The following is a 519,397-nucleotide window of genomic DNA, read 5'->3' as shown; positions in this document are numbered from 1 at the left end:
ATATTAGTTCTAGTTATTATTCTTCTAGTTATTAACCTATAAAGGCTAATGAATTATTTTCCAGGTTGAAAAGTAAAGTGGTAGGCATGTGAGAAAACATAGGTCTTAAAGGGACAGTTCACCCCTGAAAATATTATCATTGACTCACTTTCATTTCATTCCAAACCTGCATGACATTCTCTATTCTGTGGAACAAAAGAAGATAAAAGTAGAAAAAAGGTTTTGACTGTTTATGCCCTCTCAGTTGTTAGCACTGTCGCCTGAAAGCAGGCAGGTTCCTGGATTGAGTCCAGGCTGAGCCAGGAGGCCTTTCTGTGTGTAGTTTGCATGTTCTCCCTGTATCTGCGTGGGTTTCCACTCTGAACAGGGAGCCCACACTGCAACACGAATGGGGCCCCAGGCAGTGCCGAAAAGGGGCGGGCTCTCACTGCTATTTGAATGGGAGGCCTCGACCAGTGCAATACAGGGGCTTCACGTCGTGGCCCATGAGCAGGGAACTCATGCAGTGTTTGAACTGGGGAGCTGGCAGTTATCATAGTGATAATATGGTGTGATTGGCTGAGTACGTTGGAATTGGGAGCATGGTTGGACCTGATGTAACTCTAGAAGGCTTCTGACGACCAGCGACCGAGCGCTGGATTTGAAACCAGAATCTTGTGGTTGGTTGGAGTCATCGACGAAAGCAGGTTGAATAGGTATTTATGCTGCCTTCACATGCTGTCACAACATAATGGTGACAATCATCAAACATGCACATTTTTGGACTGCTCCCTGTTTTTACAAACTTCTGTCCTCACCTGTGTTGCTGTTGTTCGTGAGGTTCAAGCGGTCATGGGCTTGCATTTCATCAAACAGTGGAGGGGACAATAAACCAAAAAATTCTCAAGAGCAATTTTTGAAGGGGACACTAATTGTACAGCCAAAATTGTACTTGTAGCTTACGGGATAGTTTTATGTCCTCCACATACTGTAGTATTTTAGGTTTCGTCTGGGAAAGACAAGCCCACTGATCTGCCATTTAACATCATATTGAGCAAATCCCAACACAACGGTAGATCTACAGTATTAGCCTAAAATCAGTTCACACATAGGCTTATCGCTGTGTTAGTTGTAGTGCGTGACTTAAGATCCAACAAGCTACTGTATTAAACAAGCTAGGTAACATTATAATCGCTGACATAGCGGACTCATGGAAAAATAGATTGGATATCCATTTTTGTCATGACTAATTTATTAATGACACAGCATCATCTGTATTAATGAGAAAATAATCACTTCATCCGATGATTAAAGTGAATAAGATAGCCTTGACAGACGACTTACTGGAGTTCCACAACTACTGAAGAACTTGTTCTCTCCCACCGGAATTGTGTGTGTAGGTGGGGGGACGTAAGTGTTTCTGAACGTAAATCGTTTGTATTGTTTTACTACATTCACAACTATTTTAAGTACATAATTTACAATACACAGCATGGTTTTTAATATTTTAGGGGGGACAACCCTCACCCCACGATTTCCACCTCTGACTGCAAGCGACTCACTTTTCTAATCCCCGCGAGCCCTCTGCCTATGTGCACTGGTTTAACACTACCAAGTCTCCCCTTTCCTCACAATCCACAACAAGCGTCCTCTCTGCAACAATGCAACTCATATTCTCACACCTCTGGCAAGAGTTGTGACTTACTCAGTGCAGTGAATCGCATATGCCCCTTAGATATTACTTTGCTCTCAGTTACACTGATGATACAAATCTATTTTACTGCGCAGCACAATTCTGTTTTTCATCCCCCTTCCTTAACATCTTGCTTACACGTGTCAGCGTTGGTTGCAGCAGAGACGAAACAGGACCTAAGTGCAGCAGTCTTTATTTAGAAAAACTAAAATCTCCACAAAACAAACTCTCAGGATCAGAAACAGAACACCCAACATAACACGACGTAGAAACTAGCGCGCTGACCATGAATAGAAGGACAAACACGGCTTAAAGGACAAGTTCGGTATTTTACACTTAAAGCCCTGATTACAGATCGTATCTGATGAAATATAACGGTTAAGATTAAAATTTGGACACATGCTCCTGTCCCGAGAATTTTAGTTTTATTTAGCTTTCCCCCCCCCCACCCCCACAATGGTTGTCTATGTGCACTGGCAGATTCCTTCCTAAAACACATTAAACTTTCGTTTACAAAGACGTGAAACTCACCGAGTGGTCAGGGGTGTTCACTGATACGGTCCCAAAAAAAAAACGCTGAAAAAGATGCTTTCCAACAGGTTTTATCGTAGTGTTTGTCCAACTCCATTGATTGTATTGAATGTGCTGTGTGAGGTACGTTATTCCTCCGCCGCTTCTTCTTCTGCTTCTTCTGTGTATTAAATAAAATGCCAGCGGTTTGCTTGCAATCGGCAAAGGTGCATTATCGCCACCAACTGGTGTCTATTATTCAAGCTCTCAACGGAAGAATCTGGGTGTGACGCGTTTGGCAAAATAGGTCCACAAACGCTAAATAAAACTAAAATTCTCGGGACAGGAGCATGTGTCCAAATTTTAATCTTAACCGTTCTATTTCATCATATACGATCTGTAAACAGGGCTTTAAGTGTAAAATACCGAACTTGTCCTTTAAGTACACTGCAAACAGAGGAACTAATGAGACTAATTAACTAGACACACCTGAACTCAATCAAATCAGACACCATAGTGACAAATTGATAGGGGACCAAACTAATTAACAGAACAAGAAAACCAACATGCGCTGCGTTCCAGTCCACTTTTAGACACGCACTTGCGAGCTTCAAGCACTTCCCCTCGGAGGAATCCCTGCCGCCATTCTGAAGTGTGTTCCACTTCGTGAAGTGGACGAGGGAAGTTTATATGGACAGACATGTAATTAACATATCTAAAATATATATTTAACTCTTTACTCTTATTATCCTCGTAGTAACATTACATTAAACACAGGTAAGACTCACCCTATTTAGGTAGGTCGAGCAACTTTTTGCTGTCCTAAACGGAAATTCCCTTTTTGTCTTTATATCCCAAGTACACTTGAAATAGTGCCAAATATTAACCGGAACTCTAAAATCGCAGTTGGTGGGCCCTATGCTTTACTCAAAACTGGATGTTAGTCCGTTACTAATCTGATGCAGTTTTGCGGTAACAATGGATACAACGTAGTCTACTAAAGTTAATAATTTCAGAGTAAGTCAGAATAAGTCCAATTGTAACAATGTATTACGTCAGGTAAATGTATAATGCTAATTACATAATCAGTTCAAAGATAATAACTACAAGAATAGAATAGAATAGAATAGAATAGAATAGAATAGAATAGAATAGAATGAGGCATTTATAGCACTTTCATATGTACTACTGTACACCCAAAGCACTTTACAATCATATCAGGGGGTCTCTCCTCAACCACCACCAGTGTGCGGCATCCACTTGGATGATGCGACGGCAGCCACAGTACAAAACATAAAATGCTCTGGAATGAAGAGAAAAGATGCAAACCTGACATTAGAAAATATACATGATGCTGAGTGTCTTGAGCATACTCAGCATCATAGGCTGATTTGAGCTACAAATCACTCTCTGAACCCTCTTCAGCATCTCCCAAAATACTCATACCAATGCGCAGAAAACTCTTTTCAAATGTAAACATGAGTTCACAATGGGAATTTGCATTAATCACCGTCGCAGACTTACTGGGGACAGAAGTTGATTTACATGGCGGCACACCCACAGCTGTTAACAAGATATATATCTCCACACCTTATTACCTTTTTGGTTTAGAATGATATGATATGAATGTCGCACTGAGACATTTCAAATGATACCAAACATGTATAATACTGTATGATAATTGTTCACATTAAACCATATAGATTTTTAAGTTAATTCAGGTAATATCAGCATGAGAGAGAGAAGGAACGGTAGAAGTGAGGGTCAAGTGAAAGAGATGTAGATTAGGATACTGAGGTGAGACATGCGTCTCGAATGGTGATGCTAAGTGCACAAGAGTGAGTTCAAATGTTAATACCTGAAACGTCCTTTGTCTTCTCCTCAACCAGTGGTCGTTCCTCAACCAGACTGCCTGGCATTTTATAATTTATCAAGTCTTACAGTCCCATGTAAAACTTTAATGGTCATTTTATTGGTACAGTAAAATGAGCCAAAGGTTTTTCACAAGATCAATACATCCTTTTTTAAACCACTTTGTCGGATTTAATGAATCCTTACAGGTAGCAGAGAAATCCTGAATTTCTTTAGCCTATTCAATCAGAGGGCTTAAGGAAGCGTTGGGTCATTTAAAGGGGTTTACATGTCAAAATCAAGTCTAAAATGAATAAGCAGCTTGCTTTTAGTGTGAAAAAGTCAGAACAGCGTGTGAATAAAAAGATGAACTGACAAGGCTTTAAAACGCAGGCAAATAGCCTAATTAACTTTAGTCATGACGAAGAACCACAAGCATAACCATACTGCTCTCTAAAAGGGGGATGTGAATGTATGTCAGGTTGCCTGTATGTTGGGACGGGGGCGTCAGCCTAGAATTACACCTGCAAAAATGTGCACTGTAGCACAAATCTCTTTTCAAAGACAGATCGTGGAGATCGAATGGATCACATATCCGTAGCCTAGTTGGAACTGAACTCTACAGGTAGGTATCTTTTCCATGAACTTGATTGGGCACTCACTATCTGGGCACCTGAAATTCTGTTTTAAATGTCTGTGTGATTTGAGACCTGGTAAGATTTGTATGTTTAAAAAAAATTGTTCTGACAATTGTATTTACACTGCAAAAAAATAAAGCCTATTTGTTTCCATTGAAAATACACAACAGCCTTTAAACATCCCAAAAACACATGTTTACCGTATAGGTAAAATTGGCCAAACGGTTCTTTATAAAAGTCTACATTGTTATTGCAGATGAAATATAACACGGATAACATTAAATCAATATTTTTTATCAGATTAAACTTTGATTAGTCACTCAAACCTTTATATAAACCTCTCACTGTTGATCGCACATATCCGCCATGTTTTGTAGTTTTTTTAACACTTTTTAATTGTGTTTGTAGTTCCTCCTCCAAAGCGCAATATTAGCCTTTAAACTGTGCACGGATCCACACTTCGAAAATCTACTGGAAATAGTAGACCATCCGGGGACTTTTGACATACTCTTTTCAACATACTATGCTTTGGGACACACTTATTATCAAGTCAAGTCAAGTAATTTGTATAGCGCTTTTTACAATACAGATTGTACAGTATCAAAGCAGCTTCACAGTGATAACATGAAAATAATACAACAAAGTTTGTTTCTAGAAGAAAATTGCGTCATCGTCCACAATAAGTAAGGCAGATCAATAATATTGTTGAATATTAAATGTCTCCAACCAAGCAAGCCAAAGCCAAGGTAACAGTGGCAAGGAACCAAAACTCCATCAGTGACAGAATTGAGAAGAAAACCTTGGGAGAAACCAGGCTCAGTCGGAGGGCCAGTTGTCCTCTGGCCAACGAACGAACAGTGTATGAATATGATTCGGGCAGCATTACAAGTCATATTGGATCAGAACATTTAGAGTATTTATCCATTTCCATCTGTTTGGAAGTTAAAGTCATCACGCCGGTATGGAGACGAGTTTGTTTGATGAGGCCTTCACAGGGCTGATGAGGCTGGCACTTCAGGATGCGTTGGGATGGGTCCAGGCGCAGATCCACCATATAGAAGAGACTAGTTGACACTTCAGGACTGCGTTGTCGCCGTGTCCAGGTGGAGGTCCTTCATCAGATCTGGATACTGGATTATAATCTCACATACTATTTAGGATGGATAGTATGGACATTGGGATGCAGGAATAGTCTTTTATTTTGTATTCATGGCCTGCATCACAATGTCCATATCCATCCTAAATAGTATGTGAGATTAGAATAAGTGTGTCCCAGTTTATAAAGTTTAACCTGATAAAAAAATTTGGTAACACTTTACAATAAGGTTCATTAGTTAACTACATTAGTTAACGTTAACTAATAATGAACTGCACTTATAGAGCATTTATTCATCTTTGTTTATGTTAATTTCAACATTTACTAATACTTTATTAAAATCTTGTTAACATGAGTTAATGCACTGTGAAGTAACATGAACAAACAATGAACAGCTTTATTCATATTAACTAACATTAACAAAGATTAATAAATACTGTAACAAATGTATTGCTCATTGTTAGTTCATGTTAGTTAATACATTAACTAATGTTTAATAAATGAACCTTATTGTAAAGTGTTACCAAAAATTTATATATATATTTAGATTTCATCTGCAATATCAATGTGGACTTTTATAAAGATCTGTTTGACCATTAACTTTTAAATGCATCATTATGTATTAATATGAGGAGAGTCTCCGCATGAAAGACCTGCGACTACAGATCCTCGTTACTGCATTTCTCTCTGATACAGTAGGAAATTAAATTAAATGTGGAGGATTTTAACTGTGACAAGATGATTGACAGGCCAGTTTACTGTGACAGGATGCGACAGAGAGCAACTGTTAAAGACGCAATTGTATGACTTGACAGTATGTCCCAAAGCTTTTGTACTCTTTTGCTACACACTCAAAAGTTTCTACTTTTTCTTCACAAAAAGAGTACATACTTTTATGGAGTTGTATTGTGAACTTCCCTAAGCACTTCCCCTCGGGGGAATCCCTGCCGCCATTTTGAAGTGCGTTCGGTAACGGTGACGTTAACATCAACACTGATATTTAAAGTGATAGTGCCACAACTCTACATCCCCTTTCTTCCAGATAGGATGTAAATAAACTTAACACAGCCCACATAACAAACTGGAACAAAACACGTACAGAAATGATCTTATTATCAGCCCGCCTACCACAGAACAAAAGGTGGCACAAAACATTAAAAGTATGGTGAAAGTATGGTGAGTATAAACAAACAAACAAAGTTAGTTCAGTTAACGAAGGGACACCTAGTTATCATTTCATGTCCTGATTTTAGTTTATTTTTTTAGCCCAGTACTGACATAGTCCTGATAACGCCGATTGGGTTGGCTAACTCTGCCTGCTCGAGTCACCACCAACTGTCTCTCAGATGAGTCAGCAGTTTTGACCACTAGTTTGATACTAGGAGGTGTGGGTGGTGGGTTGGCATTTTGGGCAGTCTCTCTATCAGGTACTGGTGAGGTGGACCTCAATGGCACATCCTCTTCAAAGCTTGCAGTTGGGTTTTCATCAACCCGGAGGAGATGTCGCCTGTTCCTGATATTTCTTTCCTTGTGATGCTATTACGTAGCTATTAGGCTGCTGAGCTGGGCCTTCTACTCTTGCCACTTGATCAAAACCACGTTCAGTGTGTACTCTGACTGTCTAACCTGGTCCTAGTGCAGAGAGGCGATGAGCACTGCGGTCATGATACACTTTCCCCCTTATTCTGTGTTTGGAGATGGCAGCAGCCACATTGATTTGGCCTGAGCATGTCTGTGGTTGCTGGCAGGAAGGTCCTGGTTTGCCTGGACATGAGGCGCTGAGCAGAGGAAGGGAGCCCATCACGGGAATGTTGCGAGTGTGGAGAATGGCTGCTTGGATGTCTGTGCCATCACAGTGGTACTTCTCCAGCAGGTGCTTCGCCGATATCACTGCACGCTCGGCAAGACCGTTAGATTGTGGGTAATAAGGACTGCTGCGGATGTGTTTGAAGTCCCATGCTTGTGAAAAGTCTGCAAAGTCCCTTCCAGTGAACTGGGTCCCATTATCAGTCATGAGGGTGTGGGACACACCATGCGTTGCAAAGTGTCGCTTCAGCTTCGCAATGACCGTGTTGCTGGTCATGTTGGGGAGGTAATCCAGCTTGAACCACTCTGAGTAGGAGTCCACCAGGACTAGATGCATTTTGGCACGCCACTCAAATATATCGGCTGATTCATGATTCTGAATGTGATTCTAAAAAAAGTTTACCAGATGATCGCTATTTCCCATCTAGATCACAGCATCCCTGTCGGGAACTCCCGTTTTTTCCCGATCTCCACACTGAGGTGTCGAAATCGTGGAATAAACCAGTATCTTTCAGAATTTTTAATCCCCAAACATCTATTTATAGCAATGTTAAAGGTATTAAAGATTTTGGTTATGTGACAATGCCTCAGGCTGAAGAGAAGTGCGTCAACACTGAAAGCCCCGACATTACCCACTAAACCATTAAAAGCTACATCATCGTTTGTGGGTAAAGTGTATTCGGCAGCAGGTCAGGCAGCAGCGTGGTTGCATACTATGTCTATTTTGCAAGCTTATCAAGCCGACCTGCTAAGGGATATCGATCAAAGTGAGCAAGTTAGTGCTGACGCAATTCTCGAATTGCGCCGCGCGACAGATTTATCTCTCCGTGCCACCAAGGAGACGGCCAAATCAGTGGGCCGGTCTATGGCAGCCCTGGTGGCCACGGAGCACCAATTATGGTTAAATCTTTCTGAAATCAATGATAAAGATAGATCTGTTCTTCTGGATGCCCCGCTTTCTCCTTCAAGTCTGTTCGGCGATGCTATAAATTGTGTCGTTGATAGGTTTCAAGAAACAAAAAAGCAATCTGCAGCGTTCCAGAAGTTTCTTCCTCGCCGATCTGATGCCCCCGAGACTGCTGTTCGTAAAATCATTAAATCAGAGCAGCCTCGGCCGTCCACGAGCTCCTCACAGCACAGAGTGCAACAGAAACGTAGCGTCACCACTCGAGCTCCTCCACAACCTGGGGGGTCTTGGTGTCGGTCGCAGGCCAGGCCATCTGGTGATAGGCAAGATCTGAGGACTGTCATATCTAAGAAGGCTTGGTCTAAGAAGAAGAAGTCCTGACGCCTATGGTGTCAAACTTCTGTAGGTGGTCCCCTCCTTTCTGAGGAAAGTCGCAGCGCTGCCACAACGGTTGTTCCCTGCCGGGTCGCCGTTACAGGGCACCGTGGTGTCAGCGTCCCCATACGATCCTCCGAGGAGGGTCGTGGAGTGGTCAGTTCGGTTGTTCCCTGCCGGTTCGCCGTTTTAGGGCGCCGAAGTGACTGTTCAACCAAATCCAGAGGCCAGTCTCGAGAGACTGGTTCCCTTAGTGGAATTTTGGAATTCTTCGTGGAATTGTGGAAACTTCTGCCAAATATTTCTCAGTGGGTCCTGCGTATGGTAGAAAAGGGTTACAGAATTCAGTTCGGTTCTTGTCCACCCAGATTTCTAGGGGTCCTCTCCACAGTAGTGGACCCAGAGCAGGCTCTGGTCATGGAGCAGGAAGTACTGACGCTTCTTCAAAAGGGAGCTATAGAGGTTTCTCCTACCACCAGAGAGTCAGGTTTTTACAGCCATTACGTCATCGTTCTGAAGAAGGATGGAGGGTTGCGTCCGATTCTAGACCTGTGTCATTTAAACAGCAGAGTTCAGAAACTCAAGTTCAAAATGCTTACGCTAAAACAGATTGTGTCACAGATTCAGTCCGAGGACTGGTTTGTCACATTAGGCTTGAAGGACGCGTACTTCCATGTGTCTATCCATCCTCATCACAGGAAGTTCCTGAGGTTTGCTTTCCAATATCGGGTTCTTCCGTTCGGCCTAGGATTATCACCCCGCACATTTACAAAATGCATGGATGCAGCTCTGGCTCCTCTGAGACTCCAGGGCATTCACGTATTAAATTACATCGAAGACTGGTTGATTCTAGCTCAATCCGAGCAGTTGGCAGTTTGGCATCGAGATGTCGTTCTGTCTCATATAAAGTTGTTGGGGTTACGGTTAAACACCAAGAAAAGTGTGCTCCTCCCAGCTCAGAGGACCACTTATCTAGGAGTGTTGTGGGATTCGACAACGATGCAAGCACGATTGTCTCCAGCACGTATTTCTGCGACTCTCACAACCGTAAAAAGAGTAAAACTAGGCCAGTCACACACTGTGAAACAGTTTCAGAGACTGTTGGGTCTCATGGCAGCTGCGTCCAACGTGATAACTTTTGGCCTTCTGTACATGAGACCCCTGCAGTGGTGGCTCAGGACCAAGAGGTTTTCTCCGAGGGGAAATCCTTTCCGCATGATCAAGGTCACGCGACGCTGCCTACGTGCCTTGGTCATGTGGAAGAAGCCTTGGTTCCTCGCCCAGGGCCCAGTGTTGGGGGCTTCTCGTCGACGCTTAACGCTATCGACGGATGCATCCCTCACAGGATGGGGGGCGGTCATGAGTGGCCGCTCGGCGACAGGTCTTTGGCTGGACCATTAGCTTTCTTGGCACATAAATCGGCTAGAAATGATGGTGGTATTTCATGCAATTAAATACTTCCTGCCAGACCTCAGAGGCCACCATGTGCTTGTCCGATCAGACAACATGTCGGTGGTCTTTTACATCAACCATCAGGGGGGTCTGAGGTCTCGTATACTGTGCAAACCGGCTCATCAGATCCTCCTATGGGCCCAGGGGAAATTGCTGTCTCTCAGGGCAGTTTATATTTCAGGGCATCTGAATGTGGGAGCAGATATCCTTTCGAGGCAGGGGCTGAGGCCCGGGGAGTGGAGACTTCACCCCGAGTTGGTGGAGTTCCTATGGGAGAACTTTGGTCGAGCACAGATCGATCTTTTCGCGTCGTACGATACAACCCATTGTCCTCTGTGGTTCTCCCTCACTCATTCAGCTCCTCTCGGACTGGATGCCATGGTACAGGTGTGGCCGAGGTCACACCTTTACGCCTTCCCCCCAGGTATCAATGCTCCCGAGAGTTCTGGAGAGGGTTCCCCGGGAAGGGGCTCATCTATTGTTAGTAGCCCCGTATTGGCCGGCCCGAGTATGGTTCTCGGACCTAGTATCTCTTCTGGACGGCTCTCCGTTGGAGATTCCTGTCAGGATGGACCTGCTGTCCCAAGCAAGGGGCACGATATTTCACCCTAGTAGTCGAGGCTATCTCACTTGCTTATGAAGCGGTCCGTGCTCAAGGTGAAGGCTGTCCGTGCCAAAGGTGAAGGCTGTCCGTGCTCATTCTATGAGTATGGCTGCCTCTACGGCTTTGATTTCGGGAGTTTCCCTTCATGATGTTTGTAATGCGGCAGGCTGGTCCTCACTGCATACATTTGTCAAATTTTATGATTTAGACCTCTCCACTCCGGGGGCGAGGTTGCTCGGTTCATAGTGTGCGCAGGACTCACACAGAACGGGCACTTGTCATTATGGCGTAGTGGGTATGGGGTTCCCACAGCGTAAACGCAGCGGGAGTTCCCTTGATAGGGAACATCTCTGGTTACGTATGTAACCTTAGTTCCCTGAGAGGAACTAAGGTTCCTGCCATACTTCCTGCATGCCCTGATCGACTTGCTTCAGGCTTATCAGAAGCTGTCACGCTCTGCGTTCAGGGGTGATTTATAGTTTCCTGGTCTATGACGTCACCTGACGTCCCGCTCATTCATTGGACTGATTATACATGTGCTTCATGACGAAACACTCGGAAGTGTTCCCAAAGCGTAAAAGCAGCGTTCCGTTCCCTCTCAGGGAACTAGGGTTACACCAGAGACGTTTGCATTTTAAATACCATGGCGAGCAGGAAAAAAAGACACAGTTTGAAACTTATCCATAATGTATTTTCTAACATTCTTCCATCATTCAATTCATCTAGCATTAGTTTCACTTGCTCTTTATTTGTTCAATTCATGAAAACTGACTCACTGTTGAAGGTGAAAAAGCACAGATTTAGTTATTTTCGTCATATTGTTAATTGGTGTGGGATGGCACTGTTTTTTAAGGTTATCTATATAAACTGTCCTTTCAATTCGCCGTGGGTGGGGGCAGATATTAGCATTTATCCAGTAGCCGTCACAGACTTATATGACTCAGATTTATTGATTTATCTCCTCCCCGGGAATTTCTTTTTGTTCATCCAAACCTGCTAACCTCAGTGCGTTGACAGGAAATGTGTTCACATGTCACCTTCGCCTCACAAGATACAGTTATGAAGAAAAGCACACTCACATGCACATGTTTCAGTTTACAGGAAATTTGCTGAAGGCAAATGTACAGAAAGAGGGTGAAAATTATCACTTCCACATAAGTCTCAACATCTCAACAACAAGAGTGAGAGCAATTTGTCAAAATGACGGAATCATATAACGACAGGTAAACAGATTTTTTCTTAATTTATTGGATTTTCATCATGTGTTTACATCCATCATTAACTAAATGACACATTTCGATAAATTACAGAGATTGGCACTAAAATGTAACCCGTGTCTCTTGAAAACAAATATATGATATTACATTCAATGTTGTTTATGCAATTATTATCCCATTCAGTTGATTACTAATCAGTATTGGGAGGTTTTTTTAATTATTTGTCTTATACTGTTATTAACAAAAATAATAGAGACACTATAGAGAGATCACAGACACTTGATTGTGTGATAGTGGGATTGTGGTGGGATGTTTCAAAGCATGTGGTTAAAGAGCATACTGCGACCTCCTGTTTCTATGTACTAACTTTTGAGAGAAAATAGGTCGGCATGTGACAGTTTTGAGGTTTGGGTTAGTCAACCCAAATCGTTTTTACTGTCAAATTTTGTATTACAAATATTAGAAGAATTTCTTAAATGCCTACCTCATGTAGTATGTCAGTGTATCGCTGTCAGCCATTATAATGCAATTATACCATGATGAAACTTTGTCTGATGTACAGCCAATGGTAACACTTTATTTCAAAGGTCCACCTTAGAACTTCCACTAACTATATAACTTTGCAAATACAGGTCAACTACCTGTCATTAGACTAGACTGTCTGCTTAATATCTGCTAACACTTTATTTAGATATACGTTCTATTGACTCTAAGTAACTTTGCAGCTACATGTCAATTAACCCTAACAGTCTGCTAGTACTCTATTGAGAATTAGTTGACTTGTACAAAAGTTACTTATAATTAGTAGAATGTCTAAAATGGACCATCGAAATAAAGTGTAACCACAGCGGCTAAGCATAGAGCAATTGAATATAGTTACTCTCTACAAATTATTATGCATATTTTATGTAAAAAGTATATAGAAGTTAAATGGCACATGTTTTCTGACTCAGTTTCCAGATTTACAAAAGTCCCCATCATGGAGATTTGCTAATGAATGCATTAGAACTCGCTGACACCTAGCTACTTTCACACCATGACATTATCGCACGTTTCCACTCCCAGTGTCATTGTTCTCTGTGGTTTCAAAAAACAGTAAACCATGATACTGTCAAATGAGTGGTCTCGGTCCACAAAAGTTTCATGTTACTAGTTGTATTAATTGTGCTCAAGAACAACATAAACTTTGTTTTCAAACTACTTTTAACTAATTTTAAAAAAGGTGCTCATATAGTGATATTGAGTAAAAACAGCATTAAACCAATTAATTATTATAAATCAAATGGTATCATAATAAATACATATAATCAAAACAAAGTATAACAAATTAATAATTAAAGTAAAATATTACAATTTAAAACAATACATAGACAAGCCACTTTTTTCTATATTTTTTTCTCAGCAAATATTGATACTGTCAGGTTTGGTGCAGGATGCCGAAGATGAGGACACGGGTACTTGAATGCATTTAGTTTATTAATTAAATGAACTCTCAGGAACAAAGGAAAACACTCAAGGACTTCAAAACACACTACCTTACAACGACGACGACCAACAAACACTGAGGGAAAACACAGGGCTTAAAAGAACTGGGGTTAATGGGAAAATAAACAAGACACAGGTGTCGGGAATTTCTAATTAAACAGACAGGGAAAAACTAACAAGACTAAACCAAAAATCACAAAGACAGGGGGAAACAAGATCACAACACAGAACAAAACACATTAACAATGTGACAGATACATTGTTAGTCAGCATGTACTGTATAAGCATTGTTGTTTTTATTTACTGACATTCATATTTCACTAAATAACATTTACTGTTTGTTACAGGATGGATACAGCATCATACTATGACTATAACTATAACTATACTTCCGGAACCATGTGCGATAATGCAAAATCACACCTAAATTCAAATCTCAAGGCAGCCATTTTCTACATAGTTTTTGTGATTGGCCTTCTTGGCAACATCACGGTCTTATGGGTCCTCTTGAAAAAAATGCATGTGAAAAATATGACAAATCTCTGCCTGTTAAATCTGGCCCTGTCCGACCTACTAATGGTCCTCTCACTGCCTTCCTGGGCTCTCTATGCTCAGGGCCACTCCTTAAAAGCCAATGCATTCTGTAAGGCTATGGCAGGTACATACCAAGTGGGATTTTACAGTGGGATCTTATTCGTGACCCTGATGAGCGTGGATCGCTATCTGGTCATCGTACATGCCGTTGCGGTGCTGGGAGCGAAGATGCTGCGTTATGGAATTGTGGCGAGTCTTATTACATGGATGGTTTCGATCTGTGCCGCCCTTCCAGAGGCCATCTTTGCAGCAATGGTCGAAGAGGACAACAACACCAGCTGTCAGCGAGTTTATCCTGCTGGGTCGTCTCAGAAGTGGAAGCTTTTCCGTAACTTTGGTGAAAATGCAGTAGGACTGTTCATATCTTTGCCCATTATTGCCTACTGCTACTTCATGGTCCTAATGGTTGTGAAGAAGACAAAAAACTCAAAAAAGGACCGGGCAATAAAGCTCATCTTAGGCATTGTCATCGTGTTTGTGGTTTTCTGGGTGCCCTACAATGTGGTGGTGTTTCTGAAAACCTTGCAGGAGTTTGACATTCTAAGTAGCTGTGAGGCTCAAAGTAATATCAACATAGCCATGGAGTGGACAGAGATGATCGCACTCACACACTGCTCTGTAAATCCGGTGATTTATGCTTTTGTTGGAGAAAAGTTCAGGAAATGTCTTATAAGTGTGTTTTCAAGACATCTTAAATGTTTGAAGACCTACCAGTCAACATCTACACAATCAAAAGTTTCAGAGAACGAAACTTCCAATACAGCATTTTTTTTTACATCTCCCACCAAAAGTACACAAGTTTAAAGTTTTTTTTTTTTCTAATGCTGTGAGAAAACCGATATTGTTTCAGAATATTTGGGTGCTGTTTCTTTGTTTTTGTAAATATTGTGCTCATCATTTAATCTTTGTTTTTGTAAATATAAAGATTTTAATCTTTATTCATGCATTGCACTATATAATGCAATCTAACATTTGTTGATTTAATGATGGTAATATCATATCAATTATTCTACCTCAATTAGTGAAAACAATCATCACTGTAAAAAAAAAACAAAGAAGTTACGCTGTAATGCAGCTTTCTCCATTCGAATGTTTGTGAGTAAACTTGTGCCTGTAGAGTATTTCGCACTGGCTTAAAAATTAACCGATGCATTAAATTAAATGTAATATTTTCATATTTGCCAAAGTATTTGTCACCTACACACATCTGTTCCTCAATATTTCTCTCAATAAGCTCTCACGTCATGACCTGCTAAAAAAATGTAATCACTGGTTCTGTACAGCAGTCAATAACCACACAAAGAAAAGAAAAAACACCCTCAACCACACACATACACACGCACGTACGCACGAACGCATGCACACACCTCAAGGGCAAAACCAAACACAATAAAAAAAAAATGTTCCCTCACATTGGCTAAAAGAGGATATGAGAGGAGAATTGATGCATTTTATTTTGAGTGCAGTCTATACTGGACCTTTGTCTGTAAATGTTGTGTGTTCATAATGTCTGTGCTAAACTACTTATTTGAAACACAGTGATAAATATATGAAGATGTTCATCAATAAAAAAATAAATAAACACCTGTATCAAATGTATATTGTAATGCTACCTCTTACCACAAGAGCCCTCCCTTACACTTATGGCACATAGTTATTGAACAGCTTAAAAATAATTAACATAAAACATTTACCATCACTATCTCAAAACTAACTATTTTTTCTCACAGTATACTGAGATACAATTCTGACCATGTCTCCATAGCAGAACTTAACCTTTTCATATATTTGCACCATGGAATTGATTTTTTCAGGGACATTTTATTACCTTTATGCGGACATATTTTGAAACCATGTCATTACTATTTATAGTACATACACAGTGTGTCATTGTTTTCAACAAAATCTAATCCACTCAATAATAATTATTATCAAATATTCTAATAAATTCGAATACATTTCTGATAAAATATATTTTAAATAATTCAATGTTTTATATTATAACGTTTGCTCTGTTTTTTTTTTTACTTATTTCCCTGTTAGTTGACATTCTTATATATAAAACTTCACAAAGTTATTGAAAAAAGCTTATTGTAAAATGGAGATAATAAATGCGATGCTTCGGGGAAGTAACTTCACCCTAACCTTTGTCTTTACCTTAAAAGCTACAGCGGAAAGCCACAGAGATATGCTCTGCAGAGCGAGGCTGATTTCCTGTGTTCTTTGGCTCTGATGCAAACACACATTAAGACTGCTGACATGACACTGTTACTTCAAGTACCTAAACACCTAAGCAACAAAAAACTTAATCAAACAGTAACTTTTATAAAAACTGTCCCAAAACTGTTGTGACATATAGTAATGTAACATTAATGAAATTATTTTATAGTAAAATACCACTTATTTTTAGTAATATAATGCCTATTCTAACACAATCAAATTTAAATGCTAGTTGTTTAATTTAAAGCAATATTTGATGTGTCAAAAAAACATGGTCAAGAACTATATCTACTTTAATTTCTGTCTATGAAATTCAATACTTATCAAAATCCATCAAAACCATATATATTGAATATCTGATTAAACGCATTATGTAAGCTCATTCATTGATTGGACTTTGTGATCACACACAACCACTTCCTTATTGTGAGGTACATGTGATTGTATCTACATGCAAATATTTTGGTTAAGACCACATTCTGGAATGATCAACTCAAAAAAAAAAAAAAAACTGTTTAATGAAACACAATGCCAGCTATGCTGCTTCCTGAGAAGTCAAAAAGGAAATGTGCAAAATATTGATACAAAATGCATGATAAACCAATTCACCTCTTTTACAGTGATACAGTAGAAGTCACCAATAGACTTTACATAAAAAGTTTAGGTTACACTTATTTTTAAGGTGACAGTTATATTGTACTTATGCATTTTCACAATTATGCATGCTTTTATTCATATAGAAAGTACTTGTAGTAATGTGTAGCTATGTCAAAGCTTGTTCCAGGCCTCTAATATGACTGGCAAAGTGGCGCTGAAATTGTCATGACTAGTTGTTGTAGAGAGCGCACGACAAAAGTAGTAGATAACAAAAACAGTCTCAATCCATAAGGAATACTCAGGAGATCCACGACCAAGGCTAGCCACAACGATGAGCATCCGAGGTGGAGCTAGGGTGCCTGGGTACTGAGGCGGAGCCAGTGTGACTGAGGACCAAGGCGAAGCTGAAAGGAAGGCGTAGCCTGACGGATCCAAAGAGATGGAGGGATGAAGTAAGTGTGTGGCAAAGGCAGAGGGACAAGTGAGCCCGTTGGAGCCATAAGGACGATGGTCCCAGGTGGAGCTAAGGGAGGGACGAGCCAAGGTAAAGTCGACAGGTCAACGAGCCGAGATGGAGTGATGGACTCAATGGCAGGAGGCAGAGACACAACAATATAGGAAAATCAAAACAAAAGATTGATATAATGAATAAGGTTTATTACATATCTCTATGGGTTTCACAAAGTGCAATAATAATATTTATGCCATATGAAATGTCCCAAAATGCCAACAGACGCTAGACCCCAAAAACTCTCACATGGGCCACGAGATAAGGCATCAGACATTTGCCACACCCCGTACGTGTACGTACGTGTCGAATCTCCAAAGGATAGGGTTGCAAAAAGAGAGACCATCAAATAAGTTGCTGGTTTGGGCTCTGCAAAGATTGAAGTGGATTGTGGTCTGAAAATACCACAATTGGAAAAATACCACTTGTTACATAGACTTAAAAAACTGCAAAGCCCAAATCAATGCCAATGCCTCCTTTTCAATAGTGGAATAATGCAACTGGTGAGACTTAAACTTTCTAAACCTTTTTTTGTCCCAAGCTTTCTATACCCTGTTCATCAGTTTGCAACAGTACAGCTCCAGACCCAACTTGTCAAGCGTCCACCTGGATCTGAAAAGGCTGTCCAATGCGTGGGGCAACCAGCACAGGGACAGTGCTAAGCAACAACTTCACATTGTCAAAAGCTTGTTTAAACTGCAAGGTCCACTCAAATGTTATATTTTTCTTCAATAAATCAGTCAAAGGAGCTACCACTGAAGAAATATTTGGGCAAAAGTTTCTGTAATAGTCCCCCATAACCCAGAAACTGCATTAGCTCTCGTTTCGTGTTAGGTGGAGGAAAATGATCAATGCGCACTGGACGCACTTAACCCTGCCCAACTACCTTCCCCAAATTGGTCACAGTCGCCTTGGCAAATTCACTCTTTGCCAAGTTGACCTTGAGCCTAGCTTCTGCCAAACGCTCAAAAAGTGCAAACCACATCATCTAAATAAACAGCACAACCATTCAACCCATAAGTTACATGGTTCATTGCAGAATTGCAGAATAAGATAATAACCCAGAAGGAGTAACGAATGAGGAAACGTGCTGGTTTTAGACCCTGGTTCGGCTTTCCTGTAAGCTGACAGGTTGTACATGTTTTACAGTTTTTCTCGATTGCTTAAACACTATAACCAGGCTTTTGAACTAAAATTTCAAAACCATAATGCCATTTATCAAAAAGCACACCCATTTCACTAAACTATAAACACAAATCCCTTCATTTCTCATTGCCTACACCATGTGGCCATTTAGAAAGCACTAGTATTCATTATTGTTTTCTCAAGTCAGCACAGCTTCAGCTCAGTTAGCACACAATTCCCTAGGTGAAAACACTAAGAGTCAAAATTTAACAAACGTCACTCAGATCCTTTAATAGATAGATAAAAGGGCCCGAATCAGTTTATTGAGTTTTGGAACAATGGATCCAGAAAGACATGAAGAAAGAGGTCGAGGAGGAAGAGGAGGAGGAAGGGCAAAGGGAAGGGCAAGAAGACAAGCATTCTCGGATGAAATTCAAGCCACTTCAGGTGACCATGTCCCAAAGTATATCCATGGTATGACTATGAGGGAGGCTGGTCTTCGAGTAAGGCCAAAGTTGAGTTGCTTCACCGTCGCCTCCATCATCAGAACCTTCAGGAGGTGTGGTGGCAAACAAAATTCTATCACTGAATAAGAGACAAGCATTTCCGATTGTCTTTGATGAGGTTTATTTTCTTGCAAGAAAAGGCCAGCAGTCGTACAGTCACACAGAGTGTGAGCACAAGCAACATATCTTACCAGTTTTGAAAATGTTGTTTTGAATTTATTGCACCAGTGTGTAAGACTATGTTGTTGTGTGTGTTATTTTGAGGGCTTGTGTGTCCTGTCTGAAGGCAAAGTTTGTTTTTTCAGCAAGAGTGAATGGTTTTGAGTGTAAAGCTTCATTTTGACCTGAAAATAGGAAGTTTGGAGAATTGGGTGAGACGTTATGGATTTGTGTTTACTGTTTTGAGAATACGAGGCATAGTTTCAAGAAATCTGTTTAAGCAATCGAGAAAAACTGTAATATACTCCCTTGCATCTTTTTTTTTTATATGAGGCCAATATAAATAATGCGACAGATGATTATAAGTCTTGTTGACACCAAAATGACCCACGATGTCTCCATGTGCAGTACGTAAAACAGTATCTCGAAGAGACACTGGCACAACCACCTGAATACAGGCCTCACCCAAGGGTACTTCACTACCAGATAGCCATTTCCTTAGCAGGATCCCATCCTCAATAAAACAGCCAGTTTCTGCACTCGCTACCCCTTCAATGGACAATGTGGCAGAAAATATTTCCTTCAGGGTGAAATCGTCCCGTGGCGCCACCACCAACGCCTGGTGAGAAACAGAAGTGAATAGATACGAAAGACCAGGAATCATTTTCTTTTTTCCACAAACAGACTTAAGCTCTATGCTCTGAATTTCAGACACTTTTTTACTCTTTGCACAAGTAACAGCACAAGTCACAACCACATCAGGAAACTGTTTATCAACATCAGCTTGTTCTGGTAAGGAAGGAGAATATGGGAAGGGGTGACACTTCCCTACAAACACGCCCTCCAGCCAAAATATTACCCAGAATAACAGAGATGCCCTCCACTGGCAGAGAAGGTCTCACGCCTACAGTAACCCGACCAGTGACCAAGTATGATTCAAGTATGACATTGTGTAATGGAACAGGCATAACTTGTAACCCAATTCCTTTTATTAACATCTCATTTCCAGTACTGGAACTCTCAGAAAAAGGTTAAAACGCACTCTAAAATAAAGGTCTCTGAAGCTCCAGTATCTCTGAGAATTTTAACTGGGACTTTTTCACCACTTCCAACAAGAGACACAACACCCTCGGTGAAAAGAGAATCAAAATCACCCACTTGTGAAACAGAGCACCAATGATCAAACTGAATCCTTAGCTCTCTTGCAAGCTTAGTAAAAAACTGCTGCATACCTTTTCGTGAAGTCCGAAACCGTTGCCTGTAAGCTTCCGGAACTAACTCGTATGCCTTCAGCACCACGTATTTTACCTTACTTTAAACTTGACTGTCCCGGACACTTAGATTAGGCTTTTTGAGCTTTACCATAAAGCACACACTGCAAAAGTAGCGTCTGCTCACAATCTACCCACCCCATAAGATCAGCCAACCGCTCAAACAAAGTAGGCTAAAGAAAGTATCCAAATCGTCTTCAACAAATTTTGACATGAGGTTACGAGAATGAGCAACATCAAAAACCCTTGGAGCTGGACTAACTATTTGGGCCTGTAAACTCTCAGAGTGGTATCCCAACTTCCCATCTAGAGCAAACCTTTGACCTTCAATATCCAACTTGCGCAACTCAACTTCTTGATTTATTCTACTCTTCTCCATTTCCAAGAGCAACACTTCCTTCTGCTCTTCAAACGACAGGGATAAAGGAATACGAACAGGAACATTACTTTCTCCAGTAACACTTAAAGGTCTCTATGATTCAGATACAAGAATACCCAAATCAATAAGAGCAGCTATACGAACAAATCCCACTCCCTCCTTTAAACTATTTTCTTTAGTGGTAAGGCAGATTTCACACTTTTCTGCTACTTCCAATAACTGTTTTTTAGAAAGCTTATCAAACATCTCCTGAGTAGGATACTCAAAAAACGAATTGAATAATGTAGATGTAATGTCATCTTAAAAAGCACAATTACCAACCTCCAAAGCATCATTTTTTTTTTTTTTTTTTTTTCAAACTTCACATTTAGTGACCTTCCCCACTGCCTACACACAACACTACCTCAACTTTCTGCTTCCACCAAGGGCTAAGTGACTTTAAGCACTCTGATACCGATAGTACAGACCCCTCTCGGACAAACCAGAGAGAGACAGTACAACGGCAATGCCCTCAACCCAGCATCAGCACAAAAACAACAAACTAAAATAAAAAAGAGTCAACGCAAGCGTTCTCCTCTCTCTACCTGTAGCTGGTGTGTGGTGAGCGCACTGGCGCCGTTGTACTGTGGCTGCCGTCGCATCATCCAAGTGGTTTAGGAGAGACCCCCTGATATGATTGTAAAGCGCTTTGGATGTACAGTAGTACATAAGAAAGCGCTATAAAAATGCCTCATTCTATATAAATGCCTCATTCTAACAAGAGAAACATCACCAATCACATCAATTTGACCTCACAATAATCTAAAGCAAATTTAACAGAGACTAACAAACAACGTAGCCTACATATGCCACGCAAAAAAAGAAACCTACGTTTACCTCAACAGCATTTCTTTATCACTTTCCCAATGTAGGTCAATTTAAAGTTTAACTCACCAACCTCACTTTCCACTCATATCACATGGATAAGTGACAAACATTTCTGATCAACTACTGAAAAAAAAAACCCAGTGACAATCTAACTTGCACATCGATCTGTCGGCACATACAACTGCAAACAGCTGAGCTGTTAAAAACACCAACAGGTGTTTCTAATCACCCACGTGAATATTTGATCCTGTCAAACTCGTGGCCGCAACAATGTAGGAAAATCAAAAACAAGGTTTATTATAAAATTCTAGGAGTTTCACAAAGTGCAATAATACATTTTATGCCATCTGAAATTTCCCAAATGCCGACAGACGCTAAATCCTGTTTTAGCGGGGAAACAAGAGGCCAGCCGTAGTTGATGTCACCTCTCCGTACGCCGCCCTCCATGCACGCAACCGAGACACATATATCTCCACCTCCTAATTTGAATCAGGTGTTCCTCACATCCGCTGCGACCTACAAAACCAAGAGAAATTAAAGCTGCAAGCAGCGATTGCGGGCCCAAGCCGGTGGCACCGCCACCCGGTGGCTATAATGAACATTCTGCGATGTCAAGATAGCAATGCTGGAATGCTGTGTGTGTGTGTGTGTGTGTGTGAGGCTCGATCGAACTACTCATAAAAACTCCGTCATTTTGTTCATACAGACCATCATTCAAAATGCAAAGTGTTTCCTTATATTTGTGTACACTCGCAATGAAACACAACATTGTGCTTTTGTTAAACTATAAACTCTTGTCAAACTGTAACCTACAACTGTCACCCAACCAAAAACACACACACACACACACACTAGAGGATGGATACCCGACCCGAGCCCGACGGGACCCGCCGGTACCCGACGGGCCGGGCCGGGTTCGGACAGATATTTAGAAATGATGTTCGGGTTCGGGTCGGGCTCGGTCACATCAGCGCGATAAGGCATTGAACATTTTAAATTTAAAACAGCTTATGTAGGTAGCCGATGTGCCTGATGCTTTCACTTGATGCAAACGTTCGTTTTTGTGATTAAAATACATGTAAAATATTACCATCGGTCTTCCTGTGTGCGGACATTTGTTTATGTAGCCGTGACAACGAAACGCGTGCATAATGTGCGCGCGCCAGGTGTTGAGAGCGCTTGTTGCTCCGCGCGCTGATGCGCTTGTCCTGTTGACATTTCCGATTGCCTTCCTACAGTTGCCTAATAAAAGCGGGCTTTCCACACAAACAAACGTACAATTGTCATTAGTATGAGAAAAAAATGGGATTTTAACTGTCGGGCTCGGGTCGGGCTCGAACATAAATATCTTGATGCCTGTCGGGCTCGGGTCGGGTTCGGTTACTGCTCTGTCGGACGCGGGCCGGGCTCGGACTGAAAAATTCGGCCCTATCCGCACTCTAACACACACACACACACACACAAGCTTTCATTTCTATCCTTGTGAGGACATTCCATAGGCGTAATGGGTTTTATACTGTACAAACTGTATATTCTATCCCCTTACACTGCCCCTATCCCTAAACCTACCCATCACAGGAGACATTCTGCATTTTTACATTTTCAAAAATATATAATTTAGTATGTTTATTAACCCATTCCCCTCATGGGGACCGCTGGCTGGACCACATTGGAGGTGATCTCAGGTTTTACTATCCTTGTGGGGACATTCGGTTCCCACAATGTAATGTATACCAAGTACACATCCCCCCTCCCCTCCCCTCCCCACACAGACAGACACACACACACACACATAATGGCAGAGAGACAGAGAGAGAGAAAATACACATTCAAACCACAATATCTGACTTCCTGTTGGTCGGAGCTAATGACTGTAAATTAGAAAGTTGTCCGGATCGAAGAGAAGAATATACGTACCGAGTTTGGTTACTGTAGGTAAAACTATAACTAAGTTATAACACACTTTATGCATCCTTTTTTAATCATAAATTTGTTTCCTCGCCACGGCCAAACCGTTCGAGATATCAAAAATCCCCTGGCAATTTATCATCTTCCATGTCTTGACTTCATGCTGACCGAGTTTCGTGGTCATCGGATGAATTCTCTAGGAGAAGTGTTTCAAATGCGAGAGCAAGCGTTCTCCAATCAACCCGTAATAGCCGACTTCCTGTTGGGCTGGCGTAAAACTTGACCCAGGGAAAGTTGTTCGGCCCGATTAAATCTATATGTGTACCGAGTTTCATATTAATTCATGCAAGCGTGTTTGATATACGGACAAGTGTTCGAATCCCATTCCAGGGGGCGCTGTCGAGCCCCCCTGCCACGCCCGGGTACCAGCTTCAGCCTGGCCCTGATGGCCGCGGGTTCTGACCAGTGTGCAAAATTTCAAGAGTTTTCGAGCACGTTAAGGCCCTCAAAAGTGCCAGAGATTTTGCACACAGCAGATAAATGGTTAAACTAAAAAACTAGCCCCCCCCCACCCCTCCTCACACACACACACACGCACAGAGGGGCAGAGGGAAAATGCTCCAAACAGTACACATTCAAACCAAAATATATGACTTCCTGTTGGTCGGAGCTAATGACTGTAAATTAGAAAGTTGTCCGGATCGAAGAGAAGAATATACGTACCGAGTTTGGTTACTGTAGGTAAAACTAATACCCCATTTTTGACTAAAGGTGGCGCTAATGAGCCCCTTACCACGCCCGTTTCTGAAACTTCGCACAAGTGTACTAGGCAATAAATGTGATATGCATGTTGAGGTTCATGCAATTTGAAGCATGTTAAGAGCCTCAAATGCATCCAAAAAGAATATAAAAGTTTAAAGCGTTGCCATGGCGACAGTATTAAAGATATCAATAATCCTTTCACAGGTCTACATCTGTCGTGTGTTTACATTATACAGATGAAGTTTGAAGCAAATCGGGTAAAAATAAGAGGGTGATTTCAAAGCATTTTGAAAGTGACACACTTCCTGCTGCCAGTTGGTGGCGCTATAACTTTGACTCACAATAGTCACATCCATGTGATTGGCCTCTTACAACAAACACACTGCTGAAGTTTCATCAAGATCAATTAATGTATGCAGAAGTTATAACACACTTCCTGTTTCCAATATTCGCCATAAATTCGTTTCCCCGCCACGGCCAAACCGTTCGAGATATCAAAAATCCCCTCGCAACTTTTCATCCTCAATGTCTTGACTTCATGCACACCGAGTTTCGTGGTGATTGTTTGAATCGTCTAGGAGGAGTATTTTAAATTCCATTGCATGTGTTTTTTAAACTACGCCAAATAGCCGACTTCCTGTTGGGCTGGGGTAAAAAGTCAGAGCATGAAGGATATATGAACCGATGAGATCTATAAGTGTACCGAGTTTCATATTATTTCATGCAAGCGTGTTTGATTTATGGACCAAGTTTTCGGACCCCGTTCCAGGGGGCGCTGTCGAGCCCCCCTGCCACGCCCGGGTACCAGCTTCAGTCTGGCTCTAATGGCCGCGGGTTCTGACCCGTGTGCAAAGTTTCAAGAGTTTTTGAGCACGTTAAGGCCCCCAAAAGTAGCAAAAACCTTGAAAAAAAAATATTATAAAGAAGAATAACAAAAAACCCTTAGAAGAACAATAGGGCTCTGCGCCCTTTCAGGGCTTGGGCCCTAACTAAGAAAAAAACACACACAAACATTTACAGTATTACATGTGGAAGTGATGGCTAATGAAAAGTAAATGTAAACAATACATGTGTCAAACGTTTGCATACATGACAAGATTCACATCTGAATTATTCCCAAATAATATATACAAATTATTATTCCCTCCCTTTTCTGCTGTTTATCCAGGACCAGGCCTGGGTGACATAGCCTAAGCAAAGCAGCCCATGTGTCCTTTTCCTTGGCCACTTCCTACAACTCCTCAAGGGGGGCCCCAGGGTGTTTTTAACCAGCTGAGAGATATAATCCCTCTATTTTGTCATGGGTCTACTCTGTGGTGTGGTCCCAGATCCGGCCCACATCAGGGTCATGTGGAATCCACCTGTACCAGATGTGGGCCGGATCTGGGCAGACATATAGTCCCTTTCACACAGCGCGTTGATCCTGGGAAATTGCCGGGAAATTGCCAGAACGCCTTCTGTGTGAATGCAAACATGACCCGGGATTAATGCCAGAATTGATGCCGGGATGGGGACCTAGAAACATTGCCGGTATCAATCCCGGAACGCGCTCTGTGTGAACAAAAGCAGTGAAGCCGGGATCGTTCGCCAGCTAGTGAAACGGTACGTAATGCGCTAGTTTATGATCGAATCAGAGAAAAAAATGCACAAAAGTGGTTTCAAGAAAAAAGAGAAATCGCAGCTCATAAGAAAACTTAAGACACTGCTGCTGCTGAGACATTACATGTCACATCGATGTGACGTGTCTTTACGGGATTTTTACGGATTGTGTGTGAACGCACTCTCTGATTCCGGAAAATCACTGGCAGTGTGAATGAACCAAAATCAAACGAACCCGTTATGTTGCTGTCGGGGTTTAGAGCATAAATGCATTAAAAGGGTCTCTAAACAGTATTATTAACACAGTCTCACCCCAAAACGTCACATACTGACGGGTCTTGACCATACAGCAACATATGACGAAAAGGGTACCCTTTAACGTCCATGTGTGACGATTCGGGTTATGGGTAGGTTTAGGTATGCGTTAGGGTACCGCTAGGAGGCGCTGCTGGGGCGCTTATGTCTGCGTCTCATATTGACGTTATAGGGGAACCCTTTTCGTCGTATGTTGACGTATGGTCAAGACCCGTCAGTATGTGACGTTTTGGGGTGAGACCGGGCTGGTATTATAGAAATGTGATTAGCCAATAGGTACCAAGATCTCAATAAAAATTTTAAAAGTTGAATTAATCATTTTGATGTTGTTTTATTGCCTGGGAAGAATATTCTCAATTGTCTTGAATCTTTCAGTGTGTGTTTGTTTCAGCTTTTTAGTCAGTCTAGTTTGTTGGTTGTTTTTAGTCTATCTGTCTGTTGGTTGGGCTTGTTCTTAGATATGAACTATGCCTTGCAGTTCCACAAGCCCTTCAGCAGACAATACTTTTGACCAATGTTGTTTCTGTGTTTCTAGTTTTGCAATTGTTCAAGTCAGACCACTACGAGCCTTTCTGTGGACTGTAAAAATCTTTCTCTAAACCTGTCGATTTCTGTGGATGTCAGGTCATGGTCAGGTCATGTCATGGTGCAACTTTGCCTTAGGTGACCTGAGTTCGAGTCCCTTGGGTTCTATGCCAGTCCTGTCTGCCCGCTCCATCCTTTCCGCAGACCAGATGCAGAGCAAATTTATTTTGGTGCCCATGTTACCAGATTAGAGCATTCACACTGCATAGGCGGCACAAATGATTGCCTGGAGTTTTTTGCCCAAACCAAAAAGCCTGTTTAAATGATTAAAACTAGAGGTTTATCTTAACTTTAAGTTTACTTTTATCATGTAAGGTTAAACTATACGTATGTTATGCAAATAGTAGCCTGTGTGTGGGAGGGGAACACGGTTGCATCACAGCAGAGTAAGCTGCCCACAGTAGTCAGACGAGAAGACAAAAGGTGACATAATGGACAGTACTCATCTGTATTTGCAGTAAACAAGGCACAGTTCAGTAAAAGTACAGTGGACACGTGCTACTTCCACTCTATATACGCACAGATTCTGCTTTGCAGAAAGAGTACATGTGAAAGTATTTTTTTTTTTTTTCAATTTTAAATTTGTAGCCTTAAAGTTGCCATAAAATAAAGTTGTGATTGTATTTTTTTCCCTATTTAGTCTTACTTTATATTTGAGTGAAACGGCTTCTCGGCGTGCGGGACTTTATTTTGTCCATCGGGAATTGATTGGATTGTTGATCATTGTCATTTGCTATTGCTGTGATCTCATGTGAGTGACAGCTTCCTCCCTTGTGCCATCAGAGAAGAGAAGAGATGTCGCTGTAAGAGGGAGGGGAAGTTATTTTGAGATTACGAGGGCCCATTAATTAAAAAAAAAAAAACGTGATGTGCACATACAAATCATTTATAATAAATCCTGCAATATTAAATACTTCCATTAAAAAAAAGAATTGTAATTTTTGATTTTTAATACCGATTTACATTTTATTTTGACATTTCTTTTTTATTGTAAAAATTCAGAAATCTATTACAATGTCAAGTGCTCAAGACTCAACAAATTAGCTTCTTTTGATTTTTTATTTGATTTAATAAAATAAAAAAAATATTTTTGACTGCATTTTTTTCTTGTGTTTTTTTCTCCCCTAATCTTTTGTTTGTTTGTTTGTTTGTTTTTGTCTTTAAACAAAAATAGACAAACTGCATTACAATGATCGAAAAAAGGGAAGGTCGGATCACACAGGAACTTAAATGTTTCCTGTGCAACAGCTAGTTGCACTAAATTGTTAGATACACAGAAATGTTCAAGTTCTTGAGACAGTTGAACATTTATATCACTATCCTATTACTAGTGCTCATACTTGGGGCTAGTGATAAAGAAAACCCTTGCCCTAAGTTTTACTGAAGACTTACAATCTCATCTTTTGATATTGTTTTTAGTATTATTCTTTTTTTTATTAATATTCATAATCAGAGGTATTATGTATCTGTTTTATACTTTTTATATACATTCATAATCATTTGTAATAATTGTGTTTTATGAATCATACTGTTCACATACTGTTGAGACTTTGGGAGATTTTGAGTGTATGTTACTGGAATGTATGCAGTGTTTTTCCACCAAGCACAGTAAACTGTCGTGAAAATATTTAATGTGAATATAACCAACTAAATCTGACTTCTTAATACAATACTTCCCTGAAGTAAGGTGACGGCGTCCCGTCGATGAGCTACTATCACTACCTCAATCACACATAGATGTTCTGTTGTTGTCTTTTGAGTGTAGAATCTTTTTCTCAGCTGCGCAGCATATACCTGACACGACTCCCAAGTTGCTCTTTGTAGAAATGAAGTTTTATTCACGGCCGGGAGATCACTGGTCACAACAACCAAGTGAGTCTCCAGAATAGAAAAATACATGAACATTTTTATCATACAGTTGTTAGTTCTACTGTGGTAAGCACTTTTTGGTTAAGTATATATGGACTTTGACCTAAGCATCCTTAGTCTGCATTTCTCTGTACATTTAATGTTGAAAATACCCATTACATAAAATATTTCTATCACAATATATACACATCCTATGTTGATGGGAACCACATGTTTCTCTGTAATGCAGCATATAAGAACTGAAGCTCTTTGTCTAGGCAGAGAGAGAAATGACTGAGATGCAGGAATGAAGATCTTTGCTGATCCTCTCCCTTATGTCTTATATAAAATGGTTAAATAAATAAGATATCTTGGCAGAATAACTGGTGTCTGTTTCCATGAAATTAATTAACAAGGGGAAGCAATATTTTTAAATCTACATTACATTTTGGCATGTAATATTACATCATTGTGCTATAAACTTAAATCCTGTGGACGGTTGAGAAGAGCCAACCAAAGGATTTTTTTTTAGAAGTTTAGAGAAACTGGCTCACAAATGAAGAAAGCCAAATGGTCTTCTCCATCCCCCACTGTTAGATAGAAGCCACCATTTGAGGAGTCACCTGGTCAAGGAGGATAAATAGGATTCGAAGGGGATTGCATATATATTTTGAGTGAGTCTAGGGTGAGTTCTTTTGAACCTAAAGAAGCAACCGACAAGGACACCCTAGCATCATGCCAATGAATTATGTACATACGAGCAAGCACCATTTCTATTTTTAACATTTCTTCAGAAAATGAAAAAATCTACTTGCTTTTTTTACATATGCTACTATTGAGTTTATAAGCACACATTCTGTCTCACAGTGAAAAGACTGTAGACCCAGAGTTAAACTCGTGCCAGGTAAACAAGAACCCGCAAAAGAGTTTCATTCCCTCCTTCGGTTTCATATTTTCTGTTTTAGTGTGTTACTTATTCAGATGGTGTAGATCACAATCTTTATGTTATATAATGATAAATCACTTGAAGAACACCAGAGGCCATCATAATGTAGAAGTTAAAATGCATCAGTTAATATTTGGGCATCTCTTTTAACAGCACTTTTAAGTGGTTGGAGTGTGTGAGTGTGTAAAACCACATGCTAACACTATTGCTCAGCTTTCCTGGCTACCTGAGCAATGCTGAGTATGGTTTTTACTGGCTGTTTATCGACATAGGATTTTTTTTTTTTGTAATAATTTTCTTTCTTTTTTTGACTAATTAAAACACTATGAAGTTTATATTGTAGTGATGCACCACTGTTTTCAAATAGAAAAGACAACATAGATGTGTAGTGATGTAATTTCCTCTAGACTATACGAAACATGGTGGGAGCCAATCGGGTCATTGCCATTTCAGTCAATATGAAACTAGCAATCTGCAATCTGCAAAGCCCCTATACCCCAGTTTACCTATACATAGGAAGTGTCACAAACCAATACCCTGAGAAAAAAAAAACTATAACAGATCATGTTATTTTGACCGATCTCATATGATACGATCTTATCTCTCATCTCAACTTCCCTTCTTTGCTCGGAAGGTCAGAGGGCAACACCAATTATCACATTTGTGAGTATTCCTGGCAGCACATTTTTCCTTTGACCTCTTTTTAAAATAATATGCTCAAACACACACTGTGTGTTGATTTATTGGTATGCTAAGAGAGCCTTAACCCCTACTTTCATTGCAAACACCTGTTGTATCAGTTTGAAATGGAAGAAATGGTTATGGTTTCACACTTTTTTATGGTTGGTAAACCAGCTTTTGGCAACATTCAGTGTCACAGAATAAGCCTGAATATGGTTTGCACTACAGCTTGATGCTCATAATGCTCATAGGTATGTGAAATTTTCTGTTACGATAATAAATCATTCATACTTTATTCATTAAAGTGGTTGGTATTTCAATTGCTCTGCACAAACGGGCATGCTTTTATGTAGAATGTAAAATAACAATACAAATATGAAATATATATATATATATAAAATAAAAATAAAAAGTAATATTAAATATTAAATACAAATTATAAAATATTCTTATTTAATTAAACAACAAATTAGTCTATATCATCCATTATCATTAATACTATGTGGTTCAAATTAACAATAATCTATGCTTTGTATATATTTGTCTGAAGAGGTGGACTTGCCACTGCACTTGTCTCCTTTAGTTGCTCACTGGGGGTTTTAAGGTATATTGTTTAAGGTATATATATATATATGTAAATAACAATAAAATGTTACCGTGTATTGTATATTTAAGCGCAATAAATATTTAAGTGCTGTACAAATAAATTTAATTTAATAAATTGTGCCCTTATCAAAGAAAGATGACAGAAAGTAAATTATGTTCTTTTTCATGTTCTTCTTTGATGATTATGAACATAATTAGTACATTTACATTTATGCATTTGGCAGACGCTTTTATCCAAAGCGACTTACATTGCATTATCCTATACATTTATACATAGGTATGTGCAATCCCCTGGGATCGAACCCACAACCTTGCATTGTTAACACAATGCTCTTACCACTGAGCTACAGGAATGCTTAGTAGTACACCAATACTACTGTTAACAGTGAAGTGTAAAGTTGTATAAGTAACAATTCAATTTTTTCATGGCATTTAGGCTATTAAACTAGGATAATATTAATTCATGTACTATTGTTCATTGCTAAAAAGAAACCAGCATAAAAATGTATCATTGTTATTTCATGTTAGCTTTATTATAACCAATTTTACCATATAAAATTTCATTAAGTGTTACCCGGTAATTACTACTTATTTATATTTACTTCTACTGTGACATAAGTCCTCATATCATCATCCAAGATTGTCCATAATAATAATAAAATAAATCATGTAAACAATGAAGATATATTTATTCCATATTGTCTATTAAAGCTAGTGCAGCAAAACACTGTTTGCTAATATTGTTGTACTAATGTCTTAAAGATTATCTATTTGCAGACTTACTATGCTAACTTCTGTCTTCCTGTTTTTCTAATACAGCAAGAACGCCTCTGGTTCTCTGATTATGAGTTATACAGCTGCCTTACTGAGGTAAGACCAAACATTATCTCCGAATGTAGTTCAGACAACAGAAAAAGAACTTTGAAATCAGTCATATATATATCATATATATATACACACACACACACACACACAACTTAGCTCTAACAAAAATTTATACAGTAAATTAGATTTTATGAATTCATACGAATTAGCCACCAATTCACCAAAATGTAAAATAGTTATGAATTGCCATGTCATTGTATTGGGGAAGCACAGGACGGAAGGCATGACTGAGGGCACATGCATTATACCTGATGAGTGTTGTTCTGATGAAGTCAAGTCACATTTATATAGCAGTTTATACTAAACTGATTGTTTCAAAGCAGATTCACAGTAATAAATAAAGAAAACAACAGTATTAATAGTGAAGTTATTCAGTTATGAAATGGATACAATTTCAAAGCGGGTCTAAAAAGACAAAAGTGTCATTATTCAGCTCAGTTTAGTTCACATTTAGTTGTGAACTTGGCTTCCTGCATATTCCTATATATATGATTGATTTTAAAGTATTACTACTAGTATATAAATCATTCAATGGTCTAGGACCTCAATACATTGCAGATATGCTCACTGAATATAAACCCAACAGATCACTCAGATCATTAGGATCACATTAGGTAGAAATACCAAGGGTTCACTCTCAGCATGGTGAGTCCGCTTTTAGCTATTATGCCAGCCGCAGCTGGAACCAGCTTCCAGAGGAGATCAGGTGTGCTCCTACAGGAGTCACATAAATCCAGACTCAAAACACATCTGTTTAGCTGTGCATTTACTGAATGAGTACTGTGCCACTTTGCGTCCGACTGATTACACTATATTTTATTTCTGCATTCTCTGTTTGATTCTAAACTAATGTATTCTTCCTTTTGATTCTAATCTGAACTCAAATGGCACTGATTGATATGATGAACCAGTGTTTTGCACTAAATCCTGTGGTGGAGTTTGAGGGGGATTGACTCATGACAGTCAAGGGACACTGTGGTGACTAGTACAGATTACTAGTCAGGTACGGATTATCAAGAGAACACTGAGGTGAATGGTACAGATAACTGGTCTGGATTGGTACAGATTACTAATCTGGTGGGCTCAGATATATTTCACGGTACTACTGAAAATCCACAGAAGAATACTGACCGTAATGGGGAAATCTCAGAGTCAAAATATTATACACCGGCATTTTTCTAGATGAGAAGTTAATTCTTTGTATTATCTTTTTACTATTTTAATAAATTTTTACTCTTTTTCATTTTAGAACTGTATTTAGAACTGGGATTATTATATTTCCTCTCTATGCAAAGCACTTTGAATTGCCATAGTATATGAAATGTGCTATATAAATAAACTTGCCTGGCCTTGCCTTGCCTTGTTAAGTAATGGTATGAATGAAATGAAATACAATTTGGATGCTATTTTTTTTTTTGTTCAGTGTTGATTCAATTGGTGATAGTAGTATGTTCATTGAAGATCTATTTTGCACTGAATTATAAGTGTCTCTGTCTTTTTGTCATGAACAGGACCACTGCACAGCCTCCATGGACAGGGATGGTAACCAACAGCACCCTTGTTCTAAATTATCAAGCATTGTCCAGGTGAATTCATATCACATTAATTAGTCAGAATTCTTCTAATCATACTTCAAGGATAAATAACATCTTTAAAATTAATGTCATGGGTTTAATTATCCCACTTATTGTGACTGGATTTTGTTATTCATTGATTCTGAAGAGACTCCTGACAGTTCGCTCTTCCAGGAGGCAGGTCATGCGTCTAGTCATTGTGGTGATGGTGGTCTTCTTCTGCTGTTGGGCTCCATACAATGTTGCAATTTTTTGTGAAAGCTTAGATTTTACGAATTCATATGAATTAGCCAATTCACCAAAATGTAAAATAGTTATGAATTGCCATGACATTGCATTGGGGCAGCACAAGGACGGAAGCCATGACTAAGGCCACATGCATTATATATACCTGATGAGTGTTGTTCAAGTCAAATCACATTTATTTATATAGCACTTTATACAACACAGATAGTTTTAAAGCATATTTGTAGTAAAAGAAAAAAAAACATTATTAATGTTGCAACGTTCTTTAGTTATGAAATGGATAAAATTTCAGCTGTGAAGCAGCTCTAAAAAGACAAAAGTGTCATTATTCAGCTCAGTTTAGTTCACATTTAGTTAAGTAATAGTGTGAATGTTTCAAAGTTCACTAGTTATTAAGCAAACTCAGTTCAAAACTGAGTTTGCCATAGAAGATAATAGTGTCATTATTCAGCTCAAGTCAATTCAGTGTTGTAAGGCTCCAGCTTGTAATGACTCTCCCTGCCTCTAGTTGGCACTGAGCTGTAATGACTCTCCCAGCCACTAAGGCTCCAGCTTCTGTAAAATTCATTTTTTGCCACTTTTGATTTCTCCCACCTGTGGGGTTCATTAGCTTGTTTGTGTTGGCCTATTTTGAGCAACCCGAGAGGGAATGATGCACAAGGGAGAAGTGCTGCTTGTACTGTGGAAAGCCAGACCACTTCAGGTCCAACTGTCCCGAGTTGTTGGGAAAAGACAACTCTCGTCTAAGAAGAGGGGGGCTGGGACGAGAGTAATCACCTTTCCCCAACCAGCAGCTTCTGGGGTTTCACTCAATGTTTCACTGCATTGTGGTAACCAGCATCACAAGCTTCTGGCCTTCCTTGATTCAGGGGCTGCTGGAAATATTATGGACTTTACTTTGGCCAGACACCTGAGAGTTCAGTCCATCTCTCTTCAAGAACCCCTGACCATAATCGCATTGGATGGGAGACCCCTGGGATCTGGTCAGGTAAGCCAGTGCACTACACCCCTTCATCTACAAATTGGTTGTCCTAATGAGAAGATCCATTCACCAGAGTTCCCTTTAAATCTTGGCTTCCCATGGTTATCCATTCACAATCCACATATAGATTAGACCGCTAGGGTAGTAACTGCTTGGGGCGCTAATTGTGGAATTTCAGGTGTGTCTCTCTGTTATGTTTCCGAGTTGCTGAAGACACCTACTGATTCATGATCAACCACCTCCAAGATTCCGCCCATTCCTCTCAAGCCTCCAGCCCAATCCACAGAGTTACTAACTATTCCCAAGATTAAACCTGTGGCCTCCAGAGTCCTGGTGCATCCTCCTAAGCTGTCTCTAGTCCCCTCAGAATATGCAGACCTCTGTGTAGTCTTCAGCAAGACCCGCACAGCCTCTCTGCCACCCCATAGGCCGTATGACTGTGCAATAGATCTGCTCTCGGGAACCTGCCCTCCTCGAGGGAGACTTTTTTCCCTCTCTGCCCCAGAAAGAGCTGTAATATATCAATGATGCTCTTAACAGCATATTAATTCGTCCATCTACGTCGCCGGCAGGGGCTAGCTTCTTTTTCACGGGGAAGAAGGACGGCGGTCTTCGGCCTTGCATTGATTACCGGGGTCTTAATCGTATCACGGTAAAGAAATGCTACCCACAGCCACTAATGACCTTGGCCTTCGAACTCTTACAAGGGGCGACCATTTTTTACAAAGTTAGACCCTCCGAAATGCCTACCACCTTGTTAGGATACGAGAAGGACATGAGTGGAAGAAGGCTTTTAACACTCCAAATGGCCACTCTGAGTATCAGGTAATGCCCTTTAGGCTAGTCAATGCTCCAGATGTTTTTCTGGCACTTATTAATGAGGTGGTACGTTATATGCTAAACAAGTTTGTATTTGTTTATCTTGATGACATTATCATTCTTCTCTTGTTGTTATAAAGAGCATGTCCAACATGTCCGACTCGTCCTATCTCAACTGCTGAGGAATGGACTATTTCTCAAACTAGAGAAGAGTGAATTTCATGTCCCCACTGTCTCTTTTCTTGGATTCATTGTCTCTAGTGGCAATGTTCAGATGGATCCTGGCAAGATTCAGACGGTTCTGAACTGGCCCCAACCAGGCTCCGTCAAAGAGGTCCAACGTTTTCTGGGATTTGCCAATTTTTATAGAAGGCTCATTAGGAACTTCAGTGCTATTGCAGAACCCCTGACCTCTCTTACCGAGAAGACATCAAGGCCATTTAAGTTAACCGAAAGGGCTGATCAGGCATTCAACCAACTCAAGCAGCTCTTTACTTCCGCACCCATTCTGACTTTTCCAGATCCCGAGTAGCCCTTTGTAGTGGAGGTGGATGCTTCAGACATCGGGGTAGGAGCAGTATTGCCGCAGAGAGCAAGGAATGACCACAAACTTCAACCTTGCGCTTACTTCTCTCGTCGACTTTCCCCAGCCAAGAAGAATTATGACATTGCTAACCAGGAGCTGTTGGCGGTGAAGTTGGCACTTGAAGAGTGGAGACAGTGGCTGAAAGGTGCCAAACACCCATTCCTTATCCGGACGGACTACAGGAACCTCACCTAAATCCGGGAGGCCAAGAGATTGAACTCACGTCGGGCTTGTTGGGCCCTCTTCTTTAACCACTTTGAGTTTACCCTCTCATGGAGAGCACAATCACAAGCATGACGGAGAGCACAAGCAGCCCCGCTAAGAGCCACTCAACAGCAGCAGAGGTATGCAAACCGGCACTGTAGAATTGGACCATCACTTAGACCAGGACAGAGAGTGTGGCTGTCTACTAGGGATCTCCCTCTGCACGTTGAGTCACGGAAACTAGCACCCCGCTTCATCGGGCCCGTCAAAGTCCTCAAAAGGATCAACCCAGTGTCCTATCGTCTTCTACCTAGGTCCATGCGTATTCATCCCCATTGTCTGTTCTCCTTTGTCCCCAGCCAGGAAACCAGGTCCGTGGGAAGACCCAGTATCTTGTGGATTGGGAGGGTTATGGCCCGGAGGAGTGGTCTTGGGTGCCAGCTCGAGATTATCTAGACCCAAATCTCATCAGGGAGTTCCACCGCCATAAACAACGCAGCTAGGAGAACGTCGGGAGCTGTTCCTGGAGGAAGGGCTCCTGTAAGGCTCCAGCTTGTAATGCCTCTCCCTGCCTCTAGTTGGCGCTGAGCTTTAATGACTTTACCAACCACTAGGTGGCCCCAGCTTCTGTATAATGAATTGTTGCCCCTCATTAGTATTTGATTTCTCCCACCTGTTGGGTTCATTAGCTTTTTTGTGTTGGCCTGTTTAAGCATGCCTCTTTCTTTCAGTTGTGGTCAGTCTTGAGCCTACTATGCTTGTATTTTCCTTGCCAAGAAAGCTAAGTCTGTGTATTTTTGGATTTGCCTTTTGGTCACCTTTTTTTTTCTCTGGAAGCTCGGCTTCCTTTTTGTTGTACATTTAAACTTAATAATAATAATAATAATAATGCGTACACTATTTTTTTCTCTGGAACCTCGGCTTCCTTTTTGTTGTACTTTTAAACTTGGACTCTTCAGCAAAGACACCTTTTGTTCATTCATCTAAGTCTGCAAGTTGTTCTTGTGCCCTTGGGTCCATCTGCTGCTTGTCATCCACAATACTGTAGCTCAGTGGTAAAGGAGCAATTCAGTTGACTTGAAGACCAGAGTTCAATCTCAGCCTCAGACACCTATTACAAGTGTTGATTCAGTTGATGATAGTACAGTATTGTGCATTGAAGATCCATTTGTACTGAATACGTTTCTTTGCCTCTTCTCTTTGTCATGAACAGGACCACTGCACAGCCTCCATGGACAGGGATGATAACCAACAGCACCCTTGATCTAAATGATCAAGCATTGTCCAGGTGAGGTCATATCACATGTATCAATCACAATTCAAGGAGAAACTCTGCTTTGCTTATAGTATTTTTTTCCCCCCTGTTCAAGTGTGGATGGGCGACATACTGATGATCCATATACTCCTTCACAATACGACTATTCTGACTTCTACTCTGGAGATTTAGATTCATCTGCGTATTCTTGTGTTTATGGAGATCATGCAGATATCTTCCTCCCTGTGTTATACTTCCTGTTTTTTGTGGTGGGATTTCTGGGTAACATACTGGTGGTCTGGGTGGTCTTGATGGGTGTGAAGCTGAGAAGCATGACTGACATCTGTCTCCTGAACCTGGCCATAGCTGACCTGCTGCTGGTCTCCTCTCTTCCCTTCCTGGCACACTCTGCAATAGACCAGTGGATCTTTGGAGATGTTATGTGCGTTATGGTCCTCAGTGTCTACCACATTGGATTCTACAGTGGAATATTCTTCATTGTACTGATGAGTGTTGATCGATACTTAGCTGTAGTTCATGCTGTGTTTGCATTGAGAGTCAGAACAAGAACATATGGGATCTTAGCCAGTTTGGTCATATGGATCATTGCTTTATTTGCATCCTTTCCTGAGTTGACGTACCTCAAAACCTCAAAAAATAATAATAAAACTTATTGTACATATTATCCAACCAATGATCAAACGTCTAATCATACTTCAAGGATAAATGGTATCTTTAAAATGAATGTCATGGGTTTAATTCTCCCACTTATTGTGATTGGATTTTGTTACTCATTGATTCTGAAGAGACTCCTGACAGTTCGCTCTTCCAGGAGGCAGGTCATGCGTCTAGTCATTGTGGTGATGGTGGTCTTCTTCTGTTGTTGGGCTCCGTACAATGTTGCAGCTTTTGTGAAAGCTTTAGAACTAAAAGAATGGATACCTAATTCCTGTATCAGCAGTAAGGCAATTCGTCTAAGTCTTCAGATCACAGAAGCTTTGGCTTACTCGCACAGCTGCCTCAATCCAATGCTCTATGTGTTTGTGGGAGAGAAATTTCGGAAGCATCTTTTTAGACTCCTGTACAAGACACCCTTCGGTAGATTGAAATTCATGAAGAGTTATATCATACAGGCAACAGGATCTGTTTATTCACAGACCACTAGTGTGGATGAGAGATCCACTGCAGTGTGAACAGAACATAAATTGGAGTAGGGAATACATGCCAAAAAAAAAAAAAAAAAAAATCTAATAAGGATTTACTTGGATGATAAAAATGTTTCCCTTCCAGTACATGTACTATATTGACAGACACAATTTTTTTTTGTTATTTCCAAAATTGTTCAGTATATAAAAGACTGCTTACATCAAAATGATAATACAATGTCATACACAAGCCTCATAATGTTATCTGTGCATATTTTGTAAATGTGTTATATTTTTGTAATATTTTTTTTCTTTAGAATTTTTAGTGGTTTTCTAGCAACTTGTATATTTTACATGTATACATTCATATATTTTACTGTTACTGTTTTTGTTTACTAAGACTGTAATTATATTAACTATATTTTGTAAGAATAAATACCTTCAATAAAGATGTATGTAAGTGTGTGAATCTCATTGCAGAGTTATACACTGGTGGGAACAGGAACAAGGTAAATTAGTAACACTTTACAATAAGGTTCCATTAGTTAAAATCAACAATACATTACATGATAACAAATTAAACCTTATTATAAAGTGTTACCAGTGAGTTACTGTAATTAGCATAAAAAAAAGAGTTATCAATATGAATTTTGCCATAATATAAATTATGCCTGAGGGGACAACAAAAGACCTGTAACTTAAACTGTTCAAAATCTAAATATCTAACAGTCATAAGACTTGTATAGAACTGGAATCTGTTGAACTTAAATGGATGTTATGTGGAATTGGAAAATATTTTACTTTTTGAATAAATGTTGTTTAAATAAATAATAAAATTAACCAGTTTTAAATGTTTGATCCAACTATTTATGATCATGAGAAAGAAAATTAAAATAATATCTTCTGTAAATGTACTTGCTAGAGTAAATGTCAAAACAATTGCTTTGGGACATTCAGACATTTATGTTTAAAGTGGAATCTGTACAACTTGGACAACCAATAGTCACGAGAAAGAACATGTAAGTTTTGTGATGAGTAATTAAAAATAATGTGATGAGTGATTGTGATGAAATGGCCAACTTTGTGAAGCAAAATAACTGCACTCAATGTACTTGCACTCTTCACAAAACAGATAAATTGTGTCATCTATAAAAGACATCTAGAGCTGGGTCGTATGAAACTGGGTCATAGACGTAACCACAGACCCCAGCCACTTCTCCTCCACAAATGCATGATTCAAGTTGTGCTCAGCTATGATGAGCAGATTTAACGTATAGACTACACAGATTGTCATCACAGCGGCCATTATGATTCAGTCTAATATCCCCAGTGCGACCCTTCTAATGAAATTATGTGCAGCATTCTCATATCTGACCAGTTCGAGTGATTAGGCCTTCACTAGCCAGTCAAAACATCATGTGATAGACATCACTCCTTCCCAGTACATTCATAATAACACACTGACACCTTCTGAGGGACTATCCCCACTACCATAATGAAACCCGAACTTAGTGTTTTTGCTCTTTGCAAGTTTGGAAAGTTTTCTCACAAGAGTTAAGGACACGACAGGTAAAACTGAACACACAAGTAGTACTCAAACACAACGGCTATGACATTTACATTGGAAATTACAAATAGTTTATATGAGAGATTTAGAAACTCTTGAGCTGATGAAGCCTTCATGAATACATACACCTCTATAATTTTTAAGACAACATATGTTGAGGTTCATCTAATTCAACCCACCATTAGTTAGATATCTATTTGTGATGTGTGAATGTGAGGAAAACGGGGGACAGTTGTATCTTTACATTTTAATTAGGGTGTGGCTAGACCTTTAACTTCCACTCATTACATCCAAAGAGAAGGAGCTGGCTGTCAAGCTCAACCCATTGGCTCTTCTGTGAGCAGCCTCTCATTCAGGGACTTGAAGACCGAGGCTGCGTTCCAGTCCACTTTTAGACGCGCACTTGTGAGCTTTCCTAAGCACTTCCCCTCGGGGAAATTTTGAAGTGCGTTACACTTTGTGACGTGGACGAGGGAAGTTTATATGGACAGCCCCTTGTTCCTTCGATTTTGGAGAAGGCTACTTCAGTCTACTGAGACTACTTCATATGTACAGTTCAGGCAGCTCCATATACCACAATGCAACACGATTGTGACATCACCGAAGATCTCGTCTAATCACCACCACAAACAACTATGATATAATTTTTTTCAATATAAAACAACCCAAACACACCTATATACATTTGGATGCTCCATTAAACAAATTCTTAAAGGAGCACTTCACCCATTTGCATTAAGCTTTGTATCGTTAGAAACCCAGTCATATTTTTGAATGGTCGTGCATTATTCCCTCATTTTCCCCTGAGACGGGAGAAATACGGATTTCAGTGTTGCAGTTCCTGCTTATAATGATGTAAAAATTGCCATTTTGCGTCATTCTAAAGTGTGGCGGTTACACAAGGGCAAAAAGGGGTTTTCCTAATGAATTATAATAGGACAAGATTGTACAATTCGAACTCTGACTATGCCACTCTGGGAATTTCACCCAAAGAATTAGAATGAGCCCCTACAAAAGGCATACACAGGTTCGTATCACCGAAGAGAGTCAGAGACATGGGTCATCATACAAAAATAAACTTTATTGACAATTCATAAAAGAGAACAGTATTAAAAAAGGATATGGAGCACTTTGTTCCAATTCAGCCAACCACTAAGGGTTTAGTACAAGGACGAGAGCTTACCCACAGAGGCAGAAAGTCATAAGCCAACCCGCAGATGCAGGATCACTGCACTTCACTGTGCGCACACACTCACACACACACACACACGTGTTAATACCAATCACAGCACATGGTGAGGAAGATACCGCCACCCAAATAAGCCAGTCCTCTGCCCCTGGTGCTCAGGCCCTGCTAACACACACACACACACACACACACACACGCACGCACACACACACAATCAAATAAAAAAGTCACTTTGAGAGCTGGGTGGATTATAAAGCTCAAAATAACCAAAATAATAAAATATTAAAGAAACCCCAAGAAATAATCAGAATTTAGTAGTAACAGACAATTCAAACTTTAAAAACAAAAATCAAATACAAATGAAGAGAGCAAGTATAAACAATTAAAGAATCAAAATAAATTAGAATGAGAGAAGAGCAAAAATCGCAATTCAGATTTTAGCACCAATCTTGTAATATCAAATCAAAGAGAAATGGAAACTATGTAAAAGCCAAAAATAACTAAAATAATTAACTGAAGCCCCAAGTTGAAACAGTTGAAACAGTTGAAACAGGAGCACGGCGACCGTAAACGAACACTGAGCACCCCAACTGGAATGCAGTTAACTACGGGGGAGCTAGGGGGAGCTCGGCTCCCCTTAATAAGACATGGGCTCCCCTGAAAACGTGATTTGAGAAATTTTGGGGGGTCTCAAAAAATATTGACAATGTGTTATTTTGACGTGCAATTTCAGTTTTGTGTTAAGTGATCATCGTGGATTATTATGTGTAAAATAGCAAAAATATAATTAATTCATGCATGACGGCGATTTAAACCTACCGGTAATTCACTTTAATAAAGATACTGTCACATGTCTGTCCTGTCTGGTGATGCACATGGGTGTTTTGTTATTTTGGGGCCATGTGCTCTTGTCATTGTCTGGTCCCTCCCCCTTGTTATCTGATTATTGGTTTAGTTGTCCCACCTGTCCTGCTCGTTACCCTCCTTGTTTGCCTCCCTATTTAGTCTTCCTGTGTTTGCTGTCCTGTGCTGGTTCGTTGTACATGTTACGTGTTTCGTGTGTACCTTCCCGTTGTTTCCCCAGTGTTGGAGTTGTACCTTACCTTTTTGTCGTCTTATTAAATCACTCTGCAAATGAATCCACGTCTCTCGTCTCCCACCCGTGACAGAACGAACCAGCCCATGTGGATTCAGCGGAGCGAACTTTGTCCGGCGGAGAGGGAGAATGGGATCTCCTTGTTCAAATATTTTTCGATGTGCGCCCAAAGGAATCTGGAGAGGAATTCATCATCACTGGATCCATCCAGCGTTGGGACGTCATCGGTGGTTTTGGCCAGCCTCGAGTCTTCAGGCGTCCGTCGGGGAGGACGGAGGAGGAGGAGATCTGCGCCGGCCCAGTCAGAGACCGTTCGCGTCCCGTCTGCCCAGCCAGAGACCGTTCGCGTCCCGTCTGCCCAGTGTGAGACAGATTTAGAGATGACCATTTGTGGGGCCGCCCAGGCAATGATGGACTATTTGGAGCGTCTGGCTCGGATCCTAGACATGCCAGTGTCGGCTGTTCCTGAGTCGGAGCCAGTGTCTGCTGTTCCTGAGTCGGAGCCAGTGTCTGCTGTTCCTGAGTCGGAGCCAGTGTCTGCTGTTCCTGAGTCGGAGCCAGTGTCTGCTGTTCCTGAGTCGGAGCCAGTGTCTGCTGTTCCTGAGTCGGAGCCAGTGTCTGCTGTTCCTGAGTCGGAGCCAGTGTCTGCTGTTCCTGAGTCGGAGCCAGTGTCTGCTGTTCCTGAGTCGGAGCCAGTGTCTGCTGTTCCTGAGTCGGAGCCAGTGTCTGCTGTTCCTGAGTCGGAGCCAGTGTCTGCTGTTCCTGAGTCGGAGCCAGTGTCTGCTGTTCCTGAGTCGGAGCCAGTGTCTGCTGTTCCTGAGTCGGAGCCAGTGTCTGCTGTTCCTGAGTCGGAGCCAGTGTCTGCTGTTCCTGAGTCGGAGCCAGTGTCTGCTGTTCCTGAGTCGGAGCCAGTGTCTGCTGTTCCTGAGTCGGAGCCAGTGTCTGCTGTTCCTGAGTCGGGTCTGGTGGTTCCGATTTCGGTGGTCCGGAGACGGAGGAGGAGAAGGAGAAGAGCCTCTTCATCGGGTCGTCTGGTGGTTTCTAACCCAGAGACCAGCCCGGAGGTAACTGCCATCCCTGCCGCGTTGCCCGAGCTGCTCGCCCTGCCGGCCCCGCCCGAGCTGCTCGCCCTGCCGGCCCCGCCCGAGCTGCTCGCCCTGCCGGCCCCGCCCGAGCTGCTCGCCCTGCCGGCCCCGCCCGAGCTGCTCGCCCTGCCGGCCCCGCCCGAGCTGCTCGCCCTGCCGGCCCCGCCCGAGCTGCTCGCCCTGGTTCCTGAGCCGGTGGAGCCGGTGTCTGTTGCTGTTCCTGAGCCGGTGTCTGTTGCTGTTCCTGAGCCGGTGTCTGTTGCTGTTCCTGAGCCGGTGTCTGTCCCAGTTCCTGAGCCGGTGGTGTCTGTCCCAGTTCCTGAGCCGGTGGTGTCTGTCCCAGTTCCTGAGCCGGTGGTGTCTGTCCCAGTTCCTGAGCCGGTGGTGTCTGTCCCAGTTCCTGAGCCGGTGGTGTCTGTCCCAGTTCCTGAGCCGGTGGTGTCTGTCCCAGTTCCTGAGCCGGTGGTGTCTGTCGCAGTTCCTGAGCCGGTGGTGTCTGTCCAAGTTCCTGAGCCGGTGGTGTCTGTCCAAGTTCCTGAGCCGGTGGTGTCTGTCCCAGTTCCTGAGCCGGTGGTGTCTGTCGCAGTTCCTGAGCCGGTGGTGTCTGTCGCAGTTCCTGAGCCGGTGGTGTCTGTCGCAGTTCCTGAGCCGGTGGTGTCTGTCGCAGTTCCTGAGCCGGTGGTGTCTGTCGCAGTTCCTGAGCCGGTGGTGTCTGTCGCAGTTCCTGAGCCGGTGGTGTCTGTCGCAGTTCCTGAGCCGGTGGTGTCTGTCGCAGTTCCTGAGCCGGTGGTGTCTGTCGCAGTTCCTGAGCCGGTGGTGTCTGTCGCAGTTCCTGAGCCGGTGGTGTCTGTCGCAGTTCCTGAGCCGGTGGTGTCTGTCGCAGTTCCTGAGCCGGTGGTGTCTGTCGCAGTTCCTGAGCCGGTGGTGTCTGTCGCAGTTCCTGAGCCGGTGGTGTCTGTCGCAGTTCCGGAGCCGGTGGTGTCTGTCGCAGTTCCGGAGCCGGTGGTGTCTGTTGCTGTTGCAGTTCCGGAGCCGGTGGTGTCTGTTGCTGTTGCAATTCCTGAGCCGGTGGTGTCCGTTGCTGTTCCAGTTCCGGTGGTGTCCGTTGCAGTTCCAGTTCCTGAGCCGGTGGTGTCCGTTGCAGTTCCAGTTCCTGAGCCGGTGGTGTCCGTTGCTGTTGCAGTTCCTGAGCCGGTGGTATCTGTGACTGTTCCTGAGCAAGGGTCTGTTCCTGTTCCGCTTTGGTCTTCACCGCCATGGCTGCCCGAGTGGTCGTCTTCACCCTGTTCGTCTCCGCCCTGGCCGCCAGATGGACTGTCGTCTTCGCCCTGGCCGCCCGAGGGGTCTTCACCGCCCTGGCCGCCCGAGGGGTCTTCACCGCCCTGGCCGCCCGAGGGGTCTTCACCGCCCTGGCCACCTGATGAACTGTCCGCTTCGCCCTGGCCGCCTGATGAACTGTCCGCTTCGCCTGTCCCTCCCGTCCCGCCCTGGTCTGTCCCTCCCGTCCCGCCCTGGTCTTATGGAGCGTCTGGTAGCCGCTCCGTAGGGAGGGGGTAATGTCACATGTCTGTCCTGTCTGGTGATGCACATGGGTGTTTTGTTATTTTGGGGCCATGTGCTCTTGTCATTGTCTGGTCCCTCCCCCTTGTTATCTGATTATTGGTTTAGTTGTCCCACCTGTCCTGCTCGTTACCCTCCTTGTTTGCCTCCCTATTTAGTCTTCCTGTGTTTGCTGTCCTGTGCTGGTTCGTTGTACATGTTACGTGTTTCGTGTGTACCTTCCCGTTGTTTCCCCAGTGTTGGAGTTGTACCTTACCTTTTTGTCGTCTTATTAAATCATTCTGCAAATGAATCCACGTCTCTCGTCTCCCACCCGTGACAGATACATGCTATTCTTGTCATGAGCATCAAGGTGTGGTGGCGCTGCGGTGCAAATTCCACTCAAGTTAACTCAAAGATTTGTAGAAAAAAATATAAACGAGGCCATTGTTCTGCGCGCAAAGTCCTTGAAGTCCATTCTGGGTTAAGGAAAGGCATGTTATTCCCAAAATGTTTTGTGGCTGGGTTGTTATAGGTCTGTGTGACTCTCGATGTTAGGCCTAATTGAACGGAGGAATTATGGTATTCTTCTTTACCCCGACGAGTAATTTAACCGTTGTTCACGTGAACTCAAAAACTTGTGGGTGGATGTTTGCTGTTTGACCTATTAATTTGTGTCGATAAAGTATAATAGGGTAAATCCTGTATAGCGATTTATCCAACCCGATCTCACGGCAATTCGTACGAATTTTACGAGGTGGTTTTTTGCTAAATCGTACATATTTTACGATTTGCCAAAATTGTATGAATTCATACGAATGACCTACCCCTGACCCTGCCCCTAAACCTACCCATCACGTGGGTTTAGACAAATCGTACAAATTCGTACGAGTGAGAACGTATGAATTGGTACAAATTAGTCACCTCGTAAAATTCGTACAAATTCGTACGAATTGGTCGTGAGATAGCGTTGGATTTATCCTATATAGTGCTTGCATAAAACAAGTAGTGCATACACTTGTAGCTGAACATGCATGAACTTCAGACGTCTGTCATAGTTCATTGCGTCTGTCACGTGACAAAGGAACGAAAGACTCGGAAGGTAAAGTAATTATTTATGTTCCTTCTAAATTATTTTTGACTGCATTATAATGATTTCTTAATTCAGAATATGATCAAGATTGCGTAGGTGCATGTGTTCGGGGAATTTGCCTGTTAAAATTATAAAATTTAAAGCCCCTTAAATGAACGAAATGGCTCGAAAAAAGATTTGTTCATTTTGATGAACGAGATTGAACAAGAGAGTCAGTAAAATGATCCGAACTTCACACATTTTTCTCATTCTGAGAAAGGGAATAGATTAGGCAACGTTCTTAAATACAGACCAGCGCCTCAAAAACGCACACCTCATACCACTAAGAACGACAAGCGAGAGATTAAAAACAAATTATCCCTACCGTCTCATGTTCACATCCAGTTCGTACAACCAACGATAACAGTAACAAACTCGTACAGCGGAAGGCGGAAACGCGCTCTCCAACTAAAATCAGGGTCTCTAAAATGTACATTTAGACAGAACGCACTTCTCGTAACAGTACATTTCATAACCTACAAACAACCAGCAGTATCTTCTCCTTACCGGTTCGGGTGCTCTCATCCGGTTTCCAGGAAGCGGTGACAGAAGCGCGTGAACTACACAGTGGTTCACAAGAACTGACGCATAACAGGCAGCACATACGTTACGGTTTTTATAGTCCAGGGGCACAGATAATAGGCTGGAATATCAAATGATGATGACGAAAGCAAAATTGGCCTTCCTGCTACATAAGCAGGAAGTCCCATATCTTTGTAGAGAGGTTGAGACTACAAACATTCCTTCCTTATTTATCCAGTGGGTGGGACCCAATCATGCTACAGACCTATTACAGATCAGTGGGTGGGACTTCACTTGCAGAAACTAAAAGCAATATCCGCAATCGTCTTAGCGGTCCCTAATTTAATAACAAATGATCACTTCGACGGAAGTGAATCAATCAAAACTAACTTTAGCTGGAAAATATCTTTATTCAAGAACCGCTTTAAAGCCAAAACAATCTGTTACCTTAAATTAAACGTTTATCTCTTTAAAGCTAATCTACATTGTTAAAAGCGCTATATAAATGAAGATGACTTGACTTGACTTGTTTGGAAGCTAAGACAACAGCGAAGAGCATCTGAGGCTGATGGAGGAACAGGAGGCGGCTTCTGCAGCCGAGGCAGAGGACCTGCCTGTCGCGGACGAGGAGCCCGGACTGGCTCGAGCCTGTGCTCTCACTGTGCGCCTACGGAAACACAGGGATAGAGTCCGTCTACTACAAAGAATTTCAATGATGCCAATTTCTCCTGTACGAAATCTCTGAATCAGACGAGGACACGGGCATTTGTGTTGTGAATCGTACTAGTTTTGCGGTGTTCTGGATTAGTCAATGTCAATGTCAATTTTATTTATATAGCACCATTAATCACAACCTAGGTTGTCCAAAGACATAAGACAATATAATTAATAAATAGAAAAACAATGCAATAAAACTTCCTCATTGATTATATGCCAATTCGCAAAAATGAGTTTTTAGCTTAGATTTAAAAACAGACAGTGATAATGCAGAGCGAATACAGAGAGGCAGATAATTCCACAGTCTGGGGGCAGCTACTGAAAAGGCGCAGTCACCCCTGCATCTCAGCTTCGACTTCGGAATGCATAACAATCTCTGGTTGGACGACCAGAGAGACAGACCTGGATGATATTCAGTTAATAAATCTGAGAGGTAAGGAGGGGTCAGACCGTTTCTTTCTTCTTTAATCCTCTTGGCCCCCTTGGATTATAGTCCAGAGCTTGTCTTGCTATGTTCCTCGGATCCTTTCTAAGTGTGTGACCGATCCATCCCCACTTTCTAGATTTTATTTCAATGTGGATTTGCTCCTGGTTCATGCGTCTCCACAGGTCTACATTTGATATTTTGTTAGACCATGTTTCTGAGACAATTGTTAATGAACACTCGTATTTTATCAATGATTGATTTGGTGGTTTTCCAGGTTTCACAGTCATATAGCAGGACTAATTTTACGTTTGAATTGAATATTCTGATGTTGGTGTTTCTAGAGAGCTGGGAAGAAAGCCATACAGGTCTGAGTGTTCTAAAGGCATATCTTGCTTTGCTGATGCGCAGCTCGATATCTTTATCAGCTCCTCCATCTGTGCTGATGTTGCTTCCGAGGTATACAAACTCGACCACATCTTCCAGGGATTTCTCCTCAATTGTGATAGGTTGGTAGGTTTTGGTGTTAAGTCTCATGACCTTGGTTTTCCCAACGTTTATCCTGAGGCCTATCTGTTTACTGTGTTCATGTAATCTTGTGGTCTTGCATTGAATGTGTGTATGTATTTCTAAGATTAGAGCCAGGTCATCAGCAAAATCAAGATCTTCTAGTTGCTCAAAACCTGTCCTTTGACCATCCACTGACATTTTCATTGTCCAGTCGATGGCGATGAGGAAGAGGAGGGGAGACAGTAGGCAGCCTTGACGTACTCCTGTTTTTATAAGGATGATGTCCGAGAGCTTACCATTTGAGGTGACTTGACCTGTGAATCCATCATACATGCATTTAAGGCTGCTCCTCTCAGTCCCCATCAAAATCCTCTGCCGAATAATCCTAGACAGAATACAAGAAGAACCACTAGACAAGATTTTCAGGAGAGAACAAGCAGGTTTCCGTAAAAACAACTCGTGTACAGATCACATTGCAACACATTGAATAATTGTCGAACAATGCATCGAATGGCAGTCATCATTATTCCTAAACTTTGTCGACTTCGAAAAAGCCTTTGACAGCCTAGACAGAAACATTCTGTGGAAGCTGCTCCGACATTATGGAATACCCATATAACTGGTCAACATAATTAAATGCAGGGCCAGACCGTTTAAGGATTTAAACACCAAAAGAAGAATTTTAGAATTCACTCGATAACGCACGGGTAACCAGTGCTGTGCAGAGAACGTAAAACCGGCGTAATGTGGTCCCGTTTTTTAGTACTGGTTAAAAGTCTTGCAGCTGCATTTTGAACTATCTGCAACCGGGATAAAGCAGACTGGCTAATCCCAGTTGCAGTAATCCAATCTAGAAGTAATAAAAGTATGAATTCATTTCCCAAAGTTTTTTCTTGACAGAATAGGTTTTAATTTTACTAGTAATCGAAGTTGAAAGAAGCATGATTTGGCCACTGTATTTATGTGTTTGTCAAATTTCAGCATATCATCGAAGACGACCTCTAGATTTTTAACCCAAGGCTTCACAGACGAGGATAACTCATCAAAATTGATCTTTGGTGTGTGTGGCAAGCAGAACGAGGTCGAGGGATGTGATTAATAATGAACGACACCGGCCTCACGCCGTTCTCTCACGTCCCTCGACCTCGTCCTGTTCGCCACAGTGTACTAACAGAATCTGAAGAACCAAACACTATTATTTCAGTTTTACTTTCATTAAAATTATGAAAATTTAAAAACAGCCAGGCCTTCACATCAGTGAAACAGGTCATAAGTGCCTCCAGACCATTCAAGCTCTGTTTTAATGACAGACAGATTTGAGTATCATCTGCATAGCAATGGAACGACAGACCATGCTTCCTAAAAATAAAACCCAATGGGAGCATATATAAAGAAAAAAGAATAGGAGCTAAGATGGAACCCTGAGGAACACCACATGATAGAGGAGCTGCCTCAGATGAATGTTCACCCATGTAAACTTCTATTAGAAAGATATGATTTAAACCATTCAAGAGCACTTCCTTTTATGCCAACACAGTGCTCCAAGCGAGAAAGAAAGACAGTGTCGTCCAAAGTGTCAAAAGCAGCACTCAAGTCTAGGAACACCAGCACAGCATAGTCCCCAGAGTCGCCAATAAGTACACTATAATTTAAAACCGTTAAAAGTGCAGTCTCTGTCGAGTGATGTTTTCTAAAACCTGATTGAAAGACCTCAAATATCTTATTTTCATCTAAGAAACTCTACAATTGTTGAAGAACTATTTTCTCTAGAATCTTTGTAATAAAAGACAAATTAGAAATGGTCCTAAAATTATCTAAAACAGTAGGGTCTGGATTCGGTCTCTTAAGCAAAGGATAAACTGTGGCATGTTTTAGCACATCTGGTACAGTACTAGTTTCAAAACATTGGTTTATCATATTCACGAAGTAGGGACCCACTGTATCAAAAAATTGTTTCAGGAAAAATGGAGGCATGAGTCATGACATCAATAGAGGAGCCTGACGCCTTTAACTGACACTATTTCTTGAATGGATGGATCAGAAGCAGGGGGAGATATCCCCAATCTGATATCATTAATCTTATTAACAAAAAAATCTAAGAAAATCCTAAGAACAGGGTACTCAAAGACAGTTAGTTAATGAGTCCATTGAGCAACATGAATGTTAAAATCACCAATAATTAACAGTTTATCATATTTGATTATAAATTCCCCTAAGAAGTCTGCAAACTCATTTAAAAAGTTTGTATTGTGCTTCGGAGGGCGGTATATCAGAGTAAGCAAGAGTGGGCCATTCAGATCTAATGTAAACAACTGCAGCTCAAAACTCCGATAGTCATGAAGCATAGTTTGGCGGCAAGAGATTTGTCTTTGAAAAACCTTTACCGTGGCCCGTTGTACAAACAAACAATTTTGAGGTAAAAAAACGTTCACAGTAGTAAGCCAACTTTCAGTAATGAATAAAAAATTATTACGGCAGCACAGTTCCTTAATTATTACGCAGGAATGAGAGTATAGTTCCTAGCCATATTGGCCTAGAAAATCGCAACTATTTATTTTCTGTCGTTCTTAGAACACAATGTAACTTCAGAAGAGGCAAGTTTTAAATAAGAAAAATATCGAAACTCTTTGGTCATCTTTTTGAGAGAGATGCTGACGGTCTAATCAGATTCAATGATCTATGCTAAGCTATGCTAAAAGTGCTACCGCCAGACCCGGAGATCGACTGAATGGATTCGAAACGGCATACGGAAATGGATTCCTTTAACGGCAAAGCCACCCCGTCTTCTGCATTTTCTCCTACGCCTCCTCACCGGAAGAGAACACGGCCAGCAGCACAAGTAAGCAGGTTTCGACATCAGAAAATGAGATGAGCCATTTTGCGCTTGATATAGCAGATCGTTTGCACCCTAGAGTTAATTTGTCATATTCCAATATATCGACGAAGCGCATTGTATTAAAAAAGAGATAAAACAGAGTAAAACAAACAAACTAGAGACTGGACCATGAGTCCGACGGCAAGCCAAACACAACGGCGCCATCATGACATCACATAAAAATTATCAGCTAGAAATTTCAGTGCACTGACAGTAGGAGTGGCTTGCAGAGCTGTGCAATGTGGTGCATTGTGGGAGTTGTTGTTTCCATACAAATGCGCCCTAAAGTTACTTTCTGTCTTTTCTTCGGTCAAGAAGGCCCCAAATTAGAAATTTATGTTACATTTTGACTACATATATGACCCACTTTCAATAAAGATTAATGTTCCCACGGGTGAAATGCTATAAAAATAAATAATGCGAATGCGAAAAATTAAATAATAAATCAACTCCAAAGCTGATTCCAAGTGATCAAGGGCTTAGGACGTTCCAATTCAGCCCATTGCAGTTTCCGCCTGTAGTGGGCACTCATGCAACATAAGCAATGACGTACATCCGAGTGAACCAGACGGAGGAACGTTAGCGAGCGAAGGGCATGACAATTTTGGAAATTGTCCAAATCTCTTCAAACGACATGGAGCAAAAAGATCCATGCTGTGTCTGAAGGATGAATTTTTACTGTTTTCATAAAGAAATATCTATCAATTTCAGTATAGTATTATTAAAGACATTGTTTGTTTATTTTCATTGGTACATGTTGCCTTATTCACTTCTTGTCATGGATGACAGAGTTTACTATCCAGGCAGATATCATGGACTCTGAGATGGTTGACTTTTCCAAGTACAACATGTCTGGGTACATAGTATGAAGCAAGTCAAATGAGGCAATTATAGGATGTTCAATGATTTCATACTGATGTGGTAACTGTGGCGGTGAATACACCACACACACAGCAACAGCACATACAGTATAGTGGAAGTCTCAAAGATCTCACCTTCACCCACAGACATTCTAGATGGTCTGGAACAGGTTAAACGATATGATGGAACATTGTCTCGGATGTAAAATACAACACCTCCACCACATGTTGTTTAACCTCCACCACAACAAGTTGTTCAACATTTGGAAAACAAAGTGTTTCCATTCATCCCAGACAGCTACATAGTGTCGACCCAGATCCGGCCCACATCTGGTAAATGTGGATTCCACACGGCCCAGATGTGGGCCGGATCTGGGCCGACACTATGTTGCTGTCTGGGATACCCCATAAATCCTCAGACATGTGGAGAGTAAACCAAGTCTCTGAAATTGCAGCCATATCCATATGATTTTTCATCACGATGGCCTGGAACTCAGTCTTATTTAGGAGAGATCTGGGATTTAACATAAAAAAAGTTGGCAACGAGATATCTAGACCCGTTCATTATTAGTTTCACTTTCATGGATTTTTAGGCCCCGTTTACTCGTACATGGTTATTTTGAAAAACGGAGACATTACCCTTCGGTTGTGCCCCTCGTTTACACGCAAACGGAGAATTCTCCTCTGAAAACGATTCTTTCTAAAAACTCCGGCCAGAGTGGAGATTTTGGAAAACTCCGTTTGCATGTAAACTGAGAAAAACTGAATTTTAGGCAGTCGACGTCACAGTATGCGACAGAACTTGCACTGCGTCAAAAGTGCGACCTATATTTTCGGGATTCTGATTGGCTGACGTGAACTTCTCGTTACACTGCCACCTATAGGTTTGGCATGCTCTTGACGGCATATACACGGGTTTGTGTAAACGAACACTTTTCTGAAAACGGAGAGGGTGAAATGTCCAGTTATGAAAATAACCGGCCACGTGTAAACGTAGTCTTAGTTTGTATTCATCGATTGCACGTGTTCTTTGTCTCTTTTCTAAATATTACTGATTACTTGCAAAGCACTAAATAGTTTAGCTCCCCAGCACTTGAGCGAGCTCTTAACGCATTATAGTCCTTCACGTCTATTGCGATCTCAAAACTCTGGCCAGTTGATGATACCTAGAATATCAAAATCAACTGCTGGCGGTAGATCCTTTTCCTATTTAGCACCTAAACTTTGGAACAGTCTCCCTAACATTGTCCGGGAAGCAGACACTCTGTCAGTTTAAATCTAGACTAAAAACGCATCTCTTTTACCTGGCATTCATATAGAACATAATACATTTCTATTATTCAAATCAGTTAAATGATTATTAGGCTGCATAGATTAGGTCAGTCGGAACCGGGAACACTTCCTATAACACCTGTAATAAAGTACTCATTAGTCTTTCTGTTTATTCCGAGGTTTACTGAAGTAAGCCAGATCCAGATCAGATGGTGGATCTGCGCCTGGACCCACCCACAACGAGATGAGAACTGGCCCTCCGACTGAGCCTGGGTTTCTCCCAAGGTTTTCTTCTCCATTCTGTCACTGATGGAGTTCCCTTTCGAAGGGAACTCAACAATACGTCATCGACGCTATGGGGAACGCCTCAGGCGTGACAGGTGTCTGAAATCACAATCAAATCACGGCAATCACATTGACCGGCGACAGCCCGTGAATCATTAACGTGAATGATTAACGTGCGACCTGGAAGTATATAAGGGCGCCTTGCAAACATGACAAATCATCTTTTCGTCTTCAGGGACTGTTTTGTCTGTAACCGCTTTTGAAAATCAGGTATTTATGAAATGCACTGAGAAGGCTGAGTGTTTTCAACTGTGCTTTTTCTGTCTGGGAAGGAAGAGCGCGCACAGGCAGTTCTTGAGGGAACTGCCTGTACAATTGCGAGCGTTTTTCTTTGAGAACGCTCCGATCTCGTCTGACCCTCTCCTTGAGAGAAGAGGGCTCAGCGTCTGGGTGTAAAAAAAAAAAAAAAAAGGGATCCCAGATGAAGCCCGCCGATCGCCTTGAGAGGGGTATAATCCTCTCAGACGATGTGGCGGCTGACGAGATTAAGCAGTGAGTGCTTTTCCGGACAAACAGGAGATGGCTGATGAGGGTGGTGATAATCAATCTTCTCAGCCACCCTGCCCCGTGTATGCTGAACTGGTGGTTTTATGGTAACGTTAGGGGAAAAATCGCTCACTATGAGAGCGTTTTTTCCCCAGTCATAAAACCACTAGCTTAGGTGAGCCTTTCATTTCTTCCCGATCTCATACTGAGATCAAGAGGACATGGAAGAACCCATACTCTGCCCGTGTCCACCGAAATCAGCGGGCTAGTCTCACTGATGTTGAGGTGATAGGAGAGCATGGGTATGTGTCGATGCCGCCCATTGACGAGACGTTTGCAACTATCTCGTGTCTGGACAGGCGTCTACACTGAGAGCTCAAACCCTGCCAGTTGAATGGCAGAGCATACACGCCAGCGGGTCAGGCCGGTGCTACCCTGCACATCATGGCGGTGTTGCAGGTACACCAGGCCAATCTGCTGGGGGATCTCGTCCAGGGGGTGGGGCCCCTGAGGCGGTTACTGAGCTGCGCCACGGAGTGAACCTGGCCGACATCGGGGAGAAGAGAGAAAGTCTTTCTCCTCGATTCGCTGCTTTCGCCCTCTGAGCTTTTTGGCACCTCCGTGTAGGCGGTGGCTGGAAAGTTCAGAGAGGCGAGGGCGCGCTCAGCTGTATTAGGACAAATACATACCGCTGAGATCCGTATCCACACCCAGACAGACGGGAGGGCCTGGCCCATCATGGTCCGGGGACCTTAGACAGGGCCAGAGAGCCAGTGTCGCCTCTCGTGCGCCTCCTCCGTGGAGGAGTAGATCGCTGTAGAGGTGCAACTCCCGCAAGAAGAGGGATCTGAGGGAGGTGATCCAGCACGATTGCACACAGCATCGGCATGGATCACCTCCCCCTGAGGGCGTGATTATATCTTAGCCCTCTCCTCTCTTCCCCGACTCCCCAGACGCTTTCTACATCAGGCCTGAGGCTGGGCTCATGGTTAGAACAATGTTCTGTTGGCCTGCCTCTGCTTGGTTAGGAGAGTGCCTCTTTCAGGCATGTAAAGGTGGTAGACCCCATGTTCATAAAGAACTGTCTGGTAAGTCTTCACTTCGCACGCCGCAGGTGAGCTGAGTGGTCTTCTTTAAGAGTAATTTTGTGTGCAACTAACACTAAAATTTATCTCTCTACAGACCTCGTTCCCTGTATAGAGCTATGGGGTCATGTAAGGTACATTTTTGGATTATTAGGGCCCTGAAGTCCCCCTTTAGGTGGCTAGAACGACTATCTTAGCCCTCGGGCTGTTAGCCACCTCAGGGTAGAGTAGTTGGTCTCCCTCCCCTAGGATTTTCATCTTGGAGTATAGACTGACGCTAGTGCTTCAGATAGATCTTATGTCCGGTCCATGGGACCGTCTGACTTCCTTCCTGAGTACATCGCCCCCTTGAGCTCTGTTTGGGTTTTCAGTGGGCTGAGCGATTCTGCAGCCAGTTGTATGAAATAATAACTATTTTTCTAGTAAGGCTGTGGCTCCTCCGAGCCCTCAGGTAGATCTATGCTTGCAGGCTGGCCCTCACCAGGGCCGCCTCTGTAGCTGGCCTAGGCTGTGCCAGGGATAGTGGAGGCGCTCTGCTTAAGCATTTCTGCCTCTGAACCTTCACTGTGTGAATATAGGTTCCTAGCATCCCTGTATGACAGCCTCCTCCAATGGGAGTCGTTAGGCCAAGGCCCGCCCCCTTCTCTGCATTCTGGGGCGACAAGTGTAATGCAGCGTGGTGCAGAGGCATGGTTTATAAAGATCCTGGGTTAGGCCTCAAATAGGCCTCCCCGGTACAATGTGTCTTTATTGAGCAGGGTTAGGCCGCCTTTCGCCTCACGAAGAGGCTGGGTCTGTCTGCCCGACCCTGCCGTGCAGAACTAGCATACGGATATGGGCTGCCAGTATAGGCTTTACTCACCTCGCTGAGCTACTGCTCAAGCGTCGGGTTGTAGGTGGTTGGCTCACAAACAAGCCCCACTCCCCTAGGTTGGGCACAGATACTTTTTCTGTCACCCCTAGAGCCACTGGCGGGCCCGCACCCTGGTAAACCTCAGGGTGAGGTGGAGAGTATTCCCCTGTGATACAGGGCAGGTCTGAGTCCTTCACTTTCAGTTCTGTATTATCCTACCTCGCACCACTATGGCTCGGGTTGAGCGGAAAGTTCTAGCCTTCACTTCTTTTTTGGTCGAAGTACGCTCCCCTGAAGCCAGAGCATTGCCATGAGCTGACGCCCATGCTTACAGATGGTAGGCCCCTGGCTCTGGGGCCTCCATTGAGGCAGAGTGGCGTATGTTGTACTCCCCTTGCTCAAAGGGTGCTAGCGCTTTTGCTGAGTACACTGCCATGGGCAATGTGATTAGGTACCAGAATGCTGTAGGCGCTGTGTAAACAGCTTATCTGCCAACGAAGGCTGCGCCATTAGGTAGTAGGCCTCAGCAGGCCTCCTGTATGGGCAGCCCCCAAGTGGGCGCTGTAGGCCAGCTCACTTCAAAAAAGTGTTGCTGGCCTTGGTGGTTCGGGCAGTTGACTCACTGATGGGTAGTAGGCCCTAAACAGGCCTCCTCGGAAGTGAGTCCCAACATTGTGGGACTTACTTGTTGGTGTGGTATGATTCCCAACAGTGTACCTTTGGAGCAGATTGACTTGCTGTCAGCTAGTAGGCCCAACCAGGCCTCCCTGATAGGCGAGTCCCCAGTGGGCTGGCCTTAGCAGGCCGCCTTCGAACCGTCACCCAGATTCAGGGCTCATAGCTACCAGTTGTTTAAGATTACTTTCAGGTAGTAGGCCTCCTCAGGCCTCCCTGAAGGTGAATTCCCACTTACGGTGGCTATCAGGTAGTAGGCCTTACCAGGCCTCCCTGTAGGCAAGCCCAAAGGACAGGCAACTGGACAGCTAGCCTGACCTACTATCAGGTAGTAGGCCTCACCGGGCCTCCCTGAAGGCATGTTCTCACGTAATGTGATTATCAGGTGGTAGGCCGCTAACCGGGCCTCCCTGAATGTGAGCTCCCAAGTATTGTGGCTGTCAGGTAGTAGGCCTCACCAGGCCTCCCTGAAGGTAGTTCCCACATACTGTGGTTATCAGGTTACAGGCCTCACCAGGCCTTCCTGGTCATGAGCTCCCACATGCTGGGGTTATCAGGTAGTAGGCCTCACCAGGCCTCCCTGAAGGTGAGTTCCCTCATACTGTGGTTATCAGGTTACAGGCCTCACCAGGCCTTCCTGGTTATGAGTCTCCACATGTCAGGTTACGGGCCTCACCCGGCCTTCCTGAATGTGGGCTCCCACATATTGTGGTTATTAGGTTACAGGCCTCATCCGGCCTTCCTGGTTTTGAGCTCCCACACACTGTGGTCGCTAGGTTACAGGCCTCACCAGGCCTTCCTGGTCATGAGAGCTCCCACATACTGGGGTTATCAGGTGACAGGCCTCACCAGGCCTTCCTGGTTATGAGCTCCCACATACTGTGGTTATCAGGTTACAGGCCTCACCAGGCCTTCCTGGTCATGAGCTCCCACATACTGGGGTTATCAGGTTACAGGCCTCACCAGGCCTTCCTGAATATGAGCTCCCACATACTGTGGTTATCAGGTAGTAGGCCTCGCCAGGCCTCCCTGTGAGTGGTTCCCCAACGATGCTGGGTTCTGGAAGCTAGTGGCCGCCTGCTATCAGTTTAGCTGGCCTTATTAGGCTGTTGCTAAAAGCGAGCTCGTGCCCTGGCTCAACTAAAGTGTTCATCCTCTGCTTCTGGTTCCCTCCCGGAACTTCTTACTCTGCCTACAGCCTGGTTTCCTACCAGTCGGTCCATTGCTCCCCTCACTGAGGGTCACTATGAGTGTTGGACTTTTGAGTCTGGTCAGACGGTTGTAGGCCTCTCGTGAGGCCTCCCAGTTAGATCAGCCCCTAGGCCTTCACAGGCCTCCTCAGTGTTTCAAACACAAACACTGGGTAGATCCGTGGATCGAGTAGAGAAACTCCCCTCTCTAGCAAGGGTTTAAAGCACTATGCTGAGTCATACTCTCCGGGATATCCCGTCTCTGAGATCCGGCCTGAGGTTCACTGCCAGCTTCGCAGTCCCTCGGGTTGGATGCTTTACCTAAGGCAAATGTCCAGAGGCTCTGTCTCCGGACAGACAGGAATTTGGCCAGACTGAAGTGTCCGACGTAGTGACACCAGGTCAGGCCGTCCTGGTGGCATTTCGGGTGGTATATTCCCCCGTATAGTGACTGGCTGGGGTTCCCTCGGGTTCCCTAGCCACATTCCCTAGAAGGGACCCCTTCTAATTTGAAGTTGTGGTCCTAGGCCTTTGAGCAGGCCCAGGTAGGCCTTCGGATTACATATTTGGAGTTCCTCCTGCTAGGCTTATAGCTTGGGCTATGACCGTAGGGAATGCTGTCACTGACAGCCCAGTGTGACCTGAGGGTGAGTGGTTCTTGCATTTCATTTGAACTTGCTGGTTCTGACAGTTGTCACTGCCTCCTGGCATGCACTCCCCTCAGCATGGCGGAGTGGGTATATCGTTCCCCATAGCGTCGATGACGTATTGTTGAGTTCCCTTCGAAAGGGAACGTCTCAGGTTACAACTGTAACCTATGTTCCCTGAGAACAGGGAACGAGACAATACGTCTCCCTGCCATGCCTCGGGGCCTGCCTACCAAACAGTCCCTTCAGACGAAGGATGATTTGTCATGTTTGCAAGGCGCCCTTATATACTTCCAGGTCGCACGTTAATCATTCACGTTAATGATTCACGGGCTGTCGCCGGTCAATGTGATTGCCGTGATTTGATTGTGATTTCAGACACCTGTCACGCCTGAGGCGTTCCCCATAGCGTCGATGACGTATTGTCTCGTTCCCTGTTCTCAGGGAACATAGGTTACAGTTGTAACCTGAGACGTTTTGGTTCCTTGCTGCTGTTGCCTTGGCTTTGGCTTGCTTAGTTGGGGACATTTAATATTCAACAATATTATCGATCTGCCTTACTTAAGGTGGACGATGACACAATTTTCTTTTAGAATCAAACTTTGTTGTATCATTTTCATGTTATCACGGTGAAGCTGATTTGATACAATCTGTATTGTAAAAAGACTATATAAATAAAGGTGACTTGACTTGACCCTGAAAGTTACCTCAGTTTTTGTAACCGGAAGTTGAGGTTATCTGACCCGTAAACATATTTTATAACCTGCTTTCTGGAACAGCTCTAGAACTGCATGGATTTGACACAACCAGCTTACACGTAAGCACACGCACAAGGGTGGCAACATCAATGACGCACAAACAAATGGTAAATGGACTGCATTTATATAGCACTTTCACAGACCCAATGGGCACCAAAGCGCTTTATATATTGCCTCACATTCACCCATTCACTCATTCATACACCGACGGCGGTGTCAGCCATGCAAGCCGCCATCCAGCTCGCCGGGAACAGCTGGGGTTAGGTGTCTTGCTCATGGACACCTGGACACTTGGTCAATTATTACATTCTCCTCCCAGTCTAGGGGTCAGGAGGAGAGTTAACAAAGGAAAAGCAAATATGATAATATTTCTTGCATATAAAAAAAGAGGTTAACAAAAGATAGGAATTAGACTTCAGGAGAGTGCATGGCCTAAAATAATAAACAAAACAAAAGCTAACTGAGGTTTAAGCAAGCTACTTACCCTGCACAAACACAAAGATGAAAAAACAACAACACAAACTTCCATCAGCTTCCTCTTCCTCTCAAACAGTGCTAAGGAGGGGGTTAAGCTACGCTACAAAATTTTGCTATTTGCAGAATTATTTCCCTGTTTGTCTAATACAGTAAGAACGCCTCTGGTTCTCTGATTATGAATTATGCATTATACATGAATTATATATCCTACTGAGGTAAGACCAAACATTATCTCCAAATTTAGTTCAGACAAGTCAAGTCACCTTTATTTGTATAGCGCTTTTTACTATACAGATTGTATCAAAGCAGCTTCACAGTGATAACATGAAAATAATTATATTTCTATAATAAAATGGTGTCATCGTCCACCATAGGGCAGATCAATAATATTGTTGAATATTAAATGTCCCCAACTAAGCAAGCCAAAAGCCAAGGCAACAGAAAATAAACACTGAGACTGACAACAGTACAGTATACACAAGTTATTCTGTTTTCAAACCTATAGATTTCTTTACGAAAGGCTCACGTTAATCAGTCAAGACATACGACGTATCTTTCATTTCTTTCTAGTGTTGAGCAGCACAGGACGGAAGCCATGACAGAGCGATTAATACCTGATGAGTGTTGTTCTGATTAAGTCAAGTCACATTTATTTATATAGCACTTTATACAATAGATTGTTTCAATGCAGATTCATAGTCAATAATTCCCGTCCTTCGGATGAGACGTTAAACCGAGGTCCTGACTCTCTGTGGTCATTAAAAAAACCAGGATGTCCTTCGAAAAAGAGTAGGGGTGTAATCCCGGCATCCTGGCCAAAATATGCCCAGTGGCCTCTGTCCATCATGGCCTCTTAATCATCTCCTCTCCACCAGTAAGCTGGTGTGTGGTGGGCGTTCTGGCGCAATATGGCTGCCGTCGCATCATCCAGGTGGATGCTGCACATTGGTGGTGTGGTTGAGGAGATTCCCCCCCCCCCTTCTATGTAAAGCGCCTTGAGGTCTCAGAAAAAGCGCTATATAAATGTAACAAATTATTATTATTATTATCACAGTAATACCGAAAAATCAGTAGGCCCACTGATGTTGCAATGTACGTTAATTATGAAACAAATACAATTTCAGCTATAAAGCCGCTCTAAAAGTGTCATTATTAAGCTCAAATGAGTTGCATGTTGATTCAATTTAGTTCAGGAACAGTGTGAATGTTGTCATTATAATCCACCTATATTAGGTATAGCCAGCTATTAATTTCCACAATCTATACAATGTTTCCATTTAACTTTTTCTTGGTCTAAAAGTAACCTATTGACAGCCTTAATATTTTAAAAGTGGCAAGAATTAAGGACTGAGGAAGCTTACCCTCAGTCCTTAATTCTTGCAACTTTTAACTGTCAAGCAACTTTTAACTTGTCAACTGTCAAGTGCATGAACCGAGGATGCGGAAGTCTTTTTTGTTGAAACACCTAGAAACACACCTAAAAACTTACATTTTAGATGCAAAATTGCAAGCTATTTTGTAATTTTTTGTCTTGGGAACTAAAATAGTTCTAAATAATAGATCATACATAATTAGCCTATATGATTTGCACATAAAAACATAAAGACACTGCATAATCTGCATTCGGAAACTGTGGAAAAACATTGTATCTGTTAGAAGTCGAATATACATTTCTTAACATAACAGAATGTTGATATTCAATGAAAATCAAGATCTGTTCAAAGGTCAAAGCTGTAACTATATTTTGGATTTTAGCAATACAGCATTGACAAATCAACACCCAGAACCAGGATTATCTGTTTCAAAAATACATGTATGTGTACAAATACTATGTATTTTAAGACATAGGAACTATAGGGTCATGTTTTGCTTTCTGAATAGGCTACTCCTAACTAAATGATTTGTGCTACAAAGTTTTTTTTTTTTTCTGCAAGTCAGTCTATGTTCAGTCACAAAGCTCCATAGTGTGTTCATGATTATGCAGGTGTCGCCTCCTTTAGGTCTTCTATGATAAAGCAGGTTGGAAGTTGATGAAGCCAACACTTAAGTTAAAATAATTTTAATTTCATTGTCAATTTCACAATACACACATAGTATTTGAGCAAAGCGCTTTCCCACATTGAATATATACAGTTTTGAGCCAGTGAAATAAATATATAATTTTTTTTTTTTTTTAGTTGACAATGAACACAATGAACAATCATCAGTTGATCTATGTTCCTCAAATATTTGCATTTTGATTTTTGATCTACTGTTTTGGTTTGGAAGACTGTATATTGAATGCAATAATAAAAAAATAATTCTACGCTATAATGTTTCAAAAGATTTCAGTACGTTTTTGGCATTGTCATTTTTACGAATTTATGTTTAGACATAAAAATTGGTTTGCTTTCTACAGTTAATTTGACAGTTATAAACTGTTCTGATTATTGTTATATTTATACATTTAAATTAACGTTGTATTTAAATAATTTAAACTATAAAATAAAATATTAACAAAACACTAGGCTAAATAATATAAAATATTACAATAGTGAACCATATTTGAAGTGTACTAATAACATCTGGAACTAATTTTACATTTGCTATAATTACTATGCAATAATATTATATGAACATGCTTTTGCAAATACACTCTCTTGAGGAATGAGATTTTTTATTATTTCAGTACAAGACAAAATCAGGAAGTTTGCTTGAGTGATTTGTCATTTTATTTAAATGACACAGACGAGTCTGAATTATTTCCACTTGATAACATTTTGATATTGAAACTTCATAAAGTCCAAATATTGCAAAAACATGCATTTTTGTTTGCATGTTCAGCCAGCTGTTTGCTTGATGTTTTAGTTTAGAAGTCCAATGTAAGTCAAACAAATGATTATTTTAATTTGTGTTAAGGAAAAAGTAAAAAAAAATTTAAAGTACATTGTTGTCCCTTTATTTTGCGCAAAAATAAAACGCATCAAGTTGACAAAAAACACTTACCTTTCAAACACTGACTGAATAGAGGTAGGCCTATTTGAAGAATTCTATCTACGCTAAAAAATGAGCCCATTTGCCCTTACGTTTCCATGCGCATCAAAGGCTGCAGTTACAGAGAAGAACCGAGAACTTTGTACATTATCTAAGGTAGGCCTAATATATCAGTGATTCAGTAAGATATCTGATCAAATCACGACCACAGTCACAAACCACAAATATATATTTATCATAATGTTTTTTTAAACACTAACAACGTCATATTGGGTTCCAGATAAACAGATACAGCTCAGACATCTTGGTAGTCAAAGGTCGCCTCCTGGTGGTATAAAATCGAAGCCCTTCTTTTAACTGACACGCATCTAAAAAAAACACCAGTGTGTCAAGACATCTTATTTCATAAATGACAATTATGAAAAGACAAAAATGAGTCACGGAAACTATGTTCATGATTTCTTAGAAAGCTGCGTGAGAGGGGGGTTTCTTCTTCAAAGCCTATAGCCTACTTAAGTTTGGATTTGAAATTGTATTTTCAATAAAAAGTGAATAAAGATAATTTCATTTTATTCGCCTGGTTATCTTACAGCTTAAAGCCTGGGCTGGGGCATCAAAGTCAAAGTCAAGAGTTTGAAAACAGTTTGAGGCACTTTGCGTTTCATAAAAGGAAAAGACCGTAATGTGTGGGTGCCTGCAGAGCAACATTGGCCACTTTTTTTTTTTTTAGCCACAGTTTATACTTGACATCAAACTTCTGCTCACACCTCTTAAAAAACAAAGCAGTTATAGTCACACAATCAGACAAACAACCACACGGCAAGTGTCAAAAAACCGCCGTGGAAAAAAGTCACGAACGTTTAATGGAGAACCCTTACGAAAAATAAGTATACTTCAAGTTAATTTTATGAAGTATAGGCTACTTAAGTAATGTTCAAGTATATTTTAAGTATACATTATGCATACTAATGTCAATATGCACTAGTAGTAAACTTGTAAGTGTTCTATTTTAATACCGCTTATTGGGACTAAATTGGCCCACTTTTAGTAGCCTATATAAAAGTATCTATGTTTAAGTGTACTATAAGTGTAACAGTAGTAAACTTTAAGTGCACAACTAGTTCATAATTACGTTTCTCATTTGTAGCCTACTGCAAGTGAACTTATGGGTATACTAGTAGTTTACTATTTTAATACTTGTAGCAAATTTTTAGTTTATGAAAGTATACACTTTGAAGTATCTCAGTAAACTACTAGTTTAGTAGTTTTATACTACAAGTTTTCTTTAAGTGAACTTAACATCATACTTGTAGTTTACTAATTATATATTCTTATAGTATTATATATTTTATACTTATACTTCTCTGTCAGTATAAATCACGTAGCCTGTACATAAAGTATATTTCTGAGAAGTACATAAAAAGTAGACTGAATTATACTTTCTTATTTTTAGTTTTAAAAAAGTATCTTAATAGCACACTTAAATAAACTTATTTTTCGTAAGGGAAGGCACATGCCTGCATACTTAGAAAGAGACACATTAATATCCTAACTTATATATTATTATTTTTTACATTGAGAACAAATGTTCCTGTGAATAATTGAGTTTTAAAAGTAGGCCTAGGCTATACCTACAAGCATTCCATGCAATTTCTTAATTAGCCATAGGCTTAGCCTCTAAACAAAAACCATGCACACAACAATTGCAGAAAAAAAGTGACAGTGGAAATATATTTTGTAGGTGTCTGTTTAAATGTAATGAAATCAATGTGCGTGCATGGATTTTTGATTCTCGTTCTGAATAAATTTTGATTTTCGTTCTACAAAAACATGATACACTTTATTATGATGTGTGCATGGTTGCCTGCACACGCTGAGATCTCCGCGATAAGATCAGGGGAGGTTTAATTAGTCATTTATCTGTGGGATCTCACCAAGATCTCAGCACCTGCAGATGCAGCTTTCACACCTGCTGCCACTATGGATGGTTTTCACATGATCTGGGTGAGGCCTCAAGAGAGATAGGCAGGAAATATGTAAAAAAAAGAAAAGAAAAAAGAATCCTTAGTTTATACGCGACTTCTTACTCTGTTGTGTAACCCCCCCAACCCCCACCCCCCACACACACACACACACAAACGAGCAGCCTGATATAAACGAAGACATTTGAGACTAGTCGTACGAATAAAATGTTTCAGATGTTTAATCTAAAAAATAACTGAGGGTAAAGTAACTTATGTACAGCACAGAATGTGCAAACATGAATGGTTTCTGTACAAAGAAATGTACATGCAAAATTAACATTGAGTCAAAAACATTCAAACTGACGTTATGTAAAAAACAGGGTGTCGCTACGTCCAGGTTTTTATGGTGTCTGTACATCTATACATTATGAGAAACTAACTTAAATAAAACATGAAAAGTCATACTAACATTACTGTCCCAGCATTATTATTATTTTTTACCTCCTTTATATTCAGCAATAAAATAACTGCAAATAGGTTTTAGTGACAAGAGTTAACAGTTGCTATGTGGAGTAATTATTCCACTGCAATTTGCCTCTTAAACTTTAAACCACAATTTGGAGGCAATTAACTTGGTACTTTCTCCCTGTACAACAGATATTGTACACGGGAACAAATCATCTCATCGTATTTAAAACAAAGTGAACTGAAAACAAATAATAATTATTATTATCGTTTAGTCATGCAACCTTATATTAACAGACTACTGCTGCATTGAGCAGATATGGAAATAAAAAAATCCTAATAATCTGACCATATGAAGCACTACTAACTTAAATTCGATTAACAAAAACCGAACAAGACACAATAAATAAATCAACAATCAATACATGTAAACTCCTGCTCTAGGAGTCAGAATTGCATTCATAACTTATTGTTACAAATCATAACCACCAAACAGGGAGAAGAAGCATTTTAGGTACATGAGGATTAACTTTGGTATAACGATGAAAAATAATGACATTCATAACAAAAAGCGTGACAAAGACACAAATGATTTTCACCAATGAGGCTTAAGCTTACAAAATAATACTGAACACAGAGAACTCCGCAAAAGAGCCACAGAAACATGTCTCAACTCGCAGCGGCCGATACATGTCGATTTAACACGAATCTTTATAAATAGCTGCAAAATGTAAAAGCCCCAACATTGCACATTTCAACAAATTACAAAGAGTGCACATTTGCTCTGCTTTCCAGCTTGTATTCTAACTGGTCAGTTGAAGGTCATGATCAGCCAATGAGAACGCATTTTAAACACAGCAAATAAACATGAATGAAGGCAGGTCCAGTTTATTTACAACATAAGGCTGATAGACAGATGCGAATCGAAACGAAAAGCTTATCTTTTACTCCCCTTGTCTGAAAGAGTTGCAGCTGTTAAAAGGCGTTTCGTTTGTTCTTGTTGATTTCCAAAAATGACTGTATGCTTATCAAACATGAAACTTGAGATGAACACCATAATTTAACCGATTTTATTTCCCTTTATATAAGCATTTTGTTTTTTTTCTCCAAAACGTTCAGGATAAAGATATCATCTTTACTGTGCTTCTTTACATGGTTTATACAAAATGCAATCTTTCCTGAATGTAGCCATTGGAATTACAGTACTCCTCTGAAACAACCAGATGGAAATACTGTCCGAACACAAGGCTAAACCTTTCTGGCTCAGGGAACAACCTTTAAAAAAATCATGCCCCCTTCTTAAATCACTTTTTCTCTCTCTTGTGAGTGTCGTTCATACAAAGAGAGAACGAACATGAGGCTGAAATGAATTTTTGAACTGTGGGAAAGGGGACTTCAGAGATTTGTCAGCAGCAGTTACAGTAACAGAGACCCAGAACCATTTCAGAATGACTCTAAAACGAGGATGAGATTACAGCATATTTCCTATTTATGATCTACATTTTTAACAGACGTCCTCCATATTGTATTCCCCCTCTACGTTTCTCTCAGTAGGCGGCTACGCAGGAATGCTCGGAAACTGGCGACGGGTCGCAGGTCGTTCTGATGTTTCCTCCGCTCTATGAACGAGACGAGTCTGGAAGTGTCGAGGCGAGTTGCGGCGGAGGCCATGTTGGGCTTCAGCCAGGGCTCCTCGCGTAGACAAACCTGTGCGGTGGGACGTCTGCAAGGCTCTCCTTGGAGTAAAACGCATAGGAAGTCCCGCGCCGCCTGACTCACGCCGCGGAAGTATTCCTCCGGGAAGCTGAAGTCGAGGCGGCAAATGTTGAGGCAGGTCTCCTCAACGCTCTCGTCCAGGAACGGGGACGCCCCGCTGAGCATGACGTACGCCAGCACTCCTAGACTCCAGAGGTCAGAGGTCAGAGCCGCTGGCTCGCCTAACACCAGCTCGGGGGACGAGAATTCGGGGCTGCCCAGCAGAGGGTGGATGTGAGGGATGTTGGAGAGATGTGCCGCGTCACCGAAGTCCGTCAGTTTGACTAGAGGCTGGGTTGACGTTTGCTCCATTAATACGTTCTCTGGCTGGAAGACACAAAAGTATGGCATAATGAAAAGAAACGGATGCCTGACAGGGTCAAAACACAAGTACCAAAGTAGTAAAATATTTAACAAGATTGAATTATTCAATAGATTTACAGTATAGGATAAGATGACCCCCCACCCTTTTTTTCTTAACCATAGATAGCACACATATCATGGTTGTACATTTTAACATATATAGAGAAAAAAGGGGGGAGATTAGAAGACAGGCATTATTCAATAATTTTAATGAATTGTATTAAGACCTAAAGGCTATTGGTTTGAAATCATTCTTGAATTCATAGTGATGTCAGTATGACATACAGTATCATCAATTCAAATATGGGCAATTAAATGTGTATATATTCATTTTTCTGTATTTAAGTCATACTGTAGAATAAATGTACCCTTCAGATGAATCTCTTTTACTGGGATTATCTTTGTCTGTCATCTGTTATTGAATGATTAACTAAATTTATGCTACTCTTTCTTATTTGTATTTTTCCTCCTAATGCATTTGTTTGTGATTAGACTAATAGCTGTCACCAGGAAGAAGTTATTTGCATTTGAAATGCTTGTGAAATGTTTAGTGTTTAAGTGATAAACTTTCTATTTAATTTGAGACATTTGCGAAAGGGTTTTGTTCTGTAAGCACTTTACTGCATCCTGTTGACTCATTCAACTTCTTCTTCTATGCTTTCATTATTGCTTAAATTCCTCCCTGTTCTAGTCGTTATTATTTATGACAATGGATGGAGCTTTTTATTGTTAGCACTACTCTTGTTATTAAGGCGATTGTAAATGTAAAATAATTATAAGCAATAAAAATAACTAAATTTAAGGATGGAATGTTCTTCAGGGTTCACACTTTTTATGACTAATGAATCTACATGTTGTTTCCAGTAATTTTGATAAGGATAAGGTATTTATAGGTTGATTTTATAGGTTGTTGTGTCTTCATTTAAATCATTGTAAGCCATCTTGCAGCTCTCTTGGAAATGTGCTGAGGCCCTCCACTTGCTTCCCCAAATGATCTACACATTTATAAAGAATACTTCAACGGGAAGGCCCACCTTCAAGTCAAGATGAGCAATCCTGCATGCGTGAAGGTAGTGTAAAGCTTCTAGGACATCCCGTAGGTAAAGAGACACCTTTTCTTCAGTCAAGTTCCCCCAGCTAACAATATAGTCCAGGAGACGACCTTGATCAGCGCTGACATGCAAACAAGAGGAAATGCGTTTCAACAAAACATTCTCACTTTCCTAAATCTACTATCATTAGCGTGTGAGAAGATTATATTGTTACAGATAAAGAAAAGAAGTCCACATACATCTCCAGGATGAGAACATAACTGGCTGGGGTCTCGAAGGTGTCCAGCAGGCCCACCAGATGAGGATGCTGAAGACACTGGAGGACGCCCAGCTCTTGAACCACCTGCTCTCGACGCATTAGCTTCTTATTTACTAGCTTAGCGGCCACTGATAGCCTGCTTCCTCTCTGCTCACACCACTTAGTGACGGCAAACCTGCCTCTACAGACGGACGGGAAACAAACGTTAAAGATAAATACGTATAGTTTATTTGATATCTTAATTTAGCTAATGCAGCATGTGAGGATATTTCATTTGTACGGTACCTCCCCAGTTCCATGACTTCAGTGTAGAGGGACTCAAAGTTATCCTTCCAGAGGATACCGTCACAGGAAGTGCCTACGATAAAACCAACACCGTCAGTGACTCTGCTGGTACAGTTAAACTTTTTGTTTTTGAGCACTGTGGACGAAAGCCGACTGACCGATCACTCTGAGGTAGGCGGATGAGGTCACTGAGCCCACGTCATTGGAGGCGATGCAGGTGTACGTGCCACTGTCGTCCAGAGCGGCAGGTGAGATACGGAGGGTCACTTCCCCTGTCTCACTGAACAAAAAGTTAATTATTAGGACATAAAAAACAAACAAACAAAAAAACTGTATATTCAAAACATGCTTCTCTGGATTACTAGATTCTGATTGGTCAATCACGTCATTCATTGGTCAAATATTTAGTGCTGGGCAATGATTAATCACATCCAAAATAAAAGTTTGTGTTTACGTAATATATATGTGTGTGCTGTGTATAATTATTTTGTATATATACACACATATATAAATACACACATATGCATATATTTAAGAAATATTTTCTATATTATATATAAATAACAATTTTTTTTAATTAAATACATGCATATGTGTGTATTAATATATACAAAATAATTATACACAGTACACACACACATATATTGTGTAAACACAAACTTTCATTTTGGAAGCGATTATTGATTATTGTACACTTACATTACAATTTTGTTTTTTTTACTCTTTACTTTTTTTAACCAAGCTTTTTTTGATAACCAATGTAATTTTTTATTAAAGGGATAGTTCACCCAAAAATTAAAATGACCCCATAATTCCCATAAGATCCCAAACACAATCGGAGTTATATTAAATAATATCCTGGCTCTTCCAAGCTTTACAATGGGAGTGAATAGAGTAGGCATTGGAGTTGTATGAATTCTGATGAATGGATGCGCTTTTTGGAGCTTCAAAATCTCGGGCACTAGACAGGATAGAGCCAGGTTATTTATTAATATAACTCCAATTGTGTTCGGCTGCAAGAAGAAAGTAATTTACACCTTGAGGCTCGAGGGTGAGTAAATTATGGAATAATTTTTTGGTGAACTATTCCTTAAAGATTTTATATTTAGTGCACTTACATTTCGACCACATTTTAATTATACAATTTTAAAATTGTAATCAGGAATTTTGCTCACAAAGGAAATAATCTACGTTCCAAGACGAGAGATTCATTTTGTCGGTAACACTTTACAATAAGGTTCACTGGCTCACATTAGTTAACTACCTTGAATTAAAATCAACTACAAATGAACAATACTTCTACAGCATTTATTAATCTTAGTTATACTACAGGGCCGTTGAATGACTGAATCTGATTGGTTGACTAACGTTCTACGGTGTGCAATTATTTTCAGGGAACCGCACGGCTAAAGTAGTTCCGGCAGGTCTTGACCGCATTACAGTTCCATATCACTTCGCATAGTTAACTGTAATAACGGAAAATAGGATACAATTCATAACAAGAAAAGCCATGCAGCCCCATGCGCATGATCTGCGATTTTCAATGTCTAGCTTCACAATCAATGGAAACGTGCAGTTTAATTTTAATAAATAAAGTATATAGTCCTATATATAATCAATAGAAAATTAAACTGAATATTTAAATAAATTGATAGTCCTGCTGCACGGGTTTTCGTAATTATTGCAGCAGATAATATAATAAATAAATTATTATTGATAGGCCTATACTTGTTAAAAGGGCTTTGTGTTTCATTTATTAGGCTAGTCTACTGTCACTAATAGAAAAAAGAATGAACGAATGAATTAAAACTAATTGAATGAATTAATAAATAATAATATTGACGCACATGCTTCTCTCTATCTCTCTCATAACTGCATCAATAACTGCATAAAGCCGGGGACACACTTACTGTAAGGCCGGTTATGAATGTAATTTAATACTTATGACTGATCATGCACGTGTTTTCAGCGCGTCCAGTCTGTGTTCACAGTGGTGTTTAAAATCTGCTGTATTTTCTATTAACTAACATTAACAAAGATGAACTAATACAGTAAGAAATGTATTGCTCATTGTTAGTTAATACATTAACTAATGAACCTTATTGTAAAGTACGTAAAGTACGTTCAATTTTGTCTAACCGACATCAATGACAAATTATAAGAAAAGTAAAGAAAGAAAAAACACTGTCCAAATTGTCAAAATGACCAAATGCAGTCAATGAACAACACAAAGACAACTATGGGAATATTATGCACGTACCAAGTTTCTTTCAGTAAACAGTTCAAATGAAAGTAGCAAAATGACTGTTCATCTCTCACAATACATTCCATCAGAAAACAGAGCAAAAGCGCCACCTGCAGCCTGTGCAACAGCATGACACGCACGATGATGTCTGTGCACTGCTTTTACCTGTGTGTGAGTGTGTATCTTCCACCACCGCTGAGAGTGCTCTGGTCAGGCCCTCTCCAGCAGACCGAGGCTTTGGGCTGCCCACAGATCTTACAGCGGAGAGTAACACTGTCACCCCTGTCACACACCACCTCACACAGGGGGACCGTGAACTCTGGGGGAACTGCTGCCAGCAATTCAGAAACACAGTCATACGGCTGTTTCATTATGACATGAACTGATTTAATATATTCAGAGAGATTTCCAAGAACGAAAGAGCAATATACTTACTTACCATCATAAATGTAGTTGGGATTCAAAAGCTGAAAGAAAAAAAAGCAACAATGTAATGTTTCATAAGTAGAATTTGTCAAAACCATGAAATGAATTACATAATGAATCATCAGACTGTTAAAGCAGTACCTTTACAGAAACCTTATTGGCGGGTCCATCTCTAGACTTGCGAAAGCCATTCTCTGGTTTGTTCTCTTTTCTGCCCTCTTTGTCTCTCTTTTCGGACTTTCGTCTGATGCGGAGAGCTGTGTGCCATGATGAAGACTTCCTGTATGACAAAAATAGCACCGTTCTTGAGACAACTAATTCACACATAGACTATAATTATTAGTCAACAAACAAGACGTCAATGTCCTTTTACAAATTGTGGTCTCTTCTAAGTAAGTCATGAGCGGATGTTTTCGCACTTACAGCATTTGTAGTAAATTAAAGGTCAACATGAACTCAAAATAAACCTGTTTACATGCTTAATACACATTCTTTGTTTTATTGTGACAATTCATCAGTGCACATTACTCAAAAGCATCATCATTTTAATCAAAATAACTTAATCCTATTTTATTTCCATTTCGAAGTGGAACTCGCGATGCAGTGGTTTCACTTCTGAGGGAAGCGTGGTTACAAAACCTAGACGTTTTAATTTTTTTTCCAATCAATTCCTTATGTATAAAATCAAGTCCTATTCAACATTTATGTTGAGTACCCTGTTAAATTTTGAAATATATTATAAAAGGATGATGGATTTTGAGGATTTGTTGCAAGTTTGCAACAAGACCCATTATTTTTAAATGTAACTGTTATAATATAATATAATAAAATAATAAAATATAATACTTTATATTAAGGTGACGTAGTTACACGTTACATGTACTTACTATAGTAATAACAGTAAATTATGCATAATTACAAGCAACTAACCCTAAATCAAACCCTAACCGTAAGTACGTAATACATTTTAATACATTTGTGTAATTAAACTGTAACAACTTCACATTAAAAATAACGTGTACTATAATATAATATAATACAATATAATATAATATAATATAATATAATATAATATAATATAATATAATATAATATAATATAATATAATAATAGTAGTAAGAAAGGCAAATTATTGGTAACCTCTAGGAGATATGTTAGTTCATATTGTTTATTTGTATGGGAGTAAATGACAAGATATTTCTGATGCATTTACTAACTTCTCAAAAGAAAAACATTGTTTACATTTAATATAAAGCAAATATCCATAGAAGCTTGTTTCCGCCACAGAATAAAACATAAAAAAATGTAATTGAGACTTTTTATCTCACAGTTCTGACTTTTTTTCTCAGAATTGCATGATAAAGTCGCAATTGCGAGTCATAAAGTCAGAATTGCGTGAATTATCTTTTAAAATGTTTTATTCTGTGGCTGAAACAAGCTTCCACAAATATCCATTAATGAATCCCTGAATACCCTTAATGAATGAATACCCCTTATGAATAAAAACTGTTATTATACAAATTGCACTACACTCAATCAGTTTAGTAACAACATGACAAAACGCTGTGAAGCTGAAGGTACCCTAAACCTAACCACAAAGATAGATGTTTGGCAGATGTGAATTACTTTAGAACTTCTAGAATAAACTAAATAATTATTGCACCCATTTTATTTTATTTTTTTGCTTTTATTGCTTACGTGCCAGTGATTACGCCTCCGTGTGCCAATAGTATCACACATGGCTAAGCAAACATTACATTCCTGACATTGTGCATAAAAAAAACAAAAAAAAACAAAAAAACAAAAAAAAACAATAACCAATCCTCACTTGAGGGTTCCGTCGGGGTAGTCGGGAATGATGGTGGAGGTGTGACCCAAAACGTAACCGGGGATCCAGCCCTCGGCTGCTGGGCCTTGTTCTGTCGAGGCACGGAAAACTAGAAACATGTTCTGCTGGTTAGAGGCCAATATCTGCACAACCTCTCCTTGATATACACTGATCTCATCCTCCTTTAGAGCCACATAGTCCTGGGTCACCAACATGGTCGACACACTGCTGCTGCTGCTGCTTTCACTCTGAGAGCAGAAACATAAGCAAAACGTCAGCGCACATTTTACATGATTTACATTTTATTCACAATGTTTATATGAGAAATATGTTGAAACATTTAGTAAGCTGGACATTTATAAGAGCATGAATGAAGCAAGTGAGAGCAGGTCAAGGAAAATATGATTTATAAAGCAAAATCATTCAAAGATCCTCTTTCAAGTTACACTAAAGAGTCCTTCACACACTGACAGTTCACACTTAAAATTGCTGCCCAGATGCTGTACTGTTGGTTACAATATCTATGCTCCTACTGATTGTTGGAACATGTTGAACATTTTTGCATCGCCAACAATATTTTTCGCTCATGTTGCTTCTAATCGCCTAATCATTAAAAATTAATAACTTCTGGCTTCTTTGTTGCAGCAAATTACTGTCAATGTGATTACCCTTGAAGTTCTGTTGGTTATGAGAGGAAATCTATCCCTTCAAGACAATATGAAATCAATATCGGAGTTTTGTGGCTTTTAGTCAATGTTTTATAACTTCAAGACCATCTATTTGCTAGTGGACTGCTAAAAGTTGACAAAATATATTCAAAAAGATATACTCATTTAAAAGGTACACTCTTTCTCTTTCAGGAAACAGACAAAATATATTAATGACTGCACTTTGGGAGTACCTACATTTGTTTGTCAAAAAAAAGAAAACTTTGTAGAATGAGAACATAATCTCTACCTCAAAAGCTGCCTGCTTCTGACTTGCAAGTAGTAGTGATGTAACTAAAGCCTATTTGCTATTTTAAAAAAGAACAAACCTTTTGATATGTTCTTGTTTCAATAGGAAATAAGTCTGCAGGGGATTTTATGGGGATATTCATTTTACTTTTTTTTTTATCTGTCTAAAAAGCCGTAAGCAGGTTAAAAAGAAAAACAGTGTTAGTAATTGTTAGTTGGCTGGTTTACGTGCTCCCAATGCTTGCATGTTAGGTCTTCACGGACTGTTAAGGAAAACACAATCCTGCCAGTTAAAAGCAGATAGAATCAGCAGAGACAGTCAATGGATGCATAGAGTTTCTGAGAAACTCTTGAGAAGTTATCCTGCTTAACAGTGTACATTGTTAGTTGCTCAGCACAGTCAAACCAGGCCAGTTAATATCCACAACAGCCTGTGAGAATCCTCTTTTAGTTCCAGGTCAAGGCACAATTACACACCCCAGCGGGTTAGTATGAAGCTGGAGGTGGAGGTGAAGCAGGACTAGGCCTCACTGAAGCCAGGAGCTAGAGTTTGGCTCTTACCCCATTGCTGTGAGTGGAGTGCAGGGACTGCTCACTGGTGGAGGAGCAAGTACTGATGCGGTCCAACTCCTTACTGTGGGCTGAGTGCCTGCGAGTCTGACACTGGTTGCGACTTAACGTGTCACTCTGCTCTGTGTAAGAGCCAGGCCTGCCAGTGGGAGAAGCTGGCATCGAGACCCAAAAAGGGGAACCCTTCTGGGCTTGGATGCCTGGTGTGAAAGGTGTAAAGTTCTGAGGGTTCAAGGGGGAGAGAATGGGTGACGGGACTCTTAGACGAGGCTTCGTTAGGGTGAGAGACTGGGACGCAACTGGAGTTCTTGGAATAGGTGTCCCTGATTGGGCTTCCTCGCGTAGCTCCTTCAAGGGGCTCTCCAGGACCCGCATCCTAGGGACCTCACCGTTAAGGTCCTGGTCAGGAAGAGGGCACGTACCTGAAGTGCGGTCATCTGGGGTGGGGGCGTGGTGGTGCTGCACAGGCTGAGGGAGACGAGAGGAAGGTTGAGGGATTCGGGAAGCTCGGGATCGGGAGCCACAGCCGGGACCCATGGAAGAGCTGCTGCTACCCCCTGGAAGTCCACTGCTGCTGGGTCCTCCAAGACCACTTGCCCCAACATGGTTCCGTTGGTATTCAATGGGTGAAGTCAGTGCTGAGTGGACAACAAGAGACAAGTTAGGTTAAATACTATAACTCAATCATCAAAGATACTTTCAAGTCTGAATGTTCTCAACAATGTTCTATCCTGTCCCATCCTGCTCACAGAGGTCCACTATTATACAGGGTTTAGCTCCAGTCCTATTTAAACACACCTGAAACAGCGAATCAATGTGTTTTGAGGCAGCTTTGAGCTAAACTCTGCAGGACATTGGCACACCAGGAGCAGGATTGGATACCCCTGGTCTAAAGCAACATATAGTAAACATATTACAGGAACAATCCCACAGGACCAACTTGAGGTTTACAGATATTTAACCAATACCCTCTTTTGTTGGAAACTCTAAAATTGCATTACCATTGAGGAAGTTTCTCTGGTTTTCCAGGATGCTGCTGATCTGCTGGATCCAGGCCTGGGAAACCATCCGGTTGGAGGAATGGAGGACATAGTGTTCTGTACTGCCAGTCGATGACCTTGAGGTCAAAATAAACTTACATGGGTCATTGTCAGGACTGTCCTCTAGACCCAGCCAACTGACCTGCAGAGTAGAGAGAGAAAGAGAGAGAGAGAGAGAGATAGAGAGAGAGAAAGAGAGAGAGAGAGAGAAAGAGAGAGAGAGAGAGAGATAACAGGAGAAGAATGGTATGAATTATATGTCTTTAGTTGCTACTCTATGTTGTGTCTTGAGCACAGTGTTTTCAACAGCAGTGGTTCTGTCTACACACCTTTATGCTGTTCTTAAACAGATAACCTGGCATAGAGAAGCCCTTCTTTTTATCCAGAGGTTCACTGAAGATAACTATTTGCTCAAAGAGGAAGACGCGCCTCTCCTTCATGCGAGAAAGGAGACCACCGTCCTGGTCTGAGACCATAAAGGTGTCCTGGAGAATCAGTCGGCCCTGGGCTACAATTTTACCCTGAACACAAACATAAAATAAACAATGTTCAGTCCACAGAAGAGTTAAAACTCTCTAGCATGTGCAAACATTACACTAAAAAATACAAAACTGTAATAAAAAGTATTAAACAAAATGAGACTCTTAGTAATCCATCCCAGGGTAAAGGCTTATTTACATTCAAGGTGCGGTCACATTTACCATTGTTGTTGTTTTGGCAAATTTTCACATGTGAAATTCAGTCATTTCAATAGGAATCAACATGATGTGGAATTTTGAGTGAGGGCAACATTTTTTCCCTATAAAGATTTCACAACAGGTTCAAGTTAGCCATGCGGATTTGCCGCGTTAACAAAAAGAAAGCTGCTTTGTTTGAAAATTACTATTGTGTGAGATCTGCTTCAAACATCTCAACAACAGTATAAAAACAATTTACACACAACATTTCAATGAAATGTGACTGTGCCTTAGGTTAAAAAAAAGTATACTAAACATTAACAATAAGACTCTCTATACAGTCTATTTCGAAATATTGTGTGATTCTCCCATGTTTTTTATTTGGAGACATTCACTGCAATTCTTGGTTTCATTTGTTGCCTTTTAGCTGAATCAGAATTAAAGGAATTACTGCTAATATATGTACATACAATTGTTAATGGCTGTGCTTTTAACTTCCCACCTACACGCTCATCATTTTTTATAAAAAAGGTTATTCATCTTACATCAAATCCTTGGAGGCGTCCAACATTCATCATGTCATTGCAGCGTTTAGGAACAACACACATCACCTCTACCGCTTTCTGTGAGAGAGCATACAGCAATGTTAGCAACTACATTTTAAAAAGATTTCTGAAGAAAAACATGATTGGTGCTTGCTTGTGCTTTGTGTAAAATTTGCCAGTGTATTACTAAGGTGTAGTGGGTCATTGCTAGGGTGTTGCTAGGTGTTTTTTTTTTTTTTTCAAGTTAAATACTAACCCATATCTTAACAAATACACTTACCTCTAATTCTACAGTGTCCAAACCAGCCTTTTTGGAGAACTTAAGGAAATCCTAAAATGATGCAATCAGAACAAGGATGTCAGAATAAAACAAGAAAAATATCTATTCTCAAAGATCATCCATGCTTCACATAAGTATGGGTCAGTACTACTAGAAAGAATGGCTACATTGCTTCTGCAATTTCCCTGCCTGACCTTCAGCAGAAGCTGGTATTTCATGATCCGCTGCACTGGTTTAATCAGTAGATCCGTGATCTGTAGCCTGTGGCCTAACCTCTGCTTTAACTCCTGATGAAGATACAAAGAAAAGATGAGTGTGGTTATGAATCTGTCTCACTTTTCATGACTCATGTTTAAAATGTCAGGCAGGATGCAGACAGTGACTTGAGTCTTACCTCAAAATATGTGTCGATGTACTCGGAAACAATGTGCTCTGATTTGGGCTTGTTTTGGCAGTACACAATGTACATGTGGAGTCTTCGTTCCTGTAGTCAAAACAAAATGTCAGACACAGAAGTCAGAATCATTATCATTAATCATCATACTAAATAAACTATTAGTAACTATAGAAACAAACTAGCAATGGAAACTAAATGAACAAAGAAAACAGGAACTTACACACTGAGAGTACAGGAAATAAAACCAACACAGAACATGACAATCAGATTTGTTTATTTTCAGAACAAAAAAAAAAGCTGTTCATTTTATATATAAACAAGCCGTCTTATTTATGTACAGGTGAAACTCGAAAAATTTGAATATCATGCAAAAGTTAATTTATTTCAGTAATTACAACTTAAAAAGTGAAACTAATATATTATATAGACTCATTACATGCAAAGTGAGATATTTCAAGCCTTTATTTGTTATAATTTTGATTATGGCTTACAGCTTATAAAAACTTTTCAAAATATTCTAATTTTGAATTTGGGGTTTTCATAAACTGTAAGCCATAATCATCAAAATTATAACAAACAAATATCTCACTTTGCATGTAATGAGTCAATATAATATATTAGTTTCACCTTTTAATTTGAATTACTGAAATAAATGAACTTTTGCAAGATATTCTAATTTTTCGAGTTTCACCTGTATGTATCAAAACCTGTGATTGTTGACAGTTAAAATATATGGATTGAAACAAGTCGAGAGCTGTTGCCCCCCAAAATGACTCGGCAACATTGGCTCAACCACTTATGTAAGTTAGGGATGGGACTATCAGTTTAGCTGACCAATAGTAGATGGAAGAAGTGTTTAAGAAAATATTTTGTGTAGTAGAACAGAAAATACACACTTCACCTTTGAATTTAACACAGATGCACCTTGCAATTGTAGTTGTCTTAAGCCCTATTCGGACGGGACTAGTTTTCCAGGGGGACGTAGAGATATTTGTGTTTCACAGTACTTTGCGATTTTAATCCCCTCTGAATCTTCTGTGTTTATCTCACACAATCTTTTTCAAATATCCAGAGAAAATACAAATTATTTTCAGTAAACTCAACGGTCCTCTGACTGAGAGATCTAATCCCGCCCGAATGTGAATGTCTGTGATTGCTGATATTGCATTATCCTAATGCTTCTCCACCTGCATTTTTTTGACCTACCTGAGCTATCGTTTGGCAATATTAGTTTCAATATGGATGGTCTATAAATAAATAACCTTTAAATAAATAACATTACAAAATTAATAAATAGAGACAAATCGCAGAAACTTGCTAAGACTGCCCATTTTAATATCTGTCAGGTACGACTAAGATATATTTCTCTCACTTTTGCAAATTTATTATAAACAGCCACTGCTATACACCTGTGCATTTTACTTAGGTTTTTTTATAATAAATACAATTATATCAACAAATAATAAATTAAAGTGATAATAATTGTAATTCAAACATCGTTTAGAAAACCCGTCTGAATAGGGCTTTAGTTAGAGAGAAATCACATCATACCTGTCTGATAAACAGGGGTGCGAGCCTATCAGGGTCCTCCAAGCACTTCTCCAGTTCACTAAGAAATAAGCTACAAAAAGCAGAGGTTTACATTAACATTAATGGCAGAAAATCAAACTAGGGTCTTAATATGGAAGCTAAGTGCATAATTTTCACATACTCTTTATGCCAGTCATAAATCTGGTGAATGTTCCCAAAGACAATCTTATCTTTGCCCTTCATGTCGTCGGGTACACCCTCTTCCTTCATCCTGCTTATGTAGCCCTGCAGGTGCCGGGACACACGAGTACAGTTACCATGTAGACAGTGACAGATAACACATGTGATCAACACTGGGTTATCATTCTGAATTAGAAGCAAATCCAAACCAATCTTTCAGAGAGACAGTCAAACAGATCATGTGATCAATTCACAACAAGTTGTGTAAGCCCTTAATATATATAGACTACTGAACAAACAGAAGTTAACCCTGACAGCAGCTGCCGATTGTGTTTACTTGAATTAATGTGTTTGGTTACAAGTGGTCACCATAGTGATCTCAGAGCGGTGTTTGTTAAAAGAACTGAATATAATCCCACCTCCACGACTGCACCAAGGTCTCTCACGTAGTCCCTCTCTGTCTCGACCAGTTCCAGCAGAACATAACTGGAGAAAAAAAAAGACATTAGGACATTTAGATTTAAACCAAAAACAAACCAAGATGAAAAAAAGATGAAATCTCAGTGGAAAAAAAACACATTTAGTTTCTGTAAAAATATTTCTAATTTAAAAATCTTATTAAAATGTACCCAATATTTGAGTGTGCTATGTATTTTGTGATGCTAATTATAGTACTCTACAGGAATCAATGCTGCCTATGCACCCTTTCACATGACATTTATATCATGTCATGCTATGTTCAAAGGAACAAGCTGTTCGCTGTCAGTCAGTAACTTGTGTGTGCGTGATGCGCAGTGGTCGCGCTAATGTATGTATAAATGTATGCTTTTAATAGTATGTATAAATCCAACCTTAAAGGTACACTGTGTCATTTTTTAAGTTGATTCTTAGCAAAAATCACTTTGTTCTTTCAAAATGATATGTGCTCATTAATGTATAATTACTTCTACCAACTAATCAAGTATTCTCTTAAGCGTAGAATCTGCCATTTATAATACATACGGGTGAGCTGCTCGAATGGCGGAAGCCATGTTGCGCCTCCATCTTGAAAATACATTAGCCAAAGAGGGACATAACTGGAAATTCAAGGTTCGTATACAGGTAAGAGGTACTTTTTCTAAAAAAAAAACATACATCTATCTCACTTTTGCTCACGTGCCAGTGATTAACCCTCAGCATGCCATAGGTTGCTGACCCCTACCTTAACCCATGCAGTTACCTTATATTGCCCAGTACTTTCTAAGGTACATACAGTACACTGTAAGTACACGTAGTTCAACCTTGATTTTTGGTGAGAGTTTATCAGAAAGCGTCAATTTTGATCTCTTCGACTCACTGTGCTTTATTCACAAATGTTTTATGTGATTTTATGTGACTTAAATAGTTAAACTTTGGATGGATACATACGGTAGCTAATGTTCCTCAATGTATTGAACTCTATGAAATAAATCTTGAAGCTACAGCTAACTCAACCCAATGTAAAGCATTATAATGTGATGCTCAAAGTTCAGACTATAGTTTGCCACTGACCTTTAAAAGCAAACACAATAATTAGAGGCAATTCGCATGATATATCGTAATGTACAATCAATATTCTAAATGATCCCTATTGAACTAATTTACATTAAACAAGAGCATACCAAGATAGTATGGAGTCATAAAACGAGTCCCTCATGTCTAAAGAGTTATTTTTACTTTCTATGATGTGTCAAGTCTTAAACTCGTTTATCTTCTTTTGCTCTTTTTGCCATTTATTTAAGTACCAGTCCTGCTTTTTTAAAACTTCTATGCTACTATCTGCAAAACTTTTCGTGCAGAGGTTAAAGTGTCAACATTCGTATTGAGAGATGAAGCCCTGATGTGATTTATATTCCAAGTCAGTGGAATATTACAAGGTTCCACACAAGAGATTCGATTTTGGTGCTGTCTTAAGGCCCGTTTACACCAAGAACAATAACTATAAAATGGAAATATCTGAGGAAAATAAGAGAGGGACTCACTGTCGCCTCTTGAGGAAGCCAGTCTTGCGTTCATCCATCTCATCGATGGGAGAGGAGGAAGACAGGAAGGAGTTATCCGATGGGATGCAGGAAGGGCTACTGCTATCTCTTTTCTCAACAGGGAGAGAACTGGGCCTGTCCTCCAGACTCTGAGGGAGAGAAAAGAATTCAGTGGACAATACAAAAATATTCAATGTGAAAAGATGGACTATGATCTCCCACCATTTTGCTCTTGACGAGTTCCTCAATAGCGCTGACCAGTTCAGCTGCACTCGGTGTCTCTGAACTGCTGGGACGTCCGGACAGACGGGAGTTAGCCTACGCAAAAAGAAAACAAGTAACAATATTTAGAATCTCACAAAGGTAGGACTATCATAAATATGATTAAAAATAAATAAATAAAAATATTGGTCAGGTTGGAAACCAGCAAGACTACCACCTTAGGCTTGTTTCCACAGTTTATTTCTTGTTTCAAAAGGGATATACCGCTTACTCATCAATTGATTATTTATTGGTGGTTAACTAAGTGGTCTAATTTGCATGTTAAATGCCCTACCTGTCCTTTCCCCCATGAGGACTAGTTTATTAAGTGGAGTGGCTTCCCTTTTGGGTTACAGTTACATAATTGACTAGACTTCAATATTAAATTATTATGTGAATCTGCAACGATGCTCACCATTGTAGTGTTCTGACACTGAAGGCGGAAACATTCCCTTCCAAATATGGTAATGAGTGTGGTTTCTGGATTCGCCAGCCAATCGGGGGCTGATTTCAGAGTGGTAGGGGCTAATATGGGGGGAACGGAAGTAGGAACTTTGGTTTGGAAGATTTGGGTTGTTTTGGGTAAAGAGTAGGTGCATACATGGCCCACCACATGTTATTGTACACACAAATACTCCATTAAAAAGCACATAGAGGTCACGGACAGAAGGGCGTTCACAGGCTAACAGTCAGAAGTCAGAATGCTACTGAATCTGTGCCTCAAGTTCTGGCAAAGCACAACTGAGGACGTGTGGAGTATTCAAACAAAGAAGGAAAATATGCAAGGATGAGGTATAAAAGTAGAAAAAAGACTGAATAGAAGGAAAGAACAGGAGACGGCTGGAGGAGAGAAGACTACATAGAGAGATAAGGAAACTGAGACAAAACAGAGGCAGAACAGAAATCAACATAATGCTGGAGAACATTAAGAAACAAAGAGAAAACAGACAGCAGTTAGAGATGCCTGACAGAGACCTCACTGGTCTTCTTCTAAACTATCATTACCATAGGTTAAAGTCAATATGAAATGGCATTTGCAACACATTCTACTTCGCAATGTGAAATATTTCAATGCGAAATAAGAAATGAACCCTCAACCTCAATGCATCTCACTGTATCCCAATAGTAATATAGTTTTTATAATAATATATTAGGTAATTAATCTATAATTCATTAGATTATTTTATAGTAATATAGATTAGGGTGTGGTTTAGGTAGTCTTCATGTAATTCAGCACAATTTATAGTAATTATAATAGTAACTACATGTAATGTGCAACAACAGGACAATATATTTTTGGTTGTACGGCAACATTTTTTTTAATTGTTCAGCTGAAGTCAGTTCAGTCAGATCATCAATTATAACATTTAGTTAATTTCATCTATAAAGCAGGTCTGCAGAACAAATGATGTCATCGTCGTCGTTCAGTTCTCAACCAATAGTGTCTGTGCAGGCAAATCAATAATATTGTGGATTTGACCGCACCGACACTAGGTGACATCAGCCAAAACGCAATGTCCTATTGAATCTGGTGTGGTGGAGCAAGTTACATTTACATTTAATTTTGAGCTAAAGACATTTTTGGTTACACTTTATTTTAAGGTGTCATTGTTACAGTGTAATTATATATTTAAGTACTGAGTAATATTAAGCAACTACATGTACTTACTATAGGATTAGGGTTTGGTTTAGGGTTAGTTGCATGTAATTATGCATAATTTACTGTTACTATTATGGTAAGTACATGTAACATATGTAACAAAGACACTGTAAAATAAAGTGTTACCACACATATATATATATAAAACATGCACTGACGAATCTTGCATGATAAGACCAAGAAGACCGTGTTTTAATTATGTAACAGAGCCAAATAAGATTTCATGTTGACTTTATGAAAAAACGATTTTACTTTGTTTAGTCTAAAATAGCAGGTTTCAAAAAAGTAATGTAATCTCAAATCAAAATGGATATCAAAACCCATCCATGTTGATTTGGCGACGCTTCAGCAGTTACCTTGTCCTCCTGGGAGTCCTGATGCAGAAGACTGTGCTGTTGGATGGCCATAGGGGGCGGCAGGGGAACCGAGTCTGGCCCTTCCTCTCCCTCCTCCTCACCACAGCTCTGCATCCCTGAGGAGGAAGACTTGGACAGAGTGCCACTGCTCAAGCCCTCATTTCTCATCCTCTGTGAGGACAGAAGAGAGAGAAACAGAAAGAAAGAAAGAAAGAGAGATAAACATTGTTAAGCTATGAAACAGCTCGGCAGCTGCGGCACATTTTCATACCAAAATATCACTAGCGGAAGCGCTGCACTGTATTTATAACTGCTCTACACTGGAAACCACAAGACATAAATAACACTTAGACAGTTACAAATCATACAGTGCAACACTTAAAAACAGACAACGTGCTACATTTACTTCTGCTTTCATTGACGTTTCAAATGCATTCTCCAGGATAGGAGTGGCAACTAACAAACTACCATAGACATTTACTTGTCTGGAAACTGTTTCAACCCTTTTTCACTGTTGCAAACTTAAATTTTTTTTTATATAGATATATAATAGAATAGACCAATCAAAAGAGTGGGGTCTATAAGCCTGCACTTATTTGATGAAAATAACAGTGGAATATCATTACAATTTACTATTTTATTTTATTGGATTTTAAAATGTGATGGCAAAGCTAAAAAATGTTTAGCAGCCATTACATCAGTCTTCAGTCACATGACCCTTAAAAAAAAATCATTTGAAAATGCTGATTTGGTGCCTGATTAACATTTCTTATTATTTTCACAATTGAAACCGGTTGTGCTGCTATATATATTTTTGGAGATCATAATACTTTTTCAGGATTCTTTTTCAAGAAAAAAAATCTAATTTATTTATTTGAAATATTTTTTAACAATATCAAATGTACTGTAACTTTTGATTAATTAATTTGTCCTTGCTGAATAAAAGTATCAATGTCTTAAATACAAATAAATGATTGTACCGACCCAAAACTTTCGAATGAATGCATGCAAACAATTGTACTAATACATTAATTGATACACAATTCAATGCAGATTTTTTTTTTACTGATTGCACTGGTAAAGTTAATACACCAGATAAAAGTAATGGGTTTGTGCGTGCGCTATAACATTGGTTTGGTCACCAACCTCCTCTATGGTCTCATCCTGTGGTGTGGCGGCACTGTCATCCGAGTCTTTCTGTGAGCCGGGGTCTGCGTTCTTGCGAACATCTCGACTCTTCTTGTGCTTGTGTGCGAGTTTCTTTACGTGGCCGTCTGCTTTGCCGCTGCTGAGTCGTCTGACGGGACTGGTCAGCCACTTGCGCAGAGTATTTCCGGGCCGTTTGGGTCCAGGAGAGCTCTGCAAATGACCCGGCTGCAGCGTGGCACTGCCCGAAATTCCTCCTTCATTACTGGACACTGAGAGCGTGTCTTTAAAGAAAGAGAGAGAGATAGAGAAGTGTTTACATGTCTTACTGGGTCTAGTCAGTGTTATTGTTTTACTAAACTGCTGAAAAAAACTTTGATCACAACTAACATGAGTTTATAGCTGTGTAGTCATATAATAATGAACCAATAATGTCAATCAAAATGAAGAATTCAACAACTGCATGGTATACCATATTGTTAAGTGTTATTAATAACACAAGCTCTTAAATTTCTCTTAAATTGTTTACATAATTTACAAAATAATCTGCATGTAAATAAACATATGATGCAGACATGCAGCACACGTATGAATGGGCAAACATATTTGGATACTTTTACATTTTAATTATGACTTTGGTCACAAATAAAATGTCTAAATGACAGAATTAAATCAAGTGGCATCACCGAAACAAATGCTACATCATAGATTCTTTTAGAACTTAAAACTTTCTTTTTGTGAAATTTAGCTCGAAAAAGCATACTTTCTGTATTTATTTATTTTAAATAAATGCCATTTATTTTGTGGTATAACACAAAGACATTTGAATATGGTTTCAATTGCCTAAATATTTGTGGGGCAACTTCATTTCTCAAAACAGAATTACTGCAATGTCATTGTACCACAGTTTACTGTATTATTTATAACTATAATAACTACATATAACTAATACAATTGATACACTTAACTAAAATTATATAAAGTATATTTTACCAGTTGTTAATTATTCTGGGGGTTTATTGTGAGGTCCAAGAGTGTGAGTGTTTTTTTCTTTTCTTTTCACCACAAGGTGATGCAAATCATAGCTCTACTTTTCACTTCAGAGCGGTTTCTGTTTTCAGCCCTCTTCAAAACTGAAACAGCAGAACACTCTTAAAAGACCTTGCTCTGCTCCTCAGAGAGTATGTCCTTACATAAAGCTTGCATAATATATTCTTTTCAAGTCTATTGATGTGCAGAATAAAAGCATCCAAGGCCTCTGATGAACGGTCTTCAGGGGAGGAGTGGAAAAATCAAGAGCAGATAAATAAATCTTTATTGACCGTTACTATAAAAATACATATACAGTCTATAACTTCCAACTGAGGATGAATAACGACACTATTTCCTTGTGTAGAGCTGCTTATAGCTGAATTGAACTCGTTTCATAATTGATGAACTTCACAGTTACTGAACTGAATCAACACTGAACTGACATGAGCTGAAAAATGACACTATATTGTCTTTGTAGAGCTGCTTTACAGCAGAATGTGACTTTGTCTTATATTTGATGAAATTTGCATCACTGACTATTTTCCTGTTTATCCCTCTAAAGCTGCTTTGAAACAATCTGTGTTGTATAAAGTGCTATATAATTAAAGATGACCTAACTTGACTCTTTCATATGTTTTATATGTGAATTCTCAGCTGTCAGTAGTTTGTCCCCTCACTGTGGACAGTGTACACACACACACACACACACACACACACACACACGCACACACGCACGCACGCACAGCCACACCTGGTAAACAAAATCCAAAATCTTTCAATTTTGAGTGATGAACACTTCTATATCAGCAAAGAATTGTGAACAAATTAATTGCAATGTCTCATTTGAACTAATTCACAAAGGATTTGAATAAACGCTCATTGTTGCTTATTTTGCCCAATAATAGACGAGAACCGTCTGACTGACATGTAAAGTGACCAATCACAGTTAGTTATTTTTTTTGCACCGGTTTTTGGGCGGTTTATCTAAAACAGATAACATCTGAGTAACAGACCGCTGTGGATAATTTAGCGAGTGCGTGTTTGTTACCGTCTTAATTTATAATCTTCACAGCAGGATATAAACCTTAAATAAGTCAGTTTAACACAGACATGTTGGTTTTTACAAAGTCAACAACATAACTTTTCTGAAAAATTCTTCTGACTGGAAAAGCTTGTGACTTTACTTGTACATAACAGCTGTCAAGATTGCAGTGAATAAGAAGAAGATCAGATGAAGATTCATTCAAAAATAAAAGTATTTAATTGAACAAACTCAAATAATCTACAAGTAACGTAACAGCGTTTGAGACACAAACAATATCCGACAAACTAAAAAACGATGAAACTAAACGAGCAAAATGACTGAATATCCCTGACAATAGCATCATTTAATACAATTTTCCTATATGATGTTAGATATATCAGTTGTGGTTTGTGGTGTTTTTCTGGTTCTGTTATAAATCCATTCCTCCTGAACGGTGTCGTTAAATTCACACCTGAACAACCCGAGCCTTCAGTGCCACAGAAATGAGCCGTGTGTCGCCTGTAGAGGACACAACCAGTCTCCTCATAGGAACCTTACAGTGACTTGTACATTATTCAAAGATATAAATCATATATAAACATTGAACGCTGAAATCTTAAAGGAAACTTGTTGAAAAACAATTTTTAAAGAAACATTCCATCCCAACTGAGGTAATGTTCATTAACTAAGAATGCTTGAGGTGTGACAGATTGATGCTTTCTCATACTTTGAGCCTCTCACTTCATTGACTGCTGGGTATTATTTAGAAAGATCTAGTCTGTTTATCTGAGAGCCTCTTATGTCCGGATAAATAAAAAAGACTCACTCAAAAACACATGCACAGGTTCCACAATGTTTTGCTACATATGCCTGACAATCTTTATAAATGGGATATATAATTATAATATAAAATTGTGTAATAATTTACTCACCCTCAAGTTGTTCCAAACCTTTATATCTTTCTTCTGCTAAACACACACACAGATAATAATATGGGTAACCATACAGTTGATGGGACCCCCTTTTTTTCATACTATGGGTCCCATCAACAGTTTGGTTACCTGTGTTCTTTTTTGTGTTTAGTAGAAGAAAGAAATTCATACAGGTTTGGAACAACTTGATGGTGTGTAAATGATGACACAATTTTCATTTTTGTGTGAACTGTTCAAGCAGAGCCCTGACCAAGAGCACCTGTAAACACCAACATACTGTAACATCTAAATCAGACAGCCTATGAACAAAAGCCAAATATAAACACCATCATGAATTTCTATTCCTATGATATTCAGGCCAATGACAAATGACAGTGTCCAAGATAAAAAGAAAGAAGGAAAAATCTATGTTCTATGTTGGTTTCATACTGTATGGTAAAAAAAAAGAAGGAAAACGTCTATACTATTTTTTATGAAAAGTTAAATTTTGAATTCTGAATTTATGTTAAGTAAAAAGTAATAACCCATTGAATACATTTGAGCATATACATTGTGGCAATTATCCCGATAAAGATCTGAGGTATACTTCATTTAATTTGACAAAAATCATGAATTATTCAGTCATAAAAATTATTAATCATCAACCTTATGTAAAAAGGTCAAATAAAAAGTCTCGTTGTTGTTGACACCAAGTTATTTTACCTGCATAGTCAAACCATGATTTTTCAAATAATAATAATTTTGTAAAAATACAATTTTACGATAAACTACTCAATAATTAAAATTTTTCTGTCATTCTTTTAGGAATTTAATACCGGTAATAACTTTCCTCATTGTGAAAACAGGACAGTTTGATAACTCCGATATTTTTGATTATGCTCAAAAATGTCTAAATTAATTTCAAGTCAAAAAATAAAAAAACATCATAGAAGAGCCCCCCCCCCCCCCCCCTTCATTTCAGTGTATTGCATTTTAATGCAAAAAAGTACTACAATTTAGATACAAATAAAGCAAAAAAAGCAAAAAAAATTACTTTGACTGTCTGCTTTTATGTTTGCAGATCCAGAGACAACTTTTAAAAGCTGACCGGAGCCTCAAAAATCAACCGTGTCGGTGTAAAATTTCCACTGAAGTGACATTGTAACCAAACTAATATGAAGAATATGTCAATAAATTAACTAATGTGAATTAATATGAAGAATATTCTACAGACACAGGGACATCTATAGAAGACGTCTGTAACAGAGAAAGTCCAGCTAAATAAATCAACAACCAAGCTTTGTCCTTATCAGATGCTGAGTAATACATTATTGACCAATAAATTCACTTTACTGTAAATCACATCTACTTTGAATTTAATAAAAACAGACACAAATAAAAATGACTATTTCTTCATGTAGTTTCTGTACCTTAAAATAAATCTGCATATCAACATACCCTACGCTTAACTTTCTTCAATATCTTCTTAAATAAACAAGCTGCATTATATTAAGCTTCGTTACGATGACTGCATTCAGTTCTGACAGTGTTGTTGTCCTGTGAGGAACGTACCCAAATCCAGCAGCCAATACTTGCAGTTCTCTGAGCGTCCTGAAGCTGAACCCATGTGACAGAGTGACCTGACTGATAAAAATGAGTGTATTCCATGTGCCATACCCCAGGAGATGATATGAACGGAGGAGGACACCTACACTAACTCCTCTAAACTGAAAAGAATTTACCACATAATGCTGAGAAGAGAGTGATGGACTATGAAAGAAAGGGAGGGAGAGAGGAAGGGGGATGGAGAAAGAGGGAGGTTTGGTTGTTCCATGCACAGCTGTGACTAAGTTATGCTCAGAATGAGAGAGGGAGGAAGGGAAAACCGGATGAGAAGACTCAAAGAGAGGAAAGAGGTGTAACCTGCAATCCTTTAATATGAAAGACGTGATCCCAAAAGAGTCTCAATTTTCTCAAATTGAGACTCTTTCAGCTATTTTTACTCATTTTCTAATAGGGGGAATCTCAAAAATGTTATGGTCTGTTATGGACATAATGTAAAAAGATAGAAACTAAGTTTCATATAAAAAATATATGACTTTTGGTTTATGAATCTTGACAGGATTGTGAGATTCACTCAATTAGATTAAAATAGCTAACCATTATTTTCATTAAGATTTTAGTCAAGTATTTAATGTGAGGATTCCTGAAATGTCAAGTGGATGACTGCATTCTGCAAAACAACATCAGTCAAGCTTTGACCTGTTCGAACATTTTAAGCATTTTGTATTGGGAGCACAGTAATAATACATCCCAGAAGTAAATGACAGTTTGAAATTGTACAGTGCGGCTGACAATATCAGGTCACAGCATGAAAATGAAGTTAACTATACAAACAACTGCCTCTATATCACCTACACAAATGGCTGCCTCTCTTAAAGGCTGCACCGGAGCGGGCGGCTACAAAGATCTCCCTGTTTAAGCGTCTTTGGCTGCTTAACAGTAGCTGGTCTGTGGCCAGTCAAACTGCTTCCTTTGCTCCACGCACACACACGCAGATCCGTAACTGCTTATGCCAGAACTAATCAAAATTCTGCTGAGGATTCTGCTCTGGTCTCATAATATAAAAGTTGGATTTTTTCAGCCCCTCTGGACACGTTGCATCAGCTGCCTTAAAATATACCTTGAACATTTCAGCTAACGAAATAGCCAGGACAGCAATTTGAAGAGGTAGAATACACTGGTCATCATGAGTTATGACGGTTCCTATTTCGCATTCTATAAATACTAATTGTCCTTGCTGTAAGAGAACCGGCTGTTTGACATTTCCCATGACCTCTTCAAAAGGAAAGGTGCTTGCCTACTTATGATGTCATAAAATGGACTTAAAATATGACAGGTATGAGACTTATAATGTAGTTACGGTACAAAGATTGAAATTAAATGCATCTAACTGATTAGTTCCAATATGACTTTTATAATACGTTAAAGTGTTTCATTAACTATCTCCTCGACATTCATTGTTGATGGATAGATAGATAGATAGATAGATAGATAGATAGATAGATAGATAGATAGATAGATAGATAGATAGATAGATAGATAGATAGATAGATAGATAGATAGATGGATAGATGGATATTTGAGTAGATTTCTAACTACATCAAGAGTTAAAAATAAGTCAGTTTCAGTAACTTCCCAGATTTCTCCAAACTGAACACCACACCCTGCACACACTAATGATCTTCTCTCAGATGCTGCCCAGTCATCCTTGTGGGGGTGACCTCAAAAATATGTGCCTGGTGACCCTCTTAGTTTTACCACATGCTCTTCCTTTGTAGTCATTTCTTTGTCACAAATCATGGCCAATTCAGAGTTTTCAAAAGCAGTGACTAACCACCATGAATTTCATGTTACACGTCTTTGATCATGAGGAACTGACGAACTGCAGCTGAAGTACTTACTATAGCTGAGTTAATTCCTTAAAAACCTATCAACAATAAGATTGCTCCAAAATTAATTTATGCCGACTCATCATAAATGTTTTCATATGCAAAACTGTATTTCACCACAAAGCTCGAATAACCTTGAATACAACAGATTTTTTTAAATGGACCACATGATCTTAATAAATGTGACCGGTCACGGAAAGTAAGGACACATGTCGGTTCTGGGGCATTTTGAGTTATTCACAGATTCTGAAAGTGTAGTCTCCAAGCTTTCTAACGATGTGTAACACATGGAAATCTGATAATATTTGGAGAAGTTGTGGCCATTTGAAGGTAGGCACTCAAAAAAATTAAAAGTGGAGAAATCTGCCTCTAAAGATTGAGCAGTTCTCGCCTCTCTCTGCTGCTGGGAGTGACAATAGGGCTCATTTACATCTCATTTAGATAAGCCATACCCCCTGTAAAGCACATGGGGGAGCAAAAAGGTCAGGAAAATGTGCCATCAAAGAAATAAAAAAAGTTTGCAAACAGGTAATATATAAATAAATGTCTCTTAGCATCTACCGATAAAACTGTATAGGCAACTCTTTTGATATCAGATAGAGCCGCTAGAGCGCTGCATAAAAAGTAACCACGCTGTAGGGCTGGGCGATATGGACCAAAAGTCTTATCCCGATATATTTAGGCTGAATAATCGATATATGATATATATATACCGATATTTTTTACTCAAAGTGAGAGCAAATGTACAGTGAAAGTCAAAGCCAAATATGGACTTCACTGTATAAATTATACATTGATTCTTATTAAAGTTACTATTAAAGTTCTCAGTCAAGAGCAGTGTGTGATGTTGTTTTATTAACATTAAATGGATAGTTCTCCCCAAATGTTTAATTGTCATCATTTACTCTCTCAAGTTGTTTTAAACCTGAATAAGTTTCTTTCTTCTGTTGAAGTTATTTGGAAGAATGTGGGTAACCAAACAGTTGATGTTCCCCAGTGACTTCTATATTTATTTCCTATGGTAGTCAATGGGGACCAGCAACTGTCTGGTTACCCACATTCTTCCAAATATCTTCTTTTAAATAAATACAGGTTTGGAACAACATTAGAGTGAGTAAAGAATGACAAAAAGTTTATTTTTGGGTGAACAATCCCTTTAAGGACAAGCGGCAGCGTGTTACTATTAGGGCTACTGTCTCTTTAAGACCTGAAAGCAACGCGTCTAATATGTACGCATAATATGACACGCAGATTTCTCTCAATTTTCTCGGTTTGCTTTCAGTTTAGACATAACCAACTTTCTTTATGTAAACCTTGAATGTATTTGACAGTATTAGCTCAAAAAGACTCGAAAGATAACTTAGTCCAGTATCCAGGCACTGTTAGAAAGGCTTTTAGTGCACGCGCGCGTCGGCTGTTTGTGCTCAGAAAAGCACATTAGAACAGCGCTTCAGCAGCGAATGACATGTTTAACCGGCAAGGCTTTAAAGCACATGCAAATAATGAACTTTTGAGAACTGCAGTGTCCTGTTCCTCTGCGTAAACATTTAATGTGAATATTTGTCGCGTTGTACACTGGGCTGTTGAGACGCAGACTGCTACAAAAGCACGCAGCAGACTGCTTGCAGCAAGAATCACAGCGCAACTTTGAACTATATCGATGCGATATGGTCTAATTCCATATCCCATTTAAAAAATATATCAATATATCGCCCAGTCCTAACACGCTGTTCCCTTGGAGGGCGGGGGCAATAACAAAAGAAACAAAAGCCGGCTTATCCAGTATGGAAATACACACAGACAATGACACGCCCCTACTGCGAGCTAGAATCTCACAAAACAAGCCGATTTCAACCTAAAAATGTACGATTTTAAATATACCAATATTGATATCTAAAACATGGAGAGGCTTCTTCGTGATCTCAACTAACAGATTCTGCAAAAAAGCGAAAATCACCAGTTTTGAAAAAAAACGCTTCTTTCTCATTTTGCTCGTAAGTTGTGCTGCCGACTTGTGTCCCTGGTTTCCGTGGCGGGTCACAAATGTCCTAGATCTCACAGGTAAGAAAAAAACTGATAGAAAAATAACATTTCCATTGTTTCTATTGTTACCAATGCCACAAGGGGCAGGAAAAAACAAGACGAGCCGTCACCTGCCTATGACGTCTCGTCAGTCCATTGGACTGATTATACACATGCTTCACGACGCAATCACGCAGGGTGTTCCCACCGTGTCTCGACGCAGCTCGAATCTCTCTGAGGAGGGTCGCAGCGCTGCCAGTGCGGGTGTATTCCTGCTGGTGGCCACCAGTGATGCGCGGGTCAATGTATAAACAACCCGCACCCGACCGACGTTTTCATCCAACTTGACGCAACTCGGACCGCAAAAAAAAGAACTAAAATATTGTACCCGACCCGCTTCCTGACCCGCATTTTTTAAAAGTAGCTAGTAAATGCTCATAATAGCGTCATTGGGCCATAGACGTAGGAACTAGGGGTGCGGGCGCAGCATTATTGTGAATGCTGTATGATATAGCCTAGTGTTTTGTAATAAAGGCTTGATTTATTCATTTATTTCGTTTCATTTTCTTAACAATTAAGACGCTGCATGTGTTTATCCAGTCTAATCGAAGTGTGCGTCTCACCCCCGACTTTCCCAACAAAAATCCCGCCCCCTCTCAGAAAATACATAAAACTGACATTACTGAGCTATATGCGTTTAAAAGTAGCCTATTAAAATGGCACAATGGCATTGCTCAGTTCAACGTGTTGGGAAATCGGCCATTTTGTCCCGCGTCAGCTTTTATACAAAAGTTAATAACGCGCTCAACATTCAAAAGTTAAATAAGGATTTCCCACTTTCATCTCTGCCTGCAGACTGAGCTCGTGCGTCATCTTCGCGCCAGTTATTCAGACAATAAAGCATAGGCCTATGTATTTCATAGAAAATTGTGTCTAGTACTATATAAATTACAAAAGTTGAATTGGCATCTTTATTTCAAACGACCCGACAGACCGCGACCCGAATATCCTTAAAAATATTTTTGGATGACTCGTAACCGCGGGTGACCGCAGGCACCCGCTCATTTTGGATCAACCCGCGCATCACTGGTGGCCACGGAGTGATATAACTATATAGTTTTTCTGATGTAAAGAAAAATAAAGATAGAATATATCTGTTCTTCTGGACGCTCTGCTTAAAAAAATACAAAAATAAAATGAAGAAATAAACTATTCAGCGGCGTTCCAGAGGTTTCTTCCTCACCGATCTATTGTTCAGCAGTCTCAGCCTACTAAAGCTCCTCACAGCATAGAGTGCAGCAAAACAGAGCATCGCCATTCGGGCTCATCCACAATCGAGGGGGACCTGGGTGGCGGTCACAGTTTAGCCAGTTATAGATATGCAAGATCTGAGGACTGTTTTATCTCTAAAATAGCTTGGAAGAAGAAGCCCTGACACCGAGGCTGCAGGCTTCTGAGGGTGGTCCCCTCCGGGGAAGGGACGGTTTTGAGAAATCGTTTCTCCTCAGCGGCCTCTGGGGTGAGACTCTCTGAGGTGGGGCAACGCTGCCAGTTCGGTTTTCCTGCCGGTTCACCATTTCAGGACATCGAGGTGTCAGCGTTCCCAAAACGATCCTCCGAGGAGGGTCGTAGAGCAGTCAGTTCGGTTTCCCTGTCGGTTTGCCGTTTCAGGGCGCAGAGGTGCCTGCTTTTTCCAACAATCCTCCGAAGAGGAGGGTCGTAGGAACTAAGCTAGTATGAGGTAAGCAAGATCTGAGGACTGTTGTTATCTATAATAAAACTTAGACAAGTCCTGGCGCTGAGGCTATCAGGTTTCTGAAGGTTTCTCCAGCCGTTACTTCATTCTTCCAAAAAAGGATGGGGGGTTGTGTCCTATTCTAGATCTGCGCCAACTAAACCGCAGGGTTCAGAAACTCAAGTTCAAGATGCTTACACTCAAACAGATCGTGTCACAGATTCAGTCGGATGACTGGTTTGTCACCATAGACTTGAAGGACGCTTACTTCCATGTATCCATCCTTTTGGGTGCGAAGTGTACCATTATCGGGTTCTTCCGTTCGGCCTAGGTTTATCACCCCGCACCTTCACAGAATGCGTGGATGCAGCTCTGGCTCCCATGAGACTCCAGGGCATCCGTGTGTTGAATTATATCGACGAATGGTTGATTTTAGCTCAGTCTGAGCAGATGGCAGTCGTTCTGTCTCACATTAAGATGCTGGGGTTGAGGCTCAACGCCAAGAAGAGTGTGCTCCTCCCATCTCAGTGGACCACTTTTCTAGGTGTGGTATGGGATTCGACAACGATGCAGGAACAATTTATTATGTAATAATAACACTTATTACTTCGATTCTCTCAGCCGTAAATGGGGTAAAAATAGGCCAGTCACTCACTGTGAAACAGTTTCAGAGACTGTTGGGTCTCATGGCAGCTGCGTTCAATGTAATAACTTTTGTCCTCCTGTACATTAGACCCCTGCAGTGGTGGCTCAGGACCAAGGGGTTTTCTCCGAGGGGAAATCTGTTTAGCATGATCAAGGTCATGCGGCGATGCCTACGTGCCTTAGTCATGTGGCCCAGTGCTGGGGGGTTCTTGTCGACGCGTAACGCTATCAACGGATACTTTCCTCACAGGTTGGGGGGGGGGGGGGGGGTTACTGTCTCTCAGGGCAGTATATATTCCGGAGCGGATATCCTGTCGAGACTGAGGCTGAGGCCCGGGGAATGGAGACTTCACCCCGATGTGGTGAAGCTCCTTTGGGAGAATTTTGGTCAAGCTCAAGCCGACCTTTTTGCATCGTCAGATACAACTCATTGTCCCATGTGGTTCTCCCTCACGCACCCAGCTCCTCTCAGGCTGGATGCGATGGTTCAGGTGTGGCCAAGGCTACACCTGTATGCTTCCCCCCCGATATCTATACTTCCGGGAGTTCTGGACAGGGTTCGCCGCGACGGGGCCCGTCTATTGTTAGTAGCCCCGTACTGGCCGGCCCGAGTGTGGTTCTCGGACCTGGTGTCCCTTCTAGACGGCTCTCCGATGGAGATTTCCGATCAGGAAGGACCTGCTGTCCCAAGCAGGGGGCACGATTTAATCAACCTCGCCCGGAGTTGAGGCCCAGCTCATAGAATCAGGTATCTCGACCGAGGTTGTGGAGACCATACTCCTATCAAGAGCTACCTCCACGAGAAGACTGTATGCATTGAAATGGAAACTGTTCTCTGCCTGGGGCCCTGTTGGTACATTACTTTATTATCTGCAAGAACGTTTCTCTGCGAGGTTATCTCCTTCCACCTTGAAAGTGTATGTGGCGGCTATATCTGCTTACCACATTCCTCTGGGTAGTGCATCATTGGGGAGAGATCCTCTCATTACTCGTTTTCTTCGTGGCACCCTAAGGCTGAGGCCTGCACTGCGCAATAGAGCACAGGATTGGGATTTGGCTGTTGTACTGGAGGGCCTGGCTTTGGCTCCCTTCGAGCCCATTGAAGAGGTTCCAGAAAAGTTCCTTACACTAAAAACTTTATTTCTCATTGCTATTTCTTCTATCAAGAGAATTGGAGATTTGCAAGCCTTGTCGGTTACTTATTCGTGCCTGGAATTTGCACCTGGTATGGTGAAAGCCTTTCTTCACCCTAGGCCGGGTTTTGTTTTGGGCCCAATCGTGCTGCAGGCCTTCTGTCCTCCACCTTTTATTACACCAGATCAGGAAAAACTTAATCTGCTGTGCCCTGTTCGGGCTTTGGATGCTTATGTTCATAGAGCTGCCCTGTGGCGTAATTCGGATTTGTCAACTATTTGTCTGTTTCGAGTCACCAATAAAAGGTTACCCTGCTTCCAAGCAGATAATGAGCAAGTGGGTAGTCGAGGCTATCTCATTGCTTATGAAGCGGCTGGTCAGCCTTCACCTTTGGCTGTCTGGGCCCATTCTACTAGGAGTATGGCTGCCTCTAAGGCTTTATTATCGGGGATTTCCCTCCATGACATCTGTGATGCGGCAGGCTGGTCCTCACCACATACATTTGTTAGATTTTATGATTTGGATCTTTGCTCCACTCCAGCGTCTAGGGTGCTTGCTTCTTAGTGTACGCAATGACTTCACACAGAACAGGCATTTGCTATTATGGCGTCGTGGGTATGGTGTTCCCATGCATCTTGACGCAGCTCAAGTTCCCTTGAAAGGGAACGTTTCAGGTTATGTATGTAACCCTGGTTTCCTGAGAGGGAACGAGACGCTGCGTCACCCTGCCACACTACCTGCATGCATGTGATCGACTTGCTTCGGCCTTTCAGAAGCTAGTCTCAGCCTCAGACGTCACACCCACGGAACGTTTGCTAAACGTCTGATGCATATGGTACACTTAACTGGAAACACTTCAGGAATGTCGAAGTCGACATCTGATTGGTTGAATTTTATCGGATTTCCGGGGGGTGCGAGTGTCGCGTTTATTTTCGGTCCGCCGGGAAACAAAGTGCAGACGTGTGATTGCGGAAGAAAAACTGTTGTGTTTACATGAGTGACAATGAGCATTTATCAAGATCAGCTAAACGTAGGATTCTCAAAAGTATGCAAGGTTCACGGCATAGACTCTTTAAGAGATGTCCAGGAGTTTTGTTTGAGGCACTTAGTGGAGACAAAAAGAGATATTTTAGCCTGTTTGCCGACAGGATTTGGGAAGAGTATTATTTTCCAAGCCTGGCCGACCCTTTGTCAGCATTTAGAAGGATTCCCAGCAGATCCAATTTTACTAGTTGTGTGTCCCCTCCTATCTATCATGGAAGATCAAGTGAAGTACCTAACTGCGAAGGGGATATCAGCCGCGTTTGCGGGCAAACATGAAACAACAGACGCAGCTGGCATCGCAGCTGGCCGATTCAGTATTGTTTTCTACTCCTTCTTTGATTTTCTATGCTGACTGACTTGTTGCACGCCGGTCTGTTGTTGTGGGGACATTTCCACGCCCCGAAACGTGACGCTGAACGAAACGAACTGTAATTGGTTGTTTGACATGCCGTTCAAACGGCCTTATGGGCGGCCTTGGCCAAAGAAAGCTGCTATGAATTCCAGACCTTCAGCCGTCAGTCTGAAGGTCTGGCTACGCGAGACTATTCAGAAGCTAACACGGTCTGTTTTCAGGTGTGCTTTATAGTTTCCTGGTCGATGATGTCACCCGCCTATGACGTCTCGTCTTTCCATTGGACTGATTATACACGTGCTTCACGACGCAATCACACAGGGGCGTTCCCACCACGTCTCGACGCAGCATCTCGTGCCCCAAATTTTTTTATTTATTATTAGCAATGTTTAAAGCAGTTGTGTGACTAATATTTTTGTGGAATCTATGATACATTGGGATTCTTTGATGAAAAGAAAGATTTCTTTAGAAACTGAAACAGTATTTATTTGAAAATTATTTTTTTTTGTAATATTATAAATGCCTGTACTGTCACTTTTGATCAAATGAATGTGTCCTTGCTGAACAAAAGTATTAGTTTCTTTAAAAACACAACTTTTGAAACGTAATCCATGTATTATTGTTTACAAAATGGCTGCTTTTAAAGGCATGATCAAAATCACAAGATCACATTAACTGTCCTGTGTACATGGATACGGTACTAGCAGGGAAATCCCCTACAGCCTGGCAACCCTGTTTATCACCTGACACAACCCATCACCATGGTTACTGCATGCACAACACACTTCAACCCTAATAAGAAAGAGCAAAGCTGGACTGCAATTAAAATTGTATTTGGGTTCGGGGTGAATCGAGAGCAGACACTCACACCTGTACAGCTTTGATCCTTCTCTCCTGAGGGAAATCACACAATATCTAGAACCTACATTAGGATAATCAGATCTAATTGTGGTTTGTTATATTTAAATGTTAATCTTGCACACAGATAGAAATCTGTATGCATTATTTAAATAAATCACAGATATACAATTAATCTGATAAGGTAAATTAGTTTGTTTTTTTTTTACTATACATCCTTTTATTCTACCAAACAGAAAAACTGAGATTCCTATCGAGTGAAAGGTGATTACCTAACAACTCTTACACAAAATACCAGCTGGATGTGTGTGTTGATGTGTCTTCAAGTAATCCCTCAAGCATTTACACAGAAGCTCTTCCCATGACTGGAGAGGAACACCAAACACTATCCCAGAGTTGCCACAAATTCAAAACACTGACAAATTCAAGTAGTGCAGCGTCTATGAAGTGTAAACCTAAATAAACCCCATTATAAGTCCTGATGCCATCCTGATCTGACCACATATCTAAGCAAACCAAGACTGCTTAGATATTTGTTTCCCAAAAGCAAGTCTCAAAAGCAAGTTAGTCAACTACAGTATGTAAGCAAGTTCCGGTGTTACCAACATAGTTCAATGTTTCAGTTTTCCCGAAACCATAGTTCCAACGAACATTCGCAAACTTACGAGGTTGGAACTACAGCTCTCGACTTGTCGTTAGAAGCATAGTTTCTTGTTATTATGACATGTGTACTGAAATAGATCATGCTCTTGTACACAAGTATATAGTATATAAAGTATATACTGTAGATTGAAACGTATAAATATATATATATATATATATATATATATATATATATATATATATATATATATATACTGTATATTAGGGCCGGGACTCGATTAAAAAAATTAATCAAATTAATTAGAGGCTTTGTAATTAATTAATCAAAATTAATCGCATTTTAATTGCATATAAATATTTGACCTGAGAACAGTGAGAAGTAATTTTTTTCACATGGATTTTTAGTATACCATTGAATAATGACTGAATACATAAGCTTGAGCAACAAAATATAGTTTATTTTTGTTCAACCAAGTCCAGCAGACCAGTGCTATTTTTGCCATTAAGTGTAGCAATAGCCGTTCCGAATTCCTTGTTGCATAGCTTGCACACAAGCATGCTCTTATCGACGCTTCCATCCGTTCGTTTTTTATAACAAAATGTCCCATTCACGGGGCCAACCAAAGCGGTCTCGTCAGCTTCTTTGTTCATGTTCACTGTGGTTTGTTGTTGTCTGAAGTTATCGTTTATATACTGTCTATGGAAGTTATGAACACTAGTTGGTGCTCCAGTATAATCGGTCCGCCTAAACTCATCCAGTGAGAAACGTTCCGCGGTGCAAAAATAAGTGCGATTAAAATGCGTTAAAAATGTTTAGCGCGTTATTTTTTGTGTAATTAATTAATCTTAATTAACGCGTTAAAGTCCCGGCTCTAATATATATATATATATATATATATATATATATATATATATATATACATACATATATACATTCTTTAGCCTGTCAACAATTAGTAGTACCATTTTTGAAGAATGTGCATGTGCGTAAGGGAACCTGTGCGTATGATGTAAGAGGGAACTCACAATAAATCAAACATCAAATAAAGCCAAATGACATGAAACAAAAATAGTGCAGTAGTCCTCAAATGACAGACGTGCGACAGGTTACAGTTGTGACTAGTTCAATTATTTGACAATGCATCATACTACAGTATGATAGTTAAAGGGATAGTTCACCCAAAAATGTGTCATTACTTACTTACCCTCATGTTGTTCCAAACCTGTATGAGTTTCTTTTTTCTGCTAAACAAAAAATAATATATTTTGAAGAACGTTGGTAACTAAACAATTGACGGTAGCCTACAGTCAACTGTTTGGTTACCAAGATTCATTAAAATATCTTATTTTCTGATCAACAGAAGAAAGAAACTCATACAGGTTTGGAACAACATGAGGTTGAGTAAATGATACTATCCCTTTAGGCAGCAAACTTTGGCCAGCATGAACATCCAAAAAACCCAAACACATTTACAGTCCAATCAAATCTAACCCAACCCAATCTGCAGAAAACAGGAAAGCCATCTTACCTTTATGATTGAAAATGCCCTCCATCTCCATACTGCTGCGGGAATGTGCGATGCAAAGCATGGAACTGGGAACCAGGCCCTCCTGGGCAGGTGAGCGGTCAGTGGTGCGAACCAGACACCAGTCGGGCTTGTCCTGGGGCCGTTCTAACAGCTCCACCGTCTGACCTCTACGCACAGTCAACTCCGATCCGTTACTTGCCATGAAATCGTGGATGACCACCGTCAACTCTGAGCCACCGGACAACTGTGGAGAAAAGAATAAGCGTCACAATAAAAAAATAAAAAAACTGTGATAAAGAAAACAAAAGTGTCCTAACTAAGAAAATAGACAAGTCTAAAGTCAGAACGAACATACCCACTGGTAATGTGGCATCGCCAATGAGCTCAAAAGGTGAGCCACTGATCCTGAACCTTTATACGCCATGTTTCTACAAAAACACCTCCTCCTAGTAAGTCCTCATGCCTCAAACATCACACAGGATGAGTCGAAAACCCCGAAAACTCTGACAATGCCATATCCTTCAATCTGGAAGACGGAATGACTTTGCGTTCCTTTTTTCTGATCAAAATGAACCTGGTCTACAGTTCATCTACAGCTCAAGCATTCAGGACTCCAGTGAGGTAAAGTGGCAGGCGTTTGAAGGCTGCTGACACATCCTCGCATTGCCACGGAGATGGAATCAGTCTGAAGGAGTGACGCCTGGCAGGAGGAAGGGAGAGGAGGCAGAGACGGACACAATGTGCCAAGATTTAAAGGAGCAGGAGGCAAATTAATGCTTATTAGAAGTGACGTGCAGGAACTCGTATGCTTCTGGGAGCCTCACCTTTTCACCTCGCCACGAACTAAGAGGGCTCTGTGTGCGTCGGTTAAAACAGTGAGCCTTTGTGAGGGGTCGTCAGGGTACATGAGTCAATTTGGTGACAGCGAGACTCTTTACGTGTCACAGAGACAGGGAAGATACCGACATGGAAATGGAGATAAAGATGGTGCATCCAAGTGTGTTTTGATTCAAGACAGTATCAGCATGTAATGTGTGTTCTTGTAGGAGGCTCGCAATACATATCAGTGACAAAAACATGCACATGTGTGAGGGCGAGTGAGAGGAGAGCTCTGACTGTGAGTGGGAAGATGAGCGTCTGTGCTGCTAAATCCAAAGCAACCAAAGCAACCAAAGCAACGTTCCCCATTGAGGAACCTTCATTACGTCTGTTGATAATCAGGTTAAAGGAATGTCGGAATACTGGACGCAACTGTCTCCGAACTTCTAGTATGGTTGATTCTTCAATTAGGAGAAATTTTCTGCAAGTTTTTTTTGTATAAAAAGTGCTTTTACTTGAAAGAAGTTGAAAATGTATGTTTTCAGTTTCAAGATTTCAAGTAGTAAAAGTGGCCCTATTTGAAGAATCACCCATATGTGGCCATTGTCACTAAAATCTAATTCCTGGAATAAACTATTCTTTGCAAGGTTTAACTATTTTATTGTACACGAGCCAGTGTATTGCAGCCTGTTGTCTAAGATAGCCTTGTCAGTCAGAGATGAATAAAGCAATTTTTTTTTGTTTTTTTGTTTGTTGCTCAGATACATTTCACAGAATTTCCAGCAGCTCAGTATTATCTCTGAAGAAGAGCATAAATTCAGGAGAGCAAAAACAAAATCATGTTCTTTAAATCTTTGGATCAGATCAAGATGTAGCAATAAAAATAAAAAAACTTAAACGTAATGTTTATCCAGCAAAAGATGAAGCTGAAAAATGATCATAGTGTTCCACAAGATCTCAGAAATTAATTAAAGAGCTAGTTTACCCAAAAAGGGTAAACTCACTCACCCTCATGCTGTTTCAATTTCAAGACTTCCATTTATCTTCAGAACACAGTTGGAAGACAATGTTTATATTCTCTTATTATTTTTTTCCATCCATTCTAAGTCCATGCAACCAAAAATCCCCCACTACTTCAACACCATATGAATCGAGCGGTTTAATCCAAATCTTCTGAGACATGATCACTTTATAATGAACAATTTAATTTAACGTATTATTCACATAAACATTGATAAGTCCACATACATAGAGCTCATCAAATATAGTAAACCCACTTTTACAATGTCTACAACTTTTTTCAAGAAAATTTGGGTTGCATAGACTTTCAATTGATGGACAAAAATAATCTTTCTTTGTGTTCCGAAGATGACCGGAAGTCTCATTAGTTTGGAACGACATGAGGGTGAGTAAAATTAAAAATTTTGGGTGAACTACCCCTTTAAGAACTTGATTTTAGACTTGATTTAGAAGAGATTATAAGGTTCATTACCTTGGTCTTTGAATGTGATGCGACAAAACACGTCTTTGAACCACATCAGCAAGTTTAAGTCGGTAAAACCCATCAAATCTGTTTTTTTAGGGTGAGGCTAAAACACTCAGTACAGACATTAAACCATTTTCCTTGTCTGAAAACTCCACAGGTCTAAACACGCCACCAAAACACCAGAGCTGAACAGCAGGTGTAGCATGGCACTTTTAGACTAAGGTCAACAGATTTTCACACTCACCTTGTCGCTATCCAGTGTGTTCTGGGAGGTGCGGGAGGCGATGGAGATGGTGTCTGGTTGACTGCTTGCGTCACCCTGACTGTCTAGGTCCTCTACATCCCTGCTATTCAATACGATAGACATCAGTTAAATAGACATCCGTTAAAAGTGCCAATTTACCAAAGAAAAGCTTTTTTACCCTGGTTTGACAGCTACTGTCAAAGACAAAATACTGATATGCATAAAATGTGTTTCTTCAGCTGGAGCTTATTCTAAGTTCCAGAGATCCATACTCTTATTATCAGGCTATGGATTGATGTGATTGGTTGACATACCGTTTGCCCTTGTGTTTGCTTGCAGTGGCTTTGGGAATGTGAATTGGCTCCTTGAGTGCCCCCCGTAAATGGATGGTGCGCTCCTGGATAACTTCACGTACATGTTTGATCCAATCCTGTTTGTTTTCAATACAGGAAGCCTGGGGGGGTGCATTGAATACAACCAAACATTAACAAACCTCTCTTTACAAAACAGACATAAATAGCTATTATAATTGTCAAAGCAGGCAATCAGAGTTGAAATTATGTCAAACCCTGTTTAATTCGTTATAATCTTTTATCAAAATACAATAACTTGCTCTGCTTCTAAATGTTTTTTCCTTTTAGATTACAAATCCCTCTTATTTTTCAACTCATGGCCTTTAACCACCTGTCAATTAAACTCAATCACGATTCAATTCGTTCTCAAGGGATAAAATCAATTCCCATCCATCCTACATTTCACTTGGGAATACGCCAGATTACCCAAGTAAAATAAGATGGGAGCAATGTTTAGTGATTTCAATTGTAAACCAGGCTAAAATTGTGAACATGAGAGCATCCATGTGTGTATCTACTGTACATGTGAGAACACATGGAGTGACACGTGATTCATTCCATGATTCAATGATGTCTGCAGAGATGAAGGGCAACCATTCAGAAACACAAGTTACATAAGGGATTACTTAAAGTACTTAGAAGTCTAACAAAATGATTTTATACAATGGTATGACTCAAGCCAGAGCTACAGTAGATGTTTGAGAAATCTGTGGTCTAAAAAACAAAAACACAATACAGTACATGAACATTCAAAACTTGAAAACATATCAACCTATCCAATCTATCAATCTAAGGACCCTAGGATGAGTGGTACTCTTTATTTTATAACAAATGGCGCTTTTCCACTGCATGGTACGGCTCGGTTCGGCTCGGTACGGTTCGTCTCGGCGCGGAACGGTTCGGCTCGCTTCGCTTTTCCACTGCGTGGTACGACTCGACTCGGTACGGCACGGTTCGGTTTGCTTTAGATCGGTTGCTTTTCCACTGCAGTTAGTACCGCTTCAAAGTGGGTGGGACTGATCGTTAATAGTTGTCGCCTCTAATTTGTCCCTACACTGTTTGTAGGTCCGGCGGCAATCAACGAGAGGAACGTCTGCACCTCGTCCACTGACCACGATTCAGCCATTTCTTTTTTGATTTTTTTTTAACTTATTTTGTCAAGTAAATACTCTAAAAACAGGTGCTACTGCGTTGGCTGTTGTCTGGCTATTTAAATCTAGCGGGTTTAGTGTCTCGTATCGCAAATACAATGACGCTGAAGTGACTGACCAATCAGTGATCTGCAGTGTTTTCACGTCACGTTTAGTATCGTTACGGTACGCTTGGAACCTCAACAGAGGTGGTACCATTTAAAGCGAGCCGAAGCGAGCCGTACCGTACCGTACTATGCAGTGGAAATGCGCCATAAGTGAGCCGTACCGAACCGAGCCGTACCGTACCATGCAGTGGAAAAGCGCCAAAGCGTGCCGTGCCGGACCGAACCGTACCGTACCATGCAGTGGAAAAGCGCCAAAAGATTATTGGAAAGATCCATTTGATTTGAGATAAGGGAAAACTTTTTCAATAATGAAACATGCGTATATGCTGAGCAAGTTAGTAATGTTTGGATGTGAATAAACTTGATAAGCAAAGAACACATTTATTGTGCAAAGAATTAGTGATAGTTCTACTGAAACAACTGAAAACATCTTAGATGAAGTATCAATTTTGAATGCAAATCATACCTTTAGGACAATTTTGTTGTCTGAGGTAGGTGTCCGTCCAACCCAGAGTGCAAATTTACATGGATCTCCTTCCACATGTTCAGTAACTCCTAGTTCTGAGGTCTAGGCAGAGCAAAAAAATAAAAATAATAAGTATGTATGGCCATCCTTAATCTGTAATCAGGCAAGCATTTTTTGTTAAAGTCCCCCTGTGGTGAAAATCCAGCTTTTAATGTCTATGTGGTGTTGTTAATATGCTATGTGCAAATTCATAAGTCAACTCAACACCATTGCTGTGTATTTTCTCTTTAAAACTGCAGTGAACCAAAAACTCAGTTTGAAATAGCTGGTGTTTCTATTGTCACAAACTACCTTGTAACCAATCACGTCAACGAGTGGATCTCTGAGCTGAGTGGAGGTGGGGCTAATTTGCATATACATAGAACCGCATATACTAAATGAAGCAAGGGTGTAGAGTTACATTTGGGTGATCAAATATGGGTTTTAAGGGATAAAACTATTGACTACAGGGGGACTTTAAGTAATTGATAACAAAATTAAAAGAAAACCCATACCATAAGCTTGCTCTTGTAGAGGTACTTGCTTCTGCCATTGGAGTCTTTGACGTCCTTGCTGAAGATGAGGGACATCTCAAAGAGGAAGAGGTGCCGCTCTCTGCCCTTACGGATCAGAGTTTTTGGATCCCAAACCTGGAATGATTCTTGCAGAATCAACTCACCCTGAGACTCAATGTTCTCATCAAAACCTGAGAGGACAGGAGGCAGAGTAAGAGACAGTGATGAGAGAGAGTTGTTGAACAATGATATACGGTAAAAATTATGGTTTGGGTTTGGTTTAACAAGCTGTGTGTGTTTATGTCTGTGTTACTCACCATCAAGCATGCTGAGGTGCATGGCATCATTCGCTCTCTTGGGCACACTGAGCATGACCTCCAGACCATCTTTAATTTCTCCTTTACCTTCCTCACAGCATGTCAATAGTTCCTGTGTACAAACATAACAATTGTACTTGTACATTTGAAGATAAACATTAAAGAGTTTGTGCTTTAATGTGGATTTTGTAATAAGACATTATTTTTAACATGCGGTGGAGCATCCCTTTCTTTTCTTTTTTCTTTTGTAAATATATTTACTGAATAATTCCATGCTGGCCCAGGCCAGTTAGTGCTGGTATACTGGACTAGCTGGTGGACCAGCATAGTCATGCTGTTCTAAAGCAAAACGGAGCTGGTGAAGCTGGTTCACTAGCATGGTCTTGTGGGGTTGAGTGTGTGTAAGCCAGATGTCTGTCTGCAAGCAGCGTTTTGGGACAAGCATTGTTTTTGCTTGTATACTTCTATATTCAACACATTAATAAAGTAAAGTAAAGGAAAAACAATATAATATTAAAACATTACAACTTTGTAATTTATTTTGTTCCATCTGTTAAAAGCTTTATTTTGATGGTCCCTTTAACACATTCTATGGACTATAAGTAACATTGCACCTACATGTCAACTAATTCTCATTAGTAGAGTATTAATAGGCTGGTAGGGTTAGGGTTAGAATAAGTTGACAAGTACTTGCAAAGTTACTTCTAGTCAGTAGAATGTCTGTTGGGGAGCAACACAATAAAGAGTTTGGTTCAAGTCTGTGCTCAACTTCTTTGCTTTGTTTGTGTAGAATCTGTATTTCATCTTTGCTGAGATTGTTTCAATTATAGTAGAAACACACCTTTAGCAGCAGCTGATACTTGGTGATCCTCTGAACCGGTTTAATAAGGTATGATGAGATGGAATTGGCCAGCCTGTGCCTTTGTTGGATTTCCTGCACACATACAAACACAAAAAGACTTTTAATTAAAACGACAAACATCTTACACATCCTGGAAAACAATCATGATGAAACCATTTATCTTTTAGTCTTTCTATTATTATATAGCTTCTTGATAGCAATTTTACAAAAGCAGAGCTCAAGGCTAAAACCATTCATCAGAGTGAAAGAAGAGTCCGTCTGTTCTGATCGCCTGGCAACAGTTTAACAGTGAGGCATCATAACCCCGCCAAACACACAGGACACACACCCCCTCTCTCTAAGACCTCCACCTACCAGATCAAGAACAGAACTGCTCAACAGACCACAGAAACCTTACACACACACTCAAATACATACACACATTAATGGAGACACACGATAATACTATGGCAAATACACAATGTCACATACATATTCATATAAACACCCACATTCTCTGTGAAATACACACAAAAAGTGTTGTATAATCTGAATAAATAAACGGAACTTCCTTGATTCAAGTGTATAAAGGGGATACTTACACAGAATCATATGCCCTTTAATAATATTTATGTAAAGTATTGTATGATTAGTTTTGCTTGGTACTCACATCAAAATAGGGCCCTGCGTGTTCCAGAATCAGCTGAGTGGAGTCAGGCTTGTTCTTACAGTAATTCACGTACATCTGAAACTTATCCGCCTGAAAATCATCAACAGCAAATCATTTAAACATATAAAACATCATTTTTTAAAACATTTTGAACCCAAATATGTTCACCCCGCCCCCCCCCCATTTATAATAACTGGAGTCTCTTTTAAAGTAATAACTATTATCAGAACGTTTTAAATAAATGCTGATTCAAGAGACACTTCAAGAGATTAGTGAAATAAATATTTGTGTGAAGCAATTAGCTGTGATAGTTTCAAAGATGCGATCAATAATTGCTTATATTGATGAGAACCTGTTATTTTCCCTTACTGTACCACTGTACCAATAATATAAGGGAATCAGTTACAATCAGTTACAGTTACAATAGTCCATAAGCTGCTTTTGACAGTTACAGATATTGGTGGCACTTTGTTTTACAGTACTGAGTGAGTTTAAATATCAGCAAGGTTTCTATTTAATAATTTAATATTTGCATTTATTCAAGCAAATACAGTTAAGATATATTAATACATATTATTCCTGTGATGGCAAAGGGCAAAGCTGAATTTTCAGCAGCCATTACTCCAGCTTTCAGTGTCACATGATCCTTCAGAAATCATTCTAATATGCTGATTTGGTGCTCAAGCAAAAAGTGTTTAATACAATTGAATGCATCCTTTCTAAATTAAAGTATTCATTTCTTTAAAAGCAATCTACTGACCCTACTTTTGAAAGGTAGTGTAAGTAGTATGTACTTAGTATAATAACTAGGTACTAACCCTAAACACTAAACCAAAATTTAACCAATTTTGAAGTCCAAAAAGTTACCTTACTGTACTGTATATTACTCAGTATTATTCTTTCTATGTAAACTGTAAGTGTATGTGCTGTAAAATACAGTGCAACCCAGATACGTGTTTTGATAATCTGATTTAATGTCAACATAATGTTACACTAGACTAGTCTAGTGCACTTCTTGATCAGATTATCTCTAGCACAGAGACACACTCACCCATGTGACGAAACAGTGACCCACATCCTCTGGAAGCTGCTCATATTTTTCCAAATCTTTAAGGAAAATGCTGAGGAAAGGACAAAGTATGGCATAGGGAAATGGTAAGTAAAGAAAATTACAATTCAATAATTCTGCAGTTTTTCAATAAAAATTTCAATAAAACTGCAGTTCATTGGTTCACTGACTTGTGATGGAACTCTAATAGGTCTTGCATGTTGCCAAAGATGATGTGCTCTTTGTTGACAATCCCTGGGGGAATCTCTTCCACACCACTGCTCATCTCCCACAGATAAGTCTGAAACACACACACACACACACACACACACACTTAGAATTTAGAATTCTTTACAACAATGTGATAAACTAATGCTATTAAACAATGAAAGACACCTTCTATAATTCAGTTTGCATAGTTCTGAAATGGGAAATATGGAAATATGGACTTTTCTTTATAGGAATAGTTGGCTCTGATATTAATACAAATTTCCGGTTAAACTTTATTTTAAGGTGTCATTGTTACAGTGTAATTATATATTTAAGCACTGAGTAATATTAAGCAACTACATTTATTTACTATAGGGTTAGGGTAGGATTCAAATAAAGTGTTACCAATTTTTCGTACCTGCACAGCCTTAATTATGTCAACAGAAAATAAAAGTAATTCCTGAAGTGGAGAACATTCTCCCAGTATAATAATTGTCATCAAATTTACTTTAATTTGATGAAAATTATTACGAAAACAACACTGATTATGCTTTTGTCTTCAAATTAATGTGTCCCAAAAACTAAATAAAGCAGGCCATTTATTAAGAAATTAAAAATTGACCATGTTGAGCATGTTTTACAGTTTTGCTATTTATTTTATAGGGTTAGTTCACCCAAATATTTTGTCATTAATTACTTACCCTCATGTCGTTCTAAACTCGGACCACAAATTAATCTTTTTAATGAAATCTGAGAGCTTCATTGACAGCCTAAGCAACTGCCACTTTTAAGCACCAGAAAGGTAGTAAAGACATCATTAAAGTAATCCATGTGACCCAAGTGGTTTAACCTCAGTTTTATGAAGCGACACGAGTGTTTTGTTCACGCAGAAACAACACGCATGCGTCGTGGGGCTTTCGTGAAAGCGTTCTCGTGAGCGTTCTCATGTTGCTTCATAAAATTGAGGATAAACCACTGGAGTCACATGGATTACTTGTATGATGTCTTTGTCTTTTTAGGGTTTGAAAGCTGTAGTTGCATAGGCTGTCAATGCAGGGACAGAAAGCTCTGAGACAACATGAGGGTGAGAAATTAATGATATAATTTTTTTTGGGGTGAACATACCTGTATTAATCAGAATTCTGGGTCATAAACACAATATTATCCAAAATATACAAAGTAACTGAATATTAACGTAATAAAAGTAATTCTGGGTGCTATAATAGAACAAGAAATTAAAGGAACATACGATATACATAAATCAATAAACAGATGGGTTAAAGCACCCTTGGAGATGAACTTCAGATTTTGCTTTTGCATGTTGCTGTCCTAGACGTGAATGAGAATAAATGAGCTGATTAAATTACTGTGCAGAATTACTAAAATGCATCATAACAAATGAATCACTGACAGTCTTTCCCTGAAAATAATAGAGGAAAAACAATGCACATGTATTATTTTCAGGAATATGATTACATGTGTATTCCAAAGCGCATGAATATTCCCATTTGGATTAAAAAATGATGCATATAAACATGGTCAGTGTTTTAATGACACTCAATCTTTTTATGAGATCAAACAGTAGCGGTTCTTGGACAAACTGGATTGTTTTTTGGGCTGAACTGCAGTGAATACATTTATAGCACAGGGCTTTTGTGATCTGTCCAAAGTGGACATTGGTGTACCACGCCCTCGAAATGTCGGTCCGTACGGAGCAGATCGTGACAAAAACACTTACATCCATACACTCCCGCAGGTCTCTCACGTATGTCTTCTCGGTCTGAATGAGCTCCGCCATTATAAACCTGAAAGAGGGCAATGCAACAGAGACCTATTGTCAACATTAGTTTGAAAGCACAATGCATCTGGGAGGGGTTTCAATCTGGTATAAAACATTGAGATGTTTATTTTAGTATGAATATTCAAGGGCGTTTCCACACAAAACAAAATAACTAAAAGTTGGACTTTGCCATTGGCTTGTTATCATATAATCAGGTTTAAAAGACGTACTCTTTTCTCCGGGCCGATTTGCGTTTCTCTTCATTGAGTTCATGGTTGACGTCTCTGAGTTTGACCTCTGCACCAGGAGCACTGGCTGGGATGATGTCCAACTGCAGATCTTTACTCTGAAACCCCCAAAGAGATGTTTTAATGGTCAGAAATCACCGTTCTTTCATAGATTAACATGGTTAATGACTCTTACAGCGAAGATATGGTTCATCCACACTCAACACACTCACAGCCCTCTCTCACCGCTTTGTTGGAGTCAGTGGACAGGCCGAGAGCTTTCTCCAGACAGGAACGGTACTTGTCCATGCGGAGGGAAAAGTCACGGTAGCGTTTGTCCACCGAGGCGACCCATTTCTGAATCTCGCTCGCATGGGCGTGGCCTTTCTCACAAAAACCATCAGCCAGCTGGATCAACAACTTTACCCGCTCTTTGGTTTGCTGGGAGAGAGAGAGAGAGAGAGAGAGAGAGAGAGAGAGAGAGAGAGAGAGAGAGAGAGAGAGAGAGAGAGAGAGAGAGAGAGAGAGAGAGAGAGAGAGAGAGAGAGAGAGAGAGAGCGCTGCAGTGATTCCACAGATCAAGTCACCTTTATTTCAATAGCGCTTTTTACAATACAGATTGTTTCAAAGCAGCTATACAGAGACAACAGGAAATAATGCAACAAAGTTTGTTTCTAGAAGAAAATAGCGTCATAGTCCAGCTTAAGTAAGCTCACTGATGTTTAATTTTTGTTGTAAAAAGTTATAAATATAGTTAATTTATATATATATATATATATATATATATATATATATATATAGCCACTCTGGAGAAAACCGTGATGTCATTGTTCAGCACAGTTCAGTTCTCATATAATGGTGTAAATGCAGTCAGATCAATAATATTGTTGAATATTAAATTAAATGTCCCCAGTCAGAGTGTAAACATCATCTGGGAGGTGTATTGTGAGTTTTATAAACCTGTAACATGCTAAGAATCACAGTTTTAGGATGAACTTTGGATGAAGGTGTAGGAATAGTTCAGAAGCTATAGTTGAGAAGCCATTTCACTTGTATATATATCCGTTAAAACAGGGAATAAAAATACTATCACAACTTCCTTTTCATGGAAGTTTCTACTTAAAATTCGGTTTGATATAATAAAAACATGACCACATGGTCACGGGATCCTATGAGGGAACGTCATCCATAGAGTCATAGAGTAAAAGCTTTAATGCCATGATTGTTGGGCATTTTCAGTATTAACTAAACAGCTTTGCTCTCTATTACGTAAAATAGCACTCTATAGACATTAAAGGGATAGTTCACTTAAAAATGTAAATTCTGTCATCATTTACTAACCCTCAAGTTGTTTCAAACCTGTATGAACTTTGGATGAAGGTGTAGGAATAGTTCACCCAAAATGAAAATGTTGTAATTTTTTACTCATTTTTTTATTTTTACCTGTATTATCACCTGACAAATCTTTTTTTTTATTTTTTTTATGTAATATTGCAAAATGTATTATAATGATTTATCCATTACCCTCTTAATCTTTCATCTTTAATCAAAATAGCTTCCACTCCCTCTGGCAGCGACATCTCTTCTCTTCTCTTGATGACATTTTTACTTGCACGAATGCGGGTCGACCAATAGAAAACCACAACGATCCCACGATTCAATCAAGTCCTGATGGACGTAAATCAAGTCCCGCCCAATATATTTTTTTCTAGTTTGAGAAGCCATTTCACATATCCGTTAAAACAGGGAATAAAAATACTATCACAACTTCCTTTTCATGGAAGTTCCTACTTAAAATTCGGTTTGATATAATAAAAACATGACCACATGGTCACGGGATCCTATGAGGGAACGTCATCCATAGAGTCATAGAGTAAAAGCTTTAATGCCATGATTGTTGGGCATTTTCAGTATTAACAAAACAGCTTTGCTCTCTATTACGTAAAATAGCACTCTATAGACATTAAAGGGATAGTTCACTTAAAAATGTAAATTCTGTCATCATTTACTAACCCTCAAGTTGTTTCAAACCTGTATGAATTTCTTTCCTCTGCTGAACACAAAAGAAGATATTTTGAAGAATGTCGGTTACATACAGTTGATGGACCCCATTGACTTTCATAGTATATATATTTTCTTCTATGGAAGTCAATGGGGTCCATCAACTGTCTGGTTACAGACATTTTTCAAAACATATTTTTTTCAATTCAGAAATTCAAACAGATTTGAAACAGCTTGAGGGTGAGTAAATACATTTTAATTTCTGGGTGAAACGAATACACCGCCCTTATACACCATCTTATCATATATATATTTGAGACATACCTTGGCTGTAATCTGGAATTCCTCATGTTCTTTCAGCAGTTCCTGTGTGTGGTGTATAGTGGAGCCTGTAGAGGTGTGTGTGGATAGGTAAAACTCTCCTGTGTCATGGATCCACTCCAAAGCCTACAGAAAACAGTAAAAAAAGATGTGAATATGTGCATGTGTGTTGGCTTCACGGCTTCAAAAGAATACCAGTAAAGGGACAAAACAAGTTGTCTTCAAGTTGTATTTCAGGGTTAGGTTTAGTTCATCGAACCTATAATTAGCTTTTATTAACAATAGATGTCAAAGGGAAGTCCGGGCGGACACGGATATCTAAATAAGCCAGTGTATAGACCCGTGTGTATATGTTATACTCTCATTTGTCCACAAGAGGGAGGGAGATCTTTAAAAGTGCTCTTGCTCATTTTGAAACACACATTTTCATGTCTTTTTAAAAGTAACCAATTTCAGAATAGTTTTGTGAATGGTTCAGAATGGTTTGATTGTTTGGGTTGCATTGTGTGCAACCTCAAAGTAATACTAATATTCAAAGAGAAAAAAAAAAAGACAACTACAGAAGAAAACCGCATGGTCCGTCCTGAATGCTTAAATGTGAAAACGAAGAGAGAAACTCCATCCAGTACCACAGACTTCCACTCTGTAATTATGCAACTTGATACCATTTCGGTTATTTTATAGACAGAACGTTTTTGAAGGTTGTGATACATGACAGTTGACTTCTGTCAAGTTTATATAGCAGTCACGCAAACCACTGAACACTTGACCTGACGTGCTTCTGTTATTTGAGACTCCAGAAATACTTGTTGTGGTCTGCGGCAGCTTCTAGTCAATTCTGTATGACATCAAATAATGTGATCTCGAATAGACGGTAGGGTTGAACTGAATTTCTTGAGAATGAATTTATGTCTGTGGAGCTGATGTTTGAAGAAAGACGAGAGTTTCTTACACTATTCAAATTTTAAATCTATTAAATGTTCATAATGCTAGTGTCAGCCTAAGATTACATTAATGACGCATAAAAGCTTTTCAAAATTACAAGCTCTACTTTGTTTGGCTGAATTTGTGCAAGATTCTGAAGTCAGGGTGCACGGGTCTGAGACATTTAATTGAAAAATGACATGTAAGCATGTTGCAGACACTAACACGACGTATGACGCATTAAAAATCATAATGTCTGGTTCCTGGGAATTGAACCCATGACCTTGGTGTCTAGCACCATGCTTTCCCAGTATGTCAGATCTTTTTACTTTCAGAAGAACGTAAGTGCAACACTATGATTAATGATATGTGGGTGGATTACATCTGTCTATGTATATACGTATGAGTTTATAAAAAAAAATATTGTTGAAATCTGTTTAAGTACCTGCCAAGCTGAGGTTATGCTACAAATGATCATTGTCTGTCACTTTTATGCACTAGGATTGTCAAATATATATTGTAAAATGTAAAATATTGCAACTGTAATTTAGCTTTTGAAAAGGAAACAATAATAACTACTACTAAAAATGATAACAACAAAAAATATATAAAAAATTCTAAATGGACATAATTGGCATAAGTCGATGTTACGACATAAAAAGTCATGAGTTACAGTCGGAATAATGAGATACTAAGTCATAATTATGATAAAACAGTATTTTTTTTTTATAATAATAAATAGCAATATCCTGTACTATTCATTTTTCCTTTCCCCCTGTTTTTGGGACGGCATGACAACAGTACTTTACTATTAATAGATCTTAATTTTGATTAGTTGCCCAAATCAATGGTCAGCGTACAGTAAGCCTTTGTAAGGAAATATTTATTTCCCTTATGATTTGTTCTTCTTTATTTTCTGTAAAGCAATACTTTTACAGAAATTCAGAAATTGCATTTTTCACTTTAATTTTCGTTATATCTGTACAAGCAAGAGAGTGTTGTGACATTGACAACTTCACACTCATGCCGGGTTTAGACTACACGATATCAGCCGATTTTGGCACAACCTGTTTGACCTAGAGTCGTGGACATCAGGACGCAACAATCGATCGTTTTATCTCATATAGTGTGTGTGATAGTGAATGACAACTGACGCCAACATTTCAGGGCATAACAACAGACATAGTACCTTACTATGGGACAGGACATAACAACAGAAAAACTAGCAAGTGTTTTTTTTTTTTTTTTCAGTCCTCCACAAATAGTTCCATCACATCTGTGACATTGACCAATAGGAGCACAGAAGCTCTTCCATATACAGCTTCAAACATGGTGAAACGAAAGAGAGAAACAATGGTATTGGTGCTTTTATGCAACGGAGGCAAGATTCATGGATATTTTAGCTAAAGTTCTCCTTGGATGATTGTACAGGTGAAACTCGAAAAATGTGAATATTGTTCAAAATTTAATTTATTTCAGTAATTCAACTTAAAAGGTGAAACTAATATATTATATAGACTCATTACATGCAAAGTGAGATATTTCAAGCCTTTATTTGTTATAATTTTGATGATTATGGCTCACAGTTTATGAAAACCTTTTCACAATATTATAATTTTGAATTTGTGGTTTTCATAAACTGTAAGCCATAATCATCAAAATGATAACAAATAAAGGCTTGAAATATCTCACTTTGCATGCAATGAGTCAATATAATATATTAGTTTCACCTTTTAAGTTGAATTACTGAAATAAATGAACTTTTGCACAATATTCAAATATTTAGAGTTTCACCTGTACAGTCCTCTCCATGCTATCCAGGAACGTGTCCACTGCCAGGTTTTCGTTCTATTTTTGGGGCTTTACTGGTGACAAGACAGCCAGTAGAAAACACGCCGCATCGGTAGCCATTGTTTGTTTACGCTCCACGATGATTGGTTGAAAGCAAGGTGTAGTCTTGTCCACGACACAAGAATTGTCAAAATCACATAATCTGAAATGTCGTTTGGTCTGAGCCCGGCATTAGATGCGCCTCCTCACAAACCTAACCTCTGTCTAAGTTGGTGGGTGTTGTAGTACTTGACCACAGTTTGGACCTGACTATATGCTGAGCTAAAAGGCAGATTCTTTTGGATCACACTGGCACTGACCTGTTTGGTGCTGCGTTCAAACACCACATACTGCTGACACTGGTCAAGCCTCCTCTTCCTCATGGTCCAGAAGTGCAGAACCCGGTTCTCCCGCTGCAGCAACTCATTTAGGATGTCTGTAGGACACAAGGACAGAATCAGAAACACAGAAAATACCTGAACCCTGGATTCATGACAATAAATCATGTAAATCAAAAAGCAAATAATGGTTCAACTTCAGTCCTAATTGTGGCCCTTTAAACCAATCACAAAATGAGGATGTGGTCTTACTCTTGACTTGTTGTTCAGGGGCTTTGACATGTGCGAGCATTCCCGGCATGTTCACGCTGTTTCTGTGCAAGTACTTGAGGAAGACATCGGCGTTGCGTCTGGCTAGTGTGCATGCCTTCAGAGAGAGAGAGAGAGAGAGAGAGAGAAGAAAAGAGTCAGTTATGTGTAAATTCGCACAAAAAGTTTGATCAGAACGCTACTTGAGAACCTGAGTGCGTGTGTGTGTGCGCTCGGTACCTTGAGGAAGGCCTCTTTCTGCTCCAGGTGTTTACTGATCATGGGAGTCACGTGATCAGACTCCGAGTTTGGTCCCAGTTTATCAGTCCCTCCACACCAGTCTTCCTCTCGTTTGTATTCCTGCTCCAAACTTTCCAGCACACTACACACCTGCAGAACACACACATGTAGGTAAAAATAGACAGTATTATTCAGATATTTAAAGGCAAAATCACATTTCCGCCACATTTCACATTTGGCAAATCATGATTATGACATAAGCAAACATTATGAGACAAAAAGTGGAAATTATACATGACTAAATCATAGTTATGAGATAAAAACGAACTTTGTCATAATTTTGACTTTTTATCTTATAATTATATCATAATTATGAATTTTTCATTTATAAATTCAAATTAAACATATCATAATTATAAGACAGTAGAACTTATTGTCATAATTTTGACTTGTTGACTTGGCTTTGGCTTGCTTGGTTGGAGACATTTAATATTCAACAATATTATTATTATCTGCCTTACTTAAGGTGGACGATGACGCAATTTTCTTCTAGAAACAAACTTTGTTGTATTATTTTCATTTTGTCACTGTGAAGCTGCTTTGATACAATCTGTATTGTAAAAAGCGCTATATAAATAAAGGTGACTTGACTTGACTTGTCTTATAATCATAACATCATTTTGATTTATATCATAATTATGAATTCTAAATGTGTAAATTAAATTAAACATGTCATAATTATAACACAGTATGTCTTAATATTAGCTTTTTATCGCATAACTATTAAAGTATTTCACAATTTAACATTTTATGTAATTCACATGATTTACTGTACCTTTATACATTCCCACTACACTACAAGTAGGATTTAGCTAAATTCTATGAATATGCTTTTTTTTATGTCCACAATGTTGAGTTAACTTAGAAAACGTTTTTTAATGTTTTAAAAAAAAACATTAAACAAACAAAATTTTAAACATTGGACATACTATAGACATAAGCGCTAAAATAAATGAGAGACTGAGGTCAAACCATCACAGGATCACTATCAAGACAAGCTCACTGACCTGCTCTGATGTCTTGTAGAAAGCCACCGAGGCATTGACCAGTTTGAGGCGGTCTTCCATCTTAAGCATGAGCTGCTGCCAGTGAGACGCCACCTTCTCCGCGCAGTCACGGATCATGTCCATGTCGTAGTGATTGGCCTGTAGCAGAGCCTCTGCCTTCTGCTGCACCTGCAGTGCACTCTGATGGGTTTTCTGCGGAGAAGGACAATGAAAGAGAAAGTGAAAACAAGAAGAGAAAGCAAAAATGACCAAAATTGAAAGAAAATGACAATTGTTTTTAGTGCAAGACACGCTGACTAGCATAAGTTACAGCAAAACAAAACAAGACAAAAAACAAGACGAAAGAAAACATCAAAACGAAAAAAAAAAAAAAATCTAAACAAAACAAATAATAATAAAAAGAAAAAAAATGTATCATATCATATCATAACATAACATAAAACACAACAAAACAACAAAGCAAAGCAAAACAAAAACAGTATGTCTACAGGTGAAACTCGAAAAATGTTAATATCGTGCAAACGTTCATTTATTTCAGTAATTCAACTTAAAAGGTGAAACAAATATATTATACAGTCTCATTACATGCAAAGTGAGATATTTTAAGCCTTATTTGTTATAATTTTGATGATTATGGCTATGAAAACCTTTTCACAATATTCTAATTTAGAATTTGGGGTTTTCATAAACTGTAAGCCATAATCAACAAAATTATACAACAAATAAAGGCTTGAAATATCTCACTTTGCATGCAATGAGTCTATATAATATATTAGTTTCACCTTTTAAGTTGAATTACTGAAATAAATGAATTTGTGCACGATATTCTAATTTTTCGAGTTTCACCTGTATGTGTACGTGTTGTTTTTTGGTACCTCAATAGCATGCTGAAACTGCTCATGTTCTCGCTGTAACTGTTCCGCCTCCTGCAGGGAACTGGCTGTGATGAGACCTGCATTGAGCATCGACTCCCCATTTCGGATCCAGCCCAGCACCTGAAACACACATAACCAAAGGATTTAAAGGGGGCATGCCATGGACTATAAGTTTAGTCGGCCAATCAGAGCGTTCTGCACTTTTTGGAAGGACGGTCTTCATAGAGACAGGACCGTTATGAGCGTTACTGAAAGACTGGGAAGAGAGGTGCTGCAATAATGTAATATATATATATATATATATATAAAATAATTTTTTTTTTTTTTAACATTCAAGCATGAAAACCTATTCTTCTAGACCAGATTTTTTTTTAAAAGGACATAATACGACCCCTTTAACACTTGACCAGGCCCAGACAGAATCTACAGACTTCAGGGTTCTGTAGAATGGATTTGTAACGTCGTCAAGTATGTCAAAGACTGAAGAGCCTTGGAACGCGCAGCTTTGTATGATGCTTTGATGTCATTTCCTCTGAAACAGGAAGCTAAGGCAAGACATATTTTATTATTCCTCCCCCTTTTCAAATAGCCAATGGCGTTTAGTTTACCTCACAGACTGCAAGTCATACTTGACAGGACCATGGAAGCGAATCCGAGCGCTGATGATACGTTGTATTCAATAGAAGAAGTGTGAATAAACTCTAGCCATTTCATTCTCAACCAACGTACAGTTGGAAAACGGAATACAACATGAGCGTTTGATCAATCGAACACACATCTCCTGCCCCTATTGCTCTGTGACGTGTCAAAGGTCGCTTTGGCCAAGTGGTATTATTCATAGCATAGGGGGCGGAGCTTTAGATTCTAGAGAGCATTTGATTGGACAGAAGATGTGATGAGAAGCTGATGTCTGCGGTTGTAAAAATCTGTGATCCATTTTAGCGGAAGTGAGACATTAAGTTTTGAAAGCTTATAATGTATCTCCTAAATGCGAATTTTGTCATTGTGTTGGAACACACCAGCTTATTCATAACCTTAAGGCTAACATATTTATACTAAAAGATATATGTTTTATACTAAAACAACAACGTTATTTTAAAAGATAAATAACTATATTTTAGGGGGCCTTTAGATAGAGTTAACTCTGTGTACTACACTTGGCTGAAAGAAATGTTTGAAGTCTACACATAATCAATGCCTATTCAGAATTAAGTGACAGTATTCAGAAGTTAAGGTCACTGGTACTCATTTCATTTGTAAAAAGGTTAGCCAAATAAAAAAGAGGTCAATTACATATTGAAATATTAAGGGCACTATTAAAAAAAAAAACACAGCTTGTTTCATTTTAAAGGTCAGTTAGAGGGAGAAGTTAATTCTTGGTTTTGTGCGGGAAACCGTGACTAAAATGGGCAGAAGAGGGAAAATGGTGTACAATGTCTTTTACAGTAACTCAAAAAGTGCTGTTTTCTGAAATGAGTTGAGGCAACGTCTAGTGTGCTGTAAACAGAGAGATTGCATCAGTGGGAAAGTGAGAAATATTTGGTACTGACAGATGTGTTCTCTGACTCCACCTTCAGGTCTAAATTCCAAGCTGTCTCCTGACACACTGACTCACACTCTACACACCTGCTTTAGCGCTGATACACCGACAGTGACAGATAACACAACTATGTTTCTTGCATAAACGTAAATAAACACACTGAAAACTGCCACACAGGCGCAAATTTTTCCTGTAAAGTCAAAAAACATGATTACATGTCTACTAACCACCACACACCCACTAAAATACTCCTAAAACCACACGGCTCCTCCACATCTCTAATCAGTCCTTTCCTCTAGAGCAGTCCAGACAAAAATAAATATAGAATAATAAAATAAATAAATAAAAGGATGAAATGAGATTACCAGCTGCTCCTTCTGGCCTAGTTTTTCCGTTAGCTCCTGTATGAAATCAGATCCGCCACTCAAAACGGACCAACTATTAACACTGATATTTAAATATTAAAATGGCAGTATTAACAAGTTGTTAACAAACATTAAATAATGCTTAAAGGATCGGTAGTTAGTAGTTCAAACACTAATACATATGCAAATATATAAATCAAGCGTCTAGCAATTGAATATTATTATATATATATATATTATAATTATATTATTTATATATTATATAATAATAAACTGACATCTTCATTTCTTGACTTGACATGGTTAGATTCAAATGGTCAATATCATTTATTAGGTTAGCTGTCCACCTTAGAGGTAATCACCACGTTTATAACGAAATCATCATACTTAAAAATATGACATTAATCATATAAAATACAATTTATTGTTAATGTGAAGCCATTTTGAAATATGATGCGATGTCTTTAAAGCAGTCTAAGAATCTTTCAGAATATTAAAAATAAATCTGTAATTTTAAAATCTGATTTTTTTTATTTATTTTTTTATAAACAGAATATGGTACAATATTTGTTGGAGAGATTGCTTTGAACAACTATTAGCTATGTTATAAATGTCAATGTTCAATTAAAAATATTAATTCAATAATACACTATGCGAGTGGTGAAAAACACGTTTTTCTTTAACCCCCGATGAATCATGTATCTTTGTTAGTGAAAGAAATGACACTGCCTAAAATATTATGAGCTTAATATCATTGTTTACTGGAAGGAGACACCGCCTATCAGTTACATCACACAAAAAAGAAACGTACATTGCGAGACAATGTAACAAACCTAAGATATGTAACAAGGTGTACAAGGCAATGTCAGATTTTCAGCCTCGGTTTAGCCTACATTCATTACCCATGAGTCACTGCACAGGTACAGACAGAGGAAATTCCCACCTCAAAAATAAAAAACCTCTATTGGATAATTAACCATGACATATTAATTATGGCAGTATCAAATCATACAGTGGTTGTTCTGTTCTCAGCTGAGAAAGCTGCATCATGATCTGAAATGTAAATGTAAGTGCCTGAGTGAGTTCTTGAGTGTGTGGACAGTGAGATGTTACCTGTTTGACCTCGGCCTGTAAGTGTCGGAGCTGCACACACTGCTCCAGGTGTCTTCTGTGTTGCTCTGCGGCTGCGTCCAGCTCCTGTTGTTTCTCATGCAGGAAATCTAACAGATCCTGAACCCGCGTCGCCATGTCAACGTCGCGGTCGCACAACAACTCCACACCTTCACAGAGAGAGAGAGAGAGAGAGAGAGAGAGAGAGAGAGAGAGAGAGAGAGAGAGAGAGAGAGAGAGAGAGAGAGAGAGAGAGAGAGAGAGAGAGAGAGAGAGAGAGAGAGAGAGAGAGAGAGAGAGAGAGAGAGAGAGAGAGAGAGAGAGAGAGAGAGAGAGAGAGAGAGAGAGAGAGAAATAAATTGAGCTTTTGTCAAAATGGATTTGGTTGTTTTCCTTTATGTGACGCTTTCAAAAACCTGACACAAACATATTTAGGTCATATAATTTCATACAGTAAAAAATCTGTCTGTCTGTCTTCTAAAATTCTAAATATTACCAACAACTATAATAGCATATCATGACACTAAAATAACACTGATATACATTCATTCAGAATCATCACTGAGACTGAATAATGACAATTAAAAACGCAAAAATAATACAAAATATGCATAAAATAAAAATTTATATTTTCTTCTCTTCTTCTTCTTTTTTTATTTAATGGCATATGACCAGTGTTGTGGGGAAATGCATTACAAGAAACTTGAGTTACGTAATCAGATTACTTTTTCAAGTAACTAGTAAAGTAATGTATTACTTTTAAAATGTACATCAAAATATATGAGTTACTTTTTCAAATAAGTAACGCAAGCTACTTTGTTTTCCCATTTATTGACTGACAGCTCTCCTGTCCTCTTGTTGAGACAAATCAAAGTGCAGAGGCGTTGTGTGTGTGTGTTTATTGTAGTTCTAGAGTAAATGTGAGCATTTACTCATCTCACTTGCACACTCAAAAAAATATTCAATATTCCTCAAAATTAATACAATCTGTGAAATTCAGAATCAGAATACTATGCAAACCTCCAATAACTAAATATGTTAAATAAAACATAAATTTGTATGCATTTAATCTCAATTTATTGACTAATGTACTTGCTTCTGACCTTCGATGATTCAGTTAAATAAGCAAAAGTAATTTCCTCTACTGTACACATTTCCTTCAGCCTGAGGATTATTATTTCACTTTTGGTGTGAAAGGGTCTTTACATTTGCCTAAAAAATAGAACTTTTGTGTTATAAAAAAAACAAGCCCAGCCCAGGTGGGAAAACAATTAACGTAACGCATTACTTTTCTAAAAAAGTAACTAAGTAATGCAATTGGTTACTTTTTAAGGGAGTAACACAATATTGTAATGCATTACTTTTAAAATTAACTTTCACCAACACTGCATATGACATGGGCAGGTTTTCCGAGTTTCACCCTAAAAGTTTGACTTATAAATGCTGGGATCTTTCACACATTAATGAAAAGAGAATCAACTGAATAAATAAGAAATGGCACCACATGCAAAGGCAGGAGATGTTGGTAATCCATATGAAGACTTTAGTATGAGGACCTTATCAAGCCTGAGAGTGCCGGTAAGTTTTGGCCAAGACATCAATTGGACAAGACAAAGACCCGATTAAAGAACACAGGCATTAGAGAGGCCACAATAAACATTGAGGAGAGAGGTGGAGGATCACGCATATTTGATTTATTATAACTTAACCCTAATTAATTTATGTGAATTTCACAAGGAATCAGGTGAATTATTATCCTAATTGTTCTTTCTCCAATCCTAAAAATGAAACTTCTGGCATCATTTACTCACCATCATGTCATTTCAAACCTGTATGACTTTCTTCTGCAGAACACAAAAGCAAATATTTGAAAGAATGTTGAAAACCGAACAGTTCTGGTTGACGACTTCCATTGTACATTTCCTAAAAAGTCTCATTTATTTTTGTTCCAATACAGGGTTGAAATGACATGAGGGTGAGTAAATGATAACAAAATTGTAATCTTTTGGTGAACTAAAATATGCAAGGACAACTTTACAATTAAGTCGCACTTTAGCTCTTTGGCGCCATCAAAATTGCTCAGTTTGTTTGAGCATCCCGACAAGGCAGGCACAGGAGGCGGATGCAGAAATGACACACTTCAGCTTCAAGGGCATCAAAATGACATTTGCCTTCTGTAATGGGACATTGTGAATATTCAGCTGGAATATTTGATTTTATGTACAGTATAGGGATTTGATTGGGTTGCAGATAGACAGCTATGATATTATCAGTTTCATTTGACACATTTACAAAGTTATTACTATTTTAGAAAAATGTGCACTGAAAATTCGCACACAATACAACCTGGAACATTTATGCAGGAAGTAAATGCATGGGGTCAATTTTGATTTTGTGCTGTCTTTAATAAAGTCCAATTTTCCAGTAGAATGCCATGAGCATAAGCTAAATCATCAAAACTGATAACTGACCTATAAAACAATCAGCATACAGAAGTGCAGACACCTGGGTCTTAGCACACACATTATCACACACACAGACATACTCACATTTTACACCCGTAGCCCAGACCTGCAATGGTCTAAAACTCTGAGAGTACTCCAGCTTTGCGTTTGTATATGTGCCTCCGCAAAAGGATGCTAGTGAAAAGAGGATTCGTTTTTGCTCTCTGCTATCTGTGCGTGCTGTCAGATGTCAAATCTTGTGAGTGTGTGCGACCAGTGATTTTGCTAGGCAGTGTGAGTCTATAGGATTACAGGGCCGGGTGGGAGGAAGGGAGGGAGGGTTGCTGGGTGTCTGGTTGGACCTGCTGTGTTTGGCTTTAGAGTTTAGCGTTTAGCTGCGTCCTGTCCTCCCCCTTAAGCCTGCTCTGGACTGACATACTAACACACACACACACACATCTCTGATGCCTCACGTGATCCTGTGACCGCAGAGGTTCACAAAGACATTATACAAAGACGGCTGGACAGATATCAAATGCATACACTACGGCTCAAAAGATTGGAATAGTTAAGATTTTTTTTCATCTTTTTGAAAGAAATCTCTTATGCTCACCAATGTTGCGTTTATTTGATCAAACAGTAATATTGTGAAATATTATAACTATTTAAAATAACTGTTTTCTATTTGAATATTATTATAATGTAATTTATTCATGTGATGGCAACATTTTCAGCATAATTACTCCATTATTTAGTATTTCAGTCATTCAGTCATTTCGATTTCAAAACTTGCTGTTCTTTTAAACTTTCTAATCATCATCATCATCATCATCATCATCATCATCATCATCATCATAAAATAAATAAATAATAATAATAATAATAATATCATATTTTCCACAAAAATAGTTTTCACAATTTAAAATAATTCAGCTTTGCCACCACAGGGACAAATTAAATTTTTAAATATATTCAAATACTGTTATTTTAAATTCGAACAATATTTGACAATATAACCGTTTTACTTCATTTTGTATTAAATACATTATTTTAGTGTTATTTAGATACTACTATAGTTTTCCATGAGTGCTTATGTGTGCTCACCTGAGGCCTGAACTTCTGTGACGTACTGCAGGAGTTCCTGGCCCTGGTGTATGACATGGAAAGTGAGGTTGTTCATGGTGAGAGCTTTATCGGCGTGATGTTGCAGTCTCTGCTCAGCTAGCGTTAGATCCTCAGTGTCAAACTCATTCATCTGCTGAGACAGCTCCTCATTCCACGACTCCAGGTCTGAGATCACCTACACAACAACACCATAATGAAGCATGCATAAGGTATCAGTAATCATATCCTTGAACAAACACGCTTTTTCATTCAATTCATTAGTCTGAAAATGCTGTATTTGGAATACTGGAAGCAGTATTTAATATTTAAAAATATATCAAATAAAGTATTCGAAAAATGTATTATTCATGTACTGTAAATTGACCATATTATAATTAATTAAGATTAAGATAAAACTAAGAATGTAAGGCTGAGGTATACATGGGTTGAACTTTTATGTAATCTGCTGTGAAGGCATATTCGCTATTAAAAATAAAACATTCCCAGAAATGATGTTGAACATGCAAGAGAAATGAACAACTTAATAGGCTATAAAGAGTTGCCCTGACAACAGGTGAGTAAAAACAGGAGCAACATGAATCAGGGAACAAGCGCTTGGCAAACAGTTCACTTCAGCCAATAAATGAGCAAATATCCACACCAACATCACTTCATAAAGAGCATATTCAAAACCTTTACAATGCAACTCACTAAATTATTCCTCAATAACAATACAGAAGTGAAAACACAGTGCTTAAGTTCCTAAAAACACAACAGTTGTCATTGATACAGCGATTTGGTAAAGTTTAAAGACATGACAACTTATTCTCCCGCATTCCTCCTGTCAAAAGTCACTCACTCTGCACTGCTGTGTGATTGAGAAATCCTCCTTCTCTAATCAAAATGAGCATTTTCCCCAGTTGTTCTGAGTGAAGCGTTGATGACGACTAGAGCAGGAACACAACCATTTTCTTTAAGGAGTAAATGTGTTCTTCAACGTGTGGGAGCAGCGTTTGGGAAATCACACACCCACAGCTGAACCTTCTGGCACCCTGCCGCCTTGACTGACATTTCCAACCCGCCCTGCTCTGAGTAACAACATTAAGTGTAACAAGAAGGACTTCATCAACAATCGTCAACTACCGTCCCATACATACTGGAAGTTATACTTGACATCCACCTATGCTGTCTTTGTACAGATTTCAGGCTGTGAAGACATCAATATTTACATGCTCTTTGTCTTGGTTTTACCTAATCTATCAGCAAAGTATCAGTGGCACGTGAGCACCTTCAAAAGTGGAATGTGATACTCCTTGATCTGTTTTGGATTATGTTACAGTGAGCGATATCAATTTTACTACAGAAGCAAACTCGTTTTGTGGACTCTGATTACATCATATAGGGTTTCCTATGAACAAAACATTCACAACACAGCCACCAAAGGTCAATCGCAAAGAATGATGGGCTTACTGTGTCTTGCTGTGGTAGCAATTCAACACGCACCCCTCAGATAATCAATGGAAATTGTTTTTAATCCAACAAACAGAAGACACAGCTCACCTCATATAAACTAAGACGATAACCAGTAGCAAATAGAACAAAACAGGGAGAATAAATACATGGTGAATAAAACGACACACAGATGGGACTAATACATACAGTAATTTTAGAAACGAACGAGGACATAACCAAGGAAACCGAAATTAAACAGAGCAGGGAAACAGGAACTAAAGGAAAAACAACAGAATGTCAAAATAAAAGTCCACATGACAGAACATAAATGTGACTTTACTCCCCCCTCCCAGAAGGTGTGTCCTCGCGCCGTAACTGAAAGTACAACAGTGGAGGGCAAGAGGGGGTTTAGAAAGTGAGCGAGGAGCTGGTGACAGACAGGGACCTGGAGGAGCCGGTAGAGGGAGACACCACAGCGGAGCCGACGGAGGGAGGAGCCAGGGTGGAGCATTGTTTAACAGTCGCAGCAGAACCTGGGTACCGACCGACGGAGGCAGATTCGGGAGATGTGGAAACCCAGGTGGAGCAGAGAGGACGACGGACCAGAGCGACATTGATGGCTTGGAAGCTCAAGGTGGAGCCGCTGGCTCGCGGGACCGAGGTATCGGTCGACGGGGGGATCAGCAGACCAGAGCAACGCCGGAGGGAGTGAGGGCCAAGGTGACCAAGGAGGGAAGGAGGAGCCTGGTGAAGCCGGAGAGTTGGACGGAGCTTGATTGGAAAGTGGAGCCGAGGAGCTGGATGACAACAGCGGAGATAGTGAACTGGGCAGAGCCAGTGAAGTGGAGTTGGGCGGGACCGAGTGGGATGCAGGACCTTGAAGACTTGGCGGGAACATTGGAGGAAGAAGGACTCCAGACAGAACTGGACCATCTAAACAGCTGGACAGGACTGTCAGAGGAGTGAGTTCAAGGGTGGGGACAAGGGTATGACCTGGATCATCTAAACAGCTGGACAGTACTGTCAGAGGAGTGTGTTCAAGGGTATGACCTGGATCATCTAAACAGCTGGACAGTACTGTCAGAGGAGTGTTGACTGTCAAGGGTATGACCTGGATCTTTGGACCATAAATATATCAGCCAATGGTCTGCTCATGGCTCTAGGATGGACAGGACAGGATACACACACTCTGGTGACAAGCTCTGGCCTCGGAGTGTAGCCGAGGGGACATAGTAGTATGTTGGGACAACTTTGGCTTCGGGACGGACAGACATGTTGGCTGGCTCTGGCTCCATAGTGGGAGTGGGCTCTAGCGTGGGTTCCATGCGGGCGTACGTACTTCACAAACTCGAGAGGCAGGTATGCCTTGAATTTCTCGTTGAGGCTTCTGCGATAACGCATGCAGATAGAGCAGTCCAGGTAGTGAGTAGTAAGCCATGTCAAGAAAATCTCTCATGTGATCCCAGAGAGAACATTCCTCCTGTTCCAGGAGGAGGATGAGCAGCCAGTAGTACGTTTTTTTTTCATTGTGAGGGCAAGTTATTCTGTCATGCTGTGGTAGCAATCCAACATGCCAGGCTCAGATAATCAATGAAATCAGGTAGAATATATACATGGTGAACAAAACGTATAATATGTAATACGTATATAGAAACAAATGATGACATACTGTAATCAGTAACTAAGGAAACTGAAACTAAACAGAACAGGGAAATATAAACTAAAGGAAACCGAACAGAATTTGACAATAAGAGTCCACATAGTTTGCTAGAGAAGGGCAGGGAAAGATATAGCCTGTTCCTACCAGACTCTCGTACATTTAATTTGTACAGAGAGTCAGGCCGGTCTCCATTGACAAGCATTAGCTTCCTTGGCCATCAACGGAGAAACATTTTGCCTGAATACTAATGTAGTTACAACATCATACCAGCAGGGACAAAAAGCCCATCATATCTAATCCTTAAACACTTAGTCGTATTACAAAAATGGTCCAGCTTTATATTAGGTGCCTTTAACTTTACGTTAGAAAAAAAATGCAAAATAAATAATTAATTGTTATAAATGTATACTTATTGTGTTCATGTTTTTTTGCAAAACACTTCCTCCGCTACTGAGGTGGAATATGGTTAGGGTTATGGACTGGTTTTGTAGTATGGTTATGTTTAAGCATAGGTTAAGGGGTAAGGTTAGGGTCAACAGTAGAGATCAGCTCTAATGTCACCCGAATCCGCTGTAAAAAATAAATGATCCACCCGCCACCCACTAGAGATGGACGCGGTCAATGTGTGTCACATATCATATATGTCACATATATAACTATTCAGTGTTTTTAACCACATAATATTTATTTTAGATTTCAGAGATTTAGATACACATAAGTACTAGCAAAAACATACATTTAAACTTTGTTAAATACACACTGATGTCTATGGAATTAACAATAATAATCTGTTCAATTATAATTTGAGGATGTGTTTTATTCATATCAGATATACATTGTAAATGTAACTATACAGTTTAACTCTAATCTTCTCCCAGTCCACCCGTCCATTACTTCCATGTATTTCGGGAAAAGTGGGTGAATTTACGTGATGTAAATCTAACAGATCTGAATTTCTATATTGCGGTGCAAACTAACATATCAGCGGCAATTGTGCATAAGATCAACTAATATGATCTTTATAAAGCCCAAGCAAATCTGGATATAGGCTTTATTAGTTTATTGTCATATACATACAGAGCTTCTCAAACACTCCCACCTACTTTTCTTTATTTCCTTCCTTCTGTTTTGTTTTTAATTCTCCTCTTTGAAATTTCTCTCGGATCTGTTTTGCCTCTATTGCTACAAGTGGAGCCCGCAACTGTGTAGCTTAATGAGAGTCTGCGAATTAGTGCCGGATTAAAAAGTATGCTTTTTACATGTTAATATTTCCATCATTAATGATATTACTTGGCCCGCCCGACCCAGGGATTATCCACATTGTCCATAGATATATCCGCGAGCCACACATCACTAGTCAAAAGTGTAATTATAGATGTAATTACAGATATGAATTACAGATGCAATTGAATGCCATTACTTACATATAAGTAGTGTAAAAGCATGTACACAATAAGTGTATTGTATTAAATGACTATTTAAAATGTTAGTACATAGTAGCCAAAATTATTAAATAGGTTGTTTCATGTTGACTCTAAGAGCTTTGATATAGAGCTACTGTGAAAGTGATATTGATTAGATAAAGCTGTCGGTTTCTTAAACACCCTTTTGACAAAAGTGTGACTCATTTTCACATATCCAGAGACACAAACCTCCATGACTCACGGTGCAGGCTGTGAGAAGAGCAGACATGATGGCTTCGTCTTTGCTCAAGGCTTCCGCTCAGATTCTCTGAGATTCCTGGATTTTGTCTTTTAGCACTTTCTTCCTTTGATCAGATCAAAACGGATGAGAAAGCACGTGGTATATAGCCTTCTACCTCACAATTGACGCAGTACTGAAAACTTAAACTTATGTAATCATGGAGGGATGACTGTTGGATGTGAGGAAAATTTGATATTCTATATTCTAAAAAAAAGTTCACAAAAAACACTAATGTGTTAACATAATTATAAACTGCACTGGTCAAGTAATATACAAAAATATGAACATGACATAGGATAATTAGAAAAAGCTTAAAAACTTTCTGTGACTATACAAACTAATGAATTTTGCAACAAAACAGAAAGTGTCACATGTATGTTCTGTTTTATTCGGTTTTCTATGTGTTGTGTACCTTGGTAGCTTCTAAGTTGTTAATTAGTCCTGTCTTCCTCTGTCCCCTCTCCGTTTGTCACCATGGTTACATTTTGATTTCAGTATTCAGTTCAGGTGTGTTACGTTAATTATCTTGTTAGCTCCCTTGTATTTAAGCCATGTGTTTAGTCCTGTTCAGTTGTCTGTCATTAGCCCTATTCACATGGGATTAGTATTACCCCAAAATACAGAGGTCTTGTGATAATTTTAGTCCCGTGTGAATCGGCATCTCTGTGATTTGGCCAGGATTTGGTCGTTTATAATTTTTTTCAAGGTTTTTGTTTCCTGTGTGCCTTTTTGGAGTGTTTTGATAGTATTTTAGGTGCTGGGTCATATCTTATATATATATCATACTAATCTTGTGCGTATAGGTCTATTTTTGCCGCTTGACTTAACTGCTAAGATCCATTCTTTACAACACAATCAGTGGGTTGTCGAACTGTCAGATATGTTGTAAAGTGTGGACTCACGTCAATGGCATCTCGTTCAAAGATCCTGAGCTGGAGGAAAAGCTCTAGTTTGATCTTCCGTTCCTGAAACAGCTCCTCCATCTGAGCCTGGGCCTCGTCCAGCTGCTGCAGGACACTCTCAATGTGAGCCATAGAGCTGTTGTGAGGAGTCTTATTGCTGGAGATCGCAGAGTCTCTGCAGTCAGAAAGAAGAGCATGTACGAGACAAGAGACAAGATCTGATCTTAAGTGAGGTATACCATTTAACTTCAATGAAGTGTATTAGGAATTGAATCAATTAAAGGGGTGGCACAAGATGTAAAATAAGTCGTTGATGTCCCCAGAGTGTGTGTGTGAAGTTTTAGCTCAAAATACCCCACAGATATGTTTATATAGCATGTTAAAGTTGTCACTTTTTGAGGGTGGGCAAAAATGCACTATTTTTGTGTCTGTCCCTTTAAATGCAAATGAGCTGCTGCTCACGTCACAGGGGGCGGAGCTTCAAGAGCTTGTGTCCTTGGCTTTTACCTCACACAGACACACTAAAAATTGTTCAAACCGAAGTCAAAAAGATGGAGAGACTCAAGAAAAAGTGACAACATTTCTGAATGGTTAGTTGGTTAATTTATGTAGCTTTTGTGTAGTTATCTTCTAGTCATTGATTAGCATATTCTGTCTTGATAATCTATCAATCGTATTCCCGGGGTTTATATTTATGTAAATTTTAGGGTTTAGTATTTCTTTAAAATAAAATATCTCCCTTTGCTTTGAACTTTGAGCGTCATAACTTTGCAGATATTGTTTATGCTCAAACAGCAACATTACACACTAACTAAAGTTAGAAAAGTGAAATCATATTCAATGATGTGTGTGGTTTACAGCAGGTGTTGTAGCTCTATGTTCTCATATTAACGTCTAAGTCTAATTAAGTCTAATTTAGTGTTATTTAACAGTGTATGTGCCCCTGTGTCAATTAAAAAATGTAATTGGTATATTTAATAAACTATAGTATATAGAAAATCAGCTTGAATGTTTATATTATTGCAAAATATAAATCGTATTATTGCACATCTCTCTATATTAAGTTGGATATGTAGGTATTTCCAACTTTACGTGCATACATGCAATATGCTCATGCGAAGAGATATATACTGTATACCATATAGAACATTTGAACTGCTTTTTTATATTATCACATAATCACATAATACGACTACAGTATAAGGCATGAATATAAATCTATTATAAACATTAAGTTCATGATTTTCTGTAAAGCTGCTTCGAATCAATGTGTATTATGAAAAGCATTATACAAGTATTGACTGAAATGGATAAACTGTAAATGTAATTTTGTGTGTACACCAGTAGGTAAGGTGTTTTTTTTTTTTACTATACCAGCTGTCATGTGACCAACCTTCAGCACTAAAATATGGTTGAAATAATGTTAGGTGGCTCACTAATAATAAATAAATAATAATAAATGAAACAATGTTGTAAATAGGTTTATAATTAAAACGATAAACAAAATACTTGGTGTTGGTATGGTGTTGCAACATCAACATTGATTCGTTTTGCAAATATTCTACAGTGAATTTGGGCAGATTGTGAAATCTCAGTATATAGAACTGAATAATGGACGTGTTAGAGTAAGTAACAGATCTACTGGAGTTTCACCACACTTCCTTCAAAATAAGATAAGTTGTAATCACAGATTTGTAAGTTGTTAGTGTTTGTGATCTGCATGGTTTTGTAGCCTGCTAAATTTGCTCTATTAATAAAACCTGAAAAACCTGCATTGTTTTTCGGTCCCAACAAGGTCACTAGTTTTATAAAGTGACCAAATAATCGAACAAAAATTCACAAAAATGGAAAAAGCATCTGTGGGGTTAGAGTTTAGTAATTATAATTAATACAACAGACGTCAAAGGGATGCCGTGGCCATTACGTGATGTGCATGTGTGTTTGTGTTTGTCAGATTTCTCATGACAACAAGTGAACGTCGCTTTTTTCCACGTAACTAATGTTTCCTCACTGGTCAGTACCTGAGCTGCTGGATGAGATCCTCTCCTTCTTTAATAACATTGACGGTGACCTGCAGGGTGGTTTGCTGTTGCTGACCAAACCGTTTGATCAGCTCCTGCACCGCCTCGACTGACTCAGCATAAACATCATCCAGCAACTCCTTCTGAAGTTCCTCCAACCACGTCCACAGCTGCAGAAGAATGACACCATCACCAGCCAATCAGATTAGCAACTTCACAGTGTTATGATCTGTGTAGATCCATGGGTCTCTTCAAACTAATAACAACTGCTCTAAAAATTAAATATCCAACATGACGAGACAAACAGCCAGACGCACTTAGGCTGCCACTGAACGGCTGGTGTTGTCATTTCCTGTGAAAGGCCTTCGTCTTGTGATAGCTCACAGGATTAGCCATCTGCCTGTGTTGGCATGTCAAAGAGTGTATCTCTTGCCACAGCAGGCCACGCTCAGTCCTTCCACACCTCCCCATTGTCTTTTTCCATCTCCAGCTTTCTCTTTTTTCCAAGACTCCAGCCTTCAACCCTTTATCATTACTCACCCCGTTATGAAACACACTCTCAGAAACAAAGATGTCTGCATAAACCAGCCTGATACAGATAGCAGATGGCTAACATTACGCCATATGGAGAGCATTAAAGAGAGCATTGTTTGTTCGTATTAAGTATGTCATGAATGTACACAACCTGTCCTGTATTTTCCGAGTACATCTTCAAATACTGTGCCTATAAATAATACCTGTTACATAATATTCAGGAAAACAATTATACTTTCATCTTTGAAAGTGAACACATTACAATTTTTTTTAAAAATAAGATAAATTAATGAATGAAAAGGATTAGTTCACTTCAAAATGAACATTTCCCGATGATTTACTCACCCCCACGTCACCCAAGATGTTTGTGTCTTTCTTTCAGTCGAAAATAAATTACTTTTTTGGATGAAAACATTGCAGGATTTTTGTCCGTATAGTGGACTTCAACAGGGACCAACGGTTTGAAGGACCAAATTGCAGTTTAAATGCAGCTTCAAAGGGCTCTACACGATCCCAGCCGAGGAATCGGGTCTTATCAAGCCAAACGATCCGTCATAAAAAAAAAATATATATATATATATATATATATATATACTTTCAACCACAAATGCTCGTCTTGCACGTCCACGACATCACGCATCACGTAATCACGTTGGAAAGGTCAAGCGTGACCTAGGCGGGGAATGTAGGGCAAGGCAAAAAACATCTCATTTTCTCCTCCAACTTCAAAATCGTCTAACATCGTTGCTTTACCTTTTATTTAAAAAAAATTGTTTTGGAAAGGCCGTTTGACTTAGTCTTTGCACATTCGCTTTGTAAAAACTAGGTCTGTACTTCCGCATTCGTGATTACATGTACGTAATGTGTGGCGCATTGCAGCTAGTGCAAGACGAGCATTTGTGGTTAAAAATAAAAAGTATATGTTTATTTATTTTAGAAAATGATTGATCATTTTGCTAGATAAGACTCTTATTCCTCGGCTGGGGTCGTGAAGAGCACTTTCAAGCTGCATTGAAACTGCTATTTGGACCTTCAACCCGTTGATAACCGTTGAAGTCCACTGTATGGAGAAAGATCCTGGAATGTTTTCCTCAAAAACCTTAATTTCTTTTCGACTGAAGAAAGACATGAATATCTTGGATGATGTGGGGGTGAGTAAATTATCAGGAAATGTTTCATTCTGAAGTGAACTAATCCTTTAAATGATTAATTAATACAATAATATTGTGGGTCAAGTTCAAACACATGAGTACTGTCCCAGCCAGCAAAAAGTTGTCTATTAGACGTTGAATAGACGTAATTTTTACGGTCTAATTACGGTCCACTGAAGGTTGAAAATGAAAATTGAAAAGACGTCAAATTTGTCCGACTTTTCAACGTTTAAATTTTTTTTATAACTTTGACGGAATATGTAAAACTCTTTACATTTATTTGAGATAATAATGAACATGGTTTGGTAGTTTGTTTTCTCTGTTGTTTTAGCATGTATAACAGACTTATCCTAGCTGTCTTAGATTATCAGTTGAAAACATTTTAGATGATCAGTTGAAAACACGTAGTCAAACAGTCCGGCCAAAACTACTTAGTTGAAATCACGTCGTAAACCAGTCCAAGGCGGACCGACATATTTTCAACCATATTTCAACGTTGAAAGACGGTAATTGTTTACTGGGGTGGCTCAATGTGTCCAGGGCATGTGTGATAACCACTATACCATGGCTCCAAATTATTAAAACTTTCTAAACTTATCCTGTATTTATTTATTTAATTTGTTTAAGGAAACTGTCCAAGACTGTGAATCTTGAATCATGTTCTGGAACACATTTCTGTCTAGTAAAATACAGGCGCAACCCACACATATCAACACCCACCAACACCAACTCTTACTCTCTTCCGAGACTTACCTCTTTGCTGTGAGTGTGGAAGGCCACAGACATGTCGAGCAGGACTTTACGCTGTTCAACGCGTCTTACGAAATCCTGGATCCGGTCCTCCAGCTGGTGTGCGGCCTGGTAGATCTCCTCAGGGTCACACTCGCCTGTCTGAGCCAGCTGCTCGGCCGCCTCCAGGAGTTTGTCTGCATTCGTGTAGGTGTTCTGAGAAACACACAGCGCTTTGGAAGTTAATATGCATTTGACTAATTTCTGAGTTGGCCTAAATAGTTTCGAATCTGGGAGGAGAACAGTAAATATTCAGATGGACAGCAGCCAAAGCGATGCTCTTACATCTGTTCCTCCTTACCTGAGCCACTTCTTCAAAGTCCTCGTGACGTTTCTGCAAAGCTCGAGCCCTGTGCAGAGACTTCCCCACTCCTGTGTGCTTACTCAAGAACGCCTCGCCATGGTTTTCAATCCAGTCTAGAACCTGCGAGAAGAAGAACATAACCATATGTTGCTGAGAGCGTCAGAAGAACCACCACCTGCCTCATAAAAAAGTAATCCGAAATGAGTCATGATAGTATATATTTCATCTGAGGATTATACACAAAACAACATTTATTTGTTACTACCGTAAAATGTAATTTAAGTGTAGTGTATACATTTAGGACCTAATATTTTGAAATAAATTAAAGGTACACTATGTAACTGTTGTGGTTAAAAAACAAAACTGCATGCATTTTGTGGAAGAACATTGTTTTGGTTGTGCTTCGGCTCTGCGTGACTGAGCGAATGAATATGACCCTTCACAACAGATAATACTTTACAATGAACTCTGTTAGAGAGTTACATATGGGAATTTATCTGTTCAATAAAATACCTTACTCGCCTGTTGAGCAATAAAGGCACCATATCTGTGTCGCTTTTACAACATTTCAAATCCCTCAGTTCTCGCGAGTGACGTATATGCACTTTCCCATGAATACCATCCCGACGGGTCTAAAATATAAACTCTTTAATAGGCTTACTATAGTGAATCAGGGTAAGACAAAAAAAGAAGGATTGATGATGCATTGACTCCATATTTAAAAAAAAAATTTTGATTTTTTTTTTAATAAAAAATAAATAACATACCAACTCTATCCAAGGCTTCCACACCGTTTGACCACCTTTTGAGATCAATCATGATTATAGGATGTGGATTTTTCAAATTCATTGCATAAAGATCCCACAAAGAGCAATTTATGTATGATGAAAATATTTACAGAAATGTCTATGATTTCTAAAGGTTTTATACATTTCCATAACATTTCAATGCCTTTTAAAATTCCCTAGTATTCCCAGGTTTCATGTAACTGTTAAAACTAAATAAAATAAAACCATTAAGTTATAGCATTCCCTGAACTTTTCCAGGTTTTCTGTGACTTTGGGAACCCTGAAAATAAATGTTCCATTCTTTTCTAGCACTTTCTAGAATAAAACATTCAGAGGAGAGTGAAACATTTCTCAGGAATCAGTCGTAGTTTAATTGCTTTTATAAGGACAGTGGATGCTAATTTGCCACTGTTTTACTGTAGGGGTTTTGTAAGGGTTCCTATGACTTGTATAGCATGATGCTAGTAGTACCAACATCATGGGTTAGACTCCCTTCATGGAAATACACGATATGATAAAACATAAAAAAAATAATAGATAAAATATAAATTATATTTTTAAATGCACTGTTTGTTGCTTTGGCTAAACGCATCTATCAAATTCATAAAACTGTAAAAGAGTTGAACTGCATTTGTAGTGTAGAACCAGCAGGGGGCAGCAGGAGTCACTGCGACAGCTCAACACCTCTATAAACATCAGCACTACACACGCAGTGAGGTCATCCTGCAGATTAGGCAAGCAAGACTCTGATGCTGTTGTCAGAGTTCAATAATGGTGTCTTTTACAGAAATTGGGCATTGTGTATTTCCTGTTGTTTATCACATATTTGTATGAGCATCTGAATGCATATGCAATAGGCTATTTTACTAATAAAACATATTACAAACGCGTTTAGGTTAGTATGTTTTATGAAACATTTGAAATCTGCAAGATGGAGCAGTCTGCGAGTGAGAGCTTTCTACCCGTCTCAAAAAAGACGCCACGGCACACTGCGAAACACACACAGTCCTCTGCTCATGCATATTTCATTATGCCACCTTTGATCTGGCTCAATGTGCCACATTCAGAGCTGTGTGTGTGTGTGTGTGTGTGTGTGTGTGTGTGTGTGTGTGTGTGTGTGTGTGTGTGTGTGTGTGTGTGTGTGTGCGTGTGTGTGGTGGCATCTGTCAGCACATGTGTGCGCACGTGTGATTAAAAGAAATCATTTGTCGTGCAGATGTTGAGTCTCCTGCTCACGTGGCTTTTTTTTCTTTTTTTCAGATGTCTGGAAGGTTTAGAGGTCCCCTATGCCTGCATCATTTTATGGGGCAAACCCTCAACATAATGTGCCTGCTGAACACGGTTACCATGACAACTGATACCGAATGCGTCTGAGAGAAAAAAAAAAGACAAAGGCTGCGTTCAGACTGTCAGTCCTTATCCGATTTTTGTGCATATCCGATTGAAATCAGATCAGATTTAGCAAGTGTGAACGGCAAAGATTCGCATGAAGTGGGATTTTTACAAATCCGTTTCAAGCTACATTCATATGAATATATCAATAGCATTTCTCATGCCACGTAAAATGTAAACATCAGACGTTGTTGTGGGAAACATGCTGGAAGTCGCTGCCGGAACGAGGGAGGCTGTGTTGTTGTTGCAAAGTGAAAGAGATAGAGAGACACAATTGGATGTTGTTGTAAAAGATATGACAGACTTTTTCTGAAGCATCTATCCATTTAAAATGTCTTACTTGAAAAAAGAAACATGGAAATATTTCATCCCCCCCAAAAATACTTACAAATCCTCATGTTGTTCAAAACCCATATGCTGTTATTTTTCTCTGAAACCTAAATTAAACATCTTTGTATAGATCCTTACCATAAAACCCCCGTTCACAGTAACCATAGGCTGTGTCAGACACCAAAAATGATAAAAAGCACAATAAAAGAACCATAAACATAGTCTATACAATTGGAATAGAGTGCACATGCTATATGGACTACTTTTATGGTGCTTTTTATCCTTTTTGTATGAGGAGATTCTTATAAAAAAATCTCTTTTTATTTATTTCACAGTAAAAATAAAAGCATAGAGGTTCGCGACGACATGAAGGTGAATAAGTAATGGTAGTTTTCGTTTTTGTCAAACTATCCCTTTAACACTTTAATGCAGTGGTGCCTAAAATCTCCCTTTCAAATTTATATTCTATTCTCAACTGAGCAGTGAAATCCTATTTCAAACAGACACGAACTCACTTTATATTCAACATAACGATGCCTCACAGGCATTCAGATGCTGCCATTTTTCAATAAAGATAATCGGAAAAAGAGAAGAAGAGATTCAACCAGATGCACCTCATGAGCTGGACTCATTTTAATGCTACATTGTCATATATATTATATTCACACACAAACTCGATAATCAGTTAGTGTTTTATCCATTACATTAAGGATGTTTTTTGTTGTTGTTTTACAATCGCCCACACTGTGACATTTCATTTGGTAACACTTTACAATAAGGTTTCATTAGTTAACTATTTTAGTTAACATGAACTAACAATTAACAATACTTCTATAGCATTTATTAATCTTAGTTAATGTTAATTTCAACATTTACTAATACATTATTTAAATCAAAAGCTGTATTTGTTCATATTAGTTCATGCACTGTGAACTAACATGAAAAAACAATGATTTACATTTTTATTAACTAACATTAACAAAGTTTAATAAATACTGTAACAAATGTATTGCTCATTGTTAGTTAGTGGCAGTTAATACATTAACTAATGTAAACAAATGAGACCTTATTGATAAGGGTTACCATTCATTTATATGACTAAGCATAAATTAAATGTTAAACTGGCTTATCATTAACTTTTGCATTAATAAATGTTTTAAGGATTAGTTCATGATATTTTTTAAATATTTAATGCTCCTAAAGGCTGTATTTATTTTATTAAAAGTATAGGTAATATTGTAAAATATTATTATAATGCAATAATAACTTTTCTACTTTAATATATCTTAAAAGCTGATTTTTCAGCAGCCGTTAGTCTTCAGTGTCCTTCGGACATTATTCTAATATGCTATTATGGTGCTCAAGAAACATTTAGATAAACAGTATTTAGATACAAATAGTGTGTTACATTATACATGTGAATGTCTTTACTGTCACTTTTGATAAATGCAGTGCATATATATTGACATGACTGGGGAAAAGCAACCTGAATTCACATCTATTTGGTTCGATGGGTAAAGTGATGTGCGACTGTGGGAATCTGACCTAAATTAAGCAAGAGAAGGCAGAACAAAATCACTGCAAGTAAGAAGTAAAATTCAGCGGGAACAGGCATGTGGGGGATGAAACTTGTGGGTGAGTGTGAAAAAAATAATAATAATTCCACACAGATGTCTAGTGAAGCGCTCTGACACCTCATGCAATCTGTACATCTCTCACTTCCCAAATAAGAATGATTAAATAAGTCCAACTGAATCCGTACCAACAGTATTCGCAGTAGTACGTGTATAAAGTATAGTTAGTTACGAATAAGTGTCTGACCTGCTGGACATCCTGTTGGAAGACGCAGAGCTGTAGCCGTTGGTGAAGACGGAGTTTGCGGTGTTGCCAGATGTTCTCCAACTGCCTCTGGTGGTGCAGAACCTCATGAATGATATCCAGGACGTGGTGCACCGCCTTAGAGTAGTTGGCCGAGGCCGTCAGCGAATCCGCACTGCCTGGGGTCAAAGGGCGCTGGAGCTTATCTAGTAGGGCTTTGCCATCCTGGCTTACCTGAGGATGTACAGGTAATATACATCAACACCTAAACATCTTACATACAGAAGAAAATCCTAGCTTTTATTGAATATCTAGTCATGAAACATAGATGATCGGTCCTTCTCATGCAATCACATAATCACAGAATGATTCTGCAGCCAATGAGATTGCTTGCTCAACATTTAAACAGTCTGGTTCAGTGTTCGCGGTGAGCCGTTTCTGCAGCACACTGTCAGAGTTCATCTTAGACCCTCCACCTCCCCCAGCCTAGATCTGCAACCGAATGTATTTATTACAACTCATTGGAGATCAGAGATTCATACCTCAGAATAGGCTGTGGTGATGTGTTCATAGAGACCCTGGTGGTGGTGGATGGTGTCTTCCAGGTCCTGTAGCTCAGAAGGAAGATCTCCTTCTCCACAGGCCTTACACCATGAGTCCATGTTGCTCATATACTAGAAAATAGATATATTGAGTTATTGGTGATATGAAAATGATATACAGTACATCTGTGATCTGTTAACACAGACAGGAATGATTACTATACTGATAGTCCTAATAAAGTAAAACAAAACAAAACAAAACATTCATTAAAATTAGTCTGTACACATATTTATCCAGTCTACTTTCGTCATGTCTCATTGGGAGCACATTTAAAGCTGAATGAATGGCATGTCAGTCTAAAATTGATGCTGACAGGAGATAATAAACGCTCAAAGAGAAGATAAAGGACAGAAAGATGAAAGGAATGGATTTCATGTATCCTTTATATAGCACACAGACATATATGTGGTATTCAAGTGTTCAATTCTCTGAACAATCACCAGTGATTCCATCATAAAACACAAGATGAACATCCAAGTTGTAAATACACCAATACAGATTTAATACTTGACAAAAAAAACGAAAGAGCAATTGTGGCTTGTTGTGCTTTCAAAACATTTGTCAACACAAATCTCCTCCAACTTGTTTGTCTGAATAAAAGGAGAGGGATTAGAGGGGTGGTATGAGGTTTTGTAAAATCGTGTTCGGAATCATAATTTTTGCAGTTTCATTGCATTCCATTTTAAAAGTGAAGTATTACCAACACATCATTCTCTAAAATTTAGAAGCCCTTTCTAGCATACAAACATACTCTAGTTAACCCTGTCCACCCCAGACAATATCTGGACAATAAATCAAGGTTTTTTTTTTGTTTGTTTTTTACATATATACACACCGATATGTAAATGTAAATGTAAAAAAAAAAACCTATATCTGTGTGCAACTGTGATCATTATGCATTCGTTTGTTTGTATACTCAATGAATCTGTAGGAGTGAGTGAGTGAGTGAGTGAGTGAGTGAGTGAGTGCGTGAGTGAGTGAGTGAGTGAGTGAGTGAGTGAGTGAGTGAGTGAGTGAGTGAGTGAGTGAGTGAGTGAGTGAGTGAGTGAGTTAGTGTATATAGTATATAGCGCATTTCCTATGTACTCCTGTAAACCCAAAGTGCTTTACAACCCTGTCAGGCGAATCTCTCCTCAACCACCACCACCTGGATGATGTGACGGCAGCCACAGTACATGTGCGCTCACCACACACCAGCTATAGTGTGTCTACACGTGTGTCTAATGTGTCGGCACGTTTAGGCCTCACCTGGTCAGTTTTCTGGTGGAAGTTAGCGGACATCTCCAGCAGTGCGCTCCTTTCGTCCAGCGCGGCGGCGAACGCTTTCCATTCCTGCTCCAGCTGACCTGAGATCTGCTGAATCTGCTGCGTCGCATAGTGACCCGACTCCAGCAGCCTGTTCCCCACGGACATGATCCGACTGATGTTCACATACACATTCTGCAAGAGACCACAAGAATCACTGAGTGCTGTCTACCCCGCATCGCTTCCTGAATGTGTTTTTTTTTTAAGATGACACATTTATTCTAATCACAACTGGGGTATGTGGTATTGGCACAGCTACCGGTAAATCAAATCAAAACAGTGCATTTTGTCTTTGAAGGCTGAAATCATAAAATGTTACTTTTCTTTTAATATTGTCATTCAAAACAAATGATGGATGGCTGTGACCGATGTGTACGGACTCAGTATAAACAGCAGTCCACTCAAAGGGAGGAGTAGCTCTCGCCACACACACACACACACACACACACACACACACACGCACATACGTCTACAGCTTCAGCCACAGCTCTGGAATGTGTGTGGATGACAATTTAAGCCAAGAGGAAGAATCATGGTCAGAATTCAGGACTACCCATTTCAGACATGATGTTTTGCTATATGCTCTACCAACTGAAAATACAATATACCAACATAAATTGGAAACAAAAGTTTAGTATGCGAAACTGACATAACATATCTTAATAGAAAAAATTACCCTGAGCTTTAAATGTGAACAGTCAGCTTGTGGTAGCACCATGAGCTTGTGGAACCACCAAGTAAAGATACTTTATATATGGATAACATGAAATCAAAACTGACCCTATTTGCTTAAGAAAGAAGTTGCTGGGCCCATTACTGTAATACGATATGTTTTACCATTGTCACAATGCTGACATGGAAGCAGACGAGGATGATGGTCAAGAGAAACCAAGTGCAGATTATTTACATAAGTGATGATCCAAAACGTGAAACATAAACCTTAAATTAAATCCACAACATGAAACCAAACAAACATGAGTGAGTGAGTGAGTGAGTGAGTGAGTGAGTGAGTGAGTGAGTGAGTGAACTACAAACCGACTTGAAACAATGAACTTGAACAAGGAACCATTGAACATGGAACATAAACAATGGAACGCATTATATTACAGCATTACATACTTCAATCTCAACTACAAGACATACACGAGGCTTAAACACATGATTCAGGGGAACACATAATTATGATAACCAATGGGAACATGACCAATAAAAATAAGACACATGAAACAAGAGAACCAATCAGAACATGACAGGATCACACTAGGGGAACAGGGAATCACATGACATACATGATACATGAGTCATGACTATGAGAACTACAACATAAAAGACATGAAAACATACATTTGAAACAAAATAGTGCGTAATTAAATTGAAAAAACGTATTAAAAAATCGTAATCTTTTGAACAGTACTGTATTTCCAATAAAAAAATGTAGAACAATTATAATTCAATAATAATAAAGCATTTGTTCAATCAAAATCTGTTTTCATTCTTTTAAGCACCATTGTAACTGATGGTATTGCCATTGGATATAAAACATTATTGATTGGTTTGTAGTTTTTGACATATTCTTACTGATGCTTCCAAGACTCAGAAGTGAGTTTTGTAATTGCACTTCATGTTGCCAGATAGCATCATCTTTTTGACAAAGAAATCAGTACAATTTGCAGTAAAAACAAATCACAGAAAAACGATTTTTTTACTTTGTAATGCATGTACAAGATCAATAAATATAAAATGTTCAGTGGCCGGGGAAAAACAATGCCTAAACATAAAATTAAACATAACTTTTAACCAATGAAACCATAGCCTAATTGTAAACTATCCAATCAAATGCCTATTGATCGAAACAAGCTCCACCAAACATTATTTCCACCTAAATGTTCTGTTCCACTTGGAAATATGTCACATAATCAGAGAAAGCGCTATGATCACCACGATCAGAACTGTATGGGTCGGAATCTGATTCTAGATTAGCACTTTCATACTAATACGCTTTACGAGTGTGTGCTCTCTGATGTAATGGGAGTGTCTGAATTATGTACGTTCTTTAGGGAGAACTAAAGTCTAGTGCATGAGTGCTGGAGGAACGCAGCGCTCTGGTTACCAGGCTGTTTCCTCACATGGGACTAATTACACAGCCCAGAGGCATTCAAAAGGGTACAGGATCAATACACAGAGAGCTGTCAGATGAAAACCGTATGGGGGTTTGGTATCTGCCTGCGTGCAACAATAAACTGCAGCAGTCATGTCTGTGCACGTGAAAACCTGGAGCAATAATACAGTCACATGCACATACGAAAACACACACACACACACAAACTTTTCAACCCTTAGCTTTAAATCAAGTCCTAATAAATTGCGACATGCAATGGATGCACAATACAATGGTGACTATATCAGTCATTTTCTCTTTTGTTTGTCTTCGAGTTTTGTCTCGATGTGAATTAGCCATTATTAGAAGCATACAAGCATGTAGACCTTTTGGGAGCAGACACAGTTACGCCACTGCAGTTGTGTGCACATTGTGGTGGCAGAAAAAACAACGGTTAGTCGTAACCTGAGACGTGTATATCTCCCAATTCAGACTTTAGAGCTCGCAACGAGTTTATATCACAATTCTGAAGGGAAAAATACAGAATAACGCGAAAAAAGTCTTGCAGTTACCTTTTTAATTAGTGCTGGGCAACGATTAATCGCATCCAAAATAAAAGTTTGTGTTTACGTAATATATGTAAGTCTGTCACTAGAACTGTCATTTTCTGCCACCAGGTAGGCTCCACCCACAAAAAACACGTACAGTCATGGTCAGAATTAATGGCACCCCTGGTAAATATGATCAAAACTGGCTGTAAAAAAATAATCTGCATTGTTTATCCTTTTGATCTTTCATTAAAAAAAATGCCAAAAATCTAACCTTTCATTGAAGTAAAATAATTAAAAGTGGGGGAAAATCACAACGTGTTTTCTCCAAAACACGTTGGCCACAATTATTGGTACCCTATATTTTTTTTACGAGTAAAATATATCTGAAGTATATTCCCATTAATATTTACCTTTTTTAGCACACCAGGGTGACTAGGAACATGACATTGTCCAGCCATGACTTCTTGTTTCACAGGAGTTTAAATATGAGGAAAAACAAATGCCAAATTCCCTTAATCATCCATCACAATGAGTAAAAGTAAAACCAAAGAATATAGTTCTGATGTGCATCAAAAGATTGTTGAGCATCACAAAATAGAAAGTGGCTGTAAGAAAATAGCTAAAGAATTGAAAATCCCCATTTTGACCACCAGGGCAATAATTAAGAAGTTCCAATCAACTAGAGATGTTACGAATCTGCCAGGAAGAGGACGTGTGTCTATATTGCCTTAATGGACGGTGAGGATGAAAGTTTGAGTGGCCAAAGACTCTTCAAGGATCACAGATGGAGAATTGCAGAGATTAGTTGAGTCTTGGGGTCAGAAAGCCTATAAAAAAATCTAACAACCCCTACATCACCACATGTTGTTTGGGAGGGTTTCAAGAAAAATCCTCCTCGCTCATCCAAAAACAAACTCCAGCAAATTCAGCTGTCAGACACGACTGGAACTTGTAACAGCACAGGGATCTGTGGTCAGATGAAACTAAAAAAAGAGCTTTGTATATACTGTATAAGTGTATATACTGTATATATCAGGACTGAAATTGTTTTACTGGTGTACACCCATATGTAATAAATAAGCATATAACACATAAATATACACTTGACTGTGAAGAATTCTATGATCTTTGGAAGAAGTGCGCACCAGCTAAATCAGTTGTGAATTTTATCAAAAATGTTCATTTAAAGATGACCATTTCTAAATAATGCAGCCTGCATGTGTAGATAAGACAATCCAAAGTCACTGGTGCCCACATGCACAAATTAAACGTATTTCTACCAGACAAAGTCAGGGTGTAAAATAATAGTTATTAACTTTGTATAGCCTCACTCCAATCCTGGTTTCAGAGCTGCTCGGAGAAGATAGACATGCACCAGTAAACACAAATTCATCAAATCCCTCTGTTGTGTATCACAGACCTTGTGGATTGCATCATGAAAACAATTAAGAGCTTCTGGTATCTCATTTTCATGTAAATCTAAAGCAGCTTAAAGTAACTTCTGGCTTAACATATGCTAAATATAATGGGTGCTATTGTCATGTTAATGGCCAGCATGTGGTTTATTAGCAAAATTGACTTTCATATGGAGGGCACATCAAAGAAATCAGTTTGTACGATTTACATAAATTTACTGACCTCAAGGATAAAAAGCAACGGATTCACGTTAGAGGCAGAAATGACACTAAACAAAGTGTAAAAGTGTTGGGTTTTCATGTTTTCACAGTCACCGTCGAAAACAGCTGTGCAGCTTAATAACTTTGTAAGGAAAGTGATACGTTCTTTGATTAATAGAACATTCAAAACAATGGTATTTATTTGAAAACAAATTTTTTAAATGTAAGTATTTTCTGATCAATTTAATGTATCTGAGCTAAATAAATGTTTACATTTATTTATAACAGAAAAATGTTAACAGTCCCCAAATTTGTGTACAGTAGTGTATGTCTACATATATAGGTAATATTTTTGTTTCATTAGTCTTACACACATTCCATTTTAAATTTGTATTGTTTACTTTCTTCACCTTTTCTGTTTGCAATACCTACCATATAATACCCCCCCCCCCCCCCCTTTAGTGTTTTTTTTTTCTTTTTCATTAGTATTCTTGTAAACTCCTGCATTAACTATACTTGGATAGAAAAAAGTGAATTATCTGACCCCTAAAACAGAAAATCAAGAAAAAAGACACATCAAATCAAGTGTCATGTCACTTGAGCACAAAATGAGAGTGCAGACCGAGGAAGCGCTCTACCTACATTTACTCATATCACATTTCAGGACCTGAACACAGCCAAGACACACATACCGTAGAACAAAAGCCTTCCTCACACGAAAAAAAAAAAAAAAAGTCACTTTATAACAGGACACTGAAGTCTACTTAAACAGAGAGAGTCACACAAGGACAGTTTACCCTTCACTCTTACAGACAGACATAAAACCCAGGTTTAATATTATTATGCAAAACCTTTTTTCTCTTACACAGTCTGGGTGAATAGAGGAGTGCCTGGAACATTATATCTCCCACTGGATGTCTCCGGGACTGATCAATACGCCAGCATGATGGGAGATTACCCAGCCATGAGTAAAATGCCTTTAGCTGGAGGAGTGTTTTCTACATGTTGTCCTCCAGATTGTCTTTCATAAGAGAGTGGGGCTGAGTTCATTTACAACTCGACAAGCATAACGCTCCGCTCAGGTGACATTACCCCCGGAACTCAATGACACGGCTGCTTAAGCATGTCTATTACCAAAGGTTACAACCAGGCTCCCAGTGTGCCATGCGATGGACATTAACGTCTCCATAAATCGCCTATTGAATTACTGTCAATATATGTTGCAAATGCCACAGTACGTGCAGGTTATTAAACTGTAGTGACCATTGAGTCCTCTAGGGGGCAGGCTATCAGCATATAGTGTTATTGATTGTAAAAAACATTTTTTTGCAGTTTATTACAAATAATCTGTGCACATAGTTATTGTTTTAAAATTCCCATGGCCTCGTAATATTTTATCAAAAACATTATCTGTTCTCTTCATGACGTGTGATTCGGGCAGAGGTTGGGACTAAATATCTTCCACAACTGACTGCAAATGGGGAACTTTCTATGATCCAATAAAATCCCAAGGACGAAATCAAGTCCCGTCCTACTTTTTTTTTTCACATACCAGAAGCCGTTTCACCCGTATATACGTCGCAATAGGGAAGACCTATCACAACGTCCGTTTCATGTCGACTTTAAAAAACTAAAAGAAGTCTGTTGCAGTATCATAAACTCCAGAGATCAGACATTAGTATTCCATTTGTGTGAAATAAGAAAGAATACGATAAACACAAAACGCGCATTAATCAAGTGATACAAGCCGAATAACCATCTGACACTGTTTTGGTCCGTTCATGCTTCATATCAGGCAGGGAAGTAAGGCTCCAGGGACTTCCTGAGGTGGTGCCCGACAGTCAGGCTGACCCAAAGCAAACAGTTGACAAAGCGTTTCATCCGTTCAGTTCTGCACAGTTGTAGCAACGTGAGAGGGGGTAGACAGTTCTCACAGCTGAGGCAGGACATGTGATTAAGCACACTCAGCCAAACCTAGCACACTAACAAAGGAGCAACAAAGAGCCCGATAACAACCTATAAAAACCTATAACTTTAAAAGTTATGTCAATATTTAAGGGTGGAGGCAACAAATGCATAAAAATATATAGCTGCATTTAATTTCCATCTCTATATTGTTTGTTTTCATATGTTTTTCAAGAATTTTTTTCTTTTCATTACTCATGTTTCTTCATTGTTTATCAAGATCAGTTTTATTTCTATATTTCGATAGTTTTTTCTTAATTATTTATCTAATTTTTTTCATACCTATAAAACAAAACAAACAAAAATGTATAAATGTATTTAAAAAATTACACAAATCAATAGCACAATGTGATAAAATGGCTTAATTCGTGAAACTTCTTGTAAAGTAAAGTCCAACCCGATCTCACGGCAATTCGTGAGTATTTTACGACGTAGAGAATTCGTACAAATTCATACGACCTCATTCAAACGAATTCGTAAAATGTATTTATTCTACTAATATTTTACGAGTTGCGCAATTCGTACGAATGACTTAGCCCTGACCCCGCCCCTAAACCTACCGATCACTGGGGTTTAGACAAATCGTACGAATTGGTCGTGAGACAATTAATAGGGTGCACGTGCAACATCGTTACAACCGCTCATGAATTACGCCCAGGCTTTCCTGCCAGTCATTTCTACCAGGTTTGTAAAGGACTAATGTAGCAGGACAGTGATATTAAAAGACTAAATTAAATTCTATGTACAGACAAGCAGATCGACTCAAAATACGAATGCAATCGTTAAGCATTTCTATAAAAAAACAAAGAAAATGCTTAACCATTTAGCGCGCTGCATTCATACGCTGGGCTCATCTGCTCATCCGTATACAGTGTGCATCATCAATAAAGTGTATGAATTTGATCTTTTAATATCACTGTTGTATATTAAGGCATTTGAGTGCTACAGTATATGAGGTCCTGCATTTAAATTTTCTGCCAAAAATGTTGAAATCTAGTTAGAAGCCATTAAACTTAATGACTTAAAATATGAATCTCTTTTATATATCAATATATTCAATGCATATCACCTACTGGTCTATTAAGCATTATTACCGTTTAATGACTTATTCATGAAAGATATGTGTTACCACATTTATATCCTTCAAATTTGAGAAAAAAATCATTCTCTATGAATTTCCAACCTGTGAAAGCATCTAAAACTGCATTGGTCATTTGCACGAGTCCACACTGCATGCAGACACATGCTGTGGACTTTTCCTATTGGCTGAACAGCAGTAACATTTAGATGTGGATGGACAGATGGCAGATGAGACCATAGAGATGGAAAATCAGTGATTGATGCCACGGCGTTTTCTTGTGAAACTCTCTCCCTTTGAAATCTACTGGGGGTGATTAACGAATGTGCCCAGGGTCACACGCACGCACACACACACACACACACACACACACACACACACACACACACACACACACACACACACACACACACACACACACACACACACACACACACACACACACACACACACACACACACACACACACACGCATGCACGCACACACACACGCACACATACACAGGCATGATGTATCAACGTGTGACTGTTCTCCAGTGGCATTACATACCCTTCAAGCATATATTGACATGACTATTATATGACAACAGAAAATTCAGTCTTGCATGACTAAGTGAGTCAGGACACGTGTACAAGCGCACATTATTTTCCTGATGTAACACTCATCAAGCCGCACTGTTATAATGCCTCAGGTGGTGACAGATATTACTGCTGGACCACTGGACACAGTCTTACCATGCAGTTCATTGCAAAGTGGTTGTGTTGGGTCTGCAGCTCCAGCACGTGCTGATGTTTGGCTCCTATCTCTGTGTAGGTTGTCAGGAACAGGCCTTTATTATGGACAATCCAATCGAACATCTGTTGAAAGGAAAAAAATGGAATGCATGGACTGTGAAATATACTGGAATATTGTTTTATGTTATACTTCAATACACTCTCATTACAGTAAGAAACACTCACAATCAATGTTTATCTGTGCATCCTCAAAACATGACTTTGCTCATTCAGATTCTATACAATCTTGCTTATCTTTGGATTTATTTGTCGATAACCATTCAAATGATTTGGTTTTATTTGTTGTTTTCTTTAGTATATATGTTTAATATAAATTATTAGTTTATATAAATATAAAACTAAAATATATATAAAATTTAGTTTAATAGTTTTCTATATTTTTCAGAGAAAATTCGGATTATTAAATTGTCATTGTTATTTTTGCTCGTAACGCTTTTATTTGACTGTATATAGACTGGTATAACACACAGTGGTCAACATTTTAAGTGGATCAAAACCTTTCGTCAATATTATACATCAGTTTTGAACAATACCCGTTCTTGTCTTAGGACTTTTTTGATACACTTCAGATGACTACTGTATTTAACTATGCTTACTTCTCATACACTACCAATAAAGTGTTTGGGATCAATATTATAATTTTTTAAAAGTAAATTAGTACTTCTAAATTGATTAAAATACATTTTATGAATTTAAATGAAATGCTGTACTTTTGAATTTTCTATTCATCAAAGAATCCTGAAAAAAGGGAAGAATATTAGAATGATTTCTGAAGGATCATGTGACACTGACGACTGGAATACAATATTTTGCTGTATTTTTGATCAAATAAATGCAGCCTTGGTGAACATAAGATACTTTTTTTGAAAACACTAAAAACTCTTCAAAAAGTTCCTTAATAACTTGGTATTATGCAGTTACAATGCGTGAACACTGGTTCCATTTCTTATCTTTACTGTACCATGGTACTGGCGAAGTGAATTTTTAATAAAGTGCCCCTATTATGCTTTTACAGTATATTCCCTTTCATGCAGTATGTAATATGGTTGTTTGTGGGTGTAAAAGGTCTGCAAAGTGCATGACAAAACGAGTCGTCAGCAATTCCAGTCTCATTTCCTGTTACATACCTACGTAACAATGTAACATTTGCATAATGGCAGCCTATTGTCTTTATTGGCTGCTTGCAAACTATGTATATTTTGACCCGCCTTCAAACAATGTTGTAGTTGAGGCTGGAAGAGTTTGGTTTGTATTGTCCACATCTTGAGAAGATGCTGTTTTCAGAGCTGCAAATCCACTTTAAGTGCACTTCAAAAGAATGAGGACTTGCGCTGCAATATATATATGAAAAAAAAACGATATTCATATTACTGTTATTATCTGATATTCAGATTACATATTACTGTTCATATTACTGTGTATGCAAGCACTGAGGAAGCCTCCGGAAAGGAAATTTAGTTATGGTAATGGGGGTTCTCTTACGTAGAGTTCTCTCGTACTGCGTCGAAGAACGCAACGGGAAAGTATTTCTTTGTCGAGATTGAAGCCTAAAAATTAATCCTTAATTTTGTAAATATTGTAAAACGCTTTTCTGTAGCATACAACCCTAGGCGGAGCAATATCGCTCACCCATTGGCTGCTCCGCCAGAAAAGCACAGCCTATGCGAGGCCAGAGACGCTGACCAATGAGGGCGCTTCGCGCCCTTCTGCGTCACCTCCCGCCAAAACAGGCATGGCCTAGGCCTATAAATACGCATAGCTGTCTAACACACTGATTTTCTAAAATTCACGAAGCTGCACGCATCGTTGGATTGGATTCGAGCCGCCACAGCCGTCTGAAACAAGCACCTCAGCAGGACGCGCCTCTCTTACCTGAAGCCGCTGGTCATCGCCGCCTTCAGCCGCCGTTCCCTGCTGCGCTTCTCCGGCGTGGAATATCCTTTACATTATGTGTGTGTGTTTTGTGTGTGTGTTCGCCGTCGCGACACACAGTTTTTCCACCACTAAAAGAGCCGAGCGTCTTTTTCAAGATGCCTCGCACCTCCTGTGGCTCGTGTAGAGCCCCGCTCAGCGATGGGGACCACGTGCTTGTGTTTCCTGCCTGTAAGGATCACGCAGCTTCAGCTCTCGTCGATGGCTGCCATCACTGTGATTTGATGCCTACGGTGACTCTGCGGACTCGCCTGGGGTTCATTTACTGAAGCTGCATCTTTCCGCCCGCTGTAGTGCCGCGCCGTGAAAAGCGCCGTGCTCAGCGGAGCCCGGAACCTCCCTCCACCACGAGGTGCTCGCCGCTGCTGCCGCCAGCTTCTCCGCCCGCTTCGCTGGACTCTCTGACCGACGGACAAGGGCCGCTGTGTGCCGCCGCGTCCGTCATGGACGAGGGTGAAGCCGCGTCTGTGGAGGACGACTGCTATTCTCTCCTCGCTTCGGGTAGCAAGGGATGGGCGAGCTCCGAGGATCTCCCCTCCCCCGCCGCTCGTGAGCGTCGACGGAGAAAGACCAGCATCGATGCGCTTACCGGCTGGATGGCTACTTTTCTGCAGAGGAACGTACGTTACCGTCCTCACGACCCGCGCCTTTTTCTTCCTGAATTCACGAAGAAATCGCGGAGTCCCGGAAAGCCCCGTTTTCAGCCAGGATGCGCACTTCTGCTTCGAGGAAAGCTAACGTTATAGTGTTAAAATCCCGCCGCGGCCGGATTTCACTAAAATGTCTCGCTCGCACAGTCCCAACATACGCGACCGTGCCAGTGTATTTTGCAGTCACCAAATCGGCATCAATGCCCGTTTGCCTGCACACAAACGCCGTTTTCACGACGCCCCAGGTAAATCTGAAAATGTATTTTCTGGTGTCCCGGCCACGGCCGATGGTGTAATGTGTGTATCCGTAATGCCCACGACCCAGTGCCCATTCGAACACACAAGCAGGACACAACAGGGCTTGCACACATAAAATCGACTCTGTCGATTGTGCGTCACATGTAAGTTAGTGAACGTGCCCGCTTTTCAGTGCCCACAATCACTACACACTGTATGTCCCGTGGTTTCTGTAAAAACGAAACGAATGCACGGTCAGTCGGTTCTGATAGACAGTACTCTCTGTGCTACACGGTGTCCCGGCCACAGCCGATGATGTAATGTGTGTAACTGTATGCCCACGACCCAGTGCCCATTCGTACACACAATACAGGGCTTGCACACATAAAATCGACTCTGTCGATTGTGCATCATATGTAGTGAGCGTGCCCGCTTTCAAGTGCCCACAATCACTACAAGCTACATGTCACACGTTTTCTATGAAACGAAACCGATGCACGGTCAGTCAGTTCTAATAGACAGTACTCCCCAGTGCTATAAATGTACCCGCGTTCACGCACCCACATTTATTCTCAAACATGCCGAGCCGTACGGGGCTCGCACCGCGCGCTCTCTCTCTCAGCTGAGAGAGCTGAGCGCGCGCGGGCTGCCCGCTCGATTAAGCACGCCCCCCGCATCATACGCTGCAATGGCGCCCATGTTACAGCACACGACTGCTCTCGTGTCGCCGCCATTTCGCGACCAGAGCCCGGTTTTTCAACCCGTGCAAGCACAGCCCCGTACAACACAGGGTCTGCACGCATAAAATCGACTCATGTCGATTGTGCTTTACATGTAGTGAGCGTGCCCACTGTCCAGTGCCCACAACCACTACACACTGCACGTTCCGCGGTTTCTGTAAAAACGAAACTAACGAACGGTCAGTCAGTACACAAACACAGTGTCCCCGGTGTTATAAATGTGCCCGCCACCAAGCGCCCACGCTTATTCACAAATATAACGAGCCCTACGGGGCTCGCCCCGCGCGCTCTCTCTCAACTCAGAGAGACGAGCGCGCGCGGGATGCATACTGTGTTAAACATGCCCCCCGCCTCACACGCCACGGCGTCCATGTTACAGCACACGGTTGCTCTCGTGTCGCCACCATTTCGCGACCAGGGCCCAGATTACATTCAACCCCTAGTCACACGTGCAGATGCATGGTAAAGACTTCCCGGGGTCTCAGAATGGGTGCTAGAGACTATAAAAAGAGGCTATTCGCTACAGTTTCATCGACGCCCTCCCCGTTTCACGGAGAAAGTCGAAACCACGGTAAAAACAGAAGTAGCACACCTACTTCGAGCCGAAATAGCGAAGCTATTGAGCAAAGGGGCCATAGAGCCTTTATCTCAAGCTCAAAGCGAAGGGGGTTGGTACAGCAGATATTTCCTGGTACCCAAGAAAGACGGGGGTCTCAGACCCATTTTGGATCTAAGACGTTTGAACAAAGCGCTAGCAAGGCGAAAGTTCAGAATGCTCACGACCAGAAAAATCCTCGCGCAGATTCGCAGAGGAGACTGGTTTATGGCGATAGATCTGAAAGACGCGTATTTTCACATACAAATTGCGTCACGTCACAGGCGATTTTTGAGATTCGCCTTCGAGGGCCGGGCATATCAGTACACAGTCCTGCCATTCGGCCTATCCCTAGCACCTCGTACATTTACAGTGTGCATGGACGCGGCGCTGGCACCCCTGAGACTCCGAGGCATTCGAATTCTGAACTATTTGGACAATTGGCTGATTCTGGCTCAATCGCCTTCAGAACTCGCTCACCACAAGACACTAATACTCGATCACCTCGAGTGCTTAGGTCTGAGAGTCAATTGGGAGAAAAGTTCACTGTTTCCCAGTCAAAGGGTCTCCTTTTTAGGACTGGAACTGAACTCGCTGTCTATGACAGCACAGCTGTCATCACAGCGCAGGCAAGACACCCTGCAAATGGCGAAATCCTTCTGCAGCGGCCATTTAGTGCCGCTCAAGAGATTTCAGAAAATGCTAGGCCTCATGGCCTCAGCCTCAGCGGTACTGCAGCTGGGCCTGCTGCGCATGCGCCCACTGCAGTTCTGGTTGAAAGCGCACGTACCGCGCCGAGCATGGTTGCACGGTCGTTATCGCCTCAAGGTCAATCAGGAATGCATTTCAGCCCTGACACCATGGAGAGCGTCAGACTGGTACCGGTCAGGAGTAAGCCTGGGGACTTCCTCGAGCCTGAAGGTGGTGTCCACGGACGCGTCCACCTCAGGCTGGGGAGCACTGCTCGACGGCAGACCGTTCTTTGGCCAGTGGCCAGAACGAGCCAAACTACCGCACATAAACTGCCTGGAAATGATGGCGGTGGACTTTGCGCTGAGGCGTTTTTGTCCCCGGATAAAAGGGCACCACGTCCTGGTCCGTTCGGACAACATGTCGGTAGTAGCCTACATAAACCGCCAGGGGGGCGTGAAATCCCGAAACCTATTCAGGTTAGCGGAACGCATACTGGTATGGGCCCAGCACAACCTGCGCTCGTTGAGAGCAATGCATGTGCCAGGCCACTTGAATGTAGGCCCAGACAGACTCTCACGGAACAAAGTTCCGACGGGAGAGTGGTCTCTACACACACAGACAGTGCGTCTGCTGTGGAAAACGTTCGGCAGAGCGGAAATAGACCTGTTTGCAAACCAGGAAAACGCTCACTGCCCAGAATTCTTTTCGAAGAGCACGAACGCGCTGGCCAGTGTCTGGCTCCGCCGTCCGCTCTATGCTTTTCCTCCTGTCTCACTCCTGCCTCAAGTGCTGGAGCGTATCGAGGAAAGCGGATGCGCGGTGCTACTAGTCGCTCCGTACTGGACGAATCAACCCTGGTTCCCAGTTTTGATGCGACTGAAGAGTACTGCCCCGTGGCCGATTCCAGTGAGGAGAGACCTCCTCTCGCAGGCCAAGGGCTCGATTTTGCATCCTCGCCCGGAGCTCTGGTCCCTACACGTATGGGCCATAAACGGGTACCCGCTAATCTCCCAAAGGGAGTGTTAGACACGATCGAACAGGCTAGGGCTCCGTCTACTAGACGGCTCTACGCTTCCAAATGGTCGGTGTTCTCTGGTTGGTGTTCAGACCAAGGTCTGTCACCACTTCAGTGCGGGGAAACGGAGATTCTCTCCTTCCTCCAAGAGCTATTGGATAAGGGAAGAACCCCATCCACGCTCAAAGTCTATGTGGCTGCCATATCTGCGTTCGTTAATCCAACGCTTGGCCATTCACTGAGCAGAAACGACCTAGTGGTCCGTTTCCTTAGAGGAGCCAGGAGGTTAAACCCTCCAAGGCCTCCTTCAGTCCCCGTTTGGGACCTTTCTACAGTGTTGAACGCTATGAAAGGGGCCCCTTTCGAGCCTATTCACTCAGTTGACATGAAACACCTGTATTTCAAGACCGTGTTTCTTTTGGCTCTCGCTTCAGTGAAGCGCGTGGGGGATTTGCAAGCGCTCTCAGTTAGAGCTTCTTGTATGGAGTTCGGGCCAAACGACTCTGTAGTCGTGTTGAAACCGAAGCATGGGTATGTACCTAAGTCCCTCAACACACCGTTCAGGGCTCAGGTCATTTCCCTGTCGGCCCTGCCGGCCTCGGAGGACGGAAATAGCTCCCTTTGCCCGGTCAGGGCATTAAGAGCTTATGTGTCCCGCTCCGCTGTTTTTCGACAGACGGAGCAGCTCTTTGTTTCGTTCAGTGGGCGCTCTAAAGGGCGAGCCGCGACGAAACAGAGTCTATCTCGATGGGTAGTGGATGCCATTGCGCTAGCCTACGCATCTAGAGGTTTGGAATGCCCCCTGGGCATCAGAGCACATTCTACGAGAGGCATGGCCTCTTCGTGGGCTTGGTATAGCGGAATCTCGTTACAAGATATCTGTATGGCGGCAGGCTGGGCCTCCCCGTCTACATTTATACGGTTCTATAACCTAGAGGTTCCTGCGTTGCAGGCTAAACTGCTCTCGGTCTAGAGGACTATGTTTAGTGTTCCTGCCCCGCGTTGCGGCCCAGGTCACTTCAATGTTTAAGCATCACTCACTGACAATGTGTCCCATGAGCATGCTATTACCCCTCATATATATATAATATTCATATATATGTTATTATGCCCTTAGAGGCACTACTATAAAGGGATGATGCTATTTTTAGCCGCTCTCCCTATACTTCTTGGGGTAGGCACTTGTATGCCAGGGCGCGCGCGCCCTTAGGTGTCTGTGTCGGTCCAAGAACACGCATGGCGGGTTACATAGGGTTCCCGTAGCGTTCTTCGACGCAGTACGAGAGAACTCTACGTAAGAGAACGTACTCGGTTACTAACGTAACCTCGGTTCTCTCTAGGAGGGGAACGAGTACTGCGTCTCATGCCATGCGTGTCCACGCTGCGTCGCTTTCGTGACGAAAATCAGTGTGTTAGACAGCTATGCGTATTTATAGGCCTAGGCCACGCCTGTTTTGGCGGGAGGTGACGCAGAAGGGCGCGAAGCGCCCTCATTGGTCAGCGTCTCTGGCCTCGCATAGGCTGTGCTTTTCTGGCGGAGCAGCCAATGGGTGAGCGATATTGCTCCGCCTAGGGTTGTATGCTACAGAAAAGCGTTTTACAATATTTACAAAATTAAGGATTAATTTTTAGGCTTCAATCTCGACAAAGAAATACTTTCCCGTAGCGTTCTTCGACGCAGTACTCGTTCCTCTCCTAGAGAGAACCGAGGTTACGTTAGTAACCGAGTACGTTTTGTTTTCAAAATGCGCTGTAAGCGGCAGACCAATCACTACAGACTGGGCCATCTGACCAATCAGAGCAGAGTAGGATTGCGGTATACGAGGGGTTTAGAGAGGGCACGTAGAGAGACTGAATCTTCAAACAAATCATTTTCAGAAATTAGGTGATGTGCAATGTATATGATAAAATTAAAGTGTATTTTGACCTTTGACACATGTATTACTATTGTAGGAGACAAAATTAGGAACCTATAAAATAGCACAATAGAGGCACTTAAAGAATATAGCATATAGAACTCTTGAAATATCACATGAAATGATATAGAGTACAAATAGTATGTATAAAACGCTCTTTGTATGTTGTATCGTAACTTATGTTATTGTTCTAACCTTATATGATATGTAAACCTGCCAAATTCTCTCCTTGTTAAACCTCACACATATATTGTAGTAGTACATGTTCATACCTTCTCTGCGTCTTGCTGAAAGAGTCTTAGCTGGAAGCATTGATCCAGTTTGACTTTGCGCATGTGCCAGGCTTGGTGGAGATGTTGGCGCGTGCCGTGGAGTTTATCCAGAAGTGCCTGGACTTTTGGAGCTAATCCCTGGATATCTCCTCTGCCTTTCTCCCCACACTGGATTAGTTGAAGCAGGCGTTGACCATCAGTATCTAACTCCTCCACAGGAGCTTTAGTGACCTTTTTCTTCAGAGACGCGTGCTCCTCCATAGCACGCCGAGACCCGTCCAGGTCTGACGGCAGGTCCCGCAGGGACACCATGTCCTGGAGCTCGTCCAAACGGGCTAAGATGCGAGCCGCATTGCTAGTGAAGTCTTCAAAGGCCACTCGAACTTCGATCCACTCCTCGTGGTCGTAATCCAGACTGCCCTCGAAGTCTGGAGTCAGCTGGGAAGGATCAACGACTTTGGTCAAACCCTCGAGGGACACCATGATGGTCTGAAAGGATGAAAGTAGGACACTTGGGTTCATATTCTCAATGCATCAGACTTTGAATACAATAACTGAAATAAAAAAAATAAAAAACTTTTTTTTCATCAAAATTGTACATTTTCATTTAGTACTAAAAAACAAAAACTGAAATAAAAATAAAAATTATACAGTCATTTACTAGGTTTTGAAATGATGTTTAATATCTGTTGAATTCGGATTGATATATTCTTGATATTTTACAATTAATGTTTGATATCTCTGTATTGTTTCTACAAGTTTTGACATATTTTGAATACATTTTTGGCCACATTTTTGCAATTTAATATCAAAATGTATTATTTTACATGCAAGTCTGCTTTTTGGCGTGACATCTTTACAACATTCAAAACCGATCACTGCAACTTATGATAATAATTTGGCAGCTCTGGGTCCTGAATGGATCACTTTTGTCAGTGGGAGGTTTCCAAGAAGCTGCAATTGTTATTTAAAAAAACAGTGCAATTAAACACTGATTGGATGATGAATGCAAACCCTATTGGATCAGTTACGTTGAACACTTTACTTAAAGGAGCCAGGAAAACATTCCAGACATTGCAGCTCAGGTCATGTTATTAGAGACAACAGCAGAGACATGAGGGGATCGTGGACACTTGAGACTTGCTGGATAGAGAGCAGAACTTCAAGAAAGTCTGCTCTGCATTACACCGATGCAATTAAAGGTATGTTCCAGTGTTTAGGTATAAACAGCTTCAAATCATATTTGTGATGCAGTTATAAACACCTATTATCTATCAATTACATATATATTACAATGCAATAACACTTTTTAAGCTTGTGCTGCATTAGATGTGTTAATTTAAGAAACCTCCATTGGGAGATCAAGCCTTCAGATTAAATATATCACTACCGCATGTGTCTTCCTCTCAGCTGTTTGATGAAATAGGTCAGAAGTAATTTCGAAAGCTCTACTTTCACACCAGCAAGATGGGATGTTCTAGTAAAACATACTTTACGCATATTGTGTTATCTTTTTTTTGTATTCCACTGAAAAATGCTGTACTCTCGCATAACATATTTGAGAAACATTCAAAACAACATCTTATTGAAAATACCATAAACAGAACTCCTAATTTGCTGTCACTTTCTTTAACGTACATTCACAGGTTTAAAGTGCTTACCTCAAATTCAAACTTGGAACTGCCGAAATTCGTCCTCTGTTTCTGCCAGAAGTTGTCAGGTTTGATGATGAGCGCGACGTGGATGCAGGAAGGAAACGATTCCTGTAGGATCTTCAGCAGAGGTTTGATAGAGTCCCATTTAGATCCACGCATATCCACGATGACCGTGAAGCCATGTCTGCTCACCTCCTCACTACGCAAACAAATGAAAACACAGCATCAGCTCTTCTGCAAACCGCTGACACTCACGTCATTAGGGAGAGGTAAATGAGAGCCACTGCTTTCAGAGATATCGACAAATCCCTCTCGGATTAAATACAATTTAGTGCATCAGATATAATGTGAAGGGACCCCTGCGTGAAAAATAACACTTACCCAAAAGGTAAAGAAACCCTTTTTTGCAAAATTTAAAGAAAACAGCTATAGGACAGAAACAAACAAATAAAATGCTAACTAAACAGCTCTCTAGCTTGAAAAACAGCCTGTTAACTCAAGAGTGTTTTCATATCCACAGCTGCACTTCTCTGGTCTGACTCTTAAACAGGAATGAGCACTGAACAACTCTAAATCATTCTGACCTCCCTCTCTGTGAGAGAGTGTGTGAGAGAGAGATAGAGATAAGGGGGAGGACGAGTGAAAGAACACAGAATGAAGAGAGGGATGAGAGTGAGACAGAGAGAAAACAAGAGAAAGGGTTTGATACTTTTATTCAGCAAGGGTGTATTCAAATAAATCAAAAGTGGCCGTAAAGAAATTCACAATGTTACAAAATATTTCCATTTCAATCTAATGCTGTTCTTCAAACTTTATGTTAATCAAAGAATCATGAAAAAACATTGTTTTCACAAAAATATTTAGTAGCACAACTGGAGTAATGGATGCTTAAAATTCAATAAGAGACTTGTTTCAAAAACAGTTAAAAATCGTACACACACATACACAATTAGCAAGAAAGCATGCCTGTAATTTTAAGTGCTTAAATAAATAGTTTAAATTAATTGATGTAATGTTCTTTAAGTCATCATCTTAGAGGAGGTACTACTTTTCTCTGCGGATTAATGTTACGTGTTATCGTTGTGATTCCCGTGGATGAATGTCTGGTATCATTGCATGATTCATATGAAAATTACTGGTTTTACCTGCTTTATATGGTAATAAGAGTTAACAAGTGATTTTATTATAGTAGTCTATATCAACACATACAATGTAAAAGTCCTGTGGGTGTACATTCAAAACAGTGAGTGTTTAGACGTTTATCCTGCACAATTCCTTGCCCTATAGACTTCCATTGTAAGTGCATTTCTACACACACATTTTGGGTTTGATCTCACTGATTGATAGGCAAGTTATAATTATTTTGTGTTGTGATTGATGGCATGAAGCTTAACTTGTATCAAGTCAGGAATATTCCTTCACAGTGTGAAATAATGAGAATGGAAGAGTAGGAAGAGAGAATATTCTTAGGAGTGAAAAAAATGGATGGAGGAAATAAATGGAAGAGGGATGGAGGATAACCAGTGCGGCCTACAATCTTCAGTTTCAGGCCAAAGAACATATCTACACCCCTGGCTAACCGATACACACCAGACACCAAAACCAACAACCGTAAGCGTCTATACACTCCCTCACTAAAGCGTTGTTTTCCTAACCAGGGGCCACATCTGGGTCTCCAACATAATACTGAATATCTGCACTTCCAAGCAAAGGGTTAGAAGTAAGTCTCCCAACTAAATTATATGTCCTTTGAAGTATGTTATTTATTTTCAAACTGTCATGGACAGTGCAAAAGTGGAGAATGTGTTTATAGTCGTCGAGAAGTTGAGGTTTAATTTCTGTGGCTCAAACAGAGTGATCATGGACAACAGAACAGAAGTAAAGTTTTGGAGAACCCTGAGGCAGACGATAACCTACATAAAGTTTTGAACTGTGCAGAGCTGAAACCCTCTGGCTGAAAGCAGAGATTCACGTGGAGCTGGTTGAGTTTCACTGAGTCGAATCAATGCTAACTACAGAAGGACACAGCAGGGAAAAGACAAATTGGCCATGTGATGTCTAAACAAACCAGAGAACAGGGAGCTTCAAAACCGAAAATTAAAAACAAAATTAGGATTTCACAAAAAAATACATTAACTAGACTCGAACGTCTTCTCAAGAAAATGCAAAGATACTTACCTCACCACAGCAGTGCTAAGGTGTTCTGTGTGGTTGCCAGAGAACTGCTACTGTATGCAGTGTTAGAGTGTGTAATAAGACTGGGAAAAGCTTAGCCATGGGGATGACGTGTGTATTTGAATATATATATGAAAATAAATTCAATAAAACTAAATTAAATGAAAACGTAGGTTCAAGAAGTAAAGGTGCGTCCTTGAGCTGTAGTTTTCATTTAATAAGAAACACACCACTAACCCTCCAGAGCACACAAGCAACTGCTTCAATGCCAAATCAACCACCCAGAACACCCTAGCAAATACAGAGAACACCATAGCAACCACTTATCAATGCCATAGCAACAATCAAGTGACACATTAAGCAAGCCTCTAAAACAAAAACCCTAGCGACCACCTAGCAACGCTCTAGCAATCCTCTAAGACACCCTTGCAGCAACGCCCCTCGGAACACATCAATGCCATAGGAGCCACTCAGAACACCCTAGCAACATCCTAGCAATTACAGAGAACACCATGACAACCACCTAGCATCAGCACAGAAAAAAACATTCAGCAATGCCCTAGCAACCACACATAATATCCAAACAAAGACCTAGCAACACCACTCAGAACATATGCCATAGCATCCACTCAAAACACCCTAACAGCTGCCTAGCAACATCATAGCAATTACAGAGAACACCCTGGCAACCACCTAGCATCAGCACAGCAAACAATCCAGCAATGCCCTGGTAACCACACATAATATTCAAACAAAGACCTAGCAATAATACCACTCAGAACATATCAATGCCATCACAACTGCTCAGACCACTCTAGAAGACACCTAGCAATGCCTTAGCAACCACCCAGAACACACTAGCAACAGCCCTAGTAACCACCAAACACCCTAGTGAGCACAACCGCCTAACAGCAAAAAAAGTCAATTATCTATTGAGTAGATGTATGAAGCACCACTCACACAAAAGTCACTTTCAAACCAAGCAGCTGTCTGTTTGCCAACGTAGTGAATTCGCACCACTTACTGAACTAAATTCCTTATCGCATGGATTCCTATAAAAATAACTTGATTTCAATTTTGAAAATTTAACGGGCAATGGTAAATATGACAAAAAAATTATTGAAAGGGCAATTTTAAATAATTAATAAAAAATTATTTATAAAACGCATGTCTATCTTTCCTTGAGCAGCTGTCCACATGATTCAGTGTCGCATGATCCATCAGAAATCATGGAATTTGGAAATCTGGTGAATTTAATCTTTGTTAAATCACCAATTATCAGCCAAAAATATATAAAATGCTAGACTATTTTTCCTTGAGCTGTAAAAGGCTCCCACACACTACAAGATAATCGGGTCGATGTTGGGCCAAACTCTCCCCTTCCGACAATCCTAGATAAAGTCCCGATTATCTTGATGGTTCTACAGATTATCTTATCAGATTTTCTTGTGGTGTGTTAAAAGTGATTGAATCTGCTCGGGAGAACACCGGGGCTGCACCAAATTTTAAATCATAAATATTTACGATCAGAAATCTTGTTTCTTTTCTGTCAAGTTTGACCCCTAATGTAATTACTCGACATAACGTCTCCGTTCCCTCCATCAGGGAGTGAGGGTTAAGTCAGTAACCGAGGCGTTGTGTGGGGGAACCCTGAGGACAAAAGTGCACGCACTCTGCAGATTGTCACGTGGAACGGAATAATACCCAATCAGAAAACGAGCTGACAGAAGACGGAAGCATGACATGTCTTCATCCAAACCTTTTTCTTTTTTTCCCCTGTGAATTTTCGGTAAAAAGCAGTCCAAACACAATTATCGCAATTTCTTCTTGCCTGTTGTCCGCCATGTTTTGTTTACTCTGAAGTCACGTTTGACCCCGAGAAATTTTGCGAGATTTTCCGTGTTCAGAGTCGGGACTTAGTAAGATGAACCCAATGGTGACTCAACTTAAACTTTACAAACTGTACAAGACTTTACAGCTGCTGGCTGGCTTCCATGCCTGTGCTGCCTGGGAATCAATTCCTCGACGTTTCTACTGTCTGCACCTGATCTATTATGACTTTGAATTTTGTTGCATAATAATGTTCACACTGACACAAAGACAAAGATGTATACACACACAAGTAGTACCTGGGGATGCCTGCGAGGTACGCAATAAGTCGTCTAAGGTCCTCCTGTCGTATTCTGTCATGGTTACTCCTGGCTGGAAATGTAAGGACTGGCCCTCCTCGACGGTCTCGTCCACCTGCGGGTCAAATAAACACACTATTTGGTTAGTTGGAACAACAACATTTCTATCACACAAGCATTAGTAAAACAGGGAAATGTCTAATCTCAAGAAACGAGTCCAACTAGCATACCTACTGTATACAGTGATACTTTGCAACACCATGGCCTACTTATCATAGTTGACCACACCAAGACATTTCCGAGTACAACTCTTTGGCTATCTGCAGTTTTTGTCTAATACAGAATATGATGCCTCATTTCATTGCTAGAGTAATACTATTGGTTCATATCGTTATTGCATATCAACTTCCATTAAAATCTCTTTTAAGTGCAGAGGTGGAAGAAGGGCAAAATTGGAAATGAGTTTTATCTCTACTTAGGCAAGCTGAGCTGACGATAAGCAAGTTGGCCTGCCAAAGATTAAGATGTTCGTAAGCTATCTGGGTCAGCAGCCAGCTAAACACTCACTGCATTCCCCAGTGATGCTGCTCTCTGCCTTTGAGCTCACATATCTGAGAGTGTTAATGACTGTCACTGCAAATAAGTTTCCTCTTGTTAATATTCATAGGAATCCGGGCCTTTGGATAAGAAGCAAACACTTCTAAATAGGTTGCTTAGATTGTAGTTGTAATGGTCTTGTTCTGTTTTGTTTTGTTTTGTTTTCATTTATTGGCATGTTTTGTTTCGAGTTCTCTGTGATTGTTAGTTTGCATGGGTATTCATTAGCTCCTCGCCTGTTCGTAATTACTTTGATTACACTGTATGTGTACATAAACCCTTAGTTTTCTATTTTAAATGTATTTTCACAGTAATTTATTTCTGTACATTTTCAGCAGCATTTACTCCAATTGTTAGTGTCCCATTAACAGAAGTTATTCAGCAAAAAGCTGATTTTGCACTCAAGTAAATTTTTTATTAGGGGTGTAAGGGTACATCTATTCGTCCCGAACCGTCACGGTACGGACGTAATGGTTTGGTGCATACAGTCAGAAGATGAATACAGTCAGTCACAGGCATTACTCACTCCAATCCAGAAGGGGACGCGTGCGGTAATGCAACACTGTTTACTAACCGCCACAAAAGGAAAAAGAGCAGATGAAGAGACGATCTATGCACCAACCCAAAACAATGCACTGTCCCAATTCGCCTACTTATACTGTGCCCTAAAAGTATGCACTTTTCTGTGAAGAAAAAGTACATAATTTTGAGTGTGTAGCAAAAAAGTAGGCAAGCTTTGGGACATACTACTTTGTCATCTTTAACGGACAGCTCTGTCACTTAGTAACGTGCATCCTGTCACCTTTCAAACTGCCCTGTCAATCATCTTGTCACAGTTCAAATTCTCCACATACAATTTTTTTTAATTTCCTACTGTTTTGGAGAGAAATGTACTAGTACTGTAGCACGTTGATCTACCAGTTGTGGGTCTTTCATGTCGAGATTCTCCTCATGTGTTTGCAATTTTCATAATGATGCATTTAAAAGTTAATGACCAACCGTATGATTACAAAAGGTCAAAGATGAAATGTGGATAACATTGAATAAATATAATTTCCACAGTTTAGACACTGACAATTAATCACTTAAACCCCTTTATCTAAACCTCTCTCCTCAACCGTCAGAGTCGCACATACGCCATATTTGTAGTTTTTTAACACTTTGTATTCGTGTTTTGTAGTTCTAATTGAATCCTCGTCCAACGTGCAATGGGTTGTGGGCAATATTAGCCGTTAGAGTGTGGATGGATCTGCACTTTGGATTCTAATCTGGAAAAAGTAGGCCATCCGGGTATCTTTGGAATACTCATTTCAACATACTACAATTTGGGACATACTCATTTTCATTTCGAATACCATTTAGGATGGATAGTAAGCGAATTGGGATGCAGCACAAGAGTTCATGTAACTGTACCGAATTCGTACTGTAGGACATTCGTATCAAATCATGACCCCAAAACCGAAGTACATACCGAACCGTGACTTCAGTGTACCGTTACACCCCTAGTTTTTAGCATAAAATGCTTAACATTTTTGTGTAAACCGTACATGTTTTTAACAAATGTAAAATTCAAAACAACAGCATCTATTATAAATAGAAACCTTTTGTAACATTAATTCTGACAACTCTCATAGAGTTTGGCATAGGTAGTGAATATGACTATATTTATGTGTCTGGTCTTGATGAGCAGCGAGCTCACTGGCTACTGATACAGTGGTAACCAATCAGCTCTGCCCTATAGATAATGATGTGATTGGAAGCAGATTTTGTTAAGGACTTATCAGCCCGCAAGATCTAGGGTTTCATGCCAGAACTTTATATAAATGTTTTACTGTTATTGTTTTAATATATATATATATATACTGGATCCGTTTCTAAATTCTCAACTGGCTCACCTGATAGGAATGCCACCTTTTCTTTAAGGATGGGAAGAACTTCAATGGCCTTCATGTCTTCATTTCTATGGAACCCTGGAAGGAATCAAAAGCAGGTCAGTCTCCAAAACACATGATGACAGACACATTCATTCACACAACTTGTACACAGGAAAAACAACACATGATTTAATTTATTCATAGTTTGATGAGACTACATTTACGAGTCAGCAATCTGACAGGGTATGAATGACAGGGTAATAGCTGAAAGATGCCAGTAATATTCCGGTCGGATTTTTATTTCAATGCGTTTAAATGTCTTTAATTATATAGTGTGCCATCAATAACATATAATAACATATCTAGTGCTCCATGTCATGGCCTCCCCAGTCAGAGATAAACGCCCTCTCCTCCCCAAGACTGATCTCCATTCTCTCTCTCTCCCCCGCCTACTCACCAGATGGCAAGATCTTAATTCACCCACGGCTTTGCCAATGCATGTGCAAATATAACATGCTAATGTGCTCTCATTGACACCAATCTCCCTCAATATAAAGTGTCAAAGTCTTGCATTAAAAAAACGAATGAAAACGGCAAACATATCTGTCTAAACCAGAATGACTGGGACACAAGTAATCTGGAAAGCACTGTAATGCTTGTATATGTGTGTGTGTGTGTGTGTGTGTGTGTGTGTGTGTGTGTGTGTGTGTGTGTGTGTGTGTGTGTGTGTGTGTGTGTGTGTGTGTGTGTGTGTGTGTGTGTGTGTGTGTGTGTGTGTGTGTGTGTGTGTGTGTGTGTGTGAGAGAGAGAGAACAGAGACTCAAGACGGGGATAAAATCAGTAGCTTCTTTATTTAACACAGATGAGCAATAAGCAATACAGGTGAATATGATAGATATGGCAGTTTGCAGATGAATAATGGAATGATACTGACAGTCTCTTTATTGCAGGTGGAGTGGAGATCGTGGATGGATGAACGGATGACTGAGCACACACCTCGAGGAGGAACAGGTAAGTATCCAATTTGACACAACACTGAACAGGAGATGCTGGAGACAACAAGGAACAGGAAGACGATGGATACTGGATAGAGGTAATGCATACTTCGGGAACTTGGAGTCAACAGGAAAGTTAGTCCTTTGCTCAAACGAGACCAGTCGAACTGACTGTGCTCACATGCAGAGGGAGATTATGAAATGTGAAGCAGGTGCGGGTGATCAGTCCTTTTTTCTTTTATAAAACACTCCCACTTCAGGCCAATCTGGTATTTTTATATATTTACCAATGTCAATGATCTAAAAATGGTCAATATTGACTGGTTAATTGGCCTGGTCTGATAGATCTAAAAGTTGTTTTATTTTTTATTATTAGGCATATTATATTTTTTTAAGAAGCAGAAAAAACACCAATGCATAAATAAATAGGCTATGTATGTACAACTCAATTGTGTGTTATCCACTGTAAAAATAGCTATGTTTGTAATAGAGAATGGAGGTTGGGTTTCCACAGGGAAATAAAATTACCATATCAATTCCAGCACAGTCCAAATCCACACTCAATACAATGGTACAGTTCACAGTAGGACAACAGACTGTAAACCACACCGTAACATATGATCTTATCTGAGATTTTAAAAAAAAGGTTAAAAAAAAATATATATATATATATGTGCAGATTAACATATATTTGATGCTGTATTCCGAGGACGCTAACAAGACCTGTATAATGACTGTGCTCTTCTTGAACCAAAAAGAAGTAAACAAGACTAAAGCCTGGTAAATATAAGCATGGTATCTGGGTCAACATATTGCTATGCAGCTATAAAGGCCAAGCGTATGCAGTGTTTGTCTGAATTTATTTATTTATATGAAGTCAACTGTCACATCCAAATATAGAAAGTCATCATTATAAATCCTGTTCCTAGTTCAGTCATCTAGTAGTTAAGTTACTCTTTTTGAATTGCTAGTTGTTTATGTTTAGACAAATACATAAACTGCGTTAAAATATTATTCTGTATCAGCGATCCAACTGAAAGGCATAAAGGTGCAGTGCACATTTCCACACTGCTATTGATTTCATTAGCTTTATGAGGGAGTCAGCAGAAGTCAGGCTTGATTGCCCATCATAACGCATTATGTCACTGGGCTAAATTGGCCACTGCTTCCTGGCGTAAGGTTAAGGTTGTCTGCAGGGAGAAATAATGGCTGGGGCTTGTAGATCCGGGGACTTCATGGAGTGTGTTGTATACAGTATGTGTGTGTGTTTTGACCCCCACGTCAATGACCTCATCACAATCCAATATTCGCATAACACTTACACTGTGTGCATGTGGGCTTGTGTTTGAGGGTGACACGACTTGAGGGTGAGTATATGATGACATAATTTTAATTTTAAAGTGAACTATCCCTTTAAGTGGAGCTTCCGTCCACACCTAGACAGCATTCTTGTTAAGTAAAAAAAATTCTGTTTGTTCAATTTACCAAAATAAAATGAGCTAAAGCAACACAATTGGTGAACATTTTATTATATCCTTATTTCATTGCTCAGCCCACTTAGATATGCAAAACGGAAGGTTACTTAATTAATTTGTGTTGGGACTACATCAATCTTTTTTTTTTGCATTAATTTAGTGGATTTTAGTTTCCAGCATGCTTTGCATAGGACTGAACTGGGAAAGTAAATGTTGAAATTTAGTGTTATTTTATGCATTTTTGAGTAGTTATTATAAAGACCTGTTGTTGTTGTTTTTTACAATTAATTAATCTGTTGTTGATGTTTTTGTGGTTACCATTGTGCATGTCAGTATAGTGATGAATTAAAATTTATGTATAAAATTAAATTGCATTAAATTGCCTTAACACGTGCCTTAAAAAAGTTGAGTGAAATACAATGTGTGAAATTTACTTACTTTAAAGTAAAAATGTAGTAAATTTCACACAAAAAATGTCTAACACAGTCATGTGATCCATTCATAACAACCAAGAAGGGTTCATTGTTGTGCATGCTATCTACTTTCCAGTCTCTTCAGAATTGGGCAGTCTTGTGTGCACAATAATTCATGCAAATTCAATTAATTGCGGCAATATTTGCGGCAGCTGAAGGGGAGAAAGCAGCTAACAATACATTTTTAGAAAACCCTATGGACAGAGACAACTTTTAAATTTATCAGAATGAATGTGTACACAGACATGTTCTTCACAGACGAATCACATTTTAAAGACACCTTTACCATAACCAGCTTAACACGCTTCAACATAACAAATTAACAAAAGATTAAGCTACCTCTTCCTTTTATAAGTGTAATATGTTATTCTATACATAATTGTTTTTGTTATGCTAGTTGAAATTCTCCTCATATTCTGATAGCAATCAGCATGTTAAGTGGTCCAAATATATTTTTATAAATATATATTGTCTGTGGAAGGCGTATAACCATACAATGTTTGTTCAATTGTTCAATTGACGAGATTCCCCCTTCTATGTAAAGCGCTTTTGAGTACCCAGAAAAGCGCTAAACAAATGTAATGAAATATTATAATTATTATTATTCAATCATCGCATTCGGTCCAAATGAGTCAACGTGTGTTTGCGTACCGCTGCGCAGCCTGTTCACGCAGACATCATATGTGATCAGCGCATTCACATACGCCGTGCAGACATCCTGCTACAGAAATTTATATAAATTATCAAATATGTTCAAGTCAGATGTGATGTGTCACAATTACAAACTATTCTTGGCCCAGAATTCTCAGCACAGTTGACACATTTGTATTACATTACAAAGATCTCTGTTATCAATCCCAAAGTGGAAAATTAAACCATATCCAGCCCGGAACGGGACGGTTAAGCAATGAGAACGGTTTGACCCAATGGTGGAAAAGCGGCTTTAGATGGTTACGTTTATAACAGCCAAATGGTAGAGCACCAAAAACCTCCGCCGCTCAAACAACATTGCTATGGAAGAATTATCCAACCAAAAAACACTTCCTCTTGCTCTTCCAGCGTCAGCATTCATTATTTACACTATTCACAGGGACGTTACAAAAAGTGCTGATCAGTAATAGGAGACACCACAAGCGGAGCACAATCATAATATTTAGTTGTGGCCAATGTTCATAGCTAAAAGAGCACAATCTGAAAGAAATATCTAATTCTGCGGAAAAGCTGTGCCAAATCCAGTGAAGCTTGTGTGGCTCAAAGAACCTTAAGCATTTCCCGCTGTTGTAATATCCTACAACAACAGGACCATGGGATTAACATCATATCACTCAGCAGGCGAGCTGATTTAATGACACTTAGTGTCTGATGTTTCCAAAAACACCTAACTCTCTTTTGACTGTCTGGGACAGAGTAAAAATAATAATAAGCTTTGCTAATGCTTCCTAAATTAACTGGTCTGCCAAGCGTGAAATGCAAGTTATCAATCAACCCTGGGGTCCTGTAATCCATATTAATGACAAAACCGAATTTGAACACTATGGATGCATCCGAAATCGCATACTTTCTTGAGTATACTTATTTTAAATAAGTAATTACTTCACGATCGCTAAAAGAGTGCGTTCTATAGTATGAATGTGTGTAGTAAGAATGTAATCTGGACGTACTACATTCGCCATGTATTATCATGTGACCTTTCAGCATCAGTTGTGTCGCTTTTCACCATTCATCCCGTGGCCTCATGGGATAGTAAAGTGTTCATCGTATGCACACTTAAGAGTCTCAATGGAAGACTTTTTGCCTACACTTTTATGAGTACTGTGAATTCAGACTTACTTATTTTGTCACATACCGTTTTTCACCAACTATATAGTAGAGACGTATGCGATTCGGATGCAACCTATCACTGTATAGCTCAACAAAGGAAGCAATACTGGAGCTACATGCAGGGAAGTGTCACGCCGTTCTCCTGAGTAAAACAAAAGGTGTTTTACGATGCCCAGAGCTAGTCATTCAGCCAGTCAATAGTCATTGAAAATAGCCATGCATTTTGACGGGTTCGATCACTCAGACAGCCGTGCCCAGAGTAAATGAGGCTGTTAATATTCAGTTCACAGGCAAAATTCCCAATTGTGAACAGATGATGTCCTGGTGCTGGACAAGTGTGTGAACTTGACAAGCATTTAATGACATGACTACACAGAGCGCATGCAATGAATAGAATTGTGGTGCAGCCTAGCGGTTAATTATCTAGATTGGTAACCAAAAGGTTGCAGGTTTGAATCCCACAAAGGGATTCGAGTGGCTGTCAAAGGGTATCAAACTAACTTCAATTTACAGCCAGTAAATTGATACAATAAGTTGATTGTCTCTTCGAAGACATAATCACATTCAGAGAAAAAAATTTTTTTATTACATAGACAGATATACAGTATGATGTTCTATTCACTGTTCCCGCACGCTATCAGATGGAGTATACTTAGTTTAAAAAAGTATATGTGATCATCTAAGTTTACTGTATACTTGTTGTAAGGCATGAAACAGATCAGACACAAAATAATTTGTTATATTTATTAAATAATCCAACCCCTCACCCAACAAGTAAACTATGAGTTAGAGAGTTTCTGTGGAACTACTCAAAACTGCAACTAACACCCAGATGCAAAACCAGGCACTGGCTCCCATAGCAGCACAAAACACATCAGCAAAATAAAACTGTTTTACAACCCAAAATCATTTTAAAGAGAGTTTCTCACTCACTTCATTCACAACAGACTAATAAACCCAGTCATCCCTTAAATGTATCCAATTTTCCCATCTTATGATTTTCCTATAGGCATACATTGTTTTGCCCACTGTGTATTCAATCAAACTATTTGAATTCATGTTTTAGAATTGCATACCAAGGTTAACCAACATCACATGTATGTAATATCTCAAAAACAACACAATCATTTATCCAACCTTGATTGATCCCTCCCTTTAGTTTTGACTAAGGCCCTGTCCCAAATGTCACACTTCATATGGACTTTCGGTCTTGTGGACTTACAATGACTGCCGCGTGCGCGTGTCAGTTAAGTCCGTGAGACCGTAGGGTGTCCCATTTGTCATTTTAGCGCTCAAAAAGGTGCTCTGCGGTCGATTTGCACCCTCGATGCGCACTTTTGCCGAGCCCGCACTGATGGAAGTGTTCGAGCGGCCATCTTACTTTTCCCTACCGACAGGGGGCATCATTGATTTACAACCAAAACATTGACCTAAAATCATCCGATTTTCAGCGTCTCAGTCTCACACGATTAGTTTTACGATATATGTAAATTAATTGTTACTTCAGATGTTATCTGTAGCCTATGTTTATGGTATTTTCGGAGAGGATAAGCCATATATTGAAATCTTTAATGTGGGTGTGTCTACTACACACTTCCGACAAAGGTAACCAACCTAACACAAAAATGTATTTCTTTATGTACGTAATTATGAAGGAAATATTAAACATGAACATATATCTGTGTTTAGTTGCAGAAATTGATTCGAAAAGCCTATACAATAAATATTAATACAAGCCACAGTTACTATATTGCACAATTTTGTATTAAAATTCAAAGATTACCATGCATCATCTTGGACATAAAGCAGTCAGTGGTATTCACCTGAATACTGTAAGTTATGATGATACGTGTATTTCCTGATATAGCAACATATTTCAGACTCTTAAAGCCAGAGCAAATTATATGGCGTTTTACTAGAATTACAGTTTCCATATGAGTAAAGTGTTATTGAATGTTGTTGAATTAGTTATTAATTTAACCATAGTTTAATACTGCTTCAAAATGCATGTCAACAAAATCATTGAAACAGCCAACTGTATGAATAAAAAAATATTACAACACAACATAAATACATAAACACAACAATACAAGGCATAAATCTTAATTTTTATTTCAGAATGCGCACTTTGACATTTGTAATACATCTGAAATGTCTTGTCCGCCCGCTGATCTGATATTCACTACTGTAATGATTATGAACATAACTTTTTAATAAGCAGGGGAAATTCCCGACTTTAGACAAATAACTTATTTACATGTTTAGGACATTTGTGTTGTAAGAATGTAAAGAACTCGCCATTTGTCACGGAACACACACAGGAGAGAGAGGATCCAAGCGCAGTATTTATTTGGGGAAATCCGTACTCACAACCAGTCCAGGCAAGGGTCAAAATCCAAAATGGCAATCCAAAAACATGAAACACAAACACTAGAAAACAGGATTGAAAGCACAACGGAAGTGTGGGGACAATATACAAGGACTCCGTGACAAACACTGAAACAGACAGGGTATATATACACACAAGTGCAAACAAGGTGACGAGAAACAGCTGAAGGAAATTAACAATCAGTGACAGACAGGATTATGGGAAATGTAGTGAAAATGCCTAGACACCGTGAAAACTGAGACCTCTAATGTTAAACCCAGGGAACCACCAGACACTGTGACACCATTGCACTATTCTTTGAAACGACAGGGGGTGACTCCGAGAAATTGTTCCCAAAATGATCAGGAAGCAGAAGAAGTAAGGTACACACGTGGCAATGTTTGTCTTATTACACTTCACCAAAACCAGGCTACAAAAGAACCAAATAATCAAGTAAAATTACCCTTGAGATTACTACTTGCAACATTAGACAAAAATATATGGATATGATACCATATTTATAAAACTAAATTAAACAACAATTTCTTAAATATTTTCTATTTTTAATTTAGGGCTGAACCGATTAGTCAGCATTATCGACAATGTCGGCAATAAAAAATTGTCGACACATTTTTTGTTTTCGAATAGTCTTTTGATCTCATATGACCTGTTTGAAGGTCCTGCAATAACGCGCTTTGACCAGTGGGGCGCTATAGCACAATACTGTAATCCAATAGAACAAGACACAGCGCTTTGAAATTGCAAACGAAGCTAAACCTGTAGAATGTGGGAAAGTTTAACATAACTACAAATAAATGCTCTTCATCAGGTGGGTCCCAGGACGTCCACGCGCAGCCCAATTTATGTGTCCGCGCGGATGATGTGCGTAGAACAGCACATGTGCGGATGACTTGAATGCTTGAAAACAGTTCCCTAGTCTTCCCGTACCAAATGCAATGAATGGACAAACTTTGTTTTTGCTCCAGAGACTTCTACAGAAGATATATGTACATGTTTTAATATTTAGACCACTTCTATTATTGATTGCTATCAGGATGTGAAGAGAGTTTTAACCACTACAATGAAAAGTTAATTAAAAAAAGCCTAACCCTTGAAGTGGCAATTAAAAAGGTTCTAATCGATAAGTTAATTGATTTTGCACAGACAGTTCAATGTAAACTTTATATAATTTATTTTATATTATATTATTTTGTTGTCAGTAAGCAATATTGGCAGTGTGACCAATTACTTAGTCATTCTGTCCAGTTTAGGCAGCTTTAAAAAATAGATTGAAGGACACAATCCACTGTAGATTGATACAATGTAGCAAAATAAACACTAGCCGTTACAGCTCAAATTACAAAACTGTGGGACTGATTCAAATGATTCTGCCAATTTAAGCCACAATGAAAACAAAACGATTGAATAGTGTATATTGCCTGAAACTGGCAGACGTGGTCGGAGAGCTTCGATGTGAAACTTCTCATGCTCTGTGAGGTTCTGGCAAAACAAGGTAGGCAATATGGGCCTCCACTCTAATCATGTATGGATGGAAACTTCTGGCTGTGTGTATGTCTGTGTGTATGTTGGCTGGTGCTAGGCTACATTTCCTTTTTTTGGCTCCTGTCTAAATATAGGCCAGCCTCAGAGGTAAGGATGTGCCACTTTCTCAGCTTTGGGGATTGTGATTAAGCAGGCCAGTCCTCGGCCATGCCTCTACGCACCAAGCCCAGTTCACATCTCATTCTGTCAGTCCACATCAATCATGTCAAGTCAGAGACATAGACCTGATGGAATGAGGTGAGAGGTATTAGCAGGCATTTATCCTGAGGTCTATATGACCAAAATGGAGTTGGAGGTGAAGAGTCAATACCCAGATCTGTAGTTCTAGAAACACCTTCAAGAGAATAGGGCTCAACAGATTCAAATGTATCCAATGTCTATCAACCAGCTGCTTATTTACCAAATTATTTATCAGCCTATGAGATATAGACCACCCATTTACAATTAATTTCTGCTACTAGACATACAGTATGTAGCCATATAAACCCATAACAACATTTCTCTTTATGGAACTACTTAAGCAAACCCAGCAGCCACGTTCCAAACCTGTAGTTTTGTGGCTAATGTCATATTTGGATGATCTTCCTGATGACAAGACCATCATATGTTGATCCTGGATCCTCCCTAGAGGTCAACCGATATATTGTCTTTACCAATGAAAGGTGCAGTCTGTAAGAATGACAACTAGTGGTCAAAATAGGTACTGCAGTCCAATTCAAAATATCGGAGATCGTCCTTTCTCCCTCCACCTGCTCCTCAGACTGGACGGCACTCACACGGGTTGCCAGTTTGAGCACACCAAACAGGAACAAGCGCAATGGACAATGGAAATTGGCCAATTGGCAATGTTCAGTATCACAGACCAAAACAAAAACAAACATTCAAACATTCAACATTCAACATACTGTACAACATACAACATTCAAACATTCCAGCCTGGAAACGCACATTTCAAAGTAAAATAACTGGCTGTAAAAGTGTTTTTCAGATAAACGAGTATGTGAACTTAGCATGTTTCCTCAATAAATGCAAACATATTATGGTATTTTTATGCTTTAGTAAAGTGAAAAAGTTACATACAGCACATTTGAACATCTGATCGCTTGTCATCAGTATTGTTCATTTCCTAATAAAGTACACTACTATGATACATCAAGAGAAAACATTCATTAACGTTTTGGTTCATATTATTATTCAGTTATCACACATATTTTCAAATTTTTGTAATCAGTATCGTTTGCTCGACCTCTAATTCTTAACAGGGTAATTAGTTCTCAGGGTAAAAGTAAGGCCAGCTAGACCATCACCAAACCAACACAGTCCAACCTGGATCAGAATATAATCTTTTTCTAGCGATGGAATACACATAATTATTTTACAACTAGAATGTACCTCTTTTGACAGTAAAACTGTCAGTTGTACTTAATCAGAATGATTTGAGCTGTTGCAAAGCAACCATTTCCGACATACTGTTCAGGAGCATTTGCCTGACATTAAAAATACTGTTTCAAAACATTGTGCAACTTTCGCTTAAATCTTGATTTACTGGCATTAATATTTGCAGTGGGTTAACCACACCTTCAGAAATACGGTATTATCTGACATCCGAGGAAAGAGAAACCAAGTCATTTTTCATTCTAGATGCAACCACAATGTTCTAGTCACACTATAAAGACTTCCCAGACTTCATCAGCAATTCAGCGTAGAGTTCAATCTGCCATAATGCAAGCCAACGGAGTTGTCTGCCAACAATTAATTATACTTAGCATTTATATTTTGGATTTTTCTGTGGTTGTGAGAGATGGCTAAGAAGGTATCCGAGCTAACGCCAGCTCATTTTTCACACATCAGCGCCTCCCAACACAGTCCCCACCTCACATGACTTATGGATCCCTCGCCCAATTCTCCCGTTTATGGGCTGCATTTCTCCCCCTCTCCTCTGCTTCTCCATTGGCAACCTTTGCTGACCAATTCCCATCCTCGCTTTATGGTCCTTGTTCACAAGTCTTGATTGCTTGTTGTTTTACAACCAGTGAGACTCTGCAATGGCTCACAGTCTCAACAGGCATGTTGAGACAGGGTTGCACAATCACATGTCCCTTAGATATGACAGAAGCATTGAGGGAAAAAATCCCCCGACATGAATTCATTTCACACTGCCATCCTTATGATGAATGGACTTCATTTCCCAGAGCTAGGCAGTCATTGAGAAGCTGGTATAATATAAAACTGATGATATCTGATTAGCATGGAAAGCCAGACTTGCTGCAAAAACAAGTCACAAAAATCGTATATTTTGATTTACTTTCGTTGATTGAAAATAAATCAATTGAAGTGGTGTGAAGTAATGTTAATGTGTCAAAGTCAGAGTCAAACCAAACATATTGGAAAAACTACAAGAGAGCTCCACATGGGTTTGCAAATAAATCAGTCACCTTTTACTTGTGCAACAACACAGTCTAGCTGCTCTTCTACACTAATTCCTGCTTAGGCTTCAATGATTTTACAATAAACAACTGCAATATTCAGTCTCTACACATATCACATTTCCTAAAGCCCTTAAATCTGATGACTGGTAAACAGCAAGGAGTCAGAATTTTGTTTCTGCCCCATTATACAGTACATTGGCAGAATTTTTAATTTATAGTCATTAAAACAGATATTGCATTTGCTTACTGGGATTTAGGGAGCCAACAGGAAATGAGATTAAACAGATATTTATACTTGTATTTATTTAAAGTAATTAACCAGATTGGTCTCATTGAGACTTTAATCTATTTTACTAGCAAAAACTGTCCAAGAAAGGCAGCAACCAAATCCAGAAAGTATCAAATAAAATACTACATTAGACTACATATACATAGGTAAATAAAACAGGTAAATAAATTGTTCCAAGAAAATGGTGCATTAAACTTAAATGCCTTTTTACCCATTTAAGACAAAACTAGGAACAGTATCATGAGACTTTGGTAAACCACATTTGTGCATCATAAAAACAGACAAATAACTGTTTAACATCCTAAAATAGTATTATAAATTGTTACAACAATTGTTACATATATAGGCAATACTCTGAGTGGGAAAGGGTTGTGAATTAGTAATGAACCGTAATGCCCCATTGAGAGCATCTAGCATATGAAAATGATAAGATGATGCATTCTTATACAACAGATCACTGCAGTAAAAACATGAGTGCAAGGAATAAACAAAACAAGTGTGTCGACCTACTTCATCAATACAGTCATTGAAAGAAAACAATTACCACAACAGTTGTTGAATGATTTAGGGAAGCAACTGTCATTCTTCAATCTCTACTCTAAAGAATCATCTGTATCGAAGCCTCTAAAATCAGACAATTTTTAAGAAGAAGAATACCTGAGAGTGGGATGAGTCTCAATCCCGTTTGAGCATATTGCCAAGAGTGGCTATTCACAAACGTTCCCATTTTACAGGTAAAAGAATAGCCATCAAACTACAGATATTGCATCGGTTCCCTGAGTTTCTGGGAAAGAGGAGTCGACTTTAGGAAAGTAAGCTTTTAAACTAATGGCCAAAACAACACAAGAGGGCGTTGCCAGTCTTATTCACTGCAGCCATTCACTTTGTGTCCCCTACAGCAGACAAGATTTACTGGTGTTCCTGTGTGTGTTCGAAAGCTCTGGGGCTCTGAAGCCTGGCAAGCACTCAGAGTGTGCAGATTTATGATGGAATAGGTTTTGCTGATGGATTCTAATCCACCTGTTAACTCCCAAACCCCCTGTGCACACACTTGCCAAACATCTTGCAGCAGTGCTGCTTATGTAGAAGATTTATGCACAAATATGTATTTGCCTTGAACTTTGATTAGCTAAATAAAAACTTAAAAATAACTTAAACTCCTTATTATTAGAGTGCATTTTATCATCCACAGGGGCCTGCAGGTTTTATACATCATGGAGATTTTAGGTTACCAAATTTAAAGTTTTGAAAAAGGGATGGCGAGGAAATCCAGCAATACCAGTACTAGGAGAGAAAGGACATAAAGGTTTATTGTTAAGATCAGGTAAGATTTAATATTTCTTGACTACAGATGGTAAAAATCTCAAAAACACATTTATTGAATGGTTATGCTCTTTTTAATATCGACGCTTTATCTGAACATCAATTTTTAATTTATTTACCTTAACTGAACAGTTTTGAGGTTAAATTATCATTATTTGATAGTATAGTTATCAATGTATGTTTTACTACATGCTAATCAGGTATTTGTGGAACCAGTAATTTGCAGGATAAAGATTTTTAATGTTTTAATTGTATTTTTAATTTGTTTTAATTATATTGGCATTATATATTTTAAACAGTAATATCCTATACTAAACCAAAACCAATCTTGACAAACTATATGTCATTTGAAAGCTTAAAATCTCAATTTATCAATTTGCAACAAGAATATTTTCATACTCCTAAGGCGTGTTCAGACCTTTATTTTGAAATAGTGATGAACATGAAAAATCATGAAAGAATGGTAGAAACCTCAGTTTGTTTTCATGCCAAGAGTTCAAAAGATAGCATCCATTCAATTGTTTTAGAAAAAAAGGTCTGAAAATGTTTTAAATATAAATAAAAAAAATTATAGATTTACCATTTGTGATTCACCATTCGTGGCAGCGAGCTATAATGCACATACGTGTTCTTTTTGTGTTTCTTAGCGGTTGAATTCATTTAAAAATCTGCCAAACTTCCAACACTACTTCTGAATAGGATTTCTACTTCATAAATTGTATGAAAATTGTAAAAATAATGGTTCAGATCCCTCAAACAACATATGAAAATGGAGGCGCCCTTATATGGGCAGTAATGTCAACTAGTGAAAAAGTTTGGTACTGCGCCCAAACAAAATCTCACTGAAAGCTTTTTTTTGAGATATCAACCTAAAATTTTAAACACAACTTGTTCAGATTTTTGCCTTAGATTTTTTTTGCATTTTTAGAGTCCTCCAGGTTTTGAAAATATATATTTTATATAAAATATGAATAATTAAATTTTTAACGTTGTACATTTTCATAAACTCAAACTTCTATAACTTTTTTTTCTGTTTAACTTTCTTAATTTATTTCTCTTCTACAAAAATCTGCCAAATGTCTTCTTAAAAACAAGACCAATCTTACATCTATACTCCAAAGCATTCTTGAATTACAACCATTTAAGTTCGGAATATGCATGTATATTCAAAAAAAGGGGTGCACTTGATAAGGAGTTAAAAGTATAAACTAAATGCTGCTTGAGCAGAATCCTTCAAAGTGAATTATGACATCTCTTCCATAAAAAAAAAATATATATTTTGTTTTGTCCTACCCCTTTTTATCTTTTATTTATTTATTTTGAGCTATAAGAACTAAATTAACAAATTTCCATTTATGTCTGTTAATAATACAGGTGAAACTCGAAAAATTTGAAAATCGTGCAAAACTTCATTTATTTCAGTAATTCAACTTAAAAGATGAAATTAATATATTATATAGACTCATTACATGCAAAGTGAGATATTTCAAGCCTTTATTTGTTATCATTTTGATGATTATGTCTTACAGCTTATGAAAACCCCAAATTAAAAATTAGAATATTGTGAAAATGTTTTCATAGCTGTAAGCCCACATACAGTACTCCCATACTGTATGTACACAAGCTTGTTGTAACAAAGCTCTGACCTACCTTTATCAAATGCTGGAGACAACTCAGTGAGACGTCCTTGCCTGTTTCTCACAAAGCCCACATAGAGAACGCGAAACAACACTGTAAGGCTCGCCATGACTCAAATCACCCTATAAGTAATATAATTTATTCAACATGATAGTGTTTTTCTCTCAAGGTACAAGTAGTGAAGTTTGGCACACAGATATGTGGGTGTCTTCATAACAGTCCAGTGCAGCCTGAGATCACAAGTGCTGTGTCCAAAATAACCAGAGAATGTTGCCAGTCACAGGCTGAATCAACTGCCCGTCAAAGAAAGAGGGAGGGAAAGGACGACTGTTGAGCTAAGGGTAATGTAAGGGTTACAATGTGGTTACAGCAGAATGGGCATAAGAACACAGCTGCACTATTCCATACTCGGAGGTGTTACTCATCTGGCCTTTGGTTCTAATCCCCAAAACGCCCCTAGTCCACTTTAGTGCCACTTTAAACATAACACCCCCCCCCCCCCTCCCCCCTCCCCCGTTGAGCAGGTGACCAAGTGTAAAACCCACTGTTGTTTAATTATAACCACTATGATGCCACAATGGGATTAGTTTGTCCTTTTGCACCCATGTACCCCATCATATGATGATACGGTTACAGACTTTCTAAGAAGAGGTCAATGAGTTGCCACAGTGACAAGAGGCTCAATATCAGAAAACACTGACCCAAATGAAACATCTTCCCTGCTAAAAAACATCTGACATCTGTGTGTATCAGTAAACTTTTCAAACAAGGGCAAACAACTCGATATTGACTTCCTACAAGGGGGGTTCCACAAGGCTCTGTGTTAGGAATCTTTGTGAAATCTCTAATTGTCAAACAACAACAACAACAGCATCAAGACTCTAAAATATCTGTTGCACTGACAGAAAAAAAAGCTCATTCTAAGATAAATACCAGCACAGCATAAATTTTACAGTAGAATACAAGGCCACTGACATTACAGAATTACTTTTATTTTCACAAACTGCCAGCTGCACGCAAAGGAATACATTTAAACAACAAGCTCTTGTGGCATACACTTATTTCTCACAGTTCTTCTCAAGATGGGCAAAGTACTCCAGTCAAAAGTAATGTATTTTTCTTGCCTTGGCTACTGCATTTGTTGATGTATTTGTGTTGTTTCTGCAGTGCACAATTAATTGTATTTTAATCGTGATAACGATTTAATCTTCTCTCGATTAATTAAAAATAATCGTCACAATATTTGCCCCACTGATTATTTGTCCTGAAAAAGTTATTTTTTTTGTTACATTTATGTTATCTTGCATTGGTAACAAGCCTCCAATAGCTTTCCCACTTAGGGTTGCCAAAGGCCAATAGAATAAATCCACCAAATGGGGCTTTTCTCTTAAAAACACATTTGCTGCCAGTGTTTTACTTAATCTTCTCAATCTGGCAACCTGCGCTGCACGAAAGCGTTGAAGATCTTACAACACCATCAAACATGTGTGTTGGAGTTTAGCAATGTTTATTGCGAAATTCTGTTAGAACGAAAGTGTCATATTGCCAGTCTGCGTTCCTGCGTTCCATTTACCAATTACTAAAATTGTATTTTAATTGTCAATAATGGCTGTCCGAATGATGATTTCTGTCATAAAAACACCCTTGTATGCCATTTCAGAGCAAACACATAAATATTGATACATCATGAGGCTGTAGCTGAACAATATAATTTATCATAAGATAGACATCTTGCTCACTTTAATGTCACCTTCTCTCCAAACTCATTCTGTGATTTGTATTTGTCCATCCCATCTCAAATAGCATGACATCACCCTGCATTCCAGTATGACAGGATCTGCTATTATTCTTTCAGGACATACAAAACAATACCACAGCACAGAACTCCATTAGAACATATAGTAGCATATTTCTGTTTACATCTCTCACATGACAGGCATGTATGTAACATTACCCTGGGGTCATGTCAGCCAGTAAGAGTAGTGATGGTGTTGAGCATGCTGATGCCCTGGGACAAGGAACACATTACACTGGCCTGGCTGAGCTGCTTGTCATTTGTTGAGCTGTCCTGTCATTGCAGTCCAGCCAGAGAGGGCAAAGAATATATTGCTATACAGTCAAAAGAGAATCACAGGACTCGCTCTATCCATTATCACTGTTGCAGTGTTGCTCTATGCTCAATATTCCGGCCAAGCGCATCCAGAATTTTCCGTTTCGACCAGAAATGTCCTGTCCCTACACAGGACAGGGGTGACCACTTTGACGTCAAGAGAACAAAGTAAACAGAATGAAACTCAAGAAAAAAGACAGAAATGGGAGCAGAGATGATGGAAAGACAAAAACAATGCAGATTGTGACTTCTACTAAAACTAAAATATGTACTTTTGAGTATGAAGTAAACCATTGTTAAAACATATTATTATTATTATTACCGGTAATAATAGTTATTATATAAAAATAAAACCAATAAAAAAATATAATATTATAGTCCTATTCTATTGTAGTGTAAAAAAAGTAATAAGTAATAATAATTATTTTATTTTTACAGAACGGGAGTAAAATTATACAATAATATTTATGGCTCTTAATGTTTTCAAGTTGTTGAATTTATTTTGGTGGAAAAGCAAAGGGAGACCTTCAACCTTCTTATTTGCTGACAAGAGATTTACAATTTTCAAAAAGTTTTTTTTTTTCAAAAAGTTGAAACGGCCAAAAAATGTCCTTGTGTCACAAAAACCTGAAATAGCATGCATGAATATACAATTCAAATATCCACCAAAATCGCACACCAACCGGACATTTTGCACAAACTTGGTATCTACTAATCGCTATTTTGCATATAATATAGTATGGATAGTATGAGTAATTGATTGTCAGCCTATGGACAAGGGAAAAGAAAAACAGTGTACCTGAATGAACAAAAGTTTCTCAGGGTATACACATTTTACCAACCACTACTGTCAATGAATTCAGTTTCATCAGAAGTGTCAGTCTTTGCATTTCGGTTCCACATCTCAGTCTACACGTGGGTGCAAACACTGCACAAGTGTGTGCTCTCAATCTCAGCACATATACACCTCATAAATAAAGAGGATACCTTTCATAGTCCTGAAGGAGCCTTGAGGCTCAGTTCAGTTCAAATCAATGACAAAGCATCTCAATAAAGTATGGGCTGACTTAAGGGGGCTCTGTAAACTCACAACCATAAATATCATAAAGACCCGTACAGTGGTTTCTGCCATGATGCCAGCCTAGGGGCATTCTTAGTGGGTGCCAGGGTGCTGCTTTGCAGTTGTTCCAAATAAGTTTTAATATGTTTCTGTGCAGTTAAGTTGTTCTGGGTGATTGAGTCAAAAGAGTGCAAGACTATGTATTTATGATATTCCTGCTTCTAGATTTGACCCAGGTTCGTACTTCAATACGCTACCATTAGAAAAATTTGGGGTAATTTATTTTTTTATATATAGAAATTAATACTTAAACTGACAATAAATACATTTAAAGTGTTACAAAAATATGTATTTTAAATTAAGAAATGTTTCTCGAGCACCAAATGACTTCTGGAGGGTCATGTGACACTGAAGACTGGAGTAATTATGCTGAAAATTTGCCATCAAAGAAATACATTTAATTTCTCAGTACCAATTTCAGTAACGGGATTGTAACAATGATTGTAACAATTTTATTTGACTAGTTTTTCATTTAACTATTTGGGGGAAAAAATGAAATGAATGCTATTAGTAATTATAAGTAAATAATACATTAAAGCATTAGCATGCAGTTTAAATATTGTTCAATGAAGCAAGAATTTCATTAAAATGATCAAACGAAAAGTGATAAAAACAAAGAAACGATACACAGGACAAGTGGCATTGCACACACCTATTTTGACATCGGATTGTATTTGTCCTGTCCATTGCTATGGCTATTAAAATGCCAAACATTGCAATTTCAGATTCAGTTCCAAGGATCTGGTGAATTAATGCCTCTGATTGGCCATCGTGCGTGAAAGCAGCCGCCTATCAGCAGGTACCGTATTGACCCAGATCAGAAAGCGTTTAATTTTCTTAACTTAAGTATAGACTATTATAAAAACGGTAGCGTCATGCGCATGCGTATTGCATGTTCAATCTATAGGTGTGTTTCTTTACAAAGTGACATCGCCAACTACTGGCCTGGCAGCATATTACAACGTTTTTAGTTGTTTTCGCAGATCCGTGTGAACGGAGATCTTTTTGACAACGTTGTCTTCTGTACGGAAAAAACACAAAGGAAAACCTTTTCTGTTTTTAGTACATCGTTGTCGTGTAAATGGACCCTCAGTTGTCAATCAAGTAATTTCACTCAATCTCTAATGCAGCTGGTGTTAAACTCAATTCTCAATGGACTTGAGGTAGACAACACATCTATCCAAAGCCTTCAGGAGCCTCATCTCATTTTCACCAAGCAGGGGGTCCATGGTGTTCCATTTCCCTTTAGTCTGTGTCTTGTCTGTGTGTAAATAGATTCACATGCATGGAGAGCACGATGAGAGAATTGGTAGCAGTAATTATATTCATAAATCCATTAGTCCTTAGGCTGTGCATGAGATGTTCTCTCAAGTGACACTGGGAACAGACTGTCGACAAGTGTGTCTCTCACACTCACACTATGGAGGTGGTATGTGGTCCCAATATGCACATTAATTCACACTGACCCATACTGTTTTTCACAACTATATATTGTAGTTATTGGATAGACACCTTATATGTGCAAATACTCTACTTTTCAGCAAATTAAATAAATAAATAATAATGAAACAGCTTCTCAAACTTGGTATTGTGGCTTTATATATGTTCATACACGTGTTATTATTATATATTAATAACATTTTACCAAATTCAAGCTCAAATTAGTATTTTTTTTTCACATTTGAAATTGCACTTTATAAAAATTGTGCTTCTCTGCTCCTCAAGATACATTAAAACATTAGCCCATGTAGACATAGTATTTCTTGAGTTATGAAAATTATGAACTTATTCAAACCACCAGTTTTATATTTACCCTTTCATTGCAAACAAGCAGAGACTGCCTAAACTGTGTGGCACTTCGGTCAAGATTGAGGTGAATTATGAAGTTTTGCAGACAGTTTGATGATTATAAGGTTAGTCACATGCTCTTAACAGACAGACGTCAAAAGTGACCACATAAGACAGAAAATATGGAGATAATATCTAGACAACAATTGACAACAAAAACTGCATTGTCTGCATTTCTACATGAATTCTATGAAAGGCCTCCTCATAATGCCCATTCAATATTGTGATGTTGATATCATTATTATCTAGCTATGCTACACTGAGCTGAAGTGTAGGCTGAACAAGTGTTTTCCAGACACTACATCCAAAGTATGTTGTTTTCAAAAACATTTATTGCAATCAAAATGAGTCAAACATTACATTTCCAGGATTGTTCAAGCTCTAAATCATTAATGAGCTCAGCAATCCTTTAATCTTCAGCAATCTCAATCAGCATGATCATCAATGAGCAAAAGTTTCTTTATTTCACAAAAAATTCTTGAAAGTCTCTGAAAAAAATAGGACAAGAGAGAGAGGAGTGTGGCTTCTGCTCCTAATTTTGGACGCACTGCTCTTATTTTTTGCTAATTGCAGGTCTTCTAAACTGGGTTTCCATGCAGGCATTCAGCACACTACCACAACTGCACAAACTCCACCTAAAAAACCCTCCAAAATATAGACTTCAGGCAGAAGAAACTCCTTTAAAACCTACTCTAATGCAAACACCACAGTATGTTTGAACACTGCTCATATTCCAGATTCATATTTAAATATCACATGATATTTATCACTTTGCCAACTATTGATATCATTTCATTGTGCACAAACATATTGCCTATGCACGCATACAGTGGAGTGCTGTGCAACATTCTTATATGACATTTAAAAATCTCATGTTGAGAAAGAAACTCTAGTATTCCCTCCAGTAGGTGTCAGCATGTACTGTATTATTGCTCCATATTTTGAACTACGCTACCCACAAGCCTCTTCTGTTGCATGCCGGGCCATAATAAAAACATGGATCCAATAAGCAAAGGCTCTTGGGTGGTGAGTTGCAATTGCAAAACACACTATGTTCCAAGAGCAAAAAAATCATTCTTTCAAAAAAACAACGGTGTAATTGAAGCGGTAACTCACATCGAAAGCTTTATTGTGACTTGCCAGATATTGCATGGAGAGCTCATGAATAATCAAAACATGTTGTTGTAAAAACCGTTAGGAGGGTAGAGGGTAATGTGTGGGGCTAGGTGTCCATGTAAATAAAATAAAATAAAATAAAATAAAATAAAATAAAATAAAATAAAATAAAATAAAATAAAATAAAATAAAATAAAATAAAATAAAATAAAATAAAATAAAATAAAATAAAATAAAATTGCATTACATGTGGGATTTAAATGGTGGCTAGCAGACAAAAACAATCTAGCATTTAATTTGATTATGGCTTAAAAAAGAAAACTAGAGAAAAAAAAAAAACACAGACGTGTGTATGGAGCAAGTGCTGTTTTTTTGTTGTCTCACTAATTGCGTCATTAGGTTCTGCGCTCCTATTGGTTTTTGATTTGGTCCTTGTCAGAGGATAGGACACACACTGTGCCTCAAAACTTCTGACTCAGTCAGAATTTAATCTGAGGTAAAAATTTGATAGAAAAGGTCATTATCGGCTATCGGCGAATGTGTCAAACTTGTGATCAAAGACTGGCCTATAGGATCAGATTTTGTCTCAGACGGCAAAATCTTGGCAAAAAAAGAATTTACAGTGTGAACCCAGCTTTAGTCACCTACATGACTAATGATATCTGACTGCTTGACAGCTTCTACAGAGTAGACAACACTTCTTCGAGCATGGTGATAAAGCCGGAAAGCTTTCCAGTGCTTCCAGGTGGATCCCATGTAGATTAGATCTGTCAGGGGATATCTGATCATGCAGGTATTAACACTGCCTTCGACTTCATCATGGAACTCCTCTGACAATCAGGAAAATTTTAATATCATGAATACACTGAAGTACCCAATAGTTGAGGCAAATCTTACTGAAAATCTGCGTGGCCCCATTACAGAATTAGAAACATTGGAAGAAATTGGCTCCATGCAATCCAATAAATCACCAGGCCCGGATTGCTTTATTACAGAGTTCTAGAGATTTTAAATCTTCCCTATCTTCTATATTAGCAACATTATACAATGATTCCTTTAAAGTAGGCCATCTCCCATCAACTCATACTGAGGCTTCCATTTCCCTCATCCTTAAAAAAAGATAAGGACCCATTATGTGGAAGTTCGCGACCAATTTCCCTGTTAAATATTGACTTTAAAATTCTATCCAAAATCCTGAGCCTCCCCGAACTATATTCTGTAAACCCTGTTGCCAGGGAACTTTCATTTTCCCAGATTCCCTTCAAATGATTCACGGTGGGTTTTAAATATTTAGGGACATTTTTCTTTTCAGACTCATTTGGTTATCACTTCCCAGCTTTCTTTTGGTAGTAAAGAAAATCACATCAAATCCAGTTTTTTTCGAATACACTTCAAATATGGATTCAGTTTAGAAAGTATTTTGGACTACAAAGCTTCAATACATATGCCTACTTTAAATAACCAGGCTTTTTCACCATCTAGTTTGGAAGCTGAATACAGAACTTGGGCATGTAATGGTTTACTGTCATTTAAGGACCCGTATGAAGAGGGGGTGTTTTCATCTTTCTTATCTCTGTCTAACAAAAGTCACGTATTTAGATTTTTTCAGATCATACATTTTGTGCAGAAATTTCCCAAATCGTCCCCCAGAATACGCATTGGACAACTTTTTCAATCTTAAACCCAGTGATAAACATCTTATCTCAGTCATTTATAACCTAATTAATACTTTGATTCCAGATCCGTCAAAGCGTTTGAAGGAGACTTGGGGACAAGACCTTTCTATTCTCATTTCGGTTGACCAATGGTTATATCTTTATTTTATTTTTATTTTTTTAGACAAGGATGATGCTTGTATTGGGTGTAGACAAGCTCTGGCAGATCACGTACACATGTTCTGGCCATGCCCTCGATTGTTAACCTTTTGGTCCAATGTATTTGATACACTGGGAAAAGCACTTATTGTTGAACTCAGCCCCAATCCATTGCCGGCTCTTTTTCATTGATGGTCGCTTTTACCACTTTATTAGCCAGAATAAAGATTCTCCTTACATTGAGGTGTGCTGTGCTACTTCCCCTACTCACAATAGATGGATACAAGACATTTTTTTTCCAGTGATAATTTATGTTGTCCTGAAAAAAGGAAACCACAAAATAAAAAAAAACTAAGATTAAAAAAACGTTATTTGATTTAAAAAAATAATAAGGCAATGCTTTGTTGTTGTACAGCGATATGAACAGTTTTATACTTGATTTATGATGGTTACAAATGTAATAATTAAAAATAAAATGACCTTTTATGAATGTATTTGAATATAGCAGCATTCACGAGTTCACACTTATATATAATTTGAAGGGGTAAAGTTTAATGCGTATTTGGCGTGCTGTCCGGAGGGAGTGCTCCGAGCTCGGAGTTCGGCCCGAACCCAGAGTACTCCCCCCTATGTAAGTGCTTAGGACTAGAAGCGTGGAGAAGGGGTGGTGGAGGGATGCTGCAAAACTGTCAATGGAATGAGGTGAGACTGCTGAGTGTATATATACCGCTTACCATTGATTTCTGAGTGCTCTCCACTTGTGTTAAATATCTGTGTTAATTATCTGAACGTGCTCCTCCCGAACCTTGTTAATAAAACATCATATAAAATGTATTTTAGATGACAAAATTTGATTAAACCAAAAAACAGAATTTTGGATGGGGGAGGAAAAATGGTATTTCAAATCAATACAATTTCAAAAAGTCAAAACAAATGTATTTGTATAGCACTGTTCACAAAATAGTTTCAAATAAGCCTTACAGAAAACCAAGATTTTAATGTTTATATCTTAATATCTATGCATTTAGCATATTAGAGCTAGGTGATGATATTGTTTAAAGTTTGTGACGATTCAAGCAATCAAGCCAAGGTTATTGCAATACTACCGCAATCAAAGGAGAGCATCTTAGAAACATCCAACCCTATTCTTATTGGCCTGTTCTAAGCTCCATCGTCTCCTAAGTGATATTGTCAAACAGTAATTACACCATAGAGACACAAGCACCTATGGGTTTTCTTTGTTTGTTAAGAGAAAGAAGATGGAGGACGTACAATAATCTTACAGAATGAGTTTCCAAAAGTGTTACCCGAGAAGGTCTGGTTTGGCATTTATTCTCAGTGATTTGTACCATTTTCTTTAAAAGATGGATGAATATTGACAACGTCATAAAATATTTAGAGCATGTGAGGTTGTGGGATTTCCTGAGATGAGAATTCAAAATTGACCCACAGTTTCCTGAAGCATTCAATCCTTTTTCACTCATGGAAACCACATGACAATAGTGACTCCTCCTTCGGATAAGACGTTAAACCGAGGTCCTGACTCTCTGCGGTCATTAAAAATCTCAGGATGTCCTTCGAAAAAGAGTAGGGGTGTAACCACGGCATCCTGGCCAAATTTGCCCCTTGGCCTCTGTCTATCATGGCCTCCTAATCATCCCCATATACTGATTGGCTTCATCACTCTGTCTCCTCTACCAGTAAGCTGGTGTGTGGTGGGCGTTCTGGCGCAATATGGCTGCCGTCGCATCATCCAGGTGGATGCTGCACATTGATGAAATTAGTGAACTTTCTGACCCCTCCATAGACAGCAACAAAACGTATTCTCATCGCTTCAATACATTAAGATTGAACCACTGTAGTCACATGGACTGTTTTAACAATGTCTTTATACCTTTCTGGGCCTTGGAGGTGGCAGCTGTCATTCAGGGGTCAGAAATTTCATCAAAAATATCTTAATTTATGTTCCGAAGATGAACGAAGGTCTTATTTGACCATTGGTTTGGAACGACATGAGGGTGAGTAATTAATGACTGCAATATTATTTTTGGGTGAACTAACTCTTTAACTGTATATACAATATCTGAAATATAATTGTATATCAACCGAATTTCTTTCTTTTAATAAGATGTATCATTGCATTTTCACACATATAACATGCGACAGTCTGTGCAGATGGATGTGCTGTGTTTTGAACCGATTTGCTCTCTAGGGTATCTCAAGATTTGCCAAGACTTCGGTGCTGTTGAAAGGGAGTTGGAGTGTCTCCAAAGAAGCACCTTGATGAACAGATGCCAAGAAAAGGTTTTATTTATAAAAAAAAATTAAAATAAAAAAGCATTCTGTCTAAACTACAAGGGGGAAAAAAATGTATAGGCTCCGTTACTGTTTTTTAAAGAAGTTGCAGAGTTTATAACATCCATCCATTCATACATCCATCTTATCTGTCAGTCTGTCTGTCTGTCTGTCTGTAAGTTGCTACATAAGGACTACAACAACTTCCACAAATATCTAAAGGTAGGGTAGGCAATTTTTTTATGTTATTTCTTCGGTCCAAAAGCAATGATACCAGCTTTGGAGACGCTCTGAAGAGAGGGTGGGATCTCATGCTTTCAAAGCTAGCTTGCTATTGCTAGCATTCGAAATTGCCTACCCTACCTTTAATTTATGTTCTTGAAGAATCAAACAACCAGTGTATTCCTTATGTAGCAACATCTTAACAACTTGCATAAAAAAAAAAATCTGCATTGCATTCCAGAGGTTACCCAAGATGAAATAGCCTGCCTGGTTGGCATATATTTTGACGTCATTATTGAATACGAGTAGTACAGCCTCCTACTCCCACTCCAACTTCCTGGTTCAATAAGAAGTATCTTAACACAGAGGAGAAAACAGAGCTTGTCAAACCTTTAAGAACCTGCAATCACCCTATGTTTCATTCTGTAAAGAAACAATAGCTTGACATTTTATTGCTTAACTGAAAACACATGGCATAGAGAAGAGGAAATCATATAGGCAAATTACTCTAACGGCCTCTTAACCACACCGCTGCACACTGTACAGGCATCTGAGGCCTGAGCCAATGAAAACATAGAACCCAGCAAGGACACTTATAGCTCAGGGAACCGAAGACCAGTCCATGCTCACTAGTTACTCAGACTGAGCATATAGAATAATCTGGCAGATGTAAGAACTGCTAGTGTGAGATGAAGAATAAAACTAAGAGCATGAACAAAACATTATTTTAAAGCACAACAAAGCCAGTATTTTACACAAAAGAAATTCCAAATCCAATCCCATCATTGACATTCAAATAGACTGTGAGAATGCATTCTATTTAGAAATAGGACATCATCATGGGTAATCTTGAACTGTATTAGCTAATCAATAGCATATGAGTGGCACAAATCCAAATCCAATCCCTAGGTATGACGCTGTATTACGCAGTAACACAACAAACTGCACAGTCACAGCAGGTATCACAGAAACATCACTTACAAATCCCTGCAGAGAGGATCTGCAAGGCCATTATTCCTTATCCGAAGCATCCAGCAAAAATCTTCAGCCATAAACACACTCAGCTGTAGTAAGGCCAGGCTTGATGAAAGAAACCAGGGCTATAATTTCTCTGCTCCCTTCCCTTTCACTGCCATCTTCCCTTCTCATCTCCAACAGTCAATACAAGGGGCCCTGCACGCAGCTCTGTGACTGAACCCATTATGATCTCATGGTTTACCATTGGGCGAGAGCTATTCCCAGTGGGATCTGATTGGTTGGTGAGGTGGTTGGGGGCAGGGCTGATCAGATGGTTGTGATCTGAGCACTAGAGACATGGACCCAGCTGACTTGCATGGATGCTTTTGAGGAAAAGGCAGTAGTGTCATGTGCTTTTAGGTCTTGTGTGAATGCTTCATTTGAAGATAATGAATGAATTAATTAATTAATAATTCATTCATTTATTCCATTCATTCTGGGAAGAAAACTGGGGGAAACCCCCCATACATATTTAAAGAAATCTCATATATTCATGCTCAAAATTATAATTATATGTAATTTATAATTAAGGTCGGTATTTAATATTGTTCCAGATGCTGAACAAATTGTTGTTTTGCAATTATATCACATTCAATTAGATCATGTAGGTATTGAAATGTTACTGCTAAACAGCTAATAAACATATAAATACATAAATAATGCTATTATTAATAGTTATTACATTGACATGAATATGCTTATATAATTTGGCCCCACCACTTGAGAAGGTAATCTATCACCCTTTTGCATCAATTAACTGGAAATTCATCTAGGCTATATCACATTAGCAATGCCATACAGAAGGCAATTCTCACCACAAAACTAGAATACACTGCAAAAATGCCAATAAAACATCTCAATACACTGAACTTATAAGATAAGCAGACTTGATATTCCATTCTAAGCACAATTGCAAGAAAACTCCTTGGAGGACAATTATATTGCCTGTTTACGTTGAGTAAACAAGCTAGAATTAGCCCACACTGCGCTAACTGCAGGGTGATATGTAAACAGCAGGCAGGGTCATTTACATAATGCTATATCATGCATAAACTGTCCAGTAGCCCTTTCAATAAATATCTCAGCATTTTCTATCTGCCTTAAGGAAGATTCTGGAAAACAGGAGATAGAGAATATATAGATATATGATTGAAATCTTTGATGGTGTAAAGCATGAAGTCAGCATAGGGTTATTCCTGGCAATCTAAAGCCCCATTCACACCGCCAGCGATTTTGTCGCTGTATGTCACTAGTCTCTGTACTGTGAAGTCGCTTGTGGGCATTGCTAGTGCTGTCGCTCTACTGTTATTGGTTGACTGGACGTCAAAATACCATCAAAAGTGATACAACTATATCATTTTAATTTGACTAGAAATTATAGGCTCAAAAGAAACAGAATGTTGTTGTTTTTATATTACCATAGCAGTATTCAGTGGATTAAATCATTTACTAGATTAACGATCGTACTAATATTTACTTATTGATTTAAATGTATTTTCAACCATTAAACTATTGAGCTTTTATATTGACGGGTTACTGGCAAATGCTGCTCATTTCAGACTGAAACTTGGCACTTTGCATGCAGACAGCTTGCGGTTCGGTGATGCACTGGATTATGGGCTGCACACTTGTGGAATGGATGATACCACTCTGGAGTCGGTAGCACATATATTTATTTTATTAAATTGCAAATCTACAGCTGTGAATATTTTACAATAAGGCTTATGAAACATTATTACTTAGCACCCTTAACCATAGTAAAATCAATGTAATGCAAAGCATCATCACAGCTTTTTTATTGAACCTTGAGGTTTAATATGTTTTGTTTTGTCACCTCTATTGATAATTGCAAAGAACTGACAAAAAAACATACATGTAAAATTTTATGCATATGTTGACACTGTGAACCCTCTCATTTTGACAAGGAAGTTGAAATCTATTTATAGATGAGGTGTGTGATGTAAAAATACATCACACACCACCTCATCTATTTTCCTTTCTCTAAACACTCTACAATAGAGTTGAGTACCGATTACAGTTTTTTACAATCGCTATGACAGTTTTTTCAATACATTTAACAAGTTTCCTAAACTCTTAACACGGTTAGCACAACATCCGTCTTTGTAGGCTATACAATTAACACATTTATTGTTGCTTTGACACAAAATGCATACAGTCAACACAAATTTAAAATGCTTGAACTTCTTTTACACTCAAGCTCAACCAAGACCAAAACAATGTAATTTTACAGTCAAATTTACAAATGCTTTCACACTGTATGTCAGAACAGATAACATCATGTTCTAAACATAACTTATAGGCTAAAGTCAAAGTGAACAGCTGTGCATATTGTGAATTGAAACACAAATATATGCCCTGTATTGTATTCCATTGCTACTGAGAAACAGCTTATTGAAGTTTTGCACATATATAAATTACAGCTGATTCCCATCCAGAAGCACACTCGGGTATTGAGGTTCTTTCAATCGCATGATCAAATGTTCTAAAAGAGGACTCTAGGCTGATCTTGTGTGGAAAAGGAACAATATGGAGCAACACAAAGAGAGAAAGAAAAAAAGAAAGAAAGAAAGAAAGAAAGAAAGAAAGAAAGAAAGAAAGAAAGAAAGAAAGAAAGAAAGAAAAAAAGAAAGAAAGAAAGAAAGAAAGAAAGAAAGAAAGAAGCCTACACGAGGGAGAGGAAGACGAGGACCAGGACAAGGGAGAGGAGTTGGGCAAGGACCAGGACAAGGGAGAGGTATATGTTACAGTAATGTCCTTTTGCAAATAAAGTCTTTACTGCAGGAATTCTGTTTTTCATAAACTGTACAGAAAGCTACTCTGAGATGGTCATGCATTTTTTGTATTGAATTTCTGCAACAAAATGCATGTATTTACTAAACCCAACAAAACAAAAAATGTAGATAGGCTTCAAAAGAAACTACAGTGCAAAACACAATCTATGATCAATACAATAAACTGTCTATTGTATAAGGGCAGACCTGACACATAACATAATGCAGTTTCTGTAAATTCAGCGGATGTTACTGTTCTTTTTGTCATTGTGTTATGATTGACTAAATGTTCCTGTTGGAAGAGAACATGTGTTAGTGTTTTGAATAATTATTTGATTTTGAAACATGTTTGCAGTGTTTTGTTAGATATAGTGTATTGTGTTAGTGTATTATTGTATTTTGAAAATTAGTTTTGGAGTTTAGTTTACAATGTGTGATTTTGTGCATGAAATTAACCGTTTTGCCAATTATGTGTTTTAGGTGTGTTGGTGCGTTAAGAGTTTAGGAAACTTGTTAAATGTATTGAAAAAACTGTCATAGCGATCGTAAAAAACTGTAAAGGAGTTTTCTCACTTGAGTCCTCTGTAAGAACCAAACTAAGTGGTCCAAGAAGTGAACCAAGTGAAAAAGTACCCAGTCTCTTTACGTTCACACTGTCCTTGTTCCTTAAAGAGGGTCTACTTAAAGGGATACTTCAGGATTTAGCATTAAGCTTTGTATCAGTAGAAAACCTGTAGTATTTTCAAATTACCGTGCTTCCCTCCCTCATATCCCCCTGAGACAAGAGATTTATATATTTTTTGTCTGTAAAAAATCCTCCGATGATGCAAAAATTTTGCGTCATCTGAGGCTTTTTTGGCCAGAGGCTAAAAACTACAGCCAGTAGAAGGCGCTAGATCCACATGTTTTCAACCCGCCCATAGAGGATGGGATCTGACTCACAGAATGTACAAATAGCGTCAGCCATCTTTTATTTGGAAGCTAAGCTAACAGGTTCGTATTCTGTGGAGAAAGCTGAGTAGTAGGGGTCACCATGTCCGGCCGCCGAGAGCGTCCAAAATGTGCGGTATTCGGCTTTTGCTTTCTGCAGTCGCCATTCATTGTTTACATGCACACCTTTTGTTTCAATCTAACTGAATTCATTCTGATTGGTGAATCTGAATATAGTGTTTACATGAACGCTAAACAAGTGATGGGTTAATGTGCGTTTTAACATGGCTAAGAAAATTCCCGCTCCTCAGTGAGAGATACGAGACCGGTGCGTCTCACAGGTGCCGCTCATCAGTAATCACGCCACTGGCCTCTTGTCGTTCTCCCGCGGCCCTCAGTCTCGTCCTGCTCGCCACAGTAAAGATAATGAATGGCGACTGTAGAACGCAAAAGCCGAATCCCGGACATTTTTGGCGATCTCGAAATCCTGGGCAGACTTGTCACGGAGACTCACTAGTAGCCTAGCCTTGTTGTTTAACTGCTCTCTTACCGGTAGGCGTGGCTTGGGAGTGGCCTCGTAGGGCAGCAAAGCAAGTGCATTCTGGGAGTTGTTGTCTTTCATCCACATGAGCCACAAATACATTTGCTGGCTTTTCTCAGTCTAGAAGGCTCCAAATTCAAAAATAATTTCACATTTCAACTACATAAATGACCCATTTTAAATACACATTCATCTTTCCAGAGGTGAAGTATCCCTTTAAGTAGGAATGTGGTCTCAGACCTGTTTGTGTTCATACTGTTGCTGCTTTGATCTAGCAGTTCAGTGTTTGATGGCTGACCCTATTACCTTCGAAATTCGACCCATTCACTGATTAAATGTGAAAGTACCATGGATGGACTCTCCTCACCTGAACCATCCAGGGAAAAAGAATGAACTGAAGGAACCATTGTTATTTTCTGCTTCAGACTCTGGTAAATTCCCATGATCTTATCGGTTTCATACACTGTTAATTCATTCCTTCTCTGACTCTTTCCAAATCTGACAGATCCTAATTTGTAATTAGTCATGGTCGGAAAAGAGTTTGGCTTTAAAAATAAAAATAAACTGAAAGCTTTGTGGTCCAACAATTGTTCTATTAAACAGCATCTGAAAAATATGCTACCTATTGGTTATACCGCAAGTCCTATTTCAGAGGCAACCTGGAAAATAGTCCACTTGGACTGGGTCAGCTATTTATAAATGCTGTTGAGAAGAATATCTAGCCGGTGTGGCCAAGTGTGCTGGTCGGTTCTTGTTCTTTACACTTTACTGCTCTTCACTGCACATCTAGCTAACAGTTAACAACAAAACCTGCACCTTTGACCTTTTACCCTTACATAAACAGCAAGTACCTTGCTTTTGGCACATTCAACCATTCAGAAATGTTCTAACCTCGGAAAACCAAGTATTTTGTGCTAACTTCCTTTCCCTTCAAAGTGCTTTATATGTCAAACGAAGTGAACTTCAAAGTTATTTTAAAACATAAACACATCATTGTATAAGACTTAAACCTGCTTGAAAGCTGGTTAGGACAGAAGCTTGCCAGAATGTTTGGATGTGTATGTGTGTGTGTGTGTCCATCTATATGAAAGAGGTGTTTTAAGGGTTTTGGGTACTAAAAGAATCTTTGGAGCCTTCAAGTTTCCTCTGCTGGCCAGCAGCTTTGGTGGGACTGATTGCTGGTGATGAGCATGTCGAGGACTTTGGCAGAGGGCATAAAGACATCCCCTGGAGATGGCCATTGTGCGAGTGACTCCCTCCGGATCTGAGAACATACCAGATTCCGGCACATCTCGGCATGGGTCTAATACACTTCAATCTCCAATTAGAGAAAGAGCAATCTACTGCTGGGAACAGGGCAGAGCTCACTTTCCTACAACCTAAAACTTTATTTGCTAGGTTTTATATTTAAAAATGATTCCTCGTTGTTTGGTATGAGTTTGTGTTTATAGAAGAAACATTCAAACTTCTTGAAGACTTGGCTACATTGATTTGGATTTGGATTACTGTAGTTGTGAGGTTCAGTAGTCATTAGAGAGCTGATTATGAAAGACACAGCTTGAAATGAATAACAAGCTGGGGTCCCATATGAAAGGTGCCGTAGGGGATGAATGTGAGAAACAAAGAAATGTCCTACACCCTCAGTTATTTTTAGACACGCTTATTGAACTGATTTAGATCATTGCCATGGCGCTCACAAAAATGTTCCAAGCACCTTGAGCATCAATGAAATAGACAGCATCACTCGTATAACCAGCATGGCGAATTCTACACAAACCTCAGCAATTCATTCTTAAAATATTAGAAGTTTTTGTTTTGTGTTACATTCAGAAGTGACCCACAACATGGCAAGCAAATAATGCCATGCTAGAAAAACAAAAAAATATTGAATAAGGCACCAGAGCACAAGAAAGGCAGAGAACCAAATATTAACTGTGTCGACTGGCTGTGGAAGATATTATCTTGGGAAGAGCAAATGTTCAACTAATATTAGACATAACTGGGTCAAGTATAGTTACTTCCCAAATGTGTCATAGAACCTCCTGACTGCCTGATTTTTTCAAATATATTTCCTAATATAAAGATTTGATTTCCTAGAAAGTGTTCAATCTATGCAGACGTAATACATAAACGTGAGTTTCAGTATAGTCAAATAATCTAGTTCAATGATATCATCTTCAGCTGCAATTTGGTTATAAATCAATAGATCAAACCAGCCAAAAGACAAATGTGGAATCAGCTCAATGTTGAAAACTTACCGAATCAACTCTTAACCGAATTAACCTCACAGATATAAGTCGATATTTCATATTCTTGCAGGTGAACATTGATTTGCAACGTGATGTGCAACAACCTCATATAAATGACACATTATTTACATTCAAAATCACCAAAAACGTAACCATTTGAGCACTTCAAAAACATTAGGCTAAACTTGAATAAATTAAACAGCTCTGACACAAACCAACACAATATAAGCACCCATAACCCTTATGGCACAATAACATAAAAAAAGACTGAAGGTTAATATTAAACATATATATACCCTTATTTCACAGACAAGGCTTAAGGTAGTCCCAGACTAAAATACATGTTTGAGCTGTTTTAAATGAAAGCAACTTATCTAAAAATATGTCAGTGCCAATGTTTTGTCTCTAGATGCACACCAGTTATGTTTTGCTTCTTTCTTTTTTCTAGGGCACGTTTATAAAAGCTACTTAAAACCCCCTGGGGTCGGCAATCACGCCGGCGTGATTTGCGTGTTTTTTTTCACATAGCAGCTGAATAAACTTAAAATACTCTGTCATTTGTGGTCATACAGACTTAATAAAAATGAAAAAAGAATCTGTGAGATGTCTACTTTTGTATGTGTCCACTTACAATCAAAACAAAACGTTGTGCTTTTGTAAAATAAAGAAATTAAACAGGGTGTGCTTTCTGCCTCTCCGTCTCGTGAACTTTTTTTTCTTGAGCACGTCTCTAAACATTAAAAAAACTCAGCGAATACTTGTCACACATTTGTGAGCTCTATATATTTATAATCATTTAAGTGTGTAGTTTTAAATTATCTGATTCAAAACGAAAACAAATATTCTCTGTTTAAGTAATTTGTATAAAACCAACAAGATATTCAGTTTCTCTAACCCTTCCTCATTAGTTTTAATGTGACCACACCCACACGCGCAAAACATATAGAGATGCAAATCGTCCATGTGTCGCGCGAACGCCCCCATTACCTCAACAACAAAGCGCCAAACTTTATCAGTCCTCTGCAGTCGTCGAGTTTGGAAGACATGCTGTGAGATTATTGGGTTTACATCTGAAGAAGAAGATCGCGATTTGAAGACAAGAACGATTTTAAGGTAAGAAATAATCCTGAATTATATTAGTTAGTGTTATTGTTGCATAAACTTCATATTGCCATTGAACTGTTGCTCGATGCTTCAGTGAATGTCCCCTGCACGCGCTGTGAGAGTTTGAAAACGCAGTCGCGCGACGTGCGTTTGAAAAGCAAACCATGATTTTACTCCAATCTCATTTCATAACGTCATATCGATGTAAACATTTGAAGTAACATATCATAATCAATATGTTTTTCTCTAGTGTAGTGTTACTGAAGTGTTCCTTTTTAACTATGCCTGCTATAGGCCTACTGTTCTTATTATTTGATTCAGCCCTGCTGCAAAAAATACTTTCTTAGTTAGTATTTTTGTTTTGTTTCCAGTCCAAATATCTAAAAATTCTTAAACCAAGAAGTGTTTACTAGAGAAGTAAAATGACATAAGAAATTCTATTTTGTTTTAAGATAAAAAGAAAGTAATTTAAGTAATTTTTGCTTAAAACGAGCAAAATTATCTGCCAATGGGGTAAGCAAAAAAATCTTGGTTTCCATTTGAATTAAGATTTTTTTTCTCGTTTTCTATTCGAATTCAGATTTTTTTGCTTACCCCATTGGCAGATAATTTTGCTCGTTTTAAGCAAAAATTACTTAAATTACTTTATTTTTATCTTAAAACAAAATAGAATTTCTTATGTCATTTTACTTCTCTAGTAAATGCTTCTTGATTTAATAATTTTTAGATATTTGGACTGGAAACAAAACAAAAATACTAAGTAAGAAAATCATTTTTTGCAGTGCAGGTATATGCCTACAAGGCACAACAAATATATATATATATGTGTATATATATATATGTGTGTGTGTGTGTGTATTTTGTAAATTTTAAAAAGGAATTTTCACCAGAAATCTAAAATGTATTCCCACAATCATGCAGCCCTGGTTTCTTCTTGATATCAGCATGCTCACAGCTTTTTTATATATATATATATTTTTTAGGTAGCTACCCGTCCTGCTGACTTCAACATGAGCATGAGGAGGTAAAGTGAAAAATCAAACACCTTGGAAATGACAGGTATGCACTATGTTTCAGGAAAGGAAAGGTGTGTGACTGGTTAAGTCTCTGTCTTTAGTTCAGTGTGTTAAATAATGTGCTTTTTGCCATTTGTTGTGTATCTTTGGATGATGTTGTGTTGTAAGTAAATTCAAACAATCAAAAAGCCATTCTTTTTTAAATCTCCTCATTCTTTGTGCAAGGTAATGTAATGATAGTGCCTGAGAGCTCCTAATAGGGCCATTATGGGAGGCTCTTTGTCTCTCTCAGGTGTGAAACACTCAATATTCATGGTGGTTAACGCCTCCTCGCATAAAGCTTTCTTACACAAAACATGTCATACAAATTTTAAATCAATATATTGTCTTATCTGAATGAGTATTCAGGATGATTTTCACATAGTTTTGGAGCAAATATTCTAGGCTACGTGATACAATTTTCAAAAGCCTTGCGACGAAATAATTAGTTTGTCTTTCATGACATTATTTCAGTGACTTTTTTTTTGGTCATTTTCACAAACCACGCATAAATGTTATTATCTCAAAACTACAAACTTTTACATACATGCTGCTGACATATTATTGTAGCAGAGTTTGTGCTGAATGCAGTGTAATAATACTTTAGTCATGAAAATGTCACAAGTAACAGAAATAAGCACAAATGTTAGAGCATGTCAGAACACCTCCAGGACCCAGAAAACACCTCAGACCCCTGAGGGTTAAATGTCCAAATTAAACTAAGGTGTAATCCTGGCTTAATCAAAGCCATGTCTGTAAAACCAGGCCTTAGCAATATAGCAATATATATGACCAACAAAATCAATTCCAGCAATAACAGTGTTTTACCTGTGTGACTGGGTAACTCAAGCTTGGGTTCACATTTTGGAAGAGAGCATTCTGAAAATAGAGAGACAAACAGTGAAAGAAAGAGGTTAGATAAAGTGCACCCTAAATCGTTTTTTTAAATCATGAAACATACAGTACTAGCACAGAATTGAAGAACACACATTGCATAAGTGTGACAGAGGAAGAGGAATGATCAGAAGAAATCCTAATGTAATATTAAAAATTTGCTTTAAATCTATTTTGATTTGAATAATCGGACTGACACTATCTTAAGTATGAAGTCATTTTTTGTTCTGCAGCATGTCAGGTTTGAGGGATTAGTCGAGGACTCAAGGACGCAGATTTTTGACTTTTTATTAATTATTAACCCCTTAACACCCCCCTTTTTTTAAATAGACATGAAAATGCACATTCTGAATTTAAATGGTTGTAATTCAAGAATGCTTTGGATTATAGATGTAAGATAAGTCTTGTTTTAAAGAAGATATTTGTCAGATTTTTGTAGAAGTGAAATAAATTAAGAAAGTTCAACAGAAAAAAAGTTATTGAAGTTTGAGTTTATGAAAATGTACAATGTACATTGATATTTTATATCAAATATATATTTTCAAAACCTGGAGGACTAAAAATGCAAAAAAATCAAAGCCAAAAATCTGAACAATTTGTGTATCTCAAAAAATAAGCTTTCAGTAAGATTTTGTTTGGGCGCAGTACCAAACTTTTTCACTAGTTGACATAACTGCCCATATAAGGGCACCTCTATTTCCATATGTTGTTTGAGTGATCTGAACCATTATTTTTACAATTTTCATACAATTTATGAAGTAGGCATCCTATTCAGAAGTATAGGATGGTTTGGCAAAAGTTTGGCAGATTTTAAAATGAATTCAACCTCTAAGAAACACAAAAAGAACACGTATGTGCATTATAGCTCGCTGCCACATCACAGATGGTGAATCCATTATTTTTTTCTTTATATTTAAAACATTTTCAGACCTTTTTTTCTAAAAGAATTGAATGGATGCTATCTTTTGAACTCTTGGCATGAAAACAAACTGAGGTTTTACCATTCTTTCATGATTTTTCATGTTCATCACTATTTCAAAATAAAGGTCTGAACATGCCTTAGGAGTATGAAAATATTCTTGTTGCAAATTGATAAATTACGGCTCCTCTGTAACCAAATATGTAAACTAGAGATTGTAAGCTTTCAAATTATATATAGTTTGTCAAGATTAGTTTAGATTTAGTATAGTATATTACTGTTTTAAATATGTAATGGCTGTGGCAATAAGGGGTTAACAAGAGCACATGGCCAGCGAACACGATCACAGACATGAACATCCAGGTAATGAGAACACTCATAAGCCGCATGTTCACAAATGCCTAACATAAAAACACAACACAGGACAACGAGAAAGGACTCGGCTGATGTAAACATGAAGCGTGTGCAACACAGAACAAAACAACACACGCAAAGAAGAGCGGCCCGAGCAAATACGAAACCGCACGCTCACACAACAAGACTTTGCTCATCCCTTGCGCTCACAACAGAAGACAAACAAACGGAGCATGAATGTCCAAACCCCGACACAAAACCGAAACCAAACTAGAACGCAGTCCTGGGATCCGAACACCACACCCTGGCCTGCACACAAAACAACTCACATGGACAGAAGAGCAGACGGCCCGCAAACTCAGAACCCCACACTCACCGTGACAAGACAGGAGTGTCTGAGCTCTATCACCAAACCAAGAGTAAACAGACCAAAGAGACAGAACCCTGACATGTTGTCACGTCTACATCATATTTGAATATATTGGACACAATATTAAACAATTTATGAATATAGAAATCATATGACACAATATCAGAATCAAAATATCACAATATCAGATTAAAGTGAAAATAAGGGTGAATTTGGAAAAACTAATTTGCTGGAGCGGATTCGGCATGTCCTCAAGCTTTTTCGCTGTCCAAAATTTCAAGCATTTACTTCTAAAATAAGAACATTTAGAAATAGTCTATATTCTATTCCATATAGAACAGTGCAAACATGTTGTATTAGCAGTTAGATAATTACGTGATTTACGTGATTCAAAAATTAAAATGACCCCATGATTTACTCACCCTCAAGTCATCCTAGGTGTATATGACCTTCTTTCGGACGAATACAATCAGAGTTATATTTTTAAAAAGTCCTGGTCTTCCAAGCTTTATAATGGCAGTGAATGGCCGGTTTCTGTTTTGAAGTCCATAATAGTGCTCCATCCACTTTACTTTTATCATGGATGGATACACTTTGATGGACTATACAGGAATATACAGCCATTCACTGCCATTATAAAGCTTGGAACTCAGATTGTATTTGTCTGAAAGAAGAATTTTGGGTGAACTATCCCTTTAACCTTTTTTGCTCACCAGCCACTGTGGCTAGTGGTTTTCCAAAGTTACTAGCCACTCAGCATTTTCGCTGTCCAAAATTTTGACATCGATACCATGGGTATAAACTGCCATGTAGATTTTTTTTAAATACTAATTTGGCAGCAGGTTTATAAGGCTGCTGTCACTTTAAGAGCTGACGCACAGAGCCATTATACTTGCACGTGTTTCTCAACTGTCTACATTCACTTAAAACATAACTGAATGTGTTTACGGGAATACCCGCCAAGGCCGGCATTTTGACATTATTCTGTCAAGCGAAAAATAACTACATTTAATACTGAGGTGGCTTTATGTGTGCGCACTTTGGCTGTGAGCACAACATTTGCGGGAATGAGTACAATTATGCAATAGAGTGGTGCAGGTATGACATCACAACCTGGAAGTATAATTCGACTCTGGTTCCTTCTAGGTTTCCCTATGGCGTTTTATAACGGGGTCTTTCAATTTATGAGTAAAATTAATCCTGTGGTAAAAATAACTTATGATGTTTTGATGTTTTGTTCTATGATGTACACTGCAAACACTCAACCCCAAACTGTCTTATCTAGTTATCAAAAACGTACATTTTCAAAAATGAACATAACTGCTTCAAAATTCGCGTTTTACATTGCAGAACAAAACATCAAAGTCTAGTCAAGATCTGTTTACCTCAAGATTTATTTTACACATAAATCGAAAACACCCCATTATAAACACCCCATAGGAACATCTCAAAGGAATTTCAAATTAGACTTCGGAGTTGGCAGATTAATATCAAGCCCTGTCTGATCTGTATGATTATTATCAAATAATTGTTTTGATAATATGATTATTATCAAATATTATAAAGCTCGAGTTGACACCTTCAGGCTTACTCTCAACCCCTCACTGAGCAATGGAAAACTTCAGCTCTGTAATTCCACCCTGCTATGTTCCATCCTGTTAATCTCTGTATTTATATCCTGTTATGTTAATTGACATTTTGTAAACAAGTTAATTATTGCGTTTGCTTAAACACCTTAAAATGTCAAGTTACGCATTCACACATGAATGAGGTTTAACCATTGCAAGTGTTTGCCCAGATAAAACACCCCGGCATGTGTGTGCTTCAGGCTGTCGCTATCATTTAGCATGGTCTCTTGCCTATTGAGTATCCCGCTGAGACCATGTGATATGATCTGATTGTAAAGAGTCGACCCGCTGATATAGCTGAACCAAAATCCTGAGGACTGAGACTCACTGATAAGACCTCACTCAATCCCTGCCCTTCCTCACTGACACTGCATCATATCTCTTGGCCTTTACCCTAACCTCAGTATTACATGGCAAATGTCAGTGCCGATCTGGGTGAAGTTCTTCATCAGGTAAGGGTTATATGGCAACAGCTGCGTTTACACCGACCCTAATAATCCCATTGTAATCGGACTAGGAGCACAGTCGGAATAGAGAAATGCCACATGTAACCATGTCAGTGGGAATAAATTGGCCAGTTCCGATTAAAATCTCATTGGGATTGTATTGGGGGGAGAGGGTAACTTTTTTTCTAATCCGCTTCAACAGGACATGTTAACATTTGATCGGATTGAATACTGAAGCTGGAAAGTGCATATTTTTATTGTTATTTACTTATAATAATAATACACAATACAAGTAATAGTATGCTTTGTCAAACCTTGCCATATTACTTACCGGTACATTGCATATTATAAGTAAATAACAGTAAAAATATGCATACATTATGTTTTGTCAAACCTTGTCAAACATTGTGCAATGACGTAGAAATGGCGTGATGACATTGTCGTGATGTTGTCGTTTGATGCCGTTATTGTTGAATAAAGACCTCATGGAAGGAATGACTGATTTACCCCGGACAGGTTTTTAGGTGAATGCACCTGCAGTATCGCTTTTGCTAATGTGTAGCAATGGTACAAAACCTTTTCAGACATTATTTCTTTAAATATAAAATATATTGAATTCAAAAATGAGAATTCTGTCAATATTTACTCACCCGTATGACTTTCTTCCTTCTTTCTTTCTTAAAATGTACTGATAACCACTACAGAGGTGACACAATAGAAAATCCAATGAGTTCATCATAAGTGGCCTGATAAAACATGACCAATATTCACATAAGATGTGCGGCGGTGTCATGCACTCAAAGACAAAGCACCATCAGGGTAACAAACATATGTATTAAATATTGCAATAACTAAATAACATAAAATGCAACACAAAACATCATAGGGTACATTATAAATAACCATAATTATTTATACAAAATATAAACATTTGTGACCACGTGTCACACAGAGACTGGGTCGTTTCCCTGTTTTTCACTGTGAATTATATGGTAGTATAATTGTTTTAGTTTTTTTTGTAAAATTATATACAATGCCATGCTACACCATTTATAATGTTTTACTATGTATGTTAAATCAACTTTTCAGTTTAGTGTAGATGGGTAAATAAAACCACTTTATGAAATAAACGGTCACAAGTTACAGGCATCTATAATATACTGGTAACATTTTCAGAGTATTTTTTTACTGTGAATATCTGTCAATCACAGCTGCCTGTTGTTTTAATTTATGCAATTTAGTGGGATAGTTGAGCTTCAGCAAGAACCAATGAGGTTCATTCTCGTATTAAGCGGCACGTTTGAGCTTCAGCAAGAACCAATGAGGTTCATTCTCGTGTTAAACAGCACGTTTGAGCTTCAGCAAGAACCAATGAGGTTCATTCTCATGATACGCAGCACGTTTAAGCTTCAGCAAGAACCAATGAGGTTAATTATTGTTACACGGCACGTTTGAGCTTCTACAAGAACCAATGAGGTTCATTCTCATGTTAAAAAGCACGTTTGAGCTTCAGCAAGAACCAATGAGGTTCATTCTCGTGTTACGCAGCACGTTTGAGCTTCAGCAAGAACCAATGAGGTTCATTCTCGTGTTAAACAGAACGTTTGAGCTTCAGCAAGAACCAATGAGGTTCATTCTCATGTTACACAGCACGTTTGAGCTTCAGCAAGAACCAATGAGGTTCATTCTCGTGTTAAAAAGCACGTTTGAGCTTCAGCAAGAACCAATAAGGTTCATTCTCATGTTACGCAGCACATTTGAGCTTCAGCAAGAACCAATGAGGTTCATTCTCATGTTAAAAAGCACGTTTGAGCTTCAGCAAGAACCAATGAGGTTTATTCTCATGTTACGCAGCACGTTTGAGCTTCTGCAATAACCAATGAGGTTCATTCTCATGTTATGCAGCACGTTTGAGCTTCTGCAATAACCAATGAGGTTCATTCTCGTGTGTTATGAGGCACGTTTGAGCTTCAGCAAGTATGGTTGAGGTTCTGTTTATGTTCACTGATCAATGTTTATGTGTGATTAAAAGTCTAAATTAAATCAAAGTGGACGTTGTGTACACTGTCAATAGAGGGACAAAAATCTTTCAGATTTCATTAAAAATATCTATGAAGATGAACAAAAGTCTTACGGGTTTGGAATGACATGAGGCTTTAAGATTAAGGTCTTACGGTCAAGTTGAATCTATTCACTGGCCCACACAGTGTTTGAATGACTGTGGCTTTTACTTTTGAAAGAAACCAGGAAACGTTTTAGCATCCATGTGTGCATCACTTCCTCTCCTGCATTGAAAAACATTTTTAGTCAGTTCAACTTCAAGTTCAAATAGTTAATGCGGTTATATCTACAATAACTGGTTTTGTTTAAATGAAATAAATGATTTAAGTTTTATAACCTGATATCTCCAGCTAGGTAAAATTACTTAATAAGTTTGATATCATCTTTATTGTTTTATATGATAAAAGTCATTTTCCACCAGATGTACACTCCTTATAATAATAATTCCTTATTTAATTTAATAGAAGACATTTTTACACACAACTTCATTTAGTTTATTAAAAATAAATCAGAACCACTAAGTAAAGATATGTGTCGCTGGGTGCCCTTCATTTAAAAACGCAACTTTGAGATACTGTACACATCCATAACATTCTTCCCTAAAACATCTGTTCCTCGTTGTAAAAACAATGTACTCTAAAACCCGTCAAAAGATAGAGAGAAAGATGGATGTAAACTGAAATAATATTAGTCCAATTATAGAGGATGACATAGCAGCATTGTCTATTCATGGACCATAATGCAGTTCTGTGTTTACATTCAATCACAGCCGACTAAAAATAACACGAACGTGAACTGCAAATGCAGAGATTTTAACCCTATATGTCCAATTTTTGGACAAAAGCATAATTGTATTATTTGAAGTTCTGATGTAAATACTATGCTATTAGCATGACAATAATTCAGTATGGAATTACCATCTGATATGATTCTGCCACCATACATTTTTTGTTAAGGATTATTACATGAATGGCACCCAATATCTAAGTGCACTAATTATTTTAGTCTTAAAAGTTATTTTCCCGGTCGAATCAATCCTGGATCTGCAGTGACCACATTACAGCAATACATGGAGGACGATCAGATAATGTTTAATCAGGGCTTCATTATATTACATAATGCAAGGCTTTCTACTTTACAAGCCATAATGGCTATGCTCACAACAACACAGGCTATCGTATACAAGCTTGCAACTCAGATTAAATAAATTAGACTCTGGGCACTGTGCCTGATCGGCTCCGGGATGCTTGGGTATTCATAGTTTTCACTGGACGTCACATCCTTATAGGAACGCCCACATGGAGGCCTTTGCTGCCAGCAAGTTATTTCTACCAGGTTTGAACAAATGTATTAAGACAGTGATTTCTTTTAAAAGATCAAATTCAATATACACCTTACTGATGATGCATACTATATACAGATGAACAAATCCAGCTAGAATATGAATCCAAACTGCTATTCCGCTAAATTGTGTTCCATTATAAATAAAATGCTTAATGCATTAACAGTAATATTAGCGGACTAACACATGGAAGCAGATGAACCAAGAATTATGAATGCAACACGCAGTTTCTCGTTATTTTTATATTTTCCCATGGAAACCCATTATTAACCCATTTAAGTTGCAGTTACATTTACCATTGCCCTGCGAAATTTCTTGGGCGAATTACAGTTATTTTAATAGGAATCTGTGTGATCGGGAGACAAAAAAAAATCGGATTTTGCTCATTTTCAAGTTGGTCACGAGAATTCGACACGCTGACCAACAGAAAGTTGCTTGGCTTGGAAGTGAGATGTCAACAGTGCTTCGTACAGTACATCACTATTAACAATTGAAACTATTATTTTCTAGTTAATAAAATGTTTATAAACTGCAGTTAATACACTAATAGACTATATACAAAACAGCAAGTTCTTCATTAATTGTCTCTGTGTTTAACAAATTGTTATTGCTTAATTAGCTCATTCATTAAGAGTTAGATCATGCTTTGTTAACAGCTTACTAACTGTAAATAGTTATCACTTTAGATTAAGTCACGGAATATCAATAAATGTCATTAATTAAGTGCTTTAAACCAACCTTTATTGGACATTAATTACATTAGTATTCAGTTCCTTAAAAAATATGTACAAATAATAAATTAAGCCTAAAGTTATCTAAAGCTAAACATAACCGCTTAATTAAAAAGAAAGAAAGAAATAACACAATGCTGTCCATATGAAATACATACAAATACTCAGTAGGTCATGTTGTTATTAGTTAGGATCAATGATAGGTTTAGAGAAGTTTATATAGTTTGTATACTAATCATTATTTCTATGGAAAGTCCCAAACATGGAAACCCAACGTGTGTGTGTGTGTGTGTGTGTGTGTGTGTGTGTGTGTGTGTGTGTGTGTGTGCATGCGCTAATGTATTTGAAAACATTTTAAGGAGCTCTAATGTAATTAATTTCCAATAAAGGCTGGATTAAAGCACTTAACTGATGACATAATTCCAAATTCCCATTACCTAATCTAAAGTGATAACTATTTATGGTTAATAACTTGTTAACAAAGGTCTAACTCTTTATGAGCTATTTAACTGGTTAATATAATAAAAACTTTTTATGACTTAAAAGAATCTATAAAATCCAAATAATATTTGTTTACTATTATTATTTTATTATACAAATTTTACTGATTCAGTTTATATAGAGGTCTATGTTTTGAATGAATATTTTGCCTGCCCACACAAGCGAGCACGGCTGATATGGACCGCGAGTGCTCAAAACTTGCAGTTTGTTGTTCACATAGCTTTTTATTCTTTTGAGAGGTGATCTAAATATTTGTGGCTTGAAACAAATGGAAAATTGACAGGCATGTGCTGCAGTTTTTATGTATATTTTGCCCTCCAGCTCCCCACATCAGTCATGTGACCGAATTATTGATGTGGGACATCATTCTGTTCAGTCTGCAACTTGGTAAACTGTGTTTGTTATCCAAAAGATGTTTGTTTGAACATCTGCTATTGGCTCAACCAATAGTGTGCCATTGGAAGGATGAGTGAAGTGTTTCAAAAACTTGTTCTTCTTTTTTTGCAATTTCGCTTGGTGACACTATAGTGACACAGAAATGACACACTTGGTCTTAAATTATCTCACTGTACGCTCTGAGTGAATTTATAGGGGAGTGATTACTTTAGGCAAGCAGCAATGATCCATAACATTAGCACTATCCACAATCCAACATAACGTGGCCATGAGAGGGGAAACTTTGATCTCATTTTTCATATTGTGATAGATGTATAATTGTCTCAAATAGCATGTTTCTCTCCAATATAATTATGTTTTATAGTTGATCAAAGTGAGGCAATGTTAGGAAATATCCCAAACCACAATCCTCCCTTCACTTTTAGCTAACCTCTAATTACACACAAAAAGACGCAACTTGAGAATGGTTTTAGAAATGACAGATCTCTTCAAGTCAAACTTTGCCAGTAGAGGAAATGAGCAATTTCATTAGTCTGCATTTGGTAAAATGGCACAATTATTCAGAAAACTATAGCTTTCATATGGCAATCATTTTATCTGAAGTCAAAAAGTCACTTTAGTATCAGAGGTAAGTGAAATAACATCTTAAGGTTTGGCATCCATTAGCTTAATGACATCCTTCCCTTTCCAGAATGAAGCCACAGCGACTATTCACACCTCATTTGAATGTTTAATTTAAAAAACAGGCTGCTGAGTGATTACAAATTTGGAAAGATGGTGCAACAATCCCTTGAGATGTTTCGCATAAAAGGCGCAGTGCCACCACAACAGAGAATCGAGGGTACGGAAGTCACAATTTATCACTCTATATCGCAACAGACTTCAAAGGAGGTCTGGGCGCGCCAATTACGAGACCGAACAGCAAAGGGTTGAAGAGAGGAACTCAACTCAGACGGGAACATTTTCTGTGGAAGTGGTCTTCTGATGCAAGACTCTGAGGGAGGGCTCAGGTTTTGTGTGATCCAGCCTTCAGCTGTTCTGACACATTGCAAAGTGGGCTGAATATGTCATGACAACCTCAATCATCCCACAAGTGTGTGAATAGAGCTGTGTCTTCAAGACAGAAGATATGGATGTAACATGGTTCACAATCTAATGCAATATTGCGATGTACAGTTGCCCATATCTCTTTCCCTACCAGTGTTTTGAAAAAAAGTTGCCAGCCAGCACCAGCATTTTTGATCTTTTTCATAAAAGTGTCATGGCCCCCAGAATATTTTGTTGTATGATATATATATATATATATATATATATATATATATATATATATATATATATATATATATATATATATATATATATAAAGTCAGAAAATTACGTCAATGGCGAGGAAATAGTTAATAGGATGTGAATTAGTGCATTAATCTATAGATCTTAATGGATTCTAAAATGTCATACATTGTTAGCAATACAGATGGATAAAAGATGCTCTGAGTTTGGGGACCAATTCTCACTATTCACTAATTGCTTATTAGCATGCATATTACTAGCATATTGGCTGTTTATTAGTACTTATAAAGCAGATATTAATGCCTTGACCATATTATAAATTCCTTAAGCATACACAATACCTACATTATAGGCCTACTTTATTAACTAGTAATAAGCAGTAAAATATGAGTTTATTGAGTTGTAGTTAATAGTGAATATGTGTTCCCCAAACTAAAGTGTGATACATTTTTTAACTAAAACACAGAAACAAAATGTAGCTGATGTGATATTAGCTACGTATTTCAGTAAGTTGCGCAGTTTTTTTTCAGCATATCTTCTGATGTTCATTCATGTTTATTTTGTGCCATAAATAGTTGCAAAAGGAAGATATTATATACGAACTGTCTCAATTTCACATTTTCTAAAACTCTAGTAGTTATCTAAAAAACTGACTATAGAAAAAGATCTGAATTAATGTTGAGGATGCAAAAACTTAAAGCTAGGAACAAACACTAATAAGAGAAAATTGTAATAAGTCACATAGTTAATCAGTAATAATATAGTTATTACTGATTTATTACTGAAAATATAATAATACATTGTTTAATAATCTGGATCAGGGGTCTTCAAAGGTGCAAGTCCAATACAATCTCATGGCAATTTGCAACTATTTTATGTTTAGGCAAATTGGTGGTTGATACATATGAATTTGTACATTTTCAAACAAATGTTAATGCCCCAGTGATGGTTGTGTTTGGGGGTGGGGTTAAGGGTGGACCTTTATGCTTACTTTTTTCGTAAGGATTACACATTTTCGTACAATTCCCATCAAACAAACTCATACGCATACAAAACGGTCACCTCGTAGAATAGTTACATTTTCCTGTGAGATCATGTTGTCAGGCCTCAGAGCTTGGTGGAGAGATATGGAGCAGGAACCCTTTGTTACATAATGTATAAAACTGAATGTTCCAATTAATGTTGTTAGTGTCATAATAACTGTTTTAAAGTGTTTGGTGCCATTTGAATGTGTTAGCGTATGGCAAAGCCATTCAAATAATCAGTATTGATGAATTTAATTTTATATTCGCACTGGATTGCACTCATTCTGTTTATGTCTTGTTGTACGCTGCAACACAGGGTAAGTCAAGCCCCTAATATTCTGAAAACACATCTGCCACACACTCCACATAAAGATGGCTCTAACCGCCTGAACAGACCACCATCACTATTCCGTGCTGGTTCTAGCAAACACTGAGCCATTTTCTTAGCTCGGCATCAAAAGGTAGTTCAGAATACAGGCCAAAGTTGGTGCGCAAGATCTGCTACAGTTCTTAAAAGCGAACAAAAGCTCTTTAGGTGGGCGTCTTGCCCCAGAGAGACTGCATTCAATGCTCAGTGACTAAAGTAGGGCACTGATGAGACATCCAATGTTCTGGAAACACAAAATGTGTTTAACGCAAAGACAGCCAGAGAGAAAGCTTGCCGGTGCCAAAACTTGAGTGTTGAGCAGGCGTGAGGCAATTAACAGACCGACCGGAGGAGTCAGAGAGAGAGGACTTCGTTCTGAAACATTGCCCTAGGATGCTGCAGTGCTATAAAAGAGACACCGCGGATACAAAGACTTTCCTCTGCTTTATGGGATGTGGGAATCTTGAAGCAATTCACATACTGTTTAAGTAACTTAGAGCAAACAGCAGTTTTGATTAATGACATGAACCATGAAGTGATAACACCAAACACTTATTATGGGTCAATGATGTGTTAATCTCAGCAAACTGACACAAAAAAAGGCAACCACCCACATTTGATTGCTATACAGTACTGTATATTGGATTGGACGTCATCCAAGCAAACTCATTTATTAATTGCATAGATAACAGCTTTTGGAGGTATTCTATATTGGTAAAAAAAAAATAACACCTAGTCTATACATACAATCACTGACTCGTCGTGAGGGTCTTTTGTAACATGTGACTTAAGCTCAGCACCGAGACATATTTATCAGAATTTATAATGTATTTCTAATTGTCCTAAGTATTATATAATGTGAATCTATTGTTTTTGTCTGACTGCTTTGCTTCCATCAAGTTCCATAACCTAAAAGAGAAAATAGTCTAATCTTTCATTTGTGAAGTATTTCATTCAAATGAATTTGCATTACTACATGATTATGTGCTATTTAAAGGTGGGATCAGTAGTTTTTGATAAACACTTTTGAAAACTGTGTTGGACCCGAGAACCAAAACACACTTGTAACCAATCAGCAGTAAGGGCCTAAGGGGCGTGTCCACTGATGATGGGGAGGAGCGAGCGCTCAGTGCACACAGAACAGACATTAGCCGAACGACTACAGAAAGAGATGGCGGATAAAAACAAAAGAGGAAAATGTCTGCGGAACTTAAAATTAAAAAGGCTTACGATCAGACAAGTGGTTACTCGTGTCAATATCGGAGAAGCTTACCAGAACTCAAGGAGCGGAAAGGCCTAACATCGGACGCCGAGGTTGCTTTATTTATTTTCGATAGCTGAGTAACATTGTTTAGCTTTGTTTCACAGAACTAATATATGCTGGCCATTGCTTGAATGTGCTTGTGTGTCATCTTTGCTTGTTTTTTCATTTGCGATCTTATTGTCGTTCGCTTCAGCCACTGTATGAAAAAGACACATTCATTTCCACACCATATAAGCCTAAACCTCCTCCACTGTCTAAACCTCCTCCACTGTCTAAACCTCCTCCACTGTCTGTTTCAAGCGTCGGCTCCCAAATTGTCTCTGAAAAGTAAGATAATATACTCCGAATATATGTTTGTTTCCTTTGGTTCCTCATTTAGTGATCGATATAAACCCCTAATATTGTTATAGTTGTCAATGTCATTGAATTGAATTGTACTGTAGTTGACATTGACATTACTATGACTGTCGTGTTCGTGCTATCGAGTTGACCATGATAACTTTGTGTTTTTTGGAATAGATTGAGCGTCATCTTCCATGTGAAACGGAGCTAATTGACGCGTTAAAACACACATTACCAAAACACATGCGACATCGATTACCATAGTAACACATGCTTCACTATCACTACCCTCGGCCGGCAGATACAGCAGATTCAGTCGTTGCCTGGGTTACAATCGGTACTGTGGGGGTGGAGCCATCAAATTAGGGGCAAGATCATTTTGGGGTAGGGGTGTGTTTGTTTTGGTGATTTCAAATATCAAAATATTCAAAAACTACTATTCCCACCTTTAAATAATGAAATTGCAAACAAATTTTATTTTTGTATAATACCCATTTTCGCCACACCATCTATCCTTAATTCAATATGTACATCTTAAAAATGTTCAGCCTTTTTATCAGTCATCAGCTATACTCTTCCCAACTTAGCTATCGATAACAATACAATCTGTTATCAGTCAAACCTCTGTTTAAAACAACCAATAGAGACTCAAGAAGATGTGATATTTAGAAATTCTACGATGGAATTTAATATCATGCTAAATTCTGACTTCATTGTTACACAATTGTTATCAAGTCATGTTTGCTTCAGTCTACTGTACTCTGGCCACAAATTAAAATTAGACCCAAATAATATTATTCAAACTCATTGTATGATGTCATGTGACAAAGCAAAGCATGACCATAACCAATGACTATACATCACAGGTCTCAAACTATTTAATAGGAAGTATGTATATAACACATATATTATTTAAACAGCAGCCAGGCTATGTCAGACAAAAGTTACTATATCTTGGAAATATTTCTAATATTAAAGCATGCTCTTTTTTTTTCTTGAGAGCCGTAGGGCTTTCAAGCTTAAATTAATTTCCTCTTCCTTCAACGAACACTGGGAATGTACATTATTCCCTATTCATTATCCCATTGTAGCACCTGCACTCACAATAAAGTTGAACAATTGGATGCCATGCTGAAGAGAAAAGAGAGAGATTGTGATATCGTGAGACTCCTGCTGTCACTCAGGGTGTCCATGGCCCATTACAGAGTCCCTCTTCTGATGCACCTGGTCCTGCAGAGACAGCTGACACAAATCTCAGCAACAGCTGACTGCAACAACCAGACCAGGATGACCAAAGTGGTGCATAAATGAGCTCAAAATTCACACCATCATGGTGAAACGTGCAGTTAGTGAAATGTAGGGTAATCGTGTATTAACGTGATGAATGCAGTGGCCTGGTGACGTATGACATAATTGAAACGCATGACATCGCAGCGCCGTTACATGCATTTCTGCTTCAGCCAGGCTTTATGACGTCACCTCACTCTGAACTAAAACATCACGTTTATAAACAGTGACGTATGACAACAGTTTTTAAGAAAAAAATTATTTAAAAAACTGTTAACTGGCTTGTTTATGAATAGGCTCGCGCGCACTGAAATGCAACGTCATAAATGCTATATAAAATATCTTAACCTGCCAACTCCGTCTGGCAATAAAATCACGTCTGCGGATTCAATAGGCTAACCATCATCAACATCTCAAAAGATGAAATGTTCTGATCTATGGTACGATCTGTTCGGTCACGCGTCGTTGGCGTGAACCGGGATTCGGTTAAGCGGGTCATCATCACGAAAACACCGAGGCGCGCGCCCCTCTCTTCTTCACTTACCGGATTTAAAAAACGCCGCTATGTCGGCCGCCTCCTTAGATGTGTCCTCTCCCTCCCCTGAACTCATCCTCGGATCAATGATTCTCCCTCAACGAAACTCCGCAAACAAACGGGTCAGAGTCGGGTTTCCAAGTGACTGGTCGGGAATAAATCCTCTTCATTGGAAAGCAAAGAGTGGCGTGCGGGGATTCGTGCCTGTGCTCGCTGAGCACGGTCCCTCCATCTTGGCTTTAGCTCGCTGGAGAGGTGTCGGTACCGATCGGCGGCGCTCCTGAGTTTCAGCTGGGAGAGAGGAGATGAAGGGAGGGAGAGGGGAGGTCTTCTTCAGGAAAGGGGTCTCCTGGAATCCCCTACTTCTCACACCCCCCACAGGTCACCTCAGCTATATCACCAGCTGTAGCCGAAATTTACAAAATGCCAAGTCATTTTTAGGATGTTCGTTCTATACATTCCATACAACAACAAAAATACATTAAAAAAAAAACAAATACTTACACCTCTCTTTATACAAAAAGGTTTGATTTAATAAAAAATATCAAGAATTTTTTTTTTCTTGGAGCTGGATAGGCTGCATGTGATTGAATAAAGTTAGTCAAATTTGTCAAAATAAAAGTTTCAAATTTAGCCTAATATGCTATATATATATATATATATATATATATATATATATATATATATATATATATATATATATATATATATATATAGCCTATGCTATATATGTCATATACCTATCATTATTTTTATAAAAAAGGTCAACATGTATTTTTAAACTTGTGGTTGACTTGTCATGAGGTTCCCATGGAGCCCTCTGTGCTTTATTGATATATTAGGCTATATAATGTCTGTATGATGATTACACCAACACCACACTGATCAAGTAGCCTACTAATGCACACGTACATCACAGAGACATCTATTTGATGTACGTGTTACATCTGGAAGACGTATTTTTTAGAGTGTTTGCTCATCTGCAATATGTCTATGGGACATTTCCTGTCAGATGTCAAATAGACTTTTTCGAAAATGTCTTTAAGATGTTTATGATTTGGAATATGTAAAACTGACATCTTAAAGACGTCTTTCAGATGTTAGTAAACAGCAGATGCTTTCCAGATTAAGTGATCTTTAACAGACATCTTGCAGACACTACGTGTGTATATCTCACAATTTACTGAATTGCTAGTTTTGAGACAAAGCACACACAAATTGTAGGCCTACCTATATATTCTCTGATAGGCTATGTTTTTCTAAACTAAGTTCAATAGTGTCAAAATAATAACAGATTAAAATTTTCTGTAGGTTATGTGCTATTTTAAGCATTGAATATTAACATAATATTAACATCTATTTCTGGAACCCAAGGTGTGTGTGTAATTGATGTGTGATTCACAAGGAACAAAACTAACTTATTAAAAACCTGTATATTTATTCACTTGCGCAACGAAATATTAAACAGCACTGCAACACTGTTTCAGCATTCACCCATCTGTTCACTAATGTAACATGTAAAGGTGTGAGAACTTAAACAATTGCGCCCTCTAGTGAATCAGTTGAGGAATTACATTGGTAAAATAGCGCCCTCTTGTGTTATGAAAAACTGCAGAATTACACGAACTCGAGACAAACGCTTCACAATCACAGCGACCGCACAACTTTCAGATGGATGGCACCGGATTAAACAAAAATAATTATAATAATTACTCAAAATCTGATGATGAAAATGTCTCTAGAAATGTGCTGCATTTAGATAATGTGTCCCCCACATTCCTGTAGCCAGCACAAACTGCGTAAGTTACAGTCTTTCTTTCTTTTTTCTTCAAGACTGGTCATAACTTTTTTTTAAGTCAGTTACATAAAAATGTACACTGGTCTAATTTGAATCTGAAAAGTAAGACTAATTAGCCCTAACTAATTGCTAGCTCAGACAAGTTTTAAGACGCAGTTGTGGTGGCTATTTATGCAACTAGCCCCTGAGCATAACAATGTTAACATTGCGAAAATATTTAATAGTGGGATATAAACATTAACAGTTAATAATAAATTTAAAGCCATAAATAGAAATAAAGCGATTTGCGGAATCAATGAAAGTGAAGTAGCCTACGACCTTTGTTCTCTGGACTCACTGGGCCGGGGCACTTTCATTTTACCCCTAAAATGTTACCCCTGACGTCGGCATCTCTATGGCAACTGCCAACAACAATTTATAGAGAAAGTAAAGTGCTTTCTGGGCGGCTCGTTCACAGCATGGTCAACATTAAAATCCTCCTGAACGCCGAGAAGACTGCGTGGAAAAACATAGTTCAGCTTTAGGATGAGATTTACAAACCTATAAAACCAAAAGGTCAGTAGATCATGGCTTTGAGTTACCGGACAGTGAAGTCAAACATCAGATCCAGAGGAACTCATCAGCCCTCTGCTCCAGTGGACAACATGAAGGAGATGCAGGTCTGCTTGATTTCAGTTAACATCTCTGCCACTTTCCTCAGAACACCACACAAATGTTATTAGGCTGTGTGTGTGTGTGTGTGTGTGTGTGTGTGTGTGTGTGTGTGTGTGTGTGTGTGTGTGTGTGTGTGTGTGTGTGTGTGTGTGTGTGTGTGTGTGTGTGTATGTGTGTGTGTGTGTGTGTGTGTGTGTTTCATCTCAATAATAAAACATGTTCAGAAAGAATTAGCGTATGAATTATTATTTTTTGTCTTAAGCTCCGATCATGCCAGATTATCTTTTTATAGTTTTTTTTAAAGGCTAATTGAAACAATATGCACACTTGTAGCCTATGGCTCTTAAATGTAGCCTATGGTCTAGCCAACGTCTGGATTTAACCTATGGTTTTGTGTTAAAAATGCTGATTAACAAGTTTGAATGTGAAAGGGGCAAATACCAAAAAAAAAAAAAAAACCGGCGCATTTTGAAGAACCTTTCAGATTCCAAACTACATTTTTTTTTATTGCAAATGTTTTACAAATCACTAGATGGCAGCAAAACTCCGCAGCAACATTTAGAATTGAATAGATTCTTTATTGCAATTTTTGGTCCGGTGGAAAATAGGTGAAGCTTCAAACAGCGAAACACATTATGTATGTGCAAACGTGCAATACTTGTGTAATGTAGGCCTACATACAATACAATATTCACTCAGTAATTGGCTATATTGTGCAATAATCAATTGGGGGGCATTTGACAAAGAGCTGCTAAATCAATGTGGACAGCATATAGCTAAGATAATCTGTTTTTTGAAGAATTCATATCCATACACTACAGTGTATCACCAAAATGTATCTGGATACACACTACTGGAAGCCTGGAATTATCTGGAATGTTGAATGATGTACATCAGTGATGATAGGCTATGTTTTCACTGGAATTAGGCTACCGGAAGAGCCAACACACTCTCATTGCAAATAGTTTGTGCCATTATTATTTAAAATATAAATTAATATAGTATGTGAATGAAGGCCTAACTTCTCCTCCATGAACGAGTGGACCCAATGTTTACTGTGTGTGTTTATATAATCTTTCCCCAATGTTTACTGTAGCCCGAGTGACAGAAAGAATGAGAAGCAGACAGTTAGTGATCAAAATGACACAGCAAGCTCACTCAATCATCTCTGATCTTTTATAATGTGATTAGGAACACCAATATAACATTCCATGGTGGCTTGAAAGTGATTTCTTCTAGCATCTAATGGTTTAGAAAATCAAGAAAAGCTCAGTCAGCGATTTGTATTTAAGATCCCAATAAATGAATGCCCAAGCATCAGCCCAAATGCATAATGGGATTGTTGGTATAGGCTTTGGATTTAGAGAGCGAGTTCTCCTCAATGACAAATCACCTTTGATTTCGTACAGTTGTGCAGTTAGAGGTACCTTAGAAAGATCAATTTTGATGTAAATGTTCTGCACCTCTGCTCTTGTTTGTGCTGATGGGAAGCATTATTGGGATTTGCACTTGTTTCTAATGCCGTTAATGAGACCTAGAGCCTGACTCAGTACTTATGGATAAAAAGTGGACTGAACCCTGCCTGTGTGTGTGACAGTGCGAGTGAAAGTGTGTGTACGGGTTCATGCATGTTCTCCACTTGGAGAGCCAGTTTGCAGATCCTCTGCATAATTCAGCAGGAGGCTCTTCTTACACAAGCCCCTAGTAATAGGAAGATCCTGTTAAAAAAAATCAGTCATAGCCACTGTGAAATATTGATGACCTAACTGCTTTTAAATGCAAACCCTCGCAACCATTTTCCGGGTATCAAACGTTCAGGCTCCCCATGTGGGCACACGGCCTTCTGTGATCACGAATGGATGAGTTGGTCATTGTACTGAATGTGGAACGGCAGGGACGGGGTTCAGAAAGCAATTAATAACAACCGACTTAGTGTTCACAGAAATCTTCTGAACCCTTGCTGAGAAATCTTTTTCACTGTCCTCTTATTAATGTCTTGTCCTACTGCACATGTAACGTACTGTATAATCAACACGTGATGATTGTGAAGAAGAACATAGATCTGGAGCTTGTTACAGTAGTTTTATACAGTATATGGGTGTAGATCAAACAATTTGATCTAAGGAAGTTAACTGTCCTTCAAGAGTCTAGATGAGGACAGTACCTGAAGTGTCAGCATTAAGCCAACATTTTTCATTAACAATCATCTCAGCTAAACTGTTGTAACCTCCGTCCCCTGATGGAGGGAATGAGACGTGGGCCTTGCCCACACTAATACGGTTTCGTTCTCTCATCTTTTTGGCCTTCCGTCCACACTGAGACGCCGTTTTATATTAACGAAAACGAAGCTGAATGAAAACGCTCTGCAAAGTGGATACATTTGAATTTGTAGATTTTAAAAACGAAGGTATTTGAAAACGATGACACATGTTTAGTCATGTGACGTATATTGTACCAAATAGATATTCATGTTTTACCAGTATTGTTTCTGTTATGTGCCATTCACTTTCACACAGTTGCTTTTTTTTTTTTTACTTTGCACACTCTTCATACAACAGTCCTGCAAAGAGGACAGAAAATGTACTCGCATTTGCGGTCCTGCGGCATATATAATATAATATAATATAATATAATATAATATAATATAATATAATATAATATAATATTATATTATATTATATTATATTATATAATCAGAGCCGGACAGTAACAGAGTACATTTACTTGAGTACAGTACTTAGGCTAAGTACAATTTTGAGGGATCTGTACATTACTCGAGTATCATTTTTTGGGGAGTAGGCTACTCATGACTTTACTCAAGTACATTTGAGAGGCAAATGCCCTTCAAGCCCCTGCCCCTTTTGTCTCAAAATGTATTGTGCCCCTTTCTGATAATTGTAAATAATAACTGCCATTATTATAAATATTATAATAAATAACAATACACTTACACACAATTGCCACTAACAATAATAATACAAACAAATATTATATATATTTTTAAATGTGGCGGAAGCATTTTTGGCGGAGAAGTGGTAGCCTATAGGCGGAGTTTCCTTTGCAGCGCCTCGTACGCATTTAACGATTCTGGTACAGAGCAGTTCGCGCGAGTCTTCAAACTACACGAGCAGCAGGTAACGTTTAAGCTAATATGGAAAATGGACATTTATCCTACCATGCTACTCTAAAAGTTGCGGCAGCATGCGAGTTATACTTAACTATAATAAAAGTATAACTCGATTTCAGACGCATTCTGAGTCTGACAATGTCATTCGTTTTTATCCAAGGCCATAGCAAGTGTTATTAGCTTGGGGAAAGACATCTAGTTAAATTAAATCTTAAGTCCATGTCCAACTCTAAATTGTAAGGAATTTATATCTTTGATTTCATAACACTTTACAATAAGGTTATTTGTTCATTATTCATGTATGAGCTAACCATGAGCAACACATTTGTTACTGTATTTGTTTATATTAGTTGATATTACAACTGTTCATTGTTTATTCATGTTATGTCACAGTCAGTGCATTAATTTGATAACAAATACAACTTTTGATTTTAATGTTTTAGTAAATGCTGAAATTGAACTAAGATTAATAAATGCTGTAGAAGTGCAGTTCATTATTAGTTAATGTTAACTAATTTAACCAATGAAACCTTATTGTAAAGTGTTACTGATTCATGATAGCTAACACTTTCATACATAATACACTACATCAACAAAACTAAAAATGAATTTTCCATAATTACCTTCTTGATTCTCACTGTTTTGTTTGGTCAAGTAAATAATATTTAGTAATATTCATAATTAATATCATAATTTCCCTATTTTCATTTGATGTGTTATGCATTCTAATTGTATCAACATATTTTCTTAGAATGCCAAGGAAAGAAAGAATAAAAACAAAAACAAAAATCAAGTAATTAATACATAATACATATTTAATACATAATTGCATTTAAAGGCCATGTTGCAGGTTAACCACCACTGTCAATTAATGGGTACTTAAATCACTCAAGATATGTATATCATTTTTAAAATGTCTCAAAAATGGTCTTAAATACCAGTTTTTTACGTTTTTGGTATTAACGTTTTTTTTCACGCAATTCGGTGATGACGTCACGTTGGGGAGAAGTGGAGGAAAGCTAGCCTGATGGCCGTCAAAGCCGATGAAATGCATGGTCCGAGGAGAATGAGTGGAGAGTTGGTGAAGTGTCCTGGTGAGTTGCTATCATTTAGCAACGCAGCAATGAGATAACGACACTTTTTTTTTTTTTTACTGTCATTGAATAGCACCGAGTGAAAAATCAATGCGTTTTCTTTATAGTGGCAGTGATCATGACGTTAGTTCAGATAAGTAACGGTAGCCTTTGTCATAGTACTGGTAAAGTTTGTCTTTGTCATCCATAAATCGAAGGCATCGTGCTAGCTATATGGGCATTTCTAAGCGTTTCTCTTCCTCCGGTGAAAATGTTGTTGCAAACGTAGCCGCCGCGTGTCTGTCGCGGTGTTTGGCAGGTGCTTGTGTGGGCGGTGCCGTCCCATGGAAACTGCGTTGGAAAGCTTGTGCTGTAGGGCAGTGAGTGCGTTCTGGTCGCTGGTCAAGGAGCTCACCCCGCGACCAGATGTGACTGAATGCTGAATGCATGCTGCCTGAACCATAGACATGTATAGAAAGGCTAGATGGCTTACCGGCGCTGAGAGCCAATGGGACCCGACGACGTCACACGGCGGCCATCTTAGGACAGGACCGCTCGTCCAGTTATAACATTAAAGTCTATTGTGCATGTAGTGCTGAAATAACTGTATTTTGCTAAATTTTCAACCGATTTTCAAACGGCTTGGTGTGTCATAAACGTCAGGGATGCGGCTATTTAACTGCATACTTGTGAAAAATTATAGCCACGGAGTTTATTAAACATCGGCATCAGCACAAATCATAGCCACATTAATAAGGTTTGTAATAAACCAAACCGTTTGTAAATCCGTCAAGAATTCAGCAAGTTACGAGCATTTTAGTTGGCGTATGTCACTCACCTTCCGTCCACAGCAGCAGGGAGCAGCAGCGCAGTCTCCTGACCTAAGATGGCCGCCAAGTGACGACACAGCTGACTCCGCCTTGAGCCATCTAGCCTTTCTATACATGTCTATGGCCTGAACCCGTTTGTGCTGAAGATAGCATACTCACATCTCAGGCAGGATCATGGTCCCCTTCAAGCCAGCACGCACGAGTAGCCTATGTTAATTGTTTGTTTACTTTTTTCACAAAGTCTTATGAACCAACTTAAACAGTTATAGGTGACTATAGATGTGTTGTATAGACAATGATCATGTTCTATAATCTGCGCTTTCTGAATACTCTCGTCTACTACTCGTCTCTCTAGTCACTCTCAACGCTCTCACGGCGGGCTTTGGTAAACTCTCTCCCCAAGGTGACGTCATGGAATGCATTGTGGCGGAAAGGGGAATCGTTGGCGCTGTAAGATAGTACCTACTTTTTCGTATTATATTCCGTTTTGTGATACCCAACAACATAAAATACAATGGATAACAGTTTAAATGTTCATTACCAACAAGCAAATTGCACAAATTCGTTGAAAAATTTAACCTGCAACACGGCCTTTAAATTCTGTAAAAAATACATTTGATTGTTATTTGAAGTAATATATTTTTTTAGTGCCCTTTTTGGTCCCTCCGCCCCTGCCCCTGAGGGCCACTGCTAGGCAACAATGGTAAAATGACCTGCTCTGATCACATGCTCTGGTAGCCTAATAATAGATCTGTAGGACTATAGCCTACTTTATTTTGATAATTAGTAAACAAAGAAAAATCCAATGTAAACTGATCCAACTGAAAATTAATAATACAATCAACTTCAGTTGGATATGGTAAACAAAAAAATCTGCTTGTGAAACATTTGTTTCACATTTTCATATTTATATACCTACAGATTTTTATCAGCAGATTCACTATAATAAACAGTAAAATAAGTTATTATAAGTGATTAATGTTTTTCTATAGAAAATGTATATAGCCTATATTTTTTTTTTCATTGATATGAAGCAATGCTTGGATATATGATGGTAACCTGAAGTTAATGTTTTTAAAACTGTCAATTATATATAAATCTTACTTATTCCCTGTAGCTTTTACACAAGAAAGTCCTAACCTAGTTTCTATCTGATTAGAATACAGTGTATTCACATTCATGAGCCCGTGGGTCAGTTCAGCAAGATGTGAATGGTCATGTGTTACTGGAGCATTCCCTCATGCAGATGCCCCTTCACAATACAAATGAATAACTTGTATTGCCATTGTCTCACTGATAAATAAAGTGTTGTGTGGAGGTGTAAAAAATGCCTCTCATCCTTCCGAGGGCTGAAGTTCTGTCTGTAACTGTAGACTTAACAACAATGGTCGTTGTTTAGCCTCATAGTTGACATCTGAGAAGGTCCAAGACCTCCATTGTTAAGCAAACAGAGGACGGGTGATCACCCAATACCAAAGGACTAGATAAAGAGGAAATGAAGGGTAAAACAATATTTTAGTCCTACATGGCTCTCATGCAGCGTTAAACTGGAAATTATTGCAGCACTTGGCTGCAGTCAGGGTAACAATGCTGCCTCATACACCCGACCAAAACAAGGTAAGATGAACCTTTGCTTCTCAGGTTTGCAGTGACTTTCAAATATCACAACAGAACAGCATCTACTGTAGCCTTAAAAGAAGTGTGTCTTTTAACAATTTTCTCTTTCCAGTTAATGACATTTTTAAATCGACGATAACAAACCAAGCAGAAACAAATTACACTGAAAGCATTAACCTTCTCAAAAGAGCTGAGAATTCCTTATTTTGGAAAGGTCATCATGGCTTTCTTGTCTTTCATAATGGAAAATTAATCTTTATTCGTCTGATAGGTTTTAGTTGAATTCTGTGCCAAATTCGAAATGAGTTTATTCATTCATTTGTTTTATTTGTATAATTATTTATTTTTCTTAATTATTGAATGAAAAAGTTAATTTCATATTTAGTCAGTTTTATTTTTGTCTGTTTAAAAAGCAGCAATAAAATTCAATTGAAAATCAGCTGGAAAGCACATGTATAGAGGATCTGTGCAGTAAGGGTTTTTAGGTAATAATTGTTTTAACTTTTCTTCCATTGTGGCACTTCATGATCCATTCTATACATTAAAAATTCACTAGATCTCAGGACACGAGTAGCATGTTTTGGCATGAACTATCACTCGTTTGCAGATTGATGCTCTTTTCTCATCTGGAAAATCTTCCTCCGCTAAGGTTATCTTTTTATTTGTCTTGTGTGTTGCGTTGCCAGGTGACGGCTGGCGTTCAGGCCTTATCATTTATTTACAGTTGTTTTGGCAGTCATGGTTGAGGAAGCACTGGTCTGTCATTCCCACGCTAGCTGACCGTTCCCATTAGCTCCACAGGTCAATTGCTTCATGCATCTTCTTGCCCAGGCTTGTTGGCCCCTGTTTCTGGACTATAAATCTTCATCCCTTTCCATCTACTGTCATCCAGATGGCTTCACTGGACTTCAGAGTCTGTTACCTGTGTCAGACATTTAAGACTTAGTTTAATGTTTTTTTGTTGGCAGTGTTAAGTCAAAGGTGATTGGTTAAGTTATTTATCTCACAGTTTTGTCCAAAGCAACAGCACACTTTAAAGAAATAGATCTCTTGTAGCAACAAGAGGTTAAAGGGGCTACATGTAAGAAATGTCTTTCAACTTGTGTCTTACACTTGCGTATGTGTGAATAGCTTGTAACAAAACGTAAAAAACTAGACCTTCCCCGGGCATTTTTGTTGTGTGTATATTTTTGTATACAATGTTCAGGATAATGCCGAAAGAGCAGTTCTGTATAATGTTAAAGTGTCATGCAAAGAAAAGGGACTATAGTCTCACATGGCCAGATCTACATTATCTGTAGTCTCAAATATACTTTATAATCAAACATTACATTGTAATTTGTATTACCTCATCTGTTGACATGATGCCAGTGAATTGCAGAGCTGGTGCAAAGATCAGATGTTTTCTTAACTGCTGTTTTCTGTTTTCTTCTGTAATTTTTGTTGTGTTATATTTTGTTATTGAGATGAAAGCGTACTGCACAGTATTCACATATTCTTTCTAAACATCGCTCTCAGAAGCGTGGACACCGTCTGAATGTTCGCAATCAGTTTATAGATGCAAAGGTATTTTCAGCTTCTTTTTAATTTTAAGCGCAGGACAAAAAAAAGACTTTGCTGTGAATATATTGGAGCACTTAATCATGTTCAGTCTCTAGTACGTTACGTATGCGACCACAAGCAAGAAGTTGCTGGCGGCAGTTTACCTAATGGCTAGGTGTAGCTAATAACAAGGGTTTCTGAATTCTACATATACCGTAGCCCCTTTAACGGGTTAACTGTTTTGATCAGGGCACATTGGTGATTTCGTGGTTCACCTCAAAATTACGTATTTTTGGTAACCAGTCAGATGACCAGTCAGTCATTATCACTCTCAAGCCATTCCTAATGCCCCTTACAATGGATGGTATTCAAAAGTGAATAGTAAAAAAATAATAGTGTTTCGAAGAACATATCGTTTGTGTATGCCAAATAAAACTATTACATTATAGCTTTGACGTCATTGTCGTCTCTTCATCAGCAGCAGAAGAGAGGAATACATCTCGCTGATTCTCTTGTGAGAAGTGAATCACAATTCCTATGTTCAATGTTTCAAGGCATGTGATTGGCTGTTCATGTCACACTTTCATGTGCACATGCTCCATGAAGGCAGGATTAAAGACAGGGAAAGTTGATGATCAGTGTCATATGGCACCAACAAAGCCTGATTTGGTTGGTTTGGTTTTGTCAACTTGAAACTAATCCTCGTAGTGTGTTCAGCTATTATAAGTACAATATTTAGTTTCCGTTGACACAAAAGTGAGCGGTAAAACGGCTGTCAATAGAATAAAATAATTGTGATTCTTATGATTTCTGAACAGTCTTTAAAAAGCATAAATAAAGATAAATTATATCTTTTACTATTTATTTAATTATTTATTAAATTTTTTACACATTCTTTCACTAAATGTATATGGGCCCCCATCAGCATCGTCAAGTCAAGTCAAGTCATCTTTATTTATATAGCGCTTTTTACAATACAGATTGTATCAAAGCAGCTTCACAGTGATAACATGAAAATAATACAAAAAATAATTTCATCATCATCCACCTTTAAGGCAGATCTATAATATTGTTGAATATTGAATGTCCCCAACTAAGCAAGCCAGAAGGTAAGGCAACAGCGGCAAGGAACCAAAACTCCATCAGGTGACAGAAGGGAGAAAAAAACCTTGGGAGAACCCAGGCTCAGTCGGGGGCCAGTTCTCCTCTGGCCAATGAGTAAACAGTGTATGAAGTTCAGAATGAATCAGAGTATTTGTCCAGTTCCGGTTGTTTGAAGTCAGAGTGGAGAGGAGGAGAGACTGGTTGACACTTCAGGTCAGCGGCGTCGTCGTCGTGTCCTGGCGCTGGTCCTTCATCAGATCTGGATACGGCCTGGTTCCAGTGGACAGCGGTAAACCTCGGGATAGACAGAGAGACTAATATTAGCGTAGACGCCGTCCTTCTTATGATGTACCAAGTACATCAGGATTACGGGAAGTGTTCCCGGTCCCGGCTGTTCTAAACTATGCAGCCTAATTATATAAGTCTATAATGTGTTATGTGTATGCTAGGCTGAAGAGATGTGTTTTTAGTCTAGATTTGAACTGACAGAGTGTGTCTGCTTCCCGGACAATGGTAGGAAGACTGTTCCAAAGTTTTGGTGCTAAATAGGAAAAGGATCTACCGCCAGCAGTCGATTTTGATATTCTAGGTATTATTAACTGACCGGAATTTTGAGATCGCAGTAGACGTGAAGGACTATAATGCGTTAAGAGCTCGCTCAAGTACTGCGGAGCTAAACCATTTAGTGCTTTGTAAGTGATCAGCAATATTTTAAAATTTATCCGATGTTTAATAGGCAGCCAATGCAGTGTTGACAGAACAGGGCTAATATGGTCATACTTCCTGGTTCTAGTAAGAACTCGAGCTGCTGCGTTTTGAACTAGCTGTAGTTTGTTTATTAAGCGTGCAGGGCAACCACCCAGTAGAGCATTACAATAATCTAGCCTTGAGGTCATAAACGCATGAACTAATTGTTCTGCATTATTCATTGAGAGCATATGACGTAATTTAGATATATTTTTAAGATGGAAGAAAGCGGTTTTACAGATACTAGACACATGACTTTCAAATGAAAGATTGGTATCAAAGAGCACACCCAGGTTCCTAACCGACGACGAAGACTTAACAGAGCAGCCATCAAGTGTTAGACAGTACTCTAGGTTATTACGTGTGGAAGTTTTTTGTCCAATAATTAGAATCTCTGTTTTTTCTGAATTTAGTAGTAGGAAATTACTAGTCATCCAATTTTTTATATCGGCTATGCATTCCGTTAATTTTGTGAATTCGTAGGTTTCGTTAGGTTTTGAAGAAATATACAGCTGAGTATCGTCGGCATAACAGTGAAAGCTAATTCCATGTTTCCTAATGATATCTCCTAATGGTAGCATATACAGAGTGAACAGCAGCGGTCCTAGTACTGAGCCTTGTGGTACGCCATACTGAACTTGTGATTGATAAGACATCTCTTCATTTATTGCTACAAACTGATAACGGTCAGATAAGTATGATTTAAACCATGCTAGTGCAATTCCACTAATGCCAACATAATGTCCTTCTTTATACCATCCTGTCATTATACCAACACAAACGCCGTAACACTGCAAGATCTCCCGTGACATGAAATGCAAAGGCTGCAAAAACTGATACGACAAAAAGTGATGTGTTTTCACTTCTGGGAATGCCGACGAAGGCATGCTGCTTGTTCATGGTCATATCACACTGACATATCTCATAATAAGCAACAGATGCCAATGCTTAATTTATGCATTTATCTATTGTTCCTAGACCTGAAATGCTGATTGTGTCCATGTCCAATAAGGGAAACATCTAAAAGGTGGAGTGTTTTTATGGCTTGTTCAAAGCAAGCTCACCATTACCAGGATAAAATGCATGAAAAATGTAGGGCTAAGCTGAGCTTCTACCAGCCACCCCTACAGCACAAGAGTTGTGGTAGATGAGAAAAGCATGTGGACAGGACGCTGTCATGGAGATTAAATGGGCTGAATGCTGGTATCTGTCTTCCAGATTGTTATTTATATGTCTGCCAGGCGCCTATCTCACCTGCAGTCTCTTATGTTGTAAAAGGAACAACTTTGTGACACCAATAGAAAACCTATGTCAAGTCAAGTCAAGTTCTTTCTTTCTTTCTTTCTTTCTTTCTTTCTTTCTTTCTTTCTTTCTTTCTTTCTTTCTTTCTTTCTTTCTTTCTTTCTTTCTCTACTGTCCATGGCTCTTTCAGAACAGGAACACTTTTTTACGGCATGCATAAAAAGTATTTTAATTGAAAGTGTTTTATCATGTCTTGCCCCTAAAGGCCTCTGATGATTGAAATGGGTTTTCTTAATTACTATCACAATATACATTTGGTGTGATTCCAATGCTGGGTTACAATTTTGTTGTAAAGTATTAGACATTTGACATTTACATTATACAGGTGAAACTCGAAAAATTTGAATATTCTGCAAAATTTCATTTATTTCAGTAATTCAACTTAAAAGATTAAACTAACATATTATATAGACTCATTACATGCAAAGTGGGATATTTCTAGCCTTTATTTGTTATAATTATGATGATTATGGCTTACAGCTATGAAAACCTTTTCACAATATTCTAATTTTGAATTTGGGGTTTTCATAAGCTGTAAGCCATAATCATCAAAATTATAACAAATGAAGGCTTGAAATGTCTCACTTTGCATGTAATGAGTCTATATAACATATTATTAGTTTCACCTGTATATTAATAATACATAAAATATCTTATTCTTAATAATATAAAAGCCATTGGACTACTTTGCTGAGGTAAAATAAAGGCTTGAAATGTCTCACTTTGCTTGTGATGAATCTATATAATATATTAGTTTCACATGTTAATTTGAATTACTGAAATAAATACTTTTGCACAATTATCAAATTTTTCGCGTTTCATCTGCATCAGAACAGTAAACTATTCTTTAAGAAAGTGGCCTTTGGAATAAAGATTTTAAATCCTTAGAAAGACCAAAATACAAACATGTTTCTTGAGCATCTGTATCCGGCCCATAAAATGTTGTTTAGTTTATTGCCTCATTTTTGTTTTTTACAGTGTTACCTAGCACCCCAGCCAAGTGACTTTTACTGTCTCTCACAGCTTCAGCGAGGGGCCCAGTCTGCTCGGCCCATTTAATGCTTTGTTCAGTTGTCTTTCTTTTATTCTATACAAAAGACCCTAAACATTTCAGCTTTTACTGTCATGAGAAAAGTGGGGACTATAGTGTGAAGGTCACTTAAACAGATGATTAAGGCAGTCCAGTCTGGATGACGATTTTCTTACTTGGAGACTTGCCTATCAATTTCTACACTTGGATTTACACATGTAACGATATCCATTGGGTTTGGACTGATTGTCTGCTTGGATTATGATAAAGCTACATTATAGTCTGACAACCTTTACATGTAAAATCTCATGGATAACAAACATGAACAGAAGTCTGGAAGATGTAAACCAGAGGTGCTGTCGTCGATAATCTCAAACAGCCAGATCACTGCTTTTAAAGTATGTATGACAACTCCATGTTCTGATGCTTCATTTGCTTATTTTTCCTGAAGTTGTATTTATTGATTTATATAAAATATTTATTGGTATTTTTTTCTTTTTCTTTAATAATGCATCAAACTGGATATCAAAAGAATATGTAAATGTATATCATGTTACAGTTTGTAACATTTGTTTGTGCTCAAATTTTAAAAAGCGTTGAGAGACAAGAACTCTCTAGAATTAGTTAGTCTCCTAAGCAGTCAAAGTGTCAAGAAACTGCGTTGATATATTTACAAATGGTTCAGCAAACTTAACATCTTTTGACTTTAGTACATCTTTTTTATGTGCATAATATGTCCTAATTAATATTATTGAATTAAGTTTTTGTGGTTCTTCTTTTCGTTGCTGCCCTGGGGAATGTATTTACAAAAAGAGCTTCATTATAGTTTAAAATATTTATATATATATATAATTCTGTCATTTTAATTGTTTTCTTTTTATTAAGAAAATGTTGTTATACTTTATTTTAAGGTGTCCTTTTTACATTGTAATTATTGTAATTATTCATTTAAGAACTAAGTAATATTGATCTACTACAAAAACTGCATCTACATGTACTTACTAGTGTTAGGGTTTGGTTTAAGGTTAGTTGTAATTGTAACAAAACTAGAGGTTTTTTTTAGAGAGGAAGAATTTTCTAAACTCGTTAAATCATCTTCTAAATCGACAACATGGATGTTAGACCCTATACCGACTTAGCTATTGAAAGAGATGCTTCCAGAGGTCATAGATCTTCTTTTTAATATCATTAATTTATCTTTGTCATTAGGATACGTACCAAAAACTTTTAAGTTGGCTATGATTTAACCGCTTGTTAAAAAACGCAACTTTAGCTGGACAATTTTATCTTTAATCTTGGGCAACTTTATTCTAGAGCTGCTGTAAAGCCAAACAATCTCTGTTACTTTAATTTCCTGTTATCAGAGCTGATTTGAAACAATATATATTGTTAAATGTGCTATGAAGGTGACGTGTAATTCTGCATAATTTATAGTTATTACTTTAACTACATGTAACGTGTAAAAAGGGCACTGTAAAATTTCAAGTGTTGCTGGGAATGTTACGTTTCTAAATTGTAGATATTTATTTACTCCGTTTAGACTTTTCAGCTCCAAAATCAGTATTATAAAAGTGATACTTTCCATTATCTCTAAAACTTTTTTTTTTAATTCATTTAAAAATTTTGTGAACAAAGTATCACTGTCCCCAATTACTATCCTTTAAAACATTTCCATAGATTTTTCAGTTTACATTTAGTGTCATGGAATTAATCATAATAATATAAAAACATGGTCAAGGCCATGGATCTTTATTCCAGGATATGTGTTAAAAGTTTTATCTAGTTTGAGGTTTCATTTTTCAAGATTTCTGGAATAAATCAAAAGTACTCATACAGTACTACAGTGTCCTACTACATCTTTTGGAGATTAATAAACCATATATAACATAATTTCATAAATGGTCAAATGGTGTCTATAAGACTCCTCACCTACTCTAAATTGGGTGCATCTTCTTATCACACAGCAAAAGCTGAAGGAAGAGCGTGAGGCCAAGAGAGCACAGCTGGACAGCAGACATGACTATGTTCTCAGCATTGTGTCCTCTTGTGTGGGTCTGGAGAAGGCTGAAGTTGAAGATGCAATACTGGAGGGCACCCAGGTTAACAATATTCCACTTACAGTACATACTTCAAGGTTTTAAAGAGCATGTTCTTCACATTTTATAGTCAGGATGTCACACATTGCTAGCATTTGTTAGTTGTGATTACTCAAGTTTTATTTTAACACTATTATGTCTGATCTTTCAGATTGAGCGGATGGAGCAGTTCTTTGCTGTTGATGGCCTTTCTCACCTCATTTTATACTACCAAGACACAGAGTCTGTGGATACAGGTTAGTAAAGCCTGCAAATCTCACAATAATGTCCATGTCATAATTCACCCCAAATTCAAAAAAGTAATATTAAAAATAAATCAACCTATAGCTCATTGAAAAAATGTGCCTCTACCTACATTTTTGCAGAACTCCAAAAAAACTGAACCATATCTCTGGATCACTGCAGTTTCCACCTAAAATGCCATTCTACGTAATAAGACACCATATTTACTGTAGGCTCAACTGTTCCAGATAAAACTAAACTCAAGTTCTTAAAGGAGAACTCCGGTCAATTTTAACATTGAGCTCAATTTTAAGTAAATTTGGAGTGCTGTCAATACAGAGAACAACGACAAAAATCGGTGTTGCCTACACCGTGTTATCCTCTTTTTAAAATTTGCACCCTATTGACTTGAATGGGGCAAGTTTTAAACCTGCTTTTAGCCTCTTAACATCCTTGATGTGTCATTACAAGTGCCCAGCCATGTTGAGTGATTCCTTCAGAGTGAACACGGTGAATCTGACTGCAGTAGATGTGAAAGATATGAATAAAAATGATGTTAATTCAACAAGCGCACAGACCTGTATTTAGTTCCTGTTTTCGGTCGAAGTCCACAGTAGTCGATTGTCGAGTTCACGCGCGTGATTATAGGTAACTAAACCTATGCGCGTGAACTCGACAATCAACTACTTTGGACTTCGACCGAAAACAGGATGTAAATACAGGTATGTGCGTTGGCTGAAATAACATAATTTGTATTCATATCTTTCACATCTGATGCAGTCAGATTCACCGTGTTCACTCTGAAGGAATCACTCAACATGGCTGGGCACTTATAATGACACATCAAGGATGATAAGAGAAATAAAAGCAGGTTTAAAATTTTGCCCTATTCAAGTCAATAGGGTGCAAATTTTAAAAATTGGATAACACGGTGTAGGCAACACCGATTTTTGTCGTTGTTCTCTGTATTGACAGCATTCCAAATTTACTAAAAATTGAGCTCAATGTTAAAATTGACCGGAGTTCTCCTTTAAGGCTACTAACTGGATATTTCACATTCAAAGTGTTGCAAAATATGTTAGAAGTAATGTAATATTGTTTTGCAGAAATGTCGCCACAGGCACATTTTCCCAATGAACCAATGAATGAAAAAAATGCAGTATGTTGTTTAATTGTTTGTTTGTTATTGTCAATATTCTCAATGATGATTATCATTAGACTCTATAACACTGCGTCCAAACCATGCAAAAAGATTTCAGCAATGATCGATTTGTCTTTGTGTCTTTGTGTGGCAGCTGTATCCTCCTCAGTGAGTCGTGGTAAGAAAGCGAAGGTCTTCGTGACTGAAGGCACAGATGTGGCCCTCACTGGCAGTTGTGTGTTTTTCACCCGGGCAAACACCTCCAAGCCTATCACATCAGAGAATATCCACAGGGTAAAGAGAAACAAGAGAAAATGTCTGAAAAGCAGCCCCTAAGGTCTTCCCAGAAAAATCTCACCATCTGTTAACCATGTCAATAACAAGGTCTTTTTATCTCTCTCTTCACATAGTTCTTGCTTAAGTAATTAGTATTATTTAGTGCATTCCATATGGGTAGACAGTGGATTCCCATGACTTTTTCTAAACCATTAGAGGCGCAAAAGTTTTTTTTTTTTTTTTACCAGAAATATTAGAGTAATGTTAGACTATCATGTAACATAAATTAAACTAGCATGAAAAGTAGCTAGTTTTAAAAACATAAAATATTGGAACTACATGGAGATTATAAACTAATCCCGACAGTATTCAACAATTACCAATTTATTGTCATACAGCTGAACTTACAAAATCACATGTACAGTAGTAAGCATGCCTTAAAGTTTGGTTTGCATGACAAACCTCATATAAAATGAATTATATAATATTTAACTGAACTTCTGACATTGACAACTCTTTTTTATTACCATTTGCTGTGTGTAATGTTTTGCTTCAGTTAGAGCCTTATATGTCATCACAAGTCTCTTGTGCATGTGTTCATCCTTTTACCTTGCTCTTATAGGATGTGAACTTCAACATGTTGGACACCACGGGTGTTGGTCTGCTGAAGAGCGTGGAGCAGCTGCTGTCAGAGATCTTCATCCCCACTCTGAGGAAGATGAACCACGGCTGGGGAGAGCTAGCAAGCCCGCAGGCTCAGGCTGTCAAACAAGACTTCATTAGCTCCCTGGACAGCTTTGTCTCTGTGTTAGCTGGGGCACAGGAGAGCCTCCAGGAAAAGGTCTCACAAATACAAAAGGACAAAGAGAGAGGCACACTTTTACGATAACATAAACACACTCACGGATTGCACACACTCCATTCTAGTTTTATATTGATCCATGGACTCTCAGAAATGAATTGGATGGTGGATTTGGTCAGGCAGATGACATTGGAAATTGAAAGCTATTTTTCAACTAGCTTTCAGCCATCAAGATCCTTTTCTCGGATTTATTAGATCTTGGAATGTGGTGGAGAGAGGGGTAGATCATTTTAAAAGAATGTTTTGGGTTCTTTCAACAGGATTTGTGCTAACATGAGACTACTGAGACTTTATTTAGTTACTGCGATCTTTCGACTTGCTGAACGTCATTTCACCAACAACATGTTCCTGGATCAACATCTTTGTTGATCCTGGAACAACATTCTAATCAACCAAACAGATTTGAGGGACAAGTTTATAGTTTGTCAAGTTTAGGCTTAGGCTTCCACGTTAGTGTTATTCATGATAATTTTCCTCTGATTTTAGGGATAGATTATGGGTAATGTTAGCTCTGGGGGTAGTGATAAGGTTAAAGGCATGTTCACACCAAGGACGATAACTATAAAGATAATGATAAAGATATAGCAGAGTTCACACCACAACTATAACGATAATGGCACAGAGGATTGATCTCATTGAAATCACTTTCAGGACGATTTTACCCAGCTAATGAATGATAAAAACATTTTATCATGGCAAAAAAATGACAAATGATGCTATGATTGCAAAGCTGAATATTCATCAGCCATTACTCTAGTCTTCAGTGTCATCAGAAATCATTCAGACATTAATTTAACATCTAATGTCCTGAAACATCTCCAGTCCAAAGTAACATCTGTGAAAACTGTTTGATATTCTAGGTAAACCTCCAAGAATGTGAAACATTTGACTTGAAGACGTTGAAAGGTCCTTCAGATTACACAGCTGTGGCTAACAGCACAGAGGCTCTGGAGAAGATCGAAGCCTGCATGAAAACCTGGATCAAACAGATCGAAAAGGTTTTAAATGCATTTTAGTTTGTTGTATAGCATTTATTATATGCATTGGTTTTCTTGAAATTATGAAAGTTAGATCTTCTTCAAAGTTTTAACTCCTTTGTGATGTCTTTTATATGTTGCATTCACTTTTCAACCACACTGTGTCTTGTGCTCTGAAGGTCCTTGCAGAGAGTGACCAGCTAAGGAAGGAGGCAGATGACCTGGGCCCCCGTGCAGAGCTTGACCACTGGAAGAAACGCATGTCCCGTTTTAACTACCTGCTGGACCAGTTGAAGAGCCCCGAGGTCAAAGCTGTGCTGGGGGTTCTTATCATAGCCAAGTCCAAACTCATTAAGGTTAGTTGATGGTTTATATTATCAGTTGAAAATAGTAATTTGCTTCTGGGTGAAAGAGACAGTAGCTTAGACATGCATGTTGTCGCATAAATGTGAAGGCAAATTTGTGTTTTATAATTGCAAATGATGAGGTACAGTAAATGTCCCTTTTTACCTGTTTTTTGGTCCTTTGATTGATCTTTTGTTTACCTTTTTACCTAACTTTTTTTAGGTCTAATTTTCACCCCTTAATTCTTTGTCTCTCCAGGTATGGCGAGAACTAGACATCAGGATCACTGATGCAGCGAATGAGGCCAAAGACAATGTGAAGTACCTGTACAGCCTTGAGAAGTTCTGTGACCCGCTGTACAACAGCAACCCTGTAAGGCTTGTTCTGCTACGGTTACTACATTTGTAAACATGCTTTTTAAACCTGAAAACTAAAGACAATTTCAAAATACCTTACTAACAACAACAGCAACAACAAAAAATCCACCAGAAAAATGTATTAAACCCAGAATTACTTCTGCAGTCAGTAAAGCTAGCAGTACATCCTGCACATCAACAAGCAAAATAATCAACTATTAAACAATGTGTTTGTTTTATTTATTATTTTTTTATGAGTGTTTTTTTTTCTTTTAGGGAAACAGGTTTAAACATGAAACCATGATTTTCGATTAGACCAATATAAAAATGCACTTTAAATATACGACACAGTTATAAAAAATGGGCCAACTAAGGTTGTATTTTTGTGTGTTATACAGTAACTAGTTTATAAAGAGTTTATAATAAAGATTTCATCACACCCTGTGATATTAGCTGTGTTCTTGGTGCATCTTTATGTAGGTGTCCATGGTAGAAGCTATTCCTGGGCTCATAAATGCGATCCGTATGATCCATAGCATCTCTCGTTACTACAACACCTCAGAGAAGATCACCTCCCTTTTTGTCAAGGTAAGAGTGAGCTGACACCCAAGTTAATTTCATTTCAAAGACATAATACTTTAAACTGGAAATATTATCTTTCTCCTTAGGTTACAAATCAAATGATCACCGCCTGTAAGGCCCATATCACAAATAATGGCTCAGCAACCATATGGGATCAGCCACAGGAAGTGGTATCTGAGAAACTCAAAGCTGCCATTCGCTTGAATCAGGTACAATGTGACATTTAGCTGGTTGATGTTCTTATATAAACTGATCAAGGTCCAGATACCACAGCATTTTAAAAAAGCAAAATGTGTCACATTTTCCTCGGCCTTTAATGTGAGTAAAAAGATGACAAATGACGAAAAAAACTTAAAGGATTAGTTCACACAAAAATGAAAGTTCTGTCAGTAATCACTCACTCTCATGTTTTTCCAACCCCGTAAGACTTTCGTTCATCTTCGGAAGATAATGTTAACAATGTTTAAAATAGTCCAAGTGACTACAGTGGCTCAACCATAAGTTTATCAAGCGAAGAGAATATTTTTTGTATGCAAAAAAAAATAAATATATATATTCTCGTCGCTTGATAAACTTATGGTTGAGCCACTTTAGTCACTTGGACTATTTTAAACATTGTCTTTACTTACTTTCTGGGCCGGCAAGTTTCAATTATATAGAAGCCTATGGAGGAGTGAGACAGCTCTTAGATTTAATCAAAAATATGTTCATTTGTGTTCCGAAGATGAACGAAAGTCTGGAACAACATTAATTACACGTGAGTAATTATTGACAGATTTTTCATTTTTGGGTGAACTAAAACAGCTCACATAAATGTTAGTCTGGTACTAGGCTTAAGCCTTGTCTTTGCGACCAGAAGATAATGTTTAAGTCTTCTGGCTATGTGTTCTTCTTGTGTTTATCTTTCCCTACAATGGATGAACACCAGAGATTTAAAGCTTAGCAAAATCTGTCTCTTGGTAAAATGGGATAGACAGATGTAGAAGAAGAAAGCTGTGGATGAAGGTTAAAGGTTGTATCAGCAATTTCAGGCCCAAACATAAATTATCACATTCATCTAATCTTTCCTAACGATCCGCTAGCTGCCCGCCCCATAAGCAAGCTGTCAAAAAAACGCGTCTCTGTAGGCAGCCTAGGCTCTGAGATTTGCACACAAAAACAATTGGTTTCACCAACCACTCAAAACCAAAATAAACAGTGTTCCAACCAATCACCGAACCGGGGCTGGGTACTGTGAGGTTTTGCGCTCGTGCACGGCTGCACGCGAAGTCGGAGCTGAAGAAGAAGCCAGCGTCTATCAACAAGAGAAATTGAACATGGCTGAGTTAATCCCCAAGAGGAGGAGGATTAGGGCGAGGGAATACCATCGCGTTTATTCCAAGACGCGTATAGTTGTCTGGAAGGCTTTTGAACGGTGGAAAGAAATTAAAGTAAAAATTGTTTTTAATTTAAATTGGACGCCGAGGTTGCACTGTTTCTTCTGGACAGGTGAGTAGCTGCTAGTGCTGACTTGTTTGGATGTGAACTGTGTGTGAAAATATTCGTCTTGAAATAATATGAGCGAAGCTCGACTAAACTTAGCTCTAGCTAAGAAATGCATGAAACGGGAGGGAGGGGCGAGCTAACTTGGTTTGTTTGGGATCTTGCTTCAAACACAAAGAGAAGTGACGTCACCCACAATCGCTGATACAACCTTTAAAGGATTAGCAAAGCAGTTATTTCCAGCAGTTATTGTATTAATAAAACAGTTATTGCCAGCAGCCATTTCAACCTGTAGCCCAAGACTGATTGCCCACTGAAGCAAAGCAGTCATCACGGGAGGAGCACTCAGATGGCTATATTGCCATTTAATACCTCAGCCAAACCGACTCGCAATATGTGAGATGAGCGCGAAGCACTTTAACAGAGAACAACTCACAGTGCTCGCACTCGCCATGCTCAAACACTCAAAGCAGAGCTCATGCTTATCATAATCAGAGATGGGCCGTGGACACAGAGGCACGCATGTCCTGATTATTTGCGACATGTTTTCCCATAGTGATAACTCAGCGCAGCATTGAGAGTAGCTTTTGAAAGGGAACACAAATAAATTACTCAAAAGTAGTAGAAAATATTGATATATTGAATTTGATTGTTGTTTTAGAAAAAATGTGTCTACATGAATAAAATATAAACACAAATATTTGTGTTCAATATTTCAGGAATACCAGAAGTATTTCCAAAAAACCAAGCAGAAGCTAGAGGAGAATCCATCGGAGCGCCAGTTTGACTTTAGCGAGATGTACATCTTTGGCAAGTTTGACACATTTCAGCGACGGATGAACAAAATCCTAAACATGTTTAACACCATTACCACCTACAATGCCCTGCAGGACTCCAAAATTGAGGGACTGGAAACCATGGCAACCAGATTTCAGGTATCATGACTATGACGTAGTAATCAGTATTGTCTATTTTTAGGTTTGCAACGAAGACAAAAGAACATACCCAGAAAATAGTGTAATTACTGAATTGAGGAGAGGTTGTCTTCTTTAATGGCATATAAATGTTGAATTTGGATAAGGCATTTGTCAGTGAACTAAACGACCTGTATAACCTGAGATTTAATTAAAGGTAGTCAAACACCTCATTCTGTGCAGCCTCTGTAAGATATTCAACTATACACAATAGGGGGTATAATTAGACTTTATTAAGATGATTGTAATGTGCTGTTCATAATGGTTATGTGTAAGTCTCCTAGGGTGAATATCGTTAAAGTGAGACACTTTTTAATAATTTGCCATTGCTGTAGTTCTCCAATGATTACCTTTATGTAATTCCACAATAGTTTAGTATGAATTTAATCCAGATTTCCAGTATGGGAAGAATATACAGATAAGGATAAATAAATGCTTCTCATATAAAAACAAAAATCATCATTTGTGATCAAGTTTGATTCAATATATAAGCATTTTCTTTTACTGTAATTAGCATTGTTAACTTAAGTGGTATGTGTTCTCTCTGCTGCCTCTTGTGGACAGACTGCAGATATGCAGACAAAATGGGAGGTAACTGTAAAGGAATAACTTATTTTTAATATAGTGCATGTCTCATTATGAAGTGTTAACCAGCATGGGTTGGGAACTAAAGCCATAACTTGAACTTAAAAAGTAGAAACTGCCCTTTCACAATGATCTGACATCAGTATTGTGGTTATTTTTTAATAATGATGAATTCTGTGATTTTGGCTGGCAGGCTGGTCCTGGATTTGCATGAAAGGGCAAATGTTACCTGTAGCTTTAACCTAGTATTTTCGTACTGTGAGTCCATTAACATTCATTGCATCTCTTTATTCCAGTCACAAGTTTATTTATTCTCTCATTTTTTTTGTGTCCATGGAAACAAAGTTCAGACCCAGAGGGCTCCATGCTCCAGGAGAACTGAATAATTGAACAAAAGCTGATAGAGATCTATTGCTAACTCCTGTTCTTTGTGAAAGTTGACAGTCTGTAGGAGGCAATTAATATTTTACAACAAACTGCTCCTCTGGGCGTTTAAGGTGTTCTTGTACACACAGCTAACGAATATTTACCTTTCCAACTGGGAATGCTTTTGGTAAAGATCTGAGAGCCATTACAGGAATACTTCACTCAAAAATGAATATTCTGTCACCATTTAGGCCACCATTTATTCTCATATTATTCTAAGCCCACATTTCATTATTTTGTGGAACACAGAAGACATTTTCAGGAAGACTCATGCTGCTCTTTCCTTAAAAAGGAAAGCATATTTCACGGAATATACATTTCCATAACGGCACCATAAAAATTGTCTAGAAGTCTTTATTGAAAATTGTGCCCTCTAAAAATGTCATACAGTATACAATTGTGCTACATTCGACATCAATAATGCCCAAATCTGGCAGTCACATGGCTTAAGAAGACTTGGAATTTAGCACACAATCTTTATGGACTACTTTTATAGTTCTTTTTAGTCCTTTAAGAGCTTGATAGCCACTTTATACTGGGTTTGTTTAATGAAAAAAAGCAGTGCGAGCATTAAAAGAAATGTAGTAACACTTTACTTGATGGGATGTGCATAAGACTGACATGACACATTCATAATCATGACATGACACATGTCATGAATATGAAGGAGGTTTTATGCATGTTTATGACAACTATCATTAAGTGTCATTCGCTCAATTATTACATTTTCAATGCAAATATGACATTGTTTGAGATGTCTTTGTCATGGCAACTCGGCATAAACCAATATATCATAACCTGTCAGTGTCTTTGTCATGACAACTTGACCTGTCATAAACATGACAAATCAGATTAATTATCAAACTTAAGAAACTACTTAGCTTTATGGATTGAATTTGTCATTAAAATTAAATTTTAATGACAAATTCAATTTGTACCACTGTAGTTGAGGTCAAGAAAAACATTCATGACAGCCAATGTCAAAACCAACCACATAACCGTTTAATGAAATGTTAACCCATAAAGCTAAGTGGTTTCTTAAATTTGATAATTAATCTGCTATGTCATGTTTATGACATACAGTATGTATGACAATTTATGTTGTCTTGGTATTGTCAAGTTGTTATGACACTGACAGGTTATGATGTATTGGTTTATGTCAAGTTGTAATGACAAAGACATCTCAAACAATGTCATATTAGCATTAAAAATAATAAATAATTGAGCGAATGACACTTAATGGCAGTTGTCATAAACATGCATAAAACCTCCTTCATATTCATGACATGTGTCATGTCATGATTTTGCACACCCCTTCAAGTAAAGTGTTACCCAAAAAAAAAATTTTATGACATAAGGGTGAAGAAAGGATGACAGAATAACAGATTTTTGTTTTTAGGTGAACAATTCCTATTCCATATTTTGATAATCCAATAAATAACACATTTTATGGGCAAAGAAAAAAAAGGGGGCCAAGCCCATATATAGCTAAACATCAAGCTATAGCTATTCAACACAAATTATTGGTCAGGAAATTAACAACATTTAAGCAAATGCGCTACTTAAAAAGCCATTGCTGATTCAAAACCATCAAAGCCTGAATGAAGTTTTGGCAAAATATGGGAAGTTGTGTGTGGAGTGATGAATCACAATGAAACGAGTTGCATGGTGATGCTCCATATAAATGTCTTTAAAAATCTGCTGAGAAATATATAATAATAAATGCATATCTAGCACAGTGAAGCAGGGAGGAAGGGGTGTCAGTGTGTAGAGAGCCTTTTCAGCTCTGTGAAAAGTCATGTAATGTTTTGGAGTACAGGAGAATATTGCAGAATGGCTTGCTTCCCTCAAATAAAAAGTTGTTTTCTAAAGAGGAATGATCAGATGTTATTTTTAAACAAGACAATGCCCCTAGAAGCCACCAAGAAGGCTTGAGAACAAATCCATCAGGCTCATGGTTTTGGCCTGGTCAGATTTCAAATTTGAACAATATAGTGAATATTTGGTCTCACATTAAACTCAAACAATCTGGGAGACATTTTCAACTAGTCATGAACTGTTTGAAGCCATTAACATTGAGTGGATCAACACTGACTCTTCTTCCTTTTGTAAAAAGCTGTCTGCTTTGGGGAAGTTGGGGAAGGCTATTCGGTGCTAAATTACTCTTTATACAGTATTTGTGCAATTCTTACTAATTTCCCGAACAGTGATTTGTGAATAAATGGTTAAGACCATTAAAAGACCACTACATTTGTGCCTTGGCCAATGTTTATTTTTATTTTTATAATTGTCCCATTGTTTATGCGAGTGCATGTATACATCAGCTGACAGCTGTTTGTTTCTTTATTATCACTAATTATGTATGTCCAGGCCATTGTGTTGACCATGAAGAAAAAACAGTACAGTTTCCTGGACCAAAGAAGGACTGACTTTGATCAGGACTTTGATGAATTTTGTAAACAAACTAGTGAACTACATGTAAGTATGTTTTTAGTTTTGTAATTTTTTTTATTTGAATTTGTTTAAAACGATTGCTTATGCTCTTAAATATTTATTTTTAGACCCAACTGAAAACTTTCATGGACAACACCTTTGACAAAATTCAAAATACTGAGCGGGCTTTATATGTCCTCAAAAAATTTGAAAGGTAATATATTTTTTTATATCATTGAAAAGTTTGGGGTTGGTAAGATTTTTATTTTATTTTTACTTCTTTTGCTGCACTTTTTTAATCAAAATGACAGAAATATTGTTAAATTTGATTGCAAATTTGAATAACTGTTTTCTATTGATTACATTTTAAAATGCAACGTATTCCTATGTTGCAAAAGGAGTCCAATGATCCTTCGTACATTCTAATTTGCTGAGTTGGTGCTTAAGAAACAGTTCTTATTTCACAGTTGAAAATGGTTGTGTTGCTTAATATGTTTTGTTGACATGATTTTTTTCAGGTTTATTTGATGAATTAAAAGTTAAAACAAACAGCATTTATTTTGAATAGATTTTTTTGGAGACAAATGTCAAAAGTCTTTCATGTCAATTTTGATACATTAATACATCTTTGCTCAATGAAGTTAATCATTTATTTCAACAAAAACAACAATTGCTGACAAATTTTTTCCTTTCTTTTTTCATATTCACCAGGCTTGGCATCCCAGACTTGGGCATCAGTGAGAAGTACCAGAAGATTCTGCAAAACTTTGGCAGGGACATTGAGATGATCTCTCGAATTTACACTAAACAGAAGACAGACCCCCCCATTGCTCCAGACCTCCCTCCGATCGCGGGGAAGATCATGTGGGCCCGGCAGCTGTACAGCCGCATCCAGGAGCCCATGGATCTTTTCCAGCAGCTTCCCGGGATACTCAGCTCCGCAGATGCCAAGCCCATCATTCGAAACTACAATCGGGTGGCCAAGGTCTTGCTGGAGTTTGAGGTGCTTTATCATCAGAGCTGGATGGCACAGGTCAGTTGTCTTGTCAATTCAAAGTAAGGTACTGTTGACTAGCCTATACATGCTTTAGCTTTTTTGGCTCTTTGCTTCACTTATGAAACTTTGGAAAATGTATTTTCTTATCCTGTAAATGTTCATATATTTACTTTTCTTCCCTTTTTAGATTATATATATATATATATATATATATATATATATATATATTATTATTATTTTTTGATAGAAATCAATTCTGATCAGCTTTTAAAAACTACACTAATTCAATTAAATAAAGTTGTATCTTTGTTTTAACATGACGACCAATCATATTTATAAATCTTTCTATAGACTGAGGCCGTTAAATATTGGGGCTGCAAGCCTCTTTACTGGTCAAGAGTCCAGAAACTGGGGAGCTGCATGTGAACTTTGACCCCCAGATCCTGACCCAGATTCGAGAGACAGACTGCATGCTAGGAATGGGACTTGAGATTCCACCCTTTGCAGCCATCTTGCAGCGGAAAAAGGACGTTTTCAAAAAGAACTACAATAAACTTCAGGTATCTATGTTGTTTATGTATCCTTGTTGTACAACACAATGCACTACGTCCCCTCTTTTGTACTTTTGTTGCTATGAATTAGTGAAGAAATCAGTCAGGATTATTTCTGGAGGAATTCCCTTCAGAAAACATTGCATCCCATTATAGAAAATAATAGCATCCATTACCACATCTATTAGTGTTGTACACGATTAATTTGCCAAAGTACCAATTAACCCACAGCATAGACAACTATGGTACACTATTCCTCATGCTTACAGGGATAGTTTGTACAAAAATGAAAATTCTGTCATCATTTACTCACCCTCATATCACTCCAAACACATAAAACTTCCTTCAGTTTTGGAACACAATTAAGATATTTTTAACATAGTTATTTTTTTATATCGTAATTTTGTCCATCCATTGAATTAAACTTAAATTCATAAAGACATTGTAAAGATTATCCATATAAATAAAGCGATTTAATCCAAGTATTCTGAAGAGACACACACACATTTTAATTTAGATGTATTCACAAATAAACATCGATCAATGCACATACACAGAGCCAGTGTTATTCTTGTATCATTAAGATACTATTATAGTTTGTATTAATATGTTGGATTAGTTATATAAATGACTCATTCATTCTTTCAAAATGCCTCATTCAAAGTTTCTATTTGTATATATTTTTTATTTATTTAATTTGTTTCAGGGGTTTTTTGTCGTTAATATGTCTATTTTTAGTTTTGGTAATTTTAGTTCTTCAAGTTAAACTAAATGAAAATGAGAAATGTTGCCTTGGCAACTAGTGTTACATTATACAGGGACAAGGAGTGGTGAGGAACTAGATCACTAGTCTTTATTCCACAAACTGATGGGCCGGATTTATACCACACATAATTATTATACATTCATCTTTACATTGATCATTCAAACTATACCAAACTATACATCGGATGTGTCGGATGTGTACGCGCGTGAAGTTCAGATCATTTTACTGACTCTCTTGTTCGATCTCGTTCATTAAAATGAACGAATCTTTTTTCGAGCCATTTCGTTCATTTAAGGGGCTTTAAATGTTATACTTTTAACAGGCAAATTCCCCGAACAAATGCACCTACGCAATCTTGATCATATTCTGAATTAAGAAATCATTATAATGCAGTCAAAAATCATTTACAAGAAACATAAATAATTACTTTACCTTCCGAGTCTTTCGTTCATTTGTCACGTGACAGACGCACTGAACGGATCATTCATGAAGGACAGATACATGTTCAGCTACAAGTGTATGCACTACTTGCTTTATGCAAGCACTATATATAGGATAAATCACTATACAGGGTTTACCCTATTATACTTTATCGACACAAATTAATAGGTCAAACAGCAAACATCCACCCACAAGTAGGCGTCTATAAGGCTGTATTTGAGTTCACGTGAACAACGGTTAAATTACTCGTCGGGCTACAGAAGAATACCACAATTCCTCCGTTCAATTAGGCCTAAGACATCGAGAGTCATGCAGACCTATAACAACCCTGCCACAAAACCTTTTGGGAATAACATGCCTTACCTTAACCCAGAATGGATTTCAAGGACTTTGCGTGCAGAACAATATGGCCTCGTTTATATATATATTTTTTCTACAAATCTTTGAGTTAACTTGAGTGGAATTTGCACCGCAGCGCCACCACACCTTGATGCTCATGACAAGAATAGCATTTATCTTTATTAAAGTGAATTACCGGTAGGTTTAAATCGCCTTCATGCATGAATTAATGATATTTTTGCTATTTTACACATAATAATACAGGATGATCACATTACACAAAACTGAAATTGCACGTCAAAATAACACATTGTCAATAATTTTTTGAGACCCCCCAAAATTTCACAAATCACGTTTTCAGGGGAGCCCATGTCTTATTAAGGGGAGCCGAGCTCCCCCTAGCTCCCCCGTAGTTCGCACCCTGAATAAAAGGACATCAATATTGGTTTGGTTAAAGATCTGTATTTGTCATTGTACTGAGTCAGTTTGGCTTAAAGGTGAACTATGCAGGTTTTTTACCTTAACTGACAGCTTCGGAGTCATTGGAATGGTTAAATTACTTTTTTCGGGTTGAATGGTGGTCGTCTCGCACCCCGCGGCCGCAGCGTCAGGAAGTATCGCGTGATATCAGGTCTTGCGATGTAACGAACTGCTTTGCGGCAAAAAAATCTGCTAAAATGATGTCATTACTGCGCTCCCTCACGCTGTTCGAACCCAAATGGAGACGTTTTAAAGTATGTCCCGTCTGCTTTGAAGTCGTTGATCTACTAGCCTCTGGTATCTGAGAGTCGCCAACGAGTTTTTCGACAGTGTTGTCAAATATCTATTCCGAAGCTGTAGGGGGAGCTCTATAGAGAAACCTGCGAGCAAAAAGCGAGAATACAGCAACGATTATGTCCTTTTGAATACTTGCTATCTTCTGTGATGTAACCTGAATAGAATATGTTTTTGGGGATTCTTTTTTTGTTGTGATTTCGCTAAGGCTCATGGAAGATCCATCACAACAAACAGAAAATCAGAAGGCAACAATTCCACACTAGAAAACATAAATCCAAATGGAAGTCATGAATACTCCACAGAGGAAACGGGTGTAGGGGAATTAGTTATACCAAATAAAGAGACCCAATTTGCTCAATGAAGACCAGGAGCTAAAGTTGAAGTTTTATCAGTTGACAGTGTTTACTGAAGACACAGTTCCATATGCTGTAGAAAAAAAAAGTAAGAGGATACAGAAACACTACTTATAGTCATATGGATAATCAATTGATGTCATTTCAAGAGATTCTGATTGGTTAACAGTACAGATAACAGTACTGGGGTGTGTTTCCCGTTCAACGACGTAACTCGCTGCTCAACTACCATAGTGCGATACATAATTGACCCAAGGTGAGAAACGGGGGATCCGGCATCCAGATAGAAAGGCCAAAAAGAGCTCTGTATGTGCCCCTTACCATAAATGGGTTTTAACTGGCATTGATGGACGGAAAGCTCCTTGCCTAACCTCAGACTGCCTACCATGGTGTGAATAGAAATCACCCAAGCTTGGGACAATTGCGCCCACATCTTGGTCAAACCCCAAATCTCCCTGAGAAACGTTGTTTTCTGGCATGGTGACAGATTTCTCTTCTTTAGATTTAGTCTCAAACCTAAATTCTCAATATGACCGGGAACAACATCTCAATGTCGAACTGCCACCTCTCGTGATCTGCCGTCGAAGTCGTTTAGCACCCGGATGCCAACCCTTACTGCCATTCTGGTAGGGAAACACTCTCCATGGCCCCTTTGGCCAGAAGCACAAGAAACTGGCTTCCCTGTTATAAGCACACCGTTGAAACGCATCGTTGAAATGATACTTGAACTGGATCCTGTGACCATTTTCTATTTTTCGAAGTACCCACTTAGAGATATTGGGCAGAAGTTTCCATGCTCTTAACTCGTCTGCAAGGGAAACAAATTGTACACTTTTGTTAAAGTGAGGGAGGGAACAATATTGGTGCCCTGAAACAGCACGCTGACAGAAGGCAACCGAGACTAAAGAACCAGCCAGGAACAGTTATTTATAGAATTAATTACACACTGCATTGTGTCACCCAACTTTGTTCTAGGCCAATGTTTTGGTGTGTACTACACGTGACACTTGCATGCTCTGAAGGCATTACCATTGCGTCAACACCATGATGCGGCGTCAATGTTCCCTCAAAAGGAAACTAATGAAACTAAGGCAAACAGGAGCTAAACCACTGGAAATGGGAAACACTGGAACAACTGTATTAACACATACATTGTTAATGGTTTTAGTTTTAGTTAACTATAATAACTCTGCATAGAGAACATCAAAATGGTAAAAAGAAGCTCAACTGTATTTTCTTGATGCTAAAAACTACTTGATTGACACACAAATACAAACCTCATTGGCTCTTGCATGTCAAGCAAGCACATTTGAGCTTCTGTTGACCATTTTTTTGTACTTTATATATTTGCATTGATCAATGTTTATATGTTTAATGATGTTGTTTATATAATGTTTATTTAATACTGATTATATCCCCTTTCACATTTTTTAGCTAGATAGCAATTACATTTCTTTCATCCTGATGTTTTTTCCCCTAAACCATTTAAGTAAGCCCATCAGGTCAGTGGCATACAATACTGTGTTCTGACATGCATAGCTTTACTAACAAGGTAATTTTATTTTTTGTGTGCTTTTGCCTTGTATGTTCCTTGCCTCAGTTGGTGATGACAGAGAACTCGCGGGTGAGGTCTAAGATCCAGCCAGCCTTTGAACAACTGCTCATGCCACACGTCGCTAAACTAGATGAGGCCATCCTGCCCGGTCTGACCTCCCTCAATTGGACCTCCCTTAACATAGAGAAATACCTTAATCGAATCACTGCTGCACTCGGTGAGTGTAACTGTAACCACTTTACAGAGTTAATTTGCTGATTTCGATCCCCACGTCAGTAACATTCACTACAGTAAATGACCACAAGTACAGTATGTGGATACCCAAACTCCCCCATATATACTTTTTTTGAACTTTTAATTTCAAGGCCACCTGCATTAATTGGAAGCTGGCCCTCCAAGTGCCACTATAACAGCCTCCACTCTTCTTAGAAGGCTTTCTATTTTATGCAGGAATATGTCTGCCAGGCTTTTCTCCCATTTAGACACAAGCATCAGTGTGAACAAAGGGATGTCCACATACTTTCGTCCTTGTAGTGTACATAAAATGCTTGCTTGTAATTGTGGCCTGTATTATTATTTATCTGAAATGAAAGGGTTCTTTCTTCTGGTTTACAGACAACCTTGAACTTCTGCTGCACAGAGTGAATGACCTGGTTGAGTTTAGAATCGATGCTGTTCTGCAGGAAATGAGCACAGCTATGCTGTGTGTGCTGCCTGAAGATGAGCCATGCACCTGCGAGGAGTTTGTTCAGACCACCAAGGTACACACAAATACATATAAATAAAACAAATGTATTCATAGCAATGTGCGGTTATTTTCAAAGGATAGTGAGGCTAAACGATTTCCACTTGCTGATGTAATTAAGCAGATCAGTGAAAATATAGAGGTCTCACAAACTGATCTCATCAGAAAACATAACAATTATATGAGATGGTGATTTTGAATGAATTTTGTATGAAGTACGATGTGATTCATATGCTCCACTAAATATAACTGTCACTGGGGAGCAAACATATTGTAAGAGATTGTACAAATTCATACAAATTAGATATTCACCAAAATATAGCTGCAAATTCCCATGAGAGTGTGTTGGGCTCTCCATACCAATTTTAATATGATGTCTTCATTCACTGTCAATGCTCCTTTATTGACATCAGGGCTTTTATCATACAGTAAGTGTACAACTTCTTTATGTAGTTAGAATGCACAGGTCATTTTTAGGGAAACCTGCTCATTAATCTGAATTGAGTCCGTACTCCTGATAATATACAAAGCCTTTTTACAATTTATCATTACATTTTAGTATTGAAATGGTACCAAAGTACCAGTACTTTTGACAACCCTGCTTGTCTTTTTTGGTATCTTGCTACTGCTACTATTTGCTATTATCTTTGCTAAACCTAATTTATGTTGTGACTAGACCAGCAACGTTCCAAAAAATGGAGCCGGTCTCGCCGAGTCACCTGTACCAACTAGCCAATCATGGCAGATGCAGTGGTGACGTTGCAGGGTTCTCCCCAGCGTATAAAAAGATCACCTGAAAACACGTCATCAGTTTCAATGTCTTCAGGAAGCCGCTTGTCTGTGTGAGGTGTGAAGATTGCAGTGTGTGAAAAAGAAAGAAACATGGCAAGTGAACGGTTTCCGCTGTATCCCTCCATGCTCGTGTTTCATAACGCCTGGTGATGGTCACGATACGTGTGTTATCTGTCTAGGAGTCAAGCATGCATGTATGCATTATGATGATTTCTCTCTGAGAAAGCTCCGCTCTCGGCTGGCGCTCTTCATGAGGGATCATGAGTGATCTCAGCCGCAGCTACTTGAGGAGTGTGAGCAAGTTCCCCTCACTTCTCCCCCTAACTAGCTGTCCTCATGCCTGAAACGGAAGCCCGCTCTGCGTTTTTTTTCCTGTGGAATACGAGGGCTCATTGCTCACTCATGATTCTGGCGATTCAGAACGATTTGGAATGGTCCGGCTCGAAGCACAAGATCGCAAATAGTCATAAGTGCACTGCTCCAGTGAGCCTTCCACTTATCCAGACCTGCACACTGAGCTGTCAGGTTCGTGGGAACAAACAAATTCTCTGCTTGTGTGGTCCATTCTGCTTCAAATTATTCGAATGTAAAGGGGCTGAGCTACTGGGGTTATGGGAGGATGCCGCAGGTGGAGAGGAATTTAGCAAGTTATTTCTTACCGGGGACATCCTCATTGTTGAAGGCTTCCGTTTTGCCCTCTAAGCCATGTCAAATGACAATGAAGATGTTGGGCAAAGAATAATCAGAGGCGGGAGGGATTATCTCCTGAGGCGGTCTACGAACTGTGCATTGCCGCGGATTTAGCTCTCCACGTTACCAGGAAGGCAGCTTGTTCCCTTGGACGACAGCGGATTGATTTGTCCCGTCCTCTGGACTGTTTGGTGCTGCCTTAGAGATGGTAGTGAACAAATTTAGAGGCAGTCGACCGTCTTTGGGAAGTTCATTCCTCGCCAAGTGCAGGCTCCTCCTAGAACGCCTGAGCCCTTGCCCAGGAAGGCACTGGTCTGCATGGCATAGTTGGTATTGACATCCCCATTGAGTCATCTGAAGCGGCGTTGAGTTCTCTCGAAAGGGAGGAACCCGTTTCCGTGCTTATTTCAGACATTTGATGATGTGTTTTCTGGTTCCCTTTTTTACGCTGTGGAGCACCCTGCGACGTCATCACTGTGTCCACCATGATTGGCTAGTTGGTACACATTAGAGTGCGGATCGGGCCGAATTTTTCAGTCCGAGCCCAGCCCGGGTCTGACAGAGCAGTAACCGAACCCGACCCGAGCCCGACAGGCATAAAGATATTTATGTTCGAGCCCGACCCGAGACCGGCAGTTAAAATCCCATTTTTTTCTCATATTAATGACAATTGTACGTTTGTTTGTGTGGAAAGTCCGCTTTTATAAAGCAACTGTAGGAAGGCAATCGGAAATGTCAACAGGACATCAGCGCGCATCAGCGCGCGGAGCAACAAGCGCTCTTAACACCTGGCGCGCGCACATTATGCACGCGTTTCGTTGTCACGGCTACATAAACAAATTTCCGCACACAGGAAGACAGATGTTATGGTAATATTTTACATGTATTTTAATCACAAAAACTAACGTTTGCATCAAGTGAAAGCATCAGGCACATCGGCTACCTACATAATAAGCTGTTTTAAATTTAAAATGTTCAATGCCTTATCGCGCTGATGTGACCGAGCCCGACCCGAACCCGAACATCATTTCTAAATATCTGTCCGAACCCGGCCCGGCCCGTCGGGTACCGGCGGGTCCCGGCAGGCTCGGGTCGGGTATCCATCCTCTAGTACACATGCCTCAGACACTGGGTCCTTCGGGATGCATCCCCATTGCTTCATCGACACAGCGTCTTGTTCCTCTCGTAGGGAACCATGGATACATGTGTAACCTGAGACATTTTCTGACTGAAGAAATAATCAATCTGATCATGCTCATTCAATTTATTTCTCATTTTAGGAGCTTTGCATCAAAGGAGCCCAAATGCTGCATACCAAAAGCTCATTGGTGGAGGAGGCAGCCAATGAGCTGATTAATATGTTACTGGAGTTTGAGCAGAAAGAGGAAGAAGAGAGAAACCGTGATGAAAGCAGGACAGAGAATAAAGTGGAACAGATGGACAGTGATGGTAAGACCTGCTGTTGTTCATCATGCGGTATATGCTCTTGAAATTGTATGTTTTTTTTCCACCCTGACCATATAAAAAAAAACCTGAATGTAATCAATATATTCAATTCATCAATTTCAATCAATTTAACAAAAAAATACAAAATTTTAGATGCTCCGATCGATTAGCTGTGTATCGGTATTGGCCGATAATCACATTCTATGACTCGACAGATAGCCACTAAATTTGGCCGATTGCAATTTGATGACATAAAACCAAGTTGTCACCGACGCACATGTAAACATACAGATGAGGATTTTGCAACACGTTCTGCTTTGTAACTTCGCAAAGCCTAAATCTGTACTAATTATTCACCTTAATTATTAGAAATAATTTACAAATACTACAAAATATTTTTAAAACATCAAAACCAATACATTTTCATACAGTGTGCATAATATTTCATACATTCCACATAATTCTATATACTTTGGCAGATTCCAACTGAAAAGTAAATTCATCACCCAGAGACAAGAACCAATTACTTAAAGTTGGGGTATGTGATTTGCAAAACGGCTGGCAGATTTTGAAAATACACAACTCAAATGGTCCTACCTTCTTTCCTTTGACTCCACCCATTCAAAGAACATGGACATGGATGGGGAAGGGGGGGATGGTACGACCGATTGATTGACGCACTTACTGTCCAATGATTCTAGGTGGTCTTGGAAATGATTGGCTGGAGTTTTTCGAGTCCTGCCCGTTCCACAGATGATTAAATTGCTTAATTTTTATTTCAGTGCTTCTAACTCAGTGGCTGTAAGTGGGTTAGGAATAGGATTTCTAAGTGATTTTGAAAAAATGGCCAAAAAAGAGAATTACATACCCCACATTTAATATATCAAATATTAAGAACAAAAGGAACTAGCCACCCCAACACTGTTTGTGTCTGTTTGTAACTATAGCCCCATGTACAATCCTCCACTAGAGGTCAACTGTCCACTTGTCAATCGGACGTTTGTACAGGGTACGCCAGCAGCCTTTAGGAGAAGAGTCGGATCCAAAAAATTGTCTCCATCTTGTTGAAGAAACTTGCATGTTTGAAACTTTAACACATACAAGTAAAGAGATTTCTTTCCAGCAGATTCGAAACTTTCCAGAACTGGGGTTCTAAGAGACAGTAAACAGCTTTCATCTTCCTCCCAAGTCTTCCACAGCCCCACTTACAATGATTGAGGGAAAGATATAACCATGCCCCTCTACACATTAATTTACAACAGCTGGGTTTTTCAAAAATACTTGATAATCTGCTCTCAAGTCCTTGAATATTTCTACAATTCACTGTTGTAAAAATCTATTTCACACCACTCATGTGCCAGCTTATTACACCCAGCTGCTAACAGTCATGCTCATTTTCAGAGGACAACAGTCTTGAAGGTAAAAAATGAGTTCAAAAACAGTGGCTCCTCTAATAACCAAAAACCAGCAGGTGTATTAGATGGTCTTGATTCAACGAAAACCTTCCAGGCCTCCAGCGCAGATCTATAAAAAGAGGGAGAGTCCACCATTTCATTCTCTTGCTGCTGCATTAAAAACAAATATTTATCAAAACGCATTCCACTTGCCATCCTTAAAAGAGCTGTTGCATTGTCCATCTAGGCAGAGTTTTTGTTGTACAATAGTCTTTGGGCTGTTTGTAGCCAAAAAGTAATTATCCTAAATGCGCATAACTATATAATTAATTCTTGATGCGCACGTGAGCGCCATCAGCGTTTCTCATAGGTTCGCGTTTAAAGTCTGTGTAGATAGAATGGTGTCGTCTTAGCGGTCTCCAATTTAATAACTAATGATCGTTGCGACGGAAGTGAATCAATCAAAACTAGCTTTAGCTGGAAAATATCTTTATTCAAGAACCGCTATAAAGCCAAAACAATCTCTGTTACCTTAAATTATCCGTTTATCACTGTAAAGTTGCTTTGAAACAATCTACAATGTTAAAAGCGCTATATAAATGAAGATGACTTGACTTGACTTGACTTGACTTGACTTGACTTGACTTGACTTGACTTGACTTGACTTGACTTGACTTGACTTGACTTGACTTGACTTGACTTGATCTGGAAGATACAAAGTGGCTGATCGAATCCAGTGTTATCCGTACCCAGAATAAGGTCACCAGCATGCTTTGAATACTTTGAATTAGTCATGTAGGTGGCTGCAGTACACTCAGTTTATACCAAGGAGTAGAAGCCACTAAATTATTAGCGACCCAAACTCTTCCCCTGTAAGACAATCGGGTACACACTCTTTCCTCTAAACCCTCGCAATTTAACTTTTGAAACTCACTTAAACAAAAATAAATACCTAAAATGTTCAACTACTCTTTTTTTCCATGTAAGATTTCCTGGCAACTGAGGAAGATTTTCAAAAGAAACCTTCCATGTCCAAAAAGCCTCACTTTTGTCCCAGTTAACTTTAACCGATGAAGCTTTTTCATACACATTAAGTGCAATAACCAGTGTCTTAAAAAGTGTATTTTTCATGATTGACAAACACTGTCACATCAGCATAAGCACTTACTGTGATACTTGAACTCTGAGATAACCCAGTAACAATAAAACAAGACAAAGTTTTACGTAAATTAAAAAGAAGAGGCTCAATAGCAATGCTATTTAATTTTCCTGATAAAGGACAACCTTGTCAAAAATGAAAATTAGCCTACAATTTACTCACCCTCAAGTCATCCTAGGTGGTGTATATGACATTCTCCTTTCAGACGAATACAATCGGAGTTATATAAAAAAAAAATGTCCTGGTGGTTCCAAGCTTTATAATGGCAGTGAATGGCCGTTTCTGTTTTAAGTCCATAAAAGTGCTCCACATGGCTCTGGGGGGTTAATAAAGGCCTTCTGAAGCGAACCAATGCGTTTATGAAGTAAAATAATTAGCTTCCGGCTAAACAAACATATGGATTCCACTTACGCCTAAAGCGCAACTTGTGATGTCGGAAGTAGCGTAGTGCGTCATGGCGGATTATGCACAAACGCATCGCTTCAGGCGGTTTTTATTAACCCCCCAGGGCTGTGTAGAGCATTTTTATGATGGATAGATGCACTTTTATGGACTTCAAAACAGAAACAGCCATTCACTGCCATTATAAAGCTAGGAAGAACCAGGACGTTTTTTATATAACTACGATTTTATTCGTCTGAAAGAAGAATGTCATAGACACCTGGGATGACTTGAGGGTGAGTAAATTACATTTTTGGGTGAACTATCCCTTTAACAATGCAAGCAGCACCTGTACACAGCAATTTGACCAGGTTTTAAAAATTGTCACCAATACCAAATGCTTTTAAAACATTAAAAAGATAATCAGGCTTTTTCTTGCCCAAAAGAAATTAGACCAACTTTCGTTTCAAAACCTTTACAAATGTCTAAAATGTCCCGAATTAAAAACAAGTTATGCATTATCGTTCTCTCCGGAATACAATAAGTTTGATCTTTTTGTATAATTAAGTTTAGATATTTTTTAGATCTGTTAGCTTAGACAAGATATTGGCAAATAACCATCTTTGCCTCATTCACAGAGAAACTCATAAATCTCCACCAAGTCAAGTCAAGTCACCTTTATTTATATAGCGCTTTTTACAATACAGATTGTATCAAAGCAGCTTCACAGTGATAACATGAAAATAATACAAAAAACAATTTCATCATCGTCCACCTTGAAGGCAGATCTATAATATTTTTGAATATTAAATGTCCCCAACTAAGCAAGCCAGAAGGTAAGGCAACAGCGGCAAGGAACCAAAACTCCATCAGGTGACAGAATGAAGAAAAAAACCTTGGGAGAACCCAGGCTCAGTCGGGGGCCAGTTCTCCTCTGGCCAACGAGCGAACAGTGTATGATTATGATTCAGGAGCATTACAGGTCAGAAGTCAGAATGAATCAGAGTATTTGTCCAATACAGTTCCAGAATCACTTGTGAAATTCAGACTGAAGCCCAACAATACAAGGAGATTGTCCAATACCAAGCTGACCAATTGTTGCAGTAAGTTCTTAAAAAAGACCAGCGTCCAAGGCAGTCTTGGAGTCTGAGTCTATTTGAGGCAAGTCTTGAATTAGCTATTCAGCACAATCAGTATCACACTGATCAGCAAATCAGGACCACTATCGTCAAATACGATTGACAATTAGCATACAGTTTGAATTGGCGGTATGGTTCTGTTCTGGGCAAGAACTCCCTGCGCATCCATGCAGACTAGCATGGATAAGAGCAGGGAGAGCAGCAAAACCCCCCTTAGGGTGAACAGAACAAACATGAATGTCTTGCAGATATCTAAGTACAGTACAACCTAATTTGAGAATTTATTCTTATTTGAGGGGAATCAGAATGCCAAATCCTGACTGACGAGAGGAGGGGCTGGGGATGGAGGAGGGTAAACGCGATAGCTGCTGATAATACTGAAGGAGCTCATGTATACAGTGATAGGTGTTGTATTCCTATAGGTAGATGTAGATCAGCTGAGAGTCAGCTGATGCGAGCTTGACTAACATGACCTGCCAGAACTGACGCTACACTTGATTTTAAAGACTGGAATAAAAAATCACTGCATCTCATCTCTATAATATTGCTGGTCACCCTCCCATCAGGAAGGCGAAGACTCTAAATGAACAAAAATAAGCACTAGGGGCATCCATGTCATTAACAGAGATAAACCAAGACCTCACTAGAGCTCCCTTCACCCTTTCATTAAAAAAACTCAAATTCTCTCTTTTTTTCTTGCAGGTTATTAAGCAAATTAGGATCATATCTATTAATTAGATCCACCTCCATGTCCTTCTCAATTGACTGAATGGTTTCTATTATTTTTTTTAGTGGAATTATCAGTGTGTTGCAAACAAAACAATTTAATATTTGTTTTCCCTATTTCCCACCACTGTTTAAAATTAGCAAAAGTGCCTTTACACAATCTCCACTGCTGCCAACAAGTTTCAAATGTTTACAAAAATGTATATCCTAAAGCAATTTAATGTTAATATGCCAATAAGTCTTATACACTTGGACAACATTATAGTGAGAAAACCCAAATGATGATCAGTGAACCCATGGAATGAAAAAACAATCAATAATCCGACTACTAAAATAATTGGACACATAGATCCATTCCAGTCGAGCAGCACTAACTCTGTTATCCATCATTTTAATACAAGTATATTGTCTCACTTGTGGATATATAATCTGCCACATGTCTAAAAGATCTATTGTTCCAATTATTTTCTATAACTGAGATGAAGACTGAAAATTAGGTTCTTCATTGGTACCATCAATACATTTTTCAGTACAATTCCAATCGCCTCCTATAATTATATTACAATCAGAACACTGATTTAAAAGATGACTTAACATACTGAAAAAGATAACTCGTTCATGCCCCACATCAGGTGCATATACATTTACAAAATAAAAAAGAACTCCTTCAATATCAGCCTTCATTACACCAAGTCTATCATTTCCAGGTTCCCCTGTTTTCAAAACATTACCTTTTATATCTGGAGAGAATAACATTGCATCCCTGCGCTCACATTTGTTGACTGCATGTAATGTAATGTTGCCTGAATCATAATCATACACTGTTCGTTCGTTGGCCAGAGGAGAACTGGCCCCCGACTGAGCCTGGTTTCTCTCAATGTTTTTTTCTCCATTCTGTCACTGATGGAGTTTTGGTTCCTTGCCGCTGTTGCCTTGGCTTTTGGCTTGCTTAGTTAGGGACATTTAATATTTAACAATATTATTGATCTGCCTTACTTCAGGTGGATGATGACGATGATGCAATTTTATTAGAGAAACAAACTTGTATTATTTTCATGTTATGTGTGAAGCACTGTGAAGCTGCTTTGATACAATCTGTATTGTAAAGAGCGCTATATAAATAAAAGTGACTTGACTTGACATGGATGGATGGAAGGTCAATTACAAAAATACTTTTTTTCTAAAAAAAATTCCACACTTTCTAATTGCAGTTTTTAGACGTATTTAGACGGAAACACTTAATTTTACTCAAGAGATCAACCTCCACAGTCTTCTGAAGAAATGTAAATGACTTAACAAACTGTTCTACATCAGAAAAAAAGTCCTTAGCATCAACCTGCTTTCCAAAAGTATTGTCTAGAAACTGATCAATTTGCTCTAAAGTATAGAAAAGAGAGATCCTTCTGAGGATATTGAGAGTCCTCTTCAAACCCATACTGCGAGCAGGAGTCAATATCCTGCATAGAAGCGGACTCATCTGACAACGCATCCTCTGCTGCCTTTAGCGATTCTGTTCGACTCTTCTCTCACACCCATTCTGATCAGAACTAGTACTTGGCACCACAGTCTTGTAACATTCATTGTTACACTGTCGCCTTTTTCACCCTTTTTTTTGCCTCTGCCGCCATTGGCTTGCTTAGTTGGGGACATTTCATTTATTTTATTATTCAACATTACGATTTTCTCCAGAGCGGCTATACAACTAAATTAATAACTTTTTTACAACAAAAATGAAACATCACTGGACTTACTTAAGATGGACTGTGACGCTATTTTCTTCTGGAAACAAACTTTGTTCCATTATTTTCCTGTTATCTCTGTAAAGCTGCTTTGAAACAATCTGTATTGTAAAAAGCACTATATAAATAAAGGTGACTTGACTTGCCATGTTCAGCCACTAAAAGTTATTTACCTTTTACTAGAGTTATCAGTATTCAAACTTGTTACCTCTACCACTGGCATCTCTGAAGTATTCGCCGCTACATCCATATTAATCTCTGAGTGTCTCACCTCCGTGAGGCCTGAAATCTCCCCCTGAACCGTATATATAGAAGCAGCCTGAGTGGGTGCATAAATGTGACCCTGGATCACAAAACCAGTCACAAGTCGCACGGGTATATTTGTGGCAATAGCCAACAATACATTGTATGGGTCAAAATTAAAGATTTTTCTTTTATGCCAAAAATCATTAGGATATTAAGTAAAGATCATGTTCCATGAAGATATTGTGTAAATTTCCTTCCGTAAATATATAAAACATTTATTTTTGTGAGTGAATACAGCACAATCGCGAACATAAATGGACAACTTTAAAGGTGATTTTCTCAATGTTTCGATTTTTTGCACCGTCAGATTCCAGATGTTCAAAGTTGTATCTCGGCCAAATATTGTCCTATCCTAACAAACCATACATCAATGGAAAGCTTATTTATTCAGATTTCATGTGATGTATAAATCTCAATTTTAAAAAAATTTACTCATGTGACTGGTTTTGTGGTCCAGGGTCACAAATCATATATGATCCTTCTTAATGTTTTACATGAAAAGAGATGTTAAGTGTACAATCTGGACAATCTAAAAACATGTAAACCTGTCTCCTAAAATAAATAACATGCTTCAATACTGGGTTCATACACCCCATGGAAATCGCAGAATTGCCAAACCGCAATAATTCACGCTCTAATACGTCATCAGAGATGAACGGCGGCGCGTTTGAAATCACCACTGTGTAATATTGAATACACCATGTTCTGTTCTATTTATTCAAAGGAGAGGAGGAATGTAAATCCGAGGGTCGTCTCTTGTCACGGAGCACCACGGCCCCTAGCGTTGGCCCCTCTTCCCCACTGGTGAGAAAGAAGAAAAAGAGGGATCTGATGAAGGTGATGGAGGAGGAGGCAAAGGAGCTGCTTTCTCATTTTAACCATCGGAATGTGGATGCTTTACTGCGCCTCACCCGTAACACACTGGAGACCCTACGCAAGCGTATCCACGCGATATCCCTGATGCAATTTCTGGGTTAGTTGTTTTTATTATAATAATTTAGTAAAAACATTTTTAGTTTATTCAGAAAAGTTTTTCTTGAAATTTCACAGGCAAAAAAAGGTCTATTGTCTGTTAGCGTAGTGCAGCTCATCCAGAAGTCACTTTTAAACCATGCAGCTTTCTGTTGGTCAGTGCAACAAATTAACAACTTGAAATTGAGCGAAGTCTGTGTGGAGAATTCGTGGATTATTATCGAAAAGACACATTTATTCTTTGACCTCACATTTATTTATTTTACAAGCACGAAGCTTCCTAGGCTATAATAATTTGGTTAGCCAACTCTAACTCTCAACTCTAAATAAATGTCACTTCCCATGCAGCAGAAGCAGATTCCCCCAGTCGGCAGAAGGGCAGTGGGTCGCAGCCCATCTTTAAGGCTGGAGTGTGTTTATCCATCCCCAACATCATCATGGTTCCAGGGCTAGATGAGGTTCAGCAAGCCTTGAACAGAGCTGTCGACTGTGTGGTCAGCGTCAGTAAAGGAGTTGGACAGTGGAGCAAGGAGAGAATTTCCAAGGTTTTATTTTATTTTATTTGCCATTCATTTTCTTCCATACAAAAACAAACACTCGGTTTTGATCCATTAATGCATCTCTCACTTGCTGAATGTGATCATCTCACTGTTTGAAGTGCCAGTCATAAAAAATCAACGCGTGCTGTAATGAATAATTAATCAAGCCATCTTCTTTTTTTTTTGTGCACTTTAGTAAACAGACACTGTTGTGTCTGCTGAAGCTTTTTTGTTCCAAAAATAAAATAAAAATTTAAATTAACTTTTGACTAAGTTAACTTTGAAAAAATATACTTATTTCAAAATAGTCTGTGTTTATTCATACTGAGTCGGGCTGCACTATATATCGTTTTAGCATCGGTATCACAATGCACGCATTTGCGACAGTCACATCAAACGATGTGCGATGTCAAGTAAAGTGATCAAAGTTGACCCGTACAGATCAGGCCCCATGGGTCGAAACAATGTGATTCTCGGAATAATTGCAAAGTTTAACCATCATAGAGCGAAAGTTATAAAATTGACATAATTTACACGCGTTTTAGGTCCTGTCTGTTTAAGCGATTGTAATGCAAGAAGAATTGTGCAAGAAGACACGAAAAAGAATTGTGCGCTGTTTTCTGTGCGCACACACAGAGCAGCACAGACAGCATGCGAACACAGAATTATGTTCTGTTCCACGTCTATTTGTGCTTGAACGGACACGTACATGCAAAATTATGTCAAAATGCCCGTCTCGGTACGTATCCTTAAACACAGTCGCTTATGGCTAAGAAAATGGATGTGTACCATCATATTGGATCTGGTGCATTCGGCCTTAAAGTGACGGCAGCCTAATATGCCTGCTGCTGTCTGTCATTATTAATGTTAATCAAACAACAAAACACAAAGATAAAATCAATTATGTAGCTTTAAAAAAAATTGATTAATAATACAAATTTTGATTAATTATATTTAAGTTATAGACTACAGTGAAGAATATGCAGTTATTGTACATTTTATTATTCTATTTCCATTTTGCAGTCGCGTCGTGTCTAGTGTGGACAGACAAATGATTTGTTGCTGGATCTTATCGCATCGCGTCTGGTTAGGACACAGTGTTAGACTTACCTCAAAAACATCAAGCACTGTTTATTTAATTTGTTTCTTTATTCTATTGTAACATATAAATGTTTCTAGGTCTTCGTAGTCTTTCATTAAAATGCAGAACCCTGAAACCCATTTGGTTTTTAGCTGATGTCACCAAGGCCTCTTATTTTTCAACCCTTGATAAAAAGTTCAACCTTGCATTAATTTTTGTTAAAGACACTTGAAAATGTCACATTATAGAAAATGGGTTTCAAATACTATTTTATGTTATCTTTATGTAGCCTATTATGTACCTTACACATAATAGGCTACATAAAGTCAACATAATTGAGTTTATGTATTCTCCTTTTGCTCTCATACTTCGTAATTATTTCATTTTCTATTATTTCGAAATATTGTATTCTCCTTTTACTCTCATACTTTGTAATTATTTCGTTTTCTTGAACCGGTGTGAACTTAAAAGTTGCAATACCAAATCTATGCACTTCTTATTTGTTTTGTAATGCGTGCAAAATGTCAGACTTGAGTATTTTTGTTGTCACAGAGGAAAATGAGTGAGCGACGCATGGCCGCTCTGAAACAGAACAAAGAAGAGAGTGAATCAGAAGACGGTGAATCAACCTATCGCAGCTTCTCCGGTACGACTTTTCCTCACCCTCTGTAATTACACTGCTCAGCAGAGCAAATGAAGAACTAACAGGTCCTTGGTCAGTTGAAATTTTGTCTCTATAATGATTGAAAATAAAAGCTCTGGATGGATAAGCTGATCACCAACCATTTGATAAATGAAAGGGAGATCAAGATAATGAATGCAAAGACAGTGGATGTGGTTTTATGAAGTGCTGACACGTTCTTAGTGTCACAGTAATCTTATCCACATTCTTTATTCTCTCTCTATCGCTCACTCGCTCTCAGAATAGGGAAACTGACACAAAATTGACTACAGCAGTGCCACAACAACATATCTCTGCCTACTGTAATGAAGCGACTCTGCCTGTAAATCTTTCATCCCTTAAAATAGATTAGAGATAAAGGGTCCTTCATAGAACTGATCTGAGGCGAAAATATTATATTACTGTTTTTCAGAGGTATTCTTCTCTTACAGCTCCTCTCTGCTATTAAATTGAATCACTCTTATTTGTGTTTCCTCCTGAAGGCAGTACCTCAGATATATCGGCATCTGCAAACCAGGCCATCCCCATCCAAATCAAGAACTACCACAAAAGCATCTCTGAGAACAAAGAGATTGTCAAGCTGGTCTCTGTGCTTAGTACATCCATCAACTCCTCCAAGAAGGTCTGAATTTTTGTTGTTGTAATGTTTTTTTTTTTTTCTATTTCATGACAATGTTCAATTCCTGACTATTATCAATCAATTTACCAGAGATTTGCACACAGACTAAAACGAGTCAAATCCAATGTATTTATTTGAAAACTAGGCAAATGAAATTTATCCCACCGAATGAAAAATTCTAGATTGAATAAAATAAACTTCATCTGCAGGAATTATTGTGTGTCAATTAAGGCATAACCAGAAGGCCATCCTCCGACCTAGCATATTTTTGTAGTGGAGAATCAATATTAGCACTTTTACAAAAACATGAGCTGCACATATCTGCTTTCTAAACCCTCTCAAATGCCTTGACCCATAGACTTCTATTGCAAGTGTATTACTGTAATACACTGTAATAAAAAAATTTTTTTTTTTTTTTTTTTTTTTTTTACAAACTGAGGAATCATTTAAAATATTTTTTTGGGCAGTTCACAGCACGCTACAGATGCTTATTTAGAATGTGCCACTTTCCTTTAAGGCATATAAAAGCATACTTATTATTTACAAGTCAGATAGGTATGATTGTCCCATGAGAACAAGTCTATATAGCCTTTGCTGAATATGTTTGCTTCATGCGGTTGTGTTTAAATTATAATGTGACAGTGTGATATTGTTTGATGTGTAATGCGTGATACTTGTCATGTTCTGTTACACAGGAAATAATGAACGCTTTGGATCGCTTTAGCCTCTATCACCACATTTGGAAGAAAGATAGAGAGGAAACCATCCAGAAATTCATTCAGGGGAACCCTCTTCTTTCTGAATTTGAGTCTCAGATCTTGTACTACAGAGATCTGGAGCTAGAGATTAATGCAGAACCTGAGTTTATCTCAGTTGGAGCTCTGGCACTATATACAGGTAAACAGACTCTGAATCAACAGAAACTAAGTGTTCTAACAGTGATATAGAGCTTAGCAGACAGCATGTTTATTAAAATGGCACAGCTATTGATTGCTTCAATACAGGGAACATGTTTATTATTGCTGCACTTATATTTCAAGCCTTTATGATACATAAGTAGCAGTGCTTGCTAGCAGAGTTATAGCTTTTGGAGGGTAAAAAATGACTTTGTTATTATTATTATTATCAAGCTACAAAAGGCCCCTTTATTCCTTGTGTGTTGCTGTATTTACCTACAGTGGATCTGAAGTTGGCCCTTACTGCTGAGACGAAGAGCTGGATGGTGGATTTTGGTCACCATTGCAACAGGAAGTATCATATGGAGATGGAACAGATCTTCACTTTTATAGATGAGGCGAGCAAGAAACTCAACAGGCAGATTAAAGACTTGGATGATATTCGTATCGCCATGGCAACGCTCAAAGAGATCAGAGAACAGCAGATCTCCATAGACTTTCAAGTTGGTCCAATTGAGGTACATACAAACAAACAAACAAACAAACAAACAGAAAAATAACACATGCATTACATTTTGAATAATCTTTACGCAGCTCTTTTTCATGTAACTATAATTCATGGTGGCCACAGCTGGCACAACCCCTAATAACAATTCCCTACAACTTCATTAAAAAAAAAAAAAACGTGTATGTTATGTTATGTATGTATAACAGACTTGTGTTTTTTTTTCTCTTCTCCTTTTTGGAGCTGTGAAGAAATCCACTATGTTCCACATACAGTACATACGTTCCTACATACATACAAATAAACAAATAAATCATAGGGGGTAAATAATGACAGATCATTATTATTGTAATTTTGTATTATTATTATTATTATTATTTTTTTTTTATGTTATTAATTTGAATATCTATTTTTGCTGAAGCATTAAGAAACAGTTATGTATATGATATGATATACATATTAATCATATATGTACATATATGTATGTATATACATACATATACATATCCAGCTATGATAGGACTGCAATGTCTCTTTCCCTGGTTTTGGCCTACAGGAATCGTACGCCATGCTACATAAGTATGGATTATTGATTGCCAAAGAGGAAGCGGAGAAAGTGGACACACTTCGGTACACCTGGGAGAAACTGCTTTCCCGTAGCACAGAGGTGCAGAATGAGCTGGTGTCCCTCCAACCAAACTTCCGAGGAGAACTCATCAAAAACGTTGAAACCTTCGTGGAAGACTGCCAGTACTTCTACAATGACTATGATAGGGTGAGTCCTGAGGGTCAGGTAAATATATCCATCCACTTCTCTTGCTTTGAGACGATCCCTCAGGCAATTATGGTTTCAAGCCCAAACACAATTGTTTTCCTGCATTTATATTCCTGTGGGAATTCTGAATATAATGCCAGATATCAAGCCACACAAAAATGTGATTCTTTGAAGCAACTGATGTTCCCTTTCAAAAGCTACTCTCAATGCTGTGCTTAATTCGGCGCTCTGGCAAACACTTTTTTGTGACCAGCTGTGAAATATGTGTGCCACATGTCAATGAAATTGCCTTAGAACAGTAGCCTCAGACAGTGACGTCATTGGAATGCATGCTCATCAGAGGATATAATTAGATGTGCCATGTGCATCTACAGGTATTTTTGTCTTCAGACCTACTGTATGTATGTGTGTAACTCAAACTCTATCTGTCTCCTTGCTAGGAGTTAGTTTTCACTAGGCAATGTGCAGAAAATTATATATTTCTCCTCTCACTCTTGTAAACAAGTAAAAAAGGAAAAGAAAAGAAAAATGAGCGGTGTGCAAAGTAAATGGTGTCTGAATGCGACACACACCAGTATTGCTTTGTTTGTCTGGGGGATGAGCACGCTGCCCTTGCGTTGCAGGAGAGCGAGTGCAAGCATTGTGATTTATTCATGGTTAAGATGCTACGTGCTCGTCTTGCTTACTTCCAAGAGCCAGCACCGCTATGCCATCATGGGGCTCGTGAATGGATCTGAGGGGCGAGAGACGAGTCCATCCCTATCGCTCGTACTCTTCAGACCCAGATGTCCTTTTGCCCGATTCGGAAAAGCACCCTGGCCCTTCTTCGGCTACGATAATGAATCTCTTGAATCCGGTATGGATTATGAGTTGCCTACCTCAGAGTGTTCCTCGCGTGATGATAAAGCTTGTGAGGAATTACTCGAGGTGGTTGACAAGAGACCCCAACAGTGGTCTCTCCCTTTCTTTGAAGTACTCCATGACGAGTTATCTCGTTCATGGGGGAAAGCATATACTTCTCGTGTCTATCATGGGTACGAAGGCATGGGAACATATGATGATGCCACAGGTCGAAGAGACGCTCGCGAGCTATCTCTTTCCTGGTTCGACATCATCTTTAAATAAACCAACTCTCCGCACTAAGCCATGCAGAACCACCTCAACGCTACTGAGGAAAGCGTTTCAAGTCGCAGGTCAGGCTGGTGATTGGGTACATTCTTGGAGCTTCGTCGAGCCACAAATTTGTCCCTCCGTGCGACCAAGGTCGTTCAATGGGTGCTATGGTCAGCACGAAGAGGCACCTGTGGCTGAACCTCACAGGCATCAAGGACATGGACCGAGTGTTCCTGCTTGATGCCCCTATGTCACCTTCTGCCCTTCTGGTTAATACAGTCGTCAGCAGGTTTCGGGAGGTGAAGAAACACGAGGAAGCATTCATGCAATTCCTTTCTCGCCGCACTTAGGGAGAGGGGCTGACGGCCACCCAGCCTCGTCCAGGTCCTTCTGTTAAATGTGAGGCACAAAAACAGAGTGTGGTGAGTCAAGCTCCCCCTCGTCAAGAAAAGGCCAGATCTCAGGACTATAATCTCCAAAAAGATGAAATCCTGATGGTCTTGTGCCCAGCTCTGTTGGGTTGACACCCCTCAGGACGGGGCAAGTAAAAATAAATCAGCCCGCCCCTTCCCGGCACCCCTACGAAACCTCTGTACCATCACCGCCGCCTCTGGTGTTTCGGGGGGCAGCGATTTCCAGCAAATATTGGGTGTTCCGTTGCTTTCTGTTGTTGCCCAGGACACGAAACACCCAATTTCCCCCCCAATGGGAGGTATCAAAATTGGAACCCATTTCAGAGAGCTTGGCAGCATTGAACCTACTGCCTGGTATCTCTATGTGGGTCCTAATTAAAGTAGAAAAAGATTACAGGAACCAATTTGTTCGCCATTCTCCGCAAATCAATGGTGTGGTCCCCACTACAGTGAAACCAGAACAGGCACACTTACTGTCACAAGAGCTGAAATCTCCTCTAGTAAAAGGGGCCATAGAACATGTTACCCTCCCAGAGAGAGAGTCAGGCTACTACAGCAGATACTTCCTGTTTCCTAAGAAAGATGGGGTGTTGCATCCGATTTTAGATCTTCGAGGCTTGAACCGTTCTGTCAGAATGCTCAAGATCAAGATAACTATAACTATCAAGGTGACCGTGTCGCAAATTCAACATTGCGAATGGTTCGTCACAATCGATCTCAAAGACGCATATTTTCACATAGAAATACTGCCACAACACAGGAAGTCCCTGAGGTTCGCTTTCGTGGGCGAAGCTTATCAATATTGGGTTCTTCCATTCAGCCTAGCTTTATCACTCTACACATACACAAAGTGCATGGATGTAGCACTGTCTCGATTGCGACTCCAGTGCATCTGTATTTTGAATTACATAGACAATTGGCTGATATTAACACATTCACAAGAGCTGGCTTTACGAAACAGAGATGTCGACTAGCTCATCTGGTTTATCTGGGGTTGAGACTCAACGTCAACAATAGCGCTCTCTCTCCTACCCAGAGAACGACATATTTAGGGGACATATGGGATTCGATCACGATGCGGACACATTCAGAAAACCCTGAGCAAAGTCAGGCTAGGTCAAGATTGTCAGTATCAGCAAACATTTGGTATCATGGCGTCTGTGTCTACAGTGATCCTTATGGGCCTTTTGCACGTGAGACCATTTCAGTTGTGGTTCAAAGCCATTTCAGCCAAGGGCCAATCTCCAAAGGCAGATAAGGGTTACCCGCCGCAGGCCACTTATCCTCTCTATGTGGCTCAGACCCCTGCTTCTCGCCTTGGGTACCACTCTCTAGGTGCGCCTTGCCATCACAAAATGCTAACGACAGACGTGTTGCACACATATTTCACAACTGGTCACAACAAAAATTGTTCACAGAGCACTGAATCAAGCGTAGCATCCCGTTCCCGCTTTTTCATGGGACAGGGTTACAGTCAAGTAACCCGAGATGTTTCCACTGCACATGAAAATTAAAGTGGTTGTTTATCTTAAATTAACAATATGTTTGTTTTTAACAATTTGCTTGTCAAATCTTTAGGATGGTCCCATGGTGGTTGGATTGGCTCCCCAGGATGCCAGTGATAGGCTTATTATGTTTCAGGTACAGTATCCTGTAAATCCTGTTTGCATAACATACATTTCCTTGACATACTATCATAATATAACTACATTAAACTGAATCATTTTTGTTATTTTTTTGTTTTTGCTCTCACCTTTAAATAGTTTGGTACATAGGAATATTCATGGGTTAGCATTATAGTAAATATCCAAGAGAGTTGTGTGACACAGAATGAATTACAATTAGCCTTTTAATTAAGACAAAGAGAGATAGCATATACACATGCCAACTTACATTAACACAAGACAATGAACAGAGGAGATAACTGAAGGGTTAAATACACTGAGGGTGTTAATCAAAGGAACAGGAAACAGGTGTGTAACTAATTGGAAACCATGACAACAACTGAATGACTAGGGTTAAATTCCAATCGGAAGTAAGCATCCCACGTGGTCTTTCATTGCTGCCTTCGCCAAGTGCACTCCAAACGGCTTCATTATTACACACAAGATCCCTGCTCCTCAGTCCAAAGTCCCCACTTCAAGGGCTCTGCCCTTTGACGATCTGGTCTTAACTTTATAAGTTAAACATTAAACATAAAGCATTAAACACATTTTCTACCTATGAAACTTTATAAATTAAATATGAAATGCATGATGGAAATGTGTCTATTTATCACAACAAAACAACCTGAATTTATTCTGTTTATACGTTAACTCCAACTCTTCCGCCATATCTAAATTTAAAATGAATCGTGAAGATTCTTCACCATAAGTCACATGAACATAAACGATTAAATGACTTCCTTGAAGTAACCATCGCATGTTCCTTTCACTAACAGACTTGTGGAAAGGCCCTTCGTGAAAGGATTCAGTTGTTTACTTTCGTTTGGAACACCACTACAAATGGTGTCCCCTTCCCGCAGTGCACTTCAAGGGTGCAAAAACGCAGTTCGGAATTCGCCCTAGAACTCAGAAACTAAACATGACCGTGTCCTTGACAATATCATGTTTTTCAGTGTTTTTAACTTACTTCTTTCCAACATAACTGAGCTAGTTTTATGTCCACTGTACCACTCACTCCATATTATTTTTGTTATTACATAGTATACTGTACTTGATGTTAGTTAAATATATATGTTATGTAATTTATGTAAACATATAATTGAATCCTTGGTTTGATTATTTTGAAATGATCTGCCGTTTCACAGAATCGCTTTGACAACCTCTTCCGCAAGTACATCACATACACAGGTGGTGAGGAGCTCTTTGGCCTATCTGTTACCCAGCATCCTCAGCTGCTTGAGATCAGGAAACAGTTGACACTTCTCCAAAAGCTCTATGGACTCTACAACAGTGTCATTGACACAGTCAATGGTTACTATGACATCTCATGGGCTGACATTCACATTGACAGAATCAACAATGAACTTCTTGAGTTTCAGACGAGGTGAGAAGGTTACAGAAGTCAAACTAAATTTCTGAAGACCCTCTCTCTGGCAGTCATGTAATAAGTTACATTGAAAAGCATGAAGGCACCAGGGGATTTCAATTGTGCTGGTCTGTTCTGGTAATCGCAGAAGCTTCTCAGAGAAGAGATTCATTCTCCATGCCTGTCAAGAACTGAAATTAAAGTCAGCTGTGTTGGAGCAAGTACCAGTGTAATGCAATAATCCTTTCAGAATAATAGGATGAATGGAGAGTTTTCTGTCTGATGCAATTTAAAGTATACTTGAGTTAAAAGTATGGACATCTTTATAGTTTACAACAGAGTAATTTGCAGTCAGCAATATTTACTTTACTTTTATATGCAATCACTCAATGTTAATTTAAAGTAATAGTGGACAAAAATGTTCAAAGCTAATAATAAATATATTTAAATGTGAAATCAGACACAATGAACTTTAAATTTCGCACCTTTAAATGTTCTTGTTGTTTTGGGGGTTTGTTTTGTTTTGTAGGTGCCGTAAGCTGCCGCGGGCCCTTAAAGAGTGGCAGGCATTTCTTGACCTGAAAAAAACGATTGATGAATTTAGTGAGTGCTGCCCCTTGCTGGATCTAATGACTAACAAAGCAATGATGACACGCCACTGGAAGAGAATTACTGAGGTTACAAGTCACACCTTTGAGGTCGAAACTGATAACTTCAAGCTTCGCAACATCATGGAAGCCCCACTGCTGAAGTACAAAGAGGAAATAGAGGTCAGAATTAGTTTTTAATTCCATAGTCATGAATAGAGATTAGATTGTAGTTTTGGCCTTAAAATTCACTTTTTAAAGAATTTGTATAGAATCCATTATAATTGTAACACATTTGAGCAGGATATCTGTATCAGTGCTGTGAAGGAGCGTGACATTGAGCAGAAACTCAAGCAAGTCATTGCGGAATGGGACAACAAGACCTTTACATTTGCCCACTTTAAAACCAGAGGTGAGCTCCTTCTGAGAGGAGACAGTACATCAGAGATCATTACTAACATGGAGGACAGCTTGATGGTGCTTGGTTCCCTTATGAGCAACAGGTGAGCCAGTAGATCAACAATTCATTCCTCTGGAAAATTCTACTGTCCGTGCAGTTACAGTTTATTTATATTCTATTATTCAAGTGTTGTTTACTTATTTCTGTGAACATTAATGATTTAATAATGAATTGATAAAAAAAAGTTTCACACATGAATTTGGCAAATTGACCGTGTTGAATTGTGGTATAACATTTAAATGTATATATGCTGTAAGTTTATGAAGTACATTTGCATAGGAAAATCAAATGGAATGATTTGGGACAATTATCTAGCTTATCCTACATCTCCTGACCTTGTGTCTTATATCTCTGTAGATACAACACACCGTTCAAAGCCCAGATCCAGAAGTGGGTTCAGAACCTCTCCAATACAACAGATATCATTGAGAACTGGATGACTGTACAAAATCTCTGGATTTACCTTGAGGCTGTTTTTGTTGGTGGAGACATAGCCAAACAGCTGCCAAAGGTAATAACAGTGATTCAGTCTCACTCCCACACATTGACACTTTTTTGGCCATTTTATTGAAAGTGAAGAAACGATGGGGAAAGGGGGGAACAGGCCATGCTCATGACACATAATGATTTTGAACCCACATGAGCTCAATGTATTTTAAGTTACATTAACTAACTACCCAATGTACAGTAAATATGTTTGTTTTTTTATGTTTAATATTGTTTGATGCTTGATAATTTGATGCTTGATTATAAAAATTATGCTGTAAAAATATACTGTTTGTAGTTAGTTCATGTTAACTAATGCATTAACTAATGTTAATGAGACCTTATTATAAAGTGTTACCAATAATTCTAATAATGACATACTTACAATTTTACTTTATAATTGTACTTTACGATTGAAATAATATATCATAACATTGAACTAATTATATAATTTTTGCTTTATGATAATACGATTTTTGTTTGTTTTGTTGTGTTAAATAACACAGATTTTGAAGATGTTTTGTTTTGTGAAATTCCTGTTTACCTGGAGTTAAATATTTAATGTGAAATTTTAACAAATTCAAGCGAAACCTTCTCTTTTAGGAGGCAAAGCGCTTCTCCAACATCGATAAATCGTGGGTGAAAATCATGACTCGAGCTCATGAGATGCCCAATGTAGTCCAGTCTTGTGTGGGAGATGAGACTATGGGTCAGCTGCTGCCTCACCTGCTGGAACAGCTAGAGATGTGTCAAAAATCTCTCACAGGGTACATAACACATCTGTTTTTCAGTCTAGTCCTTATATCAGGATTCAGCAGTTTTATAACCCGTTTCTATAGCAAGATGCACCTGGGAACATCGCTGTTCTGTTGTCATACACTCTAAAAAATGCTGGGTTGTTTTAACCCAATGTTGGGTCAAATATGGACAAACCCAGCCATTGGGTTACATTTTTAAATTGCATTTTTGATCCAACGTTTGGGTTTGTCCATATTTGACCCAAAATTGGGTTAAAACAACCCAGCATTTTTTAGAGTGTAGGTGACACAATTAGGTTGAGTTGGACAAAAAAAAAAGTTTTTGACTCAATTTTGGAATTATATTTTTAAGTTGCTTATTTTAGTCAGTTTTAAAGTGGATCTAATTTATAGTGCTGCTAAGTTTAAGCTTGTCTTCTGCTTTACAGGTATCTGGAGAAAAAGCGATTGCTGTTTCCACGTTTCTTCTTTGTATCGGATCCTGCACTGCTGGAGATTTTGGGCCAAGCATCTGACTCGCACACCATCCAGGCTCACCTGCTCAACATCTTTGACAACATCAAATGTGTCTGCTTCCATGAAAAGGTGCTCACTACTTTAACCTAGAAAGCCTGCTTTCTTATTCTAAAAACGTCCATCTTCATGTCTGTCACGCTGGGTTGTAGAGAGCACACGATAAAGAAGAAGATAAGGTTCAGAAAGTCTTTAATAATCCACACGAGTCAACAAGGCAGACAAGCAGACACAACCTACAGTAAGCATTAACGTGACCGGACAAATGAGAACTGAAAACACAGCAACTTAAATAGTAGGGCAAACAAGGGTGATTAATGATGAACAGCTGAACATAATGACTAGTCAAAATCCGTAACCATGACAACTAAAGAGTGGCGGGAAATTTGAACAAAGGAAAACATTAAACTGATGATACGAAAAGACTAACAAAGCAATTGTGACAATGTTGTGGTACACATCTCTTTTTGCTGTGAAATCTATACACATTTTTATAAAGTAAATAAGAATAACTTTTATACACTTATACTTATTATCCATACATCTTTTTTGAGAAACATCATGTTGAAATGTGAGTATCAAATATAATCCATCAGGCTTTTGAGGAATGTTAGGAAAGTATACATTTGCTTGAAAATATCTGCTTTTCAAAAATAACCAACACTGGATTTGCTTTTAGATGTATGATAAGGTTTTGGCGATATCATCACGAGAGGGTGAGACGGTTGAGCTGGACAGGCCTGTCATAGCAGAGGGCAATGTGGAGGTCTGGCTTAATGCACTGCTGAAAGAATCCCAGAGGTCTTTGCACCTTGTCATCCGTCAGGCTGCACTTGCCATTCAAGACTCTGGTTTTGAGTTGATTGAATTTTTGGACTCCTTTCCTGCACAGGTATTCAAAATAAAGACAGTGATGCAATTTATAAAGTAATTTTAAAAAATGGTATAGTATATTAACCGGACTACTGGTTTCTGTGGTTTAGGTCGGTTTACTAGGAATCCAGATGATCTGGACGAAAGATTCTGAGGATGCTTTGAGCAATGCCAGATATGACCGTAAGATCATGGCTAAAACCAACCATTTTTTTCTTGAGCTCCTCAACAATTTAATTGACATGACCACAAAGGACCTTGGAACTGTTGAACGGACAAAGTATGAAACCCTAATCACCATTCACGTACACCAGAGGGACATCTTTGATGATTTGGTGAGTGCCAGAATATATCCATCCAGTTTATTTACGGTTTACATGCTATATGTTCATTATTATTCTAATTAAGTCTCAGCATTGTTGACAGTTGCTCATTTTATTTTAGAACTTTATTATCTTTCATTTTTAAAGCTCTAGAATAGGCAATTTAGCTAATGCAGACTGCCAAATTATCATTGCAGTCACTTCTGGGGTTATGTCAACTGGCAAGGTTGGATGTTTTGATATCTCATGACTGAATGCCAAATTACTGAGTATGCCACAACCCTCAGATATTATTAAGCGTTTGTGTGACAACTCCCTTTGAGACAACTCCAAAAGATAACCACCCAGCAAAAACTGATATGTTCTGTTCTTCTCACGCAGTGTCGTTTGCACATCAAAAGCCCCACAGACTTTGAATGGCTGAAACAATGCCGCTTTTATTTCAACGAGGACACGGATAAGATGATGATCAACATCACTGATGTGGCTTTCATTTATCAGAATGAGTTTCTCGGCTGCACTGACAGGCTGGTCATCACTCCTCTCACTGACAGGTGCTGCTAGCAATTAGAAGCTTGTTTACCTCTATTTTCTCACCGTGGTGCAATTTATGTATAATTACAAATCAGATGTGATTTCGCATAGACCATACAATTATAAATCTGCTCAGAACAAAATAATACAAAAGCCCAACAAAATGACGAACATAAGAAATTATATTGTGCATAAGGAAAATGAAGATTACGACCACCGTGTATTTTTGTGTGACTCTTTTTATTTGCTTTAATGATAATTAAGCATATGTTCCACACATTTTAATTACTGTAATGTGCCTGGATGTTTTATAATTTGAATTATTTCAAATGTTGATTCATTTTATATTATCATTACTAAAATATATGTATGGAATATGCATATGTATGGTATTACCAACAAAAACTGCTTATACAAATAACAACTTTACAGCTGAAATAACTTATTAGTTTTCTGTGCTGAGAGAATGAGAATTTGGCCCCTATATGTAGATATATTAATGGTCCTAAAATAGCCATATAAGCAAAATGCACATATAACATTTATTACATGTTTATTACTCTCCGTACACACTGCATTTTCCTATTTTGTCTTGCTTTTCCATAAAGATGTCTAGTCAAGTCACATGTATTTATATATCGCTTTTTTACAATACAGATTGTATCAAATCAGCTTCACAGTGATAACATGAAAATAATACAACAGAGTTGTTTCTAGAAGAAAATTGCGTCATCGTCGTAAGGCAGATCAATAATATTGTTGAATATTAAATGTCTCCAACTAAGCAAGCCAAGGCAACAATTCTAAGTCTAAACATACTTGGATAGATTAGTATTTGTTTTGATCTAAAATAATTAATTAAATAATTTGTATGTACGCTTAATGCAAAAAAAACAAACAAATTTTTGTGCTGGACAACAGACAAAAATACTGATTAAGAAATGGTTGCAGTGCAGATTATTCTTTTTCTTGCCTTAAATAATCTCAGCAAAAAGTAATTTCAATATATTTCCTAGATGCTACATTACTTTAGCTCAAGCTCTGGGAATGAGCATGGGTGGAGCTCCAGCCGGGCCAGCGGGAACAGGAAAGACGGAAACCACTAAGGACATGGGCCGCTGCCTGGGCAAATATGTGGTGGTATTCAACTGCTCTGACCAGATGGACTTCAGAGGCTTGGGCAGAATATTCAAAGGTGCCACACATGTGTGCTCAATGCACATTATAAAAACAAATGTTACTTTATTCTTGCAAATTAAATGAAAGAATATCCATGTAATATAATCATAATGACAATACATGTGAAATCTGTAAGCAATCATCCCTAATTCATTACCCATACACAAGCAATATTTGTATGATATCATGTGTGAAATTAACATGAGAAACCAATGCTTCGTCATTTCATCAGATTGTTCGCTTTTTGCTTTTGCATACATGGGGGTGAATTAATTGTTTAATGTATTTTTTTTAAATTCTGCCTTTAGGTCTAGCTCAGTCTGGCTCCTGGGGATGTTTTGATGAGTTTAACCGTATCGACCTGCCGGTGCTCTCAGTGGCGGCTCAACAAATCGCCATTGTGCTCACCTGCAAGAAAGAACGGCGCAAGAACTTCATCTTTACTGATGGAGATAATGTAGAGATGAACCCTGAGTTTGGCATCTTCCTCACGATGGTGAGCTGGTGTTGCATTATGTCTTCTTTGAAATATCACACATCTCAGGGATTTGAAAGTTTCTTTAACATTTATGAACTAAGAACTCATAAAAGGTAGAGATGCATTATTGGAGTGGTTTGCAAATTCTCTCTCGGTAGCTAATACACACACCTGCGACCGTACATCAGCTGAATTCTATATTAATGAGCCAAGTTACAATGTTTTATTTATCTTTTTTTAATTTTTTATCATACTGCTGTTTCCAGCAATACAATTTTCCACTTTATTAAAGCAACAAACAACTAAAGCCATGTGTTGCCATGAATTTTACCATTAATAAGGGCAGATGAGGGCACAGTACATTGTGACACCATTCACTCTTGATAAAGTTTGATAATTTTGTTCATACTATATGAAACAAATGGAACATATTACGAATAGTGTTGTTTATAGATGCATCTCAAAGACTGAAATCTGACTAAACTGGGATTTAAAGACCCAATGAAATGAAAGGTTACACTTTCAGGCTAACCGTAATATAAACAATACAGTATTGTTATCTTTTCATTTTTTTTCCGTACAGAATCCTGGATACGCAGGGAGACAGGAACTTCCAGAGAATCTGAAAATTAACTTCCGCTCAGTGGCGATGATGGTTCCTGACAGACAGATCATTATCAGAGTGAAACTGGCAAGCTGTGGCTTCATTGACAATATCGAGCTGGCCAGGAAATTCTTCACTCTGTACAAACTGTGTGAGGAGCAGCTCTCTAAACAGGTGACTATCATATATAATCAATAATCAGATATTCTGATTTTCCAGTCAGCTCATTGTAAACTAGATTTACAGAAAATACTAGAAAAAATTGTAAAGTGTTTCTGAGAACTAAATATTACCGTTATGTATTATACTATGGGGCTGTTGAATGCTTGATTCTGATTGGTTGACAAATGTTCTAAAGTGTGCAATTATTTTTACAGTAAAGCTATGATAGTTCCAGGCAGGCCTTGGACGCATCATAGTTTCATAGAACTTTGCCAAATTATTTTAGTTATTTCAAAGGTAGCCTACTTAAATCTGACAACAGCAAATTAACCAAAACCGACAAAGACACTGACCAAGCAAATAAATATAACAAACAATAAGTTGAAAATCACTATTTGTTTTCCTCACAAAATTACGTTTCATTATCATTTTCTCTCCCATGCAAACACACACAGTGGGCTACAGTACAGAAAATAAAATAGTTAAAATAGTTTTGAATCTGCAAAACTACTAGACATTTCTCAGTATCAAGGCAATTAGAGATGCTGAGCTCCATAATGGTGACTTCAAATGAAACATTCAATAAAACATCAACATCTAAACATCTGTTAAATGTCAATAAGAAGCGAAAAAAGAGTAGGTGTGTTCCGGTGCAAACGTTCCCTGGTGCTGTTTTGCAGTTTCAGAAAACAAATCCGCCACAGACCTGCAAAAACCTAGTCTAAAGTCAGTGGCGCATTATTCAGATGCTATTTTAAGGGTGCATGCTTGGCCATAATATAGCGTGTGCACAACGCGCATACACTTTGCTTCTCTCGTCTACACAGACGCAGCAGTTCATATTTTTACAAACCATACATAATTACAAGGAAAAATATTACCACACTAAAGAAATTATTGTGGTGTCCATGAAGATGTGAAAAAAATAGGCATAAATCTAGCTTACACATTTACCCAAATTATTCAGGCTAATTGTAGTAATGACGGATCAAACCTGTTTGATCAATAGTGGCAAGACACATAGGTATATAAGGACATCTGACGAAGTGGGTTGTCCGTCAAGAACCAGGAAACAAAATCCTGAAGACTGCGAAATCACCTTTACCATCATGTAAGTTGCGTGCGCCTGGCAAATCCGTCGTTATAATAGCAATCCGCCATGGAACAAGCGCGCCTGCTCTTAAAGGGAATGTGAGATGACGCTCTGATTGGTTTACTGCACGTTACGCCCAAACCACACCTATGAGTAATAGCTACTTCAGACCAACCCATTTTAGATTTGCGTCAGGTCTAAGAGTCATTTTTCCCGCCGGTATAATAGCAACAGCGCCCGAGATTCGCTTACAAAGTTACTTGCATGTCGGATTGTTAAAATAGGGCCCATAATGTCAAACTGGGTTGCATTTTCCAAAAGCTTTGTTAGCCAACTATGGTCGCAAGTTCTGTCATTATCAGCATAGTTCAACGAGTCTGTGTTTCCTGAAACCATCGTTCCAACGAACATTCGCAAACAGCATTGCAAAGTTGTGTGGTTGGAACAACAGCTCTCGAGCTGTGTTTATAAGCATAGTTTCTTGTTTGGACTCAATAAATCCTTATCTTGAGCAAAATAAGCAAGCTAACATTCAGAACAATCTGTATCTTTTATTTGGAATACATACAAATGTCGTTTATGTTGTTAAGTCTGTCAAGACATTTAAAGCACCTTTTTTGAAGAGTGTGCATGTGCGTAGCTACGTGCTCTCGTAGGCTACGTAAGAACGAGCTTATGATTGAATCAGAAAATAAAGCATTATAACTGAGAAACGGACCCGACAGTTCAGGGGGCCAGGTAGGCACGGCCTCCGTGGCCTTAATCAGGTACCTACTGCCCTCCCCCAAAATTTCTCACCTGAGAGCCAAATCACCTTCAAGTGGTTACAGAAAGAGCCAATACATGTTGGCTAGTGCGAAACCGCACCCCCTCTTCAAGGTATATAAGGGCTTGTGTGCATTACGAAACGGTGTCCCGGCTGTCAGAGGAGGCACAGGAGTTGTGGCGACAGGTATTAACATCTGCGTTCCCTCCTTCAGGGAATGAGGGTTACTCTAGTAACCTAGACGTTCGTCATCAGTCAGTTACGTTCAGCGTTAATTGTCAGTGACTGACGAACTGGGATCTCTATGGAAAATGACACAACTAGTGACCCCTTCCAGCCCTCTGAGTAAGCCGGCTGGTCCCCCCTGCACCTGCTCGGACAGAGAAGGGGACGGGCTTTAGCACAAAGATTGACAATCACTGAGTTCCTTTCACCCTTTACAGTGAGACTATTGTATAACACTGGGAAAGCTTGCCTATTTAAGTATTGGAAAGGGACACTGCGGAGGCCACATGCTGCCCTTAGGGAGGTAACATGTGGTGTTACTCATATGACCGTTACTTAGACTGACCGTTAGGGCAGTACAAACATATGGAAGATCTCTGAAGTAGATCCCGCCTAATTCAGTGGTGGATTCAATACTATACAGAGATGGCAGAGGGAACTCTACCGAGGGAAAGACACAGGCTCGCCAACAGGGAAGCCATTACCGTGGATTTACACATATGGGATCACCCAAGGAGGGCAATCACTATGGGTATCTAGTCTAGTACAGGGGCTGACCAACTTGGGCATAAGCATGAGTTCTAGACCAGCAGTAGCTAGTTGCATAAACTTAGACATTATGTTAAGATGGTGTCTTAAGATCTTAAGCAGTTGGTCAAGGGACGGTTAGTCTTACATGTCAGTGTCAAATTAAGGCAATGTACGTTTTTATGTAACTAACTTGATGTGATTATAGCCAAGCAGGCTCGGAAGAGGGAGTGTGGTTTTCGACGCAAATCTCACTAGCCAACATGCATTGGCCCATTCTGTTACCCGTTGAAGGTTGTTGGGCTCTCAGGCTAGATCCTAATTCGTCAGGCACTGACGATTAACCTCTAACGTGACTGACTGATAGGGAACAGGTATTGCACACAGGCATGAACACATAAACAAGAGGAAAAAAAAAAAAGTCCATCACAAGACAGGGGAAAACAGGTCAGGATCATAACAGCATTGTTGAATCATTACTTTTCTGTTTATCCCCGTAAAGCTGCTTTGAAACTATCTGTATTGCATAAGGTGCTACATGTATATAAATAAAGGTGACTTAACTTGACCTAAATCAGGGATGAAAAAGACAATTTTCACCAATTCCAGGTGTCCATATAACTATAGTGGGTTTTAACCTTTATAACTTTATAACTTATATTGTAAGTACATTTATATATTTTTTTGTCCTAGGTCCACTATGACTTTGGCCTGCGCAATATTCTGTCCGTCCTGCGCACACTTGGTGCCGCAAAACGGGCCAATCCCAATGACACAGAGTCTACTATTGTCATGAGAGTTCTGCGAGACATGAACCTGTCCAAACTGGTAAAAATACCAGCGCACATACACACATAGTTTTTTTTCATATGACTTACATTCACACATTAATATATTATTTGACACGTATTTGATTATATATTCTCTCTCATATACAGTTTGTGGTTCAATGTCAGAATTCCTTTCTAAAAGCATCTGTCATAACAATGAAATGACACTTGTCTCTGCCCTTTAAGATTGATGAGGATGAGCCATTGTTCCTTAGTTTGATTGAAGATCTTTTCCCTGGAATTCAGTTGGATAAAGCTGGATACCCTAACCTGGAATCAGCCATAGACAAACAGGTTGGGAAAAAATGATCATATATGAATCTGAACGTTTATTAGGTTGAGCACTGGGAATCAAAACCAAAATCTTTATTATGCTACTAGGTAACTGAGGCTGGTCTTATCAATCACCCACCGTGGAGGTTAAAGATCATTCAGCTATATGAGACTCAAAGAGTTCGTCATGGGATGATGGCATTAGGACCCAGCGGAGCAGGAAAAACAACCTGCATCCATACCCTTATGAAGGCCATGACTGGTGAGAATTAGACATCAGCCACAAAAACTAGGCCATTATTTTACAGTGGACAGGGTCCATTTCATTGGTAATGTAAATAGTAAACATTTGTTATTCATAATGCAACTTACACTTTAAATGCATGTTTAGATTGTGGCCAACCTCACAGAGAGATGCGTATGAACCCTAAAGCTATTACTGCACCTCAAATGTTTGGTCGACTCGATGTGGCAACCAACGACTGGACTGATGGAATCTTTTCCACTCTTTGGAGGAAAACACTCAGAGCAAAGAAAGGTAAAAAAACCTGTTAAAAAAAGTGTATAGAATATGCATAAGCAGCAGAAGCTGTTGGTTACACTTTATTTTAAGGTGTCCTTGTTACAGTGTAATTACAATTAAGTACTGAGTAATAATAAATAACAACATGTACTTACTATAGGGTTATGGTTTGGATTAGGGTTTGGTTTAGAGTTAGTAGCATGTAATTAATAATTTACTGTTATTACTATAATAAATACATGTAACATGTAACAAGCACACTGCAAAATGAAGTGTAACCAAGTTTTTTTCAGCTCCTAAAACTGTTTTCCTGAAATTATTGCACATATCAAAGTAACTTTAAAGTATACAGCACTGAGCGTTAAAACTATTAAACATACTTAGCATGTCTGATCTAAAATGTTTAAAAAACACATCTACTTTTGAGGGAGCAAATGTTTTAATATATCAATACGTCAGCGGAGCCCCCTCAGGGCTTTATTTTTTGTCTGGTCAGTTGTGTAAGAAAGCTGATGGTTTCCAAAGTGGTTGAAAAGCCTCTCAAACAGGCAAGAGTGTACTATCCCCTCCCTTTACAAAAAGGCAATGAGATCTATAACACATGAAAGAGAATGTTTCATTTAAATGGAAACAACATGTTGAAACCTATCGACTCTGTTTTTTAAATCAATGAACAAGTGCAGCCATCAAACAGGGCTTTTGACACTAATGGGCCTAGCAATCAACCATAAGATGTCAAATGTCAATCATTGATCATAATGATTGATGGAGGCCACAACATTATGCAATTGAATCTGTATCTTATTTCATTGCTCATTTGTACTTCATGGTTTGTGTTTAGGGGAACACATATGGATTGTTCTTGATGGGCCAGTTGATGCTATATGGATTGAAAACCTAAACTCAGTCCTGGATGATAACCGTACACTGACATTGGCCAATGGTGACCGCATCCCCATGGCCCCCAATTGCAAGATTGTGTTTGAGCCACACAACATCGATAACGCCTCCCCGGCCACAGTGTCTCGTAATGGGATGGTGTTTATGAGCTCTTCTGTCCTTAATTGGAGCCCTATTTTGGAGGTGGGTGATAACAAATTAGTACTGAATGATACTATTATTAAGTATTTTATATAATTTAAGGGTTACACTTTATTTCGATAGTCCACTATAGACATTCTACTAACTATAAGTAACTTTGCAACTACTCAATGTCAGCTAACTCTCCTTCATTTGCATTGTTAACTAACAATTAGAGTATTACCTCATTAGAGGTACATTAGCTAACAATCTCATTAGAGTATTAGTAAACTGTTAGGTTTGGGTTGACATGCACTTACCAAGTTTCTTATATTCAGCAGTAGAGTGTCTTTTGAAGGACCATTAAAATATTGTAAGCAGATATTAAGCAGACAGTCTACTAAAACTATTGACTGCTAGTTGACATGTAGTCACAAAGTTACTTAAAATGTCTAAAGTGGACTATCAAAATAAAGTGTTACCAATTTAAGTAATTAAAAATATACAATTCTGTCTGAGGATGCTTGGTTACACTTTATTTTGTTGTCTTTGTTATACTGTAATTATACATTTAAGTACTGATTAATATTAAGTAACTACATGTACTTACTATATGATTAGGATTAGTGTTTGGTTCGGTTTAGGGTTAGCTTTATTTATTATTATTTATAGTTATTACAATAGTAACTTCATGTAACAATGACACTGTACAATAAAGTGTAACCGGATGCTTGCTTCCATAAAATCTACAGAAATAGTTCAAAATTATGTAATTTACTCACTCCATTGTTTAAATATTCTTCCTTTCATGGAACAAAAAAGGAAATGTTATGCTCTTTTTCAAGACTAAGTGGTTGTCAAGCTCTAAAAAGGACAAAACATGTATCATAAAAGCATTCATGAGTGGACTATGGTCTTCTGAAAGCTATCGTAGCTTTGTATGAGGAACAGACCAAAATGTAGGTGATTCTCTGAAAAACTGCCATAGCTCCTAAATCTCATTAATGCTTGCTCTAATATTCATACATGTAATGTCAAAATATGACAAATTACAACACAAGGAAGACCTTGAAGCTCAAGTTTGAATGTGTATAATGGTGAATGAGACTTCAGAGCGCTTTTAACAGTATCGATTGTTTCAGCAGCTTTACAGTGATAATAGAAATTACCGTAACAGGTTGTTTAGGCTTTACAGCAGCTCTAGAATAAAGTTATTGTCCAGCTAAAGTTAGTTTTGATTGATTCACTTCCGTTGTGAAGATCATCAGTTATTAACTTAGGGGCCGCTAACAAGACACCGTTCTAACAGAAAAACCCTTAACACGCTCCGGCCACCCATCCGCACAAAAAAGTGCCTGGTGTCTCGAGAACGCACTCCCTGAAATAGGTTTGAAGGTGCAAACGATTATCCATAATCTCTGCGCAAACCTCAAAAATCCAAACTCGCAAAGACGCACCAAAAGAGTTCCCTTTCGTTCAGTCCAACGAGTAACTCCAAGTTACGTAAGTGACTGACGAATGAAGGGTTTCGCTTAGAAGCCTATCACCTTAGAGTTTTTACAAAACGAGACAATGACCTCCTTAGAGGTAGAGTCCCCTCTGCCACACCCCAATCTATTCTCTCCACGAGAGGGGATACTTTGGCTGGTGGCCAGGGTGATCTGAGGCTGCCGGTGTGGAAAAACCCGACGAATTCTCCTCGGGCCACACCCCCCTCTTTCACATTGTTTTTTGGGGGCGGAGCGTGCTGACACCCGGGACGACAGCCGATGTGGCGTGATTTAATTGGGTCCCCAATTCGTCAGTCACTGACGTAACTCAGAATGACTGAACGAAAGGGAACGTCTCGGTTACGTCTCGTTTCAAACCCATAAGACCCATAAGAATAAAGATATTTTTTATGAAATCTAAGAGCTTTCTGTACTATCCATTGAGAGCTACGCAACTACCACTTTGACGCTTCAAAAAGTTCATAAAAAGATTATAAAACGAATCCATATAAATCGGGCGGTTTTGTCCAAATTTTCTGAAGAGACTCGATTGCTTTATTTGATAAGAAACATTTAATTTAACATTTTACTTTTTTCACATTTAAACATTGATCAGCGAATATAAACAGAAGCTTTATAGGTTCTTGCGGAAGTTCAAACGTGCTGCATAACTTGAAAATTAACGTCATTGGTTCTCAAACGTCAAGCAAACCTGCTTGAGCTTCCGTTTACCACCACTGATGTGTGAGTTAATGAATGTTTATATGTTATTAAAAGCCTACATTCAATCTGTTCATCATATAAAGCGATCGTGTCTCTCTCAATTCATATGAATTAGTTTTACGACCTCTTTTTTAAGCATCAAAGTGATAGTGTGAGGGACAGAAATCTCTCAGATTTCACCGAAAACATCTTCATTTGTGTTCCGAAGATGAAAGAAAGGCTTATGGGTTTGGAACGACATGAGGGTGAGTAATTAATGACAGAATAGATTTTTTGGGGTGAACTATTCCTTTAAAATTTTGGGGGGAATGAAGGCACATACATCTGTCTCCATTTTTCTTTGAAGTTGAATGAACGTCTTATGGGTTGGAACAACATGATTATTTATAAATTAACAAAACATTTTCCTTTATGGGTAACATAAATTTAGTATATTAACCAAGTTTGAAGAAATTTGAGAACACTTAATCTACTATATTTCTCTCCACATTTGCTTAATAAAAGTGAAAAAAAGGCATCCACAGAACCTCGAATGAAGAAACCAGTAGCTCTGTTCTCTATTCCTTTTATTCCACTCCGAATTAATGAAGTCTAAAATCCCCAAGGCATTTCTCTCTGTCTTTTTAACAGACTTCAAAGTGTTCAACTATTCAATGCATGAAGAGTAAATGAAGGAGAGCCAGAGAAAGACAGAGAAGAAGGACAAACTATTTTTGAGCTCTAAAGGATAGTTCGTTTAATTCCAGTGTGCAGATATCTCCCACTATGTGTATGTCCTTCCTTACAGGTTTTTTCACTTGTGTGTTTGTGTGTGTGCTTTCAGGGCTGGCTGAAGAATCGCTCCCCTCAGGAAGGGGTGGTCCTGAGGGATCTCTTTTCGTCCTCCTTCCCTGAGCTCTATCGGTTCAGCATTCAATCGTTGCAGTATAAGATGGACATGCTGGAGGCCTTCATCATCATGCAGTGCATAAACATGCTGCAAGGACTCATTCAGCCCAAGGTTGTCAACAGTTATAGTCCTCATTACAGATTTTGCAACAGTGAAAGACTGCTTACTAACATGTCAATCCAAAAATAAGGGTTTTATACTTCAGCTTCTGTCATTAAAAAATAGAGTAGCACAGTTGTTAGTACATACACTGTATACCAGGGGTCACCAATTAGCAGACCACTGTCCATTTCCGCCCCGTGAGACAACGGTTGCACCATTTTAACCTTTCTACAATTTAAGTGAGCAGCGCATAAAAAACAACAGAGATGTAGACACCACAAGCGTTCATGGTTATTTATGTCTAGCGCTATATCTTGGAATTCATTTATTTAGGCCCAGACGCAATTTCTTAAGCCAATTTGCATGATGCTTCTCTCTCGCACTATAGACATAACAAGTGTGAAGTACACTTCGGATATGGTGGTGAGCTGCAATACTGTTTAAGTGTTGAGCAGGCAATCTCATTGGCTGCGGAATCAGCAGAGGCCAACCACTACTACTGCTGTCCACAAGGAAATGTATAACTATTCCAAAAAAATATTGTAGTATTGAGGAAATACAGAGAGCAGACCTCTTGGAACTTTAATTGAACACCCTGCTTTATACATTAGTGCAAATACAGTCCATTATGCATGTACAACATTTTTCCCCTATCCCCTTATAAACTATTTGTGTATAGTGGAAGTCATGCAGTCCTCTACCTGAGAGAGAAATGTACAAAAATGAGTGAGCACTTTTGTGCACCGAATAGGGCAGTGGTGATGTAGTATATATAATGTCTCCACAAACAAGATTTCATTTGATGAGATTTATCGGTGCAGTATTGATGTTTTCAAATCTTATTACAATGCAATGGTTTCTGACAGCACTATACAATGTCTGACACCTGAAACTGTGTACTAGTGATAGGGTGATTTGATAAAGAAATGGTATAGCAATGGTTAAAGCAAAATAAAAAAATGTTGCTACATTTAATGCAGTGAGATTTGATTATACTTGACAGCGGCTGTCATTAAACTGAAATATTGAATGCTCGTTGAGCAGATGAAGAAAATAAAATATGTAAGCTTATTATTATATAATACAATATAAGCAGAAAAAGCTTAAATCAATCTATGAATGAATATAAATATACTGAAGTGCTGAACAGTTTCACTCAATATATGTCTTCTTGACATTCAACCCATGCAGATTTTCCCCTTATCTGAAAGTCATGAATTTGATTAGGATGAACTGTCCCCAGTAAATGTCACACATTATCACTCGCATTGTCATTTGTAAAGCATTTAGTTTTGAGATACACATTATACATCCCTATTGTCACCACACTATCATTCTATGAGAATTAAACATGAGCCAAATATGCATTACAACCACTGGCTCAATAAAAAAAGGACCCATAACCTTCAAAAGCACTTTGGGCTTGATGTAATTCTTTCATACACAGTGTGTATAGAGGGCCAACAATGCAACCTGCAAATGATTATGTAATTAAAACATTTGTGTGAATGACTATAACACAGACAGTGTCAAAATGTTGTTGTGAATCGGATGTTGGAGAATATTAACACCTCAGGCTGTAGCTGAAAAGAAACATTCATGCATATATTCTTATCACTGGTGAAGTCGTGTCTTTTCTGTTCCTGTAGACCCGAATATAAGACGACCCTGAATATAAGACAACCCCCCCCCCCCTTTTTCCAGACTTATTTTTAGGACAAAGAGAGACTTTTGTGGAAAAAATCTGGTTTTCAAAAGAAAATAATTTTATTTGAAAACTGCATTGATAATTCATTCTCTCTCTTCCAGCACGCGCACACACCTTTCCCTCTCTCTCTCTCTCTCTCGCTCTGCGTCTCACGCGCGCACCTCTTTCGCGCACCTCTCTCTCTCTCTCTCTCTCTCTCTCTCTCTCTCTCTCTCTCTCTCTCTCTCTCTCTCTCTCTCTCTCTCTCTCTCGCTCGCTCGCAGAGAGGAGCAGCATTTTAATTCAGTTAAACACAGATATTATGTTGCTTCTCTAATTTTATATGCAAGTATAGCCGAAATCACAGTACAGATATTATTTTAATCTTATGTGTATTTGATTTCATCAGACGACAGCTCGATTATCAGGATTTTTGTGCAGAGTATCATCTTGCTGGTTTGCTGGAAAGCTGGTTTTGTCTTAATGGGTCGCTTTTCAGTCACTATTTCATATTAATTCCGTTGTTCTTTCTTCCCTTGCCCCCGTGATTTTGTCTATATCGCGAATATAAGACGACCCCCCATTTTTTTGCCTATTTTTAGGACAAAAACGTTGTCTTATATTCGAGTATATACGGTACTGTTGTTACTGTACTTTTGATCAAATAAATGCATCCTCTGTGTCTGTTTTCAAACCCACTAAAAATCTTATTGACCCTAAACTTTTGAATGGTAGTGTATATTAATGTGATGATAATCCTCGTGAGGTATATTTGCATGGGTAATGCATGTAACATCAAATTCTTATTTCATATTTTAACCATCCCTTTAACCCGCTGGGGTCGGCAAACGCGCCGGCGCTTTATGCTAGTTTTTTTTTTTTACATAGCAGCAAAATAGACTTAAAATACTCTGTCATTTTTGGTTATACAGACTTAAGAAATATGAAAAAATATAGCATGCATGTTGCTCACATAATATGGTAGCCCTGTTTGTGATAAATAGAGTGTAATTACACCTTTGCCATTAATATGTTTATAAGCAACTGAAAAAAGCACAAATGTCACTCAAGGACCACAAAAACACCTTAGACCCCGGAGGGTTTAAAAAACACAATTGTTTTTCTCAAAATATATTTAAATGAAGTAACTTTATCATTTTCATGTACTTTCAACAGCTGTCGTCCTCATTAACCCAGATTTTGTAGCTTCTAGCAGTTTATTTTCTGCCACTGTCAGACAGACTAAATATTATATCAACTTATTTTAATTATGAATCCATATCCAATCTAGTACATATGGAACATTTTACAGCAAACAAACCTATACTGAAAAGTATCATGCATATTATTCTTAAACAAAAGTTATCAAAACATATTCACTGGTCATATGGGTATACATTTTCACAAGTTCACAATAAAGGATTAGATTGTTATTATTATTATTTGGATATATCTGATAATGCATTATATCTTTTCTCTGGTTTCATGAGTGCAAATATAATAATTGTATCAGGCCGTCATGCTCTGACATATCTTTGATGGTGTCTTTGATGATGTAACCCATCAGGAGCAGGGAGGGGAGTTGTCTCGTGAGCACATGGAACGTCTGTATGTCTTTGCTCTGATGTGGAGTGTGGGAGCACTATTGGAACTGGATGATCGAATGAAGATGGAGCAATGGCTCCGTCACCATGACAACATCTGCCTGGACCTTCCCAACATCCCTCCCCACAGCGAGGACACTATGTTTGACTTTTACGTCACTAATGATGGTATCTAACACAGCCACACGCCTCATTCTGTGTTATATTTGCTTCATTTTTATCTGTCTTTGTCTATGGTTCTGTAGACTTCGATGTATACTAATTGTATAAATGTTTTCAACTTGTCAACTTTTCCAATTGGTAAATGACAAGAAAAGCTGTTTAGTAAGACTGACTGAAGGTTTTTCTTCTGAACAAGAGCATGCTGGGAAAGTACTCTTTCTGTCAGTACAACTCAAGCAGCAGTCTACAGAATTTCTGTGACATTTTTCCTATAGAGAGGAGAATTTGCATGTTTATGGAGAATAGTGAATCTGAAGTCTGTAGTCTGCCTCCAGACAAATCTGACACTCAAGTCTTTGATCGTTTTGCTGGGCATTTTCTGGTGGAGTATATTCCAGGTTGGCTTCTTTTCACAGCTGAAGCTTGAAACAAAATAGCTTAGACCCAAAAGTCTCTGGCTTATAAGTGTCCTTAGAAATGTTGTCGCAAAATACTGTACACTTTGCAATTCAAATAGATGCCTAATTAGCAGCAAGTTCCCTAGCCCTTAAATTTTAATGGCAAAAACTCCACTTGTGAGTCAGAACCAGTGTTAATAACCCTATTTAATTATAGAACACATTGGAAGTTCATTATGGAATTTTAATAAAGGTTCTTGCAAGATGATATTCACAGTACTGACAATGGAAATTGTGTGTGTTGTAGGCCATTGGGTTCACTGGAATACCAGAGTGGAAGAGTATATTTACCCACCTGACTCTACACCAGAGTATGGCTCCATATTGGTGCCCAACGTAGACAATGTTCGCACTGACTTCCTCATCCAGACTATTGCAAAGCAGGGCAAGGTGAGATACTTTTCACTCTTATTTGACTTTTAATTAAAAAATTAACACGTTTCTGTTTAATAATCAGGATGTACATTTATTTGCCTGTTACATTATTAATATTGTCATATATGCAGTACATATATGTATATAATATGTTCTCGAAACTGGCAGTAAAAAAGACTGGAAAGTGCTATGTTTGTTTAGCCTGACTTCGTCATACTCATATTCTAGGCAGAATGTGAGTCTGATACTGCTCCATAGGGCTTTGATTATGAGGCGTGTATTAACCGAACCAGGGGAAAAAAAACCTCTGCACTCAATTGGATAGACCTACAACCAATCAGAGCAACGCAGTAAGTGACGTAGTTGTCAACAGAGCTCAACTGCATGCACGCTGGAAGTAGTAGTAAATTAATGAGTGTAAACGATCTTTGCCGTTGTTGTAGAAATAATTTAAGAATTTGTGGAGTACTTACAAGCACGAGTAGCATTTTGGAGAGAAATACAAAAGGTGTATGTATATACGAACAAGTTCTCCGTTTAGGATTAGATCTCGACAATAAAGCAAATAAATCTTCTCGCATTTGTCGGCCCTGTCTCAACTTTATAACACGGTTGCAACGCGACTTGACTGATTTAAAAAAAATGGAAAGACGACGAAAGAGGCCAGGCTGAAGAAGCGTGTTCATCTGAGGCTTCAGAGAAAAGAGATCGTGAACCGATCCCTTCCATTGGTTTTCATTGCGTCCCATCTTCTTAGCGACCACCGGAGCCAGCTGATAAATTAAACTTTTGCCAAATCCCGTAGGAAGGACGGCAAACACATCTTTCCGATCGACAAATGCCTTGATTGCGGTTCTCTGTTCGTCTTTTAAAATTAATGTGCTGTCGATTTATTTTATAACAGACGTGATAGCGGAATCTAAACATCTCAATCCTCCAGCTGCAGTCATCTTTGTTGAAAACCAATTCAACCCGAACGCTCTTTGATGACGTGGTGATTACGTAACCGCCGATCATCTGTCCATCATCGTTTAAAGCCCGCCCTGGCAATTTGATTGGCTCGGCCTTCTGGGAGCCGAGCATAATACTCCTCAACAGATCGAGTCCAGACCGAACTTCCCTACCAAAAAATGTTGTAGGCGGGATTCGGGCTGGCACCCAGGCTAATGTTTGTTAGTTTACTTTACAGTACATAGTTATTATGGAATTATTCAATTCCATAGACAGTGTAAACACAAGGGTTCCACAGAAACCTGACCGAACACCCATCGGGCACTGGCTCTGAGAACAAGCACCGTTTTGGTGGAATAATGTTATCTGTCTTCGTGAATTGGAATTCAGTTGTAGATCGTATTTAAAAACCTTCTGGATCTTATAAAAACACTCAATAGTTTGTAGAATAGTTTGTATGTTCTAGTGTAGGTTCTCGGCAATGACACCATGCAGTGCTGGGTTATTGATTTGTCTGAGTGAGGCTTGTTTAAATGGACAGCTACTTTGTTTGTCATCAAGACTTTTCCTGTGCTGCCAGCACTATGATTAGCCTTGCACAAGGACAGATGGTCGCCCTCTCTGGAGTCTACTCATGTTTTCTTCGTGTGTTTCAGGCTGTGCTTTTGATAGGAGAACAGGGCACTGCCAAAACCGTCATCATCAAAGGCTACATGTCCAAATATGACCCGGAATCCCACACTGCCAAGAGTCTCAATTTCTCCTCTGCCACCACACCTCTTATGTTTCAGGTACATGAAGACCGTGTTTTTCCCCCAAAACATGTCTAATATTGTGGTATCTTTGATTAACAGTATTTTGGTTACACTTTCTATGAAGTCTGCACACACTTTATTACTGTGTTGTAATGCATTTATAATAAAATATAAATCTTTTGGAGAGGAACTAACTAAACAGACTACAAGACAGCTCAGTTCATTTTTCTTCACATTATCCATAAATGCGTCACGGTGATCCGAAGAAGACTAAGATGATTATATAATAAAACAGGATTTATATTTTTTTAAAAATCAGAATAGGCAGGTAAATAACAATCAAACTATGCGAGACAGTGTGCTACGCACAAACAATACCGGACAACTGAAGAGTGCACAAAGAGGAACTTATACAATGAGCTAAATTATGTGATGATTGACTTAGTGTCCATAGAAATAGATGATTGGCGGGAAAGTAGAACAAAGGAACATATGCAAACAGAACAGAACTGTAACAATATAATATGTTTCTAAACTACTCAGGAAAAAGTTGGATAGCAGTGTAGCTTTTTAGTAATTGGCTTTTTTTCCCAATAAATAATGGTGCAGCACAAAAAAAAAATTGACATCGCTGGTTTTTATGTCAAGTATCACACACACACACACACACACACATACACACACACACACACACACACTCTCTCCTAAAAGGCCCTCTGTGTCATAGGCATTATTCTTTCAGCTTTAGATTTCTGTGTGCAGTGTGTTCTATGCATGATACTCTTAAAAGTTGTAAAGCACATTACTGTGTACGAAAGAAAATCAATAGTTAATGCAAGGATGCGTTAAATTGATCAGAAGTGACTTTAAACCATTTAAATTGTTACAAAACAAACTATGTTTCAAATAAATGCTGTTTTTTTTTAACCTATTTAATCAATTCATCTAGAAAAAGTATCAAAGTTTACACAAAAATATTATTTATAATACAACCATTTTAAATGGCACCTAAGCACCCAATCAACATATTAGAATGATTTCTGAAGGATCAAATAAATGCAGCCTTGGTGAAAGCCTTGGTAAAAAAAAATATTTCAAAAACATAAAAAAATCTCACCTGACCCCAAACTTTTGAATGGTGGTGTGAAATACATTCATATACACACCATTGTATTGTATTTACACGTTTTTTAAATTGTTTGGGCAAATGTTAGACCAAGAAACCCATAAGGGACTGAATGCATCAATGTGCTTTGCAATCCCCAGGCTCAGGTGTTAAAGTTTTTTTAGCCTGGTTAATGTTTCATCACATTCCCTGCTTCATTATTGACTGTTGTGTTATTGATCCAAATCTCATCTGAGCTTCTTAATTTATGAGTTGCTGGATGTGTTTGTGAGTAATCAGCATGTATTTGGTTGTTTCTGTGCCTGTGACTGTTTAGCGCTCTGTGGAGAGTTATGTAGATAAACGAATGGGAACCACTTACGGCCCTCCGGCAGGGAAGAAAATGTCCATCTTTATTGACGACATCAACATGCCTGTGATCAATGAGTGGGGTGACCAGGTAAGATATTGCATATAATGATGACTTAAGAACCACTACTTATATGTTTGTACATTTTGTTTTATGAGGTAAAGATTCAGACCTAAGATACACAGGCACATTCATGAAACAGTTTCAAGGCTATAACCACCCACAATCAACTTTTTTAAATTAAGAAATGTACTTTCTTTTCAGTACAAACATCCTCCTTTATGTGAGAATTAAGGTTATTGTTCCCAGAATGCATCATTATTTGCCTTGTAAAATGTATGTCCAAACCCCACCTTACAAAGCAGTGGTAAACATTATTTTGTTTAAAGGATACAGGTGTGTGCATTTTCTCTTAGACATGTCAGTAGTCATTCATCAAATTATGATCTAATAAACTGTGATCATAAATCAATATGCTTTATTTGCATAATTCCTTTGGTGCACTTGGTGCTAAAACATCTACTATTTCTATGTGGACTCTCTGTTTGCAAAGTCTGAACAAGGAAATATATTCACAGAATCCATTTCCTCTCTTCTAAGGTCACAAATGAAATAGTTCGGCAGCTGATGGAGCAAAATGGCTTCTTTAACCTGGAGAAACCAGGAGAGTTCACCAACATTGTGGATGTCCAGTTCTTGGCAGCTATGATCCACCCTGGAGGGGGACGAAATGACGTCCCCCAGAGGCTGAAGAGGCAGTTTTCTATTTTCAACTGTACTCTTCCTTCCAATGCCTCCATAGACAAGATCTTTGGTTAGTATTGTCGTCTACCATTTGCAAAACAGTAATAATCCATTGTTTTACTAGCCTACCATAGATTCAAAACCTAAAAAGTCGAGAGATCAATTTGAAGCAATCACAGAGAGTCTTTATTTATCAGTATTCCGCACACTGCAAAATTTCTGGCCAAACTGATATAGCAGTGTTTTGCTGCCATGTTCTTGCATTATTCTAGTTATGGGCCTGTAGGACATGAATGAACATGGTTTTAAAGGGGACATATCATGCTAAATTCACTTTTTTAGCCCTTAAATGCATTTTGTTGTATATTTGGAGTGTTTAGAATTACAGAAAAGTTGAAATTAGTCTCTTCAGGTGCTTCGTTGATATCTTTATACTCTGTTTTGGTCATATTTTGCAACCTGTTCTGATTTTTCTATTCTCTATTACGTTTTTTTGAACAATAACGTCACCGTATTTGCAGCGGAACTGCCAAATAAGGACATCGACTCCCGGCCCAACACTTCGAGCAATCCGCCCTTTTTATTCATTATTTATTAATCAATGACACATAGGTTATAACCGTTATTAAACTAAACTATACCTGTTCCAACTCCATACAGCATATTCTCTGACTCTAGGCATTATTGTCCGAGTCGGAATGAACACCGTTACTGTGAGTTTCTGTTTTGATATTATCATCTTTCCGTGTGTTGAGATTAGTTTTTCTGAGGGGTTAAATATTTCCCCACACAGATATTGCAATGGATTCAAATTGGTCACACGAATTCACCGTGTTGACCAACAGAAAGCTGCGTGGTTTGAAAGTGACTTCTGTGTGACCTTTGCTTCATGCATTGCTACATGCCAATAGACAATGGACCTTATTTACACCTTTCGTTTGCCAGTGATTAATATCGATTTCACATTTCCCAATATTCCTTTTGCAAATATTGTAATAATCCAATGAGATTTTTATTTCAACAAGGAGTCAAACAACAAATGGCATGGAAATATTTTAAAAGAATCAAATCGAATTATGCATTATGCATTATGAAATATTATGAAAGGCAGAAACACAAAGGAAGTATCTGGACCGTGCTTGGCTCAGATAAACTATTTATCACATCTCATTTAATTTAGTCAAGGTTGTCAACAGCGTTGCTTAAGCAGAACCGATTCTGTAAATGCATATTGATTCTGACTATGGGCGTTTCCCTGCTCGGCTGAAGGTCTGGATCTTTTTATTGACAGATCTTTTTTCTATTGATATGATATATCATGCTCACATGCAGGTTAGCCTACACACCTCCAGTATGTGCCTAATATTGACATTTGTGACAACTGTGATTCTTATTCACCTCAGTATTCTATAATTCAGGAAGGTCACATTTGCTCATCCTGTCCTTCACCTTTGTGAGTTTTCTGTCTGCTATACAGTAGATCAACCCTTTCACATTCACTTTCATTTGCAATATATATTGTTTTCTGCTGCAGGGGTGATAGGCACAGGCCATTACTGTTCCCGTCGGGGATTTTCAGAGGAAGTACGCAACACAGTGGTCAGGCTGGTTCCACTGACCCGAAGACTATGGCAAATGACAAAGGTTAAAATGCTGCCCACTCCCGCCAACTTTCACTACATTTTTAACCTCCGTGACCTCTCCCGTATCTGGCAGGGAATGCTCAGCGTGACTGCAGAGGTCATCAACTTGCCTGATGTGAGTAGAACTACATTTATGATCTTATTTAGACACAGAACAAATCCAGAAATCCATGATTACACCATATTAACCATGTTTACATGCATCTAGGGATGAAAATTGTAAAAAATTTAATGACTTTGATTGCCTTCCATTCATTCATCCATCCATCCATCCATCCATCCATCTATAATTATTCTTATCCATCCACCCATCCATTACATCCATCCATCCATCCAACCCGTCCTTCGGATGAGATTTTAAACTGAGGTCCTGACTCTCTGTCGTCACAAAAATCCCAGGATGTTCTTCGAAAAAGAGTAGGGGTCTAACCTCGGCATCCTGGCCAAGTTTGCCCATTGGCTTCTATCCATCATCATGGCCTCCTCATCATCCCCATATATACTGATTGGCTTCATAACTCTGTATCCTCTCAACCAATAGCTAGTGTGTGATCTGGCGATCTATGTGTGTTTGCAACAAATATTTTTTTATTTGTATATTGAACTATTCTAATATAGAATTCAGCCTATCATCCAGACTGTGCTTACTTGTTTGGTTGGTCTTGGCTTCATTTAATTTTAAGTAATTAAATGATAAATACTTATCTAACTCTGAGAAGTTAGATGCCTGCATTAATATACTATATTCAACCTTTCATCCAGACCGTGTTTATTTGTCTGGTTGGTCTTTGGCTGCATTTGATTCTGAGGAATTAAATAGTGAATAGCTAGAGGAAAAGCTAAATGTCTATATGAAAATGAACTTTTCTGCCACCTCTGGTGCTTCAGGGTGCTCCTGATTCCAGTGAGTGTGGTCCAGTCTCTACCCAACAATGTGGCGGAACTGGGTGGCTCACTCCCTCCGAGGAGGGTATTGGAGAATTATGTTTGGTTATCTCCTGCCGGCGAAACATTTCAGGGCAACAGGCATATTACTCAACCAACACTAGAAGTCAGTGCTCTGGCCTAAGCCTGGAATACACCAAGCCGACGGTCAGCCGTCGGGGAGTTTTTGTGTGTCGGCCGACTAAGTTTCCTCAGTGTGTTCCGCACCGTCGGCTGAAATTGGTCCTCGTCTACTTTATTTTGGCCGATTTGACATGTTGAATCGACGTCGGGCCGTCGTGGAAAGAGGGAACTCTGATTGGCTGTTCAGCTTACTGAATGAGTCAGTGCACGATAATAATGCAAAACAACGAGCAAAGAAGTCAAAACGGTACAGATAGAAGAATGTTCTAATGTTACGTCATCTTACCTGAATGTTCCTTGGTGAATATTTCAATATCAACATGAGCGGAGTGGAATAAAGAAAGTGTTTAGCAGGATTGATAATCAAAACGGTAAGCACGCACTGCTTTGTTTATGGTTTGTGTATCTGCAGCCTGCAGCGTCGGTTTCACTTTTTGCATGACGAATATAGACGAATATATCTGCAGAAATAGACAGTTGTCACATTTACACGCATGCGTGGAACGCGCATTCTAGCTGACAGTCGGGCTGTAGTTCCCTCAGTGTGTTCAAGTGCAGCTTTAGGCCACGACACTTCAGTGAGAACTCATTTACTTACTTAATACTTTATTTGTCTCTTTAAGGGATTTTTTTTTTTTGGGGGGGGGGGGCAATACAGGTGAAACTGCATAACAAGATACCCATATCAATAATAATCATGCAATCGTGTCCTTTGCACTAGAGTTTAACATCCTTGTAGTCAAAGGAACAAAATAATTGTATTAAATTGCTGTCTATGGAGGGGTCAGAGAGCTCTCGGATTTCATAAAAAAATATCTTAATTTGTCTTATGGCTTTGGAAAGATATGAGGGTGAGTAATTATTAACACAACTGACAGACAAGTGTAATCAGAATTATTTATTTATTACAAAAATGTCAAAATCGGTACCAAAAGTCCAAATGACAATGTGTTGCTGTCGCAGTCCTCTCTGGCGGGATACAATAGTTGTGAGTGCAGAATTTAAGTTGTGAATAGCTGAAAATCCTATCCCGATCCACTCGTGAAGGCGTGTATTTCTCACACAACCCAAAACACGACATTTCGCAATCCAATGAGCGTTTGGTTTTTAGAATGATGGCATTACTCGAGGATCTAGTAAGAGCGCGTCTGTGGAGAGCCACATGTTTGATGAGAGTGACGAAAGGCCATAAAAGAAAGATGGTGTGGAAAGCCTTATATGGAGATGGCTTGGGCATGTTTTATGCAAACGACTAACCTTGTGCACACCGCCACTCATTTAGAATACTCCAAATTCACTGATATTAGAACGAGATTCAGAACAAATTCATGTGTTGTGAATTAGGCAGAGATTTTTTTGTGAGAAGTTCTCCTGTGCCTACATATACTAAATAGTCCATGCTATTATTAATGAATGAGAGCCATTGTTCTTTTAAAAAGTCAGAAGCAGAAACACTGTCAGTACTTTAGTATGAATAGAGTAAGAATACAGACATTCAAGAACTATCAAATGGAAACAAATGCCAAGAAAAGCATTTTGGTTCCAGTGTTATTCAAATAATACCCTACACATTACTCAAAATTTTGTGTGAAATATTGGCCCAGGTATTACTACGGCTCTGGAAGCATGAATGCAAACGTGTTATTGCTGACCGGTTCACTGCCCCAGAGGATGTGGCCTGGTTTGACTACACACTGGCCAAGCTGGTGGAAGAAGAGCTTGGGGAAGATGAACGAGTAGTTGTGGATCTTGGGGTGGATTCCTACTTTGTGGACTTTCTCAGAGATGCACCTGAGGCCACAGGTAATGATCAGGAACAAATGAAAATCCAAAAATAATTACCGGTACACAATAAATAAAAAGTAAATCGCTAAAATCTTCTTGTCATGTTAGAAGTCTGTTACACTTTTGTTTTGTTTGAAATTTGTTGTATGGTGACATCAGTAAAAAACAAAGCAAAAAACTGCCCTTGGCCGTAACCAAGATGGTCACCAAATTAACTGACCATCCTTAAAGTTACTTTGAACATACCTATAAAGGACCTGCCCACATATTGTGTAATAGATAGTTGATTGGTAGTTTCTCATCTGAATTGGAATGAAATCTAGGATTTATGAGTTGTTTTTATATCTGAACAGGTGAGGAGCCAGAGGAAACTGATTTCGATATGCCAAAAGTATACGAGCCTATCAAATCTTTTGATAGTCTAATGGAGAGGCTGAACATGTTTTTGAGTCATTACAATGAGAGCATCAGAGGAGCTGGCATGGATATGGTTTTCTTCAGGGATGCCATGATTCATCTGGTTAAGGTACATAGAATATCATACTACACTAATGTTTCTTGTATCTTTGTATTGACAGCATGTTATCATCAGGACCAACCCCTGGCCAGTTTGGTAATCCTGCCCTTGTTATCATGAGAACATTTTCAGGGCTCAACACCGATTTCAATAATTCATCTGTGTCTGTTGAAAAGAATAACCTTGCTATAGGCTATAAGCATCCTTCTATCATGAAAGAGAAATATAGTGCTCTCAAGAAATTATGATTATTCCAGTTCACTTTCGCTGCTGATTACAGGAGCCAGACATGTCGTACTTTAGAGTACAAGCAAGTGCCCTGAGTTTCTTTATGCAAGTGTGTGTAAACGTTTTGCATGGTAATGAGGTGGCATCTGTCTTTCCTCTCTCTTACACTCCCCAGATTTCTCGGATCATCAGGACCCCTCGGGGAAATGCCCTCCTGGTCGGTGTAGGGGGTTCTGGAAAACAAAGTCTGACAAGACTAGCGTCTTTTATCGCTGGCTACAAGACTTTTCAGATTACACTCACTCGGTGAGTCACCTTCACATACTCAATCATTCATAGCCTCTTTATTCGAATTCACTTTTCCCCTTCAGGGAGACGGATGCAATTGAATCCGTGTCCTATTGTTTGAGTACTAGATAATGTAAAATTTTCCTTAAACTTTAATTTCTACATCATCACAGATGGTCTTTACAATGGAACTTTTTAAATTACATAGTAATAACTTAGTTAATAACACGTGTATAGCACTGTAATAAACATGTGTCACTGTAATAGCAGTGCTTTTGTTTTCCTTTATGTAAATGTCAAAAGTCATAAAGCACATTTTATTGTGTAATGCAGTTTAGTCGTACTCCAGTAGATGGTATCTGTGTATAAGAGTGTTCTGGCCTCCCCTTTTCAATTTAGCTCTGCTATTCCAGACTATAAAGAGGAAAGATCCCATATCCAATCAACTGTTCAGTCTGATTCAGACAATGAGACTGGACATTTTCAATTCAGACCCTTGTCTTCCAATGCAATTGATAATTCAGTACTAAAATTGAAACTGGAAATACCTGCTAATCGTTAAAGTCTTGCAGAAAGACAGGGAGCCATCTGTCAAGTGAATCTTTTTATATATTGGCTTATTTTTGACTCTGGGGATTTGGAGGGAATCGTTTTCTGAGGAATGGAAGGTTTTGCCTGTAGCCACCTGTAATTCCACAGTGCTCCTCTTCGTTTGCTGTTTGATGACAGCAGCAAGCCTTTGGCAGTTTGACTCGTATTTGGAGATTTTCATTGCAGCTTATATTTGATAATAATATGAATGAATCTGGTGTTGATCTCAAACTTGTGAGAGTCTCCAGAGAAAACAGACGGATTTTACCTTATTGCCTTCAAAACACAAGCTGCTCGCAATTCTCTGTATCGAGGCAGTCTTTTCACACCCAATTCCACAACTCTCTTTGGTACAGTGTTGCGAAATGGCAACATAACAGTTTTGATTATTTTCTCGCTATAGAGAATATTTTTGCAATTAAAAGGGCATTTCCAGAGGACATTGAAAGCATAATATACGAATTGTACTAATAATTGTATTTATTCATGAACAGTAGCATTTTGATTTGTTAATGTGTTTAGAAAAATTAACACAGTTATAGGCCAGAAAGAATGCCAAGAAGAAAAGTGCAATCGAATCTAAAATTGAGGATGAGCTAGGCTTTATAGCAATATTATAGGATATATGACTATGATTCACTCAGTTTGAGTTTATAATACATCTTTAGAATTTAAGTGATAATTTAACAACACATTTGTATGTTCATGGTTCTTTAATGTTGATTTGCAGGCAAACAAATAAAATATTTTAAGTGTTCTAATAAAATATATTAAGTGTTCTATTTTAGATTTGTATCAAATCACAAACTCCCTGGGGTTTGCGAACCTCGGTTTGGGAAACCCAGAGGAATAATGACCGCTGATTTGCTTAAACTTGTGTTTTCTGTAGTTCCTACAACACCCCCAACCTGATGGAGGACCTGAAGGGCCTGTACAGAACTGCCGGACAACAGGGCAAAGGCATCAGCTTTATTTTCACTGACAATGAGATCAAGGAGGAATCCTTCCTGGAGTACATGAACAACGTCCTTTCATCAGGAGAGGTCAGAGAACCGTTCTGACATCATGCTTATAGAAACACCCTTCCCCACAAGCCCCACAGCATCCATTTCTGAGCCGTTTGTTCCATGATGTATTTACAACACACAGTAAAATAAGCCAAACTACATGTGTTCCCTAGGTTACAACGTATGCCCCCTATAACTCAACCTTTATGTCACTGCAAATAAGTCAGATTTCCCGAGGTGCTGTAATGAAAATAAACAAAGGGAGCATGTTGCCCTGTCCTCTGACAAATTGCAGAGCTCATTCTGTGTGGTAATGACACACAAATAAATGGGATCTGTAAGGCACAGGGATGCATTACTTCATATTAGAGAGACAGATGGGTTTGTCAAAGGGGGAAAAAATAGCAGCTATGCATCATGCAATGTGACACCTGCCAAATAGCAGTGGCTGAACTCACTTGTCGTGGAATCCATGCATCACACTGAAACCAACAGAGTAGCGCTGGGGAAGTGTTGCGTTAACATGACCGCACCTCAGGGCAAAGCACTGCGCTTCTGCAGAGCTGAAGACAGGGGGATGTGTTGGATAGACAAACTGTTCATTTAGATTATATAATTGAAAGAGACAGGGCACTTCAGTAAACTTTTTCAAGGATATTTCTGTCCTCATTTACTCACCACCATGTTGTTCCAAACCCACAGGATACAAGTTTGAGCTTCCTTTTTACCATATGTGATGCGCTGTACGTGTGCAGAGCATTGTTTAGATGTAAATAAAAGCCTAAATGAAATCTCTTCATCATATAAAGCGATCATATCTCTTCATAGGGACTTGGATTAATCCACTGGGTTCATATAGATGATTTTTTATAACCTTTTGAACTTTGTTTACCTGGATTTTCAGTGCTCTCAGATGTCTTTAAAAAAAAAATCTAATTTGTGTTTCGAAGATTTGAAATTACATGAGGGTGAGTAAATGATGGCAGAATTTTCAGTCTTGGGTGAACTGTCCCTTAAAAGTTGATTAGGACTGAGACTATATACGTTTTAGCATTTTAAATCCACTTACTAATCAACGTTGAGGTTTCTTGTGCCAAAACAATTAGTTAATAACTTAGTTTTACAATAATTTTCTACAATTTTCCTACAAGGCATGAAGCATTTCCACCTCGTATAATGTTAAAATTCTGGGTACGATCATTACGTTCCGGATCAATTTGACCCTAATTGGATTCAATTAATCAAAAACCATGAAGGAAAAACAACAACAAAAAAATCATGTATAAACAGAACTTATCATGCATAATTTTAACATTAATACTTTTTGCGCATTACAAAGTAAACTTGAGAACATATGTGCCCGGTTTCACAGACAATACTTAGATTAAGCCAGGAGTATAGGCCAAAGTTAAATTGGGACATTTAAGAAGCTTTTATATGAACGTGCCTTAGAAACAAACATTACTGGCGTGCATCTTGAGACAAAACAATGGCACTGACATATTTTAAGATATGTATGTATATGGTAGCTAAAAGCTAAATTGAATTTGCATAATATTTAATTTTCAAAAACGCAATGGGTAAGAAATGTGTGTAATGTATTGAAAATAAATTCTGTGAAAATCTGCAGAGAACTGTGGGAAAAGATTCCATTTAGACCTGTAAGAAAGAGAGAAGAGTAGGTAGCCACATGGTAGACAGTAAGAGAATACGCACTAGGAAGAATAAAGAGCTTTACAAATTACTGAATGTGTTTAATTAACACTATGCTCCAATGTGTCTTTCTCACTATCCCTGAATAAATAAAGGGGTTGAATTCAACCGCAGGGTGCACCTCTTGGGGGTTTTAAAGCTGTCATAAAGTCTTAGAAAGGTTTTTGGTCAGCCAGATTTGGTGAAGGTTGTTATTTCATTAATCATGCTGTTAAGTACATAAAGAGAATTGACTGCAGAGGAGAAGAGCACTCAAGAGCTCTGCTCCAGAATATTAATGAAACACACAAGCCCTTAGTTACACTGAGGATTTCAGGGTTTAGTTTGAAAACTGATGCGGCGAGACTATGATGTCAATGTGAAAGACCGATGAAATAACAAATGGAGTTTAGAGCAAGTTATTATCCAAGATTCTGAAAAGAGAGCAGAAAAAGCAAGATACTGTAAGTCTTTAAGAGACATGACTAGACAGACTCCAACATTTTTATGTCATGGTTATTGCTGTATTTTTGTGAGACTAAGAGTGTGGCACTCTGTCATACAGCAGGAGGACTGTGTGGCCAAACTTAAAGGACAAGTTCGGTATTTTACACTTAAAGCCCTGTTTTCAGATCGCTATCACAGAAACCGAAAATTCTCAGGCCAGCAGCATGTGTCCAAACTTTAATCTTAACCGTTCTATTTCATCAGAAACGATCTGAAAACAGGGCTTTAAGTGTAAAATACCGAACTTGTCCTTTAAGTGAAATATTGCCTGGTTCCAGTCATGCACTAATCAATTTGTAGTCCTTCTGACAGACTGTTGTAGACTGTTCTAATAAAATAGCATTGTCTTGTAGAGTGGAGGAGTATCAGACTACATTGAAAATCTGGGATTCAAAATGTAATTTAAGCCTAAAAATAAATACGTTTTGGTGTTTCTGTAAATGTAAAACAAAGTAACATGGTCTAAAATAAGAAAAAGAAAAAAAGAAAATACTTCATTATTCCTTGGCCTTCAGTATTCCTTCATTATTCCTTGGTCACCAATCCAACAAGTACATTGACAAAAAAAAAAAAAAAAAAAAAATCAACACACAAAACCGCCCCTTGAAGCATTCTATGATTAGTTATTGTTTTTCTAAATAAAGCTTATTCGGGAAGAGCATGCTCATGCAATCCAACGTAAGAGAGGCCTCTATATATAACTGTCCCTCACCTTTGTCCAGTGACAGTTTTGTAGCATACCTCCATAACCCCAACACCCCACTCTTGGCTTGTTCCCATTTCAGTCAAGGATCGGGGGAGTAATCTGGGTTTGGGCCAAATTCCGCGCTGAGAGCCCTCCCCTCGGATGGCATACAAATAAAACACTTGACTTACAGTGATCAATTTACTATCATCATTGACATCAAACCAGAAAATAAGCAACATGCTTTTATTGTAAAAAAAGTGCAGTCTTTAGAATGTCTCCTTTCGTGGTCCAAGAAATAAAGTCACAGGTTTGGAATGCTACGAGTATGAATAAACGATAACTGAAATTTGTATTTTTGGGTGAACTATCCCTTAAGTTATTCAGAGAATGACTAAAACGTAAAACGTCTTCCCTTCCTTGAAGGAGTAATTTTGTCCCCTCAGGTGTGTCATTATGTCATGATTGTACATTTGGCGTAAATTCCCTGTGAAACCAATTCTAGGTTTAATCTAATGAGGTGTGAAATATTCTCTCTGCCACAGGTGTCCAATCTGTTTGCTCGAGATGAGATTGACGAGATTATCAGTGACCTCATTCCAGTCATGAAGCGAGAGTTTCCACGGCGACCACCCACGAATGAAAACCTACATGATTATTTTATGAGCCGAGTGAGACAGAATCTTCATGTGGTTCTGTGCTTCTCTCCAGTTGGGGAGAGGTTCCGTAATCGAGCTTTGAAGTTTCCTGCTCTTATTTCAGGATGCACCATGGACTGGTTTAGCCGCTGGCCCAAAGATGCTCTGATCGCAGGTCAGTCATTTGAAATGGCAGACCCAATGAGGTCCAATATACCCAGGAGGAACCCTAAAATCTGGTGCTGATTCTGATGCCCTAATCAAAAATATCTCATGTCTATGAGGGAATGCAGCACATTTTGTGCTGAATCACACAAAAACTAAAATGGAGTCTACAGTACATAGATGGATTGGATTGACGAACTACAGTACCAATATGTTCCCCACTGTTCCAAATAGTTTTGGCCCAAATAGTTTTTCCCCTTTGCTTCATGTGTACTCAGTTCCAGAGACTTTTTTTTTTAGAGAGAATTGAACTGTTTAATATTAAACTGTTCTATATTAAAACTTCTTGCAGCAAGGAAAAAAAAGTGAGAAAAAGTCTGTTTCACTCATTAGGAGCTTTTAAAGGAACCGTGTGTAAGAAATGTATTTCAAATAATCATAAAATGGCCCTGATATGTCAGTAGAAGTAAGAAATCATGTTCATTTCAAATACTTATATCACTGACAACAGTAGTCCGGCCATGATATTGTCATTTAAAAGTGAAGTTGCAGCCCTCAACTGATGTTGATGTTGTCATGTTGTGTTTTGGCCTGATGCGCCACCCTCCACCTATCTACCAATCACAACGTCAGTAGTGTTTCGGCATCCGGGTTCCCAGCTCTGCTCTAGTCTTGCCATTGGAAGCTCCTTGTAGCAGCCTACGTTCCTGCTGGATCCTGCAGCCTATCTGGCAACCTCGAGTCAGGGGGGAGGGGGAGGGGATACACCGCTCTATAGTAATTTGAAAGTGATTGCAGCACCAGTTTTGGCCACAATCTTACATACGGTTCCTTTAAAAATCTGCACTATTGAAGCATTTATGACAAAATAATGCCCTTTTTGTGAATGTCTGACAATGGAGACCCAGCATTTTTAACAAGGTCTAGCCGCTGAGGTTGACCACCCCAGACAAGATTACCTGTAAAAAATAATCAATCCTGAAACTAAGGTCTTATAATGCTTATAATCTGAAAATAACCACCATGATTTATTGTCCAAGTAAATGTGTGTCTACTTTGAACGCAGACACAAAACAAGTAATTTAGGAATAGCACACACTGTTAAACAATACCAATCATATTTTGGAGAACAGCTCGTATCGTAGCAATAATTTAAATGTATTGAAAGACAATCAAGAAAAGCATCACAGCAATCAGTTGTTGCAAAATGATTGTGACTGTCTACAGCTAGATAAACAGCTTATATGTGTATTGTGCAAAGAAATAATACAACGTTTTGTTTATTTGTTCCTCAGTGTCAGAACACTTCCTGTCCAGGTATGACATAGACTGCACTTCTGAGGTGAAGGGGGAAGTGGTTCAGTGCATGGGCTCTTTTCAGGATGGGGTGGCAGAAAAGTGTGCAGATTATTTTCAGCGGTACCGGCGCTCAACACATGTCACACCCAAATCCTACCTGTCCTTTATCCACGACTACAAGACCATCTACAAAGAGAAGCACTCAGAGGTTCAGACTCTCGCCGAAAGGTCAGTATCATCAAAACTAGAAAACGAGAGCATAAATTAATAAGGAAAATAAATACAGTATAGAAAATTATATAGTGATTATAGAAAAGCTATATATTTTATCATGTTCTGACACTAAGGGGCGAATTCACTAAAGGATTTTGTGCACTTTTTCGGTTAAAAAACTTGCATCTTATTTTAACCAGGTGCTAAATCTGGTGTTGAAATGGTGCTGCACTTTGTGTATTTGAATAAAGTCTTTGTTATTCTTTTATGTCCAAACATGGCACCTTTCTATGCAAATTAAACTAGAAATTCTACCTTATTCAAAACGCAGCATTATTTGCCTTGCATAATTGCTGTAGTATCATTGACCATGGAAAGCAAATGATAGATTGGATGCTATGGAGTGATACTGTAAAATGCCTGCAAAGTATGCCATGTTGCAGTAATCTGCATCCTCCTCAATCTACTGAAAGATTTTGTGAGTGTGTTTGTATTGTTTCCTGATTTGCATAATAGTTAGTGAACCGTGAGCTAAAATAACTCAAACAGTGCGTGCAAATAAACAGCATTATCAGCAGGTGCAATTCATTCATGGTGGATTCCCCCTCTGACTTTCTGTAAATAGTAATGTGGAGTCTGCAACCATCTTTTATAGACTTTCAATCCAAGTGTATTGTTTTATTAGGATGAACACCGGCCTCCAGAAACTCAAGGAGGCCTCTGAGTCTGTTGCTGCCCTCAGCAAAGAGCTGGAGGTGAAGGAGAAAGAACTTCAGATAGCCAACGAGAAGGCTGATATGGTAAATAAGCATGTAGAATGTATCCGTGTGTATTTGCTGATTATTGCCTCCCAGACCCAGATAATTCTCTCCCTAAATATAATTTCCAATTCATTCTATTTCAAAACGGTATTTATCAACTAAACATGGCTAGATGGGAAAGTTCAACAAAACTTTCTCAAAGCCCACACTGTAAAAAAAAAAAATGTTGGTTTAACTTAAAAAAGGAAGTTACCAAGTTCAAGTTGCCTTAAAATTTTGAGTTCTTTGTAATTAAAAATTTGAGTTAATACAATGAAGAAGAATGGTTTAATAAACAGAAACTCAAAATAGTATGTTATCTTCACACATTAGTTATCGAAGTTGATTTGACAAAAGTGCAGGTCAGTTCGTACAGAGGCCCCTCGGGGGGGGTGCCAGCTCCCTGTCTACTTCACTCTATACATGATTGATAGCTTGAGTCATCATCCTAAAAATGAAATTTGCAGGCGATATTTCACTTCTTGGTTTGTTGTACAGGGGCAAGAGTACCACAGTTTATTACTCAGATATCGACATGTTTGTGTCCTGTGGGCAAAACGAGTCCCTAAAAGAAATAACAGGCTACAGGCCTATAGTTATTTACAACCAATCTATTGTGCAGGTCATCTTAAGAGTACAAGTCCTACCAGGTTAGATCAGGGATGGGGGACTCTGGTCCTGGAGGGCCACTGTCCTTCACAGTTTGGCTCTATACCTAATCAAATACACATAATAAAAATCTCACCAAACTTCAGGATTGTTAGAAAATTACATGTAGATGTGTTTGATTAGGGATGAAACAAACCTCTGCAGGACCAAAGTTTCCCATGCCTGTTTTTTTTTTTTTTCCACAAACTTTTTAAACTTTTCATGCTGACAGTGATTTTCACACTCAGAGGCACCAAGTTTTTGTATTGTTGATTGTCTGTAGGTGTTCCTATACTGATCGATGCTCAATGGGTTGTGGAACTGGCCATAGCTTTTGTAAATTTGATCAAAAATGAGATATATTGCTGGTAAAAAAAAAATAAGATCTCATTTATTTTTGACAGTAAATCAGTTTTCTTGTTTACAAAAGAAATTACATTCTACAGTGAAAACATTTGTATGCCTTATGTGCAGTGCATCAGCATGAAGCAGGGTTATGCCTTGGGCAGCCTGAGTTAGAATCGCAGCTCATGTTCCTTTCCTGTCTTGCATGTCCCTCTGTCCCTAGGCGAAAAAAAGTGCCACAAAGTTATATGTGAATATCAGCTGTGCATAATAAATAATATCATGAACACAGTGTTGCAACCCAGGTTCATTGGAAATATGTGCCTCTACCTAGCCTGGGAAAACCCAGACCCTCTCAGTTGTAACTGAGTAAGGGTCTGGCAAAGCTCCATAGACAATTCATTTCCACAGGGGCGTCACCAACGGACGTCGGAAAGATCTAAAACCAATCAGAGCGATGAATGACATGACGTATGCAGAGCGACGGAGAAACATCTCGAGACTCTCAGCAATTCTCTGTTTGTGTTAACCAAAATGACAATTTTAAATCGCTTGAAACAGACGCGATAGCTGATTCGAACGAGTGATGTTGTGATGTTCCACGGCGGCATCCATGTCTGTAATGTACAAAATCTGCGTCACCGTCTCTGCTCTGTCGTCATCGTGTAAAACGTTTCTGATTGGTGCCGCGATTTCGGCGGATTGGAAATGGGTTTCAATGGGCTCTTTGCCAGACCCACTTGCAGAGCAAATCTAAATTTGCCGGAAGTGGTCTGGGTTTTCCCAGGCTAGCCTCTACCTACATTTCTGCAAAACCTATACATACATTTCAGAAATCCTCTATCTGACTAGAGGCAGCAAAACACCAAAAACCTTCACGCAAATTATGATTACAGGGGCAGATAATTGATTAAAAAAAGGGTACGACTGCCATGAAACATGAATCACGACTCTTTACAAAAGAACTAAAGCCTCGTACAAAAAATGAAGAAAATGGCATGGTTGCTTCAACAAATGTGTTTTCATCTCACGTTTACTTTGGTTCACACTATCAGTTGGGTTTAGGGTAGGGGGTACGTTAAATTCAAATTTGCCATGATGCTGTGTAGATTGCTGTCAGTGAGTGTGTGTGTGTGTGGGGGGGGGGGGGGGGGGGGGGGTTGAAATACTCCTTAAAACAATGGCTCTCATGGCACAAGATGCTGATGCAATTAGATTTTTAATCGATCAATGGCCCTAGTTATTTGAGAATGTCTGTCAGTCTTACAGAGTTTAATCAGATATGCGTCACAGATAATTGCAGTAACTGATGCAATCACAGATTTCACACCTTGTAAAAAACTGCCATTAAAAAAAGATCAGTGTTAATTACATCTCTCCAGTTGATACAATTAACCTCTCATTAGACAGGCTCAGAAGATAACTCTCCATTGTAAGTTTTAGTTAACCATCTCCTGTTCAAAAAATTCAAGTGCCCCCAGGAGAAGATTAAACTCGTTGATGCACTCGTTCATTACTAAAAATATTGAATATGGGTCCAATGGGCTGTACAATATGTTATGATTATTTACAGTGAATTCATAGTCTATTTGTGTCAATGGAGAGATTGTGATGTACTGTGTTGCACTGATTGATGCAGTTGTGGCTGATGTGCATGTCTATGTGAGTCTATGTTTATGTTAACTTTAGTCAGCATGAAATGGAAATTCATCATTTCATTTTTGAAAAATGTTTTGACCTCATAATTTTTAACCAAAATATCATAGCTGGACCTTCTGGTGAAAACTGACTTCTTTTTGGTGACGTATGCGGGACTTCTCCGGTCATTTAGTGTGCTTAAACCGTGCACCTGTAAGCTCTCAATCATCTGCCTCCTCTTTTGAGTGCAATGCCTACATTTCAAAATCCAATCAACAACCATTGTATAGAACTAAGTCCCCATCCTTCTTCTTCTTCTTCTTTAATAGTGTGTTGCACTCAGATGTACCAGTCAAAAGTTTTGGATCGGTAGGATTTTTTATGCTTTTAAAAGAAGTCTCTTCTTCTCACAAGGGCTGCATTTATTTGATTAAAAATACAAAACAAACAGTAATATTGTTAAATATTATGACAATGTAAAATAACTGTTTCCTATCTTAATATTTTTTATTCCGGTGATCAAAGCTGAATTTTCAGAATCATTCTAATATGCGGATTTGATGCTCAAAAAACATTCATTCATATTATCAATGTTGAAGACAGTTGTATACAATTTGTTTTTCAGGATTCTTTGATAAATAGAAAGTTCAAAAGAACAGCATTTATTTGAAATAGAATATTTTGTAACATTATAAATGTCTTTACTGTACCTTTTGATTAATTTAATTCAAGTATTGATTTGTTTTATTTCTTTCCCCAAAAAAATTAAAATAAAATTCTCAATGACCCCAAACTTTTTAACTATAGTGTTTAATGTTACAAAAGCTTTCTATTTCAGATAAATTATGTTCTTTTAAATTTTCTATTCATCAAAGAACCCTGAATTAAAAATGTAGATTTTTGATAATTGATAATAACATTATCAATTAAAGCTGCAAGCAGCGATGAAAGGGCCCTCGCACCCGTGCCACCGCCACCCGGTGGCTTTAGAAAGACAGAGCACGGTGGGCAATGTGCATTTAAGTAGGTAAAAATAGGAGGAGTATGTCAAAGTCAGTTACAAAAATGTCCTTGATTATGGGGATAATAGCATGCGTTATAACTCAGATAAGTGTTGCTAGCATGTTTTAGCATGCTTCTAGCATGTTTAGAACTCAATAGCATATTAAATATGTCGCTAGTAATGCATCACAGTGTAAAACGTGTCACTTCCTGTCGACAGTAGGTGGCGCTATTACTTTAACTTAAAATTGTCATCTAGATGTGTTCAGGGCAGGACTCTTATCAAACGTGTGAAGTTTGGGGCAGATTGGACATTGCCTTCTTCAGTAATACCAACTTCCTGTTTCATTGCATTAGCGTGCTTTAGCACTTAGCTAAAAATTGCTAGCATGTTTTAACATGTTTCTAACATGTATATAACTCAATGGCATATTTAATATGTTGCTAGTACTGCATCACAGTGTTAAACATGTCATTTCCTGTTGCCAGTAGGTGGCGCTATTACTATAACTGAAAAGTGTCATGTAGATGTGTTCAGGACAGGACTCTTATCAAACGTGTAAAGTTTGGGAAAGATTGGACATTGCCTTCTTTAGTAACAACAACTTCCTCTTTCATTGCATTAGCATGCTTTAGCACTTAGCTAAGAATTGCTAGCATGTTTTAACAGGTTTCTAACATGTTTATAACTCAATGGCATATTTAATATGTTGCTAGTACAGCATCACAGTGTTAAACATGCCATTTCCTGTTGCCAGTAGGTGGCGCTATTACTATAACTGAAAAGTGTCATGTAAATGTGTTAAACATGAGAATATTCAACCGTGTGAAGTTTGGGGCAGATTAAAAATCCAATGCCTGAGTTACAGCAAATTCCTATTTAATTGCATTAATAGCATGATTTAGCACCTAGCTAATGTTTGCTAGCATGTTTTAGCATGTTTCTAGTATGTTGTTAACATGTTTAACACTTGCTGGCACTTTTTTGTATGTTATTAGGAGTCCAAAACAGTGTTAAACATGTCACTTCCTGTTGCCAGCAGGTGGCGCTATGACTGTAACTGAATTTGAGCATGGTCATGTGTTCAGGACAGAACGCTTATCAAACGTGTGAAGTTTGGGGCAGATTGGACAATCAATGCTGAGTTACAGCAAATTCCTATTTAATTGCAGTAATAGCATGCTTTAGCACTTAGCTAATGTTTGCTAGCATGTTTTAGCATGTTTCTAGTATGTTGTTAACATGTTAAGCACTTGCTGGCAATTTTTTATATGTTATTAGGAGTCCAAAACAGTGTTAAACATGTCACTTCCTGTTGCCAGCAGGTGGCGCTATGACTGTAACTGAATTTGAGCATGGTCATGTGTTCAGGACAGAACTCTTATCAACCGTGTGAAGTTTGGGGCAGATTGGACATTGTTTGCCTGAGTTACAGCAACTTCCTGTTTCATGGCAAAACATCAAAATTTGTCAGGCCGCCGAGGACACGCCCTTCGACGAAAACTCTAGATCTTCGCAATTTAACGTTGCAAAGGCCTTAAGATTACACTTACCAAATTTGAAGATGATCAGATTAAAACTGTAGGAGGAGTTCGTTAAAGTACGAGGCCTGAAAATGGCAAAAACTGCACAAAAATCAGAGAGGAAGTTCAAAATGGCTGACTTCCTGTTGTGTTTAAGGCTATGCTCCAAGAGACTTTTTTGTAGGTATTGGGTCATTACATGTATGTACCGAATTTCGTACACATACGTGAAACGTAGCGGGAGGCGCACTCCGTTGAACCTTTATAGGTGGCGCTATCGAGCCATTTTATCCCGCCCAATTCTGAAACGCATATCAGATGTCAATTTTCGCCAGTTCTGATGCGTGTGCAAATTTTCGTGAGTTTTCGTGCATGTTTAGGCCCTCAAAAATGCGATTAAATGCGGAAAATAATAAAGGCACCGGGCTGGCGCTGCCACCGGCTTGGGCCCGTAATCGCTGCTTGCAGCTATATTTATATATATATATATATATATATATATATATATATATATATATATATATAAAAAGCCGCCACCCCGTTGCCTTTCGGGTTCCTGTGCACGACGGGCAATAACGTAACCCCGCTTTGACTGTCGAGAAGAAGTCTGCTTTAGAGCTTGCATCAGTGTGAGTCTTTCTGCTCCCCTCCAAACACACACAGAAAAGGGGGGGGCTGTCTGTGTGTGTGCCCTCCCTCCCTCCCTCCCCACACACACACACACACACACACACAGAGAGAATGGCAGGGGGAACTCTGTCAGAGAGAGACAAAACCACATTCAAACCAAAATATCTGACTTCCTGTTGGTCGGAGCTAATGACTGTAAATGAGTAAGTTGTCCGGATCGATAAGCACAATATACAGACCAAGTTTTGTGACTGTAGGTAAAAATAACCCACCCACTTTAGTCAAAAGTATCTTGAAAGTAACACACTTCCTGCTGCCAGTTGGTGGCGCTATAACTTTGACTCACAATAGTCACATCCATGTGATCGCCCTCTTACAACAAACACACTGCTGAAGTTTCATCAAGATCAATTAATGTATGAAGACGTAATAACACATTGTGTTTTTCTTTTCTCGCCATGACTTCGTTTCCTCGCCACGGCCAAACCGTTCGAGATATCAAAAATCCGTCCGCAATTTAGCGTCCTCAATGTCTTGACTTCATGCTGACCGAGTTTGGTGGCGATAGGATAATTTTTCTTGGACGAGTATATCAAATTCCAGGGGCATGCATTTTCATACAGCCCATAATAGCCGACTTCCTGTTGGACTTGCGTAAAACTTAGAGCACGAAAGTTGTTCGGCCCGATTAAATCTATATGTGTACCGAGTTTCATATTATTACATGCAAACGTGTTTGATATATGGACCAAGTTTTTCGGACCACGTTCAAGGGGGCGCTGTTGAGCTCCCCTGCCACGCCCGGGTACCAGCTTCAGCCCAGCCCTGATGGCCGCAGGTTCTGACCTGTGTGCAAAGTTTCAAGAGTTTTCGAGCATGTTAAGGGCCCCAAAAGTGCCCGAGAAGTCCCACACAGCAGAGAAAGGGTTAAAATAAAGCCCCCCTCCTCTCTCACACACACAGACACTGAGAGAGACTGGCAAAATTCCCATCAAATCACATTCAAACCAAAATATCTGACTTCCTGTTGGTCGGAGCTAATGACTGTAAATTAGAAAGTTGCCCGGCTCGGGGAGATAAATATAAATACCGATTTTTGTTACTGTAGGTAAAACTAATACCCCATTTTTGACTAAAGGTGGCGCTACTGAGCCCCTCCACCGCGCCCGTTTCTGAAACTTCACACATGCCTAGTACCTAATAAATCTGATATGCATGTTAAGTTTCATGCAATTTGAAGCATGTTAAGAGCCTCAAATGCACCCAAAAAGAATATAAAAGTTTAAAGCGTTGCCATGGCAACAGTATTTAAGATATCAATAATTCTTTCACAGGTCTACATCTGCCGTGTGTTTACATTATACACATAAAGTTTGAAGCAAATCGGCTAAAAATAAGAGGGTGAATTCAAAGCATTTTGAAAGTGACACACTTCCTGCTGCCAGTTGGTGGCGCTATAACTTTGACTCACAATAGTCACATCCATGTGATCGGCCTCTTACAACGAACACACTGCTGAAGTTTCATCAAGATCAATTAATGTATGAGGATGTTATAACACACTTCCTGTTTCCAATATTCGCCATAAATTCGTTTCCTCGCCACGGCCAAAGCGTTCGAGATATCAAAAATCCCCTGGCAATTTTTCATCCTCCATGTCTTGACTTCATGCACACCGAGTTTCGTGGTGATTGGTTGAATCGTCTAGGAGGAGTATTTTAAATTCCATTGCATGTGTTTTTTAAACTACGCCAAATAGCCGACTTCCTGTTGGGCTGGGGTAAAAAGTCAGAGCACGAAGGATATATGAACCGATGAGATCTATAAGTGTACCGAGTTTCATATTATTCCACGCAAGCGTGTTTGATTTATGGACCAAGTTTTCGGACCCCGTTCCAGGGGGCGCTGTCGAGCCCCCCTGCCACGCCCGGGTACCAGCTTCAGTCCGGCTCTAATGGCCGCGGGTTCTGACATTTGTGCAAAGTTTCAAGAGTTTTTGAGCACGTTAAGAGACGCAAAAGTGCCCGAATAGTCGTAAGAAAAATAATAATAATAATAATAATAATAATTAAAGCTGCAAGCAGCGATTGCGGGCCCAAGCCGGTGGCACCGCCACCCTGGTGCCTTTAGTGGAACTAAAGGCACCGGGTGGCGGTGCCACCGGCTTGGGCCCTCCATCGCTGCTTGCAGCTTTAATTATATATATATATATATATATATATATATATATATATATATATATATATATATATATATATATATATATATATAAAAAAAATAAAAAAAATAAAAATATATATATTATGTAAATTCTTTTCCCCCCCCTATTTTTAACATATATATTATTATATATATAATAATAATATATATATTATTAACATTTTTGGATGCTAAACTATTCTTTTTATAGGCTTTGTACTTTGTACACTTTGTACACTCACGTTCCAATATAGAAAAATTAAAAAAAATTATTATGAACGGCACAAACTGTACAAATGACTATTTAAACAGAGCAGTGTAATTTTTATATGTAAGGTTGACTATTTTATTATTATATTTTATTAAGGCTATAATGAACATTCTGCGATGTCAAGATTGCAATGCTGGAATGCTGTGTGTGTGTGTGTGTGTGTGTGTGTGTGTGTGTGTGTGTGTGTGTGTGTGTGTGTGTGAGGCTCGATCGAACAATGGAGACATAAAAACATACTCCGTCATTTTGTTCATACAGACCATCATTCAAAATGCAAAGTGTTTCCTTATATTTGTGTACACTCGCAATGAAACACAACATTGTGCTTTTGTTAAACTATATACTCTTGTCAAACTGTAACCTACAACTGTCACCCAACCAAAATCACACACACACACACACACACACACACACACAAACACACACACACACACACACACACACACACACACATCCCCCCTCCCCTCCCATCCCCACACAGACAGACACACACACACACAGAATGGCAGAGAGACAGAGAGAGAGAAAATACACATTCAAACCACAATATCTGACTTCCTGTTGGTCGGAGCTAATGACTGTAAATTAGAAAGTTGTCCGGATCGAAGAGAAGAATATACGTACCGAGTTTGGTTACTGTAGGTAAAACTATAACTAAGTTATAACACACTTTATGCATCCTTTTTTAATCATAAATTTGTTTCCTCGCCACGGCCAAACCGTTCGAGATATCAAAAATCCCCTGGCAATTTATCATCTTCCATGTCTTGACTTCATGCTGACCGAGTTTCGTGGTCATCGGATGAATTCTCTAGGAGAAGTGTTTCAAATGCGAGAGCAAGCGTTCTCCAATCAACCCGTAATAGCCGACTTCCTGTTGGGCTGGCGTAAAACTTGACCCAGGGAAAGTTGTTCGGCCCGATTAAATCTATATGTGTACCGAGTTTCATATTAATTCATGCAAGCGTGTTTGATATACGGACAAGTGTTCGAATCCCACGCCCCACATTTGACCTGTGTGCAAAATTTCAAGAGTTTTCGAGCATGTTAAGGCCCTCAAAAGTGCCAGAGATTTTGCACACAGCAGAGAAATGGTTAAACTAAACTACCCCCCCTCCTCACACACACACACACAGAGACGCAGAGGGGCAGAGGGAAAATGCTCCAAACAGTACACATTCAAACCAAAATATCTGACTTCCTGTTGGTCGGAGCTAATGACTGTAAATTAGAAAGTTGTCCGGATCGAAGAGAAGAATATATGTACCGAGTTTGGTTACTGTAGGTAAAACTAATACCCCATTTTTGACTAAAGGTGGCGCTACTGAGCCCCTTACCACGCCCGTTTCTGAAACTTCGCACATGTCTATTACACAATAAATGTCAAATGCATGTTGAGTTTCATGCAATTTGAAGCATGTTAAGAGCCTCAAATGCATCCAAAAAGAATATAAAAGTTTAAAGCGTTGCCATGGCGACAGTATTAAAGATATCAATAATCCTTTCACAGGTCTACATCTGTCGTGTGTTTACATTATACAGATGAAGTTTGAAGCAAATCGGGTAAAAATAAGAGGGTGATTTCAAAGCATTTCGAAAGTGACACACTTCCTGCTGCCAGTTGGTGGCGCTATAACTTTGACTCACAATAGTCACATCCATGTGATCGGCTTCTTACAGCGAACACACTGCTGAAGTTTCATCAAGATCAGTTCATGTATGAGGATGTTATAACACACTTCCTGTTTCCAATATTCGCCATAAATTCGTTTCCTCGCCACGGCCAAACCGTTCGAGATATCAAAAATCCCCTCGCAACTTTTCATCCTCAATGTCTTGACTTCATGCACACCGAGTTTTGTGGTGATTGTTTGAATCGTCTAGGAGGAGTATTTTAAATTCCATTGCATGTGTTTTTTAAACTACGCCAAATAGCCGACTTCCTGTTGGGCTGGGGTAAAAAGTCAGAGCATGAAGGATATATGAACCGATGAGATCTATAAGTGTACCGAGTTTCATATTATTTCATGCAAGCGTGTTTGATTTATGGACCAAGTTTTCGGACCCCGTTCCAGGGGGCGCTGTCGAGCCCCCCTGCCACGCCCGGGTACCAGCTTCAGTCGGGCTCTAATGGCCGCGGGTTCTGACCAGTGTGCAAAGTTTCAAGAGTTTTTGAGCACGTTAAGGCCCCCAAAAGTGGCAAAAACCTTGAAAAAAAATTTATTATAAAGAAGAAGAAGAATAACAAAAAATGGCACCGGGCTGGCGCTGCCACCGGCTTGGGCCCGTAATCGCTGCTTGCAGCTATATTTATTTATATATATATATATATATATATATATATATATATATATATATATATATATATATATATATATATATATATATAAAAAGCCGCCACCCCGTTGCCTTTCAGGTTCCTGTGCACGACGGGCAATAACGTAACCCCGCTTTGACTGTCGAGAAGAAGTCTGCTTTAGAGCTTGTATCAGTGTGAGTCTTTCTGCTCCCCTACAAACACACACAGAAAAGGGGGGGGGGCTGTCTGTGTGTGTGCCCTCCCCCCCCTCCCCCCTCCCCCCTCCTCCTCCAGTATCTCACTGGACTAACACACACACACACACACACAGAGAGAGAATGGCAGGGGGAACTCTGTCAGAGAGAGACAAAACCACATTCAAACCAAAATATCTGACTTCCTGTTGGTCGGAGCTAATGACTGTAAATGAGAAAGATGTCCGGATCGATAAGCACAATATACAGACCGAGTTTTGTGACTGTAGGTAAAAATAACCCCCCCACTTTAGTCAAAAGTATCTTGAAAGTAACACACTTCCTGCTGCCAGTTGGTGGCGCTATAACTTTGACTCACAATAGCCACATCCATGTGATCGCCCTCTTACAACAAACACACTGCTGAAGTTTCATCAAGATCAATAAATGTATGAAGACGTTATAACACATTGTGTTTTTCTTTTCTCGCCACAACTTTGTTTCCTCGCCACGGCCAAACCGTTCGAGATATCAAAAATCCGTCCGCAATTTAGCGTCCTCAATGTCTTTACTTCATGCTGACTGAGTTTGGTGGCGATAGGATAATTTTTCTTGGAGGAGTATATCAAATTCCAGGGGCATGCGTTTTCATACAACCCATAATAGCCGACTTCCTGTTGGACTGGCGTAAAACTTAGAGCACGAAAGTTGTTCGGCCCGATGATATCTAAATGTGTACCGAGTTTCATATTATTACATGCAAACGTGTTTGATATATGGACCAAGTTTTTCGGACCACGTTCAAGGGGGCGCTGTTGAGCTCCCCTGCCACGCCCGGGTACCAGCTTCAGCCCAGCCCTGATGGCCGCAGGTTCTGACCTGTGTGCAAAGTTTCAAGAGTTTTCGAGCACGTTAAGGGCCCCAAAAGTGCCCGAGAAGTCCCACACAGCAGAGAAAGGGTTAAAATAAAGCCCCCCTCCTCTCTCACACACACAGACACTGAGAGAGACTGGCAAAATTCCCATCAAATCACATTCAAACCAAAATATCTGACTTCCTGTTGGTCGGAGCTAATGACTGTAAATTAGAAAGTTGTCCGGCTCGGGGAGATAAATATAAATACCGATTTTTGTTACTGTAGGTAAAACTAATACCCCATTTTTGACTAAAGGTGGCGCTACTGAGCCCCTCCACCGCGCCCGTTTCTGAAACTTCACACATGCCTAGTACCTAATAAATCTGATATGCATGTTGAGTTTCATGCAATTTGAAGCATGTTAAGAGCCTCAAATGCACCCAAAAAGAATATTAAAGTTTGATGCGTTGCCATGGCAACAGTATTTAAGATATCAATAATCCTTTCACAGGTCTACATCTGCCGTGTGTTTACATTATACAGATGAAGTTTGAAGCAAATCGGGTAAAAATAAGAGGGTGATTTCAAAGCATTTTGAAAGTGACACACTTCCTGCTGCCAGTTGGTGGTGCTATAACTTTGACTCACAATAGTCACATCCATGTGATCGGCCTCTTACAACAAACACACTGCTGAAGTTTCATCAAGATCAGTTAATGTATGAGGATGTTATAACACACTTCCTGTTTCCAATATTCGCCATAAATTCGTTTCCTCGCCACGGCCAAACCGTTCGAGATATCAAAAATCCCCTCGCAATTTAGCATCCTCCATGTCTTGACTTCATGCACACCGAGTTTCGTGGTCATCCGATGAATTCTCTAGGACAAGTGTTTCAAATGCCAGAACATGCGTTTCCATCCAGCCCATAATAACCGACTTCCTGTTGGACTGGCGTAAAACTTAGAGCACGAAAGTTGTTCGGCCCGATGAGATCTATATGTGTACCGAGTTTCATATTATTACATGCAAGCGTGTTTGAGATATGGACATGTTTTTGAATCCCATTCCAGGGGGCGCTGGCGAGCCCCCCTGCCACGCCCGGGCCCCAGCTTCAGTCGGGCCCTGATGGCCGCAGGTTCTGACATTTGTGCAAAGTTTCAAGAGTTTTTGAGCACGTTAAGGCCCCCAAAAGTGCCCAAAAGGTAGTAAAATAATAATAATAATAATAACCAGGAAGACGGTGCCACCGGCTTGGGCCCTCCATCGCTGCTTGCAGCTATATTTATATATATATATTTATATATATATATATATAATATATATATATATATATATATATATATATAAACCGCCACCCCGGTGCCTTTAGGGTTCCTGTGCACGACGGGCAATAACGTAACTCCACTTTGACTGTCGAGAAGAAGTCTGCTTTAGAGCTTGCATCAGTGTGGGTTCTGCAAAAGTGCGCATCGAGGGCACATATAAGAAAAAAAATGTATATATATATATATGTAGCGCACCACGTAACTGATATGCTACACCTAGCAATAATATTCAATATGGACCAATGCGATCAGAAGTGAGGAACATCTACTGGAGGGAGGAAATGATGAAGCAGGTAAGTGAATAGTTGACTATCTGGTTCTATTTGTAGTTTGTTTCAATTCAAATTAATTACATGTGAACAATTAATCAATGACATTCAGTAAATAAAATAAAAATATTGTCATCAACTCTTCTATTGTTTCTTGTAGGCTGAAAGATTCAACAACTCAACGGTTTCAATTCAATGAAGTTTCATATTTTTTCACTCAACATGTAAATAAAGTGGACTCTCAAAACTCAACACTTTGTCTGTCTCTTTCACCTTAGCCAAAGTAAATTACAATAATAAAACAATACAACATTTAAAATGTACAAAACTCAATGTACAAAAAGTGTGAGTATATATTCAATTTGACCCAAAATAAATTCAAATATAGAAGTTTTTCCAATAATTCACTTTTCTTTTCAAAACAAAACAGTAATTGGAAATAAAAAACCCAACAATTTGACTCAGTCAAATAAATGATCAAATGGCTCAGTTCAGAGAGTCATGTAACTCTCTTTCGATCGGTTTGAGTTCCAAAAAATAAAGTCTCTCCTTTTCAAGGGCAAAAATCAACAAGTTCGAGGAAATAGTCTTTCGTGTCCGAAAAAACAAGAAAGATCAGAATTGTCCTACCATTTGATGGTCAAAAAGCATAGTTCAAAGTGGAACGGGTCCGTGGGCAGCTAGCTCGCCATTTGTGCGCACACAATCATGCCATTTAATCAGACAATTCCTCTCCAGGAGATTATGTTTGGCACAAAGCAGGAATCTCTCGCAGGCGATCACATAGACAGAAACACAGAACAAACAAAAAAACCCAGCCTTGCAAAATACAAGGCAAACACAATAATTAATCTCAGATTCAAACATTCTTGTAACAAATATACATTTTCAAAATAACACATCAATCTAACTTCACATTTATTTAAACTCATCAATGCTTATAAATCAATCGCTCTCACTTCATGACACAATTAGCATTTCTCTTTCACATGTGGTAGCTTTAGCCCACGTGCTATCCAATTCAGCTCACGCATTACACGTGTACTGTTCAACTAGCTCTTGCTAAATCACTTCAGAGATTTTGGCATGTCTTTTATATGAAACGGATTGATAGCTGAATTTTCACTCACCAAAGCGATATAGAATCAGTTTCATAAAAGAAAGATCATTCACGTCGATTCACTCCGAAATCCTTTACATCTGCTCTCCTCCGATCATCAATTCACTCTTTTCTCTCTTCGACGACTTTCAGGCTAATGTATCCAAAGTCCAACTTTCCAGATGCACTTAGTTCTGTACAAGATTCATTCTTTAACGCAAAGTTTCTGAAGAAATACTCCGTGCTGCTGTTTCATCTAATGCGCTCTCATCTGCTCACTGCTGAAGACAGCGCCCGCGCGACCTGTGGGCGGCTTCCTCAATATGCTGCTACTATTGGCTCACAGAGGTGTCAGTCACTGCAGCACGATGTGTGGTTGGATACATGTCTTTTCCGTCTAGAACACTCTTTTTCCTTTAACCCTTTACTGGTAAATGCTATCTGGGTTACATATATATACCGGTATGTGTGTATATTCCCCCCCCCCTATTTTTAACATGTATATTATTATTCTATATATAATAATATAATAATATAATATATATACTCAAAAGTGCCAGAGATTTTGCACACAGCAGAGAAAGGGTTAAACTAAACTAGCCCCCCTCCTCACACACACACACACACACAGAGAGACGCAGAGGGGCAGAGGGAAAATGCTCCAAAAGTACACATTCAAACCAAAATATCTGACTTCCTGTTGGTCGGAGCTAATGACTGTCAATTAGAAAGTTGTCCGGCTCGTGGAGATAAATATAGATACCGATTTTTGTTACTGTAGGTAAAACTAATACCCCATTTTTGACTAAAGGTGGCGCTACTGAGCCCCTTACCACGCCCGTTTCTGAAACTTTGCACAAGTGTAGTAGGCAATAAATGTAAAGTGTCTGTCGAGTTTCATGCAATTTCAAGTATGCTAAGAGTCTCAAAAACTTTAAAAAAGAATATTAAAGTTTGATGCGTTGCCATGGCAACAGTATTTAAGATATCAATAATCCTTTCACAGGTCTACATCTGCCGTGTGTTTACATTATACAGATAAAGTTTGAAGCAAATCGGGTAAAAATAAGAGGGTGACTTCAAAGCATTTTGAAAGTGACACACTTCCTGCTGCCAGTTGGTGGCGCTATAACTTTGACTCACAATAGTCACATCCATGTGATCGGCCTCTTACAGCGAATACACTGCTGAAGTTTCATCAAGATCAGTTAATGTATGAGGATGTTATAACGCACTTCCTGTTTCCAATATTCGCCATAAATTCGTTTCCTCGCCACGGCCAAACCGTTCGAGATATCAAAAATCCCCTCGCAATTTATCATCCTCCATGTCTTGAATTCATGCACACCGAGTTTCGTGGTGATTGGTTGAATTTTCTAGGAGGAGTATTTTAAATTCCATTGCATGTGTTTTTTAAACTACGCCAAATAGCCGACTTCCTGTTGGGCTGGGGTAAAAAGTCAGAGCACGAAGGATATATGAACCGATGAGATCTATAAGTGTACCGAGTTTCATATTATTACACGCAAGCGTGTTTGATTTATGGACCAAGTTTTCAGACCGCGTTCCAGGGGGCGCTGTCGAGCCCCCCTGCCACGCCCGGGTACCAGCTTCAGTCCGGCTCTAATGGCCGCGGGTTCTGACATTTGTGCAATGTTTCAAGAGTTTTTGAGCACGTTAAGGCCCCCAAAAGTGCCCAAAAGGTAGTAATATAATAATAATAATAATAGTTAAGAAGAATAATCCTTTGGAAAACAATAGGGCCTTCGCCTTTTCAAGGCTTGGGCCCTAATAATAAATAATAATCCGAAGGAAAACAATAGGGCCTTCGCCTTTTCAAGGCTTGGGCCCTAATTAAAGCTGCAAGCAGCGATTGCGGGCCCAAGCCGGTGGCACTGCCACCCTGGTGCCTTTAGTTGCACTAAAGGCACCGGGTGGCGGTGCTACCGGCTTGGGCCCTCCATCGCTGCTTGCAGCTTTAATTATATATATATATATATAATTATATTATATATATATATATTATATATATATATATATGCTTGGAAACATCACAGTGGAGCGGTGCTTACTGTGAACGGTACGAACTGTACAACTGACTATTTAAACAGAGCAGTGTAATTTTTTTATGTTAGGTTGACTATTTTATTATTAAATTTTATTAAGGCTATAATGAACATGCTGCGATGTCAAGATTGGAATGCTGCGTGTGTGTGTGTGTGTGTGTGTGTGTGTGTGTGTGTGTGTGTGTGTGTGTGTGTGTGTGTGTGTGTGTGTGTGTGTGGCTCGATCGAATGGAGACATAAAAACATACTCCGTCATTTTGTTCACACAGGACATAATTCAAAGTGTTTCTCTATATTTGTGTACACTCGCAATAAAGCACAACATTGTGCTTTTGTTAAACTATAAACTCTTGTCAAACTGTAACCTACAACTGTCACCCAACCAAAATATCACACACACACACACACACACACACACACACACACACACACACACACACACAGAATGGCAGAGAGAGACACAATCCACATTCAAACCACAATATCTGACTTTCTGTTGGTCGGAGCTAATGACTGTAAATTAGAAAGTTGTTCGGCTTGATAAGATCAATATACACGCTGAGTTTTGTAACTGTAGGTAAAACTATAACTAAGTTATAACACACTTTATGCATCCTTTTTTAATCATAAATTTGTTTCCTCGCCACGGCCAAACCGTTCGAGATATCAAAAATCCCCTGGCAATTTATCATCTTCCATGTCTTGACTTCATGCTGACCGAGTTTCGTGGTCATCGGATGAATTCTCTAGGAGAAGTGTTTCAAATGCGAGAGCAAGCGTTCTCCAATCAACCCGTAATAGCCGACTTCCTGTTGGGCTGGCGTAAAACTTGACCCAGGGAAAGTTGTTCGGCCCGATTAAATCTATAAGTGTACCGAGTTTCATATTAATTCATGCAAGCGTGTTTGATATACGGACAAGTGTTCGAATCCCATTCCAGGGGGCGCTGTCGAGCCCCCCTGCCACGCCCGGGTACCAGCTTCAGCCTGGCCCTAATGGCCGCGGGTTCTGACCTGTGTGCAAAATTTCAAGAGTTTTCGAGCATGTTAAGGCCCTCAAAAGTGCCAGAGATTTTGCACACAGCAGAGAAAGGGTTAAACTAAACTAGCCCCCCTCCTCACACACACACACACACAGAGAGGGGCAGAGGGAAAATGCTCCAAACAGTACACATTCAAACCAAAATATCTGACTTCCTGTTGGTCGGAGCTAATGACTGTAAATTAGAAAGTTGTCCGGATCGAAGAGAAGAATATACGTACCGAGTTTGGTTACTGTAGGTAAAACTAATACCCCATTTATGACTAAAGGTGGCGCTACTGAGCCCCTTACCACGCCCGTTTCTGAAACTTCGCACATGTCTATTACACAATAAACGTCAAATGCATGTTGAGTTTCATGCAATTTGAAGCATGTTAAGAGCCTCAAATGCATCCAAAAAGAATATAAAAGTTTAAAGCGTTCCCATGGCGACAGTATTAAAGATATCAATAATCCTTTCACAGGTCTACATCTGTCGTGTGTTTACATTATACAGATGAAGTTTGAAGCAAATCGGGTAAAAATAAGAGGGTGATTTCAAAGCATTTTGAAAGTGACACACTTCCTGCTGCCAGTTGGTGGCGCTATAACTTTGACTCACAATAGTCACATCCATGTGATCGGCCTCTTACAGCGAACACACTGCTGAAGTTTCATCAAGATCAGTTAATGTATGAGGATGTTATAACACACTTCCTGTTTCCAATATTCGCCATAAATTCGTTTCCTCGCCACGGCCAAACCGTTCGAGATATCAAAAATCCCCTCGCAATTTATCATCCTCCATGTCTTGACTTCATGCACACCGAGTTTCGTGGCGATTGGTTGAATTCTCTAGGAGGAGTATTTTAAATTCCATTGCATGTGTTTTTTAAACTACGCCAAATAGCCGACTTCCTGTTGGGCTGGGGTAAAAAGTCAGAGCACGAAGGATATATGAACCGATAAGATCTATAAGTGTACCGAGTTTCATATTATTCCACGCAAGCGTGTTTGATTTATGGACCAAGTTTTCGGACCCCGTTCCAGGGGGCGCTGTCGAGCCCCCCTGCCACGCCCGGGTACCAGCTTCAGTCCGGCTCTAATGGCCGCCGGTTCTGACATTTGTGCAAAGTTTCAAGAGTTTTTGAGCACGTTAAGGCCCCCAAAAGTGCCCAAAAGGTAGTAATATAATAATAATAATAATAGTTAAGAAGAATAATCCTTTGGAAAACAATAGGGCCTTCGCCTTTTCAAGGCTTGGGCCCTAATAATAATAATAATAATAATAATAATAATAATCCGAAGGAAAACAATAGGGCCTTCGCCTTTTCAAGGCTTGGGCCCTAATAATAATAATTAAAGCTGCAAGCAGCGATGAAAGGGCCCTCGCACCCGTGCCAACCGCCACCCGGTGGATTTAGGAAGACAGAGCACGGTGGGCATTGTGCATTTAAGTAGGTAAATATAGGAGTATGTCAAAGTCAGTTACAAAAATGTCCTTTATTATGGGGATAATAGCATGCGTTATCACTCAGATAAGTGTTGCTAGCATGTTTTAGCATGTTTCTAGCATGTTTAGAACTCAATGGCATATTAAATATGTCGCTAGCAATGCATCACAGTTTAAAACGTGTCACTTCCTGTCGACAGTAGGTGGCGCAATTACTTTAACTTAAAATTGTCATGTAGATGTGTTCAGGGCAGGACTCTTATCAAACGTGTGAAGTTTGGGGCAGATTTGACATTGCCTTCTTCAGTAACAACAACTTCCCGTTTCATTGCATTAGCGTGCTTTAGCACTTAGCTAAGAATTGCTAGCATGTTTTAACATGTTTCTAACATGTATATAACTCAATGGCATATTTAATATGTTGCTAGTAATGCATCGCAGTGTTAAACATGTCACTTCCTGTTGCCAGTAGGTGGCGCTATTACTATAACTGAAAAGTGTCATGTAGATGTGTTCAGGGCAGGACTCTTATCAAACGTGTGAAGTTTGGGGCAGATTGGACATTGCCTTCTTGAGTAACAACAACTTCCTCTTTCATTGCATTAGCATGCTTTAGCACTTAGCTAAGAATTGCTAGCATGTTTTAACATGTTTCTAACATGTTTATTGCTCAATGGCATATTTAATATGTTGCTAGTACTGCATCACAGTGTTAACCATGTCACTTCCTGTTGCCAGTAGGTGGCGCTATTACTATAACTGAAAAGTGTCATGTAGATGTGTTCAGGGCAGGACTCTTATCAAACGTGTGAAGTTTGGGGCCGATTGGACATTGCCTTCTTGAGTAACAACAACTTCCTGTTTCATTGCATTAGCATGCTTTAGCACTTAGCTAAGAATTGCTAGCATGTTTTAACATGTTTCTAACATGTTTATAACTCAATGGTTTATTTAATATGTTGCTAGTACAACATCACAGTGTTGAACATGTCACTTCCTGTTGCCAGTAGGTGGCGCTATTACTATAACTGAAAAGTGTCATGTAAATGTGTTCAGGGCAGGACTCTTATCAAACGTGTGAAGTTTGGGGCAGATTGGACATTGCCTTCTTGAGTAACAACAACTTCCTGTTTCATTGCATTAGCATGCTTTAGCACTTAGCTAAGAATTGCTAGCATGTTTTAACATGTTTCTAACATGTTTATAACTCAATGGTTTATTTAATATGTTGCTAGTACAACATCACAGTGTTGAACATGTCACTTCCTGTTGCCAGTAGGTGGCGCTATTACTATAACTGAAAAGTGTCATGTAAATGTGTTCAGGGCAGGACTCTTATCAAACGTGTGAAGTTTGGGGCAGATTGGACATTGCCTTCTTGAGTAACAACAACTTCCTGTTTCATTGCATTAGCATGCTTTAGCACTTAGCTAAGAATTGCTAGCATGTTTTAACAGGTTTCTAACATGTTTATAACTCAATGGTTTATTTAATATGTTGCTAGTACAACATCACAGTGTTGAACATGTCACTTCCTGTTGCCAGTAGGTGGCGCTATTACTATAACTGAATACTCTCATGTAAATGTGTTCAGACCAGAACTCTTATCAAACGTGTGAAATTGGGGCAAATTGAACATTCAATGCCTGAGTTACAGCAAATTCCTATTTAATTGCAGTAATAGCATGCTTTAGCACTCAGCTAATGTTTGTTAGCATGTTTTAGCATGTTTCCTGTATGTTGTTAACATGTTTAGCACTTGCTGGCAATTTTTTATGTTATTAGGAGTCCAAAATGGTGTTAAACATGTCACTTCCTGTTGCCAGCAGGTGGCGCTATTACTCTAACTGATTATTCTCATGTAAATGTGTTCAGGACAGAACTCTTATCAAACCTGTGAAGTTTGGGGCAGATTGGACATTGCCTACTTGAGTAACAACAACTTCCTGTTTCATTGCATTAGCATGCTTTAGCACTTAGCTAAGAATTGCTAGCATGTTTTAACATGTTTCTAACATGTTTATAACTCAATGGTTTATTTAATATGTTGCTAGTACAGCATGACAGTGTTAAACATGTCACTTCCTGTTGCCAATAGGTGGCGCTATTACTATAACTGAATATTCTCATGTAAATGTGTTCAGACCAGAACTCTTATCAAACGTGTGAAGTTTGGGGCAGATTGGGCATTCAATGCCTGAGTTACAGCAAATTCCTATTTAATTGCAGTAATAGCATGCTTTAGCACTTAGCTAATGTTTGCTAGCATGTTTTAGCATGTTTCTAGTATGTTGTTAACATGTTTAGCACTTGCTGGCAATTTTTTATATGTTATTAGGAGTCCAAAACAGTGTTAAACATGTCACTTCCTGTTGCCAGCAGGTGGCGCTATGACTGTAACTGAATTTGAGCATGGTCATGTGTTCAGGACAGAACGCTTATCAAACGTGTGAAGTTTGGGGCAGATTGGACATTGTTTGCCTGAGTTACAGCAACTTCCTGTTTCATGGCGAAACATCAAAATTTGTCAGGCCGCCGAGGACACGCCCTTCGACGAAAACTCTAGATCTTCGCAATTTAACGTCGCAAAGGCCTTAAGATTACACTCACCAAATTTGAAGATGATCAGATTAAAACTGTAGGAGGAGTTCGTTAAAGTACGAGGCCTGAAAATGGCAAAAACTGCACAAAAATCAGAGAGGAAGTTCAAAATGGCTGACTTCCTGTTGTGTTTAAGGCTATGCTCCAAGAGACTTTTTTGTAGGTATTGGGTCATTACATGTATGTACCGAATTTCGTACACGTACGTGAAACGTAGCGGGAGGCGCACTCCGTTGAACCTTTATAGGTGGCGCTATCGAGCCATTTTACCCCGCCCAATTCTGAAACGCATATCAGATGTCAATTTTCGCCAGTTCTGACGCGTGTGCAAATTTTCGTGAGTTTTCGTGCATGTTTAGGCCCTCAAAAATGCGATTAAATGCGGAGAAGAAGAAGAATAATAATAATAATAATAATTAAAGCTGCAAGCAGCGATGAAAGGGCCCTCGCACCCGTGCCACCGCCACCCGGTGGCTTTAGTAAGACAGAGCACGGTGGGCAATGTGCATTTAAGTAGGTAAAAATAGGAGTATGTCAAAGTCAGTTACAAAAATGTCCTTTATTATGGGGATAATAGCATGCGTTATCACTCAGATAAGTGTTGCTAGCATGTTTTAGCATGTTTCTAGCATGTTTAGAATTCAATGGCATATTAAATATGTCACTAGTAATGCATCACAGTATAAAACGTGTCACTTCCTGTCGAAAGTAGGTGGCGCTATTACTTTAACTTAAAATTGTCATGTAGATGTGTTCAGGGCAGGACTCTTATCAAGTGTGTGAAGTTTGGGGCAGATTGGACATTGACTTCTTCAGTGACACCAACTTCCTGTTTCATTGCATTAGCGTGCTTTAGCACTTAGCTAAGAATTGCTAGCATGTTTTAACATGTTTCTAACATGTATATAACTCATGGCATATTTAATATGTTGCTAGTACTGCATCACAGTGATAAACATGTCACTTCCTGTTGCCAGTAGGTGGCGCTATTACTATAACTGAATATTCTCATGTACATGTGTTAAATATGAGAATATTCAAACGTGTGAGGTTTGGGGCAGATTGGACATTCCGTGCCTGAGTTACAGCAAATTCCTATTTAATTGCAGTAATAGCATGCTTTAGCACTTAGCTAATGTTTGCTAGCATGTTTTAGCATGTTTCTAGTATGTTGTTAATGCGTTTAACACTTGCTGGCACTTTTTTATATGTTATTAGGAGTCCAAAACAGTGTTAAACATGTCACTTCCTGTTGCCAGCAGGTGGTGCTATGACTGTAACTGAATTTGATCATGGTCATGTGTTCAGGGCAGAACTCTTATCAAATGTGTGAAGTTTGGGGCAGATTGGACATTGTTTGCCTGAGTTACAGCAAATTCCTATTTAATTGCAGTAATAGCATGCTTTAGCACTTAGCTAATGTTTGCTAGCATGTTTTAGCATGTTTCTAGTATGTTGTTAACATGTTTAGCACTTGCTGGCAATTTTTTATGTTATTAGGAGTCCAAAACAGTGTTAAACATGTCACTTCCTGTTGCCAGTAGGTGGCGCTATTACTATAACTGAATATTCTCATGTAAATGTGTTCAGGGCAGGACTCTTATCAAACGTGTGAAGTTTGGGGCAGATTGAACATTCAATGCCTGAGTTACAGCAAATTCCTATTTAATTGCAGTAATAGCATGCTTTAGCACTTAGCTAATGTTTGCTAGCATGTTTCTAGTATGTTGTTAACATGTTTAGCACTTGCTGGCAATTTTTTATATGTTATTAGGAGTCCAAAACAGTGTTAAACATGTCACTTCCTGTTGCCAGCAGGTGGCGCTATGACTGTAACTGAATTTGAGCATGGTCATGTGTTCAGGACAGAACTCTTATCAAACGTGTGAAGTTTGGGGCAGATTGGACATTGTTTGCCTGAGTTACAGCAACTTCCTGTTTCATGGCGAAACATACAAATTTGTCAGGCCGCCGAGGACACGCCCTTCGACGAAAACTCAAGATCTTCGCAATAGGCCCTATGCACAGCTGCACTACTTCCTGAACTTAAGCAGGGTCCTTTGTTTCCTGTCTGCCAGGATTGGCCAAACTGATTAATCCAGGTGTGTCTGATTATTGTTGTTGGTCAGACACACCTGGATTAATCAGTTTGGCCAATCCTGGCAGACAGGAAACAAAGGACCCTGCTTAAGTTCAGGAAGTAGTGCAGCTGTGCATAGGGCCTATTTAACGTTGCAAAGGCCTTAAGATTACACTCACCAAATTTGAAGATCATCAGATTAAAACTGTAGGAGGAGTTCGTTAAAGTACGAGGCCTGAAAATGGCAAAAACTGCACAAAAATCAGAGAGGAAGTTCAAAATGGCTGACTTCCTGTTGTGTTTAAGGCTATGGTCCAAGAGACTTTTTTGTAGGTATTGGGTCATTACATGTATGTACCGAATTTCGTACACGTACGTGAAACGTAGCGGGAGGCGCACTCCGTTGAACCTTTATAGGTGGCGCTATCGAGCCATTTTACCTCGCCCAATTCTGAAGCGCATATCAGATGTCAATTTTCGCCACTTCTGACGCGTGTGCAAATTTTCGTGAGTTTTCGTGCATGTTTAGGCCCTCAAAAATGCGATTAAATGCGGAAAATAATAATAATAATAATAATAATAATAATAATAATAAACAGAGCAATTCCAATAGTGTCCTCGCACCATCGGTGCTCGGGCCCTAATAATAATAAACAGAGCAATTCCAAGAGGGTCCTCACACCATCGGTGCTCGGGCCCTAATTATCAAATTGATAATAATGATAATAATTGATAATAACATTGTCAACATTGATAATAATGAGAAATGCTTCTTAAGCATCAAATTTGCATATTAGAATGATTTCTGAAGGATCATGTGACACTGAAGACTGGAGTATGCTGAATATTCAGCTTTGATCACAGGAATACATTTCAGTTTGACATATATTCACATAGAAAACAGCTGTTTTAAATTGTAATAATATTTCACAATATTATTTTTAATCATATAAATGCAGAAGAAGAAGAAGAGACTTCTTTTAAAAACATAAAAAATCTTACCGATCCTAAACTTTTGACTGGTATTGTATAACAAAGATATGTTGCTTACTTTTCATTCGGGACTTTAACTTTATGTATGGTAAAGAAATCCAAGCTCAATTTCCCTTTAAAAGTACATGAAAAATACATGTCTAAAAATACATGTCATGCATTGCATTCTAAATGAAATCCGTCATGCTGTCATAAAGTTTGAAAGTATCCATTAGGTGAAAGACTCGCCTCCCAGTCACAGGCTAACTAAAGATCAATACTGAGCTCTGAAACATTAAGATGATAAATTAATAACCTCAGACTCTTTATACAGGTAGCATGAAATGCTACAGATTTTACAATGTGAGCGTTTTCTCATTTTTGTTTCAGGTGTTGAAGGAGGTGACCGTGAAGGCTCAGGCTGCTGAAAAGGTCAAAGTCGAAGTTCAAAAGGTCAAAGATAAAGCACAGGCCATAGTTGACAGCATCTCTGCAGACAAGGCCTTCGCTAAAGAGAAGTTGGAGGCAGCCAGGCCTGCTCTGGAAGAGGCTGAGGCGGCACTGCAGGTCAGGAACAATATGGAGCGATTACACGGTAGCATAGAAGAGGAGAGAATGGGAGGAGTGTGATGTTCGTGGGGCATTTCGGTGCCTGCAGCTTCTGTGTAATTACATGCTGTCTATGAGGGTTTAAAAATAGACCGTGTGATGGCAGGGTTGCTGTAGGTGGTCTCGTAGCAAGCAGGGGTCTGACAGCAGCCGCCTCCAACTAACCCCACACACCCACTCAATCATACAACCACCCAAACACACACCCCACCTCTTCCCTTCACCACCTGCCCACTGCAGCCTCCCCATGTATCTGTCCATAATGGAACCTAGTATCATTCTTGAGAGAGGAATCACACACTTTAATAATCCACTCAGACAGCAATCCAAAACTAGGCAAACGAACACAACTGCCATGCGTAAACGTGACCGGACAAGTGAACACTGGAAAAACTGTGACTTAGGGTACGTTTACACAACAACGTTATGCTTAAAACTGAGAAGGTTTTCCTTTGAGTTTTCCACGTACAGACGACACCATTGTCAAAACGATCCCTATTCACATGGATCAGCGAAAACGACTGAAAACGCTGTATTCTGCTGCCAGGCCACTAGATGGCGATGAAACACTATCGACTGAACACACGTGCGTGACGTCATCGTCTTCACAGATTCGGGTTTTTGCTGTTTACACGGAGACCGTTTTCAAAAACGTGCACTTTGAAACCCGTTTTCAAAACTTTGAGTTTTCAGGCACCCAAAACGCATAAAAAGTTGTAGGTTTTTTAGTTGAAAACGGTGTCATGTAAACAGCCCCTTAAATACATGCAAACTAGGATAATTAATCATACACAGCTGAACAGAATGAATAATCAGTAACCATAGTGACTAAAGAGTGGCGGAAAACTAGAACAAAGGAGACATGTGACTGAAGATAAACAAATTAAAAGTCCAAACATAACAGAACTGTGTCGAGCATCATGGTTTCCTCAGCACAATGTTTTTTAACACTGATAATCCAAACCAACATCAGAAAGATGTTTGCAGGATGTGACATTAAAGACTGGAGTAATAGCTACTGAAACATTTTTTTTTACATTTTAATATATTTTAAAATAGAAAACAGTTGTTTTCAATTGTAATAATATTACTCAATAGTACAATTGACTGTGTTTTTGATCAAATAAATGCAACTTAATTGAGCATATGATACTCTTTTTTTAAAATAATTACAAATTCTTACTGACCCCACTTTTGAATGGCAGTGTATGTTTAATCATATACATTTTTACAAATACAAATACAAAGGAATGAAAATTGTGCCTGTTATATTGGTTTCTATTTAAGAACACTGTGGAAAATGTTTAAAACAGATCTTCTAGATCATATGTGTTTGACTATTTATCCCTTTTCATGAGCTCTAAAGACTTTGAAAAAAGGAGACACCTCGGATTAGCACTTGAAGCAGGGACAATAAATGCATTGTTTAGATTTCTGTCCATTCTGACTATTCATTTTCATAATTGACTTGAGCCATCATACTATAAAGTCACTTTCCATAAAGTGCAAACTATATATCATGTTAAAATCTCTTACATTTCACATCTGTCATCTGCGTTTAGTCTTTCATCTTTACCACTTCCATTTTCTATCTGCTTCCTCTCCCACTGACACCCTTTATATTACCATTTACTGTATAACCCATTTTCAGCTATCAACCCTATAACATACCTTCCTGCTCCATCCCCTACTTCCCACTGGTTAAAATGATCTTTCTAATGATTCATAAAGATAACCCATCAAGTATTGCTCATTAATCTGTTGTGCACTAAACCTTGTCAACCATGAGCTATAACAGCTGCCACTCTGATTAATAAGTTATGCTGCTGCATACTAGTTCATATGTCAGAATGTTAACAAGATGTCTAATTCACTTTCTCTCTGTCTCTTTCTGTATTTCTCTCCCTGTTTATCTGTGAACAGACCATAAAGCCATCAGACATTGCTACGGTGCGAACCCTGGGCAGACCGCCCCACCTCATCATGCGTATTATGGACTGTGTGTTGTTACTCTTCCAGAGGAGAGTGAACATGGTGAAAATTGATCCTGAGAAAAACTGCACCATGCCCTCCTGGCAAGAGTCACTAAAACTCATGACAGCTGGGAACTTCCTGGGCAGTCTACAGGTATTAAGTCTTAATACCAGATATGTTTCCCCATTAGGTGATATAACTTATAATATATAGTCAAAGTTTCTTGTACTTCAATTTCTGTCACCCACACAATTAAACAGGCCTTTTCTCTGCTATGAATTCTATGTAATATAGTATTAACGGCTTATTTCTTCCATATCAGCCCATCAAAAAGCTTAAAATAGCAACCTGTGCCATTGAAACTGTAATCATGTCTTCTACTGAATAATCAAACCTATTTCTGTTTTTATTAATCCACTGTGATAGAATGGGCCAAGTTTCTGAACACTACGTTGTTGATATGCATGTGTGGGAGGCAAACATATGCAGTGTCTTATATATATACTAATATGTCTATATATATATAGCTACAATACAGGACCACTGTAGTTGTAACCACTGTAGGAGTTCTACCAGTATGATTTTTGGCATTAAACCTAATTTCAAAAGCCAACAGATGGATCGACTAATTAGGTTTTTAGTCGACAGAAAATCCCTTGGGTAAAACTCTGGCACAAACAAGTTAAAAATACTTGCACAAACAAGTCCAGCCCTGACAGCTAATCAATTCAATATCTTACATGCATACAGTATATTATACTGATATATCTTAGAACATATTTTAAAGGCTGTCTGTTTGGTTTTAAGATAAGGTTCCATGCATGATCCCTATCTTCTCACAAATTTACAGGAGCCTGAGCAACAAATATCAAATAATATTGTCATTTTCAAGAGTTTCAAATATGTGACACATTCTGTACACCAGTATTGTTTTGCTCCAGCTTTTGTTTTGTCCTCCAGCAATTCCCCAAAGACACCATCAATGAGGAGGTGGTGGAACTCCTCTCTCCGTACTTTGACATGGTGGACTTTAACATAGAATCAGCCAAGAGGGTGTGCGGCAATGTTGCAGGTCTTTGCTCCTGGACCAAAGCAATGGCTGCCTTCTTTTCTATCAATAAAGAAGTGCTTCCTTTGAAGGTGAGATCACTTGATATTTTTTCACATGATGCAACCCTGTCAAGTTATCAGGTTTTCATTACTAACAGGCCATAATTTAAACTGTCAAATCTATGGTTTAGTTTATGAATTGCTATTATTATTTACATGCTTTTGGTCATCATTTATAATTTTATAATCTTTTGATATACTAGTATAATTTCAATTGGTTGCTTGAAGCCTCAGATGCACACTTGTAGATTTTAGTTGCTGTTAGTTCATGTTTGTTAGCTTCAATAGTATACTCCTAGTACAACTTGACCACCTTTTGTAGATATGCGCATGTATTTTTTTAAAAACAATTCTGAGAAAACAGACTGAAAATACTCATGCCTCTTATATTCAGGAGCAACCCCCCACTCCCCAAATACTTAACTTCTTCAGACTAGTAATAGCAAGTAACTTTTTAAAATCAACTTAATGCCAAAGTTTTCAATGCACAACATCCCTAATTCAATGATCATCAAGTTTTAAAGGTTTTTCTTGATGCATACTGAAAATTATAAAAGAAAAACAGGTTCAAAGTTCAATCCTTACTTTATATGGTACACAACTGAATGCATTTTAACGTGTAGATGCATTTTGGATTCATAAACTGATTTGAATGCAAGAGCAAAATCTTAAGGCTCTTAAATGTAAAACGAAAGGAAAAAAAACACTAAAACACTTAGGACTCCAAAGTGTGACAATTTCAAACACAAATGCTGTGTGCAACTGGGGAAAAAAAATGGGGGTTCTGTTCAGTGGAAAAGTATTTCTTGTTTCCTATTAACCCGTGGTTTTCCAGGAGCTGGATCATTTATGACTCTCTCTTTTTCTCCATCACCCTCAGGCTAATCTGGCAGTGCAGGAGAACAGGCTGACCATAGCTAATTTGGACCTTCAGACAGCCCAGGCAGAACTAGATGCTAAGCAAGCAGAGCTGGATGTAGTTCAGGCTGAATATGAGAAGGCCATGATGGAGAAACAGGTAACCACTGTCTTAGATGGATTAGGGCAGTGGTGTCCAATCCAACTCTTGAAGGGTCATTGTCTTGCAGAGATTGGCCGCTAATTAAACACACCTGAATAAATGTATCAAAGTCTTCTGGATTACTAGAAACTTCCAGACCGGTGTGTTGGGGCAGGTTGGCATTAAACTCTGCAGGACATTCACCCTCCAGGAGCAGGATTGGACACCTCTGGCTTAGGCTCAAATGCTGCATTCATGGTATGTTGTTATTATCATAATTGCGAGATGACAACACGTGGATACTTGGAGCTGTTCACATCCTCGGACTCTGAATTATGCGTTTTTATGGCAACAATAGCAATGTCAATATAAAGCAGTCAGGTGGTACAGTGGCCACATGGTCCTTCGGATGAGACGTTAAACCGAGGTCCTGACTGTGGTCATTAAAAATCCTTCGAAAGGGTAGGGGTGTAATCCCTTTTGCCAATGTGCGAAATTTGCCCATTGGCCTCTGTCCATCATGACCTCCTAATTACCCCCTTATATGCCATATATGGAATACTGATTGCCTTCATCACTCTGTCTCCTCTCCACCAATAAGCTGGTGTGTGTGGTCGGTGTTCTGGCGCAAAATGGCTGCCATCACATCATTCCGGTGGAAGCTGCACACTGCTGGTGGTTGAGGAGATTCCCCCCTTCTATATTAAAGCGCTATATAAATTTAATGAATTATTATTATTATTATTGCAAGTTGGAGTTCTCAGAAAATTCCCAGTTTAGATATTGTGATTACAGTACTTAAGTCATGGCGTAAACACACCTAAAGCTACTTCATCATCATGACAAATAATCTAAAAATAGAGCTTTTGATTGGGTTTGATCAGGAAAATTAAATCCCCCCAAAATTAAACCCCAAATAAATCCCATCCCTGACAAAATATTTGTTGAATATTTCTTATTTGCCTTCAAATCCAGCTGTAGCCCAAATAAAATGAACCACAATCCAGATTTTTCCTATTATCTTTCTAATTATTCAGTGAAAAATTGTGAATCAGCTGTCATTTAGTGCCTGAAGTAAATACCAAATCACTCATTAGCATTTTTGCATAAAATTTGGATGTAATGAGCAATTATGTAAACAAACCTAAAACCATCTTGCAGATGAATCATTCAGGCTTGTACTCTGTGTGCCTCTACAAAATTAATACTAACTTTATAAATGGTTAGAAGCAAACATTAATGTTCCAATTCACAATGTATAACGATCCTTCCTAACATTTTATAATTTAGTTGATAATTGTGTGATTAACAGCTTGCGACTGACTGATCCTTCGGGGTTGATTTACGTCAGGCCTGATCATACCTAAGAGAACAGATGTTTACTTGAACCAATGATTGAATAAACTTACGAATTGACTTTAAACACTTTAATTCGTTTTCCAAATTTACGCATTTCCACATATAAAGAAGTGATCATCTGTACCCTAGGAATTAAAATGAAGAAGGGCATGTGTCCTTGACATGTAAGACCCATAGTTATCAGTCAGTTTGGGCTCAGTGATCCTCCAGGGGGGCCGCAAGATAACTTAAAATGTATTCAAATATATTAAAGTTGTAAAGAATGTCTGCAGTGCAGTCTGCAGTATTGATTGAGAGAGATGGGGGGCCTTGGAGTAAAAAAAGTTGAGAACCACTGGGCTAGAGTCATCCAGGGATAAAGATTCCCTCCTTCAGGGAGAGTAGCGTTTTTCGAGTCTGACCCAGAGCTGACGGCCATGCTTTTCCGGGCCGCTTAGAGTATCAGGCTCGAGTGGAACCCTCCACCGTGTCCCGAACATTCAAGGCAGGATGATCGGTATCTCGGGGCGGTGCATGCTGGACAGCAGCGTCCCACTCCTGTGCCTTTCTTCCCAGAGGTGCATGAGAAGGTCACAAAGACGTGGAAGGCACCTTTTTATACCGAAATCGCTCCGGCGCCTCCTCCACTCTCACTACCCTCGATGGTGAGGCTGCCAAGGGGTCTCAGACGCAGACCCAGCTCTTGCTCCACTCTGTCCTGTTTGCAATTTGCGCTTGTACATTACGTGGAGCGCATACAGAGCTTCAGGACCTCAGACCAGCTCTTTGTCTGTTATGGAGGCCAGTAGAAGTGAAAGATTGTCTCCAAGTAGAGGTTGGCCCACTGGACTGTGGATACCATAGTCTTGGTGTATCAAGCTCAAGACCAGCCTTGCCCCCTTAGGGTGAGAGCTCACTCCACGCGGAGTGTTGTCTCTTCCTGGGCATTGGTGTACGGTGCCTTGCTGGCAGACATTTGATGGGGGCATTAAAGTGACAGTTCCAGCTGTGGGCTGGGTTTTACAATCTCAGAATAAAGTCTGTCTCCTTCCATGTATTTTACGGTAGCTAGTAAGTGGGAGGACCCGCTCATTGTCTCGTTTGCGGTGCCATTTACGAAAGGTGATTGGGCTCTCAGACGAGATCCCAATTCGTCAGTCACCTGACGTAACGTCTCTGTTCCCTCCTTCGGGGAAAGGGAGTTACATTAGTAACCAATATGTTATCTGTTGATGCAGGTTTGAGTCTGGACAGTCTTGTGTCCCATTTCCACTTGATCTACTAATGACTTCCTTTTACCTGTAATGGTCATATCTAATAAAAGGCAAAACTTTAAACTACACAATTTTTTAATTTTTCATTAAAAGATAAGGTGGAAAAGACAGTGTTGAGCGGGTCCGCCCACTTGTAGCCAATACACGGGAGGACACAGACTTTACTAGGAGATTGTAGAGTAAGCTAGCTCGGATAAGCTAGTATTAGTTCTCACAGATTCAATTTAGAGTATCAAGTGGAAAGTAACACTAGAGATATAATAACATTTTGATAATATAATAGAGAATAGAATAGATAGAATAGATAATAGAATCATAGATGCAATAATATTTTGATAAAATGTTATGCAAATTAAAAGTGATTTAAGGTTTTCAAGGTTTTTTGTAATACCATGCATACAATCTCTTTACTAACTGACACTATCTAATATCTCTTAAATACGTGTCCTGAGAAACCCCACCTGTCTATTAAATGATGAACATGAATTTTGTTAGATCACATTAATTGACACTCAATTAATTGACACTCTCACTCTTGATAAGAGTCAATAAATGTGAAGAAGCACACACCTGCACAATGACAGAATTAATCTTATTTTTTTTACCTCCTCAACCTCTTTCTCTCTCAGACTTTACTAGAGGATGCAGAACGCTGTCGACACAAGATGCAAACGGCCTCTAGTCTGATCAGTGGGCTTGGAGGAGAGAAGGAGCGTTGGACACAGCTTAGTAAAGAGTTTGCTGCTCAGACCAAAAGACTAGTTGGTGGGTTTTTACTTAAAACCTTCAGGGGTTTTCCATAACATACAATTTCCACCTAGGATGATAGAACAGGCAAAAATATATCATAGACATATCAAGGAACCAGAATATAATAGAAACTTGGAGTTGGGCTATTTTGACTTTCTGTTAGAACGGTGTCGTGTTAGTCTAAGTTAATAACTAATGATCTTTGAAACGGAAGTGAATCAATCAAAACTAACTTTAGCCGGACAATAACTTTGGTGCTGTAAAGCCAAAACAATCTTTGTTACTTTAAATTTCTATTATCAATGAGCTTCTTTGAAACAATCTATATTGTTAAAAACGCTATATAAATGAAGGTGACTTGACTTGACTTGACTTGGACGGGTAAGCAGCCACCTAGCATTGCCCTTGCAACCACCTAGAACTTCCTAAAGTGTTCTCATGCTGAGTAGTGGTGTGTTATTACAATTACTACTGTTTGGAAAATTTTTGCCTTTAGAAAATGATAAAAGGTGTGTAGTCATACCTTTGACTTACATTGATGAAGGAACCCGAGCCATATAAAAGGTTCAGAGTATTATAGAGAGGTGGACTACTTTGACTTGGGCCAGTAATTAACAACCATAGCAACACTCTAGTAACTACCCAGATGACCCTAACAATTGCATTGCAATGCACTAAAACCATATAGCAGTGACCTGGCAACCACAGATAACCTGTAGAATTCTGAGTGCAAGATTATTATAATTGAAATGCCACTCATATTTACTTCAGAAAACATCAAAAACTAATGAACTATTATTATTAATTTGACATTTCCCATGCTCAGGTGATGTGCTGCTGGCTACAGCCTTCCTGTCCTACTCGGGCCCATTTAACCAAGAGTTCCGCAACCTTCTTATCACTGATTGGCAGAGAGAAATGAAGTCCCGCCGAATTCCTTTTAGGACCAATCTGAATCTCACTGAGATGTTGATTGATGCTCCCACAGTAAGTGAATGGAACTTACAGGGGTTACCCAATGATGACCTGTCCATCCAAAATGGGATTATTGTTACAAAAGCTGCCAGATTTCCCCTGCTGGTTGACCCCCAGACCCAGGGAAAGATCTGGATCAAGAACAAAGAATCCAAGAATGAGCTGCAGGTGAGCACTCAGCATGAATGACTTGTACATTAATAACAATATGATTTTGCACAGTGGGCTTCATCAGTGTTCATTATTTAATTTGTAGCATACATTTGTCAAACAGCAGTATATATTGCTAAAAACAATACATAAAATGCTACACATCTAGTCAGTCTGGTCAATGGAAAAAGTAGCTTGTTACTGAAAATACTGAGAAGTATGCTGTTTTTAATACTTTTTTTAGTGTTGCTATTACAAGTAAATGTACAATAACTTGATAAATTAAACATCTGCCGATTTAAAAGTTCAACATTCATATTATTGTGAATCACGTTGAAATCTAATTTAATATGCACAGCTTGCATTGATGAATGAGTTCTTTTCAGACACATGAGGTCAGACACATTTTTCAATGGTATGACCTGATAACAAATCACCTCCTCCTCTGGTAATAGCTTTCCCCAGTAACAGAACTTGAGCTGGGTCAGTAAAGAGGTCCTGATGTTTTCACAGATCACCTCACTGAATCACAAGTACTTCAGAAACCACCTAGAGGACAGTTTGTCTCTTGGGCGTCCCCTACTGATAGAGGATGTCGGGGAGGAATTGGATCCTGCTCTGGACAATGTCCTGGAGAAGAACTTCATTAAGACTGGGTCCACATATAAGGTATTGATAGATGTGCTCAATAAGCAAAAGAGGAGTTTGGAGGCTCACAATCAACATTTTCTGAAGGTTGTGCACCTTTTTCACTGACTTATTTTAAAGAGTCTCAGGTTTCATTTTGTACCTTATTCATACTGTAGATAGTGCCAAAAACATAATGCTTATTTGTATGTATTTTCTCCTGTATTTTACTATCAAAAGTTATAAACAAATATAGTGTATGCTTGGGAGTAAATAGGGACATTGTCATTAAAGGGAACATCATTGTCCTCAACAGCTCCAGTGATTTAAAATAAAGACATGTTGCCATACTTTTCATTAAATTTTTGCTAGGAAATGAGCGAGATTGCTTTGCGTAATGAGACAATTCTCTATATTTGTACAGAAACTCTGCTCCTCATTATTTACAAAACTAAATATAGAGAAAACAAATTGGAATTGTATTTTAACATCCTGTCGTTTATAAAAGATATCTAAAGCGTACAAAATCATTAGACAAGCAGGACATAGCAAGTACTCTGAAAGAATAGTTCATAACCTAAAAAAAGATATAGTGCTGTCTCTGTGCTGTTTCAGTTCCTAGTCGAGGTGATGACATCAGCTGCTCAAGCTGTTTAGTGTGGGACACGATTGTGAGTGACAGTCGGGATCTTTTGGGCATATTTCCTTGATCTCATTATCAAAAATCCAGTCGTTTGAAAAATGTGACGTTGCTTCATCATCACACACAGCAGCTGCTTCACACGTTCAAAAAACAAGTGGAAATAGCAATCAGCAGTGAGAGCTCTGACAAGTTTAACTACTCCGCTCTATTAATACAAAGGTGCAAACACCTGATCACACTTTTTTTATATAGCCTAGACCGAATGGGAGATGTTGACGTCGCTTAATCATTATCAAACCACTGCATAATCACATCACAACCGCGCAGTCTATTTCCGCTAATTGGCACGGAAATAAAATTAGTTACTCCCTGTTGAGATAATTGGCATATTATTTTAAACAACTTCACCAACACCTTTTATGTTAGGAAGGTCATTAACACAGCTGTTATTAGCTGTCTCTAACTTCTCTCTAAGGATCTTCTGATGTTCAAATGTTTGTTATTTTTTAAAAGCATCTTGAGTTATGGGGCTCTGTCATCCTAGTGCAGGGGTGTCCAAACTCGATTTTGGAGGGCTGAGATAGTGTGTCTTTACTCTCCTGATGTTTTTATTTTTTTATTTTTTATGTCAGAGCAGCTCTTCTCAGCTCAGTTTTAATTTTAATCTGTGACTCATTCATGCCATCAGGTGAAAGTAGGTGATAAAGAAGTGGATGTAATGAAGGGTTTCCGTCTCTATGTGACAACCAAACTGCCCAATCCAGTCTACACTCCTGAGATCAGCGCACGGACATCAATTATCGACTTCACCGTTACTATGAGGGGCCTGGAAGATCAGCTACTGGGCAGAGTTATTCTTACCGAGAAACAGGTATGGGCCCTTTGAACTCATATGTGCAAAAAACAGGTGTGGGAATGATCTGAAATGTGTGTTGGGGGCACTATTATACTTGTATAGCTTGGCTTATGAATATTAATTAGGGATGTAACGTTCATCCATTAGTCCTTGCTGAAAGGCATGTAAGTGGCCAGTTACCAAAATACTACTCACTTGAGCATTTGTTCAGTCAAAGTGACCAGAGGGCAATGGCGTCTGCTTACTTTTTTAAGTCATCATTGTAATTGACCACTGTTTTTTGTAAGATAAATTTACTGTGGTTTTTTTCTTCTTTTTTTTCTCATGTATATGTTATTTGTACTGTAATTTTAGATAAGCATGCAAGTCATGCATTAGAAAAGGCTATTCAAACCTTCTGGTGGTGCATTCAAAGATGCAATTTATTCAGTAACAGCCTGGTGTTCCTCATGAAGGTCCCTACGGTCCTTAGAGGAAAAAAACAACAACAACTAAAGATTAACATCCCAGAGATGTTTCTATGGCAGAGCAAGCAAGAGGGAGAGAGCACTTCTGTCATTTTTAGGGTCACTGGACAAAGAGCGTGAATTGTGAATCTCTGTACTCTAAAAGACCATTAACATTCAATAGAGACTCAAGGGCTTTATCTCACATATCTCTGTTGTTTCTTCTTCAGCACTGCAAAAACCATTCCCTGCAAAACATTGATTCACTCTTAATCTATATTTGTGTAAATTTTCAAGTAATATATATATATATATATATATATATATATATATATATATATATATATATATATATATATATATATATATATATAAACTTCAAAAATAGTTTTTATTCTAGAAGTCAAATTTATAACTACTTTAAGGGTGATGAGCACGTTTGACCCCCAAAGTCTGGTTCGTTTGTTTGACTAGTGTGATTGCTCCGTACTGTGCCGTACGAACGCAGTTCGTTTAACCCTCCCTGGCCCGCATGGAAGAGGTGGGTGAGAGCGTGGTTCAGTTGGGCTCGGGCACAGTACGCATGTAGTGTGATCTCTAACTGCACCGGAGCACGGAACAGCTGCTACTTTTGTGTGCGCTACTGTCATTACGACAGCAAACATCTTCTATAACTACTTGGATAGTACACTTTTCAATTAATTAAATTAATTAGAGTATATTTAGGTTTATAACGGGTCTAGCCGACCTCGTCCCCAAACCACTGGGTGAGGTTTAAAGGGTTCGGAGGGTACTGTATACTACCCTTATATGAAAGCTGAGTCTGGCTTGCGGAGTTCTCCAGATGTCTGCCCACCTAATGCGCTTATTCACAGTTGCGACACATCGGGTCCAGACACCTTGTTAACCTAGGGACACTGCCTTAATGTGGAAGCGCTCCTGCTCAACCCTGGTGACTTCCTCCACCGCCATGGGTGACTGTTCTGGACTCCGACCAGAACTGTGGTGATGTTCCCCAGTCTAAGCCAGGGCTGGATCGTTTCTCAGTCTGGACCAACCCCATGATCTCTCAATGCTGCAGGCTGGAGATGGCATGGTTTACCTCATCTCACACCTTCCACTTTCGGCCTGTGTGGATGGAGACGCTGACGTTTCTTACCAGGGGGACCCAGGAATCCCAGGAGTCATTCATCTCTAGAACGAGGCACAGGAACTCAAGCATATTCTGGTTGAAAAGGCTAACATCTGAGAAGGATTATCACTTCCGGATGTAATTGTTGGCTAGGCTGTCCATTCTATTGTACTTTGGACAAGGGCAACTCTCAGACTTTTACTGGCTACATTCAGCAGGGCAATGCTCTTGAACTGGCTGATAGTATTGGAGTTCTGCTCTTTGGGAATGAATACACCAATCCCTTGCTGCCAGATTGCTGGTATCTGCTGCTTTCTCCAAGCTGTTTTCATCCTTTACCACCTGAGGAGAGTTCTTGTACAGCTTGAATGAAAGACCATTTCAGGGGCGGACTGGCCATCTGGCAGACAGGGCATGTTCCCGCTGGGTTGATACATCTCATACTTTTTTTTTTTTTGTCATGTCTGAACGACCCATACAACTTTTTTTGTTTTGTTTTGCTTAATTGATGGCACTGAAGTCTTTGTGTCGGCATAATGCATTTGTCAAAAAATAAATTGAATAAAACACATAGACACGTAGTTATTTTCTTAAGTGACACTGGGCTGGTCCAATCATATCTTTAAACAACTCCCCCTTTGGGCTCTATGCATACGTGCAGTGTCAATGTGCATCTGTAAAAATAGTCAGAGAGATGGAGAAGAAACGCAAGGGAGGCGCAGAGAAAATGCGTGAAAAAAGAAACAGGCCCTTCAGGCAGACAGATATGTTTTTTGCAGCAGCAGGACCTTCTTCAGCTCCCATGGCTGATGCTGATAGTGGTGGTGGTGAGGATAAGGAGAGGGAGAGAGATGAGTGAGTCTAGAGTCTGCGGTAAGCAGAACTGCTTTCAAAACATGAGTCTAGGAAACCATTACCTCTTGATAAAACTGATAATAACAGTAATAACAGTAAGTCAGCTGGCAGTATTCTTGTTTAGTTTATTATTTATTATTGGCTGTAGGGTGAATAGTGTATTTTTAGGATCTGACAAAAATGTGTTATTGGGGCTGCTTTTGTGTAGGTATGGCCAATATACTAAAATGAAATTGAGACATCCACACAACTTTGTTAATTTATTTAACAACTTTTCATATGGTATTGTTATTGCCAATGCACCTTATAGCTTGTTTTATGATCCATCACTGTGGAGTATACAGCTTAATTGTATTAATAAATCACAATTTTTTTAAGTATTTAATGTGTAAACTCTCACTTATATCTGCTTACTCGTTACACTGTTTTAGTGGTTTTAAGGAGTAGGAGCTGGTATACATATTCAAGGGTGCGTAAATATGGGTGGTGTTTATGATCATATGTACTGGACCAGTCTGGGCCAAAATGCCAGGGAAGATTTTTTGCCCCAGTCCAGCCCTGGTCTTCGGCCAACTGATCTTGCTTTGGGGGTTTCTTACCAGGGGGTAAGAAACCCCCAGGGTGGTTGCCTCCCTGGGTGGTTCGTCATTGGCTTTGTTGAGTGTGTCTCTGGTGGGGAGGTGACCTCGTCTACGTTGGGTACCATTTCCATCATGGTGCTTCCTTCGACTTCCTCAGACATACCTGGACCATTGGGTCCTGCTGCACTGTGGTTATGATCCCAGAGTACATAGAGTACACTCATGTAAAGCAATATACTGTATACTATTTACTGTAGGAAACTATATTATCACCCAGCTCTAATCTGCTAAGTGTGCTTATTAAACATTACGATATTATAAATTGTACCATTTATACAGTATTACTGTAAAGCTGCTTTTAAACAATACAAATATATTTCACATAGTGCAGTATTGTTTGTTAGTTTTTTTCTTAAGGCTAAACCTAACAAATTGTATTCTCAAAATGAAATGAAAGATGAACATAATTCAAAACAAGTCTTATAATTGTGAACATTGCTTGTGTTGTAAAAATGTTATGGTGTTTGATATAGAAGAAATGTGCATAGCACCTTAAATTAGAGACCACGGCTACTTTATGTCAAGTTCAAGAAACACATGAATCAAAGCACCAGAATCTTGCAATGCTGTACATTGTTATGGAGAATCGCTGTAGTCTTGGCACATTTCAGACTAGCACAGTCGATGGGCTTTGATGGAGCCTGCAGATTTCCAGGTAGCGAAAATTAAAGTGCCATTCAGAACATATTCACTGTTGGACATTGATTTGTCAATCAGGAATAAGGGCCTGACATGTGTGTCGCCTTTTTACACTCAGTATAATAAGAGTACAGATCCACATGCCACCCAGCCCAGCGCCGATATGAATTATAATAGCTTCAGGCTAGTTAGTTGTCTCTGCCTAATGGGGAACTGCGTTTTAGACTATTAATATTGGAAAGGGACATTTGGACAGCAGGTGGATAAAGACTGGTACTACTACAATTTTGAAAGCTAACTGGGCTTGAAAGCAAAATGGGCTGCATAATATAATGTCATACTAATGTGAAGCTGGAAAATCATGCAGTTTACTCAGGCCTCATGGCTCAGCAGCCTGAATGACATTCACTGGTATGTTATTTCAACGTTTTTACATCGAAGGCTTACTTCTCTGCATTGAAAAAGTCATTGACTGCATATTTACTAGATCCAGCAGATTTAGAAGAAAATAGCTTACTCCTTCCAAAGTCCAGTTTAAGTAAGTTCAGTGATGGTTCATTTCTGTTGTAAAAAAAACATTATTAATTTAGTTTATTTATATATATATATATATATATATATATATTATTTATATATATATATATTAATAGTCTATATATATAACCATGGTGTCATCGTCCAGCTCAGTTCAGTTCTCATATAATGGTGTCAATGAAGGCAGATCAATAATATTGCTGGATATTAAATCTAGATATTATATTTCAATAAATCATATCAATTATCTTATTTATATGAATATGTTTTCATTGATATGATGAAACAATGTAAACTATTAACACTTAAGTGATCATTTAAAATGTGTAAAAGAATAATTTAGGATAGGCATATATCTCTATTGCATAATCACTTTTTAATCTTTTAGAATAATAAATCAGTAACATTTTATTTTACAGCGTCTTTGTTACACGTTACATGTACTTACTATGGTAATAACAGTCAATTAGTACATGCAACTAACCCTCAACTAAACCCAAACCTACATGTGGTTAAATTGATATTACTCCGTACTTAATTGTGTAATTACGCTGTGAAAAGGACACCTTAAAATAAAGTGTAACCTAAAACAATAAATTGTTATTACAGTGTATTTCTACAATGTGTGTCAGGGTTCGGTCACCTCTGTTCTAGTTTTTCCCTGGATCTATGGTGACAGGATCTTGGCACCCCTATTAGTCTTGTTATATGTGAGCACATGGCTTTGGTTTTGTTTGTGTGGGCTTGTGTCTGTTATGTTTAGTGTGTTTGGGCATTATGTCTGGATCCTGACACTTCGGTCTAGTCTTGGTTCAGTTTCAGTGTTGGGGTCCTGACATCCATTCTCTGTGCATTCTGTCAGTATTGCATGTTGTTTTCTGTTTGAGCACATGATACATCATTTTGTTTTGCCATGCACACTTCAGTCTTGCTATGTCCTTTGTGTCTTGTCTGTCTCTCATCTTGGCCCTGCCCCCTTGTTACCTTGTTATTGCCCCACTTGCTTTCCTCCGTTGCCCTCCTTATTTCCTTTAATCTCCCTGTCTTTTGCTAGTGTGTTGTGGTTTTTCACAGTGTATAGGTGTTCTGTTTGTCTGTTCATGCAGACATCCCTTCTGCCCTGACAGTTTTTCACCGGGTGGGTTGTTTTTGTTTTATGTTTGTAAAGCCTATTGTTTACTCTGCGACTGAGTCCTGTCCCCATCTCTCATTCTCACCTGGCTAACAAAGTGATATTTGGTTTGGTTTGGCTGGATTCCAAAAATATTTGCATGAATTTAAAGTGGATCAGGGCTGTATAGCCCAAAAAAGAGCATTTTAGAAAATGACTTGTGTAAATATTTTCATAATTTAAATCTTTCATGTCATTCAATAGGATGACTTTTTAACGTGTATGTGTAATTAAGATTACACTGTAAGTGACAAAGAAAACAGGCAGTTAAAACAATCACACTAATGTCTGTGAAAAAAGCAATATCATATTGTAAAGAAATGTTTAAACGTTTTTTTTTTCTGTGTGTATGTGTGTGTGCCAGTGCCAATGTAGAAAAACTTAATAAAAGAGAATGTTCAAAAAAAAGAAATGTTTAAACGGAATTGAATCAACGTTGAACTGAATTGAGCGGAATAATGATACTTGTCTTCTGAAGAGCTGCTTATAGCTGAATAACTATTTTTTTATAAGTGATGACTAATTGATGACTATGCATAGTTATTTAATTGAACTGAATCAACACTGTACTGACTTGAGGATGAAGTTTGCATTGTTGACCGTCGTTTTCCTGTTTATTACTGTGAAACTGCTTTTAAACAACCTGTATTGTAGCACTAAATAAATGAAGGTGACTTTACTTAAAGCTGTTTTTGTGGTGAGAAAATGACTATGTGATGTTTTTGGATTTTCAGGAACTGGAGAAGGAGCGGACCGACCTGCTAGAGGACGTGACGGCCAATAAACGTAAAATGAAGGAACTGGAGGATAATCTACTTTTTAGGCTGACCAGCACGCAGGGCTCCCTGGTGGATGACGAGAGCCTCATCACAGTGCTGGGAAACACCAAACGCACGGCAGAGGAGGTCACACAGAAACTCCAGATCGCTGCTGAGACTGAGATCCAGATCAATGCGGCCCGCGAGGAATACAGACCTGGTAGGCACTTAGAGCTTATCTGTCCTTTAAAGGGATAGTTCACCCAAAAATTATCCCATAAATTACTCACCCTCTAGCCATCCTAGGTGTAGTATATGAGTTTCTTTTTTCAGCCAAACACAATCAGAGTTAAAAAAATATATATATCCTGGCTCTTCCAAGCTTTATAATGGGAGTGAGTAGAGCCTGAGAAGCCTGAAAAAGTGCATCCATCCATCATAAAGTACTCCATACGGCTCTAGGGGGTAAATAGAGGCCTTCTGAAGTGAAGCGATGCATTTTTATAAGAAAAATATCCATATTTACAACTTTATGAGTTAAAATCACCGGCTTCCGGTATCGGCTGTACGCAAGTCAAGTTTCGTCCGAAGAGTGAACATTTTTGGATTGTCATTTTTGGGTGAACTATCCCTTTAAGGGTTTTTTCAAAGATGAGTAAAGAAAATGTATTAATCTTTTCCTCTAGTTTGTTAGTCTAATGATGTGAAAATGTAAACAGTAAATTAACAGAATAGCCACAATCTGTAAAACTCACAGATTTCTGTAAATAGAAACCTTTGATCGAGTTGACACCTGGTAATAATATTAAGACTGTAAAGTGATAAAATGTTTTAATCTAATTAATTACATGATATGCCGATTAATTCATCGAATTAATCGCACATCAAATTTGGAGAAATTTCCCCCAAAATATAATTTAAAGTCATTATTGTGTTATTAAATGAGAAAAGCATCCAATAGAAATGACAAATAGTAGGTTTAGATTTTTTTATTTTATTTTTTATTTTTTATTCAACAAAACGTTGTTAACATTCCACAAAAGAAAGATTTTCATACAGGTTTGAAATTACATGAGTGAGTAAATGTAATCATTATTATTATTATTTATTAAATATTTTTTTGCTAAACTATTCCCAACGTATAAAATGATTATTATTATCATTATCATTATTATTTATGAAATAAAAACTGCCAGTAGGTGGCGCTAAATGTCTAAATTAGTAAGTCATTGAGTCATTCATGTATTCAATTTGTTCAAACAGCGGATTCATTCAGGAATCAGAAATGCTTTCTTTATGAATGGGCCACTGAATCATTGGTTCACCCGATTGATTCACTCGAAATTCGGATCCCTTCAGAAATCCCTTCAGAAATGTATTCACTTGCAGGCACAATTTGTAAAACAGTCTGTTCTGACGGTCACCTTAAAAAGCACCGTCTTTCGGATGAGACATTACACCGATGTCCTGAATTTCTGTGGTCATTAAAAATCCCAAAATTAGATTTGCCCATTGGCTTCTGTCCATCATGGCCTCCTAATCATCCCCATACACTGATTGGCTTCATCACCATCTCCTCACCAGTAAGCTGGTGTGTGGTGGACGTGCTGGCGCAATATGGCTGCCGTCGCATCATCCAGGTAGATGCTGCACATTGGTGGTGGTTGAGGAGATTCCGCCTGCCGTTTGTAAAAGCGCTTTGAGTGCAGAGAAAAGTTATGTATAAATGTAACAAATTATTAATATTATTATTATTATGTAGTCAAAAAATGTGACACTTTTCCCACAAAGTCCAATGTCAAAGGGGTCATGTCTTGTGTAAATACTGACCTTTGTGTCATCTACTTTTCTGAGTGTAGTTGCCACGAGAGGAAGCATCTTGTACTTTCTGATGACGGAGATGAGCATGGTGAACGTGATGTATCAGACCTCCCTGCGCCAGTTCCTGGGCTTGTTCGACTTGGCCTTGGCAAAGTAAAACTCATTTATCATTTCATACCTTATTTGAATTTGTTTTTCAAAGACAAAATGGCATGTATTTTTTATCTTCATCACCAAGCCAACATTTCATGATGAGGCCAATGTAGGCTTAAGGTATGGTTTTGTCCATTAACTCTGGTCAGACTCTAAATGAGATTAATAATTCAGATAGGGCCGACATGGGGCCATTTGGGGCCCATACCTCAAGCCCATATTGTGGCTACACGTGGCTCCACCATGAAATATTGGTTGGGTTATGTTCAAATGTAAATTTACAGGATTTTGGTGTTATAAAACAATGCCTGTTGACCATATTGTCCATGTAAGATGTGGGAGTGGATTGAGTAAGGTTTTACATTTGCAAACTTGCTTCTTCCTCTTGGAGAGTAGGTCCTCAAAGAGTCCAATTACAAGCAAGCGGATCGCCAAAATCATCGAGTACATGACCTTTGAGGTGCACAAGTACGCAGCTCGGGGTTTGTATGAAGAACACAAGTTCCTGTTCACCCTGCTGCTCACTCTCAAGATCGACATGCAGAGCAACAGGGTCAAACACGAGGAGTTCCTGACCCTTATTAAAGGTCAGAAAACAACACGTCTTCCACAAGTCAGTCTCTCTCAGTCTCTTTTTTTCCCTCTGTTTTTCTACTTTCAAAATATTTCTCCTCCTCCTTAGTTTCTTTATTTTCTAATTTCTCCAACGAGAGAATGATCAATTTGTCTATTAACATTCTTGAACAATGGTTATGTACTGTATGTATGAGTATTTGTGACTTTCTGCTGACGTATATCTTGACTGCATGACTGCAGATATGACTGCACATCTTGCGTAACAAGTTCAGACACTTTTTCTCATTCTATTTTATTATATCCTTTAATAATAGGGTACAGACAGGTTTTAAGGCAGTCTTTTGGAGCAGTTGGTTTAGGCAGAACTGAGCAGCAGGAACCCATCAGAGCCAGACTTCTACAGCTATTAGTGTGCTATGAATGAAGCACAGTGGTGCCTTGTGACAAGCTGTGAGGTTGACTGCCAGTACATATTATGTAAGGCTACACATTACATTGTGTTGCGTACTTGCATTAATTGAGACATATTGTACATTAATATAGCCATATTTTTTTTAAAGGAATGTTCCAGGTTCAATACAGTATGACATACACCGTGTTTCAAAAGTATAGCCCCAAGGCTTAAACATTACACATTAAAATTAGACTGATGCTGTAGATATACACAGTAACTTAACTTGTATTGAACACATTTTTTTAAAATAACTCTTTATTAACACACTCATTAACACATGGATGAATATTATCAATCAAGAACAAATCCATACATTCAGCAACGAGCAAAGGGCAATTTATGAATCTCAAACCAAATGCTCAAAAAAGAGACTATGAAGACAACAGACTGTGTTTTGCCATTAGAAGCTTTCGTGATTTTTCTTTCTTTCCTCTGGGTAACAAGAAAAATCATATTTAATGGCTCTTTGCAATTTGTACATGTTGTTCATGAGGAGTCCTTGGTGAGTCTGCAGATTGATGAACTTCTATGTGATTACCATGATGGTTCATGTGCTTTTGCTTCGTAAAAGCATCAGATCCGAAATTTAATCACTGAGAAATCAGGTAGCCTTGCGGTCAGAGAAGTGGCCCATTACCCAGAAGGTCAATTTGATTCCCTGTGCTGGCAGTGCACGTCAAGCCAGTTAATACCATTCTGCTCTTTAATGCACTCTCGTGAGAGCCACTTTCTCTCTCTTTGCTGCCATGTAGTTTGTCTGCTTTTTCCCCTTTAGAAATTAGCTTTTCTCGAGATTTCTCAAGTTATTGCATTTGCAAAACAGGAGAGGTTCCTTTGTACCTTTACTAGATAGTATTCCAAGAACATGACATTCCATCTTTGTTCAGACAAGATGAGTGCAAGAAAACAATGTATTTTATTAATTACAAAAATGTATACAGTCAATATTTTGGTTAAAGATACTCAACCGAAGTTAATTTATCTCACCGAAGTATAAATCATAAGTGTTCTCTAGTCTATTGTTGTTATGCTGGTCATTTATTGAGTTTTGGGTTAACGTGTTGTTAACTTAAAACTCAATAAATGGCCAGCATAACAACACTTATGATTTAACATCTGTAGCTTTTCTTGTACCATTTAACTCAAAACTTTAATATAACTTCCCCACATTTATCTGATACTAAATTAAAAGTGGTTGCAACCTTCTGTAACGCGGGAAGCAAGGGATGCAGGTAAAGATGATGATCTACTTACCAGGGGTTTATTAGTAATAGAAGAAAACAACTACAAGCATTAACATGAGGAGCACAAAGAACAGGTATCCACATGTAACACCAAACAACAACTGACCAGGGGCCTATACCATAGTTAAACAACCTCAGGGTTACAGGATTAGTTTCACGTTGAAAAAACAAACCAATTCAATCAGGCTTTGTTGGTACCATGACACTGGTCAAGCCTTTCTCCATGAGCTCAGCATCAAAGCCTGAGTTGACAAAGCACATGCACATGACACCAGTAGCGAACAGCCAATCACATGCTTTGAAACTGCGATTGACTTCTCGCGAGAGAATCAGCAAAATAATTTTCTCTTTTCTGCCGAAGATTAAGAAATTGAAGAATATGATGTACTATACATAAATGTACACAGCAAGAAGAAAATATCTTTATATATCAGTGCAAGTGAAAGTTAGTTTTGATCATATATATATCATAGGTATAGCTCACATGTAGTCATTTTTAAAGCGTTATCTACCGATTCCAAATCTTATTTAAATGACATATTATCTGTATATAATTTTGTTCATTTAAACTAAATGTTTAAAGCTACATTGTCATTTTTAAAGCTGATTCTTAGCAAAAATCTATCTAGTTACTAAAAAATTACTAAAAATCTAGTAATACACGTGACGTCATCTTCTTCAGAGATTCTGGCACACTGTTTCGTGTTGTTTGCTCGTTCTGTGGATTACCTGCTTTTGTGTTATTTAATAAACCTTGTTTTATTTTATCCTTTTTGGCATTTCTTTATCATCTCTGGACTAAATGTTACATCATGTCAGACAAATGACAGCTTTTAAACTGTCCCATTTTGTAAAAAAAAAAAAACATATAGGCAAATCCGCTATTCTATAGGAATGCTAGAGACTACTCAGGGTCTTGGCCCAAATTCACCTGACCTGCCTCACGGGTCAGATAGAGCTCAAACAGGGGTCCTTCTTGCTGTGAGGCAACAGCGCTACTGATCAACTGTGATTTAGGCAAATGTTTTGATTACATTTCATATATCAAGTTAAACTGTTTACTGTTGACACCAGTTCTGTGATTTGACATTCATTAACCTGCAAATCAAATTATAATTCAGAAGTGAGCAGTTAGGCAGGGTTAAAATGTTGTTATTTCTACCTCATGTACTGTAAATTATTCATATTTGTACCCAGAATCTTACTTATATGTGTGATAGGAATTTTACCCTTTGCCTAATTTTTAAGAGGTTAACCCATTCTGGACCTAATACAACTTTTAGCAATATTAATAGTTACTTCATAGCTATTGTTTATTGTTAGATTATATTAACATATGCAACCTTTCTGTTTAATTTACCTTAACAAAAAGTAAAAGGCAGTATACAGCAAACTGTGCAGTAGTAAGCAAGCTAGTGTTCAAATCAAAACATACTCATCAACATGCAATCAATCCAAAAAAAATAAAAAGCTGATAAGAAGCAAAAATACAACTAAGAAATTCTCAAATCTCTTACACTCTGGTGCAAAATTCAGGATTCTGTTTTCCTAATAAGAATGAGGCAACACTTCATGTGATCTGTTTTCTTGATGTCCCCCAGGAGGTGCTTCGCTGGACCTGAAAGCCTGTCCACCCAAAGCTGCAAAGTGGATCCTGGACATAACATGGCTCAACCTGGTGGAGCTGAGCAAACTGTGGCAGTTCTCTGACATTCTAGATCAGGTGTGTGGTCAGATACCTATACGCTTAAAGGATCAGACACATGCACATATGGAACACACACACACACACGCATGCGCACACACACACGCACACACACATACACACAGTATCTGTCGCTTTGAGTTCCCCTTCCTCATTAAATCCTTCTCGCTGCTCACTCTGCAGTAAACATGTCAATATTTGATTCATCTGGTCGACACACACACACAGGCACAAATACATTCACGACCCCTCACACTGACGGCTGATTGGCAGGCCATGACTGCCCGGGGGAACTTCATGCTCAATGCAGTGTGAAATGAGCTCACTTTGGCAAACTCTAAATCAATTACTTGTGGCTGAAAGAAATCAGATTAAAAGCCTTTTGTTTAATTAACCATTTCTAGAACACCGCAACTACAGAAATACTGCTAATCCACACACAAGACTTCATAATACATGTCATGACACACCAGAAATACATCATGTTTAGTCTTTGTCTTTAAATCAGTTTTGATTAGACAAAACATTTACATGTTATTTATTTGACAAATAATTTAATTCCCATTCACTTAATTTTAGATGCTATATAATATATATTGAAGGTTTAGTTCACGTAAAATTTAAAAAATTGTAATCATTACTCATGCTCAAGTTGTTTCAAACCTATTCTGTGGAGCATAAAATAACATATTTTGAGAAATGGCTCAGTGTCTTTATTTTTTCTTCAAACAATGGAAGTCAAATGGTAACCAATTTTTTTAAATATAAAATATGGATCATTCAATAACATAAATTCATAAAATATGTGTAAAGCTATTATTTTGGCTTTTTTAAACTAAAAATAATAAAAATACTGTTTAAAATAGTTTTAGATTGAGTGTAGCACCCCGTAGAACATGACAACTTTCCAATATTATTTCTTGTCAACTGTAAGTTGATAAGTACCAGATTCACTCACTTTTGTGCACACTTGTATTAACAGATTGGGCGTCATGAGAAACAGTGGAAGAGCTGGTTTGATCGAGAGGCACCAGAGGAAGAACCGATCCCAAATGCATACGACCAGGCTCTGGACTGTTTCAGACGGCTGCTCCTTATTCGATCCTGGTGTCCAGATAGAACCATTGCTCAGGTAGAAATGAACCCATTTTGAAGCCAGTGTGAAGCCATACAATTATTCTGTGAAAATACTCACATTGCTTTTTTTTTTCCATCACAAAACCAAAACAAATAATTTTTGCCTACAGAAATTGCAGTCTATTTTTGACAATTGTATGACAATTAATGCACTCATTACTATCTCAGTCTCATTATTATAATGCACAAAATGCATTCTTAGCTCATCACAATCTCATTACAGTTCTCAGCAAAATAATGTTGAACAGAATAATTCTTGATTACAGCATGCCTATTTGCTATCAGGCTTATGTATGCGTGTAATATTGCCTGACCTTCTGGATATCCATCACTTAGGAAAGGCGAGAATTGTTCCCCTGACTTTTTTTTCTATCCATTACAGTCAGCTGATGGAGTATTAGTTTCTTGCCACTGTCCTTGCCAACTTTCGGCTTGCTCAGTTGGGGCTTTAAAAAAGACAAATACCATTTAGAAATATAAATTTGACTGTACTGACACTATCAGATGTAAACAAAATTAAAACTTAATTTGAGCTGGATAATATTGTCTTCGGTAGAGCTGCCTTACAGCTGTTTTATAGTAATTTCATAATTGATACAATTCGCAACACTATTATTTACCTGTTTATTCCCATGAAGCTGTTTTGAAACAATCTGTATTGTGTAAAGCACTATAAAAAAATGTGACTTGATTTTTAATCGCATCAGGCTAATTATTTGTTTTCCCATGTGTAATTGAAAGGCACGGAAGTACATAATGCACTCAATGGGGGAGAGATATGCTGAGGGAGTGATTCTGGATCTGGAGAAGACCTGGGAGGAGTCTGACCCACGCACTCCTCTCATCTGCTTCCTATCCATGGGTTCAGACCCAACAGACTCAATCATCGCCCTGGGCAAACGACAAAGAATTGAGACCCGTTACGTCTCAATGGGTCAGGGGCAGGAAGTTCATGCACGCAAACTTCTGCAGCACTCTATGGCTAATGTATGTTCATATTCGTGCATTTTTAATGTTAAAATTCTTGCTTCTATCCCATCATAGTATGCAGAGATAACAAAAAGCTAGCCATTCATGAGTTGATTCCCCCAAAAGTGTCAACACAGTGGCTCTGTTGTTCTGTTTGTTTGAGTATTTGACAGCAAAATACAGTAGATTAGCTCAGCCAACCATGATTTTGGGACCACATTATTTGTCTATTCAACAAATGGAAGACAAGGGAGAGTTTGGGGCGCATGTTTGAAAGAGGAGATTTTTGCAATTCCACTCTATGGCCTTCTTATCTCTCAGTATTTGTGCTAAAAAAAATATAAAAAATATAAAACTGAATACTTTCTCTAAAACCAAATCTTATCTTTTTTTTTCCCCTATTAGGGAGGCTGGGCTTTACTTCAGAACTGTCATTTAGGTCTGGATTTTATGGATGAACTCATGGATACAATCACAGAGACAGACAGCATTCATGACACCTTCAGACTGTGGATGACCACTGAGGTCCACAGACACTTTCCTATCACTCTCCTGCAGATGTCAATCAAATTCACCAATGAGCCTCCACAGGGACTGAAAGCCGGACTTAAAAGGACTTACGGAGGTGAGCCTGACCTCTCTGGATATTTAGTCTTTATTCGCCTGTCAGTTTTCTTTATGGACTTCACTACATGTCAACTGCAGGCTGTTTTTTATATATATATATTGCCTATTTGAGATGAAAGACTGTATCACCTGAGGCTACTAATGGATTTGAAACAGCCTCATTATTCCAATATCATCAAAAAAACAACTACGGTAGTGTGCTTTGTGTTATTAATAACTAGTGCAAAGTGCCGTGCTAAATCTGTTTTTGTCTGTGTTTTTAGTAATTGTTGGTTTGGTATGTTTGAGTAGATGAATAGCCTAGGCTACTATTACACAGTAGCCTAAACTCTGAGAAAACGATAACGTTAAGTGCACCAGAATAAAATATAATATTCAGAATTAAACAGTGTAGCTGACATACAGATTCAGTTAACATCCACAAATGAATAAGCGCGACGATTCAGGGTAGGTTCAGACCTTGGCTGGAGCAGGCTACACACTGAACTCCGAGAAAACGCTAATTTTGTCTATTAGCAGTTAGTTTGTGAGTAGGCTCCTACAAATTATAGCCGTGAAAGAGACTGTGAACGCATTGAATTGGATATGTTTAGTTGGTGAATAGCATAGGCTACTATTACACAGTAGAGATAACGTTAAGCGCACCAGAATGAAATATAATATTCAGAAGTAAACAGCGTAGCTGACTTGCAGATTCAGTTAACATCCACAAATAATAAGCTTGACGATTCAGGGAGCAGTCTACACAGTGAACTCTGAAAAAAAGCTACGCTTGAGCAAACAGTTTGTGTATAGGCTACTAAAAATGATGGTCGTGAGTCAAATATAATATTCAGAAGTAAATAGGCTACTACAAATGATGGCCGTGAATAAAATATAATATTCAGAAGTAAACAGTGTAGCTGACTTAATGTTTAGCTGACAGAGTGTTTATGCCAGAATGTTTATTTTTAAACCACAACATTCTAAGTACTTATTTTACCGATATATTTAACGATATCTTTTTCATTTCTAATCCAAACAACGTCAACTTACTCGTGCCCGTAGCAAGACACCTGTCAAGTTTGAAATCCATCGGACTAACGGTTCGAGAGATATGCGATTAACAGACAGACAGATAGACAGACAGACAGACAGACGTTCCTGTAATTTATAGATAGATGAAAGTTTTAAAATTGGTAATCCCTAATAATATCTTCCAGGTATCAGTCAGGATCTTCTAGATGTGAGTAACATGGTCCAATGGAGGCCCATGTTGTATGGGGTGGCATTCCTCCATTCCACTGTCCAAGAGAGGCGGAAATATGGACCTTTGGGTTGGAACATCCCATATGAGTTCAACCAGGCAGATTTCAATGCAACCATACAGTTTGTCCAGAATCACCTGGATGATATGGACATCAAGAAGGTGAGAGTTGCATTATGGAGCAGCTGTGTTACTAGATCATAATAATTAGCACAATTAAATCAGCCAAATACACCATCAACTCGTTTCAGAAACATTTGTAAACATTGTAAAGTTAATTTCAGCTAATCTGTTCTGTAATTATACACCTTTAATTATCCCACATAAACTTAAAGTAACCTATACTTGGGAGTCATTTTGAATTATACGGATTCTTGTCAAATGTCTTTATTATTAAAGTGTGGCATGAACATAACCTTTTCCACATCTGCGAGAAGGTCCTTTTACATAAAGTGCATGTCTATGACTTACACTGTCATCTATGTCTAGGGTCTATGCAAAAAGTTGCCAAATAGACTCAGCACCTGGCATTTTAATTTGAATGAGTATTTTTACAGGGTGTGTCCTGGAACACTGTGCGCTACATGATCGGCGAGATCCAGTATGGCGGTAGGGTGACTGATGACTATGACAAGCGCCTCTTGAACACATTTGCAAAGGTGTGGTTCAACGAGAACATGTTCAGCCCTGATTTCTACTTCTACAAGGGCTACTGCATTCCCAGGTGCAATAATGTGGATCAGTATCTCCAATATGTTCAGGTGAGATAGAAGGTTCCAATGAAACTGCTCAGTCAGTCAGAAACTGCTTTGGAATCAGTAGCTACTATTTGTTCTACAGGTTTTGTCACTTTAGATGGAGGTGAGAAATTGAGGTGGGACTGTGTTGACATTTGTCTGTGTAGACAATGATGGTTTATTACAATACTGTGGGCTGTTACCTGGTCAAGATACACAGCCAATACTGAGTGCCAATACTTATTTTAAAAAACAACAACAACAACAACATTAAAATACTAAAATTATATCAAGTAATGGAATAATTTGATCCAAGCAGAAACAAACTCACTGAACCTCCTAAATAAATTATATGAAAACAGCTTTGCATAATGCAAAGTTCCTTTACAATTATAAGCTGTTAATGTAAATTTTAAGTGCATTTTGTGTGTTGTTTCCTCCAAAGGTGTTCCTTTCAGCTTTAGAGTAAGTTCTTATTTTCTTCTTTCTCAGAAGTCTCTGGCAAATGTGCAGTAAATAGTACCACTATAAAAACCTACCATCACCCCCCTTTCAGCAGATGAGTTGGTGCGAACATAACAGTAATTAATATTCAAGTCACATCTGGCACAGTTTGTGCATGCTGACAGAAAGTAAACTATCTGAAGACCAAAAGAAAAGTAAAAAAAAATAATATATATATATATATATATATATATATATATATACTTACAGAACGAAAACAATGAGAACAAAAAAAGGCCACTCTTTCGTCAACTGTAATGTAACAAACACAGTGAATAAAGCTGATTCATCAGGCATGAAAATAGTGCAGCTCAATCAAAGCCACATATAGACTATACACCACTTCATAATAGCCATTCCAGTGCCAAGAGGAACATACTGTAACAGCCTCTCACTGGCCTTATTCCTGTTGTACATTAAAGCCAGTGAGTCATGTAAAGCAGTGGTGTCCTCGTGAGAGAAGTAGTACAGCTTCAAGCAGAGAACGGCTGATCTTCATTCTGTCTGAGCTGATTGTGATGGATGTTTTTAGTCCCAACTCACAGCAGGATGATTCTCGCAGACATAGTTCTAGGAGCTGGTCTGTGCACTCACAGATTTGTTCAGTATGTAACACGCAATGAGCGTATCACTATTAGTTAATGAAACCACATACAAAAGCTCCTGAAAAAGAGACATTAAAGAGACATTTTAAAAAATAGCTTTTGTTCAGCTGTTCAGTATAAAATCTGTAAGCACATGTTGTTTAGAGGAAGCTTTTGATGAATTATGATGAATGAGTGTGTAATGCGAAATGACTTGTATTGCTGGTACACAACGCTGTATGCATGCGTGCATCAACTAATAAACATCTTTAATGATGATTGCTCATCAAAAAGGAAGAGCGGGAAAGCATTCATCCTTTTGTCAACACTGATGCAATATGCTTTAGCTTTCCTAGCTGATGAGAGTGAGCTCTCATAATGGTTTTTTATATCTGGTGACAATTGATCGCAAGGCACTGATCATGTTATTTTTCGAATATTTAAATTTAGAATCCAAACATGGACCTTCACAAAATCAAAAAATTAGCATAGTTTATTAAGTAATTGCATCTATTTGGTTTCATTCAAATAATCATATCTTCAAAATGAAATTAGTATAATGGCTTAGAATCAGCAAAAATATGTTAATTCTGAAAAAAATTATTTATGTTTAAAAGAATGAACATGGTTTAAAAATGGCTAGCTGTGGAATATATATATATATATGACGTTTAACTAACGTTTAGTCGTGACGAAACTATATATATAACGTTTAACTAACGTTTAGTCGTGACGAAACTTCAACTCAAACTAGCGCACGACCTCACGTATCGCTCTCAGCCACTCCCTCTGTACGCTGATTGGACCGGTAAAAAATTGCCCAGAGAAAACCCACGAATATACCGCAAACCCGGACGACGTACTGAAGGAAAATGAAAATTGAGCGGAAGTAAGTAGGAGGGCGGAGCCAGGCTAATTCTTCTTATAATGTAACGAGTATTTGGTGTTGTAGGAAGTGTTCCCGGCTGAAAACCTTGACATGATCTTAGAAAATACAACTCGAATTTAGCATTAATGTCCTCAATGGAACATGGCCAGACTTGTTTCAAGTGTTTACTCTCATTTACCACAGCCACGTACTGTAAATGTTTATACATTAAGGTTTTGCATGCATTACTGAATCATGCCTTTGTGGATAATCTCCAGATAGTATAAACAAATATTTTAAAGGAACATTAAAGCCATACAAGTCAAGCACAAACACATTTGTGGCATGATGTTGCTGACCACAGAAATGATTTGACTTGCAAGAAGTAAATGGTCAACTTTGAGGTTTAAAAGGAGAAATGTGGAGCTTATACATTTTTAAAGCACTTTGTTTCACCGGTTTAAAGTCCTATTCCTTTTCTTGTATCCTTGTGTGAATCATAAAAGTTTACCAGTCTTACATGGTCATGAAAATTGCATTAATGTTTATACCAATGTGCCTTGCTTTAACTGAGGGACAAATTAAAATTATAACCAATATGGTTCTGTTAGCAACATCATAACTCATACTGAACCCAGAACTTCCTTTAACTGTATGGGACTAAGACCTGTATGGGACCTTATTTTTTTTATATTATTTTTGGTCTCCTAAAGGGTCTCCCCACATATGACACCCCTGAGGTGTTCGGCCTCCACCCAAACGCAGACATCACCTACCAAAGCAAACTCGCCAAGGACGTACTAGACACTATCCTGAGTATCCAACCGAAGGACAGCTCCAGCGGAAGCGGTGAGACCAGGGAGGCGATTGTGGGTCGGCTAGCAGATGACATGCTGGAGAAACTGCCTCCAGATTTTGTACCATTTGAGGTAAAGCTTCAAACCGGGCAACAATAATGCAGCAAAATTTTGTATGGTTGATAGAGAGAACTCAGAGCCCAATGGGAGCAAATGGCCTTTGCTGTCTGGAGCTCGAGTCCTGTGGGGACATTCTCAGGGTTGACGGATGGTGGTGAGGTCACAGATGCCTGCGCTAATGCATTTTTTTTTTTTTTTTTTTTTGGAACTTACAAATGTTCTAAAGCCCAACTTCAGTTGCTTATGAAACATAGGCAGTAATTTGCTGCTACTCCCCTCTGATTGTTCGCCAATTTACTAGGCAGCAGGAAAAAAAAGTGCCTTAGGGTGCAAGAGGGCTTTTTGCTTTCATTATCTCTCTCACAGCGGACTGCAGAGAAGCAGATTTGTCTTAATCATGAGCTTTCCTAAAATATTTAAAACCCATGCTCTGCTTTCTGGCAATTTTAAAACGCAAAAAGAGCAACTTTCTACATGTAAATAAAACATTGTGCCTTCTGCACCTACCGTCCTGTTTACCCAGATGTGAAATGTGCTGCCATTTATGTCATAATGCACTTTACATTAAGCTATCACCACACATAGAAAACTGGCAGTAAATTGCAATTCATTGAAAAACGTGTTTTTGTACAATTTCGGTTGTTCATAGCAGCAGGAAATCATGTAATTGATGGAGAAGAGTTTTACAACTGGATTTATTATCCAGATGTGCGGTATAAAAAAGCACTTTGGGCATTTAAAAGAGCCGATTTGGGTGTCTAGATAATGGTGGTGAAGCAGTAAACTATGTCTGATTTCAGTAGTCTGTAGTGCTCAGAGGACACACATTGAGGAGTTGCGCCCATTCAAACTGCCAATGCTAATATTTGTCATTGTCTACTTTACTTGATTAACAATACAAAATAATACAGAGTGCGCAAACTAATAAATGACACAATCATAAATTCAAATTGCATCATTTATCCAGGTCAGAGAGAGATTGATGAGCATGGGTCCCCTTCAGCCCATGAACATTTTCCTGCGGCAGGAGATTGATCGCATGCAGAGAGTGATTGTTCTGGTCAGGAACACGCTGAGTGACCTGAAGTTGGCCATCGATGGAACCATCATTATGAGCGAGAACCTGCGAGACGCACTGGACTGCATGTATGACGCCCGAATACCCGCACGCTGGAAAAAGGTTAGAGGCCATTGCCTGCCTTTTATGTGTGAAATGTGACATAAAATGTACACACCAAAAACACAAACCAAACATACGACCCGAAGTAGCTAGTGTAGATATGAATGTCCCGATTAATTTCATTATTGTTCAGTCATGGTGTATATACCAATTGGACTATTTAACTACACTCTTCAGCATAGATCATAACATACATTTTTGGAGCTAGTTTTATATAATACATTTTGAAATCAACACAGTATCTGTACTTATGTTCCCATATATTTAGTTAATTCAATTAAATATTGTAATGAGTGTCCTGTGAACTGTATTGTTAATCTCTTATGAGCTGTGATGAGAGAGTTATTGGATCTAAGGAGCAGTGCGTCATCTTAAATGTGAAAAATCAAACCCAGAGGTGCAGGGCTCAAGTTTCTTAAACACTTCGTCAGCTCACCTGCAGCAATACAGCTTCATTTTACTCTGCTTTTCAAACGCTACTCAAGCTGAACTAATCATGAGCTAATTGAAAATGCTTGCTGAATAACAATCAGGCTGTAAGTTACCCTGCATCTGCACACGTGTGTTTATATGTAAATTTATAATGCCTGTTTGTGTGTGTATATGCCCTGTTTTGTACTTTTACACTGTGTAGGCCTATCCAAAGTATGGTATTTTTGTCTCAAGCCAAACATACAGTATGAAACGGTTTCCTTGGAACACAAAAAGGGACATTTTGAGGAAAATGTATATGGTTTCCTGACAAACTGCAAAAAGGACAAAACAAAATCACAATAAAAGAACCATAAAAGTAGTCCATTTGACTATATAGAGAGCCTAAGTCCCTCCCCTTCCGGTGGACAATCATGGGACCTTATTTCGGAAACATATTGTATGGTAGTCAATGGCGAGAGACAACAAATATTTTGATCTCGTTTGAATTGTGCCCTGAATTACACATATGATGTTTGTCAATTAAAAAAAGATACATTTTAAAGTCAAGAAAGTCGCAGTTTGATGTAAAACTGTTGAGGTATAAGACTGTGAAAATACGTAATTACAAAGACTTACAAACCCAAAAGGAGCACATGTGACGTTATACCTTTTCACTCAATGAATGAAGCTAACTTTACTGAAATAACGTATGTCATTTTTTCTATAGTATTACGTTACAATCGTAACGTTACACCGTCATGCCTGAGTGTTTTGTACCAGACTGCACACATACGAGCAACGGTGACGTATAGTGCGAGACGAGAGATGTAGTTCATTGAGCAATTTTCACATAAAACTAAATGTTACTCTTCTGTTTTATGACAAACTGCGACTTTCTTCAGAATTATCTTTTAAATTGACAAACTTCATATGTGTAATTCAGGGCACAGTTCAGACGGAATAAAAAGAGAAGTTGTCTCTCGCCATTGACTACCATACATATTTTTTCCGATATAAGGTCCCATGAGCCGGAAGCAGGGGGCCGCGACTTAGGCTCTCTATAGACAATATTCCAAGTCTTCTGAAGCTATACAACAGCATTCTGTGCTGAACAGAAATTTAAAGCTGCAGTCCGGCACTTTTTTGGGTTTAAAAATATCAAAAAAGACATTTTTGAAAAAAAACGTAACCAGCCAGTGTTCAAAACTATCTGCTTGCCTTACCTCGATTCAAAACGGTAAGCTTGTAATAATGATTTTAATTCCAGTGGTACTGGTGGATTTCCGCAGGAATTTCGAGCATGTCTTTGCGTCATTACGTCACTTCTGTACACAGAGAGAAGGAGTCCCCGGCTAGCGTGTGTGGATGATGGAGGTGGAGATTTAGCTTATGGCGGATCCCGAAAGTTTAAAGCGACAATCACCAGGGACAACTGGAGATTCACCAGTTGTAAAACCCAAAGACTTCGGACTTCAGATTGGCTACAGAAAAAATATATTTTTCACGTTTTGACGTGATATAAGCAATCGTTAGATTTAATCAGCATGATATAGCTACTGCAATGCTTCCCCCCACCCCCCGAATTTGGTCAGAACAAAAGTGAATGTTACTTACTTGTTCAGATGACATTTTCCGATGAAAATTCTAATGTTGACACTTTCAAAAAGTATACTCTGAGATTGCTGATGACAGTAAGTTAACGTTACAGTATCCACAGCGACGCGGCAGCCTCAATACATTGTGTTCATCCGCGCTGTTTCATGCCGATTTACTACCCACGCACAGTTAATAATTCCGCGAATAACTGCAATTGCAGATTTCTAACAGAGATGGCGACAAAGAGGAAAAACGACGGACTGCAGCTTTAAGTTGTTATTCACTATAAATCTTTCCCACTGTTGTTGTCACGTCAAATCTGTCTTGATACAAATATATTGACTATTAAAATCCTTACATAAAGAGCTCTTTTACTTCATGGTGGTTTTTAGTCATTAGTGCTTGACAGCCCGGAGCAGGGTAAAAACCCTATCCGGTGTGTATCTGTGTGTGTCGGCTGGAGTTCAACCATGAGCCATATGCCTCAAGCATCTCTGTAAGATCTGGATTTGCTAAGTGTCACTCTGTCTTTGTACGTGTTAACTGTGGTTCTGCTCAGCTGACCTTCTGCCTGTGTGTGTGTGTGTGTGTGTGTGTGTGTGTGTCTGTATTCAGGCCTCCTGGGCTTCTACCACATTGGGGTTTTGGTTCACAGAGTTGCTGGAGCGTAACCGGCAGTTCCACTCTTGGATTTTTGAGGGACGACCCAACTGTTTTTGGATGACAGGCTTCTTCAACCCACAGGGCTTCCTGACAGCTATGAGACAGGTGGGTAACTATCACATGAACACTAAACGTACACTTGTACTCATTTCCCTCCTGATCTGTTTTTCCTCAACAACAAGTTTTAATTTTGTCCTTTAGGAGCTAGATGTTAACCCTATAAAGCCTAGAGTATCTCTTTATGTACTGTATATTTAATATGCAAATGTCTAAGGCCTTCAAAATATCTACAAAACTTTGCTAAACAACCTGTAGTACACTGTCTACTACATGCCTGCTACACTGTGATAGGTTATACAATTTAAGCAATTAAAATACCTTTTAGTTTATTCTAAAAAAAACGGTATACAAACAGTGATTTTATAAAGTAAACGTAAAAATATTTGTTATACTGTCAATAATATTTCAAGATAAACATTTACTGGAAGCAACTTGGGTTTATTTGATTATCCATAAATCATGTTTTAGAAAAAAACATGTTAAAATTGTCTTTCAAATATGATACATCATGATTTTATGGAACGTTTATTTGTGCATACATCTCTTAAACATCATTGTATAGCAGTGCATTATATGTTTGCCCCTAAAAATTACTGATCATTAAGCATTTAAATGGCATCTTAATAAGTCATATTAATGGGAGATAAAGAGTGACATATTTCATTGAATTTTATGTAATAGTCTGCATTACTGTTATAAAAAATCTCATTGATTTACATTATCAGCTATCAGTATTTCATCTTACTTTTTGGCCATATAAATATCAGCAACTGCACTAATTGCATCTTTTTGCTCAGTTTGGGCCTCTGAATATATATATTTTTATCTCGAGGGAGGTGCTCATATGAGACAATAAAGCCCGATGTATCAAATATGATACTAAACAAAAAACACCCATGCAAACTTATAAAAAATATATTTTGTCTAATGGCTGAATAAACTGTATCGTTTAAAAGAATAATAATTCTGACTATTATTTTGTACGTCAGGCTTTACTGGATTAAACTGAATATCGATGCATCCTGTTTTAATATTGTTGATGTTTTACACCAAATAATAATGTCAGACATCTGGGTTAAACGTTCCCTTTACATGCTTGTTCGAGTGACCGATTAGTCTCTAAACGCATGTTATCCCTAAAAGAATCAATAATGGTGAGTTTAGAGGTGTTTTGGGCTGTGAGGGAACTGCTCAGTGGGGTGCATTAGCTAATGCCTTGGGGGTAAGCAGCTTGCATGAAACAGGATTCTTAATTAATATTGGGCACCCATCCTGTTTTCTGTTCTCAGCTGTGTTTCTGTGCCAACACCTGCAGCTCTGAGAATAAACTTAGGGAAAGAACCCAGACGCAAACAAAAACGTCTTTTTTTATTATTTTTTTTATATATATATATACAGAAACACAGCTGAGAACAGAAAACAGCAAGGGTGCCCAATATTAATTCAAATTAATCCTGTTTCATGCAAGCTGTTATATTTTTTTTATCACAGTATGGATCTGTCGCTTTAATTGAAGGCCAGTAAGGCATGTTTAAATTGGTTTGAGTTGAATAACTATATACGTTGTGTGAATATATTGAATTACTTTATATAATATCTACTATAATGTATATATATTATTAGTATAAATAATTCAATGGCGAGCAGTGACAACCGGGTATGCTGGGTGGTGCATCATGTCAAAAAAAAGTGCCCAATGCAAACATTGAATAGGTTTATTTTAAATGAGATGCTCGCATTCGCTTTAGACTTGCCCTTACCCCTTCCCCTTGCTAAAACGCATGCGCAGGTCACTTTACTTCCTGAACAAGCACGCACCCGAGTCCATGTTGCTTTCTCATTCACGCAAACCGCGGCACGGTTCGGGAGCAACCGAACTCAGACCACCTCCTCCAGGTAGTCTCGGGTTCGGTACCCCAGTGCGCACCCGGGTCCGCATGACAGCGTTCACATTAGCGTTTTTTCATGCGAAACGTGGCCCGTTCCGAACTAAACTGCCAGTGTGACAGCACCCTTAGTCTCCTCAGTTGCTTGTCTAACTCTCATGACACATAGCAACACAGCTAAAACTATTCTTAATATGTTGAACCTCTTAGCCTACATTTACCTGTTGAGACATGCCGGGTTTTTTCAGTTATATTATATTAAATTATAATTAAATAAAGCAAATCTACTCATTAATCATGTCACTAACTCAACAGGAGATCACTCGTGCTAACAAGGGGTGGGCGTTGGACCGTATGGTTCTGTGCAATGAAGTTACTAAATGGATGAAGGATGACATCACGCAGCCTCCTTCAGAGGGGGTGTATGTCTACGGCCTGTACCTGGAAGGGGCCGGCTGGGACCGCAGGAACTGCAAGCTCATTGATTCCAAACCCAAAGTACTGTTCGAGATGATGCCTGTGGTCAGGATGTACGCAGAGAACAATGGTGAGTTTTATAAATAAAGTACTTTAATAATGCTTTAAGAATACCTCAATACTTTAAAATGCAAAGACAAACAGCAAACATTTGGTAGGACTGGAAGGGAAACATTTCAAATAAAGGAGTAGAACAACAAAATGCCATTTAAAACTAATGGATAACCTTCTGATGTTCCATCAGAAATAAATTACAAGAAAGAGATGAAAAACAAAAGTGGGATGTTGTGTGGCACACTTTTGTAGACCAAAGTTCAAAATCTGTCACATCAACTATATGATTCATCTCCGATATACAGATGGTTGAAGAATAATCATGGATTGCAATCTATAACCAGCCGCTTCAAACTATATATTTATAATTGTCGGAAATAGTAGAATGCTAGAGCATTATTTTTAGCATGCAAGAGCAGTGTTTCCCAACCCTGTTCCTGGAGGCACACCGACAGTAGACATTTTAGAGATCTCCCTTGCCTGTGTTTGATTAGTTTGAAAATGTGTAGTGTTGGCGTGTCTCCAGGAACAGGGTTGAGAAACACTGTGCTAGAGATATAAACTGTTTTTTTCCTCAGAATTGCAAGTTGATGTCACAATGCAGACATTTCAACTCACAATTGCAAGCATAAAACGTCTGAATTGTGATATAAACTCAATTGCAAGAAAAAAAAGTCTGAATTGTGAGATGGAAAAAGTATCAATTACTTTACTTTACATATGAACCGAATTGTTATCTTTCCTCAGGTGTCAAAGATGTTCGCTTGTACTCAAGTCCAATATATAAGAAACCTGTTCGAACAGACTTGAACTACATCGCAGCTGTTGACCTGAGAACCAGTCAGCCTCCAGAATACTGGATCCTGAGAGGAGTGGCCCTGCTGTGTGATGTCAAATAATCATCTTTTAAAATGATTATATACAAACGTGCTCTGATGGCTTTCTGATCTTTTTCCCGATGTTTACCCAGAGCATCTGAATAAAACATCTACAGCTCTCAATTACACAGCAGGAGCCTTGACATCTAAACCTGTGAATCCATCATAAATATTGTCAAGTCACACATCTTCATATAGTTTTCTGAGTGCCTCTCAAGACCATCTGCTGTGTCTCGTATTTAAATGCATGAACCTGTGGATTAAAGGCCAGATGTAAGCCTGCTGCTTAACAGCTCAGCTGAAGCATATTCATGCTTGTCCTACAGTAAACAGTCTCATGTGTTTTTTTTTCATCTCCGGTAAAGAGGCTGCATCCAAAATCACATACTTCCCTACTATAGGCTATAGGTGAAACAGTATATGACAAAAGAAGTGTCCAAATTCACAGTACTCATAAGAGTAGGCAAAAAGTACTACTATCCTGAATTGTGCATACGATGGACACTTTACTATCTCATGAAGAGGCCACGGGAGAGAATTTATGAACGGCAGTGAAGTGACGAAACTGATGCTGGTACTGTAGGTCACATGATAATAAGTATGGATTACATTAATACTATATAGAGCGTACTTTTTTAGCGCTCACAAAGTAAGTTCTTCAAAATAAGTACCTACTCAAGAGAGTATGCTTTTTGGATGCAGCCATTGTCCATGTATGGTTTCTTCACAGTAACCGAAATGATTTTTGTCAAATGTCATCCTAGCACAGAAAAGAAAACATCAAGGATGTTTGAAACATGGGCCTGTACCACAAAGTTGAACAAACACATGATTGGTTATTAGATTATTGCAAGTTGACAAAATTAAATACAAATTTGAAATGATTTCTCAAGAAGATGACATTCAGTCGCATGAAACATGAAGACAATGCGATTCTCTTCTCTTGAGAGCATGATATATATATATATATATATATATATCCCGAAGCATCATATAATTACTGTTATTAGATGTTACACCAATTCTAAAGCAGATAAAGGCAAAGTACAAGAATATCATTCAAAGTTAAACAAATGAAATCACCAGATGGAAATCTACATCTCTTGAATTATAAAAAAAAAAATCTAATTGTGTCCATCTCTAAAAATAAAACTTGGTTCTCTAAACTCTTTTAATATGAAATGTCAGAGACAGGAAGTGCTTCAGAGATGTCACTGTGATCACAGCTGCTCGGTTCAAGTTACTAAAGCTTTGTGGAACAGGACCCAGGAGAATGAAATACAAAAATGTAAGATATTTTCATTGTTTGCTGTTTGTAAAGACGTTTTAAAAGTTTGATTTGATTAAAAACTCTTGAAATAAATGGTCTTGTACAGCTCTTATTTTATCTTGTCATTGAAATTTAATTTCATAAAATCATTGTGTCAACATCTTAGACCCAGAGGGCCTTTCTGTGTTGGTATTTATGCTCCATTTTCCTCCTACAATTCCCCCGTCTGTACAGGCCGTTTCCCTGCTTATGGTCTGAGATCCCTTTGACCCTATAATTAGATCAACAAGATCCATCTATTTTCTGTCCTAAACTGGCTCTAAACTTTTTCAAAGACATTGCCACATCAAGACCTCATTCATTTATCCAACTACAACTGAACAATTAATACATTAAAGGGGGTAAATATAAAGTTCGAACAATCTACCTGTAGTGCTGTTTCTGCTGATATTTTATCCACTTGGGACAATAATGCAATAGAGAAAATGTACAAACACCTCTCAGGACTTGACGGCAGTGGTCCAGCACCAATTCACATAGAACGCGCACGGAAGTTGCAAAGAGCAACTAAACAGTGCACCTTCTGTTAATGAAATACATAAAGGGAAATATCTTCATTATGAATGAAAACATGACACAGACATACAAACATAGAATACTATATTACAATCACAACTCGTATAGGGATTTGGCGCTACTGTCCAAAGCTACATCTATATGCCGATGGTGTAAATATGTCACGCATATCATGCACAGCATGTCAGTGACACAACACAGAAAAGTTTAAGTACTAGCTTATTCCTGTATTCTGTAATATGCACTACAATATATCAAACATTTGTCAATCATAAAAATAAAGATGCCCTCAAAAAAGACAAGTACATATAAAGTTTAATGAAGTTTTTACAAAAGAAAAAGAACAAAATGGTGTTAAAACATCAAAACACTTTTTGTTATATTTGATTTTCTTACAAAATAATTGCTACCATATTTACAGTACCCTGTGCACAAACCCTGCCTATGAGATACAGTAGAAATGGTATCACTTTCAATACATCCAATATTTCGTGCATCTAAAGACTAGGCGCAATTATCTACAAATGTCTCTTTTATTCCTGTTTTGTGGATGTCTGCAGTTCATTGCATGTGTTGTATGATTCATGGCATTACATTCCCCTGGGATAAAGACCGGCTCATCTCAGTGTGGACGAAGTATGTTTTGAGCTCTCCTTTCCCTTTCACATTTATAATTCCTCTGCATGTGCACATGTAGCCTAACGTCTGCAAGATGCGGCTCGTCTCTTCTGTAACCTGTAAACACATACACGCACACAAAGGAATTAAATGTATTAATGAGTCATTGCACTGCACGTTGTTCAAAGCATGAGCAATTTTTTTCTGTCTAGAATCCCACTGGTTTTACATGGAGAGTTACTTTACATCAAATCAGATATCTATTAAAGATTGTAAATCAACAAGAATTTATGGTTCTGTATCTTTTATAAATTTCACAAATATAGTGGGGAAAAAAAATTATCTTACTTGTATTTTTCCCAGCACTCCTGTGCTGTCCATTCTGCTTGCGACATTCACTGTGTTGCCCCAGATGTCATACTGCGGTTTCTGAGCTCCTATCACCCCAGCTATCACAGGTCCATGATTAATACCTGCAGATGGATGGTGATATACAGGTTACTGAAAATGACATCCATTTCAGTCATGAAACTCTAGAGGGCGCAGGCTGTTCTTTACCTGCAATCTGCAAGCAATTACATCAATACCACATGGCACAAGCTGATTGGCCTCTGCTGATCCTGCAGCCAATGAGATTGCTTGCTCAACATTTAAACAGTCCAGTTCATTGTGCTATTAGAGTTCCTCTGACACCCTCCACCTCCCCCAGCTCCACCTGCCAAGGTCTGCTACAGGATTTATGCATGTCTATTTATGCCACCATGCATGTCTGTGTCTCTATTAGCAGTAGCAATCCATACTTGCTATGCAACAGCAGCAATAATTCAGAAATGTAGTTAAATCTCTTTAACCTTTATTTAACAGAAGTACAAATAAAATAAAAAAGAGTGTTTTCACTGACCAACTTAAGTGTATTTTGTAAATGTAAACACATTTTGATTTTGATGGCTGCAACACACTACACAATAAGTTGGGTCAGAGGCAAAATAAAAGTGAAAAGATGAATATCCCAGGTAAACCTTTTTTGGCAGGTAAATTGTAATAGAGGATTACATACAGGAATGCCCTATCTAAACTTGGAATAACTAACTGCATAAGTGTGCACATCTGAACTAATATTCAGTTGAAACACTCTAGTTGTAGGAGTCTGTCGGCTTGGCACATCTTGACTTGGAAATATTTTCCCACTTTTTTTTCCCTCTATTTTTTTTGCAAGAATGTTCCAGATCTGTTTTTTTCTGTTTCTATTTATTCAGTTTTCTATAGGATTTAGGTCTGGGCCGTTAATCTTTCTTTGCAAAATCCATTCTTTTGTTGATTTAGATGCGTGTTTTGGACCATTGTCATCATCAACATCATCATGTCGTCTGCCCTAAAAAATGCCTGAACTTGTCCTAGGATGTTTGTCTGATTTGCACAAAATTGAGTGTTCACCTGATACCCCTGGCAAAAAATTATCAAAAGATTTTAGATATAGGCCGATATATTTGTGGGATTGTCCCATAATATTATAATGACTATAATAACAGAACTTTCTAAAAGATTAGCCATTTATATAAATGAATGGGAATGATAGATGAAGGCTGTAATACTAATGTTAACATACTAATGTAGTACATGTACTACACCAGAGTATAAAAAATAATTTTAGGTCTCATAGATTTTAATCTGTGAAAATGGTTCAATAGACTTACCACTGAAAAAATACATAGAAAATTTGCTAATACATCTGCAATATCCAAAACCGTAATAGATGGTTCATTTTTGTATCCTAATGATGTTGAAAACATTTGCTTAAAACTCAATGAATCGCTGTTCATTTGTATTATTCGTCTCTTTTTAAATAATACATAATATATTACATAAGATACACTTAAAGACTCATATTACAGCATTTTTGAACAGAGACATGGCCCTTGCATCCCCGTATGTTCTACATAAGCCATTGATGCTCAGACCCCAATAATAGTAATATTTTGTTTTCACTCACCCACTCTGAGTTTGAAGTCATTGAAGGAATGTTTATTGATGACATCAAGCTTCCCAACCAGTGCAAAGGCAAACTCCAGCATGGTACCAATGTGCATGTACTGCCTGTCATGCTCCTACACACACGAACGGCAAAAACAATGGGTTAAACTTTATTTTGACAGTTCACTTTAGACATTCTACTAACTATGAATAACTTAACTTTAGAATATGATGACATGCGCTTGCAAAGTTACTTATAGTCAGTAGAATGTCTGTTGGGAGTGCGTCAAAATAAAGTGTTTGCAGATATTAAGCAGACAGTCTACTAATACTCTAATGACTGGTAGCTAACACTGCCGACCCACTGCCTGGGACTTTCCACCCTCTCTGTTGTTTTTCTGAAGTCTCTAAGCAACAAGTTGAGGACATCATCGGCAGGATGAAAGCTTCCACCTGTTCGCTGGACCCTTTTCCCACAGCCCTGGTGAAAACACACATCAGCTCTCTTAGTCCCTTAATAACCAAAGTCATCAACCATTCTCTACGCACTGGTCATGTTCCATCTGCTCTTAAAACTGCTGTTATCAAACCCCTTCTAAAAAAAACCACTTCAGACCCTGAAGTTCTTGCAAACTACAGGCCTATTTCTAACCTTCCATTCTTGTCCAAAGTTCTAGAAAAAGTTGTTGCTGCCCATCTTCAGGATCATCTAAATTCAAATTCCCTTTTTGAAAAATTTCAGTCCGGTTTCCGTTCCGCCCACAGTTCCGAAACAGCCCTGATCAGGGTCACAAATGACCTGTTGATGGCGGCTGACACCGGCACACCATCACTCCTCATCCTACTGGATCTATCAGCAGCTTTTGACACGGTTGATCACAATATCCTCCTTCAGCGCCTCCATCATACTATCCGACTCTCTGACACTGCTTTGAGCTGGTTCCAGTCCTACCTGTCTGGAAGAACAGAGTATGTTTCTTTGGGAGGTGTAAAGTCTGAGACGCATACAGTCACATGCGGTGTTCCCCAAGGGTCGGTTCTTGGCCCGATTCTATTCATCATCTATACTCTTCCCCTTGGCCACCTAATCAACAGGCATGGAATATAATTTCATTGCTATGCCGATGACACTCAGCTGTATATAAAAACCAACCTCATCCCATCTTCAGCCACTCTGTCATCATTGAGCTCCTGCCTTGAGGAGATTAAGGGATGGATGAAGGCAAACTTCCTACAGCTAAATAGCTCCAAAACGGAAGCTATTTTAGTTGGTACATCACACCAGGTCCAGTCATCACCAATAACCCACATCTCTTTCTCTGGTCAAAACATACCACTATCATCGACAGTCACCAACCTTGGCGTAAGATTTGATGCTCAACTCACATTTGACGCCCACATAAAACATCTGTATAAGACCTCCTTTTATCACCTAAGGAACATTGCTAAACTCCGTCCCACACTTGGTCTGTCAGATGCTGAAAGGCTTGTACATGCTTTTGTATCATCGAGGCTGGACTACAGCAACGCTCTCCTCTTTGGGATTCCTGGAAAAAGCCTTCAAAAACTACAATACATTCAAAACAGTGCTGCAAGGATCCTAATGAGGATAAGGAAATATGACCATATCACTCCCATCCTTCACTCACTCCACTGGCTTCCTGTCTCATACAGGATTAACTATAAAATCATCCTACTTACCCATCAATGCATTAACGGCAACGCACCCCCTTACTTAAAGGAACTACTCACAAAACAAAACTCTTCACGCAACCTCCGCTCTGGAAACAAAGCACTTCTTCAACCACCCAGAACTAACTATGGGGGATCGAGCCTTCTGCTCAGCCGCACCGCATCTTTGAAATTCCCTTCCAGAAAACCTAAGGGCTCCTCAAGCCATAGACTCTTTTAAGAAAGGACTAAAAACCTATCTTTTTAAGCAAGCATTTTTTACTTTTTGCTAACTTTTTATTTTATTTTATTCTTCGCGGTTTTTAAACTTTGTTTATACTCTGTAGCACTTTGGGATTGTTTTTAACTATGAAAAGTGCTTTACAAATAAAATATATTATTATTATTATTATGTAGTTGCAAAGTTAGTTATAGTAAGTAGAATGTCTAAAGTGGACTATCAAAATAAAGTGTTACCATACAATGAACTCACACCAATGACTTACTTCATATATCTTAATTAATAGTGTAGAGTTGGACTCCAACATTGTACAAGAATTACAAGAAAATTATATTAGATGAATAAAAGTAGACAAAGTCAAATATACTCAGATCTGATTCCCATGAAACATTTGTATAATTTGACAGACTATTGATTGAATCCATACATTCCTGATACCTGTGTATATTCTGGCCCTGGGCTGGCATTAAGTCCAGTGGCTGCCATATATGTGCTTCCAATGGTCTTTATCTTCTCCACTCCACTGAACTTTGGCTTAGAGAGCAACTACACAGGTAATACAACATAACCATAGCAGAGTTAACATCAAACAAACCATCAAAATTGCTTTGTGAAAAAGGACTGCATCATGGTAATAACATTTCTTTTTTGACAAAATAAGATGCATGTCATGGGTGAATGCAAGTCTATAGCAAACCAGCAGAATTTGCACACCACAGTAAGTTTGAAGTACACTTCAATGGGAAAAAAGTTCAAGAGTAAAAAAGGAAACTATTTTTTCCTACAAAATACATGAAGCGATACGTTACCTCATCAAAGTCTGCAATGATCTCGTTGAGCAGTCGGAGGCACTCGAGACCCTCTTTGTTTACGTCGGATTCTGTGTAGAACTCTTTGAAGTCCGGGATAGAAGCAAACATCACACACACCAGGTCATATGATTGGTGATACAGATCCTGTCATTCACAGAGAAAAAGGAAGCTCAGGTCTGAAATATCTGAAGACTACACTTTTTAAATAATGTTTTCTTTTTGTTTAGTTTGAAAGTCAATCTCAACCAATTTTCCTTCAAATCAGTACTTAGTTTAAACAGAAGAAAACAACTCCTGGCAGTTGTCAGGCACTCCCAAGCATCTATATTCAACTTATAGTCAATGTGCTTTAAATTGTATCACTTTTAAGCATGATGTAAGCCAGTATGAAGCTATTAGGACATATTACAACTTTGCAGTACACTTTTGTGGTATCTCATACTATTTTCAACATGTTATGAAATGGATGCATGCAAACATTATACAAATTGCATCGTAGATCTTAAGTTGTTCTATCAATCTACATTCTCACCTCGTTCTTCCAGTTCCTGGCCAGGAAGTGCTCTGCTACATGGGCTGGCAGAACATTCTCCAGCAGAACGCGATTGAGATTCTCCATGGTTTCTATTTCCTCACATTCCTTCTTGAATTTGTTCTTCCACAGGAAATCCAACCTACAGTAATATTCATTCTGTTACAAGAGGACACAGAGGTAAAGAGACTGGAGGTCACAGCGCTATTTCAGTAACAAACACCACACAGAGCATCTATATTTTTTAAAGAAAATCTTATTCTCAAAACACAACACATACATACATTTTCGCTGATGCTTTTGAAACATGAGCTAACTCCATCAACCTAATCTATTGTTAAATTTTGTTCAAAAGTTTGGTTCCCTTTCGAATGAGGACCCCATCCCCATCCCCTAGACTCGAGGACACTTTGGGGGATGCCTCAGTCATGACCGGTGTCTGGAGCACGTCAAAACATGACAATGAACTTGACATTGGCCGGCGACAGCCTATGACGTACTACAGGTGGGACCGGGAGTATAAAAGGGCACCTGTAGAACACGTCATCAGCTCTTCAGGACCCGCTTATCTCGGTGTGTGTGAAATATTGAGAGCAGAATAAATGCTGTCAGCTCTTGAGGGAGATGTATATACAAATATGATTAGTCATGGTGGGGAGTTCTGCTCTGGCTTGATTCTTTTCTTGAGGGAGCAGAATCAAGCTTCTGTACCTTGCGTTTGTGACACTGTGTTTACTGAGGCAGCGCGATGGTTTCGGATCGCGGGGACAGCAGATATAAACTGATGGCGAGCAAACAAGCATTTAAATAGTGTGTTCCTTCCTGCCCTTGCTACTTCACAGGCAGGGATACGCATGATTTGTGCATGGTTTGTTTGGGAGTGGAGAGCAGGCTGACTGCATGTATTACAAGAGATTACCACTTCGCATGCTCCGCTCCTGTCTGTCACTCTTCGAGGAGGATGGTCAGGCTCGCAAAATAACGTTGGTGGAGGGGTTCGAGGCGGGCTCTGCCTTTTCTCTGCCCTCACCCATTGCAACCAGCGCTCTCTCTTTGGTTTTGGAAGCCTGAGTTGCGGTTTCTTCTGCCCTGAGAGAGAGCCCGTTGCTTCAGCTGTCTAGCTCTGAGGAGGTAAATGTGCTGAGCATCGATGCAGGGGGAAATAGAGGACTCGCCATCCTCGTCCCCTGCTTACGAGGAGCATGCACGGTCAGCTCTTGAGGGGGATGGCTGTGTTTATTCATAAAAATTCCCATAGTGTATAGGAATGCACTATCAGGAGTTTAGCTTCGCCCGTTGAGTTTTGTTCTCGAGGGAAGAAAGTAGTATGCAATAAAGAACGTAGTAGCTCGGATATCGCGTTTGCAGAGTCAACACATAGATTACACATAGATTAGGGAATATAATGTGGAGGGAATTGAGCAGACGGGAGATTCCCTTTCTATAGTTTATTTTTCGCCTTGCAAACTAATTATGTACGTACTTGCAAGCTATGAATTTATGATTTTATTGTATTTTGAAACTGTTCTATATATTCAGCCTTTCAGCCAGGCCATGTTTACTTGTCCGATGCTTTGGCTGCATTTAATTTTAAGTAATTAAGTGAAATTCTTAAATTTCTTATCTGACTTTGAGGAGTTAGATTTATGTATTAATTGAGATTTCCATTTTATTATACATGTTGTAGTGCAGGGTTGTGTTCTCCCCTGTACCTAAAACAGTACTATAGAATACAATTGGGGGAAAAAAAGGGCTATTCCGTGACTCGCATCCCACTTTTCAACTGTTGTTTATAGGAATTTTGACAGTACTGCACTTTGCGTTCCCATTTCCTACATGTGTTCTTAGTGCAGGGTGATATTCTCCCCTGTACCCAATACAATACTATATAATTCAATTGAAGAAGAATGGGCTATTCCGCTGCCTGCGTCCCACTTCTTCAATGGTTCTGTTTTTGGTTTTTAGTACGGAGTGGTATTCTCCCCTGTACCTAATACAGCTCTGTAGATTATAATTGGATAATAATGGGCTATTCCCGCTGCTAGCGTCCCACGTCTTCAACTGCTGTGAATTCAACACTGTTTATAAGAATTTGGGCAGTGCCGCGCTTTGTACTAAAAACAAAATATAGGAAATGGGAACGCAAAATGGTATTCTCCCCTGTACCTATTACAGCGATATGAATACAATTAAAGAAGAACGGGCTATTCCACTGAATGGGCTATTCCGCTGATTAGAATACACTCTTTTAGCACTCCATTCCAGAAGAATGATGACAGGGCTGAATCGACCTTCTGTCGTGTGTCCATCCCTTCAGTATTTGAATTCTAACGAAAAATCTGCTCTCAACCAGCACTGCTTTCAGTTTATTAAAGCATTTGTCTGCTTATGAAGTCCATTCAAACAAAGGCTCAGTTGCATTTCTCACAAGAGAACGCAGTGGTTCCTAAAACAGGAATGCCTGTACAATGTCTCTGGCAGAATAGAAACCGCAGAGCCAGTATCCACTACAAACTCGGTCTCCATAGACGGGCCTGTCTCAGTAGAAATGCGCACTAGACACTTAATCCTGTCAGTAGAATTGTCACAGTTGCTGTTGCATATTTGCACTTCGGGGTAAAACTTCATGGACTAGTGTTGACGATTGACAAATGCAATTATTAATTGCATTTAGCTTTAGAAGCTGGTCAGATGCATTTGCTAAGTGCTTATTAGATCCACATCTGTTACAAGTACGCTGCAGCACCAACCTGAGACTTTCTCTGATAGGGTATTCAGCTCGGGCTTTGGCCATAAGGAATTAGTCACGACAGCCGCTGGTGTGTACCTTAGGGACGGGGACTCCTTTAGAGTCAGCCAATGAGGCACTCGTGTGCATTCGTTCCCCAAAGTGTCCTCTAGGGGATGCAGTGAGAGTTCCCATTCGAAAGGGAACATCACAGGTTACGAGGGAACGAGACACTGCATCTCCTTGCCATGCTTTCAGATATTCCTGCACACATCTCCTTCAGACAAGAGGTGATGACGTGTTCTACAGGTGCCCTTTTATACTCCCAGTTGCACGAGTAGTACGTCATAAGCCGTCGTCGGCCAATGTCAAGTTAATTGACGTATTTTCACACATGCTCCAGACACCGGTCATGCCTGAGGCATTACCCAAAGTGTCCTCTAGGGGATGCAGTGTCTCGTTCCCCTTCTCAAGGAACCTCGTTTACATTCGTAACCTGAGGCATTTTTTTTCTTATATTCACCAAGGTTGGGTTTGTTTGATTTTAAAAAATGTAGTCAATAACAGTAATATTGTAAAATATTATTAAAGCAAAAGTTCAACCAACATTGAACAAAATTCTGTCATCATTTACTCACTCTCAAGTTGTTCCGAAACCTGAATGAGTTTATTTCTTCTGCTGATTAACAGCATTCTTCACAATATCTTGCTTTGTGTTCAACAGAAGAAAATAACTAACACGGTTGGAACAACTTGACAGTAATTAAAGGATGATAGAATTCTCATTTTTGGGTAAACTATCCTTTTAATATTTTAAAGGACCTGTTTTCTATTGTAGTATATCTCAATTTGTTATTTTTCTGTGAAGGCAAAGCTCCATTTTCAGCAGCCATTACTGCAGTCTTTGGTGTCACATTATCCTTAAGAATTCATTCTTAAATTCTGATTTGGTGCTGAAGAAACCCTCGTGTTGTGCTGCTTGATAAATTGTGGAAACCACAATTCAGTGTCTTTGATTCTTTGAACAGAAAGTTTGAAGAACAGAATTTACTGGAAACAAATCATTTGTAACATTATACGTTTTTTACTGTTGTTTGTATTTTACAATTTAATGTGTCCTTGCTAAATAAAAGTATCAATTTCTTTTAAAAAATTCATGGTGATAAGCAAAACAAATTACCAGATGACAAACCAATATTAAATCCCAGTACATTTTTTTAATAATTTGCTTTCACAGAACATGTAATATGACACTTTAATCTAAACCTGGAGACAGTGAAAAATAAAAGAAAGAAACGAACTGTTTTACCTCAACTTCTGGATAAATTGATCATTAAATTATCACAATTATAGATAAACAAATACACATTTTATGTTTTCATGCCATTCATTGCATGGTGGGAAAAGTATTTGAATCCTTATAGTTAAGGGGTTAGTGAAACTGTCATCATTTACTCACCCTCATGTCGTTCCAAATCCGTAAGACTTTCGTTCACCTTTGAAACACAAATGAAGATATTTTAAATTAAATCTTTGAGAGATTTTTGTCCCTCCATTGACGGCTATGCAACAACTACTTTGACGCCTCAAAAAGTTCATAAATAGATTGTTTTACTATCACTTTATATGATGAACTGATTTAGTTTAGGCTTTTATTCACATATAGACCTTAATCAGTGTACATAAACAGAAGCTCAACCATACTTGCTTGACGAGTATACTCTAACCTCATTGGTTCTTGCTGAAGCTCAAACGTGCTGCGTAACACACAAGAATGAACCTCATTGGTTCTCGCATGTCACGCAAGCATGCTTGAGCTTCCGTTGATCATAACTGATGTGTGAGTTAATGAATGTTTATATGTGAACAAAAGCCTGAATTAAATATTTCCATCATATAAAGCGATCGTGTCTCTTCAGGAAGTTAATACTAAACCGCCCGATTCACATGGATTCATTTTGTCAATGGAGGGACAGAAATTTCTCAGATTTCATAAAAAAATATCTTAATTTGTGTTCCAAAGATGAACGAAAGTCTTACGGGTTTGGAACAACACGAGGGTGAGCAAATTATAAATGTTTAGGGTGAACTAACCCTTTAATAACTTTGTTGGTGACAATAACCTCCAAATGCTTACATCTTCATAATCAAATGTCATATGGTAAACTCTTTCAGAATATATATATATATATATATATATATATATATATATATATACTGGGTTTCTTTTTCATTAATCAGATTACACTGTCAATTGCATTCTCATCAATACAATATACTTATTGACATCTATGACCGGCATGCAAGGTTTAAACTCCCGTTCTGGATACGATCCAAAAAGGGTCTAAAAGGGTCTCATAATTCTGGAGGATTTGGCCATTGAGAACCTTTGGAAAATGATAAACCTGAATTGTGATTCAGAATTTATTCTGAATTGTGAAGTTATGCAGATCATCCAATTCATTGTAGTCAGTATTTCCTGTGAGTTTTTTTTTTTTTTTTTTTCAGCATAATACAATAAAACCCATATTTAATTATATGCTGGGGTTTGCCTATCTTTTCATCTAATGTTGTCATTTTTAAAACCAAGTTTAGTGTCCTCATATTTTGATTGTAACATAGAACCTGAAGTATCATTAAAAGCAAATTGTGCAAATATCCCCTCCAGACATTACATTTGCTATATGTTGTGAACAAGACAAGAAGAATAGATATGTTCTTGTAATTATTCATTACTTTGAATTATATTTTTGTAACTAGTCTATTGGCTCTCACTTATTGGGGGATTATATAATGAATATATATAACATTTTGTGTATGTATGCATGCATGCATGCATGTATGTATGTATGTATGTATGTATGTGTGTATACATGCATACTTACACACACAAAATGTTACTGTCTAAAAACACTGATCAATAAGGAGACTTCACACAGTGACCACATACTATAAAACTATAAATTAAACTACACATTAATTATAGTTATATTTATTTGTCATTGCAATCCCAAGGGTTCTTCATTTATTGCAAGTAGGTATAGAAAACTGCACTCTTGTTCCTTTAATAAACAGAGTGGGATCTGTGATCGCTTTGTAACATAAGCCACATGAAGGAAATAAACAGACTAATAAAGAAGTGAATTAAATCAACACGCCTGTCTGAAATTACATGGATGAGAGAGGTTGGACAAACACCCTGAGGAGAGTGGCCCTGAATATCAATCTGTCCATCTTCTGTTTCTACTATCACACCGCTACTCTAAGAAAAAAAAAGGTTACTGGTCAAGTTCTGACTATATGTTTGGTCACGCTGCATTATTAAAAACATAGTAATACTAATGAACTACATGTACTGAAACACCCATGAAATCAAGGTCAGAGTTCTGTCGCTTACTTCATAACTAGTAAATTAAAATCTAAACCAAGACCATTTTTAGTAAAGTGTGATACATTTATAAACAATTCGAAATCGCATAAAATAAAATATTTACTAGAATGACAAAGTCCCTCCTTCTAATATAATCAGTCTCTAGCAGTTGCAATTAAGGATTAATGAAGCAGCATTTTATATATTGTTATTTCTGTAAGAATGAACTATAACATTTTAATTAAAATATTGCCTTACAAAAATGATATACATTTAAAGACTATAATATTTATAGTACCAAGAGAATGGAATGGAATATAAAATTATATTTTATTAAATAAATCATTTAAATTCTAAAATCACATTGTGTGCCATATTCAAAGCTACAGATAAACACATACCCAAGGCCGAACCTTTCATAGCAAATTAGCCTACAGTAAACTTACACTATTTACCTGTGGTACTTGGCAGAAAAATGTTCAATGTTGATATTATCAATAAGAACTTTTGCACATAATTTTGCATTGTTCTTAACACACTGTGGTAAATTAATTTTACTGCATGACTGACTAAAATCATTTTACTCTTGACTAAAATCCTTTAGAAACTATGGCAAAAATCTGATATCTTTGCTCAACTCGTCTGCCTTACTCACCCATCTATAGCATTTTATTTGTTTGTTTATACATTATATTCCAAACTTGCATTGGATTGGATTTGAGAAAGTACGATTTAGAATTGTAATTCAAACGTGCTAAATTGAAAAGTAGAATTGAAATGGAATTCAAAGAAATTCATAACTGCTGTAAGTGTAGTTTTAAATAATAATGTCCTTACATTTCCTCAACATACTGAATATCACGATAAACAGTATAATGACTGTTGTTTTGAAAGTACTGAACTCCCTCAAATTGGGCACCTTATGCAACTTCAATTCAAATTTCTTATTTCATTTACTGTGAGAAAGGAAGCCAGTTCTTCAATTCTGAATTGTGACCCAACCCTGGAAAGTGCACTTAAAACTTTAGCACATGTACATCATACATACAATATGCAAAAAACTGTTTAACATAATGATCACTATTTCACCAACTGTTTTTAAAAAGAACACTCACCTGTCTAGCTAGAACAAGCAGGGTGACGAAGAATATAAAGAGAGACACAGAGCCCATTGTTTTCAAGTCTTTCAGAACTCCTGGCCTTGTTTTGACAAGAAAAAGAGAGACAGAGAGATATAAAACTTGTCAGCATCACTTGTTTTTTTTGTAACAAATCGTGTCATCTGTATCCTAGGATGGCCAGCAGACCATGTCCACCACAGCTGTCAATTAACAGGAAGTGTCTGTGCTGGTTCACACTGATTTATTTTCAACATCCATCTCTGATTTCTAGAACAAAATCCATAATCATCAGGAAACTGTTGTGCGTGAAGCAAATCCACTTTGTTGAGCTAGTTTTTGGAATAAAGGACCTAAACATCAAGAGTTTTTAGATCATTGTTTGAATTGCTTCACATTAAAAATGGTGGTTTGATACACATGGTTACCTATGATTACCTTATCAGATCAGATTTGACTAGCGACAACATTGGCTTACTGTATAAAAAAATAAACATATTTTTCATTAAAAGCCAGTAGTATTTAAAAATCAAAGAAATACCTTTACATTAAATTATAAGTTATTCAATATGCCAAATTTCATCTGTTAAATAATATGTAAAGTATTGAAAGTTTCAAAACAATGTGAGAGATTTGATGTTGAAGTTGATACAATTACTATTATTAAGTTGATACAATTACTATGGTGCAACATATTCAACACACTTACTACATTACATGGCCAAAAGTACTCTATGTGGACACTCCTACTTAATGGGCCCCGGTGAAATTCAGTGAAAACAAATCAGAATGAATATACAATGACATCTGGATAACTGTGTGCTTTGCACTTTGTGGCAAAAGTTTGGGGAGAGACATTTTCTGTTCCAGTGTGACAATGTGAGATCCTAAACAAATGATTTACTGTCTGGTGTTGACTGACCTAAAAAAAAAAGACCTGAACCCCAATGAACACCTGCAGGATGAACTAAAACCCAGAGAAATGGAAGCTCTTATATTTGCGCAGGAAGGACTAACTTTTTATTAATGTCCATTCCCAACCACATATCTGTGTATTTTTTGAGTCTCTACATAATTCTGACCATAACAAGTGTATTTTAACAAGCACTCACCTTTCCAGGATTTCAGTTTTGTAGAGGAACTTGCTGTACTCATCCAGCAGAGATGCGTGTGTTTGAAGTATGATGACGTTGTAGAGCACCACGGCTGTTAGCATGATAAGCATCTTTAGCTCATAGTTGATCCTCAGAAACACTGAGCAGGAGATCAGTCCCAGAATGCAACTGTAGATAAAATACTAAAGGGAGAAAAATACAGAAATCAAAAACACTGTGTTGTTACTGTAAAAAAAAACTTGTGCTTATTAAACAAACTATATTTAAATCAAACACAAAAAGCTTTTCATTTTGTTAAATAGTAAACACTTATGTAATACTTTGAATCCTTTTGCCTAAAGCCTGTTCTTCAGATGAAATCTGTCAGATTTTGACTGCAGTGTGTATTAGCACCAGTCAAAACTTATTTTAAAAAAGTGTATGAAACTAACACAAAAAACTGAAGCAGCAGAAAACTGTTCTATATTAGAGCGATTTTAGAATTGTGTCAGCAAGGTGCAGTCAGACGATGAAGAAGCAGAAGATGAAGATGATGATGATTCAAAACACAGAGTTTAATACAAATTAAAAAGGGAATGCTTAGGACTAACACTGAGGCTACGTATACACGTGGATTTCATCCCTCTCCGTTTTCAAAAATAACATCGTGAACACCTATCAGTTTTCAGAAAAGTGTTCGTTTACACGAACCCGTGTATATGCCGTCGAGCATGCCAAACCTGTAGGTGGCAGTGTAACGAGAAGCACAAGCTTACGTTAGCTAATCAGAATCACGAAAATAGTCACATACTGTACTGTGACGTCGGCTGCCTAAAACTCAGTTTTTCTCAGTTTACATGCAAATGTGCAAACAAACTTTTCCTAAATCTCCACTCAGGCCGGAGTTTTTTGAAAGAATCGTTTTCAGAGGAGAATTTTCCGTTGGCGTGTAAACGAAGGGTGTCAACAAAGAGAAATGTCTCTGGGACCTGTGGCTAACATAAGTGTAGTCCAGACAAACACTGTGTGAAAGTGACTTGACATGGTGATGAACTAAATGACAAATAGCTGTGATGATGATTAGTGTCCATGGAAACTGATGAGTGGCGGGAAATTCAAACAAAGAAACACATGTGCCTAATGAAAACAAACTAAAAGTCCATGAAAACTAAGAATGAACAACTGAATAAGTTTGAGACATTGTGTAATTAGGTAATTAAATACCTATTTGAAAAAAACTGGGGTTAAGCTGCATTAATTAATCACAAAATCATAATTCTATAACAACAAGCAAAATTAACTTCACAATGAATAGTTTTCCATGGCATAGAGGGAAATAGCTATGCATTGATTATAGGTTTAAAACAACAACTCTGAAATTAATTTGTTGACAGTAATTCCACATGTTGGAAATAGGTTTTCTTAAAATTAAAATGTAAATTATCTTGTTTAGCAAAAACTGGATTGAGTAAACTACAATAAAATTGGACATGTCAAAGTATCTCAAATGAAATATTGTAGTACTAGCCGTTACGTAATGAATGTTATAGTATGTGTGTTATCTATGTTATATATATACACACACACACACACACAACTTTAGGCCTATCACAAAAACCCAAATTTCTCTGTTTTTGGCCCTGACACAAAATGACCAGCTAACATCATTTCACCAATCATATCATCAGCACATGGGGAAGTATGAACAAGTAGTCAGGTGAAATCAATCTATCATTCTGATGGATTATAAGAACAGACTTATTGTTTTAAAAGAAGGGAAGTGCTTCCAATCATTGTGTTCGCAATGGTAATCGCCAAAGAAAGAATTGCAACAATCTGTGCATCAAAAGGGCCTCACATGCAAGGAAATTGTTGCAAGGAATATTGCACCTGAAAGAACCATTTACAGAATCCTCAAGAACTTCAAGAAGAGGTTCAACTGAAGAAGGCTCCATGACGTCCAGCAAGCGACAGGACTATTTCCTCCTGAGGAGTCAGCTGTGGAATCGTGTCCCCACCAGTAGAGCTTGCTCAGTATTGACAGCAAGTGTGTGAGAGCATCTGCACGCACAGCGAGGCCAAGACTTTTGGACAACGACATGGTGTCAAGAAGGGCAGCAAAGAAGCCAAGAAAACATCAAGGACATACTGAAATTCTGCAGAAGTACAAGGATTAGACAGCAGAAGACTGGTGCAAAGTAATTTTCTCTGATAAAGCCCCCTTCCAGCTGTTGGGACATCTGGAAGATCAATTGTCTGGAGTAGAAGAGGTGAATTCTACCATGAGTCCTGTGTCATGACAACAGTGAAGACCTGAGAGCATCCATGTGTCTCCTATCAATCCAGGTGCAATTTGGTGATGATCCATTCATTGTCACAAGGTAAGAATGATAATGAAGTGGCTCAGAGATCATTACATTGAAATGTTAGATCCATGGCAAGGCAACCCAGAACTTAATCCCATAGAGAACCTGCCGTCAATCCTCAAAAGACGAGTGGACAAGCAAGAGCCCAAAAATTGTGCAACTCCAAGTGCTAAGGCAAGAATAGATCGCCATTAGTCAAGATTTGGCCAAGAAGCTGATATCCAGCATGCCAGAGCGAATTGCAGAGGTTAAGAAGAAGGGTCAACACTCTAAATATTGCATTTTTTTTTTCTTTGGTTGGTCAATCAAAGCATTTAAAACTTATCAAATGCATATCACTGTTTTCCAGTTTGGGGCAGTCATGGACTAATGGTTAAAGAGTCAGACTGGTAACCCGAAGGTTGCGAGTTCGATTCTCAATACCGGCTGGAAATGACTGAGTTGCCCTTAAGCAAGGCACCTAACCCCCAATCACTCCCCGGGCGCCACAGCAAAAATGACTGCCCACTTCTGTGTGTGTGTGTGTGTCCATAGTTTGCTGTGTGTGTGCTCACTGCTCCTAATGTGTGTGCACTAAATCGGATGGGTAAAATGCAGGACAAATTCCGAGTATGGGTTACCATACTTGGCTTTCACTGTCACTTTCAGTATACCATTGAAATGTGAAAACAATCTACAAATGGTAAAGCAGCAAACTTTGCTAAACAACATTTATGTCACTGCCAATACTTTTGGCCAAGACTGTCTAGTGCTGGTAAAAGAAAATTACATACTACCTAATATACTCATTCTCAAACTAAGTACAAGCTAACCACAATCGTAACCACCAAAGCTAAACTGAACAAAAACCTCTTCTAAATTAAACAATTCTTGCTTTTCTCATCGCATAAAACACTAAGTTTCCACATGTACTCTCCATGCATGATCCACAAATTGAATTAGGCCATCATGTCAAGAACTGCACTGTATTAGATCAGTTTAAGTAAATTGAGCAAGTAGCAAAAACATTTTTAATGCATCTAAATATTAAGTAAACCGTTTTTAAGGTCCACCTGAAGAGCTTGAAAAGCTGTTTGATTTGATTTAAGATGCTAACAAGGACACACAACACTATAGTTAACTCACGGGAAGGTAGAATGTGTTCTTGTCCAGGTAAGATATGGGTTGCCCATCAGGCTGAAGAAGTGTCTCATTTGATGTATTATAAACAGCATCTGTGGAAGATAGGTTGTCTTCTACAAAGAACTGCAAAAAAAAAAAAAATTTTTTAAATATTATGAATGCTTTTTGATTTGAAGAAATGCACATACAAAAATAAAATAGCGTTGTATTGCTTATCATTGCATCTAAGCAACATCGAAGTCACCTTTATTTATATAGCGCATTTTACAATACAGATTGTTTCAAAGCAGCTTCACAGTGATAACAGGAAAATAATTCAACAAAGCTTTTGTTTCTAGAAGAAAACAGCATCATAGTCCAGCTTAAGTCAGTTCAGTGATGTTTAATTTTTGTTGTAAAAAAGTTATTAATTTAGTTAATTTATAAATATAGCCGCTCTGGAGAAAACCGTGATGTCATCATCAAGCTCAGTTCAGTTCTCATATAATGGTGTCATTGCAGTCAGATCAATATTATTGTTGAATATTAAATGTTAAATCAATGTCCCCAACTAAGCAGGCCAAAAGCCAAAGGCAACAGTGGCAAGGAACCAAAATTTCCATCAGGTGACAGAAAGGAGAAAAAAAACCTTGGGAGAAACCAGGCCCAGTTCTCTTCTGACAAACTATATATTTAATACTTTATAAACATAAAACAGCACAATTGGATTGTGATTTGAGACTTAATTTTCTCCTTATTAGTAAATTAAAAATGAATGAACAATGAATTAAGTCAACTGATTCTGAAACGCAATGTTTTTTGAAAGGTTTTTCTATCCTATTGCATAGGGCAAATCATACCGTTTATTACACAAATAAGACCCCCCCGACCTGTATGACAGATAAATACAAGATTAACACTGACAATTTTGTTTCATGTTTGTTTACAAACAGTGACATATGCCACAAGTGTAATGGCCAAAACTGGAGGCCAAACCGCTCTCTGCAGTCGGGGCGCAGATGGACACAACTCTCTGCCAAGAAACTTTGCAATAACGCATGTCAGACTCCTGTGGTCAATGCTCCTAATGTAATGTGTGTGTGATCCAATTAGCAAGCTTCTCAGTGTTGCATTTGTATGACCATAAGCACTAAAGTATTCATATGAAATGTCCTGTATCATTGTGGTTGACATACCATATTGAAGACAGCCATGATCAGGATGAGGGCTGTGGTTGCCATGGTGAGGGTGATGCGTGGCCAGGGCTTGTTGGCGATGATTCCGGAGGATCTAAGGATCCAGAGCCAAGATGCAGAGGCCGTCTTATTGCAATGCTAGTGTTGGTCAACACACATGAAAATAATACAGAAAGTATTTTATTCATAGAATTCAAAAGATGGTTAGAAAGAAAGTCTCTTAACACATTTTCCAAGATAATTTATTATGTAAAGTTACTGAAGCACATATTACATTAGTGCAGTACTAAATTGTGTGGTGGGATGAATCATATTATTGTGGTATGCCTTAGGAAATCTGTATAACTCATCCGCAACTGACGCATGGTTATCGCAAGGTCATGGTGGAGAAATAAACACATGATTCACTTCATTTCAAGCACCTTTTTTTTTTTTTTTTTACATTTGGGAAATATTCCTACATCTCAAGCCACCTACTCAAGCTATAGGAGCTGAGTCAACGTAACTATCACAGTATTAAGCAAGCATAAAACCTTCTGAAATGTAGCTACACAATGAACATGACCTCAGCACCAACCTGTAAAGCTCTGTTTTATTCTGCTATATACTGTAAGAACCAAGACCAATTTGATTTTTAATGCAGGATTATCTCTCCATCTAATATATAAAGCATGATATATTGTGTCTAGATTCTTTCATTGAGTCAAACTAAAGACAAACTAATGTCCTTGAACTCCAACAGATAATGCATATAGCAATGACAACTCTGTGTTCTGCACCAGGTTTTCTCAATTGGTGGGTTGTGACCGAAAAAAGTCACAGATTTGTTATCCTGGATAGTGTGTGTTAAATAACTTAGGCCTGGTTTCACAGACAGGGCTTAGATCAAGCCAGGATTAATGTAAATGAATCATGCAAGGTGATTTACTAATATTTGCGCAAGTCAATTTACTGGTATTATGTCTCAACCAGATGCTAATTTGCGCTGTTCTTCGTAGATCGCGTTATGGAAATGATCCAGCTGCGTCCGTTTTCTGTAATTTGCGGATCGTCAGTAGATCACGTGCAGAACTTTCCACTCCTATCTGTGCTTTTATGAGATTGCTCTCTGATGCTAATTTTCCCTGTTTAGTAAATCTGGCCCTAAATGTGTTAAATGGAATTTGGATTGTATTTTCTTTTGACTTGAAGAAAAGAAAAGATATGGGATGCATTTCCTATTCCCCTTTAAAACTTGACAATATTTTACGATCCCAACTTTGCACACTTGTATGACAAACCTCTGGTTTCACAGAAAAGGCTTAAACCTAGTCCCAGACTAAAATGCAAGTTTACAATTAGTAATTAGTAATTACACACACACACACACACACACACACACACACACACACACACACACACACACACACACACACATGTATATATATACATTATATATATTTATTACATGGCTTGGTTGGATTGTAATGTAGAATGCGGTCTGTTATTTCTTGATAACAGACCGCTGCTAAGTATAACAGACTGTTGCCATGAAAAACAGAGCGTTGCCATGGACGCAGGATTCTAACCGTAGAGACGGAACGTACTATTTTCTTTAGCGGAAGCCATATTAATAGTTTTTAAATCAATATTTTGTGTCAAATTATTTTGAATGGCACATTAAAATGCACACACAGGAATCAATAAGCGTTTTCTGATCTTAAGGATCAGATTTTCAATTCCCATATATATATATATTACAAGGGATACTGTATAGTGAGGAGGTGGTTGTTATAGCGAATACAACTCCCTTCAGGCTGATTCAAGACCCCTCCGCTTCGCGTCAGGCTCATAATCAGCCTGCCGGGAGTTGTATACACTATAACAACCACCTCCTCACTATACAGTATCCCTTACATACATACATATATATATATGGGAATTGAAAATCTGATCCTTAAGATCAGAAAACGCTTATTGATTCCTGTGTGTGCATTTTAATGTGCCATTCAAGTGCAAGAAGACAGAAAACATAATTTAATTCGGCACTCGCAAGCTATTTTCACATCCAGAGTGTACGCACAAAAAGCTGCCTCTTATACGGTGCACGAATACTGAATATAGTTCTCTTTCGCATCTTCTTGCACTTGAACGGACAAATAAACACATAATTATGTCAAAATATCCTTCTAAACATGTCTCAAGTGAACGTAAACAGTTGAAAAAGAATGCGCATGTGTTACAGTATATTGGATCTGTGCATTGGGTCTTAAAGTGCAGTCATTACTGTTAATCAAAGAACAAAAGAAAAAGAAAATCCCTTTTTGATCTTGACTGAAGAACTTTTGTAACTTTAAAAAGGATTCATCTATATTCTATTTGGTAACTCTTTATTTTACGGTGCCCGTGATACAGAGTAATTACATAATTAAGTACTTAGTAGTAGATGTTGTAATAACATGTAACTACATGTACTTAACATGTAACTAAGTTATGGAACAGCCTGTACTTACACATTGTAATTACACACATGTAATAGGCAGCTACTGTTACACATATGTAACAAGCCGGGTCAGTTACATATGTGTTACCGACTTGGTACAATGTAATTATATAAGAAAGTACTTAGTACTACACAATGTAACAAAAAGTGTATCAAGACTGTACTTAAGTGTACTTCATGTGTATCTACATACCTTTACCATCTGTACTCTAGTTTGGATTAACTCACTAGTTCACAGCATAAATACATGTAGTAGCTTCCTAATTACATTGCAATTACATAATATTACACAGGGATAAGCTACGTAAAATAAAGTGTATCAAGACTGTACTTAAGTGTACCTCATGTGTATCTACATACCTTATCTGCACTGTAGTTTGGATTAACTCACTAGTTCACAGCATAAATTCATGTAGTAGCTTCCTAATTACATAATATTACACAGGGATAAGCTACGTAAAATAAAGTGTATCAAGACTGTACTTAAGTGTACTTCATGTGTATCTACATAACTTATCTGTACTGTAGTTTGGATGAACTCACTAGTTCACAGCATAAATACATGTAGTGGCTTCCTAATTACATTGAAATTACATAATATTACACAGGGATAAGCTACGTAAAATAAAGTGTATCAAGACTGTACTTAAGTGTACCTCATGTGTATCTACATACCTTATCTGCACTGTAGTTTGGATGAACTCACTAGTTCACAGCATAAATACATGTAGTAGCTTCCTAATTACATAATATTACACAGGGATAAGCTACGTAAAATAAAGTGTATCAAGACTGTCCCTAAGTGTACTTCATGTGTACAGATGGATAAGGTATGTAGATACACATGAGGTACACTTAAGTACAGTCTTGAAACACTTTATTTTACGTAGCTTATCCCTGTGTAATTGCAATGTAATTAGGAAACTACTACATGTATTCATGCTGTGAACTAGTGAGTTCATCCAAACTACAGTGCAGATAAGTTATGTCGATACACATGAAGTACACTTAAGTACAGTCTTGATACACTTTATTTTACGTAGCTTATCCCTGTGTAATATTATGTAATTGCAATGTAATTAGGAAGCTACTACATGTATTTATGCTGTGAACTAGTGAGTTAATTAAACACTAAAGTACAGATGGATAAGGTATGTCAATACACATGAAGTACACTTATGCTGTGAACTAGTGAGTTAATTCAAACTAAGGTACAGATGGATAAGGTATGTAGATACACATGAAGTACACTTAAGTACAGTCTTGATACACTTTATTTTACGTAGCTTATCCCTGTGTAATATTATGTAATTGCAATGTAATTAGGAAGCTACTACATGTATTTATGCTGTGAACTAGTGAGTTAATTAAACACTAAAGTATAGATGGATAAGGTATGTCGATACACATGAAGTACACTTATGCTGTGAACTAGTGAGTTAATTCAAACTAAGGTACAGATGGATAAGGTATGTAGATACACATGAAGTACACTTAAGTACAATCTTAATACACTTTATTTTACGTAGCTTATCCCTGTGTAATATTATGTAATTTCAATGTAATTAGAAAACTACTACATGTATTTATGCTGTGATTTATACTAGTGAGTTAATCCAAACTAAAGTACAGATCTGGATCTCCCGGTTACACTAACAGCTTTGTAACAGACTTTGACCATTACATAGGCGTAACAGCCCATGTTACCCCTGCAGGCTTTTTCACACCTTAGTAAAATATTTAAGTACTTTTTGTTACATTGTGTAGTACTAAGTACTTTCTTATATAATTACATTGTACCAAGTCGGTAACACATATGTAACTGACCCGGCTTGTTACATATGTGTAACAGTAGCTGCCTATTACATGTGTGTAATTACAATGTGTAAGTACAGGCTGTTCCATAACTTAGTTACATGTTAAGTACATGTAGTTACATGTTATTACAACATCTACTACTAAGTACTTAATTATGTAATTACTCTGTATCACGGGCACCGTAAAATAAAGTGTTACCTTTTATTTATAAAAAGAAAACAACATGCAGTTAAGTGTCCAAAAACATTATATTCAGTTCACACTTAAATATATTTATTAAAATTATTATTTTCTTTATCACAGAATGCTCCAAACAATAGCAGACAAATGTATTTCTTCTAAAAAAAGAACAAATAGTTTGTGCAATTGTAATTTTATGTACCTAACTTAATGTAATCGTCTTGTGTGAAATGAACCAACGAGCCAACTCTTGCTAAAACCGTGTTGACATTATTAACAAAATAAACACTGTACACTCCACTGGCACTTACCAAGAAATGCCCAATGAAGCAAATGAGCAGAATCACAGACAGAATTAAGAAGGACATTCCAAATGATATTCCCAATACTGCAGTTCTGAAAGAGACAGAGAGCACATGGTGTCTTAAATCACAAACTGAAGAGAGTGAGAACAGGTGTTCTCGCTCACAAAATCATTCTGACATCTCCAACTCATATTCAACAAATTCACCCTGACAGCTCCAGTTCACTACAATTTTGTGTTGTCATGCACTGTGAAACATGTGCAGAGGATGAATGAACGTACTTTGGCAGGACCAGGATCTGCACGATGAAAATGCAGAAGAATATCAAGCAGGCACAGGTGATGTAATATTTGAAGGCCGGCAGGGTTGTTGCTCTATACTGCAGGGAATAGACACACTGTTTTCACAGAGCATTGTGTATATGTAATCTATAATCATCCTTTCTTGTGTCTTTTTTTATTTAGTTGACTGATTCATCTCATTCCATCTCATTGTGGGTGAAAGCAAACAGGTTTGTGTTTCAATTATTGATATGTTGATTTGTTAATGATGAACTACGGATGACACTTCAAGTAAAAATTGCAAAGAATCAATGCTAACCTCTTTTTCCAATGTTTTATTGTGGAAAAACAAGGATATTCTCTGAATGTCTTCTGATTTGAGCCATTGTCTATGGAAAATTAAAACAAAAGAGAGATAAAATGGATAGATAAAACCAACCAAAAAAGAATTGGGTCATCAAACATCAGGGGTGAATATACAGCGGAGATATGAGATGACCTACTTTTGAGAAGTGATGCCATCGAAAGTTCGAATCATCCTCTCATTGAGTTCCTCCTCAAAACGCTTCTTCTGAGATTTTGTTCTGAAGATGACACAGACTTAATGACTCTTTGTCTTGCATTCACAAACATTTAAAATATATTTACAATTTCAATTAATTCTATACATATTCCTTGTTCTGTATATGTTTCGATACTATGTCCATACAAAAGTCAAAACATGTCTATGAAAGTAGTGAAGTGAAGGTTATTCCAGTAGGTAGGCATCTAGATTAACCTAAGATACCTTGTTTCTAAGGCAGCATCATGTGCAATACATACAGTATATGACAGCTCACTAGGTTTTAGAACAGATCGAATATGTTACCTACTGTAGCATAACTGCTTTTAGTATGCTCACGTAATGTGATTGCTGGATAAAGATACAGAACTTAAATCACCTCTCTGAACGTCTCTGAAAGTGGTACTGGCCCATGGGGACATCCTGTTAATAAGGAAGGAGTAGGTGGTGAGTAATTTTAGCAGTTGGGACATCTCAGAAAAGAAAAAAAGAGACACAAGAACAAAAGCTTCTTGCGACTGCTTTACATTGTTGTTAGAAGCGGCACCTACAGTTTATGATGTTGTTTTTATTTGCTATAAAATGAATAACTATGCAAATAGGAGATCATTGCCAGAATTGTGCCAGATTCTGTCATCGTTTACTCACTCTCAAGTTGTTCCAAACCTGTATGAATATTGGTCTAAAAGAAGATATTTTGAAGAATGTCGGTTACCAAACAGTTGATGGACTTTTTTCACACTATTTCATTCTAAGTCAGTGGGGCCCATCAACTGTTTGGTAACCGACATTCTTCAAAATAATCTTCTTTTGTGTTCAGCAGAAGAAATACATGTATACAGGTCTGGAACAATTTGAGGGTTGGTAAATTATGACATAATTACAATTTTTGGGTCAACTATACCATTAACTACATTACCGTGTTTAACGGATAGGGTAGGGCAAAAATATATATTTTTCGATTAATCGATTTTTAAAATGTGGTCGATTCAAACTCGATTCTCAAAGGCCCAAAATCGATATTTTGTATTTTTTATTTATTCATCTATCACCCAAAAGCAAGTATTAGTTTTCCTGCACTGTTCATAGGCTTGCAGACTCCATGTTAGAGAATGCTGTGAGATTATAAATGTGTGTTTTATCTTAATCATAAAATAGCCTGATCCTGTTTGATCAAGGCATGCGGCTGTTCTGACTTGTCCAATTTTTTTTAGCATCAATTTTTCATCTTGCATCAAAATCCTGTCTATTCCTTGTATGCATTTGAAGTTGGGTTTTAATGAACAGTGTGTAACTAAAATAAAAGGAGTTTAATATACAGGTGTGTGGCTCTTAATTTATTTGTATTAATTAACCACTTGTAAACTTATGTTCACCATTTTTTATATAAATATAGCATTTGTATTAAATCTATATTCATTTAGTCGAATCGGTATTCGAAATCGAATTTAGAATCGAAATTGAAATCGAATCGAATTTAGAGCTTGCGAATCGAAATCGAGTCGAATTGGAACATCTGAATCGATACCAAGCAATGGAAGTACGCTAGTAAGAGCTTTGCATGTAAACCTCACTCCTTTGGCCTCAAGAGGTGCACTAGACACTGATGCTAGAGGCTGCGGTTAACGTCCTTGTTAGCACGCCGGCCTCCCACGCCTTGGGCGCTGTTGCTATTTTCCCTGCGGGATAAATGCCTCTTGCGCCCGGCACAAATCTAAAAGGGGTTGGTCTGAAGTAGCTTCATTATTCATAGGTGTGGTTTGGGCGTTATGTGAAATAAACCAATCAGAGCGTCCTCTCACATTCCCTTTAAGAGCAGGCGCACTTGTTCCAACGCGGATTGCTATTATAACGGCGATTTGCCCGCGCACGCCAGGAGCGATTCACAGCCGAGGAGACCGACGTTCTCATCAGGACCATAAAACACAGAGAAGTGACATTGGGGATGATGGGAGAAACCCACCCAAATAAGCTTCGGTTAAACAGGCGTATAATTTGGGTAAATGTGTAATCTAGAAGATTTTTTTTTTTTTATCTAGATAGATTTTTTTCACATCTTCACGGACACAACAATGATTTCCCTCGTGTGTTAATGATTTTCCTTGTAATAATGTATGATTTGCAAAAATTAAAACTGCTGCGTCTGTTTATATTAGAGAATCAACGTGTATGCGCGTTGTTCACACGCTACATTATGGCCAAACACGCGCCCTTAAAATACCATATGACTATCGCGCAACGCGCCACTGTCTTTAGACTGGGTTTTTCCTGGTCAGTGGCGGAATTGCTTTCTAAAACTGGAATATAGCACCAGGGAAATTTTGCGCCGGAACACGCCTCCTCTTTGCGCTGAACCACCCCGGGGAGCGCAAGTGTATTTCTTAGTTAACCGACGTGTGTCTGTGGAGGGAAAAGTCCGCTTTGAGCGGGTGCAAAATAGGAATGATACATGCGTCGGTGTACAAAGTCAATTGCGCTGGGTGCAAGATAGGGCCCCTTATGTTCCTAACATCAAAGGATGTCCTTCTAATAAAAAATACAGTATGTTGGCTGCCAAAATACTTTAGAGTTTCGTTAGACAGATAGCCATTGATGTTAACATCAAAGGCCGATTTACCAGCTTTGTATATTAATTTTAAAAAGTGTTTGTTTCATGTATTAGGCAGGTAAATCAAACTTCTGCTTTCAAAATTGTCAGTAGTCATTTTAATGGTTTAAGGACATTTTAATTAATAAAATGTAAATTTTAATTAATTAATAATTATTGGTAAATACTATGTTAGGTCTTTACTGTAAAATCTAGTTCATAGAAGGACTCACAGCAGTGTTGATTTTTCCGTTCTCATTGGTCATGCTGTCTCGGTGGTGAAGGTTGGCGAAAGGCTTGGCTGCACCCCAGGACTCCAGGTATCGGGTCATCCTCACTGAAGCTCTCATTTTAGCCCCGTCAATGGTGTGTCTGGGTCTGTAGTGGTGCTGAGGACTCTTTCTCTCTACCTAAAAAAAACACAAACAATAAACACATTCTAGACAAACTTCACTAAACCTACTCAACTACTGTAAGTACCTTGGACAACTTGGCAACATAATATGTATTGACACAAGAGCTTGTAAAAGGAAAGCAGCATTGGCAATAAAGTTTTGAAACTTGCGACTTGAAGGAAACAAAAGTGACTGTTCACTTGTTTCGAGATTTTCATACCTTTGGGTTGATCACTAAGTAAGTTACAACTCCATGCTCTTTTAGATAAGGATCACGTTCCTGGCCATCTCCATCTTCAACCTTATATGACCCGTTCAAGTGCTCAAGGGTCACTGAGGTGATGTGGACTCGTCTATTCATCAAGAACTTGCAATTACTATTGTTTTCTCACCAGATTTCTAACAATTACACATCTTCTACAAACTGAAAATGCATATTATAATTATGAATAACAACATAAATGAAGCATACAATTACATAAAAACCCTACAATGGCTTACCCAGGTACACCACCTGCTTCCATGTAATTAGCTAAAGTCACATCGTGAGACCAGACATCATATTGCCATTTCTGGAGGCCAATCACACCACAGAGAACGTTTCCAGAGTGAACTCCCACTCGCATGTTAATGTCCACCCCTGTGGCATCTCGCACTTTCCTATATAGAAAAGGAAAAAGAAAAAAACAACACATCCCATCACACATCAGAACATTGATTTAACCTTATGCTGTTACATGATTAGAAACACATTTAGACAAGAGACATGGCTATGCACTTTTAAAAGGCATGACCTTTTGAATGTTGTTTTTGTCACACCAATTCACGAGTTGCTGGAGATGCATCAAAAGTACATGATCCTCTTGAAAAATACTCATTTACTCATCCTGTTGTTCCTAACCCATGACTTCCTTTCTTCCGCGGAGCACAACAAGAGATGTTTAACAGAATGTCCTCGCTGCTCTTTTCCATACAACATATCTGATTAGGACCTGAGGATGCCAAACTCCAAAAAAGCACCTTAAAAGAACCTCAAAATTAGGCCTTATGCATTGTATTCTATATTCCAGTGTTGTGTCCCAATTCACCTACATATACTATGCCCTAAAAGTATGTACTGTTTTGTGAAGAAAAAGTACATACTTTTGAGAGTGTAGAAGAAGAGTAGGCAAGCTTTGGGACATACTACTTTCTTCATAATTGCTTCTTTAAAAAGTAGACCGTCCGGGTATCTTCCGAAACATACTTCGATTTGGGACACACGAATTCTAATTTCGAATACTAATTAGGATGGATAGTATGCAAATTGGGACGCAGCACATGTCTACTGAAGCTGTACAATTGCTTTATGTAGGGACAGATTAAAATGTAAATTGTTATTCACTGAAATTCTTCTCGTATGCCATAGCGCTCAAATATTTCTTTAGGACATTTAAAACCTGCAGTGTGGTGATTGGTCACAAGACATTAAGTAGGATGTATAAGTTTAAGAGGGCAAGATCTATAGTGAATCTGATTGCCAGTATGATTTTGTAAATGTATTGAAGAATGTTTTCGGTAACACTTTACAATAAGGTTTATTAGTTAACATTAGTTAATGTATAACAATGAGCAATACATTTGTTACAGCATTTATTAATATTTGTTAATGTTAGTTAATAAAAATACAGCTGCTCATTTTTTGTTTATGTTAGTCAACAGTGCATTGACTGTTAACAAATACAACCTTTGATTTTAATAACGTATTAGTAAATGTTGAAATTAATATTAACTAAAATTAATAAAAGCTGTGAATATTCTTAGTTCACGTTAACTAGGGTAGTTAACTAATGTTAACTAATGAACCTTATTGTAAAGTGTTACCATGGTTTCAGCAATGAACAGAACAACTAAAAAGTCGTATGGGTTTGGAAAGATGTAAAAAAAAAGAAGAAGTGAGAATTAGTCCTTTAAAATGGTGCTGATCTGTAAAAAATGTATTAGCACTTGGTTTAAGATGATGACAACTCTAGTGAGTTGTCTACACTATGACAGATTGAGCACTCAAAACATACAGCATATCATTTTTTTTTTTGCATTTTTCTCCCGGTTGATTATACATTGACACTGATTGTGACAAGTTTCCTTGCAATCAGCTTGTCCCTTTAACAGGATTTTTCAGCATATTTTCCACCACCACAATTTGCCTGCAACTACTAATAGAGTGATTTCATTCTTCCAGGCTTCTGCAGAACAGGTAGAGATAAGAGAAAGACAGCTCTCTCTCTCTCTCTCGTCTAGACTGAGCACCAGTCATTTTCCACAGTCTGACCTCTAAGGCCTCTGACTCATTATCAGGACAGCCAGGTATCATGTCCTTCACAGCAGCACCGGGCCGAGACCAATCAGCCCCTCTGCGCCGAGGATTATGGGACTGGGATAGAAGCTTTGCTGCTGGACTGACTCGGTCTGAATTCTGTCATAGTAACACTGCAAGTATGCACTCAGTTTGCTTAAAACTCTATTTATTGTATTATAAAATGCTTTTAATTTTATGCAAATTGAAGTTACTTGTAGATAGAAACAGAATGCTTATTTAAGTTATATATTTTGTAATCTCCTGTGGTAATGTGCTATAAAGCCAGGTGTTCACTGCTGTTTTGAGATAAAGTGTAAACAGGTTTGCAGAACATATAATAATTATGAAATTAGGGCAGATGTTTTCAAGTGATTTGAGGCAAAGAACCTTTCAGCTAAGATCAATAAGAAACAATCAGTAGATGAACAAGCCCTTTGGAAATGTAGATTTCGATATATGTTTAGACCAATGGTTCACAACTGGTTTTGCTCCAAAAGCCAGACTGTGGACATCAAGCACTAAAAATGTTTGTTTGCAAAAAAGAAAATGTAAAATATATTAAAATTACCATGAACTACATACTGTATGTCAAAGAATGTGTCAAAATTTAGAAAATGCATAACCAACAGCAGAAGTGAGATTTACCATGTAAAGTACTGGATCAAATATTACATTTGCATTAACAACACCAGCTGAGAACCACTGAAAGCAGACACGTGAACTTACTGAACTTACTTAATAGCTTCGCACATGTCAAGTCCCATCTTCACACAGTTTTTGGCATGATTTGGCAAGGACTCTGGGAGGCCAGATACACAGTAATAACAGTCCCCTAGAATTTTTATTCGCATACATTCATTTTCCTGAAAGACACAGAAACATTCAAGGACTTCAACAGTCAGAAAACATATTGATAAGAGCAACTCTTGGTAATCAATCTGCAACATTTGATTCGAGTTGTATAAAGTCATTTGTTTTCCAAAGCAGAAGGAAATGGTAAAGCTAAAAGCATCTGTCTCAATAAAGTACATGTCAGTTACTGGACTGAAGTGACTCATTTTCAGATTTAGTTTACCTTGGCAATCTGATCAAATTTGCCAAATAGTTCATTCAACATATGGACCAGCTCTCCCGGTGAGCAATCGGTGGCCAAGCGGGTAAATCCAACAATGTCAGCATACAAAATACTGTAAGAGAAGGTACATTTGTGTGACACGGGAATGGAAAAGAACATACATATTTAAGATTTATATTTATATGCATCTGATTAACTTTGTTTTTGTTTTGTTTTGTTTTTAAATAGAGAGTCTGTTCCTTCTTTTGAAATATTGCATGTTCAGATATTCATACAACAAAATATTCTGGGGGATATGAAATATAGGTGAAAATGATTAAAAAAACAATATTTAAAGTGTATGTTTCTTTCATCAAGACATTACTCATAGATTTGTCTGTGGACAAAGCTATTCTTCAGATAATATAGGTTTCTCCAACCTCATAATATTGTACTTCATTATGATTCATGATTGTGACTGTAGTGAGAAATTCTTTTTTTGTGGTATGGGGTGACGCACCTGACATTGGTGTGACGTTGTACATATAAATTATGAAAGTTGTTGGTGTTTTCCACCTGACCAAACTTCGGCCCCTGTAGTCTCTGTATGATTTCAGCTTTCATCACTCGGGCGATGTGAGCAGGAAGCAGAGACAGCAACAGACGTTCCTGTAGCAAAAAACACCACACCGGGGAAGTGAGATCATTATATCTCATATAGCCTAGCACTCTTGTCTGGCTTGTCCCTTCAGTAAGTGTAAAAGAGACTTGATTCTGATATAAAAGCTTGCATTACATAAAAGACTGGTCACAGTCATCTGAACAAATGGATTGAAAAGAAATAAGTGATTAAAAGACATGATGTATGATTTACAGTAGGCCTATGCTCTTTTCAAAATTCTGGAAAGCTGGCATCATACTGGTCACCCCCCTTTTCTTTTTCTTTTTTTGAATAAACGTGAAAATGCACTATCCAAACTTAAATTGTAAATCAAGAATGCTTTGGCATATACTCAGTAGACGTATGTTTGGTCATGTTTTTAAAGAAGATATTCAGCAGATTATTGCTGAAGTGAAAAAAAAGTTATGGAAGTTTAAATTTACTGTAAATTTAAACTGGGGGGGGCGTGCACCTGAGACCCGTCTCTCTGTAGGCAAGGGCGTGGTGAGCTGGTGCCTGCTTACGTCACGCAGTACCACAACATCCAATAGGAAAATTCAACTGCAGTAGCCACCGTTCAACCTGAAGAGGGCAGCACTCAGACGTGTTTACACCATATATCGTAGAATTAAAACACTTTATACCCAAATGTCAACAAATTTACTTGAATCAATGAAAAGCATTAATAAAGCCCCAGTCTTACAGATCGTTAACTAAAAAAAGTTTATAGGGTTTAGTTGTACCATTTTTATGGTAACGCTATGTACGATTTCAAAATGGTTTTCACAGCATGAATTTCATAAGCTTTCGAATGATACCTAATGTATGATTATTATGTGATACGAAAAAGGCAATAAAAAAAGAGCGCCAAGGGGTTAAAGGCAGTAGACATGTTCCCAGCATAAAGGTTATTCCAAAAGATAGTTAATTATGATCCCTGTTAAGACTTTAGTCAATCGATTTTGTTAACATAAAAAAAAACTGCAATTGTTACCTTAAAGAGCCATTTTTGCCTGATTTAATCCATAAAAATTGTTTTGTTGATATAAATGTATGTATTTTGTAATGTATAACATTTTTGGATTTCATCAACGTATATACAGTATACGTTGAATATACCTTAGCACATTTTTTTTTTTCACATGAGATGTGAAAATCCATGTCAAAGGCATCGGTAATGTGAAATTCATCTGGGATGATATAATTGGGTTATGGTGGACTTTTTTGAAAAGGAAAAAAACTAAGATTACCACATTTTTCAATTCAATTTTGATTTCCCCACTAGGCATAACGTGTAAATGAGTTTAGTTAGATCTAACAGGGACGGTCTGGAGGGTCATTATGAAAGCTTATGATAGCTTGACTCTGTGCTACAAGCAAAATAAGGTTAATTGCCCAATAGGTCTGGTACATTTCCCCTAATCAACCATAATGAACTTATAAAAATCATTTTAAAATCCTGATCATTTTATTAGCATCTACATAAAAGCGATATACATTCATTTGAGCTGTTACAAATGCACTAATTAATGTGCTATACAATTAATCTAGGATCTACTGCAATAACATCAGCAGCAGAAAACGCTTGCGCTGGAAAGCACAATTCATCACCCACAGCCTGAGCGGATATTCTTAAGAGGTTAATCCAGAGATATCCAGAGAGGCAATGTTTGACCTCTTGCAGAGCACACAGTCTGATGGAAGACAGCCAATACACCAGCAGCGGCCTTTAGACTTCACAGAGACAGCAGTGGGCTTCAGTCACACCATCTGCCTTTGTGGCCCTGTTTAAACTGGGAGCTGAAAACCAACATCACAGAAGCGTCCTGGTTTCCATTCGGTAGCAACTGGGCTGAGAGTAGGACACGCAAAGGTTTGCAGTATTTCAAAGGGGACCCTCGGAGAACATAATGTCAAACATACGGACAAAGTGGTGAAAGTCTAGGCGACAAATCAATGTCAATTGTGACCCTAATAGGTGTGATATGATAAAATAACAACTGATAAAATAATAGTTTCTGAACCTCCTATGATGCATCATGCAAACCTAATGTTTATTTAATCACACTGTGAAGTGAATCAGAAGTCTCCCAGTAAGCAATAGCCGTCATTTCACCATCTAGGTTACCCACTTCTAGCCAAAATAACCTTGAATTTGGTTACATGGTTGTTGTTTTTGTTGCCAAAATAACCTGCGAGATCAGTCAACAGTGATTACTAGGTGTTTGGTTTCATTTCTTTGACATGTTGTTATCTAATTAATGAGTCTATCCTTGGGCTATGGTTAGACGTCTATTAAATTTTCACTGACAGCTCAAATTTTGCCTTGTTTTAGCCTAGACGTCAGGGCTGTGTTTGGACGGCTATTAGGCATCTTTTAATCGCAAAATAGCTTGCTGGGATGTTGATGGAATTTTCCTTTTGACAGTTCCTAGTTGGCCATGTTATTTTGAGGATGATGAAAAATGTTCAAACAGGTTCCAATAAACAAAAGGTTCTTTAAATAAAGCAATCTTAAACGTGCAGTACGTGATTTCTGAGAAACACTGTTGAAAGTGGAGCGAACCAAGCGCCACAACACACTTGTAGCCAATCAGCAGTAAGGGCGTACTCATTAGGGGAGGTGCCTGTGTTGCATAGCGTGTTTGTGAGTTTGGGGGCGGAGTTATAAAGGTAGAGGTGCAATCCTTTTGGGTAGGGGCGTCTTTGTTTTGGTAATTTGAAATATCAACAGCATTACTCAGAAATCGCTTACTGTACCTTTAAGTAATCCATAAGGCGAAAGGCTTTATAACAGCCTGTATGGCATAAACAAATGAGCGTACATTTGCACATTCACAAGACCAATATTAGACACTGAATGTATAGGAGGAACTTAAATGCACAAGGTAATAGAACTCAAATGACAAACAGGTGATGAGTTAATCAAAAACCAGGGAGACAAATGAGGAGTGGGAAACTGAGAGAAACAAATGCAAAGTTCATGAAAACGAACATGCAGTTTGTGACTTTACAACACAATCTCATTGCAATTTGTGTATATTTAACGAGGTGGATAATTTGCATAATTCGTAATTCATTTTTGTAAGATTTGTCTAGACTCCGGTGATGGGTGCTTCCTGGTGACAAATGCGTACGAATTCGCCACCTCGTAAAATACGAACGATTGCCATGAGATCGGGTTGGACATTAGGACGTGGTGCAATCCTCTGACAGTAGTCCTAAAATAAATGCTTAATTTTTTATTTTTTATTGAAAAAAAAAATGTATGTCACGTGGGAGATGGAAACCTAGATGGTCTAATTTTCTAATGAATTTAGAGATAAAGTTGGTCAGACTTATTTTTTTGGAGTTTTTGAAGGAAATTGCTGTAATATTGCTGAAGGAATTTGCTGAATTTGCTAAAATTGCTGAAGGAAATTGCTGTAATATGAGTAGAGATTAAAATGTGTTAAACTTTCCCCCCAAAAAAATATATATGTAAAAGTAAGGGGTGGAATTACTTTTAGTATAATGCATAATTTAATTTATATTGAATGTAAGTATTTCTCAATTCCCAGTTATTCAGTCATTCTTCGTGCAGTAACATAAAAAAAAAAACTTAAACTTCTTAACACCGCCATCTAATAAGTCAAAAGGTAAATTCTATCAACATTCTGATTCACTTTACAAAAGAAGCCATAATTAAACTTAACATTTACAAGCTTCCATGCAATGTACAATAAACACACATAATGTACTTTCAAAAATATAAAGACATTTGCCAAAATGTGCATGTAGATTAAATAAACACTAAGTTTGAGTGATACGTCAAGGAGGTTGAGAGACTATTATTTTTACACTAATCTAATCTAGTTCTGTCATTCTCTCAGCAAACTAACACACAACCCAAAAGCTTTCTGGTATTATCAGTATTAGTTCACTGCTAAATTCCCCTATTCCCCTTCTAAAGTCACCATCAGCATTCAGTGGTTTGCCAAAGAACATATGGAATATCTCAGTTTTTGAGATTCAGCCATAGCCAGCTGATAAGTCATGACTTCAGAACTGAGAGAAAGTAAAACAAGATTGATACTGAACCTGCTGACGCTTCTCAAACTCCAGTTTGATGGGGGATTTTATACAGTTGCAGGTGTCTTGATATGTCTGCTTTAGCGCCAGTTCCATCAGGTGTTTATGGTATGCTCCTGCCAGGTTCCCACATATGAAAATTATGATATTTGCCAGGATCTAGAGAAATAAAAATATATAAAAAAAATTAACAATAGTGGTCAATTAACAATTAACAATAGTCAATAGTCAATTAACAATAGTGGATGTTCTGTAAATAGGATCTATATAATAGGATTTTTTCACAAAAAAAGCTATTGATTTATTTGTCTGTGTCTATCTAAATATTAATTTTTGTCAAACTTGAAATCTACCAATGTAAATGTGGAACATTTTCAAATTACATGGACCATCAGATTTTGACGTTTACAATAAATGTGATTAAAATTAATATAAATTATTATTTTTTAAATTGTTGCAGATGATATAACTTGTATTTGAATAGAAAATGCTATTTCATAAAAACTGTGTCCTTTTGAATAGTGAAGCAGGATTGGCAAAGGAATCAATTTCCAGTCCAGAAATATTTCATTGACACCAGCTTGCAGCACTTCTCATTCAACACTTCAGCTGCTTAAATTTTCCATTCCAGTTTCAAAAAGCTCTTGTAGAATGATTTTCGACAAGAGCTTTGCTAACCCAATCAAATGTTCAGCATGGAGGGGACTTTGGTTATTCTAGTCAGTATTAGCAGCAGAGAGAAATGCTTAAGTCCCCAACTTTTGCTACTGTAGTGTTCACTGTTCACACCTCTTTTTTCTCACTTCTCTTTCATACTTCCTCGTTCATTTACCACCCCAGTGGTAAAGTCCTTCGGTTTCTTCATCTTTTTCAATCTCACTATTCAACAGTCGGATGAGAACAGTGCATCAAAGGCTTAGCTCCATGAGATATTTTTTTAATTGCTCTTGGACATCCATTTCATTTACTGTAGGTCACTATAGAAAGAGTCCTAAACTCATCGTGGCTGTGACACTTTGGACCATGACCACTTCAAAAGACATCAGCCGCTGACATGGATGGATGAAAGTAAAGAGTCAGCCACAGTCAAGAAAGCACAACGGTGTGTGTCATACAGAGTTGGACTCGTGAAAACAATATTTTGTGACTTTCATTTTTTGAAATTACACAAAAAACAAATCAAAATAGATCTGAATGTGATTCTGAATTACTTATTTGTTGCATGTTATTTCTTTGTTCTTTTTGGATTTTTTTTTAAATAAGTTTTTTGTGGGTTTAGGTGAGGGGAAATATTTGTACTGTTAGTATTTTCGACAAAAAGACATTATTCGTTTTCAAGAATCCCTTGAGGTCTCAGATAGATATGATAAACACAAACACACATAAGAGAAAAAATGTCATTTATCTGGTTCTAAACAACTTTAAAATATTTCTGTATATGGCCTTTTTTGTTTTCAAACATTAACTCTTTCCAGCTAAACTCTTTTCTGTGGCAAAATCATTTGAATATAATCATTAAATACCATTAACATTACCTACAGACATATATTACTATCATGACCATTCAGCAAGGTAAAATATAGTAAGTAACACAAGTACTTGATGCACAAGATAAATGCGTAACAATAAATCAACAAATATTTGAAACGTTATTCTTATATGAACATGGGGTAGATGAGGAAGATGACGTTGCCAGTACTATTCTGAGCACATTTGGTATGTTTAGACATTTCAGAACTATATTCATTGTGTCCCTTGACTCTAATGGGTAAGGGGAATATTAATGTGGACTTTTAATTGGTCATGCAGGATGTTGTTTATATAAAAACTTTAAGTCATAAAACTACAAGGAAATGTACTGTAATTACTTTAAAATTTCTGACAAGTTATTCAAGCTTATGTTAAATCGGTAACAAACCATAGCAATTTAAGCAAAAATCATATTGGATATTTAACTGGTGAATTTCATAGCTCTTGGAAACAGTCTTGAGATTTTAACAGTGGCTGAAAAGCGAGGCTTTTCTTTTAAACGGCAAAAAAGTATTTGTGAGGAGTTTAATCATACAACAATTTGATGTCCATATGTTATCTGCAAGCATGTGAGACAGCCAGTGAGATGTAGTAAACAAACACTGTTATAATTCATTTGTAAAATATGTACAACATTCATCTGCTGTCCATGAATAAATCATGGATGATTCATTGCTTTCAGAGAAGTGGTGAAGCTTCTTATTCTGACATGAGTGGGATTACATACAGAAAAAAATCAGCTTTCTGACTGATGGATGGAGAATTAATCTACTTATATAAAAAGACACACAAAACTGTGTTTTGAGTGTAATGGAGCCAGTTATTCCACTTGATGATAAACTGTAAAGCTGATGTCAAAAAACACATTGGTAAGTCATTACTCACCATTAAAAATTGGTTTTCACTGTCAGAAAATATATCAGTTTTGTAAAACAAAGACAATGCCAGACAAAGGACAATGTAAGCAAAGGCAATATATTTACCAGCTAATTAACTAAAAGTAAACATATGTGTAACTAATCAAAACCATGGTAACCAATAATGAGTAGAACATAAGAACAAAGAAAACAGACACACAGGAAAACATGGTAGTGCCAACAAAGTCCACAGAACAAAACATAAACCTGATAATCACACATCTCATAAATACATTTTTTTACAAAAAAAAAAAGGAATAAACAAATAAACAAAACTCTTAATTTCTTTAAAATAGACAATTAAATTGTCATGCTTTTTTAAAAAACAGTATCCCCCCGATTCACATACAAGCCTTAAGCCTAGATACAGATTAAAATGTTTGGATGTCATATCTTAAAATATGTCAGTGCTGTTTGTCTCAAGATGCACCCCAGTAATGTTTTATTTATTTTTTAAGGTATGCTTATAAAGGTTAGATGTCCAAATTGAACTGAGGAACCAGGCCAAAATTACCTAAATCTAAGCTGTTCAACACAATCAGGTTTTAAGATTAACAATCAGCAGAAGGGAGGGAAATGTCTCAGCTTACTGATTTAACCATGGTTCCCTGAGAAGGGAACGAGATGGTGCGTCGATGATGACACTTTGGGGAATACCTTCAGGGTTACTGCGCCTTAAGCACATGTGCAACTTAGTCTAATTCTGATTGGTGCAACATCATCCCTTGACCCGGGCCGGCATCACAGCTGTTGTCAGCCTTCTGATCGACTGAATTTTTTTCGATTTTCATGTAATCACTGTGAAGCTGCTTTGATACAATCTGTATTGTAAAAAAAAAAAAAAAAAAGCGCTATATAAATAAAGGTGACTTGACTTGACTGAAGCAAGCCGCTCCCAGGCATGCAAGAAGTATGGCAAAGGGATGCAGTCACGCAGCGTCTCGTTACCCTCTCAGGGAACAATGGTTACATGGATAACCTGAGACGTTCCCTTTTGAGGGAACTCGCGCTGCGTCGATGAATTATAATTCCACTTTGAGGAATTATATGCCCACTTTGCCATGCTGACAAAATGCCTCTCCTAGTGTGAAGCAATTCAGGCACAGCTCAGGATATGAGTGCTTGGGACCCTTGGGTGACCGGAAGGTGCAGGCTATAGAATCTAACAAAAGTATGCGGGGAGAACCATCCGCATCACATATATCTTGAAGGGATGCCCCCGAAAATAAAGCTCCTGAAGATGCCATACTTTCTGTAAGAGCCCTGACCGGGCACAGTAACCGCAACTTCCCTTGTCCAGCCGACACTTGAGGAGGATGAAAGGCCTGTAGGACTACCAGCCGGGCCACATTAGTGGGTACCTCGTGCAATTATTTCCGTTTCCACTGTCAAAAGTTGTGAATGGTACCAAAATGCCGAACCGTACTGTACCACTTTTCCGGTACCCTTCCGTTGGGGTACCAAGGCACAGTGTCAAGTCAAGTCATCTTCATTTATATAGTGGTTTTAACAATGTAGATATAACCGGAGTAGCAGAGCGAGCTGAGTTTTGCTTTCAAGAACGCGCTGTTCAATTTGCAGAATTACCGGACTCGCGTCCTCAGGAGTCCTTCTCCTGAGTCGAACTTGGCAAGTCCGAACTTTGCGTACTTGGTATTTAGAAAGGCCTAATGTTGGGGCCTGTTTTCTTGTGACAAACAGCCACTTGCCGAGAACCGAGAACAATATCTGCTGTATGTCATCCATTGTTGGATGACATGTCGCTATGTCGCTTTCTTCTTCGCGTGAAAATGACATCGATCTCTTCTTTCCGGCATAGGCTACACCACGCCTATCAAGTTAGGGTAGTGTTGGCGGTGGAAACGCAAGCCGGACCAGGGTCTACCGTCCCGAATCGTACTGTACTGTACCGTACCACTCGGTGGAAACGAGTCATTAGGTACATAACAAGGTCTCGGGTAAAGATTCGCCTTCACTCCACCTGGAACGAACTCCAAACACAAAGGAGCAACGGACAAGGCCTGTAGGTCTCCTACTCTCTTGAGAGACGTCATTGTCAGCAGAAATTTATTTTTTTAAGGCTAGACACTTGTCCGATGCAGAGTCCAAAGGCTTGAAGGGTGCCAAGGATAACCATTCTAGTACCATAATTCGATCCCATGCAGGTATTCTAACCTGGACCGTAGGCCTCATCCTCAGAGTACCATGGAGGAAACGAGTAATTAGATTATGCCTTCGGAATGAGCTACCATCTAGCGGTGCATGGAACCGCATGGAACACTGCTGCCAAATACACTTTAGGTGTAGAAGGGGAAAGCCCAGTCGAGAATCGGTCTTGAAGGAATTCCAGCACTGAAGCCACTGTTAACTGGATCCAATTGGTGCTCTCTGCACCACAAAGTGAATGCTCTCCACTTCAAAGCATAACGTTTCATTGTGGAAGGAGCTCTAGAATTTAGGATAGCATTCTACTGAAATATCGTGCCCACGGCTTGTGTTAGGATGTCCCTCCTGACGGGAATCTCCCAATGGAGGCCGTCTAGGAGGGCTACCAGGTTTATTTGTGAAAAGTACTGTAATAGGATTGCAGATTCAATAAGTTCCCATCGAAAGTATAAGCATGATAATTTTAAGGATTTGTTTTCTAATTTATTTATAATTTATTAAATATTAATTAAACTAAATATAAAGTGTATATATATATATATATATATATATATATATATATATATATATATATATATATATGTATATATATATATATATACATACATACAATACAGATAATGAGCTCAGATGGTAAAGATTGTACCTCTCAATGGTTTTATAAGGATTACATAAACTGGGAATATTTGTTTTCATAGACATGTTTCTGATGTCTGTGTGACAAGTATTCGCTGAGTTTCGGTAAAAATTTGTGACGCGTTTCAGAAAGATGTTCACGGAGACACCAGAAAGCGCACCCTGTTTCTTTATTTGACAAAAGCACAATGTTTTGTTGTTATTTTGAGTGCACATAAATAAAAGTAGACCCTACCCTTTACAGTTTCAAATGATGTACTACTAGTATCTGTATGACCTTACAATTATATTTTAAGTTATTTCCGCTATCAGGAAAAAAGGCAATGAGCAATGTAAGAGGGAGAATCTACCTGTCTATTAAATATTATAATCAGATTATCTCAGCTAGCATGTTGGAATATGCTTGGAGTAATTTTTTTAACTCCTTACAGTTTTTCTGAGTTGATTTGACACACTTCTCCAAACTCCGATCACTGCTCTCAAAACAATTAACACAGTGATCTGAACACTTTTGAATTGTCCGAAACAGATTGTAAATTTTCATTCATTCCATACAAATTACAAATTATATGCATAATGTTCTCAAAACCTTGTGCACAAAATTCTCAAATGTGTTCACAGCAGTTCACTCAGCCAACCAAAATGTTTATATATCAGGAAATAAGCATTTACAGCTCTTTTTGTTGATAACAAAAATCACAAACATTTGTGTACCATTTTTCCTCACACAACAAACTAAATATTCACAATTGCACATGGAATTATTTTATTTGGCCCCAATCTAGTATCTGCATGGTTAATGCACATCTCAGGAAATAATTTTTTTCTAATTGTTTACACAACTATCACAATTGCATTAACTATATAAAAATATACTTTTAATAAATGCATTACTAGAAAACTGCAGTGCTTCATTATGCAGTGAATATTGAACTGTTTTGTCAACATAAGAGTGTTTAGTGCTGTGTAAATTGTTTTGAGAGCAACTACATTCATTTGAAGAAATGTGTCAAATCGATTGAGAAAAACTGTAAAAGGACTAATTTAGAAGCAGCTGCTACTGAAGGTCATGACTATTGAATTTACATGACCTCACAGTATGATACAGGACTGTTTAATTTAATGTGGATGGTTTGTTAGTAATGCTATTTCATTGCCATTCACTTCCCATAGTTTTGCTATATGTTATTGATTTCTAGGGATTGCATTTAGCTCCTGAATCTGACCCATAACACAAGCAAGTAAAAAGGGATTGCTACTTCCTTAAGCTTCCTAATACCTTTTACAAAATCAATGAACAACTCTGAGGTCATACCTCAATTTTCACACCACACTAAAGCTGTGGCTTATAATCGTTTCTTTTGAATCTATAAGCACACATGTCCAGATTGTGGTTAATCCTGAAAAGCACATGGATTTCTGCCTGAGGCTCATTAAGCACCTGCGCTCTCTGCCTCTCCACAGATGTTTGCAGATGTTTCCTTACAAGAGGACGAAAAACTTACTGAAGGGAAGAGCAATGTGATTTTATGAGTATTTGTATGTATTTTTACATTAAGTATGGTTCTACCACACATAGATTTACTTAGGCTACCTTTCCATAGACACTGAAACGAACAATATGGATGTATTGACAGCACTAGTCTAAAACAACTTATTTACTTATGAACAAATTTACAGAAGTACAAATGTGTACACATTTATAAATATTTAGATTGTGGCATTAATATTTTGTATTTTTTTTGTATTCAGTTGTCATATAAGTGACATTGTGGTTTCAGTCGCATTTATTAAATGCAGTTTTCTCAGTATTGAAAAATACATGTTATAAATTGAAAAGAAAAATGTAATTTGCTGCCCTGATTGCACTCGCTAAGCATGAATACACTGCAACTTTGTATTGCCCAAAATGGGACTAAAACAAGATAAAGGGTAGGAGACACATACCATATGGCAATACTATTTATACCTATATTGACTTAGATTTTGGCTTGCTTAGTTGGGGATGTTTATTATTCAACAATATTACTGATCTGCCTTACTTAAAGGGATAGTTCACTTTAAAATTAAAATTCTGTCATCATTTACTCACCCTCAAGTTGTTTCAAACCTGTATTAATTTATTTCTTCTGCTGAACACAAAGAAAGATATTTTGAAGAATGTCAGTAACCAAACAGTAGTCTGTACCTAGTTAGTTAAATTAGGAACTCCAAGGCACTCGAAATGTGTGAAAAAAAGTTAAAAAGCCTTTATTTGATGAATGGCTCTAAACATTAAAAATGGTGACAGATCCACCTACGCGTTGCGGCTACCTGCCTTCGTCAGGGTGTGACCCAGGGTGTGATTTTTTTTTCCTACTATGGATGTCAATGGGTACAGACTACTGTTTGGTTACTGACATTCTTCAAAATATCTTTCTTTGTGTTCAGCAGAAGAAATAAATTAATACAGGTTTGAAACAACTTGAGGGTGAGTAAATGATGACATAATTTTAATTTTAAAGTGAACTATCCCTTTAAGGTGGACGATGATGCAATTTTCTTCTAGAAACAAACTTTGTTGTATTGTTTTCATGTTATCAATGTGAAGCTGCTTTGATACAATCTGTATTGTAAAAAGCGCTATATAAATAAAGGTGACTTGACTTGACTTGACTATAGGGTTGGACATTTTGTTTTTTTAGATCTTTAAATTCTGATGAATATAAACATAGATTTAAAGGCAGGTCTGATTTGATAGGAGAAGATTCTCAATCCACCCAAGGTAGGCAGTCCTGAGTATGTATTTCTTTATTTTCCAACAAGGTGGAAATTTGTCTTTGGCTCACCAGCACATAAAATAACTATACAGGCAGTAGTAAAAAAATACAAAAGAAAATAAAAACCCAGAAAAAAAAACATAGATATAAAAATTAAAGTTCATGACACTATCATTTGGTTTATCGATCACTTGCGGAGTTGAGAATTTTAATAGCGTTTAGAATAAAATACCTCATAAACATTTTTTAATTGCTAGAGGGATTCTATAGCGCCTACCTGATTTCAAGGGCTCAAATTGACTAAAGAGAAGGTCAGAACTATCTGCAAGAATAATCCTTGCCTTTTTCTTTGCCCTTTCAGCATAAAGTTGTACTAAGGGCTTGTGTGGTCTTCCAATTTGCTTGCCATTGACACAATTATGATGAGTTTGTTTTTAGATCTACAGTTTAAAGCTACACTGTGTAATTTTTTAAGTTGATTCTTAGCAAAAAACACTTTGTTCTTTCAAAATTATATGTGCTAATTAATGTATAATTACTTCTATAAACTAATCAAGTATTCTCGTAAGCGTAGAATCTGCCATTTATAATACATACGGGTGAGCTGCTCGAATGGCAGAAGCCATGTTGTGCCTCCATCTTGAAAATACATTAGCCAAAGAGGGACATACCTGGAAATTCAAGCTTTGCCTTCCGTGTTTTTACACTCAGTGGCACCGTGACGAATGCGAGGGGGAGATTACTCGCGAATGCCGGCAGATTTGAAATAATACGGCCACCGTAGGAGTTAAATCGCCCTCAGAATGGGAGGGGCTAGAAAGTAATATTCAGTTGGTAGTCATATACAATTTCACCGCTAGATGGAAGTAATTCCTACACAGTGTAGCTTTAAAGTCCGCGTGAACCGGAAGTTGCAAATGACTTTTCTCAAGCGTTGTGACGCATTTCCGAGTGAAACGGAATATTGAACAGAGGGCAGGGTTTTACTTTAGCGCTCCTCCTCTCCATCTCTCGCCCATAGCAGAGTAACGGTTTGAGGGGAGTGGTTAAGCGTTTAACCAACCCAAGCCGTCAAGCCTATGTCATCAGAAAAAGAACCATTCCAGACCGAAAGTAACTTTTCAGACTTTGATTAAAGATAACTTTGGCAAACTATTTTTTTCCACAAGCCTAGTAATATCCGCTAACAAAGTAAATAGGGACAATTTTGATTTCATGCCGACTTTAAGTGATCATACCAGGCTGGGAGATTAAAAGTTAATACACTCTCTACAATAGATTTGTTCACAAGTTCTAAAATATGCTGACTAACTCCAAGGCCACTAAATTCTCTAAGAAGAAATAAACGCTGCAAGTATTTAAAAAAAAAATGTACTCTGAATTCTCAATGAAGCTTGCATATGAGTCCAGAATTGAGCCAAGTCTGTCTGTCATTATTGCTGCAGCAAGTTAGTTAGGGGAGTAAGTTAGGAGTAAGGGAACTCAGCTGAAGTCGACTGTAGACTCGCTGGAGTATATAAGCATATATACTCGCTGGAGTAGCTATATAAGTCGACTGAAGACGTTAGGGGACGTCGATTGAAGACAAGACCCAGATACGTAGTTAGGTTTAGGGAAAAAAATCTACCAAACAACTGAATCTGCTTAATTATTTTACAAATTAGTCTTGATTAGTCACAATTGAACATGTTACCGTTAATTCAGTCTTCACAAAAAAAAAAGAGGATAACGACATTTGTGGAATGTAATCTGAATTATTTTAAAGCATCCTACATTCAAGACTATATAGTCAAGCTGAACTGAGGCCACCTTTATTCTTCTTCATTGACATTTTTCACTGCAGCCGGTATATCAAAAACCCTTGATTTTTCCCTGGTGTGTAAGAAGTAGACGAGCAGGGTAGATGATCCGGTGTTTATTGATTCCTCTCTCTCGTAGCCACTGTCTCAACCATCATAAGCTCTCTGATTCCTGTGAACTTTGAGCAGAAACATCTGGATGAAAACAAAGAGTGTGTTCCTTGTATGAGTCATCCCCCTGGACCTAAGCACTCTCACCACCAATTCTTTTTGTTTGAAGCTCAAGAACTTCATTATTAGTGTTCTTGATGGTGCACTGGCATCTCGTCTTGTGTTCTGGTCACCTATGTTTCGTTGTGGACCTATTATGTGGGTGCTCTATGACTATAGTCCATTTCCAATATTTTTGGTATCCAGGCCTCTAAAAACGCACTGGTATCTCTTTTAGTTTGTCCATGTGCTCAAAATATTTTATTCATTTATAGAGCTATGTGAATTTAAAGTGTCATTTAAAAAGCCTGGTACAGCAAAAGCTGTTTAAAATAAGTAACATTGTGATACTATTACCTTTAGTAGGTCACTCATCTCAGCTCATAGCGATCTCAGAAAGTGCCGCTACATCAGTGAGCTGTCCAAACTGCAAGGAGGGGTCACACTCCTGTTGTTAAGCAAATTCTTCTGCGTTTTAAGCAGTGAGTGATTCTGACTGATAATAAACACCTGATGGCCACCACTCATGATCAACAACATGTCCATGATCGAAACGCCCACCGCTGCAAAACGCACCGCAAACGGAAATGACTGACGTTCTCCAGCGCACACACACAAATACCCGGGGGAAACTGCCTTGGAACGCTCTAGGTAAGTTGAAATGACAATTATCATTCTATGTGTGAGCAGAGATGTCTAATACGAAAAGTTATATGACATTATACATAGCTGTTTGTCCTGTAGTTATGAAATAGTATATGCCCAAATATAATTCTGTCGAAAATGCAGTTCCTCGCATACTTCGTATGTAAAGAAGGTGAATACATTGTTTGCATTTAAATCATGGTAATGTTTACATTTCCTGATCGACTGATTAGCCGACACATGAACGCAAGTTAGCAAACACGTACAATGTCTACTTATCCGCAACATCTGCTATTGCTGTTAATATTCGCAAACATTACAATCTGATTTGTTGTACATGTTGCTGCTGTACAAGTACTAGGAATTGCTGTAGCTCTGTTAGATATGTGAATACAAACAAAATCCTATTTCACTTTAAAGAGTTCAGTAAAGCTTGTGTCTGTATCCTTACATTGCCTGATTGCTGCTGAATTAATGTAAAATGCCCATTCTCTAGCTGCTAATGCTAGTAATTCTCTCTAAGCATTAAATAAGGACTGTTGACATGACACATGATTTAAACCTTGTGAATGGTTAGTTCATAAGGAATTGAGGCAGGAGACAACGCAAAAACGCATAGCATAAAAACCCATGCACTTATCTTAGATGTTGAATTTCAGAGGATTTCTGAAAGTGCGCAGCACTGCTAAGGCAAATGCTTCCCAGGTATTTGAAGGTTAAGCAGTTAGCTTATTGGCTACTGATACGGCAGGAACCAATCAGCTGTGCCCTATAGATATATACAGTATTGTACATATATTGTCATGTTGTGCTGATTTGGTTGTGTTGTGCCGATTTTGAGTTGCGGCTTATTTCTGTTGAGTTGTGGCGATTTCATAGCCTGGGTTTCCCCATACTGCCTTTAAGCAGTGCGATTTTATTCACGCTGAAAGGCAGTCTGGATACCATGGACCAGATTTTCGCCTCATCTAGGGAACCAATCACAGACCGGGGAGGGAGCAGCAAGACGATGACGACATCTATGCAACACTACTAAGCAGTTTGTTTATATCTATGGATTCAACATGGCAGCAGACGCGAAGCTACCTTTTGATGCAGCCTTAGATATTGTTCTAAGTAGTTTAGAACGCAAGTTTATTTACACAAAAATATCTTACCCATCATCTTCTTCCTTGTCTAATTTCTGTCGCTCTACATACGTCATCTGGTATAATGGAAACGATTGGCTACGTACAGGCGCATTTGATAGACATTCTTAGCACCCAATAAACGCCGCCGGGCATTCGTAAACCACGCCTCAAATACGAGAAAATGCACATGTGGTTCCCACACCCAAGTCTCAACGAGAATTGGGTCTGGCGTTAGCCAGGCTAGCGATTTCATTGGGTTTGTGGCTTGTTTCTGTTGAGTTGTTTAAATTTTGTAGTGCACTACTGGCCCACTGTACATGCATACGTCCATATTGTATTTTTCAGAATCTATCCAAATGTATGAAAATATACGTTTTGAACATAAAATGTTACATATTAATACCTACATATTAACAATGAGACCAGGCTGGCAAGACAGAATTCAAAATGTTTGCATTCAAAACATGCTGCATGTCTCCTAAAGAAGCAAATATTTGTAAATTGCTCTTGTTTTATTCTGTATTTTTTTCCAGAAGAAATTGTATTGCTATTGTATTGTACCTCGCTCTTTTATAGGCCAGTGGAGTTCTCCTCACCATATGATATTTAAAAGTAGGCCTACTATTGTAAAATGTGATTAGTGTTTAAGGGTGAATGTGAATAATGTGTAACCGATTTAGATGCACACAGACACATTCAGTACAATACAGCTTTTTAGGTATTATACTTTTTTTTTTAAAGACACTGTTTCTTCATAAAGTGCCTTCTAATAAATCAATGTACAACTTTGAACAACCTAATTTTTCACAGCACATTAAAGCTGTGGTTTACAATTTTTTTTCTTTTGCAATCTAAGGAAGAATCAGATTAGAGATGTTTGAATAAAGATTTTGGCAGATCTTGAAAATTAGAGGGGGGAAAAGAAGAAGAAGAAGAAAAAAACAAGCCAGGCACTGTGTTTGTTCTCTATTTAATCTCAGTGTGGTCTAAGAGAAACAGATTCCATTTGTGGAATTTAATGATCTGTAAAAGCACAGACTGCAGGACTCTATGGACAGCACGGCTTCAGCCCTTGTGTTAAATAATCTGGACAAGCGGAACTCGAAGGAAGCAAAGTTGAATAACATCTACAAGCAGGTCAGAGTATGGTACACTTCCCAAGTGTGAGCTTGTCACTCTGAAGAGCGCATTAGCATTAAATCACAGCATTAGCATATTACCCATTGGGCTCGGAAATAAGATGTATTTCTTTACCAGCTGGATGGATGGATGGTTTGGTGGATGGAATGATGCCTGTGAAGTAATCTATACTTAATACTTTTGAACAAAATATAAATTCAGAATTTTTTTTACTATTCATGTAGACTTTTTGCAGTCTGTTATTGTGGCAAAAGCTATTTAAGATAAACCTTCTAATAAACAACATGCTAAAACAAAACACACAGCATAGGCATAATTAGTTCTGGTGAAATTACAAAACAAAATGCGCACAAACATGTCGCTATTGGTGTACACTCACTGATGTACATCTTTGGTTTAATGAGAGAAAAATACGATACCAGGGCGGATTAGAACCCAAGAAACTCTATCACAATTAACAAATGTTCTACCACCAGACCAGTAAAGAGTAAAGTAAAGAGTATACATATTTGGTGTGCTGTCTGCGAGAAGGGCTCAAGCTCGGAATTTGACCCAAAGAACACGGAGTACTCCCTTCGATATCCCTGCCTGGGATAGGAACCAGCCGTTGGGGTGGCAGAGGGATGCTGGAAAACTGTTGTGGAATGTGTGGAGGTGAGAGAAGGCTGTATTTAGGATTCTTCTCGTGCTGATTTTGTTGGATTATCTGAACGTGTTCCTCCCAAACTTTGTTAATTGAACTTCATATGGATTCTGAAGATTAGATTACAGTGCACAAATAAAAAGCTCTTAGTTGGTGTATAAGACTGTATTTATGTCTGATGCTGATGATTACTGCTGATGCTTACATTACAATAGTGTAACATGGCTGTTGAGTCAAAGAGGAGCATTGGATCCAAATGCAGGTAACATCTATTAAGACATCAGAAAACAATCCAGGTACTGAACAAGGTAATCCAGACACGAGAGAACAGGGAACTACAACAAATGTGCACGATACATACAACACCAGACAAAGAACAAGAAAAGCACTAGGGTATGTATACACAGGATAACACGAGTTAGTAACAAGATTAGTTGCTATGGAAACAAACAAGGGTAGCGGGTAACCATGGGAGCAAACACGGTAGCTAATGCAACACGGAAAAAGAGATTAAACACAGGAAAGGAACACAGATAGAATAAGACCAGCAAAACACTTCAAAATAAGAATCCAACACAAGACCAGATCATGATAGAGCCCCCTCCCCCCCCTTAGTGAGTGGATTCCAGAAGCTCCTAAACAAACATAGACATAAGTCCAGGAGGGAGGTGAAGCGGAGGCGGATCAGAGGGAGGCATGGAGGGCCAGGCCCATGGAGTGTAAGCAGGACTGGAGACTGAGGCGGATTGGGGAGCCAGGTCATAACCAGCAGAGCATGTGGCCAGTATGGAGCTGACGGGACTTAAGACTATCTCAGCAGAGCTGGAGACTACCACGGCAGAGCAGATGACCACCACAGCCGAGCAAATGGTCTGAACACCCCACATCAGAGCAGAAGACCAAGAGCAGATGGGTCTGAAGATCCCCACGGCGGAGCAGAAAACCACCACAGCAGAGTAGACTGGACTGAAGATCCCTACGGCAGAGCAGAAGACCACTTCAGCAGAGTAGACTGGACTGAAGATCCCTACGGCAGAGCAGAAGACCACTTCAGCAGAGTAGACTGGACTGAAGATCCCTACGACAGAGCAGAAGACCACTTCAGCAGAGTAGACTGGACTGAAGATCCCTACGGCAGAGCAGAAGACCACTTCAGCAGAGTAGACTGGACTGAAGATCCCTACGACAGAGCAGAAGACCACTTCAGCAGAGTAGACTGGACTGAAGATCCCTACGGCAGAGCAGAAGACCACTTCAGCAGAGTAGACTGGACTGAAGATCCCTACGGCAGAGCAGAAGACCACTTCAGCAGAGTAGACTGGACTGAAGATCCTTACGACAGAGCAGAAGACCACTTCAGCAGAGTAGACTGGACTGAAGATCCCTACGGCAGAGCAGAAGACCACTTCAGCAGAGTAGACTGGACTGAAGATCCCTACGGCAGAGCAGAAGACCACTTCAGCAGAGTAGACTGGACTGAAGATCCCTACGACAGAGCAGAAGACCACCACAGCAGAGCAGATGGGACTAGGTAACAACACCAGGGCGGTGCAGAAAACCACCACAGCATGGTAGATGTGTCTGAAGATCCCTACGGCAGAGCAGAAGACCACTTCGGCAGAGTAGACTGGACTGAAGATCCCCACTGCAGAGCAGAAGACCACCACAGCAGAGCAGATGGGACTAGGTAACAACACCAGGGCGGTGCAGAATACTACCATGGCAAATCAGGTAGAAATGGGACAGAGAGCACAGAGAACTTAGAAACGGCCATCACAGAAGGTTTAGAGAAACCAAGGCCAATACAGGACAGTGAGAGAGTTAATAAAAGCCTCTGCTGTCGTGTCAAGGCAGACAGGATGTTCATGGACTACCTACATGGCTGTGTCAAGGCAGACAGAAAGTTCTGGAACAACCTACGTGGTCATAACAGGGCAGACAGAAGGTTCAGGGACGTCCTCCGTAGTCCCCCACTCCCCACCCCAAAATAAACGTGTGTAGGGGAAGGGTCCTCAATCGGTGTAGATTGTAACGGGTTGTCGATTCCATGGCAGGAGAAATCAATGAGAGCAAAGTCAGGTAAGTCAGTTAAATTAGCAATGTCCAGAAAGTCTTTGGTGTGGTCCTCAAGTGAGCAAGTTCTTTCGACGAAGCCGGATTAATGTTACTGCTAGATCCATCCGTGGTCTGGTGTTCTGTAACGTGCTGTAGAGTCAAAGAGGAGCATTGGATCCAAATGCTGTCCACATTTATTTAAACAAGACAAAATAAATAAATCCAGGCAATGAACGAGGTAATTCAGACACAAGAGAATAGGAAACTACAACAAATGTGCATGATACATCAATGTAAGGACAACATTAGACAAATAACAATAGAAACACTGGGGTGTGTATACACAAGATAATAAGAGGGCTAACCAGGGACAGATGGAGGTCATTAGTTACTATGGAAACAAACAAGGGTAACTATTGGAGCAAACAAGGGTAACTATTGGAGCAAACAAGGGAGCTAATGCAACAAGGGAAACAGGAACACAAAAACAATAGGAACAGAAAAGCACTTCAAAATAAGAGTCTAACACAAGACGGGAACACAGGCTGGGATCATAACACATAGCAACCGATGTAAATAGTGACATTGACAACACTGTTTAAACATGTTTGTCCACTGTGGAAAGTCAGTCAAATCTTAAAGACCATATTTGAAAATATAAGTAGATTTGTGTGCTGTGTAAACATAAAATTAAATAAATTAGTAAAGTAAATTCTTACACTACATTTTATAGCTACATAAGTTATGATCCAAGTAAAGTTTCAGCTATCATTAACATTGTGAGCTCTCTGGCTTGTCTGTTCCTAAAATGAACACATCTGGACAACAGACTTTCAAGACTTAAGAGTTAACTATTAATTTTTGCACAACAAAAACATTAAAGAGGACCTATTATGCTTTTTTACAATCTCAGATTTGTAACACACTTTTTTTTCACCCTGTATTAAACAATGTTGTGGAAAGGGGCGTGACATTTCCGAAACATGCTCAAAGCAGTTAACCAATATCAAAACGTTGATCCATCCAACCAATCAGAGCACATTGTACTTTTTGGAAGGAGAGGCTTCATAGAGACAGGAACTAAACAGAGCATTACTGACAGACTGGGAAGAGATGTGCAATAGACCCCAAAAACAAACTCAAGACTTTGTAAAAGGGTCCTGGTTAAATCCATTAAATGGACAGGCTCATATTGTAATGGGTATAATTTTGTAAGTGATTATAGGTACCCTGGAACCTTGCAAAAATGTGATTATGAATAATTCATTTCCATGCAGGTCCAGGCTGGTTTATGCTAGGTAGTGATAGTCTAAATTATGTTCAGTGGTAAAACTTAGCTTGTGAAACCCTTTGACCAAGAAAGTTTTGCTGGTTAAACTGATTTAAAAGACTGTTGTGGTCCAGTCTTCAGTCTATACTGGAGACAAGCAGTGCAGTTTTTTTTTTGTGAAACATCTTACTGTGAAAGCTTTGCATCTTGAAGAGATGTCCCAAAAAAAACTGCATATTGAACATACTTTAATAACTATGTACAAGTCATTATATTATGCTAATGCATTGCTCACACTTCTAATTAAAATCTTGGCCACCGATGCAAACAATTGCTGGTAACCGGTTTACGTGGCAGCAAAGATAAATAGCTTTTCAGTCAACTAATCTAAGTTATTTATCATTTAGCACCCTTGTTCAATGCAACGTAATACACATAACAGCTTATCTGGAGCATTTCACAGTGAAGTGCTTTACCTAGAGTGATACAGGAACTCAGTAACCAATGACCTCTAAATTATCAGCCCTGATCCATTCGAAGTCCCATTTCAGCCTATAGGAATTATGAAAACGCATCTACTTTTTAACAATGACAATGATTATTTGAATATTACTGACATAACCAAAAATGCTTGAGACAACAACCCTCTTAAGTGCAGAATTATTTAAAGGCACATGCAAATGATTGATAGTTTACTCATAAAGCTAGAGCTTATATTTATTATCTAATTGTTTAAATCTGTTAAGACAGGCAGGAGCTTTTGAATCACATTTACTCAACACGACAGCAAAATGCTACTGTAAAATGAATCTGAGGACTAGAATTATATTAAGAGGACACCAGATAATACAACAGAATTACTTGGAATAAAGATTTAGATGCCGGCTAAGTTTTCCATTATGTTTTGCTGTTCTTAGTGGTGGAAAAAGATTGTCTCTGCATACCTTTCGAATGATTCTTCCCCTTCAAACTAAAGATATACTTAAGTATATTTGATTGTACTAAAGTGAAACTATTTAGTATAAGTGTAAGTATAATTTAGGTACACATTAAATATCTTGCATTTAAAGACGGACAGTATACAGAGATCAACTAATAGTGATATTAAAACAAATTTTAGGCTTAATATTAAGAAATGTGCATTGTGCAATAAAGTATTCCAAAGTTTTAAGCGATATGTCAGTAAATATGTTAATGGATTTGTAGTATACTTTTGTAGTATAATATCAAGCAAATGCAATTACCCTGCCAACTTGTCTAATGTAGATGCCTTTTTGTTACACATATTTAGCCAATTTATTGAATATAATGCATTGGGTTCAATGTTTTTATTGATTTTGTTTCTAAGAAATGCCTTGTATTGACAGAGATGTACAGTTATTTATGTGTGTGTATCCATGAGAAGAACCAGAAGTGTGTGCGTTTATGTGTGTGTGCTCAAGCACACAAAAGACTGTGGTTCAACTGTGGTTCTACTCCCAGAACCTTAAAAGGAAACCAGCCCTCTTGGTTGAGTTTACTGGAGTTCAAGGACATGAAAAGGCAGGCAGCTTGCACCTGCAAGGCCTTGAGAAGGATCTTGGAAACTTTGGGAAAGTTACGACTTGCGTCAATCAAGAAGATTAGAAGCTAACTTCGGTGTGAAACAACAGGAGTATAGAAGACTGATGAGCTGATTGCCTCTTTGGAGAAATAACCGATACGTCATTAAACCCCCGACGCCTAAAAGCCCAGAGCTGAGGACAAGAAGCCCAGAGTGGACTACAACTTTGACTCAAAGCGTGATTATAGTTTTGGTTATAGTTATAGGTCCCACACACTACTATTTTCTGCACGCTTCCTCCTGTCGTCTGCCCTGGCTCTAACTTCGAGTGTGTTAGCATGTAGCCTTTACTTTCTGCAAACCTTGTGAGCGCGCAAACCCAAACGCTGTGACCTCGCGCCGAATGTTTTTATTGGTTTATTAAGTACAAACGGGCGAGTTATGAAAGATTGAGTGAGAGGGATTTGTTCACTTCACACAAAAAGATATTGGAATGAGATGCTAACTGTAGTAGTGTTTTGTCCACTGTCTATAATAGACTAATTTAGAGATCACTTTTTTTTCTTCTTTTTTTTACCGACTCCCGAAAACTTTGATCGGTTAACGTTGATACGGTCAACCATCGGTCAAACGGTCATCGGTTAACATCTCTATGTAGAAGTAGGCATTGATCTTCTTCAGAGGTGGTCTTTCATCGCTTTTTTTTTCATCATTTTATAACGTCATAATGAGACAATATGTGAAACGAGTCGTTTTGACAGCTTCGTTTCAATAAAAGCGTTTCAATATGTCAAAAGGTCAAGGAAAATTAGATTTCTCAATTCATGACCCCTTTTACTGCACTGCAGTGTACCTGATGAAGCAATATTGGTGTGTTCGTTTGTTGTAAGAGTTGTTACATTTTTACAGTTATTGTTCAACTCAATTATGGAATTGATTTAAAATACACTTGGCTCGCAAATATGAGAAGGTCCCCACATATCACTGTTCCTTATTGCAGTAAGAGTTTGTGTTTCCGTGTGTAAGTTAAAGGAAGAGAAAACGGAGAGGGTCAAAGAATTATGTGCAATTAAATTAAATAGGCATTCTGTAGTATCCATTCAGTTAGAATTGCATCAACTCATTCGTCATTTGGATTGTATTGCTTTCCATCAAACACCCATTTAAACCTGGGGCTCTACCATCCTAATTACACACTAAAGTGCATAAGTTGTTATTTGCTGAGTGCCCTATGGGGAAACGCTAAACCACAATGAAATTTAACCATGCTTTTCAGCCAGTGACACCAAGATCAGATCCAATCAACTCACCCTGAGCATCACTGAGACAGAACACTATCACAGCTCTGTAACACAATACAGACACAACTCTCATTCACATTCAGCACCTCGAGGCATCAGACAAAATAATAGGTTTCAAAAAAATATCAGATTTGGAAAAGGTTGAGAGGAAACCAAGAGAGGTATTCAGGCATTCTTTCTGTGATTCGGAGCTTGTAAAGCTGGATAGATTGAACATTTCCAGCATCATAACATTAGTCTAGCAGACTTTCAGCTATGTGAATTTTGAATATGCAATTAGCAATGAGACACATAAACCAGGGGCCCACCTAGCTGCTTCTCATAATAGTTTGAAACGACAAGAAAAGCTAATTTTGTATTATTCTGTATCAAAATAATCATGGTGAATACAGACAGTGTGTCTAGCAGCACAAAATAACAGGACATGCTGGGCAGTTTAGTCATAGTTTTGACTCACTTTTAGAGTCAAATTTTCAACAACAACGTGCCGTGTTAGACATAAGAATCATTCATAGCATTGATATGAATCATTGACTTTTGTGTTAAAACATTTGCATGGATGGAAAAAATACCGGAGACTGCAATGACAACAGACACCCGAATCGACAAGCGCTTGAGTGAGGGGGTTATGAGATAACCACTGTTGGGTAAGTTACAGTAGAAAAGTAATAAGTTATAGTTACTAGTACACAAAAAGTATTACAAAAGTATTCTTGTAACATTATTACAAAAGTAACTATTAAGTTTCTTTTTTTATTTTCTAGGTTTAAATATGTGAAATAACTTGGATACCCCAAATATTAAACATGTTAAATTAATGAAATGGACACTAAATAGAACACATTATTATTATAAAACATTGTAGACTAATCTACACTATTTTAATGTTGCTGTGGGACAATGTGAGAGACACCTATTAACTTAAATATTAAAATATTATCAATAGTGGAACAACTAAACACAAAAGATGGTTTAAAACTTTTAATATGTATTGCTTAGACCACAACTAGCCAACAAATAAGTCTAAAAATAAATGATGCATCTTAAGAAATGTACCAAAAATAAATAAATAGTAATACAAAATATACATACATACACTCTTTGTAGTGCAAATTAAAATGATAAAACTCACACACCTTTACAACTGGTAGAAATACTGTATAGCCTACTTGAAGAGTTTGCTTCCTCACAAAAGTTTAACAAAAAGTGCTCTCAATACAATACTGAACAATGTAACAACATAAATAATAAAATATAATATTTTTGGGGTTTTATTTTTATAACCTACAGAGAGAACGTCATCATCAGAGGTTATTTAAGCCAAATTCTAGTCGTGTTTTCCGCACGTGTTCACAACCGGTCAAACAGAGATGCTTTCTGTGAACGTTCCCTGCAGGTTATTTTGGAGTTTTATTGTATAACCTTGTAAACTAATTAAAATGTTGAGGATTATACCAATAGACTACAGAGATTATCCTAATGCTGAAATTAGTAATTTAATGCTCATTACTGCTAAAAGTAGTGGAATTACAGTAACGCGTTACTCCCAACACTGGAGATAACCCTTGCCCCTCATAACTTTTAAACTTTAGTTTAAAAGCATACAAATAAAATGTTATCAGTCATCACTTCTACAGAATTATAGTGCACACACTGGACCAAGTTTAAACTTTCTAGACTGCATGTGTCGACCGCTTGCATTCTCTCACGCTGTCAAATGGGGTATACTTTGAAAGAATAAACGTTCGACTGCTAGCGTATGCATAAAAAAACGAAGTATACTTTTGGCTTTATGTTGTTCCAAACCTATGTATCTTTATTGGTTACTTGAATCCCAAAAGGAAAAGTTTTGAAGATATTCTCACTACTCTTTCATACAATGAAAGTGGGGCTGTCAAGCTTCAAAAATTACAAAAAGCAAACACACAAAATAACATAAAAACATCTTAAATTAGTCCATGTGGCCTGTGTGCTAATGTTAAATAGCTTTGAGCACAGATTTCATGAATCATGCTGAAATTAGAGTATGCATAGAATAGAAGTCCACCCTACTTCACCAAAGTGCTCTCATGAATTATGAAAGAGATTTCATAATCGAAACTGTAAACTGAAACCATTATCGAAATACCAAATAATCGAAACATAATATCTATAAACTGACTGTTTATATGCCCTAAACATTCATTTTGTGCAGTTTGGGCTCCAAGTGTTCCACTGAATTTAAATATTTAGTGCCCAATATATACACTGCCGTTGAAAAGTTTGAGATCGGAAAGATTTTTTTTGTTTTTAAAAGAAGTCTCTTATGCTCTCCAAGGCTGCATTTATATGATAAAAAAAAACATTAATGATCCTGTGGTGACCTCAAAAGATCTGCAAATCAACACACTTCCCCCCACGCAAGACATAAAGGGCCTTGTGTCAAAGAACAATGCTAAGAGATGTGTTCCTGCATTTAATTAATAATCCAACTATCCCGTATGTGATATATTTACATTATATGCATGTCTCTATATGTTATAATTTAGTTATGTTAGGGTCATTTTAAATGCTTATATCCAGATGAGACTGTACCACTCCTTTATGTCCTTTACTCCTTAAAATGTTCCTCTCGTTATGCCTTAATTAACGATGTATGTAAGATTTTCACCATACTTTGGGGTGAAATTGTATCAATTCTGAGACAATCATAAACTTAAATAGGAAATTAGGCTGTAAAAGGAGACAAAGAAAAAATTTGTCCGGCAAAGCTGGCGCTTCCATGTTTATGTGCGAATTTGTCCTTAAAATACACTTAAAATAGAATATCAATGCTCATTTTTCCTTTCTTAAAGATCAGAAACTCCTGAAGAAAAACTCGCTTTCAAGTTAACCTTGTTTAACACGACATGATCTCTGGAAGAAACTAAGCTTCAGCTCACGAATGCACAGAGAATCTCCGCACACACACATCCATCCTTACTCAGCACAACAACAACAAAATCAATGCAAGTATTCATTTTATCAACCATTAGAGGCATTTTAAGCTTATATGCCCCTATTAAGGTGATGTGATCCTTTGCTGGCTCTCAAAGGTTTGTACATTTTTCCATTCTCCAATCTTCTCTCTTCTTCTTTCTCTACTTTTGTTATTCTATATATTTTGCTTCTCACAGATCAAGTCACTTTAACGTTTGATTTTGCTACATGCTTTTTATACTGTTTAGTACTATATAGAAAAAGAAAGTACAGTCGGTTCGGTGGATGAACAGATCAATCTATTTGAAATTAAAATGATTCTTCTAAAATTAATTCTGAGGCTGATCTAGCCTATATACACTACCTGTCAAAAGTTTGGGATCTCTAAGATTTTTTATGTTTTTAAAAGAAGTCTCCTCTGCTCACCAAAGCTGCGTTTATTTGATTTAAAAAAACAGTAATATTGTGAAATATTATTACAATTTAAAACATTATTGTATATGTGAATATACAGTAAAGTGTGTGTGTGTGTATATATATATATATATATATATATATATATATATATATATATATATATATATATATATATATATATATATATATATATACTGTATATAGTTGTGTTCTTCCCCAAATATGCCAAGTGTAGCCTGTGTAATCTAAGACTGCACTGAATGTAGAAATGGACACAGGAAATGGAAAATTCATTGGCTTTTTATAATTACATTAAGGGTTTCTGTTCATATAAATTTTGACCTTTTACAGAAATTGGCTTATATGGAAAGGTCACATTTGCTTGTTTACGTGTTTATTTGAAGATAGAAGCAAGTTAGCTTTCTGGATTTTCATAGCAAGCAATCCGATTGAAAATGAAATCAGAGACCATGTGCAATGCAATTCACGACAAGGAAAATAGAAGAGATTGAAACAAAATGAATAATGGCAAACGACTTAGGTAAAATCTAATGACTTTGATTTATAGAATATGAAAATGCCTAAATAAGGAACATAATACCAAGGGAAGGTCAGTCTCATCTAATATTTACAGCTAGTTATATTTAGTCTCGGGTGAACAGATGTCCCCGTCTTCTGGGGACACACAATGTTTTGGATGGCCTTCCTCAGATGGAGCTGTCCTCAGAAATGTCCCCATTTTTTACTGTGTTCCTACAGTGAAATAATATCTAATGCAATTTATATTTCATGTGCCATTTTAAATGAATTATTTTAAGTTCCACAGAAAAGCTTTAAAATAACATAATTAGATCAGCATTACCTTTGTGTCTAAAGTACACCGAAGCTCATGTTTGTTTATGAAACTGTAAGAATACTAAGAAAAGGAAAGAAAATAATATATTTGTTGTAAAAGAAATGCGCCACAATTGCTCAAATGTAATAGAATAAAGAGATTAAGAACTTACAGTCTCGTTTTCTCTTTATTGCATTAAACCATGCTAAAAAAGATTTCATATTATTTTTAGATGATGCACATTAGCCTATTATCAATTTTATTTATTCTTTATATGTAGTAACTGTATTAATATTAAGTATTAAGGCATTGTTTTTGAACACATGCTGACATTATTGTCAGCTGAGAAGCATTAGTTTGAGGGGAACAAGTTGCACGTGTGTGTTGATAACTAAATGTAATCATGCCACAATATGATGCACCATAGTTCATCACAGCACTACATCATCATGGTCAAAATACAACAACAACAAAAATGTCCTTTTTAAACCCTTGGATAATAATTGGATAATAGCCTTGAGTAATACATTTACCACTGAACTAGAAATTCTCCCATGGTCCTGTTTGGATCTGGTCACCTTAACTGATACCACCAGAATAATTAGCATGAATTATATCAATGAATATCCATCATATTATCAACACACCGAGAGCTTTTCAAAAGTAACTTATTACAATAAGCACCCAAACAACAAAATACATCTCTGGCTTAATAAGCATTTGTAATTGTTCCCACAGACACATGCACAATCACAAGCACTTGGCAATGGTTTCAACCGACAAGGCAAACTTAGGCAGTTGGCGCACAGGGTAAAGCTCACAGCTTTTGGCACGCACATAGCAAGACAGACGGGAGAGCACTGACCTGCCACACCAGGGGCTCCACATGGTCGACTGTAGAGGAGAGGCAGACACTGAGGACAACAGTGTGAGAGGACGCGGTGATCACGCTGGCTATGATGGCATCCCTCATGGAGAAGGGAAGCATGGTGTATACAACAAAGATGATGAACAAGAAGAAAGACACCTGGAATCAGAGTAAACCGAACAAGAGACAGTAAAACATTATGATAATTTTGGTTATGTCAGGTATTAATAAAATACACATCTAAGCAAAAACATGTTGAACTGTGCTCCCAGTTTTGTCAGTTTGGGACAGGTAACTTGTTATTTTATTTTAATGCTGTAATTTTATTTCTAAATGGGCAAGTTCCATATCGGTTGGCCAAAATAATGGTTTGAAGGTGTGTTTTGTTTTGTGCCAAATTTGGCTGAAAAACCTTTGTGACAACTTACCTCATTTAGCATGAAAACATGACCCACTACAGTATGTTAATGTGTAATCATTGATATGTATCTTTTTCCTGCATGGGCAATTAAAAATGGAAACGTTTGAAGTAATTTTGTTGTAGCCAAGAATTAGGTATACATGTGCCTATAGAGAAATTGATGTTAAAAATATGAACCTACCCTGGAGTATTAACATTCACTGGAGTAAAAAGTCTGACAAATCGTCTCACCTATAATTGTGCTTGTTGATTGTGTGTTGTGCAGTGTGAGTCAGTGGAACATTATAAGTCCCTTACTCTTAATCTTGTGGGTGACAAGTTGTCAAGACTGATGATTGATATGTTGTTTAGAGTTTCATTGTGTTGGTTTAACTATACTTATATTATGTAATTCTGTTTATACAAAGCCTCCAATGACACCTGCATACTCAAAAATACAAAGTTCTGTCATGGCGCAGACTGATAGGTCCTTAACTCAATCTACTTGCAATCACATTATTCTCTATAGGGCACAGCTGATTGGTTCCTGCTGTATCAGAAGCCAATGATCTCATTGCTCAACCTTCAAATACTTAGGGCCAGATTTGCGAAGAGCTTGCCCTAGCGAAAAATTATTTTGGTGTTAAAAAACATCTCAGGTTATGCATGTAACAATGGTTTCCTGAGAAGGGGAACGAGACACTGCACCCCCTAGAGGACACTTTGGTTCAGACCGGTGTCTGAAGTTCATGTGGAAACACGGTAATGAACTTGACATTGGCTGGCGACAGCCTATGACGTATCATTGGAGCGACTGCAATTACCGTATATACCCGAAAAATAGGCTGAAAAATGGGGGGTCGTCTTATATTCGCGATATAGACAAAATCACGGGGGGAAAGGGAGAAAGAACAATGGAATTGTTCAGAGAGAGAGGTATGCACGTGTGCTGGAAAAGAGAGAAAGAATTATCAGTGCAATTTTCAAATAAAATTATTTTCTGTTGAAAACCAGATTTTTTCCAAAAAAATCTCTTTTTGTCCCAAAAATAAGTCTGGAAAATGGGGGGGGTCGTCTTATATTCAGGTTTGTCTTATATTCGGGTATATACGGTATAAAAGGGTACCTGTAGAACACGTCATCAACTTCCTCGTCTGAAGGAGACGCGCACAGGAATACCTGAAGCATGGCAAGGGGACGCAGAGTCTCGTTCCCCTTCTCAGGGAACCATGGTTACATGCATAACCTGAGATGTTCCCTTTCGAATGGGAACTCTAACTGCATCCGCTAGAGGACACTTTGGGGAACGAGTACCCACTCCGCCATGCTGAAGGGATGAATGCCCTATCAGCTGACAAAGCCCAAGACTCTAAAACGTCCCGATCTTTGAGGTACACATCAGCGACTGTCATAACTAATTCTCTACGGCCAAAGTCCGAGCTGCATACCATACCTGCGCCCTTCCTCCCTTCCCTGCAGGACTGAATTTTAAAAAAAGAACTCCGCACACAGGCAGAGCTCGAGCAGCTTGGCATTCCTGAGAACACCTTTAAGGGAATGAGTTCTGAGAGCCTTCTAACAACATTACAGAGGGAAAGCCACAATGTACCACTGCATAACCGATTATAAGAAGTACTTACTTCAACGTTTGCGTTGCCGTTGTGTAACACATTTACAAGTGATGAATAGTTTACACTTTAGATTAGGGGATGCAGAAAGTGTTGTAAATTATTTATTCATGCGTTTACACATCATTGTGTTGAACACTGTTACTTACCTGTTACAAATGATCTGTACATGTATTCAAGGCATTTACAACACTTTCTGCACCCTCTAATTGCTACATATATACAAAAAAAAAAAAACATAATTTATTAAACATTTTAGAAACGCATATTCATGTTTTTATCAGTGGTGGGCCGTCAGGGCCAGCAAGGCCTTCTCTGCTGGCCTAAACACTATCAGAATCACTGACTTGCACTTTAATTAGGGCCCAAGCCCTGAAAGGGCGCAGAGCCCTATTGTTCTTCTAAGGGTTTTTTGTTATTCTTCTTTATAATAAATTTTTTTTCAAGGTTTTTGCCACTTTTGGGGGCCTTAACGTGCTCAAAAACTCTTGAAACTTTGCACACTGGTCAGAACCCGCGGCCATTAGAGCCAGACTGAAGCTGGTACCCGGGCGTGGCAGGGGGGCTCGACAGCGCCCCCTGGAACGGGGTCCGAAAACTTGGTCCATAAATCAAACACGCTTGCATGAAATAATATGAAACTCGGTACACTTATAGATCTCATCGGTTCATATATCCTTCATGCTCTGACTTTTTACCCCAGCCCAACAGGAAGTCGGCTATTTGGCGTAGTTTAAAAAACACATGCAATGGAATTTAAAATACTCCTCCTAGACGATTCAAACAATCACCACGAAACTCGGTGTGCATGAAGTCAAGACATTGAGGATGAAAAGTTGCGAGGGGATTTTTGATATCTCGAACGGTTTGGCCGTGGTGAGGAAACTAATTTATGGCGAATATTGGAAACAGGAAGTGTGTTATAACATCCTCATACATTAACTGATCTTGATGAAACTTCAGCAGTGTGTTCGCTGTAAGAGGCCGATCACATGGATGTGACTATTGTGAGTCAACGTTATAGCGCCACCAACTGGCAGAAGGAAGTGTGTCACTTTCAAAATGCTTTGAAATCACCCTCTTATTTTTACCCGATTTGCTTCAAACTTCATCTGTATAATGTAAACACACGACAGATGTAGACCTGTGAAAGGATTATTGATATCTTTAATACTGTCGCCATGGCAACGCTTTAAACTTTTATATTCTTTTTGGATGCATTTGAGGCTCTTAACATGCTTCAAATTGCATGAAACTCAACATGCATTTGACATTTATTGTCTAATAGACATGTGCGAAGTTTCAGAAACGGGCGTGGTAAGGGGCTCAGTAGCGCCACCTTTAGTCAAAAATGGGGTATTAGTTTTACCTACAGTAACCAAACTCGGTACGTATATTCTTCTCTTCGATCCGGACAACTTTCTAATTTACAGTCATTAGCTCCGACCAACAGGAAGTCAGATATTTTGGTTTGAATGTGTACTGTTTGGAGCATTTTCCCTCTGCCCCTCTGCGTCTCTGTGTGTGTGTGTGTGAGAGAGGAGGGGGGCTAGTTTAGTTTAACCCTTTCTCTGCTGTGTACAAAATCTCTGGCACTTTTGAGGGCCTTAACATGCTCGAAAACTCTTGAAATTTTGCACACAGGTCAGAACCCATCAGGGCCAGGCTGAAGCTGGTACCCGGGCGTGGCAGGGGGGCTCGACAGCGCCCCCTGGAATGGGATTCGAACACTTGTCCGTATATCAAACACGCTTGCATGAATTAATATGAAACTCGGTACACATATAGATTTAATCGGGCCGAACAACTTTCCCTGGGTCAAGTTTTACGCCAGCCCAACAGGAAGTCGGCTATTACGGGTTGATTGGAGAACGCTTGCTCTCGCATTTGAAACACTTCTCCTAGAGATTTCATCCGATGACCACGAAACTCGGTCAGCATGAAGTCAAGACATGGAGGATGATAAATTGCCAGGGGATTTTTGATATCTCGAACGGTTTGGCCGTGGCGAGGAAACAAATTTATGATTAAAAAAGGATGCATAAAGTGTGTTATAACTTAGTTATAGTTTAACCTACAGTAACCAAACTCGGTACGTATATTCTTCTCTTCGATCCGGACAACTTTCTAATTTACAGTCATTAGCTCCGACCAACAGGAAGTCAGATATTGTGGTTTGAATGTGTATTTTCTCTCTCTCTGTCTCTCTGCCATTCTCTGTGTGTGTGTGTGTCTGTCTGTGTGGGGAGGGGAGGGGAGGTGAGGGGAGGGGAGGGGGGATGTGTGTGTGTGTGTGTGATTTTGGTTGGGTGACAGTTGTAGGTTACAGTTTGACAAGAGTTTATAGTTTAACAAAAGCACAATGTTGTGTTCTGTATGAACAAAATGACGGAGTATGTTTTTATGTCTCCATTGTTCGATCGAGCCTCTCTCACACACACACACACACACACACACAAACACAAACACAAACACACACACACACACACACACACACACACACACACACACAGCATTCCAGCATTGCAATCTTGACATCGCAGAATGTTCATTATAGCCTTAATAAAATATAATAATAAAATAGTCAACCTTACATATAAAAATTACACTGCTCTGTTTAAATAGTCATTTGTACAGTTTGTGCCGTTCATAGTAAGCACCGCTCCACTGTGATGTTTCCAAGCACATTTTTGCGCATTTGAAGAGGATAATTTTTCTATATTGGAACGTGAGTGTACAAAGTGTACAAAGTACAAAGCCTATAAAAAGAATAGTTTAGCATCCAAAAATGTTAATAATATATATTATTATTATTATATATAATAATATATATGTTAAAAATAGGGGGAAAAAAGAATTTACATAATATATATATATATATATATTTTTTTTTTTTATTATTTATTTTTTTTTTATATATATATATATATATATATATATATATATATATATATATATATATATATATATATATATATATATATATAATTAAAGCTGCAAGCAGCGATGGAGGGCCCAAGCCGGTGGCACCGCCACCCGGTGCCTTTAGTGGAACTAAAGGCACCAGGGTGGCGGTGCCACCGGCTTGGGCCCGCAATCGCTGCTTGCAGCTTTAATATATATTTTTTTTATTAATGAGTATTAAATTATTGTTTAATTAAATTATTAACTTGGTTGCACTGCTTCCATTAGTGTATTTTTTTAAGCTCTTTTATCCAATCAAAATTCAGCCATGTGTTGCCAGGGTCAAATATATCTGCCTCGAGGCCTTCAGAATCGATAGTGCGGGTGCCTGTAGCTTAAAATGAATGGCAGAGCTTGTCAGGGACAGACTGGACTTTCAGCACATTAGCCTCGATGGCGATAGAAGGACTGAAACGCACAGACAACCTGTACAACCAATTAATTTAAGTCTTTTTGAGGAAAGAAATGGTGGATGGATTTTGTGTAAAAAATAATCAGTAGTTTTGGAGAGTATAATGCATTTTTGGCCCCCATTTTTGTCCGTGCTGAATATGATTTTCTTCCTAATTTTTCTTGTAAATGTATGATCGAAACAACTTTTTTTTTCAAACATTAATATATTGTAACCATTGAAGGACAAGACAGGGGAGGATCCGTTTCTGAATTTATAATCGGAACACAAGTATACACTAACACAAGCCGAACTCACTCTCTCGTTTCTCTCTACCCGGCCTTTCCCGAACTCCCCGCATTATCCCTAAAACTGCCAGTGCAAAATAAAAACAGGAATTTCACAACAATTATAGAGAGAATGTGCGTGCGCTGCTACACTATTAAAAGTTATTCAGGTTGGACATCACTGAAGACCTAGGTATGAAATGCACGGCCCGCCACTGTGTTTTATAAATGGTTAGTTAATCATTAACTAATCAATTGTAAATTACTTATAACTGAATCTACAAAACATACATACAATAATTAACATATCAAGTGTCAACCAGTCTCTCCTCCTCTCCACTCCGACTTCACCAAACCGGAACTGGACAAATACTCTGATTCATTCTGACTTCTGACCTGTAATGCTCCTGAATCATAATCATACACTGTTCACTCATTGGCCAGAGGAGAACTGGCCCCCGACTGAGCCTGGGTTCTCCCAAGGTTTTTTTCTCCATTCTGTCACCTGATGGAGTTTTGAATCCTTGCCGCTGTTGCCTTACCTTCTGGCTTGCTTAGTTGGGGACATTTAATATTCAACAATATTATAGATCTGCCTTAAAGGTGGACGATGATGAAATTGTTTTTTGTATTATTTTCATGTTATCACTGTGAAGCTGCTTTGATACAATCTGTATTGTAAAAAGCGCTATATAAATAAAGGTGACTTGACTTGACTTGACTATCACTTATTAATCATTTATGAATGCATAGTGATGTTTCGTAAACAATTAGTTAATCATTTACTAATCACTTGTACTGTAAATGACTTGTAATGGAATTTACAAAACATACATAAAATGTCAGTATATCACTTGCTAATCATTTATGAATGTTTTGTAAATTATTAGATCATTATTAACTAATCACTTATAAATGACTTACAACTGAACGTTATTATAAAGCGTTACCAAGATTGGTATTTTTCCACTCAAAAAATTCTAAATAATGCCCATCTTTGCTCCTTGTCCATTGTCACATGTGAGCACTCTACATGTAATAGAGTTACACTCAAGGGACACTGCAGTTCACAAAAGTGAATTATTTGTATGTGCTTTAAAGCCTTGCCGTTTAACAATTTAATTCTCTTGCTGATGCGCTGTTCTAACATTATTCTAACATTAAGTTATCTTTCAAGACGTATTGCACTAATACGGTCAAATACACACAAGGTTTACATAAACACAGTTGGTTATGTCTAAAGTGAAAGCAAACATTTGAGAGAAAATTGGGTTTGTGTCATTATATGTGTGTATTTTAGATGCGTGCCGGATTTAAAGTGACAATAGCCTCATAGTAAACATGCTGCCGCTTGTCCTTAAAGGGATAGTTTGCCCAAAAATTACAATTCTGTCATTATTTACTCTCTCGTCTAATGTTGTTCCAAACCTTTATTCATTTCCTTCTTGTGCTGAACATAAAAGAAGGTAATTTGAAGAATGTGGCTATCCAAACAGTTGCTGGTCCCCAGTGGGGTCCCAAATATTTCAAAATAACAGATATAAATAATAAAATAATTTTCAAACGAAAAAAATTACTTAATTGGGTTTAACAACTTGAGAGAGTAAATGATGACAATTTTCATTGTTGGGAAAACTATCCCTTTAATGTTAATAAAACAATAAAACAAAATCACTGCTCTTGACTGTGAACTTTAACAGTAGCTTTAAAAAGAATACATTTATAATTTACACAGTGAAGTCTATGTAGTGTTTTATTTTGTATCTTTGTTTATTTAATTTATTTATTGAATGCTATTGTTAAATACACCAACTGTAGCTGGAAAAAAATAAAGAACAATTTATTTCATTTGTATATATGTTGTTGTCACGGTGTGGTGCAGGCAGAAGAAGACAAAGAGGCACAGAGCTCCAATTCAAACGTTTTACTACAATAATAATATTCTAACAGGTACAGACAGGCAGGAACACACACACACTCTAAATACAACAACAACGGACGAAGACTGGCTGAAAGGTAATGATGATGATAATGAACTAAACACAGGTGATCCAGATGAACTAAATGACAGTAACCAAGGAAACAGATGAGTGGCGGGAAAACAGAACAAAGGACATGTGACTAACAAGACTCAACAGAAACACAACTGTGACAGTTGTGTATATGTAATGTGTATCCTTGTTCCTATTTTTTAATAACAAAGAAAATAATGACAAAGATTTTTATCTTCGCCGCTTTGTTTTTTTTAAATATGGACATTAGTTTGGCTGTAATGCTCAGTCACTTGCAAAATAGTATAACCAACATTAAAAAAGAATCGTGATAAAATCGTAATATATTTTTGCCATATCGCCCAAAAACAAACCGTCTATAAAAATAATTTATGAATAGAATATAATAATAATAACCTACATCAAAATCCATTGAATATAGTATACTTTCTTGATAAAAAAAACATTCTTGATAAAAAAAACCCAAAAAAAAACAATATTAATAATATTAGAAAATGATAGAAAGCATGGAGTGAAAATACAGGCAATGTGAACTGTCATTAGATGGATGTACTATAACTTTCCCCCTCCACTGCTGTGTACTTTGTTTAAGCAGTGTTTGTTTTTTCTGGTGATGTTATTTTGCACCATATTCAAAACTTCACAGTCAAGGGATATAACCCATTGCTATTTGTAATGCCTCTCAGACCTCGTTCTTGAGACTTGTTGCCTCTCATTGCATCTCTTTCCTCTTATTATTATAGACATCACTGAGGTAAGATGAATAAATAAATAATAAAAAATACTGAAAAAAATAAAAAATTACTCTAATTTCAAAAGTAATTGGACAAGTCTCATTGACTGCTTTTTCTTCATGCATTTAGGGATGTTATCTTTACATCAGAGTGCTTCAGATTTCTCAAATGGAACCAGGAACTATTTTACACTTTGCAGTGACCAGCGTACTTTTCCCTTGTTCTGGTCAGGTCTCTCTACAATTTGTGTTCTTCTGGGTGTCTTTGGTAGTGCCGCTGTACTTTGGAAACTTTGTCAAAGACATCGACAAAACATTTCTACGAATGACTTCTTTGTGTTTAATCTGACGATCCTTGATCTTGTTTTCCTATGTTTCTTGCCTTTCGGTGTCTATAACTACATGCTTTTGCACAACTCAGAAGTTGAATACTTTAATAATTTCACATATTCACTACCCATGTGCGGAAGACCTCTCTTCATGGCTTGTGTCTGTGGAGATTATTATTTTGCTGTGGTTCATCCCATCATCTACATCAACAGCAGGAGAACTGCTATTATCAGAAAGGTAATCGCCGTGATAATTTGGTTTTTGATCCTTTTTTTTGGATTACTTATGGTCCTAAATCCTTGGATTTTTACAAGCACTTTTACATCTACGCCTCTTTTTATTTCCCTACCTGTGATTGGTTTTTGTGACGTCTCAGTTTTACAAGCTTTGAGAAAGCCTAATCCTTCAGGGAAAAGTCATATACATCCCCAAAAGAAGAGAGCCCTGCGTACCATCATTAACAGTTTTATCTTGACTTTTACAACTTACCTGCCACCAGCACTTATCTTTTCATTCGGACACGAATTACCAATAAGTTTTGATATGTACTACTGCACTTTAATCTTTATTGCAATATGTTCCGTAATCTTAGGAGGTGTCATTATGCCAGTTCTTTATCTGGAGAGCATAGGTCAGCTCAACATACAAAATATTGTAGAAATAATAAAAATGAGGAGATGAAAATGGAATGTAAATAGACTGGAATGCCTAGTCTATCATTATGGTCTTACAATTATATAGTCATAGTCATAACTTGTCTGAAAATAATTCATGTACAAATGGTCGTTTGGGTCGTTTAATAGCCAAATGATAGCCCTAAAAACTAGAGACATTTGTTTTTATATATTGGAATTGTGTTCATTGAATATGATAATATATTTTGTGTTGACTTGTATACTATACAAACAAATACAATACAGATGTGTGTATATATATATATATATATATATATATATATATAAATAAAGTGTCCGTAATTAGTTAATTTATCATGAATCATTATCCTAATTTATTTTAGAGTAAAACAAAAACAAAACACACACACACACACAATGTAGCGTCTTATTAACCACAATAAGACAATCGCGATCAGAATGTTGTAGTTATCGAAATAGACTTATCGTCAGACCAAGAGAGACTATATCTGCTCTGCCCAGTTAGGGTCTTACTGTGCATTCACACCGGACGCGAATAGCGCGTCAAATTCGCGCCTGCCGCGTCTAGTTATACGCTTGATCACTTTGTGTCCATTCGTGCGTCAAGAGCGAAATTGACGCGTGTAAAAACATACATTTGAAGTGGAATTTACACGCGTCAGAGGTAAAAGTTTCGACCCTTTGCCGGCCATCTTTTTACAAGATGTCTGATGTTGATAGATCATTTAAATAGTTGTAAACTAGCAGCACGGCAGCTTACTAGCGAGTTAGTAGGTCAATAACGTGACACAAAAGTGAAATTTGTATATTTTACAACTTACCATTGGGTCGGTGTATGAATGGTTGAATGTGAGGCAAAATGTAAAGCGCTTTGGTGGCCATTGGGTCTATGAAAGCGCTATATAAATGCAGTCCATTTACCATTTACCATTACCAGGTTGTACAATCTCCTCACTTATCTTCTTCCAAGCGAAGTCCTTTTTGTTCCTGTCTGTATAAAAGTATGAACTTGAGTCATATAATTCCGGGTGATCACTCACAGCTAAAATTAGTTTCTCCTCCATGTTGAATGAGTGACTTCGAGCAGGAGTTTGTTATGCTACGTCACGTGAAGCAAGCAGGCTCCTGATTGGTTAACGCGGCGCGAATTGACGCAGAATTTCAGATTTTTCAACTCGGGCGGCAGACGCGAATTCGCGTCAAACGCGTGAATGCACAAAAAGCACTATAAAATTGACGCGCGAATGAGGCGTATTCTCGTCTACCGCGCCGCACTCTACGCCTCATTCGCGCCGCAGGATATTTCTTTGCATTGACTTAACATTGAAATCACGTGCGCCTGACGCGCTATTCGCGTACGGTGTGAACGCACCATTAGATGCTAACATCCACAGAACAGTGGAGAAAGTCTGAACAACTGTTTGTTTGCTTTGGGGCACCCAGAAAAAGATGCCCGGCATCTAAGCAGAGGATGAGCAAGTGGGTGTTCGAGGCCATCTCACTTGCTTATGAGTCTGCCAGTCAGCCACTAGGAGTATGGCTGCTTCCAAAGCATTACTGTCAGGAGTTTCCCTCCAAGATGTTTGTAATGCGGCAGGCTAGTCCTTACCGAATACCGGTGATCAACTTGCTACAGCCTGTCAGAAGCTGACGCTGTTTGGTTCAGGTGTGCTTTATAGTTTCCTGGTCGATGACGTCACATGACGTTTCGTCACTCCATTTGACTGATTTCATATGTGCTTCATGACACAATCACGCAGAGGCGTTCCCACAGAGTTTTGACGCACTCTTTAGGGAACTAGGGTTACATACATAACCGAGACGTTTACTAGTTATACATTTAAGTTTGTAACGTACACTGCAGTATACTCTCAGTAAACTACTAGATACCGACACACAATTCCCCTGTTCTGCATGTCTTTGGATTGTGGGGGGAAATAGAGTTCTCGAAACCCAAGCCAACTTGGGAAGAACATGTAAACTCTACACAGAAAGGAATTCTGGCTCAGCCAGGACACAAAGTGAGACCTTGATTCCGTGAAGCATCAGTGCAACCCACTGAGCCACATATGCCACCCAACAGTTCAATACAAAAAGAGTTAACAGATAAAACAAAAAGTTAAGGATAAAACAAACAACACCCCTCTTCCAAACATTTGTCCACATTTTCTTTTACTCAGCAAACATGCATGTGCAGAGTTAGATAGTAAAGAGTTGTCTGTCAATATTATTGGTTTATGATTATTTATAAACGAAAAAATTAGCAAAACTAGTAAACTAACCATATACGTAAAATATAAATTCACTTCTATATAAATACTATAAATTCTAAAAACAAAATATATTCACAAAATGTATTCCATATATTCACTAACCATTTCTAGCAGACCTCTCTTCATGGCTTGTGTCTGTGGAGATTATAATTTTGCTGTGGTTCATCCCACCATCTACATGACCAACAAGAGAAGTGCCATGATTAGGAAGGTAATCTTTGTGATAGTCTGGGTGTTTATAGTGTGTTTCGGATCACTTGCAGCTTCCAATTCTTGTATGTTTGCAACTGCTTTTGCATATATGCCCCTGTTTATTTCCATGTTTGTCATTTGTTTTTGTGATATCTCAGTTTTTCAAGCTTTGAGAAAAAACGATCCTTCAGACAATCCACAGAAGAAAAAAAGCTCTGCGCACAATCATTAACAGTTTTGTCATGACTTACTGTTTACCTGCCACCATCAGATATTATTTTATTGGGCACAGTACAAAACTGAATTTTGAAACAAACTACTCTATTTGAATGTTTGTTTCACAGTTTCATACTATGTCATTATGCCTGCTGTAAATACAGTATCTACACAGTACAAGCCAGTTCAACATACACAAATTGGTAGAAAAAATTAAGTTGGGTTGTTGAAATGGATGATCCCAAAACAAGACCATCTTTCCCCTTAACTTAGTTATGAAGTAATTTTGTATGGGTTGACAATGTTATTTAAGAGTTTAACTTGAAATCATAAAGGCACATTTTTGCATGGTTTGATTTCACAATGCATATAATTATAAGTATATACCATATGGTGTGTCAGATTTTGTCACCTACATTTAAAGGTGGTTTTAAGTGTTTTAAGTAGCTATCCATTATAAGCAGTTCCACCATGATCAATGATCGTAAAAAAAAGAATTTATTCACAAATCCCTCACAGTATTAGCTTGTTTTGTAATTAAAAGGGGATAAGCATAACATATTTTGTTGGATATACTTAACAATAAACATGGACTAAAATAAACATAAATTGATTGATGGATCATAATTATACTTGTATGCAGTACAAACATTTTTGACAGGTTTTTTTTTTAGTGATATAGAAACTCCATATTTAAAACATCTGAAAGAATTTGAATTATTAATGTACACACCTGTGAGCCATATCCCTCACAGCCAAAGCTTGTTGCTTTTCACAGTCTCTCATTCATACGTTATCATGAGACTTACAAGACTTCATTGAGGTAAGACAAACATTTTTAATTCCTTTAAATAGCTATACTACGGAGAGTATAAAGGTTCGCTGTTTGTTTAAAACAGCAAAAGTGAAACGTGCTCGGTGGGGACCCACTGGGCAATACTGGTGTGAGACACCACCCCAGCAGAGGACATCCCTGGATTGTAGGTCCAGTGGCACCACAAACCTGCTCAATCACTTCCATCTCAGATAGGGTTTTAATTATTCTTATTTCTTTAGATTATTTTAATTTCTTCTATGTAAAGCACTTTGAATTACCACTGTTTAGCTTTGCATTTGAATGAGCACTGTGCCACTGTTCGTCCGACTGTTTGCACTGTATTTTATTTTCTAAACTGTTTTAATTATTCCTTTTATTATTTATGTAATTATTTTAATTTCTTCTATGTAAAGCACTTTGAATTACCACTGTGTATGAAATGTGCTATATAAATAAACTTGCCTTGCCTAAATATAAATTGTTGAAATGTGAATTAGCAAATTTAGTAGATTTCAAACTACAAATTCATGCTAACTAAAATGATATTGTAGATCTCATTGCAGTGCAGGTTTAAAATGTATTTTTTTAAAATTGTCAAAAAAAATGTAATGGTTCTTAGAATATTTTCTAATCAAACACACGCGAGAAGTGATAAGAAAAAAAACGGAAGAACACGAGTGTGTGCGTGAGAGTGAAATTGTAATTTAAAAAGATAGCCTGCAAGATGTGCGATCCAAATTGTCTGTGCGCTGATTTGCAGCAAAAAAGAGAACAAAAGGCCTTTCATTTCCTCTACCGTCTCCGGACTACCCGCCTCGAGACCACCGGACTCGGGACCACCGGTACTGTGACTACCGCCGGTACTGGGACCACCACCAGTACTGGGACCACTGGCACTAGGACCACCGGCACTAGGACCACCGTACTGGGGACCACCTCCCTGGCAATTTTCTCCCGATGGCGAATAAGACCCTCCACCATCGCCTCAAAACTGACCCAATCAAATGCTCTTCGGATCAGCCAGTCCATTGGCTCGTCAAACGCATGATTAAATAAATCCTTACGAGCCTCCTCGCCAAGGTTCAGCCCCTCAGCTGCGCTACTGAACCTCCGGCTGAACTCTCTCACCTCCGTCCCCTGCTGACGGAGGGAGACTAGCTCCTTAAATTGGAGCATCCGCTCCCATTGCGAACAGGAGACTGGTTGCGCGCCTCTTCTCCGCTGAGTCCTCATGTGGTCGGTACGTTATGTCACGGCTGGTACAATGCAAAAAGGTGCGAGGACTCAAGTGCAGGAGAATGACATTTATTTTACTAAATATAACAAACACAAAACAAAACCTACGAGGGGGAAAACATAACTAATAAATTAAAAAATTAAAAAAACAGAACCTGAAACGTACTGGAGAATCACGGGGAATGGGAAACATTAGACAACGTACCGACACAGACTGCAAACAAGAGGGTACTTAAAAAGGAAAACTAATCAGGAGGGAACAGGTGGATGAACTCAAATAATAATCAGATAACAAGGAGGAGGGATCAGACAATGAAACGAGCACATGGCCCAAAATAACAAAACAATCATATGCAGCACAAGAAAGGACAGGCATGTGACAATAACTCCTCCCCGAACATAACTCCTCCCCGGACTAAAGGCATCTAGTCCTTTACCTGAGCACACTGCGTGATTGTCACTCACGTGAACAAGCACCGAGTTGCCTATGATTTCGTTCATTTGTCGGCGATCTCACAAAACCTGTTGGCGAGTGAAAATCGGGCCTAAAATCGTTCAGTGTGAACTTTCCTACCATTTAGTGTCTTCAATGACATGGTCTGGCACAACATATAACTTCAATAGTTTTGTCATTTCATATACTCACTAACCATTTCTGGCAGACCTCTCTTCGTGGATTATTATTTTGCTGTGGTTCGTTCATCCCATCATCTACACGACCAGCAAGAGAAGTGCCATGATTAGGAAGGTAATCTCTGTGATAGTCTCATTTTTATAATTGGTTTTGGATCATTAGCAGCCTGCTATTCCTGGATCTAGTTCACTATTTTAGGGAGTGCACCTCTGTTTATTTCCCTGCCTATCATTGGTTTTTGTGATATCAGTTTTTTTAGCTCTGAGGAAAATCAATCCTTCTGGGAAAAGTGTACATCCACAGAAGAAGAGAGCCCTGTGTACCATCATCAACAGTTTTGTCATGACATTTATTGTTTACTTGCCATCAGTGTTGGGGAAAGTTACTTTTAAAAGTAGTGCATTACAATATTGCATTACTACCCCAAAAAGTAACTAATTGTGTTACTTAGTTACTTTTTATGAAAAGTAATGTGTTACATTACTTTTGTTACATGTGTTAATTACTTGTGTTACATTACATTTAGCTTTTGTTAGTAATTTGTTATATTTTTGCCAAATGTTTAGGCCCTTTCACGCCAAAAGTGAAATGAACAAACCTCAGGCTGAAGGAAATTATTATTTACACCTTTAAATTATATTTACAGTAGAGGGCGCCGCTCAAACAAGCTTTTCATCTCTGCTGCCATTCTGGATTAAAGACCAATAAGATACAGGAGAAGGAAGTTCAACCCTCTTATTTCTAAATCTAATCTAAAATACATAATTTTAGCTTTTTAGAATGGTTGAATTATATAATTTACGGTTAGCAGCAAAGACATTGGTTAATAAAGTGAGATTAAATACATAAAGTATTTTTGAGTAATTTAATATAGTTAATTATAAAAGTTTAGCGTAAAATTCTGATATTTCATTTTACTGGTTTTAGTCATTTTCAGAAATACTGAATGATTTCGTGCAAGTGAGATGAGTAAATGCATGTTCACATTTAGTCTAAAACTAAAATAACCATCATGTTCACACAGCGCCTCACTTTATTTCTCTCAACATGGGGACAGGAGAGCTGTCAGTCAATGAAAAAGTAACTAGCATTAATGATTTAAAAAAGTAACTTAGATATTTTGTTGTAAATTGAAAAAGTAATGTGTTACTTTACAGTTACTTGAAAAAGTAATCTGATTACGTAACTCAAGTTACTTGTAATGAGTTACCCTAACACTGCATGCCACCATCAATTATCTTTTCACTGGGAATCACACTTATTACCAGAGTTATGAAGCACAGTACTGTATTTTATTATTCGTTGCAGTGTTTTACACTTTTAGGCTTTGTCATTATTCCAGTTCTATTTCTGGAGAGCTGTTTTTCAAACAGGTCTCATGAACACTCCATCTGCCATTGGTCAAACAAACAAATTAAGCAAAACATTGAGCTAATGTTGCTGTATCAGGATGCCCAAAACAAACCAAGTAGTAATGAATCCAGTAGTCAAATTCAGTGCTTGATTTGAAATTCAAGATTGTTTAGCCACTTTTTGTTCAAATGTGTTTTGTTTCGATGGCTTAAAGCTCATCTTATAAAGCTTATAGTTTGGTAAATAAAAACAAAGATAAACAGTATGCATGTCACAAATTGTGGCTGTGTGGATGAGCACACGACGATAGAGTTAGAATAGACAGTCTTTAATAATATATATATATATTTTTTTAAATGTTAATCTATGGATTTAATTAGCTGGTCGAGAAAATTAGGAAATACATATTTTTTATATATTTAACATTTTACAGATCTTTATGATTGCCTAACCCCAAACCTTCCCATAACCTAACCATGTCTTAACAATATAAACCAGGAACAGGCAGATACAAGTAGAGTCACAATAATAATACAAAATGTTTAAACAAATTAAACAAGTATTAGAAATTACCCTTGAAGTATACGCAATTTAGCAAATTAAAAAACACAATTCAAAAGAAAAATCTGAACTTTAGCATCACAACAGGTTACAAGACCCATTAGATCAAATGGCATTTCACATTACACCTGTCGTAACATTTCTACATGCGGGAATTTTTTAATTTGTGTAGGATTTGCATGTTATAATGGGGATGATGATTAAATCTAAATTCTCATACAAAACTATTGTTTGGCCTTGAAACATTTGTAATTTTTGTAATCTGACTGTTACATATTTTATACTGTTAAGAAACGGTTAGATTTACAGCTGGGGTTTTGAGTTAGGTGCTCAAAAAAATCGACATAATAGTGTAATGTAACTGAAAAATCACTACCGGTACTAATCAAATTGAACAGCATACCTTTAACATATATTGATGGCAAAGGTTTCACATTGAAAGCAATGGGCTATGCTGCAATAAAGGGTGCTTTTGGTGTATGTACAGTGAAGTGCAAAGCATAGGACATGTGTAGTATCAAACACCTTGGGTGCCAACTGGTTACAGAGACTGATTCAAAATGATATACCTTTAGCATGATGTATAACAACATTTATTCATCTTACTTTATTTTGAAAGTTTTTGACTTGACTTTTTGTTTTTTTTTCAAGGGGGCATTGTTTCCAGTTCAGAATTTCAAGTCAAATTTAACTTAAATTTAACTTAAATTTAAGTTAAATTAAGCCTTTAAAGTCCGCGTGAACCGGAAGTTGCAAACAACTTTTCTCAAGTGTTGTGACGCATTTCCGAGTGAATATTGAACAGAGGGTTTTGTTTTGGGTTTTGAATATTGAACAGAGGGTTAACAGAGTAAAACAAAAAAGTTTTACTTTAGCGCTCCTCCTCTCCATCTCTCGCCCATAGCAGACTAACGGTTTGAGGGGAGTGGTTAAGCGATTATCCAACCCAAGCCGTCAAGCCTGTGTCATCAGAAAAAGAACCGGTAACACTTTAAAATACGGATCCTTCGTTAATGAATAACTACACAGGAACAAATGAGTAACACAATGTTAACAATCTAGTAACTACAGTTAACTAACAAGTAACTCTGATTAACGAATTAGTAATTAATAGCACACAGATTTAAGTGGTAGTTCACTAATAACTAATCAATAACTACTATTTTTCAATACTTCCCAGAGAAATAATGTGTAACTAGTGTACAAGTGTTACTACATACTTCTATAGGAATTACTAATTATTTGGATCTGTATTCTAAAGTGAAGATCATGTTAACTAACTAGTAATGACTCAAGTGTTACTACATACTTCTATAGGAATACCAAACACAAGTCATTTCAAGCGTATGAGATATTGTTTGTGAACTTTTAAATATTATACTTTTAGAAAATTTCTTTAGAATTATGCATTAACACTTGAGCCATTACTAGTTAGTTAACATGATCTTCACTTTTGAATACGGATCCAAATAATTAGTAGTTCCTATAGAAGTATGCATTAACACTTGAGTCATTACTAGTTAGTTAACATGATCTTCACTTTAGAATACGCATCCAAATAATTAATAATTCCTATAGAAGTATGCATTAACACTTGAGTCATTACTAGTTATCATGATTCCATGCTGTAGTTACTAATGAAGAGCCAACCCGAAAGGGTAGAATCATCTAATCATTCACAGGATATATATACACATATTTATATATATATATATATACATATGAGCAAAGAGACATACATAAAAACACTTTTGAGAAGTAGGTTAAATAATAAAATAACTGGTATTTGGATGGCTGATGACTCAGTATGTTCCAGTACTCACCATGATGAGTCTAGTTATTCAAAGCCAGTCCAGAGGAATGCCGGAAAATCGGCCACAGGGTAAGTGTTCCAGACAAGTGCATTTATAAAAACAATTCTTAAAAATTATTTAGTTTATGAATAGTTCTCTAAAAGACAGCAGTGCATAGGCTAATTATTGACAGCTTTCCCAAATCATAAGTCTGCTACGCTATTACATATTTATAATTAGTGTACAGTATCTAGCAGTAATGTTAATCTAGTGCTAGTAATTTTTCCTGCATTAGTTATTAAGTTTTGCATGAATTGTGAAATTTTTTCATTATTTCTCTGGGAAGTATTGAAAAATAGTAGTTATTGATTAGTTATTAGTGAACTACCACTTAAATCTGTAAAAATTTCAGTAGTTCTCTGGGAAGTATTAAAAAAATAGTAGTTATTGATTAGTTAATAGTGAACTACCACTTAAATCTGTGTGCTATTAATTACTAATTCGTTAATCAGAGTTACTTGTTAGTTAACTGTAGTTACTAAATTGTTAACATTGTGTTACTCATTTGTTCCTGTGTAGTTATTAATTAACGAAGGATCCGTATTTTACAGTGTTACCAAAGAACCATTCCAGACCCGGAAGTAACCTTTCAAACTTTGATTAAAGATAACTTCGGCAAACAATTTTTTTCCGTGTATTAACTTGCACGGATTAATTGTTCACCACAAGACTAGTAATATCCGCTAACAAAGTAAATAAGGTCAGTTTTGATTTCATGCCGACTTTAAAGCACAATCTGCAAAAGGCAGACTCGACTGGACTGACCAAATTTAGATATGTGAATGGGTGATTTCCTAAGCTGATTTTTTAACACTTTTGGAAATTACAATCAACTTGGTTGGGCACATTCTTCTGATTATTATCAACAATAGACACCCTCCTTTTTATGTAGATTTATGTTGAGTAAGCAGCATACATTTATAATGCCACAATGTCTTGCTTCTTCCTAGTACACAATATTCTTGACCAGTAGGATCCATTATAATGACTTGCAGTAATCATTTAAAATTCAGATGCAATTTATATGGTCTGTGGGCTACATTAGAGTCCTGAAATCTAACACTGGTGACTCAATTATGTTGCAGAGCAAATGGGGATTGCAAAAAGAAGGCACAGATAGAGTAACCTTTATTCTGCAGTAATGCAGCCATAAAACTGAGCGTCCTGGGAACTATGCCAGTACATATGACCACTTAGTGGTCTCACTTTTGGTCCATTTCTGGACAGCCTTTTTGACTGTGGCTTGTATTACCTCATTATAATAACTAGCAGCAGATCCATAAAACAAATTACAGACATGCTGTCTCAATATCTGTCTTTCAGCTAATAAAAACTCATTCATATCACCTAGATCAAAGCTGTCTGACACAAGACAATGTAAAAAATCAAGTGATGTGCGATCACAGATGTGCATTTAAGGGCTATAAAGTTTTACTATTTTGTTTTTTATTAATTCAACTGTAAATTATAATGTGAGACTAACGGTACCATTGGTTTTTATAGATTTTTTGGTTGGCATCCATCCAACATAATACAAAGAGAAAATAATCAAATGAGATGTACTTAAAGTTAGGCATTTTTTTATATTGGTTGAAACTCTCTTCACATCCTGATAGCAATCAATAAAAGTTATAAAATAAATATTAAAACGTACATTTACTGCATCTTCTGTGGAAGTCTAAGGGGAAAATAAAGGTTCATCCAATCATTGCATTTAGTTCCATATGATTTCCTGCCTGCCTGTCAACATATGTATTTCCATACCCACACGCACCCTGCTCGCACAGACATCACATGTCATCAGCGCGTTACGTAAGGCTATGCAGAGTTGTAGACAGAGTCACAGAGCACCGCAAACAAACAGCAGACTTTTACAGTTCCTCCTCAACCAAAACAGCTGTTCACATCATCACTCAGAGTTATGCGTTTCTATGTTAACACTATCAACGGCTAAATGAATCTGCAGCAGTCAGGTGGTACAAGTAAAGCCTGGAACACACCAAGCCAATGCCGACGAACTAGCGCTGATGAAAGCCGACTGTGTTGTCGCCTCGCGTCGGGGTAAAAAGCTGCGCTTGAACACACCGAGAGAACTACTGCCGACTGTCAGCTAGAGTGCGCCTGCATTTAAATGTGACAGCTATTTCTGCAGATATATTCGTCATTCAAAAAGGGAAACAGACGCTGCAGGCTGCAGATACACAAACCGTACACAAAGCAGTGTGTGATTACCATTTTGATTATCAATCCTGCTAAACACTTTCTTTATTCCACTCCGCTCATTTTGATATTGAAATATTCAAGGAACACTCAGGTAAGATGACGTAACATTAGAACAGCCTTCTATCTGTACCGTTTTGACTTCTTTGCTCGCTGTTTTGCTGTTATTCTCATGCACTGAGTCGTTCAGTAAGCTGAACAGCCAATCAGAGTTCCCCTTTTTCACCGACAGCCAGACACCGATTTAACATGTCAAATCGGCTGAAATTAAGCCAACGAGGACCAATTTCGGCCGACGCACAAAAACTGCCCGACGGCCGACCGTCGGCTTGGTGTGTTCCAGGCTTAAGAGCGATTAGGTTACTGACGTAACCCAGGTTCGCTGATAACATGAAGTGAGGTATCTCACTATGGGAACGACTCTGGGCGTGACCGATCGCGGAAGCACTAATACACCACTTCTGCCAATCATGGCAGACCAATCGCTGCAGCGCAGCGACCTGCCGTTTCGTCATTATCCGCATATCTCTTCTCCGTGCGAAAAGGTAAGGAGGGCAATGTTGTGAGATAGAGGATGGATACCCGACCCGAGCCTGACGGGACCCGCCAGTACCCGACGGGCCGGGCAGGGTTCGGACAGATATTTAGAAATGATGTTCGGGTTCGGGTCGGGCTCGGTCATATCAGCGCGATAAGGCATTTAACATTTTAAATTTAAAACAGCTTATTATGTAGGTAGCCGATGTGCCTGATGCTTTCACTTGATGCAAACGTTTGTTTTTGTGATTAAAATACATGTAAAATATTACCATAACATCCGTCTTCCTGTGTGCGGACATTTGTTTATGTAGCCGTGACAACAAAACACATACGAAACATAACACGATAGCCTCTACCACCCAGTGGGAAAGGCGTTGACGGGAGATAGGTTTTCCCTTGTAAGAGTCAGCCCACGAGACAAACAGCTGATTGCTCTTACGCAGTGTGTGGGTTCTCTGTACATACATATACAGCGTACGAACCGGACATAAACAGTTTTGCCTCTCCTCCTCTGGAGATGAAAAAGGAAGAGGATGAAAAGCCAACAAGTCCACTGATCTTACTCTATCCGCGTGATCGTATACCTTGGGCACGAACGCCGGGTTAGTTCTAACAAGTACTCTTTGACCACCCGGAGCGAACCTCATACATGAGGGGTGAACTGATAGACCATGCAGCTCACTCACCCTCTTTGCTGTTGTAAAAGCGAGTAGTAGAGCCATCTTTAAAGCGAGCAGCTTTAAGTCCATCTTATCAATGGGCTCGAAAGGGGGTTTTGAGAGCGCGTTCAGGACCACAGACAAATCCCATAGTGGGACCAGTGGCTTTGATACTGGGTGCAATCTGCGTGCACCTCTCATGAATCAACAGATAAGGGGGTGTTGGCCTATAGTGCCTGAATCAATCCCCATATGACATGCCGAGATAGCAGACAGATAAACCTTAACCGTGGAAAAAGCTCTGCCTTTATCCAGGAGGTCCTGAAGGAAACACAGCACGTCAGAAACAGAACACAGGAAAGGAACAATATCTGCGCACCATTCCTCGAAAACTCCCCATTTGAGATTATATAACGTGTCGAAGCAGCCCTCGCGTTCTGAATCGTCTCAATAACCCTCGGAGGTAACCCGCCTGTGCTCAGATTCACCCTCTCACGGGCCAGGCCCAGAGAGCTAGTTTCTGAGGGGAGGGATGGAATATTTCCCCCCTTGCTTGTGAGAGAAGATCCCTGCGCGTTGGTAGCGGCCATGGCCGGTGGTAGAGCAGTTGCACAGTCTCCTCGGCCAGTAAGGCACGATCAGAATCATCACATGTCTGCATTCCTGAACCCTCCGTAATGTCGGCTCGATCAAGCTCAACGATGGGAACGCGTATAGCAACACGTCTGGCCACTCGTGGGCTAGCGCATCCACACCCAATGGTGCATCGTCGCCGGCCAGAGAGAAGAACAGGGGACAGTGCGCAATGCGTAGAGATCTACGGCAGCCTGGCCGAATCTCTCCCATAACATGAGGATCACCTGGGGGTGGAATCTCCACTCCCCGTACAGAGGATTCCCTCTGGATAGTAGATCTGCTCCCCTGTTCATTACTCCCGGGACATGTGTCGTGCGTAATGAGGGGAGAGACCTGCTGCTCCACATTATTAGTCTCTTAGCTAACATGTGAAGCATGTGAGAACGAACTCCTCCCTGCCGATTTATGTAGGCAATCACCGTTGTATTGTCTGTCCTGACCAATACGTGATGATTTTTGAGAAAATGCACAAACTGTCTCAGAGCTAGAAACACTGTCAGTAGCTCTAGAAAATTGATGTGCCTCTCTCTGCCCTCGAACACTGCGCCCCAGCCTGTGAGAGATGCATCTGTCGTCACCACTTTTCTCAGTACAATAGGACCTAGAGGACATCCTGTCCTGAGAAAGGATGACAGACAGTGACAGAGCGCTCGCGCATTCTGGTGAGACACGCACTCTCCGGTTGAGGCTGCTCTTGGGGCGAATGCCTTGTGACGCAGCAAGGCTCCGGTTGAAGAGAGTGCCGCCCTGCGGCTCGGGTGCAAATGATTCACTACCGATGTTTCCACAGGGGGAGGATCTGCCATCCCTAGATCGTCCATTCCCTGAACATCCAGCCTTGAGAAACCCTTGACGGGCACTCGATGTGAAAAAGTGCTTGTCCCAAAACTTTTTTATCTCAGCAACACAGGCCGGGATGGCTGGAATTAACTGCCTGGTTGGTGGGAGACGTGACGGGAGCCTCTTTCCATCATACAGGTCTCTTTCAGCCCCTTGACCTGCTTGTTGAGAAGGCCAGTCGATATACAATCTCGCCGCGGCCCTGCGACAGACCTCAATTAAATCCGTGTCCACCTGTACAGGGGAGGGTGAACTGGTTCGGGGTAAGAATGGCATCTTCCTCGTCGTCCTCCTCGTCCTCGAGGATGTTCGACAATACCTCGTCATCGTCATCTTCCTCTCCCGCTAACGGGTCATCAAACAGCGGGGGAAGGACGGGTGCCACCTTCTCCATCATTTCTGCCCATGAGCTGGTGGTCTGAGGACAATCCATAAGTTCCACTCTGGGTTGACCAGAGAGGCAAGGGTCCGATTTTCCCGCGACTGCCACGCGGAATCTTCTTTCTCGGATTGTAGTCGGGAATGTAGCACAGTGCGGGCAGCCCTCGGGGCTGGACAGCGCTGCCTGAGCATGTTTAGTGCCCAGACAGGAGATGCAGAAGCTGTGTGCATCCCTAGCAGAAATCCACATTCCACAAGCACAGGGGTGCGGAGAATGACCCTTTCCTCCGGGGCTCTCTGGATCTATCGCGGTAGCCATGATAGAGCTTGCACTCTCTTCGTACGGTAAGTTACACCACAACGTGACAACTAGTACGGAGCTGTGCTGCGATAGAGAGCTTTCTTTTCTTTTCTTTTTTACTTAAGAGCAGGAAAACTTGTCTTGACACGTTAGTTATCGCACTCTTAAGCGACGAAGTCACTCAACAACTCAAGAAATTGATTGCGTTAGGGACGTTACCTCTCTGCTCCGTCAAGAAACTGGACAGCTTCCGAAATCTTCCACGGGGACGAGAGCGAGAATGACGAAACGGCAGGTAGCTGCGGTTTACATACAGGGAGGCGGGACTCCCTAATCGCTGCAGCGATTGGTCTGCCATAATTGGCAGACGTGGTGTAATTGGTGCTTCCGCGATCGGTCACGCCCAGAGGCGTTCCCATAGTGAGATACCGAACGAATGTTAGAAAGAGAACTCTATACGTTGTTTACGCTCATTGGGCCTTATTCACGACACACAAGCAGATAAAAAATTTGTGTAAATCATTTGTAAAGACGTTCTGACATGAATTTTCGGATTCATGAACATTTTCATATTTTCAAAATGTTAGTTGGTATGAAAGAAATGTAAACCTGCTCCCTACCACGTGTAAATTGTGTGTAAAACATCCAAAAGTTCTGTGTTCTTAATTGATGACACTCCATTTTGATAATATTTAACGAGTTTGTTTGCCCTGTATTTTTATTTGTATTTGTTTATTTATTTCTGCTGAGAAATAAATATTATTAGCTGAGAGGTGAAATTAGTTCAACTTTGGGTAAAATGCTGTACTCGTCACTGTCAATTTTCACCTACCGCCCAATCACAGTGGAGGAGGGGCGGGACAAATACTACACCAACCAACCATCTTACTTGTACAACGACTGAACAACAATGGAGAAGTTAATATTGTTGGTTTCTGCGTGTTTATAATCAAAATACTCTTCAAAATGAGATTACATGTTGATGCACATTACTGCCTGGCATGTGCCGTATCATCATAGCAACTAAAGTGTCTCAGCTGGAAAAAAGAGCACCTGGCTTTTTTTCTTCTTTTTTTTAAGCTGGCTAAAATTGCTTTGGCAGACACTTATTGTTAGGCATATGGCCAATTAATCTCTTTAGCGTTTATGCAATATACTGGAGCCAAACCTGTGTAGGGAGCCCAGAAGACTCCACAGCATTACTGGACACGTAATTTACATAGTTGTAACTCATAGGTGGGGATTATGCTAATTGTGGATAAACGTGCACACGCAGCTGCAAATACACGCTATTTACAAATGATTGGAATTCATTATCATACACACGTTTAACTCAAATCGGATATTTAAGAAGCGTTTGTGAATCTGGAGGAGAGTTTTCGAGAAGGTAAGTTTTACGCGCAAATTACTCTGAATATACATTTATGAAAGTTTAACGAATGTGGCCCATTATTATTGTAAAGTTATGTGCTTTGAGACATGAGCTAATTTAATGCTGTCTCTCAGACTCTGCTGTGTGCGTTCATGTGTTTTGAAGGATGTGTTTGGAGAAGTTTTGAAGGGATGGTGGGATTTCATGCTTTCAAAGCTAGCTTGCTATTCCTAGCCTCTCCGAAATTGCCTACCCTTTAAGTATTTCATTAACTGAATTATTAAAGTACATATGACCACATTGGTATTATTTAGTAATTTTTCTGTTGAATTTTCAGCTATATATATATATATATATATATAAGAGGTGTGAATCTTCACAATATAAACAATTAAGATTTGGAGAGTGTAGTTTTGTTTATAAAATTATTCTCAATTCATTTTGTCCTTCAATTATTTTATTAAAGGAGAACTCCGGTCAATTTTAACATTGAGCTAATTTTTTTGTAAATTTAGAGTGCTGTCAATACAGAGAACAACGACAAAAATCGGTGTTGCCTACACCGTGTTATCCTCTTTTTAAAATTTGCACCCTGTTGACTTCAATGGGGCAAGTTTTAAACCTGCTTTTAGCCTCTTAACATCCTTAATGTTTCATTACAAGTGCCCAGCCATGTTAGATGATAACTTCAGAGTGAACACGAGTGAATCTGACTGCAGTAGATGTGAAAGATATGAATAAAAATGTTATTTCAGCCAACGCACATACCTGTATTTACATCCTGTTTTTGGTCGAAGTCCAAAGTAGTCGATTGTCGAGTTCACGCGCATAGGTTTAGTTACCTATGATCACGCGCGTGAACTCGACAATCGACTACTTTGGACTTCGACCAAAACAGGATGTAAATACAGGTATGTGCGTTGGCTGATATAACATCATTTTTATTCATATCTTTCACATCTACTGCAGTCAGATTCACTGTGTTTACTCTAAAAGAATCATCTAACATGGCTGGGCACTTGTATGACACATCAAGGATGTTAAGAGGCTAAAAGCAGGTTTAAAACAACTTGCCCCATTGAAGTCAACAGGGTGCAAATTTTAAAAAGAGGATAACACATTGTAGGCAACAACGATTTTTGTCGTTGTTCTCTGTATTGACAGCACTCCAAATTTACAAAAAAATGAGCTCAATGGTAAAATTGACCGGAGTTCTCCTTTAATAATACACAAGCTTTTGTTATTTAGCTGAGAATGTCAACTCATTGAATCCAATTTTTGAAAATGATTATTGTTGTTGCATTATTTAATTTTTTTAAGTCCCTTTGTTTTCGCATTCATGATTTTTTTCTCCTTATCTACGTAAAAACTGAAATGTTCCCAAGTTAGGAATATATTTTTTTTGCTCCGGCTGCATCTCTTTCTATGTGCAAACATTATGTGCAAATACTTTACTTCTGAAAAAATATGTTTTTAATCAATCTTTATTAAGAGTATGGCTACTTAATTTACAATGACACCGTTCAGGATTTATAGTGTGATTTTTTTTTTTTACAAATCGATTCTATTACTTTTATGCATCGTTCAGAATCGTTCATCCCAGCATCAAGATGCACAAAAACTATTATATTCCACTCACCTAACTGTGATGTGCACAATACAATCACCATTCACTGTGATAAAAAACATATCATTCCACACATCATTTGCTGTAGATCACGACTCAAAGGCACGGTCATTTCCCACGGGACATTTGTACTGATAAAATGTATTAGATGTAGGTCGCTTTGGATAAAGGATACTAACATTACTTTGCTTTACTCTGGTTATTAACTAACGAATGTTGTAAACTACACTGCGCCAAAGGGAATCAGTGAACTTAACTGTCCAACTGAAGAAATACATAGCAAAAAATTATTATTTGTAGCTTAGATAAACAATTCAATTAAGAAATAAACTGACTGGTCAGTGTTGGCTGATGGTTAAGCATGAAATATATGTCTGTTTCCTGTGTAACATTTAAATGACTAGTAAATCTTTGCTCTGGTTGGGTGTAGCCATTTGCTAGTAGTGGGAACCGGAGAGAGCCTTCCACAAACCCTCCTCTCAGCAGGGGTGCTGGGCTGGCCTCAGCAGATAAGCCCTTTTCCCACTTCAGGGAGACCGAGAGGACATTGTGGGCTCGGGATAAGGGATTAATTTGATTTAAACATAAAATAAAAATGGTGTTTTGTACATGGAGAGAAGGCGCAGCTCTCCATCATGTTGGTGGGTAACATTTAGAGATGTGCAGGGCTAAACAAGAACTTACCTGCTCTTTTAAAATACGGGCAACATTTCTAATTTTACAACCCAGACTAGACTTTGTTGCTTTATGACCCCTAAGTTTGATAAAATTATCATATTTAAAAATATTTTATATTTTTAAAGGAAAAACAAAACAATACGCTTCTTAAGTTATTTATCTGACAAAATAATTTTGCAAAAACTGCATACTACGGAGCCCCTAAAGGGACGTGGTGGTGGATTTTTTTTAGGATGGGAGAACATTTTTTTTCCAAATCTTTTGCGTTCCCTCGCAAAACTTTTGCGTTCCCCCGAGAAACTTTGCGTTCCCTCGCAAAACTTTTGCGTTCCCTCGCAAAGATATTTGCGTTCCCACGCAAAATGTTTGCGTTCCCTCGCAAAGTTATTTGCGTTCCCACGCAAAACTTTTGCGTTCCCTCGCAAAGATATTTGCGTTCCCACGCAAAACCTGTTGTGAGCTAGGAGTCGGACAGACACTTCCTGATTAATGTCCCGCTGGCAGTGTTTCAGAGCTCCGTACGTTAATGGAGCGTTTCATAGTGTTTGAACTTGGACTCAAATATAAAGAAATGCGGTCAGTGCTTAACTCAATGAGTTCAGTGAAGTTGGCTGTATTCACATAGGCTATTCGAACTTCCCGGATCAATATTCGTGAGCTAAACGTTGTTAAAACACAAACGACACCTATTTACAATCACAGTAACCTAGACAACGAGCTACAACCCAATTCTCCTCAAAACTTCAATGTGGCCAGGTAACACCCCTACTCTTTACAAGAAATGCCATGGGATTTTTAATGGCCACAGAGAGTCAGGACCTCGGTTTTACGTCTCATCCGAAGGACGGATTTATCATGTTTAGACCCTCATTTACCCCAAAATTGTTCGATTTCGTGGAAAACTTTCCATTTAAATTATTAGATATTATATAATACAAAAAGACTGGGTTCAGTTCCTCACGCAACACAATCATATGGGTTCTGATAGGCCAGTTAATATGTTGGCAGGGCAAGTAAAAATCTGAACTGCTGGGCCAGAATATAAAATGACTTTTGTATGAGCATAGTCTCATCAGCGATTGAAATCAAGCATCGATTTTTTTTGAAGAAATCTACATCACTCCTGAAAAGATATTCAAATTTGAGGGTGTTTAGTCCTGGTCCGCTTAGCGATCACATTGGCATTTTAACAACGAACTTAAAGGAATAGGGATATGTTCACAAACTGATTGTTCTGCTTTTATATGTAGCCTATGTTTCGTGACAGAGCTTACCGAACATCCAAGAAAATTGCTGTTTCCATCCAAACGTGAAGCGAATCTATTTTTTCAAAGTTAGCAAAAAAAATAATAATGTGAATTAGGTGCGTTTCCAACAAGTTGTTTGAGCGGATGACGGTGGAATTGGTAAATTAGTAACCAACAGTGAATAAAACACCATCGGCTGAAACAGCTCAAAATCTACTTGGCAAATGCGTTCCCATCATCTTCCATTATTCGCATTAACTCTTTTTCGCACAAGTCAAAAACCACCTCAAGCGAGCTTAAATCTTTTTTGATCTCGATATTTGCCGCTCTCGTTTCTGATGCGATACTTCAAAATGTGCATAAAAACAGGGTGATGAAACATAGCTAATGCTGTGTGCGGGTCTAAATGAGCTTGTTGTATGTGCGTAGCCTACATATGATGCCATGAACAGCTGAGAACTTGCGAAGAGCTTATAAAATGTGTGAAGTAAACAGCGTCAAATCCCTCCGTCACACACAAACGAAGATCTGTTGACAGGAAACGCAGTTCTAATGCCTGCGATGGGCAACATCGCGACTATGACGAGGAAAGAAAATGGTTTTAGGGTCGCATCTTGTGACATGTCCCTTTTTTGGTTTGTTTACATGTCTTTGGTCCATGTTGCGTTCACATTTCATTTGAACCGCACCAGAGTTCGCTTGGAAGCGAACTGAGACCAATCTTTTCAACGGTTTCGGTCTGCTTGTTCAGATGGCAGCGTTCAAATTTATTCAAATGAACAGTACTAACAGAGCAATCGCACCAGGGTTAATTTTAATCAAACCAAACATGCCAAGTGTGAACACACCTTGAGTCTTTTGCCGTGTGTGGCTTGCAGAGTCAGACAGTATGTCTACAGCTGTGTGCATTGAAGCAGGCTCACAATAAGGTAATGACTGCAGCATAGCAGTCCAGAGTTAATGTCAATCTGAATTACCCTCAGTTTGACCTGTGGGCTGCCTAGTGAATCTGCGGGTAGTTTTAAATGCACTTCTGCAACTGCTGTTTATTATAGTGATGCTCAAACTAAAGAGGTCATTCCAATTCATTTAGAAACCTCAAAGGAATGACTGCCATACATTCTTCAACTACAGGCACTAGTATGTCCTATTAGGTGGACCATTATTTAAACAGACTACCCTTTTTCTGGGCTTTCAATCCTAACCTATGAAAATCCATTATAAAAATATTATTATATCTATGATTATTCCCTAAAGAATATGGCATTACCTAAAGAAATTGACATTTCCATATTGACACTTCAATAATTGTGTGCTAATTATTAACATCAGTTATACTTCTGAATGTGTTTTAAATGTATATCACCGCAAATTAAGACTGCATTACTGTAGCTCAAACAGTAGAGCATCGTGCTAGCAACAACAAGGTTATAGGTTTGATTCCCAGGTAATGCACAAACTAAAATGTATACTATTTGAATGCATGAAATAAAATAAAAGGTTGGCTTCAATGTTGCTTTGGATAAAGGCATCACATGCCTTATTGTAAATGTGACATTACATGAGTGATGTTATAATAATAATAATAATAATAAGTTGTTACATTTATATAGTACTTTTTTTCTCAGCACTACATAACACTTACATAAAAGGGGGGAAATTTCCTCAACCACCTATTTGTTTAAATAGTTATATTTGTTTCATTGTCAGTAATAGTCTGTTGGCCACAACAAATATTGGCCCTTTTTCTCATCTCTTTACAAGTGCTATTTTTTTTCCTTTTAGGGTATACAATTATCCCCATATGATATCTGTTACTCTACCAAACATCTCATGAACCTCACACAGAGATAACGTGATTAGCCATTAAGGGACGATACTAGTCGCCTCAGCCGAGCTCAAGACATTAACAACGCTATGACACCCCCTGCTGAGAAACTTCTCTCTCCACCACATGCAACTCTATTAATGCGAACGATAGAGATAAAAAAAAAAGGAAAACTGTGTTTCCAGGATGACTGACTATCCATTGACTTAATGCGATTTTTATAATCGCACTATACTAATGTCCTCGACTTTCCCTGGAAACCCCCATCCTCCCCTCTTGACCTACAACAGTTATAAACTAAAATGCAATTTGTTCCTGTGGTTTAATTGAAATCTTCAGGGTAGCTTTGGTCATCTGCCAAATCTACTCGTTTATGATGACGGAACCTTGTTCAGGAAATGGCTTGTTTTCTACAAAACCAACCAAATAATGAAGCAGATGTCAACAGCCATAAAGCCCCAAGGGATAGGCATACAAGAGCCTGTTTGATGGAAAGCATATCACCCTGGCTCAGGCACACGTGACCGGTATCTTGACCTTTACTTAGAAGGTTTCCTGGTTACCACTTTGACGCTCAGAAACAGAGTAAAATCACCTCTCAAGCTACGGAAGGGCTAAACATCAAAACAGGGTAGTTATTTGTCTGCAGAGATAGAGTAAACCATACATTTTATATTTGTATGAGATTACGGTGTCAGCGTTAGTGAGGCTGGACTCTCCTTCTGGTCAAGGCAAGAGCACTCTTTTATGTACCATATCTTCGATAGGTCTCGTCTTTCTGCCTTTGATTTTAGTGCTCCACGTATAACTAAGTAAATATTGATTTTTCCATCCAGACTGTTGTCTGTAGAATCTACTTATTAAAACTGGGGCAGACTCTCAATAAGATCTGTCTGTAAAACCGTCATGGTATTGAACATGTGGAGGAGGCTTGTCATATCCGCTGCCTTGAATTAAAATAGCATGAAATATGAAAATGTGTTTGTTCCTGAAATTATTAAATGAATTCAAAAAGTGCAAATGAATGGCTAGAGTGATGTATGAAAGTACTAATGATACAAGGTAGAGACCGTCGTTTTAGGTCTTTAAGAATAATACACATCCCTGCTACATAATCAGATTTTTCTGATTGGATTATTTCTAATTTAGCTCAGTAGACCCTTTCAGTATCAAACTAAAGTGAAACAGACAATCAGAGACTGGGAACAAATTTAATGAATACATGGATATTACGTTTGATGAATAAATGCATGTGATCACATTTAAAATTGGTTATAATATTATGTGCCATTTAAATAATCTAAACCTACAATACAGTTGTTATTTTTATACATATACTGTGATACACATAATACATTATCTGAGAGGCTATTCGAGAAGTTATCCTGTGCAAGTTATTGAGAACATGCACAGCAGACCCTCAAAATAATAAGTGTAGACTGTGGCAGAGTATCAAGCCTTACTGTGATGGAGGATAATCTGTAACTCTTTTCTTTTCCCTGCAGCCAGCACGACTCAGATGACGCGAAAGCCTCTCTGCATTTAAAGCAGCAGCTCATCTCAGCTCTGGGGTACACTAGAGACTCTTTGTTGGTTGGTGAATCAAGGACTGTGAAAAGTTTAACTCTTGGACCCTGATCACACTTGGTATTGACATTCGCCTCGGCTCATCCGAAGTGTTCGGTGCCAAATACAGCTGTAAACGTGGTCTGAAGCATTTTGTGACCAGATCTCTCAAAACATAGGGGAAGTCAGAAACACATGACCAAATCCCATTTATAGTGTAAACGATAATCTGTCTTCTTGCACCCAAAGAACAGTGAAAGACCACCTACTCACCCATCAGTCAACCTTTGAGTTAAAACAGGCATTTTACCCTTCTCCAGTATGTGGCAAAAGTCCTTAAAGGATAATTCCGGTATTTAACACCTTGAGTCTATATTGTAGTTTGTTTTGGATGAACAAGAGTGGTGGACAACATTTTTTTGACAATGGTTCCTCTCTCGAGTTTTTGACTATAATAGAATTGGCCATGGACCCATTTAACATTGGAGTCAATGGGCATGTCCGAAAATGTCATTAAAACAACCTTTAACATTAGTTTTCAAAACTGTGCAACTCACCGAGTGATTAGTGATGTTAGTTGATGTTCCAGAAACAAAAAGTGTTGCGAAATACAGTTTCTGTCGTGTTTTATTCGTCATTTTGTAAAATCCCATTGAATTCTGTTGAAGGACTGAGTGCTCGTTAATATAAATGCGCTACCGGAAACGGAAAGGGGGCTGTTTACATTTGGTCGATGTAGTCTTTTTGCTCGCTTCCGTTTCTCATAAGGCTAGCGAGCAGAGCAACTGTGCTCCGGGAGAGTAAGCGAAATAAACAAACAAAACCTTCATTAATTGTTACTTGTAATATGAAGTTGAACTCGACTGTGACCGTGAGTGTCCCGCAAGACATAAACATCAGTTATCGCCATCAAGTGGTCGGGAGTGTGCTAACGCTTCAGATTCAAATATTGAGCGGAAGTTACACAGTTGTGAAGTGTCTGAAAAAATAGTTCCACTATAGCAAAATAAACGGATTGGAATCATATATTGCGACGATATGTTGTTTATAATCATCAACGAACACCACTAACCACTCGGTGAGTTTAACAGTTTTGTAAACGAACATTATTGGCTGTTTTAATGACATTTTCGGACATGCCCATTGACTCCAATGTTAAATGGGTCCATGGCCAATTCTATTATAGTCAAAAACTCGAGAGAGGAACCATTGTCAAAAAAATGTTGTCCACCACTCTTGTTCATCCAAAACAAACTACAATATAGACTCAAGGTGTTAAATACCGGAATTATCCTTTAAGTATATTGTCCTTAATCTGTGACAAATGTTAATAGGGGATTTAATCATAAACACTGTTAATGATAAAGTGTATGATGCTAAGCCATATTCGGATGGTAATTGTTCCTCATGGGGCATCTATCTTCCTATTATTAAACAGGAGATTTAAATGATCAAATAATAAATAGGATATCTTATTATTAAATTAAATATGAATTTATTTTCTTATTACTCAAAGCATATGATATTTTATTTACAGCAGACTATCATGCGACTGACCATGTGAGCAGCGCGTTCCCGGATCACAAAACTCGCTCCTCCACCGTGAATAAATTGCCATCCGAATTCATGAGTTTTACCACTGAGGTGCCATGCAAATCTATTTTTTACAGATGTCCACATAAGGAACAATTAAAACGTCCGAATGGGGCTTCAGCGTAAAATTACCTTTGTGATTATTTTTTTGTCATATTCAAAACCCATGAACTCAGGAACATATTTCACATGTTGTGTGGATTTCAGTCCGTGTCTGTTAGCTTTAGTTCTATCTTTATGCTACTGTACTTAGAGAAACAATAGAAACAGAGAAACAATATTTTTATAATGCATTTTGCAATGAGGATATCCCAATTTTGGAAAGGTTCATTAGTTAACATTATTAGTTAGCATTTATTAATCTTAGCTGATATTAATTTCAACATTTACTAATACGTTATTAAAATCAAAGGTTGTAATTGTTAAAATTAGTTAATGCACTGTGAACTAACATGAACGAACAATAAACAGCTGTAACTAACATTAATAAATACTGTAAGAAATGTACAGCTCATTGTGTTAGTTAATGTTAGTTAATACATTAACTAATGTTAACTAATGAACCTTATTGTAAAATGTTACACAAATATTTGTTTAATTAAAAACTAATGGGCTATTTTAAAAAGCCTTTGAAGTATTCCTTTGCAACTTCCTGTTACGATAGAAAATACATAATTACATGAACGAAACCTGTGCTCATCAAGGCATTTCATGGGTCTTTAAACTAACATCTTTGTTAAGTAATGTCACTGGGAAATGACTATGCATCCTAGCCTCGACGGGATCATAGGCTAACAACAATGGTTTGTTTTCAAATAGCAGAGATAGGAGAGCATCCAAGCATCTTAATGACCTTTGTAATCTAAATGAAATAGAATGTAGATTCAGGAGCAAGCTTTTAATCGTTGTTCGATTTATTGTTTTTCATTGTCACCTCCTTACAAAAGAACCTAATTAATGACCTGCCTTTTGGCTTGTCATCCTGTTTCTCAGGGAAATGAAATGCCCTCTGCAACATTAACACCATGGTTACCAAACATTAGAGGCAGTTATTTTAATTGAGCGAGAGAAGAGTCCTTTCAGTGACCTGTCTTCTCCGTATCTGACTTAAGATGAAGGGAGCTTAGAAAATGAAAGCGCTCTGATAGATCCATGATTCCACTTGGCATTTCAAATGCAATTTCAGGTGTAATTATCAAAAATGTGTGCACTGCTGTGACCCGACACCTGGGAGGAGCCATTATGTGTAGAAACATTGTCTGGTTTCCACTGCTTTCTACTATCCCTGAGGAGCATAAAGCATTCCAGCAGCAGCTGGCACAGGCAGTCGGCTGTTGTGCCAAGAGATCACAGAAAATGTGTGCTCATAGATTTTACAGTTCACTGTGCTGCTGCAGACTGTCCCAGAGAGCACTTTTGATGTCGGAAGAGTTCAGGGGGCAACAGAGCAATTTCAGCCGTATGTGGCTGAGAATAAGTTAAGTATTTAAGAGAGCTGCCCACTGAAGCGCTAAACACACCTTTGACATCTGAGTAACCTCAGAGCTGTGTGAGATGAAAAAGTTGTAACCCTATCACTCTCATCTCCATGTACAGGGCATTAAACACAGAGGTCTCCAAAAACGCATAGATGGATGTATTTGTTTTATATGCCAAGATGTGTGTAGCCACAAATGAGTTACAGCAACATTGGCTCAGCCAATTCCATTAGTTTAGGAAAGGGGACTGAACAATAGGAGATGGGGGGTGTACTTGGGAAACCTCTTTGGAAATAATCACTATTTTTCCAATTCCATGTGGAGCTGGTTAACAAAAATGAGACACTTCCCTTTACATTTTGAAAATAGCTTGTATAATAAAACAAGTGTTTCTCAGTCAACACATAATCAAACACACGGCCACCCTGCACACGGACACTCTAGACTAGACAAAAACAGACATGAAAATGCACATATGGTGAGGATAGTTATAGTGTGTTTTGTCTTAAACAACCCTGGATAATTAAAGCCAAGTCAAGCCACCTTTATTTATATAGAGCTTTTTACAATACAGATTGTTTCAAATCAGCTTTACAGTGATAACAGGAAAATACTTCAACAAAGTTTGTTTCTGCTGTACAGCTGATCTAGAAGAAGATAGTGTCATAGTCCAGTTGAAGTTCAGCGATGGTTAATTTTGGTTATAAAAAAGTTATTAATTTAGTTCATTAATATAATATATCTCTGGAGAAAACAGTAATGTCATCGTCCAGCTCAGTTCAGTTCTCATATAATGGTGTCAATGCAGGCAGATTAATAATATTGTTGAATATTTAGTGTCGCCCAACTAAGCAAGCCAAAAGCCAAAGGCGAAAGTGGCAAGGAACCAAAAGTTCATCAGGTGACAGAATGGAGAAACAAAACCTTGGGAGAAACCCAGGCTCAGTCGGGGCCAGTTCTCCTCTGGTCAACAAGCAAACACTGTGTGATTATGATTTAGGCAGCATTACAGGTCAGAAGTCAGATTGGATTGGAACATTAATTCCACAATCTGGAATTCCACAATCTGGCATCTGACATTAGCAATTTCATTTCATTTCTTTAATAATACACACTATATGAAGGTAGATAATATGTTTACCAACAAAAAGCTAATGGAAAGACAAGCTAAAAATATGCAATACATTGCGTTTCACATCATGTTGTTGTCAGTATGTTCAGTATTCACATTTTATGTGTGTGTATCATATTTCTTCACCCATATCTATATTCTAGGTTTGCTTTGTTCTAAAGTGACCTTGGGTTCTACAAAGGCACTATATACATAAAACAATTCCCAATCTTGCAGGCTGGTTTTGGCTCTGAAATCTGTAGGTTGTGCAGGAACCAGCAGAACACAGTGATATGGCATATTTTACTAGGACTACACAGTGTCACTCCACCTCTTGTACCTGCTTCAACTCTTTAAAATGCTGAAAGCATGCTTGTCTGCACTGCATTTTGGGATATATTCCCAGGTATAATGCTGTTCTCCATCACTTCATGAACACAGCCAGTAGGAACAGTTTCTCTGTTTGCAAGCTCTCTGGGTCTTGCAATGCTGCAGCTAAATGCTTAGACAGGATAATTACTATAGTCTGCCTTGTGAAACTTGAGGGATTTCTTATATAATATCTAAAATTACACAATCAATTTGATAGGTTACTATATATTTGAGGAGTGATACTTCGCTCAATGAGATTTCAGCAAGTGCAGGGCTCCCTCATAAAAGCGATGAGCCAACTACCAATGGGAGAGCAGAGAGCCATCTGCAGACTTGGATACCATGGCTGAGTAAGACCAACTAGAAGCCACTAGCTCAGAGACTAATCCTCTGTGATTCCATCACTTAATGCGAGAGTTAACTTTTACTGCATGTCGCTTTGTCATGCCTGGCTAGACGAGGTGTAAAATACCAAGAACACCAATAACTATTAAGATAACTAAAATGATAACTATATTAGTGTCCACACCAACTGGCGATACTGTCCTGTTTATGAGTGTGCTTTACTGTAATGCCGTCTGATGCTTTAAATGCTTGAGCTTGTTAATGCCAAATTAATTCTGATTGGCCCAGGTAACACGGAACGTTCTTAGAACCTGGTCAGAACATTAGACAAATTTCTCTCACAAAAAAAAAAATCGAATTCAGTCTTCCAGTAGCATTAATATAACGTTCTTTCAAACCATTGATTTCAGAGAACATTCAACGTTCCCAAAATGTTTGCAGAATGAAACATTCCCTTGGTTCAAATAACCAAAAAAAAAAGTTTTAAAAAACATTTACAAAACCTTTTTTGAACTTTAAAACATTTTTATTAGCTAGGTGATTGTCTCTTTGTTTTTATCGTTCGTCATCTGGAAAAATGTTCTGAAAAAGATTCCAGTGATATTATTGATCTGTGTCATTATCATTATAGTTGTGGTGTGGAATTTATTCTCACAGAATTAGAAGAACTATTATTAAAACTTTAATTTTCATCACTGGTGTGAACAAATGCTTAATCAGGATTCTATAATAAACCTAATTTGTATTAAGAAATGTCAATATTCATGGCACACCACTATGTCAGTGTATTCAGTAGCTAGTTAAACTGAATTGCAAGTGGTTAGTGAATATTACACACTTTTCCTGAAATATTTTATGTGGTGCAATTGTTGTGTAGTGAATTAGCATGGGGTCTATGTATTGAGAATTGCCCCATCAGCCCTTAATCTGGAACCAAGCAGAGATATTGACTAACACAGGAAGTCATCCTTCCCTACACGTCTGACATCAGCCTTGTTTGTCTTTCACCATATGCCACCCACTCCAGAGATACAATATGTGAGTGACAAACACTAGGTCTTATTTTAATACAGCAAGTTATTAGCTGCTTATATTCTCCATTTAATGACGTTTTATATTTTATTTGACAAACTTGGCTACTGTTTATTTCATCCTTAATCCTCAGTAAATTGTTCATCCTTAATAGGAAAGTTCAGAATAGCTAGGGTAGACTTCTGATTACTGTCTGAATTCCCAGGTCTAGTAACACATTTGCAGCATTTTGATTAATGTTGAACACAATTATCCTCACTGGACATGCAGGTCAAACATGCGGGTGGCTCAGCTGCCATGGGAGTAGCACACATAAACTTTATTTAATCATCATTAATAAAAGGAAGGACAGAGCTGGATAATTCACATTTTTATATTAGAAGTATGTAAGTTGTGTGTGTCAAGTAAATAATTTACACATTTAACATTTTAACAGTTAAATTCTGTCATGCATTTGGACATGTTTGACATGGTCAAAATTCAGAGAAGATAAAGAAAAATCAAAAGGGTCATAATTGCTTTGAAAAGTAAAAAAAAAAAACTGATTTGACAAAGTAGAATAGATTCAGGAATTAAGTAATTAAGGTAAGTAACTAAATACATAAAAGATTTTGACTTTGCATTTCTCGCCAATATGACTGATCAGAAGAGTTTCAGGGTTTTCCCAAAATAAGCTGCAGTCATATGCATGCGAGTTGTTATTAGGGATGAAATAATATTTCTGAAATAGTATAAATTTAGCCCCAAAAAAGTAATTTCTGTTCTCCACTGAAATATTTTCTTTTCCTTTTGATTGAGAATTCTCTGGATCTCTGTCCTAAAATAATTTCTATGCATCACAGGAAAGCAGTTGACTTGACAACGGCTGAATTTCCTATAGTAGAGGTGACTCTGAACCGGAATTTAATTTGCTCACTCTGTCCTGTACACCAGTACACATACAACTTCCTTTTTTTACTAAAGTATTGTGCTGTCTCTCCCTCCAGTCAATCTCGTGTTACTTTTCCCACTGGTTCTCACGAATACACCATCTGAGCTGTATCAGGTAAAAGGGCCATGAATGAAAACAACCTTAGGGTGCTGATAACGCAGTTGTCTTACCTGATCCCAGGGACAGATGATTCCTCCAAAAAACATAAAGAGGTAACCCATGGCAACCAGGCAGGCCCAGATCACCAAGGAGAAAACATGGAGCAGCTTCTTGAAGACGGACTCGATGCAGACCAGAACAAAGATAGTGAGGAAAATAGCCAGCGCAGTGGGGACAGTGATTACAAAGGCGATGTGATCCTCGATATCCTGCGGAGAGATTGCAGTGTTACAAAAAGACCTTTAACTGCGCCTTCCAACTGCACCTGCATGACAGCCACTAGATAATAAATTATCAGATAAACTAGAGACTGCCTATCAACTCAAAACCCCACAAATTCTACCTTCAAACTGAGGGACTGAGCAGTGACCTTTGCTGGTTAATTTGTTTCCTCTATAGGTTACATAGTGTCCCTGTAACTATTAACAATACACAGTGGTTATAACAACAAATATAATGTATAATTATAAGCAGCGGCACAAAATAATTACACATTAAGTATATTAAATGTAGGTTATAAATAATAATCATTACTTATACTTATGTCTGTAATCCACTTACACGTTTTCTCCAGTATTGCTACACTGGTGTACTGTATACTGAAATTTTGTATTGTAGCACTACATCATTGTGGTCTCTCTTGGATTAGTCTTAGCCTCAGACGTCACGCCCACGGACCATTGGCTGAACGTCTGATGCATATGGCACACGTTTCTGGAAACACTGAGTTTCCAAGTCACGATCTGATTGGTTGAATTCTATAGGATGGGAGATGTGTGAGTCGTGTTCTTTATCGGTCCGCCTGAAAATAAATGCAGACACGGAGGTTGCTTTGATTCGGCTCCACGTGTGAGTACTGGGTTTGAGTGTCATTGTTTGTCTTGAACTGCTGTGCTATTGGAAACTAACAACGAACTCTTGTTTTTAATTACTATTGTGCACTGTACGTTCATTTTTCGTGCTTCCTAGTGATTCGTTCATCATCTGCGCCTTATTTTTCTTGAAGCATTATTTTGTTGCACTTCTGCTATGATAAACAGATCCACTCTTGGATTGCGTGCGTAACGGACACCAGCAAGTGAGAGTTGCACTGACGACTGCTAGAGAATACGGTGTTTAGCGTCACTCGACTCGCATGCTGGCGATCAGGGTTCGAGACCGACTCCGAGCAGGGTGGTTAGGATTGGAGAGTGAGTTTTGGAGGCGGAGCAATGAAGAGAGGGGTGTGTTTGTTTGGGTTGATTTCAAATATCAACAATGTCCAACAGTGTTTTTTAAATAACGCTTACCCCACCTTTAAAACAGCTCAAACAATGCATTTTAGTCTGTAACTAGGCTTAAGCCTTGTCAGTAAAATCAGCCATTAATTTTGATTCTCAAATGTATCATATTTTAGTATCAACCGTGTCTCAGATGTTTCTCCCAATTCCCATTCCTTGGGAGAAATAAAACTAGGCACAACTGAGACACGAGAATGTTCTGTCCAAAGTGAGAATGAGCTGTGAGAAACATGAGAGATCTCTTTATTGTCTTGCTGTAATCTCTTTCAAGACTCTATTATAAAAACTAAAATAAAATTATTGCTTTTTTATGACATTGGGGACATTGGGATTTTTTATCTTTAATGGACAAGGCTGTGTTTCCCAAAAGTAACGTAAGCCTTAAGCCGGGTGCACACTGTGCGATTAATAATAGTCTTTTACAATTGTTGCTTGTCAGACTGTACGAACTTGATCATCGCTGATAAGCCATGTCACACTTTAAGATCTCAGTTTTCATTAAATGTCACACTGTACGACAGTCAAGACGTGCTAAAAACGAACGCACGCACACAATAAATAATCTCGGGTTACAATTGTAGAACTCTTTGGAAGGGAACGAGACACTGCGTCGATATGACACTTTGGGGAATGCCCCCAGCGTAGCGCGTCTGAAGCATGAATGAAACTATTCCAGATTGGCATTGGGTCATGACGTAACATGTGATGGCATACATGGAAGCTACAGGGACGCCGGCACACAACAGAGTTAGCTTTTGTGATGAAGCAAGTCGCTCCCATGCAGGGAAAGGCATGGGCGAAGGGACGCAGTGTCTCATTCCCTTCTCAGGGAACAAGGGTTACAGTCGTAAGCAAACTCCAGGCACCCGTTAGATATAGAAAGGGTCTGAAGATCCCCTACTCTCCTCTGATAAGTAATGGCTAAAAAAAGCTACCTTGAGGGAAAGGTTCTTGGCCTCAGCCGACTCCAGAGGTTTGAAGGGGGCCTCGACCAGTCCTTCGAGAACCACTGCCAGGTCCCATGTGGGAACTCTGGTCCAAGTAGCAGGTCTATCCTCCAGGCCCCACGGAGGAAACGTACGGCCAGTTGAGTGTTGCAAGAGTGTTGCTTCGACCCCCAGGCTTTCTCAGGGGGGGCTTGAGAGGCAACCAATCATTTTGCTGCTGCTTAAACTAGGAGCTCAGCTCATAATGTGCACAGGCAGCCTCCTCGAGAACTGCCCATGCATGCTCTGCTACCAGCTTAGTCAGATGATTATTTCATCTTTTTTAATTCTTCAGAATTAAATGCAGTCATAATAACCAGACAAGTAAAACATGGTCTGAGTGGTAGGCTGAAATATTTAGCTCAAAGTCAGATATTCCACCATTTTAATTCATCAGAATTAAATACAAAAAAAGTGGAAAAAAGTCGGCACATCATGGCTCCAAAAATGTGAAAAATGTAATGGTCGACTCACACAGGTGGTAACGTTTTGAGCACGAAGGCTCTTCGTCAGACAATTAAAAGTTAAACACACCACGCCTGTATACAGGTCTCATAGTCTGAATAATAGGTTGAATAAAAATATCTAACTTTTAAAGATAATATTTATACATGCCTCGACAAAGCGATACGAGCCGTTCATAATACATATCGGCTTTCTTCCCTCGATATGAAAGTCTATAGCCGTGAGGCTGAAACACCCGAAAGCGCACATATTTTTATTTTGCTGTACGCTTCGAGATATTTCTCAATGAACACAGTCAGCCCCCTCAAGAGCTGACTGTGCATGCCTCGCACCCAAACAGTATCACACACTGATCGCGTGTATCACCTCCCGAAGTTTAAAGTTGCCAGGAAGACATACACTTTCAGCTGTGCTTATGTGAACAATTCAAGTTCCCACAGGACAAACAACACCAAATAGGACAGACAGTTGTACAGATTGCTTGCTGAAGAGCAAAAAGCTAACTCTGTTGTGTGCCGGCGTCACTTTGTAGCTTCCGTGTATGCCGTCACGTTACGTCATGAGGATTGGAATAGTTTCATTCATGCTTCAGACGCGTTACGTTTTCCCCAAAGTGTCGTATCGAAGCAGTGCGAGCTCCCTCGAAAGGAAACTTATCCGGATTGAACACGCGGGATTGAAATGGTGGCTACAAAGCATAATTGACGCCTCCCCCCAAGCCCAGAAGCTCAAACTTGCTGCGTAACACATGAGAATGAACCTCATTGGTTCTCGCATGTCAAGCTTCCGTTGATAGTAACGGATGTGTGCATTGATGAAAGTTTATATGCGAAAAAAAGCATAAAATAATTATGTTCAGCATATAAAGCGATCATGTCTCTTAAAGAAAATGTTGACTAAACCGCTTAATTTATATAGATTAGTTTTAAAGTCTCCTTATTAATTTTAAAGTCTCCTTATTAACTTTTTGAAGCAGCAAAAGTGTTAGTTGCATAGCTGTCAATGGAGGGACAGAAATCGCTCAGATTTTATTAAAAATATCTTAATGTGTTCCGAAGATGAACAAAAGTGCTACGAATTTGGAATGGCAGAGGGTGAGTAATTAATGACATTTTTAATGACACATTAATCATTAATGACATTAATGATTCATTTTTACTTTTTGATGAAATAACCCTTTAACCATTTAACACCAGTTAATAATTATTATAATTATAGACTGATTATCTTTAATACGTTAAATATTGTATAACTTTGTGGCCCCGCCAAGATATTTGTTACCACACCATAGCCCCTCACTCACACCACCAAAATGTATTTTCCCAAATTTCTAATTCATATAAAATGAGATTTCAAGGATAGTTTGACCAATGAAATGTTAGGTTATGGTAGCTATTGAAGTGTTGCTCACATTATCAAACTAAATTAGAGTATCTATTTAATAAACATTAACTAAAATGTGTTACATAAAATACTACTACTGGCGAGATACCTAAAAGGTCAACTAATGCCTTAAAATGTCAACAAAAGAAATGCAGTCATTTCATCAACAGCGAGTGTGCTTGAGAAATACTGAAATAAATAGGCTTTGCTGAAAATACTCAGTCGGAACTATTGGTCGCCCCACACGAAATGTGCTATTAGCACAACTTACTGGACATGTAACTTTGAAACTGTCGTGAAACATGCGAGAAGCAAATATCTTCTTTTTTTTTTCAAATATCTTATTATTAATATTATTATTATTATTAGCATGGATTTCACTAAATACGGTTTGATTTGAGCTTAACATGAGAAAAAGCAATGGGGTATAAACAAAAACAATGAGCTAAATAATAATAATATTATTTGTTTAATTCAAGATAATTTATTTGGGGGGGAAAGTCAGTATATTACACAGTTGCTTATTTGCAGTGATCTTAATTAATCACCACAACAAGAAGCAGTGGAACGATTTTGTTGGAATCACTTTCAGAACGTTTTGTTTCCAGATAAGCGATAAAAACATTGACAGCCAATCAGAATTCATCCTGCTTGCAAGAGCTCGAGCATTTAAAGTAGCAGACGACATATGCAGCGCAGTAATAAACATCAATACTATGCATTGGTGTGGACGATAACAGTTATCGTTATTGTGTGAACATACGTCTTTCAGAATTCAAAACTTCCTTGTTACTCCAAAAACATTTATTGAAACCAATCTGCCAAAACTACTAATTCTCTACTTCTGGATTTGAAATGCATAATAGAGATGAATACATCAGCACAAGACTGCCTGCATAGACACAGATAAAAGCCTCATCATTGCCTCTTTAGCCCGGCCCACTTACGCATTACATGGACAGACAGAATAACTACATCACTGGACTAAAAATAACATTACCTTCAAAAGGATCCTAATGTTAGGAAATTGGTTGTTTATTTTCAACAATGTGAAAGTCTCAGAGCATTATTTGTTTGGTCGATTTCACTTTGTGTTGGTTGATTCTTTGGTAAACCAGTTGCAATAAAATGCAAGCTTTGATAGATATGGACCCGACATTAAAGGGGTCATGAACTGGATTGTTTTATTATTTTATAATGTTGCCTGGGGTGCCCCTATAATATTATTATGGTTTATACATAAAAAATGGTCATAATTTAGAAAGGCATTTTTCCTAGGCTGATTTTAGCCTCTCTGAACACTCTGTTTTGAGTTTTCACTCTCACAAATTTTTGCACTCTCACGAATGCCTTTACCAAATAACAATGCAAACACAACGTAAATACAGTAAGCGCTTTGTTGTGCAGTGTAACATTTGCTTTATATGCAACAGTAAATCAAGCCAGTTCCTCTTAGTAGCATGAAAATCATCTGTTATTTAAAATGTAAAGTCTATCAGTGACTTGAGTTCTGCACTGAAGTTTGTGATAGTTATCCAAATAGCACAGACAGACCTTACGGACTACACAGAATTAGGTTTGTGTCTGTCTAAAAACATCCTCTAAAAGTATTTTAACAGAACTACAGCTAAAAGCATTTATTTGGGTCGGTAAGTTGACAGCCCATGACCACTACAGTGACTGTTCTGTCTTTTAGCAGTGTGTTTTAGTTGAGTTTACATACACATCAACACATGTGAATATTCTATGTGCAATGGAGGTTTTTTCCAATGGAAAAAGCTTTTTAAAAAAACTTTTAACTCTATGAACACTCACCAAAGTATTCCCATGAAGGCTAATGTAAAGTATGAATGAATGCTAAATATTTTTTGTGTAACTTTGGGATTTATGGTGTGTATGGTTATGTTTTGCCAATAAAAAAAATAAAAAAATGTTTAGATATAGAAATTAAAAGTGTTAGATACTGCAACTCCATTAAGATATGTACTTAGATTAGAGATGGTTGCTAGACCACGTTTTACATACAATACATATGATTACTAGTGAGATCGCCTGCTTAGACTGATTAGAACAAAAATACAAGATATTGCTCCCTTTTATAGAAAGCTTCAATTATTTGAATTGCTGCTTTTGTATTTTTTTATTTGCTTTGTAAACTTCTTTTGCATGGTCACTATTACTGACCTCGTTTTCTGATACACACTTTTAAAATAAGAAAAAGTGAAATTGAATTAATGATATTTTTTTCAGTTCACTTTGTATGGAAAGAAGTCAGTAATTACTGTTTTAATTACTGTTCTGTACTTAAAATAAAAACACATTGTGCATACATCTGTACATAACACACACTATTGATAAACAAATCCATTTTTAATTAGACTAAACAATTGTTTTATATTTTTTAGGGATTATTTAGTATTGAATGCAATATGCATTCATTTATAATATTAAAAATGAATATTACGTCTGTCATCTTAGATAACTTTTTTTTTTTACTAGCTTGTTGCAATGCATTCTGGGATACATGTGACACTGTCTTGCTGTCTGACTAAAACAAGGTGGCAGCATTAATTAAGTTGCCTACCATTTGGAACAAATATTGTATTTAGATGAAGATTCCAGACAATGCTTTCTCCAGAAACTCAGGTTTTGGAACAGCACTATTGACTATAGCGCACCAAAATGTAACTCAACATTCACAAAATGAGACAGCAATACACATGAAACTCCAAACAGGGACATCTAAACGGATTCAAGCTCTAATCAGTAGCCTTTTAAGAGTTCCGGTGTTTAAAGAGCCCAGGATGTCGGTGAAAAGCCTTTTCACCCCATAGCATTATAATTAAAGCCACAAAGTAAGACAGCAAGAAACAGCCTGATTATCAGCAGCATTTTCTGCAATCATTTTCTCACTTAGGAGCAACACTAAACCTCTGCTGGCACCACTATATTGACACTCTAAAATTATCTTTGTTAAAAGTCATGGTGTCAGGCTATAGTGACATGGTGTGATTTTGATGGTGTCTCGTCTGGCTTTTTCACAGCGACAACATTTGCTTCTCTTTTCTATAATCCCCACTGTTCCAGCATTGAAGTACTCATAGCCAGAACACACAAAACCACTAATAGCATGGGAAAACTGCCTAAGACTCATGCATAATTGATGCAGACCAGCTTTCAGAAGCGCATAAGAAATGGAAACCCTGATAAAAATGGGAGGTATTGGGTACTATCCTATCCATTTTATCATAGAGGACACAGAACAGGCCTGCAATAGCCAAAACCCACAAGCACGATCTTCTACTAAATGCCACAAAGCATGCACGGGGAACGTTAGCCCTGCGGCCACTTATCGGATGTGTGAGGCTGAGTGAAAACAGGTCATGGGGGGAGCAAAACGTCAGGGTTTCAGAGTACGATTATAAAAAAGGCTTTTTTTCACAATCAATGTGATGTGTGCAACCATGGGAGTCGCGGAGAGCATTGCGGCATCCCAAGGCGGGCTCAACAACCACTATGATGTGATATTTAGGTCAGGCAGTCAAAAGACAAGAGAGTAAGTAGCGCACGCATTGAGAGTGTGTATCTACACAGGGGTTGATGTCATACTGTGAAATGTCGCTTACTTATTCATTCCCTGGTCTCCCTAATGCATTAGGGCTGATTTAATCGGGCGAAACTTATATTTCACAGTAGATTCCAGATATTTTGAAACATGATTGGCCTTAAAATTGAGGGAAAAGCAAACTGAACTTTTGGACAGCAGCTCATGTATCCTGTCCACGTGACTTCTGTTTTTAGGCCAGACAGTCAACCTGTGATGTAAATACCTCAAAACTTCTGGGAAAACCTGTGTAAACTGTCTCACCACGTGAGCCAGCAATATATGTACAAAACTCTGATTCAGACACCCTGACAACACTACAGCTGCTAGTTCTCCTCGGTCCCATGATCCCTTTCTGCTTCATCTGCAAGTGGCACATATAGAATATTCCGAAATTTCAAACAATTTAAATAAATCAATGTTGATAATATGATAGTATTAGCACAAAACTCAAAAGAATTTAACCAAAAGAATCTAGCACTGTGCTGTATGCATAAACATACATAGTTTATTCGATTTCTGGATATGTTTTCCATATAATACAAATTACACAGCTAATGGTTAACAAATCATTGATTGCATTATAAAGAATATTATTCGGTTTGAATTCACAGGGATTTCAATTTTGCTCCAGCTGAGCTAGTCAAAAATGCAAGCAGCTTTACTGTTGACAGGTTAATAGTTTCTACTTAATCTGTTCTGCTTAATTACCCATGACCCATGACTTTCCAAATGTGTTCCCTTTCCTTCCAAACATTGATTATTGCCTGCTGCTTCTTTATGACTTTTACATGAATCACATAAATTATGCTTTGAAGAGAGATTACATACTGCTTAAGGTAAACAGAGACATATGGTTCCTGCAGTCCGTACAAACAGAGCTGATTGGATGGAACTTCCTCTAAAGTGTGATGGTTTTGGGCACAGGAAATGTATTTTCCTATACACATGGCACAAACATGTCCAGGTGTGGGCTTGTAGAAGTATTGTTAACTGTTTTAAAAACCCTTAAATAAATAAGCAAAATATAAATGATATACCCTATCCTGTGTCACTTGCTCAGTACAGTAGCAACAGGGCTCTCTCTCCCTCAACCAACCTAAAATCACTGTTTCCCATCCTTTTCTGCCTTTTCCCCAGTCACCTTCCCCCCAGTCTCCAAACACTCACCAGCCCAGAGGCGAAGAAGACAGCCAACAGAGCCAGGCAGGCACCCATCACAATGAGGAGCAGAAAAACAAAAAGTGGGTGCTGCTGGCTCATAAGATAGTACGAGTCATACAGCCAGTCTGGGGATATTTGTCTCCGGCCACGCACGCCTCCTCCTCCTGTTACATCTCCTCCTGTCCGGGAGCCCCTCTCCAGCAAGTAGGTCCGCTTACGCATGGCCTCCCTCCACATGGAGCTGGCGTGGTGTTCCTCTCTTTCGGACAGTGGCTGGGATTTGTGAGGGTTGCGCTCCTCCTCACACAGGTCCTTCAGATGGAGCACTGAAGCTCGGGCTGTGGTGCGCGACCGGTACACCGGCAGGATGGCTTCCATTGTGGAGCGCAGCATCGCTCAGGCAACATGTTGAACTGCAGACTGGCAGAGTGAGAGTGAAAGGAGGCAGTGTGTGTGTGTGAGTATGTATGTGCGAGGGAGAAAGAGAGAGAGAGAGAGAGAAAATCGGGAGAGGGAGGGTCTGGATTAAGGCAAGGAGAGAAGTAGAACGCAAATGTGAATGAGAAAGACAGAGAGAGAAAGGCCAGGCAGGGATGGAGGGGTGGAAAGAGTTTCCTATCAATATGATGTGCTAGGTTTTATTGTTCACCCCCTTTTTTCATAATCTACTTATCCTCAAGTTGTTTCAGCCCTGCATTATTTTATTTTTTTTCTGTGGAACAAAAAAGAAGTTCTAAGGTAGAATGTCAAAGCCTCTGTTTTACATAGAAGAAAATGGATAGTAGTTTCTCTAAAAATAACAATAAAAGCATTATAAAAATAGTCTAGCCTTCCCTTCCCTTTCAAATCTAATTTTTGACACGCAAAATATGTATATGAGGTCACAACTGGCGCAATGTGTCTAAATATACCACAAATGAGATTTAAGTTGGAGGTCTGCATTCCCATGGGAAACAATTCGATTTCCTGTGCTGTAGGATTAAATTAGAGTTGATTAAAGATGGAAACATGCAGGACTTCTATGATTTGTAGGCGGGAACGAGCGGCCTGACTGTAGCCTTTAATTTAAAAATGTGCACGTATTTGTTTACAACACACAGAGAGTATAGCATCATAAAGCATGCAGCCATGTACACAGCAGCACATGTGTCAAATAAGCCAGCCCTAAGAGCAGGCTAAGCAGGTGGTTCATTAGGACAATGACCGATCAAACTGTGGACACGTTGTAGTCAGACTTCGGATCTAAATTAAGCAGGAGTGGCCAAGACAAAAATCAATGTAAGCAGAGGGCAGGTGTACAAGGACTGATGCCCGGCAAGAACGGGCGGAGCTGGATTAAAAAAGAGATACATTAAATATGAAAGTTTAATGCTTCCAGACTTCCGGAGGCTATGTAGATTTGCAAGTGAGAGGAGGTGGATACATACAAGAGTTGTACAGTTTAGGTAATCTGATTTGTCTGGATTCTTGATATTGTAAGATGCAAATCTCATAAAATTACTAGTAGTTTACTGTATTTTGGTCTGTGGATTACAAATTTGTACACAAATAAAACAATAAAACTACCCAGGATAACACAGACTACAGCTCTGAACTCTTTTGCGTTGAAAGCATAGATTAAACTCTCTTGTCTTTTCCATACAGTATACCTTCCCCTTCTCCTTCTCTACCACCTTCACCCCCATCTCCCTTCTAGATTCAGCTTTCTTCCCTTGCCAAGCTTCTTTGTTTATCCATTAAGGTGGTTGTCAGATACTGGTGAGTTTTGCAACAAGTACTATACAAGAGATAGAATACCATACAGTATTCACAGTAAATAACAGTTTTTTCTTCTTCTTCTTCTTCTGAGACAAAGCTGCCATTTATAAATTTAATCTTTAAAAATGCTCATAAAAATATTTGCAAATAATCCAAATGTCCACCAGTTTAAAAGCTTATATACACACTAGCTGGTACTGTAGGCTTTTGAACTAGTCTACATAAACACACAAAATGTGAATAACTTAAAGCATGAAGATGCATTTTATTTCCAGCTCTATAGACAGGGGGCCTGAGATGCCTTATTGACTGAATTACAAAACAGATTTTAAAAAATGCCTTTCCACTTGAAGGTAAGACAGCGCTAGTAGAGGATTTCAAAGAAGAGTCTGTTATCATTGATTCTTTGGATGGGTGTTTACGAATTCTGTTTAATGGATATTCATATTAGAAACGGATAAACTTTAATGTGGTTCTCTGAAATTGAAATTGAATCTCAAAATTGTTAAACTTGTCAGCTATTGTTTTGTGCACAAAAGTTCTTAAGTAATTTGTGTTACTTGGAGCATGGTGAAAACTGTCTGAATGTTAATACGAATGTCAGGGTTTAGAAAACCCGACGTGTACTAATGACACAGTTAATCACTGTGATCGCAGCATAGCTGGGGGCTGCTTATTTTCTTAGAATTTGGTGTCACGTCGACCCTCATTCGTTTGAATGAATTTAATGACCAAAGGGTTTGGACAGTTCACATAGATATCAGCACACAGACACAGAACATTTAATTGGGTTCATTTACCCAAAATAGAACATAGAGAGTTAGTAAACAAACATGCTTAAAGGGTTAGTTCACCCAAAAATGAAAATAATGTCATTAATGACTCACCCTCATGTCGTTCTAAGCCCGTAAGACCTCCGTTCATCTTCGGAACACAGTTTAAGATATTTTAGATTTAGTCCGAGAGCTTTCTGTCCCTCCATTGAAGCTGTATATACAGTATACTGTCCATGTCCATAAAGGTAATAAAAACATCATCAAAGTAGTCCATGTGACATCAGTGGGTTAGTTAGAAGTTTTTGAAGCATCGAAAATACTTTTTGGTCCAAAAATAACACAAAATAAGACTTTATTCAGCATTGTATTCTCTCCCGGGTCTGTTGTGAATCTGCGTTCAGGACTCCGCAGTGACGCTGCTGACGTAAGACGCTGATGACGTGTTATCTGGTGCGCCCGAGCTTCGTTTACAGTCTGAGGGAGACGCACGCTATATTCAAGCTATTCTACATTGTTTGCGTGGATATCATTTTTTTAATGGTGCGTAAATGTGCATGTCGCGGATGAGACACTTTTACAGCGTGTGTTTCCCTCAGTCTATAAATGAAGCTCGGGCGCACCAGATAACACGTCATCAGCGTCTTACGCCATCAGCGTAACTGTGAAGGATTGACAACAGACCCGGGAGAGAATACAATGCTGAATAAAGTCTTATTTTGTGTTATTTTTGGACCAAAAAGTATTTTCGATGCTTCAAAAACTTCTAACTAACCCACTGATGTCACATGGACTACTGTGATGATGTTTTTATTACCTTTATGGAAATGGACAGTATACCGTATACAGTTTCAATGGAGGGACAGAAAGCTCTCGGACTAAATCTAAAATATCTTAAACTGTGTTCCGAAGATGAACGGAGGTCTTACGGGCTTAGAACGACATGAGGGTGAGTCATTAATGACATTATTTTCATTTTTGGGTGAACTAACCCTTTAAATCATAGATGTCTCACTTGAGGAACACAAAAATGTTGAATACAGTAGGACTCATTCAATGTTCCTGGTACGCAGAGAGAGAAAACAAGTCTACAAATCATGGAGGACTGAATTTTGCAATAATGATTTTTGAGATACTTATGCATTGCCAGTGAAACATGACTGAATATGATGCCCTATGCTCTAACAGGAAGCTGCCCAGACTCTGAATATAAGTGACTAACTGCCCCGCTGTGTCTCACAGTGAACCTTCGCCTACTATTAAAGGGTTAGTTCACCCAAAAATGAAAATTCTGTCATTTACTCACCTTCATGTCGTTCCAAACCTGAAAGATCTTCGGAACACATATTAAAGGGATAGTTCCCCCAAAAAAATTTAATAATCCCATGATTTACTCACCCTCAAGCCATCCTAGGTAGGGCTGGGCGATAAAACGATAACGATAATTATCACGATATAATTTTTCTCGATAAAACAATATCAAGAGTTCGATAAATGTTCGATAATGTTTTTGCGCCAAAAGCGGAACGAAACTCATTTGAACCGCGCGCCACATGGACCGTTTATCCGCTCGGCTCAAAGTCCAAACGGCAGCGCAGCGCGAGCTCACTGACAGACGCGTTTACTCTGATCGGCCTCGGTCACGAGATCCAGTGAGAAGAGCTTGAATTCAGTGAAGAACACAAATGTCTCAGTGATTTAAACCGGTTTAAAGGCAGATGAAGCGGCGCTGACGAACAGGAGGAACACTGAGCGCAGCGATACAGTCAGAAGCTTCTCCGTCTACACATTCCCATCATTTACCACGGATTTAACGTTACTGTAACGTTAGCCTAGTAATATTAACTCCACCATGAAATGTGGGATATATATATATTGAATTGTATAATATTATTAATGTAGAAAATGTATTAAAGGACTATTGGAATCTAATTACAGTATTTAATAATGTATTTAGGCTACTGGTTTTCATAAATACCATAGAAACCATAAAGTTACATGTTGCCATGATGAGGTGCTGTAGGCTATACCCGGTTTTATCTGTGGTTATCATGATCTAAATTCATGATGCTGGATGACCAATGGTTAATTTTAATAAAACTAAAGAATATAAAATTTTACCAAATAAAAATAATGTTTTTACTTTTTTTTAACAGATGTTACTGTTTTTGTTAATGAACATAAATTGTATATAGTAAATCTGCATCCTAACCCAAGCTAATACTACTGTCAGTGTCAACACACTGTCAAATATGCGTTTCGAGACAAAACATGTCATATTAATATTGCAGAAACTAAGAAATTAATTTTCCAATAAATATATTTATTTTGTTAAGGAAAAATGACAAATGTTTGAATGTTCTACCTCAGATTTGTGAATGTTCACCTGTTTGGCAAGTGTTTGTCATGATATGTTCTGACAATAAAGAGTAGTTTAAAAACACAACGCTCTGGTTTCTACAGCTTTCACTTAGGAGCAAAAATCTGTCTTTAAACTTGAAATAAATAAAGATTTGACATTTATCGTGATAATTATCGATATCGACTGATATAAAAAAAATATTGTGATAATTTTTTCTGGCCATATCGGCCAGCCCTAATCCTAGGTGTATATGACTTTCTTCTTTCAGAAGAAAACAATCAGAGTTATAAAAAAATGTCCTGGCTCTTCCAAGTTTTATAATGGCAGTGAATGGAGGATGAGATTTTGAAGCCTAAAAAGTGCATCCATCCACCATAAAAGTAATCCCATTGGCTCCAGGGGATAATAAAGGCCTTCTAAAGCGAAGCGATGCGTTTGTGTAAGAAACATATCGATTTGCGGCGGAAGATTAACCCTGCCCTGACCTGACACATGATGCATCAACGGATGCGGAAGCGCAGAAGATAGAGCAAAACAAAACACCAGTCACAAATTAGAAGTCTAAAATGAGAATTTTTCAAGAGAAATGTCAGAAGATTTCAATATAAGAGAAGAAGAGTGAGTTTGTTGCCCGGCCCTATTTGTTTGAACCGCGAGAGGCGTTAAAGCTTACACTACTCCTACATTGCGTCAGGGGTTACCCTTTTGGCATAAGTTGACTAGCATAGGCTGTCTGCCGGAAGCTAGTTATTTTAGGGTGTATTCACACCTGCCTTGTTTGGTTAGATTGAATCGAACTCTAGTTCGTTTCCCCCCCTTGGTGCGGACCTTTTGGGCAGGTGTGAATACAGCAATCGAACTCGGGTGCGGACCAAACAATCGAACCGAGACCCAGCTGAAGAGGTGGTCTCGGTACGGTTCTAAACGAACTCTGGTACGGTTCGTTTACGGTATGAACATGAACCGACCCAATATCGGCCCAATATCAATATCGACCCAATATTGTTCGTTCAAGTGCGAAAGAGAATTCCATTCCGGCGCGCTGTCTGGCCACACGATACTGTTGCGCGGCTTTCTGCGCTTCGTGTGTGCATCATTGGAATGGAATGAATGAATGAGTGTGTGCGCATCAGGACATTCCCATACAGAGCGTTCTCTTTAGTCTAATCGCGCATAAATGCTTTAAAAGCATTTGCATGAAAACGAGCGAGTTCATATAATGTAACGATAGTTACAATACAAGGATGGTGGGTGTGGGGGGGTGCTGCATTAATTTACGTTAAACTGGTCAAACTTAATCGCAAGCATTAACGTTGATAGCACTTGTTAGCAGTATAGTATACAATAAGAATCTCATTATTTGAGATGTGAACATAGCCCCTCTCTATGAATCTAAACTTTATACTTTATACCCACTGTCAGCATCCCATGGTAGGCGCACATGAGAGCAAGTTCTCTCCGCCGGAACCGTCTTGCAGCACATCGTCGTCTTCTCAAAATCCGAATTATAACATCGTATAGATGACATTGTGTCATATGATACTCATTAGTTTCTTCATATTGCGTTTGTAGAGAATTGTAGTACGAAATATCTCCCAATTTTTTTATTTTTTTATTTTTTAAATTTATATCTCCGAGCCTTTTTTTTTTTTTTTGCACTTCCTGATTTCCATACTTGAGAATCCTTGTCCAATGAATGGACGATCTTAGCACACGTGTGGTTTTGTTTACACATTTTGGTTCACTTGCAAAAAGAGCAGTGTGAAAGCGAACCGTACCAAACAAAAAAACAAAAAAAATTATTTGGTCCGGACCAAAGCAAGTGAACTATCGGACTTTCCTGGTGTGAATACACCTTTAGTTTTTAAAGTTTTAAATATGGGTATTTTTCTTACACAAACACATCGCTTTGCTTCAGTAGGCCTTTATTAACCCCATTAACACCAAAACGTTCAAAAAGGGATCATAAACTAATTCATTTGAAATTAAAATTTAGACTAGATTAACTTTTTGAAGCGTCAAAGTGGTAAATGTGTAGCTGTCAATGGAGGGACGGATGCTGGAAACCACTTCCCCCCGAGGCACCAAGGGTGGCAGAAACCCCACGATCTCGGCAGCAGCTCGGGGCCAGAACCGTGAAGAACACAGACCTGAATACTGTCCTCAAAGAGTGACAGACGGGAGCAGAGTGGGCAAAGCGGCAGCTTCTCACAATGCTCACAGTAAGCCCACTCGAAGTCTGACAGAGCATGATCCGCTCCCAAACACATAACACACAAGTCATGTGTATCCCCACCCGTAAGGAACCGAGGGCAGGGAGAAGCACGCGACTTGAGTCTGTTTATTTCCTCCTTCTTTGTTTTCTTTGTGTACTGCACAATATCAGGACAAACAACAATAAATAAGACACACAGTTTTAACACAGAGCGCTTGCTAAGGCACAGAAGCCAACTGCTAACTTAGTCATTCCGGATGTGCTTTAATGCTTTTCTGGTCGTGACGTCACCCGCATGTGACATTCCGTCTCCCCATTGGACTAGTTGACAAGAGTGCTTTAGAAGTAATCACGCAGAAGCGTTCCCACGTCATTGACGCAGCGCAAGTTAGCTAAAAAAGGAATCTATTAGATTTAATAAAAAAATATCTTCATTTATGTTCTGAAGATGAACGAAAGTCTTAAGGGTGTGAAATAACATTAAGGTGAGTAAATGATGACAGAATTTTTTTCTTCCCTTTAAACTTTACAAAACACAGCACCCTTCTACACCATATTTGAAAAATCCAAGCTTTGCCAAAAAATACCACTATCACGATCAGAGAATCATTATACTCCCCTATCATGTCTAATAATCTCTTGAAGCCATTAGTCAGCCATTTTTCCAGGCTTACAGAGATAAATATACTTCACCTCCCACAGCTTTGTTGATTTTTATTTTATACTGCAACACATTGCAATATTAATGTGTACTAATTTTAATCAATGGCTGAAATAAAATAATCTAATTAAAAACATATTTTGAATTATTCAGGATTTCTGTTCAAGGACAGACCATATTTTACAGCATATGCTCAAGCCATTTTTTGAAGATCACTGTATGTTAACAATATGTTAATGTGACCATATGACTCACCAAGAAGGTTCACACTGACTAGCACATGTATCTTTTTCCAGGTTTCTAAATTAAGTCGTTGTATTAAGCATAATGATTAAATGTTTATTCATCTGACATATACTTAAAAGCAATGTACTGTGCATTCAAGTCAAATATTTTAGTATTTAAGTTCCATGATAATCAAACCCATGTAGTGTTGCTAGCACCATTCTTGACCAGTTACAGAGTTACAGGAACAGTGCTAATAGAAACAACAAATTGAGGGAAAAAAATATAATAATAATAATCTAGAAGATGCTTGACGTAGCCAGGACCGGAAATTTCAGTTTCATGAAAGATAAACTATTATGAAATGCTAGTATGTGTCAATAAGTGTTGAACATTATAGTAGAAACAGCCTGTTGACAGCTCAACAGACAGAGATATGGAGGATGAGCACAATTATAGGTGCTATTGACAGTAGGTGATAATACAGGAAACCAGGGGTGGCATGCACTTATTAGACAGTATGTTTGAAGGGGGAACCAGTTGGGAGGAGGAGGGTAAAAAAATAAAAAATAGCTATTATTATTTATATAATAAAACTTTACTTAAGCTTTCACTGTAATAATTACTGCAATGTCATCAAATCAGACTAGCCTACTTTTGAATTATCGAAGCGAGAACATTAATAACATTAATGCTTTTACTGTCGCTCAGAGGTTGCGTTAGACTTTCACACTATCCCTCATTTTGACGGACAGGATCTTAAAAATTCCATCATAATCTATTATTACCCGTCATTTTAATTTTCATATTTTAATGATAGTAAGACATTTTTTGATGAAATGTTTTCATTCACATACTTACAGGACAAGCATATAGGCTATACATTTTATTTATATTATGAAAATAAAGTTTTCATCTTGAACAGTGTCGCGGATCGTGAGTGAAAGTGATCATCCCTTCCTCTTTATACGTTATCGAATTAAATAAACATGAATTGGGGGGAACCCGGGGGGAACCCGGGGGACACAGATAAGTGAGAAAAAGGCGGCCAACAGAGTGGACCCGCACATGTACATAAGCACAAAGTAGGCTATATATAAAGAGGGGCGCAGCCGGTCTGTACTGAAATTTTATCGACCCTTAAAGTGCAGCTCAACCAGGAGAGTCGAATCGTGACTTAGACTGATAAAAGTCTAGCCTGCAAGATGGGAACTTCCAGGTTATAGAACCTAACAAATGTAGAGGGGGAGGCCCAGCCTGCTGCCATACAAATGGCATGAATAGAAATTCTGCTGGACCAAGCCCACGACGAGGCCATGCCTCTGGTGGAATGAGCCCTGACGCCCAGAGGGCACTGCAGGTCTTTAGATGCATAAGCTGCCGCAATAGCGTCCACTAGAGATGCGCGGTTGGCGGTTACAGCCGCGGACTCGATCGGGCGGATGACGTGACGGAAAATTATATTTTGATTAAAATTGGGCGAACCAATCAAATGAAAAATATATGTATACATTGTTAAATATTGTTATCTGACTATACCTACATCCAAAAAAAGAAAATAGGGGAATGATATTACATGCGCTTCATGAGGCACATGCGAGCGGTCTCTTGCTCTCTCTCCCTCTCTGCCGTGCATGCGCTACGCGGTTTGGAGCACAGTCTCTGTCTCGCAGGAGCGCTCGCTCTAGATTCCGGGAGATTTTATCTAATTTGCGAGCATCACTGAGCTGCTATCAATATGCGGGAGACTCCCGGAACTTCCGGGAGACTTGGGATGTCTGCATTTCTATACTGAAATAATATCGGCATTATAATTATTGATTTTTCATTAGGCTATTTTTTTGGTGCTCCCTCACCTCTTGGTGCCCTACGCACAGCGTGTGATGCGCGTGGTGGGAGCGGCGGCACTGTCCTATAGTCGTCACCCTGACATGACAGTGCGTAGAGTTTGACTATAATGTAAATTACTTTTTTATTCAAGCTTTCTATCTATTTGCTAAAAAAATTAAGTGAAATAGGCATTCATTAGTAGTAGGCTAAATAGCAGCATGTTGAAATGATGTGCCAAAATGCGTTTTCTATTAGGCTACAATGAAAATATTGTACAGTAGCCTATTAGATAAGGTCAGGTTTGTGCGTGAGAGTGTGTTTAATTTAGGCTATTTATTTATTTTTGTCCCTGTGCGCCGATCGGAGACGGAGTTCACTGCTGGTATTCTGAGGTAAGAGCTTTCAGCGGCGGATGGCAGGCGGTGCGGTTTTGAAAATTGATCAAAAACGTTGGAGCGGATGGATGGTGGACGGATGATGAGTTTTGTGATGCGGTTGCGGATGAAATAATAGCCCATCCGCGCATCTCTAGCATCCACTATCCATCTGGACAGACTGTGTTTCGAGGCGGCGAGACCCTGCTCTGAGCGCCTGAAGGTGGCGAAGCGCGTGATGTAAATTTTCAGCGCTCTGACAGTGCAGAGGAGGTTGCCGTCGACCTCGCTGCCGGCAGAGCCGAGAGTGAAATGATCTGCGCTCTGAAAGGGGTGCCGATCACCTTGGGGACATAACCATGTCTCGGTTTGAGGATGACTTTAGAGTCATTGGGTCCGAACTCGAGACATCCGGCGTTAACAGATAACGCGCGCAAGTCACCCACGCGTTTAACTGATGACAGGGCTATCAGAAAAACGGTTTTGAGCGTGAGGTATTTCAGATCCACAGTGTGTAAGGGTTCAAAGGGATGAGCTTTCAGGGCCTCCAAGACCAAAGAAAGATCCCAAATAGGAACCGATGGGGGCCGCGGGGGATTCATCCTCCTGGCTCCCTTAAGGAAGCGGATGAGGAGCTCGTTCCTTCCTATTGCCTGGCCGCGTGTTGACTCTGTGAATGGTGCAATGGTCGCAACATATACTTTGAGCGTGGAGGGGGACCAGCACCTCTTGAAGTTAGCAAAGCACCCACGAAACCCCAGAAGTTTGTGGGTCTAAACCTTTGTCAGTGCACCATTTAGTAAACATAGACCATTTGGACGCGTAGAGCCGTCTCGTAGAGGGAGCTCTAGACTGCGTGATCGTGTTCACAACCCCTTCTGGCAGAACAATGGGTATCCGTTGATTATCCATGCATGCAGAGACCATCGCTCTGGATGAGGATGCCAAATCGAACCGCCGGCTTGAGAAAGGAGATCTCTCCTCACCGGGATCGGCCATGGGGCTAAGTCTGACAGCCGCACCAACTCTGGGAACCTTGTCTGGTTCTCCAATCGCGGGGCTATGAGGAGCACTGAGTGGCGCGCTTCCCTGATTCTCCTGGTGACCTGTGGTAACAGTGAGATCGGAGGGAAAGCGTACAGTGGGCAGCTGGGCCAAGCTTGGGCCAGCGCGTCCTCATTCATTGAAAAGAACCATAGGCAACGAGTGTTGTCTTTTGACGCAAAGAGGTCGACTTTCGCTTTGCCAAAAAGACGCCACAGCAACTGGACTGTCTGCAGGTGCAGGGACCATTCCCCCGGGGGAACATTGTCCCTGGACAGTTTGTCTGGACCATCGTTCAGGTGGCCCGGCACATGCGCGGCTCTGAGCGAGTGAGTGCTGAGCCCAAACGAGGAGGCGTTCCGCCAGAGCGCGGAGAGTTCTGGATCAGACACCGCCCTGGCGGTTCACGTAGGACACCACAGACATGTTGTCCGTGCGGACCAGTACGTGGTGGCCCCGCAGGGATGGGAGGAAGTGTTTCAATGCGTTCTCGACCGCTATCATCTCTAGACAGTTTATGTGAAGGCTTTTCTCCTGGTCTGAACAGAGGCCATAGACTGGTCTGCCCTCGAAAAGATCACCCCAACCTAGGTTGGAGGTGTCCGTCGAGATCACTTATCGGTACGAGACGACTCCCATTGTCACTCCCAACTGGTACCATTTGGCCGCTATCCAGGGCTGCAGAGCTGAAACGCAGCTCTGAGTCACTCTGATTCGCACCCAGGTTTGGTGAGGCACTCAGCCAGCGTTGTAGAGGGCGCATACGCAGTAGACCCAGCTGGAGCACTGCTGCAGCCGAAGCCATATAGCCCAACATTCTCTGAAATGTTTTCAGAGGAACAACGCTGCCTTTCTGGAAAGACGCGGCCAGATGCCGAACACGGCGCACGCTGTGTCGACAAGCGGGCCGTCATAGCCACCGAGTCCAGCTCTATTCCCAGAAAAGAGGTCGACTGCTGGGGCAGCAATGAGCTCTTGGTCCAGTTGACCGTAAGCCTGGGTCCAGTTGACCCAGGCTTTCCAGGTGGCTCAGTTGACCCAGGCTCAGTTGACCCAGGCTTTCCAGGTGGCTGAGAAGCACTGTTCTGTGAGATCTATCTCCGATTGTGCCAAAATCTAGCCTGGGAAAACCCAGACCACTTCCGGCAAATTTAGATTTGCTCTGCAAGTGGGTCTGGCAAAGAGCCCATTGAAACCCATTTCCAATCCGTCGAAATCGCGGCACCAATCAGAAACGTTGGGGCGGGCTTTACACGATGACGACAGAGCAGAGACTGTGACGCAGATTTTGTACATTACAAAGATGGATGCCGCCGTGGAACATCACAACATCACTCGTTCGAATCAGCTATCGCGTCTGTTTCAAGCGATTTAAAATAGTCATTTTCGTTAACACAAACAGAGAATTGCTGAGAGTCTCGAGATGTTTCTCCGTCGCTCTGCATACATCATGTCATTCATCGCTTTGATTGGTTTTAGATCTATCCGACGTCCGTTGGTGACGCCCCTGTGGAAATGAATTGTCTATGGAGCTTTGCCAGACCCTTACTCAGTTACAACTGAGAGTGGTCTGGGTTTTCCCAGGCTAGCCAAAATCAGCTAATCATCCAAATAGTTCAAGATTCGCATACCCTGACTTCTCAAAGGAGCGAGGGCCACGTCCATGCACTTCGTAAACGTACGGGGGGCTAAAGACAGGCCGAACGGCAGGACGGTGTATTGATATACCTGACCGTCGAAGGCGAATCTCAAGAATGACCTGTGACGGGGTATAATCTGGATCTGAAAGTATGCGTCTTTCAGGTCGAGAGAAATAAACCAGTCCCTCGGGCGAATTTGCGCGAGGATTTGTCTGGTTTTGAGCATTTTGTACTGTCGCCTCATGAGAGCTTGAAGAGCCTGACTCACTCAGAGAAGGATGTACCAGCCCTATCTTAGACAGCAGCTTTGCTATTTCAAAATGAAGGAATTAACCAAAATACAATTTTGGGGCACTATTCATTTTGTACCTACAATATTATAAGATTAGATTAAATGTTCTAGTTTATAAAATTATCAATTATTATTAAAAAAAAAAGTTTTTGGCTGTTACAGATATGGTAGAATTATTACTTCTACCACTAAAGATTGCTTTATAAATAATCTCCCTGATCAGTATCATCTCCTCAACATCCCAAATAGCTTAGAAGAACTCGATGTTGCAACAGAAACTATTGACTCTCTTTTCCAGCACATTAGACACAGTTGCTCCTTATCTTAAAGAAGATAGATAGGAAAATAGTTCAATGATATGGTACAACGAGCACACTCTTAAAAAACAGCCCTTAAAACAGCAGCCCGAAAAATTTTGTGTAATTGGAAGAAAGCAAAACTAGAGGTTTTTCACTTTTCGTGGAAAAACATTGCTTGTATACAGAAAGGTCTTAAAAGCTGATAGATCTGCTTATATTTCAACCCTAGGTATTTGTTTGATACAGTGGCTAAATTAACAAATTAACTTCTGACGTTTCCAAGCAGCAACGCAATAATGACTTTATGACCTTTACTTGCAAGATTGATTATATTAGGGAGAAAATTATAACCATACAACTGTCTACTACAGTATCACATCAGACAGTGCATTGTAGTGTCCCAGAGGAATAGTTTCACTCATTCGTTACTATAGGAGAAGAAGAATTGTCTAAACTCGTTAAATCATCTAATCAACAACTTGTATGTTAGGCCCTATTCTGACTAAGCTACTGAAAGAGATGCTTCCAGAGGTCATAGATCCTCTTCTTAAAATCATTGTCTGTGTCTTAAGATTACTAATGATCTGCACTTTCGATCTCGAGAAACCACGCTCGAACATTTTTTTCAGCATTCGGTCGTACACTAATGCATCGCGTGCCGTTCCACAAAGCTGGCAAACGATCTCAGGCCATGTCCACACGGAGACGGGTATTTTTATAACCGGGACTTTTTTTACGCGGTTAGGCCGTTCGTCCACGCGGAAACGCAGTATCAGGTCACTGAAACCGAACATTTTTGAAAACCCCTGCCAGGGTGAGGATTTTCAGAAACGCCGGTTGCAGTGTTGTCGTGTAGACAGTAAAACCGACGTCAGAGTGTGCGCCGTTATCCACTGTTTTGACGTCAGATTGTGCGCCGCTGACTGCTTTGTTGACGATTCTGTGCAATGGCGGACGTAGGCCAAATATTGATGATAGTAACTGTGCTAACAGGGCTAATAACATGTATACAGAGACATGCTCAGTTTATTGCTGACTATATTGCGGAACAGGCGTCAGAATGAAATTCTACGCAGGGCAACCGGTAATAACTTTTTGTCAGGCTTCTGATTGGCCAACGTGCCTTTACGGTTAGGGTTATATCACCGCCTGTTGGTGTGGCATGCTCTTGACAGCGCTTGATAGCGTGTTTTTGCGTTTTCATGTAGACGTAGATTTTTTTTTAAACCGAGCATGTGTGGACGGGATTTTTTTTTCAAAACGCAGGAGGAAAAACTCAGATTAGAAAAATACCCGTGTCCGTGTGGACATGGCCTCAGCTTCAGTGCGGATAGCTCCCTGGTCTCGGTTTCATTCTATATTGCAGACATTTTTTCGTTCTTTCTTTGTTGATGACGAACACAAACTTTCTTCTATTTTCTTCTAAAATACCCTTTTACGGCATTGGTCCTGGCTTTTGTTCACACAGGGCGCGTTCCGAGACTGATCCTGGAAATGTTACTACCGGCCATACCGGCCATATTCAGATCAGGTTGTGGACCTGTGCACGACCACATATACATGTACTATACACGACCACAAGGCATTATGTATTCAGCTGGACCCGGGCCGTATTCAGATCAGAAGGTGGACATGCGCACATGAACACAACTCATCCCTGAATTTTCAGAAGAGATTGTGTCAACTAGACTCTCCCCTGTGAAGGCCTCAACAAACCAGTCTCCATACCGGCATGATGACTCAAACTAGGTTGCTCCACAAGTTTCAACTAAAAATGGGACTGTGCCCTTTGGATTACAAATGTTATTTTAAAAAATGACAGCACACTCATGTACTTTCACTGACATTGTGAATGAGAAAACTCAGATTAATATGTCTCTACCTTATGTCTTCATAAACTACTCCTTTATTTTTTTGTATTTTTTCAAAGCTGGTTTGTATGGTTGTATGAACATGCAGTATAAGATGTAGTTCTTGGATTTATTGAACATCTAAATAAAGGAATGATCACGGGTTATTTCTATTCCAATCAATAGTGACTTGATGTTCAAGTCTCCATGGTCATAGTTCACCTCACAGCACCATGTGGTTTGTAACTCAACTTTTATAACTCATCTTTGTAGATGGAGCTGTCTTTGGAAATGCTATTAACCTTTCACAGCAGCAGTTGCTTATGCTGGAAGTTAAAGATTACCCTGTGTACTAAACAAAAAGAAAAAAAAACAGTCAATAACAATGGTAAAACATACTGGCATAAAATATACTTCAGCCACAAGCTACCCAGTATGCCTTAAATTATGTGTTTATTGATTACTGATGTGCTTAAAACTGAGAAATCCCCTAAGCAACTATCATGGCATGAAGTCAGGGAATGTCTGAATGGGTTTCTTGGAATGGTTTGCAATAAAGTTTTTATGAGCTGTGAGTGTAATAGTCAAGGGTGTCTGATTTTGCCTGAAGTGAGTGAGATATGACATGACTAAAGAAAAAGAAAAACATATAACAACAACAAATAATACAAATTTTGATCATGGTGTATTGTTGGTAAAGGTACATGGTAAAGGTGTATTGTTTATTATACTTCATACTTAATTTTTATATTAAGACAGACATATTAGATTTTATTGTTGGTGTTATGACTGCTATTTGGCAGGCAGGATGGCCATGAATACTTTAATGTCTTGGGGGATAACCGATCATGTTGATATGAAAGTTCTGCCAGATCTCATTACACTTCTTAAATTACCAACCCAACACAGCTGGTCGACTAATTAAGCAAGATTAATGTATTCATTAATATTTATTTTTTCTTTTTACTCTATTCGAAATTCTCTTTCGAAGACAAAGAGACGAGAGAGAAAAACTTTAAAAAAACCTATAAATTATTTTATAATTTAAATAAACCTAAAAATTACAGTGATTTGAACCTATATTGAGTAGCTCATGCCCTGAGAGCGGCGCGTAATACAACTAGTGATTCTAACCCATGAGAGCAGCGATAATGCGGGAGATGTATAATTTTGACCAATAAAATGTCACGGATATTTGAACGAGTTATCAACTTCACGGACGGCGAGGTAGCATTGGAAAAATGTTTTACTCCAGTTACTCCATAAGCAGCTTTGTTGTAACAGTCGAATCAAAATCCATACGATAGGATATTTAGACGATGATTGTTAGTTCTGTGCATTTTTAATGCTCGCTCATTATCTTAGTAAACGTTAGAGGATGTTGAATTTGAACACAATAAAATTCACTTACCTTCAATACCTTGCAAGAAATGCGTTCACCCACGAACATTCAATAATGCATCTGTCTGAACTGAAGTATTCCGACTATTCCCTCCACATGTTCAAACGTCTAGAGTCTTGACCCCGCCTTTGCTTCAATTCCATTGGTTGAATCTGTAAAAAAAAATCCCTTCTGCCCTCAGATAATTTGAGTAAGTAAAAGTCCCATCTGCTCGGTCAACTTTACTGTAGTAAACGCTGCTCAATGACAAGTGGAAATATTGGTTTAATTCAGCCATAGGCTAGGCTATATGTTTGAACCAGAAACCAGAAGAGTGAATTATACAGGCTCATCTACAAGTCGATGTATCAGAAAGATAATGCATTTTTTATGTATCGCTCTTTACAACGTCGGACACATAACGGTAATTCATATGATTTGCCTTTTGCTTGACTACGTTATCAAACAGCTATGTTCCCATTCGCCATCTCAAAAACAGACAGTGACTTCTAAAAATCAGCATCATTAGAAACGCTTTGAACAACTTAGAAGGTCAGTAGCTAGAGAAAGGCAGTTCATCCTAACTTACAGCATAGGCTATAGCCATAATTCACGCACTATATTGCTAAATCTACCTGATTTTTCATATCAACAGAAAAATATACCAGGATAACCTGGCTTCTCTTGAGACTCCCCTGCTTCAGAGCATTGTTAATGATATGCTTAAGCCCACCCACAGGTTGATGGGATTGGTTACAAGGTAGTTTTTGACATAGGGAACACCTGACATCTTTTTTCACTGCAATTTTAAGGAAAAAATACTCAGCAATGGTGTTGACTTATGAAATTGAATTATGAATAATAATGTATTTGTTCAACCAAAAAAAATTCTCATTCATTTAACAGTCATTTTTTAACTGATGATAATAATAATTGATTGCTTAATACCGTATACTGTGAAACCATGATATTTTCTAAGACGTTCTCATACTGCTCCACCTTGGTCTCCAGTCTCCCTGACCTTGCCTCGGTCTTCCATCTCCCTGGCTCCGCCTTGGACTGCACCGCCTGAGGCTCCACCGCACCGTGGGACTTCATCCCTTCGACTCCATCAGAGCATTCCACTCCACCGGCTCCCAAGTGGTCTCTTCCTCCATCTGGGTCTTCTCCCTGGGTGGTATGATGTTACATTTAGGCGTCAGGAGCCGGCTTTCGGACAGGAAGGACTGTCACTTGTATCTTGGAACCCCTTTTCTCTACTCTTCCCTGTGTCAAGCGTTACAGTTGCAATGTTCACATTTTATACATGTTCATGTTTAATGATTAGATTAAATAATTGATCATCAAGACTTGATAGACTCCCTCATCATCACATAAGGACAAATTATTTTAAAAAAAAATAAAGAGCTACTCATGAGGCTTAAAAAAAGATGAAAGAAACAAATTATTTCTAGGAAATTTACCATTGAGTGACCACACAGAAGTCTTCCCTTCAGTCTATTTGTTGCTGCTCAAGTTAGTAATCATAAACAGAGAATGTGTGCTGGAAAAACAGAAATAGAGGGAGAGAGAAATGGATAAACCTAATGTCTTACAATAGATATGACAAAGAAAAAAACGGATTGTGTGTATGTCCCCGTTTGCTTGGTTGAGAATAGATTTGCAAATGAGTTACCTTAGGGGTTTATCTTACCAGCAGCACAGCAATAAGAGACAGAGAGAGAAAGGGTGAATCCGACAAATCGTTGAACTACAGACTGGCCCAGAGACACTGTCGATAATAGAGAGAGTATTAATGAGGGTGACTGGAGTTGCAGTCAGGAGTCTGTTAGCAGCACTGCAGCTGTTCCATTATGTCACATCATTGGTACAATCTGGCCATCGGGCCATGTTGCTTCTTCCTCACATCAAGCTTTCAGAACAAAAAATCAGACTGAAAGAATAAAAGTATTTCAGTTCAGAGACAGAAGCTCTGTTGTAGCCTACTTGTCTACCTATCTTGGCATCACATTCAGACACAGTCTCGACCAAAAGGCAGTAAGCTTAAAGTCAGTTATCGAAAAAAAATATGATTATTTGCATAAATTATTATTTTTTATTTAAACTGACTATTTACTCACCCCAAGCCCATCCAAGATACAGTATATTGTGATCACATGATCAATAAAAAACGAGGCCTCACTTTAGGTGTGTTCAACTTCATGCGGCGCTGCTCAGACCGATCAGTGTATGACATTGAAGTAACGCGAGAACGATTAGAGAGTAGACGGCTCCGTATCCTTTCAAATCACTCTTACTACTTTGATGTCATACAACAATTGGTCCGCGCATTAAGTCGAACACACCTATTCTTTCCAGTCATTTGAATGCTTCACTGTCAGAATGTTTGAATCCATATCACTACTCTACGGGTTTATTGAAGTTCAAGTCCAAGCATTTTCATATAGGCCATGTATTACATCATCATATATTCTGCCATACAACAATAACATACAACAATGCCAAAATAACATGATCATCAACATTAAACAGCATATAAATCAAAACATGTCATTAGGCATGTTACTGAATGAAATGTCGTCCCAGGACTATATGACTGTGAAGCTTTGGGGGTGTTAATGGACTCGATCTACTCCATCTTTGTTTTGATCATACTTCTGAATTCAATCTGGATGTATGGATGTCTTTGACAAAAACGCATTTTCATTTTTGCTCAAAATGTTGCTTTTTTATGAAACTTGGTGACATTCAAGTGTTGATTAAAAAAAATAAAGCATTAAGCAAGAATGCTGTTAATTTTTTTAACAGAGGCTGTTCTTTCCTTTGATATTTTGCATGTTCAGACATTCATATAACAAAATATTCTGGGGCCCATGAAAATTTTGTGAAAATAGTCAAAAATGCTGGCAAAATTTTTTTTTAAAGCTGACGGGAAAAGAGTTAATCTGTTTAATTAAAGAATTTCTTATTTTGAAGAGCCTCCTCATGGCACAATATGGATATATTACATCAAACGTTGCGTGGCACCTTTTTTGAATTCAATATAGAACAAATAATAAATGCAAAATCTAAAAATACATGATCTACTCATCTTTCCTTTCACTACAAACCTGCTGCTTTTAAGTTTGTGTTCTTTCAATTCAGCAAAGAGGTGACACTTTTACGTATCTTTCTTCTATTGGTCACACGTCCTCACGTGATACCAATTTTTGCTGGTCAGAGTTAACCAATCTTGAACTTTTGAAGCATAAGCTTGCATTTCTGGTCTTCTGCAATTGCATGCACATGAATGGATGTCAATAGAAAGAAACGTGTATTGTGACCCCTTAACACATCAAGCACTGCATAAAGACTCACCCGCACTTCCAGTCAGCGTCAGCGTCTGGTATTATCGTTATCCCCAAGGACTACACAGATTGCTCTAGCCTTCCTGTAGAGTACTTACCTGATAGATTACCTAGAAATTGCAACTGACAGTGATAACTTGCACAGGAAAAGTATGGCATGTCCAAATAGATAGCCTACGCAATGTAAATCCAGACCAATAGATTAACAGGAAAATATTCATATAAGTATATTTTTGACATTCCATTCCAATTAGCCTACTTTTATTTGTAAAAGTGATGACTTGTACATAATCTAAAAGTCTCACTGTACATTGCTATTATTGTTATGGTGAAGCCATTGCTCACACATTACACCTGCACTTTGCTAGAGAACCCGCAATAGTTTCAGATGCTCTGTGATTTTATTCTTAAATGTCCATCACACAGTAAAATTAAAATGTGAATTGAATGAACTGACTATTAAATTAAAATTGTATGACTGCAAATCCATTAAACTTATTTACAACTGTCATGAACTGCCATACAACTGAAAGGTTGAGGATCCAAATGCAGTATTTATTAAAATATTAATCCACAATCATAATCCAAATCCAGGAAAAGGTCATTGACAAACAATAACTGAGTTAAGGGCCGAGGCAAACAGAGAAATCCAAGGGAAAAGGCAGAGAGTCAAGAGAACCAGAACACGGGAGAAACAGGATACAAAAGCACTCCGAAATGCAGTTAGACACATGTGAGAATGAACCATGCTTTGATATGTGAGCTAAACAGGATAATGAGACACAGCTGAAAACAATGAGTGCTGATAAGTGTGGCAGAGAATTATGGGAAATATAGTTTATGAGCGAATGACAATAGTCTGATGTGATGTGTGAGCTTCTCGTTACACTGCCACCCACAGGTTTGGCATGCTGTAGACGGCATACACAGGTTCGTGTAACAAACACTTTTCTGAAAACTGTCAGGTTTGCACAATGTTATTTTTTAAAACGGAGAGGGATGAAATGTCCGTTTATGAAAATAGCCGTCCACGTGTAAACGTAGCCTGAGGGAGAACACAGGTATAAATGGGCAAACAAAGGGAGCTGATGAGTGAATGACAAGGAACAGGTGAATGAAAAGACTAATCTAACTGAATGGAGAAAACTAGGTCACAGGACAAAACCAAAATGAAACATAATGAAGGGGGTAACACAGAACATGTTCCGATATCAAATGATTATTAAATTTTATTTGGTTAAATTAGAGATGTGACCGATACATGTGTCCTCAAAATGAATAACGAATTCTAATAATGATAATAGAATAAAATAAAATATTTGTCAACTGATAATCCATGGAATACATGGATAAAACATTGAACCCATCTAAAAAGTAAAGAAAATGTTATGAACCCATATGACAAAAACTTTATGAATAAAATTGTACACTGAGATGTCAAGTTTATGCTTTGTTATTACATTTTGAAGTAGATCACCATGGGAAAATGTAAGATAGTTGTTGAATACATTACTACATTATATATTTTTGAGACAATAAAAATAGATTTATTATTGAAAAAAAATATATATATATTTGTGATGATTTTGCCGAGAATACTGATGTATTCTATGTGTTAATGGCCATATTCTCACAGCAGCAAATTAAGCAATTTAAGAACACTTCTCCGACAACAACACTTTCTCCAAAATTTGACACTCAAGAATGAAAGAAACCTCAAGGAAGAAAAATTAATCATACACTGTTCCAATTACCTGTCACTCCTAGATCTCCCAGCAGGCTTATAAACATTACAGCCAGTTTTATCTGTGTCTATCCCTCTGTTATATATTCACATATACTGTCAAACATGAAACAGATCGTCTGTGTGATTTACATTTAGACATACATATAACATTTTTCTCACTCTCTATGGGAAGGGTTCAGTGACAGGAAAATTTACTAATTTTGTGTATCCATGCATGCAGCAGATGCTTAGGTTGACTTGGGTTGCTTAGTTATTCCTTCCATCTTTCAGCCACACACACTCTTGTGCATCTGAGTTTTCAATGAAAATAAGCATCCAGAGAGAAGATCCCTAGCTGGCCGTCTTACTGACAGCATGACAGGAAACCGTTTCCCTGCACCTGCTCCTTTACACGAACAAAGAGACCCTGGAACAGTTTTTTTCTCTCTCCCTATAAAATACATGTACTGTTCTCACACTTCTCAACGTCAGAAACGGTCTCTCAAGTGACACAAACAATAAAATAAACAAGACAAAAATAATAAAATAAACAACTATGCCTGAAAGACAACAGTAACAAAAAATAGTGTGAAGAGTTAACAAATAGTTTATAGTGTCTCTGACAAGTCTATTGAACAGCAAGTCTATACAGATAAATAGCATTACCCCCTTAGAAGTTTGGAAGATCATGGACGATTTATTGTTTTTACAAATATTAGTTTTATTTTTATTTGATCACATAATATTTTTAGGTTCAAAATGAGTTTACACAGAAGTCTGTTCATGGAGTACAATTCCTTTTCCAGGCTCTAGACTACTGCGATGCTCTTTTAGATGGTCTTCCTGCATGCACAAACCTCTGCAAATGACCCAAAATATGGCAGTACATTTGGTATTCAATGAGCCGAAGACATAATGCACTTCTCTTTGTCTTGCTTCACATGGCTGCCATTGCAACTCGCATCCAGTTCAAGACCAGCCACTGGCTCTGCATCCTCGAACCTCTACTCACTTTTACAAGTTCCCTCCTGAAGCCTGCAGTCTACGAGTGAGTTGCACCAATGCATTCCTGAAGTGTCATCTAGTCTCTCCCCTGTGAAGGCCTCCTTCCCTTCCCTATACCTCTGTACAGATAAAACGTTGTCAAAATGATTTCAGTTCACATGGATACGTGGAAGCGACAAACAATTCTGTATTATGAATTTCTAAGGCAAGACAAGTAATTTGGTGGTCAATTTGTAAAGAACGACTACACGCCTGGACACATATTCAATCGTGCATACCTGTATAGACCAATTTCGAGCCAACGTCACAGTTACGCCATGGCACAAGCTGGAGGCAAAACGAAGGGAAAACTGGAGGCGGCCAATACAAATCAGCATAGATTCGGCTACATAATAAGGAGCTTAAAGCAGCACTAGGTAACTTTTCAACCTTCATAATATATTTCCAAGTCTCTTGTGATGGTACATCGACTTACAATAGGTTGAAAAGGCGCCTAAAATTTACAATAGGCGGACTTTCAAATATCAAATGAAAGCCTATGTCTAAAGGGCGTGTACAAGTTTGGTAGAGGCTACATTCTTGCAAGTAAATATATAAGATGTACAAAATCATATTTTAGGATACCTAACATGTCTGTGATATTTGTTTATTTGTCTTGCCTCAAGCTATAATGCAAATCGATTTCTAAAATTTGCAGATTCATCTATGATAGCTTGATATTATAATATTGACGATATATGGTTATTATCTACCACTCAAACATTGCATTGAAGTATCATATAGATTCAGGAAAACGGTAACCAATAGACTAGGCTACTATAATGACGCTGGCTTGTAAACGTGATCATCGCGATCATTTGTCGTTTGAAGAAAAAAAAAAACCTGAAATTATATTCATATGACATCCTGAAATATATGCCACTGTACCTGGGATGAAGACATTTCAATACGCGACGTGCAGAACACATGCATGTGAACTCCTACAGTGTTCTGGGCTATCATGGTTGTCAACAAATGCACATGCATGTAGGATGACAGAGTTTACGACAGTAGTAGAGGACAATACTGTTTCCCAACTCTAGGGGGACCCCGAGAGCAAAAGTTACCTGGTGTTACTTTAATTATTATTATTATTATTATTAAATGTCATCTTGCTGTGTTGTTGTTGGGTACAGGTTCCAATTAGAATTTTTATTGCTTAATCTTTTCTAATGCACATCATTAAAATTGCACCGTAATGTCACTCTTTACATTGTCGTCTTCTGGCCTTGGCACTGGCTAGGCAGAACTCCGGATCGTACCACACAAGTCTTCATTCAGCACAGATTTTCTCCAGTCATTGTTAAAAAACAAGCTAACAAAACTTGCAAACGAACGTTAGTGAAGTGGCCAGAGGGATCGTTCTGCCGCCACCTAAGCTCCGCCCATAAAAAAACGTCACCATGTTTACTAACTGAAAAGGGGTCTATAGACTAAACACGTTATGCGCATGTGCCGTCCGTGTTTTGACAGATTCGCGTTTTTGAAGTAGCCTATACTTCAAAATGATAACGTTTGATGATGAACATTTTTCATGATAACGTTTTTCAAAAAATTTCAATGCTTCCACCTTAGCCTATTTCACGGTTTGCGTTCTCGAGCCACCAGGCATTTGTTGTTGTGGAAATGTGCGGCCGGAGCGCGTTAACGGTTTTCTGTTAGAACGGTGTCGTGTAAGCGGCCCCTAAGTTAACGGAAGTGAATCAATCAAAACTAACTTTATTGCTGGACAATAACTTTATTCAAGATTCTAACCTCTGTGAAATTGATCCATTCAGATTGATGTTAGCATGTTGTTAGCAAGTTCAAGTTTGATTTTCCATCAGTACTACGTCTGGGATTGTGGTATATTCTTGGTTTTTTTTTATATTTCCATTTGTATTATTTAATCAATGAAAAACAGTCATTTGCAGCAGGTATTATATGTCCTTCTGATATGCAATTACATAACACATACTATAGCCTGGAAAATATGTGAAATCAACTGTGTCTTTTTTGTCTTTTTTTTACACATTGAAAAATGTCTGTGGAACAGTTTAATGTGCACTTGAATGAGGTTTTATTTCATGGTTATAGCATGCATTATGCAGCAAATATCTATAACAATAATGACCCATGAAGGATAATGTGGTTCCCCAGCAGGCTTTCACCTTGCAGACAGCAAAAGAAGAGCGGAAAACAAAGGTTTTCTTTGAATTCTTTAAATGTGACAGGTTATGTAATGATTATTTCTTACATAAGTCTACACATTATACTGTATTTCAGTGTTTTTGTCTCATTTACTAATTTCACTCTTGTCCATTTCTTTCTCCGCTCTCATTCTCTCTCACAGTCACCAAAAAATGGTAGAAAGAAATTACACTATATTGACTTTTGTTCCATTGAAGAGGTTTGTTCCTCGTATTCATTTTTGTTAGACTAGCAATCAGTTTTGTTTTTCCTCTTTTTCCTGATCTCGCTCTTCATCAGGAGTGAATGCAGAGGCAGATTTGTCTCTTTCATGCAAAAAAGCAGAGCACTTTCAGTAACTGTGCATCTGTTGCAAAAAGTTGAGGCATGGATCTAAGCGCAGGCCTTTTTTCTCACATATGAAAGGATGAAAAAATATAATCCAAACAGAACAGAACATGCTAAGTATTTTTCTCCAATACTGTTTGCAGATGACACAATCTTAGTTCACTTACACTCAAATTGTATTAAGAATGTAAATGATGGTCTACTCGCTTATGCTAATTGGTTTAATTTAAATTAACTATGTTTAAATATATATAAAAAATTATTGATTATTTTTAGTGGTAAAAAAATATTATATGCTAGGGATTCATCAAAGATTACAATTGAGTCTATTGAGGTGCCTCAAGTGTCAACTACAAAATTCCAGGGAGTTTTTGTTGACGAGAGCTTGAGTTTGGAGGGAATATTTTTATATTGAGCAGAAAAATACATAAATCTACTGGTAAAATAAGGAGGGTTAGGAATCTTGTTACTACAGAGTGACTTACTCTTTAGTCAAGTCAAGTCATCTTCATTTATATAGCGCTTTTAACAATGTAGATTGTTTCAAAGCTGCTTTACAGAGATAAACAGATAATTAAGGTAACAGATTGTTTTGGCTTTATAGCGGTTCTTGAATAATGTTATTTTCCAGCTAAAGTTAGTTTTGATTGATTCACTTCCGTCGAAAGGATAATTTGTTATTAAATTAGGGGCCGCTAAGACGACACCGTTCTCTCAACACAGACTTTAAATGCGAACCTGTGAGAAACGCTGATGGCGCTCACGTGCGCATCAAGAATTAATTCTATAGTTATGTGTGTTTGAATATATGTGCGCATGTTTGTAATTCTCTACAAACCAAGCCTAAACAAACTACTTGTCCTGCCTATAAATTTGATACAAAATTTTATTTTATTTTATCACTACGGGGTAGATACGAAAATTTTCCACAATGCTTTATCTGTAGAGAGGTAAAGGTCCTTCACAGGAGAGAGGCTAGTTGGCACTTCAGCACTGCGTTGTCATCGGGTGCAAGCGAAGGTCCTTCGTCTGATCTGGATACGACCTGGATCCGGCAGGCTGCGGGAAAACCTCGGCATAAACAAAGACACTAAAATTAGCGTAGATGCCATTCTTCTTATGATGTAACGAGTACATCAGGATTTAAGGGAAGTGTTCCCAGTTCCGGGTGACCTAATCTATGCAGCATAACATTGAGTTATAGAAGTCTATAATGCATTATGTGAATGCTAGGTCAAAGAGATGTGTCTTTAATCTAGCTTTGAACTGACAGAATGTGTCTGCTTCCCGGACAATGGTAGGAAGACTGTTCCAAAGTTTTGGTGCTAAATAGGAAAAGGATCTACCACCAGCAGTCGATTTTGATATTCTAGGTATTATTAACTGGCCGGAATTTTGAGATCGCAATAGACGTGAAGGACTATAATGCGTTAAAAGCTCGCTCAAGTACTGCGGAGCTAAACCATTTAGTGCTTTGTAAGTAATCAGCAATATTTAAAAATGTATACGATGTTTAATAGGCAGCCAATGCAGTGTTGACAGAACGGGGATAATATGGTCATACTTCCTGGTTCTGGTAAGAACTCGAGCTGCTGCGTTTTGAACTAGCTGTAGTTTGTTTGTTAAGCGTGCAGGGCAACCACCCAGTAGAGCATTACAATAATCTAGCCTTGAGGTCATGAACGCATTAACTAATTGTTCCGCATTTGTCAATGAGAGCATATGGCGTAATCTATATATATATTTTTTTTTCTTTACTATAGTTTAATTGATCAGTATCGCTCATATTTTAATATAGTTTCCTACTACTCTTAAAAAAAATTATCCTTCAGAAACATTTTGTTAGAATTGGAATCCGATCAAATGCATATTGTGACGATGTTCGGCTGGATTGCCCTCGAGTGCCACGAGAGGGCGCTCCACCTCTGCACTGCCTTCCCTTGGACTGTTCACGCACACACCCTGGATTGATTTCTCACACACCTGTTTCCACTGATCACCCTCACACCTGCATCTAGTTCCACTCACAGCTCCACACACATTTATACCCCACTCTCTCTATTACCCTTTGTGAAGTCTTGTTTTACCACGCTACATGTTTCTTCGTGTTTCCTTGGTGTTTCATGTCAGTGATTCCTTGTTTTTACCTGCTTCAATAAAGTACTGCAGATGGATCCGACTGCCTCTACTCCGTCATTACAGAAGACTTCACCACCACAGGATCCAGCAGACTTCCAGTGTCTTGCTTCCGAGGTTCATTCCCGGGCATCTGTGTTAGTCACACACCGACAACAGCTGGTCAAGTTAACGAATCTCACCGAAGAACTAGTGAGGTCCGTTCATACCCTCACTCAGCAGAGCGCGGTCGCTAATCAAGCGCAAGTACCAGCTGCACCTGCGCCTTCACATCAAGCGTGAGTACGGCTTCAAGCACTCCAAAATTATCCTTCCCTGTGAAGTTTGATGGCTCACCTTTGGCATGTGAAGGATTTCTTCAGCAGTGCAGCTGGTATATGAATCATCAGCCCCAGGTTTACACCTCGGATGACGATCGTGTTTCCTTCATCTGCTCTCTGCTCACTGGAAAGGATCTGGAGTGGGCAGGCATGCTCTGGGGACCAGATCGTATGTTGTTCCCTTCTTATGCCGTGTTTATCGCTCTATTCAGAGAGGCTTTTGAACTCCCTGCAGGAGAGGAGGATCCCGAGGAACTGCTCTTGTCCCTGCGCTGGGGAGGTTCGTATGCGGCGGATTTCTCTCACTCATTCCGCACGCCACTAAAGCCTCATCTCACTAAACTGTTTGATACTCCCTGCGTTTCTGCCAAACTCACTCATCGTGTTGGACCCCTCGAGTCCGAGTTCCGCACTGGTCCTGTTGAACTTGTTAATCCAGAGACAGCGGAGGTTTCGCCAGCCGAACCGGAGTTTGAGCGAGTGCCAGCCGACTCGAAAGAATCAAGTGCCGAGTCCAGTGAGTCAAGTGCCGAGTCCAGTGAGTCAAGTGCCGAGTCCAGTGAGTCAAGTGCCGAATCAAGGGCCGAATCAAGTGAGTCAAGTGCGTCCAGTAATGAATTCAGCCAAGTGAATGACTCAAGCCCAGTGAAGCGCCGTCGCAGAAGGAGGAGGACTCGTTTGGCTCGCCAGGCTCCGGAGGGCGTTCCCAGACTCCTCGCCCTGCCGGCCCCGCCTCTGCGCCTCGCCCTGCCGGCCCCGCCTCTGCGCCTCAAGCTTCGGGAGCCTTTTCCAGTGGCGGTTTCCAGCCCGAAGGTTTTAGCTTTAGATTTCCTCAAGTATTTTTTTGGAGGGGGCCGTAGGTACCCTGTGAGGGCCGGTCCTTTGCACGACCACCTTCGCCTGAGCTTTCCAGGTAACTGGTCCTGTCCAGCCCTGTGCTCCCTTCTGTGTCTGCTCCGCCCAGGTCCCTGTCTGTGTCTGCTCCGCCCAGGTCCCCGTCTGTGTCTGCTCCGCCCAGGTCCCCGTCTGTCTGCTCCGCCCTGGCCGTCGGCACGCCCTGCTCCGCCCTGGTCACCCACGCTCCATGGCCCAGGCCCGCCTTGCCAGTGTCCTGGTCCCGTTCCCCTGCACGGGCCTGGCCCTCCATCCCTCCCCCGTCTGGAAGCCGCTCCTTAAAGGGGGGGTTATGTGACGATGTTCGGCTGGATTGCCCTCAAATGTGCCACGAGAGGGCGCTCCACCTCTGCACTGCACACACCCTGGACTGATTTCTCACACACCTGTTTCCACTGATCACCCTCACACCTGCATCTAGTTCCACTCACAGCTCCACACACATTTATACCCCACTCTCTCTATTACCCTTTGTGAAGTCTTGTTTTGCCACGCTGCATGTTTCTTCGTGTTTCCTTGGTGTTTCATGTCAGTGATTCCTTGTTTTTACCTGCTTCAATAAAGTACTGCAGATGGATCCGACTGCCTCTACTCCGTCATTACACATAAACTTCATCTGCTTCTTTATTTCAGAAACTTCAGGTTCTTACTATTTATGTTATTAATGTTTCTCAAATATCCCAGACGGGGGAAACAAAATAAAAAATGAGATCTCTTTAACATCTTAAATGTTCCTTTTAGACAGAAATGAGGTTACTTTAACATCAAATGGTGACTTTTGCTTGAGTCTCCTGCTTCTCACACTTAAAAACTCTAACACTCTCACAATGGTCTCCTTTAAAGTTTTAGAAGAGACCTCAACAACATCACACACTGTGCTCAGATTTTTCTCCTTAGCTAAAACAACTAAATCGCTAAAATTTGTCTCCTCCAAAGTTTCAGGCAAGATCTCAACAAAACACATAAGCTCAGATTTTTCTCAGCTAGAGGAGCTCTCACATTTATCTCTTTTAAAGTTTAGAAGAGACCTCAACAACATTAAAGGGGTGGTTGATTGCGATTTCACTTTTTTCATTTTAAATAGTGTGTAATGTTGCTGTTGGTGCATGAACAGTATCTGCAAAGTTGCTGCGCTGAAAGTTCAACGTAAGTAGAGATAGCGTCTTTTAAAAATCAGGAAGTTTAATGCCTACAAAAACGACTCGAATGGGACTACAACGAGATACTTCCCGGGTTTTATACGTAGCTAACCCATACATTTACATCAACCCTCCCTCCGGAATATGCAAAAAATGGGGCGTGGCCATATTTCTGCGGCGTTGTGGAAGAGGAAGAATTATAGTGGAGAGCTGTAGCCATGCCGTCTAAAGTGTGTTATTTTCACCCAGCTGTCATGTCTTCGGTGTTCGGGCTTCCTATGGACGCTGTAGTTCGTCAACAATGGCTACAATTTCTGTTTTATTATGTTCCTGAAAAGTAATCGTAGCTCTCTGTGCTGCGCATTTTACGGAAGACAGCTTCCAGAATCTCCACGAATTCAATGCCGGATTAAACAAGAAACTGTTTCTAAAACATGAAGCAGTTCCAACTTTAAACCCAGAGGCAGTCGTTGTTGGGCCACAACCTGTAAGTAAGACTTAATAATTTTAACTTTGCATGTATAATTTCAGACGTAACGTAATGTTTTAGTTTTATCAGGGACGTAAACAAATGCCAGCGCTGGCGTTAGTAGCCGCTATTTCGTGTGTCTATGACAAACGCGTACAAACATTTTGAACCTGCAATTTGTAGTTATGTACTAATTTTGTAAATGTATTTTCCATGTATACTTTATGAAGTAATTTTTCGATTTGATGAAGTACGTAAACCAATGCCAAAGCTGTTTGTTTAGTAGCCAGTTAGTTTGATGCTATTTTGTGTAAGACACATGTGTATAAAGTTAAAAAAAAAAAAAATGTAATCGCAACAGCAAACTTCAGCTGCGGTGTTACTCAATCATTTATTCAGTTATATTAAATGTTTAATCAGGAGAAACCCGTATCTCAAAAGCTAACAAGTTTCAGCAGTGGCATTTTCAAGTAACAGCGTATCGAAATTATTATATAATAATTGTAGAATAGAATAATAATAATTAAAAAAATGTACCATTCAGAAACGTTTTGTAACAGCCGTGTTTGGGGAGGTTCTGCTTGACTCTCTTCATTGCCGCTTTCTGGGTCTGATTCTGGCTCAAACTGTACGGCACTATAGAAACCATTATTTACATTTGACCGGAGCACATGCAACTTTCGCCCGTAAAGGTGATGGGCGTGAAGTTTCCGGACAACTGCGCACTTTAGCCAATTACAACGCACCGGCCCAACTAACCAATCTGAGCCCATTGCCTGTTTCTGAGGGAGTGGTTTCATAGAATCAGGAAGTCAACCGGTCGTTCAAATGACAGAGGAGAAATCAGCTTACAATAAAGGTGAAATTTATGAAAAATAAGGCTTAAAAAAAAAAAAAAAAAACGAAGACATGTTATATTGCACCCCATAAATACAATCATGCAAAGAAAAAAAGCAGTAAACCACCCCTTTAAAAATTGTGCTCAAGTCAAGTAGGATACTTGAAAGACACTAAAGTAAAAACAATCCATAAATTCAAAGTTTAAAGGCCTTTTTATGCTTCTGCGTCATATCGACGGCGTACCCCCGCAGACCCTTCTGCGTCGACGCGAACCCCTCCGCCGTAGCTCGACGTGCACCTCCAAAAAATTGTAACTACGCGTCGAGGCGACGCAGACCACAAGGGCTGTGATTGGTCACACCCCCACCCCCCTAGCGTTCTGGCGGTGAAATGCACCGCGATGCAACACAACCCGACGCAGAACCATAAAACGACCACGACGCCGTAGGAGTGACGGCGTAGCTACGGCGTGGAGTTGACGGAGAAGCATAAAAAGGCCTTAACCCTAAATTAAGAATGAAGTTATGCTGAAATAAGGTTAACGTTACTGTTACGTCCTTGTGTTGTGTGGGTGTTTTTTTTCTCCCCGCTTCTCTACTTTCATTTTCTTAGATACCCGTGATTGCTTCAGTCTTCTGTCAATCTTCATCAGCCGCTGACATCATCCATCCTATTTATCGCCAATAGGAAAATACTGTAGAGCATGCCATACCTCTCTCTTGCCCCCATGCTGCTTTGTGTTGATTTCTGTTATTTGCCCAAACTATCCTGCTAATTATTGTTGTATACACTTTTGTTTGTGTTGCTTGGCTCGAGTGTATGTTTAATTAGTCATTTTTGTATATTCGTTTCTTCCCTTCAAACTGTATGTTACTAGGCCTGGAGGCGGATAGGTAAGAATGTCACGTGATATCCACTGCAACACGTAGGGGTTTCAATTTGTATTAGTACATTAGGTTAGGTGCCACCCCATGTGCTTTTGGTTTTGTTATTTTCTTTCCTTTGGTGCCGCCCGTGTCTCCTCTTCCTCCCTGTGATTGTATTGTTTGTCTTCCGTAATACTGTACATATATTTATAAAAAAAATTGTGTGTGTGCGTGCGTGCGTGCGTGCGTGCGTGCGTGTGTGTGTGTGTGTGTGTGAGTGTATTTTTCTTCACTCTTACCTATTTTACCTTTTGTACTTAATAAATGTATCCGCTTGTTGCACGGTACTTGACTTGTGATTCTTTGAACAGCACATTAGTTGTATTTCTTTTTAATGTCAATTTTAAATGTTAGACCCCTGTACCTAGTGTCTCAGGGGTCGTAACAATTGGGGGCTCGTCCAGGATCAAAAATATCCATCCCAAGACATTGAAAAGGATATATATAGCTTGTGCCAGTGACAAAGCGTCCTTGTTTCTCATATAGTGGATTGTGCTGGACGCGGTGTTGCAAGGGTGATGCGTGGTATTGTGCTGACATTGGTTTACTTGGTAACATTAGTAAACATGGCCTTGTTTGATTTACAGTCGTTTATTGATCATCCATTCATAGAGCAGTTTGATAGTTGCGGATTTACTAAAGATTGCGGACCATTATAAAATTCCTGTGGTAAGGCAAGATCTTTAGAAAAATATTAAGAGCGCTATTTACGAAAGCAGCCACTTGGTGCTGGCGCGCGTGCTTCTAGAGCAGGGGATGTCGAACGAAGAGCAGAGCGAGACAGCTGCCGAGGTTGAAGCGGAGGCCGAGACCAAGGCCGTCTTGCCACCTTTTGATCCGTGTTCCCCTGCTTCTATTGGGTCTGGGAACGGACGCTTGAAAGTCCGTTCCCAGTATGAGGCACAGGAAAGGGCTCAGGCTGAGTTGGACCTGAGGCTTGAAATCTGTAGGTCTGAGATTTAAGCCGAGAAGGAGGTAAAGCTGCGACAGCTTGAGCTAGAGGCATTAAAAGCCCCCTGGATCAGCTGTGCGACCCACCCGTGCTGAGACCATCCGTTGCGGCTCCGATGGTAGATCTATCCTCAACCACCTTCGATGTTAGCAAGCATATTGGTTTATTGCCTCCATTTAGGGAAACGGAGGTAGATACCTATTTCAGCGCTTTCAAGCGTATCGCATCTTCCCCCCGTTGGCCGCAAGATGTGTGGTCCCTTTTACCTCAGTGTAAACTGATTGGCAAGGCTTAGGAGGTTTGATAAATGCTGTCCTTAGAAGGAAGCTTGAAATATGACACAGTTAAATCGCCCATTCTCCGTGCTTAGCTCATAAGGTACCTCATTTAAGACAAAAATAGCATTACATGTAATATTCACAAATCATTTATTGTGTACCTATTGCACATATGTTCCCATATACATGTGAATGTATGTTCACACTTCACACACATAAATACACACATGGAATGAGTTACAACATATTTCTAGTTCCCATGCTTTGCTTCTGACTGTTAAAGGAGAACAAATGTTAAACAAAAGTGTTTTTTAATGTGTGTTGCTTAATATTAAAGGGATGGTTTGGAGTAATTCAACCTAGGGTCTTTTGCACCATGACCTCGAGCCAAACACGAGGTTGTATCTCGTAAATAATGCCCCACTAATAATGCCTGGAATGGTACCAAACCTCTACAGTAGTACAAATATGTTCTAAAACGAGGCATTGGAACGTTTGTAAGTATATCAGGAGTTTATTTAAATAACACTTGCCTGATGGCTTATGCTACTGCTAATCCGGACGTCGAGGTCACTTCTGTGATTTGGGAAAAGCCTGTAAAAGTCCTGGCAGAAAGCGATGCATAAGGATGTAGTGTAACGACGCCGAGTTCCAGGAATGCACTAATATTTTGTTGGTAGTACCAATTTGCAACAATTATTAGTTAACACTAAGTTGTCAACACTTCTGAAAAAATAATTTAAAAAATGTGGATATATCAAAACAACTTTTTCAGCAACACCGGGTGATTGCGCGAGACTTTTTGCTATTGTTAACTAGCTTGAAAATATGAAATATGTATAATGTAAATAATTATGAAATATATTGCATTATATGTTTCTCTATACATGTGTGTTTATGCTGCATGAGAAAATATATCTGCAATATATTACACATGTAGTACCATATCTGATCACATATACATATATTATGAAGTGTATAACTGAATATAAAATGACATACATAATGTCTCATATGTTTCATTATATGAAAAGTGCCAATTGTATTATTTAATATATTGTAATATATTATCACAACATATTATCCTGTATATTTTCAAATACACTGTTAAACAATTTAATATGATCATTCATATACAGGGAAATATATATGAAGTGAAGTCTACTTCCCTGCCACATAAAGAGGTAAGGGAATGTTTTTACTGTCATAAGCAAGGGCATGAAATCGTAGATTGTCTCACACTGAAACGCAAGCAGCAGCAACAGCAACAGCTGCCTAAAAGTGTGGGGTTTGCTAATTCTGTCCTTGAGAATACAGATTTGTTTTCTGGTGTCGGCTGTGTTGATTCTAACTAGTCTATTCTTGCTTAAGGGATTAATTTCATTGACCGGTAAACCTGAAGATCAACAGAAAATTCAGTTGTTACGTGATACCGACGCCGCTCACTCATTCATGGTCGAAAATGCTTTACCTTTGTCTCAACAGTCATTTTGTGGCTCTAGTATTTTAGTTCAGGGTATTGAAATGGGTTTCGTAAAGGCAACGTTACATCGAGTACATTTAAAGAGTAACCTAGTAACCGGCTTTGTGTCGGTCTGTACTTTCTCACTATTAAAGGTGTTTCCTTTATTCTTGGGAATGATCTGGCTGGCGGTAAAATAATGCCTGTGTTAGAGGTTGTTGATCAACCTAACTTTATCTCTTGTGATGAACTAAATCTGTGAGCTACCCTGATGCTTTCCCTGCGTGATTTCTGACTCACGCTCAGTCAAAGAAAGTGGATAATGTCGCTGACTTATCATAGTCGTTTATAGCCCCTAGTTTTGCTGCAAATGTGTTCCCACCACTGCTTGTAAATATCAGCCCTCCTAAAGCACATAAAATCAGATATTTTGAGGTTAGACAGTAACCCTTTGAATTTGCCTGTGTCTCGTCAGCAGATTATTGTTGCGCAAAAGGAGGATGAGTCTTTGGTCAAATGCTTTACCTATTCCTCAAGTTTCTCCAGACAAGATCAGTGAGGAGAAAGTGGTTTATTTTATTGAGGATAAATTGTTGATTCGCAAAAGTTGTCCAAATGCTGAAACATTTGGTGATTGGAATGTTGTGTACCAGATTGTCATTCATTCTTGTTACTGTCAGCAAATATTATGTTTAGCGCACGAGCATGTGATGACAGGTTATTATCACAAATAACCTTAGGTATCACAAAGACCTACAATAGGATTCTTAAACATTTATTTTGGCCTGAGTTAAAGTGGAAAATTGTGTATGGGAAAACCAAATCAGGTAATTTCTGGGGAACCTTTCGAACATGTAATTATCGATTGTGTCGGCCCGCTGCCTAAAACAAAGTCGGGGAATCAGTTCCTGTTAACAATAATGTGTACGGCCACCCTGTTCCAGGAGGCTGTACCACTTCGCAAAATTACTGCTTCTGTCATTTTCAAAGCATTAGTTAAATTTTTCACTACATTTGGCTTACTGAAAATCATACAAACTGACCAAGAGACTAATTTTATGTCTACGTTTTTTAATCAGGCCTTGCAATCACACAAGTGCATATCATCCGGAGACTCAAGGTGCACTTGAGCGACTTCACCAGACGCTAAAGTCTATGTTACGGAAGTACTGTAAGGTCATAAGGAAAGGTCCTGTTGATGTTGTTTGCGGTGCACGAATCGGTTCAGGAGTTGCTCGGGTTCGGTCCCGCTGAGCTTGTTTTCGGCATAATGTTAGAAGGCCACTTAGGCTCCTAAAAGAAAACATATTGGAAATTGATGTAAGTTCTAAGATTAATGTGCTGAATTCCGTTAGTTGCTTCAGAGAGCGCTTGCATAACGCGTGGCAAAGGAGACACTCACAGCCGCACAAAAAAGTCATGAAGCGTCAGTATGATGTAAAAGCCATCCCCTCTCTTCTTTTCATGCCTGTGACCAAGTGCTTGCCCTCTGTAACATTCCGTCCTTCGAATGAGACGTTAAACCGAGGTCCTGACTCTCTGTGGTCATTAAAAATCCCAGTATGTCCTTCGGAAAAAGAGTAGGGGTTTCTGGCCAAATTTGCCCATTGGCACCTGTCCATCATGGCCTCCTAATCATCCCCATATACTCTGATTGGCTTCATCACCATCTCCTCTCCACCAGTAAGCTGGTGTGTGGTGGGCGTTCTGGCGCAATATGGCTGCCGTCGCATCATCCAGGTAGATCCTGCACATTGGTGGTGATTGAGGAGATTCCCCCTTCCACGTGTAAAGCGCTTTGAGTACCTAGAAAAGCACTATATAAATGTAACAAATTATTGTATTGTTGCCAACCTCAGGATCAGCTTTGTCTGCCCGTTTTTATGGCCCCTCTTAGTTACCCTTAGTGGCTGACACATATAAGAGAATCGAGCTGTACATTTTATGTGCATAGGGCATATAATTTGTTCTTGTAAATAGTAATGTACCCGATGCCTTAATCAAAACTGATTTACTCAGGTCTTACTAAAGGAACAGTAACCCTAGTGCTGCTTTCTTTGCTGAAAGGCACATTATATGGTAGAAATGTTTTAGTTCATACTGAGA

General features: G+C 38.6%; 5 protein-coding genes across 14 annotated transcripts; 3 read left to right on the top strand and 2 right to left on the bottom strand.

Moving 5' to 3' along the window:
- Nucleotides 1-11,935: 11,935 nt before the first annotated feature.
- On the top strand, nucleotides 11,936-15,799 carry LOC307006202 (C-C chemokine receptor type 4). The gene is made up of 2 exons (XM_079626946.1): nucleotides 11,936-12,134; nucleotides 13,961-15,799. The coding sequence occupies exons 1-2, from the start codon at nucleotides 12,112-12,114 to the stop codon at nucleotides 15,009-15,011; spliced, it is 1,074 nt and encodes a 357-aa protein (XP_079483072.1). The 5' UTR covers nucleotides 11,936-12,111; the 3' UTR covers nucleotides 15,012-15,799.
- Nucleotides 15,800-30,315: 14,516 nt separating this feature from the next.
- On the top strand, nucleotides 30,316-39,390 carry ccr8.2 (chemokine (C-C motif) receptor 8.2). Of its 4 annotated transcripts, XM_079626943.1 has the most exons (6): nucleotides 30,452-30,465; nucleotides 31,909-31,959; nucleotides 33,486-33,560; nucleotides 33,697-34,782; nucleotides 37,599-37,673; nucleotides 37,756-39,389. In XM_079626943.1, the coding sequence occupies exons 4-6, from the start codon at nucleotides 34,757-34,759 to the stop codon at nucleotides 38,831-38,833; spliced, it is 1,179 nt and encodes a 392-aa protein (XP_079483069.1). In that variant the 5' UTR covers nucleotides 30,452-30,465; nucleotides 31,909-31,959; nucleotides 33,486-33,560; nucleotides 33,697-34,756; the 3' UTR covers nucleotides 38,834-39,389. The 4 variants fall into 4 exon arrangements, with proteins under 4 accessions (XP_079483068.1, XP_079483069.1, XP_079483071.1 ...); XM_079626942.1 differs by lacking the exon at nucleotides 33,697-34,782 and having other exon boundaries at nucleotides 30,316-30,465; nucleotides 37,756-39,390; XM_079626945.1 differs by lacking the exons at nucleotides 30,452-30,465; nucleotides 31,909-31,959; nucleotides 33,486-33,560 and adding an exon at nucleotides 36,745-36,925 and having other exon boundaries at nucleotides 34,765-34,782; nucleotides 37,756-39,388.
- Nucleotides 39,391-65,241: 25,851 nt separating this feature from the next.
- triob (trio Rho guanine nucleotide exchange factor b) lies at nucleotides 65,242-218,258 on the bottom strand. 2 transcript variants are annotated; one of them, XM_079626370.1, is made up of 58 exons: nucleotides 218,009-218,258; nucleotides 203,076-203,126; nucleotides 167,682-167,756; nucleotides 165,190-165,304; nucleotides 160,892-161,084; nucleotides 159,231-159,719; nucleotides 151,121-151,243; nucleotides 143,021-143,212; nucleotides 141,712-141,843; nucleotides 141,173-141,403; nucleotides 136,839-136,961; nucleotides 136,502-136,693; nucleotides 134,064-134,233; nucleotides 132,043-132,217; nucleotides 126,325-126,520; nucleotides 122,780-122,946; nucleotides 119,762-119,881; nucleotides 118,887-119,078; nucleotides 117,820-117,969; nucleotides 117,583-117,697; nucleotides 117,313-117,428; nucleotides 114,242-114,364; nucleotides 112,163-112,357; nucleotides 111,920-112,035; nucleotides 111,648-111,714; nucleotides 109,891-110,000; nucleotides 109,703-109,772; nucleotides 108,652-108,741; nucleotides 107,982-108,074; nucleotides 107,141-107,252; nucleotides 106,824-107,014; nucleotides 106,270-106,371; nucleotides 104,507-104,646; nucleotides 104,193-104,292; nucleotides 101,644-101,887; nucleotides 85,303-85,586; nucleotides 84,157-84,327; nucleotides 82,102-82,197; nucleotides 81,880-82,028; nucleotides 80,299-80,365; nucleotides 79,881-79,984; nucleotides 79,721-79,790; nucleotides 78,167-78,256; nucleotides 77,967-78,059; nucleotides 77,773-77,823; nucleotides 77,493-77,570; nucleotides 76,600-76,791; nucleotides 76,232-76,412; nucleotides 75,222-75,868; nucleotides 73,705-73,952; nucleotides 72,018-72,156; nucleotides 71,890-71,917; nucleotides 71,616-71,781; nucleotides 69,364-69,485; nucleotides 69,206-69,278; nucleotides 68,901-69,101; nucleotides 68,644-68,782; nucleotides 65,242-67,573 (listed from the first exon to the last, which is right to left on the bottom strand). In XM_079626370.1, exons 1-58 carry the CDS (start codon nucleotides 218,073-218,075, stop codon nucleotides 67,028-67,030), a joined length of 9,072 nt encoding a protein of 3,023 aa, XP_079482496.1. In that variant the 5' UTR covers nucleotides 218,076-218,258; the 3' UTR covers nucleotides 65,242-67,027. The 2 variants fall into 2 exon arrangements, with proteins under 2 accessions (XP_079482496.1, XP_079482497.1); XM_079626371.1 differs by having other exon boundaries at nucleotides 71,616-71,778.
- A 2,105-nt stretch (nucleotides 218,259-220,363) lies between these two features.
- dnah5 (dynein, axonemal, heavy chain 5) lies at nucleotides 220,364-373,247 on the top strand (the record flags this gene model as incomplete). The annotated part of the gene is given in 80 exon segments (XM_079625837.1): nucleotides 220,364-220,456; nucleotides 234,788-234,922; nucleotides 235,071-235,155; nucleotides 236,437-236,576; nucleotides 237,181-237,399; nucleotides 238,281-238,418; nucleotides 238,577-238,753; nucleotides 239,001-239,114; nucleotides 239,579-239,686; nucleotides 239,767-239,889; nucleotides 241,882-242,097; nucleotides 245,518-245,625; nucleotides 245,709-245,794; nucleotides 246,292-246,613; nucleotides 246,929-246,943; nucleotides 246,946-247,137; nucleotides 251,405-251,576; nucleotides 251,975-252,120; nucleotides 254,867-255,035; nucleotides 262,604-262,849; nucleotides 263,197-263,393; nucleotides 265,021-265,114; nucleotides 265,633-265,772; nucleotides 266,465-266,666; nucleotides 266,948-267,183; nucleotides 267,727-267,945; nucleotides 271,050-271,112; nucleotides 272,281-272,519; nucleotides 273,031-273,271; nucleotides 273,392-273,591; nucleotides 273,906-274,059; nucleotides 274,638-274,801; nucleotides 275,221-275,377; nucleotides 275,985-276,197; nucleotides 276,289-276,513; nucleotides 276,883-277,055; nucleotides 278,052-278,230; nucleotides 278,523-278,710; nucleotides 279,276-279,470; nucleotides 282,764-282,898; nucleotides 283,087-283,194; nucleotides 283,282-283,435; nucleotides 283,565-283,711; nucleotides 284,538-284,779; nucleotides 287,753-287,929; nucleotides 291,175-291,379; nucleotides 292,079-292,221; nucleotides 293,814-293,948; nucleotides 295,355-295,477; nucleotides 295,988-296,201; nucleotides 297,666-297,889; nucleotides 300,447-300,645; nucleotides 300,981-301,153; nucleotides 301,548-301,678; nucleotides 303,141-303,294; nucleotides 306,688-306,955; nucleotides 308,241-308,472; nucleotides 309,143-309,257; nucleotides 334,142-334,318; nucleotides 336,284-336,487; nucleotides 337,295-337,474; nucleotides 338,325-338,462; nucleotides 341,686-341,821; nucleotides 342,633-342,949; nucleotides 343,445-343,600; nucleotides 344,890-345,072; nucleotides 351,210-351,453; nucleotides 353,093-353,207; nucleotides 353,604-353,794; nucleotides 357,083-357,204; nucleotides 358,169-358,318; nucleotides 359,065-359,310; nucleotides 359,698-359,917; nucleotides 361,122-361,327; nucleotides 361,723-361,926; nucleotides 364,572-364,787; nucleotides 365,743-365,955; nucleotides 368,581-368,733; nucleotides 370,890-371,121; nucleotides 371,853-373,247. Coding segments are annotated over 80 exon segments (13,917 nt in total). The 3' UTR covers nucleotides 372,005-373,247.
- Nucleotides 373,248-373,897: 650 nt separating this feature from the next.
- On the bottom strand, nucleotides 373,898-499,927 carry adcy2a (adenylate cyclase 2a). Of its 6 annotated transcripts, none has more exons than XM_079625828.1 (26): nucleotides 499,877-499,927; nucleotides 499,272-499,414; nucleotides 473,667-473,864; nucleotides 434,201-434,362; nucleotides 409,391-409,540; nucleotides 405,170-405,318; nucleotides 404,671-404,782; nucleotides 404,331-404,458; nucleotides 401,759-401,917; nucleotides 401,478-401,610; nucleotides 401,096-401,272; nucleotides 398,655-398,698; nucleotides 398,217-398,297; nucleotides 398,033-398,102; nucleotides 397,714-397,811; nucleotides 397,439-397,523; nucleotides 392,648-392,785; nucleotides 391,476-391,595; nucleotides 388,003-388,187; nucleotides 386,888-386,972; nucleotides 379,675-379,833; nucleotides 379,140-379,286; nucleotides 378,769-378,876; nucleotides 376,438-376,552; nucleotides 374,796-374,920; nucleotides 373,898-374,564 (listed from the first exon to the last, which is right to left on the bottom strand). In XM_079625828.1, exons 2-26 carry the CDS (start codon nucleotides 499,308-499,310, stop codon nucleotides 374,412-374,414), a joined length of 3,120 nt encoding a protein of 1,039 aa, XP_079481954.1. In that variant the 5' UTR covers nucleotides 499,311-499,414; nucleotides 499,877-499,927; the 3' UTR covers nucleotides 373,898-374,411. The 6 variants fall into 6 exon arrangements, with proteins under 6 accessions (XP_079481954.1, XP_079481953.1, XP_079481958.1 ...); XM_079625827.1 differs by lacking the exon at nucleotides 499,877-499,927 and adding an exon at nucleotides 482,544-482,957 and having other exon boundaries at nucleotides 499,272-499,346; XM_079625832.1 differs by lacking the exon at nucleotides 499,877-499,927 and adding an exon at nucleotides 445,980-446,051 and having other exon boundaries at nucleotides 499,272-499,333.
- Between the last annotated feature and the right edge of the window lie 19,470 nt (nucleotides 499,928-519,397).

Source organism: Phoxinus phoxinus (assembly GCF_949152265.1).
Source record: "Phoxinus phoxinus genome assembly, chromosome: 10".
Classification (NCBI taxonomy): Eukaryota; Metazoa; Chordata; class Actinopteri; order Cypriniformes; family Leuciscidae; genus Phoxinus; species Phoxinus phoxinus.
The sequence above is the reverse complement of the archived record's forward strand: the minus strand, read 5'-3'. Positions and strand labels throughout refer to the sequence as shown.

Bases quoted from the DNA above. Each gene is read 5' to 3' on its own strand.
- adcy2a (XM_079625827.1), bottom strand. From the start codon at position 482,930: ATGCTGCGCTCCACAATGGAAGCCATCCTGCCGGTGTACCGGTCGCGC. The intron at 409,541-434,200 runs GTCAGTGCTCTC...TTATTTCTCTAG, and splicing joins TGGAGCCCCTGGTGTGGCAG to ATCCTGGCAAATATCATAAT. The intron at 401,611-401,758 runs GTAAGCCATTGT...CTTGATGAATAG, and splicing joins GAAGCAGGTGGTGTACCTGG to ACGAGTCCACATCACCTCAG.
- ccr8.2 (XM_079626942.1), top strand. From the start codon at position 30,389: ATGATACGATCTTATCTCTCATCTCAACTTCCCTTCTTTGCTCGGAAG. The intron at 31,960-33,485 runs GTAAGACCAAAC...TGTCATGAACAG, and splicing joins TATACAGCTGCCTTACTGAG to GACCACTGCACAGCCTCCAT. The intron at 33,561-37,598 runs GTGAATTCATAT...TGTCATGAACAG, and splicing joins AATTATCAAGCATTGTCCAG to GACCACTGCACAGCCTCCAT.
- triob (XM_079626370.1), bottom strand. From the start codon at position 218,075: ATGAGTTCAGGGGAGGGAGAGGACACATCTAAGGAGGCGGCCGACATA. The intron at 117,698-117,819 runs GTACCGAGCGCA...CTCTCTCTGAAG, and splicing joins AGAAAGAGGCCTTCCTCAAG to GCATGCACACTAGCCAGACG. The intron at 76,792-77,492 runs GTAAGATGAATA...GTTTGTGTTCAG, and splicing joins GACGCCTCCAAGGATTTGAT to GGTAAAATTGTAGCCCAGGG.
- LOC307006202 (XM_079626946.1), top strand. From the start codon at position 12,112: ATGACGGAATCATATAACGACAG. The intron at 12,135-13,960 runs GTAAACAGATTT...TGTTTGTTACAG, and splicing joins ACGGAATCATATAACGACAG to GATGGATACAGCATCATACT.